The 494,856-nt window shown below is 42.6% G+C and overlaps 1 protein-coding gene and 1 pseudogene across 2 annotated transcripts; one reads left to right on the top strand and one right to left on the bottom strand.

The window, feature by feature from the left end:
* The first annotated feature begins 7,613 nt into the window (after positions 1-7,613).
* LOC126365917 (uncharacterized) lies at positions 7,614-315,858 on the top strand. 2 transcript variants are annotated; one of them, XM_050008660.1, is made up of 3 exons: positions 7,614-8,949; positions 76,465-76,728; positions 117,200-118,197. In XM_050008660.1, the coding sequence occupies exons 1-3, from the start codon at positions 8,268-8,270 to the stop codon at positions 117,544-117,546; spliced, it is 1,293 nt and encodes a 430-aa protein (XP_049864617.1). In that variant the 5' UTR covers positions 7,614-8,267; the 3' UTR covers positions 117,547-118,197. The 2 variants fall into 2 exon arrangements, with proteins under 2 accessions (XP_049864617.1, XP_049864614.1); XM_050008657.1 differs by lacking the exons at positions 76,465-76,728; positions 117,200-118,197 and adding exons at positions 286,004-286,249; positions 314,391-315,858 and having other exon boundaries at positions 7,648-8,949.
* Positions 315,859-472,974: 157,116 nt separating this feature from the next.
* LOC126268459 (5S ribosomal RNA) lies at positions 472,975-473,092 on the bottom strand (annotated as a pseudogene).
* Positions 473,093-494,856: the final 21,764 nt, after the last annotated feature.

Here is a 494,856-nt window from a genome sequence, read left to right as displayed (position 1 = left end):
TGAACCATTTGAATATAACACGATTAATTGCGTGAGTTATCTTTAGAAAACGGTTAAAGTTGCACAGTATATCGTACTACAAATGCCGCCTCGGGCATGGATGTGTGTGATGTCCTTAGGTTAGTTAGGTTTAAGTAGTTCTAAGTTCTAGGGGACTGATGACCTCCGAAGTTAAGTCCCATAGTGCTCAGAGCCATTTCCGTCTGTGACGCTACCAAACTCTCATTGTTTTTATAAAACATTTATATCGCTACGGCACTGCTGTCACTTGCCCATGGCTGCCAATACTCATTTCAATCATTCCCACTATTCTGTGTCTTCCTATATCTTACTCTTTTACTGCGACTGTCTCTCCCTGAACAACTGTATCTACTTTCTGTTTGGCTCCCATATCTGTTTCATGGCCACATTGTCCCTAGCTCCATCACTGTCTCCTCTGTCTCTCTCTCTCCCACTTCCATTTCTCCTCCCTCTTCCACCGTCATTGTCTCTCCCCTACTATCTATCAGCATAAAAAAGGCGCGAATATGTTGGCATCCCAAAATCTTAGTTAAGGAAGGTGGAACAAGGATTTTGGCATCTGGTTCCCCACTTTTCGGTCAGATACTTTAAAGAAAAACACATTCGCCTTTTTTATGCTTGGCCAGGAACATTTTTCTGTTAGTATACTTCTTTACCCTGATACAGCAGGGTCTGCTGTTTATAGCACGAATTGAGTAGGTCAGTAAAGCTTTGACAACATATTTACATAGTTGGACACTTTTTATATTTTGACAGACATAAACAACATATCAGCACACATAATATAGAGTTAACGCTAAACCATTTGCCTTAGATTTTTCCTGGTTACTTTTCTCGTCGGTTGCAAATAATCGAAAATGCCCAGCTTATGATTTGTATGTTAAAAGAGTGAAAATGTTATTGGAACTGTTTTAACGAAATTGCAGTCTTTCCACTTGTACATAGCAATGACATTAATTTTAAGATCTTTCAGGCACGTTGAGACCCCTTCCCAACTTTTTTTTTTTTTTTTTTTTTTTTGCTTCATTACTCTAGGGCAATATTTGTGGAAGTGTGAAGTGCCCATTATGCAGAGGCAGAGAGTCATAAAATTTTATTGGGAGAAAAAATGATTGACTTAAAACAAAGTCCCCTTAAGATGACCGTAGTACCTTTTTCTTGTGTTCACTATGTTACTTAACACGACATTTACGCCTCGGAGCGGATATTAACTGCAACTTTCCCGTGTCTAAGTACGGTAACTTCGAACCTCTGGAATTCGGTAACGGATAATGATATAGAAAAGCAGTTTCGAGGTTCCCCGAGAACATCATCTTAAGAAGATATGGTAAGGATTTCGACGATTTGCAGTGAATATGAATGATAGAACTGGCCATGCCCACAATTGATAACTTTGTTATTGATTTTTCGGAGTTTTCTCAGAAATCGCCCAAAAACAAATTGTGCTTTAATACGTCGCATATACTATGTAGACGTAGCTAATTTACTAATTAAGAACAGACAAAAGCTTTTGTCTATTACACTGAATTGTCCAAAACATGTCACTATTAAAGAATGTGTGTGCAGCTGTTGTAACACTTATATCGATTGGGAGTAGGTTTATTTTATGCAGAAGTGTATCTGCAATTTATGAAGTGTGCGTTCTGTATTATTTAAACTCCTTGATTTACGGCAAGAAAATAAGAGTTTTGTAATGTGTATATGAAAAACCGAAAGAATATGTTGAAATTTTAAATTATTATAATATGAACATGTTTATGAAAAAAGTATATTTGTTGGAAGCTGGTTCATGCTTAGGCCACTTGTATTTGTAACACGTAAACGCTGTAGAGAAGTCCCTCCGCAACGAAGGTGGCATGGCACGATGTAAAAAGTGGCTTTGGCGGTCAAACTGAGCAGCTCATTTGTGTGAACGGTACGCAGTGTGTGGCTAGCCTTAGCACAGTATACCTTGACGGTGCTAAGAGAGGCAATTGGAAGCTGCATTAGAAGGGATTTGCCTCGGATGTGGATCTAGCTATTATTTGGAATTAAGGGAATAATGGAATGGCTCTAATATGTTGTAAGTCCGACGTCAAGAGGAGATCTCATAGAGCATTCACACATCAAGAGCCGTGGGTACAGTTGGCCATCATTTCGCCTGCCACTAATCTTCGCCACTGCTTCACAGACTCCATACATTCAGTTACATGATGTATACTGGCATGGAGCAGTAATTAGTGTGTTGTTTCAGTAATAATCACATAAAACGCCAATTCGCGTTCGTAACCATAACTTCAATCCTGATCACGAACCTGCACAGGGTCCTGACCTAAGTGCTACTAAAACTGAGTATTCTGATTTAAATGAACAATTCTTGCATTCATGTGTTTAAAAGTGATGTATTGCCTAAAGTAAAAGGAGTAACAAAAGTTAAAGCAGAAATAACAATTGGATGCTTTGTTAATCACCTACTTCAAGTGAAATTGTTAAGGTAGGAAGTTTAAGTACAATATTTCATAGATCAAGCAATAGGAAAGTGAAAACCTTAAAAGCTAATACCGCAAATGTGAAGATGGGTAGACTTTTACTAAAGTATCCTTAGTTTACTATAAAATACAGTTTCGTATGCCTACGGTGCAATATTGTGTAAATATTATTGCCAAGAATACCTGATTACCGGTGATTAAAGTTCAAGTACATACAAATCTTTAATGAACAGATTTACGGTAGTACATTTAGAAGTGAAGTTATGCGCATTTTCGAAGATAGTATAGTTTTGGTACACATCACGAATAGTTCCTTTTGAAGTTAATTAATCCCAGTGTTGAATTTTGTTACCTTGCAAAGTAATTTAAGTGAATGATTAGCTTTTAGAGTTAGTTTTTTATTACTGCAATAATCAAAGATCATTGGCTAGTGAAACTATACCAGCTTATGGGTCCGCAGCCTATTCTCCACCTATGAAGAACAAAACGAACTATTACTGATACTAAGGAAAACTGCTGTATGCAGAGGAGCTTAAACGGATTTTTGAGATGTTATTCATCTTGATTTATGGTTTACACGTCAGTCAAGACAGAAGCCCCTTATGTCCGAAATTAGTTCTGTACTTCATGCCGTGATGTTTCAGTATTTGATAAAGCAATGCTCTTGAATGTGATACTCACCCACGGTCGTAATTTGAAAGCCTCTCGCAGGGTAACATTAGCATGTTTCACTGCACGTTAGTGTTAAACTGTAAAACTAAACAAATAATTAAATATAGTTGCTGGTCTTTCACGCAATCGCAGTGTTGAATTTAACTAAAGCGAGAATATAAGGCAACAGAATTGTTCTTGTCGTTGTGGTCTTCAGTCCAGACACTGGTTTGATGCAGCCCTGCATGCTTCTCTATCCTGTGCAAGATTCTTCGTCTCCCTGTATCCACTTTAACTTACCTCCTTCTGAATCTGTTTAGCGTATTCATCTCTTGGTCTCCCTCTACGATTTTACCGTCCACCCTTCCCTCCAGTATTAAATTTGTGATCCCTTGATGCCTCAGAATATGTCATACCAACCGTTCCCTTCTTCTAGTCAAGTTGTGCCACAAATTTCTCTTCTCTCCAATTGTATTCAATACCTCCTCATTAGTTACGTGAACTACCCATCTAAGCTTCAGCATTCTTCTGGAGCACCACATTTCGAAAGCTTCTATTCTCTTCTTGTCCAAACTATTTATCGTCCACGTTTCACTTCCATACACGCCTACACTCCATGCAAATATTTCAGAAACGACTTCCTGACACTTAAATTTATACTCGATATTAACAAATTTCTCTTCTTCAGAAACGCTTTCCTTGCCTTTGCCATACTACATTTGATATCCTCTCTACTTCGACAATCATAAGTTATTTTGCTCCCCAAATAGCAAAACTCCTTTACTACTTTAAGTGCCTCATTTCCTAATCTAACTTCCTCAGCATCACCTGAGTTAACTCGACTACATTCCATTAGCTTCGTTTTCTTTTGTTAATGTTCATTTATCCACCTTTCAAGACACTGTCCATTCCGTTCAACTGCTCTTCCAAGTCCTTTGCTGTCTCTGACAGAATTACAGTGTCATTGGCGAACCTCAAAGTTTTTATTTCTTCTCCATGGATTTTAATTCCTACTCGATACTTTTCTTTTGTTTCCTTTACTTTTTGCTCAATATGCATATTGAATAACATCAGGGATAAGCTACAACCCTGTCCCACTCCCTTCCTAACCATTGCTTCCCTTTCATGTCCCTCGACTCATAACTACCATATGGTTTCTGTAGAAATTGTAAATAGCCTTTCGCTCCCTGTACTTGAAACAAAGTATTCCAGTCAACATTGTCAAAAGCTTTCTCCAAGCCTACAAATGTTAGAAACGTAGGTTTGCCTTTCCTTAACCTATCTTCTAAGATAAGTCGTACGGTCAGTATTGCCTCACGTTTTCTAGTATTTCTACGGAATCCAAATTGATCTTCCCGGAGGCCGGCTTCTACCAGTTTTTCCATTCGTCTGTAAAGAATTCGCGTTAGTATTTTGCAGCCGTGACTTATTAAATTGATAGTTCGGTAATTTTGACATCTGTCAACACCCGCTTCTTTGGGATTGAAATTATTATATTCTTCTTGAAATCTGAGGGTTGTCTCATACAGCTTGCTCACCAGATGGTAGAGTTTTGTCAGGGATGGTTCTCAGAAGGCTGTCAGTAGTTCTAATGGAATGGGAATGTTACCTACTTCCTGTGCCTTTTCTCGACTTAGGTCTTTCAGTGCTCTGTCAAACTTTTCACGCAATATCATACCTTCCATTTCATGTTCATCTACATCCTCTTTCATATCCATAATATTGTCCTCAAATACATCGGCCTTGTATAGAACCTCTATATACTCCTTCCACCTTTGTGATTTCCGTTCTTTGCTTATAACTGGGTTTTCATCTGAGCTCTTGATTTTCATACAAGTGGTTCTATTTTCTCCAAAGGTCTCTTCAATTTTCCTTTAGGCAGTATCTATCTTACCCCTAGTGAGATATGCCTCTACATCCTTGCATTGATCCTCTAGCCATCCTTGCTTAGCCCCCAAAGCAAGGGAGGGAACCAACTGGCTCTGCTCGCTGGCGCGGCCGGCTGTAACCGGTATCTTCAGCTTCTTAGCCCTCGATAAGTTCTGGGAACCTTTCAAGGAAATAAACTGTTCTCAATAAAAATCTTTTAAAAAAATAACGCTTTCTACCCCTACAGAGCAAGGAGTCTTTTCTACAGCAGTACTCGCAGTACACCGTATGGTGGTTACAGAATTACAGAAGTAAATCAAAAATATAGAAGTAAATACAGAAATGAAAACCTTACGAACTGAATAGATAAAGACTGATGACTCAATACCACCCACTACTCAACATAAGCGTGAGGATCAGTTACTTTTAGTTACTCCATCTTAAGCTTACTGGAGTTACAGAGTGGTTTTCAACAGAAGTGTTTCGCGTTTATTTCTAAACCGTCTTCCGTAGACATTCAGGAAATATACAGTATCACAGCAGTTGAGTCCCATAGTGCTCAGAGCCATTTGAACCAATATACAGTATCGAATACCTAATAGGTCTTTACATTTTGATATTTGTGGATAAAAAGAGTGAAGTTGCTACAACTGCCAATTTACTCACGGTTTTAGTGAAGATATGTCAGATGTTCAGCTCTGACGCGAGCAGAGAACAGGGAGATGAACGAACAAGAGTGTCAGTTGTCAGCTAGACCCCTGGGTGGGGGTAGGGGAGGTGCAAGGGGGCAGACTCAGAAGAGAGAGGGAACACTGATTATAGGGAGTGCAAGTAAGTGGTAGGAAATGATAGAACAAAAACATTGCTAACCAATTCAATACAGGCTTTGTAACAAACTGAAAACTACATAGAGCAACACAACAAAATCATTACAAGCGCAAATTAAGAAACATCACAAGAAACGAAACCACAGAACCAAATTACATCCAACCAAAGGTTCCAGACAAACCTGAGAAATATTGTGAAACACAATGAACAGACACTACAAGAAAAAGCAAAAGAAGGAAACCATTACGAACCAATCACAATGCACGTTGCCTCTGATATAGAAGCAGTGGAAAAATCTCTCTCTCTCTCTCTCTCTCTCTCTCTCTCTCTCTCTCTCGCGCACGCGCGCACGCGCGCACATGCGCGCACGCGCGCACACGCGCACACACGCGCACACGCGGTCACACGCACGCACGCCCGCACGCACGCACGCACGCCCGCACGCACGCACGCCCGCACGCCCGCACGCACGCACGCCCGCGCGCACGCACGCGCGCACGCACGCACGCACGCGCGCACGCACGCGCGCACGCACGCACGCACGCACGCACGCGCGCACGCGCGCACGCAAGCACGCACACGCGCACGCACACACACACGCGCACGCACGCACGCACACGCGCACGCACGCACACGCGCACGCACACACACGCGCACGCACACACACGCGCACGCGCACGCACACACACGCGCACGCACACACACGCGCACGCACACACACACGCGCACGCACACACACACGCGCACGCACACACACGCGCACGCACACACACGCGCACGCACACACACGCACACACACGCGCACGCACACACACGCGCACGCACACACACGCGCACGCACACACACACACACGCACGCACACACGCACACACGCGCACGCACACACACACACACGCGCACGCACACACACACACACACGCGCACGCGCACGCACACACACACACACGCGCACGCACACACACGCGCACGCACACACACACACACACACACACGCGCACGCACACACACGCGCACGCACACACACGCGCACGCACACACACGCGCACGCACACACACGCGCACGCACACACACGCGCACGCACACACACGCGCACGCACACGCACACATGCATACATTACGGAACTAACTGCGTGCACAAAGTAGGCAGTACTCGTAACCCACGCAGAAAACGAATGAAAAAAATAAACACTGTGCTGAGTGCAGAATACGTGACAACTCCGGTGCTATTTCTCCTGTGATGTTTATAAAAGTGATGTGAAGTGGAAAAATCACAAATGCAGTATACAGAAAAGCAGATTTGCAAAAGACGGAAAAGTGTATGCGCTACCACGGATTTTTCGAATTCAACCTCTGCGAACAACGAAGGAAAAGACCTTGGGAACATGAAGGAGAGTGAAAAACATCGTAAGAGCGCGCCAGTTTTATAAGGAAATATTGATTTTAATTTATAAATACTAAAATGTAGAAACATGTTACTACCACATTTTCAGATTGACCATAGTAGATGACTCATAAATAAAATTGGATCGCTTTTGGCGAAATATACATTCAGACTGTTAAATTGCAGTACGTTTAAGAAGGAAAATCCAAGGCTGATTAATTACAACAACTCGTGCTTAAGGCTGCCATGAAAACATACTAGTGTGTGTGTGGGGGGGAGGGGGGGAAGATCACGCCTGGGAACTCCCGCAGTCCCTGGACAGTCCGCGCCGATTGGTCGCACGTCATCCGGTAGGGCGGCGCCACCGGCGGCTACACACTACCTGCAGTTTAGACGAGCGGGCAGCGAAACCAGTTACAGCAGTTCGCGAACAGCTTTCGTAGCAAGAGGATCGGTGGTAGCTCTCCTCGTCTCCTACTGTGCATCGCGACAGTTAGTTTCCTGGTCGAGGGGTAATACTAATTCTCCGCCAAGAGTGCGCTTACCTGCCTCCGTAATAGAGCTTTGCCTGTGAGATTTATACACGCACAATAACTGCGAAAGTATTTTGTTACAAGAGTTACGGTTCTTTCCTCGCAGCGCACGACATCATACGAAGAGTAAGCATTGCTCGTTCGCTACTTTGACGGCGTTTCATATCGTTCACATACGTGCTACAAGTTACAAAAGAGCTGTAATCGGGTAGATTTTGAGACATGTACGTATTGTTGGAAAGTTAGGGAAGTCATTGATTACGTCCTGGCGTTTGCATCTACCGTCTGATACAAGCAACCAGGTCTTTTGCGAATACCGATTGTTGGCTGCGAGTGTAGTGTTTGATATTGAGTCAAACCATATATAGTTTATGGCAGCTATCGTGATTATGAAATATCAGCGAATCACTCTGGCGGTGGGAAGGGATCTTTTGAATCCAGCTTTGAGAAACTACCCGTTAAAGCAGAATATTTGGAACATCTTGTTGTTTGTCATCCGATTTGTGCAGTAGTGATGGCGGCTAAAAATGCTTTAGACAAAAGACGGTGCAACTCTTCAGAAGATGAAACGCAGTACTCATCTCGCGATTACGGAGACAACAATGATGGGGATAATACTCTGCTGGCGGTGGAGACGCGTTCCGTCTCTTCCTCTTCTTCAGAGGGATGTACTGGCTTTGTCAATAATGGTCTGGAATCGGACGACGACAGTGAAACCGGGAACATGGACGTCAGCCAAATAGTGGAGACAGTTCTGAGACAGCAGGTTACGTCCGCTCTCCGCATCAGCGAATCTTCCGACGTGCACGTGGGGCCTAGTCTAACCTACAATGGGCCTGTTACCATCAACGTTACCGTACAACCGCAGTCTGAACATCAGACAACGCCGCCACAGTCTGACCCCCAGCTAGAGTGTCAGCTGGAGCTTCGGAATCAGACCCAACCTCAGCTTCAAACCGAACACCCGCCCGAGCAACAACCGATCTCTCACGCTCAGATCCAGTCTCAAACTCAGATTCAACATCCTCCACAGCAACAACCGGTGTCACAGCTTCAAACTCAGAACGAGATTCGAGAACATCCTCAGCAACAGCCACTGTCTCAGACTCTGGACGAACCTTCGCCACATACGCAACAACACCATCTGGAACAACCACAGACCATGGTGCAGAGGAATCTCCAGAAGTATGGACAAGGTAATTAGTGGTTGCAAAGGGTGTAATGTTCAGTTATTGACTGTTGTTGTTGTTATTTTTGTTGTGTTCTTCAGTCCAGAGACTGGTTTGATGCAGCTCTCCATACTACTCTATCCTGTGCAAGCTTCTTCACCTACGAGTAACTACTGCAGCATATATATTTATGCCTTGGTCTCCCTTCACGATTTTTACCCTCCGCACTTCCCTCCAATACTGAATTGATGATTCCTTCATGCCTCAGAACGTGTCCTGTCAACCGATCCCTTCTTCTAGTCAAGTTGTGCAACAAATTCCTCTTCTTCCCCGTTCTATTTTCAAAAACGCTTTCCTTGCCATTGCCGCACTACATTTTATATGCTCTCTACCTCGACCATCATCAGTTACTTTACTGACTAAGCGACTTGTATGATCTCGATTCGAATAGAAGGACTGCTCATGTTATTGAGGGACTATTTGTTATGGTGCGTTACTTCGCGACTCTTCTGTGATCTCTAAATACATCCTTACTTTCTGACTCGTTTCATCAAAAAGATCAAAACACCGACAATTAAGGAACGCATTACGAGGCCGGAAAATATATTGCCTAGTATTTGACGGAAGTTAGTTTACCTGTCATCTCTATCTGTAAGTCCGCATTTGCCACTTCCACGTATCAAAAAATTTAATCTGTCGTTTTTAACGAGCCTATAGAGGATATGTATCGGTTTTCCACTTCAGTGGAGCCCAGGAACACACCAACAATAAACTGCTCGTCGAGTTCGATTGCGCTGATCGACTTTCATCACAGAAGGAGGATACACTTCAATTTCGCAAAACATCATAAACACGACATAAGATACCACAAATATTTTTCTATCCAGGTGTAATGTCTATGTGCTTTGTATAAAAATGAATATTGAGGCAGCATTGCAAAGCTTCAGAATAGTGAGATACTTTCGTCCTGGACCACCATTGGCATCTTCTGCGCGTTATTGTGTTTGTTATCTTTGGCATGTTGATTACAGGCTAATTTGTGCATCGGCGAAAGTAACGGCGTGCTTTGCACAGCGGTACGTTGTTATTACTATTAGGAAATTTCTTTAACACTATTCTGTGTTTTTCATAATGTGGCCTGCATTGTGCCATAATACTAACAGAGAATTATGTATAAAGTCCACTTAGTTGTTCCCAGAAGTTGATGGTATTCCGCACTTCGTTATACACAGTGTTCGGTCGATATTTCCCATTTCTTTGTACTGTCGTCCTATGATGTTATCGGTGCAAGAATTATGTGTATACAAATCGGCTGGCATGTTCTTAAAAGTACGTTAAAATATTGAGCAATGTACATGCCTCTTATGGACCGCAAATGTCATTTCTATACATTGTTATTGTTTAAATGTATCAAACAGCAAACAAAGGTATTATAAGAATAATGCATTGATAACTACGCATGTTACTTTAGCATTGCGTTATCTATTGTTTGTTCTTCTTCTGACGTATTTTTTTATAGTTTTCTGTGACGACTGATGTCGTTTGCATCACGATGTCTAGTATTAGGAACCTCCACACAAGTATCAGGTATAACGTATCCAATGTAAGTCCTGTGCATACCGACGCTGCTTCTATATTTTTGTTCTCATTCCTTATGCGTTATCAGTCTTGCTTTGAGAAAGTTCGTGCGACCGAAAGGAGTCTTTCAGTAAACATTCTATTATCTGCATATTTATGGTGGTCGAACATGAAACTAACTGAATACAAGCGTTTAAAATTAAGTGCGTATTTAGTCGTACATTGCTATTTGAAGAAGGTCATAGACGGCTGCCTCCCATATATTTTTCACTTGAGCTAGTGATCCGTCTGTGAAGATAAATATTACATCTACTAACTTTACTGGGCTCAAGAGGTGTCTTGGAAATGTGTAAGGCGGCTTGTAGATAAACTAAGATACATTTTATATGGTGGATGGAATCCTTAAAGCAACAACACCAGTTGTTCAGGAATACAACGATTGCAACGAATACCGTATTTTATTCGTCAAAAGGTTCAAATGGCTCTGAGCACTATGGGACTTAACATCTGAGGTAATCAGTCCCCTAGAACTTAGATCTACTTAAACCTAACTGACCTAAGGACATCGCACACATCCATGCCCGAGGCAGGATTCGAACCTGCTACCGTGGCGGTCGCGCGGTTCCAGACTGAAGCGCCTAGAACCCCTCGGCCACATCGGCCGGCTTTTATTCGTCGAGAGTAGTTCTACACCTTGTTTAACCATACTTCACTGCCACTCCTTTCAATGGATTTGACACAATTCTTAATAACAAAAGCAAAAGCATAAAATAAAAATTTACGAGTTTGTTTACTACGTCATAATTATTAGTAAAATCGATTTAATGTTCCAGAGGTAAGTACTTTAATTCTGGAAAACGCATCTACATCGTTTATGTTCAGTTGATGCCATGAGAAACAGAGGCTTAAGCGGCGGATCAGTAGCTCCGATGAAACATGGGAGACAATCGTCCATGACCTTCTTCAAATAGCAGTTCCATAAGTCATCACATATTATTTAGGTAAGCAACGAACAAATCAGGACGGTTTGACGAGATTATGACTAAACTGTTACAGAGCACCGTCAAACGTGTTGACAGTTGCGACACATCCAGTGGTTTCCATGTACTGTGTAGCTATATAACGAGAGAAAATAATGATGTACACATTTCCCGCTAAAAAGGCATAAATCGTACGTGTGATATCACGTAGAACGTTAATTTCATAGACTTCAGGCGAGACGTATTAAGGAACTGATTGATTGATTGATTGAGAGGGGTTATGGGACCAAACGGCGAGGTCATCAGTCCCGCACATATTAAGGGAGATGACATGCGTTTGATTTTGTGCTTCTACAAATATCTATTATTAAATGCGTCTTTTTTTTCTAGTAGTAGTCTCTCTAAGTGATATCATTGACTGTAGATTTGACTTAAAGTGGATAACTGAAAGTGGATAACAGATTATATTTCTTCTCTGAGATGGATAATGCGAGCTAGAATCACGTAAATAAAGTCCAGTCTTTTTGGTCATCTTACACATTCCGTGTTAAAATCTATAGATGAAAGCTCAACTAGAATCGCTTTTTCAGGCTAGTACATTCACTTTAGTAGGACACTGCAAATATCTCGAGGTACTCCAGGATGCAGGAACTCGATAAATGAACATGTGTTGTAAATTAGTTCTTCATAACATCCTGACACCTGTGGCAGAGTATTGCAAGTTGTTTCCGTGATTATGGTACAAGATTTCGGGAACAACGGATAAAGACAAATGTGTCCCTGGACCAGAAATGACTGCTTAGGAAGATGGAAATAAAAAAATTAGTTTCACTGTTGAGCTGAAAAATACAACAATCCAAGTAGATACATTTTTCAGTAATTTTATACCACTACGATACTTGCCTGAGGTGCTAAACTCACAAAAGTTGTTAAAAGTGTCATTTTATAGCGTTTATGAATGAATGACATTGTCATACAAAATTCTGTAAAAACCATGCCGTCACTCCAGCTGGACTGAGATCGGAATCGCACAACCCTAAACTGTAGGCTACCCATTGAGACAGCTTTAGGGAATTCCTTGCGTACAAGCATTTCGAGTGGAAAGCGACACACATCTTCCTGCTGTGATCTGCAGTCCTGAGACTAGTTTGGTGTAGCTCTCCACGTTACTCTGTCCTCTGTCCTGTGCGAGCCTCTTCATCTCCGAAAAACTATTCAGCCTACATCCCTCCGAATCTGCTAACTGTGTTCATCTTTCGGTCTCCCTCTACGATTTTTACCCCCTCCCCCGCCGACACACTTCCCACCAATACAACACTGGTGATCCCTTGATGTCTCAGAATGTGTCCTGTCAACCTATCTCTTCTTTTGGTCTAGTTGTGCCATAAATTTCTTGTCTCCCGAATTCTGTTCAGTACCTCCTCATTGGTTGGGTGGTTGTTGTTGTTGTGGTCTTCAGTCCAAAGATTGGTTTGATGCAGCTCTGCATGCTACTCTATCCTGTACAAGCCCCTTCATCTCCCAGTACCTACTGCAGCCTACATCCTTCTGAATCGGCTTAGTGTATTCATCTCTTGGGCTCCCTCTACGATTTTTACCCTCCACGCTGCCCTCCAATACTAAATTGGTGATCCCTTGATGCCTCAGAATATACTCTACCAACCGATCCCTTCTTCTAGTCGTGCCACAAATTTCTCTTCTCCCCAATTCTATTCAATACCTCCTCATTAGTTATGTGATTTACCCATCTAATCTTGAGCATTCTTCTGTAACACCACATTTCGAAAGCTTCCATTCTTGTCTAAACTATTTATCGTCCATGTTTCACTTCCATACATGGCTACATTCCATACAAATACTTTCAGAAACGACTTCCTGACACTTAAATCTATACTCGATGTTAACAAATTTCTCTTCTTCAGAAACGCATTCCTTGCCGTTGCCAGTCTACATTTGATATCCTCTCTACTTCGACCATCATCAGTTATTTTGCTCCCCAAACAGCAAAACTCATTTACTACTTTAAGCGTCTCATTTCCTAATCTAGTTCCCGCAGCATCACTCGATTTAATTCGAATACATTCCATTATCGTCGTTTTGCTTTTGTTGGTGTTTATCTTATATCCTCCTTTCAGGACACTGTCCATTCCATTCAACCGCTCTTCCAGGCCCTTTGTTGTCTCTGAGAGAATTACAGTGTCATAGGAAAAACGCAAAGTTTTTATTTCTTCCCCATGGATTTTAATTCCTACTCCGAATTTTCCTTTTGATTCCTTTACTGCTTGCTCAATATACAGATTGAATAACATCGGGGATAGGCTACAAACCTCACTCCACTCTCAACAACTCCTTCCCTCTCATTTTTCTCGACGCTTATAACTACCGTCTGGTATCTGTACAAGTTTTTAATAGCCATTCGTTTCCTGCATTTTACCCCTACCACCTTCAGAAATTTAAAGAGAGTATGCTAGTCAACACTGTCAAAAGCTTTCTCTAAGTCTACACATGCTATAAACGTAGGTTTGCCTTTCCTTAACCTATTTTCTAAGACAAGTCATAGGGTCAGTATTACCTCGTGTGTTCCCACATTTCTTCGGACTCCTAACTGATCCTCCCCGATGTCGGTTTCTACCAGTGTTTCCATTTTTCTGTAAGGAATTCGTGTTAGTATTTTGCAACTGTGACTTACTAAACTGACAGTAAAATTTTCACACCTGTCAGCAACTGCTTTCCTAGAAAATACAATTATTACATTCTTCTTGAAGTCTGAAGGTATTTCGCCTGTCTCGTGCATCTTGCTTACCAAACGGAAGGCTATCAGTAGTTCCCAGGCCCTGTTTCGACTTGGAGGCAAATAAATAAATAAATCTTCTCTCAGTGTCATATCGCCCATCTCATCTTCATCTACGTCCACTTCCTATTTTATAATACTGTCTTCAAGTTTATCTCCCTTGCATAGACCCTCTATATACTCCTTTCACCTATCAGCTTTTCCTTCTTTGCTTAGGACTGGTTCCCCATCTGAGCTCTTGATATTCATACAGCTGCTCCTCTTTTCGCCAAAGGCGTCATTAATTTTCGTGTTTGCAGCATGTACCTTTCTCCTAGTGAAATATGCTTCTAAGCCCTGTCTTCTAGCCATTCCTGCTTAGCCATTTTGCGCTTCCTGTCAACTGCTTAGCAAATTTGCTCTTCCTATCAGTCTAATTTTTTAAACATTTGTATTCCCTTTCGTCTGCTTCATTTGCTGGATTCTTATATTTTTCTCCTTTCATCAGCTAAATTCAATATATCTTGTGTTATCTACGGATTTTTAGTAGGTCTTGTCTTTTTAGCTATTAGGTCCATTCCTTTCCCCTGGTGTAGTCAACCGTTGCCCAGTGCTCCCTCTGAAACTCTCAGCAACCTCTGGTTCTTTCAACTTTCTCAGGTCCCATTTCCTTAATTTCCTATCTTTTTTTTAATTTCTTCAGTTTAGATCTACAGTTCATGTTGAATAAATTGTGGCCAGGGTAGTACACATGTGCCAGTGGAAATGTTTTAAAATTTAAAACCTGGTTTCTAGATCTCTACTTTACTATTATATAATCAGTCTGAAACCTTCCAATGTCTCCAGATCGATTCCACATACACAGCCTTCTTTTGTGATTCTTAAACCAAGTGTTGGCAAAGAGTAAGTTGTGCTCTTTCATTCCCTCCCCCAAGTCCATATTTACTTACTGTTTGTCTCTTCTCTTCCTTTTCCTACTATCGAATTCCAATCCCCCATCACTATTAAATTTTCGTCTGCATTAACTGTCTGAATAACTTCTTTTACCTCATCATACATTTCTTTAATCTCTTCGTCGTCTGCGATACTATTTGGCATATAAAGCTGTACTATTGTGGTGGGCGTGGGCTTTTTGTCTATATTGGCTACAATAAGGCGTTTACTATGTTGTTCATAGTAGCTTACCCACGTTCCTATTTTCTTATTCATTATTAAACCTACTGCTGCATTACCCCTATTTGATTTTGTATTTATAGCCTTGAATTCAACTGACCAGAAGTCCCGTTCCTCTTGCTACAGAACTTCAAAAATTCCCACTATATCGAACTTTAATCTATCCCTTTTCCTTTTTAAATTTTCTAACCTACATGCCCGATTAAGGGATCTAACATTCCACGCTCCGATCCATAGAATGCCAGTTTTGTTTGTTCTGTTATCGACGTCCTCCTGAATAGTCCCCGCCGGAGATCCGAAAGTGGGACTATTTTACCTCCGGAATATTTTACGCAAGAGGACGCCATCATCATTTAACCATATCGTGCTGCTGCCTGCCCTCGGGAAAAATTACGGCTGTAATCTCCCATAGCTTTCAGCCGTTCGAAGTACTGGCACAGCAACGCCGTTACAATAACAAGTTAACAATTATGGTAATATTTCCGCAGCACCGGGTACACACACAAAAAGTAACGCCAGAGAAATTGTCTTGTCAAACATTTTGCGCAGTTTGTAAAATATTTATTTGAGATCTGACCTTTAAACTGAAAACTGCAAATGGTTGGCAAACCCAACATTCATTGTAAAACATTCAGTTGTTTTTCTTATATTAGTGACTTATGCAGTGCTAACAACAACGTAAGTGCACACATACGTGGTTAAATGAAAATTTTCCAATTTCAAAAGTTTTCTGATCTGGTTTCATTGGTTTTTCCTCATTATAATTGAGTGAATGATGACCGAAAAAGCGGATAAACGGTTGAAGAAGTTAGAGTTCATCACATGTAATACATAATCACTCAGAGAAACGGTGGTTTTGGGAACAGACAAGGTTATTTGTCTCTTTCTTTTCATTTTTTTCAGGCGTTTGACTCTCTATAAGAACTGGAAAGAGCGAATGTTGCTTCTACCAAGTTGCCAGTATCGTCAGTCAAAGTTTGAGATTTTCTACCGCAGTGATTTTCAGGCCAAACATTCCCATTCCATTAGGAACCATTTGAAACCAACAGTGATTGGTGCTAGAGGATCACTACTCGATTTTCTTTACTGCTGGAGCAGTACCGTCAAATCAAGTAAGGAATACGAGTAATATTGATATGTGAACAAGAGAAAATACCTCGGCTTGCTACAAATGTGCTTTGCGAGATGCATAAAATTAATCATCAGAAACTGACAGTGCAAACAATTAATTTACCGTGTCACAACGCAATTATCCAACAAAATCAAAGTGTGGGGTTAACAGAAACTGAAATGCCACTTGTAAAAGAAATTGACAGAGATGGACGACCTGTATTACCATAAGAATTTGTTAGCGTTGGAAATCTTACACGTACCCTCCTCTGCTACTGCTTCCACCTGTCACCTGTGAGTGGTTATCACACGTTAATGTGACTGGACCGTGTATATTTTTCTCTTTGTTTACGGTGATTGTCCCTGATACGGACTATTGTGCAAAGGGGTGGACTGGTTGATATTTTCCGAGACACAGATGTCAAGTACTGGAGCAATTGCACCAAGGCACGTGTTGTTATCTATTTATTAATTTGGCTTCTAGCGACTCAAATATTAGCACAAGATGTGCATGTAAACAGCCTCAGGCAAGAATTAGAAAACATAAACAACTCAGCAAATGGGTAATACAGCATCATTTTTTTTATTCTTGAACGTTTTATGTCCACTTCTTTCACGAGCAGATGACTTAGATCTTCAAACTTTATAGTATAGGCTTTAACCCTGATGAAGCCGACGAGACGTCTCGTGACTGATTCCAGTAACTTCGAAAGCACTGGGTGCCATCCTGAACAACTCTACAGTGGCATCACAACATACTGAAATTGGTTGGACGTTGTTCCAAGATGCGCAAATCCCGCACGATGGTGTCGCAAATGTCCTAACTGGATTTAAAATTCATATCTTAGGGATGTGAATGTGTATCCACATCTCCATAGAGTTTTCCACAGTTAATCGCAGCTACGGCACGCAGAATTTCGTACGAAAATCGTAGGTCGCCTTTTCTTTGTTGCATGTGAATGAAGAGCTGCACCTGATCGGATAGTAGGTTCCTGAATCTTTAGGTGCTGAGCATCGACGGCAGACAAATTAGGGGTCGAATATCATACACTGTAATCGATCTGCATGAGAGTAAATTAAATTTTATGATTGGTTCAAATGGCTCTGAGCACTATGGGACTTAACTTCTGAGGTCATTAGTCCCCTAGAACTTAGAACTACTTCAGCCTAACTAACCTAAGGACATCACACACATCCATGACCGAAGCAGGATTCGAACCTGCGACCGTAGCGGTCACGCGGTTCCAGACTGAAGCGCCTAGAACCGCACGGCCATACCGGCCGGCTTAAATTTTATGAAATATTCCTAATGACAACTAGTTCCAAAGTTTCAACGAAGTCTAACCCTGCCATCGTCGTGTACCAAAGAGTGCCGCAAATCGTGGGTTTAGGTGACCCTTCTTCTCGCTTCATATTTCAATGGTCACAGTCCTGCGCCCATGTTCCGAGCGGTGAGTTAAGGAACATGTGTTGGGCACTGGTTCCTGTTCACCCATGAAGGGTTTATGTTTCTGGCAGTGGCATGCGTCGTGGGTCCGCCATCTGATTGCGTTCAGATACGCTGACATCGTGGACGGCTGCCTCACCGACAGCTGGTTGAAGCTTTGATGACGTCAAGCTCACTTGCAACTCCGAACTGTTTCTCCTCACCTTGTCGACAGGAAGTTGACTCTCACATCAAACGCTATACAGATGTAGCACTCCTCTGTTCATTTTCCCAAGCCATCGCAGCTGCTGCTGAATCCTCTGGGTCGTATAGTCGTGGCCAATGAAACTTCTTCATTCCTGTTGTCTCGTCCAGAGCTATGTTGGATATGAGGTGCTCCTACCACCGCTGAGACTTGCGATCATTATGGTGATAAAATGGAAACACTTTGTAGTAGATTCTTCCTCATTTCTCGTTAGATTTTTCTACGCAGATAGAAATTAATTTTTATGAATAATGGTAGTCTGTTGGAAAAAGTTAATGTTTTGTAAAATCTTACAGTAGAAGCAGTACATGTCGGTTTTAAACACAAGATAGCTTGTTCGGTCAACTTAATTTGTAAGGATTTCTTGCTTCGCGAAAACACAGGCATTCTTTATATTATGATTGTCAGCTTTATTTATCATTCTAGTTGCTGATGGTTGGATTACTGATGTCTGATCCTAGCACAAACTCATTGAGCAGTACTAAAGAAACTAATAGTGAACTACCAACAGCAGCACATAGCCTAATAATAATTTCGTGTGCGCCAATGGCCAGATGCAACTCTTACAATAGGATGTGACTAGCGTGTCTCTAATGAACTATGTTATAAAACGATACAGAGGAGACCTACAGTTTAGCGTGGAAAACAAACCACGCTTTGTTCCCGGCGACTTTTCCCTTCACGGAGTGTTGGAGACCAGATTAAAGACAGAGTGAAAATGTCCATGGTCCAATCGACATTCCACACCGTAGCGTCTCGGTTTCCAGACATTCGCTGTACCACTGGACCATCAGATCCGACACATGTTCTCAATACTCGAGGCAATGGGGCGAAGTTTGTTTGAATACAAATTACACTAGTGCAAAGTCTAACGAGAACGTAATCCACCCCCCCCCCCCCCCCCCCGCCCTGTCATCTTCCCTTCCGTTTCTGGCCATATCCGAAAGACAAAACTCTATTTCTCCATCAGTTTGTGAATTCCTGCCGGACTAAAACGCGATAGAGACATTATTTACAGAGTCAGATTGAGTCACGAGAAACAAAATCGAAACTACGGAATATAATGACTTTTCTTCAATTGATACCGTTTAATTCGCGTTTGGGACACTGTGACCCTTAACAAAGCTACACTACTGGCCATTAAAATTGCTACACCATGAAGAAATGTAGATGATAAACGGGTATTCATTGGACAAATATATTATACTAGAACTGACATGTGATTACGTTTTCACGTAATTTGGGTGCATAGATCCTGAGAAATCAGTACCCAGAACAACCACCTCTGGCCGTAATAACGGCCTTGATACGCCTGGGCATTGAGTCAAACAGAGCTTGGATGGCGTGTACAGGTACAGCTGTCCATGCAGCTTCAGCACGATACCACAGTTCATCAAGAGTAGTGGAGTAGTGACTGGCGTATTGTGACGAGCCAGTTGCTCAGCCACCATTGACCAGACGTTCTCAATTGGTGAGAGATCTGGAGAATGTGCTGGCCAGGGCAGTAGTCGAACATTTTCTGTATCCAGAAAGGCCCTTACAGGACCTACAACATGCTGTCGTGCATTATCCTGCTGAAATTTAGGCTTTGGCAGGGATCGAATGAAGGGTGGAGCCACGGGTCGTAACACATCTGAAATGTAACGTCCACTGTACAAAGTGCCGTCCATGAGAACAAGTGGTGACCGAGACGTGTAATCAATGGCACCCCATACCATCATGCCGGGTGATTCGCCAGTATGGCGATGACAAATACACGCTTCCAATGTGCGTTCACCGCGATGTCGCCAAACACGGATGCGACCATCATGATTCTGTTAAAAAAACCTGGATTCATCCGAAAAAATGACGTTTTGCCACTCGTGCACCCAGGTTGGTCGTTGAGTACACCGCTCCTGTCTGTGATACAGCGTCATGGTCTACGAGCTGATAGTCAATGCTGCTGCAAACGTCGTCGAGCTGTTCGTGGAAGTGGTTGTTGTCTTGCAAACGTCCCTATCTGTTGACTCAGGGATCGAGACGTGGCTGCACGATCCGTTACAGCCATGTGGATAATATGACTGTCATCTCGACTGCTAGTGATACGCGGCCGTTGGGATGCGGCACGGCGTTCGGTATTACCCTCCTGAACCCACCGATTCCATATTCTGGTAACAGTCATTCGATCTCGACCAACGCGAGCAGCAATTTCGCGAAACGATAAACCGCAATTGCGATAGGCTACAATCCGACCTTTATCAAAGTCGGAAACGTGATGGTACGCATTTCTCCCCCTTACACGAGGCATCACAACAACGTTTCACCAGGAAACGCCGGTCAACTGCTGTTTGTGCACGAGAAGTCGGCTGGAAACATTCCTCATGTCAGCACGTTGTAGGTATCGCCACCGGCGACAACCTTGTGTGAATGTCCTGAAAAGCTAATCATCTGCATATCACAGAATTTTCTTCTTGTCGGTTAAATTTCGCGTCTGTAGCACGTCATCTTCGTGGTGTAGCAATTTTAACGGCCAGTAGTGTAACAATTCAAGAAAGAAGGAATGAAACTCCTTCTACAGTACTCTTTGTTTCTACTTAAAGTCTATTCACTTGACGAGGGACCTCGTACTCCAGACAAAATATTCGCTACGTCAGCAACGGTAGTTGTGCTGTGGATTGCTAAGCGAAGGACCCGGTTTCGATTCCCAGCCAGATCTGGTAATTTCTTCCCTCGGGGACTGTGTGTTATGTTGTGATTACACTCGTATCGTCAGAATAGACATTGCACTGTTGAGCTGGCTGAAGGGCAAGATCTGTAAGTCAATAAATTGGACAAGAGCAGCGGGTTCGACACCCGCTTCAGTAACACATCTTTAACCTGTCGTATGTGGTGTTCACAGCTGCGACGCCATCGCTTTATTATTAAGAGAAAACGTGCGCGAAAGTGACCAAAACTGTGAAAAACTTTTTATTGGGCCTTCATTTACTATATGTATTGAAATTTGAATTCCTGACTATTACGTTCCAATTCCATTCCTAAATGTGATAGACGTGAGGACTAACAAAAACTTGAACTGTTCACACACGTTTGTTCTTCTGTATTTCCTAATATTGTTTATTCCTGCGGCGGCTTCTTCCAGTTTTCAGTTTTATGCTGTCACAATACGGGGAATATTTCGGTGTTTAGCAGATCGAGAACTGCTTCAAAAATGTGTGCAGCAAAAATTCATAATCCTCATGGAACTTACTATGGCCCAAAACATTTGTCTCTACAACTGCTGATAAAGTTGCAACGTATGATACTGGTTCAGTTTTTAACTGTGCTAATTTTGGCAAGCTGTGGACTCTACAAACGCTAGGGTTTGATCCTGGAGCTTCCACGCTGTCGATATTGAAAACAATCGATTACAGAAGAACTGATGCAGCTGCCATTGTTGTTACTAAATTTGACAATAAGGTTAACGTAAGACAACAAGCAAAGGAAAGACTGATTGAGGATGAGGAGAAAAATGCATGTGGATTGCACTAGTTCACCCAGATGAGTTAAGGCCTAATACATAACCTGTCAAACCTTAGATTCAGATGTCGCGCAACTTACATTTTGGCAACTTTGTGTACCTTCTCCTCACAATCTACTGACACTGTAGTACTTACATTTGGCATGCAATTAGTCAATAGTGAAACGTTCTGTGAAAGCAGTTCTCATTTACTACAATAGTAAGGCATTTATGTAAGAGAAAAGCCCTAAGAATCGGTATCTTTTATACATAAATTTGGAGAGCTATAAAAATATAGCAAAAGAAGATATCAATATTCTGTTTCACATATATTTGTAACAATGGTGTATCAGATTCTGCACAAAAATACATTAATTTGGTTCTGACGAACCGTCCGATGTGGCCGAGCGGTTCTAGGCGCTTCAGTCTGGAACCGCGCGTCCGCTACTGTCACATGTTCGAATCCTGCCTTGGGCATGGATGTGTGTGATGTCCTTAGGTTGCTTAGGTTTAAGTAGTTCCAAGTGCTAGGGGACTGATGATCTCAGCAGTTAACTCCCATAGTGCTCAAAGGCATTTGAAAGTTCTGACGAATTTTTCATAAATGGAACGTATGTGATAACCCTGTTGAAAACATTTGAATTATTTATACTTAGGTTCGAGTCCTCCCTTGGGCATGAGTGGTGTGTGTTTTCCTTAGCGTAAGTTAGTTGAAGTTCAATTAAGCGATTTAGTAGTGTGTAAGCTTAGGGACCGATGACCTCAGCAGTTTGGTCCCATAAGACCTTATGAAAAATAGATGCAGTGCACCTCTAAAGAAAATCTCATGCAAAGAATTCTAGAACTGACCAAGCATTTTTAGTTCTTATCGTGTCAACGTTACAGCATACATCGAAAGAATTGAGATACTTACTCCTGGAACAGTAACGAGAAGGTATGAAAGTGAAGCAGAAATGCTCGAGAAACGTACAGGAGTGTCTTCGGAAGAATAGCTACATCGTCTGCACCAAGCGCTTTTGCAGCTGGCTGTCTGCAACTCCGGTACACACTGGAATCCGCGCGCCATAGTGTTGTACGAGGGTAATCCCAAAAGTAAGGTCTCCTATTTTTTATAAGTACGTAACCCTGTTTATTTCTACAATGGTTTACATCAGTTAGCAGCTCGAACACTTAGCTATTTTCTACATAAATACCATTTATGTCGATGCATTTTTGTAGACGTTGTGGCAGTTTTTGTATGCCCATGTCATACCAGCTCGCCGCAACGCTGTTCAGAAAGTTTTGATCCTCTTCTTTCACCTAGTCGTCAGAGCTGAATCGTTTCCCGGCCAAAACTTTTAACCTAGACAAGAGGTGATAGTCATTGGGCGCCAAGTCAGGACTATAGGGTGGTTGGGTGATTATTTTCCACTAAAACTGTGGCAGGGGAGCAACGGTTTGCCGAGCGAAGTGGGCTAGCGTTGTCATGGAGAATGTGTACGCCCTTGCTCAACATTCCTCTTCTCCGGTTCTAAATTGCCCGTTTGGGTTTTTTCAGAGTCTCTACCTGTCAGCGTTTATTGTGGTCCCAGCGATTCAGCTGCGACGACGAGGTGAAAGAAGAGGTTCATCACTTTCTGAACAACATGGCGTTCTGCTGGTATGACATGGACATACAAAAACTGCCACAGCGTCTACAAAAATGCATCGACAGAAATGGTGATTATGTCGAAAAATAGCTAAATGTTCAAGCTTTAAACTGGTGTAAACCATTGTAGAAACAAACAGGTTTGTGTACTTATAAAAAAATTGGAGACCTTACTTTTTGGATTACCCTCGCAGCACACGACTACAAGAGGCAAAACAAAATGGCGCAACATATATCCATTTTATCAGACATTTACTCATCAACAAACAAAAAGTTAATTACGTTATTTTTCATTGGGGTGAAAATTAAAACTTTACGAAAACCCGTAGTAAAACGACGTCTCTGCATATGCTTTAACTGGCAGTTATATTATAGGCGTTGCACAAACACGCAACTTCGTTGAACTGTACCATGTTGCTACGTCCTATCATTGTCTCTGAAGTGTGAAAGACTCTCCCCCCCCCCCCCTCTCCTCTCACTCTCTTTCTCTCCCTCTCTCTACCCCCCCCCCCCTCTCTCTCTCTCTCTCTCTCTCTCTCTCTCTCTCTCTCTCTCTCTCTCTGTGTGTGTCGTCAGGATTCCTGTTTCAACGGACGGAGAATCCAGTGGAGAGGCGCTGACGCAATGAGGTGAAGCCTCTACGCAGAGTATCGTTGACCTCACTAGAGGTAAGGAAACCACCTAGGCGGTTCACCGGCTGCCTCATTCCGCGGCACGCAGGAGGCATAATTTTCCTCTTGACCGGCCGACCTTGTAGGTTGCGGTGCCTGGTGGAGACAGGTTTTCCTCGACGCAGTCTCTGCACGTTCGGAAGAGTAAGAAAAAAGTCGTCCGGGCAAGGTTCCTCGGACCTTGAGGGATCCCCGCACGCCTCCGATGTAAGTAGGGAATTTCCTGGGCCTGTCCTATAGCCGTCAGGGATTGCAAATTTTGCTCTTAGCATTCACCGACGCTTAGAAAAAAAAACGAAATTACGTAAGGTTTTGCTACAGAAACTTTTATCAAGGATTTTTTATTCACAAATGTGATCCTGTGGCTGGAATTTGAATCACGTTATCGAAACTTTCCAAAGGAACTACATTGATTATAGCAACAGAATTCACCTTTTATTTAAAAGCAGACTTGATCGCAGTCGCTGTTAACTTCTGACCGGTTTCGACCCTTTTAAATACGAGCCATCATCAGAGTTTGCACTGTAAAAACAAAAGTAACGGTGCTACATTACATAGGAAGCCAACCTTGTAAAAGTATAGTCTAAAACGGTGTATCGTTACCCATTTGGGTGACGGCGATGGCGCCTTACCCGTTGTGTATGCCTCAGACACTGTAAATGACGCTGATGTCTGAGCAGCCACGAGTTATAAGGGATAGAGAGGGGGCGCTCCACAACTTAACACATCGCCGTCAGTCAATGGGGACCAACGTACACATCATTTGCCTCTTCATTCTTAAATACTTATCTTTTAAATCAAGTAACGAGTTTATATTTATTTGAGGATCATAATCTATGTTACAGCCAGACTCATAAAGTGCTTGACAGAGTAGTTTAATTCGTTAACTGAGATCCAGAGTGCCCTCTGAATGAAATAATTAGCACTATAAGATCATTAGTTCTATAGCTACTGCTATTTATTCGCAATAAAACCAAATGTATGGCGCATTAATATGAAATTATACACATTGACCGAGCGAGGTGGCGCAGTGGGTAGCACACTGGTCTCGCATTCGGGAGGACGACGGTTCAATCCCGTCTCCGGCCATCCTGATTTAGGTTTTCCGTGATTTCCCTAAATCGTTTCAGGCAAATGCCGGGATGGTTCCCTTGAAAGGGCACGGCCGATTTCCTTCCCAATCCTTCCCTACCCCGAGCTTGCGCTCCGTCTCTAATGACCTCGTTGTCGACGGGACGTTAAACACTAACCACCACCACATATTGACTTATTTGTATTGGTAGACAGTTATTTGAAATCTTAAAAAAAAAGAAACGCGAGAAAGAACTAAATACATCGTTGTATATGTGTGCCATCTCTTGGTGCCTGCAATAACATATTAGGACGCCGTTTCCACTGAGACATCCAGGTTGATATGTCTGTCAGTTGTCAAAGATGTACTTGATGCTTGTATAACAGTGGAGGTCGATATCTCTCATCAAAGATAAAAGGCTCCTTTAAGGTCCGTACCGCTATTAGACTGTTGTTTATTTACAGTGTTACATTTACACTTACACAATCGTGATTTCGGATTCAAAGTGCCATTATCAAGTGCTTTAAGTGTTATAAATAGCCTAAGATGGCATACTGTCGTATTAAAATACACTATTAGACACATTGTCTAAGAGTCAATATTTCTGGCAGAGCCTACTGCTTTGTTTCGTTACTGAGTACACCATCTTGACTGAATGACTGTTGGCTAAACTGTCATTTAGTCAAGATGGTGCACCGATAACAGGTAAACGTGGTGCCAAAACTTATAAAATCTGAACTATGGAGAAATGGAAGAAAGTCATTTAAGAGGACCACAGTGTGGTTCAGGTCGAAAAAAATCGATTTCATCATATTTCGATAGATTAAGGTTTTATTTTAGCACTCTGTAAAGGATTTTGCTGAAAATTTTTTTTTCGAGCATTTAAAGAGCTTTTTCCTACCACGTGTGTTTATGTGTCACGCCCACTTTTCTGTCACCCACTACCAACCCACCCACTGACAACTCTAACCCATATGGAGATACCATTATTAGCAAAATAGAATGTATTGGCCATTTTCAAAAACATTTGGGAACAATGCTGAGAAAACTGTTGATATGAGAGGAAAAAAATTAGAAGATGGAAAATTGTTGAGTGGTCATGGTCAGTTAACTAAAACTGAAATAGAAAATCTGGAGCAATGAAGAGAGATGTTTGGGCCACATTCTTCCATAAGTCCTCTACTGATGATAAGCCATGTCATGGGTTGTGTCCTTCAGGAGTAAATTCGTGGTGCAATTACAATAGAGCTCAAGCAACTGGAGAATCTTATTCTCATCAGCATTCTCTTCCTGCTGCTGTTATTACAGCAATTAAACCTATTTTCAGAGAGTTGGCTCATCCTGACCTAAGGAAATGTCTGCATGGGCAGGCACAGAACCCAGACGAATGTTTCAACATCAAATTTGGAACTGCCTTCCTAAAACTGTACTTGAAGGCATGCATACTATGAAACTAGGAGTTCATGATGCTGTTATTACATTCAATTGTGTTAATATTGGAAAGTTTTGGGTACTGAAAAAGCTGGGAATTAATCCTGGTGAAAATATGATCAGTGGGCTGCAACATTGCGATAAAATTAGGATAGACGATGCAGGCAGGTCTGCATCTAATATGGCCAAGAAAGCAAGACAAACATCCAGGAAGGTGAGAAAGAAGCTGGAAGGCCAAAGAATGGCCATCATATGCAACAGGACAATTTTAATTAACTGTAAGTAACAAATTTCAAAAGTTTTTTCTTTAAAGTCAATTTCCCACAAACTAAAATTTTCAGTACATATGCCCCATTATCATAGATAAATGAATGAAATTTCCAGATACTCTGCATAACATGAAAAGCCACCTCTAGTACTACCACAATCATTAATATCCCCCCTCCCCCCCCCAGGAAGTTCACAAAAAAATATTTTCTTCAGAAAAAACTTAATATTTTTTGTTAATAAATTTAAAAACGTATTTCTTAAAAACTATAAAATGGATAAATTTAGATTTTAGTACCGTTGACTCTATCAGCATCATGTAACATACAGTAAAAATATTAAGGTCCTGCATAAAATAGTTTTTTCAGAAATTAACGTGGGTTAGATGGGCAGGGTGTGGTTCCCTTAATTGGTTCGTTGATGATTTGACTAGCTGTATCGAGATGTTCCATGGACGCTATGGTTGCTGTGCACGGTCGCATTACTGCCAGGAATTATGTGAGCATTTTGGCCAAGCAGATCCATCGTACAGAACAATGTTCACACAGCTCTCATAATCGAGGATTGTTTTGTAAGCGCGAGGATGAACTGTCACATCTACACTGCCCACTACTGTCAGTAGATGTCAATATAATTGAGCCTTTATAGTCTACTTTCGAGAGATCGCTGTCTGTCTCCATCGATGTTACCTGAATGAACCAATAATTTACTGGAATAAGTATGACAAAGTTCCCTTGAAAACCATACAGAACTTGTATGTATTCAATCCTTGAGTACTGGAAGGTGATTCTACATCTACATCTACATATATACTCCTATAGCCACCAGGCGGTGTGTGTACCAACGTAATATCCCCCCCCCCCCCCCCCCTGCGGCCGCTCTGATGGAAGTTCGAGTCCTCCCTCGGGCATGGGTGCGTGTGTTTGTGTGTTTAGGATAATTTAGGTTAAGTAGTGTGTAAGCTTAGGGACTGATGACCTTAGCAGTTAAGTCCCATAAGATTTCACACACACACACACACACACACACTCTCCATCCCCCCGCCCCCTCTCTCTCTGTGCCACTCTCGGATCGCGCCACGGAAAAACGAGTGTCTGAACGCCTCATTACGAGCTCTAATTTCCCTTATCTTTGAATGATGATGATTCAGATTTGAAAGTTGGTGGTAATAATATAGACTATGCTCTACATCCTTGGCGAGGATCGGATTTCGAAATTTAGTGAGCAGCCCCTTCCGTTACGCGTCGTCTATCTGCCTGCAAGTGTGTCCCACTTCACACTTTCAATGAGATTCGTAACGCTCTCGCGATGGCTAAATGTACCAGTCGCGAATCTTGCCGCTCTTCTTTGGACCTTCTCAATCTCTTGAATCAGACCCAACTGGTAAGGGTGCATACAGACGAACAATACTCTAAGACTGGACGAACTAAGGTATTGTAAGTTATTTCCTTTGTTGAAGGACTGCATCTCTTAAGGATTCTACCAATAAACCGCAATCTAGAGTTGGCCTTGCCGGTTACTTGTGTAATCTTATCATTCCATTTGAGATCATTTCGAATAGTCACACCCAGATACTTGACGGTTGTTACCGCTTCCAAAGACTGGACATTTATTTTGTACTCGTACATCACTGGAGTCTTCGCCTTGTTGTTTGAATGCCAACGGATTTCATACACCGTGTTGAACATTTAATGTGTAGTGTTTGTGATCTGTCAGTATTTTTGCTCACCCCTTGTAACTTACGCATATCTTTCTGGTTTTAGGATAATGATTTGGTAAGGCTGACCAGCAGGCAAATTTAAGTAACTATATTGCAGGAAAGGGACATGGTAAATTAAGTAAAGTAACTATAATATTACCATTGAAGCTCCTTATACACACATCAAGAAACGTTTTGCATCTCCCTGATTCCCAGAACTCCTGAAGACATACGTTGACTGTGGATATTGTATCACAGACACATTTCCTTTCACTGTTCAAAGATGTCCCTCAACCCGCCCGAAGATGTAAACAACCACGCATGAGCAGCGGCTATTAGACGGAGGGGGCCCAAGAAGTGATCAGTTCCAGTCATTCTACCAGGAAGGAGGTACACGGCTCGTGTTGTCTGTAGTTCAACCATTCCTAATCGGTCAATACCGCGGTTGGATCGCGTCCCCATTGTTCCTTTGTGCCAGGAAGGGCTTTGAACAAGGGACGTGTCCAGGCGTCTCGGAGTGAACCAAAGCGATGTTGTTCGGACATGGAGGAGATACAGAGAGACAGGAACTGTCGATGAAATGCCTCGCTCAGGCCGCCCAAGGGCTACTACTGCAATGGATGACCGCTACCTACGGATTATGGCTCGGAGGAACCCTGACAGCAACGCTACCATGTTGAGTAATGCTTTTCGTGCAGCCACAGAACGTCGTTACGACTCAAACTGTGCGCAATAGACTGCATGATGCGCAACTTCACTCCCGACGTCCATGACCAGGACAGTCTTTGCCACCACGACACCATGCAGCGCGATACAGATGGGCCCAACAACATGCCGAATGGACTGCTTGGGATTGGCATCACGTTCCCTTCACCGGTGAGTGTTGCATATGCCTTAGACACACTCTCCAGCGAGTGCAGCAAGGTGGAGGTTCCCTGCTGTTTTGGGGTGGCATTATATGGGGCAGACGTACACAGCTGGTGGTCATGGAAAGCGCCGTAACGGCTGTACGACACGTGAATGCCATCCTCCGACCGATAGTGCAACCATATTGGCGAGCATATTCGTCTTCATGGACGACAATTCGCGCCCCCATACTGAAAATCTTGCTAATGACTTCCTTCAGGATAACGACATCGCTCGACTAGAGTGGCCAGCATTTTCTCCAGAAATGAACCATTTCGAACATGCCTGGGATAGGCTGAAAGGCGCTGTTAATGGACGACGTGAGTCGCCAACCACTCTGAGGGATCTACGCCGAATCGCCGTTGAGGAGTGGGACAATGTGGACCATCAGTGCCTTCATGAACCTGTGGATAGTATGCCATGACGAATACAGGCATGCATCAATGCAAGAGGAGGTGCTACTGGGTGTTAGAGGTATCGGTGTGTACAGCAGTCTGGATAACCATCTCTGAAGGTGTCGCTGTATGGTGGTACAACATGCAATTCATGGTTTTCATTGGCAATAAAAGGGGCGGAAATGATGTTTATGTTGATCTCTATTCCAATTTTCTGTACAGGCTACGGAACTCTCGGAACCGAGGTGAGGCAAAACTTTTTTTTGATGTGTGTAGTTTGCGCAACTGTAATATGTTCCCTTCATCAAGATGAGGAAGGTTAAAATGAATGCAATTATTAATTGGTAATGATTAGTCTCCAGCTCGTAATATAGTAGAAAATCGTTAATTGTAACCGTCCCTTTCATTATCGTGGTGGCTGTTTCAGTAAAGTGAAGAATGATTTTGTTCAAGAAACATTGTTTCCTTTTAGCTAGTTTACCTCTTAAACCTTGATCTTGTGCATTGGTATCTCCTGAGCAGACGGTATAAATGGACCTCCGCGTGCTCAATATTTATGGCACAATACTGAGCACTGTGTATAATCTTTACTGTCTGAGGCTAGTATTCGCGGTTTTCGTGACATGCTGAAGAAGACTGCAGAGCTTTGAAAAGCATTCGCGCAGGTTCAATAGACTGTGCAACATGTTATTGCCCAATACACGACTGTTCCTACAAAGACCGAAACAAATTAAATTCACTCAAAACGAACTTCCAGAACGAACTCAAAAAAGTAAACGACGAAAGATCAGGACTTTGGATGGAAGATGCATATGAAAGCACCATACGGTAATTTGAGAACTGAAATTCTTGATTGGATCAGGAAACGGAAGATATCTAGTTGTTAATAAAAGTAGATGAAAGTGAAATAATCAAGTCACAGCCGTAAACAGAGATATTTGTTTGACTACTAGCACTTCTCGGAATTGACTTGTATGAGGTCGGATCAGATTTATTTACTTTCTATTTATTTGTTTGTTTATTTGTTTTGCAACAGTTCCCATTGCACAGACATAAGATCACGTAAGCTAAAAATCAGTAAATTATTGTTTTATTCGGTTTGAAACGGAAACAGTTCTTACAGCAGAGAAATACAGCACATATACAGAATAAATTACGCAATCACTTGTTTAATTTGTAGTTACTTGTTGGTGTGGTTTGTGAATCTGTGCTGCCATGATGTGCCCCTAGTACACTGAAATGTTCACTGAAAGTTTTCCGTAATTTCTGCTACTGTCTCGAAAGGGAAGCAACTCAGTTGCACTATGTACCTTTTCCACATTGTCGAAAGACGATATGTTTACTATGGAGACAGACTTCTAGCAGACACATACCGTTCTCAAACTTTGCTCAATATTATTCTGCCGTTCTTGGTCTCGTACCTCGAAGTGATTAGCTTAGCGCTGCCAGGAACTTTAATATCCTCTCGATCTTGAAACGCATCTGCGTGACCTTCCCAGGCCATGCTGTTATCGCGTGGTCAGCGGGCTGGTCAAACAGGTTCCTCACGTGCCGGAGGTAGCGTATTAGTTGAACGACCCCGTTTTTCCGCCATTGTAAAAGTCACAGGTATATTCTCGATGCATTGTGTGAACTATACGAGCTTTTCGCATATTGTATTACGCTAAGATGTTGTGTTTTTTTTTCGATTTTGCAGGCGGCATACTGTTCAATACGTCACCAGACAACAATTTATTTTAACGAATCTGTGATATACTTATTTAGTTACCAGATTGTCTACATGCAGCACAGGTCCATCCCCTACAGGATGTGCCGGAAATGTTGCGACAAACTTCGAGGGGCTGTAGAGGGTGTCTCGAAGAACAAATCAGGGGTAGAAATCCGTGTTAGGAATCGTCATCCAACGATGCTACCGAGCGTCGAAACTAAAGCCGGCTGCCATAGACCACTTCTTCAGAAGCAAACGTGACTTTGCGCGACGCGGACCGCAGGCGGAACGTCTCGCAATGTTGTTTGTTATTCAGATATCGCGACTAATTGCCACGATCTCCAGTGAAGCAGATGCTAAACTAAAGTAAAAGGAGAAAGCACAAACCCGTTGACAACATCACAAGAGAACCAAACACAATCCCAATTGCTCAGTACCATAACAAATACACAAAGTAATGAGGAAAATGTAAGTGGAAAGACAAGATGGCACACAATGACACAATTTTCAACAGAAAGGGAATAAACACAGCATACATAACAGCAATTCTATCCAAAAATACGGCCCAAATTGGACATATAACGGAGATACATACAAGAAAGCAGATATATACTAATTATAGTATAACAGTTGTGATGGTAGATACATAGGACAAACTGGCACAATATTTTATGTCAGATACAAATAACACTTGGGAACCTGGAAGTATGGGACAAACCACTCCACATTTGCAAAACACCTAAAAGAACACAATCACAAACCAACCATTGAAGAAGAAGACATGAAAATAGTTCGAATGGACAATAAAAAACGCGTCCTAACCCTGAAAGAAAATTACCACATACAGGAAACCAAAGCAGAAAAGGAAACCATGTTGATTAGTCAAGTACATATATCAAATAACTCATTGTTTGCACTAATAGACAAAGGAATAGAGAAACCCTACAACAGACGACTAGTATCATAATAATAGTAATTATAATAATAATAACAATAATGCTACCCAACCCCCTTTCCACTCACTTTTCCCTGAACCTCTCCACAAAACATTTAAACCAAAACTCAAATCAACTGAAAGGAATCCATATATCCATGGTAGAAATTCTAATGCATTTCTTCAGCTTTCATCATTATCGTAGATAAAGGTGAGACTCAAATGTCTCAAGAAAAGTTTAATTATGTAAAACCTATAAATCGCCTACACCTGAGGTATAGGCAGAATTTCCCCATTACGTCCGATGCTGAGGCGCTATTCAAGTACCGGAGAGCCTCGGCAATAGTGACGAACTAAGAAAGAGAAAAAAAATTAAGCTGAAGATGTGAGCTGAAGTTTGTGTTAGGGTCGCAATTGAACTGAGGTAGTTCATGCAGCTGTGTCAGTTATGATGCTGGCGTAGTGTAATGGATAGCACTCTGGCATAGTGAGCAAGGAGACACATAGCATAAATTTTAATTCATTTCTTCACCTTCCATAGCTTCGGGGTTTGTAGAGGGTGTCTCGAGAAACAATTTCAGGAAATGAACCCAGTCCGAAAGTGTCATCCAACGACCTTACAGAGCGCTGACACTTGCCACTAGACCGCCTCATAAGTAGAGTGTCTGATTCCGTACGCTGACAGAACGTATGCAGAAAACATCTCGCACTGTCGTTTCTCGTTCAGTGGTCGCGATTCGTTACCACGATCGCCAATGGAGATGATGGAGCTAGCTGCTGCATAGCAAGGTCTTGTCTCCTATAAACGCAATGCTCTTGTCACCTCGATGTATAACTGTTTCAGACACTGGTTTTCCATCAGCAGTGTATTTTTTACTTGTATCCCGAAAAGCGTTGGAGATTTTAGAGGCTTCTGTGACAAAAATAAACTGCAGATGGATATACGTGTCCAGAATCGTTATCCACCGAGGCAAGAGAGCATCTCGTGTATAGGAAACAAGAAAGTTGTACGCAGCAGCTCGCCTCTAAAGCCAACCTAAGATAAACAAACAGAATCTTCCTGTGAGACCAGTAGTGGATTTCAGGAATTCCCCACTTATATGCTTGGAGGATACATGTTAAATTTACTGGCTGAAAGTTTCAAATTACAAGAAAATGGAATATTAAGAACATTAACAACTAATAAAACAAATAAAAGATATAAAAATCCCAGACACAGCAACACTCCTCTCATTTGATACAGAAAGTATGTATTCCAACATACGAGAACCACAAAGAACAGAAATCATAGATAAAAACCAGAAAACACATAGTCAACTCGGACTAAGGAAATACTCGCATTACTAAGGCTCATAACAGAACGAATGTACTTCCAATTCAGTAATGAATTTTATTTAGTAGAAGGATTACCAATGAGGCCACTACTGTCAGGAGCCTTAACAGATATTTTTAAAAACCACGTTGAACAGACAAAAATAATAACAAAAGAATACAACATACTATACTGCATCAGGTATATGGATGACATCCTCTGCTTAATAGATGAACCGCAATCAAAAACTGAAAAACTGCATACTGACATCAACAAGGCATATAAAAATATAAAATTCATATTGGACAGAGAACAGAATTACCAAATTAAATTTCTGAATATAACAATCAAGAAGCGAAGCAATAAGCATATGTTTGAAATTTACTATAAACCCACAGCAGCTGACATCATCCTCCAATCCTCGAACCACCCACACTTCGAAACATGGTCCAGAGACTCAACAGAGTCACACTAAACAAGGAAAGGTACCAAAAAGAACTGGATATAAAAATGACGAAAGCCCAGTAGAATCGGTACAATTGGAACACAGTCACAAAGCTAAACAAAAAAATTAAAACTAAAATAAAAAGAGAATCCACAAAGCCATTGACAACATCACAACAAAATGAAACACAATCATAATCGCGCAGTACCGTAACAAATACGCAATGTAATAAGGAAAATATAAGAGGAAACACAAACTCACGCATAAAATCACAAAAATTTTCAACAGAAAGGGAATAAACACAGCACACATAACAACAATTCTATCAAAAAGTAATCCCCAAAACTGACATATAACGGAGATATATACCAGAAAGCAGATATATATCAATTATAGTATAAGTCCTGTGATGGTAGATACATAGGACAAACTGGCAGTATACTTTATGTCAGGTACAAAGAACACATGGGAACCTGGAAGTATAGGACAAACCACTCCACATTTGCAGAACACCTTAAGAGAACATAATCATATACAACCACTGCAGAAGAAGACATGAAAATAATTCGAATCGACAGTAAAAAACGCGAGCTAACCCAGCAAGAAAATTACCACATACAGAAAACCAAAGGAGAAAGGGAAACAATGTTGAATAATCAAGTACATATACCAAACAGCTCATTGTTTATACTGATAGATAAAGTAACAGAGTAAAACAACAACAGAGGACTATAATAATAATAATAATAATAATAATAATAATAATAATAATACCAACCAACTCTCTTGTCCATGAGACTCTCCACAAAATATCTAAACTAAAACTCAAATCAACTGAAAAAAAATCGATCTCTCTCTCTCTCTCTCTCTCTCTCTCTCTCTCTCTCTCTCTCTCTCTCTCTCACACACACACACACACACACACACACACACACACACACACACACACACACACACCACACCGCACAGATATAAAAGTAACAGCAATGAATAGGTAGTTTTCAGCATACACTCAGTTGGGTTGGCAGTATGTAAACAAACGAAAGAGAATGAGGCACACAGTGAACTCAAAGTGGTTATGTCTATATTAGTGAAAATACACCACAAGAAAAAGGCCGAAAAAAAGGAAACGTGGGAAGAAAAATGTTAGAAACATTGAAAGATCCTTATATTTCGTAAATAGAGCGGTAGTGCGACCTCCATGTGATCAGATGACAGGAAACAATCACGCCAACTAGAACTCTAAGTAATCACTTCATTGCATAAAAAGCGAGAAGTAAATTTATAATCTACGAATAATACATATCAAAACAAAAATGTATCATAACTTTATCATTATAGATCAAACTCATGATGCCTTATAGCTACTAATTCTAAATCGAAAAAAGTGAAATACAGTGCAGCAAAAGAAGGCGTTTTTTTTATTAACGAAACAAATACTTCTGTGATTGCTGCGGAGGGTTTCCATACAAACAGACCCATAAAAAAATACATGTATTTGTGTTTCTGAGAAATCAACCCCTAATAGGGTGAAATAGCGGACGAAAATTTGAAGAAAATGCTTCCTTACATAGCTTTATTTACACTACTGGTCATTAAAATTGCTACACCAAGAAGAAATGCAGATGATAAACGGGTATTAATTGGACAGATATATTATACTAGAACTGACATGTTATTACATTTTCACGCAATTTGGGTGCATAGATCCCGAGAAATAAATACCCAGAACAACCACCTGTGGCCGTACTAATGGCCTTGATACGCCTGGGCATTGAGTCAAACAGAGCTTGGATGGCGTGTGCAGGTACAGCTTCCCATGCAGCTTCAACACGATACCACAGTTCATCAAGAGTAGTGATTGGCTTCTTTTGACGAGCCAGTTGCTCGGCCACCATTGACCAGACATTTTCAATTGGTGAGAGATCTGGAGAATGTGCTGGCCAGGGCAGCAGTCGAACATTTTCTGTATCCAGAAAGGCCGGTACGCGACCTGCAACATGCGGTCGTGTATTATCCTGCTGACATGTAGGGTTTCGCAGGGATCGAATGAAGGGTAGAGCCACAGGTCGGAACACATCTGAAATGTAACGTCCACTGTTCAAAGTGCCGTGAATGTGAACTAGAGGTGACCGAGACGTGTAACCAATGGCACCCCATACCATCGCGCCGGGTGATACGGCAGTATGGCGATGACGAATATACGCTTCCAATGCTCGTTCACCGCGGTGTCGCCAAACACGTATGCCACCATCATGATGCTGTAAACAGAACCTGGATTCATCCGAAAAAATGACGTTTTGCCAGTCGTGCACCCAGGTTCGTCGTTGAGTACACCATCGCAGGCGCCCCTGTCTGTAATGCAGCGTCAAGGGTAACCGCAGCCATGTTCTCCGAGCTGATAGTCCATGCTGGTGCAAACGTTGTCGAACCGCTCATGGAGATGGTTGTTATCTTGCAAACATCCCCTTCTGTTGACTCAGGGATCGAGACGTGGCTGCCCGATCCGTTACAGCCATGCGGATAAGATGCCTGTCATCTCGACCGCTAGTGATACGAGGCCGTTGGGATCCAGCACGCCGTTCCGTATTACCCTCCTGAACCCACCGATTTCATACTCTGCTAACAGTCATTGGATCTCGACCAACGCGGGAGCAGCAATGTCGCGATGCGATAAACCGCAATCGCGATAAGCTACAATCCAACCTTTATCAAAGTCGGAAACGTGATGGTACGCATTTATCCTCCTTACACCGCGCATCACAACAACGTTTCACCAGGCAACACCGGTCAACTGCTGTTTGTGTATAAGAAATCGATTGGAAGCTTCCCTCATGTCAGCACGTTGTAGGTGTCGCCACTGGCGCCAACCTTGTGTGAATGTTCTGAAAAGCTAATCATTTGCAGACCACAGCATCTTCTTCCTCTTGGTTAAATTTTGCGTCTGTAGCACGTCATCTTCGTGGTGTAGCAATTGTAATGGCCAGTAGTGGATGAAAACTAGTATTTTACTTCTTGGATGGAAAAAAGAAATAAATGTTAGTGGGTGGGAGCTTCATGAAAATATCACCACAACTGTTTAAAAGGCAGGATTAAAAATACTTCTGACACCAGCTTCCCGAATCGCTTTATGCTGAGATGAACATTCGAAAATTCACTGCTTCTATGGCCTTAATTAGCGTGAAAATTTCAAAACGTGCTGCAATTTGGGAACAACGTAAAAACTCGATTAAAGGAAAGCAAAAGAAAAAAAGAATTAGCAGACTATAGAGTCCACTCGAGCGAGGCAGTGGGTGTCAGGTTAGTAGCACTGTAGATGTGTGTTGTGTCCGTTCTCTCGGACATGTCCACACACATATACAGTATGGTGTATCTTAAGCCTGACTGCTATATCTTCAGCGCGGATGGACAAAAGGGTCAGAAGGTCTTACTAGAATGTAATGGGCAGTGGCGCTGTTCAGGGATGTGTGAGACGTTGAGAACGTGGGTCAGCTCTGAAGAGTGCTCATATACCCAAAGCGCCTAAGGCGACCGCTCGCATAAAGCTCGGGGTTCGAGATCCGGTCCGGCAAAACTTTTCAGCTTTCTGCATTGAATTATTTCAGTGCCCGATTGCGGCTTATGGCGGTACCTCCAACGAAATATTCCTCGATAGCGTTACACGACAAGAAATTCTTCTTCACTCCGGGGATTTCCATTTGACTTCAGGTAGCATTTCCGTAATACTCGCATTTCGATTGAACCTAACGGTTACACATCTAACAGCAGGTCCCCAATATCTGGCTGGATGTCGGTTCAACTTAGGTTCAAACGTCGGACGAAGGCGAGATCATATGCCCTCCAAAAGGACTATTATCATTGAAGCACTGCGGTGTAAGCCAACCTTTGTGTTGAAGAGAGCTTTACTGTATCTAAAAGCTTTATAACTTCAGTAGCAACTAGCTACAGGTATGGTTTAGAGAAATATGTTTCAAACTGGGTTCGGATTTATTACTAATCGACCTTCAGATAACTTTTACGATTTTTTATTTTTTCCCTGCTGACGCCTCGTTTTCTGCTCCTTAGTTGTCTGTGTAGTGGTATATACTTCCGTGCAACGAATTCTCCATGTATTTGTGTGATGATAGGGAGCGGAACATTGTTTACAACTTGTGCAAAAACCAGATTGCAGTTATAAGAAACAAATAGTAAAAATAGTAGGGATAAAACACAGGAATCGAAAGATTTGTACAGAAACAAGATTACAGTTATAAGAAACAAATGGCAGAAAAAGGAACTAATAGTTCAGGACTTAAGAAGCGCCGTAGCCTATCACCGATGGTAGTTGATCTGTATGATGAGCAGGCAATAATGGAAACAACGGGGAAATTTTGAATGAGACTAAAGATCAGGAAGAGCTTGCCGACAACTTTTTAATTCTATCAGAGACGAGAAAGACTTAGAAAAGAAGCTGAACGAATTGGACAGCGTCCTTAAACGAGGCTACATGATGAACGTCAGTAAACAAAGGTAACAAAGCTAATGTAATGCAGTCGAATAAAAACGGGCGGCGGTGAGGGAATTAGAGAAGGGACCGTGAAACTGAAAGCAGTAGATCCGTTTTGTTATTTGGCAAGCCTCTCACAGTGGCGAAAAGTTCAGGAACCTACTGCTGGATCTCGTACATCCGTTTATTCGACTTTGACACCCCAGTACAAGACATACACCTTCACTAATCCAATGACACAACATCGATTCAAAACTACATCAAAATGGTTTGAGAAACACTTTGCGGACAAACGGGTTCTGTTGGTCACCTTGCCAGTCCTGTCGAACAGGTGTGAGCTGTGACTACCCTGGATCGTCCCCAACCGGTCTCTGTGGGTTATGGGCGGTCGTTGCTTGGTGGCTCCTTAACGCCTTGGCTGTCTCGTTGTGTCCACGGCGATACGCTGCTCCATTATGATGTCGTGCTTGCTGCTAGGTGGGTGTCTTTAGACTGAATGTTATCATACTGTGCACTACATAGGCTTTCCCTAAGACCAAATATTTATCAAAATTTTTTCGTTTCATCTGTGGTATTTTTATTGTGAGCACAACATATTTTTGTTCACGTCCAAGTTATAGTCGTTGCTTTGTATCTCATCTTTTGCTTTATTATAGTTTATATGTCTTTGATAACTTGCTATGTTACTAATGCTATCTGCTGTTTTTTTACTTCTATTTTCTCTACATCTTTATTTGCCTTCTTTAGTACAGCGTGTTTGTAAATGAATATCAAGGTTTTAATGCTTTATAATATTTATTATATAAAACTTACAGTTGTAAATGATATGTTAAATGAAAGAGAAACTCAAACAGTTTTACCAAGAACCTCATAAATGTTCACTGTGAGCACCATTTGTCACATGGCACACATCACGTCTATAGCCGAGTTCTTCCCAAACATTGGTAAGTGTGTCTTCAGTGATTGTAGCAACAGCTGCTGCAATCCAGGTTCTTAATTCACGGAGGTCTGCTTGTAGCGGAGGCACATACCCACAATCCTTGATGAATCCCCAAAGGAAAAAATCGCATGGCGTTAGCTCGCGTGAACGGGGAGGCCATTCAAAGCAAGCCCTGTCATTGGGCCCCTTGCATCTTATCCAGCGCTTGGGTACACTGAAGTTCAACCAATCGTGTACTTCGCTATGCCAGTGAGGTGGTGCACCATCTTGCTGGAAAATGAAGTTCTCTGGCTCATGTTCTTCCTATTGAGGGAAGAGCCATTGCTCTAGTGTATCAAGGTAAGAAGTGCCAGTTACAGTAGGTTCGACAAAAAAGAATTGCCCATAAACTTTCCGCCAGGATATGGTACAAAAAACAGTCACTTTAGGGGATTATCGTTGCATTTATACCACCTTGTGAGGATTTTCTGAGCCCCAGATGCGCACATTGTGAGTGTTAACATGTCCACTAAGGTGAAAGATCGATTCATCACTGAATACGACATGATCCACAAAATCTTCATCGTCATGAAACAACATTTATTTTGCGAAGTTGGCACGTAATCCATGGTGTGCCATCTTTAGAGTCTGTAATAACTGTAAACGGTAATGATGTAGTTGTACGCGTTTTCTTAAAAACTTTCCAAACAGTCGACATGGGAACTTGTAATTCACGACTAGCCTTCATGACTGATTTAAGAGTGAATGACTCTCTCACTCGCTCAACATTCTCTTCACTAACTCTTGGTCGTCCTGTGCTCTTCCTGTTACAAAGGCAGCCTATATCTTCAAATTGATGATTCCATCTACGAATGTTATTATCACTTGGAGGATCACAAGCGACCTTCAGCTGGAGCCCACGTTGCACAGTAACTACAGATTCGCTTTCTTTTCACTAGTCGCCATCTTCGCTACTACCGCTGTCTAGCGGACTGCGGCGGAAGCATTGCGTGCTGCACATGCCCACTGGTGCCAAACACAACCGTTTGAGTTGCTCTGTCATTTGACATATTATTTATAACTGTAAGTATAATGTAATAAATATCATAAAGCGTTGAAACTCTGATATTCATTAATAAACACGCTCTATATTACGGTTTATTGATAATTTTTACTTATGGACCGTTTGACAGAAACTGAATAAAACACAATTTTAGTTCCATACGCGTTTCGCCTTTATTTTCTGCAAGGCATCATCAGTGGCCTGGAATATGAACATATGTTAGCTATTTAATTTACATTGTCACTGTGCCTATAGGATATAAACAGTTCTGCTGGTTGGTATTTAAATAGTAATGTTTTGAACTGTATTTAACAGGTTGTGTGGACAATTTCTTACATATTATGCTCCTGTTGCATTTATGGTGTTGTTCTTCTTCTTATGAATGCCAATTTGCGGTTTTTTTTCTCACAATCCACAGCTTTATGAACTGAACGCTTGTTTCAGTGCAATGTTTTGGTTTCTGTTGCCGACTGTCAAATGTTTTTGCCAAAGATCGAATGTTATTGCCAAACTTTCGAGTGCAATTATTGAAGTATCTGTGGTCTGTTCGTGTATGCATTTGTGTGCGTGTGCGCGCGGGTGTGTATGTATGTATGTGTGTGTGTGTGTGTGTGTGTGTGTGTGTGTGTGTGTGTGTGTGTGCGTTGGTGTGATATTATTTTTTGTGCTGTGTGTGTGTGAATGTGTGGGTGTGTGTGTTATATACATTTTTTTTTTTCTGTACTAATGAACTATACCCACGCTTTCCATTTTGCAGTTATCAATGCCTCGTTCACTGTACATTATAAAGAACAACATACTGTACTTATATACATTTCTGTTCTTAATGCGATAGTTGCACTCAGCACCTGATGTCTTTCGAAATGTATGAATATTCTCTCTACAGATAGAGTTTCGTATCCTAACAGCAAGAGGATGCCCGGACTCCGGAAACAACATCCATTTATTAGGTCGTTGCTAAGGTAAATTATTCTTGTTATTGACATAGTCCGCAGCCACAATAACTCACATTTTACGTACAAAATTGAAGCAGTATATTTCAAGCCTGGAGCCATCAGTTCAGTAGCCAAATATCAACATCTTCATCAGTTAAGTAGCTTCAGACTATTTCTCTCCCGTACCAAACTCTAACAGCCCATCGGAAAAATGAACGCTTATGTCTTTCTGTGTGAGCTCTGATTTCTGTTGTTTTAGTACGATGGTCGTTTCTCCCCATGTAGGTTAGTGACAGTAAAATATTTTCATATTCTGAGGAGGAAGTTGGTAACGTGCTAACCACTAAGCCACACTGGCACGACGAAACTGTGGATGTGACACAAAGTAAGAGTTAATTTACATCAACAAATACACACGCATGTATTCTTCAAATACAGCCGCTCGCTATCTGGAAAGAGTAATGTTATATAAGTTAGGAATTTCTCCCGTAAAGTGGGTAATGTAATGTATCTATATGGTATTGTATTGCACTGGAATTCTGTCTAGAGAGTACGACTCATAGCAATCTGAAAGTTAATGATTATGCCAGTTAGCTTCGCTGCTGCTGGACTCTCAGCGTACCCACATTTGTTATAAGAGTTTATTATTATACAGTGACTGTTCTGTTTTTATTATTATTATTTCTTCTTAGCTGTGGTTACACATTCAGCGTTTACGTAATTTCAAACACTTTGAGTGTACACCAGGGCAGACTGTGCTGGAACAGTAGGAGGAGTTTTTAATATTTTTTGTGGGATCAAAAATTTAAAAACCTCTCTTGTCCCTCCTTTATGTTATTTATGGATTTATTCAAATTTTGGATGTCCTTCGGAATCTCCTCTTGTGATTGTCTCAAATCTTGCATATCTACTGACATCTCATTTACTTGTTGCTTTAATTCATCTTGAACTTCAACTAATACCGGAATTATCGCCATAGAGCATCGCATCTGTTCTTGTGTTTGAACTATCTGTGGGATTGACTCCACCTGCTCTTTAATAGTATCAAGCTTAGTAGCAACATACTCGGTTAGCTCTAGACGTAACTTCTTGGCATTTTCATTACACTGTTGAGTGACTTGCTCAATTTGAGCAGATAATTTTAATTCTTCCGCAGTTTTATTTAATTTATCATCAAGTTTCTGAAAACTCTCTACTAATTTATTATTTAATTCCGCTCGATTAGCTTCTAATTACTCATTCAACTTTGTTTGATTAGCTAGTAATTGCTCCTGGACTTTCACTTGATTGGCTGCTAATTGTTCAGCTTTCACCTGATTGGCTGCTAATTGTTCATTCATTTCCCTTTTAGTCTCTATTTGCGCTTTAGTTAAGTCTGTTACATTTTTGGCTAACAGTGTTAACTGCTGCGTGATTACAGTTAATGGCTTTATTTCGTCCTGCTCAGATGACATCGAAACACTTAAGCTTTGTTGTGAGGCCTGATTAATGTTACCGCCAGGCACTACTTCAGTTAAGCTAGCGTCTAATGTTTCACTAACCTCAGAAACAGCTGAGGGCCGTTGTGATTCACTCTGCTGTTGCATTGCCATTTTATAAGCCGCCCTAGTAAGAACCATTAATACACAGAACAATAAATATATAAAGTCACTCGCATCTGAGTTAATAATGTCACTGACCTAAACTTTGTATAATACTCACTTATTATAAACACTTACTATCTAACTTTCAACCCAACAGTCAGTCAATCAATCTGACTCAAACTGATAGTCATTTAAATAGTTATTCTAAATTTCTGTCTACAAAAATTTAATTGTATATTGTCTGGCCTGAACGACGTTCTCGTAGGTTGTGGCCAAATTGTGACTTCTGGAACAGGCCTCGTCTTCTTTTCTCTCATGCACATGGGACATAAAATTCACACAATGTTTAAGTAATGCTCAAAAATGTGTCCTTTCACAGTGAAGCCAAATTTAATATTTTTTTGTGGGATCTAAAATTTAAAAAACCTGTCTCACACCGGCCTGATTTAGCTTCACTGATTAGGATAGTAAAAATATGGGTATATTAAGGGAATTTTCATTCACAAAACAGGCTTATCACATTCACACAGTTCAATACTGATCTATCCTGATTAAATTTAGCTTACCTTGAATTCCATAAGGCAGTGAAGCAATTTCGAAGTCTCAGTGTGATGAAAATTGCCAGTCGATCTCCTGAAAAGATTTGTAATAATTATTAACTTTCGGTGATCACATGGGGAAGACCGGAGATCTGCTGGTAAGAACGTGTTAGCCTATTCATTTGAAGTAATAAACTGGATATCTTGAGCATACAAAACGGCAGGTTCGTGTAAATCAGACGTTCCCCACTGATCCCGTGCAACACAGCGTAGTAAGCAGACACTGTCAATAATAATTAGTTAAATAATACGGGAACACACTTACTTTAGTTTAGTTCATGTATTAAATTCCTTCTCATACATAATCTCATCAAGATGGCGACTAGCTCAACAATACATACATATACATCCTCCTTCTTTCACGGATAATCGGCAAGATCCCTTTCATTCTTTTCATCAGAGAAAACATAGATAGCAGAGAAGCTATTCCATGGAGTAAATGGACGCTCCAAGGAATAATAGGGCTTGAAACTACTTTGCATTGATAATCATCGTATATTAAAGTTTAGGAATTTGTGAGATAAGAAGAGATATTTCGAGATATGTACTGAGATATATAATTTATAAAATTTCTGAAAATATCGCGGAGAGACCGCTGCAAGAGACATTAAAAGTTCAATAACATTTTCAGCTTCATTATCATCATCCTTCTGACACATATGGAGGGATAAAGGCACCTTTCAGGCTTTTACATCTCTGTAAAGAGACCAAGGAAAGACCCCACGATGTCTTCAACAAGTAGATAAGGAATTAAAAATTGTGTACGTTAATTACATAAAATATACAAACACCAACTGTGTATAGCTAAAGCATAATAGACAGAACTCATACATCTGCCCCCATCTAGCTAGAAATAAGAAATGAGGATAATGATTTTTGTCTGCGGTCGTGTATTTTCTGCCTGATATTCAAAACTGATATAAAGACACGTAAGATACTAGCGATTATCAGTCCTTCAGATTCATAGAGGGGTGAACATGCTTGTTCATCAGGCACGCTGGTTTCATAAGACAGCAGTAACGCCATTGCCGTCCCAAGACTAAAGACGACTGAAAATAATAATCGCCAGTAGTGTCATTACATTACTTTACTACTTACTTAGGTAGCTCATTCTACAGAAGCACAGTTAGACAGCGCAGATTTTACATTCTAAAATCGACAATATAAATTGAAATGTTCCTCATAAAGCTCAGAGTGTCATACAATTTCTGAATATGAAAACCATTAGTCCTACAAAAATATAAGCAGTCTGTGTTCAACAATATAGCCGGCCGGAGTGGCAGAGCTCCCGCTACGGTCACAGGTTCGAATCCTGCCACGGGTATGGATGTGTGTGTTGTCCTTAGGTTAGTCAGGGTTCAGTAGTTCTAAGTTCTAGGGGACTGATGACCTAAGAAGTTAAGTCCCATAGTGCTCAGAGCCATTTTTTTGTTGAACAATAGAAGCATCTTTTAGGAAATGGTAAATAATACGGAGAGAGAGCAAATGTGTATGTTTAGAACATTCACCCCAATCAATTCGTTTCAGAGAACTTCAATGAAAAAGAAATTTGAAAATGAGTCTTATACTGGTTTACCATAAACCGCAAGGTTTGGATCCTGAAGTTGAAAGGTGTCATCCATACGAAATAGTTACCGATAATCACGGTTTCAAAAAAAGTGTGCGATATTAGTTCCTCAAAATTTGGTAGCTGTGTGGTTGACATCACTGGCTAGACGAAAGACACCAGCTACGTGTACGCACTATCCTGCGAATGGCTTTGAGCACTTTGAGACTTAACTTCTGAGATCATCAGTCGCCTAGAACTTAGAACTAATCGAACTAACCTAAGGACATCACACACATCCATGCCCGAGGTAGGATTCGAGCCTGGGACCGTATCGGTCGCTCGGCTCCAGACTGTAGCGTCTAGAACCGCACGGCCACTGCGGCCGGCACTATCCTGCGAGGCTTTTACAATGTTTCTGTGATTCCTCTAGAAACTTTAAGAAGGTCCGGCCGTATAGTGTAAACACGTCATTTCGTATTGAGTCATTAATGTCTCTTGTTGAGCTGAAACACCTTCTTAGTGACATTCAACTGCGAACGTGGAAGAGTCCGTAACGGACTGGTTCAGCAACTAGTGGTACATGAGACCATTGAGGTTATACATGATTTTCAATAAGTAACTGTGCAGTTCATAGTTTGCCGTACTAAAATCGTGGAAGTTATAAGAGATGCTGGAAGTGATCCCCTTGAACGTGAGGACATAGTTGTACGCGTTTCTGCATGTTCTTGAAGACGTTGTGCAGGACATTGGGAGTGATGTTCCAAATGTGACGAGTCAGTGCAGCTTGTTTTCTTGTGTGGTGTGCGGATTGCCTTTATAGGCCTTTCCCTTCAACGTGCCATATAGAAAGTAATCTGGTGGAACCAAGTCGAGTAAAGGCGGAGGCCAGAGTCCTCAGAGATGATGCGGTCAAGGAAGATTTCCTTTAAAAAGTTCATCGCCTTGTGGGCGGTATGTGCAGTCGCCCCAGCCTGTTGGAACCAGGCATTCTCAGTTTCGTCCTCATTCAGTTCACTTAGGAAGGGCTCCAGAATGCAGGTGCAGTACCGTTCTGTATCTATGATGCCCTGAAAGAAGATGGGCCCAATGACGTGTTTACGAGTCAAATTCAAATGGCTCTGAGCACTATGGGACTTAACTTCTCAGGTCATCAGTCCCCTAGCAGTCGCGGGGTAACAGACTGCAGCGCCTAGAACCGCTCGGCTGCTCTGGCCAGCGTTGGCGCACCAAACATCAACCTTTTGATCCTGAAATGGCGACAGATAAAATTCAAGCGGATTCTCCGCACTCCACACACGACTACTCCGGCTATTCACGTAACCGGAGAGGTGAAATTATGCCTCATCAGCGAGAAACGTTGTGTCAAGAATCCCCTCACCATTGTCCTCCAGGAAGGACAGAAACCAGTTGAAAAAGTTCACACGCATCGGGCAATCGGTGTCTCTCAGTTCATGCACGACTGACATTTTATACATATACATGGACATGACGTCCGGAGAATCTTGTGAGTGGACCACACGGACACGTGGGCATGCTGAGCTAGTTGGCTAACCGATTACTTTGGACTTTGAAGCATCATGTCTTGCACCTCCGCCACCTTCTCTTCGGATGTGGATGTGAATGGCCCTGCCTGATTTTGGAACATTATGAACGCACCCGGTCTCTCGAAACTTGGTGACGAGATTCCGTCCAGCATTGCGGTTAAGTATCTTCACTCCTGGGAACTTTCTGCAAATGCAGCTGCTCCTGCTGAGGTAAACTTGTCTCCATTGCGGAACACATGCTCCACGAGAAGCAATCTTTGTATAATAATCAGCATGATGAGCTGGATCACAATAAGGTCAGACAAGACATTGGTCTTCAATCAAAGCGAACCTGTGAACAGACACGAATACCTGGTCAAATATGGTTCGAATGTGGTTCAAATATGTTAAACAAAGGAAAATGTTGTATTAACAAATGACAATCATATCAGTCATCACTTGGCGCACCACAACATGGCACTGCGCAGTTACTTCCTCAACACCCGGTATAAAACTTTTTTGAGCATTATTATCATTACTGTCTTAATGTGTGTCGTTTCTAACCAGTAATTTCAATTGTCTTGCTAAATCTTAAATAAAATACACTTGATTACCGTCCCCCCCCCCTCCGCCAAAAAAAAAAAAAACAAAAAAAGTGTTACAAGCTATAAGCATCTCCTTTTATGCGTCGACTTCTCGATCTTTTCCTATATCCTGGAACCAAAAATGGTATTTTCTTGTTGCTTCTGGCACTCATTCGGCTGATACACACAGGTTCTGAGAACAGCGATCGTGTGAAGCCCGATTCGTTCTGTTCGTTCACGAGAGCCAGAAGGCAGCAGACATCGGCACCCAGGTTGAGACCGCCTGCCTTGACTTTCAGAAGTCCCTCAATAGACTACCCCTCTGTCGCCTAATGAGCATAACAAGGCCGTACGGAATATCAGACCAGTTGCGTGACTAAACTGAAGAATTTCTGGCAAAGAGAGCAAAACAGGTTATTCTCAACTTAATACGTAAAAGCAAATCGGGTTTACTTCAAGGGAGTTATATAGGACCATTACTTCGCACAATACATATAAATGATCTAGTAAATAATTCTGAGGTTCCATGAGGCTTTCGTCGAATAATGTTGTTGCAAACAGAGAAGTCGCGACGCGAGGAAACTGTACCTGAAAGCAAAGCTGTCTGCAGGGGATCGATGTTTGGTGTAGGGTTTGTCAGTTCGTCTTTAATGTGACCCCATGTGACGTGTTATACGCAAATAGGTATAAATGGCCACTATTGTCCGATTACTTGTTTGTTGAACTATAACTGGCAGCAATTATATCCATAAAATACGTAGAAGTTTGCGTAAGGAACGTTTTAAAGTGGAATGACAACATAAAACTAATCACAGACAAGGCAGATCCATCTGAAGAGTCCTCAGAAAGCGTACCCAATCCACACAGGGTGTAGCTACGAAACACTAATACTTGAATATTATTCTTCAAATTGGGATGTGTGCTGGAGAGGATTGATAAAGGAAATAGAGAAGATCCAAAGAAGGGCAGCGTGTTTCGTTAAGGGTTCGCTTTGTTTTGGGTTGCCACTCTTCTGATTCGTTCGATGCGATCCTTCACAAATTCCTGTCTTATACCAACGTTCTCATTTCGGAGTATCTTCTATATCCTATGTCCTAAATTTGTTGGATGTACTCCAATCTCTGTCTTCCCTTATATCTATACTGATTCCTCTAACACCACGGAGGTTATTCCTTGACGTTTTAACATATGTCGTATCATCCTGCCCCTTCTCCTATCAGAGTTTTCCACATATTTCTTTCCTCTCCAATTGTATGGAAAATCTCTTCATTTCTTATCAGTCGACGTAATATTTAACTTTCTTCTGTAGCACTACGCCTCAAACGTTTAGATTATATCATTTTCGGTTATCCCATAATTCATGATTCACTGCCATACAATATTGCGCTTCATACATACATTCTCACAAATTTCTTCCTCAAATTAATCCCGACGTTTGATACTAGTTGTTTTACCCAAGAATGCCACCTTTAACTATTCTAGGCTATTTTTTACGTCCTGCTTGCTTCGTCCATCATACTCTATTCCGGTGCCAACGTAGGAGAATCCCTTTACTTCGTCTACTTTGAGGTCCCAAATTTTGAATGTAGGTTTCTCAATCATATTCTTTCTGCTACTCTTCATTAGTTTACTCTGTATTCGATTTACTCTAAAATGGTATTCTGCGCTCAGCAGGCTGTTAATTCCATTCACAACCTATATGTTCTGCAATTCTTCTTCGCTTTCACAGAGGATAGCAATGGCATCATCGAATCATATACTGAATATTTTCTTTCTCTGAATTTTAATCCCATTCCTGAACCTATTCTACATCATTAGTTCTTCGACTGAAGATTGAACGGTAGTGGTGGATTGCAGCATTCTGTCTTATAGCATCTTTAATCCGGTAATTTCGTTCTATGTCTCCCATTCTTATTGTGCCTTCTTAATTATAATCTATATCAACAGTATTTCTCTATAGCTTACCTCAATTTTTCTGAGAATTTTGATGTTGTAGAACCATTTTATATTGTTCGACGCTTTTTATAGCTCAACTAATCCTACGAACGTGTCTTGATTTTTCTTAAGTCTTGCTACCGTTTTCAAGCACAACGTCAGGATTGCCTCTCCGGCGCCCTTCCCAAATCTAAACTGATCGTCACCTAAGAGAGCCTCGATTTTCTTTGCCATCCTTTTGTATATTACGCTTGTTACCAACTTGGATACGTGATCTGTGGGGCTGATTGTACGATAATTCTCGCACTAACATCTTCTTGCCATCTTCGCTACTGCGTGGAAGATATTATTTAGAAAGTCTGATGAAATGTTTCCAGTCTTATAGATTCTAAATGTTGTATAGTTGTTAGTTTCTCCAACCATTTTACTAATCAGAAGGAATGTCACCTGTTATCCTACCTTATCTGATGGCAAACCTCCAGAGCTCTGACAAACTGACAGTAATGTAGGATCCCTAATGTCTTCCATGTCGCATTTAATTTCTTCTTCTGTCACGTCAGCAGACAGCTCCTACCCATCATTGAGGCCTTCACCTTACGCTTTCTGCCTACCCACTATCTCAACGTTCAATTTCAGAATTTCTGCTAGACTCTTAATATTGACATCCTTGCGTTTAATTTCACTAAAGGTTGTTCTGTTTTTCTGCATGCTGAATATGTCCTCTCAACGACCGTATCTTTTTCGAATTCCTCATATTTTCGCTACAGCCGTTTCGCCTTAGATTTACTGTTCTTCCTATTTATTTCACTCCTAAATGAGTTATTCTGCTGTAATCTTTGTCTCTCCAGCTTCTCTGCTTGCCCTCTTTAGAAATTTCCATTCCTCTTTAGCTGAACTGCCTAGTGTGGTATTTACTAACCCAGTATCTACGGCCCAGAGAACTTCAAACGCACGTCGTTATTCATCAGTACTTCTGTATCCTACTGCTCTCCATGCTAATGCTTCCTGACGATTCTCTTACACTTCAGCCTTCTCTTCACCATTACTAAATTATAGCTTGACTCTATATCTGCTCATTGGTACGACTTCCAGTCCAATATCTCATTTAGCAACACCTGTGTCGACATGATGTAATCCAGATAGTGCCTTCACGTCAGTCCAGGTTCATTTTGTAAGTGCAAAAGCGTCACGAAGATGTCCTACCAACTCCAGTGACCGACACTGTAACAGAGTCGTTGTACATCAATGGATCGTTTACTCTAAAGTTTTTGAGAGCGTTTGGTCCTAAAAGAATGAACCAGTACTTTGCGTCCTCCTCTATGAGTCTCGAGAATAGACCATGATCGTAAAATCTAAGATATTCGGAGTAAATGGAAACTTACCAACAACAGTTCTTTAACCGTATAGTTTCCAACTGCAACAGGAAATGGGGAAGTGAAAGTGGCACACTAAGTATCCTGTGACAGTAGTGGAGTATAGATCTAGGTGTAAATCTAAAAATAAATGCCCTATCTTCTTGTAGTTCTTTTCATTGCAATGGTAATACATACTCCACATCAACCTTGTTGGAATTATAATTAATTTTTTATTTCTGTCTCCCGGCAATTTCTACATTCATGTCACTCAGCAAACGTAAGTTTTTAATGGTATTCGTAGTAACAGTCAGTGTCACATAAACATAATCCACAGCAAGTAATTGTAGGGGTCCAGTCCAAGACCCCTAAGGTTGTCGGGGTATGCCAAGGAGAGTGCAATAAGGAGCATCTTCTCACGCTTGAGAACGTCAAGAAAACATTATTGGCAACGAAACATTTATCAATGAGAAATACAGGATTGTCCTCCCCAGGCACTGGTAACGTAGTTGGTCCAATACTGCCAGGACCCAGTCAGCAATGGCAGGCACGAACCGCCCGGCAGTTGTGATGCCTCGAGAAAGGCTCGTGTAGCAGCCGTTACCTCACTTATGGTCGATGGCCCGTTGGCGTCGCATCTGGCGTGGTCCTCGGTAAACTGCCAGGACAACAGCCTCTGCGGGCGATCTCCGAAGGACGTGCGCAAAGGAGGCTCGACATCAGTCCCAGCCTGTAGCATTCGTTGTTGTGTGGAGTTCGACCTGCTGTCTCCATTTAAGAGACAGAGGCCGACAGCATCGGCGTCGGCTGCAAGAACGTGGCGAGCAGCCACAATGACTTCCCCTCAGGAAGGAGGATGGCGTACAGCTTCTTGGCCGTGCTGGTGGAGACCTCATTAGGCCAGCAGAATGAGAGCAGTCTCTGCACTCAATCAGTGATGACTCGGTAGTCGGTGCTGCAGCTTATTGCGCCAGAGTCTCCCAGGCGTGAACTGCGGCTCCGCAGATGATTTTAGACGGACGTGGCAAAAGCGTTCGACAATGTAAAATGCTGTAAGATATTCGAAATTCCGAGAAAAATAGGGGTAAGCTATCGGGAGAGACGGGTAATTTACAATATGTGTAAAAGCCAAGAGGGAATAATAAGAGTGGTAGACCAGGAAGGAAGTGCTGGTATTAAAAGGGTGTAATACAGGGATGTAGTCTTTAGTCTCTACTGTGCAATCGGTACGTCGAAGAAGGAATGATGGAAATAACAGAAAGGTTCGGGGGTGGAATTAAAATTCAAGGTGAAAGGATATCAATGATACGATTCGATGATGACATTGCTATCCTGAGTGAACGTGAAGAAGCATTACAGGATCTGCTGAATGTAATGGACCGTCTGATGAGTCCAGAATATGGATTGAGAGTAAATAGAAGAAAGACTACAGTAACGAGAAGTAGCAGAAATGAGAAGACCGAGAAACTTAATATCTGAATTGATGGTCGTGAAGCAGGCGAAGTTAAGGAAATCTCCTACCTAGGCAGCAAAATAGCCAAGGAGGACATCAAAAGCAGTCTAGCACTGGCAAGAAGGGGATTCCCGTCCAACAGAAGTGTACTAGAATCAAACATAGGCCTTAATTTGAGGAAGAATGTACGTCTACAGCGCAGCATTGTATGGTAGTGAAACATGAACTTTGGGAAAACCGGAACAGAAGAGAAACGAAGCATTTGAGATATTGTTTTACAAACGAATGTTGAAAATTAGAAAGGACTGATAAGGAATGAGGAGGTTTTTCACAGAATCAGAGAGTAAAGCAATATGTGGAAAACACTGACAAGGAGAAGGGACAAGATGATAGGACATCTGTTAAGACATCAGGGAATGACCTCCATGGCAGAAACTGTGGAGGAAGACGTAGGTTGCAAGTGCTACTCGAGGTGAAGGTGTTGGCACAGGATAGGAATTCGTGGCGGTCCACATCAAACCAGTCCCTAGACCGATGACTTTTTAAAAAAAAGTGCTCAAAGGGTCAACTGGCATAACCTTCCCTGAATCACCGGACAGCTGCAACTGAAAGTGAGATTAAGAAAAGTGTGGTATTTCTGGTGGTGCTTTCTGTGCAGCGTGAGGGGGGGGGGGGGGCGGGGGGTAACAGTGACATCGTTTGTAGTAGTTTTCTCCTGTGTCAGTTCTTCTAGTGGCTTCACACTTTCGTAACTACGTCTTTGAGTCGCACTTTTTTGCTGCCTCAGTGGATGAATAGATAATGTTGCTTCTTCACTGGGCTTTCTTGTCACACGCTCACTATTATGTTGATAATGTCTGTTGCCATGATGTCATTCTGCTTCACTTAGAGAGTGGGGCTCTCAGTCGGTCCCGTTCGTCCAAATTGATTTCGTGTTCACCTTGGCCTGCTCAGAATTTCCTCCTAGCAGGCAGTTTGCTGGTCATTCACTCACACGGCTTACTTCTCGTGTCGTCATTGAACAACTTTAACAAATTTTTAATACCAGCTTGCAGTACTATTCCGAGTGCAACATAGCATATTTTGTTTGTAAACCTCATGATTCAGACATTTCATAGCTTGGTTCTGGGAACGCTTTTCAGTCGAAATACTTCACGCGTGAACTGCCGGATGTCAGTGTCCAACGCCGGGAGAAGCTGAAGAATTACAGCTCTTTTCAGCTCGCTATGGACACATCTCGCCATTTTTACTACATATTATAGCTGTCACCATCTGACGTAAATACTTAAGCCCATTGCCTGGTTCTAAGATTCCTAACTTGCAACATTTTCCTTTTAATGTGAAGCTCTCACACTGTGTTTGTCTTTTTATAATTGCTTTTCAGAAGTACATTGAATGTTGCACTAGTTTGTATCTCTAGTTGTACCCCATATGTAAATAGCACTAAGTTAGCAACAGGCCAAACGTTATGCGAGTATGTGCCATTAACCCGTATTCATTTTTTAGTTCTGCAACCTGGGAATCAGAGCACTTCCTCTAATATTAATGGATGGATAAAATCAGCTATATTTTCTTCTCAAGGGTAATAAATCGATATTACTTCTGCTGCTAACTTAGAAGCAAATCGCATTGCTTAAATTATTTTCATATCCAAATCTGACTTCCAATTGTGATTAAAAGGCCATCGAGTATGCAGAGCACCATGACGACCGTCATACAGTGCGAAACCATCGACTGCAGCGCTCCTTTGGTATATACACATGCCGCCTGAAGGAAGTAACAATCAGACTTTGCCCAGCGTCCTCTGGCAGACAAGTCTGCCTGGTAAGGACTACGGTAACATACAATACGTGCTTACTTTACAGGCATGTATGCTGTTCTTCAAAAGACTCTGACAGAACTAGTTGCCTCAATCCTCATTCCGCTTTCTTCACCAAAAATTTTGGCATGCGAACATATGTGTGCTCTATAAACACAGAACATTCTAAATCCTTTGTAGTTAAGCCTTCGTACTCAGCGTCTTCCTCTGACTGCCTTTGTGTGTGAATGTCGCTCTCCCAATGTCTCACATTGATTTACAGTATATCCCATTGCCACTGTTTCCTCACTCACTCACCCTGTCTCCTTTTGTCTTTCTTCCACACTACTACTGTTTACACTATACTTTGACAGCTCGAACATCCTGGGTGTCCAACTTAATTTTTACGCTGTAATCAAGCGTTAAAAATTTCAAAATGCACCCTCCGCTATACCTACGTATTAAAGCTCGCCGGTCTGGTGAGGCCCAGACCCCCAAGACAATATATGCTCTCCACCCATCTGTATTTTTCATTTCCACTGTGTTCTCTCTCGCTTGCTAAGACTGCTTCTGTTTTGTTTAAATTCACCTCTCTTTCTCTTCTTCTGCCACTGTCTCTCACTGATCGTCACGTCTTTGGCTCCCACTGCTGACGCCTTCTCCCACTCTGACTGCCACTTTCTCTCACTCACCGTCGTTCTCCCCTCTCTCTTTCTGCCACTCTCTCTTCTCCTCATTGTTCCACTGTCACTGTTTCCCTGCTACTCTCTTACATGCCACATTTCTGGTGAGGAAAGCAGAAAGAAGCTCAGGTAGCTGTTTCTCTATTTTTCTGACAAAGTCTTTTAAACAGGGAGATATCGACCTCTTTGTGTTCTGACAGAATCCTTTTCTAGCTGGTTCCCTTCTTTCCTCTACCTCAGCAGGATTTGCTACTTATATAAAACGTAGTCTATAGATGAGCAAAGTTTTGACAGTTTATTTATGTTCTTAGACACATTTACGCGTACTTACTTTAACAAGCATAAACAAGTAGCCGGCCGGGTGGCCGAGCGGTTCTAGGCTCTTCAGTCCGGAACCGCGCTGCTGCTACAGTCGCAGGTTCGAATCCTGCCTCGGGCATGGATGTGTGTGATGTCCTTAGGTTAGTAAGGTTTAAGTAGTTCTAAGTTCTAGGGGACTGATGACCTCAGATGTTAAGTCCCATAGTGCTTAGAGCCATTTGAACCATAAACAAGTAGATGCCCTTTTAAATAGAGTCATAAAGTTGGAAAAAAACGTGCATACTGAAAACAGTTTAGTGACCTCAGAACTCTTTAGACGACACTAGAACCCTTGTCATATGTACATTATGTCAGTTAAAGCTACATTAAGTCTCAGACTGAACATTACACGCATATTTTACGTATATAAGTACAGTAACTTCGAACCTCTGGATCTCAGTAACGAATAATGATGCCGAAAAAAGTTTCAAGATTCCCTGAGAACATATAGTAAAAATTGCGACCATTTTCTGTGAATATAAATGATAGAAGTGGCCATCCACACAACTGGCAGCTTTGGTACCCATGAATCATAGTTTTTCGGAGTTTGCTTAGGAGGCCCAAGAACAAACTTTGCTTTTATAAGCCACCAAAGGTCCACTGAAGGCACACATAACACATTTGATCAACCTGCCTGGGCTGAAGGAAATGTATAATATTTAAATTTGTCCCCTATTGTAGGACTGCTACAACTTATTAATGATTTAGATACGTATAAAAATGATCGCTAAGCCAGCTGCTATCCAAAAGAATATCCGATCAATAGAACCCGAGATATGACCCCCTGAAAAACAGCATTTTCATGCGCCGCATTTTAGAACATTTTTGTGCTGTTGACTTCTGGCCAAGACGGCTTTCCTTTGTAGTGAAGAGACGCAAATACTCTCTAAATTTCGAGAAATGTATTGACCCATTCAAGAATTGGACCACATATCTCCAAAATTACCGGCGATGATTTAGGAGTCTGCAGCTTACTGGATTGCTGGACATTCCATCCAATAGTTGTTCTATAACCTTAATGATGAACCTGTCAGCACAGCCACAGCCACAGTTTTTCTGATCGATTTTTAGATTCCAAAACTGCTTACAATCTCTGCAAAGTAATTGATACTGTAAATATTATTGTTTGTGTTGTTTCTTACAATATTTTCCATGGAGTATATGGTTGTGAAAGAGGATAGCGCATTTGATCAATGTCCCAAACATTGGATGGTCTGTGGTTTTTGTTCTAATAAACTGAAAATTTTGAAAACAACTTTTTATTCAATGTAACATTATGTATAAAAGTTTACAAAAATGATCCAATAGAGTTTTGGCAAATAGTAGGTTAAACATGATTTATATACAGCTCAGTGTAATAAAATTAAGTTCAGATGATCATAAACATATATTACAAAATGGAATTAATACATTACCATATGACCATTAAATTAAATGCATACCAAAGGTGATAAAAATACTTCTTACAAGAATTAAACAGTTACACAGAAGATAAAAAATATTAATTAGTTTTTAATATACATTCAACTTTTTGATAATAACAGCTTTTTTCATCTTTTTGATATTTTAAAGGTAATAACTCATATTTTGAATGATAACAGTTATGAATATATCTGGAAGAATTTTTAATTTTCTCTCCACATTTTCACAAATAAATATTTTAATATTCCAATTATTAAGAAGTTCTCTCTGCTTGTTTCTTCTCTAATATTTACAACATGATTTAGATGGAAAATTATGACTTGTTATTTTAATTTCTTTTTGAATATCTTTTTCTCGATTGGAAACTGGACATATAATTTTATTTTTGCTTCCCATTTTTAAGGAAAAACATTTATTGAAATAAAAAAATAAAAGATATATTAAATTTTTTATGTATAAATGAATTCGATTGTGGGCCTACAAAATAATGAACTTATACCTCACAACAAACAAGTTTTAGTAATCACTAATGAAAAAAATAATCTTTGGTTTTATACAAATCAAGTTGCTGGTATTTTAGGATTTGAACATCCAAGAAATGCAATTAAAACATGTTAAACCAATATATTGTAAAACATGTGACAATTTCAATAGCATTGTCATCATACTATTAGAAATATTCAGCCACATATAAAATGTAATAAAGAACTTTCTTTATATTTTTAGTTATGAAATCTAAAAAGTCTTTTGCAGAAAATTTGCTAGATTTCGGTTATGAAGACATTTTATCAGCAACTTTCAAACATGGTGAATATAAGATTAGAAATGAAACAGTTGGTTCCTATAAAAATCGAATACAATATCTATGAGAAATAAGTAAATTAAATGAGAAACAAATAGCAAATTTGGGGAGAAATAGTTAAAAATTGCTTAAGAATTTATAAACATATATAATGAAAAAATAACATTAGTACCACTAGTTTTCCCTCAATTAAGTGATAAAAATTTAAGACCCTCTTTTGTTACTTTAAGGTTATATGATTTCAATTATATATATTATGTTATTTTAACTGCTTTAAAATGTGAAAAAGCAAATAGATATTATCAGGAATAAACAAGAAAATTGCGAAGAATTCAGTAAATTTACACCAATGAATGAAAGAAAATTCAAGAATTGTTTGTACCAAAATTATTTCAATGCTTTGATTGTGTATTCACTAGAGCTATTGCATTAAGATATAAATAAACCAACAAATGTCTCTTAGAATAAAAAACTAAATTTCCATGTATTTAAAACTTTTCAGCAAGGTAATCATCCACAAAATTCCTTTTCGATAGTTCTTGTTCATAAAAGTTTCCTTTTATTTGTTAGCTGTTTCAATCTTTCAGTTTATATGGGATTGGATTAGAGTGAACACCATCTTCAGTTTCAGACATTTCTGTTGACCAAATTGCTTTACATCCTTTTCCAAAACTTTCTTTTAATTTATTTATCCTTAGTTTATTGCCAAATTTCTATTTAGGTTCAGTATCTAACAAATTTGTAATGTAAACAGTTTTCGATACAATTTTTTCAGTTTATTTATTTACATATTTCGGTGCCATTTTTATTGCTGAATTGTTATCTGTTATTATATTCATCAATTAATTTCTGAACAAAGTCAACCCATTAATAATATCATTCAAGAGGAGATTTCTTCCATATTTTTCCTCTCCAAGGTCTATTAAATCGTTCAACAACATTCCTTTTAATTCTCTAATCGTTGAACAATGATTAATATTGAATTATGCATTAATTATTGAAATTTTTTATTATAAAATTCTTTATTATTATCTGTTAGCAAATTTTATGGATTTCTGGTGATAAATACTTTTACAAAACATCAGCTATGTTCTCACCTCTTTGATCTTAACTGTAATTGTCCAAGGAAACTTTGAAACAACATCGATTACAGTTAATAAAAATTTATATCCTTTATTTATTTTTGAAATTCCATCCAGATTACCAGAAACCATTTCAACTAAATCACCTTTCCAGGAAGCATCAATTCCAAAAGAAACTACATTTTTGCTTTTGAAAGTGTTTTTAATTGGTTCATATAATTTATTAATAGTTTGTTCAGTAATATTTAGACAAAATTTTTTAATGACTTCACTTTTTTAGTTTTACAAATTCAACAAAGACTCTCAATTCTTTGTTTTCCATTTTTAGTTGTTAATCTGTGAGGATGAAATGTTTCAGCAAACCTTCTGCACTTCAAACAGTAAATGTGGTTATCAGTCTTTTCTTTAGATACAATGAAAATAATTAAATTACTTTTAATTGCTTGATTCCAAAGACTTCAGTACTTCTATATCCTAACCAACTTTCTTGTCTAAATTATTAATTTTCGAGCCTAATAACTTAAGTTTACTGTCTAATGACACTTTTTTGTCTAATGTATTGCTGATAATTGTTTTCATGTTATTTATTTCTTTATTATGATGTTCTATAATACCATCATAAATACAATTTCTTTGCCTTAAACCTGTGAGCATTTTGCTGTATTTAGGTTTTGTTACATGATTCGATAAAACTTTCTCACTATCTTTCTTGAAATAATGATTTTGAAATACAGTTAACACATTTACATCTGCATCTACAATATATACACTTCTAGCTTCCGAATTCAGGACGACATACACCTCTCTGTCTGTTAGAAAACGTTATATCGAACCGCTTATGTCATTGAATAGACCGTAAGTGCATACTTTTTGGAGCAAGTGACAGTGCGGAACTGAGTCGAACGCCTTTCGAAAGTCGAGAAATATGGCATCAACCTGGGAGCTGGTACCTAGAGCACAAAGAGAGCCAGCTGTGTCTCGCATGACCACTGTTTCCTAAAACAGTGCTGGTTTCTACAGATGAGCTTCTCAGGGTTTAGAGAGGTCATAATGTCTGAACACAAAATATGTGCTATTATTCTACAACAAATTGATGTCAGTGAAATTGGCCAGTAGTTATGTGCATCCGATTTTCTACCCTTTTTATAGATTGCTACAACCTGGGCCTTCATCCAGTCCTGTGGAACTTTCTCCGGTTCCAGTGATCTCTTATGGATGATGGATAAGAATGGTGCTAAATTTGTAGCATAGTCAACATAAAATATTATGGGGATACCGTCTGGGGCAGATGCCTTCCTAACATCTAAGGATCTTAACTGTTTTACTATCCCGGATACACTAAACATTATGTCAGCCATCCTTGCTTTTGTTCCATAATGGAGAGGGGGAATGGTGCTGCAGCCCACGACTGTAGACTAGTTTTTGAAAGCCAGGTTTATAATTTCGGTCTACTGTTTATCATCATCTGTTACATTACCTGTACTGCCAGCAAGACAAACCATTGAATTATTTGTAGCGTCCATGGACTTTACATACGATCAAAATTTTTTGGTGTTATTTCCTACAATCTGCAGATAAAATATTGCTTTCAAATTAATGAAAAGAGTCTTTCATTGACCTTTTGACAGCTGCTTTCATTTCGCATAATTTCTGTTTGTCAGTGGAGCAGTGACTACGCTTAAAACGACTGTGCAAAACTCCCTGCTATCTCAGTAACTTCCTAATATGTTTGTTGAACCAAGTGGGTCCTTTCGCTCCCCTGTATTTTTGCTAGGCACATATTTCTGTAGCACGTGGTGGACAAAACATTTAAATTCCGACCAAAGGCGCTCAATATCTTTGAGTCCCGCAGTGAATGCTTGGAGCTGACTATGAAGACATTCATTAATGACGCTTTTACTTGCTTTCTGAAACAATAAAACTCTACCCTGTTTCTTTATGTTTTTTTTCAACTTCCACTGACATAGAAGCCACAATGTCAATATGGTCCCTAATGCCTTCTTCTAGATTAACTTCCACAAAAATATCAGGTCTGTTTGCCGCCAAGATATCTAATATGTTCCCATCTCGAGTTTGTTTTCTAATCAATTGCTCAATGTTGCATGTTGAGAGTGCTCCTAGAATAACTTCACACGAGTCTTTGCTTCTGCCCCCTGTGATAAACTTGTAATTTTCCTAGTCAATGGACGCCATATTAAAGCCCCCACCTATAACTAATGGATAATTTGGATATTTATTTCCAATGTAAACAAGACTTTCCCTGAAACGTTCTGTGACGTTTGTTGTGGATGCTGGTGGTCTATAAAACATCCTAATACAATGGTCACTCCTTTTCTGATTGACAGCTTTATCCAGACTATTTCACCATCTGACCCAGTATCAATCTCAACTGTGTTTAAACAGCTTTTAACTGCAATGAACACACCGCCTCCCATAGCATTAGTTCTATCCTTCCTAAACATTGTCCAATTCGAGTTCAAAATTTCACCTCATTTTATGTCTGGTTTCAACCAGTTTTCGGTACCTAATACAATATTGGCATTACTACTGTTTATTTCGGAGAGTAACTCGGGAATCTTGCTACAGACGCTTTGACAATTTACGAACATGAGATTTAGCGTATTTAAATCCTTTGGAATAACCTGTTTATGCGAACTAACAATTTATATTGTTGGCACACCCACATCAGTGCCATGAACTGGTAATTTTTCAGGCCAATGGTTTGTGTACCATGGGAAGGAACCTAATCTTAAAAAAAAAAAAAACCTCTATGTACGCACCGCAAGTACTGTGCTACCCATGTAGCTGCTTCCTGTGTGTAGTGCACCCCTGATCTATCGTGGAGCGTCCTACAACCTTCCACCCCATAGTGTAGGTTGAGGAATTTACAACCATTTTCGTCACTGAGTCGACATAGCCTCTGCTTTAGATTCTCCACTCGATTGCAAACCAGAGGATCCCAGTCCACCCTGGGTACAATGCTGCAAATCGTCAACTTGGCTTTCAGTCCTGGAGAGATGGAGACCGCCTTCGCCAATTTAGCCAGCCGTCGAAAGTACCCAAGGATTTCCTCGTATCCCCAACGACTGGCATCTTTGGTGCCAACATGTGTAACATTCTGCAGCTGGCTGCACCCTGCAAGCTCGATGTCCGCCAGAAGAGCATCTTCCACATCGTGCACAAGGGCCCCGATCCAGGACACCGAGTGAGCATTGGGCTTCTTCCCCATCCCAGCCACTATGTTCCTGTGGGTATCCATGACCTGCCTAACATTGGAGCTCCCAATAACTAACAAACTCCTATCCCCATGTGCCTGTCCGGACCTTGTTGAAGGAGTGGCCACTATCCTGCTAGAGGGTGCATTCTAATCGGGCTCAGCCTTACCCCCAGCATCAAATAGCACACTGAATATATTAGCAAAGTGCATGGGATTAGGCAGGAGCCTACATCCCCCACGCAGCCTTCGCCTTGAGACCTCGACACAATCCGCCACCCACACTAAGGTGAGAGAGGGCCTGCTGGCTCAGTCACACCTGAGGTTGGCTCAGTGACAGAGGGCTGTGATATCCCCTCCTGCACATCTAGTGCAGCAGAGGCTGCCCCAGGTACCCTATCCCCACTGCACATCAAGATGGCACACTGGAGCCTGTTGACTATGGCCAACAAAGCTTCCAGCTGTGTTTGGACTGTGGCCATCTCCTCCTGCATCCCCATACAACAGACACAGCTGCTATCCATCTACCTAATATGTGATTTACTATAAGGAACTTAAGGAAACCTACAGCCACACGAGGTTAAGAGCTACACTCTAGTTGGCAGAAAGGACACTAAATAATGAAAACAGTAAAAATGTATGGTCGAAGCTAGATCAGGTGCTTTTTTTCCTGCTATGGGCTATCTAGTGAATACTAAAGAAAAATAAACAGTGACCTATAGTAAACTGCTAGGGGCTATCTAGTGAATATTATTAAAGAGTTAAATAGTAACCTGCAGTATGCTACACCTACTGATTATCCCTCGAATTTACAATTAAACAAACATTTATTTATATGTAAAAATGACCTAATAAAACTATAAAAATTGTTATCTTGAATGTATCGAGGGTATATGACACTAATAAACGTACGTACTCAGTATGGTACACTGACAGATGCTGGTACAAAACAAAACCTTTAGCAAGCAATAAGAGTTCAGAATGTAAAGCACAAATGTGAACTCTGCTTTATAGGAACCAATGGGCGTACAGTACATGATCACTAAAGCCCACAAGCTAAGGAGTTTAAGGAGATGGCGAGGTGAATTTTAGTCTTCTACTAACTAAACTGCGTATTAGAAGGGCTCAGAAGTTGTACTGTAACACTGATTTACTCATATATTGAAGTGTAACATTAATTTACCATATGGTGTTTTACGTTTACTTGACAGTTAATGCATGCATGTTGCACTAGTCAGATGTATACAACTGAGGTTAGAGTTCACTGTCAGTATCACTTTTCCTAATAAAATGTGTAAAAACTGCTACCTTCAATGCATCGAGTCTAAATGACACTAATAAACGTGAATACTGAGTATTGTACATTAACTTAAACTGATTAATCCTCATATATTCAATGTAAAGAAACATTTATGCACACGCAAAAAAATTAGCTACTAAAACGTATAAAAGAGCTACCTTCAATGCATCGAGTCTAAATGGCATTAGTAAACGTAAATACTGAGTATTGCAAAGTATTGAGTATTGTTGTTTAGGTTCTTAAAGCCCTGTTTCCACATATCTTTTGCTAAATGAATCCAATTTGTCAATTGGATAGTTAACATGAACTATTCTTTTACATTTAAAATCAATATAATATTTAGCTACTTTAAAAATAGTATTTAATTCTTTCTGAAATTGTTTACTTACATTAACCGATGATGGAATTATTTTGATTGAAAATCTTTAGGTTCTAACAATTTAAAATGTTGTTTTTCACAGATTGTTATTGAGTTTATTTCAAAAAATATCCATTTCGTAAATTTAAAATAACATTAAACTTATAATTCATACATAATAATTTCAAAACAAATAAACCCATCAGCTGCAAATTACCTCATCGAAGTTTTGTATTTTTCGATGTTGTAATGTACATCTTATTTTTCCCAAATGGTTAACAACTTGTTTAAGTGTATTTCCTCCATATGAATCAAAAACAAATTTCAAATCGTTATTTTTATAATAACAAATAATCAGTAGTCTTTAAATTTACTATTCCACATTCTAAATATTTTGGTTCATTAAGTAATTCATCAACACCACGAAAATGATTAATTTTTGATTGTTTAACTAATTCTTTAATGTCAGAATTAGGTAAAGGCTTATTAAATTTTTTGATTGTTTCTTTGAAATTTTTTTTACTCCTTTTCCCTTTCCAAATTATCTCTTTCTTGTTCTTCTAATTCTTTTCGCCTTTTTTCTGATTTAGAACTGTATTTGCAATTGCTGTAGTTCCACCAGCAAGTGAACTAATTTTTGCCAAATTAGTTAACACAATTAATAGTAATGGTAAAAATCCACCTTCATGTTTTTGTTTCTTTTTTATTTATTAAACATTCAATAATATTTTTTATTTTATTATTACAATAAATGCACAAAGTTGTGTATAAGTTACATAGATTACATATCTTTGGGGGTATCACATCTTGTTCGTCACATTTTAGTGTTAAAGTTGCTTATTATTTACAGAGCTATACCCGTGATTTTACTCATTTCTCATAGCTGATCACATGGTAACGGTCACAGGGTAGGTCATACAATTCTCACAAACGGTTGTTGCTGTGGTCGTGCAAACTCTTGTTCTTGCACATTTTGTGGTGGTACCCATGCACTGCTATTGAGTTCTCCAGGTGTCAGAGTTATTAATTGGCGTTGGTCCAGGCTCTGTTTGTCATGGCTTCTGTTGTATAAACGTCTAGCCAAATCCCTCATTCTCTCTTTCATGTAGGAATTTATTTGAGTTGTCAGTCGATGGGAGCGTCGTACAATGTTCCACTATGAAAAAGGATTTCCTGGCAAATTCGTATACTAGCGTCGACATTGTGGCTTTTAAACACCTACGGTGGCTTTCTAGAAGTGCGATTTAACTGCTTCTAGAGTCCTTTGGTCCCATAGGCCCAACTTTTCCCAAATGAGATCTATTGTATAGGTTGGATTCGGAAATGTTTCCGTGGCGAAAAAGGTCATGGCTGTTTTCCCTGTCAGTCTGGATATTGCCATGATGTCAAACATGGCTTTTGTAGCAGCTGGTGCTAGAGATTTTACATGTATTCGGAATGATCTGGCAGTGGTTTGCAGAGTCAGTCCCAGATAATTGAAGCTGTTGACCGTCATAAGAGGTTCCATCCCAAGATATATTCTGTCCTCCGCAGCTTCTCGACCTCCAGTACGGAATGTCAGCTTCACAGTTTTTCGTGTGTTAATTTCAATTTTGTTCTCCTGTGTCCACTTCTCCAGCTAGTTGTTTGCTCTTTGCAGATTGAGTCTGGAGTTCGATCTGATGACCATGTCGTCCACATAAATGTAAATTTTGACGTCTTCCATTTCTTGTCTTATCATCTGTACAACATTATATGTCGCAAAAAAGTAAAGGGCTTAGTGGGTCCCCCTGCAATACGACGTTGGTTTATGTTTTCGTTTTCGACATGCCTATGTCATCTGTGATCTGAATGAAGTTGGCTATCAGCATGTTATGGATCAACATGGTAAGTTTATCTTTCCCTGTTATTGCTTCTACGAGGGTGGTTTGAGAATTCCTCAGAATGGAATAGAAAATAAGTACTAATATCACTGAAACATTTTTTAACTTTTTCAGTGTAATCTTCTTGTAGATTAATGCAATTGGTCCAACGATGTTCCAGTGCCTTGATCCCCTCTCGAAAATGGGTTTCCTCCAAACCTGCAAAATAGTTGTCAACTCCGGCTGTCAATTCTTTGTTTGAAGTGAATCTTCGTCCACCAAGAAATATTTTCAGTTTTGGAAGAGATGGAAGTCTGACGAGGCATATCAGGTGAATAAGGCGGGTGTAGCAACAATTCATACCTTAGTTCGTGTAATTTTGCCATTGCAATGGCACATGTGTGCGGGTGCACATTGTCTTGATGGAAGATAGCTTTCTTCTTTGCTAAACCAGGCCTTTTTCGCGTATCTTTTGTTGCAATTTGTGCAGTAGGTTAGCACAGTATTCTCCAGTAATTGTTTTCTCAGTGGGGACATAACCTACAAACAGAATTCCCTTCGCATCCCAGAACACTGATGCCATGACGTTTTCCGCCGAAGGAATTGGCTTTGCTTTTATTTGGTGACGGAGAATCAGTATGTTTAAACTGCTTTAACTGTTTTTTTGTCTCTGCGGCATAGTAGTGCACCCAAGTGTCATCTGTGTACACAAATCGGCCAAAAAAATCCTGTTGATTTCTTCTAAAATGGGCCAAACATTGTTTCCATATATCCATTACCATGCACTTTCGATCCAGCGTCAAGAGTCGCAGCACCCATCTAGCACATAATTTTTTCATTTCGAATTCTTCAGTCAAATGTGATATACCCTTTCAGATGACATCTGGCAAGTGTGAACAATTTAATGCACATTTTATCAGCGATTCTCCATGACCATTTTGCAATGATTTCTGAAGTAGTGACACACCTTGGCCGACCACTGCAGGGATCAGCATCTAAGCCGTCCTGAACAAATTTAAATTTATTTCTCCACTTGGCTACAGTTGAATATGAAGGAGCAGAGTCCCCCAGTGTAGTATGGAAATCGGCATGAATGTCCTTTGCTGTCAAATCTTTCTTTACACAGTAGTTAATCACTGGTCGAACCTCGATTTTATCCATCTTCGCAAATCACTATGTAGGAACAACAACAGAGCCATGTCACCGCCACAGCTCTCTTGCAAGAGCACTGACGTGGCATGTGTTTACAAGGAACAGTCCAACGAATATCATGTGAACAACTCGTTGTGCAACCCCTGACCTCTAGTTGTGAATCCGAGAACTATTGAAACCACTCACGCAGTTTTCAGATTAGTATGCGCCAGTTTAGTTTATCGAAGGCCTTAGTATAATCTAAGAAGACTGCATGTAATTTCGTTGTGGATGTCTTAATGCATCCTCTATGTAATCTGTTAGGTTGCTAATGGTGTGTAGTGTGCCCCTGCCTTTCCAGAATCAGAACTTTTCTTCCAGGATCTTCTGGTCTCCTTCTTCAGAAATCCGCGTTGTGATAACGCTTGTTAGTATCTTCAATGTGCATTTTTCCAGGACAATTCCCCTGTAGAAGTTCGGATCCATTTTGTTGTCGTTCCCTTTAATAATAATTGTCGACGTCTCCTATATCTCTGGTATGTTACCCTCTAATAAACATAAGTTTAATATATCTGTTATTGGTTGGAGAAGTAGGCTAGTTGGACCTTTGATACGTTCATTATATTTTCGGGGGGGGGGGGCCTGGAGCCTTATTGTGTTTTAGAGATATTATTCTCCCGTGTACCTTTTCCATCATAGGACCCAAGACTGAGTCCTGTAGGACACCATTTGTGATACCTCACCAGTCAGTGCGCTGTGCTGATTTTTGCAGACTGTCAACACTGTTAATTTCAAGCTTCTGCATACTTACAGTTAAATATAAAAGATTTGTGCACTGTCTCACTTATACCACAACACTTAAACTTAGCAAGAAGAATTTCACAAGTCACAGAGTGAAAAGCCTTTGAGAGATCACAAAATATCCCAATGGATGATGTTTGGTTATTGAAAGCATTTAATATTTGATCAGTGTGAATGCATATATATTGCATTTTCTGTTGAAAAGCCTTTCTGAAAATCAAACACATTTTGTTGATACTAAGTTTTCACTGCATATAATAATTACATGTAATAATTTTTCAAGGATTTTGGATAAAGCTCTCAGAAGTGATATTGGACAGTACTCGTTAGCATCAGATCTGTCCCATTTTTATCCAATGGTTTAACAATAGCATATTTCAGTGTATCTAGACAATTGCCCTGTTTCAATGAGCTACAACATATGTGACTGAGAATCCTATTTGCCTGTTGGGAACAGGTGTTTAGTACTCTGTTGGGAATGCCATCGATTTCATGTGTGCTTTTACTTTTGTGTGAATTTATTATTTTCCTAATTTCAGTAGGAGCAACGTCCTTGCCACAATGGTAACACCAGTTCCTGTCATATTACCGAAATTAAGGGCTGTCGAGCTGGGCTATCATTTGCATGGGTGACTATTCGGTTTGCCAAGTTTTGTTGGCAAGTGGGGGCACTCAGCCAATATGAGGCAACTTGAGGAGCTACTTGATTGAGAAGTAGTAGCTTCAGCGTAAACTGACGGAACAGCTGGGAGAGCGATGTGCTGACCACATGTTCTACCATATATGCATCTGATGCACCTGTGGTTGGAGGATGACATCGCTGCTGGTCGGTACTGTGGGACCTTCATGGCCTGTTGGGGCTGAGAATAGTTTTAGTTTCAGAAGGAGAGGTGGATTGAACGTAAATTTCATCAAACTGCATAGATATTGCCTCTTCCAAATACTGCATTGCATTTTCTAATGAATAGCTGGATCCTACTTTCTCCACAACACTTCAAAAATGGTTATTTAAAATGTTTTCTACTGCTGACTTTTCATTGCTTTTGGTATAAATAAAGTCTTCCTGTGCTCTCAGTTGTACTGTTTCCCTTTCAACAATTTTCCAAATTGTTTTAATTTTATTATCAGAAGTGCTAATCTCAGACATAATGCACATACTTTTGGACTTTCAATAACTTTTCTTAATTCTTGCAGTAGTTTTTATAATGTTTCGCTGTTTCTGGATCATTAATGCTTCTAGCTATAACATACATTTTACTTTTCTGTTTACAAGATATTTTTATCGCTTTAGTAAGTCATTACTTTTTAGATGGTTTCTTACAATTATATTTCACTGTTTCCTTAGGGAAATTGTTTCCAAATATACTCACAAAGGTATTACGAAATAGTTTAAATTTTAATTTAACATCAGTTTCCTGTACACCTCATCCCATTACAGGTATTGAAAACTCCCCAAAAATTTTTAATTGTTAAATTGTCAATTGAATACACTATTTTGGAGGATTGTTTTGTACTAATGTATGGAGCTATGTCATATACTGTAACTAACTGTGTATCATGATCAGACAGATCATTCTTAACAGGAAGAATTTTTATTTGGTTACATTTAACTTGGGCTTAAAAACATTATCTATCCACTTGCTGCTTTCCTATACTACCCAAGAAGGAAAATCAATAACTGACATTAAATTGAAAGAACCAAGTAATACTTCAATGTCAAGCTTCCTGTCAGACTCCTTCAGAAAATCTGCACTGAGATCCCCACAAACAATAATTTTCTTCCCACTGTCTGACAGACATCGCAACAGAGAATCCAAGTTTTTCAAAAATTGCTAAAAATTTCTCAGTGCGAACCTACACATGGCTACAATTATAAAAATACCATTTTTTCAGTTAAAGCTCACATGCCCATGTTTCTATATGTCGCTCTACACTATACTTTTTGGTTTCTAAATTTTTCACACTGTGACAGATTTTAACATACGAGAACTCCTCCTCTCCCCATAGTGTCTCTATTTACATGTGCTGAAAGCTTATATCCAACTATATTTAATTTTACATATCTGTGACTGTATGATGTTCAGACAGGCATAGTACATCTACTCCACCCTCAGTCTCTAAATTTCTATACAAACAAGAAGCTCATCTACTTCGTTTTTCAATCGACTGATATTCTCGTTCAATATACCAACATTATATTTTACTGTGCTTTTATGAAAAAGTTGTGACATACTAACATTATTTTTCACTGTACGTTTATGAGTATCTTGTGATATTTTAACGTCTCTAAAACATACCTATCTGAACTTCTCATTAAGCTTAATTTCATTCAATGTTAAATCATTGGACACTGATCTTAGCCTAAGAAAGATGAACTCCCATGAGTTTCAGCACCCCACCACCCCTTAAAGGTTTTGCTATAATCCAAGACAAATTAACCTTTTCCTTTCCTATTGAGATGCCGGCCATATCTTGTGAAGTCCCACCTACCAATACTATCAACAAGAACCAAACGTATTCCTGACAAAGTAGCTGCTCGAAGCAGCTGATCAAACTCCAAATTCACCTTTCTGACAGAGCTGTTCAGTTGGGGCTGATCATACCACATGAAAGCCAGGAACATGCCAACACTTCTGTTGTTCGTTGGAGATACTATTTTTACTAATTCACACTCAATCTTGTAACCCTGATCCCTATCAATACTGTTTCCCGCTCCTCCCACTACCACAACACGATCATTCTTTGTAAAACCCTTTCACAATTATCCTACATCATGTATCACTTGGCTAAGACATGCACTGGACTTGAAGAAACTTGTGACCTGACACATGTCACCTAGTTTTTTCTGCAAAATGTATCCGACACCTCTTCCATGGCTACTACCTAACAACGGAACTTCCCTCCTACTGTCTTCTTTTTTTGAAACAGTTGGTTTCCTGGTGAAAGTCTGTCGAGCGCTGACTACAGTTGCATCTACTTAAGCAGTTAACTGAGCTAACTCAGCAGATCGGTTCTTTGTGCCAATGATGAAACTGTCAGATACTGTTCTCTTTCTGTGGCCCCACTTCTTATCTATCTTCATCATTTCCCCCTTTAAAGTCATCAGTTCGTCCCTAGTACTATCCATGTCAGCCTTCAGGGCTCCAACCATCCCTTACTGTTCAGTTAGTTTCCTCTCCCTTGAACATACTCTGCAATATCATGGAAGAGACTCATTTACTACCCCAATTCCCATGCCACTGCATTCCTCCCAACGTAACCATCTGTCACAACAACTGCTTAGAACCCCAGAACTAACTCCCCTGCAGTAGCTCAAACACTTCTCTCTCATGTTTGTTTACAATATTTTTACAAAATGTATCTATACAATAACAGAAGCATTATATTAACTGCAGGTTGCAAGAGTCGCTGAAGTTACATGGAACACTAATATAAGTGTATATTAGTAACATAGTACCGTTAAAACTCGAAACTTGTATACCCGAAAAATTAGGCCTAAGATCGCGTATGCGCGGCATGGAATTTACAAGTATTGAAAGGAAATAAAAGATAGAACTTAAAACCTTTAATTCCCCTAGTAAATAAGTCATTACTAAATATATGTGTAATGAGAACAACGAAAATACTTCTCTTAATACTTTCACAAACGTCTTACATTTGTGAGTAAACCTGCTTCAAAAGTACGCGGAAACCGGTCGTTAGGTTTGTTTCTTTGTTCGAGAAATACAGCAGAGTGCCGTTAATCCGAACCCTGGTAATCCGAACGTTCGGTTAATCCGAACATGAGAATCGTTAGTCAAAACTGTGCGTTAAACTGCTGTACATACACACTATTTTAATTTGCACAGTACAGTAAACATGAATTAGAAAAATTGGCAAGAAAACATGAGGTTTAAACAATGCATAACAATGAAATAAAAGCTGTCAAACGTACTAAAATACAGAAGACTTGTACCCCTACATTTTATATGATAAAAACTCAGTCACTGTTTTTTTGGCGTAATGGAGACAGTCTGTTATATGACGCATACTTGCGCCATCGTCTCATAAACATTAAATCAGCTGGTGTAGCAGTGGGCTGTCGTTCCACATAACGTAGCTCAAGGTCAAGGGCTTCTGCTGCGTCACTGTGTGGCACCAGCTCTCCTTTGTCGGTTTCAGGCTCATTGTCACTTCCGTCACTTCCTAGTCTTGAGTCACAGCGGCAACTAAATCAGTGTCATAATGTTCTCCACACATGTCCCATCCGCTGCCATCGTCTCATCTACGTCTCCTTTTGTAGCTTCTTGTCCGCTGAGTGGTCAGCGCGACAGAATGTCAATCCTAAGAGTCCGGGTTCGATTCACGGCTGGGTCGGAGATTTTCTTCGCTCAGGAACTGGGTGTTGTGTTGTCCTAATCATCATCGTTTCATCTCCAGCGAGGCGCAAGTCGCCGAAGTAGTATCAAATCGAACGGCTTGCACCTGGCGAACGGTCTCCCCTGACGGGGGGGTCTGGACACACGACATTTCTTTTTTTTACTAGCTTCTTCACATCCAGGGAATGCCTGTATCATTTGTAGTAGATTTTCCTTTTCATTTTCAAATAGGTTGTCCTGAAATTCAAGAGATGTCCACAGTTTTCTCCACGATTTTCTCAGAGTATTTTCTGAAATATTCTGCAATGCCTCAGCAACCCAATAAACAACGTTCTTACCAATGTTCTTTTTTATTTTGTGCGCTAAAGGAATACTAAAAATTATTTTCTGTAAATCAGTTTTAATGTTTGCAGTACGCCCTGGTAGATCGGTTGTAGAAGTGGTGTAACATTCGGCGGCAAAAACGTAGCCACAATTTCTCCATCACATAATTTCTCAGTGCTGCGCTGAGATGGCGCGTCATCAATAAAGAAAAAAGTGCACGGCAGACAAATGATTTTCCTTAGAAAATCGTCGAGCAGAAGAAACAGACTGCCGGTAAAACCATCCCTTAAACAGCTTACCATCCATCCATGTATTTTTCTGGTTGGGATAATATACGGGCAGGGACTTCATGTTGCAATTTTTAAAAGCTCTGGGCCCAGCGGATTTGCCGATCAGCATTAACGGCAGCTTGTGATTACCAGCAGCGTTCTGCACGCTAATAAAGTACCGCGATCTTCGCAAATTTTAAAACCATGAGCTGCTTTTGATACCAGGCTTTCTGCGGGCAATGCCCTAAAATTAAGGCCAGTCACATCAGCATTATAAATTCATTGGGGAGAACACTTTCAATCTCTTATCATTTTTCAAATTCGCCCAAGTATTCCTTCGCTTCTCTCCAGTAATTGTTGGCTGACCGATTCCATGACGTTTTTTGAATCTGTTCAACCAACCCGTAAACGCACTAAAAGACTCATTACCATTCATTACTTGGCGCTACAGTCTGGAACCGCACGACCGCTACGGTCGCAGGTTCGAATCCTGCATCGGGCATGGATGTGTGTGATGTCCTTAAGTTAGTTAGGTTTAAGTATTTCTAAGTTCTAGGAGACTGATGACCTCAGAGGTTTAGTTCCATAGTGCTGAGATGCATTTGAACCATTTGAACTATTCATTAACGTGTTCCCTTTCTCTTTCTGCGTAAACGAAAGGAAAAGAGTTTCATCCACTTTATAGTACTGGGACTGTTTCAAAGTCTGCCGAATTTCGAATGTCTTTCCCGAAGACGTTACAATCACAAATGGTTGCTTTACCAACACCCGGTTCCGTTGCCAGTTTAGATACATTCACACCAATGTCTATCCGCTTCAACGCATTCAGTTTTTCTTTGAGAGTTAACGTTGTATGTCTGCATTTACTCCTGACGAAAATGCACTACACTTGAACGAATACAGTACAACTGTTACGAGTGCCGGCGATCGATAACTAACATAAGAAAGCGCTTTGCGAGCCAACTGGCAGTGCACTGACCACGGACACTACACAAGTCTCAACAATTCACAACAACCAGGGCAGGGTGTGAGAGTAAGCCATTGTTCCCACACTTGTTCCCATTTGTTACTATGGTGTACCTACTTATCTTCTTAGTATACTTCATTCATATTTGGGACCTGACCTTGTTCGGGCTACCGATTTGTTCGGATTAGCCAGAATTGCGGTGACGAGTTGCTAGAATGAAACTATAGGCACACAGCAGGCAGGCACAGACTTGTCTGACCTCCAGTGCTATCATGAAGTCCAATGACAATTTCAACAGCAAACTAATCAGAAACTCTCAACTAATACTAGAGGGTGGTTTATAGCGTCTATGTTCTTTTTGCTATATTGGTTTAATAGAAGGTGGGATATTTATGAGAATTCAAAACTTAATGAGCTGCGTCCTTTCAATGCTTAAAGCCAGTCTATCAGTGCAAAAATGCAGGAAGTAACTTTCAGGAAACATCATTTGCTACTTTCTCAATTGGTGCTCCTCTGCTCGGCTTCACAATAAAGCTCCTATCATCTACATACGGAATTAAAAAAAACTCATATGGTTTGATTCTGTGCTGTTCGTTTTCCCGTAGTACACGATTCATACCCAGACATTGCTGTCCCTCAAATGAACAATGTCAGAAATTTCTGCCACAAATTAGGGACAGTGTTCCACTTCATTTTTTTTATGCCAACTTTTTCACCTGAGAGTGGCATTTGCAGACTACTGGGTGTACTCCGACCTCTTGCTTACTCTACAGTTTTTACTCTCTACATTTCCCTGCAGTACCATTGAATTTATTCCCTGAAGCGTTAACTGATGTCCTTCTTATCAGTGTTTGCCATATATTCTTTTCTTCGCTGATTCTCCAGAGAACCTCCACATTCCTTACCTAATCAGTCCACCTAATTTTCAACATTCTTCTATACCACATATCAAATATTTCGATTCTTTTCCCTTCAGGCTTGCCCACAGTCCATGTATCAGTACCATACAATGCTGCACCCCAAACGTACATTCTGAGAAATTTCTTCCTCAAATTAAGGCCTCTGTTTGATACTAGTAGACTTCTCTCGGCTAGGAAAGCCCTTTTAGCCAATGCTTTTCTGCTCCGCCAGTAGTAGGTTACTTTGCTGCCTAGATAGCAGACTTTCTTAACTTCAACTACTTCATGACACCCCATTTGACGATAAGTTTCTCGGTATTCTCATTTCTGCTACTTCTCATTACTATCGTCTTTCTTCGATTCACTCTCGGTCTATATTCGGTACTCATTAGACAGTTCATTCCATTCAACTTATCCTGCAATTCTTTTTCACTTTCACTGAGGATAGTAATGTCCTTAGAGAATATTATCATTGATATCCTGTCAACTTGAATTTTAATCCTCCTTTTGAACGTTTGATTTCTGTCATTGCTTCTTCGATGTATAGGTTTATCGGTAGGAGCGAAATACTACAACCCTAATAGACTACTTTTTTTGGTCAGGAATGCCTTCTTTGCCTGTGCTGGTCTACTTTCCAGTCCTCCTTGTTTCGTCTGTCAAGTGTAATTATGCTGCCAAGGTAGCATAATTTCTTCACTTTGCGTACTTTGTGATCGGGGATTTTTTATGCTAGCGTTTATCGCTAATTTATTTCTGCTGTTTTGATTAGTTTCTTCTTCCTTTGGTATACTCTCAATTCTTATTTTGTGCTCATTACGCAGCAGTCCCATTTCCTGGTCGCATCTACTGAATAAGATCAACGTAGGGGATGTTCCTGCTATGATACATTACCTCATTAAGTATGCTAGCACCTTAAGCTCTCCATTACCTGAATTTGAAGATGTTGGGTTAAGTTGGATAAATCGCAAAAATATATCCTATCAGTCTGCAAACGGTATTTCGCAGATTGTTTCAGAAGAGATCCATTTACGTCATATCTTCGAAAGCTGTGTGATTACCCCATTGGAACCCTTTCACTTAGAATAATGATGTCATCAGCAAGCCTCGTCATTGACATCCTTTCATCTTCAATTTTAATCCGATACTTGTTATTAATGGAAAAAGACAATAACCCGGTCTTAAACCTGTTTTAATCTGGGTATTTCGTACTTTGTGTACTATTCTAGATCTCGGCTTCTAACATTCCTATGTTGCTGTTTAGATTGCTACTTCTGTCACTACAATAATGATCCAAGGCTTTACTTTAATAAAATGGGATGCTATCTAAGCTGAAGAAGAAAATACATCTTGAAGTAAAACAATCATACGTGCGTCAGAGCCAGCCGACATTCATAAATCAATGAACCTGCGGTGTGAGCATATTATATCTAGCATCACAAATGTTGATCATCTCTTCACTGTCTTCACATCCGGGTGACTTAACATAAATTGAATCTTTCCTGAGGCAAGATTATTATTTGTATCACTTTCATTTACATCAAAATAACGAATCATGTCGTAACTAATCGTAACACAGGTAACACACATTCTTGTCGTGGAGGGCTGCCTGGTGATTGATTTACGTGTTCACATCACAATAGCTGATTGAAGACACATCACCGAGCAAGACTGTTTTCTACCTACCTGGGCAAGGCGCACTTTCGTGATAGCTCCGCCATCTCCAACGATGTTTATTGATAGTAACGTAATTTGTGGGTTAATTTTTAGTAAATGATACTGCAGTTATAAAGTGATAACATGAGAAAGATTTCATCATTGATAGAGTGTTTTTTAATAAGTCAAACATTAGACATTATTACTGGATTTTATACTCCTTAGCACCAATTTTGATGAAGGAATTTCACCGGCCTACAGTCGTTGAATAACAAAGTATTCTACAGACAGGTCTACCCCACCCTCCGCGTCCATGTGTCACGACCGTCTATCACGTGTAAGTTCTGTTTCTGCTCGCGCAGCTACAGCAGAGAATATAATTGTATCCCTACAAGAAATAGTGGCACACATTGTAGCTAAAACGCCGCAGTTATAATTTTTATAATTTTCATTCCATTCTACAGTTTTGGTTTTTCTTCGTTTCACTGAGAACAGCGATGTCATCAGGTTATCCTTTCGCTGATGTCCTTTGACCTGAATTTTTAATTCTATACCTGTCACCATTCTTATATCGGCACCATTGTTTTCTCGAGGTACAGACTGAAGGCAGCTGGAGAAAGCTGCATCCTAGTCTTGGAGTTTTTTTTTTTTTGTTTTTGTAAAAATGAGGATTTCGTATATTGTCTTCCATTCTTATTGTTCTCTCTTCGTTCTTGTACAAAATATTATTAATCGACCATTGGTGGTCCTGTTATATTTCCTCGAGAACCAGACACAACTTTCGTTTATATAACATTTTCTCGTTGAGTATAACGTACTGAGTTTATTAGTGAGATAATCATCGAGCCCATAACTTATCTGCGATGATATTCCTTACAGTCACAACACGGTTAGTTGTCGGTGACTTTGTATAGTGTTGAGCGTTTATTACAGACAGGAGAGATGGAATCTACGTGTAGTCCTGCATCTGTTGTTTGCTAGATGTTGTATAGGAATAAAGTCAATTGTGTTGCACGCGAGCGGCAGTCAATGGATCAGACACCAGAAATCTCCAGTTTCCAGGTCAATGAAGCCGGCCGGGTGTCAGCTGATAGCGGAGGAGCTCACACGGAAGGATCAGTGGGCTGAGCTGGAGGTCGGTGGCGTCGGCGCTGACGTAGTGGAGACGTGCTGCGAGCGAAACGTGACCATCGTTGTGCTGCTTGTCATCGTCACCATGGTCTTCGCAATCGGCTTGACCCTGGTGGCTGGGTACAGGCACGGCGCGCGCAATGCGTCACCAAGCCCTGGTGTCAGGGTAACCCAGTCGATGGCAAAAGGTGAGCTCCAGTACTGCATCGAATCAACTGTACAAATAAAATCTTCACGAATGAAACAACAAATTTACTGTTACTCTGGTTTGATTCACGATACTTGGCGGTCGACTTTAGCCTTGTTCTACGTGATGCATGCTCCGACAGACAATGAGCGTTCAGTAGCTCTCTGCTCTGAATGCCGTAGCTAATGAGATCATTAAACGTGATCGCAGCGAATTGTTTAGTGAATTTTTATTCCGTTTGTTGCGAGTTGTTGTCATTGTTGATGGTGGTGTTAAGTGATACATTCCGCATAAGCAAGGGAGAGACATAATTTGCAGGACATACGCTTTCCTGAAGCGGAACGCATGTCCATGCACGTACGGCAGGTGTCGCGTGGAATCATCAACGATGCAATCTTCGCTCCTGCCTCGACATGCGCGAAATGCCATCGTTCGTGGATGGGGCAGTAGTCACTGTTTATTTATATTCATAATGCGTTCGTAGCGTTTAAACCTCCACTATCAAATGGATTTACATGTGTTAATACGGCATGTGTGTGTGACTGTTGTGTGTTACGACTTCAGGTTCACCTGTGGCACAGTGTAGAGAAGTAACAAAAACAATGTTTCAGAACTTGGTTATGGGGAGATTTTTGACTAGAAACTAAACTTGTAACTAAGTGTGAAAGTAAAGCAACGAAAATAGAATTCTTCCAGTGGTCACACGCTCTTTTGCTTGTCGTAATACATCACATGTGAACTGACATACTTCGTACTTTGTGTAAAGCACATACAGCAAAACAGAAATATTATCTCGAAGTACAAAGAATGTTTAGCAAAACAGCACTATCACTTCAGGAAAAGCTTTAAAGAATTGTAGAGATCTTTGTTTGAGCTGATGAATACATGCGTTAGAATAAGTATTTCAAGTGGTATACAAATCCTTTTTTATGAAGTTTATATAGCTTATATTTTATAATCATTTATGTAATAAGATGACATATTGCAGGGCGCCAAGTACAATAGTTACGTTGCCAACATGGTAAAATTATATATAAATAACAATCTTGGCTAGGTTCCAGAGGTACAGAGTGAAAGGATTGCAAGAAAGAGACCTAGGTTTCGGATATAATGACCGGTCGGCGTGTCAACCTCAGCCCGCAGTCGTCACTGGTTGCTGATACGGAGGGCATGTGATCAGCACACCACTCTCCCTGCTATATGTGATTTTACAACATTATACCCAATGTCAGCTAGACGTTGCATGTATCTGTTTATATTATTAAGAGTATATCTATCTGCATATCTATGACTCCTCCTCAATGTGTTACTTCAGCATTTACTTACTTCTAACATGTTACAGATGTAAATTTAAGAAACCCACAGCTCCAGCAAATCCAAAACTTAGCTCTTCTTCTGTAAGTCGTTTCGTCCTCTGTCTCTGGACATGAGCCAAAATGGTTATTTATGTATAATTTTACCACTGTTGGCAACATAATTATTATACTTAAGCTTTGCAACCTGTAACTTGACTACATATATGGGTATGAAATTTAAGCTATAGAAACATGCCAGAAAATAATATGTACACCACTTGAAATGTTTATTTTAACACACGCATACAGTAACTAGAACAAAAATCTTCACAATCCTTTAAAACTTATTCTGAAACAATAGTGTTGTTCGCTATACAGTGTGAGGCAGCAGAGTAATAACACCCCTTGTATCTCCCCAACCGTAAGAGATACAAAGATGCCGTTCGGACAGTAAATTGCAGGGACAGGGGCTACTTGAATACACCACATTTCATGTTTTTGCTATTTTTATTACAGAGATGTGAGACCACATTTGGTTTTTTAAAATGGAACTCTATGTTAAATTATAGCGTAACACGATGGGCTTAAAAAGACGGTTTCAAATACGTGTATATCATAATATTCAGGCGAATAGTCTTTGAGATCCAGATACGTTCCCGTTTCATATTCGTCCTTCGAAGCGGCGTAGTCCAATGCGAGCTTTCCTGTTGACCACTGAGGAACTTCACAAGGGAGGAGTTGTTTTCCTGCTTCTCGATAACGCCGCAAGGTGATGCACGAGGTAGTTGGAGAGAAGGGTATAAATGTGCTGTGGGATTATGAGACATCCCATTTCCGTCACAATTTCTTGGAGCAGACGTGTACACCAACGAAGAAAAGTTAGATATGCTTCTAGTGTACGATGAAAGCAGAAGATATGCTGTTAGACCAATAAAGCGATATGGAGAGCTGCATTCTGATCGTGAGCGTCCTACGCGCCAGCTTCTTGCACGTATTTGCAAGAAACTACTTGAATCGGGATCATGGAGCGCCATACAGAGGACAAGTCAGAAAACTGCAACTGGTGAGCTACATGAAGAGAGCGTTCTAGCGTTGGCGCATAACGACCCTACTGTTTCGTCGCGACGTACCGCCTCGGAATGTGGTATAAGTCAGAGAAGTGTTCTACGCATATTGCACCGGCATAGGTAACCCGATTCACCTCTCATTACGTCAAGCACTCTATGGTGTGGATTTCGAATGACGCCAGCAATTTTGCCGGTTTGCTCTGCAGCGCCTACAAGATGAGCCAACGTTTTATTCAACGGGTGCTTTTTACTGATGAAGCAACTTTCACCAACCACGGTAATGTGAATTGGCATAATATGCATTACTTCTCGATAGAGAACCCTCACTGGCGTCGACAGGTACAGCATCAGCAACCGTGGAGTGTTAACGTGTGGTGCGGCATCGTCGGAAATGTCATTGTGAGGCCGCACGCCACTCCAGGTATACTGAATGGCAATAACTATGCACAGTTCTTGCGAAACGTTCTGTCCATTTTGCTGGAAGAGGTACCACTAACTACTCGTCAGTGCATGTGGTTCCAACATGACGCCTGTTCTGCTCACTCTCCCCGTGTGGCTGCAGAGCTGTTAAATGAAAAGTTCCCGGATTGTTGGATAGGACGACGTGCTGTAGTGAAGTGGCCAGCCCGGTCTCCTGATGTACCCCTCTTCATTTTGAGCACATGCGTCAGTAAAGTTTTGTATCATGAACAGCATGTATTTTGCATCTTTGTGCATGTTTGCTTCATATTGTGATCAATAGTAAATATTTTCAAATAAAATCAAATACGTAGGAAATAATTGTGACCAATAAGGGCCTCCTCATTTACATTTGTATTTATGTTACTTAAAATGTACTAACATCTTGTAGAATTTTAATACTGTATGTTGTCTACTATTTTGGTATCACAGTTGTAAAATAACTGAATAATATTTGCGCGACATTATCAGTTAATTTTTGCGCAAAATATCGCAGTATGTATTACTATTGTCGGGTAAATGGGCGTATTTGTGTAAGGAAGGATTCACGGCGTTTACCATGTACTCAACACAACAGGAAAGGTCGCATTGGACGAACACGATATGAGAATATATCTGTGTCTCAAAAACTATTCGCCTAAATGTTATGATATACGCTGTACACATATTTGAAACCGTCTTTTCAAGCCCATCAAGTTACGCTAAAATGTAACATAGGGTTCCACTTAAAATAACCAAAAATGGCCTCATATCTCTTTACTAAAAATGGCACACACATGAAATTCATAAATTCAAGTAGCCCCTGTCCCTGCAATTCACTGACCAAAAGACATCTTTGTACCTCTTGCGGTTGGGATGTTATGACTTAGCTGCCTCACCCTGTATATATTCTTTGTACTTCGAGATAATGCTTCTATTTTGCTGAATGTTCTTTGCAGCTGGTAGCTTCCAGAAACCAGTGTATTGATAGTTTATATGTGGTGTATTACGACAGAGAAAGCAGCCTGTGATCACTGAATGTAGTCTATTTTATTTGCTTATTTTCACAGTCAGACATATGTTTAGTTTTTAGTAAAAACCTGCCAAAAATCATGTTTTGAAATAGTGTTTTTGTTTCTCCTCGAAGCATGCCACAGGTTATCCCAATGTCGTAACACAAACCAGTTCCCCCTCCCCCCTCCACACACACACGTTGTACTAACACGTGTAAATCCACCTGATGATCGAGGTTTAAGCAGTCGAAACGCGTTGTAGATATACGAGGGTCGGTCAAAAAGTAATGCCTCCCATTTTTTTTCTACTTAAAAAAATTAAGTTAAGTGAAAAATTTGAATTTGGCGCCATTCCTCAAACCTTCTGCAATCCACTGCAGTAGTAACTTTCTGTGTCAACAGGTGGCAGCACAGCAGAAGTTTGTAAGATGGCCGACATCGATGTTCGTTTGAGACAGCGTTGTGTGATTGAATTCTTGAATTCAGAAGGTGAAACGCCCATACGCATTCATGAAAGACTGAAGAAGGTGTATGGTGTTGTGACAGTGGATGTCAGCACTGTTAGACGATGGGTTCGTCGTTGTAAGGAAGCTGAAGGGCAAACACCGTTGACTGACGAAAAGCGGAGCGGCAGGCCGGTGAGTGCAGTGACTCCACACAACATTCAGCAAGTTGATGACATCATTCGTGGTGACTGTCGGGTGACTGCAGATGAAGTGTGTCGCATTATTTCTCTTAGTAAAGGCAGTGTGATCACGATTATTAAACAATTGGGGTACTCAAAAGTTTGTGCACGGTGGGTTCCAAGAATGTTAACCGACCAGAATAAAGAGGCAAGGAAAACAATAGCCTCCCAACACTTGCAGCGCTTCCGTTTGGAGGGAGATGAGTTTCTGAAAAAAAATTGTGACCGGGGACGAAACATGGGTGCATTTTTTTGAACCCGAATCAAAGAGGCAGTCAATGGAGTGGCGTCACACAAGCTCGCCGAGGAAGAAAAAATTCAAAACTGTGCGATCGGCAGGGAAAGTTATGGCAACAGTTTTCTGGGATACAGAGGGTGTGATTCTGGATGATTTTTTGGAGCAGGGATGCACAATGAATTCTGTTCAATACATCACAACCCTCAAAAAACTTAAAGCACGTCTTCAGCGAGTTCGCCCAACAAAATCAATGGCAGATGTTCTTCTTTTGCATGACAATGCCACACACCATTCGTCACACCTCTGACGAGATTGTCAAAATTGGATGGGAAGTTTTGCCTCATCCCCCATACAGCCCTGACCTGGCACCATCAGACTTCCATCTGTTCGGGCCACTAAAAGAAGCTCATCGTGGGATTCATTTTGAAGATGAGGAGGCCGTCAAAACATCCGTGCGTCAATGGCTTAGGAAGCAGAGCTGTGATTTTTACCGTGCTGGGATACATGCCCTTGTTCAAAGATGGATCAAAACTGTAGAGATGGGCGGAGATTACATTGAAAAATGACAAAATGATCCTCAATGTTGTGGTTTTCAACCTATGTAATTGCATTTAAATTTCCTGACAATTAAACGTAGAAAAAAAATAGGAGGCATTACTTTTTGACTGACCCTCGTAAATAAACAATAACTGATAAAAAGGAACTTGCTTTTTCATTCTATATCAATAACAGTCACGGTGAAGCCTAACCTAAAGTGTTTGCATTTAAAGCGAAACCGTAAATCGTATCGCAGTGTAAGGTCGTCACACAAGAAAATTAGTCAAAGTGTGGATGTATGATAATCCCACTGAATTTATTCATTGATAACTAGGTCCCATACAGCTACCGAATTGCTGGAATGTCAGTTGCTTCGTTTCATGTCATGTTCCAAAATGCTCTTTAATTTTTCTGTGCGATTTGGATCGGGTGACATAGCACGCCACTCAAGCTGCAATAAAATGCCTTACAACACTCCCCCCCCCCCCCCCTTTCTCACCGGGCAGTAGGCTAGTTAAGGAATTACCGTGTTGCTAATGGTTTGGTATTAATTTGGGATAAAGCACCTAATACGAAGTGAAAGTACTACCTTGAAGAAGTCAGGTGTTGTCATAACTTGCTCGTTATTGTGCGATTTATTTTGCACAGTAACAATCAGCAGAAATATCATATGTACAAATAATATGGAAACTATCTAGTGACATTTTGTTCCGAAATGACGAATTGATTTGATATTGTCTGGAAATTACTGTAAATGAACGGTGTGAGCGAAATCAATTAAAACTCTTGACTTTGAAATTAAATCACATTACTACTGTAGCATGTCGGCAGGCGTGGACAGTTTCAAAGGCACTGACTCTCGTTCATTATCAAAACACAATGATCACCCACAAAAATTTTAGTCATGGACAAAACCAAACTTGCAACTACTTCACGAAATTAATTACTAATCCTTTACACAACCTGTTATGGAACAACTGGGCAGCATTTCTGACTGTAATGATGTTGTTGTTTGTTTTTGTTGTGGTCTTCAGTCCTGAGACTGGTTTGATGGAGCGCTCCATGCTACTCTATCCTGTGCAAGCTTCTTCATCTCCCAGTATTTACTGCAACCTACATCCTTCTGAATCTGCTTAGTGTATTCATCTCTTGGTCTCCCTCTATGATTTTTACCCTCCACGCTACCCTCCAATGCTAAATTTGTGATCCCTTGATGCCTCAAAACATGTCCTACCAACCGGTTCCTTCTTTTTATCAAGTTGTGCCACAAACTCCTCTTCTCCCCAACAATTCTATTCAATACCTCCTCATTAGTTATGCGATCTACCTATCTAATCTTCAGCATTCTTCTGTAGCACCACATTTCGAAAGCTCCTATTCTCTTCTTGTCTTAACTGTTTATCGTCCATGTTTCACTTCCATACGTGGCTACACTTCATACAAATACTTTCAGAAACGACTTCCTGACACTTAAATCTATCCTTGGTGTTAACAAATTTCTCTTCTTCAGAAACGCTTTCCTTGCTATTGCCAGTCTGCATTTGATATCCTCTGTGATTCGACCATCATCAGTTATTTTGCTCACCAAATAGCAAAACTCCTTTACTACTTTAAGTGTCTGATTTCCTAATCTAATTCCCTCAGTATCACCTGACCTAATTCGACTACATTCCATTATCCTCGTTTTACTTTTGTTGATGTTCATCTTATACCCTCCTTTAATGACACTGTCCATTCCATTCAACTGCTCTTCCAAGTCCTTTGCTGTCTCTGACAGAATTACAATGTCATCGGCGAACCTCAAAGTTTGTATTTCTTCTCCATGAATTTTAATACCTACTCCGAATTTTTCTTTTGTTTCCTTTACTGCTTGATCAATATACAGATTGAATAACGTCAGGTGAGGCTACAACCCTGTCTCACTCCCTTCCCAACCACTGATTCCCTTTCATGCCCCTCGACTCTTATTTCTGTACTAATTGTAAATAACCTTACACACCCTCTGTTTTACCCCTGCCACCTTCAGTATTTGAAAGAGAGTATTCCAGTCAACATTTTCAAATGCCTTCTCTAAGTCTACAAATGCTAGAAACGTAGGTTTGCCTTTTCTTAATCTTTCTTCTAAGATAAGTCGTAAGATTAGTATTGCCTCACGTGTTCCAACATTTCTGCGGAATCCAAACTGATGTTCCCAGAGGTCCGTTTCTACCAGTTTTTCCATTCGTCTGTAAAGAATTCGCTTTAGTATTTTGCAGTTGTGACTTATTAAACTGATAGTTCGGTAATTTTCACGTCTGTCAACACGTGCTTTCTTTGGGATTGGAATTATTATATTCTTCTTGAAGTCTGAGGGTGTTTCGCCTGTCTCATACATCTTGCTCACCAGATGGTAGAGTTTTGTCAGCACTGGCTCTCCCAAGGCCGTCAGTAGTTCCAATGGAATGTTGTCTACTCCGGGGGCCTTGTTTCGACTTAGGTCTTTCAGTGCTCTGTCAAACTCTTCACGCAATATCTTTTCTCCCATGTCGTCGTCATCTACATCCTCTGCCATTTCCATAATATTGTCCTCAAGTACATCGCCCTTGTATAAACCCTCTATATACTCCTTCCACCTTTCCGCCTTCCCTTCTTTGCTTAGAACTGGTTTTCTGTCTGAGCTCTTGATATTCATACAAGTGGTTCTCTTCTCTCCACAGGTCTCTTTAATTTTTCTGTAGGCAGTATCTATCTTACCAAATGGCTCTGAGCACTATGGGACTTAACATCTATGGTCATCAGTCCCCTAGAACTTAGAACTACTTAAACCTAACTAACCTGAGGACATCACACAACACCCGGCCATCATGAGGCAGAGAAAATCCCTGACCCCACCGGGAATCGAACCCGGGAACCCGTGCGTGGGAAGCGAGAACGCTGCCGCACGACCACGAGATGCGGGCATCTATCTTACCCCTAGTGAGATAAGCCTCTACATTCTTACATTTGTCCTATAGCCATCCCTGCTTAGCCATTTTGCACTTCCTGTCGATCTCATTTTTGAGACGTTTGTATTCCTTTTTGCCTGCTTCATTTACTGCATTTTTATATTTTCTTCTTTCATCAATTAAATTCGACATTTCTTTTGTTACCCAAGGATTTCTATTAGCCCTCGTCCTTTTACCTACTAGATCGTCTGCTGCCTTCACAACTTCATCCCTCAGAGCTACCCTTCTTCTTCTACTGTATTTCTTTCCCCCATTCCTGTCAATTGTTCTCTTATGCTCTCTCTGAAACGCTCTACAACCTCTGGTTCTTTCAGTTTATCCAGGTCCAATCTCCTTAAATTAGCACCTTTTTGTAGTTTCTTCAGTTTTATGCTACAGTTCGTAACCAATAGATTGTGTTCAGAGTCCACATCTGCCCCTGGAAATGTCTTACAATTTAAAACCTGATTCCAAGATCTCTGTCTTACCATTATATAATCTATCTGATACCTTTTAGTATCTCCAGGATTCTTCCATGTATACAACCTTCTTTTATGATTCTTGAACCAAGTGTTAGCTATGATTAAGTTGTGCTCTGTGCAAAATTCTACTAGGCGGCTTCCTCTTTCATTTCTTCCCCCCAATGCGTATTCACCTACTACATTTCCTTCTCTCCCTTTTCCTACTGACGAATTCCAGTCACCACTGTAATGATAACTGCTGTTAAACTGTTTCTGAAAGATAACTTAAAAAATAATAGTTTTAGTGTTTAAATTGACTGTGCTACAGTAATAACTGGTTTTTAAAATGATTACGGAGTTCGCTATTTTGACTTATTGTTACGTAAATTACTTCCCATACAAAACTGTGTGAACTGAAATATTGTTAACTATACTTCTTTGTCAAATTTAGCACTTAATTAGCAAGGCCAAATGAACTAACTTTTCTGTTCACTTTCATTCAAACTATTAATCAAGTAGATAAACTTCGCTCTTCTTATCATTTAGTTTCAGTTCATTAATGACACACTCGGTTAGTTATGGATACAGAAAGGATTCTGTCAGTTAGTTGTTACTGAGGATTACTCACCTTAACAGACATAAGTTGCAAAAATATTTGTTATTGAAAATTCACAATTAATACTGGCAAGCCTGTTACAACATTATATAGTAAACTGGTCGGGTCTTACTTCATAGCGGTGCGGTTGGTGAGGCGAGTTCCATTACACCCCGACAATGTACGACCATAGGCTCTTCACAACAACTAACTTCGGGGCCGCAGCGTTCTTCTTAAACAATGGTTAACCTTGATGCTTTGTGTTGTGCCAGTCACTTCTCCACTGGCCATGCCGTACGCGGGATCTTGCAGTGAAACAAGTCTTGCGTCCTCTCGCAGCAGAATTCCTTCTTTGCGTCCAACGCACTCGCTCGCTACTAACTGACTCTCGTTACCATCTGACAGACATTGCCCTACTACGCCTGGCTCCTGTGCCCAGCGCCAGTACGACAAACAATAACCACTTTGGTTTACATAACGATATACACTGACTTGGGCAGTGCGTCCACTACAATTCTTTAGATCCTTTTTCATCAGTTATTTTGCTCACCTGCACGGCGCCAAACACGCATACGACCATCATTGGCACCAAGGCAGAAGCGACTCTCATCGCTGAGGCCGACACGTCTCCATTCGTCCCTCCATTCACGCCTGTCGCGACACCACTGGAGGCGGGCTGCACGATGTTGGGGCGTGAGCGGAAGACGGCCTAACGGTGTGCGGGACCGTAGCCCAGCTTCATGGAGACGGTTGCGAATGGTCCTCGCCGATACCCCAAGAACAACAGTGTCCCTAATTAGCTGGGAAGTGGCGGTGCGGTCCCCTACGGCACTGCGTAGGATCCTACGGTCTTGGCGTGCATCCGTGCGTCGCTGCGGTCCGGTCCCAGGTCGACGGGCACGTGCACCTTCCGCCGACCACTGGCGACAACATCGATGTACTGTGGAGACCTCACGCCCCACGTGTTGAGCAATTCGGCGGTACGTCCACCCGGCCTCCCGCATGCCCACTATACGCCCTCGCTCAAAGTCCGTCAACTGCACATACGGTTCACGTCCACGATGTCGCGGCATGCTACCTGTGTTAAAGACTGCGATGGAGCGCCGTATGCCACGGCAAACTGGCTGACACTGACGGCGGCGGTGCACAAATGCTGCGCAGCTAGCGCCATTCGACAGCCAACACCGCGGTTCCTGGTGTGTCCGCTGTGCCGTGCGTGTGATCATTGCTTGTACAGCCCTCTCGCAGTGTCCGGAGCAAGTATGGTGGGTCTGACACACCGGTGTCAATGTGTTCTTTTTCCATTTCCAGGAGTGTAGATTTAAGGAAACGTTCAGTACGTAATAACCAGTCCTTAAATCATGCAATGTTTAGTACCACGGAATTTAAATTAACTATTTCCCATTGTCCGAAACATGCTATTCATTATTCATTAGAAAACTGATAAGTAAATAATTTTTTTTCAAAAACAATTATCCACACAGAAACATGCACTTGCTCTAAGATACACAATAAAAATGAAAACATTTGTTTACTAACCTATTAACAATTGACAGCGATTAAACAATAATTAAAAATGATGAAGAAATTTTCTCACGGCGACTGATAACATCTCGGTCCACATACAATTTATAACTCTGATGAACAGGATATCATGAGTATTCGTTACTCAAAAGTGATACAAAAATTATTTTTCACACTGCATTTACATTATGTGTGTCCACTTAAGGAACGTTTCAATTACTATTTATATCTTTCTGACTCTCTCTCTTTTCACGCTATTCACATAGACTATATGAACAAAACTATACGGACACCCCCCAAAAAATACGTTTTTCAGATTAGGTGCATTGTGGTGCCACCTATTGCCAGGTACTCCATATCAGTGACATCATTAGTCATTAGCCATCGTGAGATTGCAGAATGGGGTGCTCCGCGGAACTCAAATTGTTCAAATGGCTCTGAGCACTATGGGACTTAACATCTGGGGTCACCAGTCCCATAGAACTCAGAACTACTTACACCTAACTAACCTAAGGACATCACACACATGCATGCCCGAGGCAGGATTCGAACCTGCGACCGTAGCTGTCACGCGGTTCCAGACTGAAGTGCCTAGAGCCGCTCGGCCACACAGGCCGGCTCCGCGGAACTCACAGACTTCGAACGTGGTCAGTGATCGGGTGACACTTGTGTCATACGACTGTATCCGAGATATTCACACTCCTGAACACTGTTTCCACTGTTTCCGATGTGAGAGTGAAGTGGACACGCGAAGGGACACTTACAGCACAAAACCGTACAGGCCGACTTCGTCTGTTGACTAACAAAGACAGCCGACAGTTGAAGAGGGTCGTAATGTGTTAAAGGCAGACATGTCTCCAGACCATCACACAGGAATTCCAAACTGCATCACGATACACTGTAAGCACTATGGCAGTTAGGCGGGAGGTGAGAAAACTTGGATTTCATGGTCGAGCGGGTGCTCATAAGTCACACGACACTCCGGAAAATGCCAAACGACGCCTCGCTTGGTGTAACGACAGTAAACATTGGACGACTGAACAGGAAAAACTATGTGTGGAGTGACGAATCACGGTACACAATGTGGCAATCCTATGGCAGAGTGTGGGCATGGCGAATACCAGGTGAACGTCATCTGCCAGCGTGTGTAGTGCCAACAGTATAATTCGGAGGCGGTGGTGGTATGGTGTGGTCGTATTTTTCACGGAGGGAGTTTGCATCTGTTGTTGTTTTGTGTTTCACTATCACAGCACAATCCTACATTAATGTTTTAAGTATCTTCTTGCTCCCCAATGTTGCAATTCAGGGATGGCGATTGCATCTTTCAACACGATCGAGCACCTGTTCATAATGCACGGCCAAGTGGGGGAGTGGTTACACGACAATAACATCCATATAATGGACTGGCCTGCACAGAGTCCTGACCTGAATCCTATAGAACACCTTTCGGATGTTTTGGAATGCCGACTTCGTGCCAGGTGCCACCGACCTACATCGATACCTCTCCTCAGTGCAGCACTCCTTGAAGAATGGGCTGCCATGCCCCAGTAAACCTTCCAGCATATGATTGAACGTACGCCTACGAGAGTGGAAGGTGTCTTCAAGGCTAAAAATGGGCCAACACCATATTGAATTCCAGCATACCGATGGAGGACGCCACGAACTTGTAAATCATTTTCATCCAAGTGTCCGGATACTTTTGATCACATATTGTATGTACTGCCTACTCATAAGCGTTTCTTGTATGAACCGCATTTTCTGTAAATGAGAAACAGATTACTGGTGCGTTGCCTTGTGCATTTCCTCATCAGCTTATCAGCTTTCATTTTTGTGTGGGTGCCTGGTTGGATTCCACATCGTCTTTCACAACATTATTTACTTGTGCGTTAATTAGCGTCTGATTAGAACACTTGTACCTGCAACTTAAATGACAAATCTGAGTTTATCTGAAGTCACCAGTTACATACACTATAAATCTCCTAAACCTAATTATAATACAATTTCTTATTACAAGTTACATAACACATTACAAATTACATAACAAAACATCTTCATTATTTCAACATGACACCCACATTGTGTGATCATTAATAAAAGAAAGTAGTGTTTCAGTCCTCAGGTAATCACAGTTATTTAGAGGCAGAATAACACTGTTTGCCTGTGCTCTGATAGACCTTAAGTGTACAACATTTCGTACACCCAATATTTTACCGGATTGAGTGTTTATCATACACTTAGGGTGAGGAAGGCTTTCAATTTTGAATGGTCCATTATAAATAAACTTGAACTTGGGAATTTCATTATCTGTTTCACTGTATTTCTCGTATGTTTTGACAAGGACACTATTCCCTACAATTAGTTTTACTGGTTTTAAATTTGCATCGTGGCTTTTAATTCGTGGTTCAGCACTTTTCTCATATTTTCCCTAAACATCTGTTTCTTTTGACTGATATCTAAATCTTGTCACTGTGAGAAATCGATTACATCCAATATGATTTCCCCCTATGTGAAGCCTGTACTCTCGTGAGACACCGAGTTCATGATCTTTTCAATGAGAGCTATGTACTTTGCCCCACGCTCTATGGTTTTTTTGGCAATACACTCTGAAATATCTACCCAACTCACGCATGTAGCGTTCAGAAGGGTTGCTCGATGACTGGTAAGCCGAGATATGAATGATCTCTTCCCCTCTTTCCTTCATGCCATTGTTCCTTATCTTGGATATAAACTGCTGCCCGTTGTTGGATAATACCGCCTTCGATTTTCCTCCTTTCACGAAATAATCGTCCGCAAATTTGCTAAACACGGCTTTAGCTGGGCCCTTACGCAAAGTATATAGCTTTACAAAATTTGAAAATTTATCCAATACTACCATAATGTATACAAATTTACCAGTTGCTTTGGGTAACGGACCGTAAAGATCCGTTGCCAAAATTTCCAAATTATTCTTAGATTGTACACTTTGCATAGGATCACAACTAGTCACGTTCGTCATCTTAGCTTTTCAAGACCTATCAAATATTCTAATTCTTTCAGCCACCTTCCTACTCATACAGTCAAAACTCACACGTTTGGCTATCTGATCCACACATTTTTTCGCTCCATAGTGACTTAAAGGTAGATAAAAATAATCGATGAACTCTGGGACATACTTCCCTGGCCACGCCAGTCTTCTTTATCTGTATTCTTTCGTGAGTATAGGATGCCACCATAGATTTTATAATAAAGTCTTACCCCTCTCTCTCTTTGCATCAAACTCATTTTTAACCAACCTCAAGCATTCGTCCTCGCTCTGGTAACGACGCGCATTTCTACACACGTTTTCTGTTTTCCCTTTTCCGTCAACATCCTTGAAGCACATTATTTTAAACATACCTTCCGAAATGTCGTTATTAATTACTTCACCAGGACATAAGACAGTCTAGAGAATGCATCAGCTACACAGTTGTCTACACCCCTCACATGACATGTGTCAATGTCAAATTGTATATATACTGCCCGTCTTCTGAACCTATCATGCAATAGTTGACAATTCATCAAGACGTTCAAGGTCTTCTGGTCGGTATACACTATGATTTTGTGCTCCCATAAAAAACCTTTAAATTGTTTTAATCCGCATACTATAGCTACGGCTTCTTTTTCCGAGACTATGTTATTTATCTGGCATTTTGTCAGTGCTACACTAGCAAACACAATGGACCAACACTCTTCATTTTCCCCTTGTTCTATTTCTATAAATATGTACACCGCAATACCATAATCGCATGAGTCGGTTCCTAAGTGAAATGGTACAGTCAAATATGGGTGATGTAATACTATGTCTTTTATAAGTTCATCCTTTAGTTTATCGAACACTGTTTGACATTTCTCTGTCCAAATAAAATACTGTTCTTGTTTAACAAAAAATGGTTCAAATGGCTCTGAGCACTATGGGACTTAACATCTGTGGTCATCAGTCCCCTAGAACGTAGAACTACTTAAACCTAACTAACCCAAGGACATCACACACATCCATGCCCGAAGCAGGATTCGAATCTGCGACCGTAGCAGTCGCGTGGTTCTGGACTGAGCGCCTAGAAATGCTAGACCACCGCGGGCGGCCTTTGTTTAACAGATCACACAAATCTGGGTCATTAAAGACTTGCCCTTCTGCATATTTACGACAAAAATTACAAAGAACGAGGAAATACTACAATTATTTGTTGGTTCTTGACGGTGGACAGTTTCTTATCGCCTCTAAGTTTAGTGGTGCTTTAGCTATTCCCGAAGTTGTTATGATATGGCCTAGAAATTTTACTTCCTTTTTCACAAATTCTCATTTCTTTAACTTCAGTGTCACTCCCCTGCGTCTCAGTTCTTGAAAAACTTCTTTTAATAGTTCACAATGCTCTTCCCATAATGATGTTTCTATTAACAAATTGTCAACATAGATCGTGATTCTTGTGCCAAGTTCTTTCCCCAATACACTATAAAGCGCTCAGCTGAATACTGGCACTGACATGTTCAGTCTGAAAGGGATAACTTTATACTGATGGCATTTCCTAGCAAACAAGAATACTGTAAGTTAACGCAATATTTCTTCGAGGGCTATCTACCAATAGCCAGTGGTCAGATCGAGGCTGGTCATGAGCCACACATTGTGAAACGTTTGCAAAACCTCGTCAAATAACTCAGGACGATCCGTCTCACGCCTCACAACCTTGTTAAGATTGTGTTTATCCATCATGATTCTAACACCGTTATCTCTTTTATCCACCAAAACAAGCGTGTTGTTATATAGACTTTTCAAAGGTTCTACGATGTCCCACTCCTCCACGCAGATTATTTCTGTCTGTACCGTTTCTCTCCTAGATATTGGTACTTGAGAAACTCGTCCAAAAATGGTTGATGGGTATTATCTCAATTTTATACTCAAAATCACGTCCACTACTAGGTTGAACTGAAAAAACCTCCATGTTATTAATACAAAAATTATACAGCTTCATCTTTTGGTCGGAAGTTATGCCCAACACATTCTCCACTATTGTTGCAAACTCATTATTGGAAGGTGGTATATTTACGTTCCTAACATGGTAACACTCAGACCCATCACTCAACCCTTCGTTCCTAGGTAATGTAATTATATTCAGTCTGGTGTTGTGATCACTGACTCCCTGGTCAACGTCATCAAAACCCGCCTCGAATTTGTTTTTTCCTACAGCACATATCATTATTCTTCTGTCATAATCACTGATTTCTTTATTCTTTATCATCCAGTCCATGCCCTCAGCTGGGATACCACTAGAAAATCACGTTCAAACGCAATATCCCTAGTACAAAACTGCATCAAAATTTGAGTATTAATCCGTTTACTACAGGCACCAGTAGCACCTACTACTTTTACTCCTGTAACAGGCGTTTCGACTATATCTGTTACTGTTTTACTTCCCTCATAAAATGACTGTGGCACAACAGTAATATGACTTCCACTATCAATTAACTCCTGAATTTCCATTCCATATACACTGAAAGGTATCATAATTTGGTCACATTGCTTCGATTCATTACACTTCCCTTCCCATAACAGGTCTTGTTCCACTTCCAAATCACTCCACAAGGCGTCATCCTGTCTACAAAACATATCCAGTGGTTTCTTCCGCCTTCCTCTATTCCCTTCTTCCTTCTGGCACAAAACATAGTTCATTCATCCCCACCCAACTGATCGGCAGAATCATCTTCATCGTTATCGTTGCCTTCACGAGTCACATCGGCTTTGACTTCGTATGCATCACAACCATATCGGTTTCGCTGATTAATTTTTATTCGGCTGTCGTAAGTTACACAATCAGACTGCACACCACAGTCTGCAGTTGCTCGATGAAATACGGCGAATTCGTCTGAATCGGGAATGGCATCTGCCAAACGTACTCATCTGCACCTCACGTGCCCCATATCCACTAAATTCTTTACTCATCTACATTACTCACTATATTCCTATTAACTTCATTCGCTTTGCACAGTGTCTCTCTCAGATCGCTCGCCCCCACGGTTACACACACTTCATAATTATTATCGTCCTCCACACTTTGACACCTTTTCCCACCAGAACTTACTTTCTTATTTATTTTCCACTCCTCTATCTCATCATACATTTTCCATAATTGTCTCAGGCATTCCCCATCATCGCCTACTGTTCCGACAGTATTAACTGCAATAGCACATTTCTCCAAAACTGGACACTGCTCTTTTATCGGTGCCGCTGTACCACTTTTACGCGCAATACCCGCTGTAGCTTCGAGATCCCAAACAATTTCATTTGCTACCGCTTTGTCCTGTACACGAAATTCATTGCCCTTACATTGTTTTCCAACCAGTTGACGCCGTATGTCAGTCCGTCCGTGTTTACTTGCTTGCTGCCACCGCCGCTGTTCAATTGTTTCCTTTGATGGGGCCGCTTACCGCCATCCGCACCAGTTTGTCCCTTTACTGTTGTGGACTCGCGTCTTCTGATCAGTAATTTTCGCAAACTCGGCCGTTAAGACTACTTCTTCTGCGACCGCCACCTCTTTCTCTTCTCCTACCTGTATCTACGTCAGCGCATCTCAAGTCTTAATCGTTGTGACTGCTATTGTTTTTGGCCGGCCGGTGTGGCCGAGCGGTTCTAGGTGCTTCAGTCTGGAACCGTTCGACCGCTACGGGCGCAGGTTCGAATCCCGCCTCGGGCATGGATGTGTGTGACGTCCTTAGGTTAGTTAGGTTTAAGTAGCTCTAAGTTCTAGGGGACTGATGACCTCAGATGTTAAGCCCCATAGTGCTCAGAGCCATTTCAATCTTTTTTTTTTTTGCTGTTGTTATGGCTGTTATTGAAATTGTCTGTGTTTTGGTTGTTAATGTTTTCGCCATGGTACCGTTTGTTACTGTCGCAGTACCAGGCGCCAATGTCACCTACTTCATTCGGATTAGATGTTCTATCGTTTTCGCCCATACGATAGCCTCGGAGACTCCACAGTAATTTTCCGCGAAATATCAACATACTCTTTTCTGATATCTGGCCCTTGACATAATCCACTTTTTAATAGCTCCTCGCAATACAATTTCAGATTTGTCTCTTTACTGAATCCGAGTGGGGAAGCTTGCATACATTCCTGCAAAACCTCGTCCTGTTTTTCAACAGACCAGTATTTTTCTTCAAATTTGCTCAAGATTCCTCCAAAGTTTGGCAGTCGTCAGTGACTTCTCTTCAGGCACTGCTGAAGGGATTATCTTTCTGCATGCTTCCATGAAAATAATTGGGTGGATCCCTTCCTTTGGATCGAGCTTCTGAATTTCGAAGCCGGCATGACTGTGATATGCCCGTAGTCAGATTCTTTACACTCACTAGATTTTTTTCCTGCTCTTTGATTTTATTAGTTTCGGATGTCAAACCTACTTCCTTGTCTTTGAACTCGCAAGTTCCTGATTTGGTTCAAATGGTTCAAATGGCTCTGAGCACTATGGGACCCAACTGCCGTGGTTATCAGTCCCCTAGAACTTAGAACTACTTAAACCTAATTAACCTAAGGACATCACACACATCCATGCCCGAGGCAGGATTCGAACCTGCGACCGTAGCAGTCGCACGGTTCCGGACTGCGCGCCTAGAACCGCGAGACCACCGCGGCCGGCAGTTCCTGATTTATGTTAGCTTCTAACGAATAAGTTTTGTCGTGCACATTAGTAGTGATCGCCTCTACTGTCTCTACTAATATTTTTTTCTTTCGCTTTGAACCTTTCCGATATGTCCGTTCAAAGTATTTACAGATCAAAGGAATTCACTACAGATTTTCGTCTGTTAATCACTCACTGTTTCAATTTCCTGGTTTGCTTTAGTCTGTAAATACATACAGAATCGACATCTTCAGTTAATTTGTTAGTCACTGCATCGTACAAATCCTCTTTTTGCTTTTTTATTTCGCTGCTGACAGACTTCATTAAAACCCCAATTTTATTATTGAGCTTGTAATCACACTCATATACTTTCTCTATTGTTTTATCGTCCAAATCTTTGTGTACTGAAGAAGATATTTCATCTTTCCACAAATCCATATAAGAAGATATTTCATCTTTTCACCAATCCATATCAGTTCTTAATCCACTCTCCATCGATCTCATCCTATCGTTCAAAAAACTCATATCAGTTTTAACTCAGTCTTCATCGAACTCATTCTATCGTTCATTGGGCCTGTATCAGTTTTCATTGAACCCATCACTTGAAATAACTCACTCAGATTGTCCTAATTCATACCACATGCATGATTTAGTACTGGTTCCGCTTTTGTTTCTGTCTCAGTCTCCTGTAGATAATGTTCACCCACGGAATCTCCTAATATGAATCATCAACCTCTTGCTTTATAGCCATATTGTTTATGTTTTCCGTATTTATTGATACGCCCAACCCACTGTCGTTACTTACCTCTCCGTTTAACAAACCCGAGCTCGGCCCACGCCTTTGTGGCTGCCGCACCGCCTGCATTGTCGAGTTCAACATTTCTGCTTTTACATTGCTTGACCAAAAATTCCACTAACCAATGTTAATTTTAAAATCAAATTTGCAAGGACCGGGGCACTGGACACTCACAAGACTGAAATTGTAATGTCACGCTGCACCAAGTATAACACTCCCCTTCCTCTTCGGGTGGTAGACTAATTAAAGAATTACCGTGTTACTAATGGTTTGACTCTGAAATTAAATCACGTTACTATTGTAGCATTTTGGCAGGTGTGGACAGTTGCAAAGGCACTGAATCGCACTCATTAATGTTCAAATGTGTGTGTGTGTGTGTGTGTGTGTGTGTGTGTGTGTGTGTGTGTGTGTGTGAGTTCCTAAGGGACCAAGTGCTGAGGTCATCAGTCCCTAGACTTACACACTACTTTAACTAACTGAACTTCCCCGAGGAACAGAGAACCGACTCGTGGAGATAACATCTTGGACCTACTGATAACAAACAGATCCGAACTTTTCGACTCTGTAAGCGCAGAACAGGGAATCAGTGACCATAAGGCCGTTGCAGCATCACTGAATATGGAAGTAAATGGAATATAAAAAATGGAGGAAGGTTTATCTGTTTAGCAAGAGTAATAGAAGGCAGCTTCAAAAAATGGTTCAAATGGCTCTGAGCACTATGTGACTTAACATCTGTGGTCATCAGTCGCCTAGAACTTAGAACTAATTAAACCTAACTAACCTAAGGACAACACACACATCCATGCCAGAGGCAGGATTCGAACCTGCGTCCGTAGCAGTCGGGCGGTTCCGGACTGAGCGCCTAGAACCGCGAGACCACCGCTTCCGGCGCAGATTTCAGACTACCTAACAGATCAAAACAAAAATTCTGTTCCGACACTGACAATATTGAGTGTTTGTGGAAAAAAGTTCAAGGCAGTCGTAAAATGGGTTTTAGACAGGTACGTGCCAAGTAAAACTGTGAGGGATGGGAAAAACCCACCGTGGTATAACAACAAAGTTAGAAAACTACTGCGAAAGCAAAGAGAGCTTCACTCCAAATTTAAACGCAGCCAAAACCTCTCAGACAAACAGAACCTAAACGATGTCAAAGTTAGTGTAAGGAGGGCTATGCGTGAAGCGTTCAGTGAATTCGAAAATAAAATTCTATGTACCGACTTGACAGAAAATCCTAGGAAGTTCTGGTCTTACGTTAAATTAGTAAGTGGCGCGAAACAGCATATCCAGACACTCCGGGATGATGATGGCATTGAAACAGTGGATGACACGAGCAAATCTGAAATACTAAACACCTTTTTCCAAAGCTGTTTCACAGAGGAAGACCGCACTGCAGTTCCTTCTCTAAATCCTCGCACAAACGAAAAAATGGCTGTCATGGAAATAAGTGTCCAAGGAATAGAAAAGCAACTGGAATCACTCAACAGAGGAAAGTCCACTGGACCTGACGGGATACCAAAACGATTCTACACAGAGTACGCGAAAGAACTTGCCCCCTTCTAACAGCCGCGTACCGCAAGTCTCGGAAGGTTCCAAATGATTGGAAAAGAGCACAGGTAGTCCCAGTCTTCCAGAAGGGTCGTCGAGCACATGCGCAGAGCTATAAACCTATATCTCTGACGTCGATCTGTTGTAGAATTTTAGAAGATGTTTTTTGCTCGCGTATCATGTCGTTTATGGAAACCCAGTATCTACTCTGTAGGAATCAACATGGAATCCGGAAACAGCAATCTTGTGAGACGCAGCTGGCTTTATTTGTTCATGAGACCCAGAAAATATTAGATACAGGCTCCCTGGTAGATGCTATTTTCCTTGATTTCCGGAAGGCTTTCGATACAGTTCAGCACTGTCGCCTGATAAACAAAGTAAGAGCCTACGGAATATCAGACCAGCTGTGTGGCTGGATTGAAGAGTTTTTAGCAAACACAAAAAAGCATGTTGTTTTCAATGGAGAGGCGTCAACAGACGTTAAAGTAACCACAGGGGAGTGTTATTGGACCATTGCTATTCACAATATATATAAATGACCTAGTGGATAGTGTCGGAAGTTCCATGCGGCTTTTCGCGGATGATGATGTAGTATACAGAGAAGTTGCAGCATTAGAAAATTGTAGCGAAATGCAGGAAGATCTGCAGCGGATAGGCACTTGGTGCAGGGAGTGGCAACTGACCCTTAACATAGACAAATGTAATGTATTGCGAATACACAGAAAGAAGGATCCTTTATTGTATGATTATATGATATCGGAACAAACACTGGTAGCAGTTACTTCTGTAAAATATCTGGGAGTATGCGTACGGAACGATTTGAGGTGGAATGATCATATAAAATTAATTGATGGTAAGGCGGGTACCAGGTTGAGATTCATTGGAAGAGTCCTTAGAAAATGTAGTCCATCAACAAAGGAGGTGGCTTACAAAACATTCGTTCGACCTATACTTGAATATTGCTCATCAGTATGGGACCCGTATCTTGTCGGGTTGACAGAGGAGATAGAGAAGATCCAAAGAAGAGCGTCGCGTTTCGTCACTGGGTTATTTGGTAAGTGTCATAGCGTTACGCAGATGTTTAGAAACTCAAGTGGCAGAGACTGCAAGAGAGACGCTCCGCATCGCGGTGTAGCTTGCTGTCCCGGTTTCGAGACGGTGCGTTTCTGGATGAGGTATTGAATATTTTGCTACTTATACCTCCCGAGGATATCAGGAATGTACAAGTGGGGAGATTCGAGCGCGCACGGAGGCTTTCCGGCAGTCGTTCTTCCCGCGAACCATACGTGACTGGAACAGAAAGGGAGGTGATGACAGTGGCACGTAAAGTGCCCTCCTCCACACACCGTTGGGTGGCTTGCGGAGTATAAATGTAGATGTAGATGTAGGTCTGCTTCCACCAGTTTTTCCATTCGTCTGTAAAGAATTATTGTTAGTATTTTGCAGATAATTCGATAATTTATACACGTGTCAGTAATTGGAATTTCTACATTCTTCCTGATGTTTGGGGATATTTCGTCTGTCTCATTCATCTTGTACGCCAGATGGAAGAGTTTTATCATAGCAAGCCCAATAAAGGCTATCAGTAGTTCTGACGGAGTATCGTCCACCCACAGGGCCTTGTTTCGAATTAGCTCTTTCAAAGATCTTTTAAATTCTTCTCGCAGTATCATATCTCCTATTTCCTCTTCATCTACGTCCACTTCCCTTTCTATAACAGTGCATTTAAGACCGCCCCCCTTGGATAGACCCTCTATATACCTCATCCACCTTCGAGCCTTCCTTTCTTTGCTTAGGAATGGTTTTCCATCTGACCCACTGACGGTCATACAGCTGCTTCTCCTTTCCCAAAGGAGTATTTAATTTTCCTGTAGGCAGTATGTATATTTACGCTATTGAAATATGATTCTAAATTGTTACATTTGTTCTCCAGCCATTCCTGCTTAGCCATTTTGCACTTCTCGTCAACCTTAAATTTTAAATGTTTGTGTTCCCTTTCGACTGCTTCATTTGTTGCATTTTTAAATTTTCTCCTTTCATCAATTAAATTCAGTATCGCTTGTGTTATCCAAGAATTTCTACGAGGCCTTGTCTTTTGATTGATTCTCTGCTACGTTAAAGCTGGTGAAGCTACACATTCATCTTCTACTGTATTCCTGTATCCTGTTCTATTCAGGTGTTGCCTAATGCTCCATCTGAAACTCTCAACAGCCTCTGGTTCTTCCAACTTATCCAGGTCCCATTTTCTTAATTTCCTATCCCTTTCCAATTTCTTGAGTTTTAATCTACGGCTCATACTTCACACATGTCCCTGGAAAAGTCTTACAATTTAAATTCTGGTTCCTAAATCTCTGTCCCATTATTATATGATCAATCTGAAACGTTCCAGTGTCTCCACGTCTGCTCTATGTATATGACCTTCTTTCATGATTCTTAAACTAAGTGTTAGCGAATATATATATGATTCAGGAGGAGAGGTATATGCTTTGATGGGTGATAGTATTAGTGATTCGGAGCAAAACAGCTTCATATATGCGCTATTTCGAATGCCCGAGATTGAGGTAGCAAGTTGAGACAAACAGTTCGATACAGGACACTTGTGGTCTGTCAAGTCGGGGAAACAACCTTAAATTGGCCTACGTAAACTACAGAGCATGCGCATCGAGCGAGTTTTTCAACATTCTTACACTCTCTTCGCACAAACCATTAGTTATAGAGAAAAAAATGAATAGGACATTTTTTAGGAAATTTAATGTAGTTTAATTTTGTACTGCGACACGTTTTGGATGGAGGGCCCGGTTTTAGAGTTATTCACGAAAAACGTACTAAAGTGATACTTAATCACAGTACGCTTGTTCGCTTGTTCGCCCACTGCTTGAATACTGCTCAGCAGTGTGGGATCCGTACCAGATAGGGTTGATAGAAGAGATAGAGAAGATCCAACGGAGAGCAGCACGCTTCGTTATAGGATGATTTAGTAATCGCGAAAGCGTTACGGAGATGATAGATAAACTCCAGTGGAAGACTCTGCAGGAGAGACGCTCAGTAGCTCGGTACGGGCTTTTGTTAAAGTTTCGAGATATACCTTCACCGAAGAGTCAAGCGGTATATTGCTCCCTCCTACGTATATCTCGCGAAGAGACCATGAGGATAAAATGAGAGAGATTAGAGCCCACACAGAAGCATACCAACAATCCTTCTTTCCACGAACAATACGAGACTGGAATAGAAGGGAGAACCGATAGAGGTACTCAGGGTACCCTCCGCCACACACTGTCAGGTGGCTTGCGGAGTATGGATGTAGATGTAGATGTAGATGTGCTATCTTGAAAATCATTCGGAATATGGCATATTTCAGTAGATACCAGAATCTAATTTCGACATCTCAAACCATTTACGAGACATGAAAGACGTTATTAATATCTCATTCTGGCTTTATATTTTATGTATGCAAGGAATAATGCCTGCAATACCTACACTCCAATTCTTTGGGAAGGATACAGCTCTCTTGCCAAGCTTAAGGATTAATTCAATACATTAACGATATCTTGTATGGAGCAATGTGTGACCTAGGAAGCACCAAACAAAAATTCATAGCGATGAACATTATTCACTGGAAACTGCTTGAATCTCTTGGAGTAGGTTACTTAATTTCAAAGTATCACTATAACTATAAACAATAATTAAATTATAGGTAGATCACCATGAAGTTGATGAATGAGGCTATGAGAAGAGAGAGATTCTTTTTTTTTTTTTTTTTTTTTGACAAGTAGATCCTTCAGCATCGTTTTAAAAAGATCTCAGAACAGCCTGATTATGCGTGCTGCTGTTCATGAAGTCTAGTGAGCTTGCCACCATCCACGATGAATACTACACGATGTGAGAGTTTTAGCACGTGAGTTAGCCGCCTCCACTCCCTGCTAGACAACAATCGAATACGCCACCTAGCGAACTTTTAGCGAGCCTTACTCAGTGTGAGATTGGCTTCACTGATACCCCACACTGCGTGCAGCATAAATCGTGGCAATACTGTCATAACCTAGTCATAAATTTTCAAACAAATAAACCTTAATTTCTCTCAACAATGTGACAGTTGGATTGTTTTCTCGTGCTATGGCATAAGTAATAACTAAGCTGAGCTACTTAGATGCCTTTCACATTCGACATTGCAGTTAATGAAGACCCAAACTAAAAATCATTAGCATCCTAATTGCATTTTTCTGAGAATGTGTGCAGCTTATCCACAACATCAGATGGAGTAAGTTGTTTATTTGTAAGCTAAACGAAATAGAATTATATGCAACTCTTCAAATACACACACCAAAAAAGTTTTGCATCACCCCGGTTCCCAGAGCTCCTGAAGTTAGACGTTGTGTGTGGATATTGTATCACAGACACAGTCCCTTTGACTGTTCAGAGATGTTACTAAACCCGCCCGAAGATGTACAGAACGATGCATGAGCAGCGCCTATTAGACGGAGGGGGCCCGACAGCCGATCCGTTCCAGTCATCCCGCCAGCAAGGATGTACAAAGCTCGTGTTGTCTGTAGTTCAACCATGTCTAAACGGCCAATACCGTGATTCGATCGCCTCCGCATCGTTACTTTGTGCCAGAAAGGGCTCTAACAAGGCAAGTGTACAGGCGTCTCGGAGTGAAGCAAAGCGATGTTGTTCGGACATGGAGGAGATACAGAGAGACAGGAACTGTCGATGACATTCCTCGCTCAGGTCCCAAGGGCTACTACTGCAGTGGAGGATCGCTTCCTAAGGATTATGGCTCGGAGGAACCCTGACAGCAACGCCACCATGTTGAGTAATGCTTTTCGTGCAGCCATAGGACGCCGTGTTACGTCTCAAACTGTGCGCAATAGGTTGCATGACGCGCAACTTCACTCCCGACGCCCATGACGAGGTCCATTTTTCAACCACGACACCTTGCAGCGCGGTACAGATGGGCCCAACAACATGCCGAATGGACCGCTCAGAATTAGCATCACGTTCTCTTCACCGATGAGTGTTGCATATGCCTTCAACCAGACAATCGTCGGAGACGTGTTTGGAGGCAACCCGGTCAGGCCGAACGCCTTAGAGACACTGTCCAGCGAGGGCAGCAACGTGAAGGTTCTCTGATGTTTTGGGGTGGCGTTATGGGGGGGCGACGTGCGCCGCTGGTGGTCTTGGAAGGCGCCGTAACGGCTGTGCGACATCTGAATGCCATCCTCCGACCAATAGTGCACCTATATCGGCAGGATATTGGCGAAGCATTCGTCTTAATGGACGACACTTCGCGCCCCCATCGTGCACCACTTCCTTCAGGATAACGACATCGTTCGACCAGAGTAGCCAGCATGTTCTCCAGATATGAACCCTATCGAACACGCCTGGGACAGATTGAAAAGGGCTGTTTATGGACGACGTGGCCCACCAACCATTCTGAGAGATATACGCCGAATCGCCATTGAGGATTGGGACAATCTGGACCAACAGTGCCTCACTGAACTTTTGGATATTATACCACGACGAATACAGGCATACATCAACGTAAGAGAACGTGCTACTGGGTATTAGAGGTACCGGTGTGTAAATCAATCTGGACCACCAGCTCTGGAGGTCTCGCTGTATGGTGGCACAACATGCAATGTGTGGTTTTGATGAGCAATAACAAGGGCGGAAATGATGTTTATGTGTTCTCTATTTCAATTTTCTGAACAGGTTTTGGAACTCTCGGAAGAGAGGCGATGCAAAACTTTTTTTGATTTGTGTATTAATGCCATGGAATAGATGTTTGGAGTAAAGACATTTTCTTAATTCACATTTAAATACACATCAGTGTTGTTAAACGGTGGTGTTGATGTAAGTTCTTATGCTTTCGCCCTCAGGTCAGCTGCTAGAAAATTTTTACGCTTTGTAGACCGTTTCATGTTATGAAATGATGCACCAAAATTAGGGCCAATGTTGTAAATGGCGTTCATATGGATAAGTTAAATTGTCCTGAAGTAGAAAGCTTATACTTGTAGCTAAACTTCGGTGCATCATGACTCGGTCTACAACCAAGAAGTTTTACAGAAGCACTATAAGATTTAAAAGACTACAGTTCAAATACTTATTCTGTAAGCAGTGCTGCACTCTAACTTATCCTACAGAATCACTGCACTTATTCTACGTAGATATAACTGAACCTATGCTTTTTTTAGTCAAATTGTATGGGAAATATACTTTCTCCTTATTTGATTCAGTACTTCTTCATTAGTAGATCAATCCCTCCAATCAATCTTTACCACTCTTCTGTAGCAGTGAAACACAAGTCTCATATTAGAGAGGAGGGAATAAAGTTTTTTATGCTTTCTATAAATCAGTGTCGGTGAATCTCCAGTCATTAAATAGGCTATGATCGCTTGCTCCTGCACATTTTGTTACGGGGTGCGATCGACAGATACAAGGCCCAGGGATGCAGCAAGATGATCCAGACATTAAGTGAATCGATTCGTAATCGGAAGTTCAAACTGACACGCGGTCAACGTTATATGAGTTTCCTGTGTGTCCCCTAAATCGCTAAGACTAACACTGGTATGATTCTTAGGCAGAAGACGCAGTCGATTCCTTCAACACCCATGTTCTTTCCAAGACCATGCATCTTTTCTATTGACCTAGAAATGGGTAAGAAGTTCAGGAATTGGAAGAAAAACAAATATAATAATAGAAGAAAGGAACGAAAAGGGAAGACGCCTGGTTGGGCATTTGTTCATAGCACAGTTTAATAGTTGCGAACACAGTCATGAAACGCAGCTATGTAGGCGCAAGAGATCTGAGATATCGGGGTTTGAAAACGATCAAACAGATTAAAACTGTGTGCCGGACAGAGACAGGAACGTGGCATCTTTGCCTTTTGCGAGCAAGAGCACTGGCCCGCGAAAGGCAAAGGTCCCGAGTTTCCAGACTCGATCCGGCTCACAGTTTTAATCTACAAGGAAGTTTCATATCAGCGCACACTCCACTGCAGAGCGAAAATCTCATTCTGGATCATATACACAGGTATAGAAAAAACAGAGCTCCTACGGCTCCCGTTGTTGCTATAAACCGACTGTAATGGAGCAGTGTGACGTGAGCTGACGTGAAGGATGCCTTGCAGACGCGTGCGCGAAACTTGCCGTCAAATCAGTGAGTTTGAGAGAGGACGCATAATTGGCATAAGAGAATGTGATGCATCCATCTGGGAAATTGCTGTTCGTGTGGGACGAAGTGTTTCGGCAGTGGAACGGTGTGTGTAGAATGGTTCATGGAAGGGCGTAGAACTCGACGAGATGGATGAGGTCGTACCATCCAGATTCCCCCCCCCGAGAAGGTGGCATTGAATGACAGGTCTGTGTCCTCCTCGTCTCTGGCGCGGCAGAGGAACAGTGTAACACATCGTACACTACAAGGGGTGACAGCTCGTCGTCGTTTATTACAACATGGCTTACGTACGTGTCGTCTTCCTCTTTTCCGCCTACTCTTGACGAATGTGCAGAACCATGCTAAACGGCAGTGGTGTATGTAATGACGTCTCTTGGGTAGGAATGGCATCAGATAATGTTTTCAGTGGAATCCAGGTCCTGTTTGTTAGAAAATGATGGCCGCATTTTGGTTCGCCGCAGACAGGGGACCGGTATCACCGTGACTGCATTCGCACGAGACATGAAGAGCCAACTCAAGGCCTTCCGGTATGCTGTGCTGTTGGGTACAACCACAGATCACATTTGCTGAGTGTCCAGGACACTTTGACCATTGTGACGTACGTGAAAGACCAGTAGCCATAACCTTTCCGCAGACGCCATCTTTCAACAATACAATGCTCGAACACGTGCCTTCTTGGTGTCAGAGGATGCCAGCCTTTTGCCCTGGCCCGCCTTTCACCAGACTTTTTGCCAATCGAAAATGTGCTGGAGGTGGTGAAATGAAGGGTGCAGCGCTGTGACCCAATGCCAACCACCACAGATGCAGCATTGGCGCCCATACCGCGAACGCCATTTACGGCTTACACACATGATGCCATCACGCATGGAACGAGTTATCAGGACCCGTGGTGGATCCTGTGCCTACTGGGCAATAGGACACATGCTTAACCGAGGAGACTGAAATGGTGTTCTGCAAAACAAACTGATGTACATGTACATGTCCTGTTATCTTTGGTTGTTCAAGGTGTACTGTTTTCTGAAGAGTGGCAGTCTAATGAAAGCGGGACACGTGGAAAGGAAGCAAATAAACTGCTCATTATTCTAAAAGTAATGCAGTTATCACACTGTGTGACAATGCGGTCTATGCCTTCATGGGAAAATGCTGTTAGTTACTGAACCATTAATTGTACACAGGCGAACACATCTTTGTCAGGAGTAAATCGGCGGCCCCTATTGCCTTACTTCGGGCTTCAAAAATATGGAAGTCACACAAGGAGAGATCGTAAATTATGGAGGACGTGTAAGGGCCTCGCAGCGAACCTTCATCAGCGTAGACGAAATAACCTTGGAAACAAGTTGGGGCGGGCATTATCCTGCAACGGAATGATGTCGTCCACCAACATTACTGGGCGTTTACACTGGCCGGCTCTTTAATTCCACGTGGACACGACATAGTGGTGTTTTCCCTGTTTAGGGTATGATCCTCTTATTGAGTTTAAGAAAACGCTTAATGTGGAGGGATATGTATATACAGGGTGAGTCACGTAACGTTACCGCTGGATACAGTTCGTAAACCACATCAAATATTGACGAGCCGATTCCGCAAACCGAACGTGAAGAGAGGGGCTAGTGTAATTGTTTAACACAAACCATACAAAAACGCAGGGAAGTATGTTTTTTAACACAAACCTATGTTTTTTTTAAATGGAGCCACGTTAGTTTTGTTAGGACGTCTGAACATATAAACAAATACGCAATCAGTGCCGTTTGTTGCATTGTAAAATGTTAATTCCATCCGGAGATATTGTAACCTAAAGTTGACGCTTGAATACCACTCCTCCGCTGTTCGATCGTGTGTATCGGAGAGCACTGCACATATATCGCGATTCTACAGAATGATCTGCCAACGTTGCCCGAAAATGTCCCACTGGAAACGCGTCGACGTATGTGGTATCAGCATGATGGTGCACCTGCACATTCCGCAATTAACAGAAGGCTGACCCTTGACAGGATGTTCGACGGGCGTTTCATGGGACTTGGAGGACGCATAAATTGGCCAGCCCGTTCTCCTGATCTTACACCTCTGGACTTCTTTCTGTGGGGTACGTTAAAGGAGAATGTGTACCGTGATGTGCCTATAACCCCAGAGGATATGAAACAACGTATTGTGGCAGCCTGCGGCGACATTACACCAGATGTACTGCGACGTGTACGACATTCATTACGCCAGAGATTGCAGTTGTGTGCAACAAATGATGGCAACCACATTGAACATCTATTGGCCTGACATGTCAGGACACACTATTCCACTCCGTAATTGAAAACGGAAATCACGTGTGTACGTGTACCTCACCCCTCATGGTAATGTACATGTGCGTCAGTGAAAAAGACCAATAAAAAGGTGTTAGCATGTGGACGTAATTTGCTGTTCCAGTCTCTTCTGTAACTAAGGTCCATCACCGTCCCCTTTGGATCCCTACGTAATTCGGTGCTCTCCGGTACACACGATCGAACAGCGGAGGAGTGGTACTCAAGCGTCAGCTTTAGGTTACAATATCTCCGGATGGAATTAACATTTTACAATGCAACAAATGACACTGATTATGTATTTGTTTATATGTTCAGATGTGCTAACAAAACTAACCTGGTTCCTTTTTTAAAAAATTAGGTTTGTGTTAAAAAACATACTTCCGTGCATTTTTTTATGGTTTGTATTAACCAATTATACTAGCCCCTCTCCTCACGTCCGATCTGTGGAATCGGTTCGTCAGTATTTGATGTGGTTTACGAAATATATCCAGCGGAGCGATAGGTAACTCATCCTGTATACACACATTTTACAGCAATGTGTACTGTGTACAGTAGAAGAGGAATTTGAAGATGATGAGCGTATGGGCATGAAAATGTATCGTCACATCAAGCAGCGTATATGTGGCAATGGTCTGCAGGAAGTAATAAACCTGAACTAGACACTCGCCCGGCGTTCCAACCTGAATCAAATGGAACAGCTTTGAGGTGTGTTAGAACGTCGACTTCCTCCAAGACTCCTGCATCTAACATCACTGCCTTCCCTGGTAACAGACCTTGAGGAAGCTTCGCAGACGTACAAACACCTTACTGATAGTTTTCCCAGCAAAGTTCTAGCAGTCTTGAGGGCAAAGGGCGGATACACTGCATGTGCAACGCCGCGAAAACATGCATTCCTATATTATATATCTGTATGGGGAGAAAACACAGCGGAGTATTAAACGCCTTTGAAGCTGCGCCTTAAGAAGGATAATTTATAAAGCTCTTATGCTTTCCTATAACGCTGCCGTGAAGAGAATACGGTCCCGTGTTTCGCCATAGTGATCCACCATATCGTAACTGCTGCGGCCAGCATCGCCCTGCAACGAGAGATACATTACACTTGGAAGCAGTTGGATGGAAACGACCGTGAACTTCTGACCGTCCATCTGAAGCTGGCGAAGTCACTTACAGCTTTGGATTGTGACTGGATGACGCAAGCCACTGTAGCACAAGAGGTATCATCACAGAGGTAAACCATGGAGAGACAGAAAGGGAAATTCAGCCAGCTTTCGGAACAGTAGCAATAGACAGAATGTAAAACAACAGAATATCCTGTGCTCATCACTGTGACAAGATACATCGGACAGGGGTGCCATCTCGGAACTTAAGAAGAGAATTCTGTACTATCGCCGTGGTGTATGCCTGTCATTGACATAATAATAAGTGGTGTGAAACAAGCAATTCCCAAGTTTTCCTGTGAAACTGCAAGTAGAGATTCGCCAAGAAACGAGCCGTATTTTTGCAAAATCCAAGCCTTTAGTACGGAACATGACTTTAGATGTGTATTGTGGAATTTACGAGCTCCACGACGACCCTCTCATCATAGTCCTTCCAGTTGACAATGGAAAAACAGCTGTCATAATGAAACAATCCGACTGTGACGCGAAGATCCGTTCGATGCTGAAGTGGAAGAAGTACCAAATACGGCCACAGGACCCAAAATCTAGAATTGTGAGGAAGATGTCGGAACTTTTTACGCGATCTTCTCTGGGAGAGTGTCGTTAAAAATCCCCTCCCTTGTGTGCAACGACCACCTACATTTTCCGACATTCCAAATGAACATAAGGACACCTGCTAATGGCCAGTCGTTAGCACCGCTGACTTACAAAGAATATCTGGACAGCCTCCTCACTCTGCGCGTTGCTACTGTGTGCGCCGTATCGAGAACAGAACAGACTCCATCAACCTAATTAAACGCCTGTATGTTTGCAAATGAGTTATGTTGATCTGCTTTGATTTGGTCTCATTAGTGACACCCATTACCACCAAGACCTCTATAAATCTACTTTCCCAGTTATTCGACAGCACTGTTGTGGATTCATTTCACCGCACTGTTACATCATCGTATTTTTTATGCTGTGGAGAATATTTGAATCAAATGGACGCCATTGTGATGGCTAGCCTGACGGCATCAGTTATATTGAAACGTCCCCTTAGAAAAATTATACAAGATTGTGCTTAAACTGACACACAATATCTTTAGCGCAACGCAATCTGACTTCCAAAAATCCCTACGAAAGAATGGCCCTGACTAGCATTAACCTATACGTTTCACAAATCACTTACCTCACAAAAATCTTCGTTACTCAAGCTACTGCAATACAGCGAGCGCCACTACTGCCAGCTAAATAAAAGATTCAAACTACTGAAGGCACTAACTACTGATAGGCATAGTTAGCAAATGAAAGATTTTAATAGAGAACAAACAATGTATTTACCTCACAAGTCATAATATATATAGCAGTTCATGACACCAATTCTTACAAATTTCAAAACTCCGCCATCTCTCTCCCCACGTCCACCACTGCTGGCGGCTCACCTCCAACTGCCCAACGCTACGCGCTGTTCACATCCAGCTGCCGCTGCCCAACACTACAATGGCGAGTATTACAACAATGACAACCAGCCACAGACTGCACACGGCACAGCCAGTGATTTTCATACAGAGCGCTACGTGGGGTTACCAATAAGAAAACCTAAACAGCCTACTTACAATATCCAACATTTCTATGGAGTACTTTGAGGACACAGCCCGCGACATGGCTGCTGCAAATTCTACTTGATTTTATATCCTACTTGCTTTTATCATTACATCTATAACACATTCATTGTCTGACTACATGGACGTGAAAAACCTGGAAGAGTTCTAGGACAATATCAACGGTATCTATTACAACAATAGGTTCACTGTGGATGTTGTGTATGTCCTGGTATGCTTTTGCCATGGTATCAAATTATTTTCCAGGTACTAAAAACCAGTTACGACTTTCAAGTGTGAATAATACAATTTACACACATTCGGTTGGGCAAATGTACCTCTTTGCCTGGAATATTAGCTCGATATTGTCTGTGGGTCGAGTTGTGCGTCATCTGCTTTTATGACCAGGAACTAAACTAGCTGCAAAATTGTTTTAACTTGTATTCCATACGTTTATAACTACTACAGGTCACTTAATCTCAACGAATTAGACAATGACAGTTTTATATAGACGTAATATGGAAGTCAAATCAAATTAGGCGTGAGTACCAAGGTACTATTCCAATTCTTAACACTGGTCTGCATGATATCAGATGACTGGAGAGTAACATGTGATATTGTCTCAACTTTTTACCATGATTCCAAATCTGTTTTCAATTTTTTGCTATCACGTACAGTTTTGCCACAATTTGACTTCAAAGATGTATTGCTGTGCTAGTAGGTTAAGCGTATTTTTGGAGGGAAATTTCTGTATACGACTCTGTATACCTTTAGGTTTTTAAACATATTGATCCTAGTTGTTATTGTGCGCTTGACTCACACGCTTGGATTACCAGTGCTATATTGTGATTACTCAGTATATTTAAGACAGTATTAATAAAACACTTCGCCTCTCTTTGATAGTCACTACAGTGTCAACACGAAAGTCTGTGTGGAGCCTAAATATTTTCTGTTACATTTTTGGGAATTATACAGTGGCTAAGCAGACGCTATGTAAAAAGCTTACCATCCTTATTTTAAACTGAAACTCTGTGACCAGGAGGAGGTATGGGGACCAGAGACAGTTTGCCGCTATTGTGTGGAGAGGTAAGATTGAGGACAAAAGGAAAGAAAACATACATGCTATTCGTGATTACAATGGTTTGGAGGAAACATAACAGTCACCTTAATGACTGTTATTTCTGCTTAGTTCAAGGCTACAGTTCGAAAAATAAGAGGTAAATTGTGCATCCAAGCATTTATTCAGCCATTAGGCCAGTTTTCAGATGGAGAAGATCTTACTCGTCCTCTTCCTCAAGCTATTGTACAGAACGTGGCAGAAGGTGATGAAAAAAATGAAGTTGATGCAATTACCGAAGACGATACTGATGTCTAGCAGCCTGAATACGACTTTACTCCATAGCTGCTCTCTCAGAGTGAAATTAATGCTCTCGTACGAGATTTGAAGTTGCCTAAGGAATCTGCGGAACTACTTGGCTCCAGGTTAAAAAGTAAGAATCTTCTGGAACTATACATGGTACAGACATAAAGAATTAATTCATTTATTCTCACAGAACGAATTTTTGGTTTACCGCACTAATATAAACGAGTTAATGCTCTTCTGTAACATTGAACATGATCTCAAATAGTGGAGACTTTGATAGACCCGTCAATGAGGAGCCTGAAAGGTGTGTTACTGCATAATGGAAACATGTATGTGTCCAGTCTTGTGGCCCATTCAGTTCAAATGAAAGCAACGTATCAGAATATGAAGATATTCTTAACAAGTATCCAGTGTGAGGAACACACTTGGCTTAACTGCGGTGACTTCAGAGCTATCAGAGCACTATTAGGACAACCAGCTGCGTTCACAGAAGTGTTTTGCTTTCTATGCGATAAGGACAGTCGGATAAGGCAACGACATTGGAGTGTGAGAGTCTGGTCAGAGCGGAGAAATTTTGTGCCCGTAATTAAAAATATTCTGAATTATACGCTTGTAGAACAGAAAAAAGTCTTGCTTCCACCTCTACAAATAAAACTGGGCTTGAAGCAATTTGTAAAGGTTCTACCACAGGATGGGCCCTGCAATCAGTACCTTTCCGAGAAATTTCCCTTCAACACACGAGACAAATTCAAAGCTGGAATTTTTTCTTAATCCTCAATGAAAAACGTACTTGGTACGCTGAAATTTGTCGCCGACTTCGATTCTTCAAACCAAAACACAGCTAGCTTGCTCGAGTCCAGCAAAGGCAGTCATCTTTAACGCAACTGCCACCAGCGCTCCTTACGGTGCTATTCGGCACTAGCGAATTACGCTATACATACTGACGCTACAATCGCCTCTGTAGGTACTATGAATTATTTATATGAATTATCAAAGTTGTAAAGTTCTTTTTGAAACACCCCGTATTTATTAAATGGCAAAGAAGGTTGTATTCTTTCGAAAAATTCATTTTAGACAACATAAAAGTATTTATACTGACCGAACTAATTATTTATTCAGTCAGTAAAAAATACGTAAACTACTGAAGTGGTAGTCTCACAAATGTGTGTAGAACCACTGAATATAATAACGACAATAATAATCTGCAGTAAAGTTTGCATGCTTGAGTTTTTAAGTGGTAGCGGATTCCCCAAATGCTAACCATGTTAAAAATACTAACTGGACATCAATGAAGTCCCGTGAAGTATCAAGTCCCATTTGCCAACCATACACAAAATAACTGAAACTTAGAAATAAATGAAATTCAGTATAGGGATTAACAGATCCAAAGACGCATAATAAGTAGAGTCCAGCAGGGCAGCCAGTAATAATTTAATTTAATTAAGTCGCAAACATTTGGAGCAACATTCTCCTTTATGATCTCCATTGTATCTGATAATGGGACATTACTAAATAACGATGTCATATCGAAGCTAACAAGAAGGTCACCTGCGGATATCTTCGGTGTGCGTATAATTCATAAAAAAAGGTTTCGAATCGTTTATAAAAGTATTTGTTTTACCAACTACATGTCTCACTTTGTCAGATCAATGACGTGCTAGAAAATAAGTCAGCGAGTTAATCCCACTGACGATAGGCTTCAAATGAACTGATTCTTTATGTATTTTGGATAGTCCACATATTCTGAGTGAGATAGGTATTCGTGGTGTTATATTCTTTGTAATAGTGCTGTCCAGTCTGGAGTCTGATATTAGGTTTTTCACTTTCCGAAAGATTCTGTTCATCGGATCGCTTTTTAACTTGCGATACACAGGATCAGCTAGTAGTTGTTACATATTCCTGTGATAATCCACAGCGTCCAAAACAACAGTAGCATTCCCCTTATCCAATTTCGTTACAACTATGCTTTCGTTTCTCATGAGATCAATAAGAGATTTCCTTTCCTGCTCTGATATGTTGCTTTCGGAGTTTTCGGTTTCCGTAGAAGTCTCGACACATTTTGTCTTACTTCTTCGGCCTGCACCTTCGGAAGATGAAACAAGGATGCTTCGACGGCACTTAAGATTTCTTCAACAGGTATTCTCTTCGCTGTAGTTGCGAAATTCAGACCAGAACTGAAACAGCTGCTTTGTCGAGTACTTCTGACGAGAGATTCACCACTATTCGTTTCGGATCCACAGCAGCGTCTTCCTTCTGAATTTTAACCGCTCGCTTCTCGAACTTCTCTCCCCAGGACGGGGATTAAGTGGACAGAATAACGTTTGATCATTCAACAATGTTTTCGAATGTTGGTGAATCTCTCGTCAGAAGTACTCGACAAAGTAGCTGTTTCAGTTCTGGGCGCGCTCTTTTAACACAGATCATTGTAAGTCCTAGTCCCTATCTCCCTTTGAAGTAAAGCCTTCGCATTCATCATCTTTCTGACACTGCAATCCGCCCCTCACTGCCAGTGGCTATTTATGTTTCTCTCCCACTATCTCACACTGATTTACAGTATGTCGCACTGCCATCGTCTCCTCCCTTACGTACACTGTCTCCTTTTGTCTTTCTTTCCCGCTGTTTCTTTCTCCACAATACATCAGCTGTTCAAAAGGCGTGGAGAGTCCGACTTACTTTTTCCATTATATCCACGTGTTTAAAAATTCGGTCCAAACTGCGTCCTCCGATATACCTACATGTTAAGGTTCTCCGGTCTGAGGGGGTCCATATCCTTCAAGCCTATGCATGCTCTCCACTCATCTGTATTATCATTTCAACTGTCTCCTCTCTCTTTTGCTTCTACCTCCATCTGCCTCTCTTTCTCTGTCTCTCACTGACCGTCAGCATCTCCTTTTTTTTTTTTTTAGGCTGTCTCTGCTATTGTCTTCATCCATCTCTCCTTCAGCGTTACTTTCTTTTCCCCACCATCGCTGTGTTTTCTCTCTTTCTGTTCCGTTGGCAATGTCTCCTCTCTCTTCCATTGTCACTGTCGCTCCGCTACCTCTTTCGACACCAGATAGTGCAAATGTGTTCGCATACCTTAATTTTTTGTTAGGAAGGCGGTATGAGGATTGAGACTACTGGTTCTACACTTCCCAGTCATAAAGAGGGACATATAGGCCTTCTTTGTGATCTGATAGGAACATTTTTCAGATAGGTACCTCCTTTCCCGTGTTACAGCGCTTTAGAAAACGAATACTGAAAGTCAGTAAAATTTTGGTTGGTTGATTTGTCGCGAGGGGACCAAACAGCGAGGTCGTCGGCCTCATCGGATGAAGGAAAGGAAGGGGAACGAATTCGGCCGTGGCTTTTCAAAGGAACCATTCTGGCATTTGCCTGAAGCGAAAAACATAAATTAGGATGGCGGACGCGGGGTTGAATTGTCATCCTCCCGAAAGAGAGTCCCGCGTGCTAACCGCTGCGCCACTTCTCTCGGTAGTGAAGTTCTGAGAGTTTATTTATATACTTCGACATTTTTATGTACTTTGACATGTATTAACAAAGAATATGCACGTATGCATTTACGTTTTTTTTTTCTGGATACCTTGGTCATCGACAGCAGTTCGTCGAAAACGCCCGCCTTGTGATTCGAATCTCAAAAGATTAGAAATGTTATTACAAATATTTTACTGAATTTGCAACCTTTAAAGCTTCACATGATTTTGGCACTCATTTTAACTGCTTTTCAGGCGTATTAACACCCTCTTCAGCCCATTTTGTGTCTCTGCAGTCCCACTTTGGGCGTATTTACATAGGCGTGAACGGCCTGTTATACAGACAGAGATCATCATCAAGCTTTATTGCTTAGAAATGCCGAGTAAAATTATAGTTTGATAACCTCAGAACCCTTGAAAGACCCTAGAACCTTTGCCATGTGTTCAATAGATTACTTAAAACTACATTTGCGCCTCAGACTGGTCATTACGTATTGTACACGTATGACTACAGTAAATTTGTATCTACGGATCTCAATAACGGATAATTAAATCGAAAAAATTTTCAATATTCCCGAGAATATTATCTTAAGAACGTTCGGTGAAAATTTCGACGATGCCGCTATGGATGTGGTCATCCCCACAATTTGTACTTTTGGTACCCAAACATTATATTTTACTTCAGTGTATCTTTATAATGCATACAGATTTTCGAAACGGAGAAATGGCATTTCTAGACGAATGACTACAGACTCGCCAGTCAACCACGGTGCAAAAATGATAAAAACCAGTTTTTGCACTTTCCTGCATAAATACAGTAACTTTGAAATTATGGATCTCAGTAACGAATAACGATGTCAAAACATTTTCGAAGTTCCCCAGGAAAATAATCTTAAGACATTTGATAAAAATTTCGACTGTCCGCCGTGAACAGAAATTTTGGAAGTGACCATCCCCACAATTAGTTCTTTTTGTACCCAAAAATCATGGTGTTCTGGGGTTTCCTCTTGAGTGCCCATGAAAAAAATGCCTCATAAGGTCCACCCTATACTACACTTACTTCCAAAGAACCATCCAATTTGTCTGGGCTGCATATTCATAATATAGAGAACAATACAGAACGATGAATTTGATTCGAAGTGAGAAACATGAAATCAACACAGTTCAGAAAAACAAGAAAGCCTTGAGTCCTCATAATGGTAAAAGAAGTTTTCGAAAAGAAATAGTCATTACCATATGGACATTATGCAGTCTGAGACTGCTTAAGCACTCATTTTTCACATTGTAAAAAATAGAATACAAATTTGTGTATATTAATTTAAACACTTCTGAAAAAGCTCAACAACATTAGCAGTACTAACATCTTTAAAAAGATTAATGAGTTAGAAGTAAATGCTTTATGTAATATTACTGGTTATGAATAATTACCTACCGTACATGGAAAAAATATTTTTGGATTTGGTAATGAATTTAAAATTAGTTTACTTCATAAACAATTAAAAATAATTAGTAACAGGATCTTCAATTTTTTGAAGGAGGTAATATTAAAACGAGATATAAGGAAATGAGGAAACTCAAAAATAATGATAAAGATTTCATCATTTGGAACTTACTCATGAAATTTTTTAAAAATCGTAATACTTCCTATTAAATTTTATAAAAAATAAATGGACAACACAAAGGAATTAATCATGAACTGCACAACACTAAGGTGTGTAGTCACCATATGGATAACATATATTGAAGAACAATATAGGTATCGGACAGATGGTTATCATAATCTAAAGAATGTAATAAATACCAAAAAATAAAAGTTGAACCTGAATATAATAGAAATGTAAACAAGCCTTGTCGCAAAAATCATTTACAAACAACTGTTCATAAAAATCTTCAGGCTGCTCAAGAAGAAATAATTAAATTTTAGATAGTTAATTCTTTCCCTTATGTCTTTAAATTTCACTTTTATTTCCTTACATTCACCTTTTTTAAAAAGAAGATAATTTTTATAGTAAATGAGCATAATAAAAATATTCATTCATCTTATTTCTATCCATTTTATAATAAAATATACGTTTCTCAATTAAAGGAATTGAGTTAGACGATAGTAGAGGAAATATCAGGTTCTGGATGAAAATTTTTTAGAAGAAAGTGAGTGAGTGTGTCATTCGCTCACTTTTTTGTATTAAGAAATTGAGCTAGCACCTGCTAGTTTCTTCTACTAGAGTCTCAAAACTGTGAAATATGTCGGAATTCTTAGTGATCTGGAATACGTGGGCATACATTTTAATGCTTCTTCTAGCGACACTGACAGGAAAATTAACTAGTAAGATCTATGGAACTATGTTAGGTGGTCGACTATAATCTGTATTGCCATTCTGGATGGTAAGGTTCCAAGTGAACAGAAATATCTATATTTATTTGACAGCATTTATGACGAAAAAGCAATCATTTCTCGTTTCGAATATTTTTGGATAACATTCTTGGACAAAACGGTGGCTTTATGTTCATGATTTCGCAGGTATGGTCGAAGCTGTATCTCATGCCAATGTGTGCTCCACACCCCTTTAGGTGAAAATTTACATTAGTTTGTGTAATGTCTCTTCATGATAGTAAAGATAAAAGTGAGTGTCATGTTTTATTTATTAATTTCAGGTGCATCCCTGAACTTGAAGGAAAATACAGAAAACGAACAAGACATCAAGCCTGGTAGCACCCAAGAGCCTGGACAAAAAGTGAAAAACAAGAAGGAGCAGCGCTGCAAGGATACAAAGGATAGCAGCAGTTTGCCCTCGAAAAACGATGAACTGCCTAAGAGTCCATACAAACCTCAAAATTCCTCTGAGGAGCAAATTTCAGGACCCTGTCAACATACTCTAGGCACAAGCACTGACTCGCTTCCTAGTCGTGCAAGATTTGGGCACACCGAAAGAACACCTATCGCTACAACAACTGTATGCAATTGTATCCAACCACGAAATAAACGCTCTTCTGGAACATGATCTTTTAGAAGTTGCTGAATGAGATGATACCGAAAATCTTCTAGTGTGATGAAAAACGAAATCTATGGCGAAATACATTATGATTTATTCCTTCATTTTCTTCTGTTTCGTCATTGTAGACGAGTTGTGTGAACCTTACTAAATAATTAGCTTGTATGTTTTAAATTATTTGATGATATTTATTCGTTTTTATTTATTAAGTAAATGTGGGAAATAGTTATTAGTCATAACATTTTGATATTTAATGATTCACAGAAACATTATATGTAAATGTAAAAGCTTATGTGAGCGAAATCATGCATGTACTAACCAAATGAAATCTGTGTTATCACCTGCACCCTTCCAATATCTACTGCAATTAACTATTTGATCTGTTGACTTTTCAAAAGAAATTTTAATAACAGTTTGCCTTCGTTTACAATGTATATAATACAAAACAATATTCCTACATTACTATTTATATTTGATTAAAAATGTGCTGGGTACTAATTCAAAACACTACATATAAAAATGTTTAACATGCAAATATTATATGCTCAAATATTATACCACATATTATCTGTCTGAATAATACTGCATCTTCTGTAAAAGTAATATTCGTGTAATCTACATTATTTCTATAAATTAAATGAATGTTGTACACTTTTTTTATCAGTTTAATCTTATTTCTGTTATTCTGTTACCACAGGATCAGTTTAGGTTTTCAGCTACAATAATGCAAGTTTTTCGTATAATTATGCAGTAAATAATATGATAGTTTGTGTTCCAGTTCTTAAGCTGAGATGCGACGACTGGTAATGTTACTAAGACAGCCTAGAGCTGAATACAAGAAAAATGGGCACAATGATTCGGACGTAGGTTGAAAGTATCAAAGAACAAGCAAAGCGCATGTAATAACTGCCTCCAAATTTTGACACATTGTCGTTCTCTTAAACTCAGATTTGATTCCCTATTATGAAAGACATACACGTGAACTACGCAAATATATTTACTGTACCCAAGTCTTCCACTGTAAATTCCAGTCGGGATTTCTGCTGAAGGTGGCATGTAATTTTACAGTGAGAGGACCAACAGCTGCAACTACATTTCCATCTGTACACTCTGAAAATGGTTGGTACATAGCGTATCAATATCAGGATCATTCTTCTCTGTAACCCATCCCTTCCCATTCTCCCAATTCTCCCATTCCCTCCCCACTTCTCGACCACTATTCTTCCTTTTGAATGATGAGCGTGAATGAAGATAGCATCTTCCAATCTCTAAACGTCAGAATTTACTCTTTGTGGCGATTCCAGAAATTTAAATGGGTGGAGATAGTATAACATATTTCTTGACTCTTGTGTGCAGCATACGAGCTAAATGCAAATATCTGATATTACGCTTAAAGTGGTAGATACATAAATATGTCCATATAAACCGTTCGATTTGGGCATCTCCTATATGTATTTGAAGTTAACACGCCTGTCTTCAGAGTGTGTGTTCATTTTACTCAAAATTAGTTATTTTTAAAGTAAATCTTTGTACTTGTTATTACTAAACTTACAGGACTAATAAATTTGTATCATCCATACTGTGCTTTTAGAATCCAATGTTTTCAATCGGTCTGCGTGTCATTTATTACGGTAATTGGATTGTAAGTGGAGGCCTTTACGAAATTGACAGGGAGCTTCTAATTACAAGGACGTGTAAAAAGTGATGTTCCGAATTTTTTATCCTCTTCTCAATATCGACTGAGATATTAGCCTTCATTTCATGCATGTTACTCGGTCGAGTTTCCTGCATCGAGGACGCCAACTGCAACCCTTTGCCGCTAGAAGATTCTGAACTGTAGCATGTAACAAGGCGGTGTGAAACGTAACTATATCGGTACGCGAAATACAGCATGTTGTAATAGAGTTGCTGTCCGCCGTGATAGATGAGTGATTAGCGTGACGGATTGCCGTCCTTCGGGCCCGGGCTCGGTTTCCGGCTGGGTCGAGGATTATCTCCGCTCAGGGTGTGGGTGTTGTGCTGTCTTCAACATCATTGCATCCCCATCTGGCGCGCAGGTCGCCCAATGTGGCGTCGAATGTAATGAGACCTGCACCAAGGGGCCTCCCAGCCAATGACGCGAAACTCTCATTTCCATTCCCAATAGAGTTGTTAACTGCAGAAAGCTTCGTCCCGGCTAGGAGCACCCTCTACTTCAGCATGATAAGGTCAGACCGCACAGGAGCGCTGCATCATCAGCAACAATTCGATGCCTTCGGTTCACCTCACCAATCATCCTCCGTCGTACGCCATAGGATTTTCATTTTTTTCCAAATTTTACAGGAAACCTTCAAGGACTTCAAGTTGATAGTGCCGAAGAAGTGTTAGCAGAAGCGTGACGTGGCTCCGTCAATAAAGTCATTCTACGGCGATGGTATCAACAACCTGGTCTCTCGTTGGGAGAAATGTGTTCATCACCAGGGCGACTACGTTGAGAAATAAATATATAGACGTGCAGAACTAAGATGTAGAATAAAAAGTTTGTTTTATGTAAGAGGCATTAAGGGTTTTCACGTGAAGAATTCGGAGGCGTCTGTTTTCAGTACTCCCAGTTGGCCGAGCGGTTCTAGGCGCTTCGGTCCGGAACCGCGCTGCTGCTACGGTCCCAGGTTCGAATCCTGAATCGGCTATGGATGAGTGTGATGTCTTTAGGTTATTTAGGCTTCAGTAGTTCTACGTCTAGGGGAGTGATGACCTCAGATGTCAAGTCCCATAGTGCTTAGAGCCATTTGAACAACTTATTTATTTATTTATTTATTTTTGCACCACAGTACTTCTTAGTGATGATGAATGTAGCCGGCTAGGTTAGAACCCAATGACAACCAAATGGAACAGTTGGTGATATGTATAGGCTAATAATGGAGCGCTTCATTGGGAACGAATATTCTTGAGCTAATCACCAAACCGATCTCCAGACGGCATGCTGAGTTATAATGAGTTGCTGTCTCGACGAAAAGTATTGTGAATATCTGAAAGACAGGATTACTGGTGAATGCTCGGAAAAAACTAGGGGATACCTTCATTCAACGGAGTGCGTCTAGTAGCAAATGGTTATAATGGCTCTGAGCACTATGGGACTCAACATCTGAGGTCATCAGTCCCCTAGAACTTAGAACAACTTAAACCTAACTACCCTAAGGACATCACACACGTCCATGCCCGAGCAGGATTCGAACCTGCGACCGTAGCGGTCACGCGGTTCCAGACTGCAGTGCAGAGAAGCGCTTGGCCACACCGGCCGGCGTCTAGTAGCAGATGATGGTCCCAGTTATGATGTGCAAGGACTATATTGAAACGTTGCCACCTTCTGCTGGCGCCTCTGACAATGACTAACCGAGCTGTTGTATGAACATCGCTGTTCAGTGGGGACTACAAGCTTCAGATAATGTCTTCTATTGCGGAACCAAGAGGGAAGGCGAAAAGTGGCTGTTAGTTCAGCAGCCTTTCATCGAATCAAAGAGACAAGATGAAAGCTTATATATGGTCCCTCTACAAGTTAACTGTGAAGGCTGTTTGAATACTGTTACAAAGGGAAACACATGGAGCTTGGATCCCTCAAAAGCTTGACAAATGTATCGCGCGCTGCTACGACCTGACTGGGTTATGCTGGAATACAGTACGATACAGCCTCTACAAGCCTGCTGCAGAAAATCGACAGGTATTAATAAAAAGGCAACCTGCACCTTGGCTGACTGATGAACTAAAACAGCTCATGAATCTCAGAGATGCTGCACATCGAGCATACAAGATACACCCCACACCTGAAAATCATGCTGTATACAAGCACAAACGAAACAAAGTCAGTCAAGCGGTGAGAAACGCTAAGCTCAGACATGCCCGTACATTAGCTGACAATAGATGTAGGCCAGCTATACTGTAGAAAAATCTCCTTAGTCTCGGTTTAGGCAAAATAAAAGTTGCAGAAAATTCGATGGTCCCAGCTGAAGAACTAAACCGATGCTTCACATTACCTACAACCAAAACTGAACCGCAGAAGAAACAGAGAATCATTGATTACTTCATGGGGATGAACGACTGTAGCAAAGAAAAATTCTATCTACAGCACGTCACTTGAAGTACTGTCAAGAAAGCCATAATGCGGATTAGATCAGCATCTACTGGACATGATGGTATCACTATCCAGATGGTAAAACTTATAATTGACCAACTACTGCCCTCTATAACAGACATTTTCAACGATTCATTAATCACAAGTGTTTTCCCTGAGGCCTGGAAACTGGGACAAATTAAGACAATACGAAAAAGGACATCGCCACAGCACTCTCTGACTACCGCCCCATCTGCCTTCTTCCTGCACTATCAAAGGCCTTAGAATATATAGTTCATGACCAGCTCACCAACTACTTAATTACTAACAACCTACTAGACGAATACCAACCCGGCTTCCGTAAACATAGAAGCACAACGTCCGCTCTGATAAAGGTGACAGATAACCTGAAACTTGCCATGGACAGACAAGAAGCGACTATCATTTGCTTCTTAGATTTCAGCAAAGTATTTGATACTGTCGACTTCGACATCTTACTAGCCACACTTAGCGGTCTAAATTTCTCACCAAGTGCAGTGCAATGGTTTCGCTCATACATGACGTCTCGTCAGCAACGCGTCCTGTCTGGGAATATAAAATCACAATGGCGGCAGGTAGTGTCGGGCGTTTCCCAAGGCTCAGTATTAGGTCCTATACTCTTTTCTCTATATGTCAATGATGTGTCATCGGTTCTGACCTATTGCAAATATCATATGTATGCTGATGACCTTCACTTGCATCTAAGTGCGAAACCAAGCAATCTCAAGAAAGCTATTGAAAATTTCAATATTGACCTCGATGCACTGTCAAAATGGGCACAGGACATAGGTCTAAAACAAAACCCATCCAAAACCCAAGCGGTGCATGTTGGTCACTCTAAGCTCCTTAGCCCAAAACATCGGGAATCCGTACCACCTCTTATCCTAAATGGAACAAATATTAACTTCTCTCCCTCAGCAAAGAGTTTGGGAGAAATAATAGATGAAAATCTAAATTGGACAGAACACGTAACTGCAGTGTGAAAATAAGCGTCAGCATCCCTTCATGTCCTACAAAAATATAAAAAAACTCTTCCCTTTCGATCTGAAAAAGAAATTAGCACAAACGGTTATACTCCCAATCATTGACTACAGCGATATTACCTTACAAGGCCTCTCTCAGGAAAATTCCCGACGTCTAGAACTGGTCATGAATGTCTGCGTCCGATATATCTGTGACGTTCGACTTTTCAATCACATTTCACCAGCATATGCAAAATTGTCCTGGCTGCGTGCAGACAAACGCAGAGATTTCCATACACTCTGTCTCATCTACTGCCTTATAAATGTACACTGTCCCTCATATCTCTCCTCGTCCTTAACGCTCATGTCGGAACAACATGACGGAAACACACGTTCCCATTATAATAAAATCTTCTCCGTTCCACTGCATCGCTCAGTCACTTTCTCCAAGTCCTTTACAGTAGCGGGAACTGGACTCTGGAATAACTTCCCTCGTTATGATAGAGAACTTAAAAACATGTCCGGCTTCAAAAAACAGTTAATGATGTATCTACTTAAGCAACAGTAATGCCTTGCTCTGTACATGAATGCGCTTCACCTCATTACTTCCCTCTTTCCCCTCCTTAAATCTCCCTTCCCCAAAACTCGCTACTCTAGTAAACATCTACTTTACACACCGAGATATTAATGTACATCTGCACAAACCCTCATTACTATTGCTAATCTTTCTCATGTTTTGTCATTATTATTTGATTTTTTTACTGTTATTATTATTGCTTTTATCATAATCTGTATGTATAGCACCTGTTGTATAAATACTGCCGAATTTACTTTATTAGGTCTTAGTCACTACTCTTTATTCATATTGTCACTAGAGTAATCTAATTTTCTCATTTAAACTATGGTCATGATGTAACTGTGATGTGTGAAATGCTGCATGTGTGGAACACTGGTCCGATGTAAGAGAGGGCCTGATGGCCCTAATCTGATCAGGTTAAATAAATAAATAAAGCTCTGCATGCAGGTGCTCTAGCATCCACTCTGACGAACGTACTGTTAGTCGAAACAATTAAAAGAATTTTTATCAGTACGTAGAAAATACCTCAGCAACACTTTTGGCATGAGCTTACAAATAAGATGTGCGACCTGACCGTCAGATTTTAAATACACAGGTAATGAACACATAAATCAACACCAGTAATTGTGCGAGCATTTACAAGGCTAAGAAAATACCACAATCTCTTTCAGAAACCCAAGTACTGATCCATTTTAAGCAATAATACGGACATGTCGACCAGGAACTGGACGTAAGTATTAATATGGACTATTTTAAGAACCGAGGAATTAGCAACAGCAATTTAGAAGGCATCTTTAATAATGACAAAGTGGTGCATGTGCGTATACTGATGTGTCCCAGTGCAATGACTTAGCCGAATGTGCCTGTGTAGGTACTAAAAATCAAGAAGCTCTTTCGCCTACAGAAAGAGGTGTCATTTGACACAACTGAACGCATAACCATTGAAAGGTCACAAACTATGTCCATCAAAGTTCACCATATCGTGATAATCACGGACTCGTTCTATGCGGTGCAAACATTGACGTGCGTTGGTAAAGATATAGGGAGTTGTTATCTATAGGGTGACAATTATTGAACTGTGTGAAAGAAAACGTAAATTAGTTACAGACTAAGGAAGCTTCACTACAGATATTCGGATTTAGGTTATGACTTGTTCGATATGAGTGCCATCGTTGGCGATGATATGGCGCAGACGAATAGCGACATTCTGCGTGACCCGCTGAAGGGTCGGAACGTCGATGCTGTCGATGATCTCCTGAATGGTTCAAATGGCATTAAGCTCTAAGGGACTTTACATCTGAGGTCGTCAGTCCCCTCGACTTAGAACTACTTAAACCTAACTAACCTAAGGACATTACACACATCCATGCCCGAGGCAGGATTCGAACCTACGACGGTAGCAGCTGCGCAGTTACGAACTGAAACGCCTAGAACCGTTCGGTCACAGAGGCCGGTGATCACCTCCTGAATGGCTGCGTTCGGTTCAGCCATGTTTTTGGGGTTATTGCTATACACCTTGTCTTTAATACAGGCCCACAAAAAGGAGTCGCATGTGTTCAGATCTGGAGAATATGGTGGCTAATCGAGGCCCATGCCAGTGGCCTGTGGGAACCCCAGAGCCAGAACGAGGTCCCCAAAGTGATCATCCAGGACAGAAGCACTCTCCTGCTTCGATGGGATCGAGTAACGGCTTGAATGAACCACATCTTGTCGAAATCAGGGTCGCTTCAGATGATGGGATGAAATCATCTTCCAGAACCTTCACGTACCGTGCCATCAAGGAATATCGCACCGATTATTCCGTGACTGGACACTGCATACAGCCTCATGCTGACGGTGAAGAGAGTGCTCGATCGCGAAATGAGTATTCTCAGCCCCCAAATGCGCCAAGTTTGCTTCCTGACGTGACCAAATGAAAATAGGCCAAACTAAGCCACACTCACATCAAAGACCTGTTCGTCAATTCTATGGACAATAATGTTGGCGAAACACTATGGCTGATGGGTTTGAATTTTGTATCGGAAGATATGCAGGTCTTCAGGAACATTTTGTTGCAGTGTCTCCCGGTTGATTCCCACCTGTTGTGCAGTTAGTCTGATCGATTTACTGGGGCTTGTTTGAAAAACAGCGCGTGTCTTAAATATGTTTTCAGGAGTTTTCAACTTTTTCGGACGACCGACATCACCAACAATGTCATCAGGAACACTACCTGTTCTCTCAAACCTGCGAATGAAATTCATAACCGTTTGTGCACTTGGACCGCTTGTCTTCAGTCTTCAGCTGCAAATCGGTCGCAAACCTCCAATGAGCTGCAGAAGGGTTGTTATAGATCGCATAGTATGCCTTCACAATTTCAGGCACACTCCAACGTGACACTTTCACGTGCAAATGGCCGACAACAACAAGGTGCACACGCATGCGTATACTACACTACTGGCCATTAAAATTGCTACACCACGAAGATGACGTGCTACGGACGCGAAATTTAACCGACAGGAACAAGATGCCGAGATATGCAAATGATTAGCTTTTCAGAGCATTCACCCAAGGTTGACGCCGGTGGCGACACTTACAACGTGCTGACATGAGGAAAGTTTCCAACCGATTTCTCATACACAAACAGGAGTTGACCGGTGTTGCCTGGTGAAACGTTGTTGTGATGCCTCGTGTAACGAGGAGAAATGCGTACCATCACGTTTCCAACTTTGATAAAGGTCGGACTGTAGCCTGTCGCGGCTGCGGTTTATCGTGTCGCGACATTGCTACTCCCGTTGGTAGAGATCCAGTTACTGTTGGCAGAATATGGAATTGGTAGGGTCAGGAGGGTAATACGGAACACCGTGCTGGATCCCAACGGCCTCGTATCACTAGCAGTCGAGATGACAGGCATTTTATCCGCATGGCTGTAACGGATCGTGCAGCCACGTCTCAATCCCTGAGTCAACAGATGGCGACGTTTTCAAGACAACAACCATCTGTTCGAACAGTTCGACGGCGTTTACAGCAGCATGGACTATCAGCTCGGAACCCATGGCTGCGGTTACCCTTGACGCTGCATCACAGACAGGAGCGCCTGCGATGGTGTACTCTAAGACGAACCTGGGTGCACGAATGGCAAAACGTCATTTTTTCGGATGAATCCAGGTACTCTTCACAGCAGCATGATGGTCGCTCCGTGTTTGGCGACATCGCGGCGAACGCACATTCGAAGCGTGTATTCGTCATCACCATACTGGCTTATCACCCGGCGTGATGGTATGGAGTGCAGCTGGTTACAAGTCTCGGTCACCTCATGTTTGCACTGACGGCACTTTGAACAGTGGGCGTTACATTTCAGATGTGTTACGACCCGTGGCTCTACCCTTCATTCGATCCTTGCGAAACCCTACATTTCAGCAGGCTAAATCACGACCGCATGTTGCAGGTCCTGTACGGGACTTTCTGGATACAGAAAATGTTCGACTACTGCCCTGGCCAGCACATTCTCCAGATCTCTGACCAATTGAAAACGTCTGGTCAATGGTGGCCGAGCAACTGGCTCGTCACAATACGCCAGTCACTACTCCTCTACTCTTGTTGTAATGTGGTATCGTGTTGAAGCTGCATGGACAGCTGTACCTGTACACGCCATCCAAGCTCTGTTTGACTCAATGCCCAGGCGTATCAAGGCCGTTATTACGGCCAGAGGTGGTTGTTCTGGGTGCTTATTTCTCAGGATCTATGAACCCAAATTCCGTGAAAATGTAATCACATGTCAATTCTAGTATAATATATTTGTCCAATGAATACGCGTTTATCATCTGCATTTTTTCTTGGTGTAACAATTTTAATGCCCATTAGTGTAATTCCCTTCATGCCTCTCGGCCAAAGCAGTGCAGTTCGAATGTTGTAACGCAAACCATTCGGACGTTATGACGATTTTATTTCATATAGTTCAATGATTGTCACCCTGTATCATGCCAAATATCTGCTACTGTATCAGAGTTACAAACAAACGGTAATGAGAAATTATCTGTTTCGACCAAGGGTTATGCTGAAATTCTGGTCTATGAGAAAGTTGAGCACCTGACGAAGAACGAAACAAGTAATGGAATACAAGAGATTGATGATTTAGTTGCTGTAGTCAGAGACATAGCCAGAAGAGAAATCTGTGCAGTGGCAACTGGTACAAAAAAATCCACCCACATTTACAGAAGGTCCAATAGGTGGTATTTGAAATGAACCTCCTCCCGCATAGTGTACACGAGGTAATTTATGAGGATCATTCCTAGGCTGAAATTCAGCCAAGACTGCTACCGTCAACACGTTTATAGAACCTATGTTATACCATCACCATACTGCAACAATGGGAAACACAGGACGTCAACCACATCTGCCTTGGCTGCCCTAGACACAGAAGACAATCAGACTAGCTACTTACGGGCTAATCGACATCGATCGAGAACTTCCAACGAGTGTGTTAGCACTTTTCAAAACAATGAATACATTTATAAATTTATTGTGGAATTTGTCTTACAAATGGGATAAAATAGTAACAGCACATTGTGTGTGTGTGCGTTTATTTCAATTTATTAGAAACCTTTCATGTAACCATGTAAATGCAATTAAAGAGGGCGTGCTGAAACGTACTGAAACTAAAACTCCGTTCCAACAGGCAATATATGCCCAACGGTACCGACCGGCCGACGTGTCGTCCCCAGCCCTTAGACGTCACTATAGTTCAATTCTTTTATCTTGGCGGCTCGCACATGCTCGCCCACACGCGGCAGATTGCTGCGTTGCCAGTTGCAAACTACGCACGCGCCAAGAGCAGCGACGCCATAATATAGCATAGTTCGCAAGCTTACGTTTAGGGGGGAGCGCGCAGTTCATGAAGTGTAGACAGGACGGCCGCATTAACCCTTTCGCTGCTACAAAAGACGTGCTCCCTGCATTCCGCGCTGTGCGCGATTTTGTCACTGCACTGCTCGCCTGTGCAGACACTTGGTGTTCCAACTGCTTTGACATTCTTATCATTCGCGCCCGGTGTAAATAAAACTTTTATTACAGTCGCGAAAGACGGAATATTTCTCAATATAACATACAACACCTACGTGGTACTTAAATTAAATGAGATATTGTTATACAGTAAATTTTATATGAAATTTAGTTATCTTATCCACATTTCATTCTCAACATTGTGGCAATTAAAATCGACCATACGGAAAGTATACAATATGGACTTTTACCTCTGCAAACTCTTCAAAATTTCGTGCAATGGTTTACTACATTTAATTCTGCACAATAACTGCGTGGAACATCGAAACAAAATTAAGTCATTTATGGGGGGAAGGTATCAGTCAAGGAGATGTGTAAAAATCAAATTTTCTGGCCAAATAGTTTTTGTGAAATCGAATGATAAGAGTGTCAAAGCAGTGGGAACACCATGTGTCTGCACAGGCGAGCAGTGCAGTGATGACAAAATCACGCACAGCGCGGTGCGCCGGGAGCACGTGTCTGCACCAGCGAAAGGGTTAATGAAGAGACAAAGCACTAGAAATTTCAAAAAATTGCTTTCAGATGAATAAAATTCGTGATGTAAGACACTTTGACATCGTTTTTAAATAAAGAAAATATCAAGCATCGCAAAAGGTTTGAACTCAAAACCTTTCATTGCATGACCCAACACCTTAACCGTTACGCTAACACAGCTCGTTTGCCAATACACTTCCATGAAGACTCTAACACGTCGCGCAAAATACTGACAAATACTGTTGGCATGACTATGAATTACTCATGCTTCGTCGAAGTACAATAGGAAATAAACAATTACCACTCTTCTTTATTGCAAAAAACGGTTCGTGAGATTGACACAAACACCTTTCCTTGCTATCGCCTAAATTAGGAGGCTTATTGCTTGTTTGGTTTAATTAATTAATTGAATTTGAAGCACCTGGTATAAAGAATGCTTTTTCCAAACTTTCTATAAAAGAAAGTCTGCTATCAAGACGTTGGTTTTGTTCTATTACTTTATTTATGACTGAACGTTTCTAAAACTGAAGACACTCGTCCGTGCTCTGCACTGCAGTCGAAATCTGGCAACGTCGTTCTCTGTTCATTGGCAGACTGTGTTTTGTGACGTCAGATGCGCAGAACGCACCTAAACTCGGGCGCCAACATAAATGACGCGCACTCTAGATGCGGATATGGAGGGGCATGTTATCAGCACACCGCTCTTCCGGCCATATGCCAGTTTACGAGACCGGAGACGCTACTTCTCAATCAAGTAGCTCCTCAGTTGTCTTTAGATGGGCTCAGCGCACCACGCTTGACAACAGCGCTCGACAAACCGGATTGTCACCCATCGAAGTGCTAGCCAAGCCCGACTGCGCTTAACTTCGATGATCTAACGGGAACCTGTGTTACCACTGTGGCAAGGCCGTTAGCTTTCTGCAACGTAATACCACAGAATTTTTTTGCGATAATTCTTAATCCTTTTTAAATAAAACCGTTATTAACATTCTACATCTTTATTCTTTATATATACATATTTATTTCTCAACAAAGTCACCCTGGCGACGGGCACAGTTCTCTAAGCAAGAGATCATGTTGTTGATACCGTAACTATAGAATGTTAGCGGAACCACAACCTAACTTCTGCTAGCACCACTTTATTACTATCAAAGTGAAGTCCTGGAATATATTCTTTACTTTATGGAAACATGAAAATCGTATGGAAACAATTCCTCTCTGTTTGGAGGATGATCGCTGACAGTGAACCCAAGGCATCGGATTGTTGCAGTTGTCCAGCGCTCGTGCGTGGTCTAGTCTGGCAGAGTCATGCTGGTGGAGAGGGTGCTTCATGTGTGGACGAACTCTTCGAATTCGTGCCTGCAGCTTTTTAGAGCCTCACAGTACATCGAATGTTTGGTTGATTTTTAGGGGGGGGGGGGGAGGGGACAAAACAGCGAGGTCATCGGTCCCATCGGATTAGGGAAGGATGGGGAACGAAATCGTCCGTGCCCTTTCAAAGGAAAAAGGAACCATCCTGGCATTTGCCGGAAGCGATTTAGGAAAATCATGGAAGGCCTAAATCACGTAGGCCGGTCGAAGGTTTGAACCATCGTCCTCCCGAATGCAAGGCCATTGTGCTCACCTCGCTCGGCGAACAGAAGTCGATCGCGATCGTATGAGAAGTAATCGGACTATATTTCGGCACCAGAAATATCACCCACTGGCAGGGAGAAGCAGTTGTTTGAACGGGAAGCATACCAATGCTATCCAAGTTGTAAAATAAATCTCTAATCAAGCGAAAGAAAATGGTCACCAGCCTGATTAGGCAAACGGATCCCAAGTAAATGTTGTGTTAATCAAGAAAATTGACCACTTGTTTGACTTTGCTTTAAACTGTACTTTGTTTGTAAATTGGACACGAAACGATACCAAACTGTAGCAAGTGTTCGTAAAATAGTTATTTATGAACAACACAGATAAAAGATCACTAATGCACACTGTCTGTATTAAAGAAGAAATTACACAATATCCATAACGATGGAGAAGCACAGCTAATTTGGACATGGGGTAGCTTTAACGTTTTGCTGCTGAAGGACAGTAACACAGAGACATAATCATTAAACTGTTATGCTAATCAGTAAGATTACTAAATGTTCTCAAGTTGTAACGCAACAGCTTAATCTTCAGCCAAAACGTTTATTAAAATTCTCCATTAAAATGTGACCACAAAAATCGATACGTGAGAAATCGATGTAGTCTAACAATGTTCAGTGTCTTTAACAATCTATCGAAAGAAAATGAAGTAATAGATACTGTTCAACGAAACCAAAGCATAATAATGAATGTTTTCTACAATTATAATGACTGTAAAGTACCTGGACACCTCACTGAAAATGACTTGCAGGTTCGTGGCGCCCTCCATCGGTAATGCTGAAACTCAATATGGTGTTGGCCCACCCTTAGCCTTGATGGCAGCTTCCACTCTCGCAAGCATACGTGCAAACAGGTGCTGGAAGGTTTCATGGGGAATGGCAGCCCATTCTTCACGGAGTGCTAGACTGAGGAAAGGTATCGACGTCCTTCGGTGAGGTCTGGCACGAAGTCGGCGTTCGAAAACATTCTGAAAGTGTTCTATAGGATTCATGTCAGGACTCTGTGCTGGCCAGCCCATTACAGGGATATTATTGTCGTGTAACCACTCCGCCACAGGCCGTGCATTAAGAACAGGGGCCAGATCGTGTTGAAAGATGCATTCGCCATCCTCGAATTGCACTTCTACAGTGGGAAACAAGAATGTGCTTAAAACATCAATGTAGGCGTGCGCTGTTATAGACCCACGCAAAACAACAAAGGGGGCAAGTCCGTTCCATGAAAAACACGACCACAGCAAAACACCACCAACTCCGAATTTTACTGTTGGCACTACACACGCTGGCAGATGACGTTCACCAGCCATTCGCCATACCCACACCCCGTCATCGGATCGCCACATTGTGTACCGGGATTGGTCACTCCATATAACGGTTTTCCACAGTTCAATTGTCCAATGTTTACGCTCCTTAGATCAAGCGAGGCGTCGTTTGGCATTTACCGGCCTGATGTGTGAGTTATGAGTGGGCGCTCTACCATGAAATCCTACTTTTCTCACCTCCCGCCTAACTGTCATAGTACTTGCAGTGGATCCTGATGCTGTTTGTAATTCCTGTTTGATGCTCTGCGTAGATGTCTGCCTATTACACATCACGACCCCTCGCGCGGTCTCTGTCAGTCAGACGAGGTTGGCCTGTACGCTTTTGTGCTGTACGTGTCGCTTGAAGATTGCACTTCACTATCACATCGCAAACACTGGACTTAGGGATGTTTAGGAGTGTGGAAATCTCGCGTACAGACGTATGACACAAGTGACACCCAGTCACCTGACCACGTTCGAAGTCCGTGAGTTTGTCGCATCGCCCCATTCTGCTCTCTCACGATGTCTAATGACTACTGTGGTCGCTAATATGGTGTACCTGGCAGTAGGTCACAGCAAAATGCACCTAATATGAAAAACGGAATTTTTGTAGTGTATATAGATTATTTGAGAATGTATAATTCTTTTGCTAGAGCAAATAAGAATCTCGGGGAATCCACTTTGGCTTTTCAGCCCCCGGTTGCGAGGATGACCAAGCCGCTAAGTGACGCGAAAATACGGACTGGAAAGAAGAGACGGCAGTCACAGGCAAGGTAGCCTGGTAGCCGTACATGTGCATCTCATGGCTGGTAATGTTAATATCTTTTGCGTGCTGTAAACAAAGTTACTGAATGAAATTTGACTTTGCAGCGGAGTATGCGCTGATATGAAACTTTCTGGCGGATTAAAACTGTGTGCCGGACCGAGACTCGAATTCGAGACCATTACTTTTAGCGGGCAAGCGATCTACCATCTGAGCTACCCAAGCATGACTCACGCCCCCTCCTCACAGCTTTGCTTCCGCCAGTATCTCGTCTCCTACTGGCAGACGTAAAGCTGTGAGGGCGGGTCGTGAGTCGTGCTTGGGTAGCTCAGATGGTAGAGCACTTGTCCGCGAAAGGCGAAGATCCTGAGTTCGCGTCTTGGTCCGGCACACAGTTTTAATGTGCCAGGAAGATTCGAAGTTACTGAATTACAATGTGACACTGAAGTAATGGTAAATGATGACAGAAAAGAACATGATAAAGGGGAATTAGATGCGCAACATGAATTATTTCCTCCCTCCGCTTTCTCTAAAGTAGTAAAAGTTTTCAAAGAGGCAAATTAATTAAATGACACAGACAATCACTGTGAGGACAACATTTCATAGTGGTAAGTCATCTCACGGGGTTAGTGTTCCAGAAAGGAACTACATGTGTTCAGTACACAGCGCTTAATGGCAATATCAGTCCTTCTTCCTACCACAATCGATTATATAATACTGGAGCGGAGCCTATGTTTGACTGGTATTGAAGATTAACAACGTAATTGATTGGAGACAAATGTCCGAAGCATTGTAGTCACAGTTGGCACCAAATTCACCGCAAGATACACTCCTGGAAATGGAAAAAAGAACAGATTGACACCGGTGTGTCAGACCCACCATACTTGCTCCGGACACTGCGAGAGGGCTGTACAAGCAATGATCACACGCACGGGACAGCGGACACACCAGGAACTGCGGTGTTGGCCGTCGAATGGCGCTAGCTGCGCAGCATTTGTGCACCGCCGCCGTCAGTGTCAGCCAGTTTGCCGTGGCATACGGAGCTCCATCGCAGTCTTTAACACTGGTAGCATGCTGCGACAGCGTGGACGTGAACCGTGTGTGCAGTTGACGGACTTTGAGCGAGGGCGTATAGTGGGCATGCGGGAGGCCGGGTGGACGTACCGCCGAATTGCTCAACACGTGGGGCGTGAGGTCTCCACAGTACATCGATGTTGTCGCCAGTGGTCGGCGGAAGGTGCACGTGCCCGTCGACCTGGGACCGGACCGCAGCTACGCACGGATGCACGCCAAGACCGTAGGATCCTACGCAGTGCCGTAGGGGACCGCACCGCCACTTCCCAGCAAATTAGGGACACTGTTGCTCCTGGGGTATCGGCGAGGAACATTCGCAACCTTCTCCATGAAGCTGGGCTACGGTCCCGCACACTGTTAGGCCGTCTTCCGCTCACGCCCCAACATCGTGCAGCCCGCCTCCAGTGGTGTCGCGACAGGCGTGAATGGAAGGACGAATGGAGACGTGTCGTCTTCAGCAATGAGAGTCGCTTTTGCCTTGGTGCCAATGATGGTCGTATGCGTGTTTGGCGACGTGCAGGTGAGCGCCACAATCAGGACTGCATACGACCGAGGCACACAGGGCCAACACCCGGCATCATGGTGTGGGGAGCGATCTCCTACACTGGCCGTACACCTCTGGTGATCGTCGAGGGGACACTGAATAGTGCACGGTACATCCAAACCGTCATCGAACCCATCGTTCTACCATTCCTAGACCGGCAAGAGAACTTGCTGTTCCAACAGGACAATGCACGTCCGCATGTATCCCGTGCCACCCAACGTGCTCTAGAAGGTGTAAGTCAACTACCCTGGCCAGCAAGATCTCCGGATCTGTCCCCCATTGAGCATGTTTGGGACTGGATGAAGCGTCGTCTCACGCGGTCTGCACGTCCAGCACGAACGCTGGTCCAACTGAGGCGCCAGGTGGAAATGGCATGGCAAGCCGTTCCACAGGACTACATCCAGCATCTCTACGATCGTCTCCATGGGAGAATAGCAGCCTGCATTGCTGCGAAAGGTGGATATACACTGTACTAGTGCCGACATTGTGCATGCTCTGTTGCCTGTGTCTATGTGCCTGTGGTTCTGTCAGTGTGATCATGTGATGTATCTGACCCCAGGAATGTGTCAATAAAGTTTCCCCTTCCTGGGACAATGAATTCACGGTGTTCTTATTTCAATTTCCAGGAGTGTACTTTGAATTAGCAGTGATTTATCTTAGGGCCGCTTAGTATTTTGCTCAAAGACAAATTAACGACTGAACATGGTATGAGTTCGGTCATTTCGTCTCGCAACAATTCTTTGGCGAATTTCTTGTTCCAGGCATTGTACATGCTGGAAAATAGTGAATAAATAATTATACATCTCAAATTTCGACAAAAGGAAATTACTCTATAAATGATAACAATAGAGTAAATTAGATACACAAGCCAGCGAAAACTGTGCAGACACTTGTAGAATAAGTCAGCTCTGCAGTTCTGAAGATGGAAGGAAAAACAGATGTTAGCCACCATACAAAATAAAGTGTTACATATATCTCTGATATCTTGCTGGTACCTGTCATGGAACATCAGTGTTTTAAAATGTGGTCTCAAAGGGATTAATGATAACCCATATGAAAAAGTGAGGTACACATATGTACCAGAACCAGGCTCTATCCTTAATATCAATAAAAATGTATATACTTCAAAGAAACGAAGTTAATATCCTTCAGCGCTTCGATCACACATAGGTATTGTTCTTTTGGAAGCCTATTACGACGCTATTTTTTTATGATCTTGGATCTACCACCAACTGTGAGAATTATGCTGGAGGTTTATTTTTCAAGGATGCACAAGAAATTGTTACCAAAAAGGAAATAATGTTCTGTAAGATTTTATGTAGGTAAGTTAAGTTTCTTATGCTAGAATTACTCTGACTTTCAAGTGCTTGAAGAAACTCCAGTTAGTTCATGTGTAACAAATAGTTGATGCTGGTGCAAATTAGGCTAGTGGATCCCTTTTTTACAAATGATTTGCCAAGGCAGAAACTCCAGTTAGTTCATGTGTAACAAATAGTTGATGCTGGTGCAAATTAGGCTAGTGGATCCCTTTTTTACAAATGATTTGCCAAGGCATCATTACAGGTTATTAATGATTTGATTTTAAATCCAAATTGATTAATTGTGATTAGTGAAATCTGTTATCAATGACACAAATTTATTCTGAAGTACCTTTTTTTTTACTTTCAGGTGGATATAATGTCTTGTTTTAGTTGGTTAAGTGCGGATTAAAATTTTGAGTAGACGTGCTACTATGTAGACTCGATGTCTTCGTGTTGTGGATGATGTGGATGGATTGTAAAATTTTGGCAATGATATGTAGACTCAGTGTCCTCATGGCGTGGGTGATCGGAGTGGGGACGGTGTTCGCTAAGCACCCACACTTTTCACCCAACGGTAGCGGATCTCAGCTAAGCTCCACAGGAAGACCAGTCTAGGTGGAGCAGGCGGCGTAATTAGATGGCGATTGCATAGGTTCCTGGTCTGAGCTGCGATAGTGATTCCAGCAGTATCCGTCGGCATGTAATAGCTATAATGGTACAGGTGATAAGGCAGCGTCATTATTACGTACAGGATCGAGACACGCGAATTTGGCAGTGACATGAGCCCTGAATAAATTGTCTATCTTGTCAACATAACTTTCGCTCAGGTAACACAGTGATGATAAGTAACCATAGGGATAATTTTTAACATTTTTATGCAGCAACAGCAACTGATATAGTTTATATAAGAATATACAGTCTACAATTGCAGGTTAACTTTATCGTTTACCTAGGTTTCAACGTTAGTAACAACATCTTCTTCAACATAAATTATTATTTAAATGATTGCCTAAAACAAGCCATGTCCTAAGTCAACTTTATAAAACTTGATTCATAACCATACGGTTTTGTCACTTCTATTAAACAAGCAGTGGCAAATTACCTGTAGCTTGTGTAATAGAAGTGACACAACCTTATGGTTATGAATCAATGTGTAACCTTCCCCAAACTTATCGACCTCAATGACAGTCAAAAATTAAACAGCGTGTACCTAATGGAAATTTGGGAAAAGCAATCGTCACCGAAGTTAATCTGTCGGTAAAGAGGGAGGAAAGTGTTACATCTAAATGAAAGTAAAAATGCAAATGAAACTGGTGGAAATTAATTTTGAAAAGGGGTAAAGTTAATAAAGAAAGTAAATGTGCGGCTGTTACGTTAACAATTAACTAGCAGTAATTAGATATTTGAGATTTGGGGGAAATTACGGTCGCCAGTCCTATGGACAATTACTATAGTAAATGAAAAAGAAAGGTTATTACACATTTAATTAGCACTAGAAGCGTGGCAACTGAAGGTTGACACGTGTAGTGTGAAAACTGAAAGTTTGCCACAAGTAATAAATTTCACTACACTCTGACTTAATTTAGCAAAAGAATTAATGAAGCCAGAAAATTGAAAGTTAATTTAGTGACTGAAATTAATGGTGAGCTTTGTTCCTGAAGCACATCGAAATTCAGTAAAATACGGTTAGTCTTGGGCTACCTCAACAATCATTTCAAAAGCTACTTGAATCTACGCATTTTAGAAATAAGAGATTTAACTTTGAACTTGAATTAAATGATTCTGAACAATTAACAATAGTAAAATTTAGTACGTACCAAGCTAAGCTGCAGTCACAGGTAAGCTAAAATACAGTAACAAAACTCGCACTCTTTATTTGTGCTTGTGTAATCTAAATATTGTAGTCAGTTATGAATACCTTAACTGAACTTTGAAATTAAAGCAGTGAAATCGAATATTACTTCATTGCTGGCGTTTGAATTTCAACGACACTCGGGTTCATTCCGGAAAAGGAAGGGACCTTGCTTGGTAATGCAATTGGGACAATGAGCAACAAATGTTCGTGCTAAGGTGCTATAATTTTAGTTATGAAAATGGAACAGTTTGAAAAGCTGAGGTATGCCATACAGTTCTAAAACTTTACGCGCTACCAGTCTTCCTTGTTGCTTGATTGAAGGTTTGAAGTCGTCGATCGAGGAGGTGGCGACAGTCACTCATTGTCGGCCGTCGGTGTTGCAGAAGCTGGATGTTGGCGCGCCTTCTTCTCGACACTGTCACCAGCCGAAACGGGCTCTTGATGTGCGCCAGCTAATGCTTCCCGTCCCCGACGCCCCGTCAGAAACTATCATAGCAAGTCGAGCGCAATTACATGCTGCCAAACCCCGAAAGCGTGGCAACTCGCGGGAGCGTCACACAACACACCTGCTCCACCGCCTTACTCCAGCCAGTCTCTCCTCTGCCCGCGCTCCATGCGGCAGAGTTAATACTACTGGAAGATCCTAAACACTTTGGTTGTCCACACGACGTATCGATGTAATCGTTCGATAGCATACTTTTCCCTAAACAAGACCCAGCGTAAAAATACAAATAATATTTACAAAACAAACCAATTATACATCGCCATAAAATACAAACAGTAAAACAATTACAATATATAAAGAGACAGAAATGTCATATCTTCAGGTGACAAAATAAGGAAAACGATTTGCAGTGCAATAGATGGAAATAAGAGGATATGCATTTCCGGCGTTACACGTGCTCCACATTATCTGAGGATGTTCATGTAACCTAAACAGACTCAGAAAATGTCCCAAAAAGGAAAAAAAAACAGTGGAAATGCATATGCTCAAAACATCAAGAAATTTAGCATTAGGCTAATTAACCATAAACCAATTTTTAGACCATAATAATTGAGTGGAGACACTCCTAATCTTATTCCACTCTGTCATCTTACACAAAATAAAACAGGTTTACAACATATTAAAATTCATAGAAAACATAGAAAATGGTTTAGCTATTCAAAAAATCAAAATTCTTTACAGTATCAAGAAATGTACTACTATTTACAAAATTAATCTGAGTACATGGTCATAAAAACAGGTATATCAAAATACGCAAATTAATAATTAATTACATAGAATTCACATTTTATGTAACCTTCTCATAATTAACATTCTCGTCATGAGAGTCCACTTAACGCTAAACAAGAAAATAATAGACAGCGGCTCCGCCTCGCCAGTATTGTTGCGCCCTCCTGTGCGGGACGCATGATCTCACTCGCCTGTGTAACGGCATTTCCAGAACGTCCGTGTCACTGAATTCTTATGGAAAAACTCACTCCCGAGTAATCTCAAGGAGTCCATTAACACTATCACAGTGGATAACTCAACACTGTCCATCACACGCATGTACTAGACTGAAGCTTAAAACAGCGTCTAAGTACATGGGCAATGACTAGTAAATCACATATTTATGAAATCTTACAACTAGTTACAAAATCATGTTTACATTCCTTAATCTACTGTGACTCTGCTGAAAACTTAAAATAGCAGCTTGGATTTTTCTGTTAATTATTAATCAATTCCTCTTAAATCATTTAGTCAAAACTGATTACTTATTAATTACAACTTCTGTAATGTCCTCTTGGTCAGACAAAAGCATGGCAATCTAGCAAACCTTAAATCTTACACTCTATATTTACATACTGTACATATTACCCATTGTGTGGTATTAATCGATCCTAGGTTGGTACAATTTCATGTCTACAATATTCCGTATACCTAATAGTTTTCCAGAACTTGGATACTCTAAGCAATAAGCATTTGTGTGAGGTATACCAATGATTTTATATGGTCCATTATAAAAAACTTAAATTTAGAGATTTCATTGTCTATCTCGCTCGATTTCTCATGAGATTTTACAAGTACGAAGTCTCCGATTACAAACTTAGCAAAACGAGGTTTAGCGTCATGACGACGTATGCGAGCATCGACTTTTAGCTTCATTATTTCTCGCAAACGATCTTTTTTCACACAAATAGTAATGTCAATCCGTGGAGGGAATTTGATTATCTCTTCCACTAAACTTTTACTTCTGTCATCCAACAGGATTTCCTCTGGAGAAAATCCTGTCGATTCATGTCTCAAGGTGTTCATAATTCTCTCAAATACTGCTACATATTTGCCCCATGCCCTATGGTTGTGATGGCAATAGGTACGGCAAAGTCGGCCTAGCTCGCCCGTATACCTCTCAGCGGGGTTCCCAGCCGGACAATAAGCTGAAATATGGATCACCTCGGCCCCATTTCTTTCCATGCCTTCATTCCACAACGTAGAAGTAAATTGTGCCCCATTGTCTGATAGAATCGCTCACAAGGTTGCTATAGACCGCTTTGGCTGTAGCTTTCCTAATCGGGTATAGTTTGATGAACTTGGAAAAAGCTTCCAGCACTACTAAAATGTAGGCAAAGTTTCCTAATGACTTGGGCAAAGGTCCGTACAAGTCCCCGAAGAGTAATTCAAAGGCGTCGTTCGGCCTTATACTTTGCGCAGGACCACGACTCGTACAGTTGGTAACCTTCACCTTCTGACATAAATCGCTCTGTCAGTAACGCGTTTTAACGTGTTGTTAAAATGCACTACTTCACTCAGCTTTTCCGTACATTTCTTTGGTCCACAGTGACTATACGCCAAATGGTATTAGTGTATTATTTCCGTGACGAATTTGGTAGGCCGGCATACCCGCCAAATATTACTATCTGCATCCTTACGTATGTACAAGATATGATCGTATATCTTGTAATACTTCCTTAATTTCTCTCCTTCTGCACTTCTTTCGTCATATCGGGTTTTCACCATATTTAAACAACCATCCTCGTTCTGATGACGACGTAGATTCTTAGAGACGTTCACTATTAATTTGCGTCCCTCAACTTCTTTAAAATAGTGTAATTTGACCACTCCATCTGACTCATTTTTCAATACATCTTGATTAGACTCGGGCAACTGCGACAGCGCATCCGCTACGCAATTGTCGGTCCCTTTTACGTAACAGACGTCATAGTTAAATTGCCGTAAATACAGCGAGCACCTAGTCAGTCTTTCGTAAAGTAGTTTACAGTCCTTAAGATAACTGCGCGCCTTATGGTCCGTATGAATAATCACCTTACGGTCCCATAGGTAACCCTTGAACTTCTTGAATCCCCACACGATAGCGAGACACTCTTTCTCAGAAATCGTGTAGTTTCGCTCACTTTTTGATAAAGTTCGACTCGCGAACGCTATCGTCCAGTGTTCCTTATCCTCTCCTTTACCAACTTCTTGGAACAGTTCTACCCCCACCCCGTAATTCGACGAATCCGTTCCCAGATGTAAATGTAGCGACAAATCAGGATGAAATAGTATGTTAGATCTAAACAACTCGTCTTTTAATCTCTCGAAAGCGGCCTGACACCCGTCAGTCCACACAAACGGTAAATTTTTGCGTAAGAGGTAATTCAAACTTTCATCATTAACCACTTGTCCTTTTAAAAATTTACGGTAAAATCCTGTGAGGACTAAAAAACTTTTTAACTGTTTCCTAGACTTGGGTGGAGGACAATTCCTTATTGCACCTAGTTTCTCTGGGTCTTACGGAATACCAGCAGTGGTAAAACGTCCCCTTAGAAAAATTTCTACATGACTGTGTTTAAACTGACTCACAATATTTTTAGCGCAACGCAATCTGACTTCCAAAAGTCCCTACGAAAGAATGACTAACATTAAACTATACGTTTCACAAATCACTTACTTCACAAAAATCTTCGTTACTCAAGCTACTGCAATACAGCGAGCGCCACTACTGCCAGCTAAATAAAAGATTCAAACTACTGAAGGCACTAACTACTGATAGGCATAGTTAGCGAATGAAAGATTTTAATAGAGTACAAACAATGTATTTACCTTAATAGTCATAATATACTCTCCTGGAAATGGAAAAAAAGAACACATTGACACCGGTGTGTCAGACCCACCATACTTGCTCCGGACACTGCGAAAGGGCTGTACAAGCAATGATCACACGCACGGGACAGCGGACACACCAGGAACTGCGGTGTTGGCCGTCGAATGGCGCTAGCTGCGCAGCATTTGTGCACCGCCGCCGTCAGTGTCAGCCAGTTTGCCATGGCATACGGAGCTCCATCGCAGTCTTTAACACTGCTAGCATGCCGCGACAGCGTGGACGTGAACCGTATGTGCAGTTGACGGACTTTGAGCGAGGGCGTATAGTGGGCATGCGGTAGCCCGGGTGGACGTACCGCCGAATTGCTCAACACGTGGGGCGTGAGGTCTCCACAGTACATCGATGTTGTCGCCAGTGGTCGGCGGAAGGTGCACGTGCCCGTCGACCTGTGACCGGACCGCAGCGACGCACGGATGCACGCCAAGGCCATAGGATCCTACGCAGTGCCGTAGGGGACCGCACCGCCACTTCCCAGCAAATTAGGGACACTGTTGCTCCTGGGGTATCGGCGAGAACCATTCGCAACCGTCTCCATGAAGCTGGGCTACGGTCCCGCACACCGTTAGGCCGTCTTCCGCGCACGCCCCAACATCGTGCAGCCCGCCTCCAGTGGTGTCGCGACAGGCGTGAATGGAGGGACGAATGGAGACGTGTCGTCTTCAGCGATGAGAGTCGCTTCTGCCTTGGTGCCAATGATGGTCGTATGCGTGTTTGGCGCCGTGCAGGTGAGCGCCACAATCAGGACTGCATACGACCGAGGCACACAGGGCCAACACCCGGCATCATGGTGTGGGGAGCGATCTCCTACACTGGCCGTACACCTCTGGTGATCGTCGAGGGGACACTGAATAGTACATGGTACATCCAAACCGTCATCGAACCCATCGTTCTACCATTCCTAGACCGGCAAGGGAACTTGCTGTTCCAACAGGACAATGCACGTCCGCATGTATCCCGTGCCACCCAACGTGCTCTAGAAGGTGTAAGTCAACTACCCTGGCCAGCAAGATCTCCGGATCTGTCCCCCATTGAGCATGTTTGGGACTGGATGAAGTGTCGTCTCACGCGGTCTGCACGTCCAGCACGAACGCTGGTCCAACTGAGGCGCCAAGTGGAAATGGCATAGCAAGCCGTTCCACAGGACTAAATCCAGCATCTCTACGATCGTCTCCATGGGAGAATAGCAGCCTGCATTGCTGCGAAAGGTGGACATACACTGTACTAGTGCCGACATTGTGCATGCTCTGTTGCCTGTGTCTATATGCCTGTGGTTCTGTCAGTGTGATCATGTGATGTATCGGACCCCAGGAATGTGTCAATAAAGTTTCCCGTTCCTAGGACAATGAATTCACGGAGTTCTTATTTCAATCTCCAGGAGTGTATATATCAGCTCATGACACCAATTCTTACAAATTTCAAAACTCCGCCATCTCTCTCCACACGTCCACCACTGCTGGCGGCTCACCTCCAACTGCGCAACGCTACGCGCTGTTAGCATCCAGCTGCCGCTGCCCAACACTACAATGGCAGACAACAATGCAAACCAGCCACAGACTGCACACGGCACAGCCAGTGATTTTTATACAGAGCGCTTCGTGGTGGCGGCGTTACCAATAAAAAAAACCTAAACAGCCTACTTACAGTGGTAATTACATGCCCTAAAAATTTCAGTTCCTGCTTCACAAATTCGCATTTCTATAGCTTTAGAGTCATTCCGCTACGACGGAATGCTCTAAAAACTTCATCTAACAGGTCACAATGCCAAGTGGCATTGGCCAACAATAGATCGTCAACATATACAGTTAATCTTGAACTCAAAGCCGGTCTAGCACTTTATCTACGGCCCTGATGAATACGGACACAGATATATTAAGTCCAGAACGGCAGTACTCTATACTGATAACACCTGCCCGCAAACAAGAAATCGGTGTATAGCCTGGAGTCTTTTTCGAATTATATTTGTCAGTAACTAGCCGTCAGATCGAGGCTAGCCATGAACTTAACGTCATGAACACGTTGCAAAATCTCCTCCATACTCTCTGGTGGTGTGTCTCGCGTTGAACGACCCTATTCAACGTGCGTGCGTCAATCACAATATGCACACTACCATCCCGTTTTGCTACAATGACCAAACCGTTATTATATGGACTCGTACTTCTTTCAATCACTCCCCATTCGATCATCTTGTCTGTCTCCCGTTGCACTGCTTCCTTTTGGACAGCGGCATAGCATACGGTCTCACGAAGAATTATTCGTGCGGAATTACATGCAACTAGCATTTATATCCTTCCACAAGTCCCGGTTTGTCTGAAAACACACTCTTATTCCTCATTATCACTTCATACAGGCCTCGTCTTTGTTCGTGTGTTACGTTTGACACACCGTCTACAATTCTTTCCAATTCACTTTCTACTCTATTGTCAATGCCGAGATTCGTCACATTACAGTAGTTCAAATTCATACCTACGTCAATACCATCCGCACAGTTAACAATGTTATCTTGTGACGTACATGCTTTCGCAATTAATCACTGCACGGTACTTTAATAGCCAATCTAACCCGATAATTACTTCCTTAGTTAAGTCCAGCACGACAACAAACTCTTGTTCAAATCGTGCCCCACATATCTCGAAGTTGACAAAAATCTGTTTTGTGACCGGTTTACTGGCTTTCCCAGTGTTGTTGTTGTTGTTGTTGTTGTTGTTGTTGTCTTCAGTCCTGAGACTGGTTTGATGCAGCTCTCCATGCTACTCTATCCTGTGCAAGCTGCTTCATCTCCCAGTACCTACTGCAACCTACATCCTTCTGAATCTGCTTAGTGTACTCATCTCTCGGTCTCCCTCTACGATTTTTACCCTCCACGCTGCCCTCCAATGCTAAATTTGTGATCCCTTGATGCCTCAAAACATGTCCTACCAACCGATCCCTTCTTCTAGTCAAGTTGTGCCACAAACTTCTCTTCTCCCCAATCCTATTCAATACCTCCTCATTAGTTACGTGATCTATCCACCTTATCTTCAGTATTCTTCTGTAGCACCACATTTCGAAGTCTTCTATTCTCTTCTTGTCCAAACTAGTTATCGTCCATGTTTCACTTCCATACATGGAAGTTAACAAATTTCTCTTCTTCAGAAACGCTTTCCTTGCCATTGCCAGTCTACATTTTATATCCTCTCTACTTCGACCATCGTCAGTTATTTTACTTCCTAAATAGCAAAACTCCTTTACTACTTTAAGTGTCTCATTTCCTAATCTAATTCCCTCAGCATCAACCGATTTAATTTGACTACATTCCATTATCCTCGTTTTGCTTTTGTTAATGTTCATCTTATATCCTCCTTTCAAGACACTGTCCATTCCGTTCAACTGCTCTTCCAAGTCCTTTGCCGTCTCTGACAGAATTACAATGTCATCGGCGAACCTCAAAGTTTTTACTTCGTCTCCATGAATTTTAATACCTACTCCAAATTTTTCTTTTGTTTCCTTTACTGCTTGCTCAATATACAGATTGAATAACATCGGGGAGAGGCTACAACCCTGTCTCACTCCTTTCCCAACCACTGCTTCCCTTTCATGCCCCTCGACTCTTATTACTGCCATCTGGTTTCTGTACAAATTATAAATAGCCTTTCGCTCCCTGTATTTTACCCCTGCCACCTTTAGAATTTGAAAAAGAGTATTCCAGTCAACATTGTCAAAAGCTTTCTCTAAGTCTACAAATGCTAGAAACGTAGGTTTGCCTTTTCTTAATCTTTCTTCTAAGATAAGTCGTAAGGTCAGTATTGCCTCACGTGTTCCAACATTTCGACGGAATCCAAACTGCTCCTCCCCGAGGTCTGCATCTACCAGTTTTTCCATTCGTCTGTAAAGAATTCGCGTTAGTATTTTGCAGCCGTGGCTTATTAAACTGATAGTTCGGTAATTTTCACATCTGTCAGCACCTGCTTTCTTTGGGATTGGAATTATTATATTCTTCTTGAAGTCTGAGGGTATTTCGCCTGTCTCATACATCTTGCTCACCAGCTGGTAGAGTTTTGTCATGACTGGCTCTCCCAAGGCCGTCAGTAGTTCTAATGGAATGTTGTATACTCCGGGGGCCTTGTTTCGACTCAGGTCTTTCAGTGCTCTGTCAAACTCTTCACGCAGTATCGTATCTCCCATTTCGTCTTCATCTACATCCTCTTCTATTTCCATAATATTGTCCTCAAGTACATCGCCCTTGTATAAACCTTCTATATACTCCTTCCACCTTTCTGCCTTCCCTTCTTTGCTTAGAACTGGGCTGCCATCTGAGCTCTTGATATTCATACACGTGGTTCTCTTCTCTCCAAAGGTCTCTTTAATTTTCCTGTAGGCAGTATCTATCTTACCCCTAGTGAGATAAGCTTCTATATCCTTACATTTGTCCTCTAGCCATCCCTGTTTAGCCATTTTGCACTTCCTGTCGATCTCATTTTTGAGACGTTTGTATTCCTTTTTGCCTGCTTCATTTACTGCATTTTTATATTTTCTCCTTTCATCAATTAAATTCAATATTTCTTCTGTTACCCAAGGATTTCTAGCAGCCCTCGTCTTTGTACCTACTTTATCCTCTGCTGCCTTCACTACTACATCCCTCAGAGCTACCCATTCTTCTTCTACTGTATTTCTTTCCCCTATTCCTGTCAATTGTTCCCTTATGCTCTCTCTGAAACTCTGTACAACCTCTGGTTCTTTCAGTTTATCCAGGTCCCATCTCCTTAATTTCCCACATTTTTGCAGTCTTCCCAGTAGCACCGATAATTTACTGGCATAACTACGATACCAGGTCGGTCTTTCAGTAACTCAGATATTTTCCCAGACACAGCACTCAATTCTGCCCCGGTGTCAATCAACACGTTTAGTTGTAGGTCATGCATATTAACAGACACAACAAATGGACCTTGCCGTTGGTGGGGAGGCTTGTGTGCCTTAGTGATACAGATAGCCGTACCGTAGGTGCAACCACAACGGAGGGGTATCTGTTGAGAGGCCAGACAATCGTGTGGTTCCAGAAGAGGGGCAGCAGCCTTTTCAGTAGTTGCAGGGGTAACAGACTGGGTGATTGACTAATCTGGCCTTGTAACACTAACCAAAACGGTCTTGCTGTGCTGGTACTGCGAAGAGCTGAAAGCAAGGGGAAACTAAAGCCGTAATTTTTGCCGAGGGCATGCAGCTTTACTGTATGGTTAAATGATGATGGCGTCCTCTTGGGTAAAATATTCCGGAGGTAAAATAGGCCCCCATTCGGATCTCCGGGCGGGGACTACTCAAGAGGATGTCGTTATCAGGAGAAAGAAAACTGGTGTTCTACCGATCGGACCGTGAAATATCAGATCCCTTAACCGGGCAGATAGGTTAGAAAATTTAAAAAGGGAAATGGATAGGTTAAAATTAGACATAGTGGGAATTAGTGAAGTTCGGTGGCGGGAGGAACCATACTTACGGTCAGGTGACTACAAGGTTATAAACACAAAATCAAATAGGGGTAATACAGGAGTAGGTTTAATAATGAATAGGAAAATAGGAATGCGGGTAAGCTACTACAAACAGCATAGTAAACGCATTATTGCGGCCAAGATAGATACGAAGCCCACGCCTACCACAGTAGTACAAGTTTCTATGCCAACTAGTTCTGTAGATGACAAAGAGATTGAAGAAATATATGATGAAATAAAAGAAATTATTCAAATAGTGAAGGGAGACGAAAATTTAATAGTCATGGGTGACAGGAATTCGAGAGTAGGAAAAGGGAGAAAACGAAACATAGTTGGTGAATATGGATTTGGGCTAAGAAATGAAAGAGGAAGCAGCCTGGTAGAACTTTGTGCAGAGCATAACTTAATCATAGCTAACACTTGGTTCAAGAATCATGAAAGAAGGTCACATACATGGAAAATTCCTGGAGATACTGACAGGCTTCAGATAGATTTTATAATGGTAAGACAGAGATTTAGGAACCAGGTTTTAAATTGTAAGACATTTCCAGGGGCAGATGTGGACTCTGACCACAATCTATTGGTTATGAACTATACATTAATACCGAAGAAACTGCAAAAAGTGTGAATTTAAAAAGATGGGACCTGGATAAACTGTCTAGCCTAGAGGTTGTAGAGAGTTTCAGGGAGAGCATAAGGAAACAATTGAGAAGAATGGAGGAAAGAAATACAGCAGAAGAAGAATGGGTAACTCTGAGGGATGAAGTAGCGAAGGCAGCAGAGGGTCAAGTAGGAAAAAAGACGAGGGCAAGGAGAAATCGTTGGGTTACAGAAGAAGTATTGAATTTAATTGATGAAAGAGAAAATATAAAAATGCAAAAAATGAAGCAGGCAAAAAGGAATACTAACGACTCAAAAATGAGATCGACAGGAAGTACAAAATGGCTAAGCAGGGATGGCTAGAGAACAAATGTAAGGATGTGGAGGCTTATCTCACTAGGGGTAAGATAGATACTGCCTACAGGAAAATTAAAGAGAGCTTGTATGAATATCAAGAGCTCAGATGGAAACCCAGTTCTAAGCAAAGAAGGGAAAGCAGAAAGGCCGAAGGAGTATATAGAGGGTCTATACAAGGGCGATGTACTTGAGGACAATATTTTGGAAATGGAAGAGGATGTGGATGAAGATGAAATGAGATATATGATACTGTGCGAAGAGTTCGACAGAGCACTGAAAGACCTGAGTCGAAACATAGCCCCGGGAGTAGACAACATTCCATTAGAACTACTGACGGCCTTGGGAGAGCCAGTCCTGACAAAGCTCTACCATCTGGTGAGCAAGATGTCGACACATGCGAAATACTCTCAGACTTCAAGAAGAATATAACAATTCCAATCCCAAAGAAAGCAGGTGTTGACAGATGTGAAAATTACCGAACTATCAGTTTAATAAGTCACAGCTTCAAAATACTAACTTGAATTCTTTACAGACGAATGGGAAAACTAGTATAAGCCGACCTCGGGGAAGATCAGTTTGGATTCCGTTGAAATATCCAAACACGTGACGCAATACTGACCCTACGACTTATCTTAGAAGCTAGATTGAAGAAGGGCAGACCTACGTTTCTAGCATTTGTAGACTTAGAGAAAGCTTTTGACAATGTTGACTGGAATACTCTCTTTCAAATTCTGAGGTTGGCAGGGGTAAAATACAGGGAGCGAAAGGGTATTTAGAATTTGTTAGTTATAAGAGTCGAGGGACATCAAAGGGAAGCAGTGGTTGGGAAGCGAGTGAGACAGGGTTATAGCATATATCCGATGTTATTCAATCTGTATATTGAGCAATCATTGAAGGAAACAAAAGAAAAATTCGGAGTAGGTATTAAAATCCGTGGAGAAGCAATAAAAACTTTGAGGTTCGCCGATGACATTGTAAATCTGTCACAGACAGCAAAGGACTTGGAAGAGCAGTTGAATGGAATGGACAGTGTCTTGAAACAAGGATATAAGATGAACATCAGCAAAAGCAAAACGAGGATAATGGAATGTAGTCGAATTAAATCGTGTGATGCTGAGGGAATTAGATGAGGAAATGAGACACTTAAAGCAGTAAAGGGGTTTTGCTATTTGGTGAGCAAAATAAATGATGATGGTCGAAGTAGAGAGGATATAAAATGTAGACTGGCAATGGCAAGGAAAGCATTTCTGAAGAAGAGATATTTGTTAACATCGAGTATAGATTTAAGTGTCAGGAATTCGTCTCTGAAAGTATTTGTGTGGAGTGTAGCCATGTATGGAAGCGAAACATGGACGATAAATATTTTGTACAAGAAGAGAATATAATCTTTCGAAATGTGGTGATACAGAAGAATGCTGAAGATTAGATGGGTAGATCACATAACTAATGACGAAGTGTTGAATAGGATTGGGGAGAAGAGAAGTTTGTGGCACAACTTGACTAGAAGAAGGGATCAGTTGGTAGGACATGTTCTGGGGCATCAAGCGATCACCAGTTTAGTATTGGAGGGCCGCGTGGAGGCTAAAAATCGTAGAGGGAGACCAAGAGACGAATACACTAAGCAGATTCAGAAGGATGTAGGTTGCAGTAGGTACTGGGAGATGAAGAAGCTTGCATAGTATAGAGTAGCATGGAGATATGCATCAAACCAGTCTCAGGACTGAAGATCACAACAACAACGAAGTTGACTTAGGACATGGCTTGCTTTGGGCAAACATTTAAATAATATTTTATGTTCTGAAAATGACGTTATTACTAACGTTGAAACCTAGGTAATCGATAATGTTAACCTGCAAATGTAGGCTGTATATTCTAATATAACCATAGGGACTTAGTGGTACTCGTGTATTCGCTGGATTTACAAACTACCTGTACTTAAAAATAAATAGGTTAGTGTTACTCCTAGCAGAGTTTATGGCTCATCGGTCCTTTCTTTGTACTAATAACTTCGCCAGACGCTCTACAAGAATGTCTATTCATGAGTGGTACTTGGTTATATCCCACTCACAGCACTAGGCGTTCATAACTAGGTTCATGGCAGCACCTAGTATTGCCGGCCGCCGTATTCACTTGGGACTCTTCACGTTATCTGCTATTCAGTTCGCTATCGTGTGTGCTTTTAAAAAAGGTTGTTCATTTCGTGCAGATTCACAGGATACTCAGTCTTCGTCGGATCTGTTATACGTCTACACCTGATTTGCAGGTGGTCAGAAGTGAGAACATTGCTACTGTGTGCACTCGTCCGTTTGACGCACATTTTCTTTCACTGTGGGGAGATAGCTTCCTTTGATGCGCGATGCGACTAGCTTGTCCATTTTATTCACCAATAGCGTTGCGCTGAAATATACCGTTTGTGTGTCCGTTCACTTGACATTCTCCTTACAAGAATGATCATACCGGTATGAAATTTTCGCTCTGCAGTGGAGCGTGCGCTGATTTGAGACTTCCTGGCAGTTTAAAACTGGGTGCCGGACCGAGACTCGAACTCGGCGCCTTTGCCAGTACCTCGTCTCCTACCTTCCAAACTTCAGAGAAGTTTATCTGTGAAGTTTGGAAGGTATAAGACGAGGTAGTGCCCGAAGTAAAATTGTGATGCGGGGTTGTCAGTCGTGCTTGGGTAGCTCATTTGGTAGAGCACTTACCCGTGAAAGGCAAAGGTGCCGAGTTCGAGCCTCGGTCCGGTACACAGTTTTAATCTGCCAGGAAGGTTCGTGATCACACCATGTACCTTAATCCCCAGGTCGTGACAGTTATTTTTACAAGGTTTTGCGCATTATGTGCTTTCTTTTCGAAGTATTTTGAATAACCTAAGTACAAGTTTCCTTCCTCAGTAATGCTACTTAGCGGAAGACGCTTACATTCTGGCCCACTGGTTCAAACAATATAAATATGAATTCAGAAAAGTTAGGATATCATGTTTCCTAGATCCATACATAGCGAGATCTAGGAGCTTGAACTTGTTGAAAAGTGATAGAGAAAGTAATTAAACGCTCCTATGTGAGTGGCGCATGGTTTAAAGCGCAAGAGAAAACATCCTGATCTATAACGTTTTCAAACACGTACCAAATAACTTATAGCTTACTTTGCCTTTTTATGCCATGACATGAAACATACAGGTATTAATGATTCAATTAGAAATAAAAATTATAGAAATAAGTGATTCACCTAAATATAACTGCGGATTATGAAAATCATAACACAGTTATCTAATAACTAAGAGTCCATTCTCTTGGAGTGCAGCATAAACTAGGGTACTACTCTGAGCGCCGTTTATGCGCCTTTACTTATTTTTACATCAAAATCTGCTTCTTGTTGAATGATTTTTGGTTCTTTATAAGTTTTTAATAGTGCTTAGCACTAAGTCCTTGTGTGCCATGAAAATCACGATGCCTGACACAAATGGCTTCTAGCCTTTACACACAGGCATTCTCTCCTGCACATGCAATTTATTGCATAAATATAAGGCAGATCGATTTCTTTATGAGTTCGGCAATTGTTTCACCTTCCGAGAGGATCGAGGTTCTTGTTAGTAAATTCAATACAGATAGTTACAACAAATAAAATTTACAAAAAATATTATTTGTCTATCTACTACACGTGTCTGTTCATGTATAACAAAGGTCCCAGCGTTGAACACTTTTAGATACTGATTATCAACTCCTTAGGAGCAATCACCCAGTAATCATAGTCACATACATAAAGACACAATATAAATAAGTTCTTTCGACAGTCAACGTTGGTGACACGTGCATTAACATTTTTATTGTATAGGATGCTTTTACTCTTTCACTCACGAAATAACACGTTCATTAAACCAAGACAATATATAGGGCCAGTATACAATAGCTGCCACTTCTTGCTCTTTCGTTATAAAAGAGGTGTCGTGGTATGAGTTTTTAACGAAGTCATCTCGCCTAGCGGAAATGCCTGTATGCAGCCTAACGTCTTGTCATATGCATCTTTTCTTACACTAGAATTAGTATTTACTGATACAAGTTCTTGGCGAGTTTTATCCTCCCATGTGACGTTATTTCTAGATGCATGACGATGTGGGCCAATGTACTCGTTTGTCTCCTACTTTCCTAGCGTTATCTCATTTGGTGTCCATCCAGTGGAGATGTGTGGTACGTTTTACACAATATGCTCAAAATGTGTACGAATGTTATTCACTTTGTTTGATGGTAAGATGTTTATGTGTTGATAAACTGGTTAAACCCTTTCAATGTTCTTTCAGTCTGATTTGTTTTCAGATTAAATCTTGAGATTGTGTTCTAATATTCCAATAAGGTCACCAAATTCTTCCAGTATAATTTGAAGCATTATCAGATAGTACTGATTTCGGTTTCCCAAATCGATGGAAGTTGTCATTTTTCATTCTTTTCACTATAGATGATGCATTTATGGACTTGGTCATGCACAGTCTGGCATGTTTCAAAACAAATCATGGACTGCCACAAGATATGTAACACCTCCTCTAGCTTGTGGTGACGGACCGGCGGTGTCAGTGAATGCTGTTTCTCCTCGTTCAGTCGTGAAGACTGGATGCAAAGATATTTTACTAGATTGGTTTATATGTTTCACTTTCTGATAGAGGAAGCAAGCCAGTAATAAATGATGTGTGCATCCTTGAAGGTTAAGAATATAACCATAAGACTCCATCTTCCGCTTGCTCTTCTCCAGACCTAAATGCCCCTCACCACGCGGATGTACCAGATCAAGTGGTCTTGATAGGTATTTGATGAGTATGCGCGCCGGTGTTCAGATTTGAGTTTATTCTGATGGAATGATACATTATTGGGCAACTAATAAAATTTCACTAATCTGTTAGATGGTCTTTGTACCAAGATTTACTTCACCTTCTCCCACTTAGTATGTATACCCTGTAATGCCTACATATTTCTGCACATCTCAAGCTGATAACGACGATGTACATGGTGCTTAATCAACAATACAGCCACCTGCTCAACAAGACCAGTGAACTCAGGCAACCCTTCGAGCAACCTGGAATGTGAATGGAGTAATTAGCAAATTAGGAGAAAAATTTAGCACTTTGTGGGCACGGAAAACACAGATACGTCGACAATAAATGTAGAAATTAAATTTCTAACTACCAGACTACAGCGAGAGCTCCCACCTCTGTAACTGAATACGATCTTTCACATTCAGACTGAACTCTGCTGGTAAAATTTATAGTATGAATATCGTTCTTGCCATCCTTGTGAATTGTTTGAAATAGCAGGCGTCAAACCCAGAGAAGGATGCATCTGACGCGATTCAAAAATCTTTCTCGACGTCTGGGTGGCGTAATATATCTCAACACACAAAGGCAATGCCATTGAACGCTTACTGGCACTGAACTTTCCAAACCTGGGAAGAGGTTTTCCTTAAGAAATTCAATAACTCTTGACTATTTAATAGCTGATTTGGAATGAATTTCCTAAAAGATGAGGCTAGCCCCAGAAACGCTTTTAACTGCTTTTTGGTTGTCGGATGAGGGAATTTTTTGATGGCTTTTGTCTTGTGTGGGTTAGGGACAATCCCTATCGGAGATATGAGGTGACCCAGGAGTTTTATTTCGTCTTTAGACAATTTCGACTTATCGAAGTTGATCTCAACTTCCGAATCTAAAAATTTTCGTAATTCCCTTTCCAGTAACCGAACATGCTCCGGCCCGAGAACGGTAATAAACACGCTTTGGCTGACATTTAGGCCCAACAGCAGTACCTAAAATTGATACGACTGTACTGAAAAAATAAATGCAGTGTTGGTCCGGCAATCTCTTGATAAAACAACTTGTCATAAGATCTATCGGAGATCAAGCGATGTTACAGATTTTGTTCATGGGAGTATTCAATTTGCTCTTTGAGCCCTTCTGGCTTAGTTCTAATTAATAATTGAACGAATGTCCATAACCAGAAGCACACCCGCTCCTGATTTTGAAATAGCTAACAGCTGGCTGCTATATGGTGATAATGAGGTTTCTTTTATGTTACAAGGCAGCATTTTGTGGAACTCGTGTTTCACAGCCTCCCTCTCAGCCCACGAGATGGAAAGTACCATTGGGAACCATATTCACGTGATGCTCGTACCCTTTAATTACTCGGAGCTTAGTGGAGAATATTTGAAAATATAAAAATGACAAGTTCGCTAGATTAGCTTTCCGATCTTCGTTACGGCACTCATATCCATGAAGTCTAGTGTGGATTTTGTTAGAATCAGGTAGTTCGTTCTTTATGTTCATTGACACAGGTTCTTTATCGTGTTCTGCGAGGCATCTGTCTGGCCGTAGTACCTTTCTACCCAACATGGGTACATGGCAAAACAAGCTCAAGATTGGATTTGTCGGTATGACGATAATCTGAAATTTCCAAAGTTGAAAAAAGATGATTTAATTCTCATAAAAACTCCTGACGAACTGAGTGAAATGAATGATAACACAAACAAATTATAAAATTGTAAATACTCATTAAGCTAATGCTTACTTTTTGAAATATCTAGTAGGAAGGGTCTAGGTATGAGAAACGTTGTAGATTTGAGAAAATAGGAATTGTTAGTTCAAAGTAACAATTAACAGACAGAATTAATGTGTATGTAATATGTGCAAAACAAAAATAAAATGATTAATTGCAGTTTCTTGTAAGTAATAATATTGTATGTATACGTTAATGATAAAGCACAATATGTAAACACAGTTTTCCAAGTTTCAGAGAAAACTAATTTCATATGAAATGTAACAAAAAGAATTGTCCTTTTAGAAGAAGAGCCTTAAAAATTAAAATGAAACTAAAAAGTGAGTTGTGATGAAGGTCTTACAAAACAGTGAGAAAGAGGATATCAAAGAGAGGGAAAAATGACTCAGCAAATTCACTGTACCTAAAAGCATGAAATAAAATGAAGTGTGAGAAAGGAATGCCCTTAGGTGCTTTGTCCTTTTATATTTTTAAAATTGTCTATATAATTATTTGTTTGTTGTGAATAACCTGTGTTTGGAAATAACTAAAACGAAAATGCACATAGGAATTTAGTGTGCTGGTTTTCAAATTGAAAGTTGGGATAGACATTTCATCAGGCAAATGATAAATGACTTTGATGTACAGAATATTATACAGTATAATGATAAATATATACACTATTCTGAAAAGGTTATTAATTAATAAGTTTCTTTAGCTATGTATGTGATTTGTAGATTTTTTTACCTTTATAAGCAATTCTATTGGAAATTTTGATAGTATTTAAAGTATATTAATAGGTCAGTGGGAGTCACATTGTAGAAAATGTGCGACATATATATTATAACAACTTAAATTTCAACAAGATAGTCTCGTAAAAATCAATACATGAAGTTTCAACGTTTTCAAACCATGTTAAATGTATCGTTGTTTTCTATGTTGAATGTATTTTACGCTCTGTTGAAAGAAAACGAAGTAATGGATCTTACTTAACGTAAAAAAAGCGTAATAATGAATGTTGTCTACAATTATAACAGCTGTGAAGAAGGAGGTAAGGTATCCATTTTGGGTTTTCAGCTCACAGTTGTGTGAATGACCTTGGCACTAAGCGGCTTGGAATGGACAGAACAAACCGAAAAGAAGGCAATCGCAGGCAGGGTAGCAAAAGGGGAGCATATGAAGCTATGCGATGTTCGGGTACTTTAACCATTTCCCTGCTACAGACACGCTTTCTACATTCTGTGCTCAGACTGAACAGCTGAACTGCTCGTCAAATGATGGCGCCTGTGCTGAGAGATGGCGCTGCAATCGATATGAAATACTTATCATCTGATTTTTCGAAAACTGTTAAGTGAAAAAAAATATTTTTGCACATCTTACATGCTATCTTCACCGAATAAAGAACTGAATGTTTTTTCTTTATCCATCATACTTCCCACTCTCCATGAAATTAAGTAAAATATTGCCGAAATTGTAAAGAGTCCACAGAGGTAAAACTGCATTACGTAACCTTTTTGTACAGTTGATTTTAGCTCTTACATTGCAAGAAAGATACAGCAACGAAATTTCATTTCAATCTGAGAGGAGAGCACTATTTTATGTCGTTCTCGAGTTGTTGGCTTTTATACGTATATGATGGATGGTCCCTCGCTATGCACCCAGATCTTTTCTTGCGGACTTGCAGACTTGTATGAAAAACCTTTCATTTGATTTTAAGAAAACTCTTTTTTTAGATTATCTAATATTCCGATAATTTTGCTCGATAAAGAACAGATTTTCTTTTAGATACTCCCCATAGCTACTGCCCTGCTTCAAATTGAGTATAGCTTTTCCTGAAATTTTAAATAAATTTTAGAGGTAAAAAACCATAGCGTAAACTTTGCTTATGGTTGACTTAAGCTCATACACTGCACTGAATGAAATGTAGATAAGATATATAAATTTTATCTGAAATTTGGAGCAGGACCACAAGTCATTTTGTTCTTGAGTTATTGGTTTTATATCCGAAGAATTGCCCCACATGATGCGCTCATTCACGTCCTTGTGGACTGCGAATCATTTGCTCATAACAATCGTCATATATCATAACTACTAAAGATACTGAAACAAGGTTTCTTGCAAATAATAACACGCAATGAGGCACATATTTCGCATGATAAATATTTAAAAGATTTTACTCTCTGAGATACCGAAGTAATTCATCCACAGCAGTGAGAGGTCAGCAGCTCAGGAGGCTTACAGGATGTCCATAGCACTGAAGGAGAAGCAGTGTGATGAGCTTGCATACTTCCACAGCCCCTGTGGAGCGGCATGGCAGGACATGTGTAGAATACCTCAGCAGCGAAAAAGTTAGTACATTTTTAGTGCTAAAAGTGTGTTTAATTGAGTGAAAGTTGGTGTGGCAGCCATACTTGTGTCATCGTCTCCAAAAATTTAGGCAAGATTATCCAACATAAATCTGTTATGGAATTTGGAACCAACGCAATATCAAGAACAATAGCTACCATAAGCAGCATAGTACTAATAAATTAATTTCATCTTACTAGTGACTTGAAGAGCACAGCTTATTATCATTCTATAATCTAGAACTACAACACTACAAACATCTATGATAAGCAGTGCTAGACTTTTTGCTAAGTCTAAGTGAACAGAAGTATAGTGAATTGTACAGTCACAGATTTCATATACATGTATTGAGGAGTTATAGTTTTTAGAAGTATCCGTTAAATTCGTTATTTTGAAGTCACAAACGGAGTCCTGATTTCCTTGTCACTGTGTTTAAATAATTTTGTGTAAACAGATTTATCTTCGGCGTATGAATGTAAAATCGACTAGTCTTATTCCTAATTCTATTACTGCTTCAGATTTTGAGATTAGCGTCAAATGTTCACTTCTTTAATTTTCGTAAACATATAACCATGAAATTTTGATCTGGTAGCCATTGAGTTATATGTTGGAATCTCACAGTAAGCATCCATCTTCATTTCAAGAAGAGCATTAAAAAATTAATTACAGTAATTTAAATTCATTTCAGTAACAATTAAATAACTTCTGAAAGAATAAAAGCAATTTGCTAATTCAGAGCTGGTGACCACAAATCTCCATAGAGTAAGTATTTTTTCACAGGAATTGTTCAATGTAAGATCATACTAATCTACAATCCGTTCGCTATTGTGGTGAGGATACAATTACAAGGTAGGCAGTGAAGTGCATATTGAGTGTAATATCCATTTTTGTGTGCCGAAAAAAAGAGCCACATGATGCTCATCGTGCTTTGGAAGGTGCAAGGGAAAAATTAACAGTATTCCGTTAGGTTACACATTGTCAAATCAGTAACTGAGTGCCTTAAGAAACATCAAAAAATGACAATGACTGAGTGCACAGATTAGAGGCCAATGCTCAACTGAGCGAGTAAAAGGCTTTCATTTTGTGGGAAGAGAGCAAGTTTCGAGAAGCATTTTCTGTCAAATAGCCGAGAATATTATTCTGTACCATATTAAACATCATAGAAAGCAAACACAGCTGTTAAAATAGCTAAAAAGTGCTACTTTCATAGTCAAGTAGCTGAGAATGTTATTCTGTACCATATTAAATATCATAGAAAGCAAACACAGCTATTAAAATAGCTAAAAAGTGCTACTTTCATAGACAAAAAGGAACAGTTTCCCCGTTATGAAAATGTTAAAAAGTTCGATTACACACAGTTCTTGTACTTTTATTTCAGTACTCAGTATTTTGATCAGAAAGAAAACTGAATGTAATGAGGCCTTTTTCTTACCTATTATTCTTTTGCAATAAGTTGAAGGAAATGTGGAGCATTTCATACAAAGATTAATTAAACACTTGAGAAAATTACAGCTGCTGAAAAGTAGATTATCCTTTTGCGGCAATAATGATTCTGTAGTTTATTAGAAATCAGAAACTCGGAGTTATTTGGGCAATAGGAATAATAACCTGTCCATGTGAATGACTTGCGATTAAGTAAGTGTTCGTAACATGGAGTTGAAATGAAATCACTTATTATTTGCAATTAAGCAGATTACTGGTCCATTCGGATAAATGCAGTACTAAATTTTACTTGTAGTGGAGGTGGTTGCGATGACTATCTTCTGTGGCACAAGTATGAAGTTATCATAAAACATAATGAATTTTGATGAAAAAGAGAGCTATGTTAATTATCTCCTTGCATTCTGAGCCAATCAAAAAATCCCATGACCTAATAGCCAATGTACATTCACTTCCGAGCCATAATTCCTCCAATCTTGTTGCTACCCTTGCCTCCTTTACCACTCAAGGCTTTCGCAGTTTGCAAGGTAACCACCGATTCTCTCTCACAAAGACTTCTTACAGGACTCGTATCAAACCTCTTTTTAGCCTCCCGCCTGGGTCGTTTCGTTGAGGCGAAACTTCCTCCCAGGTTTTACATCTATATAAACGTGCGCACCACTTGCATGAAGCAGGTTTATACATAACATTTTAACATATTCGCTTTACAAAATCACGTAATTTTGAAACTAACGTTCACAAATTAGTTCTTGTAAACCAACGTTACAGAAAATAAGAACAATTATTTGCGTAAGTGACGACCCAAAGAACATAGCAAAATAGCTATTAATTAGAATAGGAGAACATAGAAGTTACATGAAGCAACTACCATCGATATTGAACATAAGTAATACAGCGCCAGTCTAGTGAGTGAAGATGTTTGTCTTTAAGAGTCACATGACCTGATGTCACGCACGTTTTGTCATTTGAGTATTCACTTTTGTTTTCTTGCGTGGGGAGGCGATCTGGTGTGAGAGTTTAGACGAAGTGAAGGCAGCCGACATCGAAAAAGGGTGTGTAGCATCCAGCTGGAACTTTTTTAAACAGTTGTCAACCATTTTCCACAGTTTTATTCCAGATGTTACTTAGAACCCTACTACTGAGCGATTGAAGAGTTGCGTCTTTACATCTCTGCCTTGATTGCTGTTTGTATAGGCATTACGAACTACAGAGTGACTTTTAAACATGCGTGAAGGTCAGAGCATAAGGACTGTGAAAGTCAAGGTGATGCGTTTCCTGGGAGGCGTCACAGCGCACCATTTCGATGTAGTGTTCTGTCTTAGTCATTCGTGGAGTATATGTGACTGAGCGTCCGGCTTCACCCATTACGCACCTTGTTGTCAGTGTATAATTGGGCTTTCGACTGTGAGCCCTCAGCTGTTGAATTAACACTAGCCGTTGTCCTACCTAATATACTACCTGTGAAATGCGTAAATCCCACATAGTAAATAATAAATACGTGCAGATTAGATGTTCAGGGTTATTGGGGGCGACAATTTGAGGATGCGCCAAATTCATATTCTTGAAGATAAAACACTTCTTTCACAAACCGCCTAGTATCCAACGCACATTGGTCCATCGATTATTCATATGATTTTGAAACACATCCCTGCTGGTTTTTGAACACTTTTAAACACATTCTAAGTTTATTTCTGATTGAATCATAAGTTGATTTTTGAGTTCGTGCCTAGCGTAAACAAAGTCTCTGCCAGCGGAATACCTGTCGCATCTAGAAATAAAAAACTTTCCCACAGACAAATGGGAACATTAGCTGAGTCGAATAAACCCGAAAAGGTGATTGCTAATCACTCTTGGGTTATGTGGTTGATTGGGTATGCGAATGACCATCGTTGTTATAATTAGTAGCGAAATCCATAGATTCAGACTACCACAGTGGATGTAAACGAGTAACAGGAATAACAGGTAAGAAAGGTTACATATCAATCTTCTCGGTGTATCCGAGACAATGAAATTTTGACAGAAAATTTTTGCCATATCGGTATTCTACTATGGGCAAGTTGTACAGTCTCCTGTTAGCAGCCACTTAACTTCTATCCTCGGAATAGCGAGGAAAACGCATTGTACGAACACGTACTAACGGCTACTTGGAGAATAAACACGGGATAACTAAACTGGTGATTATGGAAGGGCTTGCGAAGTTAGCTGGATATGAGTTTTGACAATGGCAGGAATAATTACAGAATTACTGATGACAATTTTGTTTGTTAGAACGAGGAAGGAGAAGAAAAGGGGACATCACACAAAATATATGGAAGAATATCACGCCTGCAATTTCATATAAAACTTTCGAACTACTACTTTTCGATCTCATGCTTGAGAAACTGAAGAGTATGAATGAGATGTGGAACTATTTCCTAGCATAAACCTTTTTCCTTGTAGTAGGTCTGATAGACATTTGATATTGGTACTTCGTGAATTATATTCTGTCGTGTTGTTTAGGTAAATGAGGTAGATAAAAATGACCGTTTTTGCCCAAACACGGTCGCTAATTTGGCATGTGTTACAATCATTGCAATATTAGAAAGGCCTTCTTCGTTTTATCTAGCAGACAGTGACAAAATAGACGTAATCAAATCGAGAAACCACACCTGCCTTTTTGCTGTACCATATCTGAAGGTTGCAACTGAGAGAAAATTTGGAATACATTTCACATAAATTTTCTCAGCATATTATAGTCTCAGGTGGAGAGTTCAATTTAGCAGATATAGACTGGGACAATCAGATGTTTATGATGGGTGGTAGGGACAGAGCATCGACTTACAATGTACTGAGTACACTATCCGAAAATATCTCGAGCAATTAAACAGAGAACCGACTCGTGGAGATAACATCTTGGACCTACTGATAACAAACAGATCCGAACTTTCCGATTCTGTAAGTGCAGAACAGGGAATCAGTGATCATAAGGCCGTTGCAGTATCCATGAATATGGAAGTTAATAGGAATATAAAAAAAGGGAGGAAGGTTTATCTGTTTAGCAAGAGTAATAGAAGGCAGATTTCAGACTACCTAACAGATCAAAACGAAAATTTCTGTTCCGACACTGCCAATGTTGAACGTTTATGGAATAAGTTTAAGGCAATTGTAAAATGCGTTTTAGGCAAGTACGTGCCGAGTAAAACTGTGAGGGACGGGAAAAACCCACCGTGGTTAACAACAAAGTTACAAAACTACTGCGAAAGCAAAGACAGCTTCACTCCAAGTTTAAACGCAGCCAAAACCTCTCAGACAAACAGAACCTAAACGATGTCAAAGTTAGCGTACGGAGGGCTATACGTGAAGCGTTCAGTGAATTTCAAAGTAAAATTCCATGTACCGACTTGACAGAAAATCCTAGGAAGTTCTGGTCTTACGTTAAATCAGTAAGTGGTTCGAAACAGCATATCCAGACACTCCGGGATGATGATGGCATTGAAACAGAGGATGACACGCGCAAATCTGAAATACTAAACACCTTTTTCCAAAACTGTTTCACAGAGGAGGACCGCGCTGCAGTTCCTTCTCTAAATTCTCGCACAGACGAAAAAATGGCTGACATCGAAATAAGTGTCCTAAGGAATAGAAAAGCAACTGGAAACACTCAACAGAGGAATGTCTACTGGACCTGACGGGATACCAATTCGATTCTACACAGAGTACGCGAAAGAACTTGCCCCCCTTCTAACAGCCGTATACCGCAAGTCTCTAGAGGAACGGAAGGTTCCAAATGATTGGAAAAGAGCACAGGTAGTCCCAGTCTTCAAGAAGGGTCGTAGAGCAGATGCGCAAACTATAGACCTATATCTCTGACGTCGATCTGTTGTAGAATTTTAGAACATGGTTTTTGCTCGAGTATCATGTCGTTTTTGGAAACCCAGAATCTACTCTGTAGGAATCAACATGGATTCCGGAAACAGCGATCGTGTGAGACCCAACTCGCTTTATTTGTTCATGAGACCCAGAAAATATTAGATACAGGCTCCCTGGTAGATGCTATTTTCCTTGATTTCCGGAAGGCGTTCGATACAGTTCTGCACTGTCGCCTGATAAACAAAGTATAAGCCTACGGAATATCAGATCAGCTCTGTGGCTGGATTGAAAAGTTTTTAGCAAACAGAACACAGCATGTTGTTATCAATGGAGAGACGTCTACAGACGTTAAAGTAACCTCTGGCGTGCCACAGGGGAGTGTTATGGGACCATTGCTTTTCACAATATATATAAATGACCTAGTAGATAGTGTCGGAAGTTCCATGCGGCTTTTCGCGGATGATGATGTAGTATACAGAGAAGTTGCAGCATAAAGAAAATTGTAGCGAAATGCAGGAAGATCTGCAGCGGATAGGCACTTGGTGCAGGGAGTGGCAACTGACCGTTAACATAGACAAATGTAATGTATTGCAAATAAACATAGAAAGAAGGATCCTTTATTGTATGATTATATGATAGCGGAACAAACACTGGTAGCAGTTACTTCTGTAAAATATCTGGGAGTATGCGTGCGGAACGATTTGAAGTTGAATGATCATATAAAATTAATTGTTGGTAAGGCGGGTAACAGGTTGAGATTCATTGGGAGAGTCCTTAGAAAATGTAGTCCACCAACAAAGGAGGTGGCTTACAAAACACTCGTTCGACCTATACTTGAGTATTGCTGATCAGTGTGGGATCCGTACCAGATCGGGTTGACGGAGGAGATAGAGAAGATCCAAAGAAGAGCGGCGCGTTTCGTCACAGGTTTATTTGGTAACCGTGATAGCGTTACGGAGATGTTTAACAAACTCAGGTGGCAGACTGTAAGAGAGGCGCTCTGCATCGCGGTGTAGCTTGCTGTCCAGGTTTCTAGAGGGTGTGTTTCTGGATAAGGTATCGAATATATTGCTTCCCCCTACTTCTACCATACGCGACTGGAACAGGAAAGGGAGGTAATCACAGTGGCACGTAAAGTGCCCTCCGCCACACACCGTTGGGTGGCTTCCGGAATATAAATGTAGATGTAGATGTAGATGTAGCGTCACAAACACCACCATACTGGCCCTTCTAGTAGTCTTTGACCATGAGGACACACAATCCTGCATGTCGCACACCCTGGCCCATCTCTGGGTGGCTCCATGTATTTTGCGATATGTATACATTTTTGATCTTAAACTCTCCACAATCGGCAATCCATCCACCTCATCTTTCATTAAGCCAATAACCTTCTTGTTGTGATGAGAAGCACTGTAAGGATTATCTGTTGCATGTCCGAATGTATCGAGTTCATTACTGTGACACCTAACTACTACAGACGGTTACCATTTCTTCACCCACTAGATGAAGCTATCTGTATTCATATAAAGTAATTTTCGTTACACGAAATGAATTTTAGCAAACTCGTAGTGGAAGCGGTAAAAATGTAAATGCCGTGTGGCTGGGGCCCCCTGTAGGGTAGACCGGTCACATGGTGCAAGTCTTTTGAGTTGACGCCATTTCGGCGACTTGCGTGTTGATGGGGATGAGTTGATGATGATTAGGACAAGACAACACCTAGTCCATGAGCAGAGAAAATCTCCAATCCAGCCGGCAAACAAACCCAGGCCCATTGGTATGACAGTTTGTCACGTTGACCAATCAGTTACTGGGGGGCGGACAGTGAAAGTGGTACATGTGGAGTTTGGAAATGTCCACTATGTTGTTGTTGTTGTGCTCTTCAGTCCTGAGACTGGTTTGATGCAGCTCTCCATGCTACTCTATCCTGTGCAAGCTTCTTCATCTCCCAGTAACTACTGCAACCTACATCCTTCTGAATCTGCTTGGTGTATTCGTCTCTTGGTCTCCCTCTACGATTTTTACCCTCCACGCTGCCCTCCAATACTACATTGGTGATCCCTTGATGCCTCAGAACATGTCCTACCAACCGATCCCTTCTTCTAGTCACGTTGTGCCACAAACTTCTCTTCTCTCCAATTCTATTCAGTATCTCCTCATTAGTTATGTGATCTACCTACCTAATCTTCAGCATTCTTCTGTTGCACCACATTTCAAAAGCTTCTATTCTCTTCTTGTCCTAACTATTTGTCGTCCATGTTTGACTTCCATAGATGGCTAAACTCAATTCAAATACTTTCAGAAACAACTTCCTGACGCTTAAATCTATACTCGATGTTAAAAAAATTCCTTGCCATTGCCAGTATACATTTTATATCCTCTCTACTTCGACCATCATAAGTTATTTTGATCCCCAAATAGCAAAACCCCTTTACTACTTTAAGTGTCTCATTTCCTAATCTAATTCCCTCAGCATCATCTGACTCAATCTGACTACATTCCATTACCCTCATTTTGCTTTTGTTGATATTCATCTTATATCCTCCATTCCGTTGAACTGCTCTTCCAAGTCCTTTGCTGTCTCTGACAGAATTACAATGTCGTCGGCGAACCTCGAAGTTTTTATTTCTTCTCCATGGATTTTAATACCTACTCCGAATTTTTCCTTTGTTTCCTTTACTGCTTACTCAATATACAGATTGAATAACATCGGGATGAGGCTACAACCCTGTCTCACTCCCTCCCCAACCACTGCTTCCCTTTGATGTCCCTCGACTCTTATAACTGCCATCTGTAATTTAATTGTAAAACAAATTGTAAATAGCCTTTTGCTTCCTGTGTTTTACCCATGCCACTTTCAGAATTTGAAAGAGAGTATTCCAGTCAACATTGTCAAAAGCTTTCTATAACTCTACAAATGCTAGAAACGTAGGTTTGCCTTTCCTTAATCTAGCTTCTAAGATAATTCGTAGGGTTAGTATTGCCTCACGTGTTCGGATATTTCTACGGAATCAAAACTGATCTTCCCCGAGGTCGGCTTCTACCAGTTTTCCGTTAGTCTGTGAAGAATTCGCGTTAGTATTTTGAAGCTGTGACTTATTAAACTGATAGTTCGGTAATTTTCACATCTGTCAACACCTGCTTTCTTAGGGATTGGAATTGTTATATTCTTCTTGAAGTCTGAGAGTATTTCGCATGTGTCGACATCTTGCTCACCAGATGGTAGAGCTTTGTCAGGACTGGCTCTCCCAAGGCCGTCAGTAGTTCTAATGGAATGTTGTCTATTCCCGGGGCTTTGTTTCGAGTCAGGTCTTTCAGTGTACTCTTCACGCAGTATCGTATCTCCCATTTCACCTTCACCTACATCCTCTTCCATTTCCATAATATTGTCCTCAAGTACATCGCCCTTGTATAGATCCTCTACATTCTCCTTCCACCTTTCTGCTTGTCCTTCTTTGCTTAGAACTGGGTTTCCATCTGAGCCTTGATATTCCTGCAAGTAGTTCTCTTTCCTCCAAAGCTCTCTTTAATTTTCCTGTAGGCAGCATCTATCTTACCCCTAGTGAGATAAGCCTCCACATCCTTACATTTGACCTCTTAGCCATCCCTGCTTCGTCATTTTGCACTTCCTGTCGATCTCATTTTTGAGTCGTTTGTATTTCTTTTTGCATGCTTCATTTACTGCATTTTTATATTTTCTCCTTTCATCAATCAAATTCAATATTTCTTCTGTTACCCAACGATTTCTAGTAGCCCTCGTGCTTTTACCTACTTGATCCTCTGCTGCTTTCACAACTTCATTACTCAGACTTAGCCATACCTTCTTCTACTGTATTTCTTTCCCCCATTCCTGGCAATTGTTCCCTTATGGTCTCTCTGAAACTCTGTACAACCTCTTGATTAGTCAGTTTATCCAGGTCCCATCTCCTTAAATTCCCACCTTTTTGCAGTTTCTTCAGTTTTAATCTACAGTTCATAACCAATAGATTGTGATCATAGTCCACATCTGCCCCTGGAAATGTCTTACAATTTAAAACCTGGTTCCTAAATCTCTGTCTTACCATTATAAAATCTATCTGAAACCTTCCAGTATCTCCAGGATTCTTCACATGTATACAACCTTCTTTTATGATTCTTAAACCAAGTGTTAGCTATGATTAGGTTATGATTTGTGCAAAATTCTACCACGCTGCTTTCTCTTTCATTTCCTATCCCCAATCCAAATTCAACTACTATGTTTCCTTCTCTCCCTTTTCCTACTCTCGAACTCCAGTCACTCATGACTATTAAATTTTCGTCTCCCTTCACTACCTGAATAATTTCTTTTATCTCATCATACATTTCGTCAATTTCCTCATCGTCTGCAGAGCTAGTTCGCATATAAACTTGTACTACTGTAGTAGGCATGGGCTTCGTGTCTATCTTGGCCACAATAATGTGTTCACTATGCTGTTTGTAGTAGCTTACAGGCAATTCTATTTTTTTATTCATTATTAAACTTACTCCTGCATTACCCCTATTTGATTTTGTATTTATAACCCTTTATTCACCTGGCCAAAAGTCTTGTTCCTCCTGCCACCGAACTTCACTAATTCCCACTATGTCTCATTTTAACCTATCCCCATTGAGGGATCTGACATTCCACGATCCGATCCGTAGAAAGCCAGTTTTCTTTCTCCTGATAACGACGTCCTCCTGAGTGTTCCCCGCCCGAAGATCCGAATGGGGGACTATTTTACCTCCGGAATATTATACCCGAGGGGACGCCATCGTCATTTAACCATACAGTAAAGCGGCATGCCCTCGGGAAAAATTACGACTGTAGTTTCCGCTTGCTTTCAGCCGTTCGTAGTACCAGCACAGTAAGGCCGTTTTGGTTAGCGTTACAAGGCCAGATCAGTCAATCATCCAGACTGTTGCCCCTGCAACTACTGAAATGGCTGCTGCTCGTCTACAGGAACCACACGTTTGTATGGCCTCTCAACAGATACCCCTCATACCTCTGCCTGTATCCAACAGTCGTAATCAAGTTAGCAATAATACTTCCTCGTGGAACTTTTTGCTCTGGACATAACAACAAGTCACTTGACATTCCATGCATGCTAACAGGGAGCATCATAATCAGACACTAGACCCATTAATTTTCCATCTAATCCCTTTAATTCGTTTTCAGGCACACACTGAAACTCACCAACTGGCAGTGGGTGCATCATGACATGCCTGTACATGTTATTCATATCCAAATATAAAATATAACTAGAATCAAATGATGCTTTGAATCCACACCCATATGTTGATTATGTACCTTGGCGTTTCTGTGGACACACTGGCAAAGTCCCCCACAGATCCCGCGCTCAAAGAAGAGAAACATTTCAGCGTCATTCAGAAGTTCGATGCTGCACCTCGTTTTCTGGAGCATTACGTCCCAGGACAACCCATGTGCCGTGTAACAAAAGGCAGAGTCCGGAGGGTACATGGCCATTCATTCACTCTGGAAATTAAAAAAAACCGCAAACAAATGGATGGCGGTGTTTATGTATAGTCTTGTGAATTCACCTAAATTGGGAATGTTGAATTCCCGCCAGATATTAACGGCAAACTCATAATCTAGACTAGTTATGGGATCACTTGCGAGAGTATTAGTAAATGCAGATGTTTTGGGTAGCCTGGTTTTATAGAGTTTTGCCTTACTCTCCAGATACACATAAGGGGCAACTCCATTTCTACTTATAAGCTGAAACTTCTCATCAGGGTATGCATTTCGGATGATGTGCATATCCTTCTGAGGTAGAGTGTGAATAATTTTCTGGAGTGAAGTTTGCACAAAACTTAAAGAGTTAAGTAAGTGGAGTGTAATTTATGGCATCATTCATTTCGAGAAAGAAATATACTTCTCTACACTCTCAGGTAGGACACTGACTTAATCTTTCTTTTTGCCAAAATTAGCCAATTGCTTAATTAATCAGTGAGTGGCATGCCCTCGCAAATTGTGGAAGAAGATGAGTATGTGTCGTGGTAACTTACATATCAAGTTGCTTGCACTGTGAGCTACACTGCAGAATTTCGCTGTAAGATGATAGATCTCTATGGGGAGCTTCAGCTTTTCTACCTAACGGCAACCAGAAAATATGACAATTAACAGCATAATTGTATAATTTTCTATCCTCTTCCGATTCAGTCGTGGGAATATCGGTGCTGTAAAGTCTATCAACACCATATGAGAGGTTTCCAAGCTCAGCGAGCAAGTAAAATGCAGGATTATCCCTGACAAAAGATACGTAGCAGTTAAGACTTGGGTCATATTGGCATGCAAGTTGGTACGCTGCCACATATGGTACATGCTTTTGGGTGGAGGTGGTTTGTGAGACTTAGGAGTTCCCTTCACAGCGGGTGATAGGGGCAAGGAGATATTCGAAGTCAGCATGTCCAACGGAATGATATTTTTCGTAGTGATAAATATTCTAGAATTTAATGAATTTGTTTTCTTTCGTAGGCATAACAACACATACAGGTTCCTTGGATTCACAGTCATTCGGACGCATTTTTAAATAGTTTGCTTCTGAAAAGTTATTTAGGGTCGTGAAGCAAATATGTTTTTTACGTTCATGTTTTGACAATTGGTTGTAAAGGAGGCGGGACATATCTTTGATCCAAACATAATGCTGATTGTCACCTTCAGAGAAGGACAGCATTTTTACATAAATCTCACTGTCACCTGCATATTTCGAAAATTGAAGTGGTCCAACTACAGCATGCTTGTCCTGTTCATCTGGCTTGCTTTTCTGTGTCTTCAGGCCATAAATGTTGTTGTGGTCTTCAGTCCAGAGACTGGCTTGATGTAGCTCTCCATGCTAATGTATCCTGTGCAAGGTTCTTCTTCTCCCAGTACCTACTGCAACCTACATCCTTCTGAATTTGTTTAGTGTATTCATCTCTTGGTCTCCCTCTGCGATTTTTACCCTCCACGCTGCCCTCCAATACTAAATTGGTGATCCCTTGATGCCTCAGAATATGCCCTACCAACCGATTCCTTCTTCTAGTCAAGATGCGCCACAAATTTCTCTTCTCTCCAATTCTATTCAGTATCTCCTCATTAGTTATGTGATCTACCCATCTAATCTTCAGCATTCTTCTGTAGCACCACATTTCGAAAGCTTCTATTCTCTTCTTGTCCTAACTATTTATCGTCCATGTTTCACTTCCATAGATGGCTACACTCAATTCAAATACTTTCAGAAACAACTTCCTGACGCTTAAATCTATACTCTATGTTAAAAAAATTCTCTTCTTCAGAAACGCTTTCCTTGCCATTGCCAGTATACATTTTATATACTCTCTACTTCGACCATCATCAGTTATTTTGCTCCCCAAATAGCAAAACCCATGTCATTTCCTAATCTAATTCCCGCAGCATCAACCGATTTAATTCGACTACAGGCCATAAATATGAAGCGATATTACAGGATTTCGTGACTCAAATTTTGAAACGTCCTGAATCTTTATGGGGAACTCGGTACCGTCACAGTTATAACATCCACGAATTCTATATCGAGACGTGCGCTCTAAATTCTGTTTAATTTATCTTTCGCAAGCCAGGATTGACCAAGCAAAACAAGCATTTCCCTTTTTCTTTTGGACATTTGTTCTTTTTTTATCCTCAGGGAGTTTGATATAACTGGACACTCCATTTAACGGATCATAGAAATGAATATGGAAGTCGAGGTGTGGTATTTGCCTGAGTGCCTTATCTGACCCTCTTAATTCCATCTCGGAAAACTAGGCCTGTATAGTACCCAAGGTGGATTCACAATACCACTCACTAATTGATGTAGTCCTAGATGTAACGCCAATAATACTACAGTTGTAGTGCAGGCTCTTCTCCTCAGCAGCACCATGTCGCTTGGAAGGGTGAGTCAATTCGCAGCAGAGCACTGCGTTGCATTTAATGGCAGTAAATGTATCTAGGGCTTCGAAGAGCTCTGTCTCCAGCCCCTAGTCGGATTCTCAATTCTAGTCAATGAAATACTCCCCCCCCCCCCCCCCCCCCCCTAAAGGGACTAGCAACCTCTGAATATGACGCCACTAATCCGGAGAGAGGACTACCCAGAGCCACAGTTTCATTATCATGAACACTACGACTAGGAGATGACTGCGTCCACCTGGTGGATGACAGGTGAGGGGTATGCGCCGAGCCACATATACCTTTCGCTGCCAGCGAGGGCAGCAGTCGGTGTTGGAATAGTAGGAGGTGGCGGTGGTGAGCTCTTGTGGGAGCATCCACAGAAAGAGGGCGCTCGTTGACGTTCCTGTATGCTAGAACTTTCGCCACCACCAGCCTGTGGGGTGGGAGATCGTTGGTCTGACTGAACCACTCACAGACGCCAGAGGATATGTGATGGTTCAGGGGCCAGACTGCAGCGACTTCAGCTGCTTCCCGCTGTTTTTTTCGTTTCCATGATCTGTGTTTTGCATGGCAGCGCACGGCGCTTGGATATATATTTGATGCCCGCCCACACAACCACCGCTCTAGGTGCTCGGCCCACAGCAAGCTGTTGTGGTGTAACATACAAATAATAATAAAAAAATTTTGTACGACATTCAAGGCTTTTTTTAAAAATAAAACTGTTAACAAATAACAACAGTTAAATACATCAGCATTCCAGAATAATAATTATATGCTGCAACGACTACAGTTTCACTATAATCTCCTTTTACACTCTGGGTCCCAGGATTGAATAGTTCAGTCGTTCTTGCTGCTAATTCTCCCACCCAATCAAATATTTCCTCCTCCTCATCCCAAAGCGTAAGATGACAATGCCTTTCAGCAGCTGCCATCTCATGCACCCACTCCATTATTTCACCCTCGTCGTGGTTGTTGTTGTGGAGTCACCGATCCATCTCATGCAAGTCGTCTGCAACAAGATACTGATTATAACAAACAACAACAAAACTGCTACTGAATTTGCCTACAGCGAGAAACTGATTGTACGTAACTACAAAAAAATAATAAAAAGTTCAGACCAGATGGAAGTGATGACTTCTCGTCGCCATTATCGACAGATACCCCTGTTAGATTCTCATCCTCCTCTTGCTCCATAGCAAGACCTGCGACAATGAAGAATATATGCCTCGCAGTACTGTATGTGACGAAAAAAAGTCTAACAGCAAAATATTACATATGTACTTAGGTCCTTGCTGCATTTCGGCATCCAGCAGCTGCCCAATGCAGCTCAGCTGCCGCTCTAATGCTGCAACAGGGAGATCAAAAAAATTTGTGAACACTTGTCACGATTTAAATATTTCAAGAGCTGTTTTCTGAACATGTAAATTATGATATAGAGTTTGGAGACGTACTTATATGAAACTAGCATAACCTCATCAGCTTACTGCTGCTGGCGACTTTCAGGTTCCACCTGACGCTCTAATTCAGCCAGCATTTCGGGAATGATTGGTGAAATAGCAGGAAAAAGGAACTTTTATATCTTTAACAAAAAATATATCACAATCTCGAAAAATCTGAATACTTTATCACAAAATTTTATAACTGGCGAAATTTGAGCTCATAATTTGTTTTTCAAACGCTTACACGGAAATTGCCGCAAGTTTGATTGTTCCCCATCACCACTGGCGCCGGTATCACTACTCACTGGCCATTTCATATTGCGAGAATCCTTCGGACACAACTATGCACTGTCGAAGACTGCTGGTGGTTGTGGGGGCGGGGAGAGGGGGGGGCGTGGGGGCTTGGACTTTATATACCTTCAGATTCACCCTCTACTTTACAGAGGACCAATACAAAGTCAGAATGCCATGCAGTAAAGTTGTCTTCTTTTATTTTCAAGCAAACTGAAGCAGGCTTGGTGCAGGCGGCTGAGAAACAGATCGCTGCTGTGAGGGAGGAAGGAAAAAATCTGGGACAAAGAGATAGAGGGAACTTTCTAAAAGATCGTTTGTTTGCTGGCAAGTGACTGCATGTGGCTGGACAATTGGATACAGCTGTTATCTTTAGGTAAACACGCATTGTTTATTCTGGGACAGACAAAAGCCTGGCACTTCCGACACCAACTGAAACCCTCGAAAAACACTACTGGCGATTAAAATTGCTACACCAAGAAGAAATGCAGATGATAAACGGGTATTCGTTGGACAAATATATTATACAAGAACTGACATGTGATTACATTTTCACGCAATTTGGGTGCATAGATCCTGAGAAATCAGTACCCAGAACAACCACCTCTGGCCGTAATAACGGCCTTGATATGCCTGGGCATTGAGTCAAACAGAGCTTGGATGGCGTGTACAGGAACAGCTGCCCGTGCAGCTTCAACACGATACCACAGTTCATCAAGAGTAGTGACTGGCATATTGTGACCAGCCAGTTGCTCGGCCACCATTGAGCAGACGTTTTCAATTGGTGAGAAATATGGAGAATGTGCTGGCCAGGGCGGCAGTGGAACATTTTCTCTATCCAGAAAGGCCCGTATAGGATCTGCAACATGCGATCGTGCTTTATCCTGCTGAAATGTAGGGTTTCGCTGGGATCGAATGAAGGGTAAAGCTACGGGTCGTAACACATCTGAAATGTAACGTCCACTGTTCAAAGTGCCGTCAATGCGAACAAGAGGTGACCCTGACGTGCAACCAATGGCACCCCATACCGTCACGCCGGGTGATACACCAGTATGGCGACGACGCATACACGCTTCCAATGTGAGTTTACCCCGATGTCGCCAGACACGGATGCGACCATCATGATGCTGCAAACAGAACCTTGATTCATCCGAAAAAATGACGTTTTGCCAGTCGTGCACCTAGGTTCGTCATTGAGTACACCATCGCACGTGCTCCTGTCTGTGATGCAGCGTCAAGGGTAACCTCACCTATGGTCTCCGAGCTGATAGTCCATGCTGCTGCAAACGTCGTCGAACTGTTCGCGGTGATGGTTGTTGTCTTGCAAACATCCCCATGTGTTGACTCAGGGATCGAGAGGTGGCTGCACGATCCGTTACAGCCATGCGGTTAAGATGCCCGTCATCTCGACTGCTAGTGATACGAGGCCGTTGGGATCCAGCACGGCGTTCCGTATTACCGTTCTGAACCCCCCGATTCTGCTAACATTAATTGCATCTCGACCAAAGTGAGCAGCAATGCCGCGATACGATAAACCGCAATCGTGATAGGCTACAATCCGGCCTTTACCAAAGTCGGAAACGTGATGGTACGCATTTTTCCTCCGTACACGAGGCATCAGAACAACGTTTCACCAGGCAACGCCGGTCAACTGCAGTTTGTGTATGAGAAATCGGTTGGAATCTTTCCTCATGTCAGCACGTTGTAGGTGTCGCCACCAGCGCCAACCTTGTGTGAATGCTCTGAAAAGCTAATCATTTGCATATCACAGCATCTTTTTCCTGTCGGGTAAATTTCGCGTCTGTATCACGTCATCTTCGTGGTGTAGCAATTTTAATGGCCAGTAGTGTACATATTGTTACTTGTTAGGGCACAGCATGGGAGGAAGACACAAACCTTCGAAAACAAATCTATTGTTCATGGTACACGCCCACTGCCACGCGCCTCGGGAACGGCGGCTCCCATTACAATCATCTGACGATTCTCTTTGACCGCTGGCCGAACGCTACACATCGGTAGGCTCCCCCCGTGGGCGCCCGCTTCCCTTCATGGTAGACACCCACCGCAGCGTGCCTCTGGAATGGTGGCCAACTTTGTTTAACTGCTCACCGGCCTGTACACATCTGCCGGTCCCTCGCGGTGCTGTCCGGAAGCGGACTGTGAGAAGGCTGTCTTAGTGCGGGTGGGCTTGTGGCAGTGTGTGGAGGCGGAGGGCGTGCCCAGTGTGTGTGGTCTGGTAACGTCTCGTGAGGTGGCCTGGCCTACATTCATGTATGCACGGCGTTCATATGAAATTCAGCCTCTTGCTGACCAAATACGAGATAAAGCGCAACTTTCTAGGGACTAAAGAATGCTCATACTTAGTGACATCAATTCACGCTCGACGGTATGGCGTGCAGACAAAACAGACAATACAGAACAAATCGTAAACTACGCACTAAATGAATAGAGCCTCTTTGTTCTAAACAAAGCAGGACTAACACGTACATATTGCAAGAGGATCCAGCTATATTGACATCTCACTAGCAAATGCAAAGTGTGCCGGCCGGTGTGGCCGAGCGGTTCTAGGCGCTTCAGTCTGGAACCGCGCGACGGCTACGATCGCAGGTTCGAATCTTGCCTTGGGCATGGATGTTGTGTGTGATGTCCTTAGGTTAGTTAGGTTTAAGTAGTTCTAAGTTCTAGGGGACTGATGGCCTCAGATGTTAACTGCCATAGTGCTTAGAGTAATTTGGACCGTTGAAATGCAAAGTGCATAATACACGTCAGCAGATGAGAAGTACTAGAAAATTCTACACGCAGTGACCTCGCCATACTCATCCACACAAATGCATATACAAACGTTAACACACAAACTTCATATCAACAAAAACGAGAACTTCTTACAAACAAGGCTGACTGGCAAAAATTAAGGGATGTGGCTGAAGGATTTTCCCCTCCGTACAGTCAATGGTAGCATAGACTATAAAGCTCACATTTCGACGAACCTTTCTCAAATATAACAACAATTAACTATCTGAAAGACCGACTTTGCACCGAAACAGAAACTCCCATGCTCCACTGAATTAACAAACTGAGAAAAGACGCTAGAGACATAAGCAAACATTACCAAAAAACAAAAACAGTACAGTAGATTGACGTAAGATAGGAATTATACCGTGATTTAAAGATAAAATATAAAAACACTGGGGCAATTTTAAACTACTAACAGATAAGATAAAGACGCTGACAGTACTGTCAACTTTTTGGCGCACGGACAGCACTACCACATGGGGCTGGAGACTTCAGCTGAGTACCAGCTGAACATTTCTGTCCCTGGGGAGGAATGACCAGCAACATCACACAGACTTACGTAGTCAAATTGACCCCTCCACAAATGGCCTCGTTACTGACCACTTGGCCAAGAAGAGGTAGCATTAGCAATAAAACAGTTACAGAATAAGAACATTCCCGGCCCAGATGGCATACCCTCAGAAACACTAAAAGCTACTGTTGCACACGTCACCCCTTTCTAACAGAGTTACTGAATGAAGCGCTGTTGCAAGGTAGGGACCCTGCCATGTGGAAAACAGCGAACACAGTAATCATAAAAAATTAGAGGATTGGGAGTCAACAGACCCAAAGGCTTACCCACTACGTTTACATGCGACACATCTTCCAATAGACGAAAACAGAATTTCGAAAACCGTTTTTCGCTGTCGTGTTTACATGTTACGTTCTGAAGCGGATTTGCTAGCCCAGTTAAATGTGGAGCTTGGAAAACAACTGTTACAGTTTCTGATTTAGTCGGCACAGTCACTATTTATCTTCAGTTACGTGATACATAAATAGCTTGAGTCTAATCTACTTATCCTTCACAGTACAAGAAGCCACTCCGTCAACATTAGCCGAAAATTTTTAAAAACAAGACGAGATCCGTCAGCCCAAGCACGTTTCAAAGTCGGTTGCGTTTACGTGATAGTGAAAACAATTGCGGGATTACAAAACCGGCAACTAGAAGCGGATTTCCAGAAGCGGTATTGGGAAATCTGTTTCCGAAACCCGGTTTTGGGAGCCCCATGTAAACGGGGGGACAGGCCTATCTGCCTCTTGACCAGTAAGGCGCAGGAGAGGCTTCGGTATAACCGACTACAAAGACGCTCTTTGGCCTTGGTCCACATCAGAGAGGTTTTACCAAAAAGCTCAATAGACAGTGCAGTTGAAAGCGCACTGGAAATAGTACGGGAGACACAAGGAAAACACACAGTAGCTATAGCACTAGATATAGCAGGCACCTTTGCCAATCTCTGGTGGTCTGCCTTGTTAGCAAGACTACGAGAGATGCTGGCACCAATAGTCTTACACGATAGCTTACTCGACTACTACAAAGATAGGGTGCTGCAATGGCAATCAGGAATACAAAAGTTTATCAAGAAAATAACAAAAGGATGCCCACAAGGCTCAATTTTTTGGCCAATTTCCTGGAATATTGCCACAGAACTGCTCCTGTACAATCTGGAGGACGATGTTAGGTGAAGGGTATGGTAGCCTATGCTGACAACTTGCTGGTAGAAATAACTAAAAACTCAAGAAAGCAACTTGGAAGCAAGGCTACACAACTACATATTAATATAAATCACTGGTGCAGCCATAACAAGCACACAACTGCTGATGACAAGAGAGTATATTTGGTGATCAAACGGGCCTTGCTGATAAACCCCAACATTAGGCTGAACAACACAAGCACACAGAGGAAAATAACAAGAAGATACCTAGGGAGACACCCCGACGAGCGACTGACGTGCAACAAGCACGTAAGACTTTTAACTGAAAAAGCGAGAAGATTAATGTACAAACTCGCCACGGGATTAGCATTGCAGACGCTGCGAATGTATCATATCGTGTTTCACAGCAAGTGCCTGGGCGCATCGACTGTCACTCACAACCCAAACGGTGTGGACAAAGGGGTGCATTGCTCAGAATGTCAGCATTTGGCACCACTTCCGTGGAAGCCCTCAGCGTGGTACTTGCAACAAACCCTGCTGAGATAACCATTAGACCAGAGTAGCAGCATACTGGCTCAAAAGGGGAAGACCGGATAAGGTACATGATATAACAGAGGACCATATTACAAAAAAAAAAAAAACACAATTTAATCTTTGGAAGATTTAGACACGGCAAAAAGAATGGGAAACATCTGACAAGGGCCGTCTGGTTTTCTCCTTCTTCCCGAACATCCGCGAACGATTGAGGCTCAGACACGTTGACCCAACTCGCGGTACGGTACACTTCCTCTCGGACAATAGCCGTTACCCTACACACCTGCACAGCTTTGGCCTTAGCCAAAGTGATATGTGTGCATGTGGGCAACGTGGGCCCCTGAACACATAACTCTAAAATGTGTTACACTCACACACGTAAGTCTGACATCAGAAATCGAAGACATAGGGCAAGCTTTAAGAGAACTACATAGCTGGAACATGCTGAACCACATCACTGAAGAAATATAAAGAGCTCCACGCACACTTACAAGCAGCAACGACAGTATACAAGATCACGAGCCGAAACACACCCTATACCACAACGTAATCCATAGGACAACAGAGATTCAAACACTGATATGGAAGCAGATGTACGTATAGACACAGATGTGACACGAACACTTCAGTATCACCAATATATGTACGGCATAGTAGCAGACCACATGACTGCAACATTACAACAAGTAATACATACATGGAATTTAGAAATAAGTTAGTAATAGAAATAAAACAACGAATTTTCCTGTTTTTACAAGTAAAACAATTAATAATTTAGTCCTTGGGTCATTAATTTCAGACATGTGAATGTGTAATTTGTGAAATTTGTTATATGCAAACTGTAAAACATATGAACATTATAAAATTCTGCACATATGCAGTATAATAAGACGTAAATATACAAACGCTAGCGCACAACGTAAATAAGAAGCGCCCTTCAGGGAGACGAGACTCGAGGTCATATTCCGAGATTCCTCTCCCGCTCACAGCGCCGTTAAGTGGAGGAAACAATTGTAGTAACAAATAGTACCGCCATACCTTATACACAAATCACGTAGAGTTAATATCACAACATACACACATATATCGGTAGCTATAGCAGAAAATTTAATATGTTTGATACGTGATTCCTTATTCGTACCGCACTTGCACAATATATCTTAAATACCGTAAAAGAGGAAGCTGGGTGGAATCATGGTTGGTACTCACACTTTATAATTAAGACACTTTATTGGCACTACGCCTTTAAAAAATTATTTGAGAATTTCAAATTGTGGACGAGCCACTAGATGAAACTTTGCGTATACAATTAGAAATCCAACGTACTTAGTACTCTAACAAACAATTCAAAATTAAGAAAAGTGGGTTACTGACAAACTTGAGAACTTCCAACTGCCATATAGCACTTCCCTCGAAGTAGATATAATGAAACAATTACAGGGAAAGGGTGACTTAATAACACTTGAGCACTACTGACAAACTAACATGCCATTACATAACATGATAGAATCACTTAAATTAAAAATACTACAACAGAGACACTGATCTTAAAAAAATGTTTACGTGCTCAGACATGTTAATAAAAAAATTACTAGAAAAAGCTGTAGTTTAAGGTTTAGCCAGTTCCCTGTCCGTAATATTTAAGGAAACAAGTTCATATACAAACAGGTTACGCACAAAATGTGTATCTACCAGCTAACCCGCCTTGACGGAAGGAAGATAAATACTAAACTTTGTAAGGAGGTATGTGAGCAACTTCGGTAGTGGCCAGGTCCTTAAACACTGCCAGGCCTAGACCTAGGATGAATTTTCACTCTCCGCCAAGGCGCTGGCACAGTTTCACAAAGACATTCCAATAACTCTGAAATTCAGAAACACCGGGCACAACCTTTGATTCACTTACACATGGACAACTGTATTAATAGAGTGCAGGCCTTAAAAACAGCAACACAAAATCATTTGATAGCAAGAGACACAAAAAAACTTCTGAGAAAATTTTCAAATAACGGCCACCATTTAACTAGGCCAAGAAAGTGTGCCATAATAATAATAAAGTTTAAAATCTCTTAGTGCGCCGGTGAACAAACGATTACGACGACGTACTCCATATCAAGTACACAGTACGAGGGAGGGGGTATCATAGCTTCACAGATTCCCTTCAAATTTTGCTCCCAGCGAAGTCACAGAACTTGTACCCCCAATCTGCCCATGTCGGCAAAATGCCCAACCAATTTCACACCACAACGTGTAACGGTCATCACACTCTTTCGGCACCCGTTGACTCTCGTATCGCCCGCGAAAGACACGAGATCTAGAGGGCTCCCGTCGAAGGCTAACGACCCACTCCCTTCGCCTGCGAAGCCGCAAGATAAGACACGCGAAAAGCAAAGATAGTTTACCTCAACCACAATCGATGTCAGCGATACATGTACAAATAAGACTGGCACCAGCTCGTCACGGCTCAATGTTAATTCAGGAGAGACAAGTTCAAAGTGTTTACTGAAACCCTCACATTTGAGATAGCCAGGTAAAGGGACCTCTTTTGCCATCTAAATTTTCCTTTAGCGTATTATTTTTTTCTTAAGAATATAGTAAATTTTTTTTCTCCAGTTGTATTCTATGTATATTTTCTTTCTTGTTCTTCTAATCGCATAGAGAAACACAAATCATGCACGATTTGATCATTCGTATCAATGACTAATTTTTCTGTCTTTCGTATCATCGAATACAATGTATTTCGCCGTCTCCCAAATGTTTTTAGCCTGTCATCACTATTCATTCTCAAACTATTCCTCCTTTCACACTGACTATCCTTCACAGGAAATAAGCCTACTACTGGTTCTCTACTACCTCCCCAACTAAGTAAACTCGTTTGCAGTTGTAACTGAATACTATTCCCTTGCAGTTTTTCCACAGACGGTTTTAAGCTGGAATCAGTATTAGCCTTATGTAAATGTATTCGATAGAGTAGATGATACACTTTAGACTGAATTCGAAAAACTTGACTGTGGATGAGAACGTTATGTTGCAATAATTCCACATTCGCACGTGCACCAGAGAGCAGGCAAAGCAATCGTCAATCACCCAGACAGCAGTGGCCGTTGTTGTCGTCAAGGGTCGACTCAATGCACTGCGCAACCTTTGGCCCAGTTCAGCCACGCTTCCTTCTGTAAGCATTCTTCTAATTGCCGGCTCTTACTGCAGCTGCGACTTATTTAAAAATGAAATACCCAACGCTCGCCTCTGATCATTACCGCCTCCATTTAGAACCTGATAAATTACAACAGAACAGTAGCCACAAACAAAACACTTTTCCCTGCTTGAGTACAAATTATTAGCTCACCACTTCCACACTCGAAACAAACAATTTAGCTACGAGCTAGGTGGTGCAGAAATTTGTGGCTGGATTAGCTAATAAAACACACAACACTTTAAAACACGTTTATTGCAGAGAAAATTCCCCAGAGTATAAACAGCATCTTGATTACATCTTTAATTCATCATTTCCATAGTGGACTTAAACAAACTAGCATTACATAAGAAAGCTCATTCGCAAGTTCTCATTTAAGCTGGAATCGCTCAGTTAACTTTAAACTGCAGAACATTACTGCGGCTACAAGCCAGAGAGTTGTTACAGTCACAAAATCTACTAGTGCAACTCATTGACAAAGTAAAAAACCAGTTAAATACTTACACAGTTTCATGTTAAACGAACTGAATTATGAGCCTCTTAAAGAATTAAATTTCACACGTCAGCGAGGCTGCACTTTGTCACAAGAATTACAATAACAGACTCAGGCATCACGCCCAGAACTGTCGTGCGTAGTTACTGGCATCAGGAGACGGTAGGATAACTACATGTAGCGGTTAAAAAGGGACAACTAGGCCACGAGTTACCTAACGCTTCTCAGCCATCAGTATATGCTCTAGGATTTACAAGCACAGTTATTAAGACAGCTGGTACACATGAAAGAATTATAAGCACAAACTCAGAACAAATGAACACAAGCAGTGTAAACGGAATCCGTTCGATTTACAAAAATGAACAAAATTTAACTACTTTGACTTCAGCAGCTATCGTGCTGGTTAATGAACCGACTGAAAATAACTGACTCAAAATAACCGACTCAAAATAACCATTTGAATGTATCAACGGCTGAGAGCAAAGTGTTACACAACTAGGTGATTATTTAACCACTGTGACAATCTGAGTCATCAAAACCTTCAACACACTTTAATTACTTGAGAAATATCGGGAAAAATTTTACCTCCGCCCGGATAACTACCACACAGTTCTTTCCCGGGCTTTCGCTTTTTTTTTTCTTTTAAGAATATCGTTGTGGGAGACAAATCTTGTAGGTTAGCCCACAGAATAACAATTTCACTTGGCTCGATGGGAGATCTATCAGGGCTAATCATTAAAAGAAAGGAAGCAACAAGCGGACAAATCAAGCCTGATCCACAGGATGTTCACGATCCAGGCCAGCAGTCACCATCGCGCTGGCGTACCACAACAGCCATGGCTCCTCCCAAGTCGTGCAGCAGAAGTTTCCGTCCGCAGAGGTCTTTTGCATCTCAGAACCCGAAGATATCAATACTACTTCAATGCCAACTGAAGTAAGATTTTGTAAGTGCAGTTTCTGCAACCTTAGTGTGTTTCAGCCAAATATTAACTGAATTATACCAATTTTAATTACTTTTCTACTACGGGTCTTCTGAACTCATTCTAAGTGGCCAAAGCAGATACTTCGTTTTTCAACTTACGTTAATCTAAAAAGTACATAGCTGAAAGAAGAAGTTTTCGTTTACACGAAGCTTTCTTAGTGCTACGTTGCATGGTGCCAAAATGTGGCTTTTTTTCCTATTTCAATCAATGTTTGCCCTAAAAGCCTAAAGACCTTAGCACACATTTACACAATCTTGTTAGCCAATAAAGATTTGTCCTCTTAAAAGAATAATTGTATAGTGAGAAAACTGCTGATTAAATTTACAGACATGTCGCAACATACTCGAGTTTCGCATGTAAGTCTTTAGTAACTCGTTACACAATTTGCGTTGTGAGACACATGCCGATTTATTTGAAGCTGTCTGATAAACACACAACTTGCCCCCTGTTTCGTGACCGGTGTATATTTCCAAATTCTTAATTTTTCCTCAATCTCCTTTAAGTTTGGTTTGTTTTTCTGCACCCACTGTTACGATAAATGAGCTGCAGTGGGCGTACATACGCAGACATGTACCTGGATATTCTGTAGTCACAAGGGGTTAATAGCCCAACCTATTCGTCTACGAGACTCAGAGGACCAACGACACGGGTTCCCAGGTAGAGACCGTGTTTCTTGACTTCCGCAAGGCGTTCGATACAGTTCCCCACAGTCGTTTAAAGAACAAAGTAAGAGCATATGGACTACCAGACCAATTGTGTGATTGGATTGAAGAGTTACTAGATGACGAACGCAGCACGTCATTCTCAATGGAGAGAAGACTTCCGTAGTAAGAGTGATTTCAGGTGTGCCGCAGGGGAGTGTCGTAGGACCGTTGCTATTCACAATATACATAAAAGACCTTGTGGATAACATCGGAAGCTCACTGAGGCTTTGTGCGGATGATGCTATGGCATATAGAGAGATTGTAACAATGTAAAATTGTACCGAAATGCAGCAGGGTCTGCAACGGTAAAGCAGATGCCAGACTGAGATCCATTGGAAGAATCCTAAGGAAATGCAATCCGAAAAAAAGGAAGTAGGTTACAGTACACTTGTTCGCCCACTGCTTGAATATTGCTCACCAGTGTGAGATCCGTACCAGATACGTTTCATAGAAGAGATAGAGAAGAAGATCCAACGGAGAGCAGCGCGCTTCGTTACAGGATGATTTAGTAATCGCGAAGCGTTACAGAGATGATAGATAAACTCCAGTGGAAGACTCTGCAGGAGAGACGCTCAGTAGCTCGGTACGGGCTTTTGTTAAAGTTTCGAGAACATACCTTCACTGAAGAGTCAAGCAGTATATTGCTCCCTCCTACGTATATCTCACGAAGAGACCATGAGGATAAAATCAGAGATTAGAGCCCACAAAGGGGCATACCGACAAACTTTCTTTCCCGAACAATACGAAACTGGAATAGAAGGGAGAACCGATAGAGGTACTCAAAGTACCCTCCGCCACACAGCGTCAGGTGGATTGCAGAGTATGGATGTAGATGTAGATGTTGCCAGTCGCAGCAGGCTGAACGGCTCTTTATGGAGCTTGCCCGGCTTGCAGGAACCCAAGCTGGTATGCCTTCACCACTGCGCATCATGACGCCTGTGTACTCTTGTGTCTCGGTTGCGGAAAGTTGAGCTGCTGTAATGGTTGCGGCGGAGGCAGGAGCAGGCAGGCTTGTAGACTGACTTGCACACCTCCGTCCGTCCGCTAACCCTACGTCAGCCAACATTCTCGCCGCGATGCGCTTCAAAACACCGCGGCGATACAGACGTGCTGCATCCGTTCGCCGCTCAGATCCAAAGCAAGCGCACAGCTACCATCAGGAGTGCACCAGAGCTCACGTCGTCTCACCGAATACCATCCAACCATTTCTTTCTCAGTCGCCGGTCGCTCTCCAAGCGAGAACTTCTGAGAATCCGTTCCTTCTCAACTACCAACCTATCGATACATGAGGCAAAGAGGATATTTGCGCACAGGTAACTGCAGCTCTCAGCTCAAAAATCTATCAATAACTCCATAAGACAGTACTAGACACAACGGAAGCACATTACCAACTATTTACAAACATGATGCAATGTCACGTAGTGCACAATTATTAAGTGTTGGAGTTAAGTTTTCTCAAGGCAAACGTCTTGCAGTTTAGCAAACATGTGTACTAACAAAAAGCAACAGCTATTCGGTGCACCAATAAGAAAAGCTACACATCTGAATTTGATGGCGGCAGTTCCTTGCCTTTTTTAAATAAAACATGATTATCAATTTGAAACAAGTGATCAAGTTGTAACCTCCGCAGTATATATGTTGTTGTTGTGGTCTTCAGTTCAGAGACTGGTTTGATGCATCTCTCCATGCTACTCTATCCTGTGAAAGCTTCTTCATCTCCCAGTACTATATTTGTACCTATATAAAATTGAGTCAAATAAAATTCTACGTATTACCAAAACTATGTAGACACAAACAGTTATCCAACGTAAACTCGTATGCAAACCTTTGACCAAACAGAACCTAATTTTAATTGAAGCATAACTGATCTGAATACAATTTGTCTTTATATTAAATGCGCAACTGAAGAAAAACAATTGTCTGGCCCTAATCAAAATTTCCACTTATCTCGCGCCTCGACAATACTGTTGCAGATTTCTTGAAAGCACCACAGTCAACATCTGCTAGCAGGCAGCGACTAAGATGAACAGTACTATGCTTAACAAAGTGAACAATGATTTAAAAAGTGTACATTGTTAACATAGAATTTGAATAAAAAGCAAATGGCTTAATCAGATAATACGATAACGCGTGACTCAGGGAAGTGCGGTGGTTTTTCTCTCAGCTCTGAGCAAGCGAACGAAGTTAACTATTCGTAGCTACTAGTAATTACTTCTGAAAATTAGGTGCACAGTGCTGCAGTCTTATGTCAAATTTCTACTCTTGAAAAAAAGTAACGTTATTCAGAATTTAAATTCTTTTTAGATTTCCAATATATACACTCCTGGAAATTAAAATAAGAACACCGTGAATTCATTGTCCCAGGAAGGGGAAACTTTATTGACCCATTCCTGGGGTCAAATACATCACATGATCACACTGACAGAACCACAGGCACATAGACACAGGCAACAGAGCATGCACAATGTCGGCACTAGTACAGTGTATATCCACCTTTCGCAGCAATGCAGGCTGCTATTCTCCCATCGAGACGATCGTAGAGATGCTGGATGTAGTCCTGTGGAACGGCTTGACATGCCATTTCCACCTGGCGCCTCAGTTGGACCAGCGTTCGTGCTGGACGTGCAGACCGCGTGAGACGACGATTCATCCAGTCCCAAACATGGTCAATGGGGGACAGATCCGGAGATCTTGCTGGCCAGGGTAGTTGACTTACACCTTCCAGAGCACGTTGGGTGGCAAGGGGTACATGCGGACGTGCATTGTCCTGTTGGAACAGCAAGTTCCCTTGCTGGTCTAGGAGTGGTAGACCGATGGGTTCGATGACGGTTTGGATGTACCGTGCACTATTCAGTGTCCCCTCAACGATCACCAGAGGTGTACGGCCAGTGTAGGAGATCACTCCCCACACCATGATGCCGGGTGTTGGCCCTGTGTGCCTCGGTCGTATGCAGTCCTGATTGTGGCGCTGACCTGCACGGCGCCAAACACGCATACGACCATCATTGGCACCAAGGCAGAAGCGACTCTCATAGCTGAAGACGACACGTCTCCATTCGTCCTTCCATCCACGCCTGTCGCGACACCACTGGAGGCGGGTTGCACGATGTTGGGGAGTGCGCGGCAGACGGCCTAACGGTGTGCGGGACCGTAGCCCAGCTTCATGGAGACGGTTGCGAATGGTCCTCGCCGATAGCCCAGGAGCAACAGTGTCCCTAATTTGCTGGGAAGTGGCGGTGCGGTCCCCTACAGCACTGCGTAGGATCCTACGCCAGAGGTCTTGGCGTGCATCCGTGCGTCGCTGCGGTCCGGTCCCAGGTCGACGGGCACGTGCACCTTCCGCCGACCACTGACGACAACATCGATGTACTGTGGAGACCTCACGCCCCACGTGTTGAGCAATTCGGCGGTACGTCCACCCGGCCTCCCGCATGCCCACTATACGCCCTCGCTCAAAGTCCGTCAACTGTACATACGGTTCACGTCCACGCTGTCGCGGCATGCTACCAGTGTTAAAGACTGCGATGGAGCTCCGTATGCCACGGCAAACTGGCTGACACTGACGGCGGCGGTGCACAAATGCTGCGCAGCTAGCGCTATTCGACGGCTAACATCGCGGTTCCTGGTGTGTCCGCTGTGCCGTGCGTGTGATCATTGCTTGTACAGCCCTCTCGCAGTGTCCGGAGCAAGTATGGTGGGTCTGACACACCGGTGTCAATGTGTTCTTTTTTCCATTTCCAGGAGTGTACATCATATTCATCCTCGCTGTCCATTACAATAAATCTTTCTTCACAAGCCAACACAGCACTACAAAATACGTCCATTATCTACCACACCTAAATAAGAATTTATCAGACTGTGCAAAGACTGTGGCGTGACAAGACCGAAGATGATGATGATGATGATGATGTTGGTTGTTCGGGCGCTCAACATCGTGGTCATCAGCGCCCGTACAAGTTCCAAGTCTTTCCATTTGCAGCCTCGGTACTTCCCGAATGATGATGAGATGATGAGAAAACACAAACACCCAGTCCCCGGGAGGAGAAAATCCCCGAATCAGCTGGGAATCAAACCCGAAACCACGTGATCCAAAGGCACCAACGATAGCACGAGATCACGAGATGTGGACAAGACCAAAGATTACTTAGCAGTAACGCAACTGGTGTTTTGCCCCTTAAAGAGCGCAGTTAGACTAAACTACATGGGCAATTCCTTTTGTCGCCTTCCTTGCTGCCCAAACATTCACTGACTTTGGTTGTGGTTCTGGTCCTCTGTCCATGCTTCTTGTCGGCTTCGTGTCTTCGGCTTCATCTTGGTTGCCTTTTTGGCTGCCCATATTTCTTTCATCTTCCGGCTGTGATCTTGTTTGCGTTCTTCGGTCCATTTTACGCCTGTTCATTCGTCACAGTGTATCTCATGTAGTTTACTTTTCTTAACAATGTTTCTGAATTTTATCCTGTCGTTTATTGTGTCTGGTGTGATGCTGAGTTGATTCAGATCGTTTTCTACATCTGCCACCCATTCGTTGTTTCTAGTGGTTATCCAGTCAAAGATCTGTTTGGTCAGTCTCTGTGATTGCATTCTGTATAGGTGTCCATATAATTGTAGTGTGCGTTTTCTGATCTTTTATGTGATTGTCTCCGTATATTTGTATACTTCCTCTGTAGGTTTCTTGGTCCGTATTCCATTGTTGTTAGTTGTCCCAAATAATTTCATAAGTATTTTCCGTTCTCCTTTTTCTAGTTGTCTGATACGTGTCTACCCTAGTATTTGTGTGGTCTCTGCTGCATACAGTGCTTCGGGGAGCACCACCGTATCGTAGTGGCGTAATTTGACTTTTTGTGAGATAGACTTCTTCTTGTACTGATTCCACACTACTTTGTATGCTTTGTCCAGTTTAGTTTTTCTTTCTTCGCTTGAGTGTCTGTTATGTCCCCTCATCTGTAGTGTTTTACCGAGGCATTTGAAGTTTACCGTTTTGTAAATCGTGCCGTACATTGTGTTCAGACATGAGAGATTCTTTGTGATCATAAACTGTGTCTTTACGTATGAGATCTGTAGTCCAAGTTTGGAAGTGATTTCGTGTAGTATTTCAATAGATTCTTTCGTTTCGTTTATACCTTTCGTGACAATCGCCAAATCGTCTGTAGGTTTCCTAAGGTTATCGCCTGTTGTGATATTTCCCATTCTTTTGCTACCTTATCTAACACTAGATTGAAAAGGAGAGGTGAGAGGCCTTGTCGGACACCTGTCCGAATTTCAAAGGGCTCTGATAGTTCCCCATAGAACTTTAGAACTTTACTTCTGAGGTCGTGTTGGTCAAGGTTCGCTCTATGATAGTCCATGTTTTGTTGTCTACTTTGTATTCTGCTAGAAGTTTGAAAAGAGTTCTCCGGTCGATAGAGTAGTCCTCCCTTTTGAAGTTGACTAAGGTAATGATCAGGTTCTGTTTGTGTTGTAAAAACATTTTCAAGCTCCAAATTTGTTCCGCACAGGACCGCACTTCATGGCAGCCTGCTGGGTATTCCCCAATCAAGTGGTTGGTCTGGCATTCTAGTCTGTTAGGAAAGCTTTAGAGAGGATCTTGCATGTGACCGGTAGTAGGGATATTTCTCTGTAGTTGTTTGGGTCAGTCTTATCACCTTTTTGTGTAGACAGTGTATCAGAACAGTTTTCCAGTCGTCTGGAATTTTCATGGTTTCCCAGATATCCTGTGGATGTCTTTGCTGAGTTCTTGGTCTTGTAGCTTCCAGATTTTCGCGATGATGTCGTCTTCTCCTGATGCTCCACGATTATTTCTTTAACTTCTTCTAGAGTTGGAGGATCACTATCAGGATTGTACGTGCTCGTTTCTGTCATCAGTTCTTCCATAGGGGAGTCGGTGTTGGGGAGTTTCTCAAAGTACTTTGCCAGAATGTCACAATTGTTTTTGGTATTGGCTTCTAGGGTTCCATCCGGTCTTCTGAAGCACAAGTTGGGTGGTTGATATCCAGTCATATTTTCTCTGAACGTTCTCTAGAAGTTTCTTGCATTGCTCTTCATGAAGTCCGATTCGGTCTCCGTCAGTCGGCGTTTATCATATTGTCGTTTTTCACTGCGAATAATTTTGCTTGACTGTTTCTGTGTTTTCAGGAAGTCCGTCCGATTCTCTGGGGATTTATGGCTACTAAATTTTTTCCATGCACTGATTCGTTGATCAATAGCTTGGTCACATGTGTGGTTCCACCAACGGTGGTTCCTTGTGCGTGGTGCTTTCATGGCCTCTCGGATTCTTCCCGAAAGCTGTATCCAGTCTGTTGTTTTCTCCGTTTTAATTTTGTCTAATATTTGGGTCTGGTTTAAAGTAACGTATTCTGGATCTGGTCTAACAATTTTGTTCTTCTGGGGCTTTTTCTTGGGCAAAAGACGAATCCTGATCTGTAGTAGGTGGTGGTCTGAGTCGTAGTAGCCTTTACGTGTGTCTATGTTCAAAATTTCTTTTTGTGAGTCTTTCTGGACTATTACGTTGTCGATTTGTACCACCTTTTTCTACGAGGCATTCCCATATCCGCCACCCGGGGAGGCGCTCGCTTGCGGGTCTACTAGCAGCCCCTATGTATATTCGTAGTTCGTCATCCTGGGAATCGAGAAACTCAACGATTTTTGGCTGTTATCGATATCGATACTGTCAAGGTATTAGTCCCAGGAATTGCGGTATCATATCAGAATCTTTACAGTAGCTCCTCAGAGGAGCCCTGGACATACAATCAGAAACGAACAATAGGACTGCAGTTTATTTTTGTTGTGAGAGGATATTAAAAAAAAATATTTACTTACCAAAACATGACTATCACGGACACTTTATGTTTGTATGCAGTAATATTTGTCTAGTATGCTTTAGACGTATGTCGGAAGGTTTTTTATGCGATATAGATACAATTTAACAAATTTCAAATTTTGTACTTTGATTGTACTGTGAAACCTTGCTTCGTCACCAGTTTCATTATTTTAGATTGACAGAAAGTATCCCATAGGTTTTGCTAAGTGAATTTGTGAATATCGAAATTTGTGGAATAACTGACTGAATTATTCTATTGCATGACTTAGAAGCCTTAATGTTTTGCATCGCCAAGGAACCATAGACTTTAGTATGTGACATAAATTTGAACTTGGCACGCCAACCTATTCCAGAGAAATCTGGTCTTAAGTGACGGACAGATGATTAACAAAATGACAACAGAATATTTTTCCGTGTGATGTACTACTAATCAACAACGTCGGATTGTTTGTTTTTCACTGTGAAACGTTTCGTATTGCCAAGTTTCATGGTTTTAGGTCAGCAGGACGTATCCTATAAGTTTTGATAAGTGCGTTATCGAGTATCAGTATATGTGATATAAATGGCCATATCTTTTGATTGCACTGACTTAGAAAATTAAAATTGTTTCGCATTAAGAGGCCAAAGACCTTAATGTGATATAAATTTGAACTTTGTACGTCTATCCGTTCCTGAGAAAAAGGATTCTTAACAGTTGGACAGACAGACAGAAAGATGAGCAGAAAGACAAAAAGTGATCCTATAACGGTTAAGGAACCCTAAACAATTAATTGGAGCACCCAAAAGATCACTGCACAATTCAATTTAACACGAATACTGCGTACGTCTTCCTTTTTAATAGACCTTAACCATCACTCAATTAAAAAAAAAAAAAAAAAACTTATTCAGTAGACCAGCGAGAAGTGCCACATAACAAAATTTGTTCACAGAACAAGTAATAGTGGGTTGAAGTCGCAAGAAGACCAGTTTTAGGACTCAGACTAACAAATCGGCTGCGGTGGCCTGTAACACTCGCCTAGACCAATTTTGATTTTTCGTTCCTATACATTGTGAAGCTAACTTCTTGATCAGGAGTAAGAGACTCCCTTTTCACACTAACTTATTACAAATACGATTTATTATTTTAAGTGATATATTAACTGGATAGTTTGTATACAACATTGCCACTGAAAATAACAGTGGGCATTGTCGTAGTCCATTATTTCTGCTCGCCGTCAAGCTAAATTTTCTAAATGAATGTATTTTCCGAAACGACAAACATACCTGTCACTCCATTACTTGATGGAGAAATGTATCCACCGCATAGGCACACGACCACTGAGACTTGGCACAACTTTGAAATATAGAAACGTCTTGATCGTACAGTTCTTTATTAAGTGTAACTCGTTTCAAAAGTTCATCTTCAGACTGAAGCCGCGGAATAAAGCGTACAAGAAAACTAACGATAGCAAACATGTGTATAACAACATACACATGCAATGTCGTATTTGAGCTTTGCTGCGGCTCTCGTTGGTGCTGTTTGTAGGTTTCTGCCCTCTGTTGGAAGGCAGACGGTATCGTTTAGTTGGCATCGTTCCCGTGTTGACTGGCGCCACTCGGTTTCGCAAGCGCTGCCTGTCCGCTAGTGGCAGCAGCAGCTGTTATCGATATGTAGTAACTGTTGCCCTATCTTTGTGGCGACGTCGTTTTTTTTCGGGTCGTTTGAGTGGGCTAGTTCAGTTGGGACTCAGGAGGAGCCAGGTCCGCGCAGTGCCAGAACACGCCGGGACCGCTGGCAGCACGGGTGAACTGCTGGATGGAAGGGCTGTGGTCACGAGGGTGCACGACCTCGTCGTAAACCGGATCCAGCAAGCCTTAAGATGAATGCACTTCAATCCAAGTAGAGAAACCTCCACCATTGTGGTATCTCGCGATTCTCCAGTGACTTGGGATCGTTTTGCTTCTTGCAGTGTCGTAGAGGCGAAGAGCGTTGACTGGAGTGCTTGCGGATGGCGGATCTGATTAGCTTTCCTCGACTTCTTATTACTATTTACTGCGTTCAACTTTTAACAATTTGTTAAGTTCAACCAGAGGTAATTTTTCTTGCCTGGTGGTCGCTAACGCCCTAGTTACCTCCCTGGGTTTAGTGTATGTAATGGCAGTGTGCGTTTCCTCGCCTTTCCGCTACTGTCTGGTAATTGATTGTAGGTTGGTTAGCGATTCTTCTACTCTGGTGGTAGTGATTACTTTCTCGTTTCGGGGGCTATAAACTCAATATTCTGGGGACGTAGTCCAGACCGCCGGTTTCGGCTTTAGCGTATTGTTCCATCTTTGCATTTGGCTTATCGGACGTTAGGTAGCTTCAGCAAGATTACCATTAGTCATTCGTTAGACAGCCACTAGTTTGGTGATCAGTTGCTTGTTTTTTTAACTAACCTTTGCTATTGTATTTGCTGTTTTACTGCAGGTTTCTAAATTTTTAAGGTCGCAGGTTCGGATCCTGCCTCGCGCATGGGTGTGTGTGATGTTCGTAGGTTAGTTAGGTTTAAGCAGTTCTCAGTTCTAGGGGACTGACGACCTTACAGAAATTTAGTCCCATAGTGCTCAGAGCCATTTGAACCATTTCAAGCCTTTAAAATCTTATTTACTGCCATTAGTGGCGTCTGATGCCTTCTGCTGTGTTTGTGGCGACTTGCCTTTAATATTTCAATACCAGTAATTTGTAAGTTGCAGCGACTTTTAATCAATTCTTAATTCTGGCGTGTAAGGCTTTCTGCCCGGATCACAGTGGCTTGTTTATAAAACATTGTCTGTTGTATCTGTATTTAACGGTGATTTGCTAAATTGTATCTCACTGAAAACACACTGTTATTTAGCAGTTGTTTGTTCCTTCATTAATAACGTGTGGTATTTTATTTATTGTTGAGTCTGGAATTACTAGTTTAAAATAAATTGTGTGTAACTGTAAAAGGCAACCAATAGTAAGTGATTACCGACCCGTCCACAATCGTAACCGAATCCTGCCTTCCCTTGACTATCAGGTTTCAGTACTCCATACATAAAATTTATATGTAATACTAACATCCACAGTTAAAACAATGGAAACTTCGGGTAGGAATATCAACAAGGTATGCACGACTTACGGTAAACAAGACACGTTAAGTTGCAGACAGACACAATTTAATGGCACTTACATAAACCTTTCTGCCTTAGCCTTCATCGGTAAAAGAGAGACATACACTATTAAAGAACACCTCATGCACACATGACCGCAAACTTCAGCATCTCGGGCCGGAATGCAACTATCACGTGGCATGCAAGTAGCAATCTGTAGGGAGTGGGTATGGGTAAGCCATAGTAGTGTACGACTTGGGAGAGAGACGAAGGGCGTCTGATGGACTGTGCAGGGACAGGAACGCCAACAGGTGCAGCGTCAGGAGTTTATGGGGCAGGGAGGCGGGAAAAAAAGGAGCAAAAAAAGACAGGAGCGGAGAAAGACAGGCAGGTGCGTAGCAGAGTGCGACAAATAAACAGGATGGAAGATAAGAGTGAGGAGGAGATGATTGGATAAAGTGGGTGAAAACTGTTGGCTGGAGAGATGGGGACAGTATGCTATCATAGTTTGAGGCCGAGATAATTACGGGAGTAGAGAATGTCTTCTAAGGATAACTCCTGTCTGCACAGTTCAGAAAAGTTGGTGGTGGAGGGAAGGATCCAGATGCCTCGGGTAGAGAAATAGCCACTGAAATCAAGTGTGTTATGTTCAGCTGCATTTTGTGACACAGGGTGTTCCACTTTGCTCTTGGCCACAGTTTGGCGGTAGCTGTTGATCCTGGTGGACAGCTGGTTGGTAGTCATACCAATATAAAAAGCTGTGCATGTTTGCAGCAGAGCTGGTAAATGACACGGCTACTTTCACAGGTGGCTCAGCCCCTGATGGGGTAGGACAAACCTGTGACAGGAATAGAATAGGGAGTGTTGGGTGGGAGGATTAGGGGGAATTTTGCACTTCGGTCTTCCACAGGGATATGATGTTTGTGGCAAGGGTTGGGACTGAGAGTGGCATAGGGATGGAGAAAGTTGTTGTGGAGGTCGGATGGGCGATCGAAGACCACTTTAGGAGTGTGATATCTCACAACAAGAGTTGGGATAATTTTTAGAGAAAACACATGGAAGTTGGACCAACATAACTCTTCATCTGTCATTTCACAGAATAGACTTTATTGCTTAACACCAAATTTATGATTGCATATTAAAAACTTTGTCAAAAAATGAATAACAACGCTCACAATAAGTTAAAGAACTAGATCAGGGTCAATTCATTAATGAAATAACTTCACAAATTATACCACTAAGAACAGGTTTTAAATACAAGTAAGAAGACATACCAACAGGGTGTGACTAGAAGCTGGTTCAACAAACTGAGTTTTACCAGCAAAATCAATTAAAAATGACTGCCACTAAAAGTACTAATAATTCCCAAGCGTGGACTGAACATTAAAGAAATAGACATCGCCCACCCAAAATACAAAAAGGATAGCAACTCAGCCACTGATTTGGCTAATGGAAAGCCCTTAACAATTTGTAAACCTTAATAAGATCCCTTAAGCTACAAAATACATCATCTCCCAAAAGAAAAGAAGAACGGACAAGGCATACAGTTTAAAAGTGACTCCCACCTGGTACACACCTACAGAAACATTAATGTTGACCCTCAAACAAATACACAGTCCCCCAAAATACAAGAAAAGCTGGGAAGGCATATAAATTGAATGCGACTCCCAACTGGTACACACTGGCAGCAACATTAATAATGACGCTTAAATAAATATACAAGAAAGGCGACAAGTTACAGCAACTAGTTATCACAGTAACCTGGCAGTGAATGGAGCTACTTAATGACTGAGGATGATAAAAACTCAACAGTTCATACTCATAAGTAAAAGGCTTTAAATCTTAACTTGCCCCAGAACTAGCAAATAGGGCCTGCAAGATTTAAACAATTTGTTAAAGGGCAAATATAATCACAAGGAACTTTGAACTTGCAGAACACACCTTAAGGCTTGTGTGCTTGCTGAGCTGTCGATACTTGAAATGCTCAAGGGTTCCGGAATTTATTGGACGACTCTCCGCTCTGGCACGTACCAAAACGATCAAATTTACTTAACTTGGGCTAACTCGAGGCAGCTGATAGAGGCGCCCAGCTGTGGGAAAAGCTAGACGTCGCGCAACGACGGAAGTGTCGCCACAACAGAAAGAAAACACATCTCATCTTTGGTCCCAGGGAACAGGAACGCGTCGCCCGCTGCCAGAAATACCCTGCCAATATGCATCAGAAAGGAAACAGAAACTTCCCAAATAAGGATACAAACTAAAATAAACAAGGTGAAGGAAATCTTAACTTATTGCGGAAGTGACTACAAATACAAGTCACGACCTTGACGCTCCATAATATTACATGAAAATTGAAGACGTGAACAGCAATCAGCTGCACATCCAAATATCAGAGCATACCCTCTGTCAACAGTGCACAGACCATACATCAGTTCCAATTACGTCAACTCGGTTAACAACAGAGAGCATTGATACACTTGCACTGAATGTGATCTGGAGCAAACAGATTAAAATCAGTTACAGTGTCCAGTGACAGAACAGCCAAACAATGACTCACCCTCCCCCCTCCCCCTCTGATCAAGACTGATTCTTTCTAGCTTCTCCTTCTTGCAAGAATAAAACAGTACATTTGTGCAGACCAAAGCGACGAATGACAATTGTACCAAGGCCAGAATTCGAAACCGGGGCCCCTACTCACTAGGTAGATGTGCTAATCACTCTGCCACTGTGGCACAGTGGCTATGCACAACTGTGCGACCTACCCTAGTACTTCTCCTCCTCAGCTCAAATTCCCATTCGCACCTCAGCCTACTTGGTACTTTCCCTAAACTTTAACAGCTCTGAACGATCTCCAACTGTATTGGAACAGCTGCTTAGCATCGAACGAGACAGGGAATCCCACGCATATGTGCTTTAATCACATGAACAAGATATTTCTAGGGACATTTTTAAGTCTGAAACATATCTGACGTATATACACTACTGGTCATTAAAATTGATACACCACGAAGATGACGTGTTACAGACGCGAAATTTAACCGACAGGAAAAAGATGCTGTGATATACAAATGATTAGTTTTTCAGAGCATTCACATAAGACTGGCGCCGGTGGCGACACCTTTAACGTGACGACATGAGGGAAGTTTCCAACCGATTTCCCATACACAAACAGCAGATAAGATGGATAGTTTTTATGAGGCACTCAGTGATGTAGTTGTTAGAGTAAAGGACAAGGACAGTGTTCTGCTCATGGGTGATTTTAACGCCAGGATTGGAAATCGAAAAGAAGGGTATGAAAAGGTTATGGGTAAATTTGGAGAGGATATGGAGGACAACAGGAACGGGAAACAACTCTTGGATTTCTGTGCCAGTATGGGCTTAGTAATCACAAACTCCTTTTTTTTAAACATAAGAACATTCACCGGTATACTAGGGGAGGCAGGGGAACCAGATCTGTCATTGACTATATAATAACAGATCAGGAATTCAGGAAGGCTGTGAGGGACACACGTGTATTCAGGGGATTATTTGATGACACTGATCATTATTTAACCTGCAGTGAAATTGGGATTGTAAGGCCGAAAGTGCAGGAGGTCAGGTCCATATGTTGGAGGATAAGAGTGGAGAAACTTCAGGATAAGGAAATCAGGCACAAGTACATAACAGCGATCTCAGAAAGGTACCAGTTAGTTGAATGTAGTCAATTACAGTAATTGGAAAAGGAATGGACAAGGTAGAGGGACACAGTACTAGAAGTGGCTAAAGAATGTCTTGGAAGAGTAGTGTGTAACAGTAAGACGAAGCAAACAGCTTGGTGGAATGACACAGTCAAGGCAGCCTGTAAAAGGAAAAAGGAGGCGTATCAAAACTGGCTACATACTAGAACTCAGGTAGACAGAGAAAGTTATGTTGAAGAAAGAAACAAAGCCAAACAGATAATTGCAGCATTCAAGAAGAAATCTTGGGAAGACTTTGGAAACAGGTTGGAGCCTATGGGTTAAGCTGCTGGAAAACCATTCTGGAGTGTAATTAGCAGTCTTCGAAAGGGAGGTAAGAAGGAAATGACAAGTATTTTGGACAGGTCAGGAAAACTGCTGGTGAACCCTGTGGATGCATTGGGCAGCTGGAGGGAATATTTTGAAGAGTTGCTGAATGTAGATGAAAATACGATCAGCAATGTTTCAGATTTCTGGATAGAATGGGATAGGAATGATGATGGAAATAGGATCACATTTGAGGAAGTGGAGAAATTGGTCAGTAGATTGCAGTGCAATAAAGCAGCTGGGGTGGATGAAATTAAGTCGGAACTCATCAATTACAGTGCTATGTCAGGTCTTAAATGGCTACACAGGATAATTGAAATGGCCTGGGAGTCGGGACAGGTTCCATCAGACTGGACAAAAGCAGTAATCACACCAATCTTTAAACATGGAAACAGAAAAGAGTGTAACAACTACAGAGGTATCTCTTTAATCAGCGTTGTGGGTAAAATCTTCTCAGGTATTGTTGAAAGGAAAGTGCGAGTATTAGTTGAGGACCAATTGGATGAAAATCTGTGGGTTTAGACCTCTTAGAAGTTGTCAGGACCAGATCTTTAGCTTACGGAAAATAATGGAGAAGTGTCATTAGAGGAACAGGGAATTGTATCTATGCTTTATAGACCTAGAAAAGGCATATGACCGGGTTCCTAGGAGGAAGTTATTGTCTGTTCTACGAGATTATGGAATAGGAGGCAAACCTTTGCAAGCAATTAAAGGTCTTTACATGGATAGTCAGGCAGCAGTTAGAGTTGACAGTAAATTGAGTTCATCGTTCAGAGTAGTTTCAGGGGTAAGACAAGGCTGCAACCTGTCTCCACTGTTGTTCATATTATTTATGGATCATATGTTGAAAACAATAGACTGGCTGGGTGAGATTAAGATATGTGAACACAACATAAGCAGTCTTTCATATGCGGATGACTTAGTTGTGATGGCAGATTCGGTTGAAAGTTTGCAAAGTAATATTTCAGAGTTAGATCAGAAATGTAAGGACTATGGTATGAAGATTAGCATCTCCAAAGCGAAAGTAATGTCAGTGGGAAAGAAATAGAAACGGATTGAGTGCCAAATAGGAAGAATAAAGTTAGAACAGGTGGACGGTTTCAAGTACTTAGGATGCATATTCTCACAGGATGGCAACATAGTGAAAGAACTGGAAGCGAGGTGTAGCAAAGCTAATGCAGTGAGCGCTCAGCTACGATCTACATTTTTCTACAAAAAGGAAGTCAGTACCAAGACTAAGTTATCTGTGTACCGTTCACTCTTTCGACCAACTTTGTTGTATGGGAGCGAAAGCTGGGTGGATTCAGGTTACTTTATCAACAAGGTTGAGGTTACGGATATGAAAGTAGCTAGGATGATTGCAGGTACTAGTAGATGGGAACAATGGCAGGAGGGTGTCCACAATGAGGAAATCAAAGAAAAACTGGGAATGAACTCTGTAGATGTATCAGTCAGGGCGAAGAAGCTTAGATGGTGGGGTCATGTTACACACATGGGAGAAGCAAGGTTACCCAAGAGACTCATGGGTTCAGCAGTAGAGGGTAGCAGGAGTTGGGGCAGACCGAGGAGAAGGTACCTGGATTCGGTTAAGAATGATTTTGAAGTAATAGGTTTAACATCAGAAGAGGCACCAATGTTAGCACTGAATAGGGGATCATGGAGGAATTTTATAAGGGGGCTATGCTCCAGACTGAACGCTGAAAGGCATAATCAGTCTTAAATGATGATGATGATGATGATGATGATGATGATGATGATGATGATGATGATGATGATGATGATGATGATGATGAAACAACAGTTGACCGGCGTTGCCTGGTGAAACGTTGTTGTGATGCCTCTTGTAGCGACGAGAAATGCGTACCATCACGTTACCGACTTTGATAAAGGTTGGATTGTAGCCTATCGCGATTGAGGTTTATCGTATCGCGACATAGCTGCTAGCATTGGTAGAGATACAATGACTGTTAGCAGAATATGGAATCGTTGGGTTCAGGAGGATAATACGGATCTCTGTGCTGGATCCCAATGGCCTCGTATCACTTGCAGTCGAGATTACAGGCATCTTATCCGCATGGGTGTAATGGATCGTGTGTAACGCTGGAAATGCATATCATCCTATTTCCATCTATTGTACTATATATTCTTTCCTTATTTTGTTACCCGAAGATATGAAAATTCGGTGTCTTTATATATTGTAATTGTAGAGTGTGGGTTGAGCAGAGTCTGGCTGGAGTAGGGCGGTGGAGCAGGTGTGTTGAGTGACGCTCCCGCGAGTTGCCGCGCTTTCGGGGTTTGGGAGCATGTAATTGCGCTCGACTTGCTGTGGTAGTTTCTGGCACGGTGTCGAGGACGGGAAACATTAGCTGGCACACATAAAGAACCCGTTTCGCCTGGTGACCGTGTCGAGAAGAAGCCGCGCCAACATCCAGCTGCTGCAACAGCTATTGCCGACAGTAAGTGATTGTCGCTACCTCCTCGATCGACGACTTCAAACCTTCAATCAACCACCAAGGAAGACTGAAAGCAGGTAAAGTTTTAGAACTGTATGGCAGACCTAAGCTTTTCAAACTGTTCCATTTGCATCTCTAAAATACAGCAACTTAGCATGAACCTTTGTTGCTCATTGTCCCAGTTGCATTACCAAGCAGGGTCCCTTCCTTTCCGAAATGAACCCGAGTGTCGTTGAAATTCAAACGCCAGCGTTAAAGTAATATTATTCCATTTCACTGCTTTAATTTCAAAGTTCTGTTAAAGTGTTCATAGCTGGCTACAATATTTCGACTACACAAGCACAAATTAAGAGTGCCAGTTTTGTTACCATATTTTAGCTTACCTGTTACTGCAGCTCACCTTGCTACATACTAAATTTTACTATTGTTAATTGTTTAGAATCATTTAATTCAAATTCAAAGTTAAATCTCTTATTTCTAAATTGCGTAGGTTCAAGTAGCTTTTGAAATGATTGTTGAGGTAGCCCAAGACTAACCTTATTTTACTAAATTTCTGCAGTGATTCAGAAACAAAGCTCACTATTAATTCCAGTCACTAAATTAACTTTAAATTTTCCGGTTTTATTAATGCTTCTGCTAAATTAAGCCAAAGTGTAGCGAAATTTGTTACTACTGACAAACATTCAGTTTTCACACAACACGTGTCAAACTTCAGTTGCCACGATTTTAGTGCTAATTATATGAGCACATTAACCTTTCTTTTCCAGTTATTTAGTAGTTGTCCATAGGACTGGCGACTGTAAAATTCCCCAAATCTCGAATATCTAATTAACGCCAGTTAATTGTTAACGTAACGACCACACATTTACTTTCTTTATTAACTTCATCCCTTTTTTTTTAATATCAAGCTATTTCATTTGCATTTTTCCTTTCATTTAGATGTATTCCTTCCTCCCTCTTTACTTCGGTGACGATTGCTTTTCCCAATTTTCCATTGCGTACACGCGGTTTAATTTTTCACTGTCATTAAGGTCGATAAGTGAGGGGGAGGTTACACGTGCAGCCACGTCTCGAGCCCTGAGTCAACACATGGGGACGTTTGCAAGACAACAACCATCTGCACGAACAGTTCGACGAGGTTTCCAGCAGAATGGACTATCAGCTCGGATACCATGGCTGCGGTTACCCTTGATGGTGTATCATAGACAGGAGCGCCTGCGAGGGTGTACTCAACGACGAATCTGCGTGCACGAATGGCATATGGTCATTTTTTCGGATGAATCCAGGTTCTGTTTACAGCATCATGATGGCCGCATTCGTGTTTGGCGACATCGAGGTGAACACACATTGGAAGCGTGTATTCGCCATCGTCATACTGGCGTATCACCCAGCGTGATGGTATGGTGTGTCATTGGTCACACGTCTGGGTTACCTCTTGTTCGCATTGATGGCACATTCAACAGTGGACGTTGGCTCTACCCATGATTCGATCCCTGCGAAACCCTACATTTCAGCAGGATAATGCACGACCGCATGTTTCAGGTCCTGTACGGGCCTTTATGGATACAGAAAATTTCTACTGCTGCCCTGGCCGGCACATCTCCAGATCTCTCACCAACTGAAAATGTCTGGTCTATGGTGGCCGAGCAATTGGCTCGTCACAACACGCCAGTCACTACTCTTGATGAACTGTGGTATCGTGTTGAAGCTGCATGGGCAGCTGTACCTGTACACACCATCCAAGCTCTGTTTGACTCAATGCCCAGGCGTCTCAAAGCCATTATTAAAGCCAGAGGTGGTTGTTGTGGGTACTGATTTCTCAGCATCTATGCACCCAAATTGCGTGAAAATGTGATCACATGTCAGTTCTAGTATAATACATTTCTCCAATGAATACCCGTTTATCATCTGCATTTTGGCTCGGTATAGCAATTTTAATGGCCAGTGGTGCACATGGTGATTATAATTAAAGTTTCAAAACGCTGTAGAAATAACTCCACTGGTGAGGACGTCAAATTTGCAAAGGAATATTACCGGAGAAAGAGGAAAGCGTGTGGCAGAAGAAAACAATAGAGTGAAAATTGATCAATAGATGGCGCTGTATGCGTCAGAGTACATAAATGCAAACACCTGTCACGCGCACGAACCATTGAGGTTGGTATAAATACGCCTCGTACACGGCCTTTCCTCATTTCGCATCTGCGACGTTCGCCATGATCATCTCAATGCATAATTGCGCTCTGCTTGTAAAGCTGTATTACAAGAATGATGACTGTGCACGCGTCGCTCTGCAGAAGTTCCGCACACTGTCGGGTTTTTAGAAACGGAGTTGGTCCGGTGACTGCCTTGGATCTGAAGAAAATGATTCGGAAATTCGAAAAGACGGGTTCTTTTGGTGTGCAGCCTGGTAGAGGGAGGAATAGAACTGATTCGACGTCAGTGGAAGCAATGGCCACAGCAATGCAGCAGGAGACGATTGGTGCTGCGAAACGTGTAGTGCACAGAGAATTCCCAGAACATTGGGCATACCCGTGAGCACGTGCGTAATATCCTACGAAACATCGTTTTTTGCTATCGATTAAAAATTACCCATGTGCACGAGGTGCTTCCTGTTGACCTGCCTGCAAGAGCGACCTTTGCTTTAGAATTTCTTGCTCTCATGGAAGTGGACAATGATTGGTTGTGGAAGATTTTGTGGACAGGCGAAGCCCACTTCCATCAGACAGGATACGTCAATACACAGAATTGTCGAATATGGGCAATGGAAAATGCACACGCAAATCAACCCGTACCACATCATTCTGGAAAGGTCAGTGTGTGGTGCGGATTTACGGCATCATTTATCATAGGACCATATTTCTTCGAAGCAACAAGTGCTTCGGGTCCTCTTACCTTACCTGGTAAGCGCTCTGAGTGTGTTTTGCGCACCCATGTCATTCCAGCTCTCCAACAGCGTGGATGAGTGGATGGGATCATTTTTATGCGATATGACGAACCTCTGCACATTGAAAATCCAGTTAGCCAGCTGCTGAAGCCCCATTTCGGAAGAATTATCAGCCGCCATTTCCCTGGACGTCCCGATCTCCTGATCTTAATACGCGTGACTTCTGGCTGTAGGACTCTCTGAAAGATATGTTGAGAGTTACGATTACAAACTTAGCTGCATTGAAGGCATGCACTGCGCAACACATTCTGAACATCACTCCGGAAACACTTCGATCAGTTGTGGAATATGCTGTTTCTCGATTTCAATTTTCTGCAGAAAACGGTGGACAGTATACTAATCATGTTTTGCGCGAGTCATACGGAAATTAATAATTCGATTTGATTTTGACTGATGCTTTTTATGCAGTTTTTGGCCACAGGACAATTAAAAACAGACTTGAGTGTTGCTTTTTATGCGGTTTTTGGCCTGAGGACAATTAAAAACCGATTTCCCCATCCGATGTGATATGGTTTTGCCTTGGTGGATGGAGTTAAGTAACAGTATCACACCTGAAGACGCATGCACAGTGAGTAGTACAGTTCGTTTAACGTCAAACGTACACCTTAGGCATTGTTGTGTGATTCATATGTCATTTGTAGTCGACGACTATTAAATTACGATGTTTAGAGCGCCATCAGTTGCTACATTTTGTAACTATTTATTTTTCTTCTGCCATACGTTTCCCCCCTTCTCGGATAATTTTCCGTTGCAATTTGACGTTATTCTGAATATGGCTCTGAGCACTAAGCGGCTTAACTTCTGAGGTCATCAGTCGCCTAGAGCTTAGAACTACTTAAGCCTAACTAACCTAAGGACATCACACACATCCACGCCCGAGGCAGGATTCGAAACTGCGGCCGAAGCGGTCGCTCGGCTCCAGACTGTAGCGCCTAGAACCGCTCGGCGACTCCGTCCGGCGACGTCATTCTGACCAGCGGTGTTATTTCTAAAGAGGTTTGAAAGTTTAAATTTAATTATAATCGCCCTGTACATCATATACGTTGTGGCTGAATCTATGATGGACATCCAATAATTAAAAGAATAAAAAAAAAGAATTTTTTTATTCATGGCATTCTGCAACACAATTGGAAGACATATTTAATTTTCTTTATATGACGGACTACATGTTTTGCAATTGTTTCCCCAAAGAAGGAGTGTATGGAGAAAGGGCAATCAGAGTAATGCAGCAAGAGGGACAGAATTTCCCAGCGAGCACAAAAAACACTGCATATCATCTCCTGGTTGAAGGAATCTCCACGCTAGTACATTAATGTTTGGATTAGTATTCCCAATTGACCATTGCTCTTGTCGTGAGGCACTGATTCTGCTGCAGCAATTAGTTACCACTACATAGATTTTTAATATCTGCACGATGACGCGATGGACTTCATGGTCTTTGGTTAGATATGCCGAGGAAATTCCACAAGTGGACGCACAGTGTGTGTCATGTCGCCCTGAATGTAATTTTATCCGTACTAGCTGTCAGTATATCCGTCGTAAATTGTTTACTTAGAAACTGAACTGGATCTTCAGGATGTTATGACTGAATGGCTGTTCATCAGCGAGAGCAGTTTCTGTACGTAAGTTCTTCTATTTCAGTGGGTTTGTTCTAAAATGCAAATGTCATTCACGCATTATTAGCTGTAGGTTCCTCTAAGGGGCAAACGACAAAATCCGAAGCGGCTTCTTTACATGTGTACGTCACACATTTCTTTAGCAATTAGTGCTGTATGTCGCGCCCAACAGTGTCGAGCGGGGACTGGCGTCGTTCTTGTGTTACAGATGAGGACTGAAGCCTGACTGCAAACTGGCACTAGTGCGTAGGTTACTAATTTAGCGCAGCGGCAAGGTTTCCGACGAGCCCAGACTTGTTACGCGATCAGTACAGCATCATGAAACATCCCACGTGCCCTCACTACAGACTGTAGACATGCTGGTTCCGATAAAATGACGTCATGCTCTGGCTACTGGTATCAATGGCCGAAGGTCCAGTTTCTTGGTGCGCACTGGTAATTTGTTTTGTGGACCAAGAAAGAGGGTAATAATAAAAAACAACGTGTTTATGTGTCACAATATGAACAACATGAATAGAGTTCCTTTGAGAAAAACTGTATAAAACATGTTCCAAGCGGAATTTGAAGTAAGTTGCATTCCAACACTAGTCTATTGCGTAGTCAATGTTATTACAGTTTTTAACAAATGAATTCGCCAAACTGCCGTGCTAATTGAGAAGTAATTTTGTTTTATTTTTATTTTGGCTACCAGTTTCGGAAATTCAACACGGCTTCTGCAGGCTCCATATGCACCTCTCAAAAATTTTCGATATTGGCATACTGGGGCTATCTGTTTCTGGATGTCGTCAATCCTCAAATGCTTCCTTCGAAGTCTTCGAGGGAAGCACATGAGAATTCCCGACATCTAGAAATAGATGGCCCTAGTATGCCAATATCGACAGTTCTTGAGAGGTGCATATGGGGCCTAAAGATGGCGTAGTGAATTACCGAAACTGGTAGGAATAATAAAATAACAACTCAATTTGCACTGATGTTCCGTGGATTTCTTTCTTATTTGACCAGCCGCTGCCCCACGTCCACAGTGGATGAAGAGAGATATATTACACTTTATTCATAAATTTTTGCTTATCTTTGAGCATCTCGCCTGTAAAACAACGTAATATGCATTTTGACGAAGACATACACTCCTGGAAATTGAAATAAGAACACCGTGAATTCATTGTCCCAGGAAGGGGAAACTTTATTGACACATTCCTGGGGTCAGATACATCACATGATCACACTGACAGAACCACAGGCACATAGACACAGGCAACAGAGCATGCACAATGTCGGCACTAGTACAGTGTATATCCACCTTTCGCAGCAATGCAGGCTGCTATTCTCCCATGGAGACGATCGTAGAGATGCTCGATGTAGTCCTGTGGAACGGCTTGCCATGCCATTTCCACCTGGCGCCTAAGTTGGACCAGCGTTCGTGCTGGACATGCAGATCGCCTGAGACGACGCTTCATCCAGTCCCAAACATGCTCAATGGGGGACAGATCCGGAGATCTTGCTGGCCAGGGTAGTTGACTTACACCTTCTAGAGCACGTTGGGTGGCACGGGATACATGCGGACGTGTATTGTCCTGTTGGAACAGCAAGTTCCCTTGCCGGTCTAGGAATGGTAGAACGATGGGTTCGATGACGGTTTGGATGTACCGTGCACTATTCAGTGTCCCCTCGACGATCACCAGAGGTGTACGGCCACTGTAGGAGATCGCTACCCACACCATGATGCCGGGTGTTGGCCCTGTGTGCCTCGGTCGTATGCAGTCCTGATTGTGGCGCTCACCTGCACGGCGCCAAACACGCATATGACCATCATTGGCACCAAGGCAGAAGCGACTCTCATCGCTGAAGACGACACGTGGAGATTCGTCCCTCCATTCACGCCTGTCTCGACACCACTGGAGGCGGGCTGCACGATGTTGGGGCGTGAGCGGAAGATGGCCTAACGGTGTGCGGGACCGTAGCCCAGCTTGATGGAGACGGTTGCGAATGGTCCTCGCCGATACCCCAGGAGCAACAGTGTCCCTAATTTGCTGGAAAGTGGCGGTGCGGTTCCCTACGGCACTGCGTAGGATCCTACGGTCTTGGCGTGCATCCGTGAGTCGCTGCGGTCCGGTCCCAGGTCGACGGGCACGTGCACCTTCCGCCGACCACTGGTGACAACATCGATGTACTGTGGAGACCTCACGCCCCACGTGTTGAGCAATTCGGCGGTACGTCCACCCGGCCTCCCGCATGCCCACTATACGCCCTCGCTCAAAGTCCGTCAACTGCACATATGGTTCACGTCCACGCTGTCGCGGCATGCTACCAGTGTTAAAGACTGCGATGGAGCTCCGTATGCCACGGCAAACTGGCTGACACTGACGGCGGCGGTGCACAAATGCTGCGCAGCAAGCTCCATTCGACGGCCAACACCGCGGTTCCTGGTGTGTCCGCTGTGCCGTGCGTGTGATCATTGCTTGTACAGCCCTCTCGCAGTGTCCGGAGCAAGTATGGTGGGTCTGACACACCGGTGTCAATGTGTTCTTTTTTCCATTTCCAGGAGTGTATAACAGAAACAGTATACAATTTGGGGCAATACCATATCTTTCCACTATAGTACTACAGAGTGGCTACCATCACTGGAATTAGTACCCACAGAACCTGCAAAAAACTACATTTATGGTTCCTTGGGCCTGCTATCTGTATTGGCTGAGGTGGTGTGGGTTGGAAAATGCACCAGACACCTTTCTATATTTGTTGGACAGTTCTGAGGGGATTGAAGTTCTAGCGATGTACGCTGTATATACTGACTATTCTAGTATTACCATTTATGAATGTGCCGTGCGTTGTTCGCGCCCATGCTATCTCTTATGTTTCTTTTTTGTGTTGCCATCTTGTTATGTTAGTTTCAATTTCTGTTGTCACTGAGTTGCTGCTTTTTCTGCCCGTCAGCAGCAGCGGCAGTGCCTATCGATATAGCCCTCACGTGTTATCTTTTCTGCACAGCTATTACATCCCGGTTGTCATCTGTCGTGAGTCAGTTGGAACGTGCCAGGAGGGCAGTTCGGACCTGCCAGTGGTGGAGTTGGAATGCGGCACTAGTTCAGTCGGGTTGGAGCAGCAGTGAATCCTGAATGTCCATGACTCGCCCAACTGTTGCCGCCACGCATCATTTGAGCCGGGGACGCTCTTTGTGGATCGTCCTACAGGACGAGGTGAATTGGCTCGCCGATCGCTTATGGGTTGACTGTGTGTGTGTGTGTGTGTATCAACTCCCAATTTGTCTTCGTGATTGCACAGCCACTACTGAGTGTCGTTCAAGTCTTCGTGCAAGTGTTTGTCAAACTTTGTGTGTAGTTGGTGTCATTTGCACTGACAACTAGACAACTAGTCTTAAATTTTGTCAGCATATTGGCAGTGAATCGGTCGGTTGGAGCGGATCAGCGTGCAAGTGTCCGCGCGGTGCAGTCGGCCGGGCCCGCTGGTGGTCTCTACTCAGTGTCAGAGTGTGTGGGGGCTGTTACGAGTGCTACGAGGTTCGTGGCTCACCGACCCAGGACATGAAAGTTGGGTGGTGATTTAATTACCCAAGCCACGTCTGTTCACGTTGTCCCCTTGGTTGGTAGTTCATTGCTGGCGGTATTCCTGGGAGCAACAGCGAGTGTTCGAGTTGGTGAAGATTTAGCCTCCGTGTTGAGAATTCGTCGCCGTTCTAAACAGACATTGTATAAAACCATCGAGAACATCGAGTTCACCACAACAGCAGGCGACAAGAAGAATCGCATTACAGTGAAGAGTGTTGCTGCTACTGCACTTGTCGACGGACCTTGTGTTTTATGTGGTTGCAGACTTAATTTTAGTATTGACATTAACGATACTTTCGATAATGGTAATGGGTGGTTCACTGTAGCCATTGTACGTGGTGGTACTGGAGTTCCTAAAGTACCTGGACTTGAAAGTTTTGTTGATAGAGACATTATTGCCTATCGCACCTACCATGTGGCAGAACTTGCTAATAAAGACGTTGGTAAATCTGCTTATATGTCTTATTCTGCATTGTCTGTGTATACTCGTAATAAGAGAAAGATATCTGTTAATGAGTCTTTATTTATTTGGGACCGTCTTCTGACAGATCCTTAATTTTCTTTTCCATTTATCTGTATATTGTTCTAGGTAGCTTGGATGGAGGAGTTGTTAAGCTGATTGTGCGTTAGTTCTCGCACTTACTAGTTCTTTCCATGTTCCAAAGTGGATGATATTTTTCCGAAAGTTTGATGGCATGTCATCAGTCTCACAGAATCTACACATCAGCTGGAACAGTCGATTGTATGACTCTTAAACTAATGATTTAAGAAACTCCGGTGGAATGTTATTTATCCCTTCTACCTTGTTTAATCTCAAGTCTGCCACAGCTCTTTTAAATTCTGATTCTAATACAGTATCACCTCTCTCTCTCATTTCTTCTTCTAATTCATCAGACAATTCCTTCCCCCCACCAACCCCCATGAAGATCTACAATGCATTCTTCCGACCTATCCGCTCTCTATTCTACGTTTAACAGCGGAATTCCCATTGCACTTTACATGTTGCTGTTCTTATTTTTAATTTCACCGAAGGCTATTTTGAATTTTGTATATACTGAATGAGTCCTGCCAAAGATCATTTATTTTCTGTTTCTTCATATTTTTCCTGCAGTCACTTCACCTTTACCTCTCTCCATTTCCCGTTTATTTCATGCGTAAGTGATTTATGGTGCTGTGTTCTTTTCTTCCCCTGAAAATGTTTGTAGCTTCTCCAATCATCGGTTAGTCGAGGCATTTCCTCTGTTACTCAAGGTTTCTTCGAAGTTACGTTCTTAGTATCTATGTTTTCCTTTTCAACATGTGTGAGCGCTCTCTATTAGAGGTGTCCACTCCTGTTCAGGTGAACTGCTTACTGCGGTGTCTCTTATCGAGGAATCCACATCTTTGACGCATCAAATCCTTCGTCAGTGCTTAGTTGTCGCACTTACTTTCACACTGCTTCTTCTGTACAATTTTTTTTTTTTTAACTTCAGTCGACTCTTCGTCTTTACTACGTTGTGCTCTTCGTCTAACCTTCTCCTGCTTACACCTTACAGTCCAATATCTGATTTAGGAGTATCTGTCTGAGCATAATGTAATCCAGTTGGAATTTTCCCGTGTCTCCGAGCCGTTTCTACGTACATAGCCCCTCTTCTTCTCTTTTTTGAACAGAGTATTCGCTGTAACTAGCTAATATTTATTGTAGAACTCATTTATTCTTTCTCCTCTCTCATTCATACTACGAAACCCGTATTATCCAGTTACAGTTTCTTCTGCTCCTTCTCTTACAACCACGTTCCTATCCCCCCATTATTATTGGATTTCCATCACCTGTTACGTACTGAATTAACCATTCAATATTCTCATATATTTCAACTATCTCTCCGTTTCCTGCTTGCAACGTCGGTATGTAAGCCTAAACCGTTGTAGTTGGTGGCGCTGGTTTGCTGGAGAATCCTGTCACTTAACACAGTAACTCACTCTCTGCCCTGTCTTCGTGTTCATAACGAATTATTTTCTGCCGCTGTTGATATTAGCCTATATTTGACCAACCAGAAATTCTTGTCTTCTATCCGTTTCACTTCTCTGACCTCCACCATATCTTGGTTGTGCAGTAGCATTTCCATTTTCAAATTTGCTAGCTTCCCTAACAAGTTCAAATCTCTGCTATTCCACAACTCGTTAAATAATACCATATCGTTGATTATCCCCTTTTTTCTAATGGACACCTCCCTCTTGGCAGTTCCGGAGATTTGAATGGAATACTAATCTTTTGCCAATGGAGAGATCCTAATGACTTTTTTTCAATTGCAGTCACAAGTCCTGTGAATACATGTTAAGTGTCTTTAATGCAGTGGTTCCCATTGCCTTCTGCATCCTCACGTAGTAGGTCATTGCTGATTCATCATCTTTCAGGGGCAATTTCTCACCACAAGTGCAAGAGAATGCTCTGAACCTCTTTTCACTCCTCGCCCTCAAGACCTTCAACTGAACTAGGGTACTTCTTATACTAGAATTCTTCGGACACTATTGCCGCAAATTTTTATTTAAAAGTGTTTTGATTACAAATCAGAGAAGGTACGCCCTGATCAGGGATATCGTCAGTTAAAGGATATACTCTGAAACTGCTTGTATGAGTCGCTGAGTTAAATTAGATTTATGGTTCAAGTGTCTCTGAGCACTATGGGACTTGACATCTGAGGTCATCACTCCCATAGAACGTAGAACTACTTAAACCTAACTAACCTAAGGACATCACACACATTCATCACCGAGGCAAGATTCGAACCTGCGACCGTAGCGGTAGCGCGGATCCAGACTGAAGCGCCTAGAACCGCTAGGCCACAAGAGCCGGCAAATTAGATTTATGTTTCACACGGTAGTTTCCTCGGCTCCGCCATGAACGACGGACTCTGCCGAGGTTTGGGGAATGCGTGCCTCAGTGAACAGTTGGCTGTATCACTGTGCAACCACAACAGGGTTTCCCTGTGGACAAGCCAGAATAATCCCTGATCCCTGAAGAGGTACCGTAGCCTTTTCACTAGCTACAGAGGCACGGTCTGGATGACCGTCTGCTATGTGATTGTAACATTAGTCAATATAACTTTCCGTCTTGTAAGATTAGCCAACATGGCCTCGACGTGTTGGTAATGCGAGCACTTGAAAACGAGAACAAACTACAGCCGTTACTTTTTCCGATGGCATGGAGCTCTACTGTATGGTGAAATGATGATCTAAAGCTCTTGGATAAAATTTTTCACAGGTAAAATAGCCCCACATTCGGATCTCAGGTGGTGACACAATCTATGGATAGGAGGGCGGACTGTTAGATCCTTTAATCTGATAGGCAATTTAGATAATTTAAAAAAGGAAATAGATAGGCTGAAGTTAGATTTGGTGAGAACTAGTTACGTTCAGTGGCATGAGGAAACGGATAGTGCAGCAACGGATCTAATAATGAATATTAAAATAATAATGCGCGTAAAGCTACTACGAACAGCTTAGTGAACTCATTATGGTAGCCAGTGTAGAGACGAGGACCAACATCCACTACAGAAGTACAACTATACACTGAGGCGACAGAAGTCATGGGACACCTCCTAATATCTTGTCGAACCTCCTTTTGCCCGGGGTAGTGCAGCAATTCGTCATGGGATGGACTCAACAAGTCGTTGGAATTCACCTGCAGAAATATTGAGCCATGCTGCCCCTATAGCTATCCACAATTGTGAAAGCGTTGCCGGAGCAGAATATTGTGCACGAACCGACCCTCCGATTGCGCCCCATATGTGTTCCACGGGATTCATCTCGTGCGATCTGAGTGGCCCAACTACTCGTTCGAATTATCGAGAATGACCTTTAAAACAGTCGCGAACAACTGTGGCACCGTGTCATGGGGCATTGCCGTCCATAAAAAATTAAGTCGTTGTTTGGAAACATGACATCCATGAATTGGTGCAAATGTTCTCCAAGTAGCCGAACAGCCAGAGGACGCAGTCCATTCCACATCAACACAGTCCACAACATTATGGAGCCACCGCCAGCTTGCACAGTGCCCTGTTGACTACTTGGGCCCATGGCTTCATGGGGTCTGCGCCACTGTCGAAACCTACCATCAGCTCTTACCAACTGAAATTGTGACTCATCTGACCAGGCCACTGTTTTCCAGTCATCTGGGGTCCAACCGACATGGTGACGAACTCAGGAGAGGCGCTGCAGGCGATCTCGCGCAGTTAGCAAAGGCTCACGCATGAATCGCCTGCTGCCACAGCCCATTAACACCAAATTTCGCCGCACTGCCCTAACGGATACGTTCGTCGTACGTTCCACATTGATTTCTGCAGTTATTTCCCGCAGTGTTGTTTGTCTGTTAGCACTGACAACTGTGCACGAGCGCCTCTGCTCTCGGACGTTAACTGACGATATTCGACCACTGCACTGAACCTGGCGAGAGGTAATGCCTGAAATTTGGTATTGTCGACACACTCTTGACATTGTGTATCTCAGACTATTGAATTCCCTAACGATTTCCGAAAGTGAATGTCTCATGCATCTAGCTCCAACTATAATCCGCCGTGAGGCCATAATCACATCGGAAAGTTAAACACCCGAATCACGTGAGAACAGATGGGAGCCTTGCCAATGCACTGCTCTTTTATAGCTTGTGTAACTGATACTATCGCCATTTTTATATGTGGTTAACGATATCCTATGACTTTTGTCACCTCAGTGCATATGCCAATTAGCTCTGCAGATGATGAACAGATTGAGTGACTATACAATGAGACGAAAAATTATTTAGATAGTTAAATAAGAAGAAAGGTTACTTGTGATGGGTGACTGGACTTAGATAGTAGGTAAAGGAAGAGAAAGAAAAAGTGACTGAGAGAAAGGGAATGAAAGAGGAAGCCAAATGGTTCAAATGGCTCTAAGCACTATGGAACTTAACATCTGAGGTCATCAGTCCCCTTGACTTAGAACTACACTACTGGCCATTAAAATTGCTACACGACGATGACGTGGTATAGACGCGAAATTTAACCGACAGGAAGAAGATGCTATGATATGCAAATGAGTAGCTTTTCAGAGCATTGACGCAAGGTTGGCGCTGGTGGCGACACCTACAACGTGCTGACATGAGGAAAGTTGCCAACCACTTTCCCATACACAAACAGTAGTTGATCGGCGTTGCCTGGTGAAACGTTGTTGTGACGCCTCGTGTAAGGAGGAGAAATGCGTACTATCACGTTTCCGACTTCGATAAAGGTCGGATTATAGCCAATCGCGATTACGGTATATCGTATCGCGACATTGTTGCTCGCCTTGGTCGAGATCCAATGGCTGTTAGCCATATATGGAATTCGTGGGTTCAGGAGGGAGATACGGAACGCCGTGCTGGATTCCAACGGCCTCGTATCACTAGCAGTCGAGATGACAGGAATCTTATCCGCGGGGCTGTAACGGATCGTGCAGTCATTTCTCCATCCCTGATTCAACAGATGGGGACGTTTGCAAGACAACAACCATCTGCACGAACAGTTCGACGACGTTTGCAGCAGAATGGACTATCAGCTCGGAGACCATGGCTGCGGTTACCCTTGACGCTGCATCACAGGCAGGAGTGCCTGCGATGGTGTACTCAACGACGAACCTGGTTGCACGAATGGCAAAACGTCATTTTTTTCGGATGAATCCAGGTTCTTTTTACAGCAGCAAGATGGTCGCATCCGTGTTTGGCGACATCGCGGTGGACGCACATTGGAAGCACGTATTCGTCATCGCCATACTGGCGTCACCCTGCGTGATGGTATGGGGTGCCATTGGTTACTCGTCTTGGTCACCTCTTGTTCGCATTGACGGCATTTTGAACAGTGGACGTTGCATTCCTGTCACCAATTGAAAACGTCTGGTAAATGGTGGCCGAGCAACTGGCTCGTCGCAATACCCCAATCACTACTCTTGATGAACTGTGGTATCCTGTTGAAGGTGCATGGGCAGCTGTACCTGTACACGCCATCCAAGCTCTGTTTAACTCAATGCCCAGGCGTATCAAGGCCGTTACTACTGCCAGAGGTTGTTGTTCTGGGTACTGATTTCTCAAGATCTATGCACCCAAATTGCGTGAAAATGTAATCACATGTCAGTACTAGTATAATATATTTGTCCAATGAATAGCCGTTTATCATCTGCATTGCTTCTTGGTGTAGCAATTTTAATGGCCAGTAGTGTTCTTAAACCTAACTAGCCTAAGGACATTGCACACATCCATTCCTGAGGGAGGATTCGAACCTGCGACCGTAGCAGCAGCGTAGTTCCGGACTCAAGTGCCTAGAACCGCCCGGCCACAGCGGCCGGCGGGGAACTTATCTCGTATAATTTTACAGGGTGCATAATTTCATCATCGCTGACACTTGGTTTAAGAATGAAGAAAGTTTGTGTGCATGGGAGAGATCTGGAGACACCGGAGGGTTTCTCAAGTTATTATGGAATGGCAAGACAGAGATCTAGAAACTTGGTTTAGGGGACTATCGACCTACGGCTGTTGTGCTTGCGAGCGAGTAGCGGCTTGTCTCAGAGTTCGACTTCATCAATCATCATGGCGTTTTATTACAGCCAACCCTCAACTAAATTAAATTTTCCATTGGATCACGAAGGACCTAAGGGGAATGAAGTAGAACGTTTTATACAGGATAAATGCGTCTCCAGACATAAGATGTTCCCGAAATTCAGTTTTCGATCCTCTGTACTACTGTGTACATAAACCTGGCGAATGACAAGCTGTGCGCCGACGTTGTGCGCCCCCACGCTAACAATCTCAAGTTCCGATACTCTGACGGACATACAGGGACTGTCGTGGTTGATCACGCTGGTTTTGGCCTCCGAACGTTGCAGGTCTTCGAACTCCAGTTTGACGTACCGGTGGACGTTGTAGTGGCCACCTTTAAACCTTACGGCAACGTCGTCAGTCACGTTGCTGAAATGTGGAAGGTGTTCGAAACGTACGGTGTCCTCGATGGTACCCGTCAGATGAAAATTGAACTACGAAAACACGTGTTTGGTTATTGCTGGCTGCAGTGCTGTCGTTACGTATGATAGCCAACCGTGCACCTGTTCAGGTTGTGGCCTGGAAGGCCATGTCCGTTCTGAATGTCTCCGACGTAGACTGGTTCAGACGGAGATCGGAGACGTCGCTCTTTTTGAGGCGCCCACTGTCTTACGCATCTGCGGCGTTGCTGTCTGCCACAGGGCCAACACCCGGCATCATGGTGTGGGGAGCGATCTCCTACACTGGCCGTACACCTCTGGTGATCGTCGAGGGGACACTGAATAGTGAACGGTACATCCAAACCGTCATCGAACCCAACGTTCTACCATTCCTAGACCGGCAAGGGAACTTGCTGTTCCAACAGAACAATGCACATCCGCATGTATCCCGTGCCACCCAACGTGCTCCAGAAGGTGTAAGTCAACTACCCTGGCCAGCAAGATCTCCGGATCTGTCCCCCATTGAGCATGTTTGGGACTGGATGAAGAGTCGTCTCACGCGGTCTGCACGTCCAGCACGAACGCTGGTCCAACTGAGGCGCCAGGTGGAAATGGCATGGCAATCCGCTCCACAGGACTACATCCAGCATCTCTACGATCGTCTCCATGGGAGAATAGCAGCCTGCATTGCTGCGAAAGGTGGATATACACTGTACTAGTGCCGACATTGTGCATGCTCTGTTGCCTGTGTCTATGTGCCTGTGGTTCTGTCAGTGTGATCATGTGATGTATCTGACCCCAGGAATGTGTCAATAAAGTTTCCCCTTCCTGGGACAATGAATTCACGGTGTTCTTATTTCAAATTCCTGGAGTGTATTTGGTACTGAATATGTGTCTGTAAGTGAACGACTGAAGAGTATCTGTAGTCAGAGCGGAAATGATACTTCTCCTTTCACTCAAAGATGGTTTTGTTACTATCACCATAGATGCACTCACAAGTTGGTACTCCCCCCAATAATAGCATCACATAATTGTCAGATAATAAATTCCTCATCACAGGCTGTAGGTGGTCTGACACCCCCAATTTGGCTTATGGTACACAGTTTATCAAGTCCCAGTTGGGAAACTGTGTTGTGTCACTGTGGTCATTGGTAACAGCCCACAAGCATCAAGTGTCCCGTCGTATACTCCATCCCTACTCTTTCTATACCTTTCCTGCATTTGACCGTCTTAGGTAACGCTAGTCTACTGGCAGTTTGCTTATTGTCAAGATTTAAATTCATCTTGTAGAAGTAATATATGTCTAGAACATCTACACTTTGGTAACAAAAGTCATGGTATACCTCCTAATGTCGTATCATTCCTCCTTTTACTCAACATAGTGCAGTAGTGTGAGATGGCAAGGATGCAAAAAGCCACTGGAAGGTCCTTGCAGATATATTGAGCCATGCTGACGTCCATAATTGCGAAAGTGTTGTCAGTGCAGGATTTTGTGCATGCACTGACCTTCTAATTATTTGCTATAAATGTTTGGAGGAAATCGTTTTGGGCGATCTGGGTGTCCAAATCATTCGCTCTGACTTTCGAGACTGGTCTCCAAACCAGATGCATACAATTGTGATCTAGTGACATTGTGTTTTGTCATCCATAAAAATTTCATGGAGTCTGCGCCACACTCGAACCCCATCACCAGCTCTAACTAACTGAAATCTGAACTCATCTGACAAGGTCACTATTTTCTGGACGTCCAGCGTCCAACTGAAATGGTCACGACCCCAGGAAAGGCGCTGCAGACGATGTTGTACTGTTAGCAAAGGGACTCGCACCGGTCTTCTAGTGCCACAGCCCATTAACGCCAAATTTCACCTCCCTGACCTAATCGATACGTTCGTCGTTCGTCCCACATTGACTTCTGTGATTATTGCATGCACTATTGCTTGTCTGGTAGCACTGACAACTCTACGCAAAACGCCTCTGTTCTCGGTCGTTAAGTGAAGGACGTCAGCCACTGCGTTGTCTGTGATGTAATTCATGAAATCTCGTATTTTCGGCACACTTTTTCCTATGTGCGTTCCATAATATTGATTCCCCAAACGATTTTCGAAATGAAACGTCCCATGCGTCTAGTATCAGCTGCCCTTCCACGTTCAAAGTCTGTTAGTTCTCGTCTTGCGGCCATAATCATATCGGAAACCTTTTCATACGTACACTACTCGCCATTAAAATTGCTACACCAAGAAGAACTGCAGATGATAAACGGGTATTCATTGGACAAAGATTTTATACTAGAACTGACATGTGATTACAATTTCCACGCAATTTGGGTGCATAGATCCTGAGAAATCAGTACCCAGAACAACCACCTCTGGCCGTAACAAGGGCCTTGATACGCCTGGGCATTGAGTTAAACAGAGCTTGGATGTCTTGTACAGGTACAGCTGCCCATGCAGCTTCAACACGATACCACAGTTCATCAAGAGTAGTGACTGGCGTATTGTGACAAGCCAGTTGCTCGGCCAACATTGACAAGACATTTTCAGTTGGTGAGAGATCTGGAGAATGTGCTGGCCAGTGCAGCACTCGAACGTTTTTTGTATCCAGAAAGGCCCGTACAGGACCTGCAACATGCAGTCGCGCATTATTCTGCTGAAATGTAAGGTTTCGCATGGATCGAATGAAGGGTAGAGCCACGGGTCGTAACACATCTGAAATGCAACGTCCACTGTTCAAAGTGCCGTCAATGCGAACAAGAGGTTACCGAGACGTGTAACCAATGGCACCGCATACCACCACGTCGGGTGATACGCCAGTATGGCGATGACCAATACACGCTTCCAATGAGCGTTCACCGCGATGTCGCCAAACACGGATGCGGCCATCATGATGCTGTAAACAGAACCTGGATTCATTCGTAAAAATGACGTCTTGCCATTCGTGCACCAAGGTTCGTCGTCGAGTACACCATCACAGGTACTCCTGTCTGTGATGCAGCGTCAAGGGTAACCGCAGCCACGGTCTCCGAGCTGATAGTCCATGCTGCTGCAAACGTAGTCGAACTGTTCGTGCATATGGTTGTTGTTTTGCAAACGTCTCCATCTGTTGGCTTAGGGATCGAGACGTGGCTGCACGATCCGCTACAGCCATGTGGATAAGATGCCTGTCATCTCGATTGCTAGTGATACGAGGCCTTTGGGATCCAGCACGGCGTTCCATATTAGTCTCCTGAACCCACTGATTCCATATTCTGCCAACAGTAACTGGATCTCTACCAACGGGAGTAGCAATGTCGCGACACGATAAACCGCAGCCGCGATGGGCTACAATCCGACCTTTATCAAAGTCGGAAACGTGATTGTACTCATTTCTTCTCCTTACACGAGGCATCACAACAACGTTTCACCAGGCAACGCCGGTCAACTGCTGTTTGTGTAAGCGGTTGGAAACGTTCCTCACGTCAGCACGTTGTGGGTGTCGCCATCGGCGCCAGCCTTGTGTGAATGCTGTAGAAAGCTACTGATTTGCATATCATAGCATCTTCTTCCTGTTGGTTAAATTTCGCATCTGTAGCACGTCATCTTCGTGGTGTAGAAATTTTAGTGGCCAGTAGTGTATCATCTAAGTGCAAATGAGAACTCCGCCACAGCACTGCAATTTTGTATGTATTGTCCGCGATACGCCGCCATCTACGTGTGTGCATATCACCATCCCATGCCTTTTGTCAGCTCAATGTAAATTGACGACTAATAGCCCTTTAGATAACTTCATCTTCATGGAACTGCGTTAATGTATTTGAGTCATCCGACCCAGCTGACATAATCTCCCTCTCTGAACGTCATGTAACCTTTGGTAAGGATGTGGTAAGTGTTACATGATATAGTATAGCTTCTAACTTTTATAGGACAGAGATGGATGGAGAAGTTTCCACATTCAGAAATTTAGGAACATAGACATTCATAGATTCTTCCTAGAGTATCTTATGGAAGAACTTGCAACAGAAGTAAAATTTTGTAATAAATCATATAAATCATTCATAATAGTAAGAGTATATTGAGTACTAGCAGGTAATTTTAAGCTACATTGGTCTTTTTTTTTAATTTTTTGAGTAATCAATCTTCTGACTGGCTTGACGCGGCCCGCCTCGAATCCGCTCTTGTCCCAACCTTTTCATCTCAGAGTACACTTGCAACCTACGTCCTCAATTATCTGCTGGATTCATTCCAATCTCTGTCTTACTGTACAATTTTTGTCCTCTACAGCTCCAACTAGTACCATGGAAGTCGTTCCTTGATGTCTTACCAGATGTCCTATCATCCTGTCCCTTCTCCTTGTCAGTGTTTTCAACATATTCCTTTCCTCTCCGATTCTACGCAGAACCTCTTCATTCCTTACCTTATCAGACTACCTAATTTTCAACATTCATCTTTAGCACCACATCTGAAATACTTCGAATCTCTTGCGTTCCGGTTTTCCCACAGTCCATTTTTAACCACCATATAATTATGTACTCAAAAAGTACATTCTCAGAAGTTTCTTCCTCAAATTAAGGCGAATGTTTGGTACTAGGAGTCTTCTCTTGGCCAGGAATGCCTTTTTCACCTAAGCTAATCTGCTTTTGATGTCCTCCTTGCTCCGTCCGTCGCTGGTTATTTGCTAGCTAGGTAGCTGAATACCTTAACTGCATCTACTTCATGACCACCAAACCTGATGTTAAGTTTCTCGCTTTTCTCACTCCAACTACTTCTTATTACTTTCATCTTTTTCGATTTACTCTCAATACATATTCTGTTCTCAATAGATTGTCCATTCAGTTCAGCAGATGATGTAATTCTTCTTCACTTTTGCTCAGGATAACAATGACATTAGCGAATCGTATCATTGATATCCTTTCACCTTGAATTTCACTTCCACTCCTGAACCTTCCTTTTATTTCTATCTTTGCTTCTTCGATGTACAGATTGAACAGTAGGGGCGAAAGACTGTATCCCTGTCATACAACCTTTTTAATCCGAGCATTTCGTTCTTGGTCGTCCACTCTTATTATTCCCCCTTATTGTATATTACCTGTCTCTCCCTACAGCTTATCCGTATTTTTCTCAGAATCTCGAACATCTTTCACCATTTTACATTGCTGAATGCATTTTCCAGGTCAACAAATCCTATGAACGTGTCTTGAGTTTTCTTTAGTGTTGCTTCCACTATTTTAGCTTCCATTATCAACCGCAAACTCAGGATTGCCTCTCTAGGGCCATTACCTTTTCTAAAGCCAAACTGATAGTCATCTAACATATCCTCAACTTTCTTCTCCACTCTTCTGCATATTATTCTTGTGAGCAACTTGGATACATGAGCTGTGAAGCTTATTGTGCGATAATTCTCACACTTAGCAGCTCTTACAATCTTCGGAATTGTGTGGCTGAAATTTTTTGAAAGTCAGATGGTATATTGCCAGACTCGTACATTCTACAGACCCACTTGAATAGTCATTTTGTTCCCACTTCCCCAAATGATTTTAAAAATTCTAATGGAATGTTATCTATCCCTTCTGCCTTATTTGATCTTAAGTCTTCCAAAGCTCTCTTAAATTGTGATTCTAATACTGGATCCACTATCTCTTCTAAATAGGCTACTGTTTCTTCTTCTATCACATCAGACAAATCTTCCCATGATACAGGCCTTCAACGTACTCTCTCCAGCTAGCTGCTCTCTCCTCTGCATTTAGCAGTGGAATTTCCGTTATGGTCTTAATGTTACCACCCTTGCTTTTAATGCTTTGACTTTCCTATATGCTGAGTTGGTCCTTCCCACAATGATTTACTTTCCGATTTCTTCACATTTTTCTTGCACTTCCTGTTTATTTCATCCCCCAGCCTGCTTTTATTTCTGTATTACTAAGTTTCCCAGAACATTTTTGCACGTCCTCTTTCCATTAATCAACTGAAGTGTTTCTTCTGTTTCACATGGCTTCCTCGCAGTTACATTCTTTGTACCTACGTTTTTCTTTCCAATGTCTGTGATTTCTCAACTTTTGAGATATTCATCCCTCTTAAATTGTACTGGCTACTGAGATACTCCTTATTGCTGTATCTGTAGCCTTAGAGAACTTCTAACTTATCTCGTCATTCCTTAGTACTTCTGTATGCCACTTCTTTCCATACTGATTCTTCCTGACTAATCGCTTAAGCTACAGCCTAGTCTTCGTCTCTACTGAATTGTGATCTGAGTATGTATCTGCTCATGGGTCTGCCGTACAATCTACTATCTGATTTCGGAATCTCTGTCTGACCATGATGTAGTCTAACTGAAATCTACCCGTATCACCCTGCCTTTACCAAATATTTTCGAATTTAACAACTAAAAATAAAGAATTAGTGGTCGCTGGTGACTTTAATGTAGACTTTGTTGAAAACCCTTCCAGTAAGAACTTATTACAGTGATTGGCGTCATCATTCAAATAAATTCATATTGTGAACTTTCCAGCTGGAACAGCTAAGAACTCAAAGATGGCCATTGATCATATCTTTATAGGAAAGTCTAATGAACAAAATTATATTGTAAAACCAATAATAATTAGTCTCTCAGATCATGACATGGAGGCTATTTTGCTAAATGTTAACACCGATCAGGATAGAAAAACTATTAAATCTGAGTTCAAGAGTGTTGTCTGTAAACCATACATTGATTGTTGTAGGAAACTCCAGAAATACATGAACTGGAGTGATGTGTTCAATGCTCATAGCATAATAACATGTGCAACCCTTTTAGTAATAATGTCTTTAACTTATTTGAAAACTGTTTTCCCCCAAAATTAACCCACATTAGACCAAGTCTATAAAACAAGCCATTGAATACTCAAGGAATGAATGTGTCCTGTAAGACAAAAAAGGCTACTATATCTGTCAGTCAGAAACAGCTCTGATTTAAATGCTATAGGTAATTACAAAACATATTCCAAAATAATGGAGACAGTAGTACAGAAATCAAAGCAGATGCATTATCAGAAAAGGTAGTCACATCAGACAAAAAATAAAGACAATCTGGGATATAGTGAAGGAAGATACTGTTAGAATCAGAGATGAAGAGGAGCACATAGCATTAAGAGTAAATAAGACGTGTGCAACAGATGTGTGCATTGTTGCTGAACTTTTTAGTGAGCAGTTCATAACTGTTACTGAAAAGATGGAGCTTCCAGGTTCAGTAGATGCTGTCATGGAAAATTTCTGACCATTCACTAGAAATAAGTACAATAATATGAGTTTGTAGATGTTATGTTCACCATTAAATCCTTAAAATAAAATATTCTAGTGGTTATGGTAACATATCAACCCAGTTGATTAAACAGTGTGATTTTGAGTTTATTGATATCTTGTAACAAGTATTTTATCAATGGAACATTTCCTGAGTGTTTGAAATATGCTACAGTTAAGCCTTTGTACAAGAGATGAGATAAAGATATACCATCAAACTTCTGGCCAATTTCGCTTTTGCACAAATTTTTGAAAAGATAGTATACAGTCACCTTCTTAATCATCACATCACAAATAAAATATTATCCAAGCAACAATTCGGATTTCTAAAGGGTTCTGATATTGAGAAAGCTATCTACACATGCAGTGAGAATATACTTAATTCATTAAAGAACGAATTACTGGCTATTGGTATATTCTATGATCTGTCAAAAGCTTTTGACTGTGTAAATCACAACATCTATTTAAGTAAAAATCGCTGGGTAACAGGAAATGCTGCAAAATGGTTCAAATCCTTTCTCTCTGGCAGAAAACAAACGATGTCAATAGGAAAGAGGTGTGTATTAAGCTATCAGGCATCATCCAACTGGAACCAACAACCTGTGGTGTCACACAAGTTTCCATCTTAGGGTGCTTACCCTTTCCTGTATACAGTATCTCAAAGACCTTTCACCAGCAACATAACCAGGTGCCAAGTTTGTTAAGTTTGCATGAGATACAAAAATTGCAGTAAACAGTAAATCAAGTGTAGCTTTAGAAAGGTTGGATAATGATTTTTTAATGGACATTAATAAATGGTTCCTCTGTTACTAAACTTTGAAAAAACATACTATATGCAGTTCAGAACTTGCAAAAAGTTTCCTGCCAGCATATACCACAAATATGACGACAAGCAAATAGAAGACGTTGACAGTGTTAAATTCTTAGTATTAATGCTTGATAATAAATTTAACTGGGAGGGAGGGGGGGGGGGGGTGTGAGAGGGACATACCACAGAACTGTTCAGGTGCCTAAAGTAATCTCTATTTGCTATGCGAGTGTCAGACAGAGGTGATATAAAACGAAAAAGTGGGATACTAGGATCACTTTCATTCCATTATGTAATGTGGGATTATTTTCTAGGGTATCTCATCAAACCAAGCCACAGTTTTCCGAGTCCACAGACATGAAATACAAATTGTTTGTTGTATAAACTCAAGAAAGTCCTGCACAGCATTGTTTAAGGAACTGGGGTACTACTACTTCCCAAAATATTTATTCCTTATTGATATTTGTCATTATATTTTTATTTCAAAAGACAGCTCAGTTTATGGAATCGATACTAGAAATATGAATAACTTTCACAAAGATTTAAAGTCACTTATTTTACTTCTGAAAGGCCACCACTATTCAGTAATACACATTTTTAGTAACATTAAAAAGCCATAAAAAGTGTAACTAATAATAAAGTTCAGTTTGGGGAGAGCTAAAGTATTTATAGGTCATCAACTCCTTCCACTCCACTGATACATTTCTTAACAGAACACAATTATGGATGGATGTTATTAATAATATCAGTTAATGTAAATGTTTGAATCAGTCTGACTTATGTACAGATTTTGTACAGTATTGCAATCATTGTAAGTAAGTGCAGTAAAATGCCTTTACTTAAATCTTTTTATTTGATGACACATGGCTACAATATCCTAAGAATTATCATTTGCATCTAAGTGTATTACACATTTAATAATTGATGATAAGTTTTATATCCTTTTAAATGTAAATGTGATTAAGATTTTGTTATTTTGTTTTCTTAACCGACTCTACATTCAGAAGGGCAATTTCATTTGGGATCTGTGGAAGATATAATAGCATATCTGTTCTTACATGATAAATCTTTATTGTGTATTCTTATTTTCTAACATTTTCCACACCCCAGAGGATATCTTCACTATAGATCAGTTGGAACTAAATGTACATCTTTTCTAACCCAATAACAATGATGACTGTTGGGATAAGAGTAACGATGAGGATTTATAGGAAGATGTTGACAGTGACGATGATGAAGCATGAATGTATATATGATGAACAAACTGGAGTGGAAGAAGAATGGTATTATGCCATATAAAAGCTTTTAAAGAATAAAAGTAATGTGAAGATGGTTCAAATGGCTCTGTGCACTATGGGACTTAACTTCTGAGATCATCAGTCTCCTAGAACTTAGAACTACTTAAACCTAACTAACCTGTGGACATCACACACATTCATGCCCGAGGCAGGCTTCGAACCTGCGACCATAGCAGCAGCGCGGTTTCCGACTGAAGTGCCTAGAGCCACTAGGCCACGACAGCTGGCTAATGTGAAGATGTGGGACAAGTACACGTGAGGCAAGCTCAATATGAAGTAGGTATCTGCTTTCTGCAAGATTTTATGGTGATTACAGTCAGTTTATCAGTCACGTGAAGAACTAAAATCGTGGAGTATATTTTTGTCTACAATTTTAAATTTGAGGGATGAAACTGTGTAATGTAGACACAACATATAATCACTAGTGGTCGATTTTCTCTGAGAGGTAAATAGAGCATGAAAATTGACGTAAGTAAGATCGTGTAAAGGTGCAGTTTCCATGAATAGCTGACATAAGTAACTGAGAGGAGTCTTAATGATAGGAGATAGGAGGATGTGTGAGGAGGCTGCAGCGAATGGGTGCCAAGGAAAGAAAAGAAAGAGAGATTCCACGAAGGATGTGAGAATACAGAAAATAGCTACGGTAGTCATGTGTCAGGTCGACAGGATGCACCTCTTGTCAAATTAACTGTGACGTGGAAATGTGTTGCTGGTCCATATACTGTTGATGTTTGTCTTTTTAACGTATTTAGTTGTCCTTAGTTGGTAGGAAGAGCTTCATGTAGTAATATGTAGTCATGTCCACATCAGTGAAGCCTTTTAACCATTATCTGAGAAAAGAACTATGTATTCATGTCCACAACATTGAAGTGTCAGTACGAGGAAGTGTGATATTGTGTAATTATTTCATCGCTAGATATATGTAGACTCACTTTAGAAGGTAGTTGGGACACTTGTTTTTGTATTTTTGTTTGTTGAAAATGCGAATAGCATACCCAGTAAGCACATTTTTGTCCTATGGAGTTAGAACAGCCTGCCACAAACTAAAATTATACGAAGCACATGTCAGTTGACAGCTATTCTTACTTAGTATGACAGAATACTTATTTGAGCAGGGGGCCAACTAAACAATAATTATTAAATTTCTTTTCATGTAAAAAACACCATCATATCTGAGACACAGAAGACAGAGAAGGGAATGCAAGAGAAGAAAAATCATGCACACAAAAAGTATACACTAAGGGAGGAAAGTAATGATTTTATTCATTTTGCTATTTTTAAGGAACTGTAGTATGGTATATGATTCAGAATAAAATTCAGTTATCAGTTGCACACTTACATTTATTTTACTTTACCAATTTTGATAACTTGGTCTGTTGTCTTCAGAAGGCTACTAAATTTAGAGTTATATGCTGTACATTATAAGAATTTGGTCAAACATTTATGTAAAGTATAAGAAGTCTATTGCAAAACTTACTTAATATTGGTTTTACTGATGTCAATATCTTCTTCAGAGAAGCACAATGGCATTAAATATCCAAAGCTTTTTATACTGTATGTGATAATTATAGCTACAGGTTGATAGTATACAGTAAATGTATCGCATTTATTTAGTACATGGTCAAGTTTAATCCTTCAGATAGGAACATGTATAAAAGCACATAAAAAGTGTAAAAAAAAAGTATGTCAGCTAATAGTAATAAACAGAAACATCAGACTGAAGGGATAATGTGACCACAAGAGTATACACTAGCACAGGGCATGTAATTTGAGAGATAGGTACAAAGGTTCACAATGAATTTAATTGTTTGTGCCAGGTGTCTATGCAGAGCAAGTAAGAGCTACGCTTCATGCAGTTAGTTAGTTACTCTCTCTCTCTCTTTTTGTTGTTGTTTTGGGGTAAGATAATGTTCGTAGGTTTTATGTGTTACGCTGACACAAGAAAGAAGTGGAGAGGCCAATCAGGAAAATAACAAACTGAAGATAAATTTAGGATAAGTGATCCAAAACACGAATAATACAGAACAGACAAAGGAGGAAAGGAAGCCAGAGAGAGAGAGAGAGAGAGAGAGAGAGAGAGAGAGAGAGAGAGAGAGAGAGAGAGAGAGCGGGGAGAGAGAGAGAGAGAGAGAGAGAGAGAGAGAGAGAGAGAGAGAGAGAGACTAACTAACTAACTGGATGAAGCGGAAAGAAAGGGAATGAATGTGTTTTTTTTCTGCCAAGTGGGACACATTTTGTTTGTATATTTGTGAAATATGTTTGCTAACAACTAGTATAGCAGAATAATGAACAGCAGCATCAAATTAACGGCCTTCAGCAACATGACCAGCTGTAAGAACGTGATTCCCAGAATTATGAAAGGTTATTTACATTTTTGTATTTTATTTGGTTTGAAAAGGTACCTTCTTTCTTTCTCTGCTCCATTCCAGCAGATGCCACAGTCGACCATCATGCCACGCAAAGTAGTATGACTGGGAGGTATCTATTAAACTTTGTTTATCGATGCTGTACAATCATTTTCAGTGTGATATCTGCTCAAACTTTTTAGTTCAAGTAAGGAGTGAGGAAATGCGGTAAACCACTTCGACTTGTCACTTTTCGTCCGATTCTGGTAGGCAAATCTGATTCAGATAAAGTTATGCAGACAAAATAAACCCATTTTGATGTAAAGAATAAGTAGTTTTTCACGAGGTATTGCCCCACAGTGCTTATATATTTGAAAAATGTCATATTACCATCTTGTGCCGCTGGTGAAATGTTTATGCAACCAGTTTCAGTCGTCTGGCCATCATCAGGTTGACAAGGTACTTTTTGTGCTTTTGGTTTGTTTGTTGATTCAGTAAATTTGTTGGGTTGCTTTATGCGTGTGAATATATCTCTAGTTACTCAAGAATGTTGGTGAATGTTCCCGTTTGCTTAATATGGAGGATTGCTAGCGTTTCGTTTATGGGTCTTACATTGTTTTCCTCTGTTTTAAATGATGAAAAATATAGATGGGTTGTTTTCACTTTCTCTGGTGTGCTCTTTATATCTCATTTTGAAGTTTCTACCGGTTTGCGCTATTTAGAATTTGTGGCATGTGTTACACGAAATTTTGTAATGTTGTGAATGGGAATTTTTGAGCTGCCTTTGTGAATTTTGTGCTTGAGGCTGTGTGTGTTTTGAAATGCAAATACGATGTCGGTTTTGTTGAATAATATGTTGATTTTGTTCGAGATGTTTCCTAGATAGATCGCGGTTACATACTTTGTTTTCTTCTTTTTAGCTGTATATATGTTTAGTGTTATTTCTTTATGTGTATTGTGGCTTCCAGGTTGTGTTTTATTGTGGTATAATAGTGTTACACTTTTCGGATCATAATCGTTTTGCTGGACTATATATTTTACGATTTTTATTTCCCTCTGGATTGCATCGTCTTCTAGTTGTAAATTTGTTAATCTGTTCAGCATTGTGTGGCAGAACGTTAGTTTGTGGGCTTTTGGATGACATGAGTGTGACTTGATAATACAGTCTGTTGTGGTAGGCTTTCTGTAAATTTCGAAGCAATATTTGTTGTTAGTGTTCTTAATAGTTAGGTCGAGGAAGTTAATTTACCATAGAACACGAAACTAACAAAACAACGAAATGTTCCCATCACAACAATGCTAACGTTTACAAAATTGCGTGTACCACATGCCCCAAATTCTACATAGGGAAAACCTGTAGAAACTTCAAAATTAGATATAAAGAGCACACCAGAGACAGGGAAAACAACCCTTCCATATTGTTTCAACATTTACAAGCACAGAAACACAACGTAAACCCCATAAACGAAACACTAGAAATCCTCCATATTACGCCGAAGGGAGCATTCATGAACATACTTGAGGAAATAGAGATATATTCAGATTCATGCAGCAACCCAACAAATTTACTGAACGAACAAACCAATGTAACGCACAAAATGTATGTAGAAAACTTGGTTCACATTATAAATCGGGAAAACGTGTAAAATAGTAAAATAAGAGACTCTAAACAACCTATATGCATAGTAACAGCGATAAGATCATGAGTAGTATAAAACAGAGACAGAACATCAACATAATCATAGACAACAACAATCATTCCGAAAAAATTAAAAACATAAAATAAAAATCTCAAATAAAACTAAAACAAACTTTAGGCAAAAACACAATCAGAAACAAACCTATGTAAGAAATAATAGTAAACAACTGAATTTCACATATCCCTTATTTATAATGGTAACTATGTAAACATGTAATATCGCTGACCCAATGTCATCCAAACTGTCAGAAAAGTAGCATATATGGAAAACAAGTAATTCCGATATACATCTCCAGTATAAACCTGAGAGAAAGTAATAATTCTAAAACAGTCAGGACATGACAGCAACGGTGTTACATGTAAGGTAAAACACCTGATAATATATTACAGCTTTCCAGATCATAGTTACAAGACCATTATAGTAAGACCACCTCTTATTTGTGTATTTACAGAGCACATGATGATCCCAATTTGTGGAAATGGGCTCATCGTGAATGAGATAAAATATAAACAATTTAGACAGCTGTGGAGCTGGCTATTATTAATAACAATGAACAACTACCCCTTTGGCAGAAAATTATTGTAATATTTTCGGATCGTTGGAGAGAGTTGCTGGCCACAAACCAAAACAAAGACCAGAAGACTCAGTCTTCTTAGTTTTTTAACTACATTGTATTGCGACGAGAGCGGGTTTAGAGGGGGGGGGGGGGGAGAGAGAGAGAGAGATTGGGGCCAGGGGAGGGAGCAGTAAGGTTTGAACTACATTTCTCGTTTGAGGTCCCTGCTTGCGAACATGGTTTCCGGACTCTGAAGGCGGCTCTTTGGGTGAGTGCGATGTTCGAGTCTGCAGCGCTTCACTGCTACGTGCGCTCCTGATGGCAGCCGTCCAAGACATCAGCAGTCAGTTCACACACTAGCAACGAGTATATTTTGCAACATCGGCGTGTTGGACTAACCGGCGTCAGGAAGATGTCATTGCGTTTCGGTTGGGCTTCCCAGGATCGACAGAATAGTAATAGTGGCTTGTGTAGCTTCATTACTGATACTAAAATGTAGACTTTCACGGCCGGAAATATCATGTCCATTAAAAATATCCGGGCTGTTATGCCGTGGTCGGTTGATGAATTTTGTCTCAATTCCCAACATTTCGTCTCCGTCTGCGGGAGACATCTTCAAGGGGGTCCGTAGGTCGATGGAAGGTCCAAGACACCCACTGGCTCGCTACTGACTGCCGCTAAATTCCGTGTCCGCGCGCTCCCGCGCCGCGGAATGACGTCACGTGTTTTGAAAACGTCAGTGCAATTGACAGCTGTCCGTCGCCGTCGATCGGCGTTGCCATCACCCAGTAATGGACGGGTGGTACACATCTTCTTTAACACCGGCATCCATATGCCGTTTAATTTCACGCCCTCCTCCTTTCGGTTGAAATTATTTGGGTGTTTAGCGATTTCGATTGCCTCCCTGTAGAGCCTTTCGTAATATCCGCTTGTGGCCGCTAGTACTTGCGTCTCCTCGTAACGAATATTGTGGTTCCCTGGCTGGAAAGCATGCTCCGCAACAGCTGATCGTTCCGTTTCTCCTCTTCTACAATTTCCCTTGTACTCTTCCAAACGTTTAGAAACATTTCTTTTAGTGGTATCCACATAAACATCACCACAGCTGCATGGAATCCTATACACTCCAGCTTTTCCCAAAGGTTTGCGAGCGTCCTTCGCAGGCTTAAGGTATTCCTGTATCTTCCTGGTGGGTTTGTAAATTACGGTAATATTCCGCTTCGTCAACATCCTCCCTATTTTTTCCGTTACATTTTTAACAAACGGCAGGAAAACCTTAGATTTTGCAGTAGCCTGTACGTCACTATGATTTCTGCGTGGCTGCCTCACCGCACGTTTTATTTCGGCGGACGAATATCCGTTCTTCATTTGTGCATTGTGGAGATGTTCCATCTCAGCGTCGAGCAACTCAGGTTCACAAATATTTCTAGCTCTGTCCGCTAACGTCTTGATAAGACCCCGCTTGTGGATGGTGGTTCGAATCCCGGTGCAAATAACAGTCCGTATGCGTGGGTTTGCGGTATACTGAGTGGCCCGAACTATCGTTTCTAAACGCAAGCACATCGAGGAAATGTAATTTGCCGTCTACCTCCTCCTCCATTGTAAACTGAATTCTCGAGTTTATAGCGTTCAGATGTTCGTGGAACCGGCTTAATTCGTCCCTACGATGTCTCTCCAGCACAAACGTGTTATCCATGTATCGGAACCGTACATTTGGTTTTTTGCTGGCAGTACCTAAGGCGTGTTCTTCGAATTTCTTCATCAAGAAGTTTGCAATTACGGGACTTAGGGGGCTTTCCATAGCCACGCCATCCGTTTGCTCATAAAGACGAAACGTTGAGAATTGAGACAAAATTCATCAACCGACCACGGCATAACAGCCCGGATAATTTTAATGGACATGAGCTTCATTCCTCTCACTGAAAGCCACACAATGACTGTTACCGAGTAATTGCTATTGTAAAGGATGAGCCGGACAGTAAGAGATTTTACTTTATAATATGAGCCCCCAAACGGTAACTTCATTTTTCCATTGCGGCCAAGCCACGGCCGGCAGTGTTAGCTGTCTGTAAATTCTTTCATCCCACGGTCTAGTAACAGGGAGTCAGCACCGATGCAGGGCACCTTGCTCACGTGCCTCTCTCATGTGCTTACGAGGTAACGCCGCCCCAGGCGTCGCTTAGCAGGCAACGCTCTGGAAAGTTCCATGCCGCCCGCACGTTTTACTCGGTCCTGACCAATCAGGGCGGAGGAAGCCGCGTGGTGCGTCGAATATACCCGGCCGCCCGTCGCCGGGCTCGCTGTCTTGTATTCTTGCTCACCCTCTAGTCGGATGCGCCCCCTGTAGCGTTGAACATCTCCCTCTTCCCCCGGTGCTGCGGCACTGTGGACTTAGTTTTGGCAGACAACTTTCGGTAGCTTCGCGAACAATGTTCGCCAAATTGTAAGCTCTGGCTCACCCTCACCTCCCTAGGCCAATGTAGCCCCGTTCAACATGCTTTAACCAGTAAATGCCCTTTCTCTAAAAATTACCATATTATTCCACAACGCCCACCGCCTGCCCATACGCCCATCCTGTACACTATGTTACATTAAATCATTTAAGCTCTGGAGGTGATGTTACCAAAACTACACTCCCAAAACTGCTAAATTTGTCAAATATCGTTTGCTATAGCTTAATGCCATTGCACACTAAGTCGTGGGATAGCGATACGCACATACACTACGTCATCAAAAGAATCCGGAGAGCCCCAAACACATACGTTTTTCATACTAGGTGCATTGTGCTGCCACCTACTGCCACGTACTCCATATCAGTGACCTCAGTAGTCATTAGACATCGCGAGAGAGCAGAATGGGGCGCTCCGCTGAACTCATGGACTTCGAACGTGGTCAGGTGATTGGGTGTCACTTGTGTCATACGCCCGTACGCGACATTTCACACTCCTAAACATCCTTAGGTCCACTGTTTCCGATATGATAGTGAAGTGCAAATTTCAAGCGATACGTACAGCACAAAAGCGTACAGGCCAACCTCGTCTGTTGACTGACAGAGGCCGCGCGAGGGGTCGTGATGTGTAATAGGCAGACATCTACGCAGACCATCACACAGGAATTCCAAACAGCATCAGGATCCACTGCAAGTACTATGACAGTTAGACGGGAGGCGAGAAAACTAGGATTTCATGGTCGAGTTGCTGTTCATAAGCCACACATCATGCTGGTAAATGCCAAACGACCCTGCGATGGTGTAAGAAGCGTAAACATTGGACGATTTAACAGTGGAAGAACGTTGTGTGTAGTGTCGAGTCACGGTACACAATGTGGTGATCCGATGGCAGGGCGTGGATAAGGCGAATGCCCGGTGAACTTCATCTGCTAACGTGTGTAGTGCCAACAGTAAAATTTGCAGGCGATGGTGTTATGGTGTGGTCGTGTTTTTCATGGAGGGGGATTGCACCAAGTATTGTTTCGGTGGCCCTATCACAGCGCAGGCCTACATTGATGCTGTAAGCACCTTCTTGCTTCTCACTGTTGAAGAGCAATTCGGAGATGGTGATTGCGTTTTTTTAACACGATCGAACACATGTTCATAACGCACGGTATGTGGCGGAGTTGTTACACAACAATAACATTCTTATAACGGACTGGTCTGCACAGAGTCCTGATATGAATTCTACAGAACACTTTTGGAATGTTGTGGAACGGCGACCTCGTGCCAGGCCTGAGCGACCGACATCGATACCTTTACTCAGTTCAGCACTCCGTGAATAATGGGCTGTCATTTCCCAAGAAACCTTCCAGCACCTGTCTGAATGTATGCCTGCGAGAGTGGAAGCTGTTATCAAGGGTAAGGGTGGGCCAACACCATATTGAATTCCATCATTATCGATGAAGGGTGCCACGTACTTGTAAGTCAATTTCAGCCAGGTGTCCGCATACCTTTGATCACATAGTGAATATAGTTGGTGGTAGTATCGCGTACACAAGGTATAAAGAGGCGGTGAACTGGCAAAGTTGTCATTTTTACTCAGATGATACATAAAAAACAGTATCCGACGTAATTATGATGGAACGACGCGATTTAACAGACACTGAACGCGGAATGTTACTTGGAGCTAGACGCGTGAGACTTTCCCTTTTGGAAATCATTAGCGAAATCAATATTACGAAATCCACAGCGTCAAGTGTTTGCCGAGAATACCATATTTCAGGCATTCCCTCTAACAATAGGCAACGCAGTGGGCGGCGGCTTTCACTTAACGACCGAAAGCAGCAACGTTTGCGTAGTGGTCAGTGCTAGCAGAAGAGCAACACTGCGTGATTTAATCATAGAAATCAATGTCGTACGTGCGACGAACGTATCCTTTAGGACAATGTGGCGAAATTTGGCGTTATTAAGCTGCAGCAGGCCGACGCTAGTGCCTTAGCTAACAGCACTGTATCGCCTGCAGCGCCTCTCCTGGGCTCGTTGGACCTTCTGACTGGAGAAACCGTGGCTGGTCAGATGAGTCCCAACTGAAGCTGCTAAGAGTACAACTTTTGTAGTTCCGCCTTCCTCAGTTACGTGTAATACTGCGGTATATTGATAATTTTTACTTTTTGGACCGTCTGACTACAACTGAATGAAACACAATTTTCGTGCCATACGCGTTTCGCCTTTATTATCTGCAAGGCACCTTCAGTGGCTTGGAATATGTATATATTTTTTCTATGCAGTTTACATTTTGGGGCAATGTACTTGTAGGTTATAAACAGTTCTGGTGGCTGATTTTTGCTGTTGTTGTTGTTGTGGTCTCCAGTCCTGAGACTGGTTTGATGCAGCTCTCCATACCACTCTATCCTGTGCAAATTTCTTCATCTCCCAGTACCTACTGCAATCTACATCCTTCTGAATCTGCTTAGTGTATTCATCTCTTGGTATCCCTCTACACTTTTTACCCTCCACGCTGCCCTCCAGTGCTAAATTTATGATCCCTTGATGCCTCAGAACATATCCTACCAACCGGTCCCTTCTTCTCGTCAAGTTGTGCCACAAACTCCTCTTCTCCCAAATTCTATTCAATACCTCCTCATTAGTTATGTGATCTACCCATCTAATCTTCAGCATACTTCTGTAGCACCACATTTCGAAACTTTCTATCCTCTTCTTGTCCAAACTATTTATCGTCCATGTTTCACTTCCATACATGGCTACACTCCATACAAATACTTTCAGAAACGACTTCCTGACACTTAAATCTATACTCGATATTAACAAATTTCTTTTCTTCAGAAAAGCTTTCCTTGCCATTGCCAGTTTACATTTTATATCTTCTCTAATTCGACTATCATCAGTTATTTTCCTCCCCAAATAGCAAAAGTCCTTTACTACTTTAAGTGTTTCATTTCCTAATCTAATTCCCTCAGTATCACCTGACTTAATTCGACTACATTCCATTGTCCTCGTTCTGCTTTTGTTGATGTTCATCTTATATCCTCCTTTCAAGACACTGTCCATTCCGTTCAACTGCTCTTCCAAGTCTTTTGCTGTCTCTAACAGACTTACAATATCATCGGCAAACCTCAAAGTTTTTATTTCTTCTCCATGGATTTTAATACCAACTCCGAATTTTTCTTTTGTTTCCTTTACTGCTTGCTCAATATACAGATTGAATAACATCGGGGAGAGGCTACAACCCTGTCTCACTCCCTTCCCAACCATTGCTTCTATTTTATGTCCCTCGACTCTTATAATTGCCATCTGGTTTCTGTACAAATTGTAAATAGCCTTTCGCTCCCTGTATTTTACCCCCGCCACCTTTAGAATTTGAAAGAGAGTATTCCAGCCAACATTGTCAAAAGCTTTCTCTTTGTCTACAAATGCTAGAAACGTAGGTTTGCCTTTCCATAATCTTTCTTCTAAGATAAGTCGTAAGGTCAGTATTGCCTCACGTGTTCCAACATTTCTACGGAATCCAAACTGATCTTCCCCGATGTCGGCTTCTACCAGTTTTTTCATTCGTCTGTAAAGAATTCGTTTTAGTATTGTGCAGCTGAGACTTATTAAACTGATAGTTCGGTAATGTTTACATCTGTCAACACCTGCGTTGTTTAGAATTGGAATTATTATATTCTTCTTGAAGTCTGAGGGTATTTCGCCTGTCTCATACATCTTGCTCACCAGATTGTAGAGTTTTGTCAGGACTGGCTCTCCCAAGGCCGTCAGTATGATGTAGCAATACTTTAAAATCTGCTTACAGGCTGCGTGGACGATTTTCTGTTTTCTTGAACATGTTGTACATGTTGACAGGGAATGCTTGACACAGCTGACGTACTGCCAACGTTGTGCTTGATTTCCTACACGAAAGACTTGGCCTTAGAGTATTGCCAAACAGATTCCCAGAACGTTATGCAGGACGACGAATGTGGACGCCCCACAGCCAGGACATAAGCCCATGTGACTTCGTCCGTTAGGGGTTCCTTAAAGAGAAGGTGTACTACAGGAAACCTGAAAATGCAGTGCAACTTGGGCGATAGTTGTGAAGCTAAGTCGCACCATTCCAGAATATTAGTGTTGGAGAGTCACCACAAATGCACGTGTGCGACTTGAAGAAGTTGTAAACCAAAACGACAGTCAAATTGAACATGTGCTTCATTAGGTTGTATTTACAAGCTGTATTCTTTACTAGTACATCAATAAATTACAAATATTGTCAACAACAAATGTATTATTAATGAAACAAATCAGGTGATTCATCTTCGCCACCCTGTAAGAGCTGAATCCTGAGGAGTAGTCTGTCTCGATACAGAAGCATATCACGACAACAGTCTGTCCATGCGGGATCTCGCTCAATATTGCTTGGAAGGCAGCTACACCAGGAATCCCCACACTATTCGAAAAACCCGTTACTGAAAATTTCACATATATAGCTCAAATAAAGACAGCGATCCCAGGCATACAACTCGAAAACCCGATAACGCAAATTTCTATTCACCTGTATAGCTCAAACAAAGACAGCGATTTCAGGCATACATCTCGAAAACCCGACATCGCAAATTTAGCTCGATACCAAAAGCACACAGCTAGCAGCACTAAATATTATCAAAACCTAAAGACACCAAAACTAACTGTAACAAATTCCATGATACCCAATTCTATAAACTTATTAATATGAATTTCAACTGCCAACACAAAGCAAAAAATCATTAAAGAAGAATGGTAACATAAACTTCGGTGTCCACCAAAAAGCCAAACGAACCAACACTGAAGCCTACTGCAAACACCGTCACATACACTAGTCCCTGGTGAGAAAAGCAGAGACTTTGTTCAGTTTCATAAATTCCGTGTACTGCTCATTGTTCACACATTCCTCCGCGAGGCATAGAAATGGGGAAATTTAACTGCAGCTTTTATACCGTCGCTCGTAGCAGCAGCCAACGAACGACTAATAAATTTCTTAGTAAGATTCTTACCTAGTACCAAAATGAAAAATCAAAATATTAATTTTCAGACTATTAACAACGCGAAGAACTAGCAATTGCAAAACAGAAAAATCAGTGGCCAATATCTAACTCAAAAAAATAGCTCACTGGTAAGGCAACAAAAACAAATTCGCAAAAGATCGATTAATACACCACGAACTCCAAAACCGCACTAACATCATTCCCAAACAACTGAGAAAGACGGGCATCTAACGCTATAGCGCTCACCTGTCAACTTCAATATGCCTCCTACAAACACAATCACCAAGTGAGGTGGCGCAGTGGTTAGCACACTGGAGTCGCATTCTGAGGACGACGGTTCAAAACCTGAATCCGTCCGTTCTGATTTCGTTTTTCCGTGAGTTCTCTAAATCGCTTCAGGCAAATGCCGGGATGGTTCCTTTAAAAGGACGTGGCCATCTACCTTCCCCATACTTCCCTAATCCTATGGGACTGGTGACCTCGCTGTTTTGTTCTCTGCCCCAAATGAACCAACCAACTGAACAGAATCAGTTTGAGATACGCCGCACCTCAGCGACGACACACAACACAGTACAGTTACATCAAGAATCAAAGACTGTGGGTGATATCCAACCTTTCGACTGACCCGATCTTTCCGTATTAAGCTTGTTGCTATTGAAACTTTTCACCGTTTCACTTCTATTTATAAAGCATCTTCTGTGACTATTGTGCAAATATTGTCCCGTACTCAAGGCATGTCTACCTTTTGTTAATTATAGGTTAAAAACAAGCAGTGGAAGAAAACCAAAGAAAACTTTGGAGTTGGAATCAAAATCCAGGTAGAAGAAATAGAACTTTGAGGTTTGGCGATAACATTGTAAATCTAACAGAGACAGCAAAGGGCTTACAGAGCAGCTGAACGAGTGGACAGGGTCTTGAAAGGAGGATAGAAGATGAACATGAACAAAAGCAAAACAACGATAACGGAAAGTAGGCGAATTAAATCAGGTGACGCTGAGGGAATTCTATTACGAAATGAGACGCTTCGTCGTCAGTAAAAGGCAGTGTACTAACACCGACGACAAAGTAATTATAAGGAAGGAGGGGTCGTGAGTCCTTTTTGGGAAGCCCAGTCGGTAGACCTTTTGCCCACGAGAGTTCGAGTTCGATTGTCGGTCTGGCCCTCAGTTTTAATCTGCTAGTCCGTTTCATATCAGCGCACACTGTTGCACAGTGAAATTTTCATTCTGGAAGTTCTTATTAGCCAGAATGAAAATGACTTACAGGAAGCTCTGTTTATTTCAAGTAAAATAGCCAGAGAGGACAACTGAACGTTTTCAGCACAAAAACAAAATCATTGGCATTTTTAGGACGTCAGCCCACGTGGGTTAAGATTGAAATTGACAAGGGCATCATAGAAGAAGTAGATACGTCTAAATATTTAGAGTGCAGTATTACATACAGGACAAACAATGAAATACAAAATAATTTAGATCCATTAAACTCTTTCTATGGAACTTTACGCAGAACACTGGGAAAGAAAGTCCACAGGGATAATTTACCAAAGTTCTGTAATGTTATGGCCACACCAGCACTTCTCTGAGAGATAAAAAGAGAATAGAAGCTTGTGAAACGAATTTCGTTAGATACGTGGCTGGATATAATTTGATGGATAAAAACAGAAATTATGATATCCGAGCTGAACTTAATATGCAAAACATAACTGAAATAATATAACAATATCAGTTAAGACGGAAAGATGAACCATTTAAGCCATGAAACAATTTAAACCAATGTCAAAACATCTTTAAGAAGACCAATCGAGAGATAGCCTGTCCAATTTGGAAGGAGACAGAACGGACCAAAAGGTCCAATCCTAGATGTTGATGTGTAGATTAACAAGATTCTTAAAGTATAAGGTGAATTTTGCTGCTTATGAAGCAAAATAACTGATAGTGGCAGAAGTAGAGAGAATACAAAATGTAGACTGGCGACAGCCAGAAAAGCGTTTCCGTAGGAATTTGTTAACATCGAATATGGATTTACGTGTCAGGGAGTCATTTCAGAAAGTATTTGTATAGAATGTAGCCAGGTAAGGAATGAAATAAGGACGATAAATAATTTAGACAAGAAGTGAAAAGAATTTTTTTAAATTTGGTGCTACGGAAGAATGCTGAACATTAGAAAGATAGATCACTTGCCTAACAAGGAGGTAATGAATAGAACTGGAGAGAAAAGAAATTTGTGGCACAATCTGACCAGAACAGAGAATCGCTTTTGAGACATCAAGGGATTACCAGTTTAGCATTGATGGGAATTGTGTGTGTGTGTGTGTGGGGGCGGGGGGGTTAAAATCGTAGATGGAGACCAAGAGATGAATACAGTGGCAGATTCAGAAGTATGAAGGTTGCAGTAGTTATTGAGAGATGAAGAAGCTTGCACAGGATAGAGTAGCATGAAGAGCTGCATCAAACCAGTCTTCAGAGTGAAGACCACAATGACAACAAACAGATTAAAAACACAGTTTACTTATAAAATTGGCACACAGTTTACTTACAATATTTATGCCTCTTCTTTGACGTGGCGTGGTACATTCAGTTTCGCAGTTTTATGCCTTTTATGAACCAGCTTTATTGTACACTGCAATTGTGATCTTTCTACTTCACCTCACTTTCGTTAACTTCAGAAAGGAACCAGAACTATAGTTTTCACATGTTTCTTACCCAGTACAGTGTTTACGTTTATTCATTTTCTTTCTGTGTATGTTGTGAATATTGTAAAAAGTGTCAGCTTAGATTGGTGCACGGCGGAGAGAAAAATGTGTGTTTGGAAGGGGGGGTTGGAGTGATCTAAAGTAAAGTAGATGTGTTTGACTGTAGACATTCATGACAGTTGCTGTTGATGAAAAGTTCTCGGGATGCCTTCATAGAGAAGATGTGTTAGATGTTTAGCTGAAATGCGAGTAAAGTGGGGGGGGGGGGGGGGGAGGGGAATGTGGCTGTGGAGGTTAAAAATTGGAGGTGGGGTGAGGGCATTGATTATAGGAAGGCTAACAGGGAGGATATGGCAGAAAGTGAACAGTGGAAACCAAAACAATACAGACAGCATAACATGAACTAAACTAAAACGACTTACAGTAATACAAGACCATCATTATAAAATCAGGTACACTAATATCACCGTAAATAAAATCGTAAAATTAAAATCAATCCATCGAAAAGTCCGAGACAAAGTTGAGAAAGATTCTGAAAGACGTTGGACATGTACCAAACGAAAAAAGCTGTTACAAACAAATTCCCTTTTATCCCAGCCTAATTTATACAAGACAGGCCTCCCCAGTCATGTGTATTGTGAATTACAGATGTGCTGCCACATACTCACTTGCAAGATCCATGTTAAAAATATTACCACAAAACTACAACCTACAAGAATATAAAGCTATAAGATTTATTACACAGTTAAATAAATATATTAAGGACAAACAGATACTCAGAACAGCCAACATCCTCTGATTTGATGTAATGCTCATGTATTCTAATTCAACAATAACAAAAACGATAAACATCACGTCTGATAATATTAAAAGACATAGTAAAGGCTCTGAAGGCAATGACGGAACATAACCGTTCTACTTCATTTTGAACTCTATTTACAAAGTGAACTATTACCACTAAGAACCCCAATGCTTGGATCCTTAACAACCACATTTATGAACCATATAGGCCATATCATATTCATCAAAATAACGCCAAAAGTTTACAACACCCTTTGCTGGATTGGATATATGGCTCACATCCTGTAGCTGATAGACTGTCAAGCAGAATTGACCAGACAGCTGTAGACACAAATTCTATTCGTGATAGGAAATTTTACAATGTAAAAAGAGCTAAACAGACAGTAAATTTCCTCAGACAGTACTGTAAATATTCAGAACAGCCATCGCATAGTAGACATACACTGAAATCGCACGACCGATTCAATAAAACACCAAACATCAAATATCCCAAAGTCACCGAAGCAGCACTTAGATACATGGTCCCCGCGCTAAGTACCACTAGACACAGACATCTACCAAAAAGGAATGACTATTGTAGCGCAACAGCCACAGACAATTAGAAAACTTAGTAACAACAACATCAAGAAGAAGTGCAAAGGCCCATCTGTCACCAACAGAACAGAATCCCACACAAACTAATCTACAGTACACAGGAACAGAAACAACTTAGAGCGAGAAAGAAAAATAAATAGAAAGGTGGTACACAATGTGGAAACATAAAATTCACAAATACAGACAATCAACTATTTTGAGAAAACAAAACATAAATATTGCTCAACGAACCGCCAAGTAAATTCTAAAGAACTTTGCCTAAAGCAACAGAAAAACGGATCTACAGCAGAAATCAGAAATCTACAGACAAAAATGTAGTACATGTGCTAAATGATACATACAGGGTGACAGGGGTGTAAGTACGGACATTGTGATCATTAGTACCTCAATAGGTACCCACTTAACTGGGTTCGTACCTTTTTGTTTGCAAACACTAATTTTGCCTGATGTTTTCTGCGTAGCCGTAACTGCACCACTAAGTGGACTGTGTCACTCAGTATATTCTAACTGTATGTCGGCCATTCTTCAACACATGACCTGCTGCCATGGGCAAAATAAACACCAACGGGTATCTCTTGACACACGTACTTGTAAGTGAAAACATACTACTCCTAATAACGATAATTATTAATCTACAAATGAAGTAAATATTGATGTAAAGTTGTTCAGTACACTGCCCTCACTCACCAATAAGAACATCTGCACTTATACCCCTAACAGCCTGTACAGTACAAACCAGGTGAACATCCAACGTCAGATTCAAAGATAATGCAAGGGCATGGAAGATCAGGACAAACCAATCACCTTTCATCAAATAATCACGCCAACATAAAATTACTTCTAGTGACACAGACATGAAAATGACAATGATGGCCAACGAATACAGCTTCTCACCCTACAACGATACTATAACATTTATAAAGCTATAAATCAAAAACCAACTCAGATGATCAGACCAAGCTGGCAGAATACATCCATTTTAAATTACAAGAGCACCTAGTATAATAGCTGTATTAAATATTGGCACATGACTACACCTTTACCTATGTCATCCAATAATTATCATCCTTAACCGAACCACCACCCTCCACTACCATCTTCTCCCAATTGCTCACCATGTAATGCGTTTTTCCGCCCCTCCTCCTCCCCACTGAACTCTAGTCACCACTCTCGCTCCTACCCCCACCCCCACTCCACTAGAAACTCAGCTGAACATCTTCCATACATCTTCTCTAATTTACACTGACTTAACACTGCCCCCCCCCCCTACACCCAAACACACACTTTACAAAGAAGTTACATTAACGAAGTCGGTATCACCCAAAACCTACACAGAAAACTAATGAATAAACATGAAAATTGTGACTAGTGCGAAACACGTTAAAACTACAGTGCTGTTTCACTTTAAAGATTACAAAATTAAGGTGAACTAGAAGGAGTCACAAACGCAGCGTACGAATAAGTGGCTTTGTAAAAGGCGAAAAATAGAGAAAATCTATGTTGAACCACGATGTTCCCGATTTCAGCCTCTCCGGACAACGGAGGAAAAAGCGCACGCGTTCAGAATATGTAACAAAAACACTACAAGTAAATTGTTCGTCAATTTTATAAAGAAATACTGTTTTTAATCTATAAATACTGAAACGTAGAGTGGTGTTATATTGATGGTACCATATTTCCAGAATTACCATAGAAATGCCTATTAAGTAAAAGCGAAACGTTTCTGGTGAAAAATACTCTCCAGTTGCTGTAAGCTTAAGACGGAAAGACTAGTAATAATTGATGATAGTAGCTGGTGCAGGAGGTGGACTCGTAAACATATTATCAGCGTAATTTTATTACGTAGTTATTTGACGCCGCATGGTGAGCGATTACAGGGAAACGGAAACCTCTCCTCAGAAAAGGCAGAGAGGTGGCGCAGTGGTCGGCAGAGTTAACGCGCAATCGGGAGGACGCCGGTTCAAATCCGCGTCCGACTGTCCATCTGTAGGGTTTCCGTGATTTCCCCAAATCGCTTCCGGCTAATGGCGGGAGGGATCCTCTGAACAGAAGCGCCGATTACCTTCCCCATCCGTGAAAAACCCCGAGCTTGTAATCGCACGTGCTAAAAGTATCCGAAAAGCTGTACGTAAGATTAAAAAGAAAGTGATGCGCTGCAGCGGAGATGCCGTTAAGTGAGACAGATGTGACTGTCACCTTTTTTAAATTTTATTTTTTTTAGTCGGCGGGTGGAGAGGAGTCTGCGGTGTGTCTTGTGTGTCTTAAGGAAGAGAGGACGCGAACATTTTTATCGCTCTTCCTGTTGTAATAGTTTTCTGAATAGGATTGTATTTTCTGTTAACATAAAAGTGAAGTGAAACACAGTGCCTGTCTATTTATTTGGCAATCAGTTCATCTCACCGCATCGGAACAGAAGTTTCTTTCATTAGCACACACAGTCAACAATTAGCAAATTTACAATTAAATGTTCTAGAAACTTTGTTTCAAATATGTTTGGTCGTGTCTGTTCGGCAGCAGGCTGTGAAAGCATTTTATTAACTACCATTTATGACTCCACAGTTGCCGGCCGAAGTGGCTGAGCGGTTCTAGGCGCTTCAGTCTGGAACCGCGCGACCGCTACAGTTGCAGGTTCGAATCCTGCCTCGGGCATTGACGTGTGTGATGTTCTTAGGTTAGTTAGGTTTAAGTAGTTCTAAGTTCTACGGCACTTATGACTTCAGCTGTTGAGTCCCATAGTGCTGACAGCCATTTGAACTCCACAGTTAACAAAAGCAAATTAAAAAATTTGCAGTTCAAAAACTCTTAATTCGTTATCCAGGCAGCCAGTACACTAATGGCCATTAAAATTGTTACACCAAGAAGAAACGCTGATGATAAACGGGTATTCACTAGCCAAATATATTATACTACGACTGACATGTGATTACATTTTCACGCAATTTTGGTGCATAGATCCTGAGAAATCAGTACCCGGAACAACCAGCTGTGGCCGTAATAACGGCCGTGATACGCCTGGGCATTGAGTCAAACAGAGCTTGGATGGCGTGTACAGGTACAGCTGCCCATGCAGCTACAACACGTTACCACAGTTCATCAAGAATCGTGGCTGGCGTATTGCAACGAGCCAGTTGCTCGGCCACCATTGACCAGACGTTTTCAGTTGGTGAGAGATCTGAAGAATGTGCTCGCCAGGGCAGCAGTCGAGCATTTTCTGTATCCAGAAAGGCGCGTACAGGACTTGCAACATGCGGGCGTGCATTATCCTGCTGAAATGTAGGGTTTCGCAGGGATCGAATCAAGAGTAGAGCAAAGGGTCGTAAGACATCTGAAAAGTAACTTGCACTGTTCAAAGTGCCGACAATGTGAACAAGAGGTGACCGAGAAGTGTAACCAATGGCACCCCATACCACACACGCTTCCAATGTGCGTTCACCGCCATGGCGCCAAACGCGTGTGCGACCATCGTGATGCTGTAAACAGAACCTGGATTCATCTGAAAAAATGACTTTTTGCCATTTGTGCACCCAGGTTCGTCGCTGAGTACACCATCGCAGGCGCTCCTGTCTGTGATGCAGCGTCAAGGGTAACGGCAGCCATGGTCTCCGCGCTGATAGTCCATGCTGCTGCAAACGTCGTCGAACTGTTCGTGCAGATGGCTGTTATCTTGCAAACGTCCCCATCTGTAGACTCAGGGATCGAGACGTGGCTACACGATCCGTTTCAGCCTTGCTGATAAGATGCCTATCATCTCGACTGCTAGTGTTACGAGGCCGTTGGGACTGAGCACGGCGTGCCGTATTACCCTCCTGACCCCACCGATTCCATATTCTGCTAACAGTCATTGGATCACGACCAACGCGAGCAGCAATGTCGCGATACGGTAAACCGCAATTTTGATAGCCTACAATCCGACCTTTATCAAAGTCGGAAACGTGATGGTACGCATTTATCCTCGTCACACGAGGCATCAGAACAACGTTTCACCAGGCAGCGCCGGTAACTGCTGTTCGTGTATGAGTAATCGGTTGAAACTTCCCTCATGTCAGCACGTTGTAGGTGTCGCCGCCGTCGCCAACCGTGTGTGAGTGTTCTGAAAAGCTAATCATTTGCATATCACAGCATCTTCTTCCTGTCGGTTAAACTGCGCGCCTGTAGCACGTCATCTTGATGGTGTAGCAATTTTAATGGCCAGTGGTGTAGTAATAAGCAGAATGAAATGCAAGCTACTGCACTGTCTATAATGACCCAGATGTCGACGGCACGTTAAACTCGGGTCTCGCCCGCACCTGGGGAATTCACCGAAGCGGCTACGCGCCTGTCGGTCGGAAAACAGCGTGTGTCGGCTCCACCAGCGACCAGTCACAGCTTGTAGCTCCGCGGAGTGGCAGTGTAGGGCTGGCGTTCGTCGCAAGCGCATCGCCGGCTGCTCTCCTCGCTTCCTGTTGATTCTCTGCCAAGAGTGCGCGCACGGAGCGCAGCGAGGAAGCTTTGCCTGTGAGATTTCCTCGGCAGTGCGCGCTCAGTAACGGCGAAAGAATTTTCTTGTAAGTGTTACGGTACTTTCAAAGGAGTCAGAACATTTCTGTATGTGCAGCTACTGCGACAACAATTTGAGACGGCGCTACAATCGTTTAGTGACGCGTTACTGGCTATAGAAGAGATATAATTGTAAAGATTTTGACACTCGTTCCAACAACTATTCGCCTTTTGCTGTGTTGCTGGAAAGCGACGGAAGCGATGTTCCAGATACGAGGGCGACCCTTTTCGAGAGTCGAAACGCGGCCGATATCTACGTACTCATCCCTGAGTTCCGTCACAGCCACACGGGACCGTAGTATCCTGCTGACGGTGGACACCTCTTCGTTGTCTTCCTCTTCGTCGGAAGGATACAGTGGCTGCGTCAATGCCGGCGTGGAATCGGACCGCGACAGTGAAACTGGGACCGCGGCCATCGGGCAATTGGCCGAGACACTTCTGAGGCAGCCGGTTGCCTCTGCCGTCAGCGTCAGCAAGTCAGATGTGCACTTGGGGCACACCCTTAACTTCAATGGTCCTGTTACCATCAACCTCAGCCTACAGCAGCAGTCTGAGCATCACACAACAACGTCTCAGTCTGAGTCACAACCTGAGCCTCAGCCTCTGAATGGACACCCGTCTCAAGAAATGCCTCAGATCGGACAACGGCGTCGCCAAGAACTGCTGTCTCACATTCAGCCCAAGACTCAGTTTCAACCAACTCCACAACAGCAGCTCGTGTCTCAGCCTCAAACTCAGAATCAGATTCAAGATCCTCAACAGCAGCCACTGGCGCAGACTCACGTTCTGCCTCATACTCAACAAAACCGGCGGGAACGCATTCTCAGCACGAAACAACCAGAGGGAATACTACAGCGGAATGTGCAGATGGCGTACGGACAAGGTAACTAGTAACTGCAACAGCTGTTATGTACAGTTACTGACTAAATTACTTGTATGTGCTCGACTCGAAAACATAGACTGCTCCCATTATTGGGGGACCATTTGCTGTGGCGTATTAGTTGACGACTGTTTTGTGACGTCGAAATGTATCCTCACTATGTTACACGTTTCGTCAAAACAGCTCAGCAATGGCAGTAGGCGAACACACAACGCTGCCAGAAAATATACTGTGCGGTATCTGACGCTAAAGAAACGCGACCTGTATTGTAAATTTGGGTACTATTCAAAAACGTTTACTTTTATAGCAGTGGGATGCATTTGAATCCGCTTTAAGTCTGCATTTGCTACCTCCAACGCACAAAACATTTCCATATGTCGTTGTCCTTGAGACTACGGAGCAGCTCCATAAGTCTTACACTCCAATGGAGCCCAGGAACACATCCGTAGGAAGTTGCTCTTTCAATGACACTGAGTTGATCGGCTTTCACGACCGCATTAGGATACAGTTCAAAGTCTGAAACTAGTCACTCACTAATACGCCACCACAACTATTTTCCTGACTACGCGATGTTTCTTTTTTTCCCTTCCGGGTGCTACGCCCGTCTATGCACCCTCTTACTTTCTTTTATTTTTTTACCCCCTACAGCTCCCTCTAGCGCTATGGAGATTATTCCTTGATGCCTTAACATGTTTGGTGCAAAAACGACTATTAATACAGCGCTGAAAAATACATATTAATGATGAAGTTTGGTATATATATCTTTACAACCGGGTCACTAGCTCAGGTGCACATTCTCAAGTCGACATACATTTCAGAAAAGCAAGAGTGATAACGCAGATGTGGTGGATACAGAAATACAAAAGCAGATTAGGGGTACACAGGACTGACACTGAATACATTGTACATGCGGTCGTCGCACAAACGATATCAGTCATCATGGAGAACTGAAATACAGCCTGAGACGTAATGGCATCTAGAATTTACAATGACATTTATACTAACCATACATGTACGTGTTACCTAATGTGCATTTACAATAACATCATATGTAAACGAGGTTTGCAGTACGTAATTGTTGGAACTTGATATGGTATGGTGAATATGCCAGATGATTTGTATTCATACAATAGTCGTAACTACATATAACATCACAGGACGACGTTGCAAGGACATGCAACGTACCGACCGAACACAATGAATAACGAAATATATATATATATATATATATATATATATATATATATATATATATATATATATATATATATATATATATATATATATAACAGGACGACGTTGCAAGGACATGCAACGTACCGACCGAACATGCATGTCCTTGCAACGTCGTCCTGTGATGTTATATGTAGTTACGACTATTGTATGAATACAAATCATCTGGCATATTCACCATACCATATCAAGTTCCAACAATTACGTACTGCAAACCTCGTTTACATATGATGTTATTGTAAAGGCACATTATGTAACACGTACATGTATGGTTAGTATAAATGTCATTGTAAATTCTAGATGCCATTACGTCTCAGGCTGTGTTTCAGTTCTCCATGATGACTGATATCGTTTGTGCGACGACCGCATGTACAATGTATTCAGTGTCAGTCCTGTGTACCCCTAATCTGCTTTTGTATTTCTGTATCCACCACATCTGCGTTATCACTCTTGCTTTTCTGTAATGTATGTCGACTTGAGAATGTGCACCTGAGCTAGTGACCCGGTTGTAAAGATAAACATAATGTCTAAAGACTTTTCTCGACTTAGTAGGTGCTGTTCAAAAGTATAATGAGGCTTCTGTCGTGTTTTATATTAAGGATATGAGCCTCAAACCGACGAAACTTTTTACTAGCCAGAAATGAACAGTAAATGAGTTTAAAATTTACAACGATTGTAGCCAACGTCGTATTTCATTCACCGCTACTAGTGAACTCTAATCTTGTTCAGCTGTAATCCACTACCACTGTCGATAATCTTCAAATAACTTCCAATGGATTTTCCACGATCTTTAATAACAAAGGCAAAACAAAAAATAAAATTTGTGGGTTTGAATAGTTTTTCACAATTATAATTAAAATAAATTTTAATGTCGCAGAGATCAGCGGTATTCCAGTGCTGGAAAGTGCAATTTTGTCTTTGATGTTCAACAGATACTATGACGAATACACTTCAACATCTTGTTCATGCTGAAGCCTTCAGAGAATCATTATCTTCGGTGAAACGTGTTTGGTAGTCAACCGTCTATTGACTTCCGGCCGGCCGGAGTGGCCTTGCGGTTCTAGGCGCTACAGACTGGAACCGAGCAACCGCTACGGTCGCAGGTTCGAATCCTGCCTCGGGCATGGATATGTGTGATGTCCTTATGTTAGTTAGGTTTAATTAGTTCTAAGTTCTAGGCGACTGATGATCTCAGACGTTAAGTCGCATAGTGCTCAGAGCCATTTTTATCGACTTCCTTAAATAACAATCCCGTAGCCCATTCCATATTTTTATGTAAACTATGAGAAAACCAGGAGTTTTGGAAGTGATTTGGACGAAATTCTCACCGAGCACCGTAGAATAAAACTTTGCGACGTCCCTGGAGGTTTCGAATTCTCTGGTCTAAGCTACTTGACGATACCAAATAACGATGTACATACCTCCTGCTAGAAATCTATAGCTAGTCCTTGAATTATCAAGCAGAACATTAATTTCGTAGACTTGATTCTTCGAGGGTGATGTCGCTGACACAATAAAGGAGATGCCATGCTTCTGACTTATTGCTGCCGCAAATATATGATGTTATGTAGCGCTCTTTTCAAGTAGTGTCCACTCGCTGTGATATCACTGATTCTAGAAACTGACTGAATGTGGACTGTGGCATACAGCAGGTTACTGAACTTATCTGATATGGGTAATGGAAGCTGAGGACCGTAAATAAAGTTGTCTCTGTGGTCATCTTGTTCGTTGCATGGTAAAGGATATAGAGAAAAAAAGTCAACTACATACTTTTCCAGGCTAGTGTTTCCACCTTGGAAATAGGCTTGCCGCTGTGGTAACGCCGGTTCCCGTCATATCACCGAAGTTAAGGGGTTTCGAGCCGGCTAGCACTTGGATGGGTGGCCGCTCGGATCTGCAGGGCGCTGTTGGCGAGTGATGTGCATTCAGACTTTGTGAGGCCAACTGAGCAGCTACTCGATTGAGAAGTAATGGTTCCGGTCTCGAAAACCGACATCAGCCGGGAGAGCGGTGTGCTGACCACATGCCTCTCCACATCCGCATCCTGTGACGCCTACCGACTGAGCGTGACACGGCGGTCGGTCGGCACCGTTGGGCCTTTCGAGGCCTGTCCGGATGGACAGAGATAGTATGTTCACTTTGGTATAACCCTACAAATCTCTTGGAGAATAAAATTACGCAATATTACAGACCTGGGTTACTGTGAGTCGATAAATGAAGTATTTGAAATTTCTTTGTCAGGAGATCTCGTTATCCGTGACAGACCACTGAAAACTGCTTTCGTGACTTCTGGACACTGAAGGGTTTGAAAAAAGGCGTTGGTCTGGTGACTGCAATGGATGTGGAGAAAATGATTCGGATAAAAAAGTGGTTCAAATGGCTCTGAGCACTATGGGACTCAACTGCTGTGGTCATTAGTCCCCTAGAACTTAGAACTACTTAAACCTAACTAACCTAAGGACATCACACACATCCATCCCCGAGACAGGATTCGAACCTGCGACCGTAGCAGTCGCACGGTTCCGGACTGCGCGCCTAGAACCGCGAGACCACCGCGGCCGGCTGATTCGGATATTCGAAAAGACGGGTTCTTTTGGTGTGCGACCTGGTAGAGGGATTCATTCCACGTCAGTGGAAGCAGTGACCACAGCAATGCAGGAGGAGACGAATGGTGGCGTGCAAAAGTGTAGTGCACGGAGAATTGCCAGAACATTGGACATAGCCATGATCACGGTGTGTAAAGTCCTACGAAACATCCTTCTTTGTATCCATTCAGAATTACCCATGTGCACTAGTTGCTTTCTGCTCACCTGCCAGCAGGAGACATCTTTGCTTTAGAATTTCTTGCTCGCATGGAAGTCGAGAATGATTGGCCGTCGAAGATTTTGTGGACAGATGAAGCCCACTTACATCTGACAGGATATGTCAATACACAGAATTGTCGAATATGGTCAACGGAAAATCCACACGCAAATCGACCAGTACCACTTCATCCTGAAAGATGTGCGGTGCGGGTTTACGGCATCATTTATCATAGTACCATATTTTTTTCAGGAGACAGGTGTTTCCGGTCCTATTACCTGTACCAATACTGGTAAACGCTATGAGTGTCTTTTGCTCAGCCACGTCATTCCGGCTCTCCAAAAGGGTGGATGTGTGGATGGGATCATTTTTATGCAAGATGGCACGTCTCTTCACATTGCAAATCCAGTCAAGCAGCTGTTCAAGGGCCATTTCGGAAGTGCTAGAATTATCAGCCGCCATTTCCCTACAGCCGATCACCTGATTTTAATCGATGTGGCTGTGGGGCTATCTGAAAGAAGTTGTGTTCAGTGTTCCGCTTGCAAACTTAACTGCATTGAGCGTACGCATTGCGCAACACATTGTGAACATGATCTCGGAAACATTTCGATCAGTTGTGGAACATGTTGTTCCTCGATTTCAACTTGTTGCAGAAAACGGTGGACAGCAAACTGAACAAGTTTTGCGTCAGTCATACGGAAATTAATAATCCGATTTGATTTTGATTGATGCTTTTTATGCTGTTTTTGGCCTCAGGACAATTAAAAACCGATATTTCCTATCTAATGTGATGTAACATTGCCGTGGTGGATGGGCTTACGTGACTAAAAGTATCCAACCTGTACACATATGCACACTGAGTAGTACAGGTTGTTTAACGTCAAACGTACACCTTAGGCATTGCTGTATGATTCATTTGTCATTTGTAGTTGACCACTATTCAAATATGATGCTCCGTTACGAATCATGAATTAAATATGATATGGAGAGGTGAACGTCTCGAGCATTGTAAAACGCCCAGATATCTTGATGTCACTTTGGATCGCACACTGATCTATAAACATCATTGTAATGCCACAAGGAAAAAAGTCTCAACTAGAAACAACATCACCAGGAAACTAACCAGAGTATCCTGGGGTGCAAACCCAAAAGTCCTGAGAACTTCAGCCCTTGCACTCAGTGTGTGATCCGCGGAATACTCCGCTCCAGTGTGGTCTGCATCAACACACGCGAGAAACGTTGATGTCGCGGTGAATGAAATGGCACGGATTGTTACCGGATGCTTGAGGCCAAGATGTACTTAATCATGGGGATCGCACCGCCCAACATACGACGTGACATCGCTGCCGAAGCCGAAAAAACTAAGGAAGAAAAGGACATGCTTCACCCTTTATGACTGACGGGTTTGTTCGAGGAAGAGTTTCCTGTCACGTACCCGAGCCCTGGAAGGGTCGGCTGCAGAGGTGGTAAATCGACCTGAGAACCCCCCATAAAGATGTAAAAGAAGAACTGGTGCCTGGTGGAGACCTACCATACAGTCTGCAGAACCCTAAACCGTATGAGGGTAGAAGTGCCAAAGTGCAAGACAAACCTGCAGCAATGTCGTTTCCTAAAACAGACTGAGAACACTCTCTACCTGTGTGGTTCTGTCCACGATCCTCAACACCTGCTTATCTGTCCATATTTAGACCATCCCTGCACAATGAATGACTTATGGGAGGCAAATGACAAGGCCATATTGGCTGCTGATTTTTGGAAGTCCGAAGTCTAGTTCCGGACACGGAAAGTAAGTAAGTAAGTAATTATGATGCTTACAGCGCCATCTATTGCTACATTTTGTAACTGTTTATTTTTCTTCTGCCATACGTTTTCCCCTTTCTCCGACAGTTGTTGTTGTTGTGGTCTTCAGTCCTGAGACTGGCTTGATGCAGCTCTCCATGCTACTCTGTCCTGTGCAAGCTTCTTCATCTCCCAGTACCTACTGCAACCTACATCCTTCTATATCTCCGACAGTATTCCTTTGCAATTTGACGTCATTCTGACCAGTGGTGTTATTTGTACAGCGGTTTGAAAGTTTAATTATAATCACCCTGTATATCAGATGGCTCTGGGACTTAACATCTGAGGTCATCAGTCGCCTAGAACTTAGAACTACTTAAACCTACCTAACCTAAGGAAATCACATACATTCATGCCCGAGCCAGGATTCGAACCTGCGACCGTAGCAGTCACGCGGTTCCGGACTGAAGCGCCTAGAACTGCTCGGCCACTGCAGCCGGCTGTATATCAGATATTGCTTTAGTGAGAAAGAGTGTATCTCTCTCGTCAGAATTCACATTCCAACAAACAACGAATCCGTTGAAGGTAGAATGATGTGACGAGGTACAACTTTTACGCAGAGTCGTGAAAGAGTAGCGTTGACCACACTGAACGGTTTCTCGCGAGTCGCAGGAGGCGGGCGAGCGCCATGTTTTCCTCTCGACTGGCCGGCCTTGCTCACGGGACACGTACTGCTCGTTTCCAGCTTCTCCGGTGAGCCTGTGGTACGTGTGAGAGAACGGTCGTCCTCGGACGCCGCGTGTTTTCCGCATGCCTCCAGTGTAAATGTCCTACAACCTTCAAGGATTGCCAAGTTTACGCCTAATGTACATGAAGTTCAAAAATCCACCAACTTAGAATAAGAAGAATAAACTAACGCAACTTTCATCAAGTATGTCCTGTTGTCAAATGTGATCCGGTGTCAGAACGCCGTGTTAAGGTTTCGAAACGGTTTCGAAACTTAGACAGGAATCGTTTAGATTATAGCGACCGAACTGACCTTTTGGTCATTTGTTGCTGCTAACAAACGCCTTGTAACGTAATGCAGGTTATATAAAACTTACTGCAATTGTACGCCCGGCTAGCCGCGCTGTCTGTCTCGCTGCCCCCCGAGCGGGAAGCGGTCCGGTTCCCGGCACGAATCCGCACGGCGGGTTGGCGCCGAGGTCCGGTGTGCCAGCCAACCTGTGGATGGTTTTTAAGGCGGTTTCCATCTACCTCGGCGAATGCGGGCTGGTTCCACTTATTCCGCATCACTTACACTAGGATGACAGACCAAAGGCCGAAGTACTAAATGTCTTTTTCCAAAGCTCTTTCACAGAGGAAGACTGCACTGTAGTTCCTTCTCTAGATTGTCGCACAGATGACAAAATGGTAGATATCGAAATAGACGACAGAGGGATAGAGAAACAATTAAAATCGCTCAAAAGAGGAAAGGCCGCTGGACCTGATGGGATACCAGTTCGATTTTACACAGAGTACGCGAAGGAACTTGCCCCCCTTCTTGCAGCGGTGTACCGTAGGTCTCTAGAAGAGCGTAGCGTTCCAAAGGATTGGAAAAGGGCACAGGTCGTCCCAGTTTACAAGAAGGGACGTCGAACAGATGTGCAGAACTATAGACCTGTATCTCTAACGTCGATCAGTTGTAGAATTTTGGAACACGTATTATGTTCGAGTATAATGACTTTTGCTGGAGACTAGAAATCTACTCTGTAGGAATCAGCATGGGTTTCGAAAAAGACGGTCGTGTGAAACCCAGCTCGCGCTGTTCGTCCACGAGACTTAGAGGGCCATAGACACGGGTTCACAGGTAGATGCAGTGTTTCTTGACTTCCTCAAAGCCTTCGATACAGATTCCCACAGTCGTTTACTGAACAAAGTAAGAGCATATGGACTATCAGACCAATTGTGTGATTGGATTGAGGAGTTCCTAGATAACAGAACGCAGCATGTCATTCTCAATGAAGAGAAGTCTTCCGAAGTAAGAGTGATTTCAGGTGTGCCGCAGGGGAGTGTCATAGGACCGTTGCTATTCACAATACATTAATGACTTGGTGGACGACACCGGAAGTTCACTGAGGCTTTTTTGCAGATGATGCTGTGGTGCATCGAGAGGTTGTAACAATGGAAAATTGTACTGAAATGCAGGAGTATCTGCAGCGAATCGACGCATGGTGCACGGAATGGCAATTGAATCTCAATGTAGACAAGTGTAATGTGCTGCGAATACATAGAAAGATAGATCCCTTATCATTTAGCTACAAAATAGCAGGTCAGCAACTGGAAGCAGTTAATTCCATAAATTATCTGGGAGTACGCATTAGGAGTGATTTAAAATGGAATGATCATATAAAGTTGATTGTCGGTAAAGCATATGCCAGACTGAGATTCATTGGAAGAATCCTAAGGAAATGCAATCCGGAAACAAAGGAAGTATGTTACAGTACGCTTGTTCGCGCACTGCCTTAATACTGCTCAACAGTGTAGGATCCGTACCAGATAGGGTTGATAGATGAGACAGAGAAGATCCAACGGAGAGCAGCGCGCTTCGTTACAGGATCATTTAGTAATCGCGAAAGCGTTACGGAGATGATAGATAAACTCCAGTGGAAGACTCTGCAGGAGAGACGCTCAGTAGCTCGGTACGGGCTTTTGTTAAAGTTTCGAGAACATACCTTCATCGAAGAGTCAAGCAGTATATTGGTCCCTCCTACGTGTATCTCGCGAAGAGAACATAAGGATAAAATCAGAGAGATTAGGGGCCCACACAGAGGCATACCGACAATCCTTCTTTCCACGAACAATACGAGACTGGAATAGAAGGGAGAACCGATAGAGGTACTAATGGTACCCTCCGCCACACACCGTCAGGTGGCTTGCGGAGTATGCATGTAGATGCAGATGTAGATATCGGCGATTTCTGCGTTACCGCTGTCTCCACGTACGCGTACACCATAATTACTTTACCACGCAAACATTTGGGGCTACAGTCGTCTGATGTGGGACGTTCCCGGGGAAGGGTCCACTAGGGGCCTACCCGAACAATAACCCTGGGTACGGTGTGGGGCGTCGGTGGGGTGAGTGGACTGCTGTGGCCTCTCGTGGGGTTGTGAATCACTGACGGCTACAGCCGGGACGAAGCCTCTCCATCGTTTCTAGATCCCTGATTTAATACACAATACACACAATGGCTTCCTGTAATCATAACTCGGCGCTGAACAATTTGGCCATCTTTCGAATAATCTCTTATAAGAACCCTTAAAACTAAATATTATTTAGCATTATTTCACTCTGAGTACATGGTCCATTTTATATAGGAGTCAGTTAACAAGCACCCGATTTTCGTGATCATTTTCATTTGTATTCTGAAAACATTCCAAATCACTCGGGTACATCCGAGAACATAGTGCCACATCTCCTCCTAGACCAGTGTACCGATTTCAACCAAACTTGGTACACGTATACCTTACTGTCAGGCGACAATAGATGTAGAGAAAAGAAACACCTGCCTATAAAAGGGGTGGGGGTGGAAAAGAAGAGCAGCCTATGACGCTTGAATTCCCAGATTTTATTCATTCATTACTTGAGAATTGTAGCAAACGTTACAAATAATTTCAAAATTTCATTTCTTTTTTCTCTCCGACAACCCATAAAATTATTAAAGGAAAATGTTATCGCTCAGTACTTTTCCGCTTTTCATGCAGTGAATAGTACTACGTGAGGCATGATGTTATAATTTATTACTTATTTAAACTAACTGCATTCACTACACATTTTACAGACATATGATCATACACACTATATAATCAAAAGTATCTGCACACTTGGATGAAAATGACTTACAAGTTCGTGATGCCCTCCATCCGTAGTGCTGGAATTCAGTATGGTGTTGGCCCACCATTAGCCTTGATGACAGCTTCCACTCTCACAGCCGTACGTTCAATCAGGTGCTGGAAGGGTTCTAGGGGAATGGCAGCCCATTCTTCACGGAGTGTTGCACTGAGGAGAGGTACCGATATCGGTCGGTGAGGCCTCGCATGAAGTCGGCGTTCCAAAATATCCCAGAGGTGTTCTGTAGGATTCAGGTAAGGATCCTGTGCAGGCCAGTCCATTACAGGGATGTTATTGTCGTGTAACCACTCCGCCACAGGCCGTGCATTATGAACAGGTGCTCGATCGTGTCGGGTCCGCAGGTCGTGGTCTCCTGGTCACGTTCTCGGTTCCCGAGCACGGGATACCGGGTTCGATTTCCGGCGGGGTCAGGGATTTTCACCTGCCTTGAGATGACTGGATGTTTGTGTTGTCCTCATCATTTCATCATCATTGATGAAAGTGGCGAGATTGGACTGAGGTTGGTAATTTGTACGGGTGCTGATAACCGCGCAGTTGAGCGCCCCACAAACCAAACATCATCATCATCATCATCATCATCATCATTGATCGTGTTGAAAGATGCAGTCGCCATCCACCAATTCCTTTTCAACAGTGCGAAGCAAGAAGGTGCTGAAAACATCAGTGTAGGCCGGTGCTGTAATAGTGCCACGGAGAAGAATAAGGGGCGCAAGTGCCCTCCATGAAAAACATAACCACACCATAACACCACAGCCTCCAAATTTTACTGTTAGGACTACACGAGCTGGCAGATGACGTTCACCGGACATGCGCCTCACCCACAACCTCCCATGGAATCGCCACATTGTGTACCGTGATTCGTCACTCGACAACATTTTTCACTGTTCAATCGTCCAATGTTTACGCTCCTTACACCAAGCGAGGCGTCATTTGGCATTTGCCGGCGTGATGTGTGGCTTATCAGCAACCGTTCGACCATGAAATGGAAGTTTTCTCACCTCCCTCCTAACTGTCACAGTACTTGCCGTGGATCCTGATGTGATTTGGAAATCCAGTGTGATGGTTTGGATAGATGTCTACCTATTACACATTACGACCCTCTTTAACTGGCTAAATGGTTCAAATGGCTCTGAGCACTATGGGACTTAACTTCTGAGGTCATCAGTCCTCCAGAACGTAAAACTACTTAAACCTAACTAACCTAAGGACATCACACATATCCATGCCCGAGGCAGGATTCGAACCTGCGACCGTAGCGGCCGCTCGGTTCCAGAGTGAAGCGCTTAGAACCGCTCAGCCGCTCCGGCCGGCACCCTCTTTTACTGTTGGCAGTCTCTGTCAGTGAACAGACGAGGCCGGCCTGTACTCTTTTATGCTGTACGTGTCCCTTCACGTTTCCACTTCACTATCACATCGGAAATGGTGGACCTAGGGATGTTTAGGAGAGCGGAAATCTGGCGTACAGACGCATGACACAAGTGACACCCAATCACCTGACCACATTCGAAGTCCGTGAGTCCCGCGGACCGTCCATTTTGCTCTCTCACGATGACTAATGACTACTGAAGTCACTGATATGGAGTACCTGGAAGTAGATGGCAGCACAATGCACCTATATGAAAAACGTATGTTTTGGGGGCGTCCGGGTACATAGTGTACATTTGAATCTAAAATTACATCATTCAACGGTCTTAGTTCAGGAGATATAACGTGATAAACAATGAGATGCCAGAAAAACTGCCGTATCCTGCATTACATTTAAATTTGTAACGTATTTGCTACTAACTCTATTCGCAGACAGTGTTCACATATGTCGTCGAATGTGCCTGCTACCTTATTTCATTGAATGACATGTGATTCAGGAGCTATAACATCATAAACAGTGAGATGAGACTGAAACTTGCGCATCGTGTGTTTCTTTAAAATTTATCTCTTCATTGCTACAAATTCCACTAGTCACTCAATTTGGAGACAGTTTTCGTATATGCTGTATCAACAAAATTATACTATTGTACGACACTTAGTGGAGGAGAAATGAAGTCATAAACATGAAGCACAAGGCCAATGCTACGTAGCGCAGGCGTCGCCCCCCACAATATAAATAGATACACTACTGGCCATTAATATTGCTCCACCACGAAGATGACGTGGTACAGATGCGAAATTTAACCGACAGGAAGAAGATGCTGTGATATACAAATGATTAGCTTTCCAGAGCATTAGCACAAGGTCGGTGCCGGTGGCGACACCTACAACATGTTGACATGAGGGAAGTTTCCAACCGATTTCTCATACACAAACAGCAGTTGACCGGCGTTGTCTAGTGAAACGTTCTTATGGTGCCTAGTGTAAGGAGGAGAAATGCCAACCGTCACGTTTCCGACTTTCATAAAGGTCGGATTGTAGCCTATTGCCATTGCGGTTTATCGTCTCGCGACATTGCTACTCCCGTTGGTCGTGATCCAATGACTGTTAGCAGAATATGGAATCGGTGGGTTCATGAGGGCAATACGGCACGCCGTGCTCAGTCCCAACGGCCTCGTAACACTAGCAGTCGAGATGATAGGCATCTTATCCGCAAGGCTGAAACGGATCGTGTAGCCACGTCTCGATCCCTGAGTCTACAGATGGGGACGTTTGCAAGATAACAGCCATCTGCACGAACAGTTCGACGACGTTTGCAGCAGCATGGACTCTCAGCTCGGAGACCATGGCTGAGGTTACCCTTGACGCTGCATCACAGACAGGAGCGAATGCGATGGTGTAGTCAACGGCGAACCTGGGTTCACGAATGGCAAAAAGTCATTTTTTCGGTTGACTCCAGCTTCTGTTTACAGCATCATGATGGTCGCATCCGAGTTTGGCGACATCGTGGTGAACGCACATTGTAAGCGTGTATTCGTCATCGCCATACTGGCATATAACCCGCCGTGATGGTATTGGGTACCATTGGTTACACGTCTCGGTCACCTCTTGTTCGCATTGGCGGCACTTTGAACAGTGGACGTAACATTTCTGTCACCAATTGAAAACGTCTGGTCAATGGTGGCCGAGCAACTGGCTCGTCGCAATACGCCAGTCACTACTCTTGATGAACTGTGGTTTCGTGTTGAAGCTGCATGGGCAGCTTTATCTGTGCACGCCATACAAGCTCTGTTTGACTCAATGCCGAGGCGTATCAAGGCAGTTATTACGGCCAGAGGTGGTTGTTCTTTGTACTGATTTCTCAGGATCAATTCACCCAAATTGCGTGAAAATAAAATAACATGTCAGTTGTAGTATAATATATTTATCCAATGAATAACTGTTTATTATCCACGTTTCTTATTGGTGTTGCAATTTTAATGGCCAGTAGTGTACCTGGATGTCTCCGGGTTCCTCTGCTGGTTTGAAACAAAGTACTCTGTAAAGAACACCAACAACGTTCCAAAACATGTGAGAACGTTAAAAAAATTGACGTTCGTTGTAGATCATTTTAAAATGTAGTACATTCCAGATTGTTTAGAACATTCGAAAGCTATCATTAACACTCAAAAATATCAACATAAACTCGAAAACTTAGACATATATGGATGCGAAAGAGACGAAAGCTTTTGCAGTAGCCACCACACTATGAAACCGTCAGTGATGACTGATAAACATAAAGACCTCTTGCGCGGGGAACAGCACTCTCGGTCACGTTGTTGCTTCTGTAGTGCGTCCACTACTTCTCCCCTCAAAAGATGCAGTGCCACGAGATTTATCGTACCCATCCTGAACGTATTCGTTGGTTTGTTACCTGGAACGAAAGGAATCAACTGGTGAATGTGTTCAGTATGGAGTGGGACCCATTCTGGAAGCTACAGAGGCCTGACAATGACAGGGCATGCTCTGAAGGATCTCACCAGCCTCATGTTGAGGCAATAACGCTCATTCTTGCTGAAGAGCTGCTCACAAGTCTTGGAGATTGATTGGTGGATACTGACGCAACACAACCCATTTCCCTAGTGCACCCCAGACAACCTCTATGGGATTAAAATCGGGAGAGCGAACAGACCACCCATGTGTGCAACATCTTCCGCTTCCAAGAAAACATCAACCAGCCATGATCTACAACGTCGAACATTATTGTCCATCAGTACGTAGTCTGGGCCCACAGTACGTCGCAACAACCTTCCTGAGGTTCCAAGATCACGTAACGATACCAGCCGACCGTGGTGGCCGAGCGGTTCTAGGCGCTTCGGTCTGGAATTTCAGGTTCGAATCCTGCCTTGGGCATGGAGTCCTTAGGTTAGTTAGGTTTAAGAAGTTCTAAGTTCTAAGGGACTGATGACCTCAGATGTTAAGTCCCACAGTGGTCAGAGTCATTTTTTGAACGTAACGATACCTGACAGCAGTTAATCCTTGACGATTCACCAGTACAACTTAATGAAGAGGTGTTCTAGTGGTCTAATCCCTGTCCACACCGTTATCGAGCCTCCTCGATATCTATCTATTTCAAGAATGTTTGGATCCCGAAATCATGTTCAACTTTCCCTCTAGATGCGAATCCCTCGAGAATCACTCTTCAGACCACATCGGGACGCGTCTGTGAAAGGAACATTGACCCACTGTTCGACTGCCAAGGTGGCACATTGAGCGGGTACACATACAGCGGGTCTCCAACAATAAAGGCTACTCTGCCGAGACTCCTGTACACCGTTTGCCCCAATACAACACGTCCAGGGGATGCTGCGATTCCGATGTCAATTGTCATGCCGTACTAAGGCCGTATTGTTGCGAACTTACAGCCAAATAACGGTCGTCTCTTTCTAATATCACACGTGATCGGCTCTGACCTGATCTTCGAGGTACTGTTTCAGTCTCTGTAAACTGCCACCACATCGGAGAAACAACGTAATGATTGACAGTACGGCATTGGGCTAAATCAGTTCGCGACTGTCCAGCTTCCGTTTTTCCTATGCCCCCACCACAGACAGTGTGGCGGGCTCTTCTCTGTGCCATATTGCACCATGTGTGGCTGTACACAGCGATTATTGAAAAACCGAAAGAAGCCCTGAGATCATTATTGGCATAATCATCTTGTGGTGCAGTTCTTCTTGTTGTCTCCGTGCTTGCAATGCTTGCAGCTTTTACATAATGTTGTAACTACACAAATGTTAATATGTTATCAACAAATTTACAGTTAAAAATAAAAACAGAACCCACTGACGATAGCACAAAAGTGCTGAAACATGTACCGGTGAAACAAAAGAAAAAAGGTGTCTTGCATAAGGCGGAACATCTCATCCCATTATTGGAATGGTTGTCCATTGACTGGAATGACATCTTCCGCGCAGAACACGACCGTATGGACATCTCTTGATAGTTTATGTGATTATACCGTATATGAGACACAGAACGTGGAAATAGCGATTTGTTGCTTTAATTTTGGACACCAGTGTGCACAATATTTCACTCTATTGCGATAAGCCTGCATAGACCAGTCACTACCAATCCTCACTGTAACCTGTACATGATCTGGTCATTAATAAGCGTAGCCAGTTTGTGGTAATTCTGCACCTAAATTTCACAAACTGATTGTTTCTTTTAGTATTGCTCTCTCAAATGTTGTTCGTATCAACTGCATGCAACAAATTGTTCAAGTTCGCGAGTAAGCAACACGCCATGCGGTATTAACTCATTAAAATGTCACTGAATGTTCCGTACTTCACCCTGTGCTTTAACTCGAATTCCCTTCCACACTTCACGTCACTATCAAACATTTTAGTACCGAAACATCACAATATTCATAATTTTTGAAGGAGTGCCTATCAATATATCTGATCACTATGAGATCCAAAACACGAATCTGCTCTCTCTACACAAAAGAAGGCTCTCGATCCGAAAATTCCCTCAAATATGTTAACTTCTAATTGGCAGGGAAACATCACAGCAAATTGGAAAGCAGCATGCAACCCTCTTAATGCCCCGCATATGTGCAGAACCAGTATCACTGAATCAGAGTTGTAAAGTAACATAAGCTGATGAAGTAGTGCGGAACGATTGACTAACGCATACGTCATTCTCGAACACTCATCACGTGACCTGTTACTTCAGTGTAGGCCTATAGTATAAAACCTTTGCATAAAACAGTATTTTACATTCGCATGCTCTTTCATAACGAAACACAATTATAGTAGTAATTAATAAATAATTGGGAAATTAAAGAAACAAAATCGGAAATAAAATTGACACTATTTTGACTGCAAATCCAACAGTGTCTGTCAGCTAGTGACCTCTGTCATATGGCTTAGAAACCATATTCACTCGAGCCATATGACTCCACCGTTCTTGCATGTGACTCACACGGCATGTCCAGTCACCGTTGAAGTTTCCTATCTGAATAAGAATTACGTCAACTGCAACACGTCATCATTTTACCCTTCTAAATGTTAACCTTTCCTGCTTGTAACGACACCAGTACTTGTAGAGAAATGTGTGAAGCACCCTTAGAAGGCTTAACGAGCCATTAATGAGCAGTGGAATTTCATATTCATGGGTAATATCATTTCTATAGCCTGGTGTTTTCCTCAATACCACATAAGAATTTTTTTTTCGTTTTGCCATTCTTTGTGTAGGAATTCGACAGCATAACCCATTGATCAGTTTCATACTCATGTAAAGTCCTTTGTTGATGCGGCACACTTTCGATATTTTGACTCAGATAAACTGACGTTGCTGTTTTCATCTTCTACACGCCATTGAAAAATTATCTTGGAATCACTTAAATCTGTGCAATCACTTAAATCAGTGCAATTCACACTTTTAATTATATGTAAAATATGACTTCGGAATTTTCCTTTGTGTGAGACTGTGTTCGACAGATTCGTGTGCCGACCTGAAATTCTACATTGTATCAGTACTCGTAGGTACTGTGATAACTGTGAAGTTTCGAGCATTAGCATATGCCACAATGAACTGGTACTATTATCATAAACTGTAGGCTTTAACTTATTTGTGCTATTTTAACATTGTTGTGGACGGAAAGTCTATCCTCGTTCAAAATGATCATTCTCTAATTTCACTGTATAATTACACGAGAAACTATATTTTTCAGAATTTTGCAAGTTACCGGCATAAGTGTTTTGGATAACGTGTTTCGTAGCGAATCGGCATTTGTGGTTCACGGTTACTGCTACAGAATAGATTACCCAGTATTTCAGCGTACATCGGCGCAAATAAACATACATTATTGAAAATTTTCATAGGTTACCGTTTTCCTGGGCATAATCTAATTGATAGTAAATATCCATTTGTGATTTATTTACTTTAACTAACACCTTGTGTTACATTTAATCGACGTGTTTTCATGCAAACCGCAGTATTAAATATGAGTTTCAAAAACCACCTGTAGAGAATTTCGTATTCTCTTGCTCGCGACGTGCAAGTTATTAGTCCTAGAAAAAAAAAACAATCCAGAGCTTTTCATAGGGAATTTAGTGTAGTTAATTTTGTATTGGGATAGGTTTTGTATTTTTTCGTTGGAGGCCACGCTGTTCGAGTTTTTCGAGAAAAACGAACAAAAGAAATCTTCCTACGCGCTTTCACCACCACCCCCCTCCCACTCATCCGTCACCAGTCAGGATTTCTACTGTGCAATTCGTAGCACTCGCTCATACCACTGTGTAAAAATTGCTGCCCACATGATCTATTTCCGATATTCGACTTTTCTTTGTCTCTATTGGGTTATTACGCCACAAGCATGGTCGGTTATTCTGTTAACATTCTTAATTTACACGAATCTGCAATGCCAATGAAAGGAAAACGACCATTGCAAACGTGTGATGAAGCAAGCGCTGTTTTATTTTAGGGATACAGTGGCGAGTGAGTTATCTGGGACTTTCCCCCAGATCACTGCTAGCAGTGTCACGTATCATAAGGCGTCTGCGCGTAGCATAGGAAGAATTGCACCATACTCTAAGAATGGAATTAAAGGTTAAAGCAATTTCTTAAAACTTTGTCAGTATATGTTTCAGTATATCATGTTATAACTATTAAATCTCAGAATGATCAGATGAATATGTTTCATTAAATACCTGGTTGTAAGAAAAAAATAAGTGGAGCAAAATATTGCAACTAGAAAGTTAAACATTGTTGAAAACGTGCAAATGTATATAACAAAAATCTGAGACAAGTCTCAACTTGGTCGCAGCGATATTTTGGTCATAAGCGGCTTTTTCACGAAAAATTAAATGCGCTAAATATTAGGCTTAGAACGATGAAAATTCGTATATAGACCCAAGTTGATATAAAAACATTAAATAAGTGACTCCATTAACCTACCTCTAATAGTTTTCAAATAATTTACTAAAAACTACATTCTAACAAAACAGTCCCTATTCATAATAGATTAAGTATCACTTGTATTAATGATAGTAAATTCTAATTGCAACATTAGATTACATTCATTAAATAACATGACTGTTCCAGGTTCCAGGAGTTCAATGTGAATAACGACCAATAGACGCACTCTTAAAGAAGTAGTTCAGTTGTCATGGTATACTGTCGGTTCTGTTCTAAAATCTTTGCCAGCAATGTTGAAATGCAGTCAGCTAAAACTTGACCAAAGCCAACTTAACATTTTTTATATGGAAATTATGGTGACTGATACTGACTGAGTGTGGAAATGTGGGTGGGCTTGAGAGCCACTTCTGTGAGTTTTTCTTGAACACTTCCAAAAACTATGGCCTCTAGCAAAAATGTATCTCGATACAAACTTTAATTGCATTAAACTTCCTACAAAAAAATGTCCTGCTTATTTTTACGTAGGACCAATTGTATATGCACAGCATGCACGAGAATTTAAAAATCCCACGCATGTTTTTTGATGGCCAGGTACAACGTTGGAGGTTGAATAAAACGACAGTGATAGGGGCAGTTGAATTAACCTGTATATTATCTACGTTGATCGTAAATTAACTCTATTTCGAGTTTGTGAATGGCCTATAACTAGCCTCAAAAATTTTTAATAAACCAGTAATATTCAGCACAGATTTTTCTATTGTCTTAAAAGAAGTGTCGTTTTGTGTATTTTTTTCAATTCTTACAAAGATTGGTAATTTTTTGGGTCAGCAGATTAAAAACATATATTTTTTATTGCCTTAATAAAAATGTTGTTTTGTGTATTTGCTTTATTTCTTATAGGAGATTAATAATTGTTTGGGTCAAGAAATTAAACACACAGATTTTTCTGTTGCCTTAATAGAAGTGTCGATTGGTGTATTTGCTTCAATTCTTACAGCAGTTTAGTAATGTTTGGGGTCAACAGATTAAAACATACTCAGCGGGCTCAAAGTTATTTGTTCACTTTCCTATAACACATTTCACCTGCCACAATGCGTCCCCCATGTGAATGCTCTTCTCAGATGTGGTATGAATTGGTAGACGTTCGTAAGCGGCCTGAAATCGTGCTGACTGCTGTCGAAGTGATTCTTCACGACACTTCTCAAACATTTTAGTACCGAAATACCACAATATTAATAATTTTCTAAGGAGGGAATATCAATACGTGCTGTCACTATGAGATCCAAGCCAAGACTCTACTGTGTCTTCCGGCCGGAGTGGCCGAGCGGTTCTAGGCGTTACAGTCTGGAACCGAGCGACCGCTACGGTCGCAGGTTCCAATCCTGCCTCGGGCATGGATGTGTGTGATGTCCTTAGGTTAGTTAGGTTTAAGTACTTCTAAGTTCTAGGGGACTGATGACCTCAGCAAAAAAAATGGCTCTGAGCACTATGGGACTTAACATCTGTGGTCATCAGTCCCCTAGAACTTAGAACTAGTTAAACCTAACTAACCTAAGGACAACACCCAACACCCAGCCATCACGAGGCATAGAAAATCGAACCCGGGAACCCGGGCGCGGCAAGCGAGAACGCTACCGCACGACCACGAGATGCGGGCGATGACCTCAGCAGTTAAGTCCCATAATGCTCAGAGCCATTTGAACCATTCTACTGTGCCTACATAAAATAAATTTTTGGTCCCAAAATACGAACGAATATGCGAATTTCTGAATGGCAGAGATATACCACAGCGAATCGAAGAGTAGCATCCAACCCTCTTAATCCTGCGCATATCTACAGAACCAATTATAACTTGTCGCTGAACTGAAACACTAAATTAACATAAATAAATTTTTAAAACACATAAATTTATATTTAATTCCCTCTTAACAAAACTACTTAACCGGAAACACAGTCTCGTAATCCCACTAGCATAAGCTGACGAAACAGTTAGTAATAAATTCCGCAGTACGACTGACTAACATCTACGTCATTCTCGAACACTCGTCAGATGATCTGTTACTTTAATGTATAGTATAAAAACATTACATAAAACAGTATTTCACATTCACACGCTCTTTCACTCTCATAACGAAACAGAATAACAGAGATAATTAATAAATAGTTTGAAAATTAAAGAAACAAAACCGAAAATAAAATTGACAATATTTTGACAGTGTCTGTCAGCTAGTGACCGCTGTCATATGGCTTAGACACTACATGCACTCGAGCCATATGACGGCACCGTTCTTGCATGTGACTCACTGCATGTCCAGTCACCGCTGAAGAATCCTATCTGAATAGGAATGATGTCAACTGCTACACGTCATCTTCTTACCCTTCTAAATTTTAACCTTTCCTGCATGTAACGACACCAGTACTTGTGGAGATGTTTGTGAAGCACCCTTAGAAAGCTTAACGAGCCATTAATGAGCAGTGAATGATGGTCGGTAGATGCAATTTCATATTCATGGGTGATATCATTTCTATAGCTTGGTGTGTCCCTCGATACCACATAAGATATTTTTCGTTTTTCCCTTCAGTGTGTATGAATTCGACAGCATAACCCATTGATCAGTTTCACACTCAGGTAAAGTTCTCTGTTGATGCTCCAAATTTTCGATATTTTGACTGAGATAAACTGACGCTGCTGTTTTCATCTTCGATACGCCATTGAAAAATTATCACGGAATCAGTTAAGTAAAAAATCTGAGAAATTCACACATTTATTGATATGTAAAACCTGACTTTCGAATTTTCCTTTGTTGTGTTCTACAGATTTGTTTACCAGTCTGAAATTCTACAGTCTACTACTGTTCACGTTGCTGCTGTATAACATTTCACTTTTTATATCACTACTCGCTTGTATTGTGATATATTGTAAAATTTCGAACATTAGCATGTGCCTCAATGAACTGCTACTGATATCATAAATTGTGATCGTTTGATAGCTCCTGTTACTGCTAATAACTAGACACCACTGCTTACGAGCTTTAATTTGTACGCTAAAACACTGAAGATGATCATTATGTGATCGAAAATCAATTTTGCTGTTAATAAATCATCAAAATTACGGCCAGTGCTGACCTTTCTTCTAATTTCATAAATTGTAGACTTTAACTTATTTGTGATCTTAAACATTTGTGTAACGTCAAGTATATCCTCGCTCAAAACGATCATTCTCTAACTTCACTGTATAGTTACACGAGAAACTTGTGATATTTGAGAATTTTTCGGACGCCCACAAAACTATATTTTTGAGAATTTTGTAAGTTACCAGTATAACTGGTTTTGATAACAAGTTTCATAGCGAATCGGCGTTTGTGATTCACAGTTGCTGCTGAAGAGTGTATTGCACAGTACCCCAGCGTACATCTGTGCAAATAAACATACACCATTTAAAATTTTCGTAAGTTACCGTTTTCCTAGGCACGATCAAATTCGTAGAGTATCGGCGTTTGTGGATTAGTTACTGTAGCGTATACTGTAAGCAGCAGCCTGCGTTACATTTCTGTTTCATTTCAAGAGGACAATGCAGGGAAATTCAGCTGCTCCTATCGATGTGATTACATACAAATCGCAATATGATATATGAACTACAAGAACCACCTGCTAGACTTTTCATATTCACTTCCTCGCTACGTACAAATTATTAGTCGTAGAGAAAAATAATCCAGACCTTTTCATGGGAAATTTAGTGTAGTAAAATTTTGTACTGGGATACGTTTTATATGTTTATGTTGGGGGATCGTGCTATTCGTGTTATTCGAGAAACCGACACCAAAGTTACTTTCAAATGCACCTCCACTCAAAACCCTCCACTCATCCCTCACCAGTCACGATATCTAGTGTGTATTTCGTGCCTCTCCCTCCTACCACTTTATAAAAATTGCTATTTCCGACATTTGACGTTTCTTTGTGTCTGTTGGGCTATTACGCCGCAAGCATATTCGGTTATTGCGTTAACATTCTTAATTTATATGCATCTGTAGTGCCAATGAAAGAAAACGACCGCTGTAAACGTGTGGTGAAACAAGGGCTGGTTTTCATTGGAGAGATACAGAGGCGAGCGAGTGCGCTGGGACTTTCTCAGTTCAGTCCTAGCAGCGCCACATCTCATAACGCACTTGTGCGTAGCATAGAAGGAATTGCACCATACTCTAAGAATGGAAGTAAAAGTTAAAGCAATTTCTCCAAATTTTTTCAGTATATGTTTCAGTATATTTTACATCTACACATATATTCCGTCCACTTCTGTTCCACTCGTGGATCGTGCGAGGGAGAAACGACTGTTTCAACGCCTCAGTACGAGCTCTAATTTCCCTTATCTTTGAATGGTGATCATTGCGCGATTTGAAAGTTGGTGGTAATAATACATGCTCTACATCCTCGGTGAAGATCGGGTTTCTGAATTTAGTGAGCAGCCCCTTCTGTTTAGCGCGCCGTCTATCTGCAAGAGTGTCCCAATTCAAACTTTGTATGAGATTCGTAACGCTCCCCCGATGGCTAAACGTACCAGTCACGAATCTCGCCACTCTTTTTTGGACCTTCTCAATCTCTTGAATCGGTCCCATACAGATGAACAATACTCTAAGACTGGACGAACTGTCGTACGAGGTGCATTCAAGTTCTAAGGCATCCGATTTTTTTCCTAATTAACTACTCACCCGAAATCGATGAAACTGGCGTTACGTCTCGACGTAATCGCCCTGCAGACGTACACATTTCTCACAACGCTGATGCCATGATTCCATGGCAGCGGCGAAGGCTTCTTTAGGAATCTGTATTGACCACTGGAAAATCGCTGTGGCAATAGCAGCACGGCTGGTGAATGTGGGGCCACGGAGAGTGTCTTTCATCGTTGGAAAAAGCCAAAAGTCACTAGGAGGCAAGTCAGGTGAGTAGGGAGCATGAGGAATCACTTCAAAGTTGTTATCACGAAGAAACGGTTACGTAACGTTAGCTCGATGTGCGGGTGCGTTGTCTTGGTGAAACAGCACACGCGCAGCCCTTCCCGGGCGTTTTTGTTGCAGTGCAGGAAGGAATTTGTTCTTCAAAACATTTTCGTAGGATGCACCTGTTACCGTAGTGCCGTTTGGAACGCAATGGGTAAGGATTACGCCCTCGCTGTCCCAGAACATGGACACCATCATTTTTTCAGCACTGGCGGTTACCCGAAATTTTTTTGGTGGCGGTGAATCTGTGTGCTCCCATTGAGCTGACTGGCGCTTTGTTTCTGGACTGAAAAATGGCATCCACGTCTCATCCATTGTCACAACCGACGAAAAGAAAGTCCCATTCATGCTGTCAACATTGCTTGGCAACATGCCACACGGGCAGCCATGTGGTCATCCGTCAGCATTCGTGGCACCCACCTGGATGACACTTTTCGCATTTTCAGGTCGTCATGCAGTATTGTGTGCACACAACCCACAGAAATGCCAACTCTGGAAGCGATCTGTTCAACAGTCATTCGGCGATTCCCCAAAACCATTCTCTCCACTTTCTCGATCATGTCATCAGACCGACTTGTCCGAGCGCGAGGTTGTTTCGGTTTGTTGTCACACGATGTTCTGCCTTCATTAAACTGTCGCACCCACGAACGCACTTTCGACACATCCATATCTCCATCACCACATGTCCCCTTCAACTGTCGATGAATTTCAATTGGTTTCACACCATGCAAATTCGGAAAACGAATGATTGCACGCTGTTCAAGTAAGGAAAACGTTGCCATTTTAAGTATTTAAAACAGTTCTCATTCTCGCCGCTGGCAGTAAAATTCCATCTGCCGTACGGTGCTGCCATCTCTGGGACGTATTGACAATGAATGCGGCCTCATTTTAAAACAATGCGCATGTTTCTATCTCTTTCCAGTCCGGAGAAAAAAATAGGAGACCTTTGAACTTGAATGCACCTCTTATTGTAAGCTATTTCTTTTGTTGAAGGACTGCAACGCTTCAGGATTCTACCAACAAACCGCAATATAGAGTTCACCTAACCTGTTACTTGTGTAAGCTGATCATTCCATTTGAGATCATTTCCAATAGTCACACCCAGATACTTGACGAACGTTACTGCTTCCAAAGACTGGGCATTTATTTTGCACTCGTACATTGTTGGGGATTTTCGCCTTATTATACGCAGTAGGCTACACTTAATAATATTAGGAGAAACTGCCAGTCATAACACCACGCATTTATTTTCTGCAAATCCTCATTGATTTGTTCACAACTTTCGTGTGATACTTCTTTCCTGTAGACTACAGCATCATCGGCAAACAGTCGAAGACCGCTGCCAATACCATCAACCAGATCTTTTCTGTAAATCGTAAAAAGCAGAGGACCTATTAGGCTGCCCAGGGGCACACCTGAAGTTACGCTTGTTTCTGTTGAAGTCACCCCGTTCAGGACGACATACTGCTTCCTGTCTGTTAGAAAACTTTCTATACAGCCGCATCAGCCGCATATGTCATCGGATAGACCGTAAGCGCGCACTTTTTGTAGCAAGCGACAGTGTGGATCTGAGTCGAACGCCTTTCGAAAGTCGAGAAATATGGCATCAACCTGGGAGCCGGTATCTAGAGCCTGTTGTATATCGTGCACAAAGAGGGCCAGCTGTGTCTCGCATGATCACTGTTTCCTAAAACCATGCTGATTTCTGCAGATGAGCTTCTCTGAATCTAGAAAGGTCATTATATCTGAACACAAAATATGTTCCATGATTCTACAACAAATCGATGTCTGAAATTGGCCGGTAATTATGTGCATCTTATTTTCTACCCATTTTATAGATTGCTATGACCTGGGCCTTCTTCCAGTCCCGTGGAACTTCCCGCTGTTCCAATGATCTTTGATAGATGATGGACAAGAATGGTGCTATATCTGTAGCATAGTCAACATAAAATCTTACGAGGATACTATCTGGGCCAGATACCTTCCTGGCGTCTAAGGATCTTAACTGTTTTACAATCCCAGATACACTAAACACTAATAGTTTAAAGGGGGAATGGTGCTGCTGTCCTCTATCGTAAACTAGTTTTTGAAAGCTAGGTTTAGAATTTCGGCCTTCTGTTTATTGCCATCAGTTACATTACCCGTGCTGCCAGCAAGAGAAGGTATTCAATTATTTGTAGCGTTCATAGATTTTACGTAGGACCAAAATTTTTTTTGATTATTTTTAGAATCTGCAGATAAAATATTGCTTTCAAATTCGTTAAAAGAATCTTTTACAGCTGCTTTCATTTTGCATAATTTTTGTTTGTCATCGGGGCAGTGGCTACGTTTAAAACGACTATGCAAAATTCTCTGCTTTCTCAGCAACTTCCTAATATGTTTCTTGTGCCAAGGTGGATCCTTTTCCTCCCCTATACTTTTGCTAGGCGCATACTTCTCTAGCACATGGTGGACAATACCTTTAAATTCCGACCAAAGATGCTTAATAGCTTTGTGTCCCGCGGTGAATGCTTGGAGCTGACTATGAAGATATTCATTAGTGACACATATTAATGTTAAAACAGTTAAATCTAAGAATGAACAGATGAATATGTTTCTCTTAATACCTAGGCTTAAGAAAAAATTCTTGGCACTAAATAATGCAGCTAGAAAGTTAAATATTGTTCAAAATGTGCAAATGTATATCACAGTCAACTGACACGAGTCTCAACTTGGTAGGATGAATATTTTGCTCATAATCGGCGTTTTCATGAAAAATTGAATGCGCTAAATAGTGGACTGAGAAAGTTGAAAATTTATAAAAAAAAGTTCAAATGTGTGTGAAATCTTATGGGACTCAACTGCTTAGGTCATCAGTCCCTAAGCTTACACACTACTTAAGCTGAACTATCCTAAGGACAAACACACACACCCATGCCCGAGGGAGGACTCGAACCTACGCCGGGACCAGCCGCACAGTCCAGGACTGTAGCGCCTTAGACCGCTCCGCTAATCCCTCGCGGCTGAAAATTTATATACAGACTCAGGTTGATATAATAACATTAAATATGTAACTCTATTAAGCTACATCTAATAGTTTTCTGGTAATTTACTAAATAAAAAATCTGCAACAAAAAAGTCCTTATTCATAGTAGATTAAATATCACTTGTATTAATGGTAGTAAGTTCTAATTGCAGTATTATAAACATTCCTTAAATAACACAATTGTACCAAGTTTGAAGAGTTTAATTTGAATAACAATCAATAGAACAGCTCTTAAAGAAGTAGTTCAGTTGTCATGGTCTATTGTTGGTTCCGTTCTAAAACCTCTAGGCGGCAACGGGCAATGTTTAATCCTGTTGAGCTGAAACATTTCAGTGTCTAATGACAACTCAACATCGTTCATACGGAAATTACGTTGTTATTGGCTGAGAGCGGGCGTGGAGGCACGTTTGAGGGCCACCTCTTTGAGTTTTTCTTGAACGCTTCTGAAACTATTGCTCCTAGCAGAAATGTATCCCGGTACAAGCTTTAATTGCATTAAACTTCCTACAAAAACTGTCCTGCTTATCTTTACGTAGGACTAATAGGATGTGCGTAGCAAGCGAGATAATTTGTAAATCCCATGTGTGTTTTTTTTTATGGCCACATGCAAAATTGGGGGTTGCATGAAACGACAGTGGTGGGGACAGGTAAATTAACCTGTACGTTACCTACGATTATTATAAATGAACTCCGTTTTCGAGTTAGTCAATGTCTATAATGAACCTCAAAAATTTCAGGTAACTAGTAAATTTTAGCACAGATTTTTCTATTGTTTTAACAGAAGTGTCGTTTTGTGTATTTGTTTGAATTCGTACAGGAAATTAGTAATTTTTTGGATGTACAGATAAAAAATATATTTTTCTCTGTTGCCTTAATAGACATGACGTTGTGTGTATTTTCTTCAATTCTTACAGCGCATTAGTAATGTTTTGGCTCAACAGACTAAAATTTACCGAGCGGGATCAAAGTTATTTGTCTACTGTCCTAAAAACATTTCACCAGCCACAATGCGGCCCTCTGTGAGTGCCGTTCTCGAATGTGGGAGGAATTGGTTGACGATCGCAGGCGGCCCAAAGTCGCCCTGACTGCTCTCTATGTGATACTTTAAGGCACTTCTCAAACATTTTAGTACTGAAATATCATAATATCAATAATTTTCTTTTCGAAGGAGGGAATACCAGTACGTCTGATCACTATGAGATACAAAAAAAAGTTCTAATGTGTGTGAAATCTTATGGGACTTAACTACTAAGGTTATCACTCCCTAAGCTTACACACTACTTAACCTAATTTATCCTAAGGACAAACACACACCCACACCCATGCCCGAGGGAGGACTCGAACCTTCGCCGGGACCAGCCGTACAGTCCATGACTGCAGCACCTAAGACCGCTCGGCTAATTCTGCGCGGCTATGTGATACAAACCACGACTCTGCTCTCTCTACACAGAGTTTCTGGTTCCCAAAATATGCACTAACATGCTAATTTATGATTGGCAGAGAAACATCACAGCGAATATAAGAGTAGCATTCTACCCTCTTAATCCAGCGCCTATGTAGAGAACCCGTCAAAATAAGTCACTGACTAACAGTATTCACGTAGCAAACGAGAGAGTTTGAAAATACCACGTGTGTTTTTTGATGGCCAGGTATAATATTGGGGGTTGCATAAACCGACAGTGGTAGGGGCAGGTGAATTAAACTTATACCACCTACGTCTATCTTAAATGAATTCTGTTTTCGAGTTTGTCAACGTCTGTAATTAACCTCATAAATTTTACGAAACTAGTAATTCTAGGCACACATTTTTATGTTGCCAAAATAGAAACCTCGTTTAGCGTAGGTGTTTCAATTCTTACAGGATATTAGTTATTTTTTGGGTAAATAGGTTAAAAGATACTCACCGGGCTTAAAGTTATTTGTTCACTGTCCTCTAATACATTTCATCAGCCACAGTCCAGTCCCACTGTGAATGCTGTTCTCGAACATGGGACGAATTGGATGACGTTCGTAAGCGGCCCGAAATCACCCTTTCCACCGTCCGAGTGTCTTGTACCTATGGTACTAGTACCAAATGTAAGTAGTGCCCTCTTCTGTGGCTACGGTCTCCTTTGAATGAAGTACGGGATCTGTCATTACTCTTCCACACGACAGCCAGTCGCTTGCCAGTGGTAGATCTAGGTGTCCTGTACACGGTAGCTAGCGACCACAGAAGAATTAGGGTGTTGTACCGATCCCCATAACGAACAGTGTTGAAGTGCTGTCTTTCGATGAAACTGAAACTGAGCCAGTGGGAATTCATCATTTTTGCGGAAACCTACTTTGTCATGTGTGAAGGGGAATCAAACGCAAAAGGGCACGCGTCTATTAATAGTCGGAAGTTCATATATATAGCGAAATGCCAGCAAGAAAGAGGAAAGAACACCACGTGAACTGAGTGTGTGTGCCTGGGTACTGCTTTCAACACGTCGAAGGGGCTGTTCCAGCCGGTTGAAACCGACCACAGATTGTGGCTCATTCCATCGACCGACAGCGGACGTTGAGAAGACCAGGCTTCTGCCCGGCGTTTCAACGAAGTTCACAGTTTGCAACATTGTCCCCAGAAATAATCGTGACCCCTGGTACTGAGTGGAGTCGGAAGAATGAAGCAGAGACTTCGAAGATTCTCTGACAAGCTGTGCTGCGCCATTCTACACATATGCCATAGCTTGAGAAATGTGGGATCCCCCTAAATGGGTCACGCGTGCACTACACATCAGAGTTTTTTTTAAAATTAGGCGATCTCCATCCAGTTCAGGTAACGACAGCTGTAGGAGACCCAGAAGTATAACTGTAACATACAAAAGAATGCCCTCCCCCAGTCACGAAGATTAAAATCCTAGTAGGTTGTTGCTGGAGCACACGCAACAGAGTGTAAGAGCTTGAAGCGCTACAGAGAAACAATGAATCTCACATAACACTAGATGCAGAAAGCTGGTTGAAACCTGAAATTGAAAGCAGTGCGATTTTTGGGTTAAAAAATGGTTCAAATGGCTCGAAGCACTATTGGACTTAACATCTGAGGTCATCAGTCTCCTAGACTTAGAACTATTTTAACCTAAATAATCTAAGAACATCACATAAATCCATGCCCGAGACAGGATTCGAGCCTGCGACCGTAGCGGTCGCGCGGTTCCAGACTGAAGCGTTTAGAACCGCTCGGCCACACCGACCGGCGAGATTTTTGGGGAAAATTTACCTGTGTATCGAAAGGACAGGCTAATAGGATATGTAGTTAGTGTGTTAGTTGCAGTAGATAGATAGAAGCTGAAGCTGTATGCGAGATTGTTTGAGCAGGACTTGGTATCAGGGACAGGCATAAAATGGTAATAGATCCCTTTTGTGACCCTCAATACTAATATCCTGATTTAGCGAAAACTTTAGTGTAAACCCTAAATTAATTTGTATGTAAGTCCCCCAACTATACTGTAATCATCAGTGGAGCGGTTAACCATTCAGCAATCAATTGAGAAAGTTTTATTAGTGGTGAGCGTGACCAGACGTCTTGTCATACATTACTAAATGTCTACTCTGAAAACTACCTAGAACAGATAATCAGCACCAGTCTTATGATGGAATTGTATTTGATCTAATAGCAAAAAGTAGACCTGATCTCTTTGAGGGCGTCCACGTCCTAAATGGTATCACTTACCATGACGCGGTTGTGGCGACGATTACCAAATCACAAAGAATAACTAAAACGAGTGCAAAGATATAAATGTTCAGTCAACTATAAAAAAAAAAGTAGTAGTGTCTTATCTCAGTGAGGAACGTAAAACCTTCTGCAGAGGGCAGGAGCAAGTAGAGGAACTGTGGCTCAAATTGAAAAGAATACTTGACCATGCACTGGAAGGGTATGTATACAGTAGAACAATTCATAATGGAAGGAAACCTCCACGGTATACAGTCCCTGTAAAAAAAAGCTTCTAAAAAGCATAGACTAAAACTGAGTTTATGGCTGTCAAGGGAGCAATGTGTGAAGCCTTCAGCGACTACCCTAGCATAATATTGTCAAATGATCTTTCACAGAAACCAAAGAAACTTTGCCGGCCGGTGTGGCCGAGCGGTTCTCGGTGCTTCAGTCTGGAACCGCGCGACCACTACGATCGCAGGTTCGAATCCTGTCTCAGGCATAGATGTGTGTGATGTCCTCAGGTTATTTAGGCTTAAGTAGCTCCAAGTTCTAGGGGACTGATAATCTCAGATCTTAAGTCCCATATTACTCAGAGCCATTTGAACCAAAGAAACTCTTTTCGCATCCAAAGTTAAGTTCCAACCACTCGCGAATAAGACAGACTGTAACTCAGCGTAGCAAAGCAAAAGCTGTAATACTTAACTCCAGTTTCAAGTATTCCTATACAAAGGAAAACAAAGGACAACTATCCCAATCTAATTCTCGTACCACTGAAAAGATATGTGAAATAATTATTAGTGTCAGTGGTGTTGAGAAACAGCTGAAATCGTAAAAATTAAAAAAGATTCAGATCCCACTGTAGTATCTATCAGATTCTATACTGAATTTGCGGCTGATTTGGCCCGTTTTGTAACTATTATCCATTGTAGATCCCTAGAACGAGAAACGGTGCCAAGAAGTTGTATGAAAGCACAGATCATACCCGTTCAGAGGAAGGGTAGTCCAAGTTATCCATAAAATTATTGTCCACAGCCTTAACATATATTTTTGTAGAATCTTACAACATATTCTGAGTTGAAACATGTTGAGGTATATCGAACAGAATGTTTCCGAAAATATCGATGATGTGAAATTCAAATGATATACTGAAAGCTTTGGATCAAAGCAGTAAGATAGATGTAGCATTTCATGATTTCTGGAGGGATTTGACTGAGCACCACATATTCGCTTATTGTCCAAAGTACTATCATATAGGATATGAAGCGAAATTTTTGACTAGATTCAGGATTTAAATGTAGGGAGGACCCAACGTGTTATCTTGGATGGAGAGTGGTCGTCACATGTAGAAGCAATTACAGTTGTGCTCCTGGAGAGTTTCTTAGGACCATTACTGTTCATGTTGTGTATTAAAAGCCTTATGGACATTGCTAATAATAACCTCGGACGTCTTGCAGATGATGTACTTACATATAATGAGTTACTCTCTTAAAGAAGCTGCACAAATTTTCAATCAGATACTGATAAGATTTCAAAGTGGTGCAAAGATTGCAAATTTGCTTTAAATACTCAGAAATCTAAAACTGTTCATTTTACAAAATGAAAAAAAAAATAGTTTGATTATAAATTAAGTGGGGTACAACTGAAATGTGTAAACTCATGGAAATACCTGGGTGTAACGCTCTGTAGGGGCACGAAATGGAGTGGACACATAGGATCAGTCGTGGCTAAAGCACGTAGGGGCCTTGTGTTTATTGCTAGAAAAGTGGGGAAACGCAGTCAGTCTACAAAGGAGATCACTTACCAATCACTCGTGTGACTCATCCTTCAATGTGGGACCCACACATGAGAGGATTGACAGGAAATAATGAACGTGTACAGAGAAGGCCAACAGCCAACTTGGACGGTCATAAGTTTTTCAACGAGTTGCTCAAGAAACTGAACTAGCAGATTCTTGAATATATGCATAAACTATTCCATGAAAGCCTACTAACAAAGTTTCAAGAACCGGTTTTAAATGATGAATTTAAGAGTATATTACAACCCCTTCCACATCGATCACACAGGGATCGTGAGGATAAGATTAGATTAATTACAGAACACACGGAGACATTAAGCATTCGTATGCCGCTGGATCACGGGGTCCTGGGTTCAATTGCCGGCCGGATTGGAGATTTCCTCTGCCCGCAAACTTAGTGTTTGTGTTGTGCTCATCCTTTCATCATCATCACCATTCGTGACACTGGCTAGATTGGATTGTGTAAAAAATTGGACTGTGTAGAAATTGGGACATCGTACGGGCGCTGATGATAGCGCAGTTGAACGCTCCATAAACCAGACATCGTCATCATCATTTATTCTTCTCGCACTCCATATGTGAATGAAATGGGAAGAAACACTAATAACTGGTATAATGAGATGTGGCGTTTACCATGCACTTCAATGTGGTTTGCAGGATACAGATGTATATGTATGTTAACAACTCGTGGTCCAACATTCTCTTGATCTTCGAGCGCTTTTGTATTTGTTTTATGTGGCTATTTACACATAACCGCAATATCTTCACAAATCTACTGACTATTTCCCATGTTTTCATCTTTTAAACTTAATCTCCATAAAAGTTAATGTCATCTTCCTACCGTATACCACCCCATATGCAGCTCATACTGTCATGGACCATAGAGATTTATGTGGCTAAGACACAGAGTTGGTGAACATCCTAGTCATTATGGGGCATGTTCACATAATAACTTAACAGTTTGCTGGAAGTGCAATGGACATATTCTGTTTTGCGATCACTGGGCTTGAAAGGGACCAGTTCTTGGATTCACAATAGATGGCTCAGTTGCTTTATCATCTCGGAGATGAAGCTTTTGCCCTCACTTGTAGTTATTGTGGCGGCAATGCCAAATTCGAAAAATCATTGTATATACCACTGTACATGATGGCTGATATCGGATGGCAACCATTGCCACATAATGTGAAAAGTGGTCTGTGATGGCTAACACGCAGCGGTTGCCCACTGTTGTTTGGTTGAATGAGCCCGAACGTCCATTCATTCTATTCTAAATGGTCTGGATGCCTCCAATAAGCTTTTCAGCGGTATTCGTTGTTGAATGAGATTGTTACAGTGTACACATGGTATGCAGCGCCTTACTTACTGTCCACATCCTGTGTCCTCATCTTTCACCACTGTTGTTGAGTTAAGAGATGATCAGCAGTCTTTCAACCTCTGTGACCTGCTAATACATGTTTGTACGCTCCCTTCAACACTTTGTCCCTCAGTGATGTAGGTGCCACAACATGTGGCACCAACTTTATCGTCCTGTCAACAACCCATCGTGCACAGTGAAATGTGGCTGTGTTGTAAATAACTGGCAGTTGCATCAGTGCTCTGCACCTCTTGTCACTCTGTAACGCTTTTTACCAAGCGATCTTATAATCCCAAACATTCTGCTGAAGGTATCAGCATTGCTACATTGCCTGTTGGGTTTGTTTGCTGCATCATAATCAAATTCACTGAACTTCAATGTCCAACGAGTTAATCTGTTCAAAGGATCCTTCATCCCTAATAACCACTTTAATGTGGCATGGTCCATTATAACTCAGGCTTTCCTATTATATAGGTTAGAGTGAAAATCTCCTAGAATCTAAAACTAACACGGTTCTTTAGGAGTTCACATCCATTTTTCTGTTACGTCCAGGTTCTGAAACAAGTCGGCCCACTGTAAGCCGCCACGATCGTGCTCATGTGGGAGACCGTCTGAGAGGAAGTGAAAGTTACGGCCGAGGTGAACGGCATTCGCTCTGGAGCGCGGACGAGGCAGAAAGACGAATGAAGGCACGGGCGCGACCAGTGGAGTAGCGGCTAATGTGTTACTTTTCGTTATCAATTAGTGCGGGTACGGTAATTTTGCGGTAACATTTTTGGTTACTACACTACTGGCCATTAAAATTGCTACACCAAGAAGAAATGCAGATGATAAACGGGTATTCAATGGACAAATATATTATGCTAGAACTGACATGTGATTACATTTTCACGCAATTTGGGTGAATAGATCCTGAGAAATCAGTACCAAGAACAACCACCTCTGGCCGTAATAAAGGCCTTGACATGCCTGGGCATTGAGTCAAACAGAACTTGCATGGCGTGTACAGGTACAGCTGCCCATGCAGCTTCAACACGATACCACAGTTCATCAAGAGTAGTGACTGGCGTTTTGTGACGAGCTAGTTGCTCGGCCACCATTGACCAGACGTTTTAAATTGGTAAGAGATCTGCAGAATGTGCTGGCCAGGGCAGCGGTCGAACATTTCCAGTAGCCATAAAGGCCTGTACAGGACCTGCAACATGCGATCGTGCACTATCCTGCTGAAATGTAGGGTTTCGCAGGGATCGAATGAAGGGTAGAGCCACAGGTCGTAACACATCTGAAATGTAACGTACACTTTTCAAAGTGCAGTCAGTGCGAACAATTAACAATAACATTACTGGAAATACAGTAAACTTTTCATTAAATAAATACATAAGTATAACAAAATGTGAGATATTCATGGCTATATTCATTTGTTGAGTAATGGTGGAGGACACAATGCTACTACAAACATTTTCATAAGGAAAAGGTATTAAAAAAACGTTATAAAACAGATGCAGATTTTTAGCTTCCAGAGAAGACAGCTGTAGTGCAATGCTATCAACAGAGGTATCATACGATGAAATCACACGAAGTGTTTAATAGTTGTTTGTTCACAAGTTCATTCTGAAAACATTTGTTTGCTGTTAAATATTAATTTCTGTAGTTTTAAATGTTGTTGTTGTGGTCTTCATTCCTGACACTGGTTTGATGCAGCTCCCCAGGCTACTCTATTCAGTGCAAGCTTCTTCATCTCCCAGTACCTATCGCTACCTAAATCCTTCTGAATCTGTTTAGTGTATTCATCTCTTGGTCTCCCTCTACAATTTTTACCCTCCACGCTGCCCTCCAAAACTAAATTGGTGATCCCTTGATGACTCAGAACATGTCCTACCAACCGATCCCTTCTTCTAGTCAAGTTGTGCCACAAACATCTCCCCAATCCTATTCAATACTTCCTGATTAGTTATGTGATCTACCAATCTAATCTTCAGCATTCTTCTGTAGCACCACATTTCAAAAGCTTCTATTCTCTCCTTGTCCAAACTATTTATCGTCCATGTTTCACTTCCATACGTGGCAACACTCCATACAAGTACTTTCAAAAATGATTTCCTGACACATAAATCTATAGTCGATGTTAACAAATTTCTCTTCTTCAGAAACGCTTTCCTTGCCATTGCCAGTCTACATTTTATATCCTCTTAGTTTTAAATATGCTGAAATATTGTTGTGTCATTTTATGCACCTCACTTTTCTGAGATCCCAGGTTTATTCAGATTCAATCGCTGCTTTAATACTTGACTATGAATTACTATAGATTCTTGAAGAGCTCTTAGAAGCCATCTTTCGGCTTGTCCAACACTCCGCCATTTCCTGGAGCACTGTCTGTCCTCTCAAGCGTTCAAATTCTCCGTACCAGGAACTATCAATTACTGGTCACGTGCTCCTTTTCTGTGCACCTGAGCTCACGTGGAGTGGTCGCACGTCCTCCTCGTCCTCGTCTAAATGGTTCAAAAGGCTCTGAGCACTATGGGACTTAATTTATGCGCTCATCAGTCCCCTAGAACTTAGAACTACGTAAACCTAACTAGCCTAAGGACATCACACACATCCATGCCCGAGGCAGGATTCGAACCTGCGACCGTAGCAATCGCACGGTTCCGGACTGCGCGCCTAGAACCGTGAGACCACCGCGGCCGACTCAAAACAGGTAGCTGGCATACCTAGAGACATGCTCTGTACTGCTGGGCAGAATGCAGTCCTGCGCTTTCAGACTCTTCTGGACATTTAGGGACGCCATATTGCGCCCCTTTTGTAGCAGTAATGGTAACTGTGTGTAATGGTACGATGTACCATAGGAGCACATTAAAAACCTTTCAACTGGGTTGATTCTTCACTGTTTCTCTTCCCCAAGTCCTTGACATTAACGCTACCACGTTTGGTACTTGTAAAGGTAATTAGTTCCTGTGTTATAACGTGTTAAATAGAGAAAATTTAACAACTAGGCATTAACAACCCGCCATTAGGGCTCCTATTAGATTTTCTCGGCGTAACTTTCGTTTTTGTAGGGCTTCCGCCGTTGAGTATAACATACTTTCTCCTATTAGTCTGACACTCGTAGAGCACATCACATATTTGCGAAGATACTACGTGTAGGTTAGTTGTCGAGCTGTGACACAATGTCTCTGGCAATCGGTATCAGGAAGGCTTGTCGAGAGTACGCCGTGGTGCTGGTGATCTGTGACAATGTGGAAGTAGAGCGGCGTTGGCTCGTGCACGGCCTCGGTCGGTAGTTGGCACATGAACAGGGAAGGAAACACCTGGTCCGCTGCAGTGGTTCGGGCAGCTGCCGGCCTGTGTACTGAAGTTGTCGCCGCGACCACTGAGCACGGAGGGCAGTCCTTAGCTACGCACACGGAGTGCAGTGCTCTGCGTCATGCACGGAGGACTGGAGTCACGTGGGTTTTGGGAAGCAACAGGCATCAGGAACATATAACAGTACCGCCCGCTACTGTCATTGTATAACCTCAAAGCTGGAGGCAGTTCGTATAATGAAATTATTTTTACTAAAGTAATTACAGTATGAAGAAGAAGAGCAGTGTTACCCTCTGAAAGGAATTTTGTTATGTTCACCGCGATGTACCTAACGGAGGTGGCTTATCAGGAGGGAAAGTCAGAATTACGTAAATATTTAAACAGTAACAAGCAATAATTTACCTATCCATAGTGTTCAAATAGTAATAAAAACGGTCGCCGGCCTAATCAGGCATAAGAATGAGTAACATTCTTATTCAAGAAACTGAAAATAAGTAATTTCAATGGGCAAACACAGCCTATTCTTTGTCACACGAGAGTGCAATGAACACTGGCACCTGCATATGTTAACATATTCATATGTTAGAGCAGAACAAACTATTTGCATAAATATAGCAGGTAACGATACACACTGTTGTCTTAAGGGCTTAGTCAAACTGAATGGTCTCAGTAATATTACTATTAATATTCACTGTAGACTCATAAAGTGGACATAAGTTCAGCATTAGTATCTGACAAAATTTTTTAAATGTAGTTCATTGCAAAAATTATGGACTGGGCATAGGTTAAGTCTCCCTCAGCTAAATACTTTTCTATTTAGAATGAAAGGTAAGTGTATTTCACTAACAAACATTTTCTCACTGACCTTTGAATAAAAGAAGTTATTGTTTCCATAGATAGTGGCCTTACTATTAATTGTTATTTATCATGAGCATAAAGGATAAACTGTGGATCCTGTTACACTATTAATATGCACTTTCAATACACAAGAGAAACAAGTGCTTAGTAAGGATGAGTATATAACTTTCCACAATTGCAGCTTTCAACTTTTGCTACAGTGAGACACAAAATTGACATATTTGTAAGACACTGACTCACCTTTCACGATTTACAACAGTCAGCAATATCATCATTTACTAAGCAAAACTTTAAAAGCCTTAGTTTTAAGAACTTTTATTTTTTAAGTTGACAGCAAACTATTATAATACCTGTTTGTACTGCTTTATTACTTTAAATTCTATTTTTCACTTTAGTTCTTTTAGCAAGCCCACAAACTTTTAACAGTCAGTTTTAATTGCAAAATTACTTTCAGCAAACATTATTTACTTTAGCTCACTCTCTTCCCTCATTAACTTTCTTTTTACTATGTTCAAGAGGCATTAATTAGTAAAACTCTGGGCTTTAATGTTCTTCCAATAAGGACACTCGGTAATCACTTTAGCATGGGAAGGATCCTAAGTGGAATGTGACAGAGGATAGATCAAGGTAGGGTTTCATAAACAGTCTTTTTGTTTACCTTATAATTGAAAACAAATAAATCATCCACATGAGCTGGTCCTTCACTGTGCATTTATACAATTCCTTGGTTGCTTTTCAGTGATTGCGCAACGTCGTGGCGAGTGCATGTCGGTGGGTGGATTTTCAGGCGGAAATGCTGGACTCTGCCATTTTTTTGGTGGCGACAATACATACCAATTCCAGAATAGTTCCAGCTCTTTATCGATCTATCCGAGACATTGGAAAGCGGCACGAAAAGCCTATCTCAGCTCCAGCACAATACACAGCTCTTAGATGAACAGTTGACAGTTTGGTAGCTCGTCCCCACTGACTCTTGTTTCCGCCTTTCTATCCATAACCACCACATTTTGCGCGCGCTACACAGTTCCGTTCCCGAGGGAAACCACACCACCTTCTACTTGCAAAATAACTAAGTACCCTTAGTGAAGATCAGTCTTTACACAACAGCAAGTAGTTACTTCAAACACAATATATCGTTTGCACATATTGGTATTTCTATAAAAAATTATTTAAAGAAAATTACAATTACACGCATTAAGTTTTGTTCCCTACAAATGAGACAAGGAATTTAAATGATGATACACTACATTGCATAGAATCAAACCATGACATCAAAGTTTTTACAAATGATAGAATAAACACTCTCATGGTATCGATTCAATCCAACAACATTTACAGAAACTCAACGATATAACATTAAATAAAACAAAAGGCAAAATAAATCAGTTCAGCATTAGAGCTATGGTGTTACCTACAGACTGTCGGCCTACCGTTACCTCGATGCTGTATTATACCGAATATCGCACACAGATACACAGATGTACACTGTGGATGCGCCAGCAGTGGATGTAAGCTGTCAGTTTGCCATCTTCTCCTGCTGTGTGTCTGGATAACGGCATCCCAGCGGCATTAGCATGGTGCTCAGCTGAGGCTGATAAAGGTTGCCATGAGTGTGAGTGACGGTGCTCTGTCGGCCATTATGCTTTGTACAGCTTTGTTTGCTTTATTTTTCTTCCCTTTTTTTTGGAGGGGGTGGGTTGGGGAGGGAGGTGGGTGTCAGCAATTGGGGTGGTATTGCCAGCTGCATGTCACTGCCTTGTTAAACTGTGTGTGCCAGAATGAGATATTCATATCAGCGTACATTCCGCTGCAGAGTGAAAATCTCATTCTGGAAACACCCTTCAGGCTGTGGCTGAGCCATGTCTCCACAATATTCATTCTTCCGGGTGTACTAGCTCTGCAAGGTTCGCAGAAGAGCTCCTGTGAAGTTCGGAAGGTAGGAGACAAACTATTGGCAGAATTGAAGTTGTAAGGACGGGTTGTGAGTCTTGATTGTATATCTCAGATGGTAGAGCACTTTCCTGCCAAAGGCAAAGGTCCCGAGTTCGATTACCGGTCCCTCACCCAGTTTTAATCTGTGTGTGCCTCGTTGGTCCCTTGTATAAGTCAGAAGGCCTGTCATGACATGTCAAGTTTCGTACTTTCATTCCAGTTTGTTAAAATTAGTGTTATGTGTAGGTTGTCGTGTATTTACGTATGCAAGTAAGTGCTGCAGAGAACTATCATATGTTACTGGGACGCAAGGTCTTCCACATGCCTTAAGTTAGCTGATGTAAATGCTATATATGTTAATTTGTCGATTTTTCTGTGAAAATGTTAATTGCGGAATTTGTGCCACAGTGTGCAAGCATTTAGATGTGTCCCGACTGAACTGATGAACACGCCGTGGATGTTCTTATGTAAAGTTTTGCGTGAATACCCACTTTAAGGCATTTTGCTGCAATATTGGTCTTAATATTTTGAGTTTTAGCATTGAGCATTAGCACTCAGTGTATCACATTTCGTGTGTCACCGTGCTTTGTTGTTTTAATGTAATGCGCATGAGAAATTACAGACTTACATTTTCATATCAATTGTAAGGTAGAAGATTTGTTGTGTCACAGTCAAACGCAATACACTGAAGCTCCAAAGAAACTGGTATAGGCATGCGTATTCAAATACAAAGATGTGTAAACAGGCAAAAGACGGCGCTGCGGTCGACAACGCCTATATAAGACATCAAGTGTCCGGTGCTGTTGTTAGATCGGTTACTGCTGCTACAATGGTGGGTTTTCAAGATGTAAGTGAGTTTGAACGTGGTGTTATAGTCGGCACATGAGCGATGGGATACAGCGTCTCCGAGGTAGCGGTGAAGAGTTTTCCCGTACGACTATTTCAGAAATGCACCGTGAATATCATTAATCCGGTCAAACATCAAATCTCCGACGACGCTGCGGTCGGAAAAAGATCCGACAAGAACCAGACCAACGACGACTCAAGAGAATCGTTCAACCTGGCAGAAGTGCAACCCTTCCGCAAATTGCTGCATTCTCATCAATATCCGACCGAATATGTGCGTAGGTTTTATCTGGCAGTACTTCATTATGGATAACAACATCATCTGCGAAAATCTGAGACTGGTATTGATAGTGTTTTCAAAGTCATTAATACACAATAAGAAAAGCGAGGATCCAAAGAAACTTCCCTGGGGCACACCTGATGTTACTTGTACACCTGTCGACGCTCTAGGCAAGATACCCTGCTGCATCCAAGAAATCCTTCTCAGTCCAGTCAGCAATTTCGCTTGATACCTTAAAAGATCGTATTTTCGATAATAGATGTAGCTATTTTACTGACTCAAATACCTCGATCCGTGGTTTTCACAATGTCATGTGAGGAGAGAAGCTGATCTGATGTGATGAAAATTTTCGGACCCGGCAGGATATCCGAAAGCACTAACGCGCTGCTTCCTGGACTCGGGTAGGTGCGCCGGCCCCGGATCGAATCCGCCTGGCGGATTAACTACGACGGCCGTTGTGCCAGCTAGACTGGATGTGGTTTTTAGGCGGTTTTCCACATCCTACTAGGTGAATACTGGGCTGGTCGCCACGTCCCGCCTCAGTTACACGACTCGCAAACATCTGTCATAGGACTGTGCAACTGGTCCCGGCGGAGGTTCGAGTCTTCACTCGGGCATGGGCGTGTGTGTTAGTCCTTAGGGCCATCAACAAGTGTCAGATTGCGAACCATTCAACGAAACATCATCGATCTGAATTTTGGAGCCGCTGTCCCACTCGTGTACCCTTGATGACTACACGACACAAAACTTTATGCCTCGCCTGGGACTGTCAACACTGGCATTCGACTGTTGATGACTGGAAACATGTTCTCTGGTCGGACGAATCTATTTTCAAATTATATCGAATGGATGGACGTGTATGGGCATGGAGACAACCTTACGAACCCATGAACCCTGCATGTCAGCATGGGACTGGTGGATGGTCTGAAATGATGTGGGGCGTGAGTAGGTGGCTTGATGAAGCACTCCTGATACCTCTAGATACTACTCTCACAGGTAGCATGTACATAAGAATCCTGTCTGATCACCAGCATCCATTCCTGTCCATTGTGTATTCCGATAGACTTGGGAAATTCCAGCAGGAGAATGCTACAGAGTGGCTCCAGGAACACTCTTCTGAGTTTAAACACTTCCACTGGCCACCAAACTCACCAGACATGAACATTATTCAGCATATGTGGGATACCTTTCAACGTGCTGTTCAGAAGACATCTTCACCCCCTCGTACTCTTACGGATTAATGGACAGCCCTGCAGAATTCATTGTGTCCAGCACAACTTCAGACATTAGTGGAGTTCGTGCCACGTCGTGTTGCGGCACTTCTGCGTACTCGCGGGGCCATACACTATATTACGCAAGTGTACAAGTTTCTTTGACTCTTCAGAGTAAGTAAAATTCGAGCTATAACTGTTGGGATCAGCCAGCGTGAATTCTCTCTTGCAGTAAAGTGTAAAGTTCACTCTTGGTTCCTTTTAATAAACGATTAATTTAAATTTGTCCAATAAATCCACCAGCACCTTATACTCCCTCAGTCCGTCGCTTCCTGCCATTCCAAAATTGTTGGATAGACGGAATCTACGGTAGTATCTGCAACTGTTGTTTGCTAAATATTGTGCATGAATAAAGCCAATAGCGTTGCACGCGGGTGGCAGTCAGTGGATCAGGACACCGTATATCTTCAGATTTCAGGACAGTGAAGCCATCTGGGTGTCAGCTGATAGCGGCGGAGCTCGCTCGGAAGGGTCAGTTGACTGGGCTGATCAGAGACGTGGGAGCCGACGTCGTGCAGCCCTGCTGCGAGCGCAACATGGCCTTCATCGTGCTACTCGTCATGCTCGTCATGGTCGGCGGAATCTCCTTGTGCCTGGTGGTCGGGTACAGGCGCAACGCGTCACCAACAACACCCAGTGTCAATACAACGGTAAAAGGTGAGCTCCGAGTGCCTTATACTGACTTTATTGCCTTACTGTATCGAATAAGTTGTCAAAACAAAACTTTACACAGCATCGCAGTGTAAGCTCACTGGACAAAAATATTAGTGAAACTGTTGGGTGTCGGCTGAGGTGGGAGCGTACCCCTAGGACGCCAGAAAATTTTGGTGCACAACAGAATGAGGAATCACCCCAAATAATGATGTAGATTAATCATAAACAAAGAAAACTTCTTATTTATATGAGTATTAATCCGGGTGACCAAATCAAACATGAAACAAATGGGTACTTACCACTCACGTAATTATGGAAACGAGAGGATGGCTCCTCCAGTCATGAATGGAAACAAGTGGACACCATAACAACCTGTCATGTTGGATTTGAACTTGAAAATAACTACTGGCATCTTAAACAGAACCATTGACAATTGGACAAGGGACTACAACTCAAAGTGGAACCTCGGCACAGGTTGATGCTGAGAAAAAAATATAATTACGTTAATAGTGCGTGGATATGGCCAGTGACTGCAAATATTGTTAATTAAATGTGGAAAGTTCACAGAAATATAGGAGTGTACCTCATAAGATTTCCAGATTGAACTTTGAGAGGAGCAGGCTGCATTTGTGACTTCAACCACACGTACTGAGCGCCTGAAGCGAGCGAATTAGTCTAGTCTGGGTGCCTATTCTGTATCTTTCCGCCATTGTGCCGATCGTTTCGGTACTCAAGAGCACCGAACGGTCTAGTACTCGAATTAGAGTCCTTGCGTTATTCCGTATGCATTTCGGTGACGATACCGTTCGGGTCTAGAGAACCGAAGCGCTGTTGTCGGTTCGTGTCGAGCAAGCCAATCAAAAGCAAGCGGCCGCAGATCCGCGCATGCGCACTGCAGCGCACACAGCTCCACTAACACAAAGCAGCTAGCAGACTACACAGGCGTACTATCCCAGATGACTTACGTGATCTGGGGTGCTATTCTTCCAAGTACCGAAAATTGCGTTTACGCATGACGCCGCATAACATCGAGCTGAAGCGCCCGCCTTCATCGCCCTTGCCTCCTCCTTAACAGTATCAGGCGCAGCATATCCATTTCCATGATACTCGGCTGAAATGCATAAAATTTTTTACAGTTTCTCTGACCGCATGTTTCCAGGCATGCATAATAACGATAGCGTATTTGACTGTATTCGGCAGATTGTCGTAAACGCCGCTTTATGTCATCTTATGCTCTTTCACACTGACATCGTGTTTTGGATTTTACATTTCGGAAAATGAGTTAGGAATAGTGTGTAGTACCACATTGTAATAATACATGTATAAAAACACCCGAAAAATTGACTCTGAGAGTTTCAAAGAATGAGAAGATAAACATAATGTAATAACTCGCACCTAGAGATCCAAATGATGAAGTAGCCCACTTTCCTATATGATACGTCAACAATTTGGGTCTTAAATTGAAAAAAAAAACGCATTTTCGAGAGGTCCTGCAGTTTGTAGAAGTTTATAACATGCATCTCATTAATGAAAATGTTTCGTATAAGGTGATACAGTCTAAATATTACGGCAGAGATCTTTCATCTCTGTCTACCGTGGTTGAGGATTCGATCGCAGAAAAATACTTGTAACAAGCAATAGTATGAAGATGACTGGTGATAATTACATTCTCAGTAATTTAAGTTGTGCTCATAGATTCCTGTCTAACCGCAAACTCGGAAATCGCTACATATCCCGAAACAATGGTGAATTATTACTGACAAGAAAAAATATAAAGGTGACTATCGGTTGATTCACTCAAAGCAATTTCATCTCCAACAATTTCATATTTCGTATTTTAAACACACATAAATCACGAAATCATTACTGAGGAAGTGAACTCTTTCGTGCAAAAAAATCTTAACACGAATAACAATGTCTCAGAATATTTTGCATATATGAAGAGGAAAAAACAAATTTGTATTTATCCATGCGAGAACCAATGACCTTTCGCACCGCTTTCCCGCGCGGTAACCACTTGGCGATGCCGGACATCGGTAAAATAGGGCTCAATTCTTGTATTATTACGTAGAGGAACGTAGGCTGATTTCCATGCCAAACGGTGCTGCGTAAGTCATAAATGCGTGATAGTTTGGAAGGTTTCCAATATCAGGCTTCACATAATTGCTTTCCATTGTTACTTGAAAGTTGTAAACACCTTTCGATAATTACTAACTAAACCATTTGTGGGAAAAAATACATAAAGTCACTAGTAACGTCAGTTCATACTCATGTAATATACGTAAACAGAGCTGATGTCTTGATATTAATGCTCTTTAAACTCTTCTTTCCAAAAAGTAATATGTATTTTGAGAGAATATTGACCGAAAATTTTTTTGGATGAAATCATTCACAGTAACAACCTAACCTGACCATCTTTCTAACAAAGAAAAATAGTGTATTATGAACTCACTTTCCAACCAGATTCGTTCAATGGCGATTCTTTTGTAACACAATCACTAAATCCAAAGCTAAAACCGCTAAATATGTTTAAAATAACAAATTATAGGTGTACATAAACCACAGCTCACCGATCGACAGGACCAGACCGAAATCCAAAACCTCTCGGTACAATCGTCGTAAAATCGGTGAGAGGACCGTTCGGTAACAAGTCTCAGAAGCTTACTGAATAGGATATTTCGATAAAAAACCGAAAATGACGTCACTACCCAGACTAACCTACTACACCGATTGGTATGAACGATACAGAATAGGGTTCCAGAACTGGAAATCGCCTCCCAGTGAGCGCTGAGATTCAGATTTCCAACGAATGAAAAATACGTAAGAGCGTTAAACAATTTCAAACTCTTTTCTATCTCATTATTCGTCAGCTAATAACTAAAAAGTGGACAGCCGTAGCCACGAAGCTTCCCCACTCAGTAACGCAGTTGTGAAATTGACAAATAGGCAACTCTGCGTGTAGCCAGAGCTTGAAAGCACGAGCTGTCCAGAGAAACACCCAATAACCCAATTAGAAGGTAGTATTCTGAAAGATTAAACTGGACGTTACTCTGTGATATCGTAGCAAACATTCACATGGCCTGAGGAAAGCCACACCTGCCTAGAGTTCTCACATCTGGGTAAAAGGCTTCTACAAAGAATTCCATGTTCCCAGGAACAGAGGAACCAGCGTTGCACAACCCTCTTTGGGAGCGAGCTGGGGGAAAGGAAAGGTTAGCCTCGCCACCTGTGGACGGGCCTCTGCCCGGAGCTAAACGTTTTGTAACGGCAGATCCCTCTTAAAAGGTCACTTATCTCACGCAACTTGTGAAATAAAGTAGTGAACAGGTTCAGAGAAAGATGGCCATTTTATCAACCCCTGGAGGTATGGTAATCCCACTGCATTCGCTAGCTACTTAATTGTGGGATTGCTGATTGCTACAGTCTACCTCATGTCGCATACATTTTCTATGCATTGATATCGAGTGACTTATCTGGTCTGTCGAAGTGCGATAGGGGGCCTAAATATCTGGCAAACAAGGAAAAAAAAGTACATGCCACCCTGAGAACTCAGTTCTTGGAAGATGAGAGTTCACAGCACACTCATCATGAGGAGGTGGAAGACAGAGCATCACATGGCGACTGAGTAGAAACAACCTCTCGGTTCATGTTCACGGTATCCTTAGTGAGTGAGCTCAACCAGTCGTACGAAAAACGCCCCTAAAACAACACAGAAAAACCTCCACCTTGAACTGCATCCTCCACACACTTTGGTTTAAACGCCTCATTGGGGCGTTAGTGCAGTCGACGGTTTGTATAATTTAAGAAGAGGCAAAACAGCGACGCATCGAGTCATACAACGCTACACCACTCAGTTGCTGTCCAGTTTATGTGCTGTCTGGCACACTGACATACAGCTCTGTCTGCCACTACAAACAAAGACCTTACTCCCAGTACCTAACTCCACACGTACCTTAGCATGCAGATCGGTTCGGAAAGTATGAAACTGTTTTAGGTACTTCACCACTCACTGACCAGAAAATTTGTCCCGTTTAAATCGAATGTCTTTGCCTAAGCGTGCCCTCATCTCCAACCCTGTCGGTTAGAATTAGACACATCAAAAAAGTTTTGCATCATCTAGGTTCCGAGAGTTTCGGAACCTGTTCAGAAAATTGGAATAGAGACCAACATAAACATTATTTCCGCCTTTTCTATTGTTCATGGAAACCACACATTGCTTGTACCACCAAACAGCGAAATCTTCAGAGGTTGTGGTCCAGACTTCTGTACACACCGGTACGTCTAATACCCAGTAGCACGTCCTCTTGCATTGACGCTTTCCTGTATTCGTCATAGCATACTATGAACGAGTTCATCAAGATACTGTTGTCCCAGATTGTCCCACTCCCAGATTGCTTTGGCGTAGATCCCTCAGAGTGGTTGATCGGTCACCTCGTCCATAAACAACCATTTTCAGTGTATCCCAGGCATGTTCGATAGAACTCATTTCTGGAGAACATGCTGGCCACTCTAGTCGAGCGATGTCATTATCCTGAAGGAAGTCATTCACAAGGTGTGTACGGTGGGGACACGAATTGTCGTCCTTGCCAATATGCTGTCGATATGGTTGCACTATCGCTCGGAGGATGGCATTCACGTATCGTACAGTCGTTACCGCGCCTTCCCTGACTACCAGCGGCGCACGTTGGCCCCACATATTGCCACCCAAAAACAGCACGCAATCTCCACTTTGTTGCACCCGCTGGACAGTGTGTCTAAGGCGTTCGTCCTTACCGGGTTGCCTCCAAACACGTCTCCAACGTTTGTGTGGTTGAAGGCACTCATCGGTGAAGAGAACGTGATGCCAGTCCTGAGCGGTCCATTCCACATGTTGTTGGGTCAATCTGTACCGCTTTGCACTGTGTCATGGTTGCAACGATGGACCTCGCTATGGACGTCGAAGTGAAGCTGCGCTTCATGCAGCCTATTGCGCACAGTTTGAAATGTAAGACAACGTCCTGTGGCTGCACGAAAAGCATTATTCAACATCGTGGCGTTGCTGTCAGGGTTCCTCAGAGCAACAATCCGTAGGTAACGGTCATCCAGTCCTTGGGCGGCCTGAGCGAGGCATGTCATCGACAGTTACCGTCTTTCTGTATCTCCTCCATGTCCGAACAACATCGCTTTGGTTCACTCCGAGACACCTGGACACTCCCTTGCTGAGAGTCCTTCCTGGCACAAAGTAACAATGAGGACGCGATCGAACCGCGGTATTGTATGTCAGGGCATAGTTGAACCATGGACAACACGAGCCGTGTACCTCCTTCCTGGCGAAATGACGGGAAGTGATCGGCTGTCGGATCCCCTCCGTCTAATGGGCGCTGCTCACGCATTGTTGTTTACATCTTTGGGTGGTTTTAGTGACATCTCTGAACAGTGAAAGGGACTGTGTCTGTGATACAATATCCACAGTCAACGTCTATCTTCAGGAGTTCTGGGAACAGACCACTGTTCTCAGGTCATGTTGCGTGCCCGCGAGTGGTACACCATTCGTTGTACACATGTGGTAGAGTCTGTGCTGAGACCCCAGCAAAACTGACAGTTTTGTGCATGGTGTGACTAGGGGCACTTCCATAAACGATAGCTCCTTTCTGCCACTCTGCAGCGTGTCCAATCAGTCCATCGTGCAGCAATGGTTCGACACAACCGACTAGTTCTCTACTATCCACAGGGCACCAAAGCGACCTATGTGATCATTTAAGGGGGCGGCTAAGCTTTTTGTCCACTGAGCTTGAGTTGTTATAGTGGAACACGATGTGATAAGAAAAACCATCTCTATGCCGCATACTGCCGGCGTTTGTTCTTTACGGGTGATATTCGTGAGTAATCCACTTATGATTTTTCTTTTTCTTTTCGAAGCTTAAGTTCTATTCGGCATCCTCCATTATGGTCTTCTTCCATTGTTCCCATGCGTCACTGCTTTTTTCTTTGTTGTACTATATTCTCGAATTCCTGTTTTTGTATGTTGATGAGTTCTTCTACAGGACGTTTCATAATGACGTTTTAAGATTGTGGGAACAAGTTCTTCATCTACATCGTCTACATGGATACTCTGCAAATCACATTTAAGTGCCTGGCAGAGGGTTCATCGAACCACCTTCACAATTCTCTATTATTCCAATCTCGTATAGAGCTCGGAAAGAATGAACACCTATATTTTTGCGTACGAGCTATGATTTCCTTATTTTATCGTGGTGATCGTTCCTTCTTGTATAGATCGGTGTCAACAAAATATTTTCACATTCGGAGGATAAAGTTGGTGATTGGAATTTAGTGAGAAGATTTCGTCGCAACTAAAAACGCCTTTCTTTTAATGATGTCCAGCCCAAATCCTGCATAATTTCTGTCACACTCTCTCCTATGTTTCGTAATACAAAACGTGCAGCCTTTCTTTGAACTTTTTCGACGTACTTCGTCATTCCTTTCTGGTAAGGATCCCACACCGCGCAGCACTATTCTAAAAGAGGAAGGACAAGCGTAGTGTACGCAGTCTCCGTAGTAGGTCTGTTACCTTTTCTAAGTGTCCTGCCAGTAAAACGCAGTCTTTGGTTTGCCTTCCCCACAGCATTTTCTATTTGTTCCATCCAATTTAAGTTGTTCGTAGTTGTAATACCTAGGCCATTAAACGTGCTGTTCAGAAGAGATCTCCACCCCTCGTTGTCTTACGGATAAAAGGACACCCGTGCATGATTGATGGTATCAATACCCTCCCACTTCAGGCATTAGTCGAGTCCATGCCACGTCGTGGTGGGGCACATGTGCGTGCTCGCGGGACCTCTACACGATATTAGGCACGTGTACCAGTTTCTTTGGCTCTTCAGTGTAGTATGCATATGCGCGCGCACCTTTCTCGACGAAGCCTGCTTTCATTTGGATGGGTTCGTCAGTGAGCAAAATTGGCGCATTTTGGGGACTGAGAGAACGCATTTGGCTATCGCAACGTCTCTTCACCCTCAGCGGGTGACTGCGTGGTATGCAGTGCCCAGTCACGGAATAATGCGGTACTGTTATATGTTCCTGATGCCTGTTGCTTCCCAAAACCCACGTGACTCCAGTCCTCCGTGCATGCCGCAGAGCACTGCACTCCGTGTGCGTAGCTAAGGACTGCCCTCCGTGCTCAGTGGTCGCGGCGACAACTTCAGTGCACAGGCCGGCAGCTGCCCGAACAACTGCAGCGGACCAGGTGTTTCCTTCCCTGTTCATGTGCCAACTACCGACCGAGACCGTGCACGAGGCAACGCCGCTCGACTTCCACGTTCTCACAGATCACCAGCACCACGGCGTACTCTCGACAAGCCTTCCTGATACCGACTGCCAGAGACATTGTGTCACAGCTCGACAACTAACCTATACGTAGTATCTTCGCAAATATGTGATGTGCTCTACGAGTGTCAGACTAACAGGAGAAAGTATGTTATACTCAACGGCGGAAGCCCTACAAAAACGAAAGTTACGCCGAGGAAATCTAATAGGAGCCCTAATGGCGGGTTGTTAATGCCGAGTTGTTAAATTTTCTCTATTCAACACGTTATAACACAGGAAATAATTACCTTTACAAGTACCAAACTTGGTAGCGTTAATGTCAAGGACTTGGGGAAGAGAAACACTGAAGAATCAACCCAGTTGAAAGGTTTTTATTGTGCTCCTACGGTACATCGTACCATTACACACAGTTACCATTACTGCTACAAAAGGGGAGCAATGTGGCGTCCGTAAATGTCCAGAAGAGTCTGAAAGGGCAGGACTGCATTCTGCCCAGCAGTACAGAGCATGTCTCTAGGTATGCCAGCTACCTGTCTTGATATGCTGCGCTTCAGATCAGCATATGTGTGAATGTTCCCCTGGTAAACCCCATCCTTCAGGTAGCCTCACAAACAAATCACAAGGAGTGAGATAACGTGATCGTGCCTGCCAAGCATTTGCAAACGATCGGCGCATAATTCGATCGTTTCCAAATGTGTTTAGGAGAAGCAGATGAACTTCACAAGCGATGTACGCTGGGGTCACATCTTGCACGAAAACCGTTAATTTCAATGCGTCTCTTCCTGCAGGGCGGGTATGACATACTGGCGAAACATATTTCAGTAATGCTGGCCAGCCACACTGCAAGTCTTTGGCCCTTGAGCGCCCACCTGTTGAAAAAGAATGGACCAATGGTGAACACAGCCGTGAAGCAACACCATACGGTGACACGTTCACAATACAGAGGAACTTCGTGCACAGTGACTGGAGGTGAAGACCCTCCACTCAGCAGTTCTGTGTGTTAACCTCACCTGTCAGAGAAAAATGAGCTTCGTCTGTTCATAGGATGGTCCAGGGCCAGCCCTTGTCAATTTCAGTCTTTGCGAGAAAATGGAGAGCGAAGTCAACACTTCGTTGTGAGTCCTGTGGTGCAAACTGCTGTACGATATGGATCTTGTACGGATACCATGTGGGAATCGTATGAAGCACCTTCCGTACAGTGGACCACGGTAGTCTCAACTGTCGTGACACAGTACGAACACTGCCTGGTAATCGGGAAGTGCGTGCTGCGTTCTCTGCCATAGCGACAGCGATTTCATCAGCCAGCTGTGGTGCAACCGGCCATCGGCCTCTTCCCAGAGCGACGCCCAGTTCTCCAGTTGATTCAGACTTCTTCATCATGCTCCGCACAGTAGGTGGAGAAAGAGGACCCTTCCGTAATCCTTTCATCCGGCGAAATGCCCTGCTCCGTTTGTTCAAGCACGTGTTGACACGTCAACAAGTGCTCTGTGACTGGTCAGATGTGTGAGACTATGAATCACAATGACAGATCACGGTACCTGGTGGCCATTGTCGGAACTGGACGGTCTCGCTGTGACACATGGAAATCATGCACCCCATAATCTGGACATTAATGCTGCCAAGTCTGGTACTCGTAAGGTAATTAGTGTCCGTTTTATAACCTGCTAAATAGGGAAAGATCAATTATAACCACCCGGTACTTTGTAGAAGATCTCAGAGAGAACTGTAATTACACTCTGTCTTCAGTCCACAAGTGGCCCTTCGGGACCATCCGACCGCCGTGTCATCCTCAGAGGAGGATGCGGATAGGAGGGGCGTGTGGTCAGTGCACCGCTCTCCCGGTCGTTACGATGGTTTTCTTTGACCGGAGCCGCTACTATTCGGTCGAGTAGCTCCTCAATTGGCATCACGAGGCTGAGTGCACCCCGGAAAATGGCAACAGCACATGGCGTCTTGGATGGTGACACATCCAAGTGCCGGCCACGCCCGACAGCGCTTAACTTCGGTGATCTCGCGGGGAACCGGTCTATCCACTGCGGCAAGGCAGAACTGTAGGAATGGAACACAAAGAACGAGCTGCCCATATTGAAGGATCAGCAGCGTTATGCGTACTTGGGCGAATTAGGCTGGTACTGAGTGGAGTTGAATTTGCTTGCTTGGCTGGATGCGAATCGGCGAGACGAGGACGGCCGGCCGGAGTGGCCGAGCGGTTCCAGGCGCTTCAGTCTGGAACCGCGTGACCGCTACGGTCGCAGGTTCGAATCCTGCCTCGGACATGGGCGTGTGTGATGTCCTTAGGTTAGTTAGGTTTACGTAGTTCTAAGTTCTAGGGGACTGATGACCTCAGATGATAAGTCCCATAGTGCTCAGAGCCTTTTGAACCATTTAGACGAGGACGAGGAGGACGTGCGACCACTCCATGTGAGCTCAGGTGCACAGAAAAGGAGCACGTGACCAGTAATTGATAGTTCCTGGTACGGAGAATTTGGACGCTTGAGAGGACAGACAGTGTTCCAGGAAATGGCGGAGTGTTGGACAAGCCGAAAGATGCCTTCTAAGAGCTCTTCAAGAATCTATAGTAATTCATAGTCAAGTATTAAAGCAGCGATTGAATCTGAATAAACCTGGGATCTCAGAAAAGTGAGGTGCATAAAATGACACAACAATATTTCAGCATATTTAAAACTAAGAGGATATAAAATGTAGACTGGCAATGGCAAGGAAAGCGTTTCTGAAGAAGAGAAATTTGTTAACATGGACTATAGATTTAAGTGTCAGGAAGTCATTTTTGAAAGTACTTGTATGGAGTGTAGCCACGTATGGAAGTTTAACATGGACGATAATTAGTTTGGACAAGAAGAGAATAGAGGCTTTCGAAATGTGGTGCTACAGAAGAATGCTGAAGATTAGATGGGTGGATCACATAACTAATGAGGAGATACTGAATAGGATTGGGGAGAAGAGGAGTTTGTGGCACAACTTGACCAGAAGAAGTGATCGGTGTGAAGGAGGGTAGCGTGGAGGGTAAAAATCGTAGAGGGAGACGAAGAGATGAATACACCAAGCAGATTCAGAAGGATGTAGGTTGCAGTAGGTACTGGGAGACGAAGAAGCTTGCACAGGATAGAGTATCATGGACAGCTGCATCAAACCAGTCTCAGGACTGAAGACGACAACGACAACAACACTTTTCCGACTTTCATTAAGGTCGGAATGTAGCTGTGGTGAGCGTACTGTAAGACCTTCGGTACACACACCATCAGATTATTTGACTTGTCGCTCTAACGAAGTAGGCGAGTGTCAGCAATATGTCTCCTGGTCTTATCGTGGCGTGTTTATCTTCTGCCGTTAGGTCAGACGATAGAAATGCCACTTGGACGCTTAGAGTAGCAGATTCACGGTGACCAGTTTTAAACAGAAGGTGATTAATTTTCTCACACATTTATTAAAATAATAAGAAGCATAAAAACATCTTAAGTTGGTTCTGGATGCTATTTACAATTGACAATCTGAAGTTCCTTTGGTCTTGCTACGTTAATCTTATTCTCACATATCTCTGATACTTGACAAAAGTATCTATACATTTATCTTCATGGCTATGTACAGGAATATGGTAATCTTATTAGGCGCAGACTGAAACTTGACTACAGACTAATGCAGACTAATGCAGACTGACTAATCGGAGGTCTGTACACTCGTCATAATACATCACGCGTTCAGGTATCATCGCGATGTGATCCGTGAGGAGAAAAGGTTCTAAGTTAGCAGCAATCTCATTGGCTGCGTTACATATTAATACGAGGATCGGCGTAAGCAGAATTTGGTTTGTCTTGATGGCAGCGCCATCTCGTAGTGCGGACGAGCGCTGCGCCTGCGCTGTTGTGCTTAGCGGGGCGCGCTCTAGTGGAAAGTTGTGTACGCACTGACTACGCGGAACTATGTACACAACAGTAGCCTATCGCGATTGCGGATTATCGTATCGCTACATTGCTGCTCGCGTTGGTCGAGATCCAATGACTGTTAACAAAATGTGGAATGGGTGGGTTCAGGAGAGTAATACGGAACGCCGTGCTAGATCCCAATGGCCTCGTATCACTAGCAGTCGAGATGACAGGCATCTTATCCGCATGGCTGTAACGGATCGTGCGACCACGTCTCGATCCCTGAGTAAACAGATGGGACGTTTGCAAGACAACAACCATCTGCACGAACAGTTCGACGACGTTTGCAGCAGCATGGACTATCAGCTCGGAGACCATGGCTGCATCACAGACAGGAGTGCCTGCGATGGTGTACTCAACGACGAACCTGGGTGCACGAATGGCAAAACGTCATTTTTTCGGATGAATCCGTGTTCTGTTTACAGCATTATGGCGGTCGCATCCGCGTTTGGCGACATAACGGTGAACGCACATTGGAAGCGTGCATTCGTCATCGCCATACTGGCGCATCACCCGGACTGATGGTATGGGGTGCCATTGGTTACACGTCTCGGTGACTTCTTGTTCGCATTGACGGCATTTTGAATAGTGGACGTTACATTTCAGATGTGTTGCGACCTGTGGCTCTGCCATTCATTCGATCCGTGCGAAACCCTACATTACAGCAGGATAATGCACGAACGCATGTTGCAGGTCCTGTACGGACCTTTCTGGATACAGAAAATGTTCGACTGCTGCCCTGGCCAGCACATTCTCCAGATCTCTCGTCACCTGAAAACGTCTGAGCAATGGTGGCCGAGCAACTGGCTCCTCACAATACGCCAGTCACTACTCTTGATGAACTGTGGTATCATGTTGAAGCTGCATGGGCAGGTGTACCTGTACACGCCATCCAAGCTCTGTTTGACTCAATACCCAGGCGTATCAAGGCCGTTATTTTGGACAGAGGTGGTCGTTGTGGGTGCTGGTTTCCCAGGATCTATGCACCGAAATTGCATGAAAATGTTATCACATGTCAGTTGTAGTATAATATATTTGTCGAATGAATACCCGTTTATCATCTGCATTTCTTCTTGGTGTAGCAATTTTAATGGCCAGTAGTGTATATCTCCGCGCCGCGTTCATCTAGTGCAGGGCCGGCCAAACGCTGCACAGTGTGCACACGTGCGGAAGTGCTGCACATGGGCGCACGTGTGCGACAGCGACATGTTATTAGACATGCGTCCTAAATAAACGGCGGCGGCTCCACTTCGCTGTTTATGTCGTAAAAGCAAGAGCGCAACACACCCAGTCTCGTTTACCCCTGGTAACCGTAACCTTAACAGAGAAGTACTGAGAAATGGCAGGTACAGTGAAAAAGCAAAGGACGGGAGATCTATGTTTTCAGTCGTTTAAAAATGACTGGGTACTGCAATTCTTTTTTGTAGCCGTTGGCGAAAACTCACAGTGTTTGCAGTGTCGCGGAATAATAGGCGGCCAGCGTAAGTTTTCAATTGAAAGACATGTTAGGATTTATTCCTTTCATAATCAAAAATTATTGTTCACTAACTGTGCATTATTTCCTCATTCTGCTCCATGTTACATTACTACCAGGAAAGTTGGTCATTAAACCGATTGTTCCAATGTATACTTACATTTAGGTTTTTTTTAATGTGTGAAGGGTTAGGCTCAGATGATGTCGATAAAACATAACATTCATCTAGTTGTCAGTTATTATTCAGATTTCAGATGGAACTGATGAAAGATATAGCAATAATGGTATTGAAATAACAGGTGATCGTCGAGAGGTGTGCGGGTACCATTCTGTTCAGAGGTCAGTGAGACAGAAATTATGTGGGTGTAACTGAGAGCACCGAGAATTAGTTATAGGAAACCCTGCATTAGTTTAATGTTATCTGAAATCGTGAATAAGGTTCGCTGGAAGTCGCTCTTTTTCCCAAATACTAGATCAATAACATAATGCGTATTTACGTGCCGCCAGTCATGCTGCCTTAATAAAAAGCGACATACCTTCCCATGGTTGGCTTGCAAGCTGTGGAAAGAGCACTAGAATGCGCCGGTACAGAGTAGCCCAGCAAGTGGACAAAGCGACATCTATGCGTAGAAACATGCACTACATGAACGCTGACGGCTGCGGCGTGCACGGTGTGACCCGAAAATTGCACACGTGCAGGAGCAACGCACGCGTGCAGAATTTCTGGCCGGCCTTGACCTAGTGGGACGGCGCCTGGCGTTTGGTGACGGGTGGCTTATCTACGGTAGCCCGTGACCAGCGGCCGCTATAAGGAACCTCTGGAGCGTGAACTGTTCTGCTCTTGACCCAGTTTCGTGAAGCTTTTTCTTTTTTAATTGCGGAAGGCAGACAGCCCCCTTCACCCTCGACCGTCGCCTCTCCTGGACCCCCCATCTCCGGATAATCCAAGCCAAGGCACACAACCGACTCCGCCTCCTCAAGCTCCTTTCGGGCCGTACGTGTGGTCTGGACCCCTCCACCCTCCTCCACACATATAAATCCCTCATCCGCCCTATCCTCTGCTACACCCATCCGGCCTGGATCTCCGCCCCCCCCCCCTTCCTTTTATAAATCCCTTCAAATCCTTGAACGCCATGCTCTCCGCCTCACCTATCGCATCCGTCTCCCCTCCCCCACGCAGATCCTGTACGATCTCATTCCTTTCCCCCACCTCCTCCTTTTCCTTGAAAGGATACGGATCCTGTACACCTCCTGCAAACTCGACCCTCCACACCCGCTTGTCTCGCCCATCCTCTCCCAACCCCGCCCACTGCCGCGCCTGTATTCTCACGTCCACCCGGTCTCCATCTCTCCACCCTCATTACCCTCTCCCAAGGTGGCTTCTGGCAGCTCCCCCTCCCTGATGATGTCCTCCTCCCCTCCATCTACCCCTCCTATCAACTTTGATCCTCCCTCCCTCTTCCTCTGTCTGTTCCTTTGGGCACCCTCCCTCCTTAATCCCTTTCTCCCCACCCCTCCCCTGGGCTTCCCCTCCCCTGTCCCTCTCCCCCTCCTCCCATCTCCTCACCCATTGGCATCTTTGTTCTCCCCACCCTCTCCCCCCCCTCACCTTTCTTCCCCTCTTGGCAGGTCCCCAGACTCGCACACGCTACGTGGACTTTCGCGCGCCGGAGATCATCGCCATCTGTGTCTCATGTGTGTGTGTGACGTCGTTTTGTGTTCTTAGTGTCCGCCGTCACGCTTCTACGTTCACTTGTGCCATCGGATTCGTCAGTGTTCTGTGTGCCGTGTCAACGTGTTTTTGGTGTCGTTATCGTCGAGTGTGAACGGCTCCGTGTTTTTTTGTGTATCTGTGACCACTATTTTTTAGCCCGTCGCTATGTTCATTCTGTTTCTCCAACCTGTGTTCTGTCATTGTAAACACTATGGCTGAAGAGCGGCGTAGCATGCCGTAACAGCTTACCTGTTTGTATAGGTATTAAAATAACAATAAAGGAAAAAAAAGACAGCCCCCTGACCAAATACACTGCAGTACTGTGCCGGCACCACTATACCACGAGCAAACAGCTCTAACAACTTGTGAAGAGTGACAGCACTTCCACCGAACTCTTCCGCATCTTACTGTGTTGCCAAAACATACATGTGGCCGGACTTGTAACTCTGATGAGGGCGACCGGTTTTACTGGCCGTTTTAAGTGAACGACTTCGACTTTGTCCCTGTGGTGGCTGGCCGGAGCCTGGGTTTTACGTCTGACTGTATCTTCACGTTTTATGTCTGACTGTATCATCACGTAAGGTTCAGATTACCTTTGAAGACACCATTAAAGTCATTAATACAAAGTATGCTTAAAATTCATTGTCATGTAATTAGTTGAAACTGTTACACTAGTCTGTACTTAAAACATTTGTAAGCTGATTTGTTGAAAGTAGATGTTCTTGAATGAATTTTTTGTGCTTATTCTAGAAATAACTACCATTTTTGTCTATCACGTTAGGTTTTTGCCCAAAATAAGAAGTAATATTTTGACAATTTTCACTTCTGAGCCTACAAATATATTGTAACACCATTTCAAACAAGGTGCGTTTTTTTAATAAACATAGATTTAAAAATGAAATACATTTCTAAAATACTCCTCAGAACACCTCTAATTTGTTTAGTGAGTACCTCGTACGCAAACAAAAAGTCAACAGTGATCCATAAATTTTTAAACCTTCTTTTGTTTGACTTCTTGCAGATCCTTGTATATGATGACTGTACCACTTCAGCATCCAAGAGTTGTCGGCCAACATAGCTGCTATCCAGTGATACTAGTACCTCCACTTAACATCTCGGTGAATACGTTCACTCTGCTCTTTAATATAATAGTCCATATGTGAGTGTAGAAAGTGGACATTCACACTCATTTAACAACCCATCTTCTTAAAATTTTGCAACTTTTTTAAACAATGGCCTTGTAATTAGGATCTTCGTTATTCCACAGAAAGTTCTCAGTAACTGACCAGAAGACTGTCACACAGCTTTTTCTCTTTTCTTCACTGTCTTCTCAGAATTATCATCCATCGTCAATTTCCTTATGTGACGACGAAAACGAAAATTCCAGCTTTCAGTTTGTTTCGCATGGTGAAAGGAAATTTCTTGGAAAGGTACTTGTGCAGGGTCCTTCCCTTCTTTTGTCCACAATCTTAACCTTTCCACGCAATAGCGGCAAATTCTGGCGCCAATCCCTTCTGTTGGCCACCAAATTTCAGTTTCAAATAAGCATGGTAAGCTTTTTACTCAAAGTCTCTTTAGTCACTGTATAATTACCAAAATCTAACAAAACATATTTAGTTTCTTCACACACTTGCTTCTTGACATAGTTGTAATTATCAACAATAGGCAAAGTGTTTTATTAACAGTGTCTTAAATATACAGTTGTTGTTGTCGTCTTCAGTCCTGAGACTGGTTTGATGCAGCTCTCCATGCTACTCTATCCTGTGCAAGCTTCTTCACCTCCCAGTACCTACTGCAGCCTACATCTTTCTGAATCTGCTTAGTGTATTCATCTCTTCGTCTTCCTCTACGATTTTTACCCTCCACGCTGCCCTCCAGTACTAAATTGGTGATCCCTTGATGCCTCAGAACATGTTCCACCAACCGATCCCTTCTTCTTGTCAAGTTGTGCCACAAACTCCTCTTCTCCCAATTCTATTCAATACCTCCTCATTAGTTATGTGATCTACCAATCTAATCATCAGCATTCTTTTGTAGCTCCACATTTCGAATGTTCCTATTCTCTTCTTGTCCAAACTGTTTATCGTCCATGTTTCACTTCCATACATGGCTACATTCCATACAAATGCTTTCAGAAACGACTTCCTGACACTTAAATCTATACTAGATGTCAACAAATTTCTCTCCTTCAGAAACGCTTTCCTTTCAATTGCCAGTCTACATTTTATATCTTCTCCGACCATTATCAGTTATTATGCTCCCCAAATAGCAAAACTCCTTTACTACTTTAAGTGTCTCATTTCCTAATCTAATTCCCTCAACATCATTCGACTACATTCCATTATCCTCGTTTTGCTTTTGTTGATGTTCGTCTTATACCCTCCTTTCAAGACACTGTCTATCCCGTTCAACTGCTCTTGCAAACCCTTTCTGTCTCTGACAGAATTATAATGTCATCGGCGAACCTCAAAGTGTTTATTTCTTCTCCATGGACTTTAATGCGTGCTCCGAACTTCCTTTACTGCTTGCTCAATATACAGATTGATTAGCATCGGGAAGAGGCTACAACCATGTCTCACTTCCTTCCCAACCACCGCTTCCCTTTCATGTCCCTCGACTTTTATAACTGCCATCTGTTTTCTGTACAAATTGTAAATAGCCTTTCGCTCCCTGTATTTTACCCCGGCCACCTTCAGAATTTGAAAGAGAGTATTCCAGTTAACATTGTCAAAAGCATACAGAATAATCACAGAATACCACTTGTAATCCAAGCCTGTCAAACAAGCAACACTTTCGTGGTCACGCGACAACTAGCAGCAACAGCTGTACCAACATAAAGGTATAGAGGCCCGTACTGAAAAATTTCCCTCCAACAATACGCATAACCTACTAGCGTAGCAATATATCTTTGACGTCAAATTCTACATCTACATCTACATCTACATCCGTACTCCGCAAGCCACCTGACGGTGTGTGGCGGAGGGTACCCTGAGTACCTCTATCGGTTCTCCCTTCTATTCCAGTCTCGTATTGTACGTGGAAAGAAGGATTGTCGGTATGCTTCTGTGTGGGCTCTAATCCCTCTGATTTTATCCTCATGGTCTCTTCGCGAGATATACGTAGGAGGGAGCAATATACTGCTTGACTCTTCGGTGAAGGTATGTTCTCGAAACTTTAACAAAAGCCCGTACCGAGCTACTGAGCGTCTCTCCTGCAGAGTCTTCCACTGGAGTTTATCTATCATCTCCGTAACGCTTTCGCAATTACTAAATGATCCTGTAACGAAGCGCGCTGCTCTCCGTTGGATCTTCTCTATCTCCTCTATCAACCCTACCTGGTGCGGATCCCACACTGCTGAGCAGTATTCAAGCATTGGGCGAACAAGCGTACTGTAACCTACTTCCTTTGTTGTCGGATTGCATTTCCTTAGGATTCTTCCAATGAATCTCAGTCTGGCATCTGCTTTACCGACGATCAACTTCATATGATCATTCCATTTTAAATCACTCCTAATGCGTACTCCCAGATAATTTATGGAATTAACTGCTTCCAGTTGCTGACCTGCTATTTTGTAGCTAAATGATAAGGGACCTATCTTTCTATGTATTCGCATCACATTACACTTCGCTACATTGAGATTCAATTGCCATTCCGTGCACCATGCGTCAATTCGCTGCAGATCCTCCTGCATTTCAATACAATTTTCCATTGTTGCAACCTCTCGATACACCACAGCATCATCTGCAAAAAGCCTCAGTGATCTTCCGATGTCATCCACCAGGTCATTTATGTATATTGTGAATAGCAACGGTCCTATGACACTCCCCTGCGGCACACCTGAAATCACTCTTACTTCGGAAGACTTCTCTCCATTGAGAATGACGTGCTGCGTTCTGTTATCTAGGAACTCCTCAATCCAATCACACAATTGATCTGATAGTCCGTATGCTCTTACTTTGTTCATTAAACGACTGTGGGGAACTGTGTCAAACGCCTTGCGGAAACACGGCATCTACCTGTGAACCCGTGTCTAAGGCCCTCTGAGTCTCGCGAGCTGGGTTTCACACGATCGTCTTTTTCGAAACCCATGCTGATTCCTACAGAGTAGATTTCTAGTCTCCAGAAAAGACATTATACTCGAACATAATACGTGTTCCAAAATTCTACAACTGATCGACGTTAGAGATATAGGTCTATAGTTCTGCACATCTGTTCGACGTCCATTCTTGAGAACGGGGATGACCTGTGCCCTTTTCCAATCCTTTTCCAATCTCTTCTAGAGACCTACGGTACACCGCTGCAAGAAGGGGGGCAAGTTCCTTCACGTACTCTGTGTAAAATCGAACTGGTATCCCATCAGGACCAGCGGCCTTTCCTCTTTTGAGCGATTTTAATTGTTTCTCTATCCCTCTGTCGCCTACTTCGATATCTACCATTTTGTCAACTGTGCGACAATCTAGAGAAGGAAGCACAGTGCAGTCTTCCTCTGTGAAACAGCTTTGGAAGAAGACATTTAGTAATTCGGCCTTTAGTCTGTCATCCTCTGTTTCAGTACCATTTTGGTCACAGAGTGTCTGGACATTTTGTTTTGATCCACCTACCGCTTTGACATAGGACCAAAATTTCTTAGGATTTTCTGCCAAGTCAGTACATAGAACTTTACTTTCGAATTCATTGAAAGCCTCTCGCATAGCCCTCCTCACACTACATTTCGCTTCGCGTAATTTTTGTTTGTCTGCAAGGCTTTGGCTATGTTTATGTTTGCTGTGAAGTTCCCTTTGCTTCCGCAGCAGTTTTCTAACTCGGTTGTTGTTCCACGGTGGCTCTTTTCCATCTCTTACGATCTTGCTTGGCACATACTCATCTAACGCATATTGTACCATGGTTTTGAACTTTGTCCACTGATCCTCAACACTATCTGCACTTGAGACAAAACTTTTGTGTTGAGCCGTCAGGTACTCTGTAATCTGCTTTTTGTCACTTTTGCTAAACAGAAAAATCTTCCTACCTTTTTTAATATTTCTATTTACGGCTGAAATGATCGACGCAGTAACCGCTTTATGGTCGCTGATTCCCTGTTCTGCATTAACTGATTCAAATAGTTCGGGTCTGTTTGTCACCAGAAGGTCTAATATATTATCGCCACGAGTCGGTTTTCTGTTTAACTGCTCAAGGTAATTTTCAGATAAAGCACTTAAAAATATTTCACTGGATTCTTTGTCCCTGCCACCCGTTATGAACGTTTGAGTCTCCCAGTCTATATCCGGCAAATTAAAATCTCCACCCAGAACTATAACATGGTGGGGAAATCTACTCGAAATATTTTCCAAATTATTCTTCAGGTGCTGAGCCACAACAGCTGCTGAGCCCGGGGGCCTATAGAGACATCCAATTACCATGTCTGAGCCTGCTTTAACCGTGACCTTCACCCAAATCATTTCACAATTCGAATCTCCGTCAATTTCCTTCGATACTATTGCACTTCTTATCGCTATAAACACGCCTCCCCCTTCACTGTCCAGCCTATCTCTGCGGTATACATTCCAATCAGAGTTTAGGATTTCATTGCGGCGAAAGTATACGTGACAGGAAAAAAAACTGAAAACAGTTTTGGAATTATGAAATAAAAAAATTGTAGCCCGTAAGGACTTCTGTTAATCACACGTAAGGGCCATATCTGGTAGACAATACAAAGAATATAGCAGCAAACCTAATCCCCACCATTTCTTGAGTACGTATCCTTGCAAAGAAATCGTGGTATGTGTCAAAATATATTCATGGTAGCGTAACTCCTTATTCAGTGACATATGAAAAAACACATCTAATTATGAGCCACTTCGTAGCTTTAGCCTCCAAACTTTTTATGTGAAAATTATGTAAGTTTCTTTTTTTTTGTTAAATAAGAAGCCTCTATGAACATGTTACATTATTATTCTATATGTCTTCATATTTATTTCTCTACATTGTTACGTTGGCAACCAACATATTTCTCCTAACTAGAGCCCACTTTGTCGATACTGCCGCTGTAGAATGTTTAACTTTATTGAATGCAGCCACAGTCCCACCTCTGCTTGCAACGCTTCACCACTGTCAAAGTGAAGTCCTCGAAATTGTAAGTTTTGCTAACAGGTTAATTTAGGATGGTGCCTAGTTGGGGCTGTATGCAGGAAAATCGATCACAGTGAACCCAAGGCGATGGATTGCTGCAAATGTCGCACATACTAAAGGAAAGGGAAAATGTCTTCGAATTCGTACTTTCAGTTTTCAGGGCTGTTTCCCAAGCACCGATGTAGTTACGTTACAAACTGCCATGTTACACCTTACAATTCGGAGCCCTTTAGAGGCAAAGAGTTGCAAATTTCGTCAACGAAGTGGGAAAGTCGACGGAGTAATATTCATGGCATGCAATACGTCAACCGGTATTGAGAACAAAATAAAAAAATTGGATGCGTTACTTTTCGGCACGCCCTCGTATAAGAGGCCGTCAATTGAAATCGGCAGATTGAAGAAAGTAAGTCATCTATTTATCAACTTAAAAGTATTCGCAATAACTGTTAGTACTTTTATCCCACTGTGATTTACGATTATCAATGCCTACGTGGTGAAATCTTCGCGGTTGCCTACAGAGACGAGATTGAACCCAGGCGTACCTCTCTTCAACCGTAGAAAAGCGGCGGCTACGAATATATTTCTTTATGGCTCAATGGTCCAGAAACTGTAAATCACATGGCAAGAAAGTGAGACTGTATGGAGGATGTGGAAGGGTTCCGCAGCGAAACATCTGCAGCATAATCCAAACAGCCTGACCAACATGTAGGCCTTTAGATCTGGTGCCAATGGTGTTTTGACTGCACTGCAAACGTTTCGCAGGAAAGCCCTTGCACATCCTCGATACAGTCCCGTTCTGTGCCCGTGCGATTTCCATATCTGTGGAGTCCTGAAGAAATGTATTCGTGACTGTCCATTTCCTTGAGTTGACGAGGAGCAGGCCTGGGTACACTCATCATCTCGTGAACTGATAATATATATAAAAGAAGCCGTGGCCGTCGTCGGCAACGGCCTTGCCGCAGTGGATACACAGGTCCCCGTGAAATCACCGAAGTTAAGCGCTGTCGGGCGTGGTCGGCACTTGGATGGGTGACCATCCCGGCCGCCATACGCTGTTGCCATTTTTCGGGGTGCACTCAGCCTCGTGAAGCCAATTGAGGAGCTACTCGACCGAATACTAGCGGCTTCGGTCAAGAATACCATCTTACGACCGGGAGAGCGGTGTGCTGACGCCACGCCCCTCCTATCCGCATCCCCAACTGAGGATGACACGGCGGTCGAATAGTCCCGGTACGCCACTCGTGGCCTGAAGACAGAGTGTGCCTTGACCGTCGTATCTCACAGTGGGATAAATGTATTCACAGTACGGCTATTAGTTTTGAAATAACAAACAGTTCACTTTTTTATCCTCTGTCTCGCTTAAATTAGACTGCCTGTTATACATAACAAACGATGGTGGTGGAGGGAGAATGGGGGAGGATGAAAAAAGAGAACTGCTATTGCCGCCAATACTGGAAGTGACAATGATGACTACTTATGAACAATAGTAATTTTAAAAAACTAAATTACAAGACAACAACCACATTATGTACTCCAAAACAGACTAACACAGAAGAAAGTGGGTTGTACAGTTGAAACGTACTTCAGCTAACCAGAGTATGACTTAAGAAATACATTAATGGTTCAAGTGGACTGAAACTATTACGTGACATTATGTTTGTCTAACACATGAAAACAAAGTCTGTAAAGTATGCAATAATAGGCAAAGATAACATCGTAGAAAATATTGCAGTGTTCTAACTTTCTAAGTCACTGGATGTGCCCACTTCCGATGTTAAAAATCAGTGCTTGCCCGTATGTGATCTCGCTTTCATAACTGCCATGTCCACTGTTAAATAGTCGGATATGGTACATGTTGAAACTAGCAGCACTTGAGAATGTGCTGTAAGGCCGAAATTGGCCAATTTTGAGAGTTTCAATAACGTAAATTCCCGAAACCAACAGCCGAGACGGAAACTTTACTATGTCCTTCAACAAATTCTTTCAACAAATATATATTCTATAGTACCCCATGTGAAAAATTATCGATAATATTTTATTTTGTCCTATTTACGATAGACCTTGCCTTCACACATAACTCAAATTATATATATATATATATATATATATATATATATATATATATATATATATATATATATATATTGATGTTGTTGTTGTGGTCTTCAGTCCAGAGACTGGTTTGATGCAGCTTTCCATGCTACTCTATCCTATGCAAGCTTCTTCATCTCTCAGTACCTACTGTAACCTACATCCTTCTGAATCTGTTTAGTGTATTCATCTCTTGGTCTCCCTCTACGATTTTTACCCACCACGCTGCCGTCCAGTACTAAATTGGTGATCCCTTGATGCCTCACAACATGTCCTACCAACCGATCCCTTCTTCTAGTCAAGCTGTGCCACAAATTTCTCTTCTCCCCAATTCAATTCAATACCTCCTCATTAGTTATGTGATCTACCAATCTAATCTTCAGCATTCTTCTGTAGCACCACATTTCGAAAGCTTCTATTCTCTTCTTGTCCAAACTATTTATCGTCCACGTTTCACATCCATACATGGCTACACACCATTCAAATGCCTTCAGAAACGACGTCCTGACACTTGCACCTACTCTCGATTGCTCTTCCTCAGAAACACATTCCTTGGCATAGCTGGTGTATATTTTATATCCTCTCGACTTCGACCATCGTCAGTTATTTTGTTCCCCAAATAGCAAAACTCGTTTACTACTTTAAGTGTCTCATTTCCTAATCTAATACCCTCAGCATCAGTTAATTCGATTACATTCCATTATCCTCGTTTTGCTTTTGTTGATATTCATCTTATATCCTCCTTTCAAGACGCTATCCATTCCGTTCAACTGCTCTTCCAAGTCTTTTGCTGTCTCTGACAGAATTACAATGTCATCAGCGAACCTCAAGGTTTTTATTTCTTATCCGTGGATTTTAATTCCTACTCCGAATTTTTCTTTTGTTTCATTTACTGCTTGCTCAAATACAGATTGAATAACATCGGACATAGTCCACAACCCTGTCCGACTCCCTTCCCAACCACTGCTTCCCTTTCATGACCCTAGACTGTTATAACTGAAATCATGTTTCTGTACAAATTGTAAATAGCCTTTCGCTCCCTCTATTTCACCCCTGCCACCTTCAAAATTTGAAAGAGAGTATTCCGGTCAACATTGTCAAAAGTTTTCTCTAAGTCTATATATGCTAGAAACGTAGGTTTGCCCTTCCTTAATATATTTTCTAAGATAAGTCGTAGGGTCAATATTGCCTCACGTGTTCAACATTTATACGGAATCCAAACTGATCTTCCCCGACGTATGCTTCTACCAGTTTTTCCATTCGTCTGTAAAGAATTCGTGTTAGTATTTTGCAGCCGTGGTTTATTAAATCGATAGTTCCGTAATTTTAACATCTGTCAACACCTGCTTTCTTTGGGATCGGAATTATTATATTCTTCTTGAAGTTGTGAGGGTATTCCGCCTGTCTCATACTTCTTTCTCACCGGATGGTAGAATTTTCTCAGGGATGGCTCTCCCAAGGCCGTCAGTAGTTCTAATGGAATGTTATCTACTCCCGGGGCCTTGTTTCGACTCATGTCTTTCAGTGCTCTGTCAAACCCTTCACGCGGTATCATATCTCCCATTTCATCTCCATCTACATCCTCTTCCATTTCCATAATATTGTCCTCTAGAGCCTCGCCCTTGTGTAGACCCTCGATATACTCCTTCCACCTTTCTGCTTTCGCTTTTTGATTAGAACTGGGTGTCCATCTGAGCTCTTTATATTCATGCAAGTGGTTTTCTTATCTCCAAAGGTCTCTTTAATTTTCCTGTAGGCAGTATCTATCTTACCCCTAGTGGTATACGCCTCTACATCCTTACATTTGTCCTCTCGCCATCGCTGCTTAGCCATTTTGCACTTCCTGTCGATCTCATTTTGAGACGTTTCTATACCTTTTTGCCAGCTTCATTTACTGCATTTTGGTATTTTCTACTTTTATCCACTAAATTCAATGTCTCTTCTGTTACCCAAGGATTTCTATTAGCCCTCGTCTTTTTACCTACTTGATCCTCTATTGCCTTCACTATTTAATGTATCAAAGCTATCCATTCTTCTTCTACTGTATTTCTTTCCCTCATTCTTGTCAATCGTTCCCTAATGCTCTCCCTGAAACTCTGTACAACCTCTTGTTTAGTCAGTTTATCCAGGTCCCATCTGCTTAAATTCCGACCTTTTTGCAGTTTCTTCAGTTTTAATCTAAAGTTCATAACCAATAGATTGTGGTCAGAGTCCACATATGCCCCTGGAAATGTCTTACAATTTAAAACCGGGTCCCTAAATCTCTGTCTTACCGTTATATAATCTATCTCAAACCTTGCAGTATCTGCTACGCTCACAGGTTCGAATCCTGCCTCGGGCATGGATGTGTGTGATGTCCTTAGATTAGTTACGTTTAAGTAGTTCTAAGTTATATGGGACTGATGACCTCACATGTTAAGTCCCATAGTGCTCAGGGCATTTGAACCATTTTGAACCTTCCAGTATCTCGACGCTTCTTCCATGTATACAACCTTCTTTCATGATTCTTGAATTAAGTGTTATTTATGATTACGTTATGCTCTGTGTAAAATTCTACCAGGTGGCTTCCTCTTTCATTCCTTACCACCATTCCATATTCACCTGCTACGTTTCCTTCCCTTCCTTTTCCTACTATCGAATTCCAGTCACCCATCATTATTCAATTTTCGTCTCTCTTCACTATTTGAATAAATTCTTTAATCTCATCATACATTTCATCAATCTCTTCGTCGTCTGCGGACCTAATTGGCATATAAACTTGTTCTACTGTCGTCGTTTGGGCTTCTTAACTATCTTTGCCACAATAATGCGATCACTATGCTGTTTGTAGTAACTTAACCGCATTCGTACTTTTTTATTCATTATTAAACCTACTCCTCCATTACCCCTATTTGATTTTGTATTTATAGCCCTGTATTCACCTGACCAGAAGTCTTGTTCCTCCTGCCACCGAACTTCACAAATTCCCACTATATCTAACTTTAAGCTATCCATTTCCCTTTTTAAATTTTCTAACCTAATTTCTGATTTACAGGAAAATTTCTAGTGATTTCCAATCATGGGATTTTATTCTAATGGTATTTCGGCCACAAGTGACAGGGAAATTAACTAATAAGATCTATGAAACTATATTCAAGTGTATATTGCTCCAGCTCAGTAGAAATATCCATATTGATGCAAAAGATACAAGGTTGCCAAATTTTTCGTTAATAGTTCTAATAAGCATTTGTGCCCTGACAAGGGAAAATAGCTGAAGGGACTGGGTTTTAATTTTCGGTGTATGACCCGAAATATCATTAGCCGACATCGAACATTTATGTCCGTGAGGTCTCGAATCCTATAGTTCTGCATACACCAAATGAGAAGGTGTTTATATTATTTTGTCTAGCTTCTTTTGTCTCGCCCCTACTTGCCTGTTTCATTTTATCGTCTTCTGTTATCGAGTCTGAATCTCAATCGTGCTTACTATGGGCACAAGGCTGTCTAATTTGTTATTTGTTTCGATGATTAAAGATTGAAGCTACTGTCACTGCTTCCTGAGCTAGTGACAACAGGGCACCTTTCCAGTTACGCCCCAAAAAATAAATCATCATGTCAAGCGCAACTCAGGGATGTTGCTATACAGAATTTATTTCTCAGATTGACAATCACATTACCGTTTAATCACCCCTTCAGAGTAGGACTTTTACATCGGCAATGCTATGTGTAATAATTCCCAATTTGGGAGTCGTAGATCGTCACACTATTAGGTAGCAGGAAGGTCTCATGTAATGGAAATCTCTCTCACAACACAGAGTTCTCACTGCTATACAAGATATTTTCTATATTGAATACTACAGTGTGAATATCACTGTAGTGGGAAGGATAATCTCGGAGATCAGCAGAGTGTGAGTCTGACTATCGGATCTCATAACAACGTGACACCCTCAAAATTCAATCAAAATTCACCATACATAATGCTTGCATAGCAAAGCTATAATGATTCTGATATTCACTGAACTTCCGTTGCATCCTAAGCCCCTGTACAGTGCACAAAGCATTCGTAGCGACATGTGGCAGAACAAGTAGTACGATAACAGATCACAAGGAAAAAATGAAAAATAACCATCATTAATCAATAAAATACTCTCACTAATCTGTTATTTTCCTTATCAATGATGAACATTAATAAAGAACACACACTAACGATAAGTCAGTTTATGTCCCATCCAGTAGCTTTTCCGCCATGTACTATTACGTAACTACAATGATTTCTCATGTTTAGCGTCCGTTACCAGCGAGGATGTGAACCGTTATTCATCTCTGAGTCAGAAACAAAATCCATGAAATGTTAAAATTTATCCCGTTAAACGGTCCTGATTAACGTTCTAACATATACAACAATTATTAGCAGTTCGGCCGGTCGGTATGGCCATGCGGTTCTAAGCGCTTCAGTTTGGAACCGCGTGACCGCTACGGTCGCAGGTTCGAATCCTGCCTCGGGCATGGATGTGTGAGATGTCCTTAGGTTAGTTAGGTCTAAGTAGTTCTAAGTTCTACGGAACTGATGACCTCAGAAGTTAAGTCCCATAGTGCTCAGAGCCATATGAACCATTTTTATTAGCAGTTCGTAATAGACCGTAAAAATACGAAACTTTAAAGCTTAAAGCTTCTGTATGTGTTCAACCTGAGGTGCACTCAACAGAATCACACACAGAAAATAGCATCAAATCCAAATAATGGTCATAAACCCCACAGAGATGAATGGTTTTATCCAATCTCGTAACTAAAGAATTTTGAAGCACTTACTTCCAAACACAAAGGTGCCACGATTAGAGCCAGAAACATACTCCAGCTGTCGCAGCTACTCTGTTACTATCATCTGAATTGTCAAAAACACGAAAAGTACGAATTCGATCATTTTTCTACTATAATATCTTTAAATAATATGTTTCGAACGTCATCCATGATAACACAGCTCATTTCTCAGCTAGTTGTCTTACTATATCAGTACCTAGATGTGGAGACATCCTCACTCTGAGCCCTAAAATGGCTTAGCCATGGCCGACGTCTTACAGTTTGAACCACTCGTGAGTGGTCTCCTGCTCACGGAGCTGCCTGACGCTCTCTAAATTATCGATTCGTTATGAAAACCTCTGCAAACCTCTTTGCTCACGTTTGCCCAAAGATTTCTCTTCTCAAAACAACCAGCGTCCATGATTAGTTCTGTCTTTTCTACAACTGAAACAATCACACTTTCATTCATCATTTTCATGGGAATGTAAAGAGAGGACCTAGAAAATATGACTAGTAAAACGAAACTCAGTTTCAATGCATTTTCAGATTCAAATGGTTATTGTGTGAGCGAATTATTTTGCGTAGCTTCTCGTTGTGCAACCACGAACTCTTATGATCGGTATAACAATCTTTAATGTTATCACCCCGAAGGGCTTAAATGGAGCACATGACTAGTACATCATTATGTTTAATAATGAAGATATTCATGAGTCACATGTTTTTATTTGTTATTTGCAGGTACATCGCCGAACGAGCTAAATACGGAGAACCCACAAAACATTACGGTTGCTGTGGGCCAAGAGACAGGATGTAATAGTGGAGGACACAAAGAGGATAAGCCCTGCAAGGGTAGAAACAATAACAGCGATTTGAAGCCAAAACACGAGCAGCCAACAACGCGTGAATACAAACCTACAACTACAACGGAGAAACAAATTTCGGATAAACCTACAATTGCAACAGAGAAAACAAATTCTGGACAAACCTACAACTACACCAGTCAAACAAAATTCGCACAAACGACTTCAGCCAAACCTACAACTACAACGGAGACTACAAAATTCGTACAAACGACTTCAGCCAAACCTACAACTATAACGGAGCCTACGAAATTTGTACAAACGACTTCAGCCAAACCTACAACTACAACGGAGACTCAAATTTCGGGACCCTGTCAACATTTTTGGGAGCAAATAATAGACATCTGGGGGAACACATGTTACCACGAGTACACCATATGTGACTTCGGGAACCATAACTAGGGGCTGGATTATAATCCTGTGGGACGTGTATACGAAGATCCCAATAGCAATGTGAAGGTTTGAATAAAAACGGAACAAACGAAAAAATACTGAATTCGTCAAGCGGTCTCTGTGATATTTTGCTAACAACAAGACACTACATTAATTGTAGCTGTCACCAAGTAAATGCATGTGGGAATAAATTACGCAGGTGATGATTACAGTGAGAGTGGATATCATCTTTATGATGTGCTTGCCTAACATCCTTCAAGAGGAGGCAAGTCTTAATTGAAATGTTCCTGGAGTCGTCAGTATGCCTGTAAGGGTACTCCAACAGATCAAGAAGCATTTGTAATTTCTGAAGAAAATTCAGTCATCCTTCACCACCAGGAAACAAACCATCCCAGTCAGCAGCTTAACAAATCCCCCAGCCGCATTGCAAACGCCAATTTTACCAAGAAATATAATGTCATTAAACATATGAAAGTAGTCACGGAAATCTATTCCAGGAGTTGACACTTAGTGCGTTCAACTTTTGTGGTACTGTACAATTCTTTCTTGATGTTTTCTTATCATTCTTTCCGAAGGACATCACGACTTAATAACTGTTACTTTTCTTCTGTTTTATCGTTGAAGATGTGTCGGCTGAACCTTAAATAATCATATAATTACCTTATATGTTTTTTTTTAAATTCATGAAAGACATTTATTGATCTTTGTTTAATAATGAAATACAATAATTAATTTTTATGGTGTTTAACGGCCGTATCAAAGAGATAGGTGTTAAGCGTTACAGCTTTTTCCGAGGATATTACAAATGCATACCTGAGGTTTTCGTTCTTGTACTTTAGTAAGCTTTCTGTCACAGCTGCATGAGTCACCAATACAATCCAAACAGCGATATAAACATAAAAACTTATGTTACAGGAATCAAGCAATTAAATCTTTTGGTTTGTGTGATGAAAGAAGTGAAATTTATAATGCCACCTGTCCCTTTTCACTATTAACTACATTTCACTCTTGAAGAGAATTTTTCCTAACACTATGTTTTTATTTTCAATTTATATAGTACAGAAAAATACTCTTAAGGCACAATTTATACTTGAGTAAAGTTACAATGATGCACTTGAAATTACGTGGATACTGTGCGACACTTAGGTGAATTATGACGCTAAATTTGTTAATGTTTGCCCGCATCTCGTGGTCGTGCGGTAGCGTTCTCGCTTCCCACGCCCGGGTTCCCGGGTTCGATTCCCGGCGGGGTCAGGGATTTTCTCTGCCTCGTGATGGCTGGGTGTTGTGTGCTGTCCTGAGGTTAGTTAGGTTTAAGTAGTTCTAAGTTCTAGGGGACTGATGACCATAGATGTTAAATTCCATAGTGCTCAGAGCCATTTGAACCATTTTGTTAATGTTTCCTTGGCTCTCCACCAATAGACTGTAACGTTCTGTGAAAGAAACATTTCATTAAATAAGTTTTGCCTTGAAATTAAACGAATTTAATTCATTAATTTTTGAATTTAGTCTTTAATTTGTCTTTATTTCCCACATACGATTGCCACTGATTGAGTGCAGATGGTTAGCTTCAAAAATTACCTTTTTGGTGTGAACAAATTCTTGCAATTAATTTAATTGTTAGCTTTTGGTCCAGTTTTTTACACTGAGATGTGATTAATTTCACTAAGACAGCCCACAATCAAGCACAACGTTTGTCATAACTGCCTACAAATTTAGAGACAAAAACGATTTCTATGTTATTCAGTTTCTGAAATCACATTAGTTTTACTATTACTAAAATGGGGCAAACGATCCACATAAATCTGATTACAGTGCTCGGTTTTCCGATATGGATTCGAAACAGTATATCGACTGAAGGAGATAAAATTTCACAACGATTGCACCAACAACTACAACTACATATCTGTCCCACAAGCATTGGGTGCATAGTGTCTCTGTCAGGATCAGTTTACTCTGACATCCCCCCTCCCCCCACCCCCGACACACACACACGCACTCACCAAATCCACATTTGTCTCCGTTATTTTGAGTAATGCGCGTGAACAAAAATTGCCAGAATCGAAAGCAAATTGGAGAATGTGACACTTTATTTGATTCGTGTAGGAACATTTTTTTTAAAAAAAGGAAAATGGTTCAAATGGCTCTAAGCACTATGGACTTAACATCTGAGGTCATCAGTCCATCAGACTTAGAACTACTTGAACCTAACTAACCTAAGGACATCACACACGTCCACGACCGAGGCAGAATTCGAACCTGCGATTTTAGCAGCCGCACGCGGTTCCGGACTGAAGCGCCTAGAATCGCTCGGCCACAGAGGCCGGCGTGGGAACATAAGCAGCGTCCAACGTAAATGTTGATATGTGACATGAATCTTGCAGTCACAGAATCATAAAATTGTGTATACACGTTGTTGGTTTTTTCTATCTCTCTTTTTCTTCCTAGTTAACGAAATCTGTCAAGATTACATGTTCGTTTAAATTACAGTTATTTGTTTGAAAGCACATGCTAAGAACTTGTTATTACTGTCTTTGTAGGACTAACAGAATTTTATCGCTTGTACTGTGCTTTTAGAATCTAATGTTGTCACTCAGCCCACACTTCATTTATCCCAGCTATTGGGCTAAGAACATAAGTGGGAACCCTGACTTTCAGCTTAATGATGATTGTGGTAACAATCTAGGGTAGGTGCCCCACCTCACCATTGCGATCTGCAGGCAGCGTGCGAGTCAAAGTATGCTGCCTCCCCGACCAAATATAGAAAAGGCTAGAGAACACCTTCGTCCAACAGTGTACGTCATTAGCTGATGACGGTCCCAGAATAAAGCGCAAGAGCAACATTGGAAAGCTGGCATCCTCTGTCGGCGGATATAACATGTCTAAAACATATTCTGAGTGAACCTCACCACTATGTCGTACAAGCTGCCAGAGATATATTGGAGAGCCACAAGAGAAGACAAAAAGTTATAAGATGGTTGTTAGTCCATCAACTCCTCATGAAAAATGAGATAGAAGATAGAAGTTTAATGGAGCCAATCAAAGCGAAGTCAGAAAGCACCTTGATCGTGCCACACAGGGAAATACTATGGACATTGATAGCTTTACACACGCGCTGCGCGCTGCCGCGATCTCACACAGATTAAGCCTGCATGTTGTATGACTCGACAGGCATCAGTATAAAGCTCTCCGATGAGCGAAATGCGAAAGCACCTTGATCGTGTCACACAGGGAAATACTATTGACATTGATAGCTTTACACACGCACTGCGCGCTGCTGCGATCTCACACAGATTAAGCCTGCATGTTGTATGACTCGACAGGCATCAGTATAAAGCTCTCCGATTAGCGAAGTGCGAAAGCACCTTGATCGTGTCACACAGGGAAATACTATTGACATTGATAGCTTTACACACGCACTGCGCGCTGCTGCGATCTCACACAGATTAAGCCTGCATGTTGTATGACTCGACAGGCATCAGTATAAAGCTCACCGATGAGCGAAGTGCGAAAGCACCTTGATCGTGTCACACAGGGAAATACTATTGACATTGATAGCTTTACACACGCACTGCGCGCTGCTGCGATCTCACACAGATTAAGCCTGCATGTTGTATGACTCGACAGGCATCAGTATAAAGCTCTCCGATGAGCGACGTCCGAAAGCACCTTCATCGTGTCACACAGGGAAATACTATTGACATTGATAGCTTTACACACGCACTGCGCGCTGCTGCGATCTCACACAGATTAAGCCTGCATGTTGTATGACTCGACAGGCATCAGTATAAAGCTCTCCGATGAGCGATGTGCGAAAGCACCTTGATCGTGTCACACAGGGAAATACTATTGACATTGATTGCTTTACACACGCACTGCGCGCTGCTGCGACCTCACACAGCTTAAGCCTGCATGTTGTATGACTCGACAGGCATCCGTATAAAGCTCTCCGATGAGCGACGTCCGAAAGCACCTTGATCGTGTCACACAGGGAAATACTATTGACATTGATAGCTTTACACACGCACTGCGCGCTGCTGCGATCTCACACAGATTAAGCCTGCATGTTGTATGACTCGACAGGCATCAGTATAAAGCTCTCCGATGAGCGACGTCCGAAAGCACCTTGATCGTGTCACACAGGGAAATACTATTGACATTGATAGCTTTACACACGCACTGCGCGCTGCTGCGATCTCACACAGATTAAGCCTGCATGTTGTATGACTCGACAGGCATCAGTATAAAGCTCTCCGATGAGCGAAGTGCGAAAGCACCTTGATTGTGTCACACAGGGAAATACTATTGACATTGATAGCTTTACACACGCACTGCGCGCTGCTACGATCTCACACAGATTAAGCCTGCATGTTGTATCACTCGACAGGCATCCGTATAAAGCTCTCCGATGAGCGAAGTGCGAAAGCACCTTGATCGTGTCACACAGGGAAATACTATTGACATTGATTGCTTTACACAAGCACTGCTCGCTGCTGCGATCTCACACAGATTAAGCCTGCATGTTGTATGACTCGACAGGCATCCGTATAAAGCTCTCCGATGAGCGACGTCCGAAAGCACCTTGATCGTGTCACACAGGGAAATACTATTGACATTGATAGCTTTACACACGCACTGCGCGCTGCTGCGATCTCACACAGATTAAGCCTGCATGTTGTATGACTCGACAGGCATCAGTATAAAGCTCACCGATGAGCGAAGTGCGAAAGCACCTTGATCGTGTCACACAGGGAAATACTATTGACATTGATAGCTTTACACACGCACTGCGCGCTGCTGCGATCTCACACAGATTAAGCCTGCATGTTGTATGACTCGACAGGCATCAGTATAAAGCTCTCCGATGAGCGAAGTGCGAAAGCACCTTGATTGTGCCACACAGGGAAATACTATTGACATTGATAGCTTTACACACGCACTGCGCGCTGCTACGATCTCACACAGATTAAGCCTGCATGTTGTATCACTCGACAGGCATCCGTATAAAGCTCTCCGATGAGCGAAGTGCGAAAGCACCTTGATCGTGTCACACAGGGAAATACTATTGACATTGATTGCTTTACACAAGCACTGCTCGCTGCTGCGATCTCACACAGATTAAGCCTGCATGTTGTATGACTCGACAGGCATCCGTATAAAGCTCTCCGATGAGCGACGTCCGAAAGCACCTTGATCGTGTCACACAGGGAAATACTATTGACATTGATAGCTTTACACACGCACTGCGCGCTGCTGCGATCTCACACAGATTAAGCCTGCATGTTGTATGACTCGACAGGCATCAGTATAAAGCTCTCCGATGAGCGAAGTGCGAAATCACCTTGATCGTGTCACACAGGGAAATACTATTGACATTGATTGCTTTACACACGCACTGCGCGCTGCTGCGATCTCACACAGATTAAGCCTGCATGTTGTATGACTCGACAGGCATCCGTATAAAGCTCTCCGATGAGCGACGTCCGAAAGCACCTTGATCGTGTCACACAGGGAAATACTATTGACATTGATAGCTTTACACACGCACTGCGCGCTGCTGCGATCTCACACAGATTAAGCCTGCATGTTGTATGACTCGACAGGCATCAGTATAAAGCTCTCCGATGAGCGAAGTGCGAAAGCACCTTGATTGTGTCACACAGGGAAATACTATTGACATTGATAGCTTTACACACGCACTGCGCGCTGCTGCGATCTCACACAGATTAAGCCTGCATGTTGTATGACTCGACAGGCATCAGTATAAAGCTCTCCGATGAGCGAAGTGCGAAAGCACCTTGATCGTGTCACACACGGAAATAATATTGACATTGATAGCTTTACACACGCACTGCGCGCTGCTGCGATCTCACACATATTAAGCCTGCATGTTGTATGACTCGACAGGCATCAGTATAAAGCTCTCCGATGAGCGAAGTGCGAAAGCACCTTGATCGTGTCACACAGGGAAATACTATTGACATTAATAGCTTTACACACGCACTGCGCGCTGCTGCGATCTCACACAGATTAAGCCTGCATGTTGTATGACTCGACAGGCATCAGTATAAAGCTCTCCGATGAGCGACATCCGAAAGCACCTTGATCGTGTCACACAGGGAAATACTATTGACATTGATTGCTTTACACACGCACTGCGCGCTGCTGCGATCTCACACAGATTAAGCCTGCATGTTGTATGACTCGACAGGCATCAGTATAAAGCTCTCCGATGAGCGACGTCCGAAAGCACCTTGATCGTGTCACACACGGAAATACTATTGACATTGATAGCTTTACACACGCACTGCGCGCTGCTGCGATCTCACACATATTAAGCCTGCATGTTGTATGACTCGACAGGCATCAGTATAAAGCTCTCCGATGAGCGAAGTGCGAAAGCACCTTGATCGTGTCACACAGGGAAATACTATTGACATTGATAGCTTTACACACGCACTGCGCGCTGCTGCGATCTCACACAGATTAAGCCTGCATGTTGTATGACTCGACAGGCATCAGTATAAAGCTCTCCGATGAGCGAAATGCGAAAGCACCTTGATCGTGTCACACAGGGAAATACTATTGACATTGATAGCTTTACACACGCACTGCGCGCTGCTGCGATCTCATACAGATTAAGCTTGCATGTTGTATGACTCGACAGGCATCAGTATAAAGCTCTCCGATGAGACTGATGACCTCGCTGTCTGGTCTCCTTCTAGGACCCCGTGTGACGAATGCACTTTAACCAAAACAATGTAAGCACTATATATGTAGAAAATACCTCGGAAGGAAATATGTTGTCAAACGTCAACAACGCTTTTGGGATGAGTCTACAAATGGAATTTCGGACCGTACAGCGAGATGCTACATCAACCGATACTGGCCCCATAGATTGACACCACCAACGGTAGAGCCATTTTCAACGCCAAGCTGGCATGCAGCCTCATTTGGAGGATGCTGTTGCTGCGGTACTTCGCAAAAGTACAGGCACTTCAGTTAGGAAGTGAACACAATTATTAATGTGGACTAGTCTGAGGCTACAGTGACTAACAACAGAAATCCTTTCCAACAATGATCAAGTAATGCGGATGTGCATCCCTATGGTTCCCAATACGATGACTCCGTCAGCTACACGTTTGCAGATATCAAGAATAAAAACAGTAATATACAGCACGACCAACACTGATAACCGTTATCGTAACAATGATGGACTCACTGTCTGTGTTTTGTGACACTGATATAAAATGATAAACATGAAGGGTATTGTTGCTTACCATACCAAATAGCTGTTGCTGTATCAGAGCTAAAAGAAATAGTACAGAGATATTATTTGTATTGCCCATGGGACATGCTTGAATTGTGGGAAACAAGAAAGCCCACTGACTGACAACGAATGCAGCAAAGACTGGAATACGAAAGCAATGCAGTCCAGTGGACGATTTAATTGCTGTAGGCAGAGACGTGGTCAAAAGCGAATGGGACAATGTGTGGTATACCGAAAATCTGCGCTAAGTGGCCTGGAACAAACAAGTCCACTTACATTTACAGAGGTTCCGATGGTATTAAAAGCGCTGGCTCGTTATTTTCAGGATACTATTACTTGCTGTACGGGCTGTGAATTTTGATATTTTGTCTAAACCAGCAAGGTAAAACAGAGGCCACTACTTCCACCACATCAAGTGGATTTAGTGCTCACGTACTCACACTGAGCCGTGAACACTTCCCAGTTCATCAATGGGGAATAATTGAAAATGATCATTACTATTTTCGGTGCCACGCTTGCAGTGGTCTTGCCAGGCGTACAATATTGAATCTTTGTCCTATCGTAAATGGCGCGAGACCTGCGCGACCTCATAGCAAGCGTTATGGTTCTGCATTATTCTGTGACACTAGGGGTGATTTCACGCAGTGAAAGGGAGAATGTAAGATTAATGGACCCATTTATTAAACAGTTGAAAATTGAACAATAGTGCAACCAAATGGGGGTAGGGAAAGCAGGTTCGAGTTCAGCAGCCTGCCCCAATGTACGTTCATAACAAGCCACGATAGCAGGCGAAAAGGAATTTTAGGAACGATCGCCGTATTATCAAATGGGGTCCAATTTACTGAAGGATGAGGTTGCAGGCATGCAACGACCACCACCACGTATCAGCCAAAGACTAAGATAGATGCCACTGTGCGTGAATCGCTAGGTAGCCTCCCGTACTAAAGGAATAAAACCCGCATGACGCGAAGCTATTCATAATGACCTATAAGGTTCCCTCTGAGCCGCAGGGCGCGAATCTACAGTGCACGTCGGCGCTCATGCTTGCCGAACTTCATCTCCGGGAAGCAGCACCTCCCGCGAAAAACAGGCGCGTACCAGAACTGGCCAGTCATAGGGCCGGAATTTCACAGGGAGGCGACCTCGCGACGTTAAAATCGAGCAGAAATAGCTATTACAAGGTTGGTAAGACAGGTTGGGGAACTGAGAACAGGAGAAACTTTGGCCACTACTGAACGTTCAAACGACAACACGTGCTACCCTGGCGATCGGAAAAAGGAACGGGAAGCCATCATGGCTGCTAGAAAGACTGCTGCCCTTGCCCATAAATAAAGAAAATTCCTAGCGCCAAGATACTCCTCCAGATCAGTATGAGACAAACTGTAAAAATCGTCAAATAAATCAGGCAACCCACAGAAATTATTAATATTGCCTGAATTATTATTTTGCCGAATATCAGAATGCTGGGATTAGAAATCTGAAATGCGAGAACTGAATGGTGAATGAAGTGTGCGTCTTTCAGTGTGTTAGAAAGTGGTATGAAATGTAAATTAGCTGGCGTAGGAGACAACAGACAGTTCACAATGGTCATTGCCTTAAAAATCAGTCAGGAGTGCTACAACCATTACCTCTAGCATCTGTGTTGTAGCATCCTCATGAAGCGATTTTAGTGGGACCCAGAATGTGAACGGTTGTGCACACAAGACCACACTGTACTGTTGTCAGATGTCTGTTAAGGTCAAGGTCATCTCCTCACAAGTCGCTGCCCCTTCTCCAGCCCGCCTCCCAGCTCCCTATCCCTTTTATGTCAGTTGAATTACGTGTAAATAGCAAACAAATTTAAAGAGCATTACCTGTTGGTTGGGGATATGAGACCAGCCTGCATCATTGTCAGGTTTATCCAAGACAGATAATCTAAATCATTAGTACAACTGATGGGCTCAGCCGTGCGCCTGTGTAATTTATAACATAATTATGTGAACTTTCAGTTCCTGCCGTAACAACCCCCCCCCCCACCCAAATAAAAATAATTATGACCCTATTATTCTAATTTATGACTCAAAAAGTGCTGCCAAGACGTCTGATATGTAACAGTCTTCGTTTGACTCAAACCTACGTCCACGTATGTCTTCCTTGAGGTCGCAAACATGGAAAATTAATGACCCATCAGTACAAGCTAAAATTTGCTTACACCTGACATGAAATCATACACTACTCGACATTAAAATTGCTACACCAAGAAGAAATGCCGATGATAAACGGGTATTCATTAGACAAATGTATTATACTAGAACTGACATGTGATTACATTTTCACGAAATATGGGTGCATTGATCCTGAGAAATCAGTACCCAGAACAACCACCTCTGACCGTAATAACGGCCTTGATACAGCTGGGCATTGAGTCTAAAGGAGCTTGGATGAAGTGTACAGGTACAGCTGCTCATGCAGTTTCAACACGATATCATAGTTCATCAAGAGTAGTTACTGGCGTATGATGACGAGCCAGTTGCTCGGCCACCACTGACCAGACGTTTTCAATTGGTGAAAGATCTGGTGAATGTGCAAGTGAGGGCAGCAGTCGAACATTTTCTGCATCCAGAAAGGCCCGTACAAGACCTGCAACATGCGGTCGTGAATTATCGTGCTGAAATGTAGGGTTTCGCACGAATCGAATGAAGGGTAGAGCCACGAGTCGTAACGTCCACTGTTCAAAGTACCGTCAATGCGAAGAGGAGGTGACCGAGACGTGTAACGATACCATCACGCCGGGTGATACGCCAGTATGGCGATGGCGAATACACGCTTCCAATGTGCATTCACCGCGATGTCGCCAAACACGGATGCTGTCCCAGTATCTCGACCGCACGAGGATTCTGGTACAGACGTCGAGATACTGGGACAGCGTTGTTAGAGAGGCCATCGAAATTCGCACCAATGACGACCTCATAAACCGTGACTGTGGCTATAATCTTAGCAAGGCTTGGGAACCAGCGATTGGGTTAATCAAGAGTAAATCGAGCAAACGCATAGTTGTGACGACCACGGCGGACAGGGCCATCACACCGACGTCATCTCAGACGCCGTCGCAATCTGTTCCACGGCGCTACCATGGCGCGGGGCGCGGACGACGGAGGGAGCGCGCCGCGGGCGGAGGGTATTTAAATCGTACGCCGCCGCGACCAAACCCAGTTCTCCCTGAGCAGCCATAGCGTACGGATCTCCGTGCCGGCGCGTTCACAGGAGCTCAGTCCATCAGTTCACCTGATGATGGCGACATGTTTGATCGCTGACATATTGTGCCCGTTGGACACTATAGACCGGCAGTACACCAGTGGATTTTTGATTATAAGTGTCATGATGATCTCTCCATTGGCAAAAGATTCCGGAATAGTCCTCCATTCGGATCTCCGGGAGGGTACTGCCAAGGGGGATGTTACCATGAGAAAAAGATTGAATAATCAAAGAAAGGATAACGTTCTACGAGTCGGGGTGTGGAATGTCAGAAGCTTGAACGTGGTAGGGAAACTAGAAAATCTGTAAAGGTAAATGCAAAGGCTCAATCTAGATATAGTAGGGGTCAGTGAAGAGAAGTGGAAGGAAGACAAGGATTTCTGATCAGATGAGTATCGGGTAATATCAACAGCAGCAGAAAATGGTATAACAGGTGTAGGATTCGTTATGAATAGGAAGGTAGGGCAGAGGGTGTGTTACTGTGAACAGTTCAGTGACCGGGTTGTTCTAATCAGAATCGACAGCAGACCAACACCGACAACGATAGTTCAGGTATACATGCCGACGTCGCAAGCTGAAGATGAACAGATAGAGAAAGTGTATGAGGATATTGACAGGGTAATGCAGTATGTAAAAGTGAGACTAAAATCTAATAGTCATGGGATACTGGAATGCAGTTGTAGGGGAAGTAGAAGAAAAGGTTACAGGAGAATATGGGCTTGGGACAAGGAATGAAAGAGGAGAAAGACTAATTGAGTTCTGTAACAAGTTTCAGCTAGTAATAGCGAATACCCTGTTCAAGAATCACAAGAGGAGGAGGTATACTTGGAAAAGGCCGGGAGATAAGGGAAGATTTCAATTAGATTACATCATGGTCAGACAGAGACTCCGAAATCAGATACTGGATTGTAAGGCGTACCCAGGAGCAGATATAGACTCAGATCACAATATAGTAGTGATGAAGAGTAGGCTGAAGTTCAAGACATTAGTCGGGAAGAATCAATACGGAAAGAAGTGGGATACTTCAGTTGATTGATGAAAGGAGGCAGTACAAACATGTTACGGGAAAATACAAGTCGGTGAGGAATGAAATAAATAGGAAGTGCAGGGAAGCCAAGACGAAATGGCTGCAGGAAAAATGTGAAGATATCGAAAAAGATATGATTGTCGGAAGGACAGACTCAACATACAGGAAAGTCAAAACAACCTTTGGTGACATTAAAAGCAACGGTGGTAACATTAAGAGTGCAACGGGAATTCCACTGTTAAATGCAGAGGAGAGAGCAGATAGGTGGAAAGAATACACTGAAAGCCTCTATGAGGGTGAAGATTTGTCTGATGTGATAGAAGAAACAGGAGTCGATTTAGAAGAGATAGGGGATCCAGTATTAGAATCGGAATTTAAAAGAGCTTTGGAGGACTTATGGTCAAATAAGACAGAAGGGATAGATAACATTCCATCAGAATTTCTAAAATCATTAGAGGAAGTGGCAACAAAACGACTATTCACGTTGGTGTGTAGAATATATGAGTCTGGCGACATACCATCTCACTTTCGGAAAAGCATCATCCACACAATTCCGAAGACGGAAAGAGCTGACAAGTGCGGAAATTATCGCACAATCAGCTTAACAGCTCATGCATCGTAGCTGCTTACAAGAATAATATACAGAAGAATGGAAAAGAAAATTGAGAATGCGCTAGGTGACGATCAGTTTGGCTTTAGGAAAAGTAAAGGCACGAGAGAGGCAATTCTGACGTTACGGCTAATAATGGAAGCAAGGCTAAAGAAAAATCAAGACACGTTCATAGGATTTGTCGACCTGGAAAAAGCGTTGGACAATATAAAATGGTGCAAGCTGTTCAAGATTATGAAAAAAGTAGGGGTAAGCTATAGGGAGAGACGGGTCATATACAATATGTACAACAACCAAGAGGGAATAATAAGAGTGGACGATCAAGAACGAAGTGCTCGTATTAAGAAGGGTGTAATACAAGGCTGTAGCCTTTCGCCCCTACTCTTCAATCTGTACATCGAGGAAGCAATGATGGAAATAAAAGAAAGGTTCAGGAGTGGAATTAAAATACAAGGTGAAAGGATATCAATGATACGATTCGCTGATGTCATTGCTATCCTGAGTGAAAGTGAAGAAGAATTAAATGATCTGCTGGACGGAATGAACAGTCTAATGAGTACACAGTATGGTTTGAGAGTAAATCGGAGAAAGACGAAGGTAATGAGAAGTAGTAGAAATGAGAACAGCGAGAAACTTAACATCAGGATTGATGGTCACGAAGTCATTGAAGTTAAGGATTTCTGCTACCTAGGTAGTAAAATAACCAATGACGGACGGAGCAAGGAGGACATCAAAAGCAGACTCGCTATGGCAAAAAAAGGCATTTCTGGCCAAGAGAAGTCTACTAATATCAAATACCGGCCATAATTTGAGGAAGAAATTTCTGAAGATTTACGTCTGGAGTACAGCATTGTATGGTAGTGAAACATGGACTGTGGGAAAACCCGAACAGAAGAGAATCGAAGCATTTGTGATGTGGTGCTATAGACGAATTTTGAAAATTAGGTGGACTGATAAGGTAAGGAATGAGGAGATTCTACGCAGAATCGGAGAGGAAAGGAATATGTGGAAAACACTGATAAGGAGAAGGGACAGGATGATAGGACATCTGCTAAGACATGAGGGAATGACTTCCATGGTACTAGAGGGAACTGTAGAGGGCAAAAACTGTAGAGGAAGACAGAGATTGGAATACGTCAAGCAAATAATTGAGGACGTAGGTTGCAAGTGCTACTCTGAGATGAAGAGGTTAGCACAGGAAAGGAATTCGTGGCGGGCCGCATCAAACCAGTCAGTAGACTGATGACAAAAAAAAAAAGAAAACACTACTACCGACAGGTGGCGTCTGGTACATTTGTTACATTTCATATGCACATGCCGTATTCCATAGATTTTTGTGATTAACTTTTATCTCCAAAAATACTTAATTAAAATCTGTAGATGTCAAGGTTCAAACCCGTGCTTATCAAAATTAAAAAACACAGTAAAATTATCATTTTTATACGATCTAAAAACATAGGGCGATTTCTATATCTATGGCACTGGTGTAGATTTGTTTTGCTCCATGGTCTGCTTCCGTGGTTCCCGCCATTTAGGTGTTGTGCCGCGATCCGTTCAGTCGTCTGACGTCCATTGCTGGAGTATAACTGCCACATTATTAATGGCTACCTTCTGCACCATCTGCATAAGCTGAGTACTTTGTTGTTAGCTTTATTTACTCTCTTGCGAGTTGCCTCACGTGTAATTACGTAACTGTGACCATTTATTATTTTATGTTTTCTGCAAGCTTGCGTCTCGATATTATCCTTAAGCATTAAGTTTAGGTTTTGACAAGGAGTTCCTTCTTGGAGGCTGTATAAGTTATTGTGGGCTACTCGCAAAATACGTTACTGAGTCTTAGGCCAAGTGTGGAAATTTAAATTTGTTACAGTCGAACAGCTTAAGGCGTGGCGCCTTATATCGCTCCTATCTAGAGCCTGTGTAGTGGGAGAATGACTCATGCGATCACAGTGACAGATAGTCTGAAGCTCAAACTGAATATGCAAAATACTGCATAAGTGTACAACAAATTCCTGTAAGATGAAGTGAGTAATAGATGCAGCTCACACTACTCAGAAACACGCAAGGTATATGATCACAAGTTTAAAACAGACTCTAATTATCTGTAGTTTTGTTTTCATAAGAGCTCTGTTCATAATACAACAAAATATAACGAGGCCGGAAGTCAGGTCAGTGTAAGGTTAAGCACTACTTAGAACACTGTAACTTACTGAACTACTTAACGAAACATCCTGAGATTTCACATACATGAACACTATTAAAGAAGGGTGCTAAGAACTAGTTTATCAATATAGAAGAACTACTCAGTGCTTTCTGGTGGAGCCGAGTATTGAAGAACAGGATTTGAATATTTCAGTTTCCTGTGACTTTAACTACAATAATGTCATGGCGACAGACTACTGGAGCCACAAACTATGTCCATGACTCTAGTGATAAGCTTGTCACAATGCTGAGAACATGTCACAGTGCAGGAGAGGATTCAGCTCTGATGTGTGTTCTAGAATGCTGGCTGATCCACATAAATGTATCTCACTGAGCTGTCAGGGCACCACCACTCACACGAGTGAAGACTGTCCTCGCTAATACGGTAAGTGGTATCGATGGGATCCACCCTTTATCTGACACACAAATAGAGCCGTCCGACTGTACCGGAACCTGAGCGAATTTGTGGTCGGGGTTGTAGGGCGTGGCTGGGTAGAAGAAGGTGGCTGTTTTTAGCAATCTTCCTCTTTATTGTTGGTTCTTCCGATACATTTGCCGGTAGCTGAGCTCACCACCCGTGTCCTGGTGGTGACGTGCTGATGTACGCAGCCCGGGGAACGCAACGCCGTGCTCAGTCAGTGGCTGTTCAGGCAGTAGGAGGTTAGCAGCACGAGGCGCGGCCCAGCTCGCCCCCTGCAGACACTGCGACTCGTGACGACGCCGGGAGTCGCCAGTGCAGCAGCCTCCGCCGGCCGGCTTCAGGGACTGTGTCACTGATGACGACGACGTAACAGAGACCGAGCGCCCAATCGATCGAACCGAATGCCGACGCCCACCTCTGATGCCCTTAAATAGTGCATACGCTGCTTAATCCGCCGGTTAGGCGGCGCTGTGTTTATTAGAAGGTTCTCGATCAGCTGGCTAACGCAACCGCGCCTGTGTTATTCTGCTAATGTTGCGTTCTGGCTGTTGATGGCTGCCGCGCACGTACACACATACCGACGCTCGTTGCAAAACTGTGCCACCTGCATAACGCCCCGGCCAGCCTTCGTCCGCCGTCTGCCGTGAGGCTGGCGCATCGCGCACTGAAACACACTAAATCACAATTTCGCACAGTATTTCCTAAAAATAACCAATTGTCCTCTACAATTTAACTGCCAGAAACACACCGACGTGGTGCGGTTCAACTGTCCCTCTACAACCCAGCTCGTCTCCTGCATCACCTTGCATGATCCACAAATAGCACACATCACTGTCGGCAGTATCCTCTGCAGCAGGCTGTTCCAGCTCGTCTGCTCCGTTGTGAGCCGCGGAGCGCTACCTGCTCCAGGGAGCCGGGTCGCTCGCTGTGACCATTCAAGAGGGGCGGCACGCCGGCACGTGGCACGGTTGGCTGAGGCAAGGCAAGCGTTTTGATGTGGCAACTGCATCTCACAAGATCGACAGCCTTATACTCTTAGCTGCTAAGACGTGGTGACATGCTGCACCAGGAAATATGATGTTCAGGAAATACACTCCTGGAAATGGAAAAAAGAACACATTGACACCAGTGTGTCAGACCCACCATACTTGCTCCGGACACTGCGAGAGGGCTGTACAAGCAATGATCACACGCACGCCACAGCGGACACACCAGGAACCGCGGTGTTGGCCGTCGAATGGCGCTAGCTGCGCAGCATTTGTGCACCGCCGCCGTCAGTGTCAGCCAGTTTGCCGTGGCATACGGAGCTCCATCGCAGTCTTTAACACTGGTAGCATGCCGCGACAGCGTGGACGTGAACCGTATGTGCAGTTGACGGACTTTGAGCGAGGGCGTATAGTGGGCATGCGGGAGGCCGGGTGGACGTACCGCCGAATTGCTCAACACTTGGAGCGTGAGGTCTCCACAGTACATCGATGTTGTGGCCAGTGGTCGGCGGAAGGTGCACGTGCCCGTCGACCTGGGACCGGACCGCAGCGACGCACGGATGCACGCCAAGACCTCTGGCGTAGAATCCTACGCAGTGCTGTAGGGGACCGCACCGCCACTTCCCAGCAAATTAGGGACACTGTTGCTCCTGGGGTACCGGCGAGGACCATTCGCAACCGTCTCCATGAAGCTGGGCTACGGTCCCGCACACCGTTAGGCCGTCTGCCGCTCACGCCCCAACATCGTGCAGCCCGCCTCCAGTGGTGCCGCGACAGGCGTGAATGGAGGGACGAATGGAGACGTGTCGTCTTCAGCGATGAGAGTCGCTTCTGCCTTGGTGCCAATGATGGTCGTATGCGTGTTTGGCGCCGTGCAGGTGAGCGCCACAATCAGGACTGCATACGACCGAGGCACACAGGGCCAACACCCGGCATCATGGTGTGGGGAGCGATCTCCTACACTGGCCGTACACTTCTGGTGATCGTCGAGGGACACTGAATAGTGCACGGTACATCCAAACCGTCATCGAACCCAGCGTTCTACCATTCCTAGACCGGCAAGGGAACTTGCTGTTCCAACAGGACAATGCACGTCCGCATGTATCCTGTGCCACCCAACGTGCTGTAGAAGGTGTAAGTCAACTACCCTGGCCAGCAAGATCTCCGGATCTGCCCCCCATTGAGCATGTTTGGGACTGGATGAAGCGTCGTCTCGCGCGGTCTGCACGTCCAGCACGAACGCTGGTCCAACTGAGGCGCCAGGTGGAAATGGCATGGCAAGCCGTTCCACAGGACTACATCCAGCATCTGTACGATCGTCTCCATGGGAGAATAGTAGCCTGCATTGCTACGAAAGGTGGATATACACTGTACTAGTGCCGACATTGTGCATGCTCTGTTGCCTGTGTCTATGTGCCTGTGGTTCTGTCAGTGTGATCATGTGATGTATCTGACCCCAGGAATGTGTCAATAAAGTTTCCCTTTCCTGGGACAATGAATTCACGGTGTTCTTATTTCAATTTCCAGGAGTGTATATAAGAAACAACTGTTTTACAAGAAATTGCATACTAAATTTATTGGGCCTCTGTGGCTTGGCATTTAATTTTCATTACAAGATCGGAAATATCATGTCTCAAAGTGCTCGCAGCGTTAATGCGGAGGACTGCCTTCATTGCTGCATCGTGAAGAAACGATCGTTCCTTACTTTTTACTCTTTTCATTGCTGAGAAAAGGTGCTCACAACAATACGTAGATCCAAACACGCACATGATCTGAGCTGCATTGTTGTGAAACTTGGGAAATGTTTTTTGCTGTAATGAACGATACCATCGTGAGAAATCCAACGTGCTGTACTACCTCTCTTTGAACAAAGTTGAATTTTGCAAATCAATTATCTCCATTTGAAGTGACGATGACAAGTCATCGGGGGAAACTGGAAAAAGAGTGCTGAACACCTTCAGTTCCATTTCCAAACTAGTGAGGTCTCGGAATCGTGTTTGAAACGACGTGATAAGCTGCTTTGACTTTGCTTGGTAATGGCCGAAAGTAGCACCTTCAGGTAGTTTTTTAAGAAGCAAGACGATTGAAGAACGTTAAATGTCCATTACTCATCTGCCTCTCAAATAAACGCAACTTTTCCATGAACGCTTTGATCTGGTCGTGCATGTCAACGTTTAGCTGCCCTTTGCCCTGCAATGACAGATTTAAATTATTCAGACGCATAGTTACGCCAGCTAGGAACGCCAGGTCTCTTATCCATTTTATATCGTTCAGACAACGCATTTGTTCCCCTTTCACTTCGAGAAAAAGGGATATTTCCTCACGAATGGCAAATAAAACATCAAGAACTTTTCCCCGACTCAGCCAACGGACTATACTGTGGTAAGGTATATCCCCATACTCCGCTTCCATATCATTCAGGAATCCTTTGAATTGGCGATGATTCATACCGTGAAGCCGCACAAAATTCACACACTTCACGACATCTTTCATTACGCCACCTAGCTCTACTGTTTCAGCACACAGTGCCTCTCGGTGAATAAAACAATGAAGAGTCAAAATGTCTTTCCCGAATTCGTCCCTGAGTTTATTTTTCAAAAGAGAAGCAACACCTTGGTGACGGCCTATCATTTGAGATGCACCGTCTGTCGCTACACAATGGAGCTTATCTCACGGCAAATTCATATTGTCCACTGAGTCACAAACAGCTTCAAAAATGTCACGTCCTGTTGCGGTGTAATAGAGTGGTACCACATCCAAGGGTTCTTCAGTTACTTGCAGGTCCATGTCGACACCACGGACAAAGACTGCAAGCTGAGCACAGTCCGATATGTCGGTGCTTTCGTCAAGCGCTAGCGAAAATGCAACAAAGCTCTCCGCCTTTTTCCTGAGCTGTGTCTCTATATCCGCTGCCATGTCCAGGATTCGACGAGACATCGTTTGCTTCGACAGGCAAACCCCTTCAATTGCCTGCACCTCCCTTGGAAACAAACATTCTGCAAGTGCTACCATGCACGATTTTACGAGTGGTCCCACCGAAAATGGCTTGTCACTCGTCACAATGATGTGAGCGATCCCATTCAGTAGTGTTTTCTCCGCTCTCATTCACCTGAAAATTATAAACTCATTACAGAACACGAACTATGTTGCATGTTTTGGTACCCTCCGTATTACGAAAGCATTTTAAACTTACGTATCCTGGTACGTCGTTCTTAAGGGGGGTAGGACGTCAAACGGGCCGACCTGGAGCAGGAGAGGCACCACAGTACGTTTTGATTTCCACTGTCTATACTTTTACAAGTAAATTCATAAAACTTTGTCATCATGACCAGGAAGGTTTCAGAATTTACACTTGTAGCAGCGGAAGTTCAAAAACCTAACAAAAATTTTTTTTATTTTTACATGTGAAATTTCAACATTTTTTCACTTACTCTTGGCTGAATTTGTTGCTATAGGTACACTTTTCTTAATAAGTAAGAGAGACTGTTCGATGAATTTTGCACAGCACACAAACCATACTTACAGGTGTCTGAAACTATAGAATCTATTTAATTTATGAAAAAATGAATGAGCTGTTACGTTTTAAACTTTATGTTCAGAAAAGTAAAATTTTATAGTTAATTATCTCAATTTTTACCACAGCTTCTAATAGCTTTGGAAAATTCTAGAGTTTCATACACGTATAAGTATGGTTTTTTGTATGCTGTGCAAAATTCATAGATGTGAAAAAAAACGTACCTATAGCAACAAATGCAGCCAGCAGTAAGTGAAAAAATGATGAAATTTCATATCTAAAAAAATATTTTGTTCTGTTTTTGAACTTCCGCTGCTACAAGTGTGATAAAGTTTTATGAATTTATTTGTAAAAGTATAGACAGTAGAAAATAAAATGTCCTGTGGTGCCTCTCCTGCTCCAAGTTGGCCCATTTGACGTCCTACCATCCTTAAGCATGCTACCAGTTCTCTGCGTGCAACGCCTTCTACCTGATCGTAGTGGGCTGCGTGAAGACGTGTGTAATGTCGTAGTATATTGTACCTCTTCGCAGAATTAAATACTTTATGACAGACAAGACACTGCGGACGATCATCCCTCTCAATGAATAGAAAGGTATCCTCCAATAGAGGTACAGGGCTCCCGGGGCTACTCATAGCTGACACCGAACACGGATTATTGCGTCAGTTGCGGCTGCATGCGGCCAGGGGGCAGTGAGTTCGCTTTCCCCCTCCACGCGGGATCCGAGCTGCCGCAGTTAGCGCTCCGGAGCGCTCCAGCTCCCTGGAACAGCCTGCGTCTGGAGGATAAACTAAACATCACAATCGATCAAGTCCATGAGGTAGGTACGCGGAGATCGATAAGAATGGCTGGAAGCAGAGACTGGAGGCACATGCTTCAGGCAGAACCCATCGCAAGATTTGCACGTCCCTTGCTTCTGAAACACTTGGCGATGGGGAGACGCTCAGCATCGAAGTGTCTGCGACAGTCAGTTGGGCCCCTGCAGCAGAGAATCGCATGCAGGGTTTAACGGATATCGCCCTCAACTGCATCGCGTGGCTCAGCGCACTTGTGACGAGACTCTACCAGTGGCGATGGCAACCTAACAGAGCTCAACTAGAACCCATCACAAGACTTGCAAGAACCTTGCTTTTGTAACTCTTTGGCGATGGAGACGTGCTCAGTGTTGAAGTGGGTGCGACAGGCAAATGAGCTCCTGCGACACAGACACCCGTGCACAGTATAAGGTATATCGCCTAAAGCTGCATGGCGCGGCTCAATGCAGTTGTGGCGAGCCTTTGCTCCTGGTGACGGTAATTTAGCACTGCTCACCTAGAGCCCATCGCAAGATTTGCAGTCCCCTGTCACCTGAAACACATGATGACGGAGAGGCGCTCAGTATTGGAGCGTATCAACAGTCAAATGCGCCCCAGCGGCAGAGATTCGCGTGCAGAGCGTAATGTGTACCGCCCAACAGCTGCGTGGCGTGGCTCAGTGCACTTGTGGCGAGTTTCTGTCTGTGCTAGCAGCAAGTAGAGAGCGTCAGGCTGGACATCGCTCCTGGAGCTTTGGAATGCGACAAGATGGCGAGGCCCATGTCGCAGTGCAAGGTGCGCCTGCAGCTCTCAGCTCGCACGGAGTACCTGCGACAAATACACTACTGCCCATTAAAATTGCTACACCACGAAGATGACGTGCCACAGAAGTGAAATTTAACCGACAGGAACAATATTCTGTGATATGCAAATGAGTAGCTTTTCAGAGCATTCACACAAGGTTGGCGCCGGTGGCGACACCTACAACGTGCTGACAAGAGGAAAGCTTCCAACCGATTTCTCATACACAAATAGCAGTTGACCGGCGTTCCCTGGTGAAACGTTGTTGTGATGCCTCGTGTAAGGAGAAGAAATGAGTACAATCACGTTTCAGACTTTGATAAAGGCCGGATTGTAGCCTACTGCGGTTGCGGTTTATCGTATCGCGACATTGCTGCTCGCGTTGGCCGAAATCCAATGACTCTTAGCAGGATATGGAATCGGTGGGTTCAGGAGGGTAATACGGAACGCCGTGCTGGATCCCAATGGCCTCGTATCACTAGTAGTCGAGATGACAGGCATCTTATCCGCATGGCTGTAACGGATCGTGCGACCACGTCTCGATCACTGAGCCAACTGATGGGGACGTTTGCAAGACAACAACCATGTGCACGAACAGATGGACGACGTTTGCAGCAGCGTGGACTATCAGCTCGGAGACCATGGCTGCAGTTATCCTTGACGCTGAATCACACACAGGAACGCCTGCGATGGTGTACTCAATGACGAACCTGGGTGCACGGATGGCAAAACGTCATTTTTCCGGATGAATCCAGGTTGTGTTTACAGCATCATGACGGTCGCATCCGCGTTCGGCGACATAACGGTGAACGCACATTGGAAGCATGCATTCGTCATCGCCATACTGGCACATCACCCGGACTGATGGTATGGGGTGCCATTGGTTACACGTCTCGGTGACTTCTTGTTCGCATTGACGGCACTTTGAACAGTGGACGTTACATTTCAGAGGTATTACAACCCGTGGCTCTGCCGTTCATTCGATCCCTGCGAAACCCTACATTTCAGCAGGATTATGCACGACGCATGTTGCAGGTCCTGTACGGGCCTTTTTGGATACAGAAAATGTTCCACTGTTGCCCTGGCCAGCACATTCTCCATATATCTCACCAATTGAAAACGTTTGGTCAATGGTGGCCGAGCAACTGGCTCGTCACAATACGCGTCACTACTCTTGATGAACTGTGGTATCGTGTTGAAGCTGTTTGGGCAGCTGTACCTGTTACATATGCGATTGCAGTCTTTCTCGGCGTATTCCATTGATGAAATCTTCTCGGGTTATCAGCCGAGTGGTGGCGTCGTCTTGTCGCAACGTTTCGATGAGTTTCGTACCCATCATCTTCTGGCGAAGTGTCGGGATGCTGTGTTCCACCTATCTATATAGTTGCTAGACCGTTGTCCGTCTCTGTAGGCCGGCCAATCACGCTTCTCCGGAAGGGAGTGCCGCGTCAGTGGTGGGGGAACCCGTCGCGGCCGGTGGTGGGGGGCCGCGGTGCGGCCCTGGCGTCGAGGCCCGGTGGCTATCCATTCTGTCTGCGGGCGCTGCTGCCTTCCGATCGGAGCGTTCCTGACGTATCATGTCCAGTGTGGGGTTCCACGCTGCGCTAAGCTGAAATCCGCTGTCTCTGTTTACTAAATTGTTGTGCAGACGAATCTCCACTGCCTCTTTGAAGATGGAGTCCCAGAAACCACTGGCGCTACACAGCTTCTTCGTGTTTTCGAATTCGAAGGTGTGTCCCTCGGTAATGCTGTGTTCTGCTACCGCGGACTTGTTAGTCTGCCCCAGTCGTACGTTTCTGATGTGTTCAGCACAGCGCTGGGAGATACATCGTTGTGTCTGCCCGATGTATTCCATCCCACATTCGCACCCAATACTGTAGATTCCTGGCGTCTGTAAGCCCAGGTGGTCCTTGGTTGAGCCAAGAATATCTTTAACTTTCCGCGGTGCGTGAAAGATGGTCGTTATTTCGTGCTTCTTTAATATTCTCGCGATCTTGGCTGTCGCCGGTCCGGCAAACGGCAGGAAAGCTACACGTTTTTCTTCGTCTTCTACTGGTGTCTCCTCCCGCCTCTTGTCCGCACGCAAGGCCCGTCCTATTTGTGTCTCGGTGTAGCCGCTCTTACGGAAAGTTTCCCGTAGATGTGCTAGCTCACGCGGCAAACTCTCACTGTCACAGATGGACCTGGCTCTTTGTACTAAGGTGGTTAGTACCGAGTTACGTTGTGCCGGATGGTGGCAGCTCCGAGCATTCAGATATAAATCCGTGTGCGTCTTCTTCCTGTAAACCGAGTGTCCCAACGTACCGTCCGGATTTTTCTTGATCAAAATATCCAAGAAGGGGAGGCAACCATTCTCTTCTACCTCCATGGTGAATTTGATGCTGTCATGTATGCCATTGAGATGGCGTAGGAACCCTTGTAGATGTTCCTTGCCGTGAGGCCACACCACAAAAGTGTCATCAACGTATCTGTAGAACACCTTCGGTTTGTGGCAGGCGGTGTTCAGTGCCACCTCTTCAAAGTGTTCCATGTATAAGTTGGCAATACCTGGGGCCAGGGGAGAACCCATGGCAACACCATCTGTTTGCTCCTAGAATCTCCCGCCACATTTGAAGTACGTTGTCGTTAACACGTGACGAAAGAGTCTGAGTGTGTCTTCATCAAAGTGATCTTCGAGTAAAGCCAAGGAATCCTCTAGTGGCACCCGGGTGAAGAGAGAAGTGACATCAAAGCTGACTAGTAGATCATTCTCTTCCAGTCGTAACTCTTGGAGTACCTTAACAAATTCGGTCGAGTTCTTGACATGATGAGGGCAGTGACCCACGAGTGGTTTTAACCGCTGTGCTAGGTGCTTGGCTACCCCATACGTCGGAGAATTTATGGTGTTCAGTATGGGACGTAGAGGGACATTCTCCTTATGAATCTTCGGGAGGCCATACAGTCGTGGTGGAGCCGGTGCCCGAGGGTAAAGCTTCCTGGTGGTGTTTCTGTCGAGTCCTGAGCTGTTGAGAAGATCAATGGTCTTGCGTGTAACAGGAGGTAGAAGAGAATGGTTGCCTCCCCTTCTTGGATATTTTGATCAAGAAAAATCCGGACGGTACGTTGGGACACTCGGTTTACAGGAAGAAGACGCACACGGATTTATATCTGAATGCTCGGAGCTGCCACCATCCGGCACAACGTAACTCGGTACTAACCACCTTAGTACAAAGAGCCAGGTCCATCTGTGACAGTGAGAGTTTGCCGCGTGAGCTAGCACATCTACGGGAAACTTTCCGTAAGAGCGGCTACACCGAGACACAAATAGGACGGGCCTTGCGTGCGGACAAGAGGCGGGAGGAGACACCAGTAGAAGACGAAGAAAAACGTGTAGCTTTCCTGCCGTTTGCCGGACCGGCGACAGCCAAGATCGCGAGAATATTAAAGAAGCACGAAATAACGACCATCATTCACGCACCGCGGAAAGTTAAAGATATTCTTGGCTCAACCAAGGACCACCTGGGCTTACAGACGCCAGGAATCTACAGTATTGGGTGCGAATGTGGGATGGAATACATCGGGCAGACACAACGATGTATCTCCCAGCGCTGTGCTGAACACATCAGAAACGTACGACTGGGGCAGACTAACAAGTCCGCGGTAGCAGAACACAGCATTACCGAGGGACACACCTTCGAATTCGAAAACACGAAGAAGCTGTGTAGCGCCAGCGGTTTCTGGGACTCCATCTTCAAAGAGGCAGTGGAGATTCGTCTGCACAACAATTTAGTAAACAGAGACAGCGGATTTCAGCTTAGCGCAGCGTGGAACCCCACACTTGACATGATACGTCAGGAACGCTCCGATCGGAAGGCAGCAGCGCCCGCAGACAGAATGGATAGCCACCGGGCCTCGACGCCAGGGCCGCACCGCGGCCCCCCACCACCGGCCGCGACGGGTTCCCCCACCACTGACGCGGCACTCCCTTCCGGAGAAGCGTGATTGGCCGGCCTACAGAGACGGACAACGGTCTAGCAACTATATAGATAGGTGGAACACAGCATCCCGACACTTCGCCAGAAGATGATGGGTACGAAACTCATCGAAACGTTGCGACAAGACGACGCCACCACTCGGCTGATAACCCGAGAAGATTTCATCAATGTACCTGTTACGCCATCCAAGCTCTGTTTGACTCAATGGCCAGGCGTATCAAGGCCGTTATTACGGCGGGAGGTGGTTGTTCTGGATACTGATTTCGCAGAATCTATGCACCCAAATTGCCGGAAAATGTTATCACATGTCAGTTCTAGTATAATATTTTTGTCCAATGAATACTCGTTTATCATCTGCATTTCTTCTTGGTGTAGCAGTTTTAATGGCCAGTAGTGTACTTCTGTACACAGTCTCGAGTGTGAACCCAATATTTTCGGCCGCTTTCAGACCGACGACGATTCTGACGCCAGTTTGTTCAGTATGGTGAGCGGGAGAAGTGAGTTTCAGAAGGAATGTGCTGAAATAATGGAACTAAACAAGGATAGTTGGGAATATGTTCTTGTATTGGGTATATATGAGTCTGGCGACGTACCATCTGACTTTCGGAAAAATATCATCCACACAATGCCAAAGACTACGAGAGCTGACAAGTGCGAGAATAATCGCAGAATCAGCTTAATAGCTCATGCATCCATGTTGCTGACTAGAATAAAATACAGAAGAACGGAGATGAAAGTTGAGGATGTGCTAGAAGATGATCAGTTTGGCTTTGGGCAAGGTAAAGGCAACAGAGAGGCTATTCTGACGTTGCATTCATAATGGAAGCAAGAATAAAGAAAAATCAAGACACGGTCATTGGATTTGTTACTAGAAAAAGCGCGCGACAATGTTAAATGGTGCAAGATGTTCGAAGTTCAAAGAAAAATAGAAGTAATCTATAAGGAGAGACGAGTAATACACAATATGTACAAGAACCAAGACCGAATAATAAGAGTGTACGGCCAAGAACGAAGTTCTCGGATTTAAAATGGTGTAAGACGCGGATGTAGTCTTTCGCCCTTAGTATTCAATCTGCTCATCTAAGAAGCATTTATGCAAATAAAGCAAAGGTTCATGAGCAGAATTAAAATTCAAGGAATAAGGGTACTATCAATGATACGGTTCTCTGACGAGATTGCCATATTGAGTGAAAGTGAAGAAGAGCTGCAGGCTATTCTGAATGGAATGAACAGTCTGATGAGAACCAAATGTGATTGAAAGTAAATCAAAGGAGAGAGAAACATACCATCAGGATTGATGGTCACGAAGTAAATGAAGTGAAGGAGTTCTACTACTTAGGCAGCAAGATAGCCAATGACTAATGAGGCAAGGAGGACATCAAAAGCAGACTAGCACTGGGAAAAAGGGCATTCCCGGCCAAGAGAAGTCTACTGCTATAAAAAAAAGCCTCAATTTGAGGAAGACATTTCTGAGAATGTACTTCTGAAGCACAGAATTGATTGGTAGTGGAAAATGGGCCGTGGAAAAACCGGAACAGAAGACAATCCAAGCACATGAGCGAAATGCGGTAGGGTGCTGGCGTTGAGTGGAAGCGTGCTGAGCCATAATGAATTTATTAACGTTTCCAAAAACACTAATGAACTTTTTTTTAGCAAAAATCCAAGAATAACGTTAACAAATTGCCTCCAGAACTGAAAAGAATAAATTTGAATAACACATCTTGTAATGTCCCCACAGAAAATACCCTCTACCACGCACCAATTAATCATTTTCAATCAAACCATCCACATTCATTCACATTGGAAAAGTTATATGATCTGATTTTCTCGTAATATATGCGGCGACAGCTCGACGACGTCAAAGTATTTTCTAGTGTGTTTATTCTTTGAAATAACAGAGATGCAAATATGCATTCTCCATGGTTGTTAGAGTGGTAACTAGGACAGCTTCTGGAGTATCTGTCGAGGGATTGACGTGTTTCTGAGAGATACATATTCTGCTTTTCTTCTCGCTAAAGCGAGCCAATTAACATTTGTGTCGCTAGCGGTTTGTTTGAAGAGAAAGAGACTGTAAAAGGAAAATAATTAAGGCGTGGGATCACCGGAGATCTAGACATGTAATGGAGATGGATTTAATACACAATTTCCTCCATAAATAAGGTTTATGACTTTTTTGTTCTGGAGTGAATGAACGAATGAGTTTTTTCTGAATCATTTTATGATTACGTTGAACCTGTAATTAGTGGGGAAGTTTCAGCTGTGTCGAAGAGAGCCTGCAATCACTGAGTCTGTGTTAAATTGTCCAAAAAGGCTTCGTACACATCTAGAATTCGCAATCTTTCGTGAAAGGAACAAATTGTCCAAACGATTGATTCTCCCGACTGAATGCAGTGTTTAACAGTAATAATAAATGTAAAAATCTCTTACAGCAAGCCAGCCGCTGATTACCAAGACGAAGGACTCCACCAAAGATTCTGTTTGTCTGATTTCACGTAATGAAATATTATATTAAAAACTGTACATAGGTAAAGGAGAGAAAGAGGGAGAGCGAATGAAAATAGAGATAATACTAATAATCCTCCATTAGTCTAATTTTTCGCCTGCCTTTTCACGGATCAGCCTAGAAATGGGAGGCCCTTACTTTACTGTATAGATGTATGTGTGAAGGTGAAGGGATCTTAAAGGCAACAGATACCTATACAGACAAGACATTACACAGAGATAGCGGCTAGCTGCATTCATAATCTATTCTTAGATAAAGAGTCGGCAACTTATCATCCGAACATTTAAAAATGTTAAATCTGATAGCGAACACCTCAAAACGACAGCAGTATAAAATCCCTTCCTTTTAGTGAAGAATATTAAATGAAGCAAAAATGTATTTACATTATATATAGCAAAACATATGATCAAATGAATATGTCACGAATATCAACCATCGGCTATTTTGTGTCACCATCCCTCCAGTACCCTCTGCCGTAAAGGCAAAGGAAAAGTGTCAACAGCAAGTCCCGTGCACAAATAGCCGCCCATCCAATAGTGGCTATACCCGACGGTGCTTAATTATGGTGACCTGACAGGAACTTTTCTCCTTTTTTTAATCTCATTTTGTTCGTATTGTTCGTTGCATTTGCTCGGGGTGGATGTCCCATGACACCCGTTCATGTTCATCGTTGATCCACTCACTCAGTTTCTTTTTTATTAAAGAGGGCTGCTTACCGTCGACCGAACACGCTGAGCTACCGTCCCGGCCATTGACAGAAAGCGCCTTGCTGTAGCAGACAACAAGCAATCAGCTGAAGTTACTGATGTAGAATGCAGTAATGTTTCAGTCTACACGAAAAGATACCTTTAAATTCATGTCGACCATAAATTTATACGACCAACTTCTTTTTTGTTCGTCGGCCGGAGTGGCCGTGCGGTTCTAGGCGCTACAGTCTGGAGCCGAGCGACCGCTACGGTCGCAGGTTCGAATCCTGTCTCGGGCATGGATGTGTGTGATGTCCTTAGGTTAGTTAGGTGTAATTAATTCTAAGTTATAGGCGACTGATGACCTCAGAAGTTAAGTCTCATTGTGCTCAGAGACATTTGAGCCATCTTCTTTGTTCGAAAAGGAAGAAAGAGTCATTAAAGACGGTCGTGGTTCAAGAAATCGATGAAAATCACATAATCGCCATCCATGATTCACTTTTAAACTCTGCTGTGTACGTAAAAGTGAACAATATCGAACTCTGTGAAAAAATAGTTGAATCTTGTGGGGTGGAAGATAAAATTTAAAAATTTAAACACAGTGCTAGAAAGCTAACTTGACCCATGCAGGAATTGGTGTTCGTACTATTACAATCTTCGAACTTCCATTCGAAATAACCGCTGTGCAAATAAATGCAGTGATTTCTTTATATAGCAAGGCGATATAAAATTTCGCAATCGTCTGTCCACAAATTTCGAGTTTTAAATGCTGTCAGACAGCTCACAGTAGATTTGCAGAATCGTGTCCCATAGTACATGTGGTTAGCGCGTATCCATCTTGTATGAAATGTGGTTCAACAGTGCTTTCTAGATCAAGTTCCCACCTCCCAGATGGCGAAGGTATAAAGCTCCTAGCGATAACAACATTGCCGTTGTGTAACGCAACAGCAGCAAGTGGTCACCACTCCGGAACTGGGAACCAAGATGTGACTGAAAAGGAAGCGTCTTTGTATAAGAATTTACTCGGAGAAATTAGTGATCCCAGAGATGTAGTGCCGCCTGAGCTACGAAACACACAAAGAAACATAGCTACGCATGAGCAATAGGGCACAGAAGAGAAGAAAGGATCCGATCCTTTCTCTGATGAAGATCACAAACGGAGTCAAGAACCAAAGCATGTCCAAAACTAAATCTGAAAATAGAACTGAAAGTTCGTTACCAACGAAGAAGGAGAAGCAGAAGCAGAAGAAGAAACCTATAACCTAAAAAATAGCTTGACTCTCAAGCGAGAAAGAAGAGTCGGAAACAAATAGATTGAGCAAAATTCCGATAATCTCAACGTGCAAGAGAGTGCAGAGAACGCAAAGAAAGGAAAAACTTCAGACCAGGCCTATGTAAAGAGGATAATTCTTGCGAGAAAACGGCAATGACGAGGCAACCACTCAGAGCAAATACTTCAAGGGAATGGGCAGACGAAACAGAATAAACCGATGAGGACGGGCAAATCACCTGGCCCCTGAAGCAATAGACCAATAGACAAAGCATTATCAGGCAAACAAATATCCGAAATGAAGAGGACAACTCTTCATTGGAACGAAACCAGGAAGATGAGCGCCAAACTGTCTCTACAATAACGATTATTAAGGTAAACCGGAGTAACAGCTTGTAATGGTTGTTTATTTACGTGACCATTATGGCACTCCAACCCCAGTTCTCGATACCAGTACTATCGAACTACTTTTCTGCGAAGTAACAGACATATTTTTGTGACAATATTCACATTTGGTTTTATTAATGATTAGGTACTCCGATGTATCGATATATTACAGTGATATGGTTCTTGTGTGTATTCATTTCTGTGAGACTGTCATAATCTTTGACTTACTTGTAACCGTTTTGGCGCGAATGCGCACAGAGCAGTCTTTGTTTCACTTTGCAGAAGTCAAGTTGCTTTTTCTCTTTGTAAAAGAACAGTCAAGTCTTGTGTTTGGTTAAAGTGGAAATAAAATACATGAAGATTGATACAAAACTGTTTTCTTGATGATGTGACAATTAAGAAGAAGTATATGTGAATTTGCAACAACTTTAATAAAAATGTGGATCGTGAACACCGAGTCAAAAATTATTTCTACCATACCATTGCTCTGATCTGGGATTGTTTGATCATTAAAAATTTTCTGAAAAATGCCTTTGTTAGGTCTTCAAATTCTGCTCAAAGTACAGATCTGGACCTTCTAACAGTCAAAGTGGAATCGCCCTAGAATCAACAAGATGAGCCATAACAATTTCGATGAAATTTACACGGGAATGCATTCAAGATAAGTGCCAAAATTAATGACTTTTTTTACAGTGACTTCATTATTTCCATTCTGATGATACCATCCACAATCGATAACTTTGTTGTTGCCAGATAAAGCGAACATATGCTACGTGAGCAACATTATTAATCTGATTTCTAACCTACTTTGCAAGTGGTGGTATTGTCAGAAGTCCATTAACTCACAGCAAACGTATAGATCTGAGACAATAAACATCGATAAAGTACGAGCGGCACTAGAATGAAATAACTCATTACTTTAGAAAACATTATATTCTCAAAACTTGTGTATCACAAATACGAGTAAAGCAAACAAGCACTTTAGAATAACTGAAATTGCTTAAAACGTGGCAATATGCTGTGTACGAATGACCATGCTTCAGATAAGCGATAGTTCTAAGAAGTTCATTCGATAGCTAAGAATATGAAGTGTCTTCATAAAGAATATGGTTGTTGTACAGACAATGAAACTAAGGTTACAGCCTTTTTAATTAAGCGAGCGCCGATTAGAATGCAGCGGCATAGCAGACAGGCGGACGGCCAGAGCGGGAGTAGGATTATGATAAGAGTTGAATCGGGAGCGGTAGGCTGGCACGGAGACTTGCAAGAAGTTTAAGGCGGAAGGACACAGAAAAGCCAGAGGTAGCTTAGAAATACGACGCGGTATCCACAGGCGGACACCCCTTGTGGATGGAGAAAAAAATAGTTCAAATGGCTCTGAGCATAATAGGACTTAACTACTGAGGTCATCAGTCCCCTAGAGATTAGAACTACTTAAACATAACTAACCTGAGGACATCACACACATCCACGCCCGAGGCAGGATCCGAACCTGCGATCGTGGCAGTCGCGAGGTTATAGACTGTAGCGCCTAGAACTGCTCGGCCACTCCGGTCGATGGGATGGAGAAAGTGGACTGGTCCGACCAGAGGCTGCCGAAGGATGAAAAAGTTGTTCGTTTGAAAAAAAACTTTAACTTAGAGCAGAGGACCAGAGTTAAATTTGCAGAACAGTGTAAATCAAAAGTGTATATGTGCAGAAAGCAACAGGGAAATCATAAGGTAAAATGTGACTCGACTCTTTTAAGGGAAAAGATACTGTATGATGTCACAAGCGGCTCAGTGCGGAGAAGGGCGCACAGCACGCCATCGTTGAGGACTAGCTGTTCGACTGGGGAGCAGCACGGATGACTGGCAGTTGCTCTCGGCTACATCTGATTAAGACCGTGACAAAGTAACATTCGCGTAGGTGGTGAAGTTCTTTTGACTGTGAGTGAATGTTTACCTCAATATGTGACAATTACTGAGGGATAGGTAATTGAGAAAAGCTTATTGTGTGCAACAACATGACAGTATCTGCCCTGCTACCCCCTGGAGTTCGCTTTCGTCGCCTTTTTCAGCAACTTGATTTTCCACTCCCTGCAACCTTTAGAGTGGGCGAGAGCCAAACGCCACCTTGGCTCCAGGCTCAGGTTCACGTTCACCTTGACCACAGCTCGCTCCCAAAGACTACCCCAGCTTCGGTATACCGCTCGCGGTTTATCGAACTTCGTTCGAAGTTCATTAATACGATCTTCATTTATACAGATGGCTCTAAGATCAATGACGGTGTCGGGTGTTCTTTTATTGTCGGGGCACACAGTTTCAAATACCGGCTCCATGGCCACTGTTCGGTCTTCACAGCTGAGCTATTTGCCCTCTGTCAGGCTGTTCTTTACATCCGCCGCCACCGACATTCTGCTTATGTCATCTGATCTGATTCCCTGAGCGCCATCCGCAGCCTCAGTGATCCGTATCCGGTCAACACCGACTCAAAGGAAGGCCTCGGCGCTTGTTGGTGACGTCACGTCAGCTAGGCATGGCAAACGCCAGGTCTGTTGCAGGCAGAAACGACCGGGCGTGCTTATCGCTATAAATCTCTTATATTTGGACAAAATGTTTGGTATTGTTTTGGATTCTGCAGTTTTATTTAGATGAAAGATTTTCTTACTATCTTTACGATAGTGAAGATCATAGTTCTGTATTACTGAATCCTGTCGAAACAAACGTAGATCAATATGAGAAGATGCTTTGCCCCATTGCAAGCTTCGGAAATTTTACATTCAAGTAACTATACTTACTTGCTCCATTTTGTTATTGAAACTTACCTCAACCACCTTACAATTAACTTGTTTCTTTTACTTATTTATTTCCGTTTGACATCGTCACTGGAAATGTGAACTAATCTACAGTGTAAATGTTACCAGTCATTAGATTACAGTCGTTTTCAACGAAAGGAATTCTAAACAGGAAACAAAATAGCTTCATACATCGAAAATACTTCTGAGCTCAAACTTTTTTAAACATGCACATTAGAAAAGATAAATATTCCCCTCTTGCAACTGAAAGGAAAAACTTTATAAGATAAAAAAAAAATTTGATAAAACAAGTATCTGTCTTTTGCCTCTTCGTCTGTCCCCCATCCCCTCCCCCAACGTGTAAAATCGCAAGATATTTCATTAACATTCAGTGCTCCTCACCCCGTAGTCAACCAAGATACTTAAAGAAGAGCACCAATATGTTCACAGTTCCCTGTAAAAGCAACCCAGTACAAACGTAACTTCCTTAGATTTACAAATAAGGTAAAGAAGCACGAATTCTGTTGCTGCTGGACCATGAAGTTGTTTTTGTATGTCAATCCTTAAAACAGGTGGAAATTTTAAGTTCAGGAGTACAGTATTTGTTAAGAAGTGTAATGAATTCTACAATTAATTGATTGCGGAAATATCTCAGAACAATGAAAATGTGTGTTGGTCAACTACCGCCAATAGTTCCACATTTTCCTTTGTCAGAGAGGGAGACACAGCCATTATAAGTATGCCTGCAACAGAACTGGCTTTCGCCGTATCTAGCTGACGTGATGTCACGAACAAGCGCCGAGGCCTTCGTTTCAGTCGGTGTTGATCCGGTTCACCCTTTCGTGCACCCGATCCAACGCTCTCTTCAGCAGCTGGCGGACGACGGTTCTCCGGTTACCTTTATGTCGGTTCCTGGCCATGTCGGTATCCCTGGGAACGAAGCTGCAGATGCGGCGGCCAAGGCTGCGGTCCTCCAGCCTCGGACAGCTTCTTGTTGTGTGCCTTCATCTGATTTTAGCAGGGTCATTTGTCAGCGCATTTTATCACTGTGGCATGCCGATTGGTCTACACTTACTGAAAACAAGCTTCGGGCCTTGAAACCTCTTCCCACGGCTTGGACGACCTCTTCACGCCCTTCTCGGCAGAAGGAGGTCGTTTTGGCCCGGTTGAACCGTCCCCTTAGAAAAATTGTACACGACTGGTCTATGTGAAACGTCCTCTTTGAACAATTATACACGAATGTGCTTAAACTGACACACAATATCTTTAGCGCAACGCAATCTGACTTCCAAAAATCCCTACGAAAGAATGGCCCTGACTATCATTAACCTATACGTTTCACAAATCACTTACCTCACAAAAATCTTCGTTGCTCAAGCTACTGCAATACAGCGAGCGCCACTACTGCCAGCTAAATAAAAGATTCAAACTACTGAAGGCACTAACTACTGATAGGCATAGTTAGCAAATGAAAGATTTTAATAGAGAACAAACAATGTATTTACCTCACAAGTCATAATATATATAGCAGTTCATGACACCAATTCTTACAAATTTCAAAACTCCGCCATTTCTCTCCCGACGTCCACCACTGCTGGCGGCTCACCTCCAACTGCGCAACGCTACGCGCTGTTAGCATCCAGCTGCCGCTGCTCAACACTACAATGGCAGACAACAATGCAAACTAAACACAGACTGCGCACAGCACAGCCAGTGATTTTCATACAGAGCGCTACGTGGCGGCGGCGTTACCAATAAAAAATCCTAAACAGCCTACTTATACGGTTACGGATTGGACACTGTCGGTTCAGCCACCGCCATCCGCTGACGACTGCGCCGGCGCCGTTCTGCCCATCTGCCCATGTGGGCAATTGCTGACGGTGCGCCACATTTTAACGTCCTGTCCGAATTTTAATACACTGCGCATTGATTTTGGCCTGCCATGACCTCTGGATAAAATTTTAGCGGATGACCCAGGAGCAGCTGCTAGCGTTCTTCGTTTTATCCACTTGACAGACCTGTCTCAGGACATTTTATTATGCTGTTTTCTTTTAATCCTTTGCCTGTTAATGTGCCTTTTGTCCTTTTTAGTTGCTGTTTTAACATTGTGCCTAACAGTGCATTCATAATTTAGTCTGGGCGCTAATGACCTCTGTAGTTGTGCGCCCTAAAACCACAAAAAAAGTTATTGAAAACAGTAAGTCAGCTGCTGCGGTCTCTCCTGCTGTTGCAATTCTGCTTTTGTTTTCTGCCAATGATCTTTACGACCAGTTGGTTACGATCGTGCTTATTTTTACGCGGGGTATCAAGTGTAAGTGAAATCTGAGTTCTGTGGCATCCGGTAATGGAAGATCCTGGCCTCGAGCAGTAAAAGACCCGCGTGGCAGCTGAGTGAATTATATTAATACGTAGACAGTTGGGTTAGCCTGATTGCGACAACAACCAAATTCAATCGGTACCCGACAGTTGTGTTGAACCCACGTAAAGGGGCAATATCCGTCTGACAACTATCTGGCTAGATTCTGGCGTGTAAACCCCGATTTCGCAATTACGTTTCGTAATAAGTCGTATCAAGGGTGTTTGAGGCCAACGTGCCACTAGAGTATAATTGCTTTTATCAGAGAGGTCTATGTGTCTGCTAAGTCCAGAATCCACAGGGTGCGGTATAACGTACGAGCGGCTGAACTGCAGGTAATGACACGTAAGATTACAGGTCGAGAAAGAGCGGAGGCTGACTACGCTGCCATCGCGCAGGTAAGTCACAAATAGGACATGGCACGCACCCCTGCACATCTAATGCTTACCGTACCAGACAGTTAAGGGATCCAGTATGTTACAAGTTAGGGTTTGTCATTCCGCAGCGTGGATGTTACAAAGTGGTACATCGAACGGCCGGGAATGTTACATGCTTAATACAGACTACAGTCGTTAGACGCCCAACAGATATTCCCAGAAGCTAGTTACTAGTGCTTAATAACTGGGAAAAAGGAACGAAATAATCCTATCGAATAGTTTAGCTCATCTCACCAAAAGTGAGTTCACAGCAAAAACGAGTGTTCGTCTATTTCTTTTTAATGCTATGTCGGAATACAGTACACGTACTGCACGATAAGTTACATAGCCTGTACACAGCAAAGACTGACGGGAAAATAGAAAAATGTGAAGCATTGACAATGTTATAAAAAGAGTCGCCAGGATTGTATTTGTACAACTAAATACTTTGCTACAAAATAATATATCACTTACTGATATGTCGTGCCATTATGACAAACTCGCCTTGCTTGAAAGCTCACTCAGACCTTTACGGCAGTAAAGTAGCGGAAATTTTTCAAACCCGTGAATTGGCAGTTTGTGGACCGTGGCATGCAAACGTAAAAATCCTTGTAGGTGCTATACTCAGTCTACAAAACTCAGTCAACACTCCTTCATCAAACAGAAATACGAGGGTTGGAACTTAAATAGTGGCAACTATTTATTCACAGCCTATACAAAAGAAATACATGTTTGTTTACACCTGTTACTGTCCTTCAAAGCAGTCACGAGCGTTCTGTAAAACCCGTTTCCAGTTATGTGGATGGCGTAGTGTACCGTTAGCAGAGCCTGTTCTATTGATGGTGCAAATGGAGCGGTCTACTGCCTGTCGAATCTCTGGAACAGTTCTAAAGCGAATGCCACGAAGTGGTTCCTTCATCTTCGGAATCAAATCAAAGTCACAAGGACTGAAGTTCGGGGAGTATGGTGGATGATACAGTATTTCCCAGTCCCATCGAAGAAACAGAGCAGCCACAGCTTGCTCTGTATGCTCCCGCACATTGTCGTGCAAAATGATGGGTGGGTTGCGCAGAAAGTGTCACCGCTTCTTTCGCAAAGCTGATAGCAGGTGATGCTCCAAAAACCACCAGCTTTGCGAAAGGAGCGAGACATTTTCTGCGCAACCCACCATCATTTTGCACAACAATGTGCGGGTGCATACAGCACAAGCTATGGCTGCTCTTTTTGGTGAATGGAACTGGGAAGACTGTTCCCTTCACCATACTCCCCGGACAACTGTCCTTGTGGCTTTGATTTGATTCCGAAGATGAAGGAATTACTTCGTTCCATTCGCTTCAGAATTGTTCCAGAGATTCGACAGGCAGTACACCGCTCCATTCGCACCATCAACAAAACAGCCTCTGCTAACGGTATACTACGCTTTCCACATCGCTGGCAACGGTTTGTACACAATGCCGGTGATTACTCTGAAGGACAGTAACAGCTACAAACATGTAACTCTTTTGTATCGGTTAAGAATAAATAGTTGCCACTATTTAACTTCCTACCTACGTATATCAGATGCTTCAAATTCAAGGATTAAAATCAAATAGAAAAAGTTTACTTGCATAGCTTCCAAGTAATCTGAATTTTTGATAATAATTTCAAAATGTCTATTAGCGATATATTTTCACGATTAAATAGATATCCTGGATAAATTTGGATTTTCTGTCTGTAACCTGCGATTACATCGAAACTTTTTGTAGTATTAGTAATCCTAGAACTAAAAATTTGAATTTGGGGGTAAAATGGGTGTGAAATCTTATGGGACTTAACTGCTAAGATTATCAGTCCATAAGCGTACACACTACTTAACCTAAATTTTCTAAAGACAAACACACACATCCATGCCCGAGGGAGGACTCGAACCTCCGCCGGGACCAGCCGGCAGTCCATGACTGCAGCGCCTTAGACCGCTTGGCTAATCCCACGCGGCTGAATTTAGGGAAAATGGTGTGACATACATTCTAATTTTCTCTCCAAACTGGCATCAAATAACATCTGCGTTATGCTGGTGAAGAGGTATTGCACCACAGCTTGTCATCTGCTCAGAACTATATGTTGGCACGGACACACACACAACACAGGGAATTCCCTGGGAAGACGGTGAGGAGGAAGTTGATGCTTGCTTTCCTACAATGGAAACTATATCTTTGCCTCTCCCGCCATACACATCATGGTGCTGCCTATCTCAACAGAAACACAACTTGGATTATCAGAGATGATCTGTTTCGGACGGTGCATTGCCCTGCAGAAATCGAGTGGACAAGTTCCACATTTTCATTGCTAGCTCCTTCGACTAATGGGGGGAAAAAGATAAGGAAATATAGAGTGACTGTAAGAATGAGTTTGACTCAGACTGTGATTAAATGATCTTCAATGTTGTTGTAATGAGATCGGTTTCGAGTCTCTTAGCGCCATCGACAAATGCAGCGTGGAAGAAAATATCCTGTACTTTTAGTTGTATTCACACGTAGCAAATTACACATTATGTTTACCAATAAATATGTGTGCCTTGTTCGTAAGCTATGTCGAAAACTGGAGAAAATCAAGATGGAAGTAAATTTATTAATACTCTTGTTGCTGGCGGAAACTACAAATATTACAGAAAGCATATGGTGGACGACGGAGCCCACACTGTTTCAGTTCACCGACATCTGTTGTCATGATAGGTGCACAGCACGTCGCTAGAAGAGTGCTCACTTTCAAACAATTGCTACGCAAAAATTCCTAAACGATTTCAGTATACAACTTCGAACTGCCTTTGCTGAGCTAACCGGAGTGGAATACCGGGTGTGGTTTGCGGGTAGCCTGCAGTTCAGGAGAGAGAGATTCGACTGCACTATCTGCTTACCGTCGTACAACTGATCCATGCACAGCGGTTGGGTAAAAATAAGGAAACGTTGCGAGGAATGCATCACTGAATACAAATGCAGGTTCTAGACAAACAGATAATAGCCTCACCTGCAGTTTCGCTTTCGTATTTGACCACGATCGGCACCTGAGCAATGTCCTGAATACGTTGCAAGAGTGTGTAGTTGTTAGTGCATTATTACGTTTTAAGCTGAATTCGGATTAGGACAAACGGATTTTTCTCGTTTCGTGAAAGCTTCTGCAACCAAGGTAGCCGAAGTGTTTGGTGCTCCAAGAGGCACCAACAGAAAATTTATACACCATACAGAGAAAGCAAACATCATCCGCTAGATCGCAACGCGGACTAAATTGTGTGCTGACTGATCGGGACAGACAGTCTTTGAAGAAAATAGGACAACAGCTGAAAAAGTCACTTCAGAAATGAACGTCGCACCCGTGAATCTTGTCAGCAGCAAAATAGCACGAAGAGAATTCCAAAAACAAGAAATTGCGAGGTGAGCTGCGTTTCCAAAATCGCACATCAGTGATGCAAACAGGAAAACGTGATGCCGAAGCCTTAAATCCTGGACTATAGCGCAGTGGAAGAAAGCCATTTGCTGGGATGTGCCTTACTTTACATTGTTTCCAACTTCTGGCTGAGTTTAAGTACCTAGGGTCAAACGTAGAAGATTTTCGTTGGTGATTTGGGCATCAATACATTGGTATTCTACGGGCCCCACGTTTATTCTGCAATATTGTATTACTGCCAACGATTATGTGATCATTTTGGCTGGTCGCTTCGGTCTCATGGTACAATGTTTGCTCCCTAATGGTGACACTTTCTTCCAAGACGACAAAGACTCAGCTTACATCGTCCAGGACTGGTTTTGTAAGCAGGAGGATGCACTGTCACATCTTCCATGACCACCACAGTGACCACATCTCAATATTATTGAGCCTCTGTGGTCTATTTTGAAGAGAAGGGTGCGCGATTGCTATAAAAAAATGGTTCAAATGGCTCTGCGCACTATGGGACTTAACATCTGAGGTAATCAGTCCCCTAGAACTTATAACTACTTAAACCTAACTAACCTAAGGACATCACACACATCCATGCCCTAGGTAGGATTCGAATCTGCGACCGTAGCGGTCGCTCGGATCCAGACAGAAACACCTAGAACCGCTGGGCCACTCCGGCCGGCGATTGCTATCCACCTCCATAAACGTTATCAGACCTTGCCACTATTTTGCAGGATGAATGGCATAAACTTCCCCTGAAAACCATACAGCGCTTATATTTATCCATTTAGAAATGACTGAGAACTATTTTGAAAGCCAACGGTTTCTATCACCGTGTTCGGCTCGGTAGAGTGTTGTGTTTTTAGTCTTTCCATGTTTTTTGTCCACTCCCTATATGCTACACTTGTTGTTTAATTGTAAACCGTAATCACTGTTCACATTACCTTCTAAAAATTTAATGTTTGTTCTTTTTTACGATTGAGACTTAAATGTTTGGTTTTTTACGAGTACTTCGGTTTATGAATCTTTTACACATTCCTATGTAACTGTGAACATTTTTGCATGTCAACATCACACCGCTCAGCTGAAAATCGGGATGAATATGATCAACTGATTATGCTCTTTCAAATTCCCAGTCTGAGGTATGAACCTGGTATTATTACCGAATTAGTGGAGTTAGTATGATGCTCCACTGGATATCTGTTAACCTTTTGAGACGTAGGGTTGTTTCAGCTCTCTCTACCAAAGAAAAAGGACTCCTGCTTTGAAACTAAGGGGAAAAATCATAATACATAATTCATAATACAGTATTTACATTTCATGGGGCTTTTTTCAACTGAAAAGGGAACCGAAATAGTAACCAATCAAACGCGAAGTACGCAGAGATTCGGAAATGATAATCAGTCCAACCCACACTCAACAGAAAAATTGCACATATTTATTTTACCCAAACAAATACACGCTGGTAACCTGAGCACATTTGATTGTTAAGTTAACATCGGAAGTATAATTACAGGTATTGTACTGCCTGAAAGTGCGAGTAAAATATATACTGTAACATGAAAATAGTTTAAAGTCGACAGCGAACGAAACAGGTTCAAAAATGGTTCAAATGGCTCCAAGCACTATGGGACTTAACTTCTGAGGTGATCAGTCCCCTAGAACCCAGAACTACTTAAACCTAACTAACGTAAGGTCATCACACACATCCATGCCCGAGGCAGGATTGGAACCTGCGACCGTAGCGGTCGCGAGGTTCCAGACTGTAGCGCCTAGAACCGCTCGGCCACACCGGCCGGCGAACAAAACAGGCAACCAAACAATATAGTTCCAAGAATTATTTAAAACTGCCAATAAAAAACAGTACAACAGTTTACGGATTCGAATGAACAACTTTAGACATCGAATAACGAGATTTAGATTGCAACCCACTCCCACACTTCGCCGAAACTCTTCCAAATTGTTGTCACCTCTCCTTAACATCAACAAACAGTGAAGAAATCTCAGAGAGCTGCTGCAGCTCCTTCGGCACGTCCAGGTGTCTTCCCTGAGAAAGGCCATTGTAATACGTCCAAAGCTTCGATTTAATAGTTTATATTTTAAAGCATTTTGTGCAATGAGGCGGTGCAACACTCAGAAGAATTTTGATCATCTTGATATCGACCACGAAAGGCTACTTAGTTATGGCAGATTATTTTGTAGTTAGGGAAACGACAGCTTAGATTGTACATTGTTACTTTAAAAACATTTCCAAAAATTATCCAAAATTATCGAAAAAAATTCTAAAAGTGAATGAAAACTCGTCAAGGCTGCATTAGATGCACAAAGGTTCCTGTATTAGGCAACAGAACCTGTTTCACATCGTTATGCACCTATAATGTTGTGAAAACGGATGAGTTGCCTAAGTCCCGCTGCATACAGGTTCCTTTAATCGGCAAGTCATATGGTTCAACACCATTATCGGTGCCTAACGGTGTGAAACAGGTTGTGTTGCCTAATAAAGAAACCTGTTTACAGCTAATGCGGCCTTTATGAATTTTCGTTTATTCCAAAAGAATAAAAAATAAAATAATAAGAAATGAAATAAAAAATAAAAATGAAAATAAAAAAGAGGAATTGAGATTATTTTGGACCATTTTTGGAAATTGGGATCCTCAGTGATGATGACTGAGTTTCTTTCTTAGTTACTTCCAGAAAATTTCACTGATGTACCGTGCAACAACGCCTCTCTCTCTCCACTGTTTCGCTATACCAGATTTATTCGTTTCGCCAAAATCAGCAGCTGTAGCTATATATAACATAACTCTATTTTACAATTGAGTCTCAGTTGCACATTTTCTTTTTCTATCACTCAGGATCATCTTCATATCTACGTAGCTGCGTCAGAAACCCGCCTTTTCAGGACCTCTCCACTGTTTCGCTATACCCGATTTATTCGCTTCGCCAAAATCAGCAGCTGTAGCGATATATAACATAACTCTATTTTACAGTTGAGTCTCAGTTGCACATTTTCTTTTTCTATCACTCAGGATCATCTTCAGATCTATGTAGCTGCGTCAGAAACCCGCCTTTTCAGGACTTCATGTCACAGTACTATGCTACGAGGCTCTGAAGAGACTAGATGTGTCGGTATCACAACTACTTAGATCTGTAGATGGTCCTGAGTGAGCGGAACATGTCAACTAATTAAAATTGTGCAACAGAGACTGAACAGTAAGTGAGAATTATCTTAAATCTGCTGTTTATTCAGCTAAAGCCACCTATTGGTGATTAAATCCGGTAGATCTACAAAACTGTGGGGATGGAGACATATGTTTCACTCAGTGTTCCAAACAGACCAAGATACTTCCTATGGGATTTAGATCGAGAGATTTAGCAGCTCAGTCAAAGTGATCGTCAAACCATAAATATATTCGTGCAACCCTGCGGAAACAGCTGTTGTCATATTGGAATACCGGGGGTTTCCGTAGTGAAGATGTAGTGTGTATGTGAAGGGACCAAACTGCTGCAGCCATCGTTCCTTAGACTTACACATTACTTAAAATAACTTAAAGTAAAACCCACACACCCAAGCCAGAGGGAGGACTTGAACCTCCGGCGGGAAGGTGTAAGATCCCCTCGCTTCTAAACTGATGATGTTATTAATCAGCTTAGCCTCGAGTCCGTGGATGACGTATGTGACGTACAGAATAACTGATCAGCAATTCCACCCGGAATTTGCGGGTGTAAGTCAGACCTTCCTTGATCCGCCTTGGTGGGTCGTGTCGTCGGATTTCCTCCTACCTGTGAGCGGTGCAGCTCTTGTAAATGTCGTCCCATTCAGATTCTTCATTGGCGCATTGGATGTCTCTGTCGGTGGAAGCTAATTATCTGAAATTGCTGTCAATCAACTTTGGGGTATCTATTTACTCGAAATTAACATTCAGAATGCCGTAATATCACTTTTATTCCTATTAGATCAATAACGAAACACTCATGTCACAAACTACTCGTAACCGAGATCATGTCGACCATCGAACAAGACAGGAAGAGCTCTTAACGCCGACTGCCGACTTTGGCGAGCAGTCCGTACCTCTCTCTAGTTTCGTCGCAGTTCGTGGATTTCCGATCAAGTTCGTTCTTACTAAGATGTGCATTTTTTAAATGAACGTATGTGAATTTTAACGGGGCAATATTATGATAAATATTTTTAAATATCAAGAGGCTCCTCCTAGTATTCATGTTGTCATAATTGACTTGAATTATTAAATACAAATAAACAAAATCGGTGACTTTGGCGCCAAGATGGCGGTACCTCCCGTCATGTATATTTCCCAGGCTTGTTGCTACGGTCCAGCGCCGAGCCCCACCACACTACGCGCGACATATGGTCGCTTCGTCACCTAACCAGCCAGCCAGCGTGGTAAACGCTCTCCGACTCATGGCCGGCTACAGACCACAGCACTTGCTAACTATCGTGAATTCATCAATAAGAGACAATAATTGATTAAAACTCGTAAAAATGTCTTCCTCACGTAAGAGGCACCTCACAAAGGGCTGCGCACTTCGTGACATGGCGCTTCAAACAGCGCGACCACTCCGCGCGGCGACGATGTATTACAAAGGGAAACACTTAGTAATCCAGAATGTTGAAATAAGCGTTATGCTCTATATTCATGGTAGCCTGAATGAGCAGGTCCAAGTTATGTTTCGAAAAATATCTCCAGAACATTGCACGTATGCCTCTGATCTGAACTGCTCCCTACGCACCCTTCAGGTTACGCCCCTCACTGGGCCGTCAGTGCTGTCTATGGCGATATTGCGTCTAGTTATAACTAGTCGTATACAGTCAGTCACTGTCTAGTTTCTCTATTGCTGGAGAAGTGCAGCGTCATGTGCTGCTCTGAGGGGCTATCTTCGTAATATTCACTCGAAACCCACTGAGCTGGACCTGTGTTCACTGTCAGTAGATTGTTTTGACGAGCAGTGATACACGTGGTAATGTGCACGTATCAACACGAGACCTCCTTTCTGGCATTTTGCCTTGTTTCCACGTTTATCAAACATTTCTGATTCCATACAATCGATGGGAAACTACAGTAATGGGACACTAAAATTGCTACACCACGAAGATGACGTGCTACAGACGCGAAATGTAACCGACAGGAAGAAGATGCTGTGATACGCAAATGATTAGCTTCTCAGAGCATTCACACAATGTTGACGCCGGTGGCGACACCTACAACCCGCTGACATGAGGAAAGTTTCCAACCGATTTCTCATACACAAACAGCAGTTGACCGGCGTTGCGAGCAGGATAATGCACGACCGCATTATGCAGGTCCTGTACGGACCTTTCTGGATACAGAAAAAGTTCGACTACTGCCCTGGCAAGCACATTCTCCAGGCCCCTCACCAACTGAAAACGTCTGGTCAATGGTGGCCGAGCAACTGGCTCGTCACAATACGTCAGTCACTACTCTTGATGAACTGTGGTATCATGTTGAAGCTGCATGTGCAGCTGTACCTGTACACGCCATCCAAGCTCTGTTTGACTCAATACCTAAGCGTATCATGGCCGTTATTACAGCCAGAGGTGGTTGGTCTGGGTACTGATTTCTCAGGATCTATGCACTCAAATTGCGTGAAAATTTCATCACATGTCAGTTCTAGTATAATATATTTGTCCAATGAATACCCGTTAACATCTGCATTTCTTCTTGGTATAGCAATTTTAATGGCCAGTGGTGTACACAAAACTTCACTACCATCAGTGATATAGCGATAGGTGACCGCTTCATCTAAAGTGGTCCATATAAGCACTATTTTTTTTTTAGAGGTTGACAAACATTTTGTCAATTGAGCATATCATCATTCATGCTATGGATATTGTCCTGTGAAACTGAAATAATCTTTGTAACGCGCTATAGGAGCAAATTAGTCCATTTACCACGGAGATACCTGTGGAATCAGTGCACATTTTAGCCAATAGCTTCCAAATCAAGAAATCCAACTGAAGCGGTGGATACTAAATTGTATCTACATAAATTGTAGTTTATCATCAAAAAAACCATTAAGCACTTTACATTTAATAAAATACACAATTTAACAGTAGGAGCACTGATGACTAGTTAATAAAACTGTTAAACCAAAGGTTCATCACAGCAATAAACAATTGTTAAAATGCATGGATGTGGGGTGATAATAATAATAATAATAATAATTATTATTATTATTTTAAACAACCGCCACAGATCGGCAGACTGAAAACAAAATTTCCATCTTTTTTTGGCTGCAAAAATTACTCATTGCCACACAAGATAGCTAGATAACAGACAATTACAGGTCAAAAACTTCAGCTGATCAAACAAATAACTACACATGGGAACTGCACAAATGGCTCTAGAGCTAATGATAAATGTCTACCTTGGTGAAGTCCTATCAAGGAATTTCATATTTCGTTGTTCAAGATGACTCGCCCGTAAACAGATATCACTAATCAATCTTAAGTGGAGCAAGAGAACCAAAGGCAGGCGGCCTTGCAAGCAAGCTTTATGTGACTTTCAGTTCAACGAAATTTGGTTAAGAATACAAAATGCATATTAGTAATTATTTTAAGGGACTTTAACCTTACGTGCAAACACGCATCCGCTATCGGGCTTGCAAACATAGTAAGACTTACGGCGTAATGGTCGATCAAGAAGATCAAAACCTCCAGGTACAAGGCATGAAGTTCACGAGACCTGCACGGCTAATGACTTAGAACATACAAATAATAAGGTAAACTAATTATAAATATGAATTCCTCCTGGTGACTATCACACACAACTGAATTATAGAACGCCAAAGTAAGGCAAACACTTAGTCTCCGGGGATCACAGGGCAAGCGAACAACGGCTGTAGTTGATTGCTCATAAATGTTGTTCTTGTTGTGGTCTTGAGACTGGTTTGATGCAGCTCTCCATGCTACTCTATCCTGTGCAAGCTTCTTCATCTCCCAGAACCTAATGCAACCTACATCCATCTGAATCTGCTTAGTGTTTTCATCTCTTGGTCTCCCTCTACGACTTTTACCCTCCACGCTGCCCTCCAATACTAAACTGGTGATCACTCGATGCCTCAGAACATGTCCTACTAACCGATCCCTTCTTCTAGTTAAGTTGTGCCACAAACTTCTCTTCTCCCCAATCCTATTCACTACTTCCTCACTAGTTATGTGATCTACCCATCTAATCTTCAACATTCTTCTGTAGCACCACATTTCGAAAGCTTGTATTCTTTTCTTGTCCAAACTACTTATGGTCCATGTTTCACTTCCGTACGTGGCTACACTCCATACAAATACCTTCAGAAACGACGTCCTGACACTTGAACCTACTCTCGATTGCTCTTCTTCAGAAACGCTTTCCTTGCCATTGCCAGTGTACATTGTATATCCGCTCTACTTCGACCATCATCAGTTATTTTGTTCCCCAAATAGCAAAACTCCTTTACTACTTTAAGTGTCTCATTCCCTAACCTAATTCCCTCAGCATCACCCGACTTAATTCGACTATATTCCATTACCCTTGTTTTTCTTTTGTTGATGTTCATCTTATATCCTCCATTCAAGACTCTATCCATTCCGTTCAACTGCTCTTCCAAGTCCTTTGCTGTCTCTGACAGAATTACAATGTCATCGGCGAACCTTAAGGTTTTCATTTCTTCTCCATGGATTTTAATATACAGATTGAACAACATCGGGGAGACGCTACAATCCTGCCTCACTCCCTTCCCAACCACTGCTTCCCTTTTATGTCCCTCGACTCTTATAACTGCCATCTGGTTTCTGTACAAATTGTAAATAGCCTTTCGCTCCCTATATTTTACCCCTGCCACGTTCAGAATTTGAAAGAGAGTATTCCAGTCAACATTGTCAAAAGCTTTATCTAACTCTACAAATGCTAGTAACGTAGGTTTCCCTTTCCTTAATCTAGCCTCTAAGGTAAGTCGTAGGGTCAGTATTGCCTCACGTGTTCTAACATTTCTACGGAATCCAAACTGATCATCTCAGAGGTCGGCTCCTATCAGTTTTTCCATTCGTCTGAAAGTATTCGCGGTAGTTTTGCAGCTGTGATTTATTAAACTGATAGTTCGGTAATTTTCACATCTGTCAACACCTGCTTTCTTTGGGATTGGAATTATTATATTCTTCTTGAAGTCTGAGGGTATTTCGCGTGTCTCCTACATCTTGCTCACCAGATGGTAGAGTTTTGTTAGGACTGGCTCTCCCAAGGCTGTCAGTAGCTCTAATGGAATGTTGTCTACTCCCGGAGCTTTATTCCAACTCAGGTCTTTCAGTGCTCTGTGAAACTCTTCACGCAGTATCATAAATCCCCTTTCATCTTCATCTACATCATCTTCCATTTCCATAATATTGTCCTCAAGAACATCGCCCTTGTATAGACCCTCTATATACTCCTTCCACCTTTCTGCTTTCCCTTCTTTGCTTAGAACTGGGTTTCCATCTGAGCTCTTGATATTCATACAAGTAGCTCTCTTTTCTCCAAAGGTCTCTTTAATTTTCCTGTAGGCAGTATCTATCTTACCCCTAGTGAGATAAGGCTCTACATCCTTACATTTGTCCTCTAGCCATCCCTGCTTAGCCATTTTGCACTTCCTATCGATCTCATTTTTGAGATGTTTGTATTCCTTTCTGCCTTCTACTGCATTTTTATATTTTCTTCTGTTACCCAAGGATTTCTACTAGCCCTCGTCTTGTTACCTACTTGCTCCTCTGCTGCCTGCACCACTTCATCCCTCAAAGCTACCCATTCTTTCCCCCATTCCTGTCAATTGTTCCCTTATGCTCTCCCTGAGACTCTGTACAATCTCTGGTTCTTTCAGTTTGTCCAGGTCCCATCCTCTTAAATTTCGGCCTTTTTGCAGTTTCTTCAGTTTTAATCTACAGTTCATAACCAATAGATTGTGGTCACAGTCCACATCTGCCCCTGGAAATGTCTTACAATTTAAAACCTGGTTCCTAAATCTCTGTCTTACCATTATATAATCTATCTGATACCTTTTAGTATCTCCAGGGATCTTCCATGTATACAAACTTCTTTTATGATTCTTGAACCAAGTGATAGCTATGATTAGGTTGTGCTCTGTGCAACATTCTACCAGGTGGCTTCCTCTTTCGTTTCTTACCCCCAATCCATATTCACCAACTCTAAACATTCATGGTGGTGTCTGTTTGTACTATTTCGTGTCTCCCTATCACTTTCGCGCAACGACGCTCTGAGCGTGTTTTTTAGGGAATTGACTAATTTGAACCTGGGACCTGTTGCTGGTAAGAAGACGCCAGACCACACATGACATGTAGAATTCAGAAGAGTTCAGTGAGACTAGCGATGATATAACCAAATACTAAATTATCTCAGCGTCAGCTCCACTGCACTCCCTGTAAAAGAATCTTAATACTAACTAAATTTAGTGGAAAGGGTTCAAGGATTTCCTATTTTGAGTTAGCTGGTAAAATAACGTCGAAAAAGCAGTTACGTTTAGCATTGGAAATTTTATTCTACTCACAAAACATCGTTTATGAATTGCACTATTGATAAAAGGAAATGTTTTAATACAGGATGGTAAAAACCAACTGCGTTCAACAAAACTGTGAACGAATATTCCCTGAGTGGGTTTCCAAGTTCTACAATGGATCGAAGGATGACCTATGCCATATCACATCTATAATCTAGGTTTAAATTAAGTTGCACAAAAGAGCAAACTATCAAAATGGTCTACAGTGACCCTCAATTATCTTTAATTACTTATCTAACTTGTGGTAAATTACATTGGCTGATGTGGCTTCTCAATAACTGTATAACATAAAAATCATCGCGTTTCAGATCTTTACTTCAAGTGGCAAATGTGAACACCATGAGTTTTAATTAACGATCGACACTAGTATTACGCAAAAAGGGGGTGTAAAAGATGAGACTTCTGCAGTTCTGAGTGAAGCCTTATGCGCTCAAAAATGCGGCATCTCGTGCGTTCATTACCTTGTCGGTGTTTAGGCAGCATCAGGTTAGCGGCGGGCGGCACAGCTCCGCTCACCTCGCCATCTCGGAAGCAACTCCACTCTCGACTTCTCATTACTACAATTTACTGAAGTTGGTTTAAAAAAACTATCTGGCTGTGTTTTTATCTGACCAATCAGGGTCTCAATGTTAACCTTAAGCTCCGCCTACAAAAATTCTGTCTATCCAATGAGAAACGTTATACTTTTCGTGGTGGGGCAATGTTTTTAAAGTTTGCAACGTAAGAGAGACGCGAAAAAGTCTCACACTAAAACCTGCAGCTGGTGTGGTCCTTTTAGCGTTATCGTAAGATCTATACTGTTCTTCTGGAGGGCTCTATATTTTAAGATGGGCTGGGGGTGGTCCTAATGTAACAGACACGCGAAAAAGTCTCACACTAAAACTTGCGGGTGGTAGTGGCCCTTTTTGTGTTATCGTAAGATCTATACTGTTTTTCTGGAGGGCTCTAGCTTTTAACAGGGGCTGGGGGGTGGTCCTTGACGTAACAGAGACGCGAAAAAGCCTAACGCTAAAACGTGTGGGTTGTGTAGTCGTACAGGCAGGCTGGCGGCGTGGGTGTCCAGCCCCTCCCTTATCGTAGGGCCTTCTAGCTTAACACGGTTCTGCTCTCGGCTTTTGTTCTCGTTTCTCCCCTCGGAACTGCGTCGGTCTCATGGTGGGAAGGTACGACATGCATTTAGGCATTCTTGTGTTAGTGTGTTGTATTCCATTTGCTCACTCGTTACTCGTATTACTTTGGTTAATTTAATGTCACGATTTATTCGGAGCTATGTGACATACTACTAGATTTGCTTATTATATCAGGGTTTTCATGGAAGGTGTTGGATTTGCCTGACACCTTACACTACTACGATTCCTTCTCTCCCATTTCCTACTGACGAATTCCAGTCACCCATGACTATTAAATTGTCATCTGCTTTCACAATCTGAATAATTTCTTCTATTTCATCATCCATTTCTTCAATTTCTTCATCATCTGCAGAGCTAGTTGGCATATAAACTTCTACTACTGTGGTAGGCGTGGGCTTCGTATCTATCTTGGCCACAATAATGCGTTCACTATGCTGTTTGTAATAGCTTACCCGCATTCCTATTTTCCTATTCATTATTAAACCTACTCCTGCATTACCCCTATTTGATTTTGTGTTTATAACCCTGTAGTTACCTGACCAGAAGTCTTGTTCCTCCTGCCACCGAAGTGCACTAATTCCCACTATATCTAACTTTAACCTTTCCATTTCCCTTTTTAAATTTTCGAACCTACCTGACCGATTAAGGGATCTGACATTAAACGCTCCGATCCGTAGAACGCCAGTTTTCTTTCTCCTGATAACGACATTCTCTCGAGTAGTCCCCGCCCACAGATCAGAATGGGGGACTATTTTACCTCCAGAATGTTTTACCCAAGAGGACGCCATCATCATTAAACCATACAGTAAAGGTGCATGCCCGCGGGAAAAATTACGGCCGTAGTTTCCCCTTGCTTTCAGCCGTTCGCAGTACCAGCACGGCAAGGCCGTTTTGGTTTGTGTTACAAGGCCAGATCAGTCAATCATCCAGACTGTTCCCCTGCAACTACTGAAAAGGCTGCTGCCCCTCTTCAGGCACCACACGTTTGTCTGTCCTCTCAACATATACCCCCCCCCCCCTCCCCGTTGTGGTTGCACCTACGGTACGGCTATCTGTATCGCTGAGGCACGCAAGCCTCCCCACCAACTGCAAGGTCCATGGTTCATGGGGGAGGTGCTCATAAATATAAAGAAGAAATAAGCTAAGATCCTCGAGTGAAAAATGCAAACAAACAAATCAAAATATAATTATTACACAGGTGGCTAGTTCGACAAACATTTACCACAATCGCAAAAAAACTACACACGTTTTCCACAGATGTACGAGGAACCGGGTTCACTCTTGTATTCAATAATTGGTGGCTAAGTGTGTCCTATAATACACACACATTAGCAGAATTAAACAATGTTCTAGTAAAACACAAAATACCAATAAATAGGCTGACCAGCACCGAATAGGTAATTCGTCAGACAAGTATCTTAAAGAAGAATTTTAACTGTGAGCACAGACTTGCTTGCAGTCAGGCAAGCCACACTACTGGTAACATGATAAGCGTGAATCAAAATCCAAATTACAGTCCATGTTCGCCACAAATAGCGATTACGTGTACAGAAAATCGAGTAATCACAGCCTGCTAGGAACATACAAATGAGCTCCTTCGCTCACAGTGGAATATCGGAGGAATGACTACAAATACTAGCTAGATTCGTGCCACCTAATCTTCCCTCCGGTGTGATGGCGCCCATAACGCTACAAGTTAGGTCGTCAGCCCTGAAGTAGGACTGTTGACAAAATATCCATACACAGATTTTAAAAAATTGTCGGCAATAGATTTTCCAATTAAATATCGATATATCAACATAGAAAAAGCAATATCGAGAGCCGATATTTTTATTTTATATTATAACTTTTCGCAATTTTCGGTAAATATTTGAAATTCTTCTTTTGAAATTGTAGTTGAACATAATTTTACTTTCACTGTGTGAAGGAGTGCTACTACTTTTTGATCTTTCATCACGTCCAGTCTTTCTCTTTGACTGTGTGAAGAAAGTATAGGTCGCACAAAGAAGAAGTCCGATTGGGCTGGAGAGTGGCCGTGTCAATGGAATAACATTTCGACGTGAAGAAATAGCACAAAAGTTGCGTTAAAAAACAGTTCTTAATGCATCTAATTTGCTATTTCTTCACGTCGGCGTTCTTCAAAAACAGTTGTTGAAAACAATGAACAAAAATGTAAGTGACAAGTTTGTTCTTTGCGGCGGGGGAGACGTGTATGGGGAAATGCTGATGTAATCGGCGTTCGGCGCTACCAACAGAAACTGCAACGTTTAACTTCACCGCGCAACAGTTTGTTCGCTCGCGTATGCAGAAATGAAAAGGACAGAAACGTCGATATGAAGCGTTCCGGACAAATTCGATATATGTCGGAATAGAAAAACGGACCCATCGGACACCTTTTATTATGCCACCTACATGCAGTTACCATTGTTAGCAAAGTACTGTAGTTTCCTTCCAATTCTTACTTTAAAAGGGGATAGGCAGGCTGCTACCTTATTGATGTACAGAGTATTTAATAATAAATTAGTACTTAAATATAGCCAGTCGGAGTGGCCGAGCAGTTCTAGGCGCTACAGTCTGGAACCGCGCGACCGCTGCGGTCGCAGGTACGAATCCTGCCTCGTGCATGGATGTGTGTGATGTCATTAGGTTGGTTAGGTTTAAGTAGTTGTAAGTTCTAGGCGACTGATGACCTCTGAAGTTAAGTCCCATAGTGCTCAGGGCAATTTGAACCATTTGAACTTAAATATACATCTCTAAAACCGGTAGTATATTTACAATGTGCAGCCGATATTTTTATAGGTCGGTACGTCGAAATTTTTTCCATCGACATATCAACACTTTTTCGATATACGTAGATTTGTCACTGGATCTAGGACTATCTTGCCGATAGAACTGAACGGCTTCCTCTTTACGGTGCGACAGACGTGAAGTAATTACCTATCAACAACACTATTGGCGACATATTACTGGGAACAGAATGTACCGTAAACAGCTAAGCCTGGAGCGATCTCAAATGCGATAACCACATGAAACGAATAGCAGGAAAAGTAGATCCCAGGCTGTCGTTCATTCAGAGAATCTTTACGAAAAGCAATTCATTCACGAAGAAAGTGACTTTCAAAACAATCGTTACTTGAGTATTGTTCATCAGTCTGGGAGCAGTTGAGTTAATACACAGAATGGAGAAGAACGAAATGCTCAACATAGTTGAATGGTATAAGCTATAAGACAGGCGTTGTGTGTCACATAGAGTTTTAGGTGCTGAGAATTCTTCCGGGTTGTATGGCCATGGTCCACGGAACTCTTCAATCCCTAACGTTTCGTCCAAGGCTACGTTGGACATCTTTGGAGGTGCTCCTGGTTGTGCTCAGTCTTGCCGACTGAGAAGTCGGACGCCGAAGAGGGGCCTAAATACTGTGGAAAGTGGGCGTGGTCTGGATATCACGTGATAGCAGAGATAAACCTTGTCAAAGATAAAATATTTTTAACTATCGATCATGGTACGTCAAAGATAACAACTTCTCATCGGTTCTATAGCGCTATAGTCCATATATCACTGAGTTTCATGGCTTCTTCTTTTCTGTTAAAATTATTCCCATGCTTATATATTTCGATGGATAATAGTTCATCGTGGTACATAAAACTTCAGTTTTTGAAAATTTCACTACCTGATCACCTGATTGAGGGGCATGCTCAGCCACGGCTGATTTGCCTATTTTCCCTAGTCGGCAAAGTCTTTTATGTTCCTTCAACCGTGTATTCACACTTCTCTTTGTAGTTCCAATGTAGACCTTGCCACACGTACACGGGATCTTGTATAGACCCCTTGCAGACAGGGGGGGACGTTTATCCTTAAAGGAACGAAGTGCTTGGCCTATTTCCTTAGTTGGTCTGAAAATTGGTCGAACGTCATGTTTCCTTAGAATCCTGCCATGTTCTTCTATCGCTGTATCCTATAGTTGTCCTTAGGCCTCCTGTTATTCGGTCGCAAAACTCTATTTATTTCCTTACTAGAGTACCCATTCTTCTCAAAAGCCTGCTTTAGATGTTTTAACTCGGCAACCAGGTGTTCTGGCGTACTTCATTGTGTGACGTAGAGTTTTACTGTTGAAGATTTTAGGATATGTATTCCAAGAAGACTCGGGCAGAATGTCTCGCAAAAGGCTTACGACGAGAAAATATGTAACTCCTAAGGAGCTTTACCGACAATCGTTATTCCCACGCGACATTTCTGAATAGAACAGAAAAAGGAAAAAAATAGTGAAGAAAACTCTGGCACAGACCAAAGGGTAGCTTGTGGAGTATCGATGTTGATGTAGATGTAGATGGGGAAGTAGATACTGATCTGGATGTGAAAGCATATGTAGATATGGAGCCGCTACTAACAGCTTACTTTTCTGTGGGACACGCAGTGTTCATTATATGACGCAATGTAATCCTCACCTTGTTCCACACTACGCACTTAGCACGTACAGTGCGGTCTTAATACAGCCTATCATTTACCTACTAGGTTTCGAAAAGTCGTTGGTGTGACGTGATCCGGAAGTAATAGAACAAACTAATTACTAAATTTACAGAATACTTTCTTCAACATAACTGTCTCATACGCACGCGACACCCTCGTCGTCAGTTAGGGATAGTATATTACCTCTGCATGTGAGAGCCGTCGTCTACGGGTAGCGTCTTTGATTCGTAATCAAAACGTCTATGGTCCCGGGTTCGATCCCCGACACTGCCTAAATTTTGATAAATAATCAGCATTGGCGGCCGAAGACTTCCGGCATAAGAAGTCAGCCTCATTCTGCCGACGGTCTTGTCAAAGAGGGCGGAGGAGCGGATAGAGGTTCCGGGCACTCTCTTGTCCTAGGGGTGAGAGGTTGCCCCTAAAGGCGGAAGAATCAGCAACGATCAACGGCATGAGGATGCAGAAGGCAATGGAAACCACTGCATTAAAGACAAGTAACGTGTATCCACAGGACATGTGGCCTGTAGTTGAAGAAGTGTCATGATGATCTCTCCATTGGCAAAAGATTCCGGAATAGTCCCTCATGCGGATCTCCGGGAGGGGACTGCCAAGGGAGAGGTTACCATGAGAAAAAGATTGAATAATCAACGAAAGGATAACGTTCTACGAGTCGGGGCGTGGAATGTCAGAAGCTTGAACGTGGTAGGGAAACTAGAAAATCTGAAAAGGGAAATGCAAAGGCTCAATCTAGATATACTAGGGGTCAGTGAAGTGAAGTGGAAGGAAGACAAGGATTTCTGATCAGATGAGTATCGGGTAATATCAACAGCAGCAGAAAATGGTATAACAGGTGTAGGATTCGTTATGAATAGGAAGGTAGGGCAGAGGGTGTGTTACTGTGAACAGTTCAGTGACCGGGTTGTTCTAATCAGAATCGACAGCAGACCAACACCGACAACGATAGTTCAGGTATACATGCCGACGTCGCAAGCTGAAGATGAACAGATAGAGAAAGTGTATGAGGATATTGACAGGGTAATGCAGTATGTAAAAGTGGGACTAAAATCTAATAGTCATGGGATACTGGAATGCAGTTGTAGGGGAAGTAGAAGAAAAGGTTACAGGAGAATATGGGCTTGGGACAAGGAATGAAAGAGGAGAAAGACTAATTGAGTTCTGTAACAAGTTTCAGCTAGTAATAGCGAATACCCTGTTCAAGAATCACAAGAGGAGGAGGTATACTTGGAAAAGGCCGGGAGATAAGGGAAGATTTCAATTAGATTACATCATGGTCAGACAGAGACTCCGAAATCAGATACTGGATTGTAAGGCGTACCCAGGAGCAGATATAGACTCAGATCACAATATAGTAGTGATGAAGAGTAGGCTGAAGTTCAAGACATTAGTCGGGAAGAATCAATACGGAAAGAAGTGGGATACTTCAGTTGATTGATGAAAGGAGGCAGTACAAACATGTTCCGGGAAAATCAGGAATACAAGTCGCTGAGGAATGAAATAAATACGAAGTGCAGGGAAGCTAAGACGAAATGGCTGCAGGAAAAATGTGAAGACATCGAAAAAGATATGACTGTCGGAAGGACAGACTCAGCATACAGGAAAGTCAAAACAACCTTTGGTGACACTAAAAGCGACGGTGGTAACATTAAGAGTGAAACGGGAATTCCACTGTTAAATGCAGAGGAGAGAGCAGATAGGTGGAAAGAGTACATTGAAAGCCTCTATGAGGGTGTTGTCTAACGTGATAGAAGAAGAAACAGGGGTAGATTTAGAAGAGATAGGGGATCCAGTATTAGAATCGGAATTTAAAAGAGCTTTGGAGGACTACGGTCAAATAAGGCAGAAGGGATAGATAACATTCCATCAGAATTTCTAAAATCATGGTGTGTAGAATATATGAGTCTGGTGACATACCATCTGACTTTCGGAAAAGAAGCATCATCCACAAAATTCCGAAGACGGCAAGAGCTGACAAGTGCGAGAATTATCGCACAATCAGCCAAACAGCTCATGCATCGAAGCTGCTTACGAGAATAATATACAGAAGAATGGAAAAGAAAATTGGGAATGCGCTAGGTGACGATCAGTTTGGCTTTAGGAAAAGTGAAGGCACGAGAGAGGCAATTCTGACGTTACGGCTAATAATGGAAGCAAGGCTAAAGAAAAATCAAGGCACGTTCATAGGATTTGTCGACCTGGAAAAAGCGTTCGACAATATAAAATGGTGCAAGCTGTTCAAGATACTGAAAAAAGTAGGGGTAAGCTATAGGGAGAGACGGGTCATATACAATATGTACAACAACCAAGAGGGAATAATAAGAGTGGACGATCAAGAACGAAGTGCTCGTATTAAGAAGGGTGTAAGACAAGGCTGTAGCCTTTCGCCAATACTCTTCAATCTGTACATCGAGGAAGCAATGATGGAATTAAAAGAAAGGTTCGGGAGTGGAATTAAAATACAAGGTGAAAGGATATCAATGATACGATTCGCTGATGACATTGCTATCCTGAGTGAAAGTGAAGAAGAATTAAATGATCTGCTGAACGGAATGAACAGTCTAATGAGTACACAGTATGGGTTGAGAGTAAATCGGAGAAAGACGAAGGTAATGAGAAGTAGTAGAAATGAGAACAGCGAGAAACTTAACATCAGGATTGATGGTCACGAAGTCAATGAAGTTAAGGAATTCTGCTACCTAGGCAGCAAAATTACCAACGACGGACGGAGCAAGGAGGACATCAAAAGCAGACTCGCTATGGCAAAAAAGGCATTTCTGGCCAAGAGAAGTCTACTAATATCAAATACCGGCCTTAATTTGAGGAAGAAATTTCTGAGGATGTACGTCTGGAGTGCAGCATTGTATGGTAGTGAAACATGGACAGTGGGAAAACCGGAACAGAAGAGAATCGAAGCATTTGAGATGTGGTGCTATAGACGAATGTTGAAAATTAGGTGGACTGATAAGGTAAGGAATGAGGAGGTTCTACGCAGAATCGGAGAGGAAAGGAATACGTGGAAAACACTGATAAGGAGAAGGGACAGGATGATAGGACATCTGCTAAGACATGAGGGAATGACTTCCATGGTACTAGAGGGAGCTGTAGAGGGCAAAAACTGTAGAGGAAGACAGAGATTAGAATACGTCAAGCAAATAATTGAGGACGTAGGTTGCAAGTGCTACTCTGAGAAGAAGATGTTAGTACAGGAAAGGAATTCGTGGCGGGCCGCATCAAACCAGTCAGTAGACTGATGACCAAAAAAAAAATGCCCTCTGTACGTCTCTGCCCCATTGCTGGAAAGTGGTGGGCGCCTGCTGACACGAGGGTGCGTGAGCAGCAGCAGGTCGGGTTATAGGGGCGAGTAGTGTAGAGAGTCTGAGATCCGGTTTTCTTTAGTACTTGTGAGCGCTCCGTACACAGTTGGAAGTAGGACTATTGATATTTTTTAAAATATTGAGATCCTATACATCGATATCTAGACAAATATTATTATCGGACCTTGATATAAAGGAACGGTATCGATATATCAACGGAAAAAAATATCGACGTACTGGCCTATAAAACTGTCGGCTTCACTTTGTAAATATATTGCCGGTTTTAAGGTTGTATATATAAGTATTGATTTATTTCTACATATTCTAAGTGAATGAGAGTGAAGAAGAGTTACAGGATTTGTCGAATAGAGCGAACAGTCTAAAGAGTACAGAATATGGACTGACAGCAGATCGAAGAAAGACGAGAGTAATGAGAAGTACCAGAAATGAGAACGGCGACAAACTTAGCATCAGGATTGACGATCACCAGATAGATGAAGAAATTCCTCTACCCAGGCAGCAAAATAAGCAATGGCGGATGGACCAAGGACGACATCAAAAGCAGACTATCATCTACATCTACATGATTACTCTGCAATTCACATTTAAGTGCTTGGCAGAGGGTTCATTGAACAACAATCATACCATCTCCCTACCATTCCACTCCCTAACAGCGCGCGGGAAAAACGAACAACTAAACCTTTCTGTTCGAGCTCTGATTTCTCTTATTTTATTTTGATGATCATTCCTACCTAAGTAGGTTGGGCTCAACAAAATATTTTCGCATTCGGAAGAGAAAGTTGGTGACTGAAATTTCGTAAATAGATCTCGCCGCGACGAAAAACGTCTTTGCTTTAATGACCTCCATCCCAACTCGCGTATCATATCTGCCACACTCTCTCCCCTATTACGTGATAATACAAAACGAGCTGCCCTTTTTTGCACCCTTTCGATGTCCTCCGTCAATCCCACCTGGTAAGGATCCCAGACCGCGCAGCAATATTCTAACAGACGACGAACGAGTGTAGTGTAAGCTGTCTCTTTAGTGGACTTGTTGTATCTTCTAAGTGTCCTGCCATTGAAACGTAACCTTTGGCTCGCCTTCCCCACAATATTATCTATGTGGTCTTTCCAACTGAAGTTGTTCGTAATTTTTACACCCAGGTACTTAGTTGAATTGACAGCCTTGAGAATTGTACTATTTATCGAGTAATTGAATTGCCAATCACTGGCAAAAAGGGCATTTCTGGCCAAGAGAAGTCTACTAGTATCAAACATTAGCCTTAATCTGAGGAAGAAATTTCTGGGAATATACGTTAGGAGTACAGCATTGTATGGTATTGTATGGTAGTGAAACACAGACTGTGGGGAAATCATGAACAGAAGAGAATCGAAGCATTTGAGCTGTGATGCTACAGAAGGATGTTGAACGTTAGATGGACTGATAAGGTGAGGAATGATGAGGTTCTGCACATGGTCCGAGAGGAAAGGAATATGTGGAGAACACTGACAAGGAGAAGGGACGGGATGATAGAACATCTGTTAAGGCATGAGGGAATGACTTCCATGGTACTAGTGGGAGCTGCTGAGGGCAAAAATTATAGAGGAAGACAGAGATCGGAATACATACAGCAAATAATGGAGGGCATAGGTTGAAAGTGCTACTCTGAGATGAAGAGCTTGGTACAGGAGCTGAATTCGTAATGGGCTGCATCAAACCAGTCAGAAGACTGATAACACAAAAAAAACCTTACTTCAACAGGCTAGCAGCCTGCTTACCCCCTTTAGATTAATAACTGAAAGGAAAACGATGCACAGTCACGCTTGACGATAACCACTTTCCAAACAATGTTAACTGCATGTTAGTTGCACAGTAAAACATGTCCGACGGGTCCGTTTCTCGGTTTCGTCACATATATGATTTGTCCGGAACGCTTCATGTCGATTTCCCTCTTATTTTCATTTGTGCAAAGGCGAGCGTACTAACAGTTCCATTTCCTAAAGATTCTCTGAATGAACGACAGCCTGGCATCTACTTTTTATGCTATTCTTTTTATGTGGTTATTCCTTGGTATTTCACAGTACATATTGTTCCCAGTGATACGTCATCAATAGTGTTGTCGAGCGGTATTACTTTATATTTGTCGTACTGTAAAGAAGAATCCGTTCAGTTCTATCTGTAAGGAACTCCTAGATCCAGTGACAAATCTGGAATGAGTTAACTTTTCATAACTAGGATTCATAGTCAATTAAAATTTTTTCAAAGACGTCATTTTACGCCAGTGACTGTTAAACTTTTTATTTACACTCCTGCAATTTCGGCCTTAGGCCATTATCAAGTGCAGATGTTTTGGCTTTATGCTATGTTAACTTTATACACGCTGACACATTTATATGTCGTTGTCCTTTGCTGTTATATGCATTCGTAACGCTGCTAAATGGTGCGAGCACACATGTCCATAAATCGAAAAACAGCACAGTCTGTACATACACATGTTTGTTCCATCATCGCTAGTAACTTTTGCACTAAATCACAGCAGCGAACGATTGTTTACAGGCTACTCGACTATGTTGTTTTACGATATATGAACGTGTATGCCCGCTCTACTTAGCAGCATTACGAATCTATATAACAGCAAGTGACAACGACATATAAATGAGTCAGCGTGTATAAAGTTGACATGAATTAAAGCCAAAACATGTGCACTTCATAATGGCCTAAGGCCGAAATTTCAATAGTGGAAATAAAAGGTTGAACAGTCACTGGCGTAAACATGATGTCTTTCAAAAAGGTCTGGAATGATATATGGGAAGCATGTCTCCTGGCATCAACTGGGAAACTTTGTCTAAGATGGTCTAGATCTCACGGACGAACAGAATCTATGCCTGCGTCTGCATGCATAATCAAGAAGCCACCGTATGGTGAGTGGCTGAGGATACATCGCACCACTTTCTTTTATCTTCGTGGTCCTCGTGCGAAACGTACGCAGTAGAATCATTCTGCAGTCACTTTCAAATGCCCGTCCTCTAAATCTTCTCAGGAATGTCATCTTTCCTCCACTGAACCACATTTCAATTCGATAGGCATCTCCGTTATAATAGCATCTTGATCGAGCCTACTAGTAACTCATCTAGCAGCACACCTCTGAATTGCTGTGATAGCTTCCTTCAGTCTGACCTGATGAGTTCCCAAACACTCGAGCAGTACTCAAGAATGGGTACTGTGTGCGCTTTTCTTTCTAGATGAGTTACGCTTTCGTAGAGTTCTCCCTATAAACTGAACTCGATAATTTGTCTTTCATGCATCCGTATTTATGTGTTCATTCCATTTCATATATTTTTGCACAGTTGCTCCCTGATTGTGCTAAATAGCACACCACCAATACTGCATTCGAACATTACCGGTTTGTTTTTCCCACTTATCCACATCATACATAGCATTCCTTGCATTACTGGTTAGTTTTTCTATATAATAAACCTTAAATTTGCTAAGGGTGCTCTTAATTTTCGTGGCCTTGCAGCGCAAACAATAGTTTAACAATGAAAATCACTTGCTCTAGTTCCTATAAAGTGCTATCTGTTAAAAACATTGGACATTTTCTTTACCAACAACCAGTATTCGTTAAGTTGAGGGAAACATAATGTTTCACCATCGTAATATCAGGATAAACAAATGTTAAAGTTTGACTTTGCAAGGTTTTTGTTTGAGTAATTCGCTTACACTTTTATGGAGGTCATTTTCGCTGTCCAACAACGTTGTAATGCGTGAGTATAAAACATGTCAAGTAATTCAACAAGACATTGATGTCATCGATACAAGCCAATGGTTGGCTTGAGTTTCTATTAATCGCTACGTATCCCACGTGATCTACATCTACATCTAAATCCACATCTGCATCTACATGGTTACTCTGCAATTCACACTTAAGTGCCTGGCAGAGGATTCATCGAACCATTCATACTATTTCTCTACCATTCCACTATAGAATGCCGCGTGAGAAAAAGGAATACCTAAGTATTTCTGTTCGAGGTCTGATTTCTCTTATTTTATTGTGATGATCATTTCTCCCTACATGGGTGGGTGTCAACAAAATATTTTAGCATTCGGAAGAGAAAGTTGGTGATTGGAATTTCGTAAATAGATGTCGCCGCAAAGGAAACCGCCTTCGTTTCAGCGACTGCTACCCCATCTCGCATATCATATCAGTGACACTCTCACCCCTGTTGCGTGATAACATGAAACGAGCTGCCTTTCTTTGCACTTTTTCGATGTCCTCCGTCAATCCTACCTGGTAAGGATCCCACACCGCCGGCCGATGTGGCCGAGCGGTTCGAGGCGCTTAAGTATGGAACCGCGCGACCGCTACAGTCTCTGGTTCAAACCCTGCCATGGATGTGTGTGATGTCCTTAGGTTAGTTAGGTTTAAGTAGTTCTAAGTTCGAGGGGACTGATGACCTCAGATGTTAAGTCCCATAGTGCTCAGAGCCATTTGAGCCATTTTTTTGATCCCACACCGCGCAGCAATATTCCAGCAGAGGATGGACAAGTGTAATGCCGGCTGTCTCTTTAGTGGGTTTGTCGCATCTTCTAAGTGTTCTGCCAACAAAACGCATTGACATTCATTAGATTTGTGCGTTTTATCGTATACCCTAAATTTATCGGATTTCTTTTAGATCCCGTGTGGATGACCTCGCACTTTTCTTTGTTTAGAGCCAATTGCCACATTTCCCACCATACAGGAATTCTCTCTAGATCATTTTGTAATTGGAATTGATCATCTGATGATTTTAACAGACGGTAAATTACAGTGCCATCGGCAAACAATCTAAGGGAGCTGCTCAGATTATCACCTAGATCATTTATCTAAATCAGAAACAGCAGAGGGCCTATGACACTACCTTGCGGAGGCCAGATATCACTTCTGTTCTACTCGATGATTTACCGTCCATCACTATGAACAAAGAGAATGGTCATCAGTACAAGACGCAGACTATCCAATATTAAAATAGGATAATCTACCATTAGCCCAGTAAGTCAATTTAAATATCTCGGAAGAACAATAACTGAAGACTTGTGATGTCACCAGGAGGTGAAAACTAGAATTGCCATAGCAAAGGAGACATTCAACAGAAAGAGGAGACTCTTATGTGGCAAATTAGATAAAGGACTAAGGAAAAGGCTTGGCAAATGTTTTGTCTGGAGTGTGGCACTATATGGGCCAGAAACATGGACACTGAGACGAGAGGATGAAAAAAGGTTAGAAGCATTTGAGATGTGGATGTGGAGGAGAATGGAGAGAATAAGCTGGATGGAAAGAGTGAGTAATGAAAGAGTATTGGAAAGGGTTGGCGAGAGAATATGTCTGCTGAAGGTTGTAAGAGACAGGAAAAAGAACTGGTTGGGACATTCATTGAGAAGGGAGTGCTTGCTAGTAGATGCTTTGAAAGGATTGGTTTATGGGAGAAGACTGAGAGGAAGAAAGAGATACAAGGTGATAGACGACATAAAGGGAAGAGGAAATTATGCAGACCTGAAGAGCATGGCAGAAGACCGGACAGCCTGGAGAATTACCATGTGAAAACCTGCATTTTGGCAGAACACTGATGATGATGATGACTATGAACTTTGACCTTTCTGAGAGGAAATCACGAATCCAGTCACACAACTGAGACGATACTCCATATGCACGCAATTTTATTAATAGTCGCTTGTAAGGAACGGTATCAAAAGCATTCTAGAAATCTAGGGATGTGGAATCGATCTGAGACCCCTTGTCGACAGCACTCATTACTTCATGGGAATAAAGAGCTAGCTGTGTTGCACAAGAACGATATTTTCTGAATTCGTGTTCATTATGTATCAATAAATCATTTTCTCCAAGGTGATTCATAATGTTCGAGTACAGTATATGCTCCAAAATCCTACTCGAAATTGAGGTCAGTGATGTGGGTCTGTAATTCAATGGGTTACTCCTATTTCCTTTCTTGAATATTTGTGTGACCTGTGCAACTTTCCAGTCTTTAGGAAGAGACCTTTCGTCATGTGAACCGTTGTATATGATTGCTAAGAAAGGCGCTATCGTGTCTGCATAATCTGAAAGGAACCTGATTGGTATACCATCTGGCTCGAAAGACTTGTCTTTCTTAAGTGATTTAAGTTGTTTCGCAACACCTAAGATATCTATTTTTATGTCACTGTGGAATATTAACTTCGTCTTCTTTCGTGAAGGAATTACGGAAAACTGTGTTTATTAACTCCGCTATAGTGGCACCATCATCGGTAACATTTCCATCGCTATCGCGCAGTGACGGTATTGACTGTTTTTTTGCCACTGTTGTACTTTGCGTACGACCAGAATCTGTTTGGGTTTTCTACCATATTTTTAGACAAAGTTTCACTGTGGAAACTCTTAAAAGCATCTCGCATTGACGTCCACACTAAATTTCGAGCTTCCGCGAAACTTAGCCTGTCTTGGGGATTTTGCGTTTTTCTGAATTTGGCATGCATTTTTCGTTGCTTCTGCAACAGTGCTCTGACGTGTTTTGTGTACCATGGAGGATCAGTCCCGTCCCTTATTAACTTATGCGGTATGAATGTATCTATTGCTGTCGATACTGTATCTTTGGATTTGTGCCGTATCTGGTCTACACTTACATAATTAGATTGGAAGGAATGTAGACTCTCTCTTAGGAAGGCATCAAGCGAATTTTTATCTGCTGTTTTAAATAGATGTATTTTGCGTTTATTTTTAGTGGTTTTGGTTGATATGGTTTTGAGCCTCGCTTCAATGACCTTATGTTCACTAATCCCTGTATCCGTCATGACGCTTTCTATTAGATCAGGATTACAGTCCTGGAAATTGAAATAAGAACACCGTGAATTCATTGTCCCAGGAAGGGGAAACTTTATTGACACATTCCTGGGGTCAGATACATCACATGATCACACTGACAGAACCACAGGCACATAGACACAGGCAACAGAGCATGCACAATGTCGGCACTAGTACAGTGTATATCCACCTTTCGCAGCAATGCAGGCTGCTATTCTCCCATGGAGACGATCGTAGAGATGCTGGATTTAGTCCTGTGGAACGGCTTGCCATGCCATTTCCACCTGGCGCCTCAGTTGGACCAGCGTTCGTGCTGCACGTGCAGACCGGGTGAGACGACGCTTCATCCAGTCCCAAACATGCTCAATGGAGGACAGATCCGGAGATCTTGCTGGCCAGGGTAGTTGACTTACACCTTCTAGAGCACGTTGGGTGGCACGGGATACATGCGGACGTGCATTGTCCTGTTGGAACAGCAAGTTCCCTTGCCGGCCTAGGAATGGTAGAACGATGGGTTCCATGACGGTTTGGATGTACCGTGCACTATTCATTGTCCCCTCGACGATCACCAGAGGTCTACGGCCAGTGTAGGAGATCGCTCCCCACACCATGATGCCGGGTGTTGGCCCTGTGTGCCTCGGTCGTATGCAGTCCTGATTGTGGCGCTCATGTGTACGGCGCCAAACACGCATACGACCATCATTGGCACCAAGGCAGAAGCGACTCTCATCGCTGAAGACGACACGTCTCCATTCGTCCCTCCATTCACGCCTGTCGCGACACCACTGGAGGCGGCTGCACGATGTTGGGGCGTGAGCGGAAGACGGCCTAACGGTGTGCGGGACCGTAGCCCAGCTTCATGGAGACGGTTGATAATGGTCCTCGCCGATACCCCAGGAGCAGCAGTGTCCGTAATTTGCTGGGAAGTTGCGGTGCGGTCCCCTACGGCACTGCGTAGGATCCTACGGTCTTGGCGTGCATCCGTGCGTCGCTGCGGTCCGGTCCCAGGTCGACGGGCACGTGCACCTTCCGCCGACCACTGGCGACAACATCGATGTACTGTGGAGACCTCACGCCCCACGTGTTGAGCAATTCGGCGGTACGTCCACCCGGCCTCCCGCATGCCCACTATACGCCCTCGCTCAAAGTCCGTCAACTGCACATACGGTTCACTTCCACGCTGTCGCGGCATGCTACCAGTGTTAAAGACTGCGATGGAGCTCCGTGTGCCACGGCAAACTGGCTGCCACTGACGGCGGCGGTGCACAAATGCTTCGCAGCTAGCGCCATTCGACGGCCAACACCGCAGTTCCTGATGTGTCCGCTGTGCCGTGCGTGTAATCATGGCTTGTACAGCCCTCTCGCAGTGTCCGGAGCAAGTATGGTGGGTCTGACACACCGGTGTCAATGTGTTCTTTTTTCCATTTCCAGGAGTGTATTTGTGGCTAAGAGGTCAAGAGTCTTTTCGCAACCATTTAGAACTCGTGTTGGCTGATTAACTAATTGTTCAAAGTAATTCTCAGAGAAAGCATTTAGTACAATTTCGGAATATGTTTTCTGTCTACCACCGGCTTTGAACGTGTATTAAAAGTATACCGAGTTCTCGGTCCTGGGTTCGAAACCGCCACCCCTTTAATTTTGATTAATATTCAGCATTGGCGTCCGACGAGTCCCGGCATAAGAAGTCACCCTCATTTTGCCATTGCCTTGCCAAAGAGGGCGGAGGAGCGGACAGAGGTTCAGGGCATTCTCTTGAACTTGGGTGGCAAACTGCCTCTTAAGATGGAAGAATCAGCAATTATCAACGGGTTGAGCATGCAGAAGGCAATGGAAAGCACTGCATTAAACACAGGTAACGTGTATCCACAGGACATGTGGCTTGTAACTGAAAAGTTTCATGATGATCTCTCCATTCGCAAAAGATTCCGGAATAGTTCCCCATTCGGATCCCCGGGAGAGGGCTGCCAAGCTGGAGATTACCGTGAGAAAAGGATTGAATAATCAACGAAAGGATAAGGATCTACGAGTCGGGAGTGGAATGTCAGAAGCTTGAATGTGGTAGGGAAGCTAGAAAATTTGAAGAGAGAAATGCAAAAGCTCAATCGAGATGTAGTTGGTATCAGTGAAGTGAAATAGAAAGACGACAAGGATTTCTGGTTAGATAAGTATAAGTTAAGATCAACAGCAGCGGAAAATGGTCTAACAGGAGTAGGATTCGTTATGAATAGGAATGTAGGGGAGAGAGCGTGTTGCTGTGAACCGTTCAGTGATAGCGTTATTCATATCAGAATCGACAGCAAACCAACGCCGACATCGCAAACTGAATGAAGATTTAGAGAAAGTATACGCGAAGGGAGATGAAAATCTAATCGTCATGGGCGACTGTAGTGCAGTTGTAGGGGAAGGAGTGGAAGAAAAGGTCACAGGAGGAAGGAATGAGAGAAGAGAAAGACTAATTGAGTTCTGTAATAAATTTTAGCTAGTTATAGCGAATACTCTGTTCAAGAATTACAATAGGAGGAGATATATTTGGAAAAGGCCTGGTGATACAGGATGATTTAAGTTAGATTACATCATGGTCAGACAGAGGTTCCGAAATCAGATTTTGGATTGTAAGGTGTACCCAGGAGCAGATGTAGACTCAGACCATAAAGTAGTAGTGATGTAGAGTAGGCTGAAGCTTAAGAGATTATTCAGGAAATGAAATGTTGAAATGTGTGTGAATTGCTAAGGGACCGAACTGCTGAGGTCATCGGTCCCTAGACTTACACACTACTTAAACTAACTTATGCTAAGAACAACACAGACAGCCATGCCCGAGGGAGGACTCGAACCTCCGACTGGAGGAGCCGCGCAATCCGTGACATGGTGCCTCAAACTACGCGGTCACACCGCGAGGCATTATTCAGAAATAATCAATACGCAAAGCAGTGGGATACGGAAGTACTAAGAAATGGCGAGATCCGCTTGAAGTTCTCTAAGGCTGTAGATACAGCAATAAAGAATAATCCAGTAGGCAGTACAGTTGAAGAGGAATGGACATCTCTAAAAAGGACAATAGCAGAAGCTGAAAAAAAAACATAGGTACAAAGAAGGTAACTGTAAAGAATCAATGGGTAGCAGAAGAAATAATTCAGCTGGTCAATGGAAGAAGGAAGTACCAAGACGTTCAGGGAAACTCAGGAGTACAGCAATATAAATCATTTAGGAATGAAATAAATACAAGGTGCAAGGAAGCTAAGACTAAAATGGCTGCATGAAAAATGTGAATAAATCGAAAAAGATATGATTGTCAGAGGGACTGACTCAGCATATAGGAAAGTCAAAGTAACCTTCGGTGAAATTAAAAGCAAGCGTGGCAACATTGAGAGTGCAACGGCAAGTTCACTGTTATATGCGGAGGAGAGAGCGGTTAGATGGGAACAGTACATTGAAGGCTTCTATGAGGGGGAAGATATGTCTGATGTGATTGAAGAAGAAACAGGAGTCTATTTAGAAGAGATAGGGTATCCAGTGCGAGAATCAGAATTTAAGAAAGTTTTGGAGGACTCAATATCAAATAAGCGGATGGGATCGATAACATTCCGTCAGAATCTCTAAAATAGTTGGAGGAAGTGGCAACAAAACTATTCAGGTAGATGTGTAGAAATTATGAGTGCTGCAATATACCGTCTGACTTTCGGAAAAATATCATCCACACGATTCCTAAGAATGCAAGAGCCAACCAGTGCCAGAATTATCGCACTATCAGCTTAACACCTCATGCACTTTCACTTGCTGACAAGAATAACATACAGAAGAAGGGAAAAGAAAATATAGGATGTGTTAGCCACGCGGAGTGGCTGCGCGGTTTGAGGCATCATGTCAGGGACTGCGCGGCCCCTCCCGCCGGAAGGTCGATTCCTCACTCGGGCATGGTTGTGTGTGTTGTTCTTACCATAAGTTAGTTTAAATTACTTTAAGTAGTGTGTAAATCTAGGGACCGAAGACCTAAGCAGTTTGGTCCCATAGGTATTCACACACATCTGAACACTTTTTTAAGGATGTGTTAGATGATCCGTTTGGCTTTAGGAAGGGTAAAGGCACCAGAGAGGCAGTTCTGACGTTGAGATTGATAATGGAAGCAACACAAGAAAAATCAAGATACGTTCATACGATTTGTCGAACTGGAAAAAGCGATCGACAATGTAAAATAGTATAAGATGATCGAAATTCTGAGAAAAATTGATTTAAGCTTTAGGAAGAGACGGGTAATATACAAAATGTACAAGAACTAAGGGGGAATAATCGGAGTTTACGACCAATAACGAAATGCTCGGATTAAAAACGGTGTAAGACAGGGATATAGTCTTTCGCCCCTAGTGTTCATCGAAGAAGCAATGATGGAAATAAAAGTAAGGTTCAGGAGTGGAATTAAAATTCAAGGTGAATAGATATCAGTGATACGATTCGCTGATGACGTTGTTATCCTGAGTGAAAGTGATGAAAAGTTACATGATCTGCTGAATGGAATGGACAGTCTGCGTACAGAATGGGGATTAAGACTAAATCGAAGAAAGACGAAAGTAATGAGAAGTAGCAGAAAAGAGAACAGCAAGAAATTTAACATAAGGATTGATTGTCACGAAGTGGATGAAGTTAAGGAATTCTGTTACCTAGGCAGCAAAATAACTAATGAGTGACGGAGTAAGAAGGCCATCAAAAGCAGACTAGCACTGGCGAAAAGGGCTTTCCCGACTAAGAGAAGTCTACTAGTAGCAAACACAGGCCTTAATTTGAGGAAGAAATTTCTGAGAATGTACGTTTGGAGCACTTCAGTGTATGGTAGTCAAACACGGACTGTGGGAAAACCGGAACGGAAGAGAATCGAACCGTTCGAGATTGGTGCTACACACGAATGTTGAAAATTAAAAAAAAAAAAAAACTGCGGTTTGCGGTTGATAAATTACTACCTGAAGGACAGAAAATTATTCGGCCTAATCAGACACTCACAGATTCTTTCATTCCACCTGCCGTTCCATTGAGGAGAAGTTTTACTCGGTTATCTACTCCGCTACCTCTTATCTCAATATCTACGACTTTGGGATCTGTGGATGATTGAAAGGAGAAGAAGCACTACGATTTTCAGCGGTGAAACAATTGCGGGAGAGCGAAATCAGTATTTTTCCCTTCTCTCTGTAAACTGCTTTGGTGTTAACTATGGTCTGAATAGATAAACAATTTTAGTCAGATTGAGTACCAATTGATTGTTTCTCCTATGCCCCCATACGCTCTTCTAGGACTCATTTAGATTTTTTCCTATTATGTTTTGACGTTACTTAAATCGGAAGTGAAGGTCTCTCTGCTTTCGCAGCAGCTTTCGGACGCACCTATCGAACGACAGAGTCTTGCCACTTTCCACAACCTCTCTCGGCACATACATATCTGAAGCGTAATGTACATTTCTTTTGAGTTTTATCCATTTGTTCTCCACATTTTCGTTCTCAGATATGAATATGTAATTTTCTACCCGAAAGCAGGTTTATGGTGTGTAACGATGGATAAACTGTATACACTCCTGGAAATTGAAATAAGAACACCGTGAATTCATTGTCCCAGGAAGGGGAAACTTTATTGACACATTCCTGGGGTCAGATACATCACATGATCACACTGACAGAACCACAAGCACATAGACACAGGCAACAGAGCATGCACAATGTCGGCACTAGTACAGTGTATGTCCACCTTTCGCAGCAATGCAGGCTGCTATTCTCCCATGGAGACGATCGTAGAGGTGCTGGATGTAGCCCTGTGGAACGGCATGCCATGCCATTTCCACCTGGCGCCTCAGTTGGACCAGCGTTCGTGCTGGACGTGCAGACCGCGTGAGACGACACTTCATCCAGTCCCAAACATGCTCAGTGGGGGACAGATCCGGAGATCTTGCTGGCCAGGGTAGTTGACTTACACCTTCTAGAGCACGTTGGGTGGCACGGGATACATGCGGACGTGCATTGTCCTGTTGGAACAGCAAGTTCCCTTGCCGGTCTAGGAATGGTAGAACGATGGGTTCGATGACGGTTTGGATGCACCGTGCACAATTCAGTGTCCCCTCGACAATCACCAGAGGTGTACGGCCAGTGTAGGAGATCGCTCCCCACACCATGATGCCAGGTGTTGGCCCTGTGTGCCTCGGTCGTATGCAGTCCTGATTGTGGCGCTCACCTGCACGGCGCCAAACACGCATACGACCATCATTGGCACCAAGGCAGAAGCGACTCTCATCGCTGAAGACGACACGTCTCCATTCGTCCCTCCATTCACACCTGTCGCGACACCACTGGAGGCGGGCTGCACGATGTTGGGGCGTGAGCGGAAGACGGCCTAACGGTGTGCGGGACCGTAGCCCAGCTTCATGGAGACGGTTGATAATGGTCCTCGCCGATACCCCAGGAGCAACAGTGTCCCTAATTTGCTGGGAAGTAGCGGTGCGGTCCCCTACGGCACTGCGTAGGACCCTACGGTCTTGGCGTGCATCCGTGCGTCGCTGCGGTCCGGTCCCAGGTCGACGGGCACGTGCACCTTCCGCCGACCACTGGCGACAACATCGATGTACTGTGGAGACCTCACGCCCCACGTGTTGAGCAATTCGGCGGTACGTTCACCCGGCCTCCCGCATGCCCACTATACTCCCTCGCTCAAAGTCCGTCAACTGCACATACGGTTCACGTCCACGCTGTCGCGGCATGCTACCAGTGTTAAAGACTGCGATGGAGCTCCGTATGCCACGGCAAACTGGCGGACACTGACGGCGGCGGTGCACAAATACTGCGCAGCTAGCGCCATTCGACAGCCAACACCGCGGTTCCTGGTGTGTCCGCTGTGGCGTGCGTGTGATCATTGCTTGTACAGCCCTCTCGCAGTGTCCGGAGCAAGTATGGTGGGTCTGACACACCGGTGTCAATGTGTTCTTTTTTCCATTTCCATGAGTGTAGCAGTATCATTCTTGTTGCAAATAGTGCTCGGAGAGTACTAATGTCGGAAAGCCTTTGTCCAAGAAATTCTCTGATTCACCACTTTAGGCATTTTGTGCCGCATGTACGATAGGAAACAGTATGTAACTCTTCAGGCTTTCCTGGCGATCTAATGACATCTTGGGTTGCCGGGTGTTCTGCCGGATATCAGCGTCGTACTTACACGATATTTCGGTCACGTAGCTCGTAACCTTCATCAGGTGCTACCTGAGACTGTTCCTCGATTGGACCTGGTCCAGTATTTATGCCTATGGCCTTCCCCCTCCACCAACGGCTGCAGGCGATTCCTCTGTGGTCCGTGCCCATTCCCTGCGACCTGCTGGCGTGTTGCTGCTCCGTTTTCCGTCCGCTGCGGTTCTAGGTGTTCCCTCTGCGGTCCGCGCCCACCAAACCCGCTCCTGGGGGTTTCATCTACGGTCTGGGGTACCAGGCGTTCAGCCTGCGGTCCGTGCCCGCTCACCACGACCTGTTGGAGCGTTGCCGCTCCATGTTTCGTCCGCTGCGCCTCTCGATGTTCCCTCTGCGGTCCGCGCCCACCAGTCCCACTTCTGGGTGTTCCATCTTCGGTCTGGTGCGCCTGGCAGTCCGATAGGGGCTCGTTTTCCATCTCCATGTCTCTGGTTCTTCTGTTTGTGTAGTGTTGCAGCTCGCCCCGTTGCTCCTTAAAGGAGCCATGAAGTGACCAAGATTCTAGCACAAACACCCAGATTTTGGGATAGTGTAGTAAGAGAATCGATAGAAATAAAAATGGCTGACGATCTTATGAACCGTGACACAGGGTACCAGCTAAGCAGAGCCTGGGATCCGGCTTTGGAATTCTTAAAGGAGCAATGGGGCGAGCTGCAACACTACACAAACAGAAGAACCAGAGACATGGAGATGGAAAACGAGCCCCTATCGGACTGCCAGGCGCACCAGACCGAAGATGAAACCCCCAGGAGCGGGGGTGGTGGGCGCGGACCGCAGAGGGAACACCTAGAACCGCAGCGGACGGAAAACGGAGCCTCGCGTGGATCTGCACGGAGATAACTTTTCCTCCGATGTGTGATGGAGTTTTTCAGCAGTTAGTGCTTTGATCCCATGCATGCTGATGTAATGCGTCTTCACATGTAGAATATCTTCTTGGGTGTCTCCTCAGCACAGTTCTGCAGCGTGCAGATGTGGCCAGCGGGTGTTGACGCTGCGCGGCAGTTTGCGGCCCAGCGTCCGGATTTGGGCGTTGTGTGACCGGCCCGCACGTTCGCAAAAGGTGCGGGCGGCCGCCTGGAAGAGGTCACGGAGCAGAGGTACTTCCGCGATCTCGTGAAAATGAGCGATGGGGAAATCGTAAGGCAGGTGCAAGGCCAACTGAAGGATGCGATTCTGCAGTGTCTCCAGCTTCTGCAGGTTCGTGTCGGCGGCGTTCCCCCAGACGACGGCGGCGTATTGGAGTACAGGGCGGAGCAGCGCCTTGCAGAGAGTGATGCTCAGACGCGGTGGTTGTCGGGAGCCGGGGTTCAGCACCGGGTACAGGATGCGGAGCCGGTTCCGCACTTTGGCCTTCATTTCGCGGATGTGCGGAACCCACGTGAGTCTGCGGTCGATGGTGAAGCCGAGGTAATTCGCCGTGGGACGCAACGGGACAGGGCTGCCACCGACGGTGAGCGGTTGCAGACCCGCAGGAACGAGTCGCCTGGTGACGATCAGGAACTGCGTCTTGGCCCCATTGACTTGTAGACGACACTTGACAGCTCAGGCTGCCAGGGTGTCAACGGCGAGCTGCAGCCGGCGGCGTATGACGGCGGCATTGAGGCTCCTCGTATATAGAGCCATGTCATCCGCGTACAGGGAGAGCCTCACATGGTCGATCTTCGGCGCATCAGAAGTGTACAGTGAATACAGGAGTGGTCCCAAGACCGAGCCCTGTCGCACACCGGCGTTGATGCGGCTGACGGAGGACAAGCCACGCGTGGCCCGCACATGAAAGGTCCTATCGGCAAGATAGGAATGGATGAGACGGACGTGCGACGTCGGGACCCCAAGTTCAAAACGTTTGAACAAGAGGCCGCAGTGCCACACACTGTGAAAAGTACGCGACACGTCCAGGAACACCGCCCCGAAGAACTCGCGCTGCTCGAGGGCGACGAACGCATCTTCCACTAGCCGTAGGAGTTGGTGAACTGCCGAGTGGCCCCTGCGAAAGCCGAATTGCTCTTTGGGCAGGAGGCTTTCCTCGTCAACGTGGTGCTGCAGCCGCCTGATGTACACCCTTTCAAAGACCTTGGAGACGGCCGGCAGTAAACTAATAGGTCTCTAGTTGGCGGGTTGACATAGACCCTTCCCCATCTTCGGAATCGCCACGATCTCTGTATGCTTCCAGGACTGAGGAAAACTGCAGGACCGGAGGATTACATTGAAGACGGCGGCGAGATGAGTGACAGCCAACTTCTGGAGTAGGGCGTTGGAAACCTCGTCTGGGCCCGCAGCTTTCCCGGGGTTCAGGGCACGCAGGATGGACGACACCTCCTCCGCCGTCGTCTCTTCAATGACATCATCGTCGTCGCGTGCCTCCAAGTTGCGTGGGAGCCGGTCAGCAACCAGGTCGTCGTGGACAGCGTCGGTCGGGTCTTCGATCGGCGTAAACGCAGCCTCAAAGACGTCTGCGAGGGCATCAGCCTTCGCAGCTGGTTCGCAGACAGCCTGACCATTGACCAGCAGTGGAGGGATACGTTGTGTGCGGCGTAGGAAACGCTTCGTCGTCTGCCAGGCGGTGCCGTCGTCAAGACAGAGGGTGGCGACCTTGTTATTCCAGTCGCGATTACGATGGTTGTCAATTGCGACCCGGATGTCCCGCCGCTTCCTGTTGAGGAGGCGCTTGGTGTCGGCATTTCTTGTCCGCTGCCACTCCTGGTAGACCCGGTTCTTCTCAGTGATGGCCGCAAGGATGTCCGGCGGCAGCTGGCGGGAGTAGTCAGACAGAGTGAGAGGTAGGGGTGGCGTTGCTATGTTGGCAGCGTCGATCGTGGTTGCCGCAAAGTGCAGAAGTGCTGCGTCCGCTCCAGCTTCCGCAGGGGGCGGCGCGGCGGCGACTGAGTCCGTCACGGCTGCTTGAAACCTGCCCCAATCGATGCCAGCAAGTAAGATGCCTCGCCTGGGCTGTTGCAGGGCGTCTAAGTCGATATCAAAAACCACTGAGACATGATCAGAAGACAGTGCCGCCCTCATCGTGGCGGTGATCTGATGAAGGATGCCCTTGACGAGCGCGATGTCGATTATATCCGGGAGGCCACAGCAGGGAAGATTGTCAGGTCGTACGGCCCCACCACAAGTGCATGGTGGCATTCTGCTACCCGGAGCAGGCAGCGGCCAGCCGCATTGGTGATCCTGGAGACACGTTTACTATTGAAGTCCCCGGCGACGAACACCTGCCCCCTCAAGGAGAGCAGAGCATCGATGTCAGCATGGTCCAGTGGATGAGACGGCGGTCGATAGGCAGCGACGAACGTGATGGCGCCCGCCGAGGTGTGAACGACGACACCAGTGGCCTCCAGGGTTGCCAGTGGTGGAAGTTGTATCACGTGATGACGAATGCCATTGCGGACGTAAACGGCTGTCCCACCACCCGCCGTCAGTCGATCGGTGCGATAGCTGGACTAGTTAGCCGCCCTGACGTCGACCCCAGGCTTCAGGTGGGTTTCGTTGATATGGCAGACGTCGACGGCTTCATCTCGAAGAAATTGGCGAAGTTCACCAGCTTGAGTGCGGACGCCGTTGGCATTCCACGCGACGACCGTGAGCCCTCTAACGCTGCCCATGGTGCAGCTGGTGAGTGTTGACAGCGGTCGGGGCCGGAGGGGCCATCGGCACTGCAGCGGTGAGTTGCTGCGACAGGACTTCAATCAACTTCGTAGCACTGGTACACCAAGGCAGTGAGCTGCGCGGACGAGGTTGGCCAGGTCAGCGGTGGAGGCAGCCGGCACGGCCCCGTCGCTGGAAGGGGGAGGCGTTGCTGACTCGCTGTGAGAGTCCACCTGGGGCTGCTCGACTGACGGTGCTGAGCGCTGGGTACCCACGGGGCGCTGACCCCCGCGCCGGCGATTGGCGGGGCGCGGTCCGGCCGACATCCCGGGAGAGGCAGTACCCGGGTCCGCCACTAGCAGCTGTGGTGGAGGTGCAGGAGCCTCAGGTATCGGCACGGCATCGGACGCGGCAGGAGCAGTAGCAGCCGGGACGGCAGAGGGCGCCCCTGACGTTGCCGCCGCGAAAGAGACGCCGGGCTGTCTCGTTGCGGGCTTCTTCGGACGCGGCGCTGGTGTTTGGCCACGTTGGCGAGCGATGGCACGCTTCCACACCTCACACCCACGATAGCTGGCCACGTGAGCACCGGCACAGAGTGCACATGTCGGCTTCTCGGTGGGCGGACAGGGGCACGCACTTCATGCGTGGGCGCCGGCGCATTTAACACACCTGTCCGGCATAGAGCAGTGGCGCGCAACGTGATTGATCCCCTGGCAGCGGAAGCACTGCACAGGGCCTCTCCCGGCGCGCAGATCTTCGGTCTGAACCGGAACGTCGGCGACCCGCGTCAGTTGGTAGAGCTTGCGGTTCTCCACGGTGTCGGAGCAGACGACCAGGAAGAACGGCATATCATCGCATGATTTAGGCGACTTCATCTTCACGACTGCCCGTATGTAGAAGCCTAGGTCAGCGAGTTAGCGATGCAGGTGATCGGCTTCCGTGTTCAATAGGAGGTCCCGGATTACAATCATCAAGACTTTGTCAGGTGCGGAAGCGTGGGTACAGAACGGGATACCACGCTCAGACGCCTCCTGAGTGACCCGGCGATAGTCGTCAGCAGTGCGGAGTGTGACCCTGTACAGGTCTCGTCCGGCAGGCTTCACGGTGTACACGGCCGTTGTCCAGCTGCGCAACAACTTCTGCAGTTCCCCATAGGGCGGCAGAAACTGGAGGACCACCGGCGGAAGATGGGAGTCTTTCTTCGGCGCAGGATCGCGCGGCAGCTGGTCCTGCGCGTCAGCGATCGCGTCGAATGAGTTGGCGACGGCAGTTGGAAGCGTCCTCGATGACTGCATGCGTCTTGCAGTGCGCCGGGCCGGGACAAAACCATCAGCGTCGGGGGCGAAATCTTGCTTGGCCCTCTTCTCGATCGGCGAGCTGCGAACAGCGGACGTCGCGGCTGTTGCCCTCCTCTTCTGTTTCCCGCTTCGTCCGCGTGGCTGAGGGGCGGTGGAGCTCTCATCTTCAGAATCGGGGAGCGGAACAGACAGCGCTGTCTGTTTCCGGAGCTGTGTCCATCAAATCCATAGCCATAGCACTGGTCGTCATAAGTGGGGGGCCAGATTGGGCTGCCGACGGCGCAACCGCGGCCGGACGTCGATCTGCCACACCCTTCGCGTCGCTAACAAGCGCAGGTACGTCCTTCTCGCGGCTGCACATATCGGCGACCGGAAAACGGAGCAGCAACGCTCCAGCAGGTCGCAGGGAATGGGCGCGGACCACAGAGGAAGCGCCTGCAGCCTTTGGTGGAGGGGGAAGGCCATAGGCATAAATACTGGACCAGGTCCACTCGAGGAGCAGTCTCAGGTCGCACCTGATGAAGGTTACGAGCTACGTGAACGAAATATCGTACAAGTACGACGCTGATATCCGGTATAACACCCGACAACCCAAGATGACAGGAAACAGTATGTCAATTGACTCTCCTTAGAATGTACGTTCTCGGAACCTTTACAGGAACTATGTCGTTCGTGCCAAATGCCGCTGTCGTCGCGAAGTCTGCACTTTCATGACGGTGTCGCACTGACCAATGCTGAAATAGGAATGTTACGCATAACTCTATTACCTATTGTAAGACTTCCCAAATCAATAAATTATATATCTGGATATTAATCTGCAGTGCGTTAAATGATCGTGGAAAAAGCGACATTGTGTTTGCGGAGACGTTTATTGCCTCATTGTATGGTATGTTTTAGTTCGGTTTCCGAATCGCCAAGTGCTAGATCCTCAGCACATCTACTGCCATCAACAGGTCCCACCGAGGTACAGGTTCACTTGAGGTACGTTTTCCACAGACACGTTCTCGTAATGGAATATGTGTATTTAAAGCCTACTTTGTAACCCGGTGTACTCATTTTGTGTTACAGGGGCGAAGGTCTTACGGACGCGATCGTCAACGCACAGTACGTACACCAGGGCTTGATGAGCAGGCGTTAGAACTGCTGGAAAGCACACCCTCAACAAGCACACGGCGTTTTGCATGGAAATAGTGTGCAAGCCATTCCAAAATTTTGCGCGTGTGGCATGAAAATGTTTTGCACCCCTATCACCCTCAGGAAGTTCACGTTCTTAACTCAGGCGATTTTCCAAGTCGAACTGAATTCTGCCAGTGGCTTTTGGAGCAAAGATATGCCTTTCAGTCGGATTTTCCGAAACGTGTACTTCTTATGGACGAGGTATCCTTTACACGAGATGGTATGTCGAACAGGCACAATCAACGTGTGTGAACACGGGGGTGTCCGCACGCCGACTTTGTTCGTGGTCACCAAGGGCGGTCCGCTGTCAACATTTGGCCCGGCTGCTAGGCGATGGCCTGGTCGGTTCCTGCATGTTCCCCCAGCGACTGAAAGCAAACCGATACTGAATCATTGTACCAGAAACTCTGCCGGAGTTGCTGGAACATGTTCCACTCAACGTGCGACAGCGAATGTCGTACCAGCTCGAAGATCCACCTCCGCACTTCGCACATGCACGGCGAATGGATTTGGATGAAACTTTTGCTGAGAACGGGATAGGTCACAGTGGCCCGGTAGCATGTCTTGTGCGTTCCCCCGACTTCATGCCCATTGGTTTTTTCTTCTGGGGTCACCTAAAACCATTATCTGTGAAATACCCCGTGACCTTTAAAAAATTTCACTCCATAACGATTAAAATGTTGGATCAGAGGTCGAAAAACGCGTTATTTCTCCACCGAGACTGCTTCACTAAGCGGGAATATATTGGAAGACTTCACAGTTTCATGTATCAACTTCGGTGCATCACAGTTCGAATAAAAATTCCAATTTCTTCAATATTCTGTGCAGAGATACGTTTTTAAAGTCGAGCACTTCTGCCACCAGAATGTGGAACAAGCTATGCAAGCTTATATAGAACGTAAAGTACGCCCCTTAAACAGCTGTGACAATTCAACACTCCATTTCAATGTGTACATTGCGATTATCCCTTAAGAGTAAGTACCACTGTATTACCCTCTTTTCTCTAGCAGAAGTATCTATCATTGACTGCAGTACGTCTTGTGGTGGGTGGCTAACTACATGACGGGTGGGTTTTGACGCAAGTGTCACAAAATAAGAACGAGGTGTGATTTGATACCAGTAATTGGAGGCAGCTCGAATGTTCCAGAACGTACAAGTAAAGCATTGTTGTACCTAAACTAATCACAGTAATGACCTTCCACTACCATCATCAATAAAAATTAGCGTAACATATCACACGTGCTGCGATATCCAACATTTTACCATAAGCGTATCAACGTCCAAGTTTTTCAGCTAAGTTTCAGAGCAAAAACACTAAGAGCATGTAAAATGGCAAGAAATCATGGAAGACTATAAGCTACTGGGTGACAATTATTGAACGGTTTGCGCTAGGGCGTTCAAATTGCTCTGTTGGCCGTGGGGCATGATGAAAATTAGTATGCGCAGTATGATTTGACTTAGCGACGAAGCCCACTTTCATCTGGATGGGTTCGTCAACAAGTAAACTTGGCGCATTTGGGGGACTGAGAATTGGCATTTCGCGATCGAGAAGTCTCTTCACCCACAACGGGAGACTGTGTGGTGCGCAATGTCCAGTCACGGAATATTCGGTGAGATATTCCCTGATGGCACGGTGACTATCGAAAAGTACATGAAGATTCTGGAAGATGATTTCATCAAAATGACACTCATTTCGACATATGTGGTTCATCCAAGATGGAGCTCGACCCCATTGAAACAGGAGAGTGATGTCCTGAAGGAGCACTTTGGGGTCCGCATTATGGCTCTGGGGTATCAAGATGCCTCTGGCATGGGCCTCAATTGGCCGCCATATTTTCCGTATCTGAACACATGCGACCTTTTTTTATGGGGCTCTATTAAAGACAAGGTGTTCAGCAATAACACCGAAACCAATTCTGAGCTGAAAAGAGCCACTGAGGAAGTCATCGACAGCATCGATGTTCTGACACGTTTTACATATTGAATAAAGTACGTGCACGCCGTAATTTGTAACTAATTTACATTTTTTCCTTTACTTCAGTAATTATCCTGTATATTTAACACAGGATACTCTTCCGTGCTACCCTGGGAGCCAGCAGGTGTGGATGGGTTTGCAACGTGACTGACAGCAGAAAATATGGGCTGTTAAACAAAGGATTCCACATTGTGAAAGGATCAAAAATGTCTAGTCAACATGGTCTCTAAAATGTATACCTAACACCACACGTTCATCTTTGCTAGTGTGAAACACGTCTCTTCCACAGCAAACTCTTTGCTTTGCTTGTTTTAGGAGGTGGTAGTGTTGAAACGTCAGCAAAAATGGGGTCTAAAATGCATAATGTAAGTGTAGTTAATACTTGTTCGGTTGAAGAGGCGTGTTTCGCAGTGACGAAGACGATCTAGTCCGCCTAGCTCTATAAAGGTGTGGGGACTGGGTGAGAGCGAGTCGTTCTCCGACGGGGATGGAGACTAGGTGCTGAAGACAAAGGCAATCAGAATTGATAAATACACTCATGCTCATAAATTAAGGATAATGCTGATGCATGCTGGGCGGTTTGAAGGGTTTATATCAGCTCGGGGTATGACCATGCGGTGCATTTGACCTGCGGTCGTCGCACGTCGGCGCTGGCAGCAGTCCACATACGCAGAAGTGTGTTGCTGCATGTTAGAGTACGGTGTAGCGAGTAAGTATGCAGAAATTTTAAGACGTGCTAATGGTGACTGTGTGTTGAAAATGGCTCAAAGAACACTTATTGATGATGTTATGAGGGGTAGAATACTAGGGCGACAGGAGGCTGATCAAACACAGCAGGTCGTAGCACTGTCCGGCCGTGTGCCACAAAGTGTGATCTCAAGATTATGGTAACGATTCCAACAGACAGGAAACTTGTCTAACCACTACAGTACGGGACGTCAACAGCGTACAACACCACAAGAAGACCGATATCATCAACGTCCGCAGACAGCCACGGAGTACTGCAGGTAGCCTTGCTCGGGACCTTACTGCAGCCACTGGAACAGTTGTCTCCAGACACACAATCTACAGACGACGGAACAGATATCGTTTATTCGCCTGGAGAATGCAAGGTGCATTCCACTGACCCCTGATCACAGCCCGTAAAGCCTGGTGTGAAGAACACAGTACATGGTCATTGGAACAGCGGTCCCAGGTTATGTTCAAGGACCAGTCCATGTATAGTCTGAACAGTGATTCACGCCGGGTTTTCATCTTGCGTGAACCAGGAACCAGATACCAACCCCTTAATGTCCTTGAAAGGGACTTGCGTGGAGGTCGTGGTCTGATGGTGTGGGATGGCATTATGATTGATTCACGTACACCCATGCGTGTCTTTGGCAGAGGAACTGTAACAGGTAAGGTGTTTTGGGACGTCATTTTCCACCAGTATGTCCACCTTTTCAGGAGTGTAGTGCGTCCCACCTTCCTCCTGATGTGTGATAACGCACGGCCCCACCGAGCTGTCATCGTGGAGGAGTACCTTGAAACAGAAGATATCAGGCGAATGGAGCGCCTTGCCTGTTCTCCAGACCTAAACTCTATTGAATACGTCTGGAATGCTCTGAGTCGACTTATCGCTGCACGCTTTCAAACCCCTAGGAAACTTCAGGAGCTCCGAGAAGTGCAAGAATGGGAGGCTATACCCCAGCAGCTGGTCGACCACGTGATCCAGAGTGAGGCAACCCATTGTGCAGCCTCTGTACGTGTGCATGGTGATCATATTCCATATTGATGTCGGGGTACATGCGCAGGAAACAGTGGCGTTTTGTAGCACATGTGTTTCGGGACGGTTTTCTCAACTTATCACCAATACCGTGGACTTCCAGATCTGTGTCGTGTGTGTTCCCTATGTGCCTATACTATTAGCGTCAGTTTAGTGTAGTGCCACGTTGTGTGGCACCACATTCTGCAATTATCCTTAATTTACGAGCATGAGCATGCGGAAGCGAGACTGATTCTAAAATCACCTTACGGGTCAACTGCCTGTATGCAACCACCGGCCGGAACCGTTGACCCAAAGCCTTTGCCACTAAAAATACCGGAGAGACATAGGGAGAGGTGGTTGAACGAATTACCCCATCGGTCAATTGATGATCGATTATCTTGCGAAGTTCTTTCAAATTAAGAGGTGATAATCGCTAAGGGGTTTACTTAAACGGCACCTCATCCGATAGCTGAATGTGTATTCACTCTTATTAGTGGCGTCCAACCCATCAGTGAGTACTTCCGGATGCAGGTTTAACCCCAGTCCGGTTCCAAATGCGGAAGCTTAAAGGAAGACCCACCTTCCGGACAGCACATATTCGTCTTGATCGCTTATGATCACACAACGGGTACTTCCTACCAGGACAAAATTGAAACATAATCTCTCTATCAAGGCAGTTCAACATGCAACCGGTGCGTTCAAAGAAATCACACCCAAACAATACATCGATAGTTAAACCCTGTACCACCGTAAACTCAATTGGCCATGACCACAGTTTAGTCTTCAGATACAGAACCATATTCCCTACGACTGAAATTAACCCACGATTAACAGTCCAACAGTTAACTTGGGACTTTTGGAACTTAGAAAATTTAGAAATTTGAGAAAACCTACGACATCAAGATTCATTAATTAGTGAAAGGCTGCTACCTGAATCTAACAAATCACGTACCGGCTCACGGCCTAAAGTGGCTAAGAAGAGGATTAGGCAACTCGCTAAATAAACTTCAGTTATGAAACCTTAGAACCGTAACATACCCTGGGTTCATAACCCACTTTCATGGTGGCATTCACTTGCCACTTCAAGAGACTCCCGTCAAACTGAAGCTTCAATCTTACAATAACTGTTTTCTGCTTAGGGAATGAATTAATTATAGTAAGATCGCCAACGCGATTAACAAGATTATATATTTACGCTTGAACGTGAAACACTTGTGTGCGCGTAGGCATACTGCCCTGCAATCACTGAAGGTTGGCCTAAAAGCTGTACAGGAGGGTGACGCAAACAGAGCAAGCGTCACATACTTCGCCTACGGTGTCTGTGCTGAGCCGGCCGGTGAGGCCGAACGGTTCTAGGCGCTTCAGTCTGGACCCGCGAGACCGCTACGGTGCAGGTTGGAATCCTGCCTCGGGCATGGATGTGTGTGATGTCCTTAGGTTAGTTAGGTTAAATTAGTTCCAAGTCTAGGGGACTGATGACCTCAGATGTAAAGTCCCATAGTGCTTAGAGGCATTTTGTCCTTGTTGCTAAGCGCACGACTCAGCGAAGCGCGCAGCCGCTGTGCCGTTTCAACCACACCACCTTCCCGATTTTTCCCAACGTACAGCCAGCTAATATTGAATTTGTGGTTTTGTCAAATAAAAAATTCCAGCCATCTATCTCGGATTCATGATCCACCTTCGTTAACAAATACACCTGAAAGCAACAATGTCCAAACAGTACCACTCGACAGGATCAGATCCCTGCCACTGATACCATTGAAATGCGGTAGGGAGCTGGGGTTCGGTGGAAAGGTACTGAGCTATAATGAACTTATTAACGTTTCTAAAAACACTAATGAATTTATTTTTAAAAGCAAACATCCAAAAATAATATTAACGGAAAAGACTAAATTTCAATAACCAATTGATAGCAAACACCTCGAAAGGACAACAGTATAATATCACTTCCTTTTTATAAAGAATATTAAATGAACTACAAAGAAATACAAAAAATGGTTCAAATGGCTCTGAGCACTATGGGACTTAACATCTGTGGTCATCAGTCTCCTAGAACTTAGAACTACTTAAACCTAACTAACCTAAGGACATCACACACATCCATGCCCGAGGCAGGATTCGAACCTGCGACCGTAGCAGTCCCGCGGTTCCGGACTGCGCGCCTAGAACCACTAGACCACCGCGGCCGGCAAAAAGAAATACACTTACATGCAATTTTGTCATATGATGACATGTTGGAGACCGTGGCTGTTGTTTGAAGACAAATCTTGATGGTGTTAGGACAGCAACCAACCACAAATTTACTTTGAGTTCCTTTATTCTAAGGAAACTGTTACCGGTTTCGAATCGTTGTGATTCATCATCAGACGGTTTACACGTTTTCTTTCTGAAATTTGGTGTGTTTTTATAGATTAATTGTCCTAAAATATAAATAAAACAATTATAAACACGCCACATACAGATGGTTGCGTTACAGATTTTCGTTGCATGTGACTTACGTGAAACGTCGGTTTCGAGTGTTTGTTTTCATAACGTTCGTCCAATCGATGTAAAGTGTACAGTGTGCAGTGAAAACTATTACGTGTGCAACAACGAGAATGCATTGGGAATGCATTTACATCGATTCCTTTGAATGAAGGAACTCAAAGTAAATTTGTGGCTACTTGCTCTCCTAACACCATCAACAATACATTTACATTACAAACAGCAAAACAAATGATCAAAAGACTGTTTCACAAATATCAACCATCGGCTATTGCCAGTAATTATCATCACTTCATTGCTTTCGAAGTAGCCAAAATGAGTGACAAAGGTGGTTCAAACTTATGATGATAGAGGCGGTGGCAGATATGATACCAGTAGCAGTAATTCCTCCTTATCTACTAACATAGGACGGCGATTGCTACTACTACAGTTTTAGAAACCTTCATTAAAATTTAGTCATGGTACTCAGGCATCTTTAACAAGATCATAGTTAACAAGAGATAAAATCACCTACCCTGTAACACAGAGACAACACGTTAATTATTTAGTAAAACTTAACATCCTGCAAATGCGGAAATTCTTCTTTAGCTTTTTTTTGTAGATGCAAACAAAGTAATAAACAGCCCGAGCTCGTGATACTAGCCAACAGGTACCTATAGACATGCCTTAGAAATAAGGTAGCTAGATTCAACAGTTTTCACTGGCTATAAAGAACAATTCATAAATCAGAAGAATTACATCTGCATTCTATGCCCTTAGATCCTAAAATCAGTTTCGAACACTGACAGCCACAAGCCCACACACATTGGCAGAACTGGACTTAAGTAGTACCAGGCAAAACCTTAATAAATAACACATTTTTACAGGGTGAAGCGAAATTCGCGCTCTCGGGCTTCGAAACGCGACTCCTCACATGCCAGCGATGAAAAAATTTCTGTCACAATATTTCGTGCAGCGGATACATCCGGCAGAAAACTGACACTAAAAAGCGGCAATATGGCAACACTGTAACAATGTGTACTGCAAATACCTTTGTCTGCGCAGATTCGTTGTGCTGTACAATTGGTGTGGTGGATAGACTTTTGGGTTAGCATGCAGGAGATCGTGAGTTCGATCATGGATGGAGGTGGATTTTTTTAATTTGCGATTTTCATACTGTAATATACACCGTTTCTTAGTCACATGTATCCTAAATCTACATAATTTTGTAGCGCTGAACATAACAAATACGATAAGAAACAGAGAGTTGAAAGAAGTAACTACAAAAACAATATATTTCGAGATGCTAAAGATGATAGCACAGTACAATAACATCTGCTGGTCATTTATACTACAAGTAATATGAGCGCTCAGAAGTCGCACACTAGCAACCAGTGACAATAATAATGTCCATATTAATGAGCGCATGACCTTCACAATAGAATATGTTGTCCTCAGACCAACAGATGCTCAAAACGACGTCCCTGCACGTCCAAATATTGCGCAGCCCACCTTATCATACAGCTCCGGACCCGTCGCAGCAAAGCTGCGTCTGCAGTAACAATTCTTCCACATTCGTCGGCTGAGTAGATTACACGTGCTCCTTCAGGTGTACCCACAGGAAGAAATCCAGGGGATTTAGGTCAGATGAACGTAGTGGCCATAGAAATGGACCTCCACGTCGGAGCCATTTCCCTGGAAATGTTCTGTCCAAATACTGCCGCACATGAATTCCAGAGTGTGGAGACGCACCATCACGTTGGAACCATATCCTCTGCCGAAAATTTAGTGGCAGACAGTCTGAGAGGACTGCATGATGCCTTCATGCAGTCAAACTGTCAGGCAACATGTAGGGACCCAAACAACTCTCGCCCAGTATTCCGGCCCAGACGTTGATACCAAAGCGAACTTTATATCCAAGGTCGCGGGTGACGTGATGGTTAACCTCACACCAATGGTGGGCATTGTGCATCTTGAACACGCCCTCACGAGTCAATGCTCTTTCATCCGACTAATTAAGGTGTTCAAGAAGTCATTGTTAGCTTCCTGTTGTTGGAACCATTCACAGAACTGCATCCGCTGATGGCGACCTGCAGGATCTAAGTGTTGCGTGAAAGCATAATGATAGGGGTGCAGCCCATGCTCGTGCAGCACGTCAACCACCGTGCATTGCGAGACACTCTGCTGCCTTGCTGCGCTACTTGTACTTCGCTTTCTTGGTGTACGACCTCCAGAATAGCTTCCTCAGTAGCTGGAGTACGGCAAGTCCGTGGACGACCTCTGTCACGCGATGGTGGAAGGAGAGAACCTGACTCCCGAAGGCGCAGCTCCAGACAACGAAACACTTTTTTATCTGGATGGCGTCGCCGAGGATATCTGGCATCATATTCACGAACCGCAACACCAGCCTGCTTATCAGCTGCATCAAGGACCAGAAGCATATCCACGTATTCATCGTTTCTGTATGCCATACGTCTGCTGCAGTGGTTTAGAGGTTTACGATGAGAAATTTCGATACATGTACACATGTGCATTGGAGTCTGTCACGGGCGCATTACTCGACTCGTAACCAGTCCCTGTCTGGTGAACAGAGCACACAGTATAAACACTTCGTAAGCCGTGCGCGCTGTTCCACCTAACGCGCTTTACCCCTTCACGGATATTGTTCTAAATGTTCGATCTCGAATTACACTGTGTCCCTAACGGTAATAAACGTGATGTTTTCACAATCCCATCGATGGACTAATAATAATGACTTTCTTAATAATGCACTGAGATACGTACTAAGCAGCATGCGGTTACCAAACTCAAAGTTGAAAGGCATAATTAGTGGCACCATAGTGATAACACATACAAATAGTAGCCGAATTTGGTCATTAGTCGCAAAGGACGTTGCTAGTCCTACTGGTAAGGCAAGGCCCTAACGAGAAGAAATGAACCTGAACAAGGCAAGGCAAGATTGACAGTTGGTATTATGGGACCATTGGAGGAGGGTGCAAAGAAAACAGGTTTCGCATTTAGCATATGAAATAATGCGAATAAATTCAAGCCCAGGACGTGGAGAGGGCTTTTTCATAGCTGACCAATCTTCGATTTCTACGATTATACTATGTAAGTGCAAACGTATTCTAGAGAACCCGATGCGATCGCTGTTGAGGATTAAAATGGCAGGTACCGCAACACCAGGACTGCATTTACCAAATGACAAACGTATGCCTCAAACCAGGATCGAACCATCGACCTCCACTGCCCAACTACAGCGTGCTGACACAGGTAGTTACCATTCAGGTGGTTACAGTGGTGCCAGATTTCCACTCTTTGACGTCCTTTTTCTGCCGGATGTACTCTCCCGAAAAAATTTTTTGTGACAGACATTTTTTTATCGCCGGTATGTGAGGAATCGCGCTGTGAAGCCCGAGTGCGTGAACTTCGCTTCACTCATGCATAACAACGGACAACCATGATACTGAGTCCAAATAGCCCCCACACGACACTAAGTGACGTGCATAGTAATCGGGTGCTCACCGTGATTTCTCGTAACATTCAGTGCCTAATTACCTTCCCCTCCGACTTGCTCTCTAAGGGCAACAATAACGCTCCATGCGCTCTTGCAGCCAGAGGGATTCTAAATCCGCGGGAATTACGCGAAATTAAATGCGAGCGCAGGAACACGTGGACACTCTGCAAATCACAATGCCTGGCTGAGGGTTTATCGAACCACCTTCACAATAATCCTCTGTCACTTCACTCTCGAACAGTGCACGGAAAAAATGAACACCAATGTCTTTTCGTGTGAACTCTGATTTCCCTCATTTTATTAGGATGATCATTCATCGCGTTCGGAGGAGAAAGTTAGTGACTGAAATTTCCCAAGAAGATTACACCGCAACGAGAAACGCCCTTGCTTTAATGGTGTCCACCCCAAATACTGTGTCATGTCCGTAAGATCTCTCCCCTATTTCGCGATAGTACAAAAAGTCCTGCTCTTCTTGGAACTTTCTCGTTGTACTCCGTTAATCCTATCTGGGAAGGATCCCAGACAGCGCAGCAGTACTTCAAAAGAGGACGGGCAACCGTAGTCTACGCAGTCTCTTTAGTAGATTTGTTACATTTTCTAAGTGTTGTGCCAATAAAACGCTTTCTTTGGCTTGCCTTCCCCACAACATATTTTGTGTGTTCTTTCCAATTTAAGTTGTTCGTAATTGTAGTTCCTAAGTATTGAATTGAATTTACGGCATTTAGATTTCATGGATTTATAGCTTAACCGAAATCCAATGAATTCCTTTCAGCACTCATATGGAAGACCTCACACATTTCGTTATTTAGGGTCAATTGACAATTTTGACACCATTCATAAATATTATCTAAATCGTTTTGCAGTTGTTTTGATCTTCTGATAACCGACAGCGTCATCTGCAAACAACCTAAGGTAGCTGCTCAGATCGTCTCCTAAATCGTTTATATATTTCAGAAGAGCAGTCGGCCTATAACACTACCTAGAGGAAGGCCAGAAATCACTTCTGTTTTACTCGATGACATTCCGTGAATTACTACGAACTATGACCTCTCTGATACGAAATCACGAAACCAGTCACGTAACTGAGACGATATTCCGTATGCACTGCAAGCCGCTTGTTTGGTACTGTGTTAAAAGCCTTCTGGAAATCTACAGATACGGAATCAATTTAAAATCGCTTGTCAATAACACTCAGCACTTCGTGCGTGTAAAGACCTAGTTGTGTTTCACAAGAAAGATCTTCATGTTTTTGCGGCGTATAACTGACCCTTTAAATTTCGGGAGTACATTCGCATAAACAGTACTTCTCCTTTCGGCCGGATGCCTTTCTAGCATTTGTAGTTTTTGGCAATGTTGACTGGAAACTCTCTTCTAAATTCTGAATCTGCCAGTTGTCAAATTCTATTTACAATTTGAATAGAAAGCAGGCGGCAGTTATAAGAGTCTAAGTACACGAAACGGAAGCAATGATTGAGAAAAGTGTTGTAACCTATCGCTGATGTTATGCAAGCTGTATGTTGACCAAACAGTAAGGGAAACAAAAGAAAAATTTGGAAAATGAATTAAAATCCATGGAGAAGAAAGAAAAACTTTGAAATTTGCCTAAGAGATTGTAATTCTGTCAGAGGCAGCAAAGGACCTGGAAGAGCAGTTGAACGGAATGAAGAGTGTCTGGAAAGTAGGATGTGAGATGAACATCAACAAAAGCAAAAGGAGGATAATGGAATGCAGTCGAATTAAATCAGATGACGCTAAGGGAATTAGATTAGGAAATGAGACACTTAAGGTAGTAGATGAGTTTTGGTATCTGGGAAGCAAAATAACTGACGATGGTCGAAGTAGAGAGAATATAAAATGTAGACTGGCTATGGCAAGGGATGCGTTTCTGAAGTAGAGAACTTTGTTAACATCGGATATAGATTTAAGTGTCAGGAAATCCTTCCTGAAAGTATTTGTATGGATTGTAGCCATGTATGGAAGTGAAACAGGGACGAAAAATAGTTTAGACAAGAAGAGAATAGTAGCTTTCGAATCTCGGTACTACAGAGGAATGCTGAAGATTAGGTGGGCAGATCACGTAACTAATGAGGAGGTACTGAACAGATCTGGGGAGAAGAGGATTTTGTGGCACAACTTGACTAGGAGAAGGGATCAGTTCTTAGTACATGTTCTGATTCATCAAGAGATCACGAGTTTAGTATCGGAGGGAAGCGTGGAAGGCAAAAACTGTGGAGGGAGACCAAGAGATGTACACACTAAGGAGATTCAGAAGGATGTAGGTTGCAGTAGTTACTCGGAGACGAGGAGGCGCGCACTGGATAGAGTAGCATTGAGAACTGCATCAAACCAGTCTCTGGACTGAAGACCATAATAACAACAACTTTTCAACCCGCTATCTGTGCTACTTATATTGAAAGCGAAATGAAATTTAACTGCTTCTTTCACCACCGAGTCCCAAAAAGACGAAATCGATGCTAGGAGTTCGATATTTTCATACCACATAGCGTGACCGATGTCGACGCCATGTTACGCCACTGTTGATTTATTGGGCTGTAAGAGCCGTGTCCATCTACTGTGTTCCATGCATCCATTATGGATTATCGTCTGCCCGGTATACAAAAGGCCACACTCGCAGGGCATCTTGTTAGCCCCAGCCGTGCAGAGTATGAAGTCATCTGTGACGAAACCCTAAAGTCCTGCCATCTTATGTGGAGGGCGAAATATCATTTCGTACTTGGTGAGGAGCCCTCCCATTTTTGACGACAAGTTTCTACTTATAGAGCGTCTTTTAGCGCGTAAAAGTAGGTCTCGATAAGATGTTAGCCCGGTGCAGAGATTTACGATCTATTTTAAATGGTCAAAAATCTAAAACTGTGTACTCCATGCAACGAAAAAAAACGTAACATCCTGTTGTAACCTCCTCCCCTCCCCCCCCCCCCCCCCCCCCCGTGGTCTCTTATCGACCTTAGTGACAGTGAAAAATTAAACCGCGTGTACCTAATGGGAATTTGGGAAAGCAATGGTCACCAAAGTTAATCTGTTGGTAAAGAGGGAGGAAGGGTTACATCTAAATGAAAGAAAAAATGCTAATGAAATTGGTGGAAATTAATTTTGAAAAAGGGTAAAGTTAATAATGAAAGTAAATGTAAGGTCGTTCCCTAAACAATCAACTGGTGTTATTGGATATTTGAGATTTGGGGAAAATTGCGGTCACCAGTCCTATGGACAACTACTATAATAACTGAAAACGAAAGGTTAATGCACATATAATTAGCACTAAAAGCGTGGAAACTGAAGGTTGATACGTGTTGTGCGAAAACTGAATGTTTGTCAGAAGTAATAAATTTCGCTATACTCAGAGTTAATTTAGCAAAAGAATTAATAAAACCGAAAAATTGAAAGTTTATTAAGTGACTCAAATTAATAGTGAACTTCGTTTCTGAAGCACTACGAAATAAAATAAAATAAGGTTAGTCTTGAGCTACCGCAACAATCATCTCAAAAGAAACTAGAATCTACGCAATTTAGAAATAAGAGATTTTACTTTGAACTTGATTTAAATGATTCTAACAATTAACAATAGTAAAATTTAGTACGTACCAAGCTGACCTGTAGTCACAGGTAAGCTAAAATATGGTAACAAATCTCGCACTCTTATTCTGTGCTTGCGTAATCTAAATATAGTTCTGTTTGGTTATTGTAGCCAGCTATGAATACTTTAACTGAACTTTGGAATTAAAGCAGTGAAATGGAATGATTACTTTAATGCTGGAGTTTGAATTTCAACGACACTCTGGTTCATTTCGGAAAAGGAAGGCACCCTGCTTGGTAATGCAATTGGAACAATGAGCAACAAGGTTCATGCTAAGTTGCTGTAATTTAGTGATGCAAATGGAACAGTTTGAAAAGCTGAGGTCTGCCATGCAGTTCTAAAACTTTAAGTGCTTTCAGTCTTCCTTGTTGGTTGATTGAAGGTTTGAAGAAGTCGATCGAGGAGGTGGCGACAGTCACACATTGTCGGCCGTCGCTGTTGCAGAAGCTGGATGTTGGCGCGCCTTCTTCTCGACACGGTCACCAAGCGAAACGGGCTCTTGATGTGAGCTAGTTAATATTTCCCGTCCCCGACGCCGCGTCAGAAACTATCATAGCAAGTCGAGCGCAATTACATGCTGCCAAACCCCGAAAGCACGGCAACTCGCGGGAGCGTCACTCAACACAACTGCTCCACCGCCCTACTCCAGCCAGACTCTGATCTGCCCGCGCTCCACGCAGTAGAGTCAACACTACCAAAGATCCTAAACACTTTGGTTCTCCACACGACCTATCGATGTAATCATTCGATAGCACAGTTTTCCCTAGGCAAGACCCAGCGTAAAAATACAAATAATATTTACAAAACAAACCAATTATACATCGAAATAAAATATAAATTGTAAAACAATTACAATATATAAAAACACAGAAATGGCACACCTTCAGGGAACAAAATAAGGAAAAAATTTATAGTACAATAGATGGAAATAGGATGATATGCATTTCTGGCGTTGAACTGTGACTACAGTAACAACTAGTCTAGTTGGAATTGGTCAACTCATATAAATACTTCGGTGTAGCACTTTACAAGGATAGATGCGATGTATTCGCTACTGCGAATACGATGAGGCTCCAGCTGCATAATTTATTGTGCTAGACCGATCCTCCAACTCGTATTTCACGCTTTACGCCTGCGGTCGCCTAAGCAACATTTTTTTTTCTTTGCTGTTTGTTCCTTACTGCTCGTCGAACATTTGGTCATAACGGTAGTCAAATGACATCCACTGAAGTTCGTTGCTGATCCCTTCACTCAGTTTAATTATTACAGATACCAGCCAGCTCTCTGATCGAACACGCTGAGCTACCGTGCCGGAAAAAACTTCGGCTATATAAGCACACTTCCAGGAGAGACCCAAACCACCATATGTTACAGTGTGTCCACGCCCTGCGCTCACGCAATTGCTTTAATTCCCCCAGAGAAAGATATTTACTCTGCACTGTCGTCACTTTTATCTAGGCATGCAATACTCTTTTCAGTGTCTGTTTTTAACGGCCTACTATCCAGTGTCCTAAAGACATGCATGCATGCCACTGCAAATACACTGGAGCACCAGAGAAACTGGTATACGCACGTGCATTCAAATACAGAGATATGTAAACAGGCAGAATACAGTGCTGTGGTCGGCAATACCTATAAAAGACAACAAGTGTCTGGCGCTGTTGATAGATCGGTTATTAGTGCTGAAATGGCAGGTTATCAAGATTTAAGTGAGTGTGAACGAGGTGTTAAAGTCGGTGCACGAACTATGGGACACAGAATAGCCCAGGAGCGACAAGTGGGGATTTTCCCGTACGACAATTTCATGAGTGTACTGTGAATATCCAGTAAGACATCGAATCTCCGACATCGCTGCGGCAGGAAAAAGACACTGCAAGAACGGGACAAGCGACGCCTGAAGAGATTCTTTCAACGTGACAGAAGTGCAGCCCTACAGCAAACTGCTGCAGATTTCAATGCTAGGCCATCAAAAAGTGTCAGCGTGCGAACCATTCAACGAAAAATAATCGATATGGGCTTTCGGAGCCAAAGCCCCACTCGTATGGCATTGATGACTGCAACTGACGAACAAAGCTTTACACTTCGCCTGGACGCGTCAGCACCGACATTGCACTGTTGATGACAGGAAACATGTTTTCTGGTCGGACGAGTCTCGTTTAGAATTGTATCGAGCGGATGGGCGTGTACGGGTAAGGAGAAAACCGCATTAATCCATAGGACCTGCATGTCAGCAGGGGACTGTTTAAGCTCGTGGAGGCTCTGTAATCGTGTGGGGCGTATTCAGTTGGAGTGATATGGGGCCCCTGATGCGTCTAGATACGGCTCTCACAGGTGACACGTACGTAAGCATCATGTCTGATAACCTGCATCCTTTCATGTCTATTGAGCATTCTGACGGACTCGGGCAATTCCAGCAAGACAATGCGACACACCACACGTCCATAAGTGCTACGGAGTGGCTCCAGAAACAGTCTTCTGAGTTTAAACAGTTTCGCTGGCCACCAAACTCTACAAACATGAACGTTATTGAGCATATCTAGGATGCCTTGCAACGTGCTCTTACGAATTAATGGACAGCCGCGCAGGATTCGTGGTGTCAGTTTCATCGAGCACTGCTTCAGACGTTAGTCGAGACCATGCCACGTCGTGTTGCGGCACTTCTGCGTACCCGCACGGGCCCTACACCATATTAGGCAGGAGTAAGAGTTTCTTTGGCTGTCCAGTGTAGTACCCTGTAGGGATATGAAGTGGAACAATCACATACGCTCATTCGTAGGTAAACTATGACGGAGACTGTTTGTTTTTGGTACAATGCTATGGAAATGCAGCTTGTAAATGCGACTGCTTACAAGTCACTCATGCTATCCATCTTGGAATATTGTTCAAGTGTGGGTGGGACTCGTACCAAATCCAAATAGGAGTGAGCCGTGTTGCGGTTCGCGTTGGTGACATTGGTAGGTTGGCATCGTGTAGTAGGGTTAGTGGCATCTCGTTTTCTTCTCGTGTTTACTGGCGCCAATACGTTTGCTAGTGTTGTCTGTCCGCAAGTGGCAGCAGCAGCGGTTATCGATATCTAGTGCCCTAGTACTATCTTTGGAAGAGCGTCAAGTGTTTTTCAGGTTGGGTGTGTCAGGAGTTCGGTTTGGACGGAGCAGCAGTAAGGTCTGGCAGCGTGAGGACATGCCGGGACCACTGGCGGCATGGTGGCACTGCCGGATCGAGGGGCTGTAGTTGCGAGGACGACAACCTCGTTCTCCACGTTTGAGTTGAGTGAACATTAACCCAGTAGTGAAACCTCCACTATTTTGAGATCACGCCGTTTGTTCGCTCGTTGCTGCTCGCGGGGTCACTGAGGCGAAGAGCAACGAGTGGATCGTTTGGAGTTGGCGAAATTAATTAGCCATTCTCCACCTTTTATTATTAATCATTGAATTGCTTGTGTTTATTGATGAAGTTCAACCAGCGGTATTTTTCTGCCTAGTGGCCGCTAACGCCCCAGTTACCTGCCCTGGAGGTTTTAGTGTATTTTTTCGGCAGTGTACCTTTCCTCGCCTTACCGCTGTTGTCCGGTAAGGCGTATAGTTCGACAGCCTCCTTGACTGTGGTTCGGATATTTGTTTCTTTTGGACTACCTTGGTTGTAGTGGGTCCTTCTGATTCTTGATGTTCTAAACACCGGATTCTGAGGTCGCAGTGCTGTCCGCTGGTTCAGCCTTGCCTGGGTTATTCCATCGTTTTGCTGGTTATCAGATGTTAGGTAGATGTTGCAAAAGTGCTGTCCTGCGTTTAAACTGTCACTGGTTTGAGTTGCCATCAGGTTAAGTGGATATAACTCGTGGCTGCCTATCTCATAGTTTATGAAGTTGAGGGACATTACCAGGTCGATCGTTGGAACACAGTCTGAAGCCCACTTATCAATTGACTTGGGTCAGATTGTGATGATTGTTTTTTGAGTTATTACTGTTGGGGCCTTCAGTCGACAAATAAGTAGAATCTCTGGTCATTAAGGCCTTCAGCCGCAAGTGCAACTTTCTTAAGAAATTTTTTATTAGACATTGTGTCTTAATAGTCAAATTTGATAAATGTTCCTTACTGTCAACCTTATTTGCAATTGTTTTCAAATAAATTGTACGTGATCAAAGAAAAACTGAGCAACCGACCGTAACAGAGTACGGCCCTCTCCGCACTGAATCCTGCTTTTACCTAGGTCCCACGTCTCAAGGAGTAACAGGAGATATTCAACGTGTACAGAGAAGTGCAACCGGAATGGCCACAGATTTGCTTCATCCGAGGGAGAGTCTTAGAGATGTTGGTGAAGCTGAACTATCAAACACTTTAAGACTGAGCTAAAATATCACCAGAAATTCTACTTTCAAAGTTTCAACAACCGGTTTGTAGTGGTGGCTCTAGGACGATATTGTAAATGCTTGTCGCTCCCATAGGGATCCTAAGGGCGATGTGATGTGATGTTTAAGGCGGATTAAACCCTAAGGGCGAGTTAGATCAATTACAACGCTCACTGGGGCATGTAAACAGTCATTCTTCCGGCGCTCCAGAACCGATATAGGTACTCAAGGTACCCTCCGCCACACACCGTCAGGTGTCTTGCTGAGTATAGATGTAGATGTAGAAAACTGTGCGCAAGGTGAGTGTTTCGAATACTCACTCCTGACACGAATCAGAGGAGCTTGGACTGCTATCAGCAATTTCTGTTGCGTTTTTTGCGTGAGGCTGATGGCTTCCTTAACAACATTGAGGGAGGAGATCAAATATAGGTTCAGTATTTTGACCCAGAAAACAAGAGCATCAACGGTGTTCCACCACAAAAGATCTCTGACGCCAAAAAAGTTCAAGACCATGCTGTCAGCAGGCAAAATTATTCTCACAGAGTCCTGGGATATACAAAGTGTGACACATTAGGAATCCATTTCTAAAGGCACCGCCATAAAATCTTCAACGTACTGTGAGACCTATAGAAAACTTAATGCGAGGAGTTCTTCCATACGCCGGCCGGGGTGGCCGAGCGGTTCTAGGCGCTACAGTCTACGGTCGCAGGTTCGAATCCTGACTCGGGCATGGATGTATGTGATGTCCTTAGGTTAGTTAGGTTTAAGTAGTTCTAAGTTCTAGGGGACTGATGACCCCAGAAGTTAAGTCCCATAGTGCTCAGAGCCATTTTTTGTTTAAGTTCTTCCATACGATGTCTGTAAATACAATTCCGGAACATTCGTAATTTCGCGCCATTGGTGTGTTGGAGTGAAATGCGGTTGGCACCCCTGCACAGGCCTGTGTTGAATATGTAACCGCAGGGAGTTTCATTGTTGTCTGTTAGTTATTGTTCAGTGTTGTACTGGGTAGAACGTTGTATCGCAGAGTTAGTGATTTTCGAGTTTGTACAGTTAGAAGAGCAACGAGCCTGCATTAAATTTTGCGTGAAACTCAAGAAAACCTTCACAGAGACACACCAAATCATGCAGGAAACTTACGGCGACGACTCCTTAAACCGTACTTTTTGTTACGAATAGTTCACCGGGTTTAAAAATGACCAGACAGACGTTAAAGATTACCCTCGTTCAGGACGCCCTTCGAGATCTACCGACGACGGTTATGTCAGGAACCGCAACGAAATTGTGCGTGCCGATCGGAAACTGGCTGTTCGAGATATTTCACAAGAATGTAAGATTTCAGTTGGATCATGTCATAAAATCCTGACACAGCATCTTGGAACGCATCGTGTGGCCATCGAGTTGGTCCCACGGCTCATGGGTCAAGACCAGAAAGACCTTCGCCTCGCAATCTGTGAACAGCTTTTGGAAAGGTTCTCAAAGACCGAAAAAGGCTCGTCAGGTCAAGTCAAATGTCAAAGCCATGTTGATTGTTTTCTTTGATTTTGAAGGATTAGCTCACCCTGCATTCGTGCCACAGGGGCAAACTGTTAATCGATGGTACTAAAGGGGCATGCTGCGACGCCTACGAGAAAATGTGAGAAGGAAACGGACCGAAATTCGGCGAGACAATTCATAGCTCTTGAATCACGGGAGCGCATCCGTACATTCATCCCTGTTGGCGTATGCCTATTGCAGAATAACGAAATCACTGTGCTGCCTCATCCTCCATATTCTCCAGACTTGGCTCCTGCGGACATTTTTTTATTTTCAAAGCTGGAAATCCCGTTGAAAGCACGAAAGTACGGAGATTTGCAGCGATAGACGATACAAAAGAAAATTCCCAGACAGCACTTCGCGACTCCTTCCCGGAAGTGCAAACGGCATTGGGAGGAGAGTGTCAATGGTGGAGGAGAATATTTCAAAGGAGACGATGCACAATAAGCGAAAGGTAAGCTCAGAAAAAATTTTGTGGACAGAATTCCGGATTTTTTTTTTTTAGCAGACCTCGTTCAGGAGCACCCTATCCCGCAGCATAGCGATGGGAGACCATGCAACAACGCTACGACATCTGCAACAATCCGACGCCTTCGATTGGCCGTAATCTATCATCCCCCATACAGACCCCACTAGATTTTCGTCTAACTTAAAGAACACCGTCCCGATACTGATGATGCGTTGCAAGCGGAGATGAGGTTGGGACTCCGTCGACAAATTCAGACTTCCTACAGTGACGTTATTAATAAACTGTTCTCTCATTCACAGAAATGTGTTTGCCGCTTGAGTGGCTCTGTTGAGAAATATACAGCAGAAATCAAAACTAAAGATGTAGAATGTTCACAAAGTGTGTTTCATTTTAAAAATTTTAAGGGTTGCTACGTAAGAAATTAGGAGGCATTACTTCTCAGTACGCCCTCTTACACACCCTTGCCTTAAACCACGACTACGTCACGGCTTGTGAAACGTGCGAAATGCCAGTGCTTAAATAGGCACTGTTTCTAATGACCTCGGTGTAGATGGTACAGTAAGCAACAATCTGCCTTACAGAGGCAAATGAAGATGCATGTCTTCAGTGAGCCAAACAGCATAGGAGCGGGAGAGTCGCCCAGCGGAAGCATATACTGCAGTCAGACGATTCGCCAAGTCGTATGTTTTCAAATGACGCAAGACCATGGGTGCGGCGAAGACCCATAGAGGCGTTTACGCCGCAGGGCGTGCAGGATGTGTTCGTGACCGGAAGTGGTTCTGCGATGTTAAGAGCTTTTTGTTTGTACCATTACTTGAGCTCATTTATTCAGGTAACCGTGACGAAATCAGGACGTTTGTATTAACATAGTGGTCGATCACGTGTTGCCCTTTCGTCTACTTCATGATGAATCATATGTTTATAAGGTCTCGTTTTCCTGGATGACTACTGCCACGCTTACAGTTCTGCTCGCGAAAATCCCTCGCTTCAGAAAGACTCAGGCAGACTTTCCCTCTGAGTCATCAGCCTCTCGTCTGGTTTGATAATGAGCCGCGCCAGGAGTTCTACTCTCGTACGTTCTTTACCTTTCACACTAGCACTTGCGTCCAACGTGCTTTTTCACTTTTTGTATGAATTCCGATCTGCATGCACATCAACAAACCACTGTGCTCATGTCAGAGGGTACTTCACATTATACAGATTATTAGGGCTTCTTTCCGTTCCATTCCCGCAAGGAACGCCAGAAAAATGACTGTTTACATGCCGCAGTGAGCGTTGTAATTACTCTAACTCGCCCTGCAATTCTGCAATCATGGTCTGTATACGCTCTTGTCACATGCCACACTTACCTGAGAGCTGTGTCTGTGTTATCCAACGATTTTCTCTGATGAGTTCCTCAAATCCATTCCGGCGAGTCTCGTGGGTTGTCGTACGCGATCGGTCACTCCCGAGATCTGTCGCACACGGCGACGTCAGCATAACCGTTTCGTTCGTTACGAGAACCATCTACCCAATGTCGCATATTACTGATGTCCATACAATCAACACCGGAGACAGGTTTCATTCTTCTGTGGATCCCAATTGCAGGCGCGTGTTCTGCAGTTAGGAAATTGTTTACAACATGTTTCACACGCACCGACATAGTCATGTTACACAGCATGTTACTCGGGACACCTCTAACCCCTTTAGTAGCAGAGAGTTGCAACTTGCATCAGTATAGAGGGAAAGTCGTCCTTGTAATTTCCATGACATGTAATTCCTCAACCGTTACTGAGGACAGAATGAAGATTTCGGAGGCGATGCTATCCAGCACGTCCTCGTAGAGTAATATCTTTTCTTTCCGTCAATGATCACAAAACTTTCTGGTCCTTACATAATCGGTTTCGGTCAGCAATGGACGTCTGGTCTGAAGATGGTTATTTCCGACCGAAACCGATAGTCGAAGAGCCAAAACGTCTTATGATCATTCACGGAAGTAAAAGAAATTATTTTTAAGTTACGTGGCTCCAAATGTCTATAAGAGTGCTATTCACAATATTTGCTCCGTAACTAGCTGAAATGGACTTGAATTCACTAATAGCAGTATTTGCTGTCGGGTCTGACACTGATTCTAGCTGTCATCACGCTTGTCCGGGATTGCTGTCGGTTGGTTTATTTCAACAACTTCTGTTCTTAGTGATTGTTACATAGTTGCAAGTGCTACGTTATTCCTTGTAAATACTTTGGACAGTCCGCGTTGATACAATAAGAAATCGGTCAGTTTCATTCACGGTGTAGTCCTAGAGACGTCCAAACACAATAGCTACTTTACGCCATTCCACCATGTCACCCATACTACAACACTAGAATGAGATTTTCACTCTGCAGCGGAGTGTGCGCTCATATGAAACTTCCTGGCAGATTAAAACTGTGTGCCCGACCGAGACTCGAACTCGGAACCTTTGCCTTTCGCGGGCAAGTGCTCTACCAACTGAGCTACCGAAGCACGTCTCACGCCCCCTCCTCACAGCTTTGCTTCCGCCAGTATCTCGTCTCCTACAGGCGGACGTAAAGCTGTGAGGGCAAGTCGTTCTGCAAGGTTCGCGGGAGAGCTTCTGTAAAGTTTTGAAGGTAGGAGACGAGTTACTGGCAAAAGTAAAGCTGTGAGTACCGGGCGTGAGTCGTGCTTCGGTAGCTCAGTTGGTAGAGCACTTGCCCGCGAAAGGCAAAGGTCCCGAGTTCGAGTCTCGGTTGGGCACATAGTTTTAATCTGTCAGGAAGTTTCATACTACAACCCTGTTTCCATGCAACAGTCTGGCACGTATTCACATCTCTCCATTGCCGTGACTTGCGCAGTGGCGGAGAAAGACATGCCGCGCGGAATTTGCCGAGCGGTCTCAGGCGCTGCAGTCAAGGACTGTGCGGCTGGTCCCGGCGGAGGTTCGAGTCCTCCCTTGGGTATGGGTGTGTGTGTTTGTCCTTAGGATAATTTAGCCTAAGTAGTGTGTAAGCTTAGGGACTGATGATCTTAGCAGTTAAGTCCCATAAGATTTCACACAAATTTCGACATTTTTGAGAAAGACATGACCACCTGGTACCATTCCTACACCATCGACAGTGCTACAAATGGACCAGTGTACTCTTTTATAAGGAATGCAAATATTTCGCCTGATATCTTCATCTACGACACCGAAGTGCTCATAAAGCAATCTTTTAAAAAACTGTCTACCATAGAAAGACGTCGTACACACAAGGTGCAAAGCATTTGTGCGGATTGCCATTGACTGTCACATAACATTAGATCTCGATAATCATCTTATTTGTCAAAATTCCGACTAAGAAGTAACAGCTAGGTAAAACATGCAATGACGGAAAAAGAATCCCATCATCAAGAAATAATTCATGTACAGTAATGCAATTTCGGGAGTACCTTTGTCAACGTATCATGTTTAACTGATTAACGTTGTAAGCTCACGGGTTAATGTAAGCGCGAGATAAGACGTTGCACATGTGAAATGCTGGTACGTTATTAACCGGTGTAACCACCGGAATGTTGAATACAAGCATAAAAACGTGCATGCAGTGCTTCGTACAGGTGTCGGATGTCAGTTTGTGGGATGGAGTTTTATACTTATTGCACTTGGTCGGTCAATACAGTGACGGTTAGGGCTGTTTTTGGACGATCCTGGAGCTGTCATCCAACGTCGATAGGAGACAGATCTGGTGATCGAACAGGACAAGGCAACGCGTCGACAAACTCTAGAGCATGTTGGCTTTCAACAGCGGTGTGTGGGTGAGCGTTATCCTGTTGGAAATCACTCTCTGTAATGCTGTTCAGGAATGGTAGCACAACAGGACCAGTCACCAGACTGACCCAAAAATTCGCAGTAATGGTGTGCGGGATAGCCACGAGAGTGCTCCTGCTGTCATACGAAATCGCACCTCAGACCATAACTCCAGGTGCAGGTCCATTGCGTCCAGTAGATAGACGGACCGGTTGCAGACGCTCTCCATGTAACCAGCACTCGGCCATAACTGGCACCGGGACAAAACAGGCTTTAATCAGGAAAGACAACAGTCCTCAACTCCACCTTCCAATGGTCTCTCTTTTGACATCACAGAAGTCTCAGTCGGTAGCGGTTTGTGCTAAGTGGAATGAACGCCACAATGCGTCTCGCTCAGAGCTGTCTTGAAGTAACCGATCTGTAAGAGTTCTCTGTGTCACTGTGGTGCCAACAACAGCTCAAAAGGCTGCTACAGATGCCATACGATGCGCCACAGCCGTCCTCCGAGCACGGCGGTGTTTCATCTCAGTAGTGCCACGAAGCCGTCTGGGGCCCAATCTTCTTGTGACCGTACACTCACGTAACCACCACTGCCTGCAGACACGTACAGTGGCTACGTTCCCGCAAAGTACTTCTGCAATATCGCAGAAGGAACTTTCAGCCCTTGTAGCCCTATTACATAACCAAACTCATCGAAGTGTTGATTATGGCGTTTTTGTCGCCTTAGAGGCGTTCTTGACTAACATCAGCTCACCACTTCCAATTGCAAAGGTCACTTACTAACGACCGTTACACTGATTATCAAATAAAATTTGATTTGCATCGACTTAGTGGGACTCCTAGCGCCACTCTTATGGAACTGACGCCAAATATGAATCGACGTCATCTTCTACATGTAGAAACAGATCTACCAGTTTACATTTATCTCGCAAAACTAAATCCTGTTGTTGGCGTTTTGTTATCCTTGAGTGTCATCGGTTGGACAAAAATATGTGAGCACCAAAAACATAACACACTACCATTCCTAATACGGTGTAGGAAAACCGTTGGCGTTCAAAACAGCTTTCAGTCTTCTCTGAATCAATAAATACCGTGCCTATACGGTTTTCAACGTAAAATAGGAAAACCAGTCTTGGACTGAAGCTACTGAAAAGAAGCCGTGTCGTCTTGAAACAAATCTTCACGATTGGGGGACAAACATTGCACAATGGAATGAAGTCGATCAGCCAAAATGGTCACATAATCCTTGCAGTAATGCTACCTTGCAGAGTAACCATAGGGTCCATGGAACACATGCATGTCTCTGCTCTAATCATCACCGAGCTCCGTCCATGTTGCAGTCTTGGGACATAAATTCGGCCGGCCACTGTGGTCGAGCGGTTCTAGGCACTTCGGACCTGAACCGCGCGACGGCTTCGATCGCAGATTCGAATCTTGCTTCGGGCATGGATGTATGTAACATCCTTAGATTAGCTAGCTTTAAGTAGTTCTAAGTTCTAGGGGACTGATGACCTCAGATGTTAAGTCCCATAGTGCTCGGAGCCATTTGGACCATTTGAACATAAATTCGGCCACGTTTTGTCAACAGTGTGAAGCAGTACTCATCCGACGTAATGACACTCTTCCATTCCTCCGCAAATCCAAGATTTATGACTTCGGCAGAACGATTTACATCACTGGTGAGTAGTTTTAGAATTCGAATTCGCCCTGCAATTGCCTGCTTATAGAGCTTCGCGTTTCGGCGTCAAAAGGTTTCTCGAGTGTGAACATCAGTTCTGCAGTGACTTTCGCAGCGGTTGTCCTCTTACATTCCGTCCAGTTGGTCAGGAACACTAAACACTCTCTTTCATCTGCCTTGGAACTTCCAGATGATTATTTCCCGCTTTCCTTGTATGCGGTATAAATCTTCGGTACCGTGCCTCTCGAAACATGAAACACTTTTTCTACCTTGGCTACAGAAGCACCTAGCATACGAGCACCAATAACTTGTCGAAGTTCGAATTCACTTAGCTCCGGTATAGTGCACTCACAGCTGTCCTGACCACAATTGAGGCTTGCAAAGTATTGACGACATTGTACGGGTGCTGTTGGTGGTCATATACTCGTACACCAGCGTAACCTGCAATCTTCATATATACTTAAGCATGCATCACCCGCGCGGTGTTTATACAGCGTGGTCCACTGACCGTAACCGGGTCAAATATCTCACGAAATAAGTGTAAAAAAATAAAAAAAACTACAGAGAACGAAACTTGTCTAGCTTTAATGGGGAAATCAGATAGCGCTATGGTTGGCCAGCTAGATGGCGCTGCAATAGGTCAAACGGATATCAACTGCGATTTTCTTAAATAGGAATCCCCATATTTATAACATATTCGTGTAATACGTAAACAAATATAAATGTCTAAGTTGGACCACTTTTTTTCGTTTTGTGATAGATGACGCTGTAATAGTCATAAACATATGGCTCACAATTTTAGACGAACAGTTGGTAACAGGTAGGTTTTTTAAAATAAAATACAGAACGTAGGTACGTTTGAACATTTTAGTTCGGTTGTTCCACTGTGATACATGTACCTTTGTGAACATATCATTTCTGAGAAAGCATGCTTTTACAGCGTGATTACCTGTAAATACCACATTAATGCAATAAATGCTGAAAATTATGTCAGCCAAACTCAATCCATTTGCCAATACGTGTAACGACATTCCTCTCAACAGCGAGTAGTTCGCCTTCCGTAATGTTCGCACACGCATTGACAATGCGCTGACGCATGTTGTCAGGCGTTGTCAGTGGATCACGATAGCAAATATCCTTCAACTTTCCCCAGAGAAAGAAACCCAGTGAACGTGCGGGCCATGGTATGGTGCTTCGACGACCAATCCACATGTCATGAAATATTCTATTCAATACCGCTTCAACCGCAGGCGAACTATGTGCCGGACATCCATCATGTTGGAAGTACATCGCCATTCTGTCATGCAGTGAAACATCTTGTAGTAACATCGGTAGAACATTCCTAGGAAATCAGCATACATTGCACCATTTAGATTGACATCGATAAAAAGGGGGGCCAATTATCCTTCCTCCCATAATGCCGCATCATACATTAACCTGCCAAGGTCGCTGATGTTCCACTTGTAACCATCGTGGATTTTCCGTTGCCCAATAGTGCATATTATTATGCCGGTTTACGTTACCGTTGTTGGTGAATGGCGCTTCGTCGCTAAATAGAACGCGTGCAAAAATCTGTCATCGTCCCGTAATTTCTCTTGTGCCCAGTTGCAGAACTGTACACGACGTTCAAAGTCGTCGCCATGCAATTCCTGCTGCATAAAAATATGGTACGGGTGCAATCGATGTTGATGTAGCATTCTCAACACCGACGTTTTTGAGATTCCCGATTCTGGCGCAGTTTGTCTGCTACTGATGTGCGGATTAGCCACGACAGCAGCTAAAACACCTACTTGGGCATCATCATTTGTTGCAGGTCGTGGCTCACGTTTCACATGTGGCTGAACACTTCCTGTTTCCTTAAATAAAATAACTCTCCGGCGTACGGTCCGGACACTTAGATGATATCGTGCAGGATACCGAGCAGCATACATAGCAAACGCCCGTTTGGCATTTTCATCACGATAGCCATACATCAACACGATACCGACCTTTTCCGCAATTGGTAAACGGTCCATTTTAACACGGGTAATGTATCACGAAGCAAATACCGTCCGCACTGGAGGAATGTTACGTGATGCCACGTACTTATACGTTCGTGACTATTACAGCGCCATCTATCACAAAGTGAATAAAGTGGTCCAGCTAAAACATTCATATTTATTTACGTACTACACGAAAATGTAATAAAAAGGGGGAGTTCCTATTTTAAAAAACGCAGTTGATATCCGTTTGACATATGGCAGAGCCATCTAGCGGGCCAACCATAGCGCCATGTGGTATCCCCCATCAAGCTAGACGAGTTTCGTTGTCTGTAGTTTTTTCGTTTGATGCTTATTTCGTGAGATATTTGGTCCGGTGACTATCAATGGTCCACCCTGTACATTTTTGTACAACCCCTGAGGGCCCAAGGTTTTGATGTACTGCAAATATTACACTAATTAATATAGAGCTTCTTTTTCCTCGCGTAATCAGTATTTCCTATCTGCTGAAGACGAAGATATCACATACGAACAAAAATGTATTTCTGCAAAAGTAATTCCAATGAGAAATGGGGTCAAATTCATTATGACTGAAAAACTGCCTTTGTACTATTAATGCGCCCGCCGTTTGGGAAAAACCATCCAAAACGCTCAAGTTCGCATTAATACGCCACGTATAAAAGTACGGCAGTGTGAGGTTGGTCGCCGATTCTTTCCTCAAGCCGCTGCAGGCAAGCATGTTTCCTTAATACAAACCGCTGCTGACTGCTGATTCGAGGAAGACTGTCTGCGACCTTGGTAGCCTCCATAAAGCGTTACGCGGCCAAGCAGGTTGCACTCCGCCTGCAACCTCTGGGCCATCAAGATGGTCGCCGCCGGCGCCGACACTGCCAACGAGCAGGGTAAGTCATCTCTGATGTTTCATGCTCCTTGCTCTAGTTATTCTTCTTCGATGTATCACTCGCACGACAGATATCGACTGGACGATCTGCACTTTCTTCTAACTTGTGCTTCTTCCTCAATCTACTGGTAACTTTGACAATATTTAACGCCATTTCAGCGTGACACGTTGAGGCGTAGCGCCTTCTCGTCGCTCCTGTCACTCGTTAGGACGATATTGTTATAGGCATGAGTCATCGACAGATATCACCAGCTGACATGGACCTGAGTTACAGAGCTGCACGTAGTTGTACTAGTAGGCGACAGAGGTCAGCAGTTGACGGACAGTGCTAGCAGTCGTAGTCAAAACAATGTCGTAAAGTTATGTTTGATTAATATTTACTGTTTTTGCATAATTATAATTGTTTTATATGTGTAGTAATTAGGAGCGTGAGTGTTGCATGAGTGAAGAAGAACACAAGTAAATGATAATGTTTTTTTTTGTTTTTGTTTTTTTTTTTATTCAAGAAGGACCAGTTAAACTATACAGGGTATTTAGTATAATTAAATGTGCAGTCAGTTTATGGTACTAATAAATCGTAAGTAGAACGCAAATTAATCGGTAATTTCAGAAGGAGTAATTTTATATTTGATACTTTTCTAAATTAATTTATTTAGCAATGGCCATAGAAAGAAATGTTTTACTGTGATTGGTGATTGAAGTAAAGCGCGGGTTAGCGCGGGATAATACTGCAACCTGATTTGCTGTTTGTGATATCAGCCAATCAGAAAAATGCAGGCTCGCGCCAATCTGTGCTGGGAACAAAGCCTTTGGTGTGATCTAAGTAAGTCGCGGCTGAGCGTTCGAACTAGTAACGTCTCATTGAAAGCAGCTCCGACGAAAGTACTGTATAATCGCGGAAAAATGCTAATTACGAGTTCGCGAAGTAGTACAAAGTGTATTTAAGTGAAAGGTATAGTGGAAGTCGTGTGGAATTTCGGACGGAATATCAAAATTATTGCTTTTGACTGTTAGTTAAACCCGCGTGGCGTGTTGTGCGGTCTAAGACTGGAACAGGTATTACGTGTAGAGCAGAGTGCACAACATATGAGCGAGCATTTTCATAACCAAACGATCCGGTGAACTCTATTAACTTCTGTAACGGGTGTAAATGCCATAAACTGGCTACGTGTGTGAGTGTGGTGTGCGTATGAACTTCACATTGTGTTGCCACTTAGTACGGACTTGGCAGTATTAACTGTGATCTTTATCGTAAAAATACCCCTGAAAATTTACATTGCCAAGTTAAAATTTTTTATTTCAGTAGCTAGCCACATCCCGTTTACCAGACAATTCTATGTATATTGCGAACTGCAATAGACAGCAATGGTCTAGTATTTTCTACTACAGCTTTTAGCTAGACAAATGAAAATTGCTGGACACTGGCAGGGTGACAGGACAACAATGTGCCGCGCCGGAAAGTCTTCTTTCTTCTTCCCCTTATCTTTCCTACAATCTTTCCTTCGATGACTTCCTCTTGCAGACAGCTCCATCGCAATATGTATCCCAGCCAAGATGTTCTTCCTTATTCTCACCATTTCCATTGTCTTGCTTTGTTGTTCTTAGAAACACTTCTTTACTGCTCTTGCCTTAAACGTAGATGTGACTAAGGTGAGTACTATTTCAGTTTAATCCCTTCACTGCTGAGTGTGTCACAACAGTGTGGACATCCGTGTGCAGGCGGGCTGTTCCTTGCCACAGCATCCGTCGTGCTGGGTACGATAGGGCACTGAATTCCGCATCACCTGATGCGCCTACTAGTGATCAGGGATTTAGTGCAAATTTGTGGTGTTTGCAGGGCTTGACCAGAGATGAAAGTGACAGAAGTAGAAGCTACAGGCGTCCAAGGACTTAGAAGATATGGCATTTTTGTGCGGGTCGGGCGATGCATGAGGCATTTACATTAAACCGCCAAAGAAACTGGTATAGACACGCGTATTCAAATACAGAGATATGTAAAGAGGTAGGATACGGCCTGAGGTTGGCAACGCCTATATAAAACAAGTGCATGGCGCAGGCGTAGTTGTTAGATCGGTTACTGCTGCTACAGTGGCAGGTTATCAAGATTTAAGTAAGTTTGAACGAGGTGTTATAGTCGGTGCACGAGAGATGGGACACAGAATCTCCAATGTAGCGATGAAGTGCCAATTTCCTGAATGATCATTTCACGAGTGATCCGTGAATATCGGGAGTCCGGTAAAACATCAAATCTCCGACAACGCTGTGGCCGATAAACGACAGCTAAAGTGAATCGTTCGACCTGACAGAAGTGCAGCCCTTCCTCAAATTGCTGCAGATTTCAATGCTGGGCCTTCAACAAGTGTTAGCTTGCGAACCATCCAACGAAACCTGAGACTGTCTCAGGTAGCACCTGAAGAAGACAGCGAGGCACGCTGATGAAATATCGTGCGAGAACGACGCGAAAATCCGGCTGGATTCCCGAATATCCAAGATGTCAACAGATCGCCGGGAAATCATGAAGAATTACAACTTTTTTTCCTTTTTTTATGTCTTCAGCGCAAACGAAATATAAGCATTTTCGTATGCTATACACAAGGAACCTTAAGTTGTGTGTTGGAGAGTACTTCCGGATTCACTATAATTTGCCCCTTTTCTTTGTTCCATTCGTGAACGGTACGTAGGAAAAACGACTGTCGAGAAACTTTCACTTAATTTTCTCGTCTTTGTGATATCGCGAGATACACGTGGAAGGACGCAATACGTGCCCGACACTTCTTGGAACGAACGGTCTCTCCAGTTGAATTTTAAAGTATTTCTTATTCAACTGTCTGGAAATATTATAGCAAGATTCTGACAGTGCGGCCAACTGCTATAGTCTTGCAAATTTTTTAACTGTTGCAAATTGAAAAGCAATCTGTTCATTTATTATTTCAGTAACGTTACTAGAAAATATGATATAAAACTGACGGTATAATAATAATTTCGTGTGTGTCAGTCGCTTGATGATAGAAAGTCTTTCAACAGGAATCGACTTCCGAGTTCGTAATCCAACCGAGTGGTCCTACACGAGAAAAGGAGACCTACAGTTTCAAGTGAAATCCGAACCACGTGACGTTCGTGGCGAACATCATTGAGAGAGAAAGGTAACATTAGAGGGAGACTAAATAATATCCTCGCTTCGCCCAAGATTCGATTCTGCGACCTCCAAGTTTCCAGACACTCGCTTAGCAACTTTTTCACTAGACCACAAGAGCTGACAAAGCTGATGGTGCAAATGCGATGCTAGTGTAGTGTAGGATAGTTGAGATCAGTGTAGTGTACCTCGGCGTGTGTCGATCATTGCCACGTGGTTCTGGATAATGTTGGTTCAAAATGGTTCAGATGGCTCTGAGCACTACGGGACTTAACTGCTGTGGTCATCAGTCCCTAGAACTTAGAACTACTTAAACCTAACTAACCTAAGGACATCACACACTTCCATTCCCGAGACAGGATTCGAACCTGCGACCGCACGGCCACTCCGGCCTGCGGATAATGTTGTACAAAATAGTATAGCCCACTGGATGTATTTCAGGGTCGCACATTTCAGCTTCGGGATTATCGCTTCGCCAGTGCTGGAGCGGTGGTAATTACACAGGTTTTGTCCATAAGCTCAGGTGTTTCAGATTATAAATTCTGTACTCATTTCTCCAACTGAATACTGTATTTAGAAGAATATGTTAAGTGTTTTGGAATGTGGGTACTCGAGCGACGGTAGTTGTTATGCTTTTGTTCTAACTGTAGGCTGCGGTACTACGGTGATTGTATAAATAGTAATGCATGTATAAAATTAGTACATTTAGTAGGTTTTTTTTACGTGATTTACTCACTTTGATTGTTTGCCATTTCACGGTAGAAGGATTTTCGAAGATGCCTGCTCAGATTAACAGAGGAATTTCGTTGGCTTTAATATGACACAGTAGAATAAATGCATTAATAAGTAACACACTGCGTTTCTTCAGTTTTTCTTTGACACCTAACACAAAATCACTGAAACCATTTCAGAGTTACAATATTTCACTGTGGACTGTGTCATAGTCACATTGTGTGTAGGAACTGACACTTCTGCCAGAATGCCGTAAGGGATATGACTTCCAGTGGTTCTCACGATCGATTTCGGCATGAAATATGTCATTGTCTCCATTTATCACTAAATAATTTAGTCCTAAATCCCAGAATGTTAATTTCTACGTTTAGCCCCTTTCAAGAGGAGCACTCTCATATTGTGGAAACGGTGAACATTTTTTATCGCTTGACTAATACACTGCCATGTTTGTTATAAAACAATGCACGTTTTACAAAGATGTAAATGTTGTGTGACTAGAGCCTCCCGTATAAAATGATGATGATGACAACACAACACCCAGTCCCTGAGCAGAGAATCTCCGACCCAGCCGAGAATCGAACCTGGGCTCTTAGGATTTATATTATGCTGCGCTGACCACATTTTGTTCATTTTAATTCGTTGTATCTGCTCTGGGCGGACGTTCGTTGTTGATCCAGTAACTCAGTTTTTTTATTACAGAGGACAGCTAACCCTCTGACCGAACACGCTGAGCTACCACGACCGGCGTCCACTCAACTATGGGGGGGCAGACATTTGTACACGGGGTGAGTCGCGTAAGTCTAACACCGCCATTATTGCACGTATCGGCATGCGGTTTTCAGCGAATCGTAGCCGACTATGGGGCACATACTTGGTATATGCACAACATTTATATTGACCAAGATAATGAGGCAAGTACTTTTTTTTGTTTTTTTTTTAATGGGACGCTGTACTGTTTTTACCATCATTCGAACGCTCTGGAAAAGACGCGTATAGTGATGTAACGCATGTTGCTATTGTGTTTGAAACATCGCTTAAAAGACGCTGGGAAATATTGTACGACTGAAGGTCGAGGCGGTCGGAAGCGTTGGCAGACTGTAAACACGCCTCTGGCGACCCGCAGGTCGAGTTGCCGTGTTCTCTGCAGCATGCACGGCCTACGCTACGTAGGTAAATCCTCATCCCCCCTTTTTAAGTAAAGTTTGAATCACAATAGCAACATGCGTTACATCACTATACGCGTCTTTTCCAGAGCGTTCGAAGATAAAATAAGTATAGCGTCTCATTTAAAAAACATGTACTTGCCTCATTATCTCGGTCAATATAAACGTTGTGATAATTGTGCATGTACAAACGCAGGCTGTTTAGGTTTTATTCTTGGTGATGCCGCGTAGCGCTCTATATGAAAATCACTGGCTGTGCTGTGTGCAGTCTGTGGCTGGATGGCATTGTTGGATTTTGCTATTGTAGTGCTGGGCAGTGGTGGATGTGGGGAGAGAGATGGCGGAGTTTTGAGAGCGGATGATCTGGACGTGTGTCCATCAGAGAGAGTAAATTTGTAATACGGGATATCATGAACTGATATATATATCATGACCTTTTGAACACTATTAAGGTAAATACATTGTTTGTTCTCTATCAAAATCTTTCATTTGCTAACTATGGTCTGGAACCGAGCGCTCGCTACGGTCGCAGGTTCGAATCCTGCCTCGGGCATGGATGTGTGTGATGTCCTTAGGTTAGTTAGGTTTAATTAGTTCTACGTTCAAGGCGACTGATGACCCCAGAAGTTAGGTCGCATAGTGCTCAGAGCCATTTGAACCATTTTTTTTTTTTTTTTGCTAACTATGCCTATCAGTAGTTATAACTGCAGTAGTTAGAATGGGTGTCAGTTTAAGCACAGTCACATATAATTTTCTAAAGGGATATATAAATTATGTCCAGTAAAAGAAAGTGATAATTTTGAATCTTGACATGCGTTAAAGCTTAGAATGGGACTAATCCGTCATGTTTTAATACAACTGCCATTTTCATGACGCCGTATTAGCGAAGTGATACATTTCTGAATGTACTCACTGTTTTAACTATTCAACTGTATACGGACCTTGAAAATTGGTAAAGGTCGTAATAACGATGGACGACTTGGTAAATATCTCATTTTAACAGTCGAAGGCGAAAATTATAATTTAAAAAATTACAATTATGAATCATATAATAATATAATAATAATCAGTTACACAGGATGGACAAAAATATGGAGACATGAGAAACACAACACGTCACCATGCCGATTGCGGCGTCAGAACCCGCTCCCAGTGGTCGCGGAATGGATACGTACATATTCTGTGTGGTTTTCTGTGCCATCTTACACCACCTTCCTGCAGAATAGCGCCACGTTCAGGTAAACATGGTGGAGGTGGGTAGCAATCAGGCAGCCTCCTCTCCGAAGTGGATCACTAAGTCTCAATAATGTTGAGATCTGCTGACTGTACATCTACATGGACACTCTGCAAATCACATTTAAGTGCCAGGCAGAGGGTTCATCGAACCACTGTCACAATAATTCTCTATTATTCCAATCTCGTACAGCGTGCGGAAAAAACAAACACCTATATCTTCCCGTGCGAGATATGATTTCCCTTATTTTATTATGATTGCTTGTTTCTTCCTACGTAGGTCGGAGTCAGTCTCTTTATTAGATTTGTTACATTTTCTGAGTGTTCTGTCAATAAAACGCAGTCTTTGGTTTGCCTTCCCCACAACATTTTCTGTGTGCTATTCTCAATTTAAATTGTTCATAATTGTAATTCCTAAGCACTTAGTTGAATTTACGGCCTTTAGATTTGAATGATTTATCGTGTAACCTAAGTTTAACGGATGCCTTTTAGCACTCGTGAGGATGAGCTCACACTTTTCGTGCAAAAATGGTTCAAATGGCTCTGAGCACTATGGGTCTTAAGATCTAGGTCATCAGTCCCCTAGAACTTAGAACTGCTTAAACTTAACTAACCCAAGGACATCACACACATCCATGCCCGAGGCAGGATTCGACCGCAGCTGTCGCGTTGTTCCAGACTGAAGCGCCTAGAACCGCTCGGTCGCACAGGCCGGCTCACACTTTTCCTTATTTAGCGTCAAGTGCCAATTTTTGCACCATACGTAAGTCTTTCGAAAATATTTTTTTGAAATCGTTTTGAACTTCGGAAGACTTTACTAGTCGATAAACGACAGCGTCATGTGAAAACAACATAAGATGGCAGCTGAGATTGTCTCCCATATCGTTTATGTAGGTAAAGAACAGCAAAGGGTCTATAGCACTACCTTGGGCACTACGGTCGCAGGTTCGAATCCTGTCTCGGACACGGATGTGTGTGTTGTCCTTTGGTTAGTTAGGTTTAAGTAGTTCTAAGGTCTAGGGGACTGATGACCTCAGTAGTTAAGTCCCATAGTGCTCAGAGCCATTTTGAATTACCTTGGGGAACTACGTTTGGGAACTACCTAGGGGAAGTATCATGGAGATCTACACTGTAGTGGGCAGAAGAAATGCTACCATTCATCTCCGTGCTTACAAAATCAACCCTGGACGATGTTAGCTGTGTTAAAAGGGGAAATCAGCATCACCATTGGGAAACTAACATTGTACAGTGGGATGCAACTGATCAGCCAAAATGGTCACGTGATCGTTGGGGGTAAAGCAACCTTGCAGAGTATTACCAAGAGATGGCTGTCCAAATTACCACCGATCGTCCGCCATGTTTCATTCTTGGGCCTTGAATACGCTGCAAACGGAATGAAACTATTATGTCTCCATGCTCGTCGTCAAATATGTGGGTCTATAAAGCCTGCGTACTCGGATCGCTAGAAAACATTCAAACAATCGCATTAATGAGTTTCATTACAAAATGAAAAGATACAATACTTACCGTTGCAATTACACAGATAAGTCGCAAGCAACGGGCGACGTACAAAATAAGCAATTTTCTTCAGTACAAACAATTCTAAGTCGGTATTTCATATAGTGTACAAGCGAAGTAACAAGCGTTGACGCTCCTATCCAAGTCGCTAGTCTTGAAGCTACACTTCTAGCCATTAAAATTGCTACATCACGAATATGACGTGCTACAGACGCGAAATTTAACCGACAGGAAGAAAATGCTGTGATAAGCAAATGATTAGCTTTTCAGAGCATTCACACAAGGTCGGCGCCGGTGGCGACACCTACAACGTGCTGACATGACGAAAGTTTCCAACCGATTTCTCATACACAATCAGCAGTTGACCGGCGTTGCCTGGTGAAATATTGTTGTGATGCCTTGTGTAAGGAGGAGAAATACCTACCATCAGGTTTCCGACTTTGATAAAGGTCGGATTGTAGCCTAGCGTGACTGAGCTTTATCGTATCGCGACATTGCTGGTCGCGTTGCTCGAGATCCAGTGACTGTTAGCAGAATATGGAATCGGTGGGTTCAAGAGGTATTACGGAATGCCGTGCTGGATCCCAACGGCCTCGTATCACTAGCAGTCGCGATGACAGGCATCTTATCCGCACGGCTGTAACGGATCGTGCAGCCACGTCTCGACTCCTGAGTCAACAGATGGGGACGTTTGCAAGACAACAACCACCTGGACGAACAGTTCGAAAACGTTTGTAGCAGCATGGACTGTCAGCTCGGAGGCCATGGCTGCGGTTACCCTTGCTGCTGCATCACAGACAGGAGCGCCTGCGATGGTGTACTCGACGACGAACCTGGGTGCACGAATGGCAAAATGACATTTTTTCCGATGTATCCAGGTTCTGTTTACAGTATTATCATGGTTGCATCCGTGTTCGCCGACATCGCGGTGAATGCACATTGGAAGCGTGTATTCGTCGTCGCCATACTGTCGTATCACCCGGCGTGATGGTATGGTGTGCCCCTGGTTTCACGTCCCGGTTACCTCTTGTTCGCATTGACGGCACTTTGAACAGTGAACGTTACATTTCAGATGTGTTACGACCCCAAGCTCTACCCTTCATTAGATCCCTGCAAAACCCCACGTTTCACCATGATAATGCACGACCGCATGTTGCAGTTCCTGTACGGGCTTTTCTGGATACAGAAAATGTTCGACTGCTGCCCTGGCCAGCACATTCTCCAGATCTCTCACCAACTGAAAACGTCTAGTCAATGGTGGCCGAGCGACTGGTTCGTCACAATACGCCAGTCACTACTCTTCATTAACTGTGGTATCATGTTGAAGCTGCATGGGGAGCTGTACCAGTACACGCCATCCAAGCTCTGTTTGACTCAATGCCCAGGCGTATCAAGGCCGTTATTACGGCCATAGGTGGTTGTTCTGGGTACTGATTTCTCAGGATCTATGCATCCAAACTGCGTGAAAATGTAATCACATGTCAGTTCTAGTATAATATATTTGTCCAATGAATACCCGTTTATCATCTGCATTTCTTCTTGGTGTAGCAATTTTAATGGCCAGTAGCGTAGTATTCAACTGGGGCGTCGCCATTCGATCGCGATGCTTCTTCCTCTTGACATAGGGGCCGCTGCTGTCGCGTTGTCGTCCTGGAGAGGGGTCAGTCAGCATGCAGTTGGCTGATATCTTGTCAGAGCCATCTCTTCTCTATCGTTCTTGAGGGGCGTGTCGGCGCTTGACTGCGCACCGTAACAGAAACAATACATATTCGACCAAATGGCCGCGTGAGATTAGCCGAGCGGTCTCAGGCGCTGCAGTCATGGACTGTGCGACTGGTCCCGGCGGAGGTTCGAGTGCTCCCTCGACCATGGGTGTGTGTGTGTGTGTGTATATCCTTAGGATAGTTTAGGTTAAGTAGTGTATAAGCTTGGGGACTGATGAAAAATGATTCAAATGGCTCTGAGCACTATGGGACTTAACTCCTGAGGTCATCAGTCCCCTAGAACTTAGAACTACTTACACCTAAGGACATCACATGCCCGAGGCAGGATTCGAACCTGCGACCGTAGCGGTGGCGCGGTTCCAGACTTTAGCGGCCAGAATCGCTTGGCTACCCTGGCCGGCCAGGGACTGATGACCTTAACAGTGAAGTCCCATAAGGTTTCACACACATTTGAACATTTTTTGTTGACCAAATGACTCTTCCATTGCTCCGTAGCCCAGGATTTATGGCTTCGTCACTAGGTTTCCCTGTTGCGGGCGTTTGCGTCACTGTTAAGTAGTTTTCGAATTCCAGTTCGGGCTGCATGTCCCAGGTTATACAGCACCCTTCGTGTTTTTTTCAGTTCTGTCAGTATTCGCGAGTGGAATAGTCAGTTCCATAGTGACCTTTGTAGCTGTCTTACTTTTCGGCATAATCTTCTTCATTGAGCGTACGTCACTATCATTTAAAACTCATTTTAATTTTTCGATACGATTTTTCTGTACGATTCTTCTTGAAATACCAAACAGTTTGGCTGCCTTGTTCACGGAAGCACCCACTATTCGAGCACCAGCAATGTGGCTCCGTTAGAATCCACATAGTTCTGACATAATGCACTCAGAACTACATAGAACACTGTGGTCCTTACGAGAGACACTTGCAATGTATTAAAGGCATCGCGGCCAGGGATTTTCTCTGCCTCGTGATGACTGGGTGTTGTGTGATGTCCTTAGGTTAGTTAGGTTTAAGTAGTTCTAACTTCTAGGGGACTGATGACCATAGATGTTAAGTCCCATAGTGCTCAGAGCCATTTGAACGATTTTTGAAGACATCGCGGCACTTACCGTTCGCAACCGAGCACAACAGCGCGCCTGCGGACGTGGCTAGAATCTACACTTTTGTTCAAGCACACATCGCTCGCGGGGTTTCCATACATTTGCTACAACCTCTGTAGTTTTGAAGCGCCGTACCTCATGACGGAATCGAAATCAATCAGCTAAAACATTCCACATCTTCATAGTTCATGGTTGCAAAAGCATTATAAATAGGAAAACTTGCGGTCTTCTCACTCTCAAAGTTGTAACTGAGTTTCTTTTTATATTTTTTAATGTTTTTTTTTCTTTTTTTATAATCTCCAGGCAGTACGGGTGTGACACGTCTCGGTTGGTGGCGTGAAAAGAGACTGATCAGTAGAATATCGCTCACTGTCTTGCTGGTAGTCCTGGTCATTTGTATCGCCATGTTTCTGACCAGCAGGATGTTGATACGGAGCGGAAGCAGCAGCACAACTTCCAACGACACCCATATCACTGCACACGGGCCATCAGGTAAGTAAGAACTGGGCATAGTATAAGATACACTGATCAGCCAGAATATTATGACCACCGACCTGCAACCGATATACACTAGTCCAGACGATAGAAGCGTCACCTGGCGAGGAATGAGTGCTAGTCAGACACACGCCCGGAGCATGTAGCATCAGTGAGCATGCTGTTCGTGTGTAGAGTGCGGAAGACGCGCCGTCTGTGTATGACCGAGGACAGATTGTGCTGGGACGGAGGCTCTGTACGAGCATTAAAGGAAATGCACGACTTGTTGTATGTTCGAGGAGTGTTGTGTGAACGTCTTCAACACATGGGGAAACCAGGGTGAAACCATGTCCCCTGGCCGGAATGACCGAGCGGTTCTAGGCGCTACAGCCTGGAACCGCGCGACCGCTACGGTAACAGGTTCGCATCCTGCCTCGGTCATTGATGTGTGTGATGCCCTTAGGTTTAAGTAGTTCTAAGTTCTAGGGGACTGATGACCTCAGATGTTACGTCCCATAGTGCTCGGAGCCATTTGAACGATTTGAAACCATATCCAGACACGTGGGATCGGGCGGCCACCCCTCATGTCAAATGTCGGGCGTCGAAGGTTTGGGCAGATTGGTAAAACAGGACAGGCGGCGAACCTCGGTAAAACTAACAACTAACTTTAATGCTGCGCAGGGTACAAGTGTGTCTGAACACCAGTGCACGGAACACTCCTAATGATTGGCCTCTGCAGGCAACGGCCTATGCATGTGCCAATGTTAACATCGGCAACTACGACTGAAATGGACACGTGACTATGGGAACTGGACGTTGGTTAAGTGGGAGAGCGCTGGATGATGTAATGAGCTCGCGAATCCGTGTCTTCCAGAGCAACAGCTCCTTGACACCTATACTGCGGGACGGAGACAGTCTGGCGGTGTCTCCATCATGCTCTGGGAAACATTGATGTGGACATCCTTGGCTTCAGTGGGGCTCATGCAGGGCAACTTGATGGTCAAGATAACTTACACCCTTTCATAACGATGATGTTTCCCGAAGGTAGAGGCCTTTTTCAACTAGCTAATGTACCATGTCACATGTCCAGGAATGTGATGGAATGGTTCGAGGAACACAGCTTGGAGGTCCTGTTGATGTATTGGACCTCTAATTCGCCAGATCTGAACCTGATCGAACACATCTGAGTTGTGATTGAACGTGGCGTCAGGGCTCATCACCCCCACCCCAGAATTTACGGGAATAAGGCGACTTGTGTCAGCGACCTACCAAGGCCTCATTGCTTCGATGTAACGACGCGTCGCCGCTGTCATCGGTGCCAAACACGGTCATACCGGCTATTAGGTAGGTAGGCATAATGTTCTGTCTGATCAGTGTAAGAGTGGTAAAGCAATAAACATAAATCCGTAGTACACTGTCCTTTTGGCACACGTGCTGAGAGCTGATAGCATGCAATGTTGGACTACTTGCACGAGTTTGCACTAGACACTAGAGATTACGAGTAGGTGACCATATTTAGTACGTCCGTGTCACATTACAGGATGTGCAGGTCATTGTTGTTGTAGTTGTGGTCTTCAGTCCTGAGACTGGTTTGATGCAGCTCTCCATGCTACTCTATCATGTGCAAGCTTCTTCATCTCCCAGTACCTACTGCAACCTATATCCTTCTGAATCTGCTTAGTGTATTCATCTCTTGGTGTCCCTCTACGATTTTTACCCCACACGCTGCCCTCCAATGCTAAATTTGTGATCCCTCGATGCCTCAGAACATGTCCTACCAACCGGTCCCCTCTTCTTGTCAAGTTGTGCCACAAACTCCTCTTCTCCCCAATTCTATTCAATACCTCCTCATTAGTTATGTGATCTACCCATCTAATCTTCAGCATTCTTCTGTAGCACCACATTTCGAAAGCTTCTATTCTCTTCTTGTCTAAACCATTTATCGTCCATGTTTCACTTCCATACATGGCTACACTCCATACAAATGCTTTCATAAACGACTTCCTGACACTTAAATCTATACTCGATGTTAAAAAATTTCTCTTCTTCAGAAACCTTTCCTTTCCATTGCCAGTCTACATATTATATCCTCTCTACTTCGACCATCATCAGTTATTCTGCTCCCCAAATAGCAAAACTCATTTACTACTTTAAGCGTCTCATTTCCTAATCTAATTCCCTCAGCATCACCTCACTTAATTCGACTACATTCCAATATCTTTGTATTGCTTTTGTTGATGTACATCTTATATCTTCCTTTCAAGACACTGTCCATTCCGTTCAACTGCTCTTCCAAGTCCTTTGCTGTTTCTGACAGAAATACAATGTCATCGGTGAACCTTCAAGTTTTTATTTCTTCTCCATGGATTTTAATACATACTCTGAATTTTTCTTTTGTTTCCTTTACTGCTTGCTCAATATACAGATTGAATAACATCGGGGAGAGGCTACTACCCTCTCTCACTCCCTTCCCAACCGCTGCTTCCCTTTCATGCCCCTCGACTCTTATAACTGCCATCTGGTTTCTGTACAAATTGTAAATAGCCTTTCGCTCCCTGTATTTTACCCCTGCAACGTTTCGAATTTGAAAGAGAGTATTCCAGTCAACATTGTCGAAAGCTTTCTCTAAGTCTACAAATGCTGGGAACGTAGGATTGCCTTTCCTTAATCTATTGTCTAAAATAAGTCGTAGGGTCAGTATTGCCTGACGTGTCCCAACATTTCTACGGAATACAAACTGATCTTCCCCGAGGTTGGCTTCTACCAGTTTTTCCATTAGTCTGTAAAGAATTCGCGTTAGTATTTTGCAGCTGTGATTTATTAAACTGATAGTTCGGTAATTTTCACATCTGTCAACACATGGTTTCTTTGTGATTGGAATTATTATATTCTTCTTGAAGTCTGAGGGTATTTCTCCTGTCTAATACATCTTGATCACCATATGGTAGAGTTTTCCAGGTCTGGCCGTCAGCAGTTCCAATGTAATGTTGTCTACTCAGATCTTTCAGTGCTCTGTCAAACTCTTCACGCAGTATCAAACCCCAATTTCATCTTCATCTACATCCTCTTCCATTTCCATAATATTGTCCTCAAGTACATCGCCCCTGTATAGACCCTCGGTATACTCCTTCCACATTTCTGCTTTCCCTTCTTTGCTTAGAACTGGGTTTCCATCTGAGCTCTTGATATTCAGACAAGTGGCTCTCTTTTCTCCAAAGGTCTCTTTAATTTTCCTGTAGGCAGTATATACCTTTCCTGTAATGAGATAAGACTCTACATCCTTACATTTGTCCTCTAGCCATCCCTGCTTAGCCATTTTGCCCTTCCTGTCGATCTCATTTTTGATACGCTTGTATTCCTTTTTGCCTGATTCATTTACTGCATTGTTATATTTTCTTCTTTCATCAATTAAATTCAATATTTCTTCTTTTACCCAAGCATTTCTACTAGCCCTCATCTTTTTACCTACTTGATCCTCTGCTGCCTTCACTACTTCATCCCTCAGAGGTACCCACTCTTCTTCTGCTGTATTTCTTTCACCCATTCCTGTCAATTGTTCCCGTATGCTCTCCCTCAAACTCTGTACAGCCTCTGGTTCTTTCAGTTTATCCAGTTCCCATCTCCTTAAATTCCCAACCTACTACAGTTTCTTCAGTTTCAATCAACAGTTCATAACCAATAGATTGTGGTCAGAGTCCACATCTGCTCCTGGAAATGTCTTACAATCTAAAACCTGGCTCCTAAATCTCTGTCTCACCATTATATGATCTATCTGATACCTTCTGGTATCTCCAGGATTCTTTCACGTATACAAACTTCTTTTATGATTCTTGAACCAAGTGTTAGCTATGATTAAGTTATGCTCTGTGCAAATTTCTACCAGACGGCTTCCTCTTTCATTTCTTGCCCCCAATCCATATTCACCCACTATGTTTCCTTCTCTCCCTTTTCCTAATCTCGAATTCCAGTCACCCATGACTATTAAATTGTAGTCTCCCATCACTACCAGAATAATTTCTTTTATGCCATCATACGTTTCATCAATTTCTTCATCATCCGCACAGCTATTTGGCATATAAACTTGTACTACTGTAATAGTACAAGTTTGTCTATCTTGGCCACAATAATGAGTTCACTATGCGGTTTGTAGTAGCTTACCAGCACTCCTATTTTTTTTATTCATTATTAAACCTGCTCCTGCATTACCCCTACTTGATTTTGTGTTTCTAACCCTGTATTCACCTGACCAAAAGTCTTGTTCCTCCTGCCACTGAACTTCACTAATTCCCATTATATCTAACTTTAAACTATCCGTTTCTCTTTTTAAATTTTCTAACCTACCGGACCCATTAAGGGATCTGGCATTCCACGCTCCGATCCGTAGAACGCCAGTTTTCTTTCTCCTGATAACGACATCCTCTCGAGCAGTCCCCGCCCGGAGATCCGAATGGGGGACTATTTTACCTCTGGAATGTTTTACGCAAGAGGATGCCATCATCATTAAACCATGCAGTAAAGCTGCATGCCCGCGGGGAAAATTACAGCCGTAGCTTCCTCTTGCTTTCAGCCGTTCGCAGTTCCAGCACAGCAAGGCCGTTTTGATTAGTATTACAAGGCCAGATCAGTCAACCATCCAGACTGTTGCCCCTTCAACTACTGAAAAGGCTACTGCCCCTCTCCAGGAACCACACGTTTGTCTGGCCTCTTAACAGATACCCCTCCAGGTCATAGGCTCCTTGAATTGTGAAATAGAATAGCCTGTGGTCTGTGGAATATATGACGATAAATTACAATGCTGCAGCATGCACATGTGTTTTGTATGAAACTGTTCAGCATACTAGAGGCTCTGTGGGAGATGTATTCGTGTTTGCACATGTCGTTCCAACAACATTGTCAACCTAGATTGCCGTGGGTGTGGAATAGTCGAGATTAGACAACAAGGTAATGGGAATCCGATTCTGGATGCTTCAGGTCAACAGCAGTGTCGAGATACGCCTTCATCCAGGTGAACCGTTGCTCCAGATTTGTATAGCGCCACGGACACAGATAAGTGGGTGCAAAATTACAGTATAGAGCACTTTCACCTGGGCATCCATGAGCATCTGATAATAACGGAAGGCTCCCTGTTAGTTGTGAAATACAAGAGCATTTTAGCAAACTGTGTGCATCCCTTCATGCTCGATATCTTCCTAACGGCATTGGCATCTTCCACCAAGATAATCGATGCTACACAGCCAGTATCTGGTAGAAGTGTGTAGCGGTTTCACCTGCTTTAATTATCTCTTTCGATTGTTAATTGTCCTCGGTGTCGACGTACAGCGTTGCTACACTGTCTGAAAAAATGGGGTTGGTGGATTCTCACACTCACTACTTTAAATGACGTAGCTGACAGATGCACAGTTGCGTTCCACAGTACTTTAATTTCACTTTTCACAACTCATAATAATTCACAGTTATATACGTATGGACAGTGCACTATTGTTTAAATTTTCCATAAGCTACATTAATAGTTTGCAGGCGAACCGGATACATACTGCTATAATAGTTTTTGGTTAAACATCTATGAGCTAAATGATCAATTCAATGATGACAAGTGACTCCAGAAACTGGGTTTAAAACTTACACAAAAAATAATTACATAAGAAATCTTATAAAAAACTATGCGACACTTGATTTTTTTCAAATTTATACTTATGTGAACTGGCCATATGAAAATCCCCATACAGAATAATTACATGTAAACCACAAAATATTTACAGGTTAACTTAATTTCATGCATCTTCATCATAAGAGATGTCCTTTTGGGTTAAACATGGATTACATTTTAAAACACATAACACTTTGTACAAGTCCTGTCTTGCTAAACAAAAGAAGGCCTCATGGGTTGAAAAAAAAAACTAAATTATACAGTGCATTACAGTTTTGTTTTTTGATAGAAAATCACTAGCACTTTCACACTTTGAATGAGCTTTTATCCAATTTCTCACCAAGCTGTCCACACCTTCAACAGGTTCTAGTGGCTGTGAGCAAGTTTTATGTTGCCAGAAGATCAACACCGTGTTACGAATGGAGGCCGAAGTGCACGCGTTTTAGCTCACGCAGGCTGGCGTGAGGAGGGAAGAATTATATGACGTGACGTCTGGAACATGGCAAGGAATGAGAATTCAGAAAGCGGACGTAATTAGTTTGATACTTAACTTTAATCCATTAATGACGAACGTCGCTCTTGACGGTACATGATTCACAATATTATCTGTTCAGAATACATTCATAGTAACTGAATATGGCGCCTTGCTAGGTCGTAGCAAATGACGTAGCTGAAGGCTATGCTAAACTGCCGTCTCTGCAAATGAGAGCGTGTGTAGATAGTGAACCATCGCTAGCAAAGTCTTCTGTACAACTGGGGCGGGTGCTAGGGAGTCTCTCTAGGACTAGACCTGACGTGTGGCTGCGCTCGGTCTCCAATTACTGATAGAGGCGACACGCGGGTCCGTCGTATACTAACGGACCGCGGCCGATTTAAAGGCTACCACCTAGCAAGTATGGTGTCTGGCGGTGATACCGCAGCAAGTAATTGCACTGATATCACTTCCCTCAGAGGTGGTTCTTCTTTGCCACAGTACATGAACAAATGAGACAAAATACCCTGCTTTAGTACATTTATACCTATAACATACGTCGAAAAAAATGTTTAACACTAACGCAAATGATATACATTACAATAATTAGTACTAAAATTGAGTATAGCATGAAAGGTGTAGACTAGAAAAAACTTTTAATCAAGTGCATATTAGACTGCAAAACATTATTCTAAGTCATAACTGTCTGAAAATGAATAAATTTGAAAGATTTGGATCTATTTTCCTTTTCCAAAACAGCAAAAACTCCAGATGTGCATTACCTCTAGTAAAAACTCAGATATGCAGTAGCTTAGATTTACTAATCATCACATCATAAAAAAATAGTCACCATCACATAACTTAATTACTATTCAAAATCAATGTTAATAAGTTGTAGCAAATCATGGACCCTATTTCTCCACTCAACTACGAGCACTACTCTCATTCGACCAAAAAATTAAATCATCACAAAATGTTTCCAAATAGCTGACCTGTCACAATATTCACATCAGTCTCGCACCACAGTTATCAGTTACTCAGCAGACTTGTTGTTCTTCATTCCAGTAACACAATTTTAAGCTCATAATTCACCTGAACACAAACGGAAGTTTTCAGATAACATAAAGATCTGATAATGAGGCTTCATACACTCCTGGAAATGGAAAAAAAAACACATTGACACCGGTGTGTCAGACCCACCATACTTGCTCCGGACACTGCGAGAGGGCTGTACAAGCAATGATCACACGCACGGCACAGCGGACACACCAGAAACCGCGGTGTTGGCCGTCGAATGGCGCTAGCTGCGCAGCGTTTGTGCACCACCGCCGTCAGTGTCAGCCAGTTTGCCGTGCCATACGGAGTTCCATCGCAGTCTTTAACACTGGTAGCATGCCGCGACAGCGTGGACGTGAACCGTATGTGTAGTTGACGGACTTTGAGCGAGGGCGTATAGTGGGCATGCGGGAGGCCGGGTGGACGTACCGCCGAATTGCTCAACACGTGGGGCGTGAGGTCTCCACAGTACATCAATGCTGTCGCCAGTGGTCGGTGGAAGGTGCACGTGCCCGTCGACCTGGGACGCAGCGACGCACTGATGCACGCCAAGACCGTAGGATCCTACGCAGTGCCGTAGGGGACCGCACCGCCACTTCCCAGCAAATTAGGGACACTGTTGCTCCTGGGGTATCGGCGAGGACTATTCGCAACCGTCTCCATGAAGCTGGGCTACGGTCCCGCACACCGTTAGGCCGTCTTCCGCTCACGCCCCAACATCGTGCAGCCCGCCTCCAGTGGTGTCGCGACAGGCGTGAATGGGGGACGAATGGAGACGTGCCGTCTTCAGCCATGAGAGTCCCTCTTGCCTTGGTGCCAATGATGGTCGTATGCGTGTTTGGAGCCGTGTAGGTGATCGCCACAATCAGGACTGCATACGACGGAGGCACACAGGGCCAACACCCAGCATCATGGTGTGGGGAGCGATCTCCTACACTGGCCGTACACCTCTGGTGATCGTCGAGGGGACACTGAATAGTGCACGGTACATCCAAACCGTCATCGAACCCATCGTTCTACCATTCTTAGACCGGCAAGGGAACAATGCACGTCCGTATGTATCCCGTGCCACCCAACGTGCTCTAGAATGTGTAAGTCAACTACCCTGGCCAGCAAGATCTCCGGATCTGTCCCCCATTGAGCATGTTTGGGACTGGATGAAGCGTCGTCTCACGCGGTCTGCACGTCCATCACGAACGCTGGTCCAACTGAGGCGCCAGGTGGAAATGGCATGGCAAGCTGTTCCACAGGACTACATCCAGCATCTCTACGATCGTCTCCATGGGAGAATAGCAGCCTGCATTGCTGCGAAAGGTGGATATACACTGTACTAGTGCCGACATTGTGCATGCTCTGTTGCCTGTGACTGTGTGCCTGTGGTTCTGTCAGTGTGATAATGTGATGTATCTGACCCCAGGAATGTGTCAATAATGTTTCCCCTTCCTGGGACAATGAATTCACGGTGTTCTTATTTCAATTTCCAGGAGTGTATTAGTTGTACTTCACTAAAATATTGCTCTTTATGTTAAGCTCTCATTCGCAGCTGCCGTGTCATGAATTGCACAATATAAACAGTACCCAATGTTGCCCAGTTCAAGTTTTAGATCATCAATACAGTTACATCAAATTTTTTTGTACAGTTATCTTTTTTATTACTCAAGCATGTCTGTCAGAGCCATTACTTCACTCACATTTCTTGCGTTCTTAACCAGTGGAGCGCATTCTCAAAAAATATCCCTAATGCAGAGACAGACTCCCTAACAATTAATACCCAAACGTTATTCATTGCTTTATTATTTCATTATTGTTTCATTATCTGATAAATAAACACCTGCTCTGCTTATCTAATGCAAAATTGATTCTACAGAAAAACACTCTACAGTAAGCAATTCTTATGCTAAGACAGACTTAACTTTCATTACTGATCAGACAAAATCATCACTTAGACAAATTATTATTTCACTTTATTCCAACCTGAAGGGCGATATATTTACAAATCTTACTTATACATTCCACACACATTACTCCAGACAACTATGTTTGAAGTAGTAATTCCTTAATGTTAGAAAAGGCTGTACCATGACACAGTTGTGTAGGTAGATAGTTGTCTCACACATATTGATTGCACACAACACAAACACCTCTATTGTATCACAATTAATATTAATATCTCATATTTAAGATGGTTTTTACTGCTTATTGCCTCTGTTGCTACACCAATGAGCTGATTACTTCAGATGTTAATTATCCTCCACATATGCTTACACCTTCACTTTTCAGTTTACCTTCTATTTGTTTGACAGAAAATTCTTAACCATGTTACCAACTTACTTTCTTCCATCCTCTTAAAACTGCATTACTTATAACCAACATAACATAATATACACACAGATAACATTAGAGAAAATTTTTCTACAATATTTCTATGCAAAAGAATCCTGCGGCACAAAATCACATGACAGTCAAAGAAAGAATGTTTCTGATTTACTTATAACCTACAGATGGGATAGGAGAAGAGCTTGACTCCTCAGGAAACATGAAAAATGAGACAAACAGCTGGGGTAAGCATTATCACCACATAATGAATCTAACACATAAGGTTGAAGCCCTACTTGCTAACTGCACAATAAATTAGTCCCAGATATTACATCAATGCTGAGATTTTGAATTACCAAGAAATTGAGTTTCAACAACTGTCCTGCCAATTCCACATTTAATAGTACCACTTGTTTCACACTCTTTAATATCTTACCAGTAGCACCAATAATTCTTATTCTAGAAACATACCTTACTACTATACCCTCCATGTTCTTGACAGATTCAGATAATGCCAGTGAATTGCCATTCAAATCACTACCACAGTCTAGTAAACACTTAACATGTATCCCCTGCACACTTGCATTTATTTCAGGGTGTCATTCTTCCTTTTCGTTTGCCATGTGATCTTGTTCAGACATCAAATCCTCATTAATCTTTTATCTGAAAGAACTATCATCCTGCTTACCAAAATTATTATCAGACACAGTGAAATGACAAATAGCGTGGTCCTCTTCATTATTACCACTCTCAAACTCTAACTCTTCATTAGGCCTAACATTATCCTCCTTTATTTTTTCTTTACTTAACACATTGCCCTCATTAACAATTACAGATTCAAATACCCCATGATCATCACTACTGGATTCATCATTGCTATCATCACTACACTTACAATCAGAATCAAACACATTTTCACTTACGCTATGCTCTAGATTTGGCACTTCTTCCACTTTTTCTCTATTTCAGTCAATTTTGAATCTACAATTTCATTTACTTTTTTCAGTTTTTCCTCTGCCACTATTGCACACATGGTTTCAATATCAGTTTCTGAATCATTTCTAACGTGATCGATTTGGTTCTCAAGTTTAACTCTATTTTCAGCACATTGTTTCTCGAAATCCTCCACCTTCCTACTATTGTCATCTCAAAGTCTCTCTCTCTTATACACATTTACTACTCAATGTTACCTTCTCATTGGTATTATCACAATCTCTAACTACTGAATCAAACGCCTTATTTAATTCTGAAGTGTTAGAGCTAACTACCTCAATTTCCTTTTTAATTTCTTTCTTCAGCTCATCCTTTCAGCTAACCATGTCAGTTCTAATGCTATCAGTTTTCTTTTCTACCCATCTGATGTCTTTTTTCATACACATATTTCTCGAACAACTCATAATTTGCCTTACCATCGCTTCCACGATCTCACCCACTTCAGTACGGTACTTGTCCATTTCGCTCTTTACAACAGGACATTTGTCCCCACCCTTCAAAGTCACATTTTTTTTATTTATGACCGTCACTGTCTACGGAACCAGGCACACTTACGTATTTCTGTTCACTTAAAAACTTAATCCCTACAGCTTTGTTCTTAGTCACATTGTCTTGTTCGTTAAAGTCACTCATTATGTATAACTTAATACAAAACAGCTTTTGCTTATTCTCATTCACTCCCATTCTTCTGCTGCTGTGCCGCTGCTGCTGCTGTTGTGGTTGTCCTCTTGGTTCATCGCCTGCCGCGCGTTGTAATTCTCTTGGTGAGGCGTCTTGTTTACCTCCAACCAACTGTGTCCAACTGCGTGCTGATTGGCTGCTCCTGTACTCAATGGCTGCTTCCATAGAACCCGCTCGGTGATTGGCGGCTGCACCTTCTTCCTTATGAAACTCCAGCGCTGACTTGCGATTGTACCAGTGCATGGTAAACCGCTCTTGATTTCACTTTTCAGAGTTCGCGAGGTCTTGTTTATTGTGTTTACATACAATGTCCTCACCCGCCAAGGCTCCACATGTAGCGGTTGCACCTGCTTTATTTATCTCTTGCGTTTGTTGATTGTCCTCCGTGTCGATATGCTGCATTGCTACACTGGCTGAAAACTGGGGTTTGTGGATTCCGCCACTGACTACATTACGTGATGTAGCCGCCAGATGCACAGTTCACACTACTTTAATTTCACTTTTCACAACCCCTAATAATGCTCAGTTAATTATGTGTGGCCAGTGCGCTATGGTTTTAAACTTTCTGCAAGCCTTATTAATAATCTGCAGGCGAACCATCCACATACTGCTACAACAATTTACATTTGAATATCTGCAAGCAGTAAAACCTAACCACAAAGTTCACAGTTCTTGAAGAATAATCAGGTACGTATGGAACAGACTCTATCATTACTTTTAAACACAGCCTAATTGGTTAACATTTATTCCACAGTTAAGTTGAAGCATTGTTGTTGTTCTAAACAACACAGGTGTCTCGTCTGAAACTCGACTGTGGACTGACTGTCTCGTGACGAAAAATTGGGTCATTATATATCATCACAATAATAGGCCGTGAAACTACTCATTGTTCGAAATTAAATTTACAGAACTTACAATTAAAACTTAACTCATTAAATGGACTGAACAAATCGAAAGATTCGTTCCTTTCAACAGTTTCTCCTACTACAGGGGTTAAGCCGAATTATTTGTTCAAATCAGGAAATTAACAAATATAAGTGCGCAAACAATACTTTTGACAAAACTGTGAATTACTTTGGAATTATTTAAGGGCTGGATTTGCTAACATCTTTCCGACTAGAGCCAAATAGATACTTTAAGAATAATAGCATTTCATCTTTCAAGTGGTTACAATTATTACAGACTTTATATTTCCAGAATGAGATTTTCAATCTCTTTGGAACGTGGGAGACGAGGTACTGGCAGAAGTAAAGCTGTGGGGACGGGGCGTGAGTCATGCTTGGGTAGCTCAGACGGTGGAGCACTATCCCGTGAAAGGCAAAGGTCCCGATTTCGAGTCTCGGTCAGGCATTCAGGAAGTTCCAGAATTTATATTTGTTTACATGTCAACTACAGAATTTATTTTACGAAACAATTACTGATTTTGCCCTATAATGAAAGATACTAACTAGGAATAGTCCAAATAAATTATAGAATCAATGACATACATAAAACGAAGCACAAAATCTGATCTGGTGTTATATTATTTAAAACTGAGGGCCAATATTTCTCTTTTATAGAAATGTAGATTATGCTCACAAATGTTAATAGTAATTACGCAAAAAACATGAATTTAAGAAGGCAGATGGCAAAACAAGAGGGGAATTAGAATAATCCCAGCTTCCTTCTTCACAAGTGGTTTTAGGAGTATGAAAATGAACTCACGTTGACGTCTTTGGCTATCAAATTTCACTGAGCTGAATACATCTGAAGCACTATTGCGTGCTATCTCTGCACCTCCAAACAACTGGCTAGTAATTTATGGGAATTGAATGGTCTGTATGTCTAGTAGCACATACCGATGAAGGATTTTTTCGAACCCGTGCCACATAGAATCACTGCTGTAGGTATATTGCGTTCCAAATGTGGACCAAGACCCTATAACACAGGCGATCAGAACGTTTTGGGTCATCAGTGTAAGTACATCAGGGATGTCACAGAACAAGGGCTGTATAGAACTAGGTCATTAAGCACACGGCAGGCTGTACCTACTTTGTACTGCCGAGCAACATTCGACTGGAATCTTGTGGATGTATATCCACTTGATGTGACTGTGAGTCCGATATGATTTTTTTGAAGGAAACTGTAAATTTACCCCCTCGTCTTAGGCTTAAACTTATTTACTTTATTGGAACTCGTAGAACTCACCAGTTAGCAAGTGCTGCATATGTCAACGTGACGATATACAGGGGTTGGACAAAAATGTGGAACCACCGCGACAAATGCACCCTTAAACATAAATGTAGGTGTCAGCCAAACCTGTAGTTTGCACTGTTATACTTGACCACGAACAGCACCTGTGCATTGCCTTCGATATGTTGCAAGTGTCACTCGTGATCAGAACAGTGTTCTGTGTAGTCCTGAGTGCATTATATTGCAGTTAAGTGAAGTCTAAAGTGGGCAAACTGTTATTGTTATTGTGGTGGATGCTTTTGTAACCGAGGGAGCCGTGTTTCGTGTTTCAAGATGTACGGAAAAACATCATCCGCTAAGTCATGTAGCGCCATCAGTGTTATGTAGGCAAATCGGTGGGAGTATGGTGGTGAAGCACTGCAACTGCAGCTATCAATTGATGGGTGGTGTAGTGTTGATATTCCAGTTGCAGTACCGTGGCTGTTTATCCACTGCAAATGCGGACTAGGCTGGACTCCTCTCCGGCACAGAATTTTCAACTTTCTCTTTTGACTTATTTCAATGCTCACTACCAGTTAACGTCATTATCCTTTGGGTCATAATCACATAACGCTACAGGATCAAAAATAACATATGTTTGTACATTTACCTGCGATACGGTTTGTCTGCTCGAAGATTTGTGAAACACGGCGTATTTTTCAATCCGTCTTCTGGTCACACTGACCTGGAAAGTGACTAGTGAGAACTATATCAGATCGTCATATTTAGATTGTGTTGCCACACATGACCTTAATGCCCCAACCCTGTAGCAATATCCATACTGATTTGATAAGATTTACGACGGAATAGCACTTCTTTTCTTGACTCTATCTCTTTTGGATAATAGCACTAATAAGCAATTGAGTTCTCACAAAGAATAACAATTGAAGTATCTGGGTTTTAATTTTCGAGATACGGTACGAACCATCGGAACCGGCATCAAGCATTTACATCCAAGAAACCACAGGGAGGTTTGTGGTTGTATCGAATGGCAACTTTCTCGTTGCTCCATATCAGTGGCTGTATACATTATATTATCGACCTATTTTTCTATGATAATCATGATAAACATTAACCACATGTTTTATCTATTATTGCAGGTACATCATCGAACTTGTAGCTACCTACAGAAAGCCTACAAAACATCACTGCTGGCGGCGACCAAGAGTCTGAATGTATTTTGGAAGGACTCAAGGATAGTAAGTCCTGCAAGGATACAAAGAATAGCAACGGTCTGATCCCGGAAAAAGAACAACGGTCAAGACATCAACACGAACCTTAAACTTCAACTGAGTATTAAATTCCAGGAACATGTCAACGTGTTCTTTTCACGAGCAAAAAACTGCCACCGCAGTACTTCCGAGCAGACAGAAAGTACAGGGAGTTCTACACCAAATGTAAGCAACTGTTTCCTGTCATCATGCCTGACAGGAGTATTCCACATGAACATGCCAGCAACGCTCTAACGGGTTGAGTAAAAATGGAACCCACTGAATTTACAAGCGGCCACTGTGATACATTGCTAACAACAAGGCAGTATATTAATTCTAGCTCTTAAGAACTAACTACATGCAGGAATAATTTACATATCTCATGATTGCAGAGAGACTGGATCTTCATTGTGTTGTGATTGCCTGACGTCCCTCACGGGAAGGCAGCCCTTTAACAGAAATGTCCCTGGAGTCGTCGTCAGTAAATCTATAAGGGTATCTTTATGGATCAAAGAGCATTTGTTATTTATGAAGGAAATTCAGTGCTCTTCTTTTTTTACTGTGCGCTTCTAGTTACTCTTTACAAAGAATTTCTACGAAAGATCATCACGACGTAAAATCTTTTTCTTCTACTGTTTTATCATTGAAGACTTGTCCACTATGCCTTACGTAATCAAATAATTATCTTATTTATTTAATAAGTAAATAAAAATAATTCTCATGTTGTTCAATGTCCCTATCAAAGAATGATTTTATACGTGCTTATATTGCTTTTCGGTTCTTATAATTTAGTAACATTCCTGCCACAGTTACATGATTAACAGCAACGGTGTAATCAGCGACATCAATGTGAAAGCTTATGTGAAAGTATCAAGTATTTGAAACTTGTCGTTTGTGTGGTGTCAACGAGTGTAATTTTTATTCCAAACTGTTCTCTTACAATATCAGCTATGATTCACTGTATTTGGTTAACTGACTTTTTAACAAAATTTTTAACAGCAGTACCGGTTCATTTACAAAGTAGATAAGACAGAACAATACTCCTTCAACACGATTTATACTTAAAATGTAATTCTAATTGACTCACAGAGCTGTACTTGAATAAACGAAACTCGAGCTGTTAAGTTATGATCTCGCTGATTTGTTAATGTTCGTTGGACTTTCCAACAATATACTGTATGATTGTGAAAAGAAACATTTCTGTAATCAACATTAACGTGGAAATTAAATTTTTTCAGACAATTTTCATTTTTTCCTGTATAATTTTATTTCTCTTATATAGTTACCATAGTTTTAGCGTAAATGGCAACTACACTAATGTAAATTTCTTGCAGCATCATGTTCTCGCAATTAATTTAATTTTTAGCTCTTGGGCCAGTTTTTAATCTGAGATCAGATGAGAGATAATCTGTCCAAGACAACCTAGAGTCGAACAAAACAAATATTATTATAGCCTCAAAAATTATGAAGAAATGATGTTTATTATCTTTCTCTTGAAATCATAACACAAACAGTGCATGCCAACCACGCAAATATAATTACAGTGTCCAAAATTTCTGTCATAAATTATCAACAGGATATCTGATGAATGTGGCACATAAGTACCAAAAGTTACTACTATATACCTGTCCCTACAATCCAAAGGAGGATGGTAAATAGTGTATCAGCAACAGCGTCATTTTCGTCTACCACTTGTATCCCCCATCTGTCACCCACACAAACGAGTCCATATTTTCCTGCTTTATTTTAGGATGAGGCGGTGACAGAAAGATTGCTGGTACGGATCTGTAAACATAATTTCCCTTTTTGGCCATTCCGTAAAGGGAATTAGGAGAAAGTAGTATGTTACGAGGGGCATTTGCTAAACAATGCATCACTTGTGTACTTGAAACGAGGTTGGTTCTATTCAGGATTCCAGAACACCATATTATTCCCAACTCTTTTTTGCTACAAACTATTTTAAACAAAATCTCCGTTCAATGCGACGGCTTTGCGCCAACTTACTTGGAGGACCTGTATGCCCACACGATACCACCCTACTGGTCTCTGTCGGAGCCAGCGTCTTGCTGCTTCACAAACCGCCCCATGAGTCGCGTACTGCTTCCTGCGGAGAGCGTCCTTCATTGTACCAAATGGACGAAAGTCAGAAGATGTGAGTTTCGGGCTGTAGAGTGCATGAGGAAGAACAGTCCAGTGAGACTTTATCAGCTGCTCTCTGGCGCGTAGATTTGTGTGAGGCCTTGCGTTGTCACGGAGGATAATTTCGTTTGCATTTTTGTGGCAAGAGACACGCCGCAGTCGTTTCTTCAACTTCCTGAGGGTAACACAACACACTTCCGTGTTGATCGTTGCACCGTGAAGGAGTACATCAAACACAATAACCCCTTCAGAGTACCAGACTTATTTTACATTTGACTAATTTTAAGTAAGATGGTACACCAGAGTTTACATTCCAATCTCTGTTTTTTAACATTTTAGATGTGCATCACGGTTTTACCGTCGTTTACACTGATGGCTCCAAACAGAAGAATTTCCTTGGCTGTTCTGTAGTGTTCCCCGATCATGTTACCCGGTTTCGCCTCCCTGATAAATATACAGTTTTCGCAGCGGAGCTCCACGCGATCCTGAAGGCACTGGAGCGGATGAATCGTGTTCGGGTCAATCGATTTCTCCTCTGCTCCGATTCTCTTAGTGCCTTACTATCATTGCAGAATCTGTACCCAACTGAGGAAGTGGTCCAGCTGATATATGAACGACTGTACTTGCTCCAATGGCAGGATAAGGACGTGTCCTTCTGCTGGGTGCCTGGTCATATAGGAATATGGGGCAATGAACAGGCCGATCGGGCTGCCAAGGAGGCCTGCAGAGAGCAGGATGTGGTTCAGTGTCCTATTCCCTTCCAGTCTGTCATTCCTGCACTTCACAAGAAGTGCATGGAGTTGTGGGAAGAAGAATAGCTGGCGGTGACGGCGAATAAACTGCGGTTGGTGAAGTCAGCAACTCGGCCGTGGCTTTCCTCTTGCCGCTCACTCAGGCGGAAAGAAGTGACCCTCACGCGTCTTCGGATTGGGCACTGTCCTCTCACACATAGCTTTCTATTACAGCGGTAGGATCTCCCGTTTTGTGCTGCTTGTGGTGTGCATATCTCTGTCCGGCTCATTTTAACACATTGCATTTTATAACGTGGTGCAAGGGCAGGAGCACAAGCTGATGGGGATCTTCCGTGTGTTTTAGATAGTGATGAGACGTGTGTGTCTAGGGTTTTAAAGTTTTGTGATGTGTCTGGACTCTGGCCTGAACTTTTAGGCTGGATGTTTCAGTGTACTGCAGAGTGGCTGGCTCCTCCCTTTTTTCCTTGCGGTCAGCCAGCCACTTCCAACTGCTGTATTGTTTTAGCTCCCGCTACGACTTTCTTCCTGTGTTGCCCATGTTTCACTGCTGACGACACGCTTCTTCCGCCGCTACGGTGTGGGTAGGCGCATACTTTTCCAAGCTTGTTACAAGTGTTTTAGGTTCAGTTTTATCTTACTGTTCCGAGTATTTTCTTGACACCCGTCTAAATCTGTTACTGAGACCTTGTCGTTGTGCGCCTATCCAACCCTCTCCACCCATCCACCCTTCAGAGTCCCAAAACACCGTCACGATGACTCTACCAGCTGAGGGTGCGGGTTTGAACTTTTGCTTCAGAGATGAAGTGCCGTGGCCCTGTCGATGGACTTCCATTTTGTTCCCACATCACTGCCCAAGTTTATTATGTTCTGTTGCTATGCTTTAATGTACGGTGTAGGAAGATTTTGTTACGGGAGGCCAGTGAGTACGTAAGATCAAAAGGCAGACGTATCGAATGACGCGGCCCATGGTCACATACCGTGAGTACGGCCGGGCGAGCAAGAGCCGTATTCTACTGGATCAGAAAGAGAGAGAGACAGTGGGGATTCATCTACCACGTTGGGTGCTAAGAAGTGAATTATTATTATTTATATTTACTGTTTAAATAGTAATATACAGCTCCAACCTTGCCGATGACGTTACTTGCACTAGAAACTCGTATAATAATTTCAATAGACTCAATTAATCAGCAAATAATAATTACAAATTTTAATTACTTTGAGTGCTTATTGATGGAAAGGAATGACCAATCACAAGAGCGCCTCGAGAAGGTTACGATAGCTCACTACTAGTCTGTGGTCGGGTTCCGGGGAGGTAATATATGAACCCGTGTACGAAATCTGGTCTCATGTAGAGATGGAACAGTTTGCTGTGAAATTCCCTCGTATGACGTACTTGTGTGATGTGTTAATTCAATGCAGTCTGCGATCGGTTTACGGGGTGGAAAATCCCGTTAGCGCGTGAAGTGCAACTCCATATAAAGAGGAAAATAATTGCTATAATTGCCTTGGAAAATACATTTATGCTATCTCATGTTGATTCTAAGATCATTTGAAGCATTTTTGTGATTTTTTCGGTCCTCAGGAACTAATGATTAATGACTGGGAGTCGTGTTATGAATACTAAGAATAGACAAGCTCTATAAATCGTGCTACTAGCTTTACGATTAGTAAAATGAATTTAGTTGGCATCCTAACATTTTACTATTCTTCTTAAGCTTAGCATGTAAACCACTTGTCACAATACTGTGCACTGTTTACGTCACAAGCGTTCGAGCTCGTAACCGACGGAGAAGAAACTAAGCGGAACCACCGCCACGGGACATCTTTTGAAGAAATGATGTAAGCTAGTTGCCAATTGTAATAGAAGTAGTGATCGCGGAAGTTTCTTGCAAAAATCAACCATGTTTCTTAATCCCGGCACATCTTTAATGTGAGAAGATTCATTTACTGTAACCCACTGTGTAACTTTGGGGGAGGGGTCAAATTCTCGTTTACTGTGACTACATTTTATTCGCCGACCATAATACTCGTTACAACCTGCTACGATGCTCAACAAAAAAACTGTCACGATCAGCCTTTTAATGTGCAAGTGATTCTAAAAAGCTTTGCCTTCGTAGCGTATTCTAAAAGAGCCATCACACTGCAATTGCATTATGGCTGGTTCATTGTTTTGCAGGAGGGTGAAATTAAACCTGCTGATTATCTTTTAATCTGTTGAGCGGAAAATGTTATTGATTCCCTTTAAGAACTGAAGCGATTAGAACCCAAAACGAGATCTCTATTAATGCAACAGAAAACACAGTCATAAGAACTATTAGTATCCTAAAGCTATTTGAGGTGGTCATCGTTAACAAAAATTGAGAATAAACACTCCTCTTGAAAGGGAAAACTATATGTAACACAGTATATCAGTTACAATATGCGCTACAGTAACAAAATCACAAACGCCGCTTTACTATGAAATCGCTTATGCACACAACAACAATAATTTCAAAATTCCCAAAAAACGCATGTTAATTCGTGCTGATATGCGCTGACATTCGGGGTGAACCATTCTCTGACAATAAATGTACGTCACTCGAAACTTAAAAATATTTTAAAAAATATACCTTTGTAAGTATTCGAATACTCTCAAAATAAACCTGTTACTCACGTCATGTTGGTAAATCGGGTTTATGCCGGTTATTCAAGGCTTTCCTGCACAATCTTCTTCAGGTGCTGTGCTAGGTGTTCCCTCTGATGTCCGCGCTACGTAGCGTTTCTTTCTAGCCGTGGCTGTTCCGAACGCTGTGCGCGTGCTTTGTGGTTACTATCCGTTGTCAGTATAGCTGACTTAAGTACATGAAATGGCACCTCAGACAACAGACACAGTATCTGAGGACGTTCTTCCGAGTCTAGAGAGACAGTTTGAAGAAAATCTGCCTAAAAATGACACTGCAGCCGCTCCTGGGGGGCAAGAAGTTCGGACGGAACGCGTGACACGGCACAGCACGGTAACAGGACGTCCTAACTCACAGAGGGCCTCAGATGAGGACAACCGGAAGACAAAACGTCTAGCACAGCTTGGACGCCATTCAGAACTTAATTCAGCTGTATTGACAACGTACAATAGCCACAGAGTACGCGCACAGCGTTAGGAACAACCGTGGCGCACAGCACGGACAGAGCGACAGACGCGGCGCGGACCGCAGAGGGAACGCCTTGTACATCGTAGGCATTAATACCGGACTCGTTCCACAATGGAATCAGTATCAGACAGCACCTGAGACGACTGCGAGTTACGAAGTTGAAATATCACTCTGGAAAGACGCGAATAACCGGCAGAAACCCGATTTATCAAAATGACAACTCCTCACCGGGAAAGCTTGAAGAATAACATTTGAAGAAATACCATTACTCACATAATTATTGACGTACAATGAAATTAGGGAAAGATTGTTTTTGAATTTGGACAGGCCTGCTGTTATCAAACTTTCCTAAAAGGGCACAATTTAGCTTTAGACTTGCAGGTGACTATGGTAGTAAGAGTTTATCGCAGTACTTGCAAATGTTCGAATTTCACAAATCAAATAGGGCAGAATCAACATTAACAGTAAAAAACAGAATCTCGAATTTCGAATCGGCCACACAATCTGGCTAACGCTGTGTCACACTAAGGAAACTTTAGAAGCTGGCTTTTGTAAATAAATAAATGTGGAACTATTTCAGTGCTAACTTCTACACTGACTCCCCAAGACGAACATTGCAGCATCAGCTTATCTTAGTCAAAACTGCGAAAATTATAGATCAGCAACAAAGCATGGCTTCTGCTTAGAGCAGCTAACAATGCAATACGACGAAAACAACTATCGAAAAGGAGGAATGTTAACAATTTTTCGAAGAAGAAGTCGTTACAGACTTGTAAACATATTACTTTAAACGCAGTGAATGAAGAGGTCTGTTCGTGGAGGTATTTATCGTCTATCCACGAGTTTGGAGCAAATAAGGCAAATACGGAGAACAGATAAAAATCACGAAAAGGTCTGTATACGAATGGGGAATACAAGTTATTGGCATTTACTGTAAATACCAATGGAAGTGACCATACGTTGGACAGCATGCGGAAATTGGTGGAATGAAAGATGTTTCTTATGTTAAACGATACAATATTTTTTTTGCAGACCTCCAATCCCATTTCGATCCACCTTATAAGGATGCTTATATTGTATCTATATGTGATGGTCTGAACTGTTCACCTAGCAACAGAACAGTCGTTTGAAGAGTTTAAAACTGACGGAATGACAACATTTATTGGTAATTCATCTGCAAATTTGTTAACTTAACGTGTGATGTGGGAGTTCTGTAAGACTATAGAGCAGAATAGGCTCCATGTGAAATTCTTTAGTAGTAGTGTGTAACACCACAACTCAGACCCTACCTAACTGTTTATTGATTTATTTTATTTTATTCTATTTTATTTTTTTGCTTTATGTTTATTCGATATTAAATCGTTGAGTTTATGTAAATGTTGTTGGTTTGCATTGATAACAAAAAATTGTATACTTCTTTCTTTGTAAAAACTTCGATGTCACGATAAAATACTGTGCAATATATTGCCTTTATTAGTTAAATTTGTTGCCTCATCTGGAGGGAAAAACTTAATGTATATAATTGTAATTTTGTTTAAATAATTTTTTATACAAATATCAATATGTGAAAACGATATGTTTTGTTTAAAGTAACTATTTACTGTTATGTAAAGAGTGATCATGACTAAGGACTTTTAGTTATTTTGTATGTGTAGGTGGTGTTGCTCCCATCGGGAACGGAACTTTGTAGTGCTCGCAAGATGTGGTTGGCATGGATAGAAAGGTGGAAGGGAGAGTCAGTCGGAGACGAGCTACTGAACCGCTAACAGCTCATGTAAAGGTCGTGATTTGTGCTGGTGCCGAGAGAGGCTTTTAGTGCCCTTTTAATACGTGTCAAAGCCTTGGATGAATGGAGTAATATGCTGGCAATACTCTGAAATTAATGTCTGTCTTCACCACCAAGAAATGACAGAGTACACAATGTCTATCTGCATCTCTTACCAACAACATGCACTCGCTACCACATTGCGCAATCACTGAAAAGGGACCAGGAAATAGTAGAATTGTACAGTGAAGGATCAGCTTATTGGATCTTTCAGTGTGCTCAAATATAAGTTAAATTATACTTGAACTCTTGTACCTATCCTGATTTTTTATCCTCAGTCACTTTTCTAATCAGGGTCCTACCCATGTTAAAGTGCTTACCGAGTATCCTAATTGAAAGAATATCAAAGCCCAGTGTGTTATATTAAAACATTAAAAGTTTTGGTTAAAATTAATGTGCATAAAGAATGTGCCATGGTAACTGTTTGTTGAAGTAAATTTTGCAATCAAAGTTGTTGCTTAAAAATCTATTAGTTTTCAAAGAATTGTCGAAAATATAGAAGGAAATAAATTCAATTAGGTCTTAAAATAATTTTCAGTTATTTCAAAGCTAATAGAATACTTACTCATACTGAGGCTACAAAATTTTGTACAGTAAATGAATAATACAACTTGTTGTTCACTGTACGAGGTGAGTCAATGCCTGATGTTTTATGTCAACTTGTGCCTTACTGCAGCAACAGGTCAAATTACTGATGAAAGTTTCATGGTTATGTTTGCCAAAATAAGGACCCCATGTGTATAGAAAAGTGCATTTCAGTAGTGTAATAGGACCTACAGTTTGTTTATTACACTCACTAGTAGGAAACATTTGATAGATAGATCATTTGGTATGATTACAGTAACTGCTTTCAGTCATAGATCAGTGAGAAAGTGTTTGTCAGCGCATTTCATTTAAATTTTATTCTAAGTAGAAAGGTGTTTAGCTGGGAGAGGCTTAACCTATGCCCATTGCATAATTTTGTAGTGAACTATGTTTACATTTTTTTAGATAGGAAAATGTTTGAAAAGGTAGAACAACCCATGTCCAATTTATAATTCTATGGTGAATATTACTAGTAATATTATTGAGACCCTCCTGTTTGACTGAGCACTGAAGAGTTTGTTCTGCACTGAATATCACCTGGAACCTTAACGTTAACATATGCTTGTGCTAGAGTTCATTGCACTCATGTTATTCATTCTTATGCCTAATTAGGCTGGCGACTGTTTTCTTTATCATTTGTATAGTGTGGATAGTACATTTTATTTGTTGCCGTTTAAACATTTACGTAATGTTGACTTTCCCTTCTGATAAGCCACTTCCGTTAGGTACATCACGGTCAACATAACAAAATTCCATCCAGAGGGTAACACTGCTCTGCTTCTTTATATTATAATTGATTTGACTAATAATTACGTGATACAATTTGCCTCCAGCTTTGACGTTATGGCACAACAGTAGCTGACGGAAGTGTTATAAGTGTAATGCAGAAAACAAGAGACAAAATTAAATTTCCAGGATGATTTCAGCTAAAAGAATTGCAGGAGGAAACAGAGAATTGTTAAACCATAAAGAAGACAGTTTACAGGAAAAAATGTGACATGTATTAGAATCCAAAAGCGTAACTTCTTTATGTATATCAAGTTATTGGTTGTAAAAGTAAGTACGTGATCCATATTGGAAGTTAGCAGGGTCAGTGGAGCAGTTTATTATTCTGAGATTTATTCCACCTGACTACCATTATGACTAAACTGAATGCTGGAACTTGATATAACATGAGTTGCATAAAATTATTAATGTATCATTGCCAGTGGTTAGTCACTTGAGAGCCTTGATGCCAACTGGATTGTATTACATCGGGCGAACAGAGCACCAACGTCCACCTAACGTTTGTTACGTGTCGTAAGCACCACAGACCACGACCTTCATATTTATCGATCATGTTTGGCTCTCAAAGAGTCCAGCTCTCCCGCTCTCGCTGCTACTCATTGTGGACAATCTTGGGCAGCAACAAATCAACCAAGTAATATCGTAATGAAAAACGGGTGTTGCAGAAAATAAGAACACGGACCTACCATGATAAATAAACTATAATTCCGAGGAGCAGTGTCGTCCAATAAAACACAAGTTACAACTGCAAGGGATTGCTATTACAGTAGCGTTTGGCACCTGTAGTTAATGCGATAGCACAAAAATGAGAGTCTCAGGCTAACGTCTTCCCTTACTCGCCTTATGGTGGCACATCTCTCATTCATGTTCATAAATTATCTTCTCAATGAATCAGGTTGTGTCCTTCAGAACAACGCAACATACGTTAACCGCTTCTAAAACAATTTTCCTTCTATTTATGTGCATAGAATTTAGATACCTGTTTCACTCAGAGTTAAACAATTAATTTCGCACTGCCACATGGGATCTCTAATGATGCAACTACAACAAGCACTCGCTCCCCTGAACATAACCACATTACACAATGAATTTAGATTCGTTTAACTGCCTTTATGGCCATTTTGCATACAGTTAAACCTTAAATATTTAATGGAAATTCACACCAGCGCCGAGCCATGTAATAAATCACTTACCCATGAGTATGAAACTGCATCTTGATTGCGATAAGCGGTTCTACCGTTATTCTAAAGTTCATCACACTCTCAATGAGACTTCGTATCACACAATGGAAATCACTGCTTTGCATGTGCTTTAACTGGCCTATTAAATTGCGGAATAACCTGTCGCTACTCAACCGCTGTTCCAGACAATTAGGGCAGTGCCTGGAAAGCCATTTGTTCTGTGAAAGTACTTACTGACCGAATAAAGTTGGCATTTCATCAGAGTGGTCAGATATGGGTCCGCTCATCATGAGGGATACAGACGGACTCTCTAGAGCGAAAGCGCCAACGCCAAAAATAGCGCTCCTTTCCCTTCATTCGTACCTCCGTGCCGAAGAGTAATCACGTCGTTACTCATTTTGTAAACTAATAAAAGAAAATAGCGTGTAAGAGAGGAAATCGTTTTCTTAAGCCCTCACCTCAATTACGTGCTTTAGATTACATTTAAAATATATTTTTCATGACAACAACAAGTGAAACTATTTTCTCTGGATGCTGATATCTCGCAATATGGTCATCGAAGTCCTACAGCGGAGGTTAGTGTCAGTATTCACAACCCAGTTCGCTTTCTGATACTGGAACGGTATTACTACGCTGAAATTGTTCTATAAGGAACTAGAAACCTATCATTTTCCCACGCAACTGGCAATCCCACCTACATCCAGCCAAGTTAATCAGTGCGCCTTCCCGCTCAAGATGACTCAGAGCCTTCTGCCCGGATCGTTTGATGTATGCGTGCCCACTGCCTTCTGCATGCTCTCGTTTACATTTACTTTGATTAATAACTAAAATATATTAATTCTCATTCCCTTAAGGGTGGTGGGAATTGCTTTGCTTTAAATTTGGGTGAAGCTCTTACGTTATTAGTAATGTTAAAATTACTATTCAAGCCTTTAAATAAAATTGCAGAATAGAGTGGGAATATTTATACAGTACTAAGTAAAGTTGTTGTTACACTACAAGATGTGGATTTTACCTATAAATCTAAAATTAAGCTAAGTGCTATCAAAAGTACGTCAGTCAATAATAAAGGAAGAATTGTCTTCTGTGTGGAAATGTATATGCAAGAAATAATAAAGATTTGGTTCAAGAATATTATTTTGTTCTTATTCACTACCCTATCCAATGGGGTTAGTCTCTGTAGTATCCAATTCCGTTTCTGATTCACCCACCCAGCTACACAATTCACAAAGCTCTTGCAGGATGTCTTTTTCTTCTTCTTCCTCTTCTTCTTCTGCTTCTTCTTCCACATATCTGTCCAGAAAAATACCCATCAACACAACGCTAACTTCCAAAGACACCCTCGTACACAGCACAGATACGTGGGTTGTCGTGGAGACTGACTGTGCTACAATGCTAGGTAGTGTATCGTGGGAAGATGTGTTGACTTCAGCTGTCTTAAATAAAGCTTTATGCGTACTTATTCTTACAAAGTTTAACTCCATGACCATCTAACAATGGCGGCAGCCACTTTTACTTTCTCACATATTAATAACACAAAATACTGATCAACTGCAGCAGTCGAAAAATTGTGTTAAAAATAAAGATCCAAGAAGTATGTAACAGATTTACACTTAGTGATTCTTTGAGAGTATCGCTAAATAACTAACAAAAGTGACACCCATTGGTTTTTACTTTTTTGTGTCTTGATAACATAGAATATTGATTAACTGCATCTGTCAAAGCTTACTGCTGAACCTTTGTTGTAGAAGAAATGGTAGATTAGCTTTAGCACAAAGTCCAGCACAAACAGATTTTGAGATTTTCCACATACATAATCGTTAAAAGCACCACAAACTTCCTTCTTTAACACTACTCACCACTCATTATCCAACTGTTCTTGACATTCCACTTGACCACAGATTTCAACCACAATTGTACTGTCACAAATTGTTTCTGTAATAGGCATAAGCACGTTTAAATTCTTTTGCTAAGGAGGGTGCCATTTTCGTTGTAATTAATTATAGCAATGCCAGTAGCGAGATTGTCCTGTTTGTCTAATAATAATCATACACCAAAGTGCTCTTCAGTTTGTCTGTTCTTCCTCTGTACTAGTTGAGTGAGACATGTTAACAGTTTCTGCTACCGCAGAATACTGATCAGCTGCGGATAACAATCCTTATTCTAAAGATTTAATATGTTGGGTTCGACTAGTTATGTGATCCTGACATAACTTTCCATTGCATTACCTAAATTTATAACGCTGTTGAACACTGTCATCTAGTTCACATAATTGAAGAAGTTGTTACACTGTGTATGTGTAGGCTAAAAGTATCGAAAACAAGTAATTTTTTTTAAGTTTCGTAATTTTTTGTGTGTTTCAGTAAATTTACAGTCTCAATTATCCCCTTAATTAGACTTTTTTGATGGGTAATGCATAACAGTACGGCTACAAGACACATACATGCTTATCGATTCGCATGTAGGCTTACATATTTTGTCAAATAACCAGTCTTAATTCTGCTGAAACTTATACCAGTCACCAATACAATGTAGCGACACTCCATGCTAGAGCAACTTCTGAGATTAACAGCTTTTTGGCACTACCATGAGTACAGTATTCTTGGGATGATGGGTGTGATATCTTGTATTACAACGCCACAGAGGCAGTTACTTTAATAAATATGCAGAACCGAACTTCCTGTATACAAAGACATTATGGAGTGTAGTGTAACACTATGCATATAAATATACATGCATGTTGTTTCTAATGCAGTATAAAATACACAAGTCTCATCTATTAGCAGTAATGGTGTGACACATGAAAGTATGCACATCACAGTAAGCATAGTGCATGCAATCTCTCTAGTAGATTTGGTACACATTCTAAGTGTTCTCCTAATAAAATCTTATAGTAATGTAACATATAGTAGTACAAACTAATTTACATGGGAATTTTGATACAGGAGATATTGAAGGTAAGTACACATTTCTATATCCTGCATAATTAACAATGCATTAGAAACACACACATATCATTTGGTGGATTTATCAACACTGTACAATCCATTGGTTTCCAGAAGTTGTTTCTGCAAATAATGTTATCCCATAAATCCTGAGGAAAAGGATCAATGTATTGAACGGACTCTACCAAAACCCTATTAAAGAAATAATAGCTTTCATTGCAGTTAACTTATGTGTACGAAAGAAGGCCTTGTTAATCGGATAGGTCCTTATCAAGAAAACGAGAATAGGCACATACAACAAAAACAATTGCCATGGTAGAAGAATATAAACATCTGCATGTAAAGTAACAGACCATTGCAGATGCCCAATCCAGGCTCAATATTACTTTAAACACAATTCATAGAAAATTCGGGTGTGACTGGGGAATACAAAATAGCAGCATTTACTGTAAAGACCAATGGTAGGTAACCACATTCTACAACACTCACAGAAATCTATGGTTACGCAATTTTCAGTGCGCTCCATTGGTAAGGGTGTTGTAAGTTCTTTTTTTTAAACAGGGTGTCAAGGTGAATCTGATATTTCTCCCACATGGGAAGGATGGAATGACAGTAAGGGACACTGTATATTACGCTACAATTACTAAAAACTAAATACTTCAAGAACAGGAATCCCACTTTCTTGATTGACTGCCCATCAGTGAGTATGTGTTAATTATAGGCAAAAAGTATAGGTTTATGGATCTGGAGTAATGGGGTATTTATAATTTTTTTCCCTACTACAAGGCATGTGGGCCTCTTGAATAAATTTTTTAATTATACATGGCCTTTCTTAGCTGTTAAACATTACCTTAGCTGTTAATTATCAGTCCTTGTTGTGAAGGCATTGCTAATTACGCATATAATTTTTTTCGTGATTTTCTTTAGATTTCTGTTCTTTTTCTTTTGTTCATATAAACATTTCTAATTGTGATTATGTAACATTCTACTGTGGTTCAGAAATGTAAAGATGTAATTGTGATTATTTCTTTTGCCAATGGATAAATATGTTTCTTGCTTTGCACCTGTGGTAAAGTTCTCCCTTGGAATATTATTTATAGTGAAAAATGCAATTAATAACGTTTATAAAGATTTATGTAAATTATGGTAACGATATAACATCTATAGACAGGGGACAGCGATAGTGATATTGACAGTCGAAAGGCTGTTGTGTAGTAGAGGGGATTGTGGATGGTGTGTCTGTGAAGCGTGCACGGAAAAATAGTACTGTGTTTTATGAAAAGCATACGTAATTTTATGGACAGCGATACTGAAGTATCATATTGTTTATTCTCTTTCCCACTGCTGTATGTAATGCCATCGCCAGCGAACTTAAGAGCAAATAAAACGGACTGTGAAAGTGCAGCTAACAATACTATGTTGTGGCCGACACGAACAGTGCTTTTATGCAAATGAATTTTCCTGGTATTGGTTTTGGATGGTGGAACTGTTGTCTATCACATTCTATCAAGCTGTGAAAGCGAAGACTTTAATTAACTGTGTAATATAAATGTCTTTCAGTGACGTTGTCGAAGTTTGAAATGCGAGAACAGAGAGGACATTGTTTACAGCGTGCTTCACACACAAGAACAATTCTATGAACTGTGTATTTGTGACGAACTGTGCAATTATGGACGATAGCGTCACGGACAGTGTATAAAGTGTAAAAACGAGTGATGTGTACATAATGTACCTTGAAAGAGAGGACATGTCAACAACGGTCGTACATTGGCGGCTTGTGGTTTGTTAATCACCACGGGGTTAATGATACAGCTGTGCCGGAACTTTATTTGCGTTTCGCCGGAGAAGATTACCCAGCGGAACTGCCTGTATCCTGCTCTCGTCATCATAACCCACCGACATCATGCTGCCCTACCCAACGCAACGCTTCGTATGCAACAAAATGTTAAGAGATTTCGCCGAACGCTATCCCCTGACCTAGAAACTTTCTTTCTCTATTAAAAGTATGAGAATTACAGACTCTATTCAGATAAATTATTTGTTTAGTTTATGTTTGCTTTCTGCTAACGAAAATAAAATCACAGTCAGTGAATTAAAAGTTGCCTGGTAGTCATTGTTGAAACACCAGTAAATATAAACTTCTTCCTCTCATTAGAACGAATTGTCCTTGCAGGTCAAAATTATTGTAGTTATTTTATGTAGTTTTATGTATTGTTATCAGACTAGATAAATGACAGTGACTAATAAGAGTATTTTGTCGCGAAATATGGCTTCGCGCGAAAATTATGGCGACCGCCATAATTGCTTGCGTTCTGACCAATAACGTAAAAGCTGCTATTCCCGCATTGGTGCATTTCCTGACGTGTATAAGAAACACACTATGCACAAACGTCAGTGAGCAATCGAGGAAAGGCGATGTTTTCCTCTACTTTTCTCAATCGCAGCGCATGTCACGCTATCGAGTTGGCGCTTTGTGCCAGCGATTTTCGAGAGCAGAAAACGCTAGGAATGTTAATGCGGTGTTAGTGCTATGCTCTCTAAATAAAACTTGAAAATAAAAATAATGAAAGAAACCGGTCAAATATTTTGCGAAATGATTTATCTAAAGGAAATAGAACAGACCAGAGAAACGTCTTAGGTTCAACTCAAAATAATGTAGAGGAAATGAGGTGCATCAAATGCTTCTGTAACGTGTTTTACATCTTATTTTTAGGAAATACATTTCACTAATCAGTCATTTTTTGGAATCTTAGTATCTGCTTAGCAGACGTCAATACCTTCTCCATAGAAGCCACATGCCATCATATGTCCAGAAAAGGGCATCCTGTATAAGAATATTGAAAGCACCGATTGACTGTTTACATTAACTAAATCACATTTACTTATATGTCAAGCTTTTGTGTTTTATTAGGAATTTATTGGGTGTCATATACTGAGATTTGTGTGAATACACGTAAAGCTCAAGCATTTTGGTAAATCTTAAAAGACATTTTAGAGATTTAGCGTAAAGAGTATACCTAAAACTTACTACTCATAACAGATGTTAGGATTGTATTTCAGTCATTTTAAATATTAAAAGCACCTGGTATCAAAACCAGGACTCTCGGCGAACCAGATATCGTGGACACCTCCTGCAAAACTACTTATAGTTACTTGATGTTATTCAGTCATTCTTCTGCACTTATCGGCTATTGAATATTTTTGGTCACTTAAGAAACACTCGTCTTTAATTTTCTGATGAGGTAGTCGAACGCGTCTCTCTGCTCATTTCCCTATATTCGAATAATTTTTCTGGATGACATTCGTAGCTGATGATATAAATAATTATGAAATTCTCCGTGAAGATTCCTCCTTTTATTAATATCTTCCACAGTATTCCTTCATCGCCATACTTTCTTAAATAAGGCTCCTTTTTCTGTCTTACTCTTGAGCTGCAATAGTCTATGAACGTTTTATAGAAGCAGCTGGTCGGCTCTTGTAGAGGGGAGGTCGTCACTTGCAGTCAGGACATCCGAGCACATCATCCGATGCTGTGACTTGTCGCACACCCACAGATCGGGCGCTGTTGATCATTTGTAACACTTGTGTAGGAAACTACCTTCACAGCAATCTGTGACATGTGACAATGCAAACAGGTATAAACAAGATTTTCTTCTTCCGCAGCAACCTGTTGCAGCTAAAATACATCGACTGTTCCTCAGTACACATCAGATAATTTAGAAATGCTTCTTGCATAAGGTGTACTAATAATATGAAAGAGTAAATATTGCGAAATGATATCACATTGTATCGTAATATATATGTGTATGTGTGTGTATATGTGTCACATCTGCTTCTTCTAAACCACTGTGCTATTCCAATCGAACTTGGCAAACCTAACTGCACAACCCTTATTGTCTGAATAGAAGTACTTTGGGTATAACAACCACTAATCTCCTACAGGGGTGGATGTCTAGGTGGAAATGTGCAATGCCTGACATCTAGGCTAACCTGTACAACTGGTCTGTTACACAGATAGTATCAGAATATGTACATGGAGTCGTATGTGCAGATGGTCACATGTGAGCTGAGGGATCAGAAGGTGGAGATGGATAGTGGGAGTGGCCATGAGAAGATAGGCAGAGAGGAGGAGGTGGTCAGAGCAAGAGGGAACGAGATGATAGACCACCGAAAGTGGGAAGTAGGAGATGGACAGAGGGAGTAAAAAGGAGGTCAGGGGAGCGATATGCGATAGAAAATTAATAGAGAGAGGGGTAGAAGGATGTGTACTGAGAGAGGGTGGAGTAGGAGGTGGTTAGAGACAGAGTGAGGATGAAATTGCCTGAGAGAAGGGGGAAATGGTGAGTTGTGGGAGATAGGTTAGATGGGTAGAGGGCAGGTGGAAAAGGAAGAGAGGGAGGAGATGAGGGCAGGGAGAGGAGGAGATGAACGGAATGGGGAGGAGAATAGAGAGAGGTGGAGGGGATGGGGAGAGAGAGGAAGGTGAACAAGCTAGACAATGACAAGGAGAAGGATGGGGTTGGGTTGGAGACTGGTGAAGACAGAGAGCGGTAGTGGACACTGAGAACCATATTCGTGGCCTCTGAGAACCATTGGCTAAGTATCATTGCAACAGGTAGATAGTTAATTCAGCCATTTGGTGATATAGATGTATAGATATCAGAGTCAGACGTCTCTCACTCCCACACATACACACACTTATATATATATATATATATATATATATATATATATATATATATATATATATATATACCACAGAAGGAAAGTTGCTACTCACCATATAGCAGAGATGCTGAGTCGCGAGAGGCACAACAAAAAGATTCACACAATTATAGCTTTCGGCCATTAAGGCCTTTGTCAGCAGTAGACACACACACACACACACACACACACACACACACACGCACACACACACGCACACTTGCGCAAACGCAACTTGCACACATGTCTGCAGTCTCAGAGAACTGAAACCATACAGTGAGCAGCAGCGCCAATGCATGTATGGAGTGGCAACTGGGTGGGGGTAAGGAGGACGCTGGGGCGGGGAGCGGGAGGGGAAGTATAGTGGGAGTGGCGGACATTGAAGTGTTGCAGTTTAGGCAGAGGCCACGAGAGGATGTGCGGATGGGGGAGGGGGTAAGTAGTGGAAAGGAAAGAAATAAAAAGAAATTAAAAGACTGGATGTGGTGGTGAAATGACGGCTGTTTAGTGCTGGAATGGGAACAGAGAGGGGCTGGATGGGTGAGCAACTAATGAAGTTTGAGGCCAGGAGGATTACAGGAACGTTGGATGTATTGCAGGGAAAGTTCTGACCTGCGCAATTCAGAAACGCTGCTTTTGGTGGGAAGAATCCTTATGGCATAGGCTGTGAAACAGTCATTGAGATGAGGGATATCATGTTTGGCAGCGTGTTCAGCAACAGGGTGGTCCACTTGTTTTTTGGTCACAATTTGTTACTGGCCATTCATGTGGAGAGACAGATTGTTGGTTGTCATGCCTACATAGAGTGCAGCACAGTGGTTGCAGCTTAGCTAACTTTGAGGGGATAGGTGATGTTAGTGACCGGACTGGAGTAGGTGGTGGTAGGAGGATGTACGGGACAGGTTCTGCATCTAGGTCTATTACAAGAGTATGAGACATGAGGTAGGGGATTGGGAGCAGGGGTTTTGTATGGATGGACGAGTATATTGTGTAGGTTCAGTGAACAGTCGAATAACATGGTAGGAGGGCTGGGAAGGATAATGGGCAGGATATTTCTCGTTTCATGGGACGTTGAGAGGTAATCGAAACCCTGGCAGAGAATGTAATTCAGTTGCTCAAGTCCAGGATGGTACTTAGTTACAAGGTGAATGCTCCTCTGTGGCCAGATTGTGGGACTTTGGAGGTGGTGGGACACTGTAAAGATAAGGCATGGGAAATTTGTTTTTGTACAAGGATGGGAGGATAATTACGATCAGTGAAGGCTTCAGTAATACCTTCGGTATATTTTGAGAGGGACTGCTCATCACTGCAGATGTTATGACCACGGGTGGCAAGGTTGTACAGAAGGGAATGGGTGGCAGCTATCGAAGAGGAGGTATAGCTGGTGGTTAGTAGGTTTGATATGGACGGAGGTACTGATGTAGCCATCTCTGAGGCGATGGTCAACATCTAGGAAGGTGGCTCGTTGGGTCGAGTAGGACCAGGTGAAGCAAATGGAGGAGAATTTGTTGAGGTTCTGGAGGAATGTGAATAAGGTGTCCTCACCTTCAATCCAAATAGCAAAGATGTCATCAATGAATCTGAACCAGATGAAGGGTTTAGGATTCTGTGTTTTTAGGAAGGATTCCTCTATGTGGCCCATGAAGAGGTTAGCATAGGATGGTGCTACGTGGGTGCCCATAGCTGTACCACGGATTTTTTGCAGGGAATGCCTCCAAAGGAAAAGTAATTGTGGGTGAGAATATAGTTGGTCATGGAGACTAGGAAGGAGGTTGTTGGTCTGCAGTCCATAGGGCGTCTGGAAAGGTAGTGTTCGATAGCAGTAAGGCCATGGGCATTAGGAATGTTAGTGTACAGGGAGATGGCATCAATAGTGACGAGCTGGGCATCATGTGGTAAAGGGACAGGAACTGTGGAGAGTCAGTCGAGGAAATGGTTGGTATCTTTTATAGAGGAGGATAGGTTCGGAATAATAGGTTGAAGGTGTTGGTCTACGAGAGCAGAGATTCTCTCAGTTGGGGCACAATAACCAGCCTCAATGGGGCATCCTGGGTGGTTGGGTTTATGGACTTTAGGAAGCATGTGGAAGGTGGGAGTGTGGTGAGTGGTAGGGGTAAGTAGAGAGATGGACTCTGGAGAGAGGTTCTGGGACAGACCTAGGGATTTGAGTAGTGACTGGAGATCTTGATGGATTACTGGAATGGGATCACTGTGGCATGGTTTGATGTGGTAGTATCTGACAGAGTCCTTTTGCCACATAATCCTTGCGGTTCAAAACAATGGTGGTGGAGCCTTTGTCTGCAAGTAGGATTATAAGGTCAGGATCAGTTTTTAGAAGGTGGACTGCGGTTCTTTCTGCGGATGTAAGGTTAGTTTGCATGTTGAGGGATTTGGGGAATGATGGTGAGGCAATGTTAGGGGTTCAGAAATTCTGGAAAGTTAACAAGGGGTGATTTGGAGGTAGTGGGGGTGGATCATACTTGGATAAAGGAGTGAACTGAGTTATTTAACTATATGGGAAAAAAACTTAAATAAGTTATAAACGAAGCCATACACACAGTTAGAAGGCCTGACGAAAACAATGACATAATCGTTTATTTTACGCTATTAAAATTCACAATGTTGTTGGTTAAAATTAACACGAACGTCAGTTTTAGCATTTGTAAGCGCTCGACTAAGCCGATGGCGAGTAAGGCCAGTCAGAGACGGCCAAAAGAGTTCGAATATAAGAAATAATTAGAGTAGCCTCAAATTATTGTGAGGTGGTGGAAGAGAGAACCATGAACGTCATATTAGAAATTCTGAGTGGTGAAGGGGGTGAATGTTGGGCTGAAAATGCCTTTCAAAGTTATTTTTGTACGTTGTTCGTGAATAACTCGAAAATCACTGCCTTTAGCGAAAACGTATCCCAGTACAAAATTAACTAAATTAAATTTCCTCCGAAAAGTGCTTTTCAGTTTTTTTGTGTAGGATTAATAGTTTGGCATAACAGATGAGATAATATGGAGAACGTGCCTAGATTATGAACCCATTGTGGATTCCATAAAACAACAGTAATAGGGGCAGCTCATTCGCCGTGTACACTGTGAAGCTTGCCCGCGGCCGAAACCGATATACACTGAGCTGATGGTTAAAACACATTTCTTCAAATCTGAGGTTGTCTCGCAGCATGACAGACGACAAGAGTCGTATTGTATATCAAACTGTTCGACTCAGCTTCCCTTGTACCACTGTCATACATTGCAAACAGTTGTCGTTTACATCTTGTATTACTCTTACCACGGATGATTTACGTATTTATGGTTGCCAAACCATATGTCATTAACTGTAACTTTGTTTGAAGCATCGATTAGCTAAATGTTGCAATATTTACACTACTGGCCATTAAAATTGCTACACCAAGAAGAAATGCAGATGATAAACGGCTATTCATTGGACAAATATATTATACTAGAACTGTCATGCGATTACATTTTGACGTAATTTGGGTGCATAGATCCTGAGAAATCAGTACCCAGATCAAACACTTCTGGCAGTAATAACGGCCTTGGTGCATCTGGGCGTTGAGTCAACAGAGCTTGGATGGCGTGTAAAGGTACAGCTGCCCATGCAGCTTCAACACGATACCACAGTTCACCAAGAGTAATGAACGGCATATTGTGACAAGCAAGTTGCTCGGCCACCATTAACCAGACGTTTTCAGTTGGTGAGAGATCTGGAGAATGTGCTGGCCAGGGCAGCAGTCGAACATTTTCTGTATCCAGTAAGGCCCGTACAGGACCTGCAACATGCGGTCGTGCATTATCCTGCTGAAATGTGCGGTTTCCAGGGATCGAATGAAGAGTAGAGCAAAGGGTCGTGACACATCTGAAATATAGCGTTCACTGTTCAAAGTACCATCAATGGGAACAAGAGGTGAGCGAGACGTGTAACCAATAGCAGCCCATACCATCACGCCGGGTGATACGCCAGTATGGCGATGACGAATACACGTTTCCAATGTGTGTTCACCGCGGTGTCGCCAAACACGGATGCGACCAACATGATGCTGTAAACATAACCTGGATTCATCCGAAAAAATGACGTTTTGCCATTTGTGCACCCAAGTTCGTCGTTGAGTACACCATCGCAGGCTCTCCTACCTGTGATGCAGTGTCAAGGGTAACCTCAGCCATGGTCTCCGAGCTGAGAGTCCATGCTGCTGCAAACGTCATCGATCTGTTCGTGCAGATGGTTGTTGTCTTGCAAACGTCCCCATCTGTTGACTCAGGGATCGAGACGTGGCTGCACGATCCCTTACAGCCATGCGCATAAGATGCCTGTCATCTCTACTGCTGGTGATACGAGGCCGTTGGGATCCAGCACGGAGTTCCGTATTACCCTCCTGAAACCACCGATTTCATATTCTGCTAATAATCATTGGATCTCGAGCAACGCGAGCAGCAATGTCGCGATACGACAAACCTCAATTGCGATATGCTACAATCCGGCCTTTATCAAAGTCGGCAACGTGATGGTACGCATTTCTCCTCCTTACACGAGGGATCACAACAACGTTTCACTAGGCAACGCCGGCCAATTGCTGTTTGTGTATGAGACATCGGTTGGAAACTTTCCTCATGTCAGCACGTTTCTGTGTCGCCACCGGGGCCAACCTTGTGTGAATGCTCTGCAAAACCAATCATTTGCATATCACAGCATCTTCATGCCGTCGTTTAAATTTCGCGTCTGTAGCACGTCATCTTCATAGTGTAGCAATTTCAATGGCCAGTAGTTTAATTAGAAGAGTAATTACTTTCTTCACATTAGCTTCAAATTTCACATTCCCTCATTTTGATTTGTTTCAGCAAATGGTAACCAGAAATTTAGAACTCCCGTTATATTTTGTGTGCTTTCCTCTTTTGTGTGTATATCTGCATGACATCCATAAATTTTTGCAACAGTGCTTTCAAAATCATTTTTCTCTGACCTTGAGCTTTTGTCTTTGCTGTCTAAATAGACATGAAGTCAAGAAAAAAGCGCATTTCGAAGGAATTATCCGGCTGGGGCGGAAATCAGTAAATGTGATGTACATGTTACCTGGTCTCAGTTCGAAGCAGGACTCACGACGGAAGAGGATTGTACTCCAGTGAATAAGAGGCACAACACGTGCCTAGCTACGCCCTGGGTAGTGGTGGGATACTAGCCTGACTGTCGCTACCCATCCAGCCCGATAACCAGGAGTGATGGTCTGGGGTGCCGTTTCTGTTCATAGCAGGGCCCCTTGGTGGTCCATTCCGGGCATCCTTACAGCACAGTGGTACATCGACGATATTCTACGCCCCGTTACGTTGCCCTTCATGGCAAGTCATCCTGGGTATACACTCCAGCAAGAAAGTAGCCTCCTGTACTCGACGAGCGTTTCTACTGCTTGTCTTCGTGTTTGGCCACCAAGGTGACCGGATCTCTTCCCAGTTGAGAACGTTTGGAGCATAACGGGCAGTGCTCTCCATCGAGCTCGGGATTCTGACGATCTAACTCCCCAATTGGACACAATCTGGCACGATATCCCTCAGGAGGACATCCAACAACTCTATGAATCGTTGCCTAGCCGAATAGCTGCTAGCTTAAGGTACAGGGGTGGAACAACGCGTTATTGACTTCATAAATTTGTGACATTCTTCCTCTTGAATAAATCATCATATTTGTTTGTCTTTACATGTACATCACATATACCGATCATCGTCCCATTCTATGGGTCATTTTTTTCGTCTTAGCATGGCTTCAGAAAACATCGCTCTTGTGCAACGCAGCTAGCTCTTTATTCGCACGAAGTAATGGCCGCTAAAGACAGGGGATCTCAAGTTGATTCCGTATTTCTAGATTTCCGGAAAGCTTTTGACACCGTTCCTCACAAGCGACTTCTAATCAAGCTGCGGAGCTATGGGGTATCGTCTCAGTTGTGCGACTGGATTCGTGATTTCCTGTCAGGAAGGTCGCAGTTCGTAGTAATAGACGGCAAATCATCGAGTAAAACTGAAGTGATATCAGGTGTTCCCCAGGGAAGCGTCCTGGGACCTCTACTGTTCCTGATCTATATAATTGACCTGGGTAACAATCTGAGCAGTTCTCTCAGACTGTTCGCAGATGATGCTGTAATTTACCGTCTAGTAAGGTCATCCGAAGACCAGTATCAGCTGCAAAGCGATTTAGAAAAGATTGCTGTATGGTGTGTCAGGTGGCAGTTGACGCTAAATAACGAAAAGTGTGAGATGATCCACATGAGTTCCAAAAGAAATCCGTTGGAATTCGATTACTCGATAAATAGTACAATTCTCAAGGCTGTCAATTCAACTAAGTACCTGGGTGTTAAAATTACGAACAACTTCAGTTGGAAGGACCACATAGATAATATTGTCGGGAAGGCGAGCCAAAGGTTGCGTTTCATTGGAAGGACACTTAGAAGATGCAACAAGTCCACTAAAGAGACAGCTTACACTACACTCGTTCGTCCTCTGTTAGAATATTGATGCGCGGTGTGGGATCCTTACCAGGTGGGATTGACGGAGGGCATCGAAAGGGTGCAAAAAAGGGCAGCTCGTTTTGTATTATCGCGTTATAGGGGAGAGAGTGTGGCAGATATGATACACGAGTTGGGATGGAAGTCATTACAGCATAGACGTTTTTCGTCTCGGCGAGACCTTTTTACGAAATTTCAGTCACCAACTTTCTCTTCCGAATGCGAAAATATTTTGTTGAGCCCAACCTACATAGGTAGGAATGATCATCAAAATAAAATAAGAGAAATCAGAGCTCGAACAGAAAGGTTTAGGTGTTCGTTTTTCCCGCTCGCTGTTCGGGAGTGGAATAGTAGAGAGATAGTATGATTGTGGTTCGATGAACCCTCTGCCAAGCACTTAAATGTGAATTGCAGAGTAGTCATGTAGATGTAGATGTACCTCACACATAGAACCCGGTAATAAACATGATTAGAATTCTATATTTAATGTTCTGATGGAAAAAATACACTGCTGTATTTGCAGAATTTTTTTTTTCCAGCGTTGAGTGACAATGTAACTGCTGGTAGCCAGTGTCTCATCTAAGACATCAAGAGTGCAAAGATAAATCTCTCTTTATACTGAGAAGTAAATTACATCGTGTCGAATGAAAAACTCCTCACAGTTGCACTAAATTCTCTTTATTTTAAACCTTGACCATGGTTTCTGCATGGTCAAGGTTTAAAATATATAGAATTTAGTGCAACTGTGGGCTGTTTTACATTCGAGACAATTTCTTAAGGGTTGCTGATGTCGCTGCCATGATGAAAATAATAAATTACATTGCACATTCCAATACCAGTTTTTCTTTAATGATTACGTGCTTAGTTCATTTGTAATTTTCTTCATCGTGGGTGGCTTGTGCACTTTCTGTTCCAATGTATACGGACTCCTATTACGAGAAAAAATTATATTTTGTGGTAAGGTCTTATGGGACCAAACTACTAAGGTCATCGGTCCCTAATCATAGCACTACTTCATCTGATTTAAAACAACCTACGCTATGGACAACACACACACCTATCCTCGAGGGAGGACTGGAAGGAACCTCCGACGGGGGGAGCCACCCGGGCCGTGACCAGACGCCTCAGACCGTATTATTAGATATACCACGTGGGGTGTGTTCATCTTTCGCTTTTATGACACGTCGGACTCCGACTGAGACACTTTCAGTGAGGTGTCTGAATGTCTGTGGAGGAACGACCGCCTCATCCGTCTCAAGAACCGAAACCGGAGAAGATACTGTGTTGAACGCTGGAGCAGGGGTCGGGACTCTATATAGGCCAGTTAATTTAAGGAATCTTGTCATCCAGACCATTGCTTCACAGATTCTGCTTAATGACTGGGAGCATTGTCTCTGAACTGTTCCTCCACTGCACGGAACACACAATGCTGTAAGATGTGTTCATATCCTTCTGTATTATCGGTTTGTAAAACGCACTAACGGGGCCACAAGCAAACCACGAATAACATCACCTATCGTAACATAACCTTTTCCATACTTCGCTGTAAGCACTACACATGATGGAGAATAACGTTCTCCAAGCATAAGCAAATGCAAAATGATCCATCGGATTGCCACAGTGTATAGCACGATTCGTCACTCCAAATGTTGTTTCCAGTCATATACTGAAAAGTGGCCTCGCTCTTTACATTCCCCCGAGCGTCGCTAAGTACTGAATATAGAAATGTGTGGTGTATTCATCACAGACAAGGGTAATGTCAGGAGTGCCCCAGGGAAGTGTAACAGGACCGCTGTTTTTCTCTGTATACGGTTGGGGAACACGGTGGGCAGCTTTCTGCAGTTGTTTGCAGATGTACCGTAACGTGTCAGAGTTGAGAGACTGCAGGAGAACACAAGATGACTTAGAAAAAGTTGGTGTGTTGAATGGCAGATGGATCTAAATGTGGAAAATGTAAGTTAATGCAGATGAGTAGGAAGAATAAACCTGTAATGTACGGATATAATGTCCTGCTTGATACAGTCGAGTCGTTTAAATATTTGGGCCTATCATCGCAGAGCGATGTGAATTGGAACGAGCATGTGAGAAATGTGGTAGGGAAGGAGAATGGTTGACTTCGGTTTATTGGGAGAATTTTAGGAAAGAGTGGTTCACCAGTAAAGGAGCCTGCATATAGGACGCTGGTGCGACCTATTCAGTACTGTTAGAGGGTTTGTGATCCAGGACGACTGAAGGAAGATATCGAAGCAGTTCAGAGGCGGGCTTCTAGATTTGTTACCGGTAGGTGTGACGGAGATGCTTTGGGAACTCAAATGGGAATCCCAGGAGGAAAGGCGTCGTGGTTTTCGAGAAACACTATTGGGGGATTTCAGTGAACCGGCATTTGAAACTGACTACCAAACAATTCGATTGCAGCCAACATACATTGCACGTAAGGACCATAGGAGAAATTAGGGCTCTAATGGAGGCATATAAAGCACTCCGTCATCAGGCCACACGTGGCCCATCGGGATCATCCGACCGCCGTGTCATCCTCAGTTGAGGATGCGGATAGGAGGGGCGTGTGGTCAGCACACCGCTCTCCTGGTCGTTATGAAGGTTTGCTTTGACCAGAGCCGCTACTATTCGGTCGAGTACCTCCTCAATTGACATCACGAGGCTGAGTGCACCCCGGAAAATGGCAACAGCACATGGCGGCCTGGATGGTGACCCATCCAAGTGCCGGCCACGCCCGACAGCGCTTAACTTCGGTGATCTCACGGGAACCGGTGTATCCACTTCGGCACGGCCGTTACCAATGGAGGCATATAGATAGTCTTTTTTCCCTCGCTCTGTTTGCGACTGAAGAGGAAATAAAATGAGTACTAGTGGTAAGGGTACCCTCCATCACGCACTGTACGGTGGTTCGCAGAATATTTATGTAGATGTAGATGTAGATTATGAAGAGCTGGTGGACCAGAGTACCCCATTCTTTTTAGCTCCCTCTGAGTAACCATTGTGCTAGGTGTACTGCTGGTAGCACTTTGGAAACCACGAGTCCTTCCTTCTGCCCATTTCACATGACTTCATACAACGACCGCCGCTATGCTCGGCGGTTCCTGTCCGCCAGTAGATGAGGTCTGCTTGTGTGCTAACAACATATTACTCCCCGTGTCGTTTTATGCCGGGGGGAGTCCACCTCTTGTGACATCTTGCGCTCATTGCAGATTTGCATAGGTGTGTCTGGATGCTTTTTATCACTTAGTGTAGGAGCAAAAAATGACTGTTTAAGAAGCGTAGGCACTGTTTTCCGACATTTGATCTTACGAATTCACATTCTTAAAAATGTTGTGCATATTTGTCTAATTTATCAATTTTTCTACTTACCGTGGCACTGAATGGCTCACCAACGTGTCATTGTGCCGATCACACTAGGCTTTAATAATACTGCAGAAACGTTATGGTTTTTGATACTAGATGAGAAACTACATTTCATTCTTCCCCATAAATGTGGAACATTCATTGTCAGTGGCTCAGATGGGCGTAGAAACGGAAATTATATTCTTTTGTAATAGTTCGACTTCCCGTTTAGACATCACTGATAAATGTGTCAGGCAATAATGTCCCATATTGTGGGGGAGGAGGGTCAAGTGCAGTGTTCAGCTTTTACTCTGTCACAATACTTTTCATTCTTAAAATTAATTCTTGGGTCAATGACACATTTTTGAATGTCTTGTAAGCAGCGATTTTTTTTTTTTTTTTGCCTTCTCAGATGAGTATATTCTCAACATATACGATTATAACGTTCCACTTATCATCGCAGATGGGCCAGAATGTTATGAGTTGTTTCTGGACGTGAGACCAGAGATCATACGCAGGCGTACGTGCAGCTCAGTGCCACACACGTTCACAGTGCCGCTCCACCATTCCTCTCCATTTGCATGCATCATACACACGGCGGACACGATCGGTATACGCAATCGCTGTGTGTTTTCCTCCTCTCCGCGAGTACCTTGATGAACATCGTATCCTCTCTCAGTAGCCAGACGTCATCAGGTATTTCCTCATCGACGTGATGCGCCTCGTGTTTGAGGGGTGTCGGTCGGATACAGCCAGCAACATGTCTTCGTGGCTGGAGAACTGCAGCCTCTGGGTGGTGCTTATTGGCAAGTCCGTGCACAAGAACGTTTCTATCTCGATGATGCAGGCCCTAAAGCGACTGACGGACCAGATGGTAAGGTAGAAGAAGCTGGTTTCAAAAATGGTTCAAATGGCTCTGAGCACTATGGGACTTAACATCTATGGTCATCAGTCCCCTAGAACGTAAAAATACTTAAACCTAAGTAACTTAAGGACGTCACACAACACCCAGTCATCATGAGACAGAGAAAATTCCGGACCCCGCCGGGAATCGAACCCGAGAACCCGGGCGCGGGAAGCGAGAACGCTACTGCACGACCACTAGCTGCGGACAGTAGCTTGTTGCAAGTAGCCATACACTTCAGGGGACAAGGTGCTGAAAGTCATTGACACATGGCCATTCCACTACATTTCTCACTGAGAAAACGGCGCGTATTATAATATTCATACATTGAAGCGCCAAAGAAACTAGTATAGAAATGCGTGCTCAAATACAGAGATACGTAAACAGGCAGAATACGGCGATATGGTCAACAATGCCTATATAAGACCACAAGTGTCTGGTGCATTTGTTAGATCGGTTACTGCTGCTACAACGACAGGTTATCAAGATTTAAGTGAGTTTGAACGTGGGACACAGCAGCTACGAGGAAGCAATGAAGTGGGGATTTTCCCGAATTTCACGAATGTTCCATCAATACCAGGAATTCAGTAAAACAGCAAATCTTCGACATCGCTAAGACCAGAAAAAGATCCTGCAAGAACGGGACCAACGAAAACTGAAGAGAATCGTTCAGCGTGACATACATGCAATCCTTCCGCAATTTGCTCCAGATTTCAATGCTGGGCCATCAACAAATGTCAGTGTGCGAACCAGTCAACGAAACATCAACGATATGGGCGTTTGGAGCCGAATGTCCATTCGTGTACAGTTGATGACTGCACGACACAAAGGTTTACGCCTCGCCTGGGCTCGTCAACACCGACATCGTACGAGTCTCGTTTCAGATTGTATCGAGTGGATGGTCGTGTACGGGTACGGAGACAACCTCACAAATCCATGGACACTGCATGTCAAGAGGGGACTATTCAAACTGGTGTGGACTCTGTAATGGTGTGGGTCGTGTGCACTTGGAGTGGTATGGGACCCCAGATAAGTCTACATACGACTCTGACAAGTGACACATATATTAGCATCCTGTATGATCACCTGCATTCATTCATGTGCATTGTGCATTCCCACGGACTCGGGCAATTCAGGCAGAATTGCCACAGAGTGGCTCCATGAACACTCTTCTGAGTTTAAATACCTCGGCCACCAATGTCCCCAGACATGAACATTATTGAGCGTATATGGGACGGCTTGCAACGTGCTGTTCAGAAGAGACCTCCACCCCGTCGTACTCTTGCGGATTTATGGACACCCCTGTAGGCTTCGTGGTGTCTGTTCCCTCCAGCACCACTTCAGACATCAGTCGAGTCCATGCATGTCGTGTTGCGGCACGTCTGCTTACTCGCTGGGGCCACACACGATATTAGGCAGTTGTCCCAGTTTCTTCGGCTCTTCAGTATATATTACTAAAGATAAATACTTATTTTTATTTATAAATGATTTTATGAACTAATGAAGTCGTATATAAATATTGCTCTGTTTACAGAAGAAGTATCTGCCATAACCACAGTACATAGCTTGTAATATTCTTACAACGACGGTAATGTAGCCACTGTTTTTATAGTAGCATACAAGGAATGTGGCCCTGTCATTGCTTCATCCTGCTGCCTTCAGTCTCCAGATTGGTTTGATGTAATTCTGCAAACTGCTCTATCTTGTGCAATCTCCGAATAACTACAGCAACCTCCATCCATTTGAACCTACATACTGTATTCATCCATTGGTCTATGACTACCATTATTACCCCCGCACCCACGCGTTCCCCAAATTTCCTTCTATTACTATTTTGACGACGATCCCTTCGTTTAGTCTAGTTGTGTTCCAATTTCTTTTTTCCCCAAATCGGTTCAGTACCACCTCATTAGTTACTCGACCTTCCTATTCAATTTTCAGTATTCTTCTGAAGTACTACATTTGAGCTTTCTCTTATCTTAACGTTTCACTTCCGTACAAGGCTACACTTCAGGAAAATACTTTCTGAAAAGTCTTCCTAACACCTAAATTTATGTTTACCTATTATCAGTTTTCTCTAACAGAGAAATACTTTTCGTACTATAACTAGTCAGTTGAAGGCCAGCTACTGCGGCCGTCATCTGATATTTTGCTCTGCAAATAGCAAAACTCACCTATTACTTTTAGCCTCTCATTTCTTAATATAATTAATTCATCATCGCCTCACGTGATTCCCCTACATTCCATTGCACTTGTTGATACTCATTCCATAATCTATTTTCATGACATTATCCAACCACTGATCTGTTCTTCAAAGACCTGTGCTGTCTCTGAGACATCACTTTGTCATCGTCAAACGTCCAAATTTTCATTTCTCCTCTAAATATTTCGTTTCGCTCCAAATCTCGCTTTTGTTTCCTTTACAGGCTGATCAACTTAGTGACTGAATAGGCTATAACCCTGTCTTAATGTGGTGTCACCGCCAGACACCACACTTGCTAGGTGGTAGCCTTTAAATCGCCCGCGGTCCGGTAGTATACGTCGGACCCGCGTGTCGCCACTATCAGTGATTGCAGACCGAGCGCCGCCACACGGCAGGTCTAGTCTAGAGAGACTTCCTAGCACTCGCCCAGTTGTACAGCCGACTTTGCTAGCGATGGTTCATTGCCTACTTACGTTCTCATTTGCCGAGACGATAGTTTAGCATAGCCTTCAGCTACGTCATTTGCTACGACCTAGCAAGGCGCCATTGTCAGTTACTATTGATACTGTAAATCATGTTATGTCAAGAGTGACGTTCACCATTAATGGATTAAAGTTAAGTATTTCACCAGCTACGTCCGTTTTTCTAAATTCTGATTTCCTTGTCCTGTTCCAGACCTCACACCAGCCTGCGTGAGCTAAATTGCGTGCCTTTCGGCCTCCTCTAGTAACACGGTGTTGGCTCTCCTGCCAACCACAACACTTAATCCTTTATGAACCCCAAACTCATGTCCTTCGGCATCTATAATTGCAGTCATGTGTCTCTACAAATTGTTAATAACCTTTCACTATCTGTATTATATCCTTGACACTTTCGGAATTTCAAAGAGTGCATTCCAGTCAGTACTGTCAAAAGCTTTCTATAAATCTACAAGTACCATAAATGTAGGTTGGCCTTGGTTTAACCTGCCTTCTAAGACATTTAAGATCAGTACTGCCTTGCAAGTTCCTACATTTCTTCAGAAGCAAAACTGATTCTCCCCGAAGTCAGTATCCACAAGTTTTCCACTCTTCCGTAAATAATTTGTGTTGGTTTTTGGCAACGATCATTTAGTAAACTGATAGGTCTATAATATTCACAAATGTCAGTACATGCCATTTCTGTAATTTGAATTCTTCTTGAAGTCAGAGGGTATTTCTCCTATCTCATATATCTTGCGTATGAGGTGGAATAGTTTGGCAATGGCTAGCTTGCACAAGGATCTCATAACTCTGAGGAAATGTCTTCTACTCAGGTGGCTTTTCCAGCTTAGGTCTGGCAATGCTCTGTCTAATTATTCTCCTAGTATTGTGTCTCTCATCTCATTGTCATCTACTTCCTCTTCTCTTTCTATAGTGTTGCCTTCATCTCTGTTATAAGAACCTTCTACATATTTCTTCCACCTATGAGCTTTTGGATCTTTACTTAGGACTGGCTTGCCATTTGAGATGTTGATATTCTTACAACCGTTTCTCTTTTGTCCAAAGGTCTGTTCGGATGTTCCATACGCAGTACCTACGTTTCCGCTAGTTACGCATGCATGAGGGAAGAATTCCTTGATATTGTGAAATGACGGAAATGGAAATGGGTGTGTTCATCACATAACACGTATTAAACGATTCAACTTTCATTCCATTCGGAACTGATAGGCACCACCAACATCGGTATCAGATGTGAATCCCACAGACATGAATAAACCACTCTATTTATTGTGCCATGGAAGCAGATGGCCTTTGAATGGCGCCTCGAGAAGTTTTCTGCTGCTCCTGAAGTGCGAGTATATGCTCTGTCAATTATTATATATTCCTAACTGGAGGCCTGTATGAAAGTATACGTCTTCCCATAACATCAATGAAGTTTTTTCGGTTAGAAAATGAGGAAAGTGGAAGATCACACACAGACCCTTATATTCTTCAAGGTGTATGTGGTGTGAAATGCGGGAAGTTATTGCGTATTCCTGCTTGAATATACTATTTGGTAACCTAACCATGAAGTGTAGGACAACAGGAACTACTATTTTTGCCATGTACCTGCAAGTACTCACATTCCCTTTGTAAAGACATTGCTTTCCCCGAAAGTCGATAATTTTTTTTTCTATTGTGCATTACCTTGTCATAGTACGTATTGTTAATATGTCATATTGTTTCTTCATTAATTTTGCTACTGTTTTATATTTTATATTGTACGAATATGAATGTTCTGGTTCTATATGCTTTGTGAATCTGGTTAGGCTAGGAGAAGTACTGTGTCAGAGAGACAGCGAACGACTATCGATAGAGAGCGTGCGAGTTTGTATGGTATCGTGGCCGGTTCGCGGGTGAAAAACGTTTCAAATTTCGGCGAGAAAGACGGTGACACGTGGAGGAACAATTAATTACAGTACGTCCGCTGTGTTAATAGGAGATCGTCCATTATTAAGTGAACAGTAAAACCTGAAAAGTATATCGAGTGTTTGCGGTGACGACTTTACATACTGTGTGAACTTGTGACAATTAGTTGTGAACCAGATACCATTGTCGTCTGGAGACACTAACTGTTAGAATTGCGTGAAAGTGGAACAAACCAAAATGTTAAGTAAAAGAACAATGCTGTGATTTGATCCAGAAACATTTATTTTATCCTCCAAACTGTCTTAAAGACGACGAAGTAAATTGAACTGATGTTTAACGGACTGTTATAGTGACAAACACATGTGACTGTTTTCCTGTGGAAACACGGTGAAAGAAATGTGCGAAGTATTGGCATTAACCGTATATATATCGTAAATACTAAAGACACTGCATAATTCCGACGTACCCATACCGCGTAATTAATAAACTTTTAATAACAAAACGTCGCGGGCGTAACGACAACGCACACACTGGAACTATTATTATCGCGCCAGTGCTGCCATCTGATTCGACTACAACGGAGACGTGGACCGCCGCCGTAACTGGAATATTAATTAAACAGGAGGATCCATCATTATCTTCACGCCACAAACCGGGATTAACTTCACACATCGTCCGCACGGACCACCGCTGACGTCATCGCACTGCCTGCAGTAACAGTTAAGACATTAAAACAAAATAATTACGCTCTCTCTCATTTCAAAATTAAAGACAATTGCAGTTAAATTAACTATTTTAAAATACTGTCACAATATCTCAATTTTGTTTAGTTCCAATAAATATTCTTTCCATTATTTCGTCTTGTTGATAGTGTTGAAAACCCACCAAATTCAATTAATAATTTTCTTTTGAAATTCTTCTCAGACATTTTGATGCTCATTATAATTTTATTTTAATGTTTGTTTGTAACTTCTTTTGGAGGGAGTACATATTTAATTTTTTGTGTAGTAAAATTAAACCATAAAATTACATATATTACCAGCTGATGCTGTCTGCCATTACCGCTGATAACTACACCTATTTTCTCATTGGCTGTCAGCTCCAAAACAAAATTACGTATTTCGTGGGCATCTAGCAGATGCGTGATGTCTATGTAGGTCCCTACAGCCCTGCAATAATTTCGTTTTACTTTTGCAGGTTTACTGGAATTATATTGACTTTAATTGTTCATTTGGCCCCCGTTAAAGTGATTTATCGCATCTATATAATAATTGTACTGAATTACTTTTTTTTTCTTTTTCATCCATGACTAACAGGGGTAATCAGATTCCTTCTATAGGTAATGTTTTATTATTTAAAAGGTTTTTTTAGAAGTAGAGAACCAGTTTCTTTACTTCTTCAACAATTCCTAAATTCGTCCTGCTGTCATATTCAACAGCTCCCCATCCCATGATTCCGGGAGTTGAAGAAGTGCAGGTCTCGAGTTTCGCTGCTTCCGATCTTCTTTCACGTGCGGTCCATTGTCGCAGTGAAGTCTTTCTGACCCGTCACAAACAGTAGTGAGGCTCATACTACCAAATTCCACTCAATGTTGTAGTTTACTATGGTTCTACACCGTACTTTTCGCTGTTGCCTGTGGTGTGCTGTCAGCAGTAAACAACAAATAGCAACTCGAGATATCAACCCAGCTTCCAGTACACTGTTGCCGACAGTTCGTAGTGCATCTTTGCCTGTAACATCCGCCCAGTTTTCAACTGTCGCTATACCGGCGATGCTCGCAAAAGCCATCGGCAACCCTTCAGGCATCTCGGGCATGCGTGCAGCCTACACGGCCCCTGCACGCCTCAGCGTCGTGGACTCGCCCTGTCGCAGTAAAGGAAGCACACCAGCGCTATCACAGGCAGCCACTTCCAAGGGACGTATTCGCGTCCGACACGAACGTGACCAGAAAATAGTGCCGCGATTATTCCGCCGGCCGTTTCAGGGGTCGGCGCCAGAGCAACACAAGTCAGTTCATCTCCTAGCCTCTGGGAGGGTGCTATTGACCCCATCGTAGGCACCGAAGCCGCTGTATTTATGCCTTCATCGTTGTTTTCTTGGCGCAATCAGATTGTATGCAGGGTAGACTTTTCTGCTCACATGCTAGTGTTATTCAGGACAGCTCATTCGAACTTAGAATGTTTTCCTTACAAATGTATTTGCCTGTGAAGATCCCAATTATGTCACTTTGTCAGACCTTGCCATCACCGTACTGTTAAGTCTTTGAGCCTCTGAGACACTGTAATTGTCATTTTGTGATTATCGTCGAAGTAGTCGTTTCTTACTTTGGTCAATAAACTTTTGTAAACTTTGATCACTGTTTTCCCTCTTTTGGTGTGAACGTCACATCAGTTGTCGAACGTCTATTCATCAGAGACAGAAAGAGTCTTACGATCTTTTCGTGGCATGGTCATTCTGGAAGCACGCTCTTGTACTTAGTCCACCTCGTCGCCACTTTGTAACATTGCATCACGGCCTGCTCTCTGAAGGAGAACATCCTACTCCTGAAAACAAAATAACATCTAACATCGGTGTCTCCAACAAGACAAGTGATCAATGGTAATCCCACGTCACAACGCACCGGGACAACGTTGACTGACTGGTGCAGTCATCGGTAGTTTCACAGTGGTGCGTGGCTCTATGACTTAGCTACAACTTGGCAGTGTAGTCAGTGTCCGCATTTTCTCGATTTGTAGCTTGCCTGCCCTTAGATGCAGCATTTGTGTTTTGTTCAACACCCTGTGAATTTTGTCTCCATACAAAAGCGTGAGAGTTGTGCATGGAAGTGAAGGTTTACCACTACTAAAGAAAGTAGCAAAGTTCTGATAAAAGATATGAGACACGGGAGCCTAAATAAAATATTCTTGCAAAGTTTCAGAAAGACCACTACTTCCATACTGTGCGACTCAGAATCTACTATTAAGGCGGCCTTGCGGTTATACACCTCTCTGTGGCGTTTACGCCACTTGTGCAATAAATATGGGATGAACATTGTCAAATTAGGCTAATCCCAATTGTACTTTAATTCAGTATCATAAAATAGCAAAACCTGCGTGCGAAAGACTACGCAAACCCTAACACTGTTTGAGCAAAATACGACGCTTATCTGCGAGATACGCTGATGCCCGTCCACCCTGTTCACCACCAAAACTCCAAGTGCCTATAAATGGCGATCCTGCTTCCGTCCTCTCTCGCAGTGACGCTGTGACTACAGTCACCGTCTTTTTAGTGAAAGTAAATGTGCTCATGCCTAGCTCGTTCTTGCTAACTTCTTAACACTCGAACTACGGGGTTATGGCTTTATTTTTTTTTTTTTTTTTTTTGCCACTGCTTCCTGCTTTACCTTTGTTATTTACCGATTGAAATAATTTGTCTCTCCTGGAGGGCGCCGGTCAGATCAGTCCACCTTTCCCAACTTGGATGGGTTTTAGAAATTACTAGTCCCCTTGCTGAACCCGATCCGGTTCACTCCGTCATCATTCCGCACTGACGGTCACACCATCTACACCGGCTTGCCTCACACCCGATATCCAACTGAATGCTGGTACGTGCCTCGTAATCAAAAACGCTGTAAGTTCCGTTCAGTTGCTCGTTTATCAACCTCATTTTTTTTCCAATAAGTGACGAATCTTTTACAGATTAAAAGTATTACTAACCTAAAGCACGGACAATTGTAATCAACTCATCGTCACGTCTCAATTTTTTTCGCAATCATTAACACTGCAGCCAACTGTTGGTACTGATGTCGTATCGTGTGGATAGTGCTTCCAGTGGTGTAGACCGGGAGCCTAGTGCAAGTCTTTTCAGTTGACGCAGCTTAGGCGACTTGAGTGTCAGCATCCAGTCCCCGAGAGGAGAAAATCGCCGATCCATCGAATCGGGCCCCTCGCGTGGTATTCTGCCACTCGTGGGGGCTGGCGTTGGTACTGATAATATAGAGGTAAAACTCGTGCCTGGAAATCTAAAGGTTATCCTGATGGGACCACGGAATTTTTCAGTCTGTCATTAAACTAGTCGTCACGTCTCATCGATTTGAAGATTTACCATAAATGACAGGTGTTTCGGATTCCACGTTAGACTGTTGGTCCCCTTTCCTAGGTTAGACAACTGAGATGGGTAGACTAGAAACATGCAAGTTACGAGCGGGGCGCCCAGCTGAACCACTCACACAAGCCCATTGTTCACAAAAATTTATTACCATTATTCGTATTACTATCGTGCACAACTACTGCCTGTACCATCTGTCTGTATGATGCTCCAATGTTGCTTGTACCAACTCTTTAGACAATCTTTAAGTGCAAAAGCTGTCGATGCTGTGGACATCCCCTGGGGATGCTGTGTTGCGATTCCCAATTAAAAGTTGCAGTAACGTTAGCTACATTCAAAGGCCGTTATGTACTCACACCATTCTTCACATGTTTTTTGTACTTAAAACAAACTCGCATCAGAAGGAAATATTAATCAGAATATTCCACAGACTTGAAAATACCCGAGTATCAATTCTATTTAAATTCATTGAATGCGAATATCTTGACTTCAGCTGTGTTAGGTGTAGATACGGTAGCTTTAGTTGCATTATGAAAATATTTACCAGATCGGGACTCAATCCGGATTTCCTCTCTATCTAAATGGAGCACCTTAACCGCCTCATGGACGACTCAAACTTCCACCTGTCACACTGTGTTCAGCCATGTACTGTATGCCCATCATTCATGACTTAATGTTCGCAGCTTTCCTCTGTATTCCTGCACCAGTGGGAGCAGAGCAACCTGATAAATGTAGGCGACTATGGTATAAGAATGTATACAGTGTGACATATGGAAGCTTGTGTCGGTCCAGGAGATGTGTACTGATAGCCAAAGTGGTTAAGGCCACCATAAGCGATAAGCGGGAAATACGGGTTCTGGTCCCGACCCACCACAAATTTTCATATGTCTCTAATAGGTAGTATATCTATACCTAACACAGCTGAAGCCAAGATATTTGCATTAATCGAATTAATTTTAAACGGTTGTCAGTCGCCTTTAATTTCTGTTCATCCAGATATGCAAATACGATACCAGAGTATAAATCTGGCAGCGGTCGATCGAGGTGCAGCATTTCCGTCCGTATATTTCAATAACAACAAATAGAGGTAGTCGGAACCACAGCTTGTGAAATAGTGGATTAAGGGACATGATATGTATTCGGAAGCATAAGTACCTTCGTTGAAGTCTCGCTCGTTTTTTAAATGAGGATACCTTGCATATCTCGATAGTGCAGTAGTCTGACATATTGCTTAGTTTCTGTATATGAGACAAAGGACAGTTGCAACGTGGCTGCATAGCCAGGAAGTCTTCATGCTGCAACTGCACCGGGAAGCTTGAGGAATGACGACGAGATTCATGTGACATGTATTTCCTCAAAGTAGAACTTACATAGCTTTCAGTGACATCCCAACACTTTACTCCATCTCTTCTTCCCCTAGACATGTGCATCTGCAGGAAATCTGAGGAAATTATTCAACTTAAAATTTGTCTTTAATTGGGTTGAGTCTCGGAAGAACAGGGTACTCTCTCATACACTATAAATACTACGATACTTACCATCCGTCTATTTGTCTAAAAAGCGCCATGTTTGATGTCGTTTGATCTCATCGCTAGATCAATTTCATAAGGTTATTTTGAATATACAGGAATAGTTGAAAGAGATAAGTGAATAAAGTTCTTTGATTGTAGTATACTTGGGTTCACGGAAGCTCTGCAGCAAAAATTCTGTCCGCCTTGAACTGGCACCAGAGATGATTGGATTATATTATTGTACCATGCTACTGCATGCTGAGCGTATTTGCGTTCATTGTTAATGATCTGTTAATCTAAAATGTCAAATATGTATGATTTCCTAAGGGACCAGACTGCTGGGGTCATCGGTCCCCAGACTTACACACTAATTAAACTAACTCATGCTAAGAACAACACACACACACACCCACGCCCGAGGGAGGACTCAAACATCCGTTGGGAGGGCCCGCGCAATCCGTGAGAGGCGCCTCAAACCGCGTGGCCACTCCGCGCGGCCTCTGTTAATCGATTAATGACTTAAAAGTACTTTGCCAGTGCTAAACAGAGTTCACAGACATAGTCAGTATGTACTTAACAATGTGTACAGTGACACCCAAGAGTCCTTATTTTATTTTTGTAGGTTCAAGTGCCTATTTACATTACATAACAAATAAAGTATTTTCTCAGTGTATGATTGAGAATGTCTAGCTCCCTTCATCGCTAAAATTTTTAAAGTGACTCATAGCAAATAATCTCATTCACTCTTTAAAAATATGAAACATCATTTATAGGCCCTAATATGTTCTGTTCACTGCAACAAAAAATCAGTTTTCTGAAAATATGTTTTAGTATACTAAAGAAGTTTTATGACTCCATTATGTATTTTGAAGTTTTTGCTGTCCAGGTACTTTATGTAGAGTTTGTTGAAATAAACTCCCAGACTGAAAAGGACAGTGTGTACGCTACAAAAATAACAACTTGCTTCTAGGATTTATGACTCCAACAAAAATTTTACAATGGATTAAATGACTCTTAGAAATCTATTGTCAGCATCATCAGTCGTTAGATTCATAGCTAGTCATTACATAAACAAACCGTTCCTTCCCAATATGGTGCGCTATGTTGGTGAATTTAGCAGCTTAGTGATTTTTCGTCATCACATGCCCCCTAAACAATACATGTTTACTCGTTATACGCTATGAATCTGCACGAAATCAGATAATTGTCAAACAATAATCGTATCAGTTTAATAAGTCACGACTGCAAAATACTAATACGAATTCTTTACAGACGAATGGAAAAACTGGCAGAAGCCGACCTCGTGGAAGTTCAGTTTGGATTCCGTAGAAATGTTGGAACACGTGAGGCAATACTGACTCTATGACTTATCTTAGAAGCTAGCTTAAGGAAAGGCAAACCTATGTTTCTAGCATTTGTAGACTTAGAGAAAGCTTTTGACATTTTTACTGGAAAACTCTCTTTTACAAATTCTGAAGATGGCAGGGGTAAAATACAGGGAGCGAAAGCCTATTTACAATTTGTACAAAAAGCAGATGGCAGTTATAAGAGTCGAGGGACATCAAAGGGAAGCAGTGGTTGGGAAGGGAGTCAGACAGGGTTGTAGCCTCTCCTCGATGCTATTCAATCTGTATATTGAGCAAACAGTAAAGGAAACAAAAGAAAAATTCGGAGTATGTATTAAAATCCATGGAGAAGAAATAAAAAGTATGAGGTTCGCCAATGACATTGTAATTCTGTCAGAAACAGCAAAGGACTTGGAAGAGCAGTTCAACGGAATGGACAGTGACTTGAAAGGAGGATATAAGATGAACATCAACAAAAGCAAAACGAGGATAAGGGAATGTAGTCGAATTAAGTCGGGTGATGGTGAGGGAATTAGATTAGGAAATGAGACACTTAATGTAATAAAGGAGTTTTGCTATTTGGGGAGCATAATAACTGATGATGGCCGAAGCAGAGAAGATATAAAATGTAGACTGGCAAGAATGCTGAAGATTAGATGGGTATATCACATAACTAATGAGGAGGTACTGAATAGGATCGGGGAGAGGCTAAGTTTGTGGCACAACGTGACTAGAAGAAGGGATCGATTGGTAGGACATGTTCTGAGTTATCAAGGGATCACCAATTTAGTATTGGAGGGCAGCGTGAAGGGTAAAAATCGTAGAGGAAGACCAAGAGATGAATACACTAAGCAGATTCAGAAGGACGTAGGTTGCAGTAGGTACTGGGAGATGAAGAAGCTTGCACAAGATAGAGTAGCATGGACAGCTGCATCAAACCAGTCTCATGTCTGAAGACCACAACAACGTATAACTTACATGATGTAATGATGTGTGGAAGTGTGAGGCAACGGGTGAGATTTGGCGCCATGGAAATATTATATGTTCGGAGTTGGGGCGGCCTCGCGAACCGCTTGGCCAGCCGGGGCCCGGCAGCAAACACGTGGTGCTTAACGTTAGCTGGACGAGAGGGGTAGACCCAGCGCATTGTCCAGCCGTGTGGTTGGGAATTCCGCTGTGACGAGGACGGTGCTTTGTGTCGATGAAGGAGATGTCTATGCCGGGAGTGCCAAAGATGTCGGACTTTGTAAAACCATCATGGCAGACATTCCACAGTTCGTATAGAAATTAATAATAACCAGATGAATCATGATACCTCAAAAAGAAACATGTAAATTACTATTATTTCAAGACATTTCTGATGGTGTAATCAGATTTTCAGTATCTTCATTAGTTTAAAGTTTAATATCTGACTATAAATTAGACAAGTAACACCTAGCAACGAATTTCCAAATTGTAAACGCTTCATCCGATTTCGTCGATCGGTGTTTGTAAGGAAAGCTAATAATGTAAACCTAAATTGGTATGAATTACAGGCATGTAACTAGAATAGTACATGAGTTATTGGAGGTCAAAGTGGGCGATTACTATTGATCGCGTCAGGCCATAAGTACTCCACAGTGACACGAAAAAGCGGTTTGGTTTTGGTTGTTTGATGGAAGAGACCAAACAGCGAGGTCATCGCTCTCATCAAGGATGGGGAAGGAAGTCGGCCGTGCCCTTTCAAAGGAACCATCCCTGCATTTCCCTGGAGTGATTTAGGGAAATCACGAAAAAACGGTAGGAGCATGCTTATAAATGTATTTATTCATCTATGTCTTTGTTTATATCCGATATATGCTATTCATGAAGAAATCGGTTAAATATTTGCTGTGTTTTAGAAAGCACAGAGACATTAGGCTCCTGGCCTACCTTTTGTTGCTATTCCTGTGATATATTTTCAACAAAAACAAAGGTTCAAATGGCTCTGAGCACTATGGGACTCAACTGCTGTGGTCATCAGTCCCCTAGAACTTAGAACTACTTAAACCTAACTAACCTAAGGACATCACACACATCCATGCCCGAGGTAGGATTCGAACCTGCGACCGTAGCAGTCGCACGGTTCCGGACTGCGCGCCTAGAACCGCGGGACCACCGCGGCCGGCGATATATTTTCATTAATTTGTTTATGTATCTAATAATGTGTGTTTAGGCGTGTTTATGGTCCAGCCGTAGGAATATTTATTTAATTTAAAGTTATTTAAATGTAAATCCAGTATTTCGAATGTGTTTCATTATGTTTGTGTGGGTGCGTTGGTTTGAAGACATAACGCGAGCGCTCTAGCCAATTACAGCGCTCGTGAATGGGGGAGGAGCACCGTTTCCGGAGAGGACAAGAGGCAGTTCTGGGAGTACAGCGCACAACACGGGAAGTGCTGAACGCGACGGCGCGACGGGCGCGCAGTCGGAGGAACGACTTGGAGAGTGTGGAGCGGTTGGCGCGTGGTCGCGAGGGATAGAAATACTTCGGAGTGACGACTTGTGAATGTGTGAGATATCCGTGGTTTCTACAGAACGCGTCGTAAGCGTTTGGAAGTGAATATATCGAAAGCTTTGTTGTTGTTCATAACTATTTACGTGCGGTAGGAACCTATTGCTTCCCTGTTATTCAACTTATATTTTATTTAATTGCTGGACCCTCGACACCAGTAAGTGTTTTGCAGGAATATATCGCATTCTCGAAAGTACTTCTACTATCGTACTCATCATTTAAAGTCATTAAAATGGTACTTGCAGGTTTTATTTAATTGCAATCTTTTATTTATAAGTTTATATGTTACATTCTTAATTCGCAATTGCCGAGTGATAAACCTTCGACTATTCGATTCATGTATGTATTTTTATCGTATGCTGCAGATCCAACAGAAGTATTTGGACTCTAATGCGGCAACTACGTATCCCACCACTTAGACAAGGAAACCAGCCAAAACTTTTAGAATTTTAACTCTGAGTCGGTGGGTGCGTAGTTATCGGAAAGCCCGCAACAACTTCACATTCAATAGGTAACAGGGTACAGTTATTGAACATACGTAGTAGAGCGCAAGAGAACGAGTGTCAACAACTAACATCTCCAACGAAGGAATTGTAGTAAAAGGTATCAGGCCCTCCACAAGGCTTACAAAGATGAACTATACCAGGAGGGAACCAGTGAGGACAATTCTTAAGTGACTTATACATTTTAACACTGCTCTTATCCCGAAAGTGAAAAAAAAAGAAAATCGCATTACAACGACGGCATACAAACGGACGCTACAGTTGACCTACCACTATTAAAATACAATAGAAAGTAATGTAATATTGTGCAGTATAGTACATGCCTAATGAACATGAACTATCGAGACGGTGATAGTAATAAACTCGGGAAATGAGGCCGTTTTTACGTTCTGAAGTGACTGGTGACTTCTGAATTGGCTTACATTATAAATGTCAATGTTTCGGTCACTTGTATTGCAAAATGCCGCGTGTGAGCGTACCTGATCTGCATCAACTGTACCTACAGTGAGACAGATCGCTCTTTGAAATCAAAATTCTTACACGACAAAGTTAAATTTAATGCAATTTTTAAAGTAAGGTGGCCCTTGCATTGAAAGAATCAACATCTCAACAATTATTATACTGATAAATTTCATGAAATTTAATGATTTGTCCAGGCAAATGCCAATTTTATTACACGTTATGGTGTGTGCACAGGTTAATACAAAACATTGCAACATTTCGTTACACAGACTTCAAGCACATTGAACTGATACATGAAGTCAACTGCAAAAGGAAGTACATCGAGGCTCTGGGAAGGATATCTGATGAGGTTATATACGACAAAGATAACCCACTTCCTGACACATTCATTAAACGAAATGAAACAGTGCAAATACAATGATTGCGCCATATACAAAATTAAACTGAGCTCCACATGCGTTATGTCTGTGAATTTAGTCATGGTGAGTCTACGTGAACTTACTGGAGTTTAGCAAAGCCTTAACCTCATTGCGACCTAATGCGCCAAAGCTGCTGTGTGACCTTACCATAATAACTGTGAGTAGACGAAATGAATGCAGACGTTTAGATGGAGGTCACCAGAATTCCGACACAATATCAGTCCATTTCAGAGATTGCCTTCGCCTTCCTCCATCTTTCTCCGGCCTGCAAGGGAAGTCTGAGGTGGCGTCTGCAGAAATCTGGCTAAAAGTGTCAAGTCTTAGGAGTCTGCAGACGCCTACTAAGAAGTGAAGTCAAACCCCGTATAGTCTGAAGAAAAGTTAAATTTGAACTGAAATGATGTGAACACCACGCTCCCATTGTCTGCCCTGCGCGTAATTTCGTGATAAAAAATTTTTTGTCCATCAGTGACACGATTTTTGGTATCTTCTGCCAATAGTATTTGTAGATTTACTCCCATACTATCTGGTATCTGTTTGCCTGCTCTTTATTGAGAATTCTGGGCCTAGCACCTCCGTTAAGAACACGCGTTGTTTTACTCAACCAATGACGTGTCGTTTCGCGTGAAAAAAATTTTGAAATGGGACTCTGTTTTTTCATGAGTTCTCAAGACACTTCTTTCTATTCGTACGTGGAGAAATTTCTCTCATCCCACTATTGCTGCACTGCCCAGTCCTCTCTGCACCTGGTTGTAAAAAACGACACGCAGGACGTCATTCGGAATGTTTCAATTGCTTTCAGGCAAGAGAAAAAGATAGGCATTTCTGGGAATAGGCCCCCTCGTCCCCGTCTTCTGCAAACTACTCTCGACATCCAGCAAAGCTTTAAAACCTGGCTTTGTTTTCATAGGACAGCCTGACAGTAGGTCGCTCCTCTGCTGGAAGATTCGCTACGTGTCGTCTCAGAAGAAGGCGAGTCTACCAGTGTTGTCGCTTAGCTGGCAAAAGCTGGCCTTCTCTGCACCGTGACGCCACACCTAAATGCATTTTCTGAGCCTTCCTGTTGTCTCCTAAAACTATGTGTGCTCACCTCGTGGGGTCGCTGTCACCCCACCGGAGATCTCTGCTCTGACCACTCACCAAAAACTATGTGTTTCACAAGTGAAATCCAACCTCTAAGTAAGCCTACATTGTTAATTACAGAAGAAAGTGATTTGGCTTCACAATCAATGCTAATACTCTCGCAATACATTCTAGTATTAATTTAGAGAAACATTCGATCCATGTGGAGACGACATCCTGCAACTCTATGAATCAATGCAAAGCCGAATAACTGCTTGCATAAGGGCCAGAAGTGTACCAACGGGATTTGACATGCTCAGTTTGTAGTTTCTCTTGAATAAATAATCAATTTTTTCTGAAGTTGTAATCATGTATTTGTGTGAACATTTACGCCATATCTACCGACTTCCGTCGCATTCGAATAACTCCTTCGTGGTTCGTCGCTCTTTTATTTTTTTGTCTTAGAGTGTCCTTTCTACAGAAAAGGGCATGTCGGCGAGGCCCAAAGCCGTGCTTCAATGGAGGTCATTAAATCCGCCAAGCACCTGGAGAAATACAACTGATGCCTAAGTCCCTTGTCACAATGTAAACTCAAGCGTAGGTGTCAAATCACATCACCGAAATCACCATTGCTGCGACGTGCTCTCCTTTTGCGTTGCGTCACTGTTAATGTATGCGCCAGTGTAACGTTCTGAAATTCCTGCACACTTACATTATTAGTTCAAGTAAAATACCTCTTCTTTATTATAGTTCACAAATTATTTTGACATGAACTCTGGTGTGCAAGTATTCCATGCAACAGCATCTTAGTCCGTGAGAAACTACCACACACAGTAACATCCTCTGGACACCAAGTTCTAAAAAGCAATGCAGTCCCCTGTGGTGGTTCTAGTAACAAGTCTGTTTACAATATGTCGTATGTCTGTATGGCGTCTCTCAATGGTCCATCACACTTACAGCTAACTTGTAACTGTGACTGTAGTACATGGCTGTAGGATGCGACTCCAGACAGTCTCTGCAGCCCTCTGTCTGCAAGTTATAACACCGCACGGATGGCCACATTGGATCCACGGGGTTGTCAGTCACTGATTACTTGACCAAGGTAGCAGCAACGTGGTTTTCACAACCGAGACTGAGGGATATGAGGCGGTGGCAACGAACAGTTTAGTATCGCACAGGTGGTGTCCCTGCATGCTACCGTTTACTCGCTAGTGTCCTGCTTAGAACAACAGCTAAACGCAGACTGCTTTGTTTCACAGTGTTCCCCGCACAGTATCACTGTGACAGCATTTAATCAGTGTAATGCATATGAATCCATGTTTTTCCTGAAAAAACAGCAGGTCTCTTTAATTCTGATACATGCTTTTGCTTTTGGTAAGAAGGTAAGACAGTACACCGCTTTTTAAACTCTGTAGTCACTTCGCACATAACCATATCTTTGTTATGGTAACGTTTTAAACCAAATCCTAAAAGACAAAGCAGTCATTTTCATAATTCATTTACTTGCTCTGGAGTCAAACTTGTGACTGAAATTTTTGACAGTAGGTTTTTGCAGTATGTCGCAGAAATCACTGCCAAGCAAATTTATTCATACAGTTAACGAGATCTCTGTTGCGTGAACTTTGTGTCTACTTATTTGGGTCAGATAAGGGAGCTCGGGGTGGAGAGGGATACTTAATCACTTTATAAAATAAAGGAATGCAAGAAAACGCTTCTTAAAGGTATAAAAATAATCGTGTATTATAACCTGACGTACGTTACTTGAAAATTACTTAAAACTGTAAGTTTTATATTTTTGCATGTTTTCAAAGAAAATGTTTTGATATTTCTCATTCTGCCCCAGCCACGAGGCAAAATGGGATAAGGCAGTTTTTGTGAAATTATTGCGTAAATGTTGAAATTACTGTATAAACGTTGAAATTATTGGCAATATCACCTTATAAATACGACGAAAATTTCTTGAACAAACAGTTTAGACTGTGGAATAAGTAATCATAAAAAAATCTATATTAATAATGAAAAATATTTTGATGTCATTTTGAAAAATGTGCAGTTACTTTTAATACCAAATAAACACCAAACTAATAACATATAGTCTTTCTGACAGTTTCACAAATCACAATTTCTTCACCATCCTTACTGTCTACGCTAGCATAGGATCTGCATACCCACTTGAAACACTCCTGGCATGCGACCCACCTTTCGTTACAAATGGAGTAAAAGTCCCCATAATAGAAACACTCAGCTTTCTCTTATTCAGTCATGTCCATCACCTGCTTCCTTTTTTTTATTATCTAATCCTTTCATCTCCTCTGTTTTGCTTTTTTGTGCACTGTTAGGTTTTCTTTTGCTGTAGTTTCGTTAAAGAGTTTCTTCTGCGGCATACTTACCTGTCCTGTTGTCCGCCTGCTTTGCTTGATGGTAACGAGCTCGCCTTCCATGCTAGCGGGCCCGGTTTCGATTCCCTGCCGGGTTGGAGGTTTTCTCCGCTCGGGGACTGAGTATTGTGTTGTCCTCGCCATCATTTCATCCTCGTAACCGGTGCGGAAGTCGCCCAGTGTGGCGTCGACTGACATAAGACTTGCACTTGGCGGCCGACGATGCCATACCTTCATTTCAGTTTTATACCTGTCCTGCAGTTTTGACGTATTTGCTCCCTCTTTCTTTTCTGTGCTTTCAACAGCATCAAAGAGATCATTCTCGTTACGAGAATTTGGTACTACGGTAGCTGTTCTGCACTGAGCACATTTTCAAATTTCCCGCCTTATTTGCCAACACTGTAGTCAGTATTACTCTTAGCTTTACGATCTTTCCAATGTTGATTTGGTTACATTAAACTCCTTAGATGATTTTCAAAATCCTATTTCGGAAGATAAAACGACTGATTCTTCCATTTCCATTTATTTAATATCACTCTACTGTCTATCAGTCTTTCGAATGCGAGTTCGCACTATCTGGAAAAGCAATGGGAAAAAAGGAAGTCTGTAATTGGAAACCTACTTACATGCAAAAGTGACGAGCCAAAACAGGACAGAATCCTATTCTACCATATCCCGTTCCACCCAAAGAGCACGCGTTTCAGGTTAATAACCCCTACTGGGTGTGATAACTGACAGGTTCAAACGTATTACACATTGAGGTGACGTAATGGAATAGGTATATGCACATATCAGATGGTGGTAGTGTCACGTACACAAGACATAAAAGAGCAGTGAATTGCAGGAGCTGTCATTTGTGCTCAGGTGATTCATGTGAAAAGGTTTCCGGCTTGATTATGACTTCAAGGTGGGAATTAACAGACTCTGAACACGCAATGGCAGATGGAGCTAGAGGCATGAGACATTTCGGAAATCGTTAGGGAATTTACCATTACTAAATCGATAGTGTCAAGAGTGTGTCGCGAGTACCACATTTCAGACATTACATCTCACCACGGGCAGCTCAGTGGCCGACGACCTCCACTTAGCGACCGAGAGCAGCGGCGTTTGCGTAGAGTTGTCACACAAGCAATCTGTGTGAAACACATGCGGAAATGAAGGTGAGACGACGACGATCGTATCCGTTAGAACAGTGTGGCGTTATTTGATGTTAACGGGCTATGGAAGCAGGCGGCCGACGCGCCTACCTTTGCTAACGTCACGATGTCGCCAGCAGCACCTCTCATGGGCTCGTGACATATGGTTTGGACCCTAGACGACTGGAATCGTGACCTGGTCAGACGAGCCACTATTTCAGGTAGTAAAAGCTGGTGTAAGGATGGAGTCTAGCGTATATCCCAAGACGTCTTGGACCCAAGTTGCCCACAAGGCTGGTAGTGACACCA

The sequence above is a fragment of the Schistocerca gregaria genome, chromosome 4 (assembly GCF_023897955.1).
Source record: "Schistocerca gregaria isolate iqSchGreg1 chromosome 4, iqSchGreg1.2, whole genome shotgun sequence".
NCBI classification, from domain to species: Eukaryota; Metazoa; Arthropoda; class Insecta; order Orthoptera; family Acrididae; genus Schistocerca; species Schistocerca gregaria.
Note: the sequence above shows the minus strand (reverse complement) of the source record. Positions and strands in the feature narration are given on the sequence as shown.

What these genes read in the sequence shown, in the direction of transcription:
- LOC126365917 (XM_050008657.1), top strand. Translation starts at nt 8,268, where the DNA reads ATGGCGGCTAAAAATGCTTTAGACAAAAGACGGTGCAACTCTTCAGAA. An exon ending in TCTCCAGAAGTATGGACAAG is followed by an intron (nt 8,950 to 286,003) that starts GTAATTAGTGGT and finishes GTATATCTTCAG; the next exon opens with ATTTCAGGACAGTGAAGCCA. An exon ending in TGTCAATACAACGGTAAAAG is followed by an intron (nt 286,250 to 314,390) that starts GTGAGCTCCGAG and finishes TGTTATTTGCAG; the next exon opens with GTACATCGCCGAACGAGCTA.